General features: G+C 42.5%; 2 protein-coding genes and 2 long non-coding RNA genes across 21 annotated transcripts in view; 1 reads left to right on the plus strand and 3 right to left on the minus strand.

Annotated features, from left to right (window-relative positions):
• Positions 1–16,275: 16,275 nt before the first annotated feature.
• Positions 16,276–315,343, plus strand: RGS6 (regulator of G protein signaling 6; the record flags this gene model as incomplete). 9 transcript variants are annotated; one of them, XM_080397630.1, is made up of 17 exons in its annotated part: positions 16,276–34,433; positions 46,489–48,945; positions 205,676–205,775; positions 241,566–241,616; positions 242,999–243,105; positions 245,414–245,465; positions 248,193–248,257; positions 251,176–251,252; positions 254,302–254,383; positions 254,902–254,976; positions 256,337–256,435; positions 257,537–257,598; positions 261,823–261,933; positions 265,149–265,274; positions 273,277–273,463; positions 288,082–288,171; positions 289,612–300,308. In XM_080397630.1, exons 2-17 carry the CDS (start codon positions 48,862–48,864, stop codon positions 289,867–289,869), a joined length of 1,626 nt encoding a protein of 541 aa, XP_080253756.1. In that variant the 5' UTR covers positions 16,276–34,433; positions 46,489–48,861. The 9 variants fall into 9 exon arrangements, 8 of the variants coding, with proteins under 8 accessions (XP_080253756.1, XP_080253755.1, XP_080253757.1 ...); XM_080397629.1 differs by having other exon boundaries at positions 48,841–48,945; XM_080397631.1 differs by lacking the exon at positions 16,276–34,433 and adding an exon at positions 34,813–35,496 and having other exon boundaries at positions 48,841–48,945.
• Positions 214,055–223,278, minus strand: LOC308067938. Its single transcript, XR_013929790.1, has 2 exons — positions 220,628–223,278; positions 214,055–220,592 (listed from the first exon to the last, which is right to left on the minus strand). It is a non-coding gene; the product is annotated as an uncharacterized lncRNA (long non-coding RNA).
• LOC308067937 lies at positions 303,862–313,569 on the minus strand. The gene is made up of 3 exons (XR_013929789.1): positions 306,197–313,569; positions 305,016–305,577; positions 303,862–303,947 (listed from the first exon to the last, which is right to left on the minus strand). It is a non-coding gene; the product is annotated as an uncharacterized lncRNA (long non-coding RNA).
• Positions 315,344–359,155: 43,812 nt separating the features above from the next.
• Positions 359,156–506,628, minus strand: part of DPF3 (double PHD fingers 3) — a 185,925-nt gene continuing 38,452 nt past the window's right edge. For 3 of the 10 annotated variants that reach the window (XM_080397650.1, XM_080397656.1, XM_080397649.1), the window contains 10 exons: positions 452,024–452,184; positions 446,732–446,839; positions 421,018–421,145; positions 417,048–417,143; positions 415,971–416,009; positions 412,313–412,391; positions 401,508–401,645; positions 389,356–389,484; positions 361,835–361,947; positions 359,278–360,490 (listed from right to left, as the gene is read on the minus strand). In XM_080397650.1, the coding sequence (XP_080253776.1) occupies positions 360,305–360,490; positions 361,835–361,947; positions 389,356–389,484; positions 401,508–401,645; positions 412,313–412,391; positions 415,971–416,009; positions 417,048–417,143; positions 421,018–421,145; positions 446,732–446,839; positions 452,024–452,048 (1,041 nt within the window). In that variant the 5' untranslated portion in view covers positions 452,049–452,184 and the 3' untranslated portion in view covers positions 359,278–360,304. Of the gene's footprint in view, positions 360,491–361,834; positions 361,948–377,019; positions 379,394–385,121; positions 387,562–389,355; positions 389,485–401,507; positions 401,646–412,312; positions 412,392–415,970; positions 416,010–417,047; positions 417,144–421,017; positions 421,146–446,731; positions 446,840–452,023; positions 452,185–506,628 lie in introns of those variants that run through there. The other 7 variants (XM_080397651.1, XM_080397653.1, XR_013929788.1 and 4 more) reach the window with 7 other exon arrangements.

Raw genomic sequence — 506,628 nt, forward strand, 5'->3', positions numbered from 1 at the left:
TGTAGACAGGCCTAAGGCAACCAACCAGTGTCCAGCTTCAGCATTACCAGTAACAAACCGTACTGCGTACAGCTCTTCCGGGGGTTCAGGCCTGATTTCCCACCTGCATCACAAGAGTTGTGGAGGATGGGATGTGATGTCCCCCTGAGATTCAGGAGTCTGCACCCCTCGCTATTCGGGTTTTCTGCAGTTTTCTGCCGAGGAAGCCCGTGCGGTGCCTGCCGCTTGCACCCACTGGGTGGAGCAGCTCCCTGCTTGTTGCTGCTGCCTGCGCTGCCCCGCCCCGCCCCGCCCCGCCCCGGGAGCCTGGCGTCCGAAAAACCCCAAAGCAAGCAGGAACAGGGAAGGGGCAAGGCCATACTGAATGAAAGGCTGCTTCTGGCCATCTAGGGACAAAGCTGAACTGTACCAGAAAAAAAGGCTAGCAAACGGCTCTGTATAAAAACAAGGTGGGGAAAAACAGTTTCCATGAACAGCTATTGATGAACCGGGAGTGAAGGGGCTACTTCATGGCCTCAAAGCCCCTTAAAGATCTGTCTTTAAAAAGAAAAAAAGCAAACATAAAAGCCAAAGTCTCCCCAAATGTTACCTTTGTAAGCACCGTGACAGCATTAACAGTGCTGTAGCGCTAAGGCAGAGCATCAGTCAGAAAGGGCTCCACGGCTGTGAAAAGAGTTTGTCAAGATAGTTTTTAATCCAAATAATTTTCTGTAAAATTTAGCTATTAAGGTGAATATTTAGGGGTGTGGGTGTGTGTGTGTTAAATTCTGATTAGTAACAAATTAAATCGTAAAAAAAGCAAAGAAGTTCAAAGCATTTTGACAGGAATTAAAAATCTGAACGTAGGGTGTTTGCTTTATTTATTTGCTTGATAACCCACTGATTCTTTCATTTATTCTCCACTTCAGGCAAAAGATTGCAGAGTACTGCAATGTTGGCTACCTAGAAAAAAAAAAAATCAACCTGAATATATTTTCTTCATCTTTGTTGTGGTTACTACAAGAGGGTGAACAAATTCAAAACATATTTCTTCTCTCCACAGTAGGGGAAGGAAGACACCCCCACACGCATCCTATCACAGACAGCAGCATTTAAAAGATGCTCATGAGGTTTTTACAGTCTCTTTTCTTTCTTTCCCCCTGGAGCTGCATGAGGCATCCAGAGAAGAGCCCAATGGGAACAAACGATACCACAGCCATCACCAGCTCCATCCCAGGGGGAAGATGTCCAGCAGAGAAACACAAAAGTACAACTCAGGATCCCCAGGGCCTGCTGAGCACTGCAGAATCATTGGTAAGGAAGTTCATCTCCAGTGTTGGCATAAGGTGTTCAGTCGCCTTGTCCCTTTCTTTGTCTGAGCAGCAGATACACATCTCGTATGTATAGATCTCTTGGACCAGTCATCTCTACTTCTAGACCCTTCTGCTGAAGCAGATCTAGCCGCGGGAGGGACAACAGCCTTGTGGGGGAAAGCCTATCCTGTTTCACTTTGGTCCCCAATGGAAGTGAGGGTCCCCTGGACCCACACTCTTCCTATACATTGACTACTCTGCTTTGCCAAGAGGTGCCTGTACCTCTTGTGGGGACCTTCAATAGATGTCTGTGAGGTGGACAGGCTGATACAGTGAGTCCGCCTCTGACTGTCAACATGGAAAATCGATCTCTGCATCAGCCCAGCCCCAATGAGACAGTTGTCTCTCTGAGGACTAGGTCAAATTCCTCTGATCTCAGAGCTTCCTATGGGAGCCCATGAACCTGGCTTAGCTGAAAAATATCTTCATGTCTCATTAAAAAGGTATATCAAAGTCTCTGAGATGCTATGAGTCTTCATTAACACCAGTACAGGTTCTGAGACCAACGAAACAATTCTCCTCCCATTATTCCCCTAAACTCTCATGTTTCTGGGATCTGCTGTGGCAGAAGGACCATAAAAGATGAGAGGACAGCTGGAACTAGAACATACTTAAGCATCAGAAGTGCTGCTACTGATTCTTCTGGCCTAGCAATGGAAAAAGCAGAGAATCTTTTCCTTCACCATTGCCTTTTTTTTCAGTGTCCAGTGCAAGCCAGAGAGCTGTCAGTCCCTTTCTCAGTTAAACCTCCATCTTCCAAAATGGCCTAACCTCTTCCCCATCCCTTCTATGCTGTAGGAAGTTTTAGTAACATAGGAGGAATTAGGAACTGCCTACGGCTCTGATCTAAGCTATTTCAGAACAAGGAGAAAGCTAAAAGCATTTCTTTAGCTGGGGTGATCAATGTGGAGACCATGGCAAAGATCTGTTCTATGCTTTGAAAAAATATTTGGTGTAACATAGTTGCACATTTTTGTACTGTGACATATTATGACTTCTGGAGGTAGATTTTCCTAAGGAGGGAAGTAGGAGGTAGACATGACTCATGAGCGGTCTTTATTGAAGTGAATGAATACGTGAATGGAATTACCCCAGCAGCAGGATTGCAGACCCATGAGTAGACAACAACTTTTAGCAACCTGTAGCTTAAGGAGGTCGAATGTGCTGAAACCAAAGGACACGGCATGTCAGGGTGCTCCATAGGAGCTCGACTGCCCAGGACAGGGAGGGAGATGACATTCTGGGTTCTGGGGAGTAGAGGCCAATAAGAGATGTAGTTCAGAAGCAAGGTTGCTTTATGGACCCAGGGCAGCCAGCATCTTCTGTGCAGAGAGTAAGCAGAGCCCTTCAGCATGACATTGATTGATTTGGCCGTTAAGAAATCAATTTTTATTGTCACAGAACACCTTCCTTCATCACTTGTTCAAGAAATTTGGTTTCTCATTGAGTCCTCCTTGAAATGCCTGGTGCAGGGGAGGGAGGACAGCTTGTTAAAATTCTTTTGCTTTTAAAGTTCTTTCAGTGGATCCTTCCCCGAAGAGCTTCTAATGAGACTGACCTTTATTAGCTAATTAGGCTCATTGAAATGGCACAATCACATTTAGTGTTTTTTCCTTCTGTGTGTATTCCAGATTAAGTTCTCATCATCAGGCAGGTTGGAAGGGGACTTGTAACCATGTGTGGAGGTCAGCAGTGTAGAGTTCGCCTCACCTCCCTTCCCCAGCTACTGAAATTGGCAGGGGAGCTGTGCCACATGCTGCCAAATAACGGTTTTGACTACAGTGTGATAGTGTTGACTTGATTATGTATCTATTTTTAGCGAGTTACATGCTTATGTATGTGCAAAACAGTTGCTATATACTGGAGACCAACCTAGAGTTTACAAATAAATTCAGCTTTAACAGTATGGAACAGCAAAACCGTCATGTTACAAGAGCAGTCCAGTCCATCATTAGCCTATGCTGGTACTATCCTGCTTGAACAACAAATGGAGAAAGGTCTGAAAGTTTAAAAACATCAGAGTCTCTGCAAGTTGTCATTCTCAGTCCAGTTGCCCTGTGGGCAGGCCCTGGGTTGGTCATGGTGGGCACTGCTGCCAATGTTTTGTAGCTCTTCCAGAAGACTCCTTCCTGATTTCATCCATCTTTCCCCATATCTGGAGGTGGAAGTGGCGCATGCAGCAGAGTGGGGGCAGTACTAGCAAGTACTAGCATAGCTACTAGTGCTAGCAAGGTGGGGGAGCAGTATAACCACAAGATGACCTCAGCTGTCAGTACCTGATTCCTGCATCACCCTCTTCCACTTTGGGAGCATCAGTGGGCTAACTACTGTACCATACGCATCTACAGGGGGCAAAAAAAATTACAGCATCCATCAGACAAAGCTGACTCTATAGCCACCTACTAGTTTTAGGAAAGAATTCTCGCAGGATTTACTCCATGCTGAGGAAAAGAGAAAAACCAAGGTAAAGTTTCCTTTTGATTATCACTGTTAACTGAAGCCTTTTGATGCTGGTATTGTTGGTTTCTTAAGGACTTGTTGGTTTCCTGAGGACCTAAGCATGAATCAGTTTTAGTTTGAACTGCGTTGCAGTCACTGTCACAGGAATCTGTGGCTGAGCTTCCCCTAAGGATGAATGGGAAGATTTCTTGCTCTCAAGGCTCAGACCTAATAAATTGGATAACAATTCAGCCATTCACCAAAGCACTTTAAGCACGCGTTTGACTTAGGGACATTGTAATCCTCTTGCCTTGCATGCTTGACAATCTTTTTTTCTACAAAAGAAGGACAACTTACAACAATTAACTTTAATAGGAAAGTTTTCCAACAAAACAAACCCATTAAAAAGAGGAAATTACAGTAATGTAAGAAAACTTAGTAAATGGCTTGTACTTAATAGTAAGTGCTTCTGCCGTAACATACACATTAAGTGAATCTTAAGGGAATTAACATAAATCTCCAGGGTCTGGTTTTTCTATTTTGTGCAAAAGCAAACTGTGTTTCATTAACATTTTATATAGGCAGGATTTCCATACCACTTCAATGTCTTTTTATTATCTTGTGTGCTGTGGGCTAGACGTGGTGCTGCTGATCTTGAGCTGCAGGACTGGCAGCATCCCCTTTGAAGAGCCAATGCCAGTTTGCAGCTTGTCCATTCTGCCCACATGCAGCTCCAGAACCTCTTCCCTGGCCTCTCCTGTTTAGGGTGTTTGATGTCTTGCTGGCAGACTTGGCATACAGCATTTGCCTGGTGATTGTAGGTCAGATTTATATATCTATTACTGTAGCTGAGAAATTAATAAAAGTATCTCCCCATCTGCTTTCTCTACGGCTTTTGCATTGTTACTGTCCCCCCATCCCCTGTCCTCCTGCTGCTGCGTCCACTCCTCACCTCCAGAGCAGTGTGGCCAGTGGGGTAAGTACAGAATAGCTGAGCCTTGTGTCAGCTAATGGCAGAGGAATGAGGCAGGCAGCAGACAACCCAGGGTGTTCTGGTGAGATGACTTACAGCATGGTCAAACTGCTGTGAGTAAGTAACCCTGGTAGTGTGCAGTTAGTTACTAGAAAGTTTCTGTTAAATTTCTTTATTGGATTGCTTGCTATGATTTGCTGGGTGCTAAATATACTTATGGAAGCCTTCCCAGTAATTTCCTTGCTTAGCAGCTCTACTTTTTGGAAAGGCCACAGAAAGCCTTGTGTTCAAGGAGAGGGCTGAAAGCATCACAAGGTTGACAATAAATGCAGACCTATTCACGGCACAAATCAATAACCGCAGAAACCATAAAGACGTCCAAAAAACACTGGCAGTATTTTCCCCCCTCCCGAGAATGGGGGAACTACAGCATTTGCCAGAGCCAGTGGCTAACGCAGGTTCCTGGCAGGGCTGAGCTGTGGAGAGCAGCTTTAGAGCATTTTGCTTACTGCTGGCTAAACCAGGGAATCATTTCACATTTGCATGCCCCCCCTGGAATGGAGAGGGATGGATTAAGGCACAGACACCGTACCCTTGCAACCATATCCCAGTTCTGGGCAAGATTATTTGCTCTGAATTAAACCAACCCAGTGACATCCTGCTGGCTCTCCCTGACACAGCGAAGAGAGCCAGGCACTGTCACACAGAGATGTCCACACACACATGCAGAGCCAGCGGCTGCCACAGCTCCATCACAGGGACTCCTGGGTGCGTGGCACCAGCTCACTCCTGACTGATGTGCCATCATTTGGGAGCCCTCAAAATTGTTTAGAACATAAGTTGTTTTCATCCTCTTTCCAAAGTTAGTATGAAGCTCCTTTATACAAGCATTTGAACTCTGGTATGCACTCATAATTTACTGGTCTTCTTTGTACTTATCACAGAAGCGGAAGACATTCTTTTATTTAATGAGTGACCTGAATTTTTTTTCCACGTGACCAAGAAAGTTCATGGAAATGGTACTTCCTAAAAATACAGGGACAATGGCATAGGCTGTCTGTCATAATTTATGCTTTATATTTGTTGTAATTCAAACTGACCACTGTAGCAGAAGTGATTGCCCTGTAACTCAATTAGATATGATTTTTTTTCATATTCTTTTGGTAACAAACACTCTAGTGTGGCTATAATAGACAGAAGATGATAATGACATACAGTATAAGTTATTACCCATTCCACAGTTCATTTTGCTGCAGCTTATTTGTGTCACCAAAATCTTAAAGCTCTTTCCTGAATATGGCCCTTGGTGTAACTTCTTAATAAAGAAACCAGAAGGCAGTTAGAGAGGCCGTTCACCACCGTTCAGGGGTGAAACACATCTTTTTATTACTAGGAATTATCTTGTTTACACGGAATTTTCCTGAGCAATGTTGGTAATGATGGTAGCTGCTGATTACTTTAAATGTAAGCTAGGTCATGCACAGTTTCGTCCCACTGACTTTGTTGCTTCAGTGGAGCTCCCTGTAGGAACAAGGGATGATGCCCCATGAATCTACGTGCTATCAGCAGGTCTTTCTCCTGTGTGGAAAATTCTCTGTGAGGATTTTCTGTGATCCACAACTACCAGATTATTGCTAAATATTGCCTGGGTAAGGAAGAGGTGAAACAGAGAATCAGGTTAAGGGACACTTGTAAGAAGAACTGACAGGAGTTCTGTTGGAATTTGTATTGCTTGTGTTGTTACCACATTAACTCCCACTTGAATGTATGTAGATTTTGGAGGTGGTAGCCTTTATTCTTGCTCCCTTCCTCATTGCTCCTTCACAAAGTCTGTTTGCGCTGAGCCCCAAAATAGTTATAGCTGCTGACTGTGGGGTGCCAGCATAATTTTTGCTGCTGCTTGTAGACAGAGCAAGATGTGCACGTGGCTCCATCTGAACATGGATCTCAGGACACAATGCAAACTGAGCTCTGCAGAGATCTTAAACTTCATGCTAGCGCTCTCTTCCCAAATTTTCTGTCTTACTCTGGTCTCTTTTATATAATTATGTCTTTGCTTTTTCATCTAGTTTATTTTATATGCGTGTTACTGATTTTGTTGTGATCTTAAACACACTTAGGCTTTGGACTTCAGTTAGTACTTCAGCTGAATATATTTGCTATCTTTTATATTTATAATCTTTCTCAATCCATTGTGAAAAGTGTATGTCAAGGGTATGCGCTGAAGGGGTGGTGAAGGGTGAATACCAGAGACTCTACATAAAACAGTTGCAGTATTTGCCCACTGTTTGGATAAAAGCTGTAGAAAGCCTGAGGGATTTGTTCTGAAAATTGTGAACAGCCATTTCATATAGCCATGGGTTTGACCTGTCTGAATTTTTTTTGAAATCTGGACTGGTTTTGAGGTCAAGCTATAAATCAGAGCCACTCAATGGTTGAGTAAAGTGTTGAAAGAGCACTGCAGCAATCTAAGGCAATACTTTAATGCTTTAAACTAGCTAATAAAACCTATGTGCCATTGGGTTTTGTCATTGTAGTAATGATGTAGGCTGTCTATGCAAGGAGGTCTGGGCTCCCTTGGGAGTCAAAATCTAGGTCTTGCATTTTGGTTTCAGCTAGAGGAAAACCTGAAATTCTCTACCCTGAGATGTCATGTTAGCATTAGGCACATAGTTTCCAAGGTCTGATATTGTTTAATTAGGATGATTTAGTATTTGTTACCTACCTGCAGTATCTGGCTACAACTCTAGTTGCACTGCCTCATGCAAAGAAAATTACTTGGCACCGGGCAGAGGATGCAGGTGGCAGGACTGGCTGGTACACAGCATCACCATGGGGCCACCCTTTCACTGCAGGACAGCTGGACTACCACAGTCCTTTTTGGCAGGACCTCATGTGCAGCAACTCAGTACCAGCGGGCTGGAGCTGCCTGCCAGCATGTGGCTGAGAGTGAAAAAGTTCCCTTTGTCCTCTGTCGTCTTTTTCACGCAAAGGAAATTTGACCCTAAAAGCTGAGGGAATTTGATGTGCCAGCAGTGGCAGCAGAGCTGAAAGCTGGACAGGACCCTTGGGGTAGGCTAGAGCAGATAAGCTGTCTCTTGTCAGACGTACAAAGGTGCATTAAAATCCCTCCTTCATTGCATTTGCCACCACCAGCTGGGATAACACAGAAACAAAACTAAAAAAGGACTGTGAATCATTTTAATTAGGGCACTAATGCTTAATAAAAGTGTAATGCAGAATAAATTATCTTTAGGTCACCTCTTCGGAGAGCACACAGACGTTCTCTGAATTGGAAAAGGATGGCTGGACCTTTTTTCCCTCCATACACTGCTTAGCCCTGCAGTCCCAAGGGGCAGCTATCTTCTCCCAGCTACCTGGGAGCAGGCTCTGCCCTCTTTCCAGCACTGGCAATAACAGTGGCAGCTCTTGAATGTCAGGAATGAGAGTTCAGCAGGGGTATTCAGGGAACCAGTTTGAGGGCAGTGCCCGCCTTCTCTGCCCATCTCTGCCCTGCTGTTTCATCCTATGCATTGCCTTGCTCTTGGACAGTGGCTTTTTATGTCTGCAGTGAACTTGTTCCAGAATGGACCCCATCAGCTTTGTCCCTCTGGCCAGCGGTGTCTTCAACTTTAAGGAGTTCTCCAATGGTGGTTTTGTTATGCAGATAATTCTCTGAAGGGAGAGCCATCACTTTATAACTTCACCTGTCTCCCTCCTTATACTCTGCGTATGCATACTTATATATGCGTGTGTGTGTATGTGTATATATATATACAGACGCACAGAATCAAAGAATAGTTTGGGTTGGAAGGAACCTTAAAGACCATCTAGTTCCACCCCCCTGCCATGTGAAGGGACACCTTTCACTAGACCAGGTTGCTCAAAGCCCTGCCCAACCTGACCTTCAACATTTCCAGAGATGGGGCACCCACAACTTCTCTGGGCAACCTGGTCCAGTGCCTCGTCACCCTCACAGTAAAGGATTTTTTCCTAACACCTAATCACATCTGCCCTCTTCCAGTTTAGAGCCATCCCCCCTTGTCCTATCGCAGCAGGCCCTACTAAAAAGTCTGTCCCCATGTTTCTTACAAGCCCCTGTTAAGTATTAAGGGGCTGCTGTAAGGTTTCCCTGGAGCCTTCTCTTCTCCAGATGATCATCAAGTCCAGCTTTTCTCAGTGGAACTGGCCATGCCATTGCAGTGGAGACCCCGGTAGGAGAAGAGCTGAAGTCTACAGGTCTGCTCATGTCTTTTACCTCACTGATGATATCTTACAGACTATATAAGGAATATTCCACCTTTTGAACAGCATTGGTTTTGGCTGTGCCAAAGGAAGCTGTGAGACTGAGTTCCCTGGATGGTGTGGTTAATCTTTCCTCGTCTGATACCACCACTGGTGTTGGACTGTGGGTTAACTTTAAGGAAGTCATGTTCCTTTTCCTATGCACAAATCCTCTACCTCTAAAGTGTATACATATGCATGTATACATATATGTTTCTCCTATTCAAGGGCTGCTGGGGGCTGTGGTGGAAATTTACCACTGTTTCAGCTGGAGCTTCCCACAGGTCAGTAGGTCCTCGCTGTGTTTGGTCCTTCTATTGATGAAGAGCCACAGGCTTAACTGGCTGCTGGCAGCAGATGCTATTCATAGCACACTGATTTGAGCAAGGGTAACAAGAAAAACCACAACATTTTCATAGTCTTCACCAATCAGGATTAATGTGCTCTGGTGAAATGATGGGCGAAGCTGGAATGCTGAAGAATACTAAAAAACACTAAATTCACCAATAAATATTTAAAAGCAGATGGTGAAATAGTTGTTTTCCTCAGAAGAAAAACAAATCTTTGCAGGAAAGGGTGAAAGGAGAGAGGGGGAAGGAGGAGGAAAGAATGCATTTCTGTTCTTTATAATTTGGGACCTTTGCAAGTAGAACAGTATTTCCTATTGTGATGGGTGGACACTGGCAGATAATGACCTCAATGCTTTAATTAACAGTGCTGAAAGTCCCTTCAATTATTTCCATCTTGGGTTGTGTATGCATTTTTTATTTTTTTTTGGTCTTTGCCTTAATGCCCGAAGAGGAATGCCAGACTCTGTGTCATCAGTCAGTTTGCTGAAAGGCACTATCTCATTCCAAACGTATGGCTGCGGGGATGTGTTTTAGGTAAATGGAGAACAGATTTTGTGCTCTTCAAAACTCCTGTTAGTTCCAGTGTCTTGGCCAAAGGTGTTTAAGTTGATGATGTGGATAAATCACCTTATGGCTGTCCTGGCTTTACAAGGCAGATAGAAGGAAAAAGTGACAGGGGCATGTCTTATCCAGTAGCATACCATTTTACTTGAAATATACAGTTCTAGAAGCTTTGGCGAGTATAAATGTGACATGTTTTTTCCCAGTTAGCATGTGCGTATGCAGAGTGGCACTTTGATCTTTTTTGTTCTTGGGCTGGTGTCACTTACTCAAATTCCATACACAGATGCTTTAACTCCTCTTTGTCATGTAAACTTTATATTTGCTTATGCTTATGGAAAACAGGTTTTGAACATATAAGTACCAATTCAGAGTTTTCTACTTACTGGAGATGGAGGCTGTATTACGCACTCATTTTGAACCCTTTTGCCAACACAAACGTCAGCATAACATGAAAGACGATGGGAAATCAGATAGTAAAAGCTTTTTTGCATTGAAAAGCTTCTGTCAAGTCGTTTTATTACCCTGTCACCTGCACACAGCACACTCCACAGCTGAAGCATGTGATCTGCTTGCCATCCTTAGAATCGGTACAATTTCCCCCATATGCTTTTAGCTCCATAGGTCAGTCACTCCTTACCATCACCCTCACCATCAGCACTTCCCCTCGTGAGACCTACCCATGTTTTTCTGACAAACGTGCCATTTTTACCAAAAGGGTGGTGTTTCTCCAGATCACTGTACACACTTATAAGTATGCACTCCTAAATTCTGCTTCCTTTTTGCCAGCAAATTACTTACTGACTTTGGTCATGTTGGCACAGAGGATTGTGACCTGCTCAAGAATTTCTCTTCCATGTTGCCAATACTGCATGAAATTCAAGTCCTAAAATTTTGCTGTTTCACTTATCATTTTAAATAAAACCTCAAGTTGACAGTAGCATTGTCATTTCAGGAGTGTAGGGTCTACTTTTTCATTCCCAAGTGACATTACACATCCCTCTCTGAATGTGATACTTTTGTGTCATCTGAAAACATGTCTCTTCGGTAATTTGTTATGGAACTTCAAACTTGACAGTATCTGATGAAGGCAAATGACAGGATAACTGTGCCAAATTTCCATTATTTGCTATTTTCTGAGTTACTAATTATAAAATCACAGACAGGAGGGGGTGAACTTGGAGGACACTGGGTGCATTTGGAGACCTCCAAGTCTACTGCTGGGATCAAGGAATTAAAACCCGGCACCGTGTCAAACAAGATGAAAACACCTGCAAGCTTTCAGAAAGGAGAAGGACATGGGAGGTTAGTGATTATTTTGAAACAGAGCAACAGTGCCAACTGTTCTGGGAGAGACCTCGGAGGAACAGGAGGGTCTGACAGAAAAATGGGCAAAACTGCATTTGATGGAGAATGCTCTGCCTTAGCACATGTTTGCACCAAGAAGGAAAAAAAGATGTTTCTCCTCAAATTTAGATTAAACCGTGCTTCCCTTTCTAAGCCTGTGCTAGCCATACACACAATCCATTTCCAGTGCTTCACAGCATTACACAGTGGAATGGGGAACACTTCTGGTTTGCATTGCACGTTCAGTTCAACTTAAATAATTTGTTGCGTGAACAGGTGGTTGGGGCCCCATATTGCTCTGACTAATATGTTGCTGGGCTTAGTGCAGGATGAGGGTTGAGTCTTGGGACTTTTTGATGAATTTTCCCCTGCATGTTAATTTTTTTTCTTTCGCACAGCAGTGCGGGACTAGCAGTGCAGACATGAGCCCTAGGTTGTTTCAGCTTCAGACAATGAATAAATAGCCAGAGCACGCCTCTTTTCTGTAGGCAGCTCCAGGTAAGCAGTCAGGTAACTTGAGGCTCTTAGTGAATATTCAGTAAGGAGATAAACTTCCTTCTGCAGCTATTCAGCTTTCATACAAGAGGATATCTTGCAGAGGGATGACAAACTGATAGTGACCCTTCATCGGAAGGGAGTGATGGAAAGAATCATGATCTGCAAGGTGAGAGTTGTGTCTGTTAATTACCAGAGCAGGTGAGATGACCATCTTGTAGCCTCATTGCACCTGGTGTTCTCTTATCTGATCTGTCTTCCTGTAGATGCTAGTGGTATTTCTTCCGTTTGGTTTCAAGTACATTGTGCAATGTGACCGAGATAGTGCAATTACTCCCATTACTAATGCATATACATAATTAAATCCAGCAGGCTAATTTGCTGCTTTGCAAGCTTTTTATCATACAAGGGGAAAAATGGGATTCCCAGGCAAAGTAGAGGCCAAGTTGTGCGGAGAACTTGATTTTAGTGTTTTGATGCTTAGTTCTTAGGTGCCCTGATGCCCAGTGAAATGAACAGCCTGGCTAAGTGGATATTTAGGTGCCTCATTAGAGCTACAAAAGCTGCCATCCAGAGTCAGAGACTCTCTGAGATGGTCAGCAGCGAATGCCAAAAGAGGAGCAGGAGCCACATGCTGAATTTTGAATGATAGAAGCACCTCCCTTCATTCATGCTGCTCATCCAAGGCATCAGTTACCTAGGTGGCTGGCCCAGCTGTTATCCATAATATTCACCAGGTAAGTGAAATCCTCCTTCTGCAAGATTCAGACTAGGGATTTGCTGATATGTCCAGGAGTGACAGAAACACACCACAGCCAGCTCTTTAGAAATACTTTGCCCCTGTTTCTCCTTGCTTCTTCCTTATTATAGTTTGTATCACCCCACCGTCACCTTGCAGCAGCTATGGTCTGTGCTAGCTCCGGGTTGTTGAAATTCCTATGGGATCTCAGTTAGCAGATACCACTGCTAGAAGAGGAATGCCTTATCTGCGAATCCCCGTAGGACTGAAATACTAAGTTGTTCAGTGCTGTCAAATCTATAGTATATTTGGCCAGGCCCAGAGGCAGAAATTTAAGCGACCAGAGAGCTTTACTGGTGGGATCTTAGGTGTCATGGGGATTCAGCCAGCTCCAAAGTTAGGTAACAGCTGAAAAGAGGACTCTGAGGATTTGCATTCTGAATGAAGGAAAAATCTCTCTGTAGATTTAGCCCACATAACTATGCAGGATGGGAGGCAACGGGGAGCCAGCATTATATTGTATTAATTTTCTGAGCAAAGTGAAGCCTAAAATTCCCCTCAGTGCTCTTCTTCTGTCTGTCAGGGTTCTTATTCAATAGTGGAACACTTCAATTTAGAAATGCATGCGAAAAAAATCTTCCATAATGCACCGTGGGTAGCATTCCTCCCCTGGACCTGGGAGAGCTGACTGATGGTAATGAAGAGGACTTCCCATCACGATCCTCTGTGGTTCTGGGTCTGGATACAAAGTAAGCACTACATGTTAGTTGAAATACACAAATCCACTGCAAATTGATTCCACTTCACAGAAACTTAGTTGCTTTCCTTTATTCCTGTGTCTTTCAATGTAATTGTGTTTTTGAACTGGGAGCAGTTCAGGCACCGAAAGACTTTAGGGACTGATATAAAGGTGGAGTATGAAAGTCCGGATTCCTGCAGGAGATAAGTATGGAATGTTTTTATATATACTCAGAAGAGAGAGTGGTGGGAAGAGCAAGCAACAGTTTGGGGTATGGCAAAAATCATGTATGTGAAAGACTCATTTTTATGATGCATTTGGAGGACACCTAGTTGTCTAAGGTCCAAAATTTAGACTTTAGTAGATTGTTTTTAATGAAAAGGGTGCTAAAACAGTTAAAAATCCTGTTAGTTCCCATTAGAGATACCCATGATCAGGGCAGCTCAAGGTCTCTCAGGGATCTGGACAAAGTTTGGCTTTGCTGTTGTAGAGGAATAATGCATCCAGCTGATTTATCTGGCAGAGGTGCAAAGATGGGAAGACCAGGATGGACAACCAGAGAGGTCAAGAGAAGTTTGTTTCGTCTTGGTGTCCTGCTGCCTGGGAAGTGGTCCTGCCACTGGACCAGTGCCCTCCAGCTGCTCTGAGCACTGAGGATCACTGCCTCATGCATGTATGTTGCCCTGGGCAAATGCCTGACTTGACCTTCATCTAAGGTCAGTCTTTGGGACCTCTGACAGCTTCTCGCCCAGCTGAGCTATTTCATACACCAGATTCTTGGAGAGGCGCTGCTTCTGTTAATCAGGTCCTGCCTAGGCACTGATGTTGGGAACCTACAGGTAGAAGGGCTCACCTTCAAGACAAAATATTTCTACATCATGTTTGCAAGCAGGGATAAGGAAGCCAGCGATGGTGGAAACTGAGCCAGCAGGTTTCACTGCCCACACTGGCAGCGGTGCCGCAATAGGCTGATACTAACAGGGACCAGCAATCCTCTTCTATACAAATGCGCACAGTTTCCATTTTGGTCCTTAAAGGTGACCTCTCTGCAAGTGAGGATTTTCGCCTTGTCATTACTGTGCTTGGCATACCATACACATTTGTGTTGAAGATCTGCAGTTCTTCCATGTTGCTTTTTTTGTAGTTACGAAGTGTCAGAGGTCACTGTGCCCCAATGGAGATGCTCTTCCAAGCTGGAAATTAGAAAAACTAGGACAATGACCCTGTGGCATGCTGCTAGTAATGAGCTGCATCTGAAAAAAATGGTTTTCTCTAACTGTACATAATTCTCATAATAGCCTTTTGATTCTGGCATTTATTATCCTCATCTGAAAGTGGCTGGGGTTGGGGAAGCACAGAGAGCATAGTCCATGCATCCAAGACAAGGTTGGTGCTCAAAGGACATTACAGGTGATGCTCAGTGCTGTGCTTCCTTGCTATTGAACACCAGAAGAGGGGCCTCTCGTTATCAGAAACTGGAAATAATGGCTGAAGATTATCAGGGCAGGTGAAAGCAACGTAAATAGATCAGGAAAAGCCTGGAGGCTGAGGGAAGGCTGAAAACTGAACATAGATCCCTTCCTGATAGTTTTTGCTTGAAATCTTTCACCCAAAAGATTTCTGGAGTTTAATACTCTTCCATGGAGTAAGCCAAAACTAATGCCCAGAAACAGTATGCAACCAAACCCAAACTTTTGGAATTGGCTTTCCTAGGTAAAATTAATAATTATTATATCTTTCCATCTACATCAATCAGTAATTATATTTTTTCCAGAATCAGTGTTACTAATCTGCATATTCCAGAAATTTGATTGAAAAACCTTAAGCATTAAGAAATGGAAAATACTATGTACTTTCTACTTTACTTCAGCAGGTACAGCATCTGCTTTAATTAATAATGATGTAACTCTGCAGATCAATATATTGATTATTGATGAGCAGAATAAAAATACAATCCCTGCTATCAGTCCTTACTTTAAATTTTCAAATCACCCATTCAATATTACCTAAATATAGCTACAGTAAAATAAAGAAGAAACATTTGCTTATTTATACACCCTCAGCTATAGAGGACATCATTCTGTATGTTAGATCAAAGATTTCCTTTCAAATTCACCTGATTTGAAAGGCAAAGTTTCTTTTGACTATGTAAGTCAGCAGAGAAAGTGGCTGTATTTTATCAAATTCAGCTGCACTTGTCTTGCTGAGGCATGTTCAAAAGTCAACAAATTCCCTTTTGTGATTTGTTGCAGTCCATTCTGCTACTGTTCAGTTGAAGGAAGCTATTTTTGTAATTACTCGGTAGCAAATTTATCAATTTAGTTAGTAGTGAAAAAGTCCCAGACACCTCTCTGATGAAGGTCAATAAATGAATCCAGAAGAAAATTGTTCCTCTACAAAAGGGAGTGAGCTGGCCTGGGAGAGGCTTGCATACAGCTCTGAACAAGCATATCACACACAGAGACACACACAGACACACACCCCCACCCCCACCCCCCGCTTTGGAGCAAGAGAGGGACAAAGATTGTGTTTTGCATATGTTGAAGCTTTTGCACGTAAGTTATTTGGTATTGTATTAATCGACCTATTGTATTTGTTATGAGAAAAAGGGTCTCAACATATTAGTCTGATGGTTTTAGCCAGTTCAAAGAAAAAAATCAGGGCAAGGCTGAAAAATATCTAATATCCCTTCTTGCTGCTTGAGGGAGATGAAACTTCTCATTTTTTTTTAAACAAGAAATTGACCCCTCATCAAATTTAACTATGGTGACCATTAGAGCAAAACCTAACCAGCATCTTCATGACTGGTCTGTGTCTCCATCTCCCTTGTGGGCTGAACAACAATGTCCCCCTTCCAGGAAGGAGGACACCAGTTACCACATCAGTTCTCAAGCCCAAGAGCAAGCAACTAGTTGTCATTGTATTTAGTGAATAAGAAACCTTCCTTCTAGAGCTGTTAACAACCTGGAGAACAGTGAATAAAGTATGTGGATGTGATCTACAATGCTCCAGGTGTCCCAGTGATGGAGGACAGCTGCACTCTCCAATTGCCTCCACACCCTGCAGGCTAGAGCCCTTCCAGAACTTCCATGGGTAAGGGAATACAGCTCAGGAGGTTGCCCTAAGGATGGTGATAACTGAGCCCTCCTGGGACAGTAGCCTTGCTCTGGGATGGGATAGGTCAGGGTGCAGAGGTGGGTCTGCAGCCTGGGGCATGCTGGCAGCACTGGATGGCAGTGTTACACATGTTCAACCAGGTTTTCTTCATTCCAGGTTTGGGAATAAAGACAAAGCATGCCATACCTGTGACTGGAAATGTGTGTTTTTCAGAGGGGACATCTAAAAGTGCTATTGTGATGTACTTGTTGCTCTTCTGAGAGGATTCCCTTAATTTCCTTCTACCATCCTGTCTCTCTTCCTTGGACACTACATTCCCATGCTTCCTTTCCTCCCAGCTCTCTTTCTCCTTTTCTTAGCGTGTACTAGAGCATTTCCCATGCCTTTTCTGAGCTGACCGTACACTGGAAAGGTTACAGCTAATCAGCAAGCTTTGCCACTGCAAAAGCAATTTATAAAAACCCAACAACCATAAACCCAACAAAAACAATCTCCCCTCCTCCTTCCAGATCTTTAGCTCCAGGCAGAAAGGGCCAGGAGGGGCAGAGTGCATTGGCACCAGCCCAGCATATGTGCATTTAACATTAAGCCTGCTAGAACCAAATGTACTGCAGGGAAAATACAGACTTTGTGCAGCTGACAGTTTACTCCTGATACAGTTTGCCTGTCACTGGTAATAGCACAGAGTAGCAATTCCAGAGATGATAATAAGCCAGAGCAACATGCATGTAATTCCAATATCCATATAGGGACCTGCACTGTCACTGCAGAGACCTGTGGAACATACCTCTGACAGGGAGATGATAGGGCAGTAAAAGCAGCTGAACAGGTATCTCGGTGGCTTTGTTCCACCTGCTTGGATCCTGAGCTGGGCATTTTCTTCTGCTTTTCATCTCATTTTTCATTGTAATACCAGGTCACACTTCCATACAGCAAATATAATTACAGTGCAGTTACACTGTGTGACTCTGTTTCATGATACCTATAATTACCATTCATTCGCGTAGCTAGGAGGTTAGTTAATTCAGTGAACAAATTACTTATCAGTCTACTTCTGCGTTACTATCTCACATTTTAATTGCAACAGTACTTTTTGCACATATATCTGAGGGTTCATTGTATGACAGTTATTTGTATTTTGTTAAGTTTATGATTGAGTTCAGCCTGTTTACAAGTGTATGGTATTTGTTTGTGTGGTAGTAGTATGCCAGGTCAATTAAAACAGTTAAATCAATACCCAGGCTGGTAATGCACACCTAGCAGTCCTACCTGAAATCCCTGCCCAGCTGAAACATGCCTGTACCCCAAAGGGTTTAAGGGCAGTGGGGTTGACTCTTGTATTTACGAGCCTCCCTGTTTTATGTGGGCTGCTTTAGCGGTGATGCAGAGCTGCTTACATTTCAAATGATGGGCAAGGCTCATGACACAAGGCAAATCCTTGGGATCAGGAGAAAAGTCATGAAGGACATTGCTGTCCTCCTCTTGGCCCTTCTATAGAGCTGTGGCTATCCTTCTGCTGGATTCAGCAGGGCTTGGCTTCCACTCAGGGATTATAGCTTTGTGTTCCCAACGGTGACATTAGTTTGATGTAACTTGTATTGTTTTAAATAAAAAGGTTTTGCCCACTTTAGTAGCTTATAAGGATCAGTCATACTTCAAAGGGTTCCCAGGCTGAAGTCCTGCAGCCATTTGATGTTAGATGCCTCCTGTGGCTGGAGGCAGCCCCCTGTTTCCTTCTTTCCCCTCCTTTCCTGCCTTTGTTCTTTATCCCCAGATAAAGTTGCTGGCTAGAACCAGGAGCAGCTGCTCAGAGCACTGAAGGGCTGCCACACATTGCTGAAGAGCTTCCTCAGCCAGCCTGGAGCCCCTGCAGCCTGGCCAGGCCAACCAGCCTTTCTCTGTGCTTCCTCTGCTTGACTACCTTCCCCCATGCCAGGAACTCCTTCCAAAGCCCTGTGCACCTCTCTCTCCCCTGCCTTTGCTACTCCTTCTCTCCCCTTATCCCCATCACCCTTTTGCTTCCGCCAGCATCCTGAGCTGGGTGTCCGGCACAGATCAGAAGGAGAGGGGTGGCCATGCGCAGCTCCTATACGGCTGGCATAGGACCACAGAGCTGGCAGATGCTGGTTACACCTGTCCTACCTCAGACCTCTCCATTCCTTCTCCCTTGAATGCCTATAAATGCTTCATTGATTCTTAAGGCAAAGAAAAAAAAAAAAAAGGAGGAAAAGGTATAGGAACCAAGTAGAAAGCAACAGAAAAACAGTGAGTTCTTTCCCGCTTTTATTCCTATTATCTTTCTTTTGCTACCTCCGCCTTCTCCTCCTTGTCTTCCAGTTCTGTTCTTCCATCCTTCCCTCTTGTAATTTTCTTCTCCTACTTCCCCATCTATCTGTGCTCTTCTTTATAACCTAATATTTTTCTCCTGGGGAATTAGATTTTAAACCAGAGACAAACTCTCTCTGCACACTGGAGGAAATTATCACGTTTTATATTTCTTTGTGGGTCTGTGATTGTAGGATTTTCAGAGGATCTTGGAGTCCAGAGGCACTCACACTTCTTCAAAAAGCATTGGGACCTCAGTCCCTAAATATCCCAGGACTCGAGGACCCTGTCTGAAACCTTGGGATGGCAGGTGCTGTGAAAGGGGAACAGAAACCACTTCAGTTTGTTGTGCCAAAGGGCCTGGCCTTGCCTTGCCTTCCTGCTTGGTGAGTACCAGCTGCTGGAAGGGCAGGTTGCTCTGGGGTGGAAGGAGGAGGAAGGGGCAGTGGTGGGAACCATGCCTGAGCCAGCTTGCAAACTGTCTTTGTACATGTATGAAAGTTAAGGTAACTACATCTTTTTTAATAATGTTTGTGTGCTTTTGCTGTTTGTATGTATCTAGAAGGAAATCACAAGCAAGCACCTACCAAGTATATCCCTAGAAATATTTTTGAAACTGTCATCCACAGGCATTGAATAGCAGAGGCTGTTTAATCTCTCTCCCACTCTTTTTTTCTCTCCAAGCCCCCAGCTCCCACTCTCTGGCCTGATTTTTGTAAGGAAAAGAGTTTGACTTTTTATTGCAGTGTAAAGGATTAGTATATCACTATACTGGTCCCATTTGGTGCCATCACTAGTTCAGCTGACCTTTGGATCTCCAGTACTGTGAGACAGATGGATTTTTGGAATTTATACACTTATTCTATGGTCATCAGATACCTTATCCATTATTTGCACTCAAATGGCCATTATGGGTGACTTGGGAAATGAAATGCAGAAAGAAACCTAGAGAAGAATATGTAAGGAAACTGAGCCAGGTTCATGGCACAACCCCCCCCCCCCAAAAAAAAATCTTTCTAAACTGTCCAAGCTGATCCCTATACTTCCATGTCCTGCAGTTTGTGGAGGAGCCTCTGTTCATTGTTACCAAGAACAGAAAACCTGAAAACATCCTGATGCTCACTGGAGTGAAAACAACTGGGAACTACAATACTGAACTGTCTGACTATACTGAGGGGAAAAGCAAAGGTAGCACCTTGAAAAGCAAACACAACCCTGTCCAACAAACACTGACCAGTCAATTATATAGCTTAAAAACACAACTTAAAGCTTATTATTTATATTTAAAGGTAGTAAAAACATGAAGCATGATTCAAAACTGGAAGCAGGTATTGATCAACTTATTGCAGAGCTAGAATATGGAAGCAGAGAACTGCCCTGCAATGTTGGCTTTGTCATATTTTACCAGGAAATCTTAACAGAGAAACAAATGTTAGCAGAGGTAAAGCATTTTCTGACATCACATAGTGTGCATAATGACTTCAGTAAAAAAACACACAACAAAAGGCTGCTTTATGAGTACTCTTCCTTGCACATTTCCATCTCTTATTCAGGACAGACCATCCAAGATCTGTTGGGGCTTTTTTTCTACGTTTCCTGTGATCCAGTGCTTGAATCATCACTATTAGTAATTTGGATTCCTGGACATAACAGGATGCCCAAACACAGAGCCAGAACTGCTGTGCTTTATGCCATCTATGAAGCCTGAAGTGTGCAGCATACAGTCAAAAGCACAATCCCTCTGCACTTTGGAGTCACAGTGATTTTTCCATGGCATAAAGTGGATATACCAAGTCAGACTGAATGGAATGAAAGCTACTTAAAGAAGAGATTGACTCAGACTGACTCAGACATCCTTAGTTCTAAATGTGTTATTTTAAATACTTCAGCAAAGAATCAGATAATTTCTTACTCTATCTGAATTCATTTGTACATCTTCTGTTCTTTCCTTACTAAATTACAATTCACTTATTCAAAATGTCTTAATTTCTAGGTGAATCTAATACCTACCTGTGAATCTTGGGTTCGGAATTGGTTACAATGCACAGAGGCAAAAAAATAAGTTAACGGTCTTTCTGAGGAACTGGCTAATTTGCTCTTACAAGTGAATATATAAACATGAATTATGTTCTGAACAGCTTCAGCTATTAAAACCAAGTTAGAAGGAAATACAGGACTGTCTAAATTATCAGTTCTGCTTTGACAAGGATGGTCAAAAGCACTGGTGATCCCAGTGCACCCTCCTCCATACAGTGCTATTTGGCACCAAGGTCACCTTGCATAAGGTTGTCATTTAAAAAGTTGCCCACCGAATTCCTTACAAAGCTTTGTCACCAGGCTATGGGGACTTTGGTCAGTAACACTTATCTATGTGTTTCTCTATAGTTCAAGTTTTGGAGAGAAGTTATCTCCAATATTGTGGTTCAATATTTTAGCTGATAGAGCAGGTTTTTTACTGTTATTAAGTATTTACTGAGTGCCTGCATCATGACTGATGCAGTCCTTGAATAGGACAACTGAGTGTATCTGGATTGGAGGTTACCCATGTATATCTGGATTGGAGATTACACCGACTGGGTTTGGAGAGGTGTTGCACTAGGTGACCCTGCTGTGCCTGGGAAATGCCCAGTTTCACAGGGCTGTGGTGCTGTGAGAGGGATGAGACCCTGCAGCTCTGATCATTAGCAACAGCCAAGGGCAAAGACATTTCCCTGGAGCACAGATTTCTACTTGATTGCACAAATCAAATTTAGTAGTTACCAGCCGTAACAATTGCCTGTACTTGTGTCTTCCTTGAAAGCTGAGTAAAAATCAAACAAATTTAGTCCTCAACTCACTGTTCTGATGTGTATGTCTTGAGTAAATTAAAAAGCTGCAGTTATTTCTTGTTGGGGTTAATGAGCCTTCCATTTGGGCAAGGTGGTACACATCAGGACAGTCATAAGCTTGTATTTCCTCACCCGCTGTCGCACACTGCTTCATCTGAGGGCCACAGTTGCCTCTCAGCTGCTACCTGCATTTCTTTGGGCCACGGGGCTGATCTCTGCTTCGACTGAAGCTATGTTCAGATGCTTATTTTTTAATTAGGTCATTTTGTGGCATTCCTGGTTGCTTACTATTTCTTTCTTGCTCTGTGTTTTAAAGTGCATTCTTCACCTCAAGAAGATGGAAATATATTCAGGACAAATGATGTCTGCAAGATAAGTATACAGTCATTTCTCATCCTTGGTTTACTATGACAAAATACTGTTGATACATCTCCTTTAGCAAGCAAAAAAGCAATTTTAGTTTGTTTCAGCTCAAAGCCTTGCAAAATGTCAAAGTGGTGCTGAGTCTAGAGCAAGAGTTAAGACTGACGACAGGTTCCCAGCCTGCCTGCTGGATGGGAGTGCAGTGAGATAGCTTTTGTAAGCTCCTGTAAGAAAGTTGAACCTTTGGAAAAGATCATCTATTCTTTCAGGTCCTACTGCTCTCCCTGAGACCCTATTTAACAATATGTTGTCAAAGAATGAGCAGAACAATAATACGTGTGTATTCCAGGTTTTAGCTCCTCTAGTTCAGTGATAAGAAAGATGTTTAGAGACATAACTTCATACATGTATGTTTAATTAATCTCCAAATAAATCCAAAGGAAAGATAACTGGATCTGTAAGTAATAAAGCATGGTAGAAAACAGATTGTTATTTCTGATCAGTTTATATTTGCCATTTTTGGAGGGGACTGAGTGGCCCTGAGAGGAAAAGAGGAATAGGATTTTCTTCTCCCCAACTATTTGAAGTATTTAAGAAATATTTCCACCCACTATGAAAGAGAAGTGTGAAAAGTTCTCTTAAAAGTGTATTTCCCCACAAGTCTAGTACAGTATGTGAAGCTAATGTTTCATCCTAAGGTGTGTCTTTCTGTGACATTACAAACCAGAATGCTCACCTAATCATATCAAGGAGAGAAAACTTCTTTTCCTGTTGAGATATAAAGCAGGCAATTAGTCTCAGCAATAGTTAATTCCAGCTCTTCTGGGAGCGGCTGCATTCCTCCATCCCTTAAAAGGTTAATGGGAAGATTGTCGGTGTATTTCTGCAATTAACAATCACTGAAAACCCTTCCCTACAGACAGGAAGAACCTCATGCTGGTTTGCAGTATTCAGGCACAGGGATTCAGTTTCTGTAGTGGACGCAGGTTTGTACCACCAGCCACAAACATGCATGTTGCATTTTGGCAGGCAGAGCTGCTGATGTTTCCCATTAGGTCAGGAAATACATTGGGTTTGCTAGTCTCTGCAAGGTAAGTGCTGTTTTGGCCAATGTCCCATGGCTGTGGCATCTCTGGAAAAGCTGCAGCACAGCGAGGAGGTGATGCGGCACTGCTGCCCCCAGATCTGAAGTCCCTTGTCCTTGTGGCCCTGTTTTAGCTACTCCTGGGCTTCTCCCCATACCTGGTAGGGAAAACTCTCACTGGGGCTGGGAAACCAGGAGCTGGGAAACAGAAAGAAAATAATATTGAGAGAGTTTTGGAATATGAACTCGCAGAGAATATACAGCCACTGCTCTCAGGAGAGTGAAGAATAGCAAACACAGCTACCTCTGGAAAACTACCTCTTTTCCTAGCATGCAGCCCTCAGTTCTGGCTAGCCATCAGAAAAAATCCATGAAACAATGGCCTCAAAATGCACAATAAAATAATCTGGAGAACAGAAAAATTGCCATTTGAGAACAGATGGAGAAGGTGGAGTCTGCATATGTTACCGACATGGTCTTAGAGAAGGACCTAACCTTTGGACCAGCAGAGGTCATAAGGTGAATCAGTCACTTTGTGTAGAAGAGCAGCCCTACTACCTGGGTCAGTGCAGCATCCCCATCAGATAACACGGTCCTTCAAGGCTGAGCTGGAGGATGAGCAAAGTATTTTTAGCTTTGTTTGGGATTAATTTCTGGTAATTTAAATTACTGTGAAATTGACTGGAAGATTAACATACACACTGGTCTAGAAAAAAAGCAAACAAGTGTGTCTGTTTTTAAAAAGGTGCACTGTCAGGAAAGTCAGGGAAGAGCCAAGGCTGGGTTTTGTCAGGCAGCATAGGATTTTAAACTGTAGATTAAAAATGACAACTGCTTGCAACAATAAAATACAAAGGACTTACAACATGTGGGCAGGGGCTTATGCATGTAGGCTAGAGGGTAGGAAGGAGGTAAATATGCAAAGAGAAGGCAGAGGTAACAGTTCACATTCCATTTAAGAAGAGCTAAAAACTAGTAAGCTTTTTTCAAAAGCAGTCCTGCCCCCCTGTTGCAGCTGCAGTCATCTTCATTTGTTGCCTTTGTTTTCCATCCGATCTGCCAGCCAAACCGACCTGTCCTGTAGCCACATGGCCATTAGATGGATCTGGTGGAAGTGCAGGGAATGCGTGGCCAGGGCCTGGGTGAGGAGAGAGCATTTCACAGCAGGTACCTGTCAGAATCAGTTGTATACTGAACTTGCGCTCCTCACCCTAGCAGACTGGTGAGCTGTTGGAGGCTACTTCCATGGGGGTGACACTGGCTGAACATTCAGCTCCTTGCAGGAGTGGACAGGATGGTAAAATTTTCATCTACATTGAGAGCTTTCACTGCTACACAGCAACAGAAAAGCATGAGATCTAGTAAAGAAAAGAAACCTGGCTGTCATTTCAAGGTGAAAGTCTAAGCTCCCAGCTAGGCTGGATCTCCAAACACTTTTGATTCTTGGTATTTTACATAGAACTATTCAGTTTGGAAAGTCCATGTAACAGATGTGCAAAAGCAAGGAAGACAGCCTGCTCAAGATGTAGAGCCACTGGAAATACTTTTGTGTTTTCCTGATCATTCCAAAACCTGAATAGTTGAGCATCTAGGAAGAGAGACTTTCCTTCATACTTTGAAAGGATGAGGAGGACCAGCTGATTATAGCAGAGTGAAAAGAGTTCTGTTTTTTTAGCATGTGTGGGTAGATGGGTAGATTATAGCTCACAGCCACATGAGCTGATCTGTGGGCCTTTTCTAAAATATGTTCTCTCATGGAGGGTATTATGCCTTTGCAGAATATGGTGTTCAAAGGAGCAAAACTGTAGCATAAGGTTTCTAAGTCACTGCAAGTACAAAGGTTTTATTCAAGGTGGTCCAACAGAGTATTAAGGACTTCCTTTCTCAATGATTCAATATTTATGCTTTCCTGTGTGTTATTACCTTGAGCTGCCGAGTTAAAATCTGAGAAACCTTTTTGGAAAAGAGGACAATAAGAGGCAGTATCTAACAGTGACTATCTTCTGTGAATGCTAATAAGTGTACCCCAAGATATTTCCCACAATTAAGTATTTGAATGAAACATAAAATTTGCTTCACTTCTGCTTCACGTCTTTTGAAGTCTGAGTCCTATTAATATTTGAATAAAAGAATTTCCTGGCAAAAAGAAGAAAAAAAACCCAGAAGTAATTTAAACAACTATTTTGCACAAGGTAAATTGTGAACTTGTAAATATTTGTACTGAAAAGGTGATACTGAGTTGCATTAGAAACCCTACTCAAACAGCAGTTATAGATATTTCATTGTCAAAATGTAAGGGTGAGTTGCATGAAGTTCCACAGATGACTGCTCTAGGTATGGTAGTATTCATTAAATTCATTAATGAGCTGGATGATGACACAAAGAGAATCATTATTGAATTTGCAGATAATTTAAAGCAGCAAGAGACTGCAAGTATGTTAGAAGCCAGGATTAAAATTCAGTGGCTTTTTTGGATAAATTGATAAATTGCAGGTATGATCTGAAAAATGTGGGTACATTCAATACAAAAAAAGAGCTACACTTAGACAGGAATGAGGAACTGCAGAAACACAGGCAGCAAGGAACTTTTCACAGAAATTCTGAGGGAAAATATTAAGCAGGTTTCCTAGACCACAAATTGAACAGGAGGCAATAATGCTGGGCTAGTGCAAAAAAGGGGAGTGCCGCCCTTGGCTGGCTGTGCAGACGCAGAGTGCTTTGTTTGGCATCGTTAGGCACCAGTGAGAGTAGTGTGTACATTTGTGGACATGAGAAAATAGTGGAGCAGCTGGAGATGGTCTGGAGGAGGGCAGTCAGAATGTGAGGCATTAAGAAAACAAGCTGTAAGGAAAGAAAATTGATGCCATCTAATCTTACCTTCTTTAGCAGGGGGTTGGACTAGATGATCTCCAGAGGTCCCTTCCAACCCCAACCGTTCTGTGATTCTGTAATTGTGATACAGGAAACTGGGTAAAACACATGAAATTCTGCTCCAAAGAGAACAGTGATAATCTGTTTTCTACATCCATGATGGACGACAAGAAATAATAGGCGCCAATTTTAAGAAGAGAGATTAATCTTCAGTATTAAGATGAAACTTTGTACAGATAGTGTTTCACTAAACACTAGAATAAATTTATTGGAGTGTCTATGGCATCTCCAGCACCAAATGTCTTTAAGGAGTAGCTTAGGCAAAGCTGAGCCTACGTTGAGCAGTGGGACAGACTCAGTGGTTTTCAGCCTCCTTCTGCGCTACAATTTGACAATACGAAGAACACCACCCCGTCATAAGTAATTTACATGTTTAGTTAAAATTAACTGTACTGTTCTGAATATGCATCACCGCAATCAGCTTCTGGGGAATTTAGCCTTCAATCTCTAAGAATATAAGCAGGAACAAGTTGAAAATTTCAGAATTTTTAACTTGTCAAAATTTGGCGAGATTTTCACAGAATGGCACATCCTTTTCACCAAGGCCCATCTCTGTGATACATTTTTAACAATAGCCTCAAAACACGGGCATGTTCAGTTATGAGACTATATTTAACACGGGCAAAAGCCATTTTTCATCAAATATCCTTGAAGCCAGTTAAACTGATTTTGCTGAAACATAAAACAAAAAAAAGGAAAAAGAAAAGGAGAAAATAACCCTTGTGCTGATCAATAACATGAAACGTTTCAGCCCAGGGTGCTGAAGAATGGCAGAATTTCAACAACCCTTGCCATAGTTATTTACCTGCAAGCAGATTTGAGGGCTCACTGTTTCATTTGTGTTTATAATGCTCTTTGATATCCTGACATGAACTGTATTACATCTTTTAAAGATCTGTGGAGTTGTCAGTGGTGATGCAGATTTGAAGCAGTTTCTTGGATAATCAGGGGGGAAAAGAAATTAAACCTGTTTTTTACAATAGGTCCTGTGCATTATTTTGGATTATGCATTGTGCAAGCGTGTTGTTCTCGTGATCTAGTTCAACAGAGCAGAACAGTTTGAAAAGTTCTTTAATTGAATTGGGCTGTATCAGTCTCTTTATTGTCATAGCTTAGCAGGCTGGGTATTGAAGTAAGAAGTATGTTGCGAGGAGAGAGCTGCTGGTAGAGCTCTTCTGGCCAGAGAGGTAGAAGACAAGACCAGAACTGAGCCCTGGGATCCATCTCATATTTCACACTGCCGAGAATTACAAAACTAGCATCTGGATTCCTGGCTTTGTGGCGAGGGGGAGTCACAAAGCTATGGAAGATTGACTGCAATCCAGTGAGGCAAACCTTATTATGGTCTTCTTGCACTCAGCAAAGAGAAAGAAAGATCCTTTCTGGCACAGCTCTGAGCATCTCAAGTTACGCTCCAGCTTTGAATCTCCAGCTGATTCAAATTGGGTTTCCTAGGCTAATATGTTTTCTGAGTCCCTCTGCCTCCCACCTCCCACTCATTTTAGTAATCGCTGCATAACTGAACTCTGCGCAGACAGATCTCCATGTGCAGTACTATCTCAGCAGCAGACAAGCTGGAACAATAATTGAAAAGTAATCCAGTAATAGTCACATGAATCTGAAAGTGAGTTTTAAAGACTTTTCTTGTTCAAATTGTAGAAATGCTTGACTGCTCAGGCTTTACTGCTGTTAATAGAGAAGAAAAAAAAACAACAAAAAAACAAAAAACAAAACACAACTGAAAATAAGTAACTGAATATTCACCAAAAACAAATGTCAAATGTTAAACTCCTCTGCCCAAACCAGAAAATGCACTGTGATGTTTAGCTACATAAATTAGCCAAAGGAGAAGCAGCACCATGTGATTTAGATAAATCATCAACACCCTGCCAATTTTTTGTAACTATTAGAGAAAAGATTTTGTATCTAAAAATGTCTGTAGACAAAGTGAATATATATAGATACACAAATACACAGACATGCATTCCAATATTTGAACCGTGTTGGTGGGTACTATAAATCATCCAAATACAGAAGAGAAACATGTTTTATGGTGATGTTTGTAGTTTCTTCCATATGCTAAATGTTTTTTCAAAATCAGGAGATTATATAGTTTCTGCTGTGAAAAATTTATAGTTCAGTAAGACAGATAAATAGTGGCGAGAGAGGGATATAGCCCTGATCATGCTGTTTGTGTGCTATGAAAGGCACATACTGTATCTTGCTAGTTTTAAGGGTTTTTTTTAAACACATTTCATGCCTTCCTCCACACTTCAGGCTCCTCATTCCCACTGTGCAGCAGTTCCCATCACAGCTTATGTAATTAATGATCATAAAATCTATTTCAAACAGAAAAAAAGTCCAAAGGAAACTTTTGCAGTATTGCAGAAGAAAACATTCAAGGATGTTGTGATTTATTCAAAATAAGTATTCCTTCTGCACATTTTCCAGTCCAGCAGGTAAAGATTGCCTGGAGAGAGCCTGAATTCTATGGGAATTCACACATTTCTGCCACTTAGTGCTGTGAGCTTTCATAACATTTGGGCAGTTAACACGGCAGAAGTGGAGGCTCTGCCTGGTCTGGGAAAACCTCACAAGTTCCAGTCAGATGGATGGAGTCTGGACAGAAGGCTGTTTTGCTTGAAGGACAGAAAAGAATAAACTGGATGTCAAGGAACTCATCTCCTGGTGAACTGAAAGAAGAGGTGGAAAGAACACATTCCTAGCTGTTACAGAAAAAACCTAAAGATCTTTAAAACCCTTTTAAGACCCACCTTTAGCACATGGAAGAATGAGGCTGTGCTAACCTTCCCACTCAGCCAGTGCTTTGATTTGTTCAGATGTGAGATTTCCAAGGCAAGAAAGAAAAGGATGCCTCTGCTATGCTTGAGCAAGAACCAGAATATTGAGGAAACTGAATCTCTCCCCTTCGGATTAGTTGTATTGCTCTTGGTCTATTTTGGGACTCCAGGTACGACAATGTGAGGCAAAGCTTCTTACATAAACTTCTGTGTAATATTTCCAGCAAATAAGGTCTTTTGGGCTGTCCCAGGTGTATTTGCAAAGACTGTGAGTTTTGCTTTCCCACAGTGCTCTTTATCAATAAAATGGAACAGACAGACTGTTATTAATGGTGTTCTGATATTCTTAGCTTTATACAAAAAAATTACTTCTTAATACTTTTGGTTTTGTGATTACCCTAGATTCAAGGCACAAGTTCCTCCATGCCTGAAATTAATCACCATGATTTTCTTTTTTTTTTTGTGTGTGTGTGTAACAAGTCACTGAGAAGTTTGTCAGAAGTCACACAAAATTTAAGATGTATTAGAGCTGACACAAATTTCATGTTAGCAAAGACAGCTGAAATCCCTTAGCACAAAAGCAGGAATTAAGTGAACTCAACAAAGCCAGTGCACACTGGCTCTGAATGGCTCCTGTTAAGTTATCTTTGTTCTTTTAGCTTGCATGATCCTTGTAGATGTAGAAGCATACATTTGGCTTGATGCTGTTTAACTCATGGCTCAGAAACTGTCAGTATACATTACCTGTGTTCTCCAGCCTGACACATTCAATTTCTGCCAAACATGTTAACGTGGATCAATGGAAACCTCTTGTGGGCTGAGATCCCGATGGGACAATTCTCCCTGTAGAGAAAGCACTCACACTCATATAAACCTGGCACATGTGGCAGCATCTCCTATGCCGGCTTTCCCTCCATAGGAGGGTACGCAGGAAGGATTCAGCACCATAAGGCTTCCCATACTTGATTCTCCAATGATAAAATTTCCTGAGAGTGTTTGAGGTGGAGGTGGAAGGAAAAGCCATCTTTCTGCAGACCTAATGTGTTTTGAGGCTGCAGGCTGAAATCAAACATTTTTCCAATTGCTCCCTGGTTTTGCTGAATCCATAGGGATCATAGGACACTCAATCGAGTATTAGGAGTTTTTAAAATATACTTCCATAAAGACAAGCTAGGAATCACAGAGGGGTAACGTGAAGCAGTAGCTGAGAGTACTGTATGTAGTACACAGCAAACATCACTTGACCTGTCATTTATTGTTTGCAATGACAAGATGCAGAATAACTTCTTCCTTCTGGTAGGTGAAGTGAGGTAAAGAAAATTAACAGCACTCAACAACTTGCTCCTGCTGAATGCTAGCATGACTCTGTACTGCTTGTGAATTTCCAAATCTGCTAATGAATCTAGCTCCCAATTGCCTACAGTTAATGGAATAGTTACAAAATTATTTACAAAAAAAAAAGGTCCTTCTGGAAAAAGGCTGAGGAATTCAAAGCTCCTGCTACAGCCTGGTGCTCAAAAATGTATCATGAAATAAGCAAAGGGCTCTGAGCTGACATTTAAAAAAAAATCTACAATATGTGCCATAAAATATGTGCTAAAACCTTCTTAAAGCTACAAAGAAACTGTGCCATAACAACTGCCTAAAACAAAGTAGGAGAGAAAAACTAATCCATCAGCTAAGGTCTTACTGAGTTTGCTTTAACAAAGTCTGTAAAGCCTGTTGCTCCGTTGTTCTAATGATGTAGGCTAAGACACAGGAGATAAGAAAAGCCAAGACACTGAAAGCTGTTGTAAAACTAGGTCACTGTTAAATTAAACATTTTATGAAAAATAGAACCTACCTTGAACAACTCTGAAAACCTCTTTGCTTTTTCATGCACTCAGCCAGAGAGACACTTATTCCGCTTTACTGCCTTCACAGGAAAAAGCACTGGTTTAGTGATGTCTCCGCACCCACCCCCGAGCCAGCAGCTCCATTTTTTCTTGTAATTAACAACTACTGAATATTTATGAAGTAAATGCCACGGGGTAACACTTACTCATCGGATCAACAGCGCTGCTGGTTTGCAAACTGAAAGGAAAGCACTGGCCCCACCTCAGGGCACCACAACCGCTGCAACTGTACCGGCTTCTGCTTTTCTTCTGCTTTTCAGATTTTTCTTCAAGCACGAGGAGAGAAGGATGCTACTGGCAGAAAGTTAGCCATATCTACTCCTCCTTTTTTCAGACAGTCCCAGGGGAACATGCTGTCCTGTGACTCTTCACAATGTGAAGGAGCTCTTGAAATACCCTGGAAACTCCCACTGCTGAGCTGTGGGTAGTAAGTCAGCACAGGCCCTCTGAGCATGTGTAACTCCAGTGCCGCAGCCGCTATAGGCAGTGCTTGAAAGTTGTACCTTCCAAAGCTGATGAAATGACCCCTTTACGGCAATGAGGATTATACAGCTTTAAGAGAGTATTAATTACTAGGTGTCAGGGAAGTTTTCTACCGCTGCAATCTTCAGTAAAAGATAGGATAACTTTACAAAAGATGTGTTTTGGTCATTGAAATCAGTCTCAATGATAAAGTGAAGCTGATCAAATATTTTCTGTGTAAATGTAGGTCAAAATGAAAATTTAGCTCAGCTTCTTTTGGTTTTAATGATGTATCATTACCGAGAGGTGATGTTCTATACTTGGTGTGGACCATGGTGGTCTCTTCTGGCTAAGATCTCATCATAAAGTGCAGCGAAGACTGTCCTCCTGGCCGGAAAAATGCGCAGCAGTCCCTTGCCATGCATTCTTCCCCAGTACTTACTGAGCATAACAAAGGGTTTCAGATGGAACGTCTTTTTCTGCAAATGTTTCTGTGTGTGCTTAGTTCTACATCAACGTGAGGTGTCCCAGAACTGTTTCTGCATCCCTAATCATACTCATCAGACTGCTGGACTCTCCCACTGGGGAAGAGGTTAAACTGAGGAATGATCTCTGTGATAAACCAAGTCTGACTACATTGTTTTCAGCATAAGGATCAACGCTTAGGTTTCTTTTAGTTTTAATTATGTATCATTTATTTTAGTAGTTAATGTTGCTATGCCATTTTTCTTTATAGCAGTAATTACTTCAAGGGACCAAAGAGTAGTTGTTACTTGAGAGAACCCACCAGACAAAGATTCATTTAATTGTAGTATAAAATGTGGAAATAAGACATGAAATATTATTCAAAACTGAAATGCCATTTGTTTATTTTTTAAAAAAATATAGCTTATCTAACTATATAATATATATTATAATATTTATAATTTTTTTTTTAATTTTTATATTTGTCATTTGGCTTTCCCTTTATTTGTACATTTTGGTTACAATTTCTTCTGTTGAGCATGACTGAAAAAAGCATAGTGGTCACTTTTGCTCTAATGTTTCCAGTCAGCTTCCTTTCTCAGCATCATGGGCGGCTGTGGTATGGTAATACTTGGCCTGGAAACACTGCCAGGAAATATATTCATAATTTCTTTGAACTGCAATGTTAATAACCATGTGAAATATTCTATTAGTCCTCTATTTTAAAAATGGTATCTCTATAGATCTTGCATTTTAGTCTGAGCTAACCTGATAAATTTAAGCACTTAGACCTGTTAACTACCATGTGTACACTCCTTTGAGGGAGCTGGGAGAATAAAGACAGTGTTAGAACAGAGGTGAAACAGTTTTTCCTGAATAGACCTGATATAAGACACTGAAATATCTCATCCTTGATGTTATGGGAAGTCATACCCTAGCATAACCTGGTATAACTACTGATTTGAAATGCTTTGCTGAGAAAATCTCTGCCAAAATAAAAAAAAAATAAATCTATGTTTCATAGGTAGCCACTCCCTCCTTTTTCCCTTTACCAGAAAACTTTCTGTGGCAAATAATGTATAACATGCTTAGATTTATCTGAGTGGTTTAAATTCAAATTTGACAGAAATGGAAATATTTTAAAATTCATTTTATTTCAAAAATGTATCCCCAAAATATCCTGTGATCTTTCAGAAGTGCAATCTCTGAACAAAAAAATCAGGGGAAGTCTACCAAGATCGGAACGTTTTGACCTTCTGTAGAAGGTTTTAAATACTCACAGCTGTCGTCTGAACCAAATCAATTGAATCAACACCTGGGAAGTCCAGTAAGGGTCTACAAGCTCATAGGAGGCACAACTGCAGAATTTGGCCACTAGGATGCAGTTCTGAGTGTGACAAAAAAATAAATGCATAGCCTGTGAAGATGAAGGACCTTGTAGAAGTAAGCATGGGCAAACTGTGCAGGGTGGAACCTAGCATTTGCAAGACTGAAGAAGGAGTAGCCAAGAACGGTAAAGATGGAGATATAGATGCGGTACAAATAGAAGCGATGCAGAGTTGCACCAGAAATAATTTTTTCTTCAGGATTTATTGTTTGAATTATCGCAGCAGTTTTGTGTACCAGACATCAGCAGAAAGTCAATGTGCTATGCACACCACAACCCTAACATAACAAGACATGCCTGCAGAAGACAGCTTTCAGTGTCCATCAGCAGGCTTATCAAACACAAGCCTGGTTTGGGTGACATGGAACAGGGGCACCACACAAGGGCCTTTAAGGCATGGTATACAGGTTGGTAAAGCAGCCTTTCTTCTGTGGAGTTAGCAGCCCTGCCGTGAAGAGTTTCAGCTGCAATAACAACTCTGATGTGTGGAAACCAAACCTTGGAAAGGCAGAAAATTTTGGTGCGGCGGTGGGTGTGGACACCTGCTGTCCAGGGCCTGGCCTAGTGCTGTCCAGTGCAGCTCTCGGATTTGAGGGTCAGCTTTGGGCACGGTGGGCTTGGCTTGCCTTCCGGGGGAGAAAGGAAAGGAATAAAAATCTTATCCCGTCCAGTAGAGTAACGGGTGGAGAGTATCTAAGCTACTTTGCACACCTAACTAGCATATGGGAACTCCACCCTAGCCAGCAGCAATGGCTTTTGCCCATGTGGCAGGTTTGCTTCAAAGAGCGGGATCTGTAAGCGGTTCTGTGGGAGCCGTGGTGTCTGTCATGGTCGGTACTCGTGTGCCGAGTCCTGGGCTCCTTGTGACCCCAGCCTTCAGCTGGGAAATCCTGGGTGTCCGAGGGGCATGACCCAGAGACAAGGCTTTCACGGTTACAGACGGAGGAATTTTGCCTGACGTTTTCACAAGGCCTGTCCTGGCTCTGAGCCGCGCCACGCCGCCCAGCAGCAGCCGGGGTGGCGGGAGCCGAAGTTTCTCTGCGCCGCCGGCAAAGGGCGACTGGCTCAAAACCGGGGGCAGCGGCCTCCGCCGGTGCCGGGCGGGGGAGGTGTGCCCGGGCTGCCCCCAGCGGGCGCTGCTGCAGCGGGGCCGGAGCCGTCACCGCTCCTGCGGCCCCGCCCGGGCCACCGCCCCCGCCCGGCGCGGGCTCGGCGGAGGGTCGGCCGGCGGCGGCGGGGGCCGGCCGAGGCGGGGGCGAGGGGCGCGGTGTGCCCGCGGCGCTCTGGCGGCAGCGTCGCCCTCGCCGCCTGCGCCGCCGTCCCCCCGCAGCCTGCGGGGCGCTGAGGGGAGCGAGAGGCTTTCGGAAGAGGCGCGGCGGAGAGCCCCGGGCCCGCCGGCCCCGCCCGCAGGCTCACGCCATGGCGCGGGCCCCTCCCCGTCCCTGAGGAGAGGCGAGGCGGGGGGCGGCAGGGGACGGCGGCGCGCGGTTGCTAAGGTAATGGGAGTGGGCTGCGCGCAGGGCTGGGGCAGGGGCTGCGCTCGGCGCCGCTATTTCCCTCTTTATCCGCGTTTGTTTGGCGGAGTGGGAGCCGCTCGCCTCTGTCCTGGCAGCGGGGTCCCCGTCCCGGTCCCGCCGCGGAGAGCGGAGCCCCGGCCCGGCGGGAGGGGCTGCGCGGGCGGCCCCGAGGGGGCGGTTTACTCCGAGTTGGTAGTTGCGGGCAGGTGCACGGCGGTGCGTGTTACCGGTGCCTGCCTGTGCATACACCGGCCCGCGCCGCCGGGCGGGCGGGGGAGGCTGTGCCCCCCCCCCCCCGACCATGTGTCCCCCCAGCCCGCCCCGGCCGCCGTCCGCCTTCCCGCGGCAGGGGCCCGGCGGCGGGTCACGGCCCGGGCGCGGGGGGCGCCTGGCTTCGCGCAGCGGTGCGGGGCTGCCGTTCCCCCGGGGCTCGGCTGGGGTTCGGGGGACGCGGTGTCCCAGCAGGGACAAGGGCTGTGCCCGGGGAGCCGGGGCTCGGCGGGGGCGCGGGGTGGAGTGGTGGTGCCCGGGAGCCGCAGAGCTTTTTGGGGGAAGGGAAGGCCTCGGAGCAGGACGGGGGGAGCCAGCGCTGGGGTACGGCTTGAGGGGGGAGCTGGTGTCTCGTGGGAAAACTTGGGAGCAGTTTCAGTTGGGTAGTGTGTGGCAATAGTACACTTTCATCCCCCAGCAAAGTGCGTTAGCTCGAAGACGGACCGTGTGCGAGAGTAAAGCTGCCAGGCACTCTCCTCCCAGAGCCTTAATCTCCTGTGACACTAAAAGCATCTCCTTAGTCACTAGCTGCGACAGCATAAATAGAGGAATAGGTTGCGGGGCCAGCAAGGAGCTTCCAGTGGTTTTTTTCCGAGGAAGATGCAGATTTTTGTTTAGAGAACGGCATGCTGCTGCTCGTACGGTGCAGACGCAGCAGCAGTCAGAGCCGCTGCTCCGAGGAGCTGGCTGCGCCTGTGGCTCTGCTCCTGCCGCCCTGCCTGCCCCGGCACTGCGCTGGCTGCCGGGCGCAGCCCCGGCTGGGACAGCCTAGGTAAGTTGGGGCTTGCTTCAGCTGACCGGCGAGGGGCTTGCCAGAACGGCATCCAGGGGTAGCCTGTGTGCTACAAGAGCAGCATGACACTTCCCAGCTCTTCCCTGAAATTAAAGATATGCGTGATTGCTTTTGATTGATTTTTATTTGCTGACTTACCGGTGTGTAGGGCTCGGAAAACAGAAAAATGTGTCTTTGATAAATAAAGCCATGCTGTAAAATTCACCTTTGTGTTGGTGTGTTAAACTGTATATTGCTGGCTTCCCACCTCAAAGAAAGCTACGTTTGATTTGTGTTTGTGTGTTTCTGGGGGAAGTGCTTTCAGAGCTGTGAGTGGGAAAAGCACTTTGTAAATGTATAGTGTTATTTGTAATTGCTTGCTGAAGAACATAATGAAAGAGATTAACTGTAGTTCAAAGCTTTGGGGATTTAAGGCATTTGTTATCATCGTAAATATTCTTCAAGGCTGATTTGGCTTTGTTTTTAAGTGGAAGGCTGTGTACACTTGCTATCATCCACTTCTTTCTTTCCCTTCGCCCCCCCCCCCCCCCCCCCCCCATGCCAGATTTCTTCTCATCTTGCATATTGCAAGAACTAGTGATTTTTTTTTTGCTGTGTGGTTATGAGCTGTAATACTTTCTCACCAGCTGACTGGGAGCAGTTTCACTATACTTTCTTGTAAATCTGCTTTAAAAAAGAGGTCAGATGTTGAAGAGCAGTTATTGACTTGGGGGCATATGGTTACAAGCACAGAATAATAGTGTTCATTGCTTGGATGTGTGTGTTAAATGCTGAAGAAACTGTTTAGACTCAGCCAGTATTGACTTCATTTTCAGATGAGCTGTTCCTTTTTCTTACGACCTGACTAATAGAATAATTAATGTCAAACATTCCAGTTTCTTTCCTAACTGGTTACAAGTGTGGTGGAGTTTAGATAGCCTTTATTTTTTCTGTTTTGAACTGTAGTAGTGGTCAGAAAGATAAATAGTTATTTGCTACATATCTCATACTGACATTTGTAGTAATAGATGTTTGAAGATTGCTGTTCACCTACCTGACTGATTTTTCTGGTTTCTTCTTACTACCCTGCCCTTCTAAGAAAGGGCATGATAACGAGCTGCGTATAGTCATTGTCAACACCGCTTGCCTTAGTTTCTCTCTGATCGTTCCTGTGAAGCAGGTAGTGCAGATACCTTTTAATCAATAACACGTGAGGATAAGAGGAAAAAGCATGTCCTCTTAAAGCAGCAATTGCCTCCTTGCTAATCACTTACAAGGTGTTGCAGTGCCTAGCCTGTAATTCTGGTGGAGCACACTGATACGACAGAGGAGAGCAGAGCACTGTTCATTCATGGGAGTAACTGTGTTTTGGTTCATGTTTCTGAGGCAGCTGGAGGAAAGCTGAGTGTACGGACAGGCAATGCTAGGATCTGTTGTCCTCCCTTTGAGCAGCCAAGAAGGGGACAAAAGGAGAGGGCAGTCCTGTCCCAGCAGACTGCAGCAAACTAGCAGATGGCAGGGAAAGAGAAGCTGCTGTGTGTGGAGTAGAAGGAAGACAAAATAGCTGCAGTGTGTCATCTTAACACGGTATGTTAGGATGCTATGCTAGTCTGTGGTGAAACTTCTGAATCTTGCAGTGCTGTGGCTCAGGCATCCTAGGATGTTGTGGAGTGATTATCTTTTTCACTGTTCTCAATAACAATATGAGTCTCCAGCTCTGCAAAAATAAGGGATAACTAACGTGGAGGCTCTGGTCAGAGATACTCTTGATATCTAAATCAAACCCTGCAGCTGTAAAAGTGACAGCAGAACGAGGGCAAGCTGCTTTTCCCATGTCCAGTGTTACAAGAGTGCAGTTTTGCCCTTATGATCAGTTGTGTTGTGTGTGCTCATCACCTGGAGCTTCAGTCGCATTTCTGCAAGCGATCTAGGCTCTCTAGAAGGGTGATTGTATGAACAAACAGGTCCACTGAGCAGCTTCGAACTGTTTCAGGATACAAATATTGCATCTAGTTGCCAGAACCGAAATGCTCCTGGTTCCTTATGGGACTCCTCTCAGCTTCTTCTCAACTGCATTATTATCTATGTTAATTCATACCACAGTATTATAATTGCAAAGAAAACCTGGGTACAATAAGAATGTTCATGATTGAGAAGGGTGTTTTTTCATGTCGGTCTTTGAACTGCTGTCACCAATGTGGCACAAGACAACGCTCTGCCATCTGAAGTATAAAACAAGATAGAAGGAAGATATCATGGCCCTGTGTTATATTGAAGGTGTAGTAGTACTTTTAACCCTGAACGCTTGTGGCTCTGTCCACATATGAGTGGAAAGCTGACCAGAGCTGTGCTGGCCAAGCACGTTTCAGAAACACTTAAGGTGCCTGCGGGTGGTGATGGGTACCACCTTGGGTTTTTAGAAGCATCTGGATGAGTCAGTCACCTGGCTCCTGTGGAGTTACACATTTGACCTCCTCAGGCTACAAAATTTCCTGTTTGCATCTCTGAGCACTTGCATATAGTTGAACATCTGTCTTAATGTTTGGAGCTAAATTACTATGTTCCTACATGTCTTAACTTTTTTTTTTTTTTTTCCTCCCCCTGCAAATTTCTGCCTCCACTCCTCATTTCTTAACTTTCTGTTTAGTGACTGTGGAAAATGCTGCTCATGTGGCGGTGGTGGATTTATGGCGGTTTAGAGGTGGCTAGAGTGCACACAGTCTGAAGTACTTTGAAAAATCTGGTGTATCTTTATACCCTTGAAAAGGTAGTAGTAGATGTATCAGGGAGAGTTCAAAACTGTTTGATTACAATTTTCCTTCAGTGATATAGTGACTTTTAAAATTTTTAAAGGATGATATTAACGTTAGAGAATCTGCAGTGCTTTCTTAATCTATATAAATTTTACCATGAAATGACTCTTCTATGTTTTCACTTACTGTTTCCAGCTGGAGTAATAGCATATTGTGATGACTGGGGAATGAGCTAATTTCTGCTGTTGTGCTCTATCTGTGAGGAGGAGCAAGAAAGAAGAGCTAATTTATATTTTCCTCATTGGTTGTCAAGCTCTAGAAAGATTGTGGAGTCAAGAGAGACTGCTGCTACCCACTTGTGTTACATCAGATCTCATACTATTTTTTTTAACGTCTCTGTAGCTGGTGGCAAAGAATGTGGAGAGAGAAAGAAAGAGAGGTAGGTTAAAATTTCAGTGAGCAAGAAGGTTTTGACATCCCAAGAGCTCTGCATTGTCATGCTGGAAACAGCTGTCTGTTCCTGGACTCAGCAGCAGTGTAAGGCACAGGTACTGCACTACTACATGTGGGTGGTGGGGACCATGAGATAGTTAAAGCAGTGAAGAGGAATTGGTGCTGTATTTTTGCCAGCAATCTTCAAGTACATGTTGCAAACATCATCACAGTGGAAAGGGATGATATTTTGTCTTTTTCACTGTATAGAACCTGGCATCAGTGGTGAAAGGTTCGCAAGGTAGTTAAAAGCTTTTCAGATTGATTACTACAGACCTACTATGCTATGGGGATGTGTGTTGAGCAAATGATAACTAATGGTTTGAAAGTCAGGGCTTGTATGTTCAATTTATTGCTCTGTCATCCATTATGTGAATGTGGGAAGTCACTTAATTTCATTGTGATTTAGTTTATCATTTTGTAAAAGAAAATAATATTTGCCTCTGTCGTGGATGAGCAATTAGTTTCAGATTATGTCTTTGCTAGTGTAACAGCAGTCTGGCATAGACATGTATTAGCTCAATTAAAGGAACTGTCTTTATAGCAATATAGTGTAACAGCAGCAGTATTAAAGTATATTAGTATTTATAAGGTACCTAGCATATATTGGTATTTGTAGTAGTCCAGTTGTGGCATTGTAGAGTTCAGGGTAGATGAACCACTGCGGTGGGATTTGTTGACTCTGCTGAACTGTGTGGGTTTGTGAACTTAAGCTACCTGATTCAGGAGTGGCTTAGATACTTTTTACATTGCAATCACTGAAGTGATTTGAATGTAATTTGCATCTGAAAAGGCTGTGTGTTGTTGTGATGAACAGCAGGGCAGTGAAATCATGGTACATTGCATCATGTCTTTGAAGAACATGGGATGCAACCAATTGTGTTCATTTGCATCAGGGGTGTTGCACAGTGCCACATATTCAAAAGCACCTGTTCTTGTGGGTAGCAAATTTCCCATTTTATTTGATTGTAGGGTACTTGCAATTTTCTATCCTCTTGAGAATGAACAACCAGCAAGAACTCTCAGCACTCTGAAGTGTTTTAAATGACAGTGCAGTCATTGATCAATGCAGGGGTGGATTGGTTGTTATATCAATCTTGCATTGGACTTGAAGGGAACTTCATTTCAGCAAGCTACTGTTTGGAACAGGTAGTTTAGGTGTACCAGTTCTGAATTTGGAATCCAACAGGTACTGGGGCCTATATATTTTTTATTTTAATATGTTGATTTTCTTGTCAGCCTACATTACAGCATCCTTTAGTTTGTGCTGCTTCTTCGCATTCAATTTTCTCTTTCCATCAGTCTTCCTCAGTTGTTTTCAACTAATTGGATACAGTGTAAAATATCCTTCCCCCAGAAGCAGCTTACTGTTGCATTCTGTTTTTTCTCTGGTGAATAAAAAATAAGTCACTTTCAGAGATGGTGTATTTGATAGATCAGCTTCATAGACAGTATGCTCTTAGCACACCTTAACTGATCCAAGGAAGAGGATTTTTCAAAGGATTTATGTTGGAGAAGGGATTAGAAGTCTACCCTCAACTTCTGTATTATCCATGCAGTTACTCGTTTTCCACAGGGAATGATTCTGGCCAGCAAGTTGGCATTCTTGCAAAACAATGAAATAACAGCTTCAGCTCTCTCCTTTGCAAGTGCTTCTTGCAGACTGATAGAACTTTATAAATACTGTAGTAGTTTGGGATCACCAATTCAGATGACATTCAAAGCTGGGCTATAGCTATCTCTTTGCATTTGTAAATTCATAGAGCACTGACGCTTGTTTCAGTTAAATATTCAGCTTACATTTGCTGTTACATTCTTTGTAGCTAACCTTGGTAACAGTGAGTTGGCTCGGAGCCTTTCCGAGAGCACTTGCACGCACAGCAGTATTATTTTATTGGAAAGGTAGATTGATTGCAGGTGGATACTGCATTTTGTTCTGAATTCTTTGGAAGAAGGGTGGGTGTATTGGAGACAGTTTCTTCCTGCCGTATAACCTCATCCTGGTCCATTAAAAGTAAATTTGGTATGCAAGTGCCCATTTTAACAATGGATTTCAAAAGGGAAAAATCTGCCTTATTGATAAGCAATTCATGTCTCAATATTCACTACTATGCATCCCCATTCCATTTTTCCTTTCGGTTGTCTTGTTCTCCTTGTTCACCTATCTGTCAAACAATAGATTGAAAACTCTGGAAGTGGGAAAGATCTTCATTTAAGTCAGCAATGCTTCCAGCATACCTTGGCTGGATAGACCAGAAAACAGGTTGTATATATTGCGCTCTAATTAAAAAAAACCAAAAACAAACAAACAAACAAAACCAAAACAAAAAAAAACCCCAATGCCTCTAAACAGGCATGAAAGAACTTGGGACCTAGTCAGTGTCAGATGCCAAGAAAAGTTACTTTATCTTGGCTTCCACTCCTCACTTTCCTGGATGTGACATCCAGTTGCAGCGAGTATTTTCAGCAATCTAAAATAGCTACAAATATCTGCAGATTTAGAAATATGTAGAATTGGAATGGTATGCCTCCCTGGAGAAAGAGGAGGAAAGTAATCAACTGCCATAGTTTATCAAGAATTAGTCTGATCATTTGCCAGGTGATTGAGACAGGTCACATGTGGATAGCACAACTGGAACCGTCTATCCTTAGTGGTGTTGCCTGTTGTATAGTTATGTGCAGGGTGAGTACTGCCACAGTTGTCACAGTTGGAGAGAAAACTGGTCAAGGCCACAGAGAATTCCCTCTTTTGGAGGTGGTGCCAGGACTTGGTGACCCCTGGTTAGCAATGTCCTGCTTAGACCACCACACTGAATATTTACTCGTTTTATTAAAGGACATGAATAACTGGGGGCAGCAAGTGATTGGAGAGTACCTAAGGAAACCAGCTGCTCACACTGGATTACACAGTGGGCTGAGTTTAAACTTGTAGACTGTGTCTGCCTGCAGGAGGCCAAGTCACATGGATCGCCTCGTGTTTGAGAGCTAGCTCTGCCTAAAAGATGGCTGTGTCGATAGCGTGTATCCTTGGACAGAGAGGTGTCCTCTGGCCACCAGGTGGTACCTCTGTGGGCTGAAGATAAAACGATTGTTATGTATGTTTTTTCCAAGTACAGTGTTTAAAAAAAAAAAAAAGCGAGGTGGTTCTGCACCCCACCAGAACGATGAGGTTATATATCACATGCCTTGGGACATGTTGAGAGGCTGTATGGTGTTGCAGAACCTAATGGGAGATTGCTGGAGGAATGGGTAAGAAGTAGGGAGCCAAACCCAATGTAAGGTCATACATACTGACTCTTGGGAGCAACTGGTGATGGAGGAGAACTGTGTTCTCAGACCTATGTCCACATACTGGTTTGAAGCTCTACAAGAGAGAACCTTGGGAGCAAACTAGCAGTTTAGTGGTATGGGTGATTGGGGGTCTAGAGTTTGCTCACTGTCCTAGGACTGTGTGGAAATGTAGGCATACCACATCCAATGTAGGATGTTTTAAGGCAAGCTTTTCCATAGGAAGCACCTAGTTACATGTACGGAAGGGGACTGCACCTTTAGGAAATGTCTGTAAGAGTAGAAGAAATCAGAAATCCCAGTCTTCATCAGGACCTGTTTCCCTAAAGAGAAGAAAAAGGGGGTGTCCCAGAATTGGGTCTTTTCTTGCTGCTCTGGCAGGGTGAGGCAAAAATCTCTGCTGTTTCCGTGCCCGGATGTGTGCCTGTCTTTTGTCCTGCCAGTTGCAGAGCTAGAGAAGTGTTGAGCTCCAGCACTTCAGCATGGGACTCCCTGTGAGCTGGTACCTCAGAAAGGGGAGGAATGGGATCCTTTAGAATGCACAAATTCTTCCAGTATAAACAAAACTCCTTTCTCACAAACAAAGAGGATGTAATTTGGCAAAAATTTGAACGTTAAGTGCAGTTGCTGGAAGTGTTTATAATTTGTTCCTTAAAAAAGGACAACAGACTGAATATTGTTGATAGTGGTGCAGTGCTCAGCACTTGTGAGGAGGAGAAGGTCTGGGATGATCTTCCACTGGGAAAGTATTTTCAGAGGAACTTCAGTTACAATTTGATGCCCAAAACAGTAGGGTTTTAGATGCTTTGGAAGCTGTACTTCGCTGGTTGAATGCAGACTCCCTCTGCTGCTTCTCTCTGCAGGGGAGCAGCACCATGGTATCCAGAGTGGCAGTCTGTCACTGCTAACTGTGGTGTGGCATCCCTACACGGGGATGCCCAGCTCCTGTTTCACTAGCCCTTATGTCTTCATCATCTGGTTCAGGAGAGGAACATGCTTGCAGAGCCTTGTTCTGCTGAGCACGGTGGTCAGCAGTGCTGTGTGTAATACCAGCCTTTCCCCTTCTCACCAGTAAGGATACTGGAGGAGATGGTGGAGTTTTGATCTTAGCTCCGGTCTTCCCGGCTTTTTTACCTGATTCGGATGGATGTTGTTTCAGTTCCTCTGTGGAAAGTTTTTTCACTAGTCATACAGGTTTACTGCTGAAGGAAGAGAAGAGGTGACTTTGTGCAGTGCTCAGACTGAGCTACGCCGGTTAAAAGCAGAGTATAGTCCAGGTTGGACCTGGGGATCCTGCGGTTGATGTATTTGCTTTGGTGAACAGGATGACTTCTGTGATACGCTGTATGTTGTCTCTAGTGTACACACCTTGCTTGGTATGCCCAAATCCTAGTTTAATGAAGTAATAGTTAACTAGGAGAGGAACATGAAGATGAGTTTCTTTCTTCCCAGCTCAATTCTAGAGAGGCTTTTGTAATGGATATGGAATATCAACTTAATGGGGACTAACTGAATTCAGAATAACTGATTTTTCTTTTCCCCACCACCCGTCTCATCCCTCCTATCACCTTAATAACATGATCTATTAGATCTAAATATTCTAGCAGACCAGGTAGGGATTTTTCCTATTACCAGCTCAACAAGGCATGTGATTATATGATTTCTCAGGCATGTGGAAAGTCATATAGTCTAGATATATTTCACTAATTAGAAAAAAATTAACTAGATATTAATGACATGAAATTATATTTTACTCTATGATTGTGTGCTAAAACTCTAAATTTCTCATGATTTGACATTAGCACTACATGCCAATTATAAGCTGTCCTTTAAATACATTAATTACATAGCATAAAGGTAATTTCCACTTACTGTCACCTAAAATTGTATTTCAGCTGATTGGTGCTGACAGATATCTACATGGGGATTCATGTAGTAGATTCTGTTTTCTGGGATTAATTTTTTGCGTATTATAACAAACTTTCTTATTTTATCTCAGATGTGCAAGAAATGTTTTCCACTGTGAATTTTGCTTATTAAGTTGACAATTTATTTATTAAAATGGACGATAAGAGTTCAAATATGACCTTGTATTGGACTGTTAAGTCCAGGTGATATTTTCAAGAAATAGTTTGTTTTGCAGAATTTCTTCTATCTTTGTACTTCTTTCTTTCTCTATTATCTTTAAAATCCAGAGTCTATAAGGACTCCTAGATGGGGTAATTTCTGTGAAGAACATGGGGGTTTGTGCTTATAAGAGTTTTTTTACAGCAGTCTTGTTTACAATAGTCTTCTCTTACAGTAATCAAGGTATTTGATAACACCAATGGGAATCTACTTACTGCTTAGCTGTTTTCATTGAATTTACATATACACAGAGATTAAATGCTGACAGTATTTATGCACTAAAACATAATGGTTATGTTCTTGAAGTTTTATTATTCAAATTCTGCACCAAAAACTCTAAAGAAGTGAGTTGTGGGGAGAAATCCCACCAGGTTTTCTTGCTTTCTGGAGCATTTTTTAAATGGGTTATTCCAGTTTAAAGGAGTTCACCGATCCTTTTGTAACATACGGGAACCATATCTCTTTGCAGCTTCAGGTTTTTGAGAGAATTTGAGGAGCCTCATCAGATAACAGAGAGAAGACTTGCTATGTTTCAGTACATTTTATCAGTGGCTGCCTATCTAGTCCATTCTGTTTATGTTTCTCAGGAAAAAGCAGAACTGTTCTATAATAAAGATTAAAACATAAAAAGGAAAAAATCAGCAAGAGGCAAATATACCCTCTCTTTTTAGGATATTTTTGGGAGTGTTTTTTAAGGGCTTAATAGGCCATCTTATCCATAAACGAGAAGTTGAAGGCTGCTGATTTCCTCCTTGTGTGTGACAGTGAGAGAACAGTTAGCGCAAATGGTTTTCAATTTTTATCACTTTTGCTGCTGAGGAGTCTAGATTACTGCAAGCATGGCTGTTGTCAGAAAAACAGCTGTGGGAAAACAGCATCTTTTGAACCTGAAAGTTGGAATTTAGGGACCATTTAATTTTTGAAGATACACTTCTGGATTTAGATTGCTGGTGTGTGGATACAGGCTGTTACAAGATACCCACTGGTAATGTAGTAAACTGCCTGTAGAAGTAAGGAGTTGACAGTGCTCTTCAGGTGAGGCTCTTAACTGGAGGCTGTGTATGAGTAACCAGTTGTTCGGGTTTTTTTTAAACTTCAATAAAACATTTTTTTGTCCTTCTCAGGCCAGTGTAATTTAAATGCCTGTGTAAGACCAAGCTGAATTCTCTTTTGGCTGATGCATCGCAAGATTCAGAGGACACGCTCTGTTTTTAAACTGTGTAGTGATGTAGGACTGACTTTCTGCTTGCATCTTGAGTAGACTGGGCTGGCAGTGAGAAAAAATGGTGTAGAAAGAATATATTTCAGTAGGATCCCTTGAAAAATTAGCCCTGTTATTATTTCATGTCAGGCTATGGGGTTTGTTTTTTAACAGAGAAATATGCAAGTCAGATGTAGACTTTGAGATATCATTATATTATTAAAGGGTTGAAATGCAGCAGTTTAACATAGTATTAGGGTAAAAACTTGTACTTTGAATGTGAGCAGTCTCATTTGTGTTTGCAGTAGGTAGCCTGCATCACGGGAACCTTGGCTCTGGGCTCTCCATCCTTGACCCTTGTGGTCTGTCCACAGGCATAGATGCTGGGGTGTTCCCTTGGGGCTATGTTGATGTTGCTCCTCCATTGGAAGTGTTGCTGATGTGTAGCCAGCGGTTTGTGTTCATTGGGTGTTAAGTCTGTGCCACAATTCTCAGGCTAGGTAGAACACCCTGTTTGTGAATCGGTTTGAAACCAGGCTTTAGCATGGCAGAGTGCAGGGAAGCAGTTCTGTATCACTGGGTGCTGAGCTCCACTCAACTCCCATATGTTAGAAAGCACAGGTGTAATGAGATCCACGGGGACCCATTATTGCTTTGCTTTCACCTTGAAGAGCCAAGATCATGCCCATGTTGTGTCACTTGTCTTATTTTCTTATTCATTCTTTTTAACTCTCTAGAATAAGAATACCATCTAAGAAACAATTTTCTGTTGTTTGGTTTCTTTTTTTTATTTTCTTTTAAAAAGCAGTCTAAAAGAAAGAGAAGAACCTTGTGTGATGGTCAGAGCTATCACAGTTCCTCAAGGGCCCTGGGGGACGCCTGGTCCAGGGGCTGCATTAAGGCTCAGCCTAGCACCACCAATGCCTGGGCTGCATGGAGGCGATGCCTGCACTTTGCTCTGGGATGCACCTCAGTCTTACCTAGCCTCCAGCCTTGTACTCTGTGACATTCATCCTACTGTGGCCCTGCTCCTGACTGAAACCCAGCAGGAGATAGTGGGCATCAATGGGAAGCGCTTTTGCAAATTTGTCTTCCAACAACAGGTTTGTTTGTATTGATTACCTTTTGCAGATCTTCAGAGGCAGTCAGTGGCTCCCTCAGTGTCACTGTGAACAGCATGACAGCCACTGCTACATATTGTGCAAGATATTTTTGCCTTGTACAGAGTACATGAAAACTTTCAAGACCTGCTATGGGGGAAAATCCTGAAGTATTAGAAAAGATCAAGTGAGCTGACATTGTACCAAGAACAAGAGAATTTGTAAGTGGGGATGTTCAAAGTGACTAATGCAATGAGCGAACTGCAGCGAAGTAATGCTGCAGAGGGCTTTTTGATTAGAAATTGCTAATCTCTTCTTTAAAGGAGCATAGCTCAATTAAAAACTAATGGCAATTGTATTCTTTTAAAGTGTGCATATATAATCTCAGATATAATGTAAGTAGTGAACGTGGTCTTTATATACTGCAGGTGAAGCTGGAACTTGGGTTACTTATGTTTTCAATTCTTTGTAATTGCCTTCAGAAAGTTACATAAAATCTGTACCTAGTTTTTGCCTCATTCAGTTGTGATGACACCTAAAGCCTGATTTAGTGCCTTAAAATCATGACTAAGAAGTGCTGTGAAAATACACATTAGTGTAAATAATTCAAAGTGCTATAATTTTGAAATGCTTTACCCTTCATCATTTGTGCTATGTAATTGTTTTTGCATCTATTAGTTTCGCTTAGAGCATTTATTCCCCTTCCTTTTTAGCTCGTGACCTGGCACAACAGTGCAGTGTTTGGGCTTCTAGGAAGACATGAGACTATAACAGGAGTTAAAATAAATTTGTGTCCTTTAAATATAAATAGTGTCTAAATTGGTTTGAACATGCTTTTGAAAGATAATAGATATGTGCATTGTTTAATTTGAGATAGAATTGTATTACTGAGTTTCAAAATTGGTATGTACATGTACGAATGCGTTTGTGCCCACAGTTTGTGTGTATGCATACTTTATGAAAGAAAGACATGAAGGAATCTGGATTGATTTAGGTTATTTAACCTTGGTCTCTATTATCCCTTGCTCAAAGGGGTACCTCAGCTGCTTCTGGCTCCAGTGGAGGATGCCATGTTACAGCAATAGCTTTTTCACTGCTGAGACAGGACAGAGCTGGGATGTGGTCTGAGGTTGTCAGATTCTGGCACTTGACTTGTTCTTGGGAGCTGATAACTGACAGCTAGAATGGCTTTGGGCTGTATTATAATTGAGTGATATGTATGTATATTATATGCTGGGGCACTCCGTTGCCTGTAGGAATGTGAAAAGTGGGTAGAGAAAGGAATAGGAAAGTATCTTCCCCTTAAGGGAGGCAGTTCAGTGGTAAACTGTGTTCTAGCAATGACTGTAGATTATGCATGTGTGAGCATAGACTGTTTTGGTCTCGATTTTTAATCAAATATGTTGAGATGGGAAATTTCAATACTTCTATTGTTAAAGAAATGTCGCTTGTCAAGCAGCTTTAATGCCAGTGTCTGTAAGAGGCGATGTTACCTCTTAGGCTGGGAAAGGTCACCCAATGGCTCCACAGCAGCTTTTAATTTAAGATGTAAATTGTCAAACGTGCTGGTGGAAGAAAAGTTTAAAATATAGTATTTGACTTAGAATGTAAAGTGTCCTTCCTGCACCACTGATGTTTTTGCCTCAAGCCTGGCATGATCTGGAAGAGATAAGGCAGCACTTCAGTGCTTCTAGAAGATAGTTTGGCTTAAGGAGTACTATGCGTGGTTGTTTACCTGTGTCCAGCTGCCTCACCCCGGATCTATCATGAGGTGAAGGAAGCTGCTGACTGAGCAAGCAGCTATGCCTCCCCAGATCCTGGCTGCTGCCCTAGGGTTGGGAAGGGCTGGAGGCGGCTCTGAGTGTCCACAGATGACAACCAGCAGTGTGCCTGACAGTCTGCTGCACCTGCCGGTCCCAGTGGGGTTTCACTCTGTCTTACAGCGAGCTTTTTATCCTGGTTGGCTTTTTGTTTGAGGGTACCTCAAAAGCCCCTAGAAAAGTCTAAGCTGTTTGTGCTTTATAGCAAGGAAAGGAAGTGTGTGAATTATTAATTGGTCTTCTGTTGAATGGGGGTGTATAATAAAAGATTAGAAATGGGGGAGAAATCTGTTTGTGTGCAGGATAACCCAAACCACAGCGGTATGCAGCTTGGTGGCCCTTGCCCATTGGGGTACTGTGCTTTAGACAAATCAGTTCAAAGCATTTAACTGTCTGACATGGTGTGATAAAATCCTGCAGTGGGTGAAGTCTGGATCATGGCTGCCTGTGTACCATCCTTGTGTGTTTGTCTTGGAGGTAGTGGTAGAAAGTATCATTTTCTGATAACTATCATGCTCCCCTGCAGCCTGGGGTGATGCTGACCTTTGCTCCTGTCTTTGCAGTCTGAGCGACGAGAGACAAACATGGCCCAAGCACCCACTGATCCAAGTAATGTGGAAACTGCTGACCCAGAGGAGAGTTCTCCAAATATGATAGTCTACAGAAAGGTAAGAATTTGGAGCTGCTTGAAAAAATCTCTTATGTGGTTGGCTGGTAAAAGGATCCTATGCCCCTTTTGAAGTCAAAGGTATGTTTCGGGCTGCTTGGATGCATACCTGAAACAGTTTTCAGGAAAGTCAGTAATTAAAACTATAGCATTTGAAAGCTTGGAAGCCTTATTCTGTTCAGTGGAAGCATGTAAGCTTGTTAATATAAAATATTGGATGACAAACTAATAACTCAAAATTTGTAATTTCTTGTGAATAGTTGTGATGTGACTCTAGCTCATCATTCAAGTTTACGCAGTCTAGCTAAAAGGATTGTACGTACCTTCCAAGTTTTATCACACTAAGCATAAAGCAACTGGAATGCAGCAATCTTGTAGTACAAACTTTTCTATTTTCATATTGTGTTTTTTGTTGCATGACTTACAGTCTTTGCAGGTAGTTGTTACTTCTTCCTGTTGCACTGCTTAAATTAAAAAGAGAAACCTCTCAAGTGCTAGTGAAAAATGAGTTAGGGCAAAGGTAAAATAAGAGCAATGTATGATGTCAAAGAACATTCTTCCACCATGATAAAATGTCTTATTCTGAAGTACTTTGGAGGTAGAATAAAAGATGGAGAACAATCTATTGACCCATTTGCTAAGGCATTGTTATACTCTGGTGTCGGTGTATCTGTTATCTATGAAATTGAAATTTAATGAAATCATATAGATTTTATTTAGTCTGCAAAATGTTTCTTATGTAGCATGTGAAAATGTTGTATGGTTCTTTCAAAAATAAAATTTCTTGCATGGCCCCAGCTACCATTCTGTTAACTCAACAGCTACAATGCTAGCTCAAATCAAGTTTCCTTGTGTAGTACAACACTGGGTAAAATTTATATTTTCACTCATTTTTACACCTTACAAAATAGCTGTGAATAACTAAAATGTGTTGGGTGTACATGGTACTGTTTTCTACTTGTGTGACTGTAATCTTGATGACTTTCATCTGCTGAGAAGATAATTCGGGTTTCATATAGAGCATAAGTTGTTTGAAGTGTTACTTTCTGATAACTGTAATTTTGATTTGGTTGTTGCATATTTGGTTTGAAATCTGGAATTGTTAACATGGGAAAAATTTCTGGGTAATGTGTAGGCTTGTTTGTTTTGAATGTGTTATGAACACATTTTGGCTGCTAATTTGGAAGTAGGAGTAGTTGGTTAGTCAGATTATCTTTTTAGAACGTGTTTGCTGAGAGGTCCAGCACCCCCGTAGGTTGAAGTAGATACGGGATATGAAAGTTCTTGGTTGCATGATCTAGAATTAGGGCGTTAAGTCTGTGGCTCTGCAGAGAATCCACTTACCTCTTCTTGAAAACATGATTTTATTTGAATGAGCCTCACTTTCTATTAATCTCATAGCATTTCTGCTAAAGATTCCTCCCTTTCTTTGCCTTTACAGTGTTTCATTTTTGTCCCTGTAGAATAAGACTTGCAAGTTCTGTGGTATCAACGGGGAATGTACTCATACCATTTGATTCCTTTCTCCTTACTGGTGTTCCTCAGATGTCAGTATTATCAGCCCTTCATAATATAGTCATCTGTCAAAATAAAATAGCATGCCCCATGCTTTGTTCAGTAAAACTGTGTTCTGTATTGTCAATATTAAGCTAACGCATGTCTGTCAGTTGGTTTTTTTGTTGCTTTTATGAATAGGTTTAATATTACCTGTTCTGTAAAGTTCATTTCCATTGGTGATTGACTTTCTAAATCTAATTTACTGTTTGATATCAGTTATATGTATTACACATCAATTACATGTTCCTTAGTTTAGAAATCCTATGCAAAATCTCAGACAAGACTTTGATTTTCTTGATTATCTCTGCTGTCTCCAAATGAGTGTTTAGCTCTTCGTCTTTCATTTCCTTTCAAATGGCTTGATTGCCAGTAATGAATGAGAAAAACACTGCACTGGACTCCCTGAAATACAGAGCAAATCTGCCAGCATACTGTACAGTTCAGGGCTAGCCTTGTCTTACAGTCAAATAAAAAGTTTGCCCCTCACAGCAGGGATCCTGAGATGCAATTGTCAATTCCCCTAAGGAAAAAGAAGCAAGGCTGAGCTTCAACAATGGGACCACAGTAACTCCTGCTGTGTCAGCTATTTTGTTGCTTGTCATAACTGTCATGTTTGTGGGGTTTGAGGGGGGGAAAGTCCTCCAAGTACAACCCCAAATTGTTTGTGCTTTCCTTGACTTTGATTTTGGCTAAGGCTTACTGATACCTGTTTGATGTTCATAAGCCAAGAGAGTAGTTGTGGTATCTTAGTTTTCTTTATAATCACTAGTGAGAGAGACAATTTTCCCTTTAGGTTTGTGTATCTTAGGTGGTGCTGAGTGTCCCTTTGAAGTAACCTCTGTTTTGTTTATGCAGAAAAGCCTAGAACAGGCTGTTCTCTTAGGTAGGTAAAAGTAAAGTGGGATGGATTTTGGCCGTGCAGAACAAAACAAACTAATTTATTTTGACTCCAATTAGTTTGTGAAATTCTCTATGGACTCCTGCAAGCAAATGGATTCTAACTGCTTTGATTGCTACAGCAGATGGTCTCAATGAGATAAGTCTTATTTTCTTCGGTGTTCAGGGTTAACCTTTTGGAGGCTGATATTTATCAAATTGTGAGGCATGTTATTTTTTTTTAATCCAAATTGCTCAATGTTGCCTTACTGTTCTGGAATACGTCTCTGTGTGTGAATTAGGTAGTGCAGATGCACTCATTAGAGTAAGTAGTGTTAAGGGTGTGATTTGCCTCAGCCTTCACTTGTTAAAATGAATTGTACCCTAAACTACATGAGTTGTATTGACAGGGTCTCCATTGACTGTTCTGGGTCCCTTGACATCTAGCTGTCAGGTACTTACGTCATATGGTAGACATCTATAATTAAGCAAGTTGCATCCCACTCCTAGGATTTGTGCTTCCTCTGATCTCGCTGTATGTCCCAGTACGTAGCCCTGGGCTGGTTATAGGCCTATGAATAGTGCTGCAGTAAGGATGTGCTGTCATTTATCTTGTGTGTCACAGTGTTACCCAATGAAAAATTTAAGGGCGCTGCAGAAATTGCAGTGCTGTTTAAGTACTGCTCTGTGAGTAAAATGTGGGAAAAATGTTTTCTTCAATGAGTCTGGCCACATCTGGAGAAGATGCTGATGTATTTTTTTGTTGGGTTTAGTACTGGAAGAGTGGTATGCGGTGCTTAAAAAGACTGTTTGAAATGCGCTACCCTCCTTGTCATGGGAGCAGGTAATGTCAACACACAAGGGCTTCTGTGGAAGTGAGTGACATCTCAGTCCTCACTTTAGTCTGGGAGTGTTGGGTGGGTGCTGCATGGAAGGAAAAAAATGCAATAAAAATCCAGTAAGAGGAGGAAAATACACTCCAAGCAAACAGTAACAGAAAATATCAATTGATTTTAAAGGCCTGTCACATTCCCTTGAAATCCAGCCAGTCTTGATTGCCTTTCTGGCTTCCAAGTGCTGGTTACTATGTGCCAGGGGCCCTTAATCATGCCAATAATCCAGATCTGAAAGTTCACCTGCAGACTGTACTGAAAGACAAACAGACACCTTCTGATGCAAGACCTATTAAAAAATAATTCGGCAAATCAAATCTCCTTACAGCAAGGATGGTGGAAACTTGTTGTGTCACTGAAAGCAAAATCAAAATATTTAGGGCTTCACTAAAGAACTGAAAATGCCCATAAGGAAGAATTGTTTAGTAGAGCCTGGGGAATATAACAAGACAGGATAAAACCACAAAAATTAAAATGCAGATTGGATAGCAAGGCATACTTGTTTCTGAGAGAGATCTATTAGGATGGGGAGAAGTTTACAAACTCAACTGTTAGATTAAGTTAAGAACCACCGTGACTATGCATGCTTTGAGGGATATCAAAGGGTATCACTAGAGAAATGACCTGGACTCTCTGATGCTACATTTCCATTTCTGCTGAATTTAGCCAGACACATCATCTATATCTGGTTGCTAACACTGGCACTTAGTGAGTTGAAGTTTGAATTTTTACGGTTACTCATCATAAATCTTACGAAGAAGCAGGAAAAACTAATTTCCAAAGGCAATTACTGTTCCAAGTAAATGTAATACAAGCTTGCAGCTGCCACAAATTGCTTTCAGAAAAATCTGGGTTGTTTGCTACCTTCAGTACTTGGCAGCCTTACCCTTATACTTACTCTTTTTAAATACTGGTTTAAGACTTGAATTGTAACCATTATTAAAAAGAAAAAAAAAAAGGCGAGCTTACATTAGTAGCTTTTTCCCAGGCAGATTCTAGGGTTCTAGTTGTGGCATACAGCTGGAGTGTTACTGGCAGACCTGGTCCCACAAGGCAATAAGGTGGGAAAAGGGAGAGCAAGCAGCTATTAAGACAGATGTACACATGCAAAAAATGTATGGACTGTGAAGCAGAAAGATGGGGGAAGAGACTGTTGCTAAAATTAGCTGTTCAGTTAAAAAAAAAATTGCTGGTATTGGGAGCTATCAGAAGACCAATTTGTTTGCTGTTAAGTTGTGCTAAATAGCACATGAAAAACTATTTCAACATGTTGGACATTGTCCGAGCAACCAAAAGCAGACACCACCTGTAAGGGCATATTTCAAATGATGACTTATTGCAAAGAAAGAAGAAGCTGCAGTCTTAAAATGAGATGGATTTCATGCCTACAACTTCTGTGCTTTATTAGTTTCCATCTTTTTTGAGGTTTCCTAACCCTTTAAAGGTTTTCTGCTATTCCAGTGAGAGGCAGCAACCTAAAAATGCATTTGAACTGTTACTCGTCTCAAGTTGTATTTTAGGATTCTACTGCATGGAAAGGCCTTGAACTTTACTTTTGTACATGAAATCTGAGATTCTCACGCATTGATGATAATGCATGAGTTAATAACACTGCAGACCTATAGTTGTCAAATTTTACCTGAAGATTTTTCTGTACTGGCATTTTAAGCTGTCTTGAGCTTGATGTTTCCTGAAATTTTATTTTTTTTTTACTGTGTTTCCAGACTAAAAGCAGTAACCGGGATGAAACTAGGACTGAATATGAGAGTACATTTCGGTACTTCAGGAACTGAAACACATAAGTAACCCCCATACTAGCATTGTTAACGTTGGAAAATAAATTTAAACCCAAGATCTGTTAATATACAGATCAGGCATATTGCATATTGAAAGAAGAGGTTTCAGTTAATGTATCACTGCAAGTACTCATGTGTCTTGGCTGTAAACAAAAGTTGACCATTTCTTGAAAGCTTGCTAATTTCTTTATTCAGCTTATTTACCATATCAACAACTTTGACTGCATAGGGTGTTGCATAGAGAGGGGGAAATGCGTATGTGCAAGATGAGCTACTTGTTAAATTGTTGCTGCATTAAAGGCAGACCTGGATGATTTTTATCTAGGAGATTCCCTCTTGGCATTTCCTGTACTAACAGGTGTAACATCCAATAATTCTCCTTTCCATACCTCATATAGCAAAATCTTGGTGAGACGAATCACAACAGTGGCATTAAATTTAGTCCTAGAGAGAGAGAGAGAGAGAGAGAGGCTGTGCAGTGGGGGGCAAAGATGGGAAGAGCTGCATGCAACAGATCTGTCTGGTAGGAACAGCAGAGAAGAGACCTGAGTATGCTGGTGAGTAATAGGACAGTCATGGTCCAGTATTGTATGCTGCTGATGAAAAACAAATATAATCCCAGGGTTTCTTGGAGAAATATTTCCAAGGGAGCGATAGCTGTCAGTAGTATTATGCAATGGGCCAGTGATATGGCCCCATCTAGGTCATGGTGTAGTCTTCTCTTGTTATCTCCTGTCTTCAGAAAATATGACCTGATTACACAGGATGGACTAGAAACAAGTGGCTTATTTAGCTGAGCTAAACAAAGTGAGATAGGAAGAGATGTAATTACTCTGCAAGAGTGCTCGAAGGGATAAATGTCAGGCAGGGAGAAGACCTTACTAAGATGAGGATGGTGCCGGTGTGCACACAAATTTCTATACATTTCTCATGAGTAAATGCAACCTGGGAATTAGGAGGTGGTTTCTAATTCTCAGGAAAGTGGAGTTGTGGAGCGGCCATTGCATGGGCTAATGTGGCCAAGGAAGCCAGCTGGTTTTAGGGTAAGTGGAGGTATGTTTTTGAAGAGGCCTGTGTGGTGTCATTTCTTGGAAAATAGTGAAGGAGATGCAATGATCTAGGAAGTCTTTCTAGCTTTATATTTGTACCTTCTTCAGATCACCTTGAATAGGGAATGTCTAAAATACCTGCAAACATTCTTTATTCATGCAATAGCAAACGATTTGTACTGCTGAAGTTTGATGCGTGCCAGTGTCCTTGAACAAAGCTAATGCCACTGACCTTAACTGTAGTTGTCAGGGGAACCTTGTGGTAAAGCTGTGGCCCATGGGTTTGATTTCCGCGTTAGACGTATATGAGTGTTTAATGATCTAAAGCATTAGTGTAAAATTGCAAGAAGTTGGTACTCAGAGGACTTTGGAAGCTGACTGGCATCATTGTTTAGACACAAAGCTGTCATACAAGTGGCAGAAACATGTTTTTAGAGTCAGGTGGAGGTGATCCACCTGCAGGAATGGCCTGCAGGAACCATTTTGTGGTTTGTTGTTTCTTTCCATCTTTTGTCTTGCAGTAATAGTTAAGACTTAGCTGAGGTTAAAGATTCAGATTAGTAGGTGGTGTGCAAATGTAACAAATAGTGAAATGCCTGTAATGTGTAGGTAGGTAGACCCTCAAATAACAATTTCCTTGTTTCTCTTTTTAGATATGTAAATACATACATATGTATATACATATGCACCTACTCACGTGCCTTTGAAGTAGTGAAGATGAACAAGTAACTTCGATGTTTTTCGTGCCTGTTTAGCCTAATATAGGACATACATTCTTAGAATGTGTGTAAGTATATATGATGTATTTTCTTGTGCATCCTATATGCCTTCAATCTTCCAATTGAAATAATGCATGCACAGAATAATTTGTTTGCATTTTACACATATGAATCTTTTTCTGGTCTTGGAAAAGGTGACCTTAGCCCTAGTGTAAAGGTAGCCTTAGCTCTTGTGAATTGTATCCCTCTTTGTAGTCAAAGATTTTGGTGATAAGCCTAGAGCTATGTTTTTGGGGGTTTTTTTGGTAGTTTTCTCCATATTCAGAAGCAGTTGTCTTTCTAAAATATATTTAGTTTTCTTTCTTACCTGGCTCGGATTTTCTCTGTTCCTGTTTGTATCTGAAACAAACTGTCTCTTGCACCCATGAAGGTCTAATTACAGTGATCTATTACTTTAGCTGTTCTCAGGCAGAAAAAAGATGAGCCAGGACCAATAGCTATGACAACTTCAAAGTGTATTTTTAGCAAAGCAACCAGTGCAAATTTAGAGTACAGAGATAAAAAGGGAAAGTTCAGCTAGAGGGTAAGATTATCCTACTCTAGCTGTAACACTTAGTCCGTTGCATTTTTGGAAACGGTTCTCTCTTATTCCCCCACCATCTCTTTCCCATGTCATTCTCTGTGTATTTGTCGGCATTTTAAGTTGTGGTCTTGAAGTATTTTCACCATGTTTGTTGATTAACTTTTGCATGTTATTTTGGGCAAGATGCTCAATATGAATGTTTTTTTTTCTGCCTAAAGCATTATTTTAGCCATGGGATTGTTTCATTTATTAAAAGCAAAACAAAATGAAACAGTGAAGTAGTAGAGAGCTGCCAGCTTGACTCATTCCAGGAGGCAGCTTCTGGCTATTTCAGATGCAGTCTTGAACCCTAATATTAAGATGAAAGAGGAAAGAGTTTGGATGGAATCCGATGAAATGCACATGATACTGTCTTTCTTGTTTTGAAATAGAACTTCAGCTAAACTCTTATTCTATCCTGATTAATAAAATATTACTTTAGAGGATTATGACCTTTTTTCATAGGGCTCTGTGATAAAGTTTGAGTGGGAGGATTCATTTCAATAACTAGAATTTCATGTGCAGGACCATGAAAATATGCAAATGAAGTTCCATTTAAAAACTCATGTTTTGTATCGTGCAGCATTTTGAAGCATGCTTTCTTTTTTCCCATAAGAAGCTGTCATACCATGTTCAAGGGGAAGCAATTACTTTTATTCTTTTTTTTTTCTTCATCACTGCTGCTGTCCTGTATCTTCTTTGTCTCCCCAAAGTTAAATGAACTGGAGAAAATGAAAAGTAACTAGTTAACCAGACACTGAAGTGCACAAGTCTGCTTAACAAAGAATTGTATTTTCATTTTGAGTATATTCATTATTTTAGTTTCAAGGCTATATCTCTTCAAGGGGGGAGAAAAATGAACAAAGGTGTTCATTTAAATAACATGTCTCCGTATTTTGCTTTTCTTCTGTGTTAATGGGGCTCATTATTATTATCTTGCATTAAAGTGTTTGGAAACTATGTTCCGGACCAATAATTCAGTGCCTCTGAATGTAGTGATAACTATTTGCGGCATACACAAGAAGAAATGACAAGTAATTATAGGTAATGCTTTAATTGAGAGTAGAATGAGTGGAACAGGTAGGAGGAAGCATTTAATCAAGGATTAAATTTGTGTTAATTATTCAGATAATTTCTTGGTTGCAAGAGAAAGCAGATCAATTCCAATTTTGTTCATATTTTGATTTTGTAAAAATGGGGTTCTGTGAGGTTGAAATCAAATAGATCTGTGATTATGTTTTTAAACTCTAGACGGAAATGGTTTTGTGTACCAGAGTCTTCTGAGTATAGTGCTGTGGTGTGACTTCTCCTCCTCTACAGCTATTTTGGATTGTATTTTTTTTTTCCATGTAATGAAAATAGGTTTGTTGGCCATTGCATATTAAGAATGTTCTTCTCTGGCTCTGTTACCATTTCATGTGTTTTTTCCTTATGTTTTGCAGTAGTTGGCAGTTTTAACAAGGAAACCTGGAACTGGAGAGCTGGGGAGGCTGTTTAATAAACCTCTTTGTTTGTGAGCACAATCCTCCTTTGCTTGTTGGCATGGCCGTGGCTACAGGAACTGTTTTGGTGGTGCCCCAGATAAAGAAAATATTTCATTCACTGATGCTATAATTAGATGCCTTTCCCCATCAGTAAATCCACACAATTTTGTTAAACATAGCTTGTATCTACATACGAATTAGCTCATTCAATAACTTGCACAAAATGTCACATAAACCTTAGCAGCACTGGGTTCTTGTCACTTGTACTGTTCCCCACTGAGCTCTTAATAGTAAAATTAACTGGAGCTGTGTTAATTATATATTTTCTATGCATGGGAAAACAGAGCTACTATAATGCCACTCCTGTTGTCTGTTTGTATGCTGAAGATAGTCTGACCATTGGGCTTGTATCTGGAAAGTTATTTGTGGAAAAACAGTGACTGATGTGTTAGTTTTTTTTAATAATGTGAAATCATCTGTTCTTTGGAAACAGGGAGCCTAAGTGCTTTTTTCCTTGGTCCTCCTACCAGGAAAAGTGACCTGCTTTGGTAGTGGTTTGTGTTTTGTTTTTTTTTGGCTTTTTAAAGTATTTTTGACTGGAAAGCACTTAAACCATGTTAAGGTATAACAAGTTTTAGTTCCTGCATGCAAGAATGAAACCTCCATTTTTCAGCAATAAAAATAGTGTTTGATTTGTTCATAGTGTATTTAGCATCAGTGGTGCTCCCTTCTTCCCACTTAAGAGATGCTTGAGAGTTTCAGGGCGCATAGGAAAGACCTTGACCTGAACTTGCATGAAACTGACAAGGTAGAAGTTTTGTGGTGGTGGCCTGTACTCCAGTTCTGTTTTAGCTAAACTGTTCATTTTATGTGCATGCATGTGTCTGACATTCATGGGTAATAGTGTTTGAAAGAAAAAGAGAGGATTGAAGGAGAATGCAGCAAAAGTAAGCAGAAAGGATAAGTGAACTGGAAAGGTGATACATTTTGGAAAGAGTAGTTAAGACTCAAGATTGCTTTAAAAAACAACCCCCGCATTTTCTGACTTAGAATTGGAGGAGATATTTAGAAGTACTTAAAGCAGTTCTTCAGCAGTTTTAAAAGTACCTGACTCCACTTGTGGGCTACATGCCAGCTCTAATTGTAGTTTATTGCTGTCGTTGTTGTCTTTAATTGTGCAAATCTGATTCATTTGAGAAACACTGGCCATAGAACAAAGCCCTAAGTTACCTATGAGATGCAGGCAAAGGCACACTGAAGCTATGTGCTCCTACTCAGTCTTGCAATTTCCTCATTCCTCCCCCCACCAAGTATTTCATTTGACAGTCTTACTGTTCTTGTGGTGTAGCTGCTGTAGGTTGTTGGAAATTAACTGAAGATGGGTGCACCTTAGGCCACTTGTCTCGGTAGCATAAAGTTCATCTGTCAGGCCAAGGGAGAGCAATGAAAAGGAGATGTGGTCATGTGCTGGGGCGTACACCCTGTGGTGGGCACTGCGTTACTCCCATGATTTTGATGCATTCAGTTAGGCGCTGAGAAAGCAAGTCAATCACCAGAGAAACTGTTTGTATATGTCAAGTTGCAGATAGCTTCCCAGGGCATTCAAAGGCAGGCGGCTGAGATGCTTCTTTCTAAACGAATTGCAAAAACATGTAGGAATGGGTTAACTGACTCCATTAATTATTTTCTTCCTAGTGTCTTAATTTTTTTGCATACTTATTATGTCAGTTGACCAGCTTTCTTTGTGGTGGCTGTGCCACTCCGAGAGTATTTTGAACAGGGAGAGCAAAATCCTTGGGCTGGGAAACTGGTTAATGAAGGGGGGTTGTAACAAGGGAGGAGGTGGCTGTTTTAGATTCTAGGCTTATATTTCACAGCCAGGCTTGAATCCAAAGCATAAGAAAACAATGACAGTTTGCCACCTCTTTGTGGGTCTCTTGGAAATAATTTCATTCTGGTTGATTCTGTAGCAGATTGATACTTGTTGCAAAAGAAATTACCCTGGAGACATTGAAGTAGTATGAATTGACATGTCCAGAAAATATCAGCCTGTCCATCTTGGCTCTGATGGTTTTGGGTGCTGTATTTGCAGGACCCAACAGTTTGATCCTGTGGGAAATTAGCAGCTTGGAAGGGAAGGCAGCAGCTTCAGCACAAAGGAACCCCTCAGGCTCTCTGGGCACTCCCTCACCTCACTAGGGTTAACTCTTGAAGTAACTTCTCAGATGTTCTTCTGTTTGTCCCCCTGGTGCTCAGCTGTTTGCATAAAAATCGTATCCAGATCTTGAATTAATCTTTCAGTTTTCAGCAGAATTTGAGAATAGGTCTTGGAAGGGTCAAAACCCAGCCCTAGATTGAAGCTGGAGAGTGCCTGTGAGGTGCAGAAGGAACCCCTCATTGGTTGTGTTGTTCCCATTCATGAAGTCAAAGCTTCATTAAGTACTGGCTGCCTCTGATGTTAAAAAACCCCAACAAAACAGAACTCAGAGAAAACATTGCCACCAGCTGAACAGAATGAAGCTGACAGTGAGTGCAGTGGTAAATACCTGATCAAGTGATTGGGGATTGCTGGAAAAGGATTCTTGCACTGACTGTGGTGAGCAGTTTGTTGAGCTAAGAGCAACAACAAGGTGGCAGTCAATGTAGCTGCTTTTACCTGTAGGATTGAATGTTTCATCTGTTTAACAATATTCTGTCTTTGGTAACCCATTGATCTCACTGTCTGGATCCATATGTACTTACTAAGTTTGGGCTTTGTGTGGTGGTGGTTTTGTGGTGTGCCCTGTCCTCCCTGCCCCCCCCCCCCCGATTTAGATTTTAAGAATTCATTGCTAATGCTGGAATCTGATCCAAGAAATGTTGTCTTACCTATGTACAATGCTTAGTGTACAAAACTTGAATTATTGCTGACAAAATGTTTACCTAGTGGAAATCAATATTATCTTCCTGGATTGCTAAGGATGAGACCTTTGAACTGAAACATCAGAAATATTTAGTAAATATTGTTGTTCATTGTAAGCTTGCTAAGTTTGCAAGCAGCTGAACAAATAGTTGAATCATAAATGGCTCTATAATTCACAGAGGAACCAAATGCTGTGAGATACATTTGTTTGGGGATATCGGGATGAGGATTTTTTATTTCAGGCAATTGTTTATGAAAACTTGTGCACAAGGTATCAGAAAGGATTTTTATTGGGTTCTTGGTGGTATGTTTATCAAATCCAGAGATGAAGACCTGGACTAGCTCAAGTATTGCAATGCACTCACCCAACACATTGCCTTGATTTCAGTTCTTTCATTACCTCATTGAGGGGCAGGTATTTGAACCCCATCCTTTGGCATCAGGTGTGTGTTGTTACAGTTGGACTCCTGACTTCTGTTGGCTTTTTTTCCTTCCTCCCATACCTCTTTTCACAAGTACCTTTTCTGTTTTGTGGAAGGAAACAATGTCAAAGCCATTATGTTTTTTAGAAAAGTGATCTTGTTTTGCAGGAACTTCACCACTTACTTTCATACTTAGAGTGAGATCAAGGGACTGGGGAACTTAAGCATTTTTTGAATTCATATTCCAGGCGGATGAATTCTTGAGCTTGAAAATTTTTCCGGAAATGTCACAAGACACTTCTCTGTGGCTTCCTGGCTGAAAATGAAAATGTGTAGCAAACCATTTAGGTGCACGTCTAAGCTGTCCTCCAGATCTTGGCAGACATAGCAGGTGAACTACTCAGGGAGCTAATTGAGGCTATTGATAATTGTTTACTCAGGACTACAGAGAAGAGCTTGGAAGAAGGCAAGTGGTCCCACATGTTGGAAGAGGAATATATCGAGGAGAGATGGGTTAAAATTGTATAGGAAGAGCCTTGGGCAAAATTGGAGTTCAGGAGGGAAAGGAGGGATGGAGGAGCACTCTCCCCCATCAGAACATGTGTTGAATCTGGCGTACTGTAACTTGTAAGGTAATTCTCTCATAAAAATTGGACGTTCATGTTTGGTGTGACTAATGTTTTTGTGCTTTGCCTAACTTCCCCCAGACTCCATAATGACAAAAGCATTGCTGCTCTGAAGCAGGTAAAGCTTTCAGGATCTTTCACACACACCCCCCCGCCTCAGTTCTTCTTGTCCTAATTAAAGCCAGTGTTCTTTTTCTTTTAGGTTCATACAGAAGGAAAACAAAATTTTTCAGAGTTCTGTAGTGGAAATATAGCTCTATGTTGCTGTGGAAATCAGGTTAAGTAAAAGCAGGAGCTTTTGGCTTGTTTCATGCAGGTTCCTTAATCGTGACTCTTCCATTTCTGCTGTTACTTTGGGTCAGAGTGTGAGTAGCCAGGTAGTAGGTATGGAATTTGAAATTTATTTTTTACACATTGCTGAAATAAAAGCCTCTCCTTGCTGAAAAATTAATTACTGACTGTTCAGCACCTTATAAGATATTTATATGTTCTCCTGAGTGCTGTCTCTTCCTGTTTCAAAGTGCTGTCTTGAGAGCAGTTCAGGCGAGAGAACTGCTCAGCTGCACTTCGTAGTCGTCTTCTCTGCCAAGGAGTCTCAAGACAGCACTCAAAAACAAAGAGACATACTCTAGGGAAAGTATGAATATTAGATCACTCTGGTTTAATCATTTGGGATACTGTGGCCTCAATTTACACATCTGATGTTTTGGGCGTTTTGTTTTTGTTGCTAAAGTGCATCTCAAAATTGTTAAACTTAGGGTTCTTAAAGGCATTGGAAAGCCCAGACAGGTAGTGCTGTTGTGATAACTGTTGTCCAGGGTCTGTGTCCAATGTATAAAGAACTTGCTGATGAAATCAGTTGTATCTTACTTTATTGGCTTTTTGTAGTGTTTTCATTGTGGTTTCCCCCCACTTTTCTTTGAAATGGAAAGAGAAGAATAATTTGCTGGGTTTTGATTAATTTGGGAATACATAGGATAGATGGTGGCCTGATTAAATATCATCCTACAGTTGATCATTCTTAAAGGAGAAATAATTGATACCATCAAATCTATTACGTAAAGAGGGGGTCCCCCAATAAAATGGCTCAGAATATTTGTTCTGGCTGCATTGGCGTGGCAGCAGTGAATTGATGTACTTCGCTGGTGCTGCTGTAGAGCTGCTTGTCTCAGAATAAAGTGTTTTTTCAGTGTTGTAATCCAAATGTTACTGCTAAACTGACTTGGCATATGTTACTTTTGACTTTCTCCATGGTTTAGCAGTTCCTTTCAAGTCAGCTACCTTAGTGCCTCCCCTGAATGACTGAGAAGCTGTCATGATTTTCCAGTATCTGAACATTGTGTAATATAATTATTTCTTTCCTTTGAAAGGCAAGTGCAGATTTCAACAGGAGAAAAAAAATAATACTTGGATCTGATGAAATGGATACGTTTGTCAGATTCTGTGTACTGAGCTCCATGCAGCAGGAAAGACCGCAGATCTGTCGCAGTAGTGCTAGTAGTTAAGTGATGATATACAAAATTTGTCTTTTGGAAGCAGTGTATGTGCAGAGCTAAAATGAAACCTCTCATGAAATACCTCATTGTGATAATTTATGGAAACACAAGGATTAATCTTGTGGAAAAGCCAAGGAGGCAGAATAATGGCACAGGTTAATAGGTCCCTCAAAGCCAATTTTAAATATGAGGAAAATGCTGCAGATTGTCCTTTTTCATTTATTCTGACTGGCTGGGCAGGCAGTACAAGGTAAGGCCGCTGCTGTGTGGTAGCATTTGAGCATATGAGGGTGGAGTCACCCTCCTTCTGGTGGATCTTAATGCTTTGAAGCCTGACAAAGTAGTGATGCTCCCTGTAAATGAGCACAGGGGCAGTGGGGGAAAAGCAGCGCGTGCAGATGGACTGCAGGGGGACAGCTTGCTCTGCTGCTTAGTTTGCTCCATTGCTATACCAAGCACTCTCCCGTGGCGAGCAACTTCAACCAGAGTCTGTGCTGGTGTTCGCAGTAACTTCAAAGTTACTGTCCTGACACGTTATGTAAGAGTGGAGGGAAATTGAGGTTGGTGGCCTTTCCTGCTCCGAGAGAGTACAAGGAACATCACCTTAGGACATGCACATTTTGTCTTTGCTGCCTCCGGTTTGTTTGTACAAGAGGATTTTTATAAGTAATGTGGTATAAGAATAGGTATAGGAGGATCCATGAGGCTGCTTAGTCTGCATGTTTGTTGCCGATCTCAGTGTCTGTCTGTGTCTGCTTTTGTTCCTGGGTGGTATGTGGGGAGGCTGGGGACCCATTGTAAAGCTAACAGGCTTTTTAGCTTATACAGAAGTTTGCCTTTTGCCTGTATCCTAGCGAAAATGTTTGAAGTCCTCAGGAAGAAGCTGATACTACTTATTTGTATGCAAGGCAGCTGAAGCATCAGTAATACTAATAGTGTCAGTGGTCCTGGTAATCTGTCTGGCTCTATCAACAGAGCCTTTGAGAGCAAAGCTTCAAAGGAATAAATGCAAAAGGCTTATGTCACAGCCTCTGGGTAGTGAATGCATTGAAGGTCGGTTGAGGTGTTTGACATCATGGTGATGCTGGGGACGAAGTGTGGCTTTCTAATGCTGGGAATGGGGAGGGAGATTTGATATTTTGAGCTGTACAGGGTAAATAAACTGTCCTGCTGCCTTCCATTATCATCAGTGCTTTTTCTCCCTATAGGTCACACTGCTATCTCTGTTCTGTCACCTGCATTTTAAGTTACCGTGTCTTTATTCACGGTTTTGGATTGTCTGTACAGAAGCCGCATGTTTGGATACTTTGTTATTGCTGATTGAACTAACATCTTTGACATCAAACTTGCAATATGAAGCTACAGAGGAAGTGTGTGGCAGGCAGCTTCTTAGTTTCCTCTACTTTTTTTCATTTTAATGATTTTGGGAGTGCTGAACTAATTAAAATGGCCAGTAGCTTTCATATGTAGTTTAGTTTCAACAAAATTAATATCTTGTTTCAGCCTACTGTAATTCCAGAGGAAAGTAATTTAGTGCTGATAATATTAAAAAATCAAAGCTAAATGTGCTGAATTGGATATGCCTGTATAGAATGGGGCTTCTTTCTAATGGGTTCAAATAAAAATGAAATAAATACCCATAATATTTCTAGAGATTTTACTGTACGTAATAATTTCATAGACTACTGAAATGCAGCCACTCTTGGTTGAATAAGTATGGAGTTCAAAGCTGAAAGCTGCTTAATATTGAGAGCTGAAAAAGTGTTCTGTATGTGAAGATGCTGTAGAAAGATTTGGCTGGATCAAAATGTAATAACTTAAATTGGAATTTGTCCCAGATGCTGGGACTGATACCTTTACTGTCATTTACAAAAAAAGGATTCAGTCAGCAGGTGACATTAAAGTCTGAGAGCTGCCTGAATACCATACTAAGCAAGGGATTTGGTCTTACCCGGTGTATTACCAGCACAGCTTCTGAAGCACGCCACATCCACTTTGGATTTCTCCCACCTACTAATTGGACTTTTCCTTGCAAAAATGCTAATTCAGATTTGACTGTCTTTAAGATTGTTAATGGCTTAACCCAAAAACAATGAAAGTTTGGATATGCTGCCCTTGCTTTCAGCAAGCTTTCGATCAGGACTTGTGCTAGTACAAATGAAAAGTTACTGGATTTTGCCCTAAATATTTTTCTTGTAAATGAAGAAAAATGTGTGAATATGTATTTTGATGTTTGCTGAGCTATATTTATCTTTGAGTGTCAGCTGTGAATGAAAAGATGTTCAGAGAAGTGAAAAAAATTGAAGTCTGCTTTTGAGAGGCCAGGTCAGGTAGTATAGGAACCAGTGCATTCTTGTGTAGTTTTTAAAGTTAGGGCAATATGGTTGTTAAAACCTGAGATCTGCCACAGCTGCTCCAGGTAGGTAAAGCTTCCAGCAAGGAAGGTAAAGCTTGCTCAGTGAAGAGTTTGAAGTCCAAATACCACGGGCCACCAGGATGATCAGGAGCCTAGTGCATGTGTATCATGAGGGCAGGCCGCGGGAGCCTGGCAAAGAGGAATGCTAATAGCAGCCTACAGAGGATTGAAGAGTAATTGCAAAGCTGATGGAGCCAAGCACATCTTAGTAATGCCAGATGATATAACAAAGGACGTGGGCCATGAATTACAGCTTGGGAGGCTCAGGTTGAATGCTAGGGAGGGAAGACTTAGCTAGGAGGGCAGTGCTGCACTGACTGTTATCAGAGGGGCAGAACCTGATGTCTGGGGAGGTTTTCTAACCATGGCAGTCTGTTCTGAAGGGAGCTGTGACTGAAAGGGTCTCCTGTGCTCTCTCCTGGCCAGCTTGGTTCTCTAGGTGCACTTCTGAAAATGGGCAAAAGGGACTTGTGAAAATAAAGGCTGTAGCCCCTTCTACTACCTCTTGCGTATTCTGTCTCAGCTTGTGGGAAGGGGCTGGTAGCTGCTGGTATCACTGCATGGCATCATTCTAATTTGCTTTATGTAATAAAATTCTTTTACAGTTGATTATTGAATCCTTCTGGACATGTCCAGCAGTAGTATAAATTCTCTCCATTGCAGCAGAAGACTGGGCCAAATTCAGCTTAAAATAACTAAGATAAAGTCCTCTATATGTCAGTTCTGAATATTGATATGATAGGAAAGTTAGCAGGAAGAGGAAATTTCAGAGGAGTAACCATTGGACTGTTAGATATAAGCAGTATAGAAAAATCCCGTTACTAAATGCTACATACATAAGTACAATTCATATTTTCACATGTATAACAAAAGTGTGTCCATACATAAGCATGCGTATATGTCTGGTTTTTGCATACATGCAGTATATGCATATACATGTGCATGTATGTAGGGTTTATCATTTTTGAAAATAGAGGGAGAGATATCCTGTGATGTAGGAAGTGGAGAGAAGTTTCATAGGTCTGGGACTCTTGCTTCAATTCAGTTGACTTCACTCTGCCTCAGTCCGTTCAATGAAAAGTATCAAAAGCACAGCTTTTCCTGTATCATTCCCTTCCTCTGTCAGTGACTTCTTGTAGTATAGTTTGCCAGAAGACAACTCATGTTTTGTTTTTGAAAAGGCTTTGGCATTTCTTTCTGTTCTGATGCTGAGGAAAACCAAGACACTATAAAAATACCAAAAATTAAATGAAGGTGCTCCTCTAGAATCAGTATCCTGGAATTAGTCATAATCATATTACACGAAAGCATTTCTGTGCTGAAGTAGTGTAATCTTGTAAACTTAAGGTAATAATAAAGTTCTTGTAAACCTGGAAGTATCAGATAGCTTACTAGATGAGCATCCCATCCTGGCTAAAGCTTGCCCCCAAGTCTCAGGTGTGGTTTCTAATGGCCCTGCAGGCAGACACCTTGGGAGGAGCCCAGGGTCAGCACTGCTGGAAGAGCTTTGCCACTTGGTACAGCTCCCTCTTTATTCTTTAATCACCAGTATAAATTTGCATTAATAAATTGAAGACATCACTCACTATATTTGTATCTTCCTGTGTCTAGGCAGACTAAGCCTAGCCTTTAACCTATAGTTTTGCCCTGTCATTAGCTAAGCTAGTCAGTTCCTGCTGTGCATTAGAATATTTTTCTCCTCCTGCAGCCTCTCATCTGCGACCACTTCCCTTCATTCTCTTTCATTTGGTATTTCTTTTTGCCTTACCTTACTTAGCTTAAAAGCCTTAACTTCTAAAGCATTAGGGGAAAAAAAAAAAAAAAAAAGCTTTGCAGAAGTCTGTTAGCGTTATTACATCCCCTCTAGCATCCTCTGTGTATATTTTCTATCTATCCTTTAGAGGAGGAATGTCCTTTCTCCCTGTGCCTGCACAGCACTTAGGTAATGGCCTATGACTTGACCTCAGTCCTGATTCAGAGTTGGGCAGAGAAGGAGCCTCATCCCAAGGGGAGATGCTTATAATACTTCAATTACAGCTATCTTGTAAAATGAGTAGCACTCACTTCCTGAAGGGTCATAATATTTTTGATTTCTTGAGATGCACATATGCTTTATCACATAGAAATAATTTTTAAAGCAAAACAAAGTGTTGTGTTCCTTTAGAACTAGAAATCAAATGAGAGTAACTGAAATCCTGATTAACAAAAAAGCTTATACTCCTTCTGCTACACAAATTTAAAAGCTAACTTACCCATCTGTCTTCTGTCTAGTGGTGAGAGAAATCTGAATATTTAAGTGACTTGTGGTTTGAATAACTAAGGTTTGTGGAACTGCAGTTTAAAGTCAGTAGAGCAAACTGTTGCAGCTTACTGGGATTAAGTGACTGTATTTCTGAACCAGCATTTTGGCTCATGGAGCTGACCTCTAACAGTTCATCGTGCTCCCTAGCGCTTACCAGCCAGCAGGTGTATGTACTCCACCAGGTCTTAAATGTTCTTAACTGCTGAGTCCTTGTTCTTCAGTGACAAGTAGTATGAAATGAATGACACTTCATATTTCTAAATGAGAACTTGTGCTCTAGAAGAAACTGATAAATGTTTCTCCTACAGTTCAGGCTGGGACTGAACTGTCTTGAGGCGTGCAAACAGAAAGAGGAGGTGATGCTGAGTTCCAACAGCTTCTTTGTTTTTTTTTCTCTCCCCCCCCCCCCCCCCCCCGCAATTATTGAAGTATTCGTAGAAATTTCTACTTTGACAGTGTTTGAGTTCAAAATCCTCTGGCTGAACTTTTTTGAGTTCTTCTCTTGAGATTCCCCTCCACATTTACGTGTACTTTACAACAGATGGTTAACATCTCCGTTTCTTCTCAGTCCATCACTCTTCCTTGAGACTGCCAGAGATAGCAATTCTGATGGTAAGTAAGGTGTTGTGGTGTTGGTGTTACAACTGGCTTTCAGTTACACAATGACAACCCCACCAAATCAGGCTGTTCAGATTACTACTTGCCTAATGAAAGTGAAGTACCTTTTTTCTTATTTACCTTCTCAGTGCCAGATTCAAAGCAATTATATGGAGGTTGAAGGCTGTATATATTAATGTGTTGAACTGTTTATTTTTACCTCTGTGTTGACCTCTTTCTGTCCTGATTAGCTGTCTTCATTCTGCTCCACTTGAGGAGGAAGAAACAGTGACAGATAACTAAATCTGAGAAGGGCAAAAGCCACAACCTGATCAAGTGCTATTTTCAGGCTTCTAGAGCAGCATTTGTAATTCAGTGGCAGCTGGAGCCATTTGAAAGATAAGACCTTCAGTTTTCATGATTTGGAAAACTATCAGTGCTGCTGTTTCCCTTGAATACTGAGTTGACATATATAATGTATATATGTACCTAAACCTGGCCCCCCTCTTGCCATGTTTTAGTCAGTTAATGAAACATTAACCTTACTTTGGTATGGACTTGCAAGTCAGTGAACTCAAGCACTTTCCTGTGTTTTGGTCATTGATCTTAAAAGAAAATGTTTCCATTATCAAGGAGATCGGTATTTCTTTTTAATATTTATAGAAATACATCAAGAAATCACTGGAGAACGGACAAAGGAAGGACTTTTTAAAGTCATTGATTGTTAAAGTTTGAAAAGGGATCTCAGTTTACTAAAGATTCCTGTTTCATAGTCCACATTACATAGGCTAGATCATTATTTTTGAAATAGTGATGTCTTTGCCTCTGTTGTTCTAATTTATCTGAAATCTTGTTGTAGGATATCTATTGGAGATTTATTAACGGTGAACTGCAGACGATATATACATATATATATTTTTTTGTTGTTGTTTTGTTTTGTTTTTACTTCTATCCAAAGAGTCTGAGATTACCTCAGGAGAACTGGTGCAGGCAAATTACCTTCTCAGCAATGGTTTCCCTCTTGTCTTGCTTCAGTCTTCCTTAGAGGAGAAAGCTTGGCATCTGAACTGCAGAGCTTACTCTGAACACTTTAGGTGGTAAATTAAACCAGCAGAAGAGATGAAGGTTTATCCTGTAGCCAGACTTTTAAAACACCACTCTGAAAAACTCAACCCCTACGATTTTTACTTAGATACCCAGGTATTATAAATATGTAATGCCCCGGAGCCATCAATGAGTTAAGAAAGGAAAATCTTGAGTGTAATTTTTGAAAATCAGAGCTCTTATGGAGCTAAATACTTAAGATTTCCTCAGTGTATAAATACTTCAAAATTGGCAAATTAAAATAAAACCAGTGTTTGTAACCATCTATTTGGCATATTACGTAAAATATGCTTCCTATGTGTTTGCTACTATGCCAAACAGCTACATTGCTAGCTAGCATAAAACAGTTGTCAGCTGTTTGGACTTCTGTATAGTTTAAAACGGCAATGAATTATTGCTGAATAGTGCAAGGGAAAGCATTTCAAAGTCCCATTCTAAAAGTGTACTAGAGAGAGAGAGAGAGATATGTCAGGATGCAAGATCAGATGGTGGACACCTTAGGATTTGGTTAAGTTGCTTGACATCTAATGACATCTTACATTTATATTGATTATATTATTGCTTCTGCCAAAGAGTGATAGTATTCTTGTCTGGGTTCTTGCTGAGCAAGCAGACTCAGTTTGACATGCACTTTTTCCCTTTTATTTCAATCCTTTGCCTTCGTTATGAATTCTTTGGTTTTATCTCCTGCAGGAACTCAACAAAACAAATGCACAAGGACCTCTAACCTGTTAAACAGGGAGAGGAAAGCCTGGACTATTAGCAGTTTTTGACATCTTACATTTTAAGAGGAAGAATGATATCTTTAGCATATTCCAAGATTTCCATCATCAGATCAACCATAGTCTAGTTCTTTCTCCTCTGCTGGTGTCTGAATGCTGTCTGATGTCAGCCCCACCAAGGTCACGAGAGTGCTGCCAGTTATTGACAAGTGTACTAGAACAATATGGGAACTGTGTTGTTGCAATTTTTTGGTTTGCAGATTTTGCTGGAGCCGCACAAGTGGGTACTGAAAATGCCTAGAAATGGCAATGACCTAGTCTGAAACCCTTGACTTTGGCCTGTTTGTAGTATAGGAAGTTGTTGGGGTACCCTGCCAGGAGCTGGATGAGGAAAGGAGAATTCATTTATCTTCTATACTATACTCCCAACCTGGTCTTACATGGTGAGGAAAATGACATTTTCATCTGCCGTTGGCAGTCTCTAAAAATAGAAAAATCTGTTACTCAAACAAGATTTCTTTTGCTTAAGCTTCTTTCGGTGACTCTTCCTTCACGATATTGAGATTGGAGATGGACAAAGCAAAGAGGGCTTCATAATTTATAAAAAAAAAAGTTCATGTTGATCCACATCCTGTTTTATCTTATTATATATAAGTAACTCGAGAGGAGTAAGTCATAGTGTCAAAAATCCCTTTCACCAGAAAAGTGGTAAGCTGTAGCTGAAAACATGTCTGCATGTATTTGACCCTGGTTTCTTACAGCAGCAAGTCTTTTATAAACTTTTCATTGTGAAGCTAAGGATCATAATCCTTCCTAAATCAAGCAATGAATAAAACTGTTCAAATCCAGTCTGCCACCACCTTTGAAAATATTGCCTCCAAGTAGTTTATGCTGTGCTGGAAGTAAAAAAAAAAGAAAATTAGCCTTCCTCTACTGTCAAAAGAAAAAAGTCCTACACTGCATGTTAAGGGAAAGAATGGGGATTGTATAAAATAGGTCAGAGATGTATTTAATTTTAAAAGGTTTGAGAAAGGAGAGAGAATAAAATTTTCTCTAACAACAATCAGGTAACCCTGAAGTATAGTGGTTATGAAATAATTACACCCCAGAGGGATTAGAGGCATCCACCATTGCCTGGTGCCTTGTAATGCCTTGGGGATGTGATTAACTTATGATAATTAAAGCTCTTATAGTGGAAATATGGTATGAACATGGAGAATCGGAAGAAATGTCAGGGTTGTGGCTTGGTACAATGTCTAATGTTGATGTTAACCTATGCTGTTTGCTAATCTGTAAACATCCTCTTTCTTTATACATGTTTCCTCCTTGTTTGACCCTTAGTGGGTAGCACCATAAAATGAGTATGTTTCCTGGGACCTGAATGATTTGTTCAATGCTTTGGGTTGCATTAGCATGGTGGTAGTGCTTGAGTGATTATCTGAAATGCAGATGCCCTTGTGAGGACTGTAATAGCTTCACTACGTGCCAGTTTTCAACATTGTTGGAGGTAGGTATCATACTCATTGAGGTCTTCAGGACAATTAAGCTGTGTAAAGCATGTATACTGCATAGAGAGAACAACTTCTAGATGGCCTTAACTTTTGTAAAGTTCAGTTAGTACTCAATCTGAAATGTCCCTATTCTCATTTACTTTTGTCTAGTGTGGGTACATGTGTAAGTGGAGATCCATCACTCCCCATCTAATGTCCTATGGAATGTTTTGCAGCCAGCTCTCTTCACCAGAAGTGTCCCCATCAGTTTTCTCTCAAATGAGAAAATAATTCTAAAAAAAATCTTTTAATTTTTCACAGTATTAAGAATGCTAAAACCAGGGGACCTTGTCTTCACAATAAAGGTGTAGCAAAGATATTAAGGAATCTGAGTGTTGAAAATTTAAAATGTTGTAGCTACTTTATGATTATTGCCAACCTAGATATTATGCTCCCTTTCTGTGATGTCATATAATCTGATTGAAAATTGGATAAACTTATCTTGGACAAAGAAGTTAGTGTGGAACAAGAGTGCCAGTATAAAAAGGATTGCCATTTGAAAATCAGTTTTCTGGATATTTTTTTTTTTCTCTAGGTAGGTAAGTTCTTAGACTCTTCTTGAAAACTTCTTTCTGCTTTGTAGAAAACATGTGAAATTGAAAAGATAAATACAATGGTCTCAAAGTATGAATTTTCCATACATGAAATTATGAAACACTTTTTCTGTTTTCACACTTGTGTTGCACCAAAGAACCCAACCAAAGGGCCAGACCACCGGCACAACAGAAATACAGTGTGCATTGGCTGTGGCTTTGTTCATCTAGTGTCAGTGTGTCAGTGTACTCTTGTGGAGAGGCATCTTAGTTTTACTGAGAGAAATTCTTTTCTGTATTTCAGACAATGTAGTGGTGCAAGACATGTCTTACCTATGTGTTTTGACTTCAGTGACTGTGTATTAGTGTTTTAAGTTTTTTGTGTCTTAGCCACCATGGATATTGTTTGTAGTATTATGGATAGTAGTGGAGTTACCAGAAGCACATATTTCTCAAGTGGACAGTTTGGTGTTGTCTGCTCACCCAAAGGCTGTGGGTAGATTGACCATAGAAATTTGACCATCCCTGTCAGATATAGCAACTGAGTTCATCGGCACTACGTCAAGTGCTGGACTCTGCCTGCTACCAGTCAAACTGTATGGGTGGTATCTTTGGTAATTGGTGTCAGTTGTGAAGCTGTCATCTTTTCAGAGAGAAATAACTGATGGTTTTCTTGTAACACCAAAGATGCACTGAGAGTGTCTGCTGACCTCTGCGTAACCTGCTGAGGATGGGTAGTCATGCTTAGTAAGTTACAAGATTTACTTATTACTTATGCTTCAAATGTAGGCTAATTTCCCTGTGAAATCTGTGTAAGCAAGATTCAGGTTTAGATAGTTTTCACTACACAAAGTTAACGCTACTTGCTTTATTCAGAAATATTTTTGTTTGTTAGCAGATTTCTCTAAGAATGCGTTTTGCAAAGATGCAATTTACCCAGTGACGAAACCCAGCTATCTTATGTTAAATTTCCTTTTTGCTTGATCAAATTAGGTACTCGGACATGGATATATCCTTAAGTGCAACCAGGATTATGCATATATATACAAAACAACATGTTTCTATGCTTTTTTGTGTTTATTGACTACTATATGGGATATCCATGGTTTCTTGAAAAGACGTTTGTATTTATGGTTTGTCTTTGGCATCATGGCACTTCCTTATTTGTAGGTTGGTTGGGTAGGTGATAAACCTTTCACTCAGACTATCAGGAAGAAAGGTATGAGAGGCATAACTTCCTGAACAGCTGAAGTACAGTGCTTGTTACCAAGCCTTAAAGGAGACAGACTTGTCATGTTGTTGTTCTCTTTTTTCTCCTGTTACTACTTCTTGTTTACTGTTAGTATTGGAGATATGTTGAGATGACTACGAAGAACTTTTGGAAGGTTTTTTTCTACTTTGAAAAGGATCAAGATATTGTTCCTAGTTTGCTACTTGACCCTTACAGTGGAGACCACCAAAATGTCTGAAATTCAGCATCTATGGAGTATTGTGTTTACACCTTTTCATACCTCTGCTTACCCTGGGGCTGAGTTAGATGGGATGGAAGTAAGAGGGGTGATTTCTGGGCTGTAGCAATTGTATCCAGCTGATCTGTGTCAATAGCTTCATGTGATGGCTCTCACAAGAATGAATCTGGCATGCAAAGAAGCTCCCAGAAGAAAATATACTAGATTTTTAATTAAAATACTCCTTTCCTGTATGCTGTGGTGCTATTTGATCCTGGTGCTTTGGGCTTGTCTGCCCAGGCAAGGTAATGTCCAGTGTGGTGTGGTGAGCTGTAAGCTTACAGAGCCTTAGCTGCCTTTCCAGGGGCAGTGTGGAAAGAGCCTTTCTAAACATGCTAATTAACTTCTGTTCAAAGGCATATGCTCATCTATGAGTATTGTTGGGAACTGCTGAAGGAAAGCCAGGGAGCTGTAATATTGCTGCTCAGCTTTCCATCCACTACTTACTGTGTCTTCAGGCCCTACCACACATGCATGGGCTCTTTGGGAAGGTGCAGCATCTGAGACACTGGGATGTCTTACAAGTCAAACCATCAGCTCTCATTGAATCTCTCCATTTGACTATTAAGGAGGACAGTTTGGTGTCTGAAGGCATTTCTTCCTTGTCTGTCTGTCTGTTGTTTTTTAACATGTTTTGCTTCTGTTGAGCAGAGGGTAGCTCTTAAGAGAGCAGTATTGAGTGCAGTGCTTTCCCACAGGGTGGAGGTTAGCCAGCAGCTATTGCCTGGCTCTTATGTAACTCTTCCCACTCTCGTCGGTGTGAAGATCTGAAAATTTTCAGACTTCTGTTATAAACTGAGTTAAGTTGCTTTACAGTGACCTTCTGAAGCGGGTACCACAGCTGTTCACCTATTTGAATTAGCTGGAGCCTTTTTTTTTTTTTTGCTGGTCCCAATTTTTTTGGATGAGACTGAGGCCAAGAAAGCTTATTTCGGAACTGTTTACAAAAATGTGCAGCATTTTTTGGGAATAGATTAGTGCCAGAAATTATACTATTCAAATGTTGTTAATGAAATTGTTGATGTTAACTAGGTGCTCAAGTACTTTTATGAATCCTAATTTGGCACTATGTTCCTTAAGTCTGGGGAACCTTCATTAAAAGAAAAATTCAACAACTACAAATTGACTCAACTAGCTTTTGAAACTTTGGTTCAACTCAGTTTTTGTTCTCATTAGCCTTCATGCCATGTGCATATCCATGGCCCTGGATAAAAAACCTCCAGGCAGCCAGGAATGTTTTGTATGAAATACTGTTTCTGAAAGCTCCCCTAACTAGTTATTTGATGAGGGTTTCAAAGATTTCAGTTATTCTGAACAGTAAAAATCTTACAACCTATCGACTTGGAGTACTTTATCAGGTCTTTGTGGTTATCTTTATTTATTGAATGTTTATTGAAAAGATGAGGGGCAGATTTGTTTTCTGCTTTCCTGGATGGTACATGTATCTCTGTTTTTCCCTGTGAGGAGACCTGAAGGTGGCCAGCCATCCCATCATGGCTGGAGAACTGGCAATTCTACTTCTTATAATAAGAAAAGGTTTGGGAATTTGCTTCCTTCCACATTGATTCTTCAGAAAATTTAGTTTGAATGTGGCATAATATCTCCTTTTAACAACATTAGCATACTGCATTTCAAATTTTACCTTTGTTAGTTTTATATTATATGATTGGGTTTAATAGTAGGGTTTTTTTTAAAACTGCAGTGACAATTGGTGCTATAGTTGATACAATAGAAATATAGACATAAATGAAAATAAATTTAATCATAAAGTTGTACTCAGAAATGAAAAATAAAATTAACTGTGTTGCATTTAAATTCTTAATGGATCTATGCTGAAAGGTTCAAATAGACTTTTAGAGGATTAAGGTATCTATAACTTAGTGGTTTGATTCTGCAGCAAACAAAGCCTTTTTTATTATACATGAAGCTGGAGCTGGACACAGCAGTACTTAGGTGCAGCAGATCAGAAGTTCTGTTATAGGCATATTAGAAATCTGTAATGAAAGGAATATCAAAATGATTAGTCTGGAGAAACCCACCTGTGTTGCTATGCAAAACTATTATACTGTACTCTGTGTGTGCTCTTACTTATTGTTCAGCTGCAATTACTGTGTTTACAATTTGTCTGTTTCAAAGGAAAACTGGATTTTTCTGGTGGATATGCAAGGGCACTGTTGCTGCTGTCCTGGGGAATACATCTAGGAGCCACTTGGTCTGAGAGGATGTCCAGGTGTCAGTACTGTGCAATGTGCCTTGCTGTATGTTCCCCAAAGCTGTGCTCAAGTTCTAGGAACATGTTAATTATCTGTAAGTTTCAGTGCTTTGACAGGATAGATTGCGTCATTCACCGTTATCACAGGCTTTGCTTGGGATTGCTACTAAGCCTGATGCTACTATGGTATTTCAGGCGTAGTTTGTCTTTTCCAAGTCACATTCATAGCAACAAATGCAGAAAAAAAGTTTCAAAATTCAGTTTTATATATGATAGCTCAATCTTGTTACAAAAGCCATGCTATGTATGAGCAGTGCTGATTTTATGCCCTTGTCCCTTTCAGCCAGTGTCTACCTATGATTTGGCCATATATATATATATATTTATATTTTAAAAATATTGTTATTTTAGTTTGTAATAGGGTTACATCCTTTCCTCTTTTTTTGGGCAGTGCCAGTGTTCATAAATGCAACTGCAAGCATAACAGGATCTTCAACTCATGGTACATATACATGGATGTGCTCTCAGAAATAGAAACCAGGGGTGATGGGCAGTTGAGGGCTGAGGTTCTATCACAGTGTCAACATAAAGTTCAAATTCCATCTGTTGCTATTAATTCTCAAACCTGAATGCAAAACCAAGAGCTCTGTGGAAGGAAATACAAGGGTGCCGATGGCAAAGTGCTTCCCTCTGTGCTGGGGATAATTCAACACCAAGATGATTGTATTTGCAGTGCTACATAAGAGAGGCTAAAAGGACTGATGAGTGATTCCTGATGAAGATCTGAATGGATAATATGTGGTTTAGTCCTATCCATGCTGCTGGAAGAATTGAAAGGACAGGCATAAGATGGAACTTTTGGCAATTTGCCTGCCTATTGTATATTACAACTGAGTAAACAAAACAGCTTTTGTATACCACAAATGGTTGAAAAAAATGCATGTAAGCATTTTGCCATATTCACCATCTTTAATATTTCAGTTCTGAACTTTTAGATAAAAATTTCCTGATCCCCTCCCCGGTTCTTGTCCAGGAAATTGAATGCTTTCACAACAGTAACACATCACTCTGAACTGCAAAATATTGATGCAGGGCTTTGGCCTTCATTGTAATGTCTTAGGAGCACTAGTGTTCTAATAAGGATGTAGTAATCCCAATTTTAAGGTTGAGGAATTTGACATACTTCTCTGTGCTTAACATGGTCCAGTAGTCACGTTTGGTGATGAAATGTTGAAGATAATGTCTATGATGTCGCAGGACCTGCTAAGTTACATCTAATTTGTCTTCTCCTCTGCTTTGTCCTTGTATAGAAATGGTGAACTGTTATGTGGGCTGATTGGCCTCTGCTTATTGTATTTTTAAGATACTTTTAACTGGACTGTTGCTCATTGCCAGGAGAGCCAAGTCAGGAAACTGCAATGCGGAGAAAAAACATGAGACTGACTGATTTTTCTTACTTTCAAGGGGTTTTTACAAAAGAAGGATCTCTCTTGAAAAAGAAAACAATAACCAACCAAACCCAAAACACAGGGCTTTAGAAAAAAACTTTCAGTTTTCCATTTATTTTCCTTCTTGTTTGTGTTCATATCTTTTCCAGAAGTTGTGATTTGTTCCTGGAGACATCTTATGAGCTGATACAGTTAAGTACTCTTCTGTATTGGAAAAAAAAGAATTGGTCTGTTATACAAATGCATTTTGGTTTTGACTTACTGTTGCCCTTTAACATGAGCTTTTCAGGTTGGTTTCATTTGTGTTGTTTGTGGAAAAAGGGGTAAAGAAAAGAGAGCTCATGGTAGTGCTTATTATGCACAAACATGGTTGGCTGAATGCTGAAAGAAGTCAGCAGGCTTACATTTTTATTGTTGCTGACTCTGCTGCTGACCAGCTGAGACAACTTCAGGAAATTTTCACCTGTCGTCTTTCTGTTTTCCTTAACGCATAGAGTAAGTGTAAAATGTGAGATATTCACTACTGACAACTATTTTTATGTATTATTCATCTTGCCATTTGCTCTTGTACTGAATTGCCACAGCATTCATCATTGTGAGAGCCAGGCCCTTAGAAGGCAATGCTCAGGCATGCTACTGTTCGAAGAGAAATAAACATGAACAGTGACTTATCACTGCGTTCCAGAGCTGACCTACTGAATTCAGATACAGATCTGAGCACAAAAAGGTGAAGGAAGTGTAGAAATTGATTTATTTTGCAGTAACATAGTTATGTTCTTAGGAAACAACATGAACCAGAATTTTGACAGCCTAGCTAGATGCTTCCATATCAGATATAAATTAAACTTGCTGGCATTTAATAACGCGCGCAAAAGTGTGCAGTACTCTGAATAAACGGCACTCTTTCTGACTGTGGCAGTTAGCACTTCTAAATCTCAAGTAAGGTATGCCCCTAATGACAAAGCACGCAATGCTTGGCAGGTTTTCTGCTTGACAGAAAACTGTTGCCCAGCGCTCTTAAGTATTTGCTTGCTGGGGATCAGCGAGCAGCTCAGGGTGATGACGTGTTCACTGATGGGAACATACTCTACCATATGGACTTGCGGTGTGCAGGCAGATGTGATACTGAGCGCCCAGCTGTGAGGCACTGGTGTGGTCCAGTAATATTGTTCCAGTCTGTGGTGAGCCACAAATGAAGCCCAGTTGTTATTTCAGCAACTTCTGAGGTTATATAGCTCTGTCTGTTTTGCTTTCTGTGAGTGTAAACGCCAGCAACCTGTACTGCTTGGACGTTCAGAAGAACACTGTTGCGGCTGAAATTGGTATGTTCAGAGAACTGAGGTGCTTGGCCAGCTCCATGCTGCTGCTGAATGCTTAAAATGGGGCTCAGAAAAGAGCAGACCAGAATGCAGTGAACTGCCATGTGGTATGGAGAGGGTCCATGCAAGTGTTTTGCTGCTTTGGTAGTAGTTTGCTTTTCAGAATTTCTGTAATGTAAAAAATTTCACTAAATGAGCACGCATGCTCTATTACCGTAACTTTTACACTGGCTCTGTGCAGCATTTCATATTTTTATTGTTTTAATTTAATAGGATCCCTGCAGTGAACAGGGTTTGGAAAATGCAGCTCTTAGTACAGAGCTAAGAGAGTCTAGAGAAGGTTGCTCTGAATGCCCAGTGCACTTTACCGTCCTATTAGTGTGTCTGTTCTAGTTGTAACAGTTTCACCTTAAATTACAGAAAATAGTAATGAAAAAAAACTGGGCTGGAAAGTTCTAAGACCTTGCCAGAGAGCTTCATGTTAATATACCCTGGGCTTCTGGGAATCTGCTGCTTGTCAGCCTAGAGTTCCTGATTTTTTTAAATCAGTACTTGGGCTTAAAAGGGGGGCAGGGGGTGCTCCCTGAAGGCAGCTATATGTGAGAGGAAAGCTATGAAAGAGAAATCTATCTTATTTTTCCAGAGGGCTTGTAAAATAAAATTTTAGATGCTTCCTCTCTGAAATTTAATGTGATGAGTAGAAAGGGTGGAAAAAAGGAGGTCTTTATCAAGAACTGCTTGGTTTTCCTGCTGGGAGGTGGTAAAAGGGACACAGGAAGAATAACTTTCCCTCGTGCACCTGTTTTGCTTTTCTTACACTATTTTGGGTTCTTTTCCCATTATCTGATTGCACCACCATATGTAGTCTTTTTGCTTTCCATTAATTTGTAGATAATTCTATTTTCTTTAACCAGTTTTTGTCTGGAACAGGAAAACAGTCCAGAAATAATTTTAGTATCTTCTGCTGAGAACCGCACATTCATATGCATGATTGTTTCAGCTTGGTGCAAATGTGTTGCTACAGTACTTGTAGAAGAAAATGCTATGGTAGTCAGATAAAGAAAGAACAGCACAAGTAAGAAAAGCTGTGCCACCTTATTGCTGATTTCCTGGCGTCATCCAGGGTTTGCAGCATCAGCCAGAATGTGGTAGTCCCATATGCTGAGTTCAAGGTAACTCTCTTCTGCTCTTCAGGGGTCCTGCGAGGCCTCAGTCCTCTCTGGGGATGGAGGAGCAGGTTCCTTCTGCAGACGTCTCCATGCTTGCTGCTGCTGTGCATCCCCACACTGTAGCATATTTATATATTTGTTAGGAGGAGTAAGCTGGTTTGGGCTTTCTGCTGGAGGTGGGTTGTGTGTGTCATCTTGCCTTTTTGTGTGTGTTTTGGGGTTTGGGTTTTTTTCTCATCTTCCATAAATATTAGCTATCGAACCACTCAGAAACTTTGACTGTTAAACCACTACTGATTGGGCTGTACAAGGTGGACAGGATTCTGGTGGCTTGGTCAGAGGATTGTGCTAAATGCAGATTACATAGCAGAAATAAAAATATGTAACATATTTGTCCTCTATCACTTGTGGGTTATGTTGAGTGTGCTTCAAAAAGTATTCTTAATCACTATGTATTGAGGACAAACTGCTGATGGAATAAATGATGAGGGTTGCCATGAAGCATCCTAAATGTTTGGCTCTGAGGGCTTTTGTTCCCTGTGAAAATCAATTTTAAGTTAAAGGACCTTATTATTACCATGCAAGTGAAAAATATCACTTGGTGTACATGCTGCATACTCTCTTTGGTACTTCAAAAGCATACGAGCACTTTTTAAGCACTTCATGAGATGTTCAGGAACAGATAATCCTGTTTCATGTGATAGCTGTTTTCAAACCTTGCTTCAGTCTGTAACTGAGGCCCTTCAGATTTATTTTCTTATTAATTTTCTTGGGGAATGAAATGCCTACCCTGATTCTTATGACACCCGCAGGAACGTGGGAGACGTTGGTCCCTAGCCTTGCTACGTTCGGGTTAAATGTCCTTATGTTAGGCAGTGAGAGTGTGTTTTAATCTTTCCTGCTGGAGCTATTGCACTTGGTATACATAATTAAACAGTCCTTAAGCAAGAGAAAGGCTTAGGCCCTGGTGCGTGAACAGGTTAACCCTTAGCAAGTTGAGCTGTCCTGATTTTAGAAATCAGTCTGCTGTGTTTCTTTGCCTAGTAGCCTAGAAGTCTGACAGATATAAAGGAGTGTTTTACTTCATCTTTCAGATAGTTAGTTACTGGGTTGATAGAGAAGCCATGTTACATGATGCTGGGATAGTCTGCTGTTCTTGTTTGCTCTGCTACAATAAAGAGGAAAATAAACCAACTGCTGTAAGGTTTGTAAGCTGCTAAATGGGCATTTAATTTTATGCGAGACTGTCTAGAGACATGTTGCACTACAGTAACAGCACTAATATGGCTTATGAATTGAGAGGTGCTGTCTAAAGGTGTCTGCAGAAATAAAAGGAAATGAAGATGTTTATAGCAAATTTCTGTCTGACAGACAGCTTGAATGTTGGTGGTAGGAATTGCTATTAACTCTGACAAAGAGGAGAGCTGTAGCCTTGTAAGTGGAGGCTTCCCTCAGCTGTAAATGAGTTGTATCAGGAAAATGGAGCATATGCAAGAATTTCAGAAACCATTTGAATTAGTAGAAAATATCCCGTCAAGGCTGCAACTGTTCTTCAAAAGAATAATTAAATCACAAAGTGAATAAATGGTGCATTTCAGTTTTTTATCTCTTTTATTAATTTAGATACATGAATCTCATCATGGTCTCACCTGAGTAATTAGCAGTCGTAATCTTTGAGCACTGTGGGTCAGATTCAGACACATAAGGAGAGGTTATGTTTTCTGCTGTACTCTGTACAACCTCTTTGCTTACATCAGGAATGAATTTGGCCTTCTGCCTCTCTTCCTATTGCAGCCTGTACTTCTGTTGTGTACTGTCAATGAGTAATTACAGCAAGAGCACTGCTCTATTGATTTTAAACCCTTCAGGAAAGAAGCTTCTTGAAAGGTTTTGGTGCAGACTCATTTAAAAGCTTTTTTGTTGTTGTTTTTTGTTTGTGTTGAGCCTGCTGTCACTGAGCTGGTGGGTATGTGCTGGTCCTAGGCAGCCAAATCTCTCTGCTGAGCAGGAACTTCAGAGCTTTCTCTCACCCAACACAGCCGCAAGTAGGCTGAGAAGACAAATGCTGGGCAGGGAGTAAGAAAGATCCCAGAACTCAGTTTTGTATGTGCTGGGCCAGATTCAGTGCAGTACAGGCTTTGCCTCTGGCCAGTTTCAAATTTTTAGGACATGATCTCCAGGTGTGTGTGGCTGCAGTCACACTGTCATGGGTGTCCTTCTGGAGGTAGATGAGGATTTCTGGATTGTTTTTTTTTCTCCACCATGCTTCACAGGGAAGGATGGATGCCTCCATTTATCTCTTGAAGGGTGGGGAACAGCCGTGCAACCCTTCCAGATACAGAAGATTGATGTCTTTTGGGAGTCCACAGCTATATGTGTGTTGCTGGCCTACAGAGCCATTGTGCTGGTGTGAGGATGTTTTCCCCATTTTCACTTGCCCCTCATTCCTGTGCCTGGGATGGAACAGGCAAGTTGTTTCTGCTGAAGCACAGCTTTGTGTGTGAGCATCTTCTGTCATTGAGTATAAATGTAAAAGCTCTTGGTTCTCCTGTAAGCATCTTCATTATTCATTTTGTGAAACTAAGGCACATGTAATGCAATGTAAGCAATGAAATTGCTAGGAAAAACTCCTTCATGAGTTGACTGGGGGCCTTCTGTTCTGCTCATAAACCATTCTTTTAATCTGTAAAGATCACGAATCACCTTGCCGTTCAGCCTGAATCCATCCTTGGTGGATGCTTTGCTGTCCTTTCATTGGAGCTCCACTTACGTGCAGGAAACAATGATGAGGAAATCCACATCAACTAATGGTTGTAGTATTTGCACAGACCTAAACCTCTATGACTGCATTTTATCTGATTTGAAATGTAGGAGCTAAATAATAGCTACTGCATAATAACAATGTGGTTTCCATTTAGCCATAGGGTGGAAGAGATATGCGGTAAGTGTGGGCTAATAAATGGCAAATATTTATTCTTCTTAGCAATGTTTGCTAAGTGCAACATGGTGTGGCTGTGTTTTGTTACTTTGAGTTTTCTCACCTTTCAAAAGGTACTTTTTCCAGCTGTCCTGATGTGTACTAAAATACCCACGTACCAGAAACTGTCTCATTAACTATATAATTTTACAGATATTTTTCAGATTCAAAGTAAGTATCGATTTGTAAGAATATGCATACTAACTAATTCTATATAACTGTTTAATTTTTTATATCTAGAAGGCTATAGTTAGAATTTATAATGGCTTTATATGTTGCTCTCCTGAAGGATGATTTCACAAAGGCTTTGTTGTGCTGTTGATTACTGGGCTAAATACAGCAAGGGTGGGAGGAAACCTGAGGTAGGAGTCAGTTCTTTCATTTTTTTTTTTTTTTTAACCAGCAAAGTGTTGCCTTTCTTAAAAAAAAAAATGGAAAAAACTTAGTGACAAGGAGTTGATGTTCTGAATGAAGCTGTTCTGCTGATTCTTTAGCCAGTGTTTAAGAATGCTCTCACCCACTGTGTCATCATTAACAGTACATCAGGATGCTGAGAATGGGCTGTCAGTAACTCAGATATGGAGTCAGTGGAAGAAGTAATTCCATCCTCAGCAACAAAAGATAAAAAATGAAATGCAATTTCAAGATCATATTTAAATGCTTTTTTTTTTTTTTTTTTTTCAATTTTTGAGGGGCCAGAGCAAAAAACCAGTTAAAACAAAAAGTAATGGTTGAAGGGAAAAGAGAAAAATATTTAACTTAAATCGAAGTTCAACAGTTTTGTAAGTTTTTCTGATGTTTATATTTGCTTTTGGGCATGATACAGAGTAGTCTACTCTGAAAGTACAGTGGTTTAAAATCATTTTATACTGGAAGGTGTCTTGGCAGGATATACCTGTTCTGTGATAAATCACAGCAAGAAAAACATCATTGTCTCTTTTACCTTTCTTTTCGGGAGACAGGAGGCTCAGGTGACTATGCGAGTTTAAAGCAGTATAAGCTATTAATTTTTTAAAATTCTGAAGTGGAAAATATGATTTAGGTATGTTTTCACTCCTTATCATACAGTGAAGCATTTGGGGCTTGATCCTGTGGTGCTTTGAGTTAGTAGAGCAGTTCCAGAGTTGATTGGTGGTTGCACTGAGGTGATCATAGATCATGTGGATTAATTTCCATTTGTTGGTTCATGGTGTGGCAAATAGATAAGAAGGCATTTATTCTAAGAGTAGACGACTGTGAATTGGTAATATAATTTCTGTGGGACATGTAGTGGGTTGAAACCCCCCACCTTTCCTCCGAAGTCAAAAAGTTAGTATTTTACAGAAGACCCATCTTTGGTGGATTTTCAGAAGACTGACAGTCCTTACCTTAAAGCAATTAAACCATAGAGTGAAAGCTGAGTTATAGAAAATCATGACAAATCACAGCAAAATGTATCTACAGATATTTGGGTTTGGATTCTCTTGCTGTTTCAAAACCCACCCTTCCTGTTTTCCAAAATGTTTACAAAATTAGACCATTTATATTAGCCTGACTTTAAGGAATTAAATAACCACATTAAAGGAGATTGTAGGACAGGTTTGTCTGATAGTCTGAGAGGCACAAATGCCAAGATCTGTGCTGCTCTGATAAGTCTCGTGTTTGTTATATTTGGAAGTTTTCCAGTTTATTTCAAATTACTGTAAGCAACATGACTCTCTACTAGTCCTCTAAAAGGCTGCTATACTATCTGAAATATTAGTGTTAGCAAACATTTCAACTTGCTCAGTTGTCTTCCGGCTCATCTTAACCTCAACAGTCTCTTTCCCTTTATGGCTATGATTCTAACAAGTCTGTAATTTCCATTAGGAAGAAGGATAAATGGACTGCAATTCATGCAGTGCGTAAAGTACAGTGCTGTTACGAGAAGCTCTCAAGCAAGGATGGGGAACCTCTGACAGAAACCTATCTGCCCTTGGCCACCTGAACGCCCTTGTCTCCTTTCTCATACTGTCACTGCATGGCATTCACCACACAGGATACTTCACAGGTGGCCACTGGGCACGTGGGTACGCTACTGTTTTTGAGCTGCACCAGACTTCCTGTGGAAGGGGCTCATGAGACAACCATGCAGACCTGTCCTTATCCCTTTGGGGACAGCAGGGGTGGTTGCCATTTGCTAGGAGAACTTCTGTAGGGACGTCATCCTCTTCTCCCCCTCCCCCAGGAGAAGAGAGACCTTTGCAAGCCTAACAAAAGATGACTGGTAAGGAGGAAGGAAGGTGTAGGTCCTGATTTCACCACCAAACACTTGAGACTGATCCCTCATTGAAAGGGAAAATATGAGGACTTCTGATTTTTCCCCTGCAACTGGATTATAGCAGGGGAAAATGCTGGGAAGCATGAAGTTTTGGAGAGAGTTTTATCTGGAGCGTGGGCTATGTCTTTGTGTGTGCTGACCTGAATGCGTGCTGCTTGTGAGTGTGCCCCTGAGCCAGCTTGGACCTGGGAGCTGTAGATGAGCATCTCTGCAGAGACATGCCAATTGCGCACCCACCAAAGATGTTTGAAAGTCTGATTTGGGCTTTGGGAAGGCCATGCCTCATCTAGGGATACTAAGGATCCACAAGATATCTGAGATTAGGAATGGGGTTGCAGTGATGAACAGGTTCCTTCAGGCATGTGTCTTCTAGTTGGAGGTGGTGTTTTTTTAAATATCACCTGTGCTGTAGGTTGCCAGCATTACTATGTTATTTAATTGTGATGAATAGGTTTTGAAATGGCAGCTAGATGGAAAGATAAAAACCATTACTGGTATTATTTATAAAGCCTATTTACAAGACTTACATTCTCTGCCCTCTTTCTGCCAATGATATTACTGTTAATGAATTCTTATTTAGAAAAACATAGATCTTATTATATCAAGGCATAAATATGCAGTGTGATACACGGGGATTAGCTGCGCATATCATTATTTTGGCATGCTGTCTTTGGTGCTGCTAGCCTTTCTCAGCAAAGGATCTTTTCCATATTTAAGTAATTTTAGCTGAAGAAAAAGATGATGATTACCATGCCCTCAGATCTCTTCTAATAATTTTTGCCAGAGTCAGAATAGACCTGGTCTTTTGAAGGAGATGCTTGCTAATTTTTAACATACATTGTATGTTTGTGAAACAGCAACTGTGATAGTATTAGTTCATCTCATTTTTATGGAGTGGTGACAAAGGTAATAAAAGATGAAAGCAGATAATTATTTTTATACACCAAACATTTGCTGCTAAACAGCCCACTGACAAAATGACATGGTCTTTTAAAGCCTTTTAGCTCATGTAAAGCTGTCGGCATTTAACCAATTTACATGAAACTGAATCTTTCCCAGAAGTTTCTCCCATGTGACCACACTTCATTTCCAGAAAATAATTATATCCTTGGAGTTGAACTGAATAGTAGGAGCTTTGTGCTGCAGAAAATCGTGGAGGTGGGATTACCTATCTGATGATAGCTACTCCCCTTAATGAGCTTCTTTCTGCCAGTGTTAGTGTGTCCTTGGTAAATTGTATTTGTAGCATTACTTGCATCCAACGATGCTCTGGAGGGGACTTGCTAACAAGAAGCTATTCAGTTCTGCTATCAAAACGACAGAAAGACCAGGGTGATTTTCCTTCCTTTTCTTGAGTTCAGATTTGCTGACTAAACTTAAATCACTCTGCCAAGGATGAATCATAGATAGCTCATAAAAACAATTTCTCTAGCAAAAATTTTTGGCCTCCAAAATAGGCAAAGCTGTGGCAGGATTTCCCCAAGGGAAGGCAGTACTTCTTCCCAAACACAGGGCTTCACCCTACTTCCAATTATCCAAGCTTGAATGCTTTTACTTTGCCTGTGTATCTAACAAGGTCGAGAGTAGAAGTGTTCCTAGTAAAATGCCAAAAAATTAAAGATATTCTTCATCACTCTGTCACTGTCTGTTAGGGTCTAGCGTGCCTAAATGGGGAAACAAAGAAGTGGATTTCCTGGGTTTTCTTTCCTCCTCTCTGCAACACTGCTGTGTCCTGGTCCTCTGGCAGGAAACTGCACCTGAATTGGGGTGTAGTGCTCTGAAGAAGCCCCATTTTGGTGTTTGGGCTGCACATGTTGGGTTGGGTTTTTTTCTTCTTCTGCCCCCAAGAGCAGAAGTAGTCTTAAATGTCTAAAACCTTCCACAATATTTGACCCCTGCATTTCATGTACTTGTTTTTCCTTTTGAAATTACTTTTTAGCAACACTCCGTGAAATGCAGCCCTTCTGATTCCAGAGAAACCAGTAGTGTGATACAAAAGCAGGATGCATGCTTGGTCTAATATCTGTTGACCTTTTAAAAAAGATTTGTGAAGCACAGTGCTTGTTATTGTCAAGGTGTTTGGATTTGTTTAAATGAAATCTCACTTTATATCTAGCTGTAAAAGTCATAAAGATGAAATTGTGAGGAAAAGTAAGGGCGTGTGTGAGTCAGATGAAAGACAGTGATGTACCTGAGGATGCTTGCGGAATCATTTTTAGACTGCAGTTAAACTTCAGAAGCCTGTGGCTTCCAGTCCTACAATAAAAAAATTGGCTTTCCTGAATTAAATTTTCGAAGATGCTGCTGTTGTCAGCAGCAGCAGCTCTTGGCTCTGTACCTAGCCATGCTTGTGCTCAGGAAGAGATGCTCGGCTGTTGAGACAGTGTTTGGATACTGCTTTGAGGTGCTGTGGTACAACTGTGTCACGGTTTGGGAGCCTCCTACAGCTGTACCGCATCTGTCACATCTTTGGCGCTTGATCAAAGAATGAAGGGAAAAATAAAGGTTGTGTTTCTGAGGTCCATAAAGTACACTGGTCTGGATAAAATGTGATTTTTCTTGTATAATTTTGATATTTTTCCATTGCAATGTGAATAAAACAAGCATACAACTGGCACAATGGTCACACAAGTGCTCTGAAACCTTGCGGAGAATTTCCGTTGAAGCTTTATTTCTTCATTAAAAGCACCTATACTTTCTTCTGACAGAATATTTATTGAGGAGAAGATAGATAGTGTAATGATTTGCCAAGACTTGACAGTTTGAGTTTGCCATAAACTGAAATTTGCACTCTACTGGAAGTGGCTATACTTCAGATTTTTCTATTCAGAATTGGAAAGAAAAGCAGCCTGTTATCTGTTTGTGTCCTAACACACAAACTTATTTTGACTGTCACGACATGAAATGACATAATAATTGTGTATGTCACAAGAGAGGTGTCAGTGATAATGAAGCCAACTGTTTGACTGTCAAAATATTTAGTTTTGTGGTATCATTTCATGATTAATTTGGATGCCACGTCATTAAGTGTTTGCTGAAATCCATGTGTATTCATTAGACTTTTTATATGCCATCCTGTTTTCACTCTCAAATGCCAGATCCACTATGTGGAGACTTCTAACCCGATGAATGTAAGAGAATGTCTTTTTGGTCACTGTCCCTCTGACACCAATGCTGGCTGGGGCAGCTTTCATGGCCGTGGGGCCCCGGGCTGTGCTAGGCTGATGTGGCAGAAAGATGGCTAAGGGAGCTTGTGCGGATGTATTGTTTTTAGCCTGCATGGGAGTGGGTAGAGGGGCATAACAAGGGAGCCACATTTGACTTTGAATCTTGGGGTTCATGTATTTCAGCTTCTGGGACTGCAAGATTTACTCTAGTCCCTTTGAAAGAAGGACTGAGTAATGCCAGGCTATTAGGTCTCGTGATCTGGTGCAAAAAAAATGATGCACGTTATGAGTAACTATTAAATATTTTTTTTTCTAATTATTGGAAATACACATCCCTGTCTGTGTCCTAGCTGGGGATTCATGATGAACAGTGAACAAGCCTTTGGTGTTGGTGTGAATGGGGCATTTTGACAAACAACAGAGCAACGCTTGGCCCTTTGTTTTCACAGGGCTGATCATAGAGTCTAAAGGTGAGACCAGTGACAGCCAAAACACTGTCACTGTCTTGTGCAGCAGAAACTGGAGAATACACTGCTGCTTAGTCTTTAACTTTTACCATGGTATTAGAAGACATGATAATAGCAATGCCTAATATGTATTGCAAGTGGTAGCACAGTTCGTTGCAGATGGAAACAAACTCATTTCATGTTCAGCAGACTATGAAATGAGTCACAGCTGTTCACTCCCTGTCGCAGTGACACACTGCTCTCATTACAGAGCATCCACAGTACGGCTCTTCAGCCACTTGCATCCCTTGCTTGACGCGTGTTCCTGAGTACCTTCTCTGGGAGTCAGAGGCAGTGGGTCAGCTCCTGTGGAATGTACCAATGTGGTTTATTTGTTTGGGGCTTGGGTAGAGGGCTAGGGAAGGTTTTATTTATAAAATAGTAACAGATGGACATTTCTGCTCAGAAATTTGAGTGTAGCATTACAACTGAAAGGTGCAAAATCTCTCCAATGAGATTTTTTAGTGATGATATTTACTTTTGTATTGTCTCACAACCAAGTATAGTTCCAGTGCTCTGGATGGGGGGAGCTATGGCTCCTGGACTGGCTGTATCCCAGGACTTGTGTGGCCTCATGATGTCGGAAGGACTTTTACTGCTCTCCACCTTTCTTGTGCTGCTGTCCCTGCCTTTACCAGATGTGATAGTCCTCAGTTTTATATTTTACCTATGGCAGTTTTAAATGCAGACACTCTAACCCTGGTTTTCCCACCATTGCTGCTGGCACTAAGCACAAGCTAACTCTTGCACATCACATGTGAAGACTCCTATCATGACTGGAAACTGTTTCCCCTTTTGGGGTTCATTAGGTTGCTTACTAATAAACAGCAGGAATAATTTAGCTCTATTAGTCAGCAATCGCAGCTCCCCTGGGTCTGAGCTAACCAGTGAAGACATTAGGGTGGTACGCAGTAACTCTGGCTTGTTTAAGCAGTGTTCAGTAGACAGTGCTTGACTGTGAAGAGCGGTGGTACTTTGCCAGAAACACTCATGATCTCTATTTTATTTAATGTTGTTCCTTCCTTTAACTCAAGTAATCATGTCGTCCTGTTTTTCTTTTAATGACATCAGCTTTTGTTCACTATTGGAAGATTAAAAATAATCACAGTGAAATAACATTGTGATTGAAGTACCTGGTGCTATGTGCTTGGTCTTGCATACAGGAGGATGACAAGTAGTGCCTGATCTCATATGGCTACCCAGTTAATGAAGCTGTATTATTCAAGATGTGTCATTTTACATGAAAAAGAAAGTCATCCTGTGTTTTTGGACTGACCTTGTGATACAGAGTTCATCGTGTGTCACAGAACTGTGCTCTGAATTTTTAGATCACTTCTTTGCTTAATTGTTTCTTATGCTTGTGGAAAAGAAACTTGATAATGTGTACAATCTGGAAAATGCCTTGGAGCATTCAGTCTGCAAGAAGCCTGAAGCAAAGCGTGGAGGTGTAAGCTTTGCTGGTGACACTATCCTACCAGAATTTGTAGCGTGCTGTGCTGATGTTGAACACTTTTCCAAGCTGTTGAGGAACCTGAGAATTTTTGCCAGGACCTGGACAGAGCATTGGGTGGTTTAGATGGCGGTGCAGGCTTTCCTCCTGGTTTCTCAGGAGCTGGGGTTCAGATGGTGGCTGGGGGCACTTGAGCTGCCTGGACTTGCAGAGTGAGCTGAGTGTGCCTAGCAGAGGCAGGAGCACCGAGGATGCCCATCTGCCCCTTTCTTGCCCTGGTAAGGGGAGAGAAGGAAGCCCTAATCCAAACTTACTAAAATCAGCAAAGTATGAGAAATGTGAGGGCTTCTGACTCCCATCCCTGCTTTTGCCTCTCCTATAATGCCTTGCCTCTCCTATAATGCCTTTCATAAAGCAATCGACCTCAAGTTCAAGCCTGTTTAGAAATTCTCTTCACACTTACACCTTCTTAGTGGGCAAGTTTACACCCATTTACTCCACTGCTCTCGTTATTCTTTTACTTAATCATGCTTTCTCAGTGGTTAGGCTGGAAGAGCAATCCTGACTCTTCTTGACTTTCAGTCTGCAAGACTAAACAAGTCAAGCTTGTAATCTCTAGGAAAAACTTGCTCTTCCTTTCCCCGATTACCCTCAGATTTGTTCTTTGCACCTTTTCCAGTTCAGATATTTCTTTTTTGAACAGGAGTGACCTGATTAAAAAGTATTTCACATGAGTCTTCACTGAAGTCTTGTGTGGTAGTGTCTCTTTGGTGTACCAGAGGATCATGTTGGGCTGGCAGACAACGTAGTGTGGGTTCTCTTTTCACACTGAGCGTGTGTGTTATCTTCTCTGAGTGATGGCTTGGATGAAAGATGCAGAAGTGACTGCTCAGTCTTTGGAACCAGAGTTATGGTATTGGCTGTTAATTCCTCTGCCAAAAGTGTGGGGGGTGGGGAATCAATGTGGCTGGCTATCGTAAAGTTAACTAGAGATGATAGTTATGACTAGCTGGTTGCCTGGTGGTTTCTTGTATAATTTTGCTGTGCTGTTCTTAACAGATGCATCAGCAACTACCAGCCAAAAAGTGGAATTACTAAATGCACAGAACGCTAGAGTGAGGCAGTCCAAGCCACTCTACTGTTTCAGGTAATGAAACCTCAGAACAAAAACTACATTGGTGATATATACTGAGAGCTGCTAGGTATCTTTATAGCTTTATACAATTGCCTGCCTTTATGAAGGTCACTCGTCTCAGTAAATACGCGGATACATAATTCTGTGAAGTTCTGAGCTGTTTTTGTGGTTGTGCTTTTCTGTCTTCATTTTCCTTATGCGCTATCATTCCCAATATAGCATAGGATCATTAACAACAGAACTTCATAAAAGAAATATAGAGGGATTAATAAGTAATGGCATACTCAGAATTCATAATGAACAAGGATTGAGCACTTGCATTTCTGTATTGTTAAGATACTGCATTGGTTTAAGCTTGGAGAGACCCAAAGCTGTGCCTACAGCAGGCATATAGAATAGATTATTTATTTATTTTTTAAAAAGTCTGTAATCCAACAACTTGCAGTATGAATACTGTGAGTTTGCCAGTTGTTGGCATTTTACACTTCAAATACTTTTTTTCTCTAGGTACCTCATTTGGTCATGTTCCATCTTTAAGTGTGTGGGATAACATGTTTTGGATTTTCTTTCAGTCATTTTTCTTTTTTTAAGACTGCACGGCGTAAAATGAGATTCATGTTCATATGAGATTGTTTACTTTCATCTTGCTTAATTATAGGATAATGTTTACAGTGGGGGAGCATGTGAGGCAGTGAATGGGTTTTGCAGGTGATTAAACGTACAGTGAAGCTAAGACACTAATTACAAAAGCTGTTGGTTGTGATTGTATTCTTGCTCTGCAAACATTATTCATGCTCTATGGAGAGGGGCAAGAAAAAAGTAAGTTGCAACAATTGTTATGCCTTTTTTGAGTGTTTGTATTGCTTTTTCTTTGCATTTGTCCTGGGTATCACTATAAGGGCAGGTGGATTTATTAATAAAATACACATTTTAAAGTTCAAAATCTTCCCTTACAGGTTGAATCTTTTAAAGTTTGGTCCTTGCATGAACATGAAAATGATTCTTCTGAAGCTGGGGGAAAATGTCTAATATTAATTCTTAGTAAGTCATGGTACATAAAATTAAGTTTGCACTTTTACTAGGAAGATGCTTTATTTCTCACTTTTAAAAATCCTGTAATCCTTTTTACACAGTTCCATATTCACCATGCTAAAATCTGCAATACTTACCAAGGATAGCTGGCAAAATGGAGAGGATGTATGGTGGTATTTCAGGTAGAGCATGTGACCATTAGGCAAAGGGATGTTATCAGTGGCACACAGGTTCAGCTTAAGATGCTTGGTAACAAACTACTATCGGAGTAGCCTTAATACTCTAAGACCAATCGATTTTATATTTTTTAAAAGCTTATTCACTTGTAGAAACAGTAATACATTATGCTGTTAGAAATGATACCTTCTATTTTTACAGTTAAAGCCACGTTTCAGCTGACCTGAGGAAAGGTGACCTTTTTTGGTGATGTCCATCCCTTTGTGCCATCCGCTTAAGCACATCCCCATTTATCATCCTCCTGGTTTGATAAACGATCCAGTGGCTGGTATGAATACTAGAGAATCATTTGAGGAGGACTGATGCAGGGTTGGGATCCTTGCCCTCCAGACCCACATCAATTTAAGAATTTAATCTTCAATGTCTACTTTCAGTGGGGAACAGTAAGAAATGTGTACTTTTCTGTTCAGGTGGTACCATACTTCATATCAACCTAACTAGTGTTTTGCTAAATTTGAGCCTCCTTTGCTGTCCTCTGGCTGCCAGGGCAGGGGTTGGGGAGGGGGAGAAATACTGTTACATCTCACTGCTGTGTCTAACTTCAAGCTCTCTGATGCTTTGATGTGGGGAGCTGGAGAAGGTTTCTGTTAAGTAAGCAAGCTCTGGGTTTCAGTGTACATTGTGGAACTTGTCTCATGACTGCACAATGGTCCAGTACAAATGGAGAGGAGGGCTACCCATTTTTAAGGATAACCTGCAATCATTTTGCATCTGCTATGAATTGTTTTTCATTTTGAATGTCCTTTGATGCAGGATAAAAACATTCCACCAGGTATGAACAGTTCGTCATAGCTGGATGCAATTACAGGTGTGATTCATTAACACTAGTGGAGAGTCCTTAATACTTTGTTTGCTCAAGTGAAACAGAAAAAGTGAAAATTGCACAGTGACACTGTCTGGCTAACTTAATTTATTTTTTTTGTCATAGCAACAGTGATAACAAAAGAACATTAAAGTAATCCTCATTTTGGAGGTTATTTTTAACAAGGGCAGTGGTGCCAATAGCATAATGGGCCTTTGATCTTCAGGAATTATTGGGGTTTTTTACCTCATCAAGTACCATGCAAAGAAAGCTCTGCTGTAGGAATGTATTCTGTCAACTGCAGAAATCCATCATGCAGTAGGGAGCACTAAGGGATAGAACTGATCATTAATTGAATCTGATTTACCTAAGGTATATGGAAGCAAATTATTCTCATTGTTTAAGTATGCAGACAATACCTATAAAATGGATTAGTAATCAAAACTTTTTTTTGTAGGTTCTTTTCCCATCCCAAAAGGGAAAAAGAGGGAGGAAAAAATGGGCCAGGGTGGTGCTGTTTGTTTTTGTTTTGACCAGGTTCCCAAATTTCAAATTTTTAGTTTCATCTATTGAGAACTTCTGCATATTGTTTTCAGTCATTCCCCTCCCAGTGTCTTTCATTCTCCTTCCTAGATATTTTACCAGATTACTGGCAGTTTTACACGCTGGTGCCAACTGTGGAGCCCCATGAGCTTTCAGTTGAGCTCACTTACAGATCCTTCCAGGGCACCACACAGCCACTCTGAAGCTTGTAGTTCTTGTTATTAAATAATGGTAGGTACTCCTTTGCAGTGAGTCATAACACCAGATAGGAAACCTTTCATCAGTTACAGAGCGTTTTCTTTCAATTCTGGCATTTTATTCCTCTCTCAACTACATGCACTCTGTGGAGTTTCTTACCTGCTTTTTGTTCAGTTTTCAGTTTTGTTTCTTGGTGTTTTTCATGTGACTAACTGGAAGACTCTGCTAGACCCTCTAGAAGGCTTTTGCTGAATATTTGTCTCTTTAAAGTAGGATTTTTATCATCCATTTCTACAGCACCAGCCTAATTAGAATAATAGTGTGTCAAGACATAAGCAAATAATTAGTAGCATAGAGCTGCCTGCAAAGTAAGATCTTTTTCTGTGCAGGAAAAAGTATACCTGTGCCTTCTGCCCTAACCCAGGCTGAGACTGACTGCCCTTTTTAAATTAAGGTTATTCCTTAAAAATACAGTGATGTTATGTGAACTAGTTAAATTGACATACTGAAATGGTACATTCTACAATGGATTACACATTTTATTTCTGATACTGCAAAGCCAAGCGAAGAAGTCCTCAACAGAGTGAATTGTATTGAGCAGAGGATAACTTTGCCTAGAGACTTTCTCTGTTTTTACCACCCGCTATAATTTCAAATACAGTAGCAATCTATTACTTACTGACTTGTTCCAAAATTTGGCATATTTTGTGGTGATTTTAGTAAAGAGATAATTTCTTATACTTTAAGACTAGAAAGGCTTTAAGGTGAGCTGATTTGACTACCTGTATTTGACAGACAAATGAGTTTTACAAAATTACTTTTTTCTATTAATCCCTAAATTAGACTAAATCATTCAATCCTCAGGAGATTAAACATGGGAAGAGGACAGGAGAAGTGAGGCTACGTAAAGCTTATTAATAAATGGGCCTTTTCAAATACTGTTTTAGAGGATAACATTTCTTAGGTAATCATTCTTCCCACCTGTTAATTAGGCTATTTATGAAATCTTGAAAGCATTTTTATTAATGTTAAAATGGTCACTGTGAATTTATTATCTCAGAGTTGTTCATATAATCCTTTCATGGAACAGCAAAGCCACCCTCAAGAGAGGTATTTTTGGAGGAGTTCTGGCATATGGATGTTGCCGTGGATGGATACAGTCAGAGCAGTCTCAGCAGTGCCTTCCAAGTGCCCCCAAAATACCTAGGGATGTAGGTTAACTGCCAGATCTGCTGCACTTCCCATCCATGCCATTTGGCTGAATCTGGAAGTGACAGCTCAATGAATGGCAGTGCTCAAAGAAAAGTCCTGCAAAAGTTCAAACAGGTGAGTTCTATTGCCTCACCCTGGCCATCGTTGAAGCACTGCCAGGACCATGTTTGCATTGGTGACTGTCAATGTTGCAGCAATTGGCAGAGTCATCTTCATCTTCCGTGGGATTATTTTGAAATGATGGTGTTCTGCAATACCTGCATGATTCACTAGATTGTCTGGGAAGAACCATTCACGATGTATGTTTTCTGGAAGAATCCCAGTGCCTTCTGTCCATGACCTCCACTGCTGAGCAAAACAACATCCTCTGGCACAGAATTGTCAAGGGCAGACACATCAGTACAAGTTTTGAGCCTGAAATGGTGCAGGATTATTGGAGACCAGTGCAACGCTATGTGGATGCTTCATAAGGCAGTGCAAGCATAGATAGACATTGAGTAGTTCTGGCATTGCAAAATTAAGCATATCAGTGCCTAAAATACATATATGAAAGATTGTTTATTAGGTTTAAGTTTTAGGATTACTTAGAAACCTCGAGGGTACCTATGTGGATGTACTTCTAAAATGTCTGTGACAGCTGAGCATCTCTTTCTTTAGGGGATTAGTGTTTATCTTCTCTAGCACTTTTTAAAACTCCATGAGGGATGTCTCCTTGTATTTTCAGGTGTTGGAAACCATAAAAATATGGCCATTCAAGTTTAACAAGGTTGTTATCACAGAAGTAAGGGTAGATAGAAACATTCACTGTTCATTATGCCACAGTGATGAAGACCATGCGATTGGTACTGTGGATTGCTGAAGGGCTCTGCCTGTGTGCTCACCCAGCACCTGCAGTCAGCCCAAGCTCCTTTTTCTAGCTGCACCGTGAAATGAATGTGAGTTTGTGCCTTTGGGCAGGAAATAGTCTGCTGTGGAATGACATGTCTGCTTGGGAACACTCATTTTTCAGTTCAAAATCCATTTTGTTCCATGGTGGGCATGAGCTAACTATTATGGGAAGGTAATGAGCTCCTGGCAGCTACTGCAGTTGACATGCAGTGGAGGATGCCAGGTACGGGGTAGTAGCTCGTGTGTGGCTATTCATCATGATCACATCCGTCTGTGAGCTCCGGTACCTGCAGGTCCATTAGTCCCTAATTTCTTCTTTATGTTTTTACTGAGACCTTCTGCAGAGGTGCATTGCTTTTGGGGAGTGGCCTTTTTATCCAACCTTTTTTTAAGGCTTTCTAATTCTGAAGTGTTTTCTTATTTTTAGGCTGGTTTGGTGGCAAATTGAGCTCTGCTGTGTGCTCTGGATCGTGGATTTTTTTGTGACTTTTGTTCTAAGCTTTTTTGTTTGTTTCCAGTTGGAGAAATATATTCTTGTATTGTTTAGTAACAGTTGTTTGTAGGGGTATACAGACACTGCAGTCACAGGCTATGATTCTGTGAGTTGTCAGAGCAGAGAGCAGTGCATATGTTTATGCAAAGGCCGCAAAGTAGAGGTGTGGGCAAAGCATCACTTTCTGTGGTGACAGTTCCAGTAAGAAAGACTAAGAAAGCAAGAAGCCCTGTATCTCCCCTTTTCTGCTCCAGCATACATTCAAATCACATCCTGCTTGTATTGTCTGAAGGATGTGTACTCAGAATGAGTAAGAGTGAATAAAGAAAAAGGCCATTTTTTTTGTTTGTTTGTGGAAAGACAAACAGTTTGACTACATAGAATTTGTCAACTGCCACTGAGTTAATTGCAGCTGAGAACAAAAGCAAGGAATTGCCTTCAAGGTTTAGGGAAACATTTGCACAACTTCTTTTCATTTATTTTCTGTCTTCCCTAGTTGTTTTGAGTTGATTTAAAAATTATGTTTTGAGTCTTTAATCACTATGAACCCAGATTTTCTGATTTTTTAAGCTCTAAATTCTGTCCTACTGTGGGAAGTTCATGCTAGAGGAGTCTTAAGCATCTCCACCTCAAAGCTCTGGCCAAGTCAGGGTTTGGCTATGGGAAGTAGTACATTTGTGTCGCCACAGGAGTGCCAAATGGAGCTTCCAAGGAAGCTTTCGTCTACAGACCTTGCAGGCTGAGTCCTCGCAGTATAAGTGCAAGTGCCTTGTGATTTGAATACTGCCGGGTTCATTTAGCTGTTTGTGATCCCACTGTAGAAACAAGGTATTTAGGAGGAGCAATGCATTTTTTTGCAGTTTTCCTGTTTCTTACTTTTAAATCAGTGAAACAACTGCTTGTCATGTCTAATTCTTTAGTGCTGGTTTGGCTTCTCTAATTTTTTTTTGCCTCTTTATTAGTTAACATTCATATGGTGCTGTTAGTATGCAGCGCTAGACTTGGTGAGATGGAATATACCTCAGTCAAGCACTGTGTCTGCAGTTAGTTAAAACAGTATTGCTTATTTAAAGTAATATTTTAGATATGAGATACTGTCTATGGTATGGCTATATGTGCAAGTAGTAAGAAAGTTATGCCATGGATTCACAGCTCATTGGATATACCACAATTCCTGCCTCTCCCTATATGTACTTACCACATGGTAAGTAGGAGGTAGCTTACTTCGCTTTCAGTCTTGCATTTATAGTAGGATAAGAGTAGACTGGATGTCAGGAGTTCCCCAACAGCATACTCAGGGCATTCCCTAAAAGCTGTAACCTTTTTCCCCTTCTGCCAGACTGTATTACTGCCTAGCTGCAGCAGAAACCTCAAAAGAAACAAACAAAAAAATCTTGTAACATTTTTGTGAAAATAAATAACCTAGTCTGGACTAGAAAAGGATGTTTCCCACAGAGAGAAATACACATGGATAGTGCTGCACGACCGATCTCTGTCTTGAAACTTTTGTTGTAGGCAGGTATGTTCTAAGTCTAACAAAACAAATTTCATTTTGCCAAAACTGTACTGTCTGTAGCACAAGCTCAGTTGATGGGTGCAACATATTAGCCACTATTATCACACACTCATAACTCCTCATTTCCATTCCTGGCTCTGGTGATTTCCTGCTGCTTGATTAAATAGCATCTTAAATTAATTTTTAAACTGAATTTAAAAATTATTATTAATAAATTTAATAAATAATAAATAAGATTTAGAATTGTCTTGGTCTGTTCTGCTACCTCAGTTTGCACTTGGTTGTTACGTTGTGTACATTTTGGGTTTGAATGAAGTAAAAGTTAGAGATACATTTTGGACACAAATTGCACACATTTTAGGTTTCATTGCAAGACCTCTCAGAGCAGACTAAATTCTGATACACACTGCAGAGGGAGATAAAGCTGTTAAGATTACGATAGGAAGTTTCAAAATAACAGTCCCGGGAGACCTTAGCAAGTGTGCTTCCAAAAATTGCAGTGAAACTAGATGACCTGACTGGATATTCGTCTAAATCTTTGCATTTCCCATTTGAAGGCAGATAGAACAACAATAAACACTGATTGGTGAAAATTAATCTAGGCTTTCAGATTATTTTTTTTTTAGATTTAAAGATTAAATCTGCATGTTCCAGCAAGCCTTTCTACTCTTCTTATCCAGTGTTTTGCTTTTCTGCATGTCTGCTCTGGGAAAGAATTCCTCGGACGTTACAGTTCCAGTGTTCCAGCTCTGCTGTGGCTACAGAACTGCACTTTTTTCCCTTTGGGCATGCTACTACCCAAACACAACAGTATTTGCAAGTGGATAAACATTGAAAAATGGAGGGGGAAAAAAAAAAGAAAAAAAAAACCCTTACTAAATAAAAGACTATAGATAGTTTCTAAAGAACAAGTTTGTTCTGTGTTTTCCCTGATGACCTGGGTACAAATTGCTCAGATGGTGCAATGCTAACAGCTGTAGTCAGTATGGGAGAGGACTGAAGGATGCTCTGGAAAGAACTGGGTAAGCTTGAGGATTACAGAAGTGTTTTTTTTTTAAAAAAAAAAAAATAAAAAAAGAAAGAAAATCTATGAAACTGACTGGTCCAAGGTGCAAGCCTGTGCATGTCGAATCATAACTGAATTTCTTCCTTCACCTGTATTAAGTGCATCCTTTGAAGAAGATCAGAGTGCAGTAATCATAAAAGAAGACATGAAGAACCAATGTGACAAAACAAACCAGATAAAAGTAGAATCATACAATGTTCTAGTTAAGAACTGAAAATGTAAGGCGAGATTGCTATACTCAAACATAGTTCTCCATTAAGGCCGCATCTTTAATACATAATATTTTCAAGAAAAGTATGCTAACACTAAGTGATGGAGAAGAGGACTTGCAGGAAAGGTAATGATAAGAGAACTGGAAAGTCCATGTGCTGAGAGCTGGTAATACACAGAGAGAACAACCTTTTAGTTTAGTGGAAAGGGTGGCTTTCCAGAAATGGATAGCTATAAAAAAATTTAGACTATTTTTTTGAGGATGTTTCTAAGGAGTTGAGCTTCTCAAGAGCTTTCTAGTAGGAGAAACATGGAATTTTTAACTTCCCTTACAAAAGCACAGGACTGAATGAATAGACTCACAAAGTTTCTTCTGGATTTCTGTCCCTAAAAATATATAGTAGCTGTTGAGCAATCTCTGTATTTGCTTGATAACGGGCATTTAATTTTAGTTAGAGGGTTATGTGCTGGAACTCACTTTGTATTGTTAATCACATCCTCTCTATTTCCTACTTTTCTGACCACATTTTGGATTTCATCACATTGACATCCTTCAATGGAAAAAATGAAGTAACATAATTTCTTCCCCCAACAGCAAGGCAGGAACTTGGAGAAAACCAGATGAAGGAGTCCAGGGCTATAAAGCTACAAATTCTGGCCTGAGTATTTACAGTTTTAGATTTTTTTTTGCACCAGAAGTAGAGAGAGGAATCAGCTATTTATACTTGAACAAAATGGGGGAAATTGGCCATGAAGGCTTTTGTAAAACACACTTTATTATCAGGAGAACAGACAATCTTGACTTTGACACTCCTATATAACTTGCAATCAGTAATTAAAATTGCATTTATAGCAGTAGACAAGAAAAACGTTGTCTTGCTGGCAGGCTTGTAGCTAATTGTACTAGTGATCATTTAACAGCTTGTGTGTGCCCACATTTTTCTATCATATATGTAAAATACGTAGAAGTGAAGCAGCCCTGCGGCATATGGAAGTGAAAATATTGAACTTTTGAGTGCTTACTTTCAAGGGCAATTTTTGTTTCATTTTGTAATTTGAGGGAGACAAATATAATGAATTGCTGGTTCTTTGTCTCTATTGGTGGCTTTCCTGTCGCAAAGAACCTATTCCTGTGTAGTCAGAAAATGTTTGATGAGCCTAAGCAGATGATTTGGTGACAAATTTTGAATCCGGTTTATATAGTAAAGGGTCTGAGGTCTGCAAGCAAACATGGATGTTGCTACAAAGCTTTAGATTAGAGGGGGGGGGGGAAAAGTTCTGTTCAAAATACTGGTTCTTTGAAAACTAGGCTTTTCAGGAGGATGCATGGCCTTTGACCCTTTTTGACCCTTCACTAAGCTTCGTTGCCCTTCTCTGGACACACTCCACCTCAATGTCCCTCTTGCCGTGAGGGGCCCAAAACTCAGCACAGTGTTTGAGGTGCAGCCCCACCAGTGCCCAGTACAGGGGGACAATCACTCCCTTGCCCTGCTGGCCACGCTGCTTTGGACACAAGCCAGGATGCTGTTGGGTTCTCGGCCACCTGGGCACACTGCTGGCCCACGTTCAGCCGGCCGTCAGCCAGCACCCCCAGGCCCTTTTCCCCCAGGCACTTTCCAGCCGCTCTGCCCCCAGCCCGTAGCGCTGTGTGGGGCTGCTGTGACCCACGTGCAGGACCCGGCACTGAGCCTTGTTGAACCTGGTACAACCGGCCTCGGCCCACGGGTCCAGCCTGTCCGGATGCCCCTGCAGAGCCTGCCTGCCCTCCAGCAGGTCAACACTCCCCCCAGCTCGGTGTCGCCTGCAAACTGGCTGAGGGTGCACTTGATCCCCTCGTCCAGATCGTCGATAAAGATACTAAACAGAGCTGGCCCCAGCACTGAGCCCTGGGAACACCACTTGTGACCGGGCACCAGCTGGGTGTAACTCCATCCACCACCACTCCTTGGGCCCGGCCGTCCAGCAGCTTTTTACCCAGCGCAGAGTGCACCCGCCCAAGCCGTGAGCAGCCAGTGTCTCCAGGGAAAGCTGTGGGAGATGGTGCCAAAGGCTTTACTAAGGTCCAGGCAGACACCACCCACAGCCTTTCCCTCATCCACTGGGCAGGTCATCTTGTCACAGAAGGAGATCAGGTTCATCAAGCAGGACCTGCCTTTCCTAAACCCACGCTGGCTGGGCCTGACCCCCTGGTTGTCCTGCATGTGCTGTGTGATGGCGCTCAGGATGACCTGCTCCACAACCTTCCCCGGCACTGAGGTCAGGCTGTGACAGGCCTGTAGTTCCCCGGATCCTCCTTCCTGCCCTTCTTGTAGATGGGTGTCACACTGGCTGACCTCCAGGCTGCTGGGACCTCCCCAGTTAGCCAGGACTGCCGATAAATGATTCAAAGTGGCTTGGTGAGGACTTGCACCGTAAGTTCTTGATTAATTCCAGTAAGAGGTATTGGTGGATATTTCTTTTCAAGTAAAAAAAAACCAAACAAAATGTGTGCTAGCATTCTTGCCTTCTCTCCCAAAGAAACCTAAGTGTTAGAAGATAAAAAATCAAAAGCAAAGCAGTGGTTTTGGACATTCTCCTTTTTTCAATTAGGAAAATCCATAGATTTTTTTTCCCTACTATGTTTCATTTTTTTTAGGTGCCAGCTATGTTTAAAGCTAGGAGTTTTAACTTGAAATACACTGAAATTAATCCTGTGGAGCAGGGAGAATATCTCAGGCATGAAGGGTAATAGTATTTGTTCACTGTAGAGAGAAAATTATTTTGTTTCACTTTCTAAGGAGACTTGACTACAGTGGCTTGTGAGTACTTGATGAAAGAAGCCACAATACTTGTCCTTCACGGGCAAGAAATCCTATGTTTCCTGGGATTACTGCCTCTCTCTAATCCATTTTGTTATCATCTATTGTGGGAGGAAAAGAGCAGCAGGGGTTCTCAGTCTTTCTGCTGCTGAAGAAATGCCAGTCTTTAAAGGAATCTTTCAGGCGAAGTAGAACATGGCAATTATGGTAACGATCTGGTCCTGGTTTGATGATGTATGGGAGCCCTTGCCATCTGCTGCTAAGAACAGCCGTTTCCATGACCCACTAATTAAGTCTGCACCAATGTCCTTAATGGCCCTATTTGTACAGGGCAGTGTATCTGCGGGTATGTGGAAACATGTGTCTGTCTGGAGCGGAAGAAATTGTTCCTTTACCTCTGCAGCGATCGATTTTCTTGCAGAAATGCTGTCTTGATGACTGGTGGTGTTTTAACTGGATATGTGCAAATGTTGACTGGGCATCTGCATGTCATATGGGTGATCACATCTGATGAAATGCCAGAGATCTTTGCACTCCCAGACCAGTGATTCATGTTTCTGCACACTAGGAGAACAGAAGGGGCCAGAAATGTAAATGCAATTTGTAGGGTCCTAAGTCCTCGCTTACCACTTTCAGAATAGCAAGTGTAGATGAGTTGGTCTCTGAAATATAGGGCTTTTGCTGATGATTTCTTTGCAAGTGCCTCCTTAAACTGTTTGGACTTGAGAAGTGGGCTACCACAGCATGGAGTTTTTGGAGGTGTCAGCGCTGCGCTGGGGGGACCTCCTCTCATGCTGTTGGGGTCTGACTATTGGGAATAGTCTGATCAATCTGTGTTTGGACTTCGAGTGAATTCTAATGCTGAGGTATGGGGGGATTCTTTTAACCTTTTTAAGGGAGGATCAGGAAGTTTGAGGTGGATGCAGAATCCTTAAGATAATAATCATCACTTCTGGAGGAGTTCGCAGGAGAGCTGTGTCTTTCCTGACAGCACAAAGATTAAAAAAATAAGAAAGTCAGAGTATCCTAGTTGGCATCCAAAGTGAATGAATCACTCCTAATGCTACTAAAAAGGTAATTCTCCCTGGACTTCAAAGAAAAACATCAAAGGCAGTTTTGCTGTTTATCCAAGTGCTAAAGAAAGCTTTTCCGTGCTGCTGCTACTGTGGCTGCGATTACAGAGGAGTGTCATGCTTGCTTGCTATTGATATTGAAATCATTACATTCAAATGGAGCTTATTGAATGTGTTGCTGACACAAGCAAGGGAACTACACCAGCAGTTTGACAACTGCTCTGTGATTTTTATGGAAGACAAACCACAGAAGAGAAATAAGACAGCAGGAAATTAGGAGGTGTTCCCTGATTTTCCTAAACAGCAAAGATAATATTCTTCATGGGATCTGTTCCATAACTTGCTGATATTGCATGTGTCTCCTTTTTTACATCCCCAAAGCCCCTTGGCCTTCTGTGTCACTTAGTCTTTATGCATATGCTGTCTTGGCTGTGCGTGGCAGTGACTGTCAGGGACAGAAGTAGCCGCCTTGGTACAATATCTACAGACCTGTGATGGCTGTATGCACCGTGTGGCTGCATGTGTTCCTTAGCAAATGTGAGGCTCTTAATGCACATTTGAAGGGAAGATTAATTAAAGACACAAAGCCAAGTGAAAAGTGGCATTTGGAAGGTTCTTCCAAACTCCTTATAGATTTATTTGAGAATAAATAATTTTCTGTGAAGGGAAGTGTAGTATTGCTTATCTTTGTGGACTTCATTAAAGCATTTGAAATGGAGATGTATGGGAGAGGATGGAGATTAGTATGAGAATTAGAAGGTGGGTAAGGAATAGATTACCTGGAAGGATAACATTGGTTTAAAAGAAGTACTTGGTAGGAAGAAGATTACTAACAGAACTTGTCAAGGACCAGTTTTGAAAGCTAGTATTTTTACTTAACAGCCTTTGAACAACATCAGGGGATGTGTTTAATGAAGGTTGGATTAGCAACAGTGTTATGATTATTTCATTTAAAACTACATGCTAAACAAGGCTTTTACTTAGGTTTGGGTAGTTTCCTGAAAGTTTTCCTGAAGAGATGTACATTATGAGAAAACAGGGAAATATTCTTTTTCATCACCCTCCTAGCAAAAGTGATGAATTACATGAAATAGTGACTATTCAGTAAGCCTGAAAAGAAGTAGAAGAATAAAATTTTTCTTCCATAATTTACACTTTGTCTTTGATAAGTAAGCTGTTGGGATAAAACATTTTACTGTTGTAGCTATGCCTTTTAAAATGCATTTTAAAGAATTTATTTCGTGGATTTTCTTTCTGGTTTTCTGCCTGTTACGTTTTGAGGACCTGTGAGTAAACAGCATTCTTGATGTGAGAAATTTTTTTGTTGTCTGGTGTATGCAAGCTATCTGCTAACAAAATCTGTGCTCCCATCCTCTAGCTTGTCTCCTTGCTGAACTGTAACATAAGCTGTTGTTTTAGTCCACTAAGAGATGACCTATAATGCCAAATTGATTTTCTCATCTTAGTGACGTGTAGGCTGAGCTTACGTTACCGTTATTCACGTATCCCTTCAGTTGTGACCTACAGCTGGGTTTTAATCAGATCCATGTGGTGAATTGTGTCAATCCTCTATGCTCTCCCTTCTGTCCAGCCATCTATATTCAATCTCCTCTATACTGTGTTTCAGCTTTTTGCAAGAATTATTGTTTCCACTTTGTATCATTAATACTAATGATGTAAAGTATGTTCACAGGTTGCGTGGAAAAAGTAAAAGTCGTGGTAGACAAAAACATTTTCAGCCAGTGATTTATATCAAGGATGGAGGAGTTCTGAAAAATATGGGTAAAACTAAAGCTGCTTTCATCTCTTGAAGATAATGTAACACACACTGCAAGTGGATTAGATTTTGGAAATGCAGCTGAGGAAACCTGAGGTCTTACCAGTGCAGATAAAAACTTTTCCAAAGTTAGGTTCCTGCTCTTTGCTTTAGCTTGCTTATGTCCACATTAAGGGATGATATTTCTCAAATACCTGCTGAAACCTAACAGCTTTTCACAGAATCGTTGAAGAAGCTCAACTAAAGGCGGTCTGAAACTTCCACATTTAGTGTTACCTCTCACAGTTGCAAAGTGAGCTTCCGCTGCCCTGAATTCAGGGCTTGGGAAGAAAGGTTGCCTGTTAAAGTCAGGAAAAATAAAGCATACCCAGACTTGAAGGCGTTTATGGATAACACCTCATTAGAGAGGTTCTAAATAAAATCAGTGGAGGAGAGAGCAGAGCCAGCCAGTCTCACTATTTAATTTCGTTGTTTCTTGCTCATCTTTGCATGTATATGTGCAGACAGTGTGTTTTCTGAATAGGTCTAAGCATCATTCATGACTTTCTGGAGCCTGATAAACTCAGGAAGCTTTCGAAGTGCAGATACGCATTTTTGGAATTAATTGTATTTCTGGAAAATGTTTTTTAATGATTGAATTAGTCTAAAACTTGGAGGAAGAAAAAGAAAATCCCCAAAGGTGATACACACATGCATATATACTGTATATATGCCCTATTCTAATAAAATTTTCTGCCTACATAAGCCTAACCATATAAAGCATACCATAGGTAGCAATAGCATATATAAAGCTGGAATGAAATGAGAGTTCTTCTGATTCAAGGCAGGATCAACTATAACTGCATCATTCCTGATGTTTTGTTTAACGTCCTTATCTCCACAGAAGCATATATCCTGAACAATGTACATCAATCTTGTAGTGTACTTTATGTTAGAAAGAATTTTCTAGTATCTTGCTTGCATCTGTGGTGACCTGCTCAGAGCTTCCCCACTCCACCCAATCTCAAGGGGGATGGAGGAGGGGTATGGCTGGTGGAGAGCCAAAATGCTGTGCCCTGGGTGGGAGCACACCTGAAGGGAGGGGAGGAATGAAGGAGGGTATGTCCATGGCACGTGGAGTGAGCAGGAATGAAAGGAGGGCATATGGAAAAGAAAGACATAAAATGACGGAGCGTCCCGACGATGCACAGCACAAGCGCGATGAAGGAAGGCTTTGGCACCTTGCATGCTTCCTGTACCCATGCCCAGTTTGAATTATTTGGTAAGTCACTCAAGTGGAACTGCTTAACTCAGTTTGGGTGCCCAAAGCAGAGTCTTCCTGCATGTAGAATATTGTCTCTGTTGGGAGTTAATTATATGGGCTGAATAATCAGTGTTCACTTTCGGTAAATCAGATGAAATAGTCAAGCAGATTTCTGTGTCTGGTACAATTTATGTAACAGAAAAATACTTTTCATGTGCAAACAGAAAGGCTAGAACAGCAGAAGAATTGGGGTATCATGATGTTTAAAATCATAACAAAGCATGTATATATATTTTTTAAATCCAGGATCATCTTAACTTTGTTCTCACCTCAGTAAATGTTTAGGGTTATGTGCTTTATTACTGTAGAGTAGAATTAAACGAAGAACACAAGATGATGTTTATGATCACAAATGCGTATTCGTACATACAAGCTCCTAATAAAACTACGAAGTGTAAGAAAGAAGGTAGTGTAGACAGAAATTGCATTTTCTTTCTCTTGCATTGCTTTTTCTTACAATATCTTGGTAATACCTGAAGTGGTATTTGGCAAAATCATCACCCAGAGATGAAGTGTGCCACCGTGCATGTTTCTGTCACTTCATATCTCCTAATATTAAGAAATACAACCAAGATCACTGTTCATGTCTCTTGAAAAATAATCCTGGGGATTATTTTTGTTCTTTTGAGAGGCTTCGCTAAATGAATACTAATGCCAGTGAAATGAGTAACAGCTTTTGCTGATCATTTCTTTTTGGATTTTTGGGGGCTTGTTTTTTCCACCCATAATTTACCTATATTTTGGAAGTCACAGAATGTTTCCAAGAAAAAAAATTAAAATCCTGCAAAATGGCTGATCTCATTTTCAAGCTTAAAAGTAATGTTCTTCCCAAATATATGTATATTTTCTGAATAATTTTTAAGGGGTATTAGTATTTTTATGGCTCATAAATATTCCTCCGCCAACAGTTCAGCATTGGCAGGCTTTTTTTTTTTTGTCTGTTTTGAAAGTAATATTTTTACAATAGTTTTTATTTCCAAACTGTATTCTCTGAGAGTTCTCTCATGATTTTCTGATCCGCTTTATTGCATTCCTCATGCATTTGAGATTTTGCACTGATTCAAGCTGTATCAGTCACCTCAGTGTTTCTGCCTTGATCCAGATGGAGGTAAGCATGTACCTAATGGGGGCAGCCCATGTGTTGAGAGGTGAGCATCTCTCTGCCTGCTTAGCTCCAGTTTAGGTCACTGCATCTGCTGTGGGTAAGCTCTCATAAGCATCCTGAGTAAACCAGAACAATCCGCTCTCTTAATGCATATTGCAGTAAATGCCATTCATAATCAATTTTGGGCGTCTATGGAAACACCACCATAATCTTTCCAAGCAAGTTGACTCTCCTGTCATTAGACAGATAGCTACAGAGGGCTCTGCTGGACAGTCAGGAGGAGAAAAGGTGGGTTTTGCTGGCAGGTGGTTGTATTTATTCTACAATCTTGGTAGTTCATTTTAAATAGAATACCTGTGTCTCTGTTAAAAAGGTGCTGTAAGTGTTTAGGAACAGGTATAATCCCAAAGTAGTATTGAATCAAGGTCAATTTAAGAATGTTAATAAAGTTAAAAAAATATTTCATCCTGCCACTCTAATCCTTCTGTTCCTTATTTTCTTCTTTTCTGCGCACCCAAGCAAGCACCACAAACAGAAGCACTCCAGTGGCCTGTGTGCTGTCTGTTGAACCAGTGAGACCACAAATTCACAGTTGAGAATGCGAGACAGCACATTTCTTCTTGCAGACATTTGCAGCATCTGTCAGCACTAGGAACTTCTATTGCCCTGAGGCCAAGTGGCCCTGGAGCAGCCAGGTGGGTTGTTCTGCACGTGGTCTGGCTGCACATGCTGCAGCACCAGCAGCCTGGCTAGTAGGATGCATCTTGTACCTCTCCAAAGTATTGGTGTGGTTGATACTAATACAACATGCAAGTCTTTCTGGATTAAGTAGGACCTTCTGGGATCTGAAACTCTCAATTTTATGCTAGTTACTTTATGTTTGATTTTTCAAATACAGGTATGCAATTAATAATGGTTAGTATCTGTTCTAGTAACTATTTGTTCTTGTATCTGTGGTTTTAAGTGGGTGGTGTCAAAACCCAGTGTCATTATAAGTGGGAATATTTAAGCAATTAAAATTGAGCAGTACCATTTTCATGCATTTCAAGTGTATGGTATACAGGTACTTTTATATATATAGGTATATACAGATAAAATATTTCCGCTTCAGTTTTAGAAAATTGCTATCAGGAACTCCAAGGCAAATTCTTTTCTACCCAAGCAGGGAGTGCTGGGGTCTAGCAGGTAACCATTAAGACAATGATCCATTACAGAAATGCAGTTCTAGGCATGTGTAACAAAACCATGGAATCAGAATAGTTTGGGTTGAAAGGGAGCTTTAAAGGTCATCTAGTCCAAACCCCGTTTTGCTTTCTTTTTTCCTCTGTCCCAGTGTTTTAGTTTGGGGTTGGTTTCCTTCCATTCTCTCCTCAGCTGCAGGAGACATGATGCTCTGCAATGCTTTGTTTTTATACATAGTAGACAAATGTTTTAGCTGTAGATAGACTCAAAACATGTCCCCTTTGAGGTACTTTATATGAATCACAGTGTGTCAGGGATGCTTTGTAGCCCATCCAGGGCAGTGCTTTTAGTGAAATACTCTTCTGTAACACCTATCAACATTTACAGATGCTTGTTTATGTTTGATATGGGGAAGATGGGGTAAACCTGCCTACTAAGTATGGTGTCATGTTTTAATTGTGTAAGGAAATGCTACTGGCTCTTTCCTCAACAATCTTGTACCAGCTGCATAGTTTTTATTGCTTTATCTAGGCTCTTTAATCCCAGTGGTTGGAAATTTTCACTCCCTCTCCTCTTTCTACTGCCTAGCAATAAATTATAATAATATAACATCAGTGAAAACTCAGTTAATGTTCAGACACAATTATAATTGACACTGAGTCAGCTGTGTTATTTGGGGTGGAAGGAGGATATTCTTTGTGTGTAATATCTCTTAGTGTTACTACGTCTTTAATACTCCCACTCCCTTCTATATATAGGTCCTGTATTAAACCAAGGAGCACATATGCTATTCTCTCATTTGAGAGTTTTACACTAGGTGTTTTTTGACCCATACTGCCTCTTAGTTGTTCTGACGTAGGAAATACGTTTTTCTAAGAAAATCTATTTATTCTTGGTTGTTTTTTTTTCCTTTTTTGATTATTCTGTTAATGAAAGGAATATTTCCTATGAGTCCTGATCTTACTTCATTTCTACTCCCATTAAACATAAAGCAAATTTAATGCCAGATTGTTTGAGACTGGAAGAGTGTTTTGGCAAATATCATGGTGTGCTAGTCCTGGCTTTTTCATTCTTCCTCAGACATTGGCTCCTGCCTAGTGTCAGTGGACCAGTATTTGGCTGGACAGAATTCTGCTTTCGCCATGGGTGACCGCTCTTGTATTTCAGTGTTTTGATACAACCTTTCCTCTCACCCTCTGGAAAGATGCTAACTCTATGAGAGGTTGCCTGAGATCTAATTTTGTTTTTTTATGTTTGACATTCCTGAATTTTACACAAATTATTATGACTGACTTTAAAATAGTTAAGGGAGGAGAATGGGATTTCATTTCCCAATGACAGAAGTGTTGCGCTGGGCAGGTGGTTTTCAGATAGATCAAAGTATGTTTGCTTTCCTGCTGAGCCTTGGGAGTTTCTTCTTCTGTAAAGTGTCTCTAAACTGTAAGCAAACATTTAGCATGTTAAACTTGCATTGGTTTTGTTCACTTCAAGCTTTTAAAAAAGGAAGGACTTCCAGCTAACTAGCAAGAAAGCATGTGGTTTTCTTTTATAAAAAAACAACACCAAATCTCACTGATTTTGATGAATGGCTGGATTCGAATTTGACCAGTCTTCTTAAAGGAATTCTCAGATTTGTTTTACAAATGGAAGCGGGGAAAAAAGAAAGGGGGGGTGCGGGTTGGGGGGGTGGCAGTAGCGCTGTAAATTGGGGAGAAGAAGCAATTGTAGTAAAATTAATTGTTCATTTTTAGATTTCACCTGATTTATTTTAAATTGTTAAGGCTAACTAGGACAACTCTAACTGTAAAAGATAAAGATCATTTATGTTGTTTCCGAGTTGTTTATGTCAATGTTTTATCAGTATGTCTCTTTATTCAGGTTGGTTTCTTCTATTGCTTATATCAAGCTTTCATAAAGAAACAAGAAAGGTGTGTTTTGATTTCTTTCTGTACCTACCTAATAGTGGTGGAAGTGGAAAGGTTTGGCACTGAAGGACGTGAGCTTGGAAGAATTAGAAGGTGGGAGGCTGCAGCTACCCTCTCAGAAATGGCACTCCTGGGCATGCAGGGCTTCTGCACACGGGGAGGGAGCTGCTGTGCCAAAATTCACTTCCCAAGTCACTGTGCCAGTTTTTCCTGCCCTGCTGCTTTCCCTGTGTGGTTCCCTCAGTTATTCAAGCCTAGAAAAGGTAACAGTCCAAGTAAAAGGTTTTTTTGTTGTGGTTGGGGTTGGGTTTTTTTGATTGTTTGTGTGTTTAACATGAAGGAAATAGAAATCAAAGAAAAGCTTTCTGCATAGGTGTACTTGTTCTAATATTTATTCTTTGCCTCTTCTCTATAATCTAAAATACATACGAGTCTCCAAATAATAATGGGAGGTGAAACATCCAGAAAGCACCTCCCTCCTCAGTCTTCCTCTGTACCTGGGTACAAGAGACTTTTGTCAAAATTTGGTCAAAATTTGCTGGGAGTAGAGGAGCTATGCTGGGATTGCTAAACCACAGCATAATGTGAGTAGCAACATGCAGTTGTGTGGATGTGGCGCTCGTTCCCTCACTTTTAATAATAAGCTCTGTATTTTCACAGCACTTAGCACTGTGAAGGATTGAGAAGGACACTGTCTGTGCAAGATCATGCGTGAGCAGATGTTTCTGATGGTGGGACTGCCAAATAGCTGACCAGAATATGAGATCTTAAACAGCAACCAAACTGTTGACTTGTAAGTCTTTTGCTGCATTGATTACTGCAATACTGGGGCACAGTAATGTGGCTGTGCTCTCCTGTGAAGGATTTGGACTTTGACCAGGAAGATAACCACAGTGGCTTCAGGGGCAGCTGCTAAATACAAGGACATATGCTCAGTTAAATCTCTTTGTTTCCATGAAACTCTCTAAAATCTGTGATTAGTACCAAAGATCTTAAAAAATTCAGTGTTTGCTTCTTGTTGAACTGAATTGCACAGAGTTTGATACTCTGCTGTGTGAGTGTGGCGCCCTTGCACAGTTTCTCCAAGCCATGTTCAGAAGGGTAGGATCTAGTTAGGTCAGTGTCCTGCCTGTAGCTCTGGTTTCTCTGGAGGGGTAATCAATGCATGCAGTATTGCTGCTCTTGAGGTTTCTCTTTGGGAGTTATTTTTGCTGATTTTAAACTTGCCCGTTCTCATTTTGCCCAGAGGAGCTGAATGCCCTCTCACCATCCTCTCTTTCGCAGGTTTCTCAAACCGGTTTATAAATACTGATAAATCCATGTGCTATGTCATGGGATAGAAGATCGCTATCCCTACTATACAGATAGGGAAATAAAAGATGAAAGCAGCTTCTACTCTGAATTCCTGTTTTGCATGTTCTTACACTAGAGATGCTGAATGTGCAAGTATACACAGCTCAGCAGAGTCATTCATGCAATCACATCAAAGCGATTAAGTTTCTGAAACTGAAATACTCCATATTTTTGCAATATTGGAGCAGAGTAGGGTATATCTAGTGGCATTCACTTATGTACTGTTCTGCTGCCACCACTGTGGCTACATGGCATAGGCAGGGCTACATCCCATGTCTCAAGAAAAGGATCCCTTCCCCATGGCTGCATGTTCTGCTTTTCCATAATGCCACTGTGGGTACAGTTTAAAGTTTCATTGATTTAAAAGTTGATTCTTTTAAATGGAGTCCACTACAATTCAAGTGCAGATATTAGTTCAAACCATTTAAATCCCTCTAATTTATTTGCTGGAATGATTTCCTCTGGCAGTGAATTCCCCTAGTTAACCCTCTGCTCTCCTAAGGAGTGTTGGGCTTTTTTGTGTTTTCAAAGTCGCTGCCTTTCAGTTTGTCAGTGCCCCAATTTCAGGTTTCTCTGTAGAGTTGGTGTTGGATTTACCACTTGATGAAAAATATCCTTGCCTAAGGAAGGAACTTGAATTTGGCAGTGAGTGGAGTGGGTGGGTATAACGTCTGCACAGCTACACAGAGCTGTCACTCGGCTCATGCTACTCTGTGCAGGAGGTGGAATATTTCCTAATGAATTAAATCCCTTGAATCAGGTCACAACAGGAGAATTTTTTTCCCCTGCTGAAAAGCAATGATAAAAATCTCTATTTACACTTACTGCTTTTAATTTTCTGTTCCGGTTCCCTTCATCCACTGTAGACACTAATTAAGTATTTTTGAGCTTGGCAAATGGAAGGTCCTGAATGAAAGTGCAACAGTTTTTTTATACGTATAGAATAAAGCAAATTTCAAATGTTTGACCTGGTCATAAAATGATTCAGGCAACTCGGGAAGGTTAGGTTACCTGGAGAGCCACTTGCTGGAAGTGGTACAGAAGCCTCTCTAGAACTGCACAGGCATTAGTTGAGATGCCCTGTGATTATCCATTCCTGGGGAAAGATTGAAGGCAAATGGCTTTAAGGCAACACCCAGTACACAGTGTGTGGCAGGAAAGGTTCATACCTTAAACAAACTGTTCTGTGGCACAGCACCTGGTCCAAGAGCTTCAAAGGACTGGTCAGATTTCCATGATGTACAAGTGCTCTGTTAGAGCGGGAGAGATCCCTGACACACAAGCTAATTAGTTTCATCCGACTAAGCAACTATGTGGCTTATGTGTTTTAATGTTCCCACTTCTATCTTGCATTCCTGTATAGTCAGTAGAGAGAAGGAGGCATGTTTAAGGGCTGCTGTGTCTGACCCTGTTTTGCCCCTGCAGGAGGAGTGCAGATGAGCAGCTGAGGCCTGAGCCTCTGCCCTTGCTTGCAGGAACAGCCACATCGCAGCATGAAGGCTGCTTTGGGTGTAAGAAGCATCTAAAGATGTTAGGAGAAATAGAGCACTAGTAGTGATCCTAACAGAGACTGGTGGCTTCATGGTAGTGCTTCCTTCCTCCCTCTCTCCTCCCTCGCTTCCTCCAAAGTGACACTGTTACGTTTGATCACTTATTTTTTGAGATAAGGATACATCTGGAGGATACTGAAGTAGTGAGGATCAAAATAGAGGATCTATTACTATGTATGGATGATGCAGCCCTAAAATGCTCTCTCATGTCCATCAGTGCTTTTGTTCTTTTTTTGCGCTGTGGATCCATGCATAGCTGTAAACAATCATCTTGTTTCTTCTTGCTGCACCGTTGTCTCATCAGAGGCCTACATAGAATAGTCTTCCTTATCTTTGATTTACATTCATTTTTATTTATATGTATCGTCAATCTCTCCCCACACAAATGTATGTGTATATGTGTGCTCACACGCACAATCACAGTGTACTGATGGCTGACCATCTGCTTTGAATTACTAGAAAGGAAATTGTATGTAAAGGCCATCCAGGGACTATTAAAGAGAGAGACAGAAGGAAAGAGTGCTCTCTAATCAGCAGTTCATTAAACAGCAACAACTTCTGGCAGAATTGTGCTTATGAGACTGCTAAGTGCTTATGTATCCTTAATTGTTTAAATTGGGAATTTGAAAACTTATTAGGATCTTGGATTACTGCTTCTGAGTTATCCAAGAAAGGCAAGGTAAAAAGCCTTATCAATGTATAAGAAGTGACATGTAGCAAACAAGGCTGAAGGCATGTCAAAGAGAAACATAAACAGTTAGGAAATTGTTTAATTTAGACAGAAAGGGCAAAAATCACATGGCCGAAACCAAACAAAAGATGACCTTGATGCTGTCTGTCTATGGATGGATTTATGAGCTTGTGGAATAAATCTCTTTGGAGAGTCACAAAGATGCTGGGGGCTCTAAGGGTCAGGGAACATACTTGGAGTCTATAAAATAAAAATAATTATAATCAGTGAACCAGGCTTTCCTGAAAGTAACTCTAGTCAAAGATGCAAAGTCAGCTGTATTTTTAAAAATCAAGTGACACAGTCAGGGTTATAATACTTACTGTGTATTTTGGGAAGAGGAAGATAAGGGTACTGTAAAAATACTGCTTTCAAGTTTAGAAAGAAAAAGTAGGTCAGGAGATTTTCATCCTTCCTTTACTTTCACCCTAAAGGGATTAAACTTATTTCAGATCTAGCAATGCGTATAGACCCATCATCTACAGAATACTTTATGTAGGAAACTGTAGCATTTGTACAAGCAGCATTTAATCTCGTTCTCTGTGGATAGAGAAATATATGTAGCAGATGAATGCAGTCATTAACTCAACGTTAATAATGTATTAATAGCCACCTTGTGGACCTCAAGTTTTCAGATTCTCCTCCAATCTGAGGGAGTCTGAAAGCTTAAACAAAACAGACAAGGAATACTGTAGCTCCAAACTGCCTTAAACAGAATTTCTTAAAGTAGTATTTAAGTAAAAGACAGAGGATTTTTTCAGTACATGTAATATAAACAGGATGGAACTTTGGGGTGGCAACCCTAACTCTAGCTACTCCATCATGTTTTTATGATCTTGGCCGTAAAGATCATATTTCATAAAAGCTAAGACCAAATTTGCAAATGTCACTGCCCAAAGTCAGGCAATTGAATGAATGTCCAGACTTTCTTAAAGGTACTGATTGGAGGCTTTCTACTTGAATTGGCTTTGAACTGTGGAGAGACAGGGGCCACTTGTTTTCCCCCTAAAATAGGAGTACTTGCATAAGTTTCCAGAAACAAGTTTCATTGCAGGAAGCTGCAGACTTCAGGCTCTGAAAATGAGAGGATGCATGGAGTTTCCTCTAGGTGGTTGTAGGTTACGTTGCCTCCTCTTACGCTGCTGAGGTGTAACACAGCACCGGCTGTCACAACGGTGGCCAACTTGATGGGTGTTAAGGTATGTTTGTGGAGACAGTGCTCAAATTTGTCAGCAGAAGCAACATCAGTTGAGAAATTTAGAGAAGCAACAGCTGGGGAAATTGAGGTTTTTGGTATTCTCTGTCCAGAAGCTTTCTTCCATTTTCAAAGCTAGAAACACGGTGGCAGGATTTCTCGTCTTCTTTCAGATGCTTTGTATAGGTCTAGTGAAGCAGAATGTAGGGACTGTTCAGGAAAGGGCAGAAGATTTGAAGGAAAAACAATTTTTTCCCATCCTTCTTACAACTTGCATATTTCCTCTCACATTTGAGAAGCCCCAAGTTACTTTGCAGTCTCTCCCTTGAAATATTCAAGGACTGGGAAATTTTGTCCTTACATGACAATATTGCTTTGGCTACCTGGCTTGAGGAGCTGGGTAGGAACATTTCTGGAGATATTATGGCCATCTTTTCATAAGCAGGATCTGTTGCTGCTCTCTCAGTTACCTTTGCGTTATGGATACATGCACGAGCAGCCTTGTGGTGCCACCAGTCTGATCCTGTGGGATGCTTGTGGAATAAGAAAGATAAGCAAATTCAGACTGACAGGTGGGCACTTCAGTTTTCCATTGGTGAAGGATTGTTTCAGTGCAGGTATTGATAACCAGAGTGATAGTATGCCTTGGATTTATTTGTGAGAACTCATACCTTTCTGCACAACTTACTGGTTCTTGACAGAGTCTTTTCCATATAGAAGAGGCCAGAGATTGGATGAAGATCTCCTACAGCAGATTTCCTATGGCAGCCCCTCCTCCCCGGAGAGCATGGTACGGTTTTCATTTCACAGGTGGGCTGAAGCGGTAACACCTCTTCCTGTAAAAATCTGCAAAGTCTGCATGCCAAGCAGTGGGGGGAATGCCTGCGCACCCTGCTTACCATTCTGCTGACAGGGAAGTGGTTTCATTGCAAGCAATGAAATCAAACCAGCTGAGGTGCAAATAGGTTGCCCTCGTGATTTAACTTCCATTTTGACAATGGTGAACAACACGGGGTATACAGGAAACCATAGAGTATAGTATTTTCTGTAATAAACTGAAATGCCTGTCATCTGCTGTAGGAAATATTGAAAATTAAATGGTCGTCATAAAATATGAGAGCTGGTATTGATTGTTTCTGTCTCCCCTGAATAGTCTAGGAGATGTGTAACTGTGGTCCAGGCAGTCACGTTGCCTTTGTTTTTTTTCCCCTTAAGTCACAGAATTTCACATTTGAGTTAGCACTGAGTGGTGTTGTACCTTTGGCAGAAGAGAGGTGAAGGTTGCTCCAAGCCCAGCAGTCCTTCAGTGTCTGAGGAAGGGCTAAAGAGTTTCACTGTCTAGCAAGTGGCTGCAATTTTGAAAATAGCTTCTTAATAAATTTTCTTCCCCATGTTTTTTGTCTGACGTGCTAATTAAGCTCACCAGGATGGTGAGTGGCTTGGATGCCTCCTTTGCTCTTAGGCTCCTGCAAACAGGCAACAAATGTAGATGTATTTATGCAATTGTGGCAAGGGAGAAGGTGTCCAGATTCTTGACCTGTGAACATACTGAGGCGTTTAATCCAAGAGAAGGAAAACAGGGGCATGCTGTTCCTGAGGCACTGTGGGCAGGGCAGGGGTGCTAATGAATTGGAAGAGGAAGTCTAGATGCCCCAGAACAGAGTGGCAAGTGAAAAACAGATTGTGTGAGTAATTACTTTTTCATACCTTCCTGACCATTGTCAGCAGGACTGGATTTTTGATGGAAAAACTTAATTAAAAAGTTTAATTTTTTCCTCTAAAGAAAACTGCGCACAAGGGCTCATTGATGGGTGGAATTTAGGACACTGATTAATTGCTTTCAAGAGAGCAGCTGTGTGAATCCTGCTAAGATGAGAGAAACAATAAAAGTTGGCAACCTGCTGGGCTAATGGTACAAATACTTGAGCACCATTTCTGAAGTAAGGCTTTTCTGACAACTTCCCCATCGTTACCTTTGCAGGTAGGTATTTGCAGGAACAAGAGACAGATGGGACTCTGGCATGCAGCAGCTACACCCATTTTGCAGTCTTATGTCCCCTGATTATTTCTTCATCCTTAGGAGCCTTCCCTAGTGCCTGGTTCCTGTATGAGGTGCTCTGCAAATGCAGACCTGGCATCTTTCTTATGTGTTAGTGCATTGCCTCCCTGACCGTGGGTATGTGATTGTGTCATGGGGGCTTGGAGCAGGAGCCGGGATTTAATTGCATGAGGTCCAGGCTGTGCTGCATACAGATGTGAGGGAAGCCAACTCTCTGTCTTGTATCAGATGTATGGGATGTGATAGAGCTGCACTAGCAGGCAGAGATCCTGACTTTGAGCCCTTGCTGCCCAACAGGTTTTTACAAACAGTGGGACACAGATCACAGTGGTTTTCATGTCTGTATTAATACAAATGTAGTAATTAAACCAGCTGAAACACAGCATGGCTATGTGTTGTACATGGCTTATGCTACAGCTGTGTGGCAGCATCCTCTCTTGAGAACCATGTTTTCTTCGTTCCTTCCAGGCTTATGTTTTGGGTTCATTTAAAATGCTGTGGCATCATTCACTCTTCATATGGGTTCTTGTGGGTACAGAACCTGCCATGTTACAGCACAGCTAGTCCAGGGCAACTTTAAAGGTTTTTTCCCCTAGCATGGGCAGAAGCTGAGATTTGAAATGTCTGATAGTTTACAGATGCTCAGTTTTGTCTATTCAGTCTATTTCTAGAAGACATCTGAAGTTGTCACTGACCTCAAAATGAGAAGCATAAACATTTGCCAGACTTCACACACAGGAACTGGCACCCGTGGTCCCCTTTGACACTGGTCTTTTGCATTGCCTTTCAGCTTTCCAAACTGGAAGACAGCCTCCCCATAGGGGAGAGGGAACATCAGTTGTCTCCAACACCTTCTGCTTCTTTATTTCTTGTTCAACATACAGCAGCAAACTCAGAGAGCCCAAAGCACTGGGATGAGGCAAGAGGCAGCAAGTGTGCCTTTCCACTGCTGCGACATGCTGGCGATATTGCTGATCTGCTTTCTGCACTGAATTGCCCAGCTGCAACCATTGCCTAGCAGCTCTGTCCATCCCACCCACCCTGCCTCAGCCACCTCTCGCTAGCTGGGAAACATAGTAGGTGCCTCCTATACTGCTCCAAGTAGCTATAAAGGAAGACCCTATCCTGTGTTATCCTGTCTCCCAGAGCTGCATTTCTAGAGTTTGCCACCTGTCGCTATTTAATTCTTGATGATTTACTAATCTGTGCTGAAGATTTACGGTCAATTGCTGTTACTCCAGAGCAAGAGACACTTGACTAAATTTCGCCTTCCGTTAGTCTTTCTAAACAAGCTCTCTCCTCACTGAGAGCAAAGACAGGGTAACCTGGACCCGCAGGCAAGACCTTCTACAATCAGGTATCACTAAGGAGCCAGTGGCTGCCTTGGGTTAATCTGGCCATATCACCAAAGGCACTACAGTCAATCCCTGTTGCTTGCAGGGGAGCATGCAAACTCAAGAAGCAGAACTTCTACTAAGAAGCAGTATCTGGGTGGAGGGAGAAGGGCGAAGAGGAAGAACACAGGGCTTGTCCATTCATGTCAGTAATGAGTGATATCCAGGAAAGCATGTTGCTTGGAATGCCTTAAGGGAGAAGCTGTGACTGACTGCGTGGTGGGTTACTTCTCCCAGCAGCGGGGCTGTGTTGCAACATGGAACTACGCTCTCCAACTCTTTGTATTACATTTAGCAGTCATGCTTCTTTCAACACACTGAAGATCTCCCACTTGCTCCCTTACATATACTTTGGGTGTCCTTGAAATTTTCAGGTATCAGGGAGAGAAAATGGGCTAACGCAGAAAGGTACCACTTTCTAGTTGGGGATTATTATTTCTGTAGTGTTTTCTGTCCCTCTGGGATGAGGATGAGAGAAGATGTGGAGTTTTAAGTGGAATGATGGAGGAGTGCAGTAGTTGATGTTTCAGTTGTGTTAACAGAGAAACATTGGAGTGTAGGTGCTTTGTGTGAATCCTGCGTGCTGCACATACTGCACACTGGACACATACGGCCAATTCAAACTCCTTCCAAAACCCAGCTTCCCAATGAGAACAGTACACTCTGCATGATGAATATGAAGAAGCAGCAGAAAGGGTGTCTGTCCTGTAGTTTGTTTTAACAGTGCTTGAAAGTATTAGTCATGCAACAGTGGTAAAGAATTACAGAAAGACAAGTTTTCTTCCAAAGCTAAGCAGAGAAATTCATTATGATAAGGCCCAGAGCATTATTCCTTAGGCAAGAATCTCTACTTGCCAGCAGAAAGATTAGAGCTGGATTTTTCCCTGCTCATGTTTGTGCACAGCTTCTCTGCTGTTGTTTTGTTCAGAAATACAGGTCATTTTAGGATATTCATTTTTCTTCTTCTTCCCCTACCCTGGAAAAGCCTTGCTAGATTACTGAGAGCTGCTGTTTAGCATGTCAACATCCTTTATCATTCTTACCATATGTGTCTCTGTCTTTTTTTCTAAAGCATCCTTCACCTTTTCCTTGCACATTCTCCTTTGCCTAGCAGAGACCGTGCTTTCCTTCCTCAAGAGTTACATTTAATGCATAACAGCAGTCAGCACTCAGAATTTTTGTGTTAAGCCAAGTCCTGTTGCTTTCATATCCCATCATGCTTGTCAGTCCCTTATTTCAGATCCACTTTCTTCATTTGAACTTGTCCTCCTAAGAGCATTCTGCCTTTGGCATGTGCAGTCTTTCTTTTGAAATGTGCTTCCTCACTGTGCCATTTTCCTCTTCATTCATCATCTCAAAATTTTTCCTTATGGGATATTCTCTTCTTTCTCCCACTCTCTCATTTGCATTGCTGTAATTAAATATTTTTCTGTTTGGAAAGAGGTAGTAGCATTGAGGAAGGATGCAGTCCATGGTATTCCAGATGTTAAGAGTTTTAGTCCGTTTCACTCTTGCCAGTATGTGGAAACATCAAAAAAAGAGAATTGCAGTAACAAGTTTAAGATCCTGGTAATAAAGTCCGTGAGGTGAGAAACAATCCTGAATCAAAATGCATCCATTTGGAGTGCACCCACACTGTTCTGCCTGTGTACCTAAGTTCCCCTCATCAATATGTATAATATCAAGAAATCAGTCTCTTACAACTGAAGAGCATTATTGTTGGTTGGAAGAGCAATGCTTCCTTTGTTCTGTTATCTTATAGATTTACAGAAAATGTATTGTATCCTCAAAATTGAAAATCAGGAGGTTTTAGTATATTTAATGTTCTGAAAATAACTTTAAGAGTCCAGCTCACACTGTAGATAAGCTCTAGATCTGGCAACACACCTTAGAGTGCAGAAAGGCCTTTTTATGTGGAGAAGACATACTTAAATTAACTCTTATCTCACCTTGTTTTCCATCCCTCTTCCTTCCATCCGCCTTTCTCTCACGATCTGCTTGTTTGTAGCAATGCCGAGGAGACAATAATGATTCCAATGCTTCAGGGGCTTGATCTGAAATTCTAGATGCATATGTGCTTGTATTAATGAAAGCAGCTACGTTTAAATTCTCTGCAGGATGTCAGATGAAAAGCACATTTCAGTCAAGCTTAGGGATGCAGTTACATACAGAATAAGTGCACTTTGTCCCCAAGTACACAGGGAGCCAAGTGACAAATTGGCAAACCACATTGCATCTTCAGTGGGTTTAGGGAAACAGCACTGAAATACTAACTCTGGAACCTCCTGGTTTGTTTTTTGTTCCAAATAAATTGACTGAGATCCTAGACAATTCTGTTTTTCTCAGACAGTAATTCAGGGTACAGAGTGATCATAAAAACTTGCTAAGTTACTTTTACCCATAGTTAGTGGCTAGCAAGGGGTACTTAAATTAACACAAAGTTTCCTGTCTAGAATTGCCTAAAATGAAAAGATTTGTTTTGGAAAAATGATGCCATCAATGAGCTCAAGCCTGTCAATGTTTTGCTTGCTGGCTTCCCATGCTGAAAGTTTGGACTCACTGCTTATAATACTTGAGTTTGTGCTAATGTCACTTGGTCTTACGAAAAAAGCGGGGTTGATCTTTACCTGGAGAAGAGCTGCGTGTTGAAAAACTCCCCTTGTAAAGTTGGCAGGGACTTCCAGAAGTCACCTAGTCCAGCTTCCTGCTCAGAGCAGGACTAATGTTGTAGTTAGATCAGACATATCAGAAGAAACTGAAGAAATCTGGAAAACATGAACATACTACCTGGCTGTGTGGCCTAGTTGTTATAAGACCCTGTTTGGTTTTAGGTGTTTGTAATTTTACACACACTTTAACTGTTTAGGGTGAAGTTTTCCATGCTGATGATTTTGTATCTGAATGGATGGCTCATTTCTGAAACAGAATTAAAGAATATCTTCTCTCCCCTGAACTTTCCTTTGAAGAACTCTAGCAATTCTATGCTTTGGAGTAAGAATATGACTTTCAGTTAAGATTTGGTCTTTGTGTTGTCTAGGTGGAAATCCATACAGTATGCTTTAAATTCTTTGAATGTAATAACTAAGATTTCACAAGACTGACCATCAGGGCCCCTGCTTCTGCAATCCTGGGCTCCGATGCCGAGTCTCACTCTAGAACCAGCACCGAGGGTGAAGCCTGCTTCATTTCTAACCCCCTGGGTTCCCATGCAGTGTCTAGGAAGAAGATGTCTAACTGAATTGCAGATACGCAAGATCTAAAACAGAATTTGGTATTGATTTTATGCCATGTGATAGAATCTTTGGGCTTTTAAAAAATTACTTGGTTAAAACCTCACAGAACTTCCTAGACTGTTATGCAGGTAGCAAGGTAGCTCTAAACAATGCTATTAAGGCTGTAAAAGCCTAGTGCTCACAAGACTGAAATGCCAGAAGGAAGGGTATCTCCACGACCTTGCTTTCCCCTCTGTTGTTTCTAAATTGTGCTATAGTCTTTCTAACTGGATGATTACACTCCGAGTTTTCCACAATACTTTGGTTTCATTTGTAGTGCAGAACAGAGGCTGTTGCACTTACTTTATTTGCTTCAGCAGCTGAAAAGTGCACAGCAACTGAATTGAGACTGCGGGAAGAAATGACATGGTTAAAGGCAGGTGAGGGCTGACCTGGAAAGCTTCGTTCTGCTTCTGCCTGTTGCGTCATTTACCTGAAGTGGCTTAAACCAAACTTCCTGTTTGTCAGTAATTGTAAGATCCTCTTTTACTGGGTGACAGTTGGGTCCTGATTTGCAGAAAGTTTAAGTACCACAACCACACATGAAGTCATATCTAAACCAGAGAGAAGATCGTATCCTATGCTTCTCAGCTGGGAGTCCTGAAAGTCAGTGGATATATTTTTGACCTTGATCTCTCTGTACTTCATTTGCAAACATATAAAACATGGATGATACAGTGTAAAAAGTAAGTAGCAAGTGTGATGGTAACACAGGCATGGTCAGCAGGAAATTAATGCTTCAGGCTTCTGAGCAGAATGTGAATAGTACCAGTATGCAAGACCTGCAACTAAATGTAGAAGTATGATGAGAAAGCAGTCACACTGGATAGTTGTCTAGTAGCTATAGAAACTATAGTGTCTATACAGTGATTGAGTGAAAGACCCTGTAGGAAAAAAAAAAACCTATATGAGCATATGAAGTTTGTATTTCAAAGTATGCTTGATAGCTGGATTAAGGCTGCTGAAGCAACTCTAATTCTGACATCTCTTTAAAGCTTTTAAATGCAAGCTTTAAACTTGCACAAGCTTATAATATAGTGTTATTTTAATAGTGTTTTCATGCGTAAGATATATTTATGAAGTTTATAAAGTAGTATTAATAAAGACTGATTCTGTCCACTCCAGCTGTCTTCTTCCCATCCTAACCTTTTTAATGTATAGGCAGATTTTTAATGTCGATGGTTTGTTTGGGTCTTTTTAATATATCGATGACTGTGCATTGTCCAACAGATTGACTGTACGGTTACCTCCAAAACACAAGGGGCTTGCACCATTTGAGACATTTACAGCAGTGCAGGTGACTGTCGTGTAGGTAAACTGCTGCTGCGTCAAAGAAATGCTTCTTTAGACCATCGATGTGCTTCATGCTGATGTAAATGATTGCAGAAGATACAAGGCTGCAGGGCATCAAGCTCCATATTTTAGAACAAAATATGTAATTTTGCTGAAAGTGATTTGCAGGCAGAGTTTGTTTATGTTTCCCCTGCCATAGTAAATAAAGAGTGCAGTTTGGATGCTCCATCATTGTTGGCAGTTTGTAAAGTATTGGGCTTGCTATAACAGGAGACAGGCTCTGTTTTTTGTTTTAGAATAGTTAGCAAACTAGCTTCCTTCACAGATTCATTTCACTGCCTGTCTCTATAAATTTTATTTAAATACATGTGTGTGTGTAGATTTTAACTTGTTCTTGGGATGTCCACAGAAATTTGTTATCTAGAGAGAGGAGCAGCCCTTGTTGCACATTACGCATTATTATCTCCTGCTTAGGGATGGAGACAGGCTTCAACAGTGTGGAACTGTCTCCCTGCCTTGACTTCTGTGAGCAAGTCACTGCTCTGTTTCTGTTTGTCGCTTATGAACTAGAAATTGTATTACTTAGCTCACCCTGATACAAAAAGGTTTTGTTTGCATAAAAGTTGGTGATGGAAAGTAGTTCATGTCATTAATCACTGAGTTTGTTGAATTTATTAGACTGGCAACCTAAAGAAAAAAGTACAGCCCTAGAAAAAGTACAGCCCTAGAAAAAGATTAAAAAACAGAAAGCAGTCAAAAGAGAGTATAAAATTACCAGGGTCACCCAGGCTCTTATTTTCTTAATTTTCTTTATTTATTTTAACTTTTTTTTTTTTAAAGGGATTTAGATTGTTTTGGACCTTAGACCTAAATGTCTTGTTCATCCATTTCCTTCCATTGTCCAGCCTGTCACACCATTTGCAGGAACTCGATCAGCACACGTGGCCACCTGCATGCTCCAGCCAGTGTGGCGTGCCGAGAATCACCAGCTTGTCCTGATGTGGCATGCCAAGTTCTTTTCCTTCTCTTGGAGGAAAGTTCAGTTTTGGAAGAACATTCTCAACTTGTAGCTGCTTGCAGCATGGCCATTGTGAGGGGAAGGGTTTGGAGGAATGCTCGGGGTTGGCCGTAGTCTCCAGTCAGATTCAACTGCTAACGCAGTATCTCCCTGGGACTGAAATGGAGTAGGAATTTCTGGAAGAAAAACGTGTTTGTGTAATTGCTTCATGAATTCTGTGTGCAGGGCCTTAAAATGTTTCCAGTTTCTGGCATTTTTGCTTCACGAGAAAGGTGACCTGTACACTTCTAGTCATTAGCTTCTGTTCTTGCCTGTATGCACAAGGTAGCATAGGCATATAACTTAGATATGTTGGACTCTTACCTGTCTGATCTACCGGCAGTTGGAAGTGTGTTCCTACAAATGCAGTTCTGAAGTCACATCTGTGCAACACAGCGTACTGGGAAGTGAATGGCACGAAAAGAAGTTGCTATTAGCTCTAAGTAAATATTGGCAAGTGGTGCTTGCCTGGGTGTTTTTTTGTCTGTTCCTCAGAATTCACCCAGGTCTCTTGCACAAGAGAGCTGTAATTATAGTTGAACAGAGCAATGTCTGAAAAATGACAGCACTTATTCACTGGCAGGAAGGTTTCTTTTCCCTGAGACTTGCAAGTTATCAAGCCTGCTTCTGACAAGAGTACTGCTGGGCTGCGAGTGATGGGTTACTCTGGGAAGACAATCATGATCAACAGCAAAAAGCTGATCTGAAACTTCCTCCTAAACTCAATCAGAAGTGTTTGCCTGATGGCTAGCAGAGCTGGCTGCATCTAACAAAGAGGCCTGCTGACCGTAGAAGGAGGGGTTTGGCAGAACTAAATTTCCTTACGTTGTAAATGTTCTGGATCCAAACCTCCACCGCTGTCTCACCCAAGAAAAATTACACATATTTAGGGAACTGAGTAGCATGTCACTTTCCAAATGCAGAGGTATGCGAGTCACATCTCACAAGATGGAGAAGTGTGGAGCACTAGAGGATTAGGATGGTTGAAACACTGCAACTCTTTCCTGAGTTTTATTTCAAGCTGTTCTAATTGTGGCAATTTTTCACGAACAGAGGATGAGAAATAGTTGGTGATTTATTTTTTTTTAAATTCTCTGCTAGCATGACTCCCTAACAGTGCCTGTCTTGTACCAGGGTATTTGTTTTGGGCTCAAACTAATTTTCCAATTTCTCCTGAGTAACTTACTGATATTTTAGTCCAAACAGGTATACAGACTCAAGTATCCAGAAGGCCAAAAGGGTGGGCACTATAGTGCTTCTCATCAAAGTATTCAGCTGTTGAAGAGATAATTACTATTTTACTACTATTATTATAAGTTATATCAGATTATAATTCACTTGTAGATCTGGAGGCTGGATAGATCTATGATTCTAGTTAAAATTCTGTTTCTGATGCCACCTCCAGATGAGTGTTCTGGGTATTGTGCAAACTGGCTGTGAGGACAAGGTGATACAGACACCCAAGTGGCAGTGCTTGCGGGGAGAAGGTCCTTTGGAGGAGAGGTAGCTGCAGGGTTTCAGGGATTGTGGGAGGTGTTGAGCTTGGGAAGTGCAGTGCACTCAGACATCCCCATTTGGTACATCTCTTCCAAAGTGTCCACTGGCAGAACTTCTGCAACAGAAAACAGGTCACAAGTGGTGCTCCCCAGGGCTCAGTGCTGGGGCCAGCTCTGTTTAGTATCTTTACCGACGATCTGGACGAGGGGATCGAGTGCACCCTCAGCCAGTTTGCAGGCGACACCGAGCTGGGGGGAGTGTTGACCTGCTGGAGGGCAGGCAGGCTCTGCAGGGGCATCTGGACAGGCTGGACCCGTGGGCCGAGGCCGGTTGTACCAGGTTCAACAAGGCTCAGTGCCGGGTCCTGCACGTGGGTCACAGCAGCCCCACACAGCGCTACGGGCTGGGGGCAGAGCGGCTGGAAAGTGCCTGGGGGAAAAGGGCCTGGGGGTGCTGGCTGACGGCCGGCTGAACGTGGGCCAGCAGTGTGCCCAGGTGGCCGAGAACCCAACAGCATCCTGGCTTGTGTCCAAAGCAGTGTGGCCAGCAGGGCAAGGGAGTGATTGTCCCCCTGTACTGGGCACTGGTGGGGCTGCACCTCAAACACTGTGTTGAGTTTTGGGCCCCTCACTGCAAGAGGGACATTGAGGTGCCGGAGCGTGTCCAGAGAAGGGCAACGGAGCTGGTGAAGGGTCTGGAGCCCAAGTCTTGTGAGGAGCTGCTGAGGGAACTGGGGTTGTTTATCCTGGAGAAAAGGAGCCTCAGGAGAGACCTTATTGCTCTCTGCAGCTACCTGAAAGGAGGCTGTAGTGAGGTGGGGGTCAGTCTCTTCTCCCAGATAACGAGGGACAGGACAAGAGGAAATGGCCTCAAGTTGTACCAGGGGAGGTTTAGATTGGATATTAGGAAAAAAATTCTTTACTGAAAGTGTGGCCAAGCATTGGAACAGGCTGCCAAGGGAGGTGGTGGAATCACCATCCCTGAAAGTGTTTAAAGAATACATAGATGTGGTGCTTAAGGACATGTTTTAATGATGGACTTGGCAGTCCTGGGTTAATGGTTGGACTTGATCTTAAAAGTCTTTTCCAACGTAAATGATACTATGATTCTATGAAATGAAGGAACGGCTTCTGTGAAATGCTAGATCTTTCTTCACTGTCAGAGAGAAAGATAAATGCGTTTGCATTTATTGCTTCGCCTTCAGTATATCCAGCCATTTACTTTCAGATCCTATTGCCACTAAAGTCGCTACATACACATCTCTGTAGAGGCTCCAGGTTTCTGGGAGTATTGCTCATGAAGGAGGGTTTCTATATATCTACTATATGCTTCATCCTGTAAACTCAACTGGCTGCTTTTGAAAGCTGCTGAAACTAGATCACATTTATTTTACAGTAGTACAAGGGGCTTTAATTACAGAGACAGAAAGTTTTCTGGCCAGGAAACGCAGTCAATTTTCATTGCATCTGTATTACAAAGCTGGCATAAATTTAAAAAAAACCCCTGACTGCCTTCCGTCTTCCAAATGCATGAAGTCTCATTATATTTTAAATACCTTTTGTGATGTGTGACTCAGAAGAACATGAGCAGTACTCTGCCGCTGTGCAGTTTTTTGTTCCAGCTTAATCTGACTCAATGGCATTTGGCACAGTTTCACCAATTTTATTTTTGAGGTTTGATTAGCACCTAGCTAGCTAGCTCAGTACATCATGTTAAAACCTTGGCCTAGATACAGAATAAAATATACTTGTCTGATTGACTATATTCAAATAAATCAAGATGCGTAATGCAGGCATCTGTTGTAAAGCTTGTGTAGTAGGATGCGTACCGGTTTCCAGATGTTCTTTCTCTTCTAATAATTACTTTTAATTATTTGCTGATTGCCATTAAGAAAAGAATTCATCAGAACTGGAAGTAAGAAAGAAAATAAAGACAAAGGTAATAAAAGATGATAAAAATAAAGACAAAGGTAATAAAAGATGATAAAACTAAGGAGACTTAGTGTCAAATTAAAGCATTTGTATAAACTGCCTGGCTGCTCTCTAATCCTCAAGATATGGAGCAGCTAGAGACTCTCATACTTGCAAAAGTGCCCTACAGAAATAAAAGGGTCTGTCAGGATAAAGGAGAGTGGGTGGCTGTGATCATTCCTTCAGTGTGCCACCTACTTTTTTGCTTAGGGGTAGAATAGAATATAAGCTGCCTCCAGGACATGCATCAACTTTCTTAGCTGCATTAGTCATATTCTAGCTCCTGGTTGTACAAGTGTAATGCCTCAAATTATATCTGCGGCTGTGCACCTTTTTCTTCATTCGTGACCTGGATCTCCAGACTGCAGTGGCCTGGGTCAATGGAGACTGCTTCTCACTTGGTGCTGCTGTACAGCCTGGGGTTTCTTCCAGACCTGTTCTGTTTTTCTGCTTTCCAAGTTGTGCTTTGGTGGGATTTTCACGGCAGCCACCTGGCTCCAGCTTTTTGGACTAGCCCTAAAACCACTGCAGAGAAGGTCAAAGAGGGGATGGGCTTGTCTGGCCACATGGACCAGCTGGAGGAGACCAGTGATGGAGAGAACTGAGAGTGAGCTGGAGGCGTTGGGATGTCTGGGGCAAGAAGAGCTCAGGTGTCTGCATTAGGAAGAATTTTTGGGGCTAAAAGGCTTTAAGGGATGGGGGTGCTGGGTTGAGAAGCCCAGATAGGCCCAGAAGGATCAGCAGAGTATGATGCATATTTTGGGGGCCGAAGAGGTGAGAGGATGAAGGCTTTGGGGAGGGAGTTACTGGAAGTAAGTGGGTACTGCCAGGTGGGATGCTGTTTTTGGGCAGTCATGTGCGCAAAGCTGCTGCCAGTAGTGAGTAGCTAACTTCTTGCTATTAACTAGTAAACTACTAAAAGCTTATATAAACCCATAAATCAGTAAAACTGTAATTCATATAAATGTTTACTGTGTCTTATTCATGGTAGGTGTTCAGGGAATTCAGGACAGTTTCTATACAAGCAGTTCTTTCTTGGGATTTGTTTTAAAGGTCATAAAGATTGGGCAGCTCTAGCTGCACTTCAGAAATGCGTAATGAAACTTCTTTGTCTGTCCTGGAATGAAATGTTTGTCTTTTTACAGCAGTACTAAGAAGTTTCTTGTTTCTGAGCAAAATGGCAGGTTTGAGAAGACATCTGTGGATGAAGATCAAACTGGGATGCTAACTGCAGGGCCTCTTTTCCCTTCTGGTTAGAAGGGGGGAGTTGGGTAGGTGTGATGGAGGCTTCAGCAGTAATGACTTAACATCTCACTGTTGCTTGGGAAATTATTCATACTTGAGTGTGAAGATGGATTGAGCTTGTTTACTCTCACAGAGGTTTTGCTTCGAGTGTCTGTTCTCTTAAATGATGGTGTTAATAGCTGAGCCACTATCATTTCTATCGCCTGTATTGATGTTGTGCTGCTGTACAGCTTGTTTTATCAGTATTTCAGATAGGCTTGACTTAATCCAGCAAATCTATATAACCTGTGGTGTCCACATGAATCTACCTAGAAGAGCATTTACAGATTTGCTCCCAAAATTACAACCCAAACTTTTCTGAAGTATTTGCTAACCTTCCTTGGATATTTGCTCAGAAAAAACATATTCCCAAGAAAATGGGATTATTTCTTGCACAACTGGATCTACCCTTCAGCAAGTAAATTAGGATGGAATGTGTGCAGAACAATTAATTCACTGTGAAAGTGGTCATGCTATCAAAATCATAAAAAAGTAAAGGGGAGTGGGGGAGCTCCAGCCTTCCAAAGATGGAAATTTTCAGGTGAGATACTATGTGAATTATCTGCATTTTGCAGGTTAATTTTATTCTTTATCTGTAGAATGTATTGACAGTAAGTGACATGTTCTCTTTGCTGTCTGTTGAGACCCTATTCATACCTTTGCATACATATTGAACAGATTAATTCTGGAATAAAAGAAGTCACCTTCCTCATAAGGTTCTCGTTGTGGCTTGACAATTTACAACTTGTATATAAATTCAAAAGGAAGGTGTGGAAGACTTATATATTCCACAGATTCTGTGGAGGTTAATTGCTTTCCTTCTTCAAAGAGCTCTTAACATGCAGAAATAGAGCAATCCCACTGAAGAACTATGTATTTGAGTCTAGCCGAAACACCAGCAGAACGCAAAATGTTTTGGATGAAGAAAGATAGTGTAAGCTTGAACTCTTACCAAGCTACAGTCAAGCTTACTTGAAGCAGGTTGCTATCGTTATTGATCTAACGATACAGAGATAAATTGGGTGTTATATTCCTGCAGCTGTCATGAGCAGTGAGGATGCCAACTCCAAGGGATTTAGTGAGCCCGAAGTCACACTCCCTATGAGATGATGGAAATGTTTGCCTCGTGGGGTCTTCAAGCTCAGATAAGTAGGTTTAAAAGCTGGGCCATTAATGTTGCCTGTTCCAGCTTGTACATGTCACAAACCATAAAGCTTCACGTAATGGAACCAAGTAGAGGATGTGGAGTTTCATTTGATCTGAGAGAGTATTAGGAAGTAGAGACTGAGGTAGTTCAGTGATCCACCACTATGTGTTTGTAGATTTGTCCAGGGCCACCATGGTGGAGGCTTTGGAGATGGGCTAAGATGTTCTTAAGTGCTCACAGCTGTTAATTTCAGAATTACTGTTTTTGCAACATACGTGGGGTTTGGTGGGTTTTTACCAGCATTGGGAAAACATTTTTATACTTTGAAGCCAAATGAAATTCAGTGATTAAATATGTTCCAACACAGACCCCAGTCTCTGGGTGGCACAATCTCCTTCAGCCATCTGTGGAGTTGGCAGTACAATTCTTAGCCTTAAAACTGCTTTTTATGCAAGAAAGTCTGACTTGCCATAGCTCGGTGAAGACCTCCCATTAAAACCTGGGACCCACTTCCCACACTCTGCTGTGGATATCATTACAAAGCCAGTGTGTGAATCACCTTGTGTTCTGTGTGATCTTAAGCAGATTTTTGACTAATGGACAAAATTATATCCTCTGCTGTTACAGTTATTTTTCCATTCGTAATTTTATTTTTGTTTGAACCCTGAGTGCAAAACCACCAGTGGTAAGGGGAGCACTTAAGCCCTGCACTTGTGTGGATTGAAATCTGTGGACTATTCATGCTGTGGGCAGCATGAGGGAGAACCTTATGAATTTGATTGTGCAGGGGAGGCATTTTTAAGTCCTGTTGCACCAATGTTAGCAATATTGAGTACTTTAATGGAGTCAGCCTGCCAGTTGCTGACAGTGTTTTCAGCAACCTGCCATCTCGCTCAGCCAGAATCATTTAAAATTGACACAGTGCTGAAAATGAGGAGGCTAAGGAGTCTGTATTTGCTGACATATCCGTATGTGGGCATGTTTTAAATACATCAGGATAATCTTGCTTGGAGGTTCTGTACATTAGTGCTGCATGTTTAGTGCATTAGAAAATGGAATTCTTGTATTGGGACACTTGTTTCTAGAGACATCAGAATATCTACAAGTACTTTTCTAAGCTATTACGAAGCATATAAGCTACCTTCTACTGGTTGGGACATACCACATTGCTTATCTTTGGTGATAATTGAATTACTGGTTTTATTTTGCTAGGAAGAAGTTGCGGCAGCTAGAGAATGTGTGTTCGGCTTCTGAAGACCCCATAAAGTTACCATCTGAACAACTTTCACCTATAATAGCTACAAGATTATGCACGCTTTTGCCAAGTGTGTTTGACAGTGAACTTCTTTTTCTATCTTGTGTACCCTGTTTTTCAAGGCTTGATTAATTTATAAGCTTCGGATTTTTTACTAGAGTAGTGATTTTAAAATATTTTTAATGTTCTTACTCTAAAATACGCCTAGTGGATCTGCAGACTATTTTGGAAATTGCAGCATGAGTAGTTTTCAAAACACAAAGGGTTAAAATAAGCTTTTAGTATCTTGAGAGGCCTGAAATACAGCAAAGCAAGCTCCCCTGGGTGTTTCATAGAAAACTACAAATGCTGGAGTCTTTCTCCAAGGAATGTGTACAAGGGATTCCTTGAGCCTTGAGTGAAAGATATTACTTTGCCTGTCAGCAAGGACACATATGGTTCCCTAGAAAGGGCAATTCAGAGAAAGAGATTATCTTCCATGGTTCTGAATTTGCTCTTGAAGCAGCCTCTCTTTCCATTGACAAGAGAAGGAGCTGGCAAATTAGCCAAAGTCATTGTGAATGTATCCCTCTGTGTCCTGAACATGAGAAATGGCACAGACATCACTTCAGTGTGAATGTAAGAATGCTTATTTTGGTCTCTTGGCCACATTTCAGTTGAGATAACGGCATCATTGGTTTACCTCCTGTTTTAATTGGGTGAATTAACTTTCTTTCCAGGAAGGGTAGTGAATTGTCTTAGCTACCTAGCACAGAAAGCATTACAGGATCTGTCATGGAAAATGGAAACTGCAGCTTATTTTTCTGCTCTGTACTGACAGCTGTACACATCTGTCACGGGGAGGGCTGATCTTGTATTTGCCTGGTAATAGCAGACAGGTTTGGGAGGGGAGGCCTGGGGAGTTGGCAGAAGAAAAAGGGGGGAGGTGGGCTGTAGCTTAGTGATCGAGAAAAGATGCACGTGACTCATCCTCTTCTAACAGCGCTTGAGAGGGAGAAGGAAACCAGTCCCTTAATCCTTCTCATTGCTTCTGTTGCTGCCCTCATTCTCAGAGGTTTAAATTAAAGGATCAAATGTACAATCTGGGAGTCTTTCCAGATACACTTTTGAAGCAGTGTTTGACTGTTACAAAACTGGTTGCACTAAGCAAAGCACAACCTCTCTGTGCATGCACTAGTCAGTGGACACTTCTGGCTGGACTTCCTTAATTCCAGTCATGGATTTTAGTTATTTTCCACTAGAGGACCCATGTAATTCTTAGTTGCATCCCAGGGATCCTCCCCAGCTTCCTGCTGTTCGCCTTGGTGCTTGTCTGCTGTCCTGTGTGAGGAGGTGGGAGTACACAAAAATCTTCTGAGCAATATAAAAGCTAGATAGTTATTCATTATTGCTAATTTTATAAAGCAGCCAGTGTTGAGATGTGTCAATGTCAATGTGCCTGGCTTCTCTTTCCTTATCTCTCTGGGCCCCAGCCTTTTGTTGTAAAAGGCAGAATCCCCTGCCTGAAGCACAAAGTTGAGGTTTTGGATACCAGCTGCCATTAAAGAAGCTTTGTAAATAAGGAAGTTTTAAATCTACAGGTGGGCCTGACTTCAGTTTTGTATTAATTTCCTAAAATCTCCTGGCATATGAAATGAGTTAGGGTGTTCTCCAATTCTGATGTTAAGCAGCTGCATAACAGCGCTCCATGTAGTACCACCCTGGAAGTTACTTATTCTGATTGATAGGTGAAGTGGTACGTACCCCCACCCCCACCTCCCAGTCTACCTCAAATATGCATTGGTATAATCTTTTCAGATCATTTGAGGTTGTGGATAGTTGGGTAGACACTTATCTAGATGTACACCAATATAATTTTTGTTCTCTGGGGTTTTCTGGCAATTTTCTCTCAGAGATGGAGCACTCAGTGCAGCACAGTGCTTTTTGTTTACTGGCCTCTGCAGCTCTGTTAATGTGCTTGCGGAGTATTATAGTAATACGCAGCTCTTGTAGCATCACTCTAGACAGTGCTAGACATAGTATGTCACTCGAATACAAACTTGGATTATTTCTTTGGTCTCCCCAGACTTCCCACAGGCTGCTGTTGCAGGATTTTTGAAGGTCATCAAGTGTTGGTCATGAAGAAAATAAATGCTGGCTTTTGTGCCTGTGGTTGGCTGGCTAGAAAGCACACCAGTCAATGAGATGATGGGGAAAAAAAATCACTTTGTTTAGATCAGACACTCTTTGGGTGTGAGGAAAAATAATTGAGGGCAACTTCTGGGTATAAAAATAAGCAACAGTAACCAACCTAGTGTCCAAATAGTTCTGGAGTCTTAATCACTCTGCTGAAATGAACTATGATTTCAGTAAATCACGATGCAAATGTCCCTTTAGCTTTAAAGCTTAGGTGGCCTTAAGAGATTAAACATGTTTGGCAATGCATCCCAATTATTCTATTTGGATTATAGTCTTATAGCTTTAGTTGAATTTTACTACTGAAAGAACAGGATGAAATCCAGGGTATTCATGTATTCCCAGATGTTACTATGAGGTAACACTTATTCCCAGCCATTATCAATTCTAGTGAAATAGCCTTTTCATTCAACCTAGCCAACAGCCTTTAAGCCAGAGATGAGACTTCAGCTGTTTTACTCTTTCAAAAAGCACAGGGCTTGTGTCTAAATGCTAGTTTGAAGGAAGACAGAGTAGTTATGTTAAACCAGCAAGTGATGATACCACTGAAGTACTTCTTATTCAGGTGAAATGTTGTTTGCCAGTTGTACTGAGATATAAATCCTGGGACTGCTAAACAAGAAGTCTATTACAGAGAATGCATTAATATTCATAAAGCACTTTGTGATTCCTAGAGGAAGGATGCATTATAAATACATTTGTTGTTATTAGAAAAGTTTATTTATGTGCGTTGAAGACGTTGTTTGTCAGAATCGTATTGCTGCAAGGCTGAGTTCACTGTTCTGCCCAGAGACATGATGGGTCTGGGCACCGTCACGCTGCACTTAGCCCAAGTGGGTTGGCACTGCTTGGGATCCCGCTGGCCAGCTCTGTTTAATCACCAAGTGTACCAACACTGCTGAACTTGCCAAGAACACGCTTGTGCAGTAGAAGTGCCCTGTATTACGTACGTGGGTGTCCTAAAGTTATGTGACGGCTTAAATATTTCCACCTCTCTTTGTTCAGAGAAGCCTAGAAATAACGAGGCTTGAAGGAGATATTTGTGGTTTTCTTCAGGCTTTGGTAGGAGTGGATGCGAGGTTTAAATCCAGAATTTCTAGCTATTTCTGGGGATGCAGTGTTCTTCACATTTTCTTCTTGTCTCCTTCCCTTCATACAAGGTTTTCAAAACAAGATGTAGGGCCACTGACAGGCAGCTTCTAATACTGTACTGCAGGTAGAAGACTCCAGTAAAATTAGTGGTGTTTCTTCCAAATAGGCAAAACCCCAATGACTTAAAACATTATCTTTGGCTAAAATAAAAGAAATTGCTCTCCTCAGATGTGTTTCTAACACAAAGACTGCAGTGTCTTTTCAGTGAGGTTACTGAAATAGCATTTTATATGCAGCACATGAGCAAACCCCAAATTTAAGCTGTATTATTCTGATCTTTGGGAAGAAGTGTAAGCAAGAATACTGGAAAGTCCAGCCAAGGTATTTTAAAATCTGCATTTTAGAGTAATTCCCAAGTCACCAAAGAGCACCTTTTTCATCAATAAGTACATGCAACTGACTAATTTAATCTGTCTTTAATGGCAATGTCATTTGTTCTTTGTTTTTAACACCAGAACCTGTAGGTAGTTTAAAGCTTCAGGGAGGAGAGAGTAATTCCTTTCCTTTCTTCTTAGCAGCAGAAATCATTTTTTCTGGCTGCAGAAATTTTCTGCCTGTGCATCCTGAACAGCTTTTTGGCAGTCAAAAATAACCAATCAGCCATCTTTTGTAATGTGTTGTCTCTTTATTTCTATTCAGCCAGTCTGTGATTTGCTGCCTTGAGAGCAGCAAATACTCATCACATTAATTCATTTCTCTTGTTTTGTGCAGTTCGAGTGGCATTAATTCATTCCTTTGCCCATTTCACATCTGATTAAGCACTACTACTTCCAGTGTAGAGATGGAGTTGAGGAGCTAGGATTTTCTGACGAAGAATAGCAGTGTCAGGATAGTACTTGCAACCAGGGGAAAGGGTAGTTTCTGAGTCTCAGGTAGGGGAAACATTGTATCTATAAACAGCTATGTAAAAGTTACTTTCTTTGTAAAAAGGACCTGGAATCTATTTTTCAGGTTAATTTCTAAAGCAAATACAAACATACCAAACCAAGCTGTAATTCCCAGATACTTAGTGGAAGAGATCTTTATGTCAAAGAAATTTAGAATCAAGGCAAATATCTGTAATGCTCTTTGCACAGTGTTGTATGAGGATTTCTAGGGCAGGCTTGATGTTTGCATTTAGTAGCCTATTCCAGGCTAAGATTTCCAAAGGCAATTACGTTAAGAGTTACATGCCTACCCAAAAAGCATCCACTGCAGTATAGATGTTCACATATCCTATAGGCAGCGCTCTAGGTAGTGTTAATAAAATACTATACTGTCCTGTACACGTACAAGAGTCCTGTACCAGGACTCTTAAATTGTTTTGCTGCCCTCCTATGTACTGTTCTCTCTCTCTCTCAGATCTTGGGCTGTGATTAGCTTTAAACTGATGCTATGTTTTTTCCCCTGTGTGTTCCACAAAGACTTATACCTAAAACCTAAAACCTTTATCCTAAACCCTATATTGCTTTCAGATCCTTTCTCTAATTTTAAGTTTTAATAATGAATTTTCTGTGCTTGATATGTACAAGTAGCAGCTTTATTCTATTGGCATTTTCCTAAATTAAGTCTCACATCTATAGTAGCAAAGAAACTCTTGAGTTTTATTTTTCTGCTTCTAGTTTGAGTGCTTGAGACTGGAGGTAGTCATATTCTGCCAAGTGATTCGTACATTCTGTGATTTACAGGGATAAGATAAAAATGTAAGAAAATAAGAAAAACTGAAGTAGAAAATACATCTCTTAATATAGTGTCTTAGCCATTGTTACAGTATCATAGCTGCAAGGGAAATCAAGTTAATATTTTAACTTCATAAAGTGAATGCAACTTTTAAAAGTGCAGAAGATAAAAACAAATTCAGCTTGCCCTGAAGACCCCATGAAAAGAGCTGGAAGGCTTCTGCAGTTCTGCATCAGTTCTCAGCCAGAGCCACAGATGCTGGCACAAGGCACTCACCCCTGATGAGGTCACCAAGCAAGGCCAGCCAGGATGGAGCAGCTTCCCAGAAATAATCTGACTGCTGGCTGTGCTGTGCACCTCAACACATGGGGAGGAGATGGTACCATCTCTTTTCTCTTATTGCGGTTGTTTCTTTTTGTCTCAGTGGAGCTGCACAGTGTGATAACTCACACATCTCACATGTGGACCTGTCTCCATGACAATGATTTGAAGTCCTACCCCAGTGGAAGGCCAGATCAACTGGAGACCAACAGCATATGTTTTCTCTGGGAGCTGGGAGAAGCGTTTAGCACCCTGCCATACTTTTCTATCACTTGTTTAAAGCTGCTGTAGTTTTCCTTTGACAGCTGATCATACCTGTGTCAAACATGTTTCATTGCTCTCAATTCCTAAATCATCAGGGTGTTGGATACTCTCTTTAAATTAGCTCTTCATCTTATGACTGAATAAAAATCTTTGGCCTAATGCACAGAGGCTTCATCATATGAGAATCTTGACCATAGACTTTGTCTGTATTGTCATCCTTACATTGTCATCATAAGGTTACTCTGTTATCTGTCCAACACTGGGGCTAACACAATATTCTGAATAGTTACAATCCCATGTTTACAGATTAATGATGTTAAAAAAGCAAGGGCTGTTCAGTTAAAATTCTGATAGCCTATTGAGGCTTGAAAGAGAGGCTAGTAATGCACAAAGTGTTGAAATATATGTACATAAGTATCTATTTTTTTATTCTAAAACATCAGAGTAATGCCAGGCAGTATATCAGCAGCAGTTATCAGCTGTCACCATCTGCTTGAAAAATTACTAATTACTCTATTTCAAGCAAATGTTTTCAAAGTAGAAGACACAAATAACTGAGTTTTGCTATTTATTTGGAGGCTGTTTGTTTCATCCCAAGTAATTCCAAGAACACGCAATACAGGCCACTTAAGAGGGTAAGACAGCTTTATTTTGTGTAAAAGCTATCATGCAAACTGTATCCCCAGATGACTCATGGTTTTGTCGTATGGTCTGTTAAAAAAAAAAAAAAAAAAAAAAAGGTGAACCCAATCTGAAAGATCTGGGTTTTGCTTTGTGTGTCTGTAATTTTGGAGAGGGTGGTTCATGACAGCAGGTTAGGAGTACATTTGGGTATAAGGGACAAACCAGCCTTACGTGCAGTGTTATCACTTTCTCAGTGATAAAGCAATTTAGTTTTGAGCAAGGGGAAACAAGATATGCTTCCAGATTTTTAAAAGCAAGTCATTTGCTGAAACATAAGTAGAAGGCTGTTCCAGATGGTGGGATTTGCAAAGAGAAAGGCTACTGTATTTAACAGCAACAAGATTAAATGAATGGGCCAACAAGAACCAAATGTTAAATCAAAATGGGGAGCAGAGAGACTGGAGATGCCGAATGTACAAATTGACTTGAGCTACAGCTTGAAATCAGTGTATGACTCGGAAGCTGTTCGAGACTTGTGCAACATGGTTGTACTCTGTGTAAAAGGAAGAATGAAAGGAACAGTTTATGCATGCAGCAAGGTGAAATCTGAAAGGGGAGCTGTAATCAAGAGAGGAAAGGAAGGTATTGGTAAAGGTGAAGTCAAAGATCTAAGGAGGTGCTGATGCATATGGAGTTGCAAGCGTAAAAGAGAAGGAAAAACAGTGGCCTTTTGTCTTGTCAGGACCTCTAGGAGTTTTTCAGTTTACCTTTCAAGTAATCTGCAGTTCTTTGTCTTCAAAAGCCATAAGGGAGGCTAAAGGTAATCACGCACATCGTTTGAAAGTTTGTGATGTTTTCCAATGGAGCTGCCCTGCTGACCAGTGCAGCCATTGAATGGGGCAGTGGTCTCAGCCCTTTCCCTCCCTATTGAGACAGCTGTTTGCTCATCTTAGTCAGAAGACCTGGAGTTTGAAAGAAATAGGTATATGCGAAGCAATCAAATGCCATAACAATCTAATGGATGTTGTTATCTGACATCTACAGGTCTGTCAATATGTTTGCATAACATTGGAAGGGCCAAGGCAATGACGGTATTTCCTGCAGTTGTATTAGACTAGATCAGGGAAATGAAGTGAATCCCCCTATTCATCCTCTTACATTTTTGCATGCACCTAAGCAGAAGCACAGAATATATATGAGAAGGTGTTAAACATTTAAAATGGAAAACTACAATGTTAATACATCAAATATAAAATGTGCAGATGAAGATGTGCTATGGCAGTATTTGCATTATCTCTGATGTTTCCTTCTGTGTGTTTATTTTGGTGTCTGGATATATCTGAATTGCTTCTGCCTTCAAAACTGTCTCATATGTCTGAATTGTGCATTCATGTCTATCTTAGATCAAAGTGTGAAGTTATAATTATCTGTGGACTTTCTTGTATATTTGGCTTATTAGTGGGCCAGTGATCTGGCCTATAACTGGCAGCACAGGTCTGTAAATTACCGTGACACTACTAACAGGAGTAATTGCAGGCAGTAAGGCTGCATTTTTATGTTATTCAGTAACAGTTATCACTCATTTATTGAGGAAAAATTACTAAGCATGGTTCCTGCCAAAGGCACAATGTGCAGTTCACCATTGACTTGTAAGTAGTTCGTCAATTTATAATATTTTAGGGGAAAAGGTGGTTTAAACGATATGAGTAATCTAACAGAAGATTAAAATAATTAAAAATAAAACCAGAGCATAACAACAATAAACAGTCTGAAATGTATGGTCTTTGGACTGATGCAGAGAGCATTCTTCTTCCTTCTTCACCCCCCCCTCTGCCTAGATGTAAGCTCTGCATATTTCAGTTCTTTGCCTTTGCAAGGTATAGAATGATTTCTAAGAGACACAACAAAGAAAACTAAAAGCTTGGAGAGTTCATATAGATGGCAGGAATTTTCACTACAGGCACTGTGAAGAATCCTGATTGATTTTACACCTCCCACCCTCCCAGGAGCACTCACCATGTTACAGAGCAATGGCTGACAAGCGCTGATTATAAGTGTGGGAAAAAAAGGCTTTTATACATGCTTTTATGATATGCAGAACAAAAGGGCTTATGGTATTCATGCATTTTGCCAAAACATGGTCAAATTTTAAAAGGAAATACTTTAATTTGTTACCAAGTTAATGGCCTGTCTGCAAAAATAGGGGCTGGGAAGCTGTTGTATATGGCCAAGTTCTGTACATCCGAAACTGTAGACTTTATTATGAGATTGCTGAACGTGTAACTACAGTTTCAACAGTGAGATGCAAGACAACGAATGCATTTTATGTAAGATGTTATTAATGAAACATTACTCTGTGGTTTGTTTTTTCTAAGCTGTGCTGTAAGGAGTCAGCTCTTGCCCTCCCAGCCCCTCTTTAGCTGTTACTGGGACAAATGCTCAGTGCTACTGGTGTAGCAACTCCCACAACGTATTTATGCCTTCTTTTCTCTCATGGAAAAGCCTTGGGTTATCACCATCATGACCTGAAGTTGTAAATGATGTAGATGCCAGCATGTGCTTTCTTAGGGGAAGAAAACGTTGCTGGTTTGAACCAGGACTTTGTTTCTGGTAAATTCCCCAGTATCCATGGCACAAGTGGCTTGAGGAGAAGATTTTACTAGAGACTTCCTGAGGTCCCTTCTAACCTGAATTTTCCTGTAATCCTATTAAGTTCTTCAAAGTAAATTAAAACAACGCAAGAATGACTACTTAGGAAGAGATGTGTGTAATGTTCACGAACTGCAAAATTTCTTTATAACTCATGTGACAGCTCAAAGCTGCAACTTCAGTAAAACTGTGTATCAGTTGCATTCTACATCAGCTTAGCAAAGCAAGCTTAGGGACTTTCAGTCTTTCCATTTCAGTTGCAATGTTTCCAAATGTTTTGCCGTCATACACACAGGAACATTTGAAGAAGTGATCTGTTATTTTAAGAGCAGCTCTCTTTGTATCATCCCCATGGAAATCAGTGTGTTGGTCTGATGAATAGCGTGGAATCAGCAGAGAAGAGCTAAAGGCTGACTTTTAACACTGGAAGTAGTTTACACATTCACAACTTTCCTGATGTCTACTCTTCAGCTGGCAGGACATAGTGATTTGATCTGTGATGACTTCTGAAAGTCAGGCAAGGCAAGTTGCTGTGAAATGGATTTTAACAGTAGCTGGAGTTAACGCTTTATTAAGGATTTTCAGGAAAGCATTTGGAGTGAATTTGGGCTGCTGACTTTTGTGTTTAAAACAGAGAAGGGGGAAAAACATGTCCTTGTCATCTGCAAACCCCATTCATCAAGCAGCCAGTTGGAACAGATTTTGGAGCTAACAGACCCCACCATTAGGATTATTTTTATCCTAATATCCTAAATTATTTCAGTTCTTGTTCCCTTGTTAATTTTTCATTCTGTCCTTGCCAGGTGATCCCTCTTTAAATAACTTTAAGTAACTTGTTAAATAACTTCTGTTCTTCCAGAAATCACCCCAAAGCTGAAAGCTTGTATGCGAAGCACCTCCCTTAATACAAGCAAATGGTAAAAGTGAACAAGGCAGCTTAGAAATCCACAACACATAGAGTCTGTTGGTGGTGGAAACAGAGTGACACTCCTCTTTATACAAAGTCAAAGTTGCATAGGTGCATAAACTGCTCGCATTTCATATTTGATGAATGAAATCAGTGAGATGACAACATTAGTGAGATGATCATAATGGAAGCAGTGATTATGTTCTTTTCCGTTAGCAATTTTGTTCAGGATCTAACTGGCCTTTTGAAAAGCAGTTAGTAAACCTAAATATCTTTTGAGAGATAAAAGAAGAGCCAGTGTGGCTTGCTTTGAGATAGAAGCAAAAGTTCACTTCAGGTCTGCTAACATTTTGTGTCGTAGTGAAGGAACATAAGGAGATAATAACACGGATCTCAAAATAAGGCCAGCATTACATACCATGTCTTGTGTATGCTGCTGGATGCTTTGCATGAGTAAGATGTTAATGAAGTTATTGCCCTCCATTTTGGCCTGACATGGAAACAAAGCCTTACCACTTTCTGTTATGTCTCACTAAGCATTTATTTTCCTTTCTGCATGCAGATCAGCACGAATTTCAGTTTCCTTGTAATGATCCTTTTGGGAAGCCATGTGAGTCCTTAAGGGGCTCTCATTTCATACGCATTTTGTTTAAGTGTATACCAGCAAAATGTTTCTCAGAAAAAGCACTAACAAGTTTGCAGTCTGAAGGAGAGGCAGTCCCAGGACCACTGCTGAGCTCTGCTTTCAGCTTTCTCTTCTACCAGTATAAGGTATAGAACATGATTTAAGTGAAACTGCACAAATAACTGAGGAAACCAACTTGCCTGTCAACAGAATTGGATGATAAACATCTGGAGACCTTTCCATCATAAAATATTTTAGAACAATATTCCAGCCTCACTAGACAAAAACATTTGTGTATGTCTGTATTTATAGATATGAATACACATACACTACATATATACATACATATATATGCTTATTTGAAGATCTGTAAAGTAAGAGAGAAAGTTTACACTGCCAGTTAGAAATTATTTTATGATCGTCTCAGTGGCTGTTGTGCAGTGCTGTACAGTAGAAGAGGCAGGTCTGCTTTTTGTTTCCTAGAGCAGGCTTTTGACCAAACGTGCAGTGAAACCTCCATCCCTTTTTGTTTTGACCTGCTTCTGTGTAGAACTCCATTTGGGGGATTTCAGCTCCTTCCTCCAAAGAACCTAGCGATGATCACAGTCAGAAAACTTTAATGGGCAAGAAAAAAAGCTGGTGTGACCCAGTATATGATTGTTATCTCCCTTGCCTAGAGGTCAGAGCTGTGTTTGGGCAGAAGATGGTGTCTGGCAGGAATTCTGGTGCACGGGGTTTCTTTGCACCTTGTTTGGTGTCGGACATAAGGTGGGAACAGTTCACACTCCTTCCCACTGCTCAGGAAGACATCCTGGGCTCTGTGTGCATCCCATAGGGACCTTCCCTGGTCTGTGTGCAATGTTGCCCCTGGTTTGTGGCACTTGAGGAGCGGTGATAATTTGAGGAGCTTCACTGGGAACACAGGCATTTCTAGCTCTAGAGAATGAAGGTTAACAAGAGAAAGGAGTGGGAGATGCCTTTTACCCCCCATCACTCCCATCTTCTGTGCCTCAGCTTGGGTATAATACTAACAGGTATTTCTGAAGCTGTTAAACAGCTCTAGAACAGGGAATGTTACCAGGAAGCCTAGGCAGTACCGTGGTTGGAGTGGGAAGGATCAGTTCTGTGGATGTATTAGTCTGAAACCATGCTCTGTTATTTCCTTTAGGAAAATCTACTAGCTGTTGTGATAGAATGGAATTTCCATTTGTATGTCCATGGAATATAAAATGAGTCACATATTTGGAGGGGAAAAAAAAGGCATAGCAATACTGTATAATGTGGAGCTAAAATAAGATATGTCAACCGCGTATTGAAACATACAAAATATTTCGCTTAAATTAAAACCACAAAATGATATTACACTAGTATTGATAGACTAAAACTAAATGGGAATTTTGTGCCTGCTTTCTATTTTCTCTTGATTCATTGCCTTGTACACCAAGGATTCAGCCAATTTATCTGTGTCACTCCTGTGACAACAGATGTCCTAAGCACGACTTTGTTATCTTTGCTAACTACCAAACATCCCCAAAGGGCATCCGACCTTTCAGCATGAGATCAGGCCTGTGTTTGTTCAGCCTGCATTGTCCTACTCATGGGAGGATTGTACATAAAACCCAGTAAGCGTTCAAGGTTTGCAGCTAGGATCTTTACCATATTAAGTTACAAGTCCACTCCTAAATCTTTATTTTTGCCCTTTTTCAAGCTCATTGGGTAGTTGCTTGAGTATCCTGAAGTTTTTTTCTTCCCTGGCTCTGTTTTTTGCACCCTTAAAACAACTGCGTACAGATGAGAAGGGCCAGATTCATCAAACTGCGGTGCTTCTAGGTGTCAGTCTGTATGTGATCTTGGGGGAAGCAGATGATGGTCGGTGTATCAGTCGCTTTCTGCACCACCCTAGGATGTTTGCAGTGGGCTAGAGGCCACAAATCAAACCGGTGCTTATTTTTATGGAAGAAAAGCAAGGCAGTTCTGAAAGCATAGGGGAGCAGAAAATTGAAGCTGTTTTGGTTTTGTTGGGAAGTACTGCAGTATCTTCATTTCAGAAAAGCATGTAGAAACAGGTGATTAAGAGTGAATGATTTGTACTTCAACAGCATCTTTAATCTTTGGTGACATTAATTTTCCAGTTGTTTACCTCTTTAATTCAAGAGTTATCTTGCAGATATTGACAAATATTTTTATAGAATCATAGAATATTTTGGGTTGGAAGGGACTTGTAAAGGTCATCTAGTCCACCCCCCCTGCAATGAATGGGGACATCTTCAACTAGATCACGTTGCTCAGAGCCCCATCCTGACCTTGAATGTTTCCAGGGATGGAGCATCTACCACCTCTCTGGGCAACCTGTTCCAGTGTTTCACCACCCTCATTGTAAAAAATTCCTTCCTTATATCTAGTCTAAATCTACCTTCTTTTAGTTTAAAGCCATTATTCCCTGTCCTATCACTACAGGCCCTGCTAAAATGTTTGTTCCCATATTTCTTATAACCCCCCTTTAAGTACTGAGAGGCTGTTATGTGGTCTCCCCAGAGCCTCCTTTTCTCCAGGCTGAACTTCCCCAACTCTCTCAGCCTTTCGTCATAGGAGAGGTGCTCCAGCCCTCCGATCATTTTTGTGGCCCTCCTCAGGACCCACTCCAACAAGTCCATCGTGTCTTTCCTGTGCTGAGGACCCCAGAACTGGATGCAGGTGGGGTCTCACCAGCACAGGGTAGAGAGACAGAACCACCTCCCTCAGCCTGCTGGTCATGCTTCTTTTGATGCAGCCCAGGATACAGCTGACCTTCTGGGCTACAAGCGTACATGGGTCATGTCCAGCTTTTCATCCAGCAGCATCCCCAAGTCCTTCTCCACAGAGCTTCTCACAATCCCTTCATCCCCAGTTTATATTGATACTGGGGGTTGCACGACCCACGTGCAGGACCTTGTGCTTGGCTTTGGTGAGCCTTAGAAGGTTCACATGGGCTGCCTTCTTAAGCTTGTCCAGGTCCCTCTGGATGGCATCCCGTCCTTCAGGCGTGTGAACCGCACCACTCAGCTTAGTGGTGTCTGCAGTTAGAACTAGCTTTGGCAGGTTGTACTAGCTTTTTTCTAGCTTTAGGACAGAGGAATAATAAACAGCAAAGTATAATTGTCACTGAGATTACGTGTTTTTGTTGCTAGTATATTTTCCTAATTTTTTTCAAGATGTTGGCTTTCAGGTGTCTTCTGTTGCACATGTGGGATCTAGTTTTATCTTGTGCAGCTTTATATAATTCCTGTGTCATTGATGAGATGGAGCTGTTAAGACTCAGAATAAGGTAAATAGCATGAGAAGTAGGAAAACATCACTTTATTATGGTAGGGAAAAATGAAAAGGGGCATCAGTTATCATTACTTGGATTGAATACCTGCAGTGTACGGTCGTGGTTAGATTTGGCTGTAGTATTTGAAATTATGATCCTTCTTTTAAAAAGATGATTAAGAAATAGTTCTGTGACACAAAACCCGTAAAACCTACTTTGGTGGTAGTTGTTCAGTAATGCTAAGTTTTGCATTGCCCCCTCTGACTATTCCTCAGTGTGCCAATAATGGAGTTTCCAGACTCTTGCACCTGGTCACCTATATTTTCCAAACACATCTATAAGCTTGGCGTTTTTTGACTCTTACTAGTCTGCTTAACTGGGTTGAGACTGGCCTGTTGGTCAGAGTAAGAGGTCTGAAAGACTGACAGTCACAGGCCGATGCATAGACTGTACTACCACATGAGCATTACTTCTTCAAGAAAAATAAAGTCTGAAAATAACTCCTGAGGACAGAGTTATTTGCATAACTGTGCAGATTACATACGTCCATGATAACTTTGACACATTTGATAAAATATGAAAAAAGCCGATGTCCTGTCCTGACTCACTAGAAGTACAGCCAGTGGGGGCATCTCCTTTTGCAATGGGAGACTTCCAATGATGAGGGTGACAAAAAACTGAAACTGGAACAAATCTTTGTGTAGTGGAAGAAAAAACGATTTCGAGTAGTGCAGGGTCTGGGGAGTTTAATGGGGAAATAAATGCATTGTTTTGCTGACAATACCACCAGACTGATACCAGCTTTTTCCAAGCTGTCCTTCCTTTGTTACTTGACTGTGACCATATCAGGGGGTAGCAGAGGAGATGTGAGTATGTTTACACCACTCCATATTTCACCATCCTGCAGAGGCTGACAGAGTACCAAACATGGAGATAAATTCAGAAATGTATCACTGTTCTTGAACTTTAAAGTGCTACTAAAAATAACTTGCATCCACAAGAAGGAGTCTGATGTCTTGTATCTGGCATTTGTGACTAGCCCCTTTGGGAATATGCGCTAGCAGCTGAAAACAAATGCCTGGCATTGAGCAGGAGCTTCTCCGAATCACACAGGTCATAAATGCACATTTTTTTTTTCTAGAGGTTTTTTATCTTTAATTTTTGTACATCTATGTAATCTTTTCTGATCTAAAAGATCACCAGGTAGGCCCATTAGCACTTTACTGTAGAGCTGGAAGATGGAAAAGGAAGCAAATTGTTAACATTAGAAAGCCTCATGGCACCGTGCAAGGCAGGATATCAGGTTTGCACATAGTTTTGTGGCGTGTGATCCCATTCCAAGACTGAAATCAAACTCATATATTTGAAGTCACATCCACGTAAGTATAACTTGAAAGATGTCTGAGAGTACCAATTAATTTCATGCGAGGTACTGAATAAGCTTTTATTGCTTTTTAGTGGACATATACTCTGTGTTCATCCCAGCAAATCACCAGCGTATTAAAGTACTACATGCACATGTGCTCACACCCTTGAGGATCAGATGATATGCCCTTACATCTCTCTAGAGGGTGGACCTCAACCATTTTCGTAATAGCATTTTAACAATCCATTAAGAGCCTCCAATCTTTTTAGCAATGAAATCCATCACTTGCTCAGCATGTGTCCTTTAATGCAGCAGTCTTGCTTAAAATCGCTAGTTATCCAATTATTACTTTTTTCACTTGGTTTACAGCCAGTGTCAAAAAGTATAATGTCCACTTGCCAAGTAAACAGAAAAATCCATCTGCTCCTGTTTCCATTTGCCAAGCCTAGAGTATTATCATCGCGTTTGGGCTTTTTATTTTCCTGCTATTAGCAATGTTTCAGTTTGCACTCAGGTTTAAATACAGATGTAAATTCATGCATATCCAGTGTTACTCAGTGAAGTCTGTCATAGTGTCAGTGTTTGTTTAGCTGCCTACCCAGCTACCTAGCAGTTAGCAAGCAGAAAAGGTTTTCCCCTTAACGATACCAACAGTTGCTGAAAGAGCTGATCATCCCTTTAGAAAGAATGGAGTAGCCATGTTTCACCTTATATCTGATGCTCCCCAATCCAAACCATAATGGTAAGACATGCCTGATGTTGCTCCATATGCTAGTTCTTGGTTCCGAGATGGAGACAAAGATGGCAGTGTGATGCATTTTCACATCTCCCTGAGTCATTCTTCTCCTGCGTGCAGGGGAAAGAATGAGCTTCTGGCCAGCCATGTGTAGTTGGAGGTGAGCAGTTGTTACTGATCCATGCACATACTTGTCGTTTTACAAGCATCTGGAAGATGGTGTGGCTCAGATTAAAGTTCTGTGGGTAACAGGTATATCCCACACTTACTGCAGTGTTTAGAATAAACGCTAGGTGAATGATAGGGAGTAGACAGGGGATAGTAGGGCTTCAAAAGTACAATCATGGATTTCTCCTGGTTTCATTAAATATTTACCTGTAAAATTAGGTACATTTATTTGCATCTCTGCCATGTTCTGGTGCAGAAATACTGGTGAGATGTTGTCATCCAGCAGTGTGGTGCCCCATCCCTGCTCTTACTGGGTGACAATTTGTGTGTCTCTCCATCCCTTTTATATGTTGTGGCTGGGGGCTTGTGGGAAAGGCTTCCACGACAAAGCCAAGAAGTATTTCTCCCAGCTTTCCATCATTTGTTCACTGCTCTCCACCATCCCAGGCATGTGCTTTCACCGTGCCCCAGAGAAGCACTGTGGTAGCTTGTCCCTTCTAGCTTGAGTAAGAAAAATACCCTTTATCTCATGTGGTCACTTACTAACAGGGGCTGCTGGGGTGCAGGGAGCAACCCAGCTGGTAATGGTGAGTGCTGCAGGAGAGCAATGAGCAGTCAAAGAAAACAAGGTTGTGTGAATAATTTTGTTAAACAGAAGGTGAAAGTATTTGGCTTGGAACCCCTTTTATTTGAGAGCCAGCACAATTCAGTCATAGCAAAGAAAAAGGAAAGGACAGGGGGACAAGCCCTAAATAATGATGGTTCTTAGTCTGGGACTAGGGTAGGTCTTAGAGCCTGTATATATTCCTGAATCGACATCTTGCAGAAGTGCCTTCAGATCTGCACCTTCCATGTGTTAAATTAAACATTAAAAAATGACACAGCATGATTTTGTCTTCTTTTTCCCTCAATATTTTCATGTCAGTGTGCCCATCCATAAGATAATGTATTTACCTGTCAGACTCTCATATTCATTCTGGGATCTGGAAATGAAACCAAGTTTGTATTGTCAGTAATAAAATTACCTCCATAATATTTTGTGCCCTAGTTATGAAAGATACAGTTTTCATGGCCATTGGCCATCAGCGTTGCTTGTATGCAGGTCTAGGAGCTCTCACTTATTTCAGGTACCATGTGTTTCTTCATATGTCTAAAGTGAAGCTAGAGTGACCTTATCCTGTTCAAAATGTTAAGTACTGCAGGACTCTATGTTCAGGATTTGGAAGCAGGCTGCTTGCTCAGTGAGGTTGCATGTGATCAGAGCTATATAATGTAAGCCAACACCTGAACCCTTGGGATTCCTTGGGGTGGTATAAGTAAAAGCTGTCACATAAGTAATAGCTATTGCTTGAGGAAATACAGTGGAGGAGAAATATGGGGAGTGAAAATGCAGTATTTTGGTCATTGCTCCATGAGAAATATAGCAGAAGAGAAAATAATTGGAAGTGTATAAGGAAAGAAGGAAAATCATGTGTGCTTTTGTGTATTTGTGTATACATACACATCTAGAAATAAGTCTTGGTAAGAAAACTGGACCTCAGCAACAGAAGGTAGGAGCTCCATGTTTTATGGGGAATTCTTATTCATTCCTAACAGCAGAACATAAAACATACAGACTTTTGTCACACTCTTGCACATCATTCTAGTGCTGTTAACATTAGAAATGCCTAAAGTATTGCTGTCTATTACTGTCACTGGTCTGTGCTCCCTTCTCTTCTGTCTGTAGTGGCATTCATACCAGTTCCTTGTTTAAGGCAAGTAACGTAATGCAACAGCAAGATAGCAATGGAATGTGTGGGCCTGTTTTAATGACTGTTCAAAAGGTGAGGTATCTGCTCAAAGTCAGTGCAATTACAGTGCTGAAAACTGATACAGTGGGAAGATGAATTATGTCCCATGCCTTTATTTTTCATCCTTTTGTCAAAAAATTTCCATGGTTGGTAGCAGCAACAGAAAAGTAATAGGAGTGTTTTGGGAGTCAGAGAAGGAAGGTGAATGAGTTTAAAGAATAATTGGACATCAGTTCTGGGTGGTAATCCATGCACTTTGATTGACAGGTATGCATCAAGCAAAAGCAATTGTGGAATGAAGCTGGGTTAATTATCATTGATAACATACAGCTGTGGGCTGGCTTCAGGGGCGGTGGGTTGGCTGCTGTAGATAAGGTGCAGCTGTGGCTGATTCTGGTAAGGGGCTGAGAGCCAATGAAGAGGGAGCAGCCGAGGAAGAAGCAAGAGAATAGAGAGTGAGCCCTGGGTGAGGTGAGACAAGGAGAAGGCAGCAGAGGGACTGGCATGAAGAGTGTGTGGGTATGAGGTGGTAAAAGACATTGTTGCAACTTGATGGTTTAGAGAGTGCTGCAACAAGTAATCACTCTGCTGGAAGATGTGCTATTTTGTTTTGTTTGGGGGTTTTTAAGTGTGAATGTCAAAAATAGAGAGAAATTAATACAAAATGAATTGGAGTAACTTACCTAATTGGTTGCCTCTTTCTTTTTGCTCTTAGATTAGCCCACTTCTAGTTTTATCCAGGCATAATTTCAAAAAATCTTTATGCCATTGATATTTTTTAATCACTTTCCATTTCTTTTTCAATGAAGAGAAAGAATTTTTTTTTCTTGATGTACATCTAAGCTTGGTGGAGAATGAAGCAGAAATAGCTGCATAAGCATAAGTGGGTTTTATATTCATGAACACCTGATGAGGTGGAAATGTCAAAGGTAACCAACACTTCCAGAAGCATGAGTTCAGTCGGTGGGGAGGATACCACAATAGCCATCTGTGTGTAAGCCCTCAGGCTGCAGGTGCAGCCCTGGTGAGGAAGGTAGGTTTTTGCTTTAAATATTGTGAAGCCATCCCCTGACTAAGCATTCAGATACCTTAGTTGTGTAGGAGTGTTCTGTTGTTCAGTGAAACATCATACAGCTCAGGCCACCTGAAATAGGTATTGGGAGTAGAGCACCGCTTGTGATGGCATTCATTCCTTTTGCTAATTGAAAGGGAAATTGCAAACTCCAGTGCTTCACAGTTCATTACTACCATCTGCCAACAGAGTGGCTGTTTATCTGTGTGTTCTGGGCTCTCTCATTCTCTCTTTAAAATTATATTGCTTTTGTTTTCCGTTCTTCATTTGGCAAGAATAAAAACTATTCAGCAGTATGTCAGACCATTCCAGGTCTTCCCCAGATCACTTCATGGTGATAGGTTGATGTGAAAAGAAATACTGGTCTGCCGTGGGAGTATTTATTAATGTATGCCGTAAGCCACTCTAATCAGACATGCTATGACTCTTTGTATTATACATAGTGCTGCAGGACATGAAAAGCAAAGCTTCTGTATACAGTCACGCAATGGTTCAGAATCCCAGAAATGAAAAATGAGACAAATCCACTGAGACATCTTACCAAGTCCCCTCAAGCCTGTCCATTTTGTTCCCTGTGGTCTTGCTTCCCCATTTCCCTGTATTTTCTGTAGTCTCATCCTGAATGCATCATGTGATGGGCTTCCACTGCTTCCCCTTGGCAGGCAGCAGCAGAGCCCAGGGGGTCTTGCCATTAGAGCACTTTGGATGACACCATTTGAGAACTGTGCGGAAACTCCTTAGCTACTGTGCTGCTTCTCTGGGGTGAGCGTTGCTCGCTGATTTCCAGGTGTGATTGCAGAACTTGCTGATCTACTGTACCAGATAGACTTCTGGTTTAAAACACACTAGGGAGGATTCAGCTCAAAATACGGATGTTACACATTCAGTATGTTTTGGTTTTTAAAGGTGGTGTTCCAGTATTTGTAATTGGCATCTTTAAAATTTCCTTATACAATTAGTATTCTGCTGCACTTGCCATTTTCACTCAAACCAATCAGAATCTTAATTTCATCCTTTCTGCTGGTATGTGTAAAGAACAGAGGACTTTGAAAGACCCCTGCCAAAGTAACTCTTCATACAAGTGTAACTGCATTGTTCAAACATGCACATGTTCTGCAGGTACACACTTAAGACCAGATATTGAAAAGCTTCTTGTAATGTCAAAGGAGTGAGAACCAAGGGAGAACAGTTTTCTTCTGTCTTCATACTCCTTTGTTCTTTTGTGGAAGGAATTACCACTGAGTTGTAAGCCAGCTGTTTTCCTGGCTTAAACTTTCCTGTACTTTTGAGATTTTGGTGCAAGAGAAGTGCTTTGTAATGATAAGGCAGAATTATTTTGTAATTGGCAGAAGCAGTGTGCATATAAATGACTTCTCAGTGGGACAACTGAGAAAAGAATCCATTTAATTATTATTAGTAATAAGAGGAATAAAAATCATGACAGCCTTTAAAGATCCAAATTAACGCTGTGGCTTGACTGTACTGAGAACTTTGCAGAAATCCATGAGTTTGGAGACTTTATGATTCAAAGGTGCAAGTATCTGAAGTGTAGGGGGATGTGTATAAAACTCCCAAGCCAAGAAATGTGGTAAGGAAGCGGTACAGCTCTGTTCTGGGGTAGGAGATAGAGGTAGGGACTATAGGAGTGGAAAAAAAGGAAAAATCGGGATAGCGTGTCATCTGCTTGAAATCTGAATTTGTGTACCACTGAGAGGAGCAGTAGTGGACTAGGAGCTCATTGTGCTAAGCACAGCAGAAACACAGAGCAGAAGTTAGTCCTTCACCCAAGCCTCAGTGCAGGGAAATTTGGCCATTGATGTTGTTCTCAGCTGATTAGTAGCTGCAGGAGCATCTCCCTGTTTATACCTTCCTGTTACTACTCCACTGCTTCCCTTTGCTTGCTTTTCTTCGAATGTAAGAAACTGAAGAAGGGGACAGTCACCAAGACATACAGAACTCTAAAATCAAATCAGCTCAACAAATTTTGACAGAAGCTTGTGTACATGATTCTTTAAAACCTCCGGAACAGATGATCTTTCCAAATTCCTGCGCTGTTCAGTGGTTCTGTGATTCTAATCCACAGTCAGTGTTGTTCTTGCCACTCTTGTCCTCCTCATGAGCCAATGGGTTGTCTTTATGCTACCAGTTTGTGACTAAATGTCACTCATATGCAGTATACTTAGGGTATCAGAGATGCCCAAGCTCAAGACCATGCTTTACTAGGAGATTACTATGTATTTCACGCTCCACTAATACACTGCATTCCCTTTACTTGAATAAAACAAAGAAACAAAGACCCATTTTACTCAGAGGTCAGAAAAGCGAAATTAAGGTTTCCTCACAGAATTTGTAGCTGTGAGCTCCAATTTTCAAATTGCACAGACTGGTGGAAGTCAGCCTAAAAACACAAGAGCATTTCAACAGAAATATGCTAATTTATTCCCAGGCTCATACAGAGCCAGGAATTTTGTAACCTATATCTTCATTAACCTTTTTGATTTTTGTATTGGTAAAGTGCTCTGGAAGTAGTAAGTGCTACTATATTGTTAATACTACTTCAATTAAGCAATTCAATATCCTTGATTCCCGGAAAAGCAGAATAGCTCATGCAACTTTCCCCACCTGTAGCAAAGATCGAGCACTTCCATCCTAAGGAGAGAAGCCTGTGATGTGTGAGAAGTGAAAAACTGGAAGTAATGAATTAGGGGTTTCCTCTTGTGTGGCAAATTATAGAACAAGCACATCCGCCTGGCATTAAACAAGTCTTCGTACCAAAATAAATCATCTTTAGCACGTGGGTGTGAATCATCTGTAGCCCTGTGAATTATTACAGGCCAACCACTCTTGGCACCAGAGGTCAAAGTACGGTGATACCTGTTCTCGCGGTCCATGTGCACTACAGGCACAAGGCTCAGAGGGCCAGGCTTACCTTGTCCGTATTGTCTGCAATGACATGAATACTTGTTTTATCATCTCTCCTGGCTCTCAGAATTGCCATCAGGATGAAATCTAAATGTCTGAGTCTCATATAGCTACTCGAGTTTGTTGGACAAGCTATTATTATCAAGGGTTATAAAAGAGTCCTGCTCAAAATAGCTGATGGTCTGAATTCAGTCCGTTGAACCCAGAGGAATCGGGTCACGGAACTTCATTTCACTGCATGCTTTCCCTCAAGAGGTTAGGATGCAGTCTCGTGCGTTTCAAACAACATGCAAAGGTAAATATCCTCTCATCGTTATCTAACAAATATATTGATATTTAGAATTGTTTAAAAGGCTGGTAAAGAGGAAACAATTCCAAAAGTGTGATAGGAATAATCTGGTTTCATTTTTTTCTGAAGTAAAGAGATGCTATTTGTAAGTATTAGTAACTTCTTTTTTTTTAAAAAAAATAATACCATAAAAAAGCAGAGGGTTTTAAACGAAATTAACTTCATTGAATCAGTCTTCTACAGAATACAAATTAAACCAATTTCCACCACCTTCCCCAAATTTTCATTCTAGAGCAGGCTTACCTATGAGCATCATAGGTCATGAGGGCTATGAGAAAAGGCTTTCCATGTGCATCATGCAGCATAACACAGTGACGGAGGCAGTCATACCTGATGAAGAAAATTGACGACAGATTTTTTATTTATAAGAAGAATCTGGAAGAAATTAAATCTGTTCATGATGTATGCCATGATTTTGTTGCAGGTAATAAATCTGTGTTTACATAGCTCGGATGTACGGCCTGAATAAGACTGATTGTCTCATTAAAGAAAATGAATCGGTGAGAATTTTTTTTTAATCATTTGCTATTGATTTAAGTGGTATCACTGTTAGAGAGGGGCAGCTTCTAGTAACAAAATGAAAGGATTTCTGAATATAAAAGCACAGTGGAGTTGCAGGGAATAAAGAAATGGAAGTACTCAAACTGATTAATAGGTACAGGCCAGTATCCCTGGTTCTTTACTTTTACCTGTGACACTGATTCCCTCTGTGAGAGTGGGTAAAGCACTTAACTCCTCTGTACTGTGATAACAAAAGGCAGGTACTACAAAGATGCTAAGAACTGCACCTCACAAGTATTTAGAGAGCAACTGTTAGTCATTATGTTCCTTTTTCTAAAGACCAAGAAAAGGGTGTAGTGCTGCAACATTGCTATTGCTAGTTGTAACAATACCTGCTGGCTTCCCTCCTTGCTTTTCTCTGCCTTCAGGTAAAAAAAAAAATCCTTAATGGTGTGTTTCTGTATGAATTTGTGTGTGTGTTAAACTGTGACTTCAGATACAGGTAATTCAAAGAAATATGACTTTTATAGCTTGTTCTGAAAATGGGAAAGCCCTGACATTGTTTAATCTTTAAATATGTTTTGTACCTAATAAGGGCCACCAGGCTTGGTTTTAAATCCCCTGCAACCAGTATTGCACAGGAATTCATGGCTCCACAGGAATCTGACATCTGGCTGAGAAAGAGGCATGAGACAGAGGTGAGAGAGGGAGAAGTCCATCTGTATGTGTCCCGTATCATGGCATAACAATTCTAGTAATAACAGGAAGGTGGGTTTTTTTTAAGGGAACTACGTTCAGTAAGTGTCAAGGGCTTCCTGGAAGGCTTTTAGAGCATGCATTCTCCTCCCCCATCTTCCAGTCATTAAATTCTAAATATTCAATTTATTTTTAGACAAAGAATGCATTTTAATCGTATTAAAAAAAAACAAACCCTTGATGTTATTAGAACTACATTTCTTGACCTGTAGTGGTAGCATAAATTCTCTGTTCACTTAAAATTAACAGGGACGGGAAACAAATAAAGCACTTTGATTTCTTCAGCTACAGTGCGAATTGCTGGCTTCAGCGTTCATCTGTCCCTCTCCCAGCTTGAGAGGCAATGGTGGTGACAGATCAAGGTCATCACTGAGGCTGGGCCCTTGGCAGGGCTGGTTCCACTGTCCTACTGGTAGAAATCAACAGTATTTCTATTGAAACTACGAATTAACCTTTGTGTAAAATGTCAGTAAGGGAGATCAAGTTCAGTGTTGTTGGCAAACCTAGCAGATGAGAGTTTACACATTTTGCTTCCCTTAAAGAAACATTAATTTAAGGTTTCCTATTTAATAAATATTTTATTCCTTATTTTTCTACTGCATTTTGTGAAATAAAGCAGCTGGAAAGCAGCATACATCAGTGTACAATATATGCTGTATAACCAAGCTTAAATACTTGGTCTTGATTCACTCTCTTCAACAGAGCAGTTCTTGCCTGGAGGAAAGTCTGTAGGAGCAGTCTCTTGTGGGAATTTCATTTATCCTGCTTTTATTTGCTTCCCAAATCCTCCATTGACTTTGACCTCATGTTGCTCCCTTTCCTGAGGTGTCTCCTGGAAACCCGACAAGTAAGCGTGCTTTTGTGATTAACAGACCAACTCCAGGCAACATTTATAACTTAGGTTCACCTCGTTCCCCAGCCTGACCTTTGTCCTTCCATTGGTGAAGTCTCCAGGTTCATGGAGGGTCTTGCGTGGAGTCTAGGAGAAAGGTGCATTAACGTTTGTAAAGTCAGGTGAATCTTGTACTAACCAAATTATAATGCCAGCAAATGAGATTGGTCTAATTACTGAGTTCAGTATAAGTGGAGATGAGAGAATTCTGTGAAAACCTGAGCAGTTCTCAGTCACAATTTCTCAGGTCCTGTTGTTGCAGAGATTGTTTTGTTTTGTTGCATTAAACTTTCCTGCATTTACATTTATTTTAAAACATTTGAAAATAAATTATCTGTATCTAAGGTTTTATTTTCAGATAGTCTGAGCAGAAGAAAAAGAGAATACTAACCAATGTGAAATGAGGTGATAAATTTTCAAACGTTTTTTCTACCTTTTTTCATATTTCCTCAAAAAGAGTTGACCTTATGACTTGTTAAAAATGGTGAAAATATTGGAGATCTGTATGAACACTCAGATTCCACAGCATTGCAAAGCTGTGGAGAAAGGTAAATGACAGGAGACAGAGCAGCTAATAGATTTCTAGGAGAAACAAACCATTGCTTCCAATATAAACCTTTTTTTCTATTATGGTTCTGATGAGCTAGAGAAGGTCCTTTACAAATAACTGCACTAATAGTTGAACATAAACATGACAATTTCAGAAAAGAACATCTAGAGTTATTCAGATTTTTCAGCTTTTTTACATTGGAAAGCTACAGATCATACTGTAATATGGAGATGTTGCTGTTTTCTAAGAACAGAAATAGACAAAAGAAGGGAACAACAAAATCCTAACTACTTTTGATAGGTAATTCTGCTGTAGTCAGGATTTCTGTTACAATTTTTCTTTTTGGTGAATTTAAGTATGTACTTAGGTAGAAAACACTAATATCTGTAAACTTACAGTATTTCTTCCTTTTCAAAAAGGAGTACATGTGCTGAATCATAGAAGCTTAATGCCTTTAGGTGTGTAAATCTTTTCTTGGTATCTCTCTAGAGACTGGAAAAACAAAACATTATAGGGCAAGTGTGCTTGGACTGCTTAATGAGAAAATCTAATTCCAATACCAAGTTAACAATAACATTCTGATTTGCTAGATCTAGTTGCATGTCATACGTCTCTAGATAAGTTGAAGAAAACATGTAATTTATAGAGCACATTGTACATGGAAATCAACTGTGACTCATTTGATATAAGCATTTTAATAATACCACTCTCTAGGCCCTTGATTGATTGCTTGGATGTCTGCATGGGTTGAAAGTGATGGGTGATGTAGCTTGTTGAGTTTGGAAATGCTTTTTAGAGCAGGAAGTTTTCATCAAATTGCATTAAATACTCATTTTCCAGACGCATGGTTGTGGAAGTTGATGCCTATTCCAGGAGCAAAAAGGTACTGTATTAAAAAAACAAAACAACAAAACAACAAAAAACCACCAACAAAACGGAGAAGGAAAAAGAGAGAGGAATGACCAGACCCACAGCAAACAGAAAGACACTGATTATTGTGCCCTTGGTGGTATATACAGAGAGATATGGAGAGAGTATGTGTGTATATATTGCAGCCATTGCAAACCCACCATGGGTTGTCATCTGATAACCTGAAATAGGTGCCAAATAGCAGACTGACAAGGGGGGAGGTTTTTTAAAAACTGTGTGGTTTCAGGTCGTGTCTTTAGTACTTCAACAAGCAGCAGACAGAACTTGATCAGGTCAAGTACTTCCCTTGCCAGAACCACAATAATAATGAGAAGAGAGAGGTCTGCCTTACCCTTTGCGTGACTCCTTGCCCACATCTTCGCCAAAATAAAAGGTTACTCAATAAACAACAGATCACTCAACAATCTCCTGCCGTCTTTCAGAGCACCTGTACTCTCACAGATGCACTTGCACAGAAGTTGGAGGTTTAGAGAGATATAAAATGAAAGCTATAGAACAGCTTTTAATAGTATAGTATGAAGTTGAAGCATCTGTAATAGGTAACATTAGAGCCATGGCCCAAGGGCGCCTGGGAGACAGTGCCTATGAATGCTCCAGATTCTTGAAGGACATAAGAAGCTGCAGCTGAAGCCATGCTCTTCCCTGCAAACAAATCCCATTTTGCTTCAGTGTTGGTTTTATGCACAGACTGTTGTCTTGGCTGAAGCCAATGTGTGGCCCTGCTCAGATAGAAGATAACTCGGTATATTCTGTTCTATTGAGCAGGAATACATGACTTGCTTCTGAAGAGCATGCCCTGAACCACATGTGGCAGTTCCATTGTGTAAAGAGACTGGAGGGATGTCAAGCTGTAAGGCTACAACTGGAAGTTGTAAATTTAGCAGGGGAAAGGTGGGGTTGTCTGACTACATCTGCAGCATCCAAAGGATATTCTGTCCTCTTCAAATACCAACAGCAGTTAGAGAGCAGAGGAATCCTGCAGTGATGGTTTAACGTCCTGTCTCAGTTCTTTTGTTTCAGGCTTAATGAAACATTTTAAATTAGTCACTAGCAAATGAAGAAAGAGATACCAACGTGAGGCTTACAGATGTGCAAATCAGATTGCATGTAACCCTGATGATAAGGAAAAAATAATGTCTGCTATAAATAAAAATGGTTTGGTTGCAGGAGAGTGCAAGAAATTACAGGCTTGAAGACAGCTCTGAGCAGAGTGTCAAATTTGTTGGGCTCGGTGGTTGAATGGTTTCTCTCTCTTCTTCTCACAACAAGAGAGGAGGAACAATGGAAAGGTCCACTGGGGGCAGGGGGGGGAAGTCTGACACCTAGCAATGCTCAGAGTCCCACATTACCTTTTAGATGTACATGAATAAAAATACCATTGTCATTTACCCCAGTTCACAGAAACCGTCTATTCCTGTTTCAGCAGTTATCTCTTAAATTCAGCCTGTTTACAGCAGGAGCACAAAGCTGGCTCCCGTGGTCAGAGAGAATTGCCGCAGTGTCCACATGTGTACAGCTGGCTGCGTGGGGGCAGGTGTAAGTCTGCATGTAAATTAATTAGAGGGCATGAAGGCAGAGAAATGGATCTAGCAGTAGTCTCAGAGTCTCTTCAGGTGATGGAGAGACCCACTGGCTTCCCTGGGGAAACACAGCAGGGATCAGCTTTGCGTGAGGTGCCTCCCAGCTGGAGAGAGGCAGAAGAGATGATGAGGTCCAGGTCTGCTGCTTTGGGCTGCAGAAGCTTTTAGCTTCAGTGTGGGATTGCTGTACCTTTGGAGATGAAGGCTGAGGGCTTTCATTGCAGCATTTTGAACAATTACAATTTGTCTAATAACATGGTGTGTTGTCTGTAGCAGCAAATCTTTTCTACTTATGTGTCTTTACCGTCCGCTAAATATAAACCTCTTTTCCTTTAAACAAAATATTGGCCCCTCCCCCTCTAAGCCCAATACAAAGATTTGCGTAACGAGTTTATTTAAATTCCTCCCATGCTTTATAAAGTTGCTTCCTTATCTTTGCACTGTAGTTCAGGTTTTATATTTTAATGTATCAAGTGAGAAACTGAATGGGAGAAAAAATTCTTCTAGGTTTTTATCTGGAAGGCTCTTTGGAGAGCAGGTGCCACATTTAAAGAACAATGTTTAAAATAATGCAGTCTGGCTAAACTTGTGTCATAAGGGTCAGATTAGAAGAATCTCATCTGAATTGTTATGCCTCCAAAATCACTGATTCTAGAGCTATAGAGAAGCAAAAGCCCTAAATAAGAAGTATGAAAAGAAGCAAAATCTCTTGTGCCTTACATTTTGACAGTTCACATAAGTAACGTGGCTTTGTTGGTCCCTTCGCCTCAAGTTATCTTCCAGGCAAAGCTCTGGGCTTTTGATTGAGATCCTAACTGCAACTAAGCAATAACCTTTAGAGACTAATATTTTGGCTTATAGGTTGAATTATTGCTATAAGCAGTAAGTAATATTTATGAAAGGGAAATTCCACTGAGCGTGTTCTATGATTTAGGTTGATGTCCATTTGTAACTTACATTTCCCTTTTTCCTTGAGCCTTCCAAACCCAGAAGCCACACCTGACCACTGAATAAGTGTAACGTAAGAACCACAGCAGTTCAGTAAGCTATTTGCTGAGCATTTCCTTGTACATTTTTATAATTAATGGGTATTTTACCCCAGCTTTGAAGTGGAAATGAATATAGTGTGGTGGGTTTTTTTCTGAGCTGCCAGCCCTGGAAACTATTGGTATATAGCTATTGACCAGAAGGTTTGCTTTTTGCTAGAAAATGTTAATTCCTGTGTTGGGACTATGCAATCAGTGGAGGTAGGGCTTTTTTTCAAGATGGCATGGGAGTGTTTGTTGCTTTTTCTGGTTTCCATGGTGGATGGACTGGAAGAGGGGGATACAGGTGTGGGACAGCCCTGTGATAGCAAGAGGCTTGGGCAGTGGAGGTTTTTGAAAAAATTTATTCAGATATCCTTGCATTGTGTATCAACCTGTAATACTCTCGCTTACTTGAAGAGACTCTTATGTACTTGAAGAGGATACCCAGCCTCGTCAGGGAAATGAAGCGTGGTGAGAGCAGCAAATACTTAAAACAAGAAATATTTGCAAAATTTGGTTTAATTTAAAACTAGGATTAATTTGCTGAAATCAAATTATGCCAGCTGCAGAGTGGTGGCATTCCTGTTGTGTCAAATGCTCCCTTTATAATAAATCACAAAGTAAATTTTGATTGGGTTGAATCACTTGAGAGTGTTTACTCCGTGTGTGCACTTTGAGACTGGGATTTGGCTGCATCTTTTGGTCGTGGTCAGGCCTCAGTTTGGGAAGGGGGATAACCCAAGTTACTGCAAGCCAGCTCCTCTTCCTCTGGAGCCATTTTTCGCTTTGTAAGTTGGGACAGCTGAAGTTGGCAGGACTCTCTAACCTGAATTCCCTTTCTCAGTCTCTGCCCCACCACAGTCTGGCTTATGCTGCAGCAGCTCGTACTCTGGGACTGTCGGAGGGCACAGCAACCACTGGGCTCTTCACTGCTGCTCACAAATGCCTCAGGTGCTGGAGTCTGCTGTCTCCTGGAGTATTCCAAAATCCATGAGCCACAGCTGACCACCAACAATACCTGGTAGCACTGGTACTACGGGAAGACAAAGGTGGCTGTGCCAGTCACAGCTCCTATCCCATTTCTTACTGTTCAAGCAACAGAAATATGCCAGTGACGTGGGAGGAAGCACATTACTTGAGAGTATTTGTCCTGCCTTCCCATGAGAGATTCTGTAATAGAAATAACAAGCCTGAAGCCCGCAGTGGCCAGCCTGTCTTCAGCAGCTTGGCATGTTCACAGTCATTTTTCTGAGGGCAGTAGTGACTAAACATTTCAAAACCCCAACCACTGTCCTTGATGCTGTTTCTCCTGCTCAGAAGAGCTTTCTAAAATACAGAGTCCAAGAATTGCAGGGGTAGGCTGACAAAAAATAAAGCTCTTATAGCAGGCGGTGCCACCTGCGTACAATCTGCTCTTGTGATGAGTGCAGAGCACGACTGTGACTCACATCCCCGTGGCTGGGGGAGTGAGAGCAGGGGTGCTGGCTTGAGTCGGGGCTGTGTCACGGGCGGTTGGTGGTGTTAACATCAGTGCTCCCACAAGACACTTGAACTACTCCCAGTATTTCTGCCTGTGCCCTCCGTCAGGTTTTTATCTGTGTACATGTACATGTGAATAAATTATATATGAGCATGCTGGCCAAGTACAGATATCTGCTGTGCCTGGTGGGCCATTTACCGACCACCTGCAAGTGCGGTGTGCAGGGCTGCCGTTGTGGATGAGTCTCTGATCTAAACACCAGTTGCTTTACGCAGAGCGGGTGAGGAGGGTGATTCAGCTAAATCAGGTGGTTTGAAAGGCAGGTATATTCAGCTTGGAACAGATTTTTCTGCTTACTGAAAAAGGTAAAGTCGTTGATACTGCACTTCTCACTGCTTCCAGAAATATGTACAGTATCCAAGTCCTAGGACTGGAGTGTGATGTATTGAATCCTGGTTTGTGTTTATGTAAGGAAGCTGAGTGACAGTTGAGTGGGGTTGTATAGATTTAGGTGTTTGAACTGAAACCCGAAAGCAACTGAATTTTATCAGGGTGTTATGGATTGGAGGACTGTGTCATCATGACTGCTCGTTACTTTGTTATCAAGCTGTGGATGCCATGGCCTTCTTAAGTGGTCATTTGTACAGTGAACGTCTTTAAAACTACCTAAGCTTGTGTTGTTTTGCATCAAACTCACAGAGCATCGGTGCAATCAGGTGATGGCACTGAGAAAAAGCTGACATGGTGAAGTCCATGGCAGACTGTTGCATTCAGAGTTGGAATTTCTTGAATCCCCGGATTCAAAGAAAATTCAGATGAAAGGAGACTGGGGACCGCAGAGTAGATCTGGGGAGTGTGCTGGGAGATGTCTTGCATGGATCCTGTCAAGGCAAACTCACTGAGTCTGGTGGAATTCTGCATAAGAGGACTACTAAGCTGTCCTCCAACTAACTTTAGCTTATGTTTGGGAAACACTAACTTAACAAATGGCTGGGAACACCAAATCATTATTTTTATTTATTTATTTATTAATGGCTTGACACTAGAGCAAATTTTTGCAATTTTAATCCAAACATTGGCTTGCTAATTTTAGGGTATTGTTTACTTGTGTTTGGTAGCAAAAGAAAGAATCATTTACCAGCCTCACATTTTCTGGTGTTTGAATTTAACTGTGAATATTTTCTTTCTTTCATTTTAATTCTCTGGAAACTCTATTCTGGAAACCAGGGAAAGTTGAAAATGTTTTTTTAACCAAATGTTTGATATGTAGCTTGCTTTTTGGTTTGCTTCAAGAGATTTTTTTGAATTATATAAGAATAGAATATTATTAATTGTAAAATATTATATCACAGATACTGTATCTGATAAGCTTGCTCATCTTCAGTATTGCATCCTTACAAAGGTAATGCAAATTGTTACAAGTAACAGGAAAGGACTGAAAGATAACCAAGCGTATGAAGTTTACGTGGCAGTTTTGTTTTGAGGTTGCTTTGCCCCCTCAGGATTTTGCCTGAAGCGCCTTAGTGCCCATAGTTACATTGAAATAGACACAAACAGGTCTAATAGCTTACTTTTCCCTCTGATGAGGTGCTTGCATTTGGTGAAGTAGCGTGCTCGACCACCAAATGCTCTGAAACGTAATATTGTTCCAGAAGGTATAATAGTGTTTTAGCATCTGAAGAGTGTATAAGAAATAAAACTGTTGTGAGAACAGTTATTCTCCAGTCAGACACCTCTTCTTTGTATCAAAACATTGGAATTTTTCTAATTCTGGAAGTAGAAATTTGGCAAACCCTTGCTCAGTGTTTGTTGCAGCTCACTTTGCTCTGTCTCACAGATAACTATGGGTATTAGATGTTTTTTGTAACATGTCAGTCACTGGAGTAACAGAGCAACACACCCAATCCCCAGAAAGGGAACCAGAAAAATCTCTTATCTGAGCCTGCTTCACATGACATACAGTGATTGGCTCTGTTTTGTATCAAGGAGGTGAATAGCTATCTGTTCATCAAGAATTGGTGTCATGATGATTTAGAATGTCACAGGGAAAAAAACCCTCAGAACAGGTCCCTTTCTTCAGCACTACCCGACAGGATTGTTACTACACACCTCTGGATTGCTGGGTAGCTGGAAGGCATATACCAGGCATCTGATTTAAATAAGCAAATAAACCACTGTCAAGAAATAATTCAAACTTTAATTCTATAATTACCAGCTTCCTTTTAATCAAACAGTTGAGGATTCGCAAAATAGAAGTCCAGAGAATAAGCATGACAGAGGAACCTGAGCAAAAATTTCCTGCCTCACAAGGCAGAAGGCTACAGGGCTTTCTTCTCCATATGAGACAGTGGGAGTAACCTAGTGCCCAGCCCCTGGTCTGCAGGATCACACCAGGAATCTGGTAGCAAACCCAAAATCCCGAGTTTCACAGAAAATCTGCATAACCATGTGCTGTGTCATATTTACTATAAATATGCTAGTCCTTAACAGGTGGAGCGCTGGGATTGAGGTGGGGCAGAAGCCTGAGTAAGGACCCTGGCATTCACGCAGCACGTTTCTGGCCAGTGGAGTGCTGGGCAGGGAACATCACAACTCAACCAACCAGCTGCAGAGTCCCAGGCAGAGCAGCCATGGGCATTTGCAGTTGTATCCAAACTTTACCTCTGGAGGAATGTAAGGAGAGAGGGGCGCAGGCAGAGCTCAGGAAGGTGTTGGTGCTCACCACAATGCAGTTCAGCGAGGCTTGGGATGGCGAAGGAGCTCCTTGTGATGGGTGGTAGAACCAACCATGGAGTGGCCTCTTCCTCAGTGGACATTCAGGTTGTGGTCTGTGTTCATTTTTCTCATAGTCTTGTCTTTCCAGATTCATACCTAGAAAACTGATCTGAGTTACTCTCTGCATTTTTTCCACCGTGAAGCCTGTCAAGTCCTGGAGGGGACGGTGGAGGGAGGAGAAAGCAGAGAAGGGCACGTGCAGGGTTTCTGCATCAGCAGAGCCACCACACAAAGGAGGGAGTGTGGTGCCGTGTGTGCTGCAGCCATCTCAGTGTCCCCAAGAAGACTTGGGGGAGGCTCTTGCCACTCTGCGCTGCCTTCAGGGAGGTTGTCTGGGGACAGTATTCCCAGGGGTTAGAGCTGAGCTTCCTATTCCAGCTTGCTGTGCTGAGGCCAAGGCTACTCCTCAAACCATGCCAACCGTGGAGCATGGCAATGTACTACATCATTTTAAAGTCTAATCTATGCAAAAAAGCCCACATTTGAAAAATAATGGCATCAGCCGTTCTGTGACATGGTAAGCACTATGTAAAATCAGACTGCGGCAGAAGACATGCTGCTGAATTCCTAGCCCGAGTTACCTGCAAGCAGTAATATCATCAAACAAGCTTAAAAAACCAGATTTAATCTAGCAAAGTAGTTCCTATTTTTGCATGCAAATCTATGGTCAGTGTTACCAAAGGAAAATCTAAAACAGTAAATGGAAGTTCTAGGTAGTGCTGAAAGATGCCCCCCCACCCCCAGCTGCTACAGTAGCTAAACTGGTTGTGGATGGGGGAGGTCCCCGTTTCTACTCCAGGGCTGCTTTGTTCTTCTGACTTCTCTCTAGGCAAATGCATCCTCCCTACATTTATTAAAGATAGAAACCCTTTCCTCGCTCTGACTTGTATTCCTTCTGCACTTATTTTCTGAATCTTTTAAACCACATAAATGCAGTTTTAGTAGCACTGACAATTTCTGCCGTGTGTGGCTCTTTGCTCTTACCGTTCCCGTTGCCGCTCTTTCAGGATGAGCTTATTCGGGGAGGTTACAGCATCCTTCAGATTACTGCTATACTTTCTATAGTTTTGTGAAGTATTTTCTGTACATGTCTCCCCAGCACCTAATCAAACTTTAATTTGCCTTCAGTTTTTTGTGGTCATCGCATAAAAAGTAGTAATAATATAGGTGACATTTTTGGTATTTATATGATTTGCAGAAGAATATGTCTTCCCTTACCCTCCCACTTACCATTTTTCTATTATCACAGGGTTTAATATAGTCCCATGGTTGCCTGACTGTCCTGTATTATACTTGTGTATGACGCTTGAGTCAATTAAAATATCACTTTGTTCAGTGCTGTTAATTAAATTTATAGGATAATCATTAGCAGTTGTTTTTGCTGTTATTGTCATTATTAATTCTCTTGATTACAAGTTCCAGTGGTAACAATTTACACCAAGGATTCCTAGGTTTAAGCATTAGTAGAAGGAAGAAATACTTACTTGAACATAAAAGTGTTTTAGTACCAATTTGGAGATTTTAATGCTTGGATGGTGGTTTGGGAGTCAATCATTTCACTCAGTTTATGACTTTGGTTTACATGGTAATTTTCATCACTTACGGAAAGTAATAATGCCAATTGCCTCAAAATGAATCTGTATTTGTATCCGCTTCCAATGCATGTATTTGTAGTTGGTAAGCAATTAAATGTTTTGAGGCAGATGCTTTAAAATAGAATCAAGGCAAGCCCTCTGCTTCCCACCCTCTTTGCAAAGCGTCCTTTAAAGAGGGGCGCACTTTTATCCTTATAAAATGCAAGTGTATCCCTTCACTGGAGGATTGTGTATGTATGTATACATCCTCATCACCTGTGTTAAACTGGGAAGTACATGGTACGTTCCAGGGGATCCCCTGCAAGTACCAGTTCCTGCACATCTTTTCACTGTCCCTATTCTTTCGTAGTTTAGCACAATTCCAAAATGTGCTCCAAACTCAAAAAAAGTATGAGGGAGTGTAGAGGAATGGAGGCAGTGGGTTGATTAACATTGATAGCATGCAGCTGTGGCCTCGCCCCGAAGGCAGTGGGTTGATTGACATGGATGATGTGCAGCTGTAGCTCGTTCCTGCTAAGTGGCTAAATAGCGCTGAGGAGGGTGGGAGAGGTTGTTGGATGGAGGAGCAGCAGTGTGGTCTGACCTCTGGAGGAATGAGAAACAGTATGGGGAGTAGAACCTGACTGACAGTAAAGCCTTGTTGCAGCCTGCAAGTTTGTTTGTGCTGCAACAACTGGTGCCCTGTGTGAGGCTGGCTGAGTTGGACTCCAAGTACAACTGGTGCCCAGTGTAGCTGAGACAATCAGGAGAGCCTGCAATCCGTAACACACCATGAGAGGTGACCCATTGACAACTAATCGATACGGGTGTATTGCAATACTTGTTGTCCATCTTAACTCAGATTGCAACTAGGGAGCTCTATTCTCCTCTCTCTTCTAGCAGGACAATCACACAATGAGCAATATTACAAACATGTATAAATATTGTACTGGACTGAATTGCCTTTTTTTTGCTTAGTAGACAGGTTACCAGCATAGCTGATGAACTGGTAAATCCAGGTCACTTCCAAGGTAGTTATTATTTATTTGTTGAGTGCCAATAATAACCAGTGGTTCAGCAGCCTTTTTAAGGAGAAGAATAATTTCTAAGAACAGTAGCACTCTTGAAAAATATTTTTCCAACTACAAAACAGGTCACACCCTTTTTGTGAGGCGTCTACCGACATCCACGCAGAGGCCACTTTCCGAAAAGCCCCCTTTTTGGGGCCTGGCTTGGCCTTAGCTTGGCTACTTGCCACTGGAGGCCACCCTCTGGCTAGATAATTCTCAGCTTTGTGGGCACATCCTATTCCAGCGCTTAACCCTCATCCCAGGGTGGAAAAATACAGTAACTGGCAAGACCATTATTGTGGTCCTAAAGACACTATACCAGAGTAGTGCAGGCTATTAGTGTAGCAGCTCCCATCTTGTCATGGAAGGCTAATTAAACTTCATAAACACAGCAGTGTCAGATGAAAAGTACACAGTGGATCCAAGTACTGTCTCCTTGTTAGGAAGATACGTATTTGGTAAAGTGCTATGTGATGTTTGAGGTTATCATGGGGGATTTAATTCCCAGTTTAAACTTGAAACAAATCAGTGGAGCAGTATGTGCTTCCTAATACTGCAGTAAGTTGTAAATCAAGAAGCATAAGTAATCGAGAGCAAGAAAATGCTGGTGTTGGTACCTTTAAAATGTGTCATGTTCTGTGAGAGAGGAATTGGATCAAGTTTAGCCTGCCCTCCAGTCACAGAAAAACACAACATTGTTAATTAGCTCTTTCAGTTTCAAGAGGTGAAAACAGAAGGTGTCCTCTGGCAATGAAAATCACATTGTACTTTTCAGGATTGCATTTTAGATGTTGTAAGGGTAAAGGTGGCTGTGCTCGTTACTGGTTATCGGTACTTCATGGTTCTTGGTTGGCTACTTATAGACATCATCTTTAGGAAAGCTGCTGGAAAGCAACTGCTCAGGTGAAATTGATGTGGGTAAGTGAGGCCACCCGGTTTCTGGGTGTGGGTACGACTGGGTATTTACTCCTCTCCGCTCAGTGTCCTTGCTTTTCTTAGGCATGCTCTGTGCATGAGCTGTTGTTGGGAGCTGTGTTTCTTGGGATCTCAGTGGTCTGGGTGTATGTGCAGGTGAGACAATACTGGTTTCAGTTCAAGAATTGCGTTTCGGACTTTGTATTTTATAAATTATAGTTACTATATTGGAGCGGTAGCTTACTAAATCTAAAATGAGTTTTAACAAACAAAAGGTAAGCTTGAGCAAAGGCTGCCTACCAGAAGTATGTGAGAAAGGACTGGTGAATGTTCCTGTTAGTGTAGGCTGATTTTAACAGTCAGGAAAACTATCTTCACTGTAAAAAGCTCTTGACTTGCTAGGAAATATATTTGCAAAGTAGCAAAATAGAGTCCGTTTTATTTGGCAATATGTGAGTGGTGCTATCATATGCATGTACAGTATTATACAAAACATAAAATAGACATTATCTGTATTATTAATGCTATAAATTTTTTTTATTCATGTAATAGTCTTTTGAAATGAGAGAGCTGCTGCATGTGACAAAGTACAGGACCAACTATGGAGAGGATATGAAAGGAGAAGGAAAAAGGTTGTAGAACTAAGACAACGTTGGTGCAGCTGTCTTGCAATTCAGATAGTAGCACAGTTGTCAATGTTTGAAATTATGTGCCTTTGAGAGTAAGGCTGAACTTCCCTTAGCCAGAAAGCCAGCTGTGGGAAACTGGGGATTGCAGAAGTGCCTGTTGCACGTCTTAAAGATTTTTGCCATTCAAATCAAAAGATGGTGGTGACTGTTGAGTTTCGCTGGGGTGATAAATACAACTGCACTTTTGTGGTAGTAAAACATTTTGTTTTTTCTGTCTATGAATATAATAACTGATTTCAGTAATTCTGAGTAGAAAACCAGTTATTATACGAGTGGATCTTGGCTCCTTTGAGCCCTTGGTTTTTCCCGACAGCCTGAATTGGAACATCTCCTTGCAGTTTTACTTACAGGGATGTATGTATTTACTACAAGGGAGAGAATTGAAATGCCTGACAAGCAAGAGAATGGGGGACATTTGTAGTTTCTGAAATCCAGCTGCATGCAATGTGGCCATGAGAGTATTTTCACTAGATCATGTCCACTCCCTGTTAAACTGCCCTCAGTGCTGACAACAGGTGTCAGCAGCAGATTGATTATCTTCAAGAGGAAACAGCTGAAGGGAATTACACATTTTTGACAGAGATGACATTAGGGAAGCCAGCAAATACTTCTGCTCCTCATATGAAGTCTATACAAGCTAATGTTACTGGTGCCCACATCTCAAGGAGGACATAGTGGAGTTCAAGAACATACGGAGAAGGGCAACTCAAATCATCAAGGATGTAGAGCAGCCATCTTATGAGGAGATGCTGAGATTCTTCAGTGGAGAGAAAACCGAAGGAGGGTTGATCATTGCTTATGGAGTCATGAAGGCAGTGGATAAAGTGAGTTCAGAGTTACTATTCAGATCCACACTGGTCTGACTCAGTGGAGGATTCCTCTGACTTAGTGCACTCTTTTTCATGTGGTTCAGCTACCTCTGTCACTCTGTGAATTATCTATTGAGTGCTCATATCCTCAGGGGGAATGGATACAGGTACGCTTTTCTTCAAAGAGTGTGTGAAACTTTGCTGTGGGCAGTCCAACAGGAAAGACGTGGTGTGTGGTGGAGTGAATCTAACTTATGGAGAAGCCAATAACTCTCCCACAGAATGAGATGCTATAAGAAAAAAGCCATTTTTGAGTTTCCTGATGTCTTTCAAGTGTGTTCACTTGTCCACAAAGTCATCATTGTCCTTTCTAAATGAGTTCCACAACCCTAGACAGCGCAGGAGTTTCTTAATCAGTTGACATTGTAATTGTCCTAGGGTAATCTGTTTTCACATGCAAATTCAGTTCAAGATGCTGAAAAGGGATTAATGTAGGCTGCCAGAAAACTCATGGGAAACCTACTGTAGCTTTTCCAAAACACTTAAGCAGAAAAAATTCTCAGGCAGTGGGGGAGAAACTCCTACTTGCAATTTTTTGTGCCAGAAAACCCTGTATCAATGGCAACAACCCCCACCCCCCCAACCAATATATACAGTGTGAAAGCAGTACGAATATGCTACCAAACAGATATATGTGTGTATATATATCAAAAAAATTAAGATAGCCAAGTTGTGGATTGGGTCCTAACATGTCTTCCTTTCAGGTGTTCTTCATTATTGTGCGTACTGTTAACATTGGATTATATGGTATAATAGAGGACAGGCACAATGTGAATGAAGTAGTGAGGCTGGAAAATATAAATTGGGTAGACTAGACTGTACAAACACAGTACACTTAATATATTTGTCCTTTAAAAATGAATTCAATGTATGTAGACTGAAATCTCCGTATATCCATGATAGACCATGAGGCAACTAAGAAATACCTTTCTAGGTTGTTGTAGCAGAAGCAGGCATGCTACAGCCTCAGCAAAGAGTGCTGCAGCTTAAAAGCAGGGAGCTCTCACCACTGTGTGTGCACATGAGTAGCACTGCTGCTGGGTGGCAGCCAGAATGTGCAGTGCCTGGGTTCCCTCTGCTGGTTCAGTGTAAGACCCTCCCCAGTCAGCTTGCATGGTGGGGTGGTGTTATTCCTGAAAGACTCTAAATTAATATCATAGAATGGTTTGGGTTGCAAGGGACCTTAAAGATCGTCTAGTTCCACACACACCCGCCATAGGCAGGAGCACCTTCCACTAGACCGGGTTGCTCAAAGCCCCATCCAGCCTGGCCTTGAACACTGCCAGGGATGGGGCATCCACAGCTTCTCTAGGTGACCTGTTCCAAAATTTCCTTTGTGGTTACATTTTATGAGCTTATGTAGTTATCACATCAGCAAAGCATCCCTCTTTGAAAGGGCAGTAAACATACACCTAACTCCCAAAAGAAGTGATTCAGAACATAAGCAGGTGCTTCATGTTAAATGCACACTTACGTGCTCTACTTAATAGGAATGGTGTAGGTGTATGCTTCCATGCCTTTCTGAATGAGTACCTTAACTATCTAGTGGCAAAGTCCTCATTAAACAGGTTGTACTCCCAACACTTACCAAACCATTACCTTGGTATCTGTCACCATCTGTAATATCATTGTACAGCCATGAGAATGACACTTTTAGGCATAATGTGAAGGCACTAACAGTCTTTAGTTTCTCTAGCTTTTTTTGAATGAATGTAGTGTAAAAGTAAGGATCAACTCTGGTTTTAAAGCAGAATCAAATCAAATAGCTCTGAAGCTATGGACTTGCTTTTTAACTTCCTTGCTTTTCTCATAGCAGTGGGCAGGTGATTCGCTCTCCTTGGCTTGGGTTTTTTTTGTCATTTGTCAAAGTAGCTTTATGAACTTACCTGAGTGGTGGAAGGCATACCTTAGTTATGAAGTCACATGAAATTATCAGCTGTAACATTATTGCATTACAACGGGGTAGCTGGAGCAAGGGTGATGCTTGCTCTGTCAAGATGTTGTTCTGCAGTCAGTGGAAAGGAGTTCTTCTTAAAAAAAAAAATCTTAAAAAAAAAAAAAATCTCTTAAGCTCGAGTACCCACTAAAATGTCCAGGAGCCACAATTAATGCATAGGAATAGATTTAGAAGGAGTATCTTTGCAATTGCCTATTCCTTGCACTTTTCTGTAGACAGTGCTATTGACCGGTGTTTTAGGGAAGGTGCAGGAGCAGGTGGCTTTCTGGTCTGACCAGCACTGCTGTTTTCATGTTCTTGCATTTTGTGTTGTACTGTTTAAAAGGGAGGAGGAGTCATCCATGAGTTCCCCTTCCTCATCTATGTCTGAAATAGAGAAGATCTCGTGGGCTGTGGCAGTGTGGCAGTCTCCTGTACCCCCTGGGACGGAGGAGGCCGTGCTTGGCTCACACTGCCCTGTGGCCAGCCCCACCTGCTGCGGGTCCCCAGATGCTTAAATGTTGCACAGCAGCATTTGATCTGATCCCTCTATGGCCTCTGGTCTCTGTGCTTGCCCCTTTCTTCTTCTGCAGGAAATAGTTATGTGGAAATGATAACCTGGTCCCTGTTATCACTTACATGGTTGCCTTTCTTCTAGAAGAATTAGACTGAATAACATATGGATATATTTATGGCCTGATCTCCAGTTTTGAAAGGTCCCACCTCCTTTTTAGAGCTGTTCCAGAGCAGAGTGACATTGTTCCCAAGCCATGCATTGCTGTGCTCACCTGAAAAATGAGTACCATTTCCATCAAAATGCTCTTCAGTTAAGTGTTGGCAAGTGTCGCAACTCAAAAATAACTGTGTTAATTTCTCATGGCTTGTGGTATAGGTGTAAAAATTTTTCTGTAGTTCAGCCTGCTGTGTGGAAGATACAGTGCATAATTCCATTGGAAAGTCTCTGAAACCGTATAGTCCATACGTAGACTTTTACCAGATGTCTGCCTCCTAGTGTATGTTCCACCCGAAGTCCTAACAGTAACTTCTCTTTGCATCCCCACAAAGTCAGAGGAGGATTTTGTGGTGACTACCAAGAACTGTGAAATATGAATAGCATATAATTTGGAGCTGGAGAAACTTGCTTTTCTGTTGCTTCTAGCTTAGACCAGAGTTTGTTGTCGCTGGAGAACTGCACAGTGCAGAAGTTTTGTGTTTCTCCCTCAAGCTCTCCTATTGTGATGTCTGGTCTCACTTTAGGTGGGCAGTGTGTGTGGGCTGGTGCTGTGCCCTGGTGGGTCGTCCATCACCTGGGAAGTGGAAGATCTCATCAGTGTAGCAGCCCTGTCTCACTTCGCCCTGGTATCTTTAAGCTTAAACCGGGACTATTGGGAAGAAAATGGTACAAGCAGACCAGATGCCAGCCAGAAAATTATTTGCTGTTACAGTTATGCTTACTACAGTTACACTTCATCTTACAGAAGAAGTTGCTAGTTACTTTTGCATTGCCTGTTTTTTTTTTATTTGGCAAAAAACATGTGCAGTGGTACAGTGACGTGATGAAAATAAAAGGTAATTTCTTAATCTTATTCTCATACCAAATTCAACTTGACATTTTGAGTTTGCTCCCTTGTTTTGAAGGACTAGAAAATATTTTAGAGTTCTTTGAAGGGATTACACAGGAGGTAGACCAGTATCTGTTCCCAGTTTACCCAGCAGAATAAGTCTTTCAGTTGTAAAGAACTGAAAATCTTTAAAATTTTTTTTTTTTTTGAAAACAAGGGATGATAGAGCTTTGTCTTTTGCAGAACTAGAGTTTGGAACCATTTTGTCTGATTCATCGCTGCTTTAGGCTTTTCCAAATCTGAACTAATTCCAATAAAACCAACAGGATTCGATCAACAAGAAACAGTATGCATATGCTGCTAAATCAGTTCTAGTGATACTTAATCGGTACAGAAACAGTGGACATGGGGGATTGTCTACAGTATATAATGGAGCAAGGACCGGGCATCCACCCACAGGCGGGGAGCTGAGGCAGCAGGACGGGAGCAGTGCTGCACCGCTTACTACTGTTCGGCAGGACATAGTGCCACAGGTGCATGCACAGCTGACTTCGGATAAAAATTCCAGAAATCTTAGTGTAGAATAAGCCTAGGTATCCCTGTTGTCACTTGGTGCATGTGCCCTGAGTTTTACCTTATCTGTGCTGATAGAAGTTTGGAGTAGTTTCGTGAAGTTCATAAAATACTAGGGATGTGGTATGAATATGGTCAGAATCATTCCTACTATTTCAGCAGCTTTCTGAAATGCGGTACCAGCTAAGTCTAATGAGAACAGTGCAGATTGTATGAGGAGCTTTCTCTGCTGGGTACTTTTTTTAACACGTTGAGCTCCAGAGGAAAAATATATTGATTCAAAGCACAATAACTCAGATAATGGAATTTTTTTTTAATATAGAAACTATATTTGGAAGAATTTTCAGTAGTTGTGTAAGTTTCCCTACAAATTCCAAACTGAAGAAGAGCTGATGGAAAGTTTTGTCTGAAGCGCATTGTGAGAAGATAAGCTTTTGATAAAAGAAACTTCACTCTGCTAAAAGGTGACAATGGTAAAAAGAATGACCTCATTTCAGAAACTTGGAAGAAAGAGCCTTAAAATGCCAGCTGTCCCCAAGAGATGTGATCTGGGAGCTTTGACGGGTAAAGAAGGAATTCTTAGAAGTGCACGCACTCCAGAAAGTAAAAAAAAAAAAAAACCTAAATGTTTCTTTCAAAGGTTTCAGTATTGGCAGACTTCTAAAGTTCTCTGCTGTCTTGGACTGTGCTCAGCTGCCAGTTCTGCTCGTTTTTTTCAGAAAAGGCACCTGGATTTAAATGGAAAAGCTTCCTAGATAACCGAAGAGGAAGGAACTTTGAACTTTAGCTTCCCAAAAATGTGCATTAGGGTTGCAACTGAAAAAAAATTGATGGCATTTTATGCTATGTTTAGAAAAATGAGGATGATGGAAGGGACTTGCATCAATCATTGTACTTGTCTCTTCCTGAATTTGAAAGGTCACCAGGGGTTTTACCTCAGTGTTTCAAATTAAAATCTGCTTTAAATGCATTTTAGGAGGATGGTTGGGTGCTGGAATCTATTGGAAAAAGCATATTCTCCTCCTTCTAGGCAAGAAATAATATGTTAATAGTAATAGTTTTTGCTTCCATCATTTTCCAAGATTGCCTTCTGTTTACGGAAGGAACTAGGAAACAGCTCAAGTATTGTCTTTCTGTTCGTTTAAAGAGTTGAAAATGCACACTTTTAGCCATCCCACTAAAAATGGATAGAAGGTAAAATGGTCAGATGCGTTTTTGGAGCCAGATGTGAACTTGGGTTCAGATCAGTTTATGATAATGCTCAAAAGCTTTTTTTGAGCAAGCCATGGTAGTGCCCAGAGTTGATCCCTGGGAGTTTAAGCATGATTCCTGAGCCTGTACTAAATATAACTTTACACTTTCTTCACTGTCCTTGTGCATCCATGTAATAGCAGCCATTGAACAGGGTTCCAGTATCTACAAAGGTCCCATATACCTCTTGTTCTGGGGCAAGGCTTTGAAGTGGCTGTGAATTGTTTTCATATGTTCTCCTATCCTCTTCGCAATTGTAATGTTACCCTGCAATTTATCATTCCTTATATGACAACCTTGCAGAATTGGGTCCCAAGTTATCTACAGTAAAAAAAAAAAAAAAACAACTATATATATATCTTAAGTTAATGCTATTGTATTATCTCCTTGTACCTAACACAGGAAATTTTTCCTAATTTTTGTTAGGATGCAAGCAAAAGTTGGGTATTCATGAGAACTTTTCCCCAAACCCTCTCGCTTCAGTCACTCAGATCAGTGTCTGGAATGGGACTGGAGAACACCAGAACCTTAGCATCGCACCATGAAAATAGTCTAAGGTAATTTGAACAAATTATTCCTGGGTTTTTTTTCTAGGAATTTCATCACTACTTATAGCTTTGACTTATCCACGCAAAACTTCTGACAGTTTGTGTGACGTGGTGCGAGTAAACAGCCTGGAACAACTCTATCCAGTATATGTTCTCCGCCATGCCTGGGTGTGTTTTTCTCTGCAAAACTAAAGCAATAACTTTACAGGTTGGCTCAAAATTTAGGCAATAACTGTGGATAGTTACACAATGTTGGAATCAAAGTCTTGGTCTCAGAGCTTTAGATTATTGTGCAAATGATGGAATACTGTTACTGTGGTTAATAAGAGTCTCTTGCCATCTGTGTGATGATATTGCCATAAAGGAAAAAACAAGTGTATTTTTCTGCCCTACTTTCATCTAATATAGTATTCATATTATGTTTGAGAAATAAAATTAATTATCCAGGGGATGTTTCCTGTATGATTTTTATCTGTTAACTGTTATGGAAATCTGATAAACTTTCAGGATCCTTGTGAATTTAAATTCTTCTTTTTCCTCTACAGAAAATATTTGCAAAAAGTAGATCTGTAGTCAGAGTTTGGGCATGGAGATATTCTTGTGGGAGCAGTTCCCATACTTTCCAGGTTTAAATTTTCTACTACATCAGCCCTGGTACCATTCCTCTGTAAGTCAGCTTGTTGAGGTACGTTTTGCTGTGCACAAAGACGCTGCAAGCAGGCTATTTACAATGTTAAAGCATAAAGCCATTATTTATTGGGCGATATACAAGGTAGATGGATAGACCTTGGGAGCTATTGAGTGAAGCAGTCCTAGTAAAGCATGCAATGAGCTAGGCAGTTGTCAGCAAGTAGGGACAGGATGGGCTTTGCAGCCCCCTGGAAGGGGCTGGTCCTCTGTGGTCGTCTGCATTGCTCAGTTGTGGTCTTTCAACTTCACATTCTTCCTGAAGACCTTGATGTCTTTTCATCTCTGTGCTTTTCCTGCTGAGCTCTTGGATGTTAAATGTCTCCATCTCCACAATCTTACCTCTGCCTGCAGTTGCACCGTTTTTACCATGCATCCCCCTGTTCTGTAGTTTCTCACAACTTAGCAGTTCACCCGTAAGGCCCTGCCTGACTTGTTGCAGAAGGCAGCAGATGTGTAGAGGATGAGGGTTAATGGGCAGAAGGAAAAGACAAGGCAGTGGTAGTCCATGTAGCTGCTTTCTGCCTCTGCCACAGAGTTTCTGCATGGCAGCAAGCAAATTGCTTGAAACAAATGGTCATTAGCTGTATTCTCTTTGTTTTCTCTAATTTCTTAATTTCTGAAAGGCTGACTTTGCAGCCTGAATGTAACTTTAACCTTTTCCATGCCCTGCACAGGACATGCCTACAAGGCAAGGCACTTGGTCCTATCGCAAAAAGGTGTGGATTAAAGAAGAAAAAATCTAGCCTAACCACTGGGCTGGGGGCAGGAATCATAAATGGAAGTTAGCCAGTACTGCCTCAGTTCAAGAAAATGTAGTCTTAGAAAAACTTGATTTTAATGTTGTTTATGTCATACTTATTCATTTAGCAGAGACGATGGTTTTTAGCTGTGCCATAGCTATAAATAATATTTTAATGTGAGGTGAAACACAACCTGCATGTAAATAGCTTTAATCAGCAGGCTGTGAATGAACTTGGGTTAAGTGTATGTTAAAAATGGGGGAGGCAGAAACCAGAACATTTTTCTACCAATTTTCTGTTAATAATTCATAGAAACTCAGCCTTTTCCAACTATCTCTTTTTTGCTTCTTTTCTAGTAAAAAAAAAAAAAAAAAAAAAGAAAGTAGAAGTGATAAAAAGATTCTGAGAATTCTTTTGTGCAAATTAGTGTCCTACATAAGATTTGTCTTAATTTGTAAGATTTGGCTGTATTTGTAACACCTATTTCTCTTCCTGTTTTGGAGAAAGATAAGAACAACTGTTTGTAAAATCCTATGGTCAAGAAGTGCTTTTTATCATCCTGTAGGATGAAAAAATCATGTTACTCCTTGAAGCGTGAGATTTGATTGACTTGTCCCGTTGTGCAATATTGCATAGCTGCAAATTTCATGGAATAGAGGTGCTCACTTTCTAGAGTGCTTGAGTGTAGCTTAGTATCTCCTGCTAGTGACTTGGAGCACTGCTGAGTCCTGGCATTGTGACGCACTGATGCTGGAGAGACACGGCCATGATGTTTTGAGCATGCATAGCAGCTCTTGGATCATCACAAAGGACAATGCTACAACACTTTGTAGGTTGTATGACAACCACTGCTGCCTGTTTCCACAAGCTACTGAGTGGAGATCTTCTCTGATCTCTGGCCCTCCTTTGTTGACTACTGAAGGGGCTTTTCCCTTCCCTTCTTTCCTCTAATTTCTTGTAGGATTTCTTTTTTTCCCCTCAAAAAAGAGGAGCAAGAAGCATCTTTGCGGCTTCTGTCTAAGAAGCTGTTTCCTGTGTAGTCTTGAATTATACCATGGAGTGCTCTTTCAATCAATCCTTTGTGTATTATGGTGTATTATGTCTAACATTTAAACAGGATCACCTACCAAATGCATAGGCTTCAGGAGAGCCTACTATGATTGCTCATCACTGTCACATAGCAGGTTGCTACATCTGGAGATGATGTAGTTCTGTGTTGAATTCACCAGCTTCAAGAAAACCAAATTGTATTTTATAGAATAAAATGCCCACTGTCCTATTTACATGTGAATAGATTAAGATTGTACTTGTCCCAAAAAAGGTTACAGCTCAAATTAAAAAGAAAAAAACAAAACAACCCAACAAAACTTACATTTAAAAGCAAGACAGTAGGATGAGAGGAAGTCATGGAGAAATACAGTAATAATTTACTTTAAGGATTTTATCTCTTGATTCTGTTGTAAATGTTTGTTTTTCCAAGCAGTCCCTCCTCCTCATGTGAAAGAGGAGGAAGGGCATGATGAGTCTTTTCTGCCCCCTGTCAAGTGGGAGGAAATGAAGTTCATTCTAACAATATGCCTTCTCAGGTTGAATAATCTGTCTTGTCAGTCTGAGGCTATATAACTAGTGGTGCATCACAAAGCTGTATCTGGAGAGACCAACAAACGCTTAATGGGCTACACTGGCTCAACACTGGCTCAATTGCCTTAGGGTGGTATTTATACCTCTCCCCCCCCCCCCACAGCTATGGTAAGCGTGGCTGGAGGCCCTGTGTGCTACCTACACAGTGAATGAATGGCTCTTGCTTTAGAGTTAACAGTTGCTAGTATTAACAGACACTGTGTCAGTATCAAGCATTTACCTACTTGTGACTAGTAGGTTTTTTAGGTATTGTTTTCCACTAAATGCAAGAGCTAGTGCAAGACTCCCACAAGCTTTCTGTGTTTTGGTGAGTTTTCATTTGTAATACTTGTTCCTTACTTGATAGTGATTCATCACTTTCCATCCCCATCCTAAAAAGGTGTTAGTTAATAAATGGCAGAGGATACTTCAGTCTCAGCTTTACTTTCTAGTACAGATGCTGCAGAAACTGGCACGGCTGATGTGTTCTTATCCCTCCCTGCCGGTGTCTAGCCCTGTTCGCTTTCATCTGTCTCAAGTTATGAAGCAGTAAACTTTCTTGGAGTGATACATAGCAAGATCTGATTAACAAATATGGGTGTATAGGATGCTCTGCATCCTTCTGTTCTGGGTGTCCTGATGTCAAAGCACACCTTCACCTGGTGTTGCGAAAGACACATCTGTTAATGCCTGCTTATGCGTGAACTGTGTCTGTACCATACATGAGTTGTGTGAACCCGGCTGGACATGCTCACTGGCCTTCAAAGCCAGTGTCTGTTATCTGCGCAGGACAGCGTGGTACCCATCAACTCTGTGCCCCAGCTTTGGAAATCCTAAGGCCAAGTCTGATGGCAAACCATTTTCTAAGCTCCAGTAGGTTCATATGGGCAGGGAAATACTTTTTCTTGAAGAGGCAGAGAGCAAACGATGGCCCTCCTGCGTGAAAAACAGAGCACAAAAAGATCCACAAGCATACCTTCAATGTGGTTTCCTTTTCCCCTCAAAATGTGTTTCTTCTGTAGGGAATGGTGGGCAATAAAGAAATAGTGGCCTGTTTATTTGTTGGGTTTCTTTAGATATTTGGGGATGCCTAAGCTGATACTATCAATGATCACTTACCAGGATCATCCAGCAAGTTGTCAGCATTACAGTCTACAACTTGGATCTATGTTAGAAATAGAAAGGGAAGAATCCTGGGAAATCACAGGAAAATTCAAATAAACCCCAAACGTGTATTACTTTATAGAATTAGAAAGGCTATATCTGAAGGTCATTCAGCTAAAATAATCTTAGAGATTGCTAATGTGTAGTGTATGAGCTGTTTTACTCTAATGTGTGTTGCTAATTATCATGTTGTAGATAAAGCTTGTTGCAATCTTAGTGTCAAGCTGTCAGAGAAAGAGCAACCAAATTAGGCTAAACTGAGTGATGGCCATGCTGTAATCACCACTGAGGTACAGCTGGATTGCAGGCTTGTGAGTAACACTACAAATTGCTCTAAGTTCTTTCCTAAGCATGTGTAGCACTGCAAAATGCCAGCTAAAGGTGAATTGTACTGGAAAGACACAGAATTTATGCTGCCAAATGCATATCTTCTTGGAGCATGTCTAGCAGGCAAGCGTGTACGTGGAGGGAAGAGTTAACAGATGCTATGGGCACTGGAGAAATATACTTGTTGTGTAGTCCTTTTTTACTGTAATTACAGCTGGGAAGACAATCTCCAGCAAGGCATTAAATTGGGTCAGCAGCTAAAAAGGCTTGAGAAGAGACATTGATGACAGCAAGTGGTATACATACAGGAAATAAATGGCAGTGTGGTGCTGGGCGTGACAGGCTTTTTAATACTGTGAGGCTGCCATTAACATATAAGTAATAATACGTTACAGAAAATATGGTTATCATTAGATGATGAATAATTATCAGATGTTAAGGCTTTAGGCTCAGCAGACTGCTTCTAATCCTATGGGACTGATTACTCTGTAGTAGCCATATCATCTGGAATCATCTTGTATGGTAGCTATTATAAAATATCTTAGTTATTACTTAAAAAGAAGCTACGTGGATGAGTGCTGTCATCATTAAAAGATTGCAAGTATAAGCTCTTCAGACACTTCTTTGTCCTCCCATCACCTCCTGCTAAGATTTTGCAGAGCCAAGCTGAATCCTGGTCTATGGTTAAAAATTAAACAAAAATCCTGTGTCAGGTGTTTGCATTCATGTGTGGGGCAGAGCAAAGCTGTCACTTCAGATTCATAGCGCATCATAACTGCGGGACTGGAGGATGTGACAAGTTAGCTATTTTAAAGGTGAGGAAGAGTCTGCTGCCTTGGGGTTATCTTTCAGAGAAAAGAAGGTAAGATTTTGTCAGCGGTAGAAATTTGCAGGAGCCAAGGCAGATGGGGTTGCGCATAAGTCACCAGGACTGAGCGGAGTTTGCCTGAAGAGTCTGATCCCTGATCAAAAAATTTAACAGTGCTATGCTGTTACAGACAGCTTGCCTCCAAAGCAACATGTGGGAACAAAGGAAGTTTCAGCAGCTCTCTTAATGAGCTTGAGTGATTATTGGGACTGATGGTTCAGTATCTAGTCCCACACAACAGCTCCTGCACCTGCTGTCCCTCACCTTGCTGAGAGCCTGACCTCCCCCATCTTCTCGCTGGCTGCCTGCAGCCTTGCTCGAAACGATGGTGGGGGGATTCCAGGGCAGACCCGGCCACCTTTGCTGTTGCCAGCACTTGCCTTGCTTTCACCCTACCCTTTTCATTTGGTTACTTCTCAGTGGGGTCTTTTCTTCTGTGTGCTGCTGATGTGTGTCTAGGGCTCATTAGTAAATGTAAATTTTACTGATCAGTGGAAAAGATGGTCTGGGAGATCTTGGAGAATAATGGATCAGGAAGGAGCGTGCTGTGCAGAACAGCTTGGGCCTCTGCTGCGCCATTTGCTGTACTTCCCTCCATGGTTTATTTTTATTTAGGTGCAACAGTTAAAGGACTGTAATAATGTATTTTCTAATACCTCTCTGTACGGCTCTTGCAGCATCTGAAACTGAAGCCCACTGCAGGTTTTGCAAACACTACATGAATCCTGATTACTCGGAGAAGGAGGAGTTGCTTACACTGTTTAAATCAGCCCAGTTGCACAGATTCGGTTCCACAAACAGTTGCATTTGAGTGTTTGATGAATGTTATTTGTACAAATGTGACTAAGAGCTCTGAATCAGACGTGGTGTAGGCAGCCTATGTGCAGAGCTTCCTTCACAGCTCTGCCAATGCATCTTAATCCTGATTTTTAGCAATTCCTTGTGCTATTTCAGTCTGACATCCTCTCCACCATGGTCATCACCAGGCACAAACAGATGCATACACATGTACAGCTCTGACAGAGTGCCTCCCTTGTGCCATGTTTTTATTCCGGCCCAGGCTTCCCAACTGATCTGCCAACATAACACAGATCTGATCTGCAGCACAGCTTATCATTCTGATAAGTAAATTGCTCTGATGTCCAGGTCTGCAATACTGTGGCAGAGGCCACAATGTAGATTAATGTGGAGAGGAAAAGGGGATATAACCTGGTCTTATTAGCCTGAATTGGCTTAAATGTAAATTTATCTTTTGAAGTTGTTACAGAATTATAATCAGGAATGACAGGGCAGAGTACCTGTGATAAGAGGTGTCCAGGAAAAATGCAATGCTGAAGTTTATGCTGATAACAAACTGAAGCAGTATAGCACTCCTTGAATTGTGTACGTACATGTTTTCTTTGTTATTTGATCAGTGACTGTAGCACTAAATATGGATGAGGGTAATATATTGACCATTTACAGGCAAAACAGTGCTGAGGAAGGTGCTGTTAGACAGTCAAGAATAAACTTGGGGTGGTTTTATTCTTGTGCTCTGAAACTTGGTTGGTTTCTAGGGGTAGACGGAGGGATGACGCTGGTTGGTTGGTTGCTAGGGTTAGGCGGAGGAGCGACGCTGGTGGTTGGTTTTATTCTTGTGCTCTGAAACTTTAAGAGATCCCTGTTATGTAGTCATTGTTCAGTTGCTGTAACTGTAGGGCGAGAGAAATTCTGGTAGACCCAGCTGGCTTTCACCTGCCAGCGAGACTGTGGGCTGGCTTTAGGCTTTCCAAGTCTCACTGAGAAACACTGAGTGAAATTCCAGCAGAGAACAAGACCTTGATTTTTCTTTGCTTGGCTCTGGTGTACTGAATATTGCCAGTAGTAACAGATCCAACAAATACGCTTTCTTAGGTCACTGCTGCCACAGGAGAGTGAGCTTTTTTAATTGTCGATATTTTTATGGAAATGTGTATTGCCTTAAAAGGTACTTTTTTAGCTCTACAATTTTTCATTAAGCTTGTAAGTAATTTAAATACATGCTATTGTCAAACAGACAAGAGTTTGATAGTAGCCTTTGTTTTGTTTTACACTTGAATACTTTGAGGTCTCGTTTAAAATAAGTATGCAATTTTCAGATTCTGCTTTGAATGAGGATTTCCTAGGTTATCTAGGTCTTGAATAAAATAAGAGTGTTCAGGGTGATATAATGCATATTTATTTTCCTTGCTCACTGTTGTAAATGAGTACTTTAGGTAAAAAAAATACCTGTTTTGACTGGAAAGATGAACAGATATGGAGTAGTGGTGATGAAAATAAAAACAAGGGGAAACTGATGCGTAACAAGAAGAAAATACAGCACCTTTTTCATCATCTGGTCTATCGGCGAAGTGATGTGACCAGCACATGGCAGTATTGCTATAATCTGCTAATAAGTTGCATCTCAGAACCACGTCAAAGACTCTGCAATACTGCTAGACCCTTGCCAAAGGTAACACATGTATCCCTCACAAAATACACAGCTAAAGAAAACAAGCAGATCCTTTGAAATGGAGTCTCTAACTGAAATGCTTAATTATTTTTTTTTAGAGCTGGCTTTTTTTATGAACTGGACGTATTGAAGACTTGTATTCAAAAGAAAATGGCTAAAGTTTAGTAACTCAAAGGAAGTTCAGGTGGCTAGAGGTTCTAAAGGAGGCCGAGGCACTGAGGGCAGTGAGGCGTTTGTTTTTCCAATCGCTGTGTAGAAGGGATGTTCCAGGAGGCAAGAAGATCCTAGGCGTGTGTCATTGTTTTGTGTTTTTGTGAGTCTCGGTGGGCTTTCTCCTGAGGGAGAAGAGAGGTGAAGAGTCCCACACTGCAGACACACTTGCTCTGCTTTGATCTACCCAGACTTCTGAGGCTTGTAAGTTACTGAATTTGAGGTTTGTGCTGCTTGGGAACCAAAGTTAACTGACTACTGTGTCTCACTGCCTACAGGCTGGCGTTTCCTAAGTCACCTGAACAGTAAGAGACATACTAAGACAGGCTGAGAGAGTTGAGGTTGTTCAGCTCGGAGAAGGGAAGGCTGCAGGGAGACCTTAGAGCAGCCTTCCAGTACTAAAAGGGGGGCTGCAGGAAAGCTGGAGAGGGATTTTTTACAAGGGCATGTAGTGGTAGAACATGGGGGAATGGCTTTAAACTGGAAGAGGGCAGATTTAGATTAGATTTTAGGAAGAAATCCTTTACCATGAGGGTGGTGAGGCACTGGAACAGGCTGCCCAGAGAAGCTGTGGATGCCCCGTCCCTGGAAGTGCTCAGGGCCAGGTTGGACAAGGCTTTGAGCAACCTGGTCTAGTGGAAGGTGTCCTGGCCCGTGGCAGGGGGATTAGAACTAGGTCATCTTTAAGGTCCTTTCCAACTTAAACTGTTCTATGATTCTATACTAACAGCCATACCTGTTTCAGTCTGATTGCAAGTGGCTGACAGCTTGAAAAGAGAGCTACGGGGTTAGCTGGTCAACTGGTATCCTTCTCAGAAGCACTTCTGAGCACATTGCTGGAGGTCAGATCTTGAGGAGGAACAGAAGATACCGAAAGAAAAATTACTATTTGTAAATGTCTGCTGCAGGCTATGACAAGGTGAGAATGCTAGGGGTGAGTTGAGGGGAACCTTGCTAAAGTGGCTTCAGATATTATTACTCTGGATGTTATCCTTTGTACAAGAGGCTGGAAAGAATATGTGGTCTAAGCCTTCACTGCACCCCTTCACTGCCCAGCATAATACCTTAAAGCTACTCTGAAATGGCATCTGTGCCAAGGTATCAGTGTAAACTGCAGTGGAAGTATAGATTTGCTTCTGCAAACTGCTGGAGAGAACTTGCAAATCCTATCACACACACAGCGGGGGGCACCCATACCTTAAGCTGCTGCAGTGGTTCATTCAGCAAGTGTGAGTTGAATCACCGTGTGTGTAAAACAGGCACCCTGTATAATCCTCCTGTCAACTTGCAGTCCCTGAAGCGTGTTGTGCCCACTGCCATTTCTGAAGGGAGTCAGAACTACTGCAAATGATGAGCGTGATTTCAAGAGCTGTGTGAGACTAATAGCAACCCTACACTATCTGTAAATGTTCTCCTTGACTCAGGGAAGATCAGGAGCCTGGAAATACTGAACTGCTGCTCAATATGGTGGGATGGAGACAGGGCAAGGAAATGCAACAGCTTTCCCTGCAAAGCATGGTGTTATGCTTAGGGCATCTTGCGTCTTTCAGCTGGGACATTTCTTACATGAGAAATGCCATTTCTTGGAAGAGTCTGTCAAAGGAGCTGTGGAGAGCAAAGTCCTCCAGAGAGAAGAGCTGCACAGAGGACTTGGCTAGGCACCCTGCAAGAAACTGCAGAAGTGGTAGCATCAGCCCTTGGTGAACTCCAGGTTTCTTCACTATTTCTGCCTCCAGAGTGCTCTTGTGAAAGCCTGATAGTGTGTGCAGCTGTACCTCATGACCTCCTAAGTAACAGCATGAGAAGAAGGTATTTAGTTTTCATTAGCTAAGATAGTTGCTACTAATTAAGCAATGTAAAAAGCCTTCCAATTAGGTGCAAATTGAATTTTCCTTTTAAAGACTGCCATGAAGGTATGTTTCTAATTAAGGATACTTTGCTTGGCTAGGTGAGAGCCATTTTATTTGCTGTGTTTTTAAGGGAAGCTGTGTCAGTTTCCATTAGCTGTCCCACATGCATGGGGGAGTCCAGCTCAATTCATCCACATTAACCCATGCAGCAGGTTTGAACAGGGCCAAGAAGGCAGCACAGCACATCCTCGGTTACCCTGTGGCAAGAACTGGGGGCTGCCTTGCCCTTACCCAGAAACATGCACGCTTTTCTTTTTGTGAAGAGGCTGGAAACACTGGCAAAAGCCACCAGTCTTGAGCAGCTGCTGGAGCAGTGGTGGCCTGTCCTTCTCCCTGAGGCTGGCTGGGGTAAAGGAGGATCAGGGATGGTGAGAGCCCAGGGCCTCCTCCAGCTTTCGCTTGTTTGGTCGAGTGATGTTTGGGCATTTTATTTTAATTGTGTTAGGGAAGCATCTTTAAAATCCAAGAGAAGATGAGTAAGCAATTTACCTCTTCATCTCTGATTGCTGCCTGTGACTTAGAGCAAACGGTGGGTTAAATTCCCTGGCCTGTGTCTGAGTTAGTGGGGCTCCGTACCTTGCTTTCCCGTAACCCCTCTCCCAGCTGTGAAGGTCACTATTTCTTACCTAGCTGGCAACAGGTTTGTAAGGCAACTGTCCTCTCCCATAATAGTTTTATACTTATTTCTTAGTCTGTTAATTAGAGCAAAAATCCAAGGTTCATGTCAATCACAATTCAGGGTGTCCCTGGACTAAGTTTTAGTTGCTTTTGTATTTGTAGCTTGCTTATGCCTTAGTGATGATAACCCGATTTGTAAATGTGATTTAGCGCAATATAAGCAGCAGAAGTTTGTGCAAAACAGCATCCTGTAACTTGTGTAGTAACACATTGTTTTAAAAATTACACAGACAGATAAAGCTGAAAAGATGAAATATTGACTATTCCTAAATTTCTGTTTGTTTAAAAAGAGAAAAACATCTTGGTCGCACATTTTCACAATTCTTGAAATCCTTATTGAGAAAAAGAAAAACATGTAGAAGGGCTGCTGCTGGTTTAAGAGACCAGATTGTGACCTGACCCTGTGCAAGAAAACAGAGCGTAAGACTGATCCCTCAACAGCATGCATGAAGAGACAGACAGTGTCTGAAGTCCAGATGCTGCTTGCAGAACCCCATTTGCCCTGCTTCAGAGGGCAAAGCAGGCCACAGGAGAGGGCTGGCAGGGGAGCTGTGGCTCTGTCCCCACTTGACCTCAGCTACTGAGGCTGACTGGCTCAATAAACTGCAGGAAAGGGAGAGGTTTCTCATTTTGCTCTCCACAGGAGGAGATTCTGATAAAGAATTAACAGAGAAAGCAACAACAAGGATAGGAATGCAGGTATTGGAGACTAAGTGCAGGTTTTAAAAAATATTGGCCCAGATTTCTGTGAAGCAGGGTCTCTTCCAGTGCCCCCCCCCAGGCAGCAGACTGCTCATCTCTGCCTACATCAGAGGATATAGAAGGATGTTTTATGCTAGTTTAGTTTGCAGCTCCTAAAGGACTCTAAAAAGACAGATTTTTCTCATGGCTTTTTTCGTATGTCCTCTTAGGACAGAGCTACGCAGCAACAAACCCCTGTTCACACATACATTGCTAAGACTTGTTTGTTTTGAGCTTAGCAACTAGAGCATGCCAAGAGCTGCCTTTAGCATCATTCAGATGAAGTAAATGCACTAGGCTATACATTGCATTTTTAAATGAGCAAAACATCATGAAAATAGTTTTAAATAACGCAAGAGATCTGGGGAAGGCTGTAGTAAAGAAAAAGCCAAAAGCAATTCAGAGTAATATTACTTAATGGATAATTAATTTCTGTATTTCCATGTGCAGAACATACAGCAATAGTTGTTGGCTCTAAAGTTTTCATCGGCCAAAGCATAGCTGTTGGCAGTGGCAACCAGTCTAGTTCAGTGGTTTTGTGTGAATGTATCCCTGTCTCCTACTCATCACAGATCCTTTAAACTGTTCTGTGCAGCTGGGCAGTACTCAACATACTCAAACTATCTACTTAATAGCTTCTCATTTTGTTAGCAATAAATTAATACAGAAGTGACCTGCAGTTTGCTGTATGCATAAGATCAATGTATGTAGTAACAGAGCTGGGAGGACTGAACAAACTACACGCACAACTCCAGTGGTATGAGTTGGTATTACACTGTAATAGAAATACTTGTAAACAAACTTTAAAAAATTTGTAAGTGCAGATGATCAGAAAATAATTGTTTGCAGCTGTGAACATAGAAAGATATGGAAAATCTGAGACTGTCGGTATTGAGTTATTTTTTTTAATTAACAAAGGAATATTTTATGGTATTTTATAAAGAAAAACTTCATGGCCAAATTCCTATAGAACTCCCGTGAACATGAAAACCCACACCGAATTAGAAAGAGAACCACTGAAAGATACTGTATGATAACTGAGCACTTTAAAAACAGGGAGGAGCCCTTGCTTCTACTGAAGTTATTTGGAGATGTCAAAAATCTAGTGTATTTAATCTAGATCAAAGAAAAATCTAAACTTTTTCTTTAATCTGCCATATGAAACAATGGCATGGGAAGTGGGGGGTAGGGGGGACACCTGTATTTATGCTCTGTGAATGGGTATTTCAGCAGATATTTAGTAAAAATACAGACATGGATTCCTGCAGTGTTTGAAGTTTCTAGTACATTGTGCTTAATAAGCCAATATTAACTTGGTGGTACCCAGTGATACTTGCCTATCAAGATAACAGTACTATAGTGATTGAAATATGAAATATTTATTGTTCTTATTGAGAACAACAGAACTTTCGCTATTGACTGAAATTGAGAGCAAGCTTCCTGTGGATTTCTTCACAGGTAACCAGATACATTTTAAATAATGAACTCTAGACTGTTTTTCTGTTCAAGAATTTGCCCTCCCCTGCCCAACCCCCACAACTGATATGTTTAGCAGTAGTTGCCTTCCAACTTTGTGCACTACAGCCAGGTAGAGGATTTTTTTCTATGTCCTTACTAACAACTAGTTGTGTTGGAACTTTGGCAAGGGCAGCACTCTCCAATAGGGGGCAAGAAAAAATAGCCCCGAATTGGGATGGAGCTATGTAACTGATGCTGGTCTTGGACTGGCTGCACTGTAGGACTGTTGAGACAGGAAAGGCAGGCCTGTTAGGTAGCTTGGTGAGTTGTATAAATGCAGCTTCTCTCAGGTTTACATTTCTGAGTTGACTGCAAGTTTTAGGAGGAGCTCTTCTCATATAGATGAGTCATGCACGAGGCCTCAGTTGTGTGTGGATTGTCTTGAGGCAAATGGGCGTTGAGTGCTTACTGCAGGAATTCAGCAGCTGTGGCACTGATATGAAAGATGAACTCTAATATGTAATCACTTGTTTTTGTAGAACCTGTAGAATTGTAATTGTACCTGGTATCTCCCCTCCCCACCAAATGTGGACTAGTGGGTTCAAACGTTGTACAAACTGTGAGTTTTAGAGGGAAAATCAAATATATAGGCAGCAAGATAGAGTAAGCTGAGTTTTTGGAGCTCTCTCCCTCCTGTGTATGCATAGTACCCCCAAGAGAGCTCTCCAAGCTTGGCACTGGGGAGAGACAAGTTCTTGTACTTTACAGAGAAACAGATGCATGGTGGGGAGCAGGATGGCAAAGTAGATGAGGAAGCTGAGGCACTCGAAGGTAAGGACGCAGAAAGGTGTGAAGTAACCTTCACTGAAGCCTAGGGAACCGGTGAGGAAGAGCTGTGTGTACTGAAGTAAGAAGATCCAAATTACTTTTGTAGTAACACCTAGAAGCAAAAGCAGAATGCTTGTGGCCAATCACTTGTTGCTAGCAACAGGTCAGTGGAAAGGGCAGAAATCACAACTGAATAAGAAACAGCAAATATCAGGAAAATGAACATTAAATCTTCAGGATGACTTGGACATCAGAGGCTGACAGTACTGTGATTGTGTGCTACAAATCTTTGCACTCAGGTATGTTGAAGTGTGCTAGTTCTTAGTCCCAGGAAAATCAAAAAGGCTGTTGCTGACTTCATGGAGCAATGCATCAGGATGCAGGACAGCAACAGAAATGACCAGACAAACAGTATGTGGAAGCTGGTGGTGAAACTTTTGTGTGAATAAAGACTATGAGCAACAGCTCATGGCTTAGCTGGCTTTTGGAAAACTTTTGCAGTGTTAGTTGCTTGATCTGCAAACCTGTTAGTAGCCTATATATCAAGAGGCAAATTCTGATAAGTGTCAAAAATGGGAATGCAGTCAGCCCTTTTTGCATATGATCTTGGGTCCTGAATGTGAAAGAAGAACTGGTGTTGAATTTCTGGTAGAGGCCATCCCATCTCTCTGCAAGCATGTTGGAGAGCTGCTCGAGTCTGGGATAGAGTCTAGAGAAAGCCCCTTCCAGCAGCTGATTTATGTACTGGAAGACACAGGTAAATACAGGGTGGCCATGTTCGCAGAAATGGCCCTGATGACTCTCAAGAACAACATCTTTGAAATCACTGTGCAGTGTGCAGTTCCCGTCTTCTTCCCTCTGGCTGTTCAGACATGTATTATTGATGGCCTTCCACCATCCTCTCTTGCCCTGCTCCCGCAGAGCTCTTGTGCACTGCTGAGCCCAAGCAGGTGCAGAGACCAGCGTGGAGCCTGAGCTGCTGATCTCCAGGCTGTCAGGTCTTGTTCCTTTTCATGCATACTTCCTAGCACTAATAGGGACCACTTGATACTGGCACAGAGGGTTTGTAGAGAATCCTTTTTTTTTTTTTTTTTTTTTTTCCCTTCTTTATACAGTTATTCAGTCTTTAATCATTTTGTTTTTCATATCTTACTGGTCAGCTGAGTAAGAAATGCAGAGCTGTGTCTTGCTGAGTTGACTGTAGGTATAAGGGTATTCTGCTACTGTCCCTTACCACCCTGTTTAAGTAACATAAGTGGTCTTATGTTTTCTGCCTTTGCGCTTCAGACAACTGGCATTGTAAGACAGGTTAGATAGAGTTTCAGTGTCTAATTCCTGTTGATTTATTTCAACACACCGGTGTTGATGTGTTGGGTTTTTCTGGGGGGTGTGTGTGGTTTTTTTATTATTTTTACTTTATGAAGTTGTCAGCATTAGGTACCAAATTCTGCTCGCTCTTCTTCGGCTTATAGTAAAATAAGTGGAGAAAAATCTGTCGGTACTGCTTATTTCAGAAGTTTCTTAAGTCCCTCATTTAGTCATATTCCTGTAGGACAGAAAATGTCACTTCTGAAGGAATGGTCTGTATTAAAAATTACAAAGAGGAGTAGAAGTTCACTGTATACCCTTATCATTCAATCATGGTTGTGGGAATGTGAATAGACACAGCATTCAAACATGGTTAAGTAAAAAAAAAAATTGTTTCACTCACACTCATTTATATTTGAAGTTTCTTTTTTTTTATGGTACATGCATTATTTTTCACTAGCCAAGCATGTTCACACAAGTGAGAATTATGTGCATCTGTCTTTAGAGAAGCTTTTTACTTCAAATAAGTGTTCTTAGCTTTATGCAAGTTGCAGTATTCATGCGTTACTAGAAGAATCCACATTTGGTCTTACCACGTCTTACAGAAAAAGTGACATCGTGTCAGAGCAAGAAACTGCTGTTAGATTGTAGAAAGCAAGTGGCAAAAGAAGAGAGTTACTGAATTGCTCTGGGTAGTTACTGACAGTTACTGCAAAGCTGATTACTCGAACTACCTGAAAATTATGAATAAATTTTCAGACTCAGCAGCTGGTCACAATGAAAAATGTTCATCAAAGCTAGATTTTAGCTTAAACGTCTTTATCTGCTCTCTGCTAAGCAGGTTAAAAAATGAAGTCCCCCAGAAATCTGTCATTAGGATATTTTAATAGCAAACATTTAATTATGATGTTCAACTAATGTAAAGGACAAACGTTAAGGTTTTGATTATTTATTGGTGCCAATGTCCTCTGCTAATAAACAAAGACTAATAGCATCATAAGCTTCCTAAACCCAATAAACAGAGTTTGTATGGGAACACAGAGCTCAGAGCCCAGCCATATTGGTTTATTCTGTGCTGCAGTGTCTTGGACGCAGGCAGCCCAAGACTCCTCTCGTGCCTTGTAACTGATGGTCAAGTGCCTGCACCTTTGGTTCTGCAGAAATGTTTTATCTACCACTTACTGCCATAGCTCTGTCTTCGACCTCGTGTTGGCAATCCGGGAAGAAGCAGTCATCCACTGCAGCACCGGTGTGAGCTACCACATTTGGCTTTCAGTCTAAAAGGGCTTATGGTTACTATGCTCTCGTCCTTCCCTAGGAAAGGTTTCAAATTGAAGGCTGCTGAGCTGCTTGTCTGGTTCTGGTGTGCGGGAAGATGAAGACAGAAGGACGTAAATGTGGCACCATATTTCAATGCATATAGCACTTACCCCTTTAGAGTTGCCTGTGCTCAAGCCCTCAGACAACCCCAACAAATGAGGGAGGGAGGCAGTGGGGGCTCAGGCAGGAGCTAGCCAGGGTGGGGCGAGGGGCACAAGAGGCTGCCAAGGATGGAGGAACATGAAGGAGAAAATACTCTGGAGCAAGTCTTTTGGGTTGTTTTGTTGTGGTTCTTTTTTCTTGCTATGTAGGTTAAAAAAAAAAAACAACACCACTGCTGTAGAACTACATAGTTTTATTTTAGGGTAGAATTTACAGGTAAAAATATCTTATTCTTTGTGAGACGAGGAAAATCTAAAATTTCTTTTTGTGCAAGGTTTATTCTTATCAACAAGAATAATTATCATGCTTTTGCTTCTGTCCATTTGTAGATAGACCTATAGTTGCTACAGAAAGTTAGCCCACTGAAAGATTAGTTGCTGAAAAGTGTTAGATATCTTTTAATTCTGTTTTAGAGATAGTTATGTTGCTTTGCAGCCAGACAAAGAACCTTAGTACATAATTTCTTAGTAAAAAGAAACTATGGAACAGGGAGACTTTTGAGTCTGCCTCCATAGTGAATATTTCAATACTTCAGTGACTTTAGTAGTGAGTGACCTTAGCTGGTAAGAAGATTATTTTATAGCAAAATGAAAACCCTTTATACCCTTTTGTTAATAATTTACCATTAAGTACTAGTGTCAGACTTGAGCACTCATAAGATTTGACAGCATAGAGGTACAAGTCAGGCCTGCTAATATGTAATGCCTTTGTATCTAAAAGGCAGTCATATCTCTGAGGGTCGTGTGTTTATAAAAAGTTGGAACAGGAAAACAATATAAAAAAAAAACATAAAACAGCGATCCAAGTGTACTTCTAAAAGCATAAAAATGTATTTCCCATTTGTGTGTAGGGCTGCTTCTTTTCTGTCTTAGAATGAGGAAGGTAAATAATTTCAGTGGGGTCTGTGATTTATATTAACTTCTGGTTGCTTGTGTGCTGCTTAGTATGTTACTCTGCTTCAGTACACTGGAGAGATATGACCTATGACCAAATATCCCATCTGTGTCTCAGCTGACATTCAACAATTAAAAAAATCCACTCTTGCAACATCATTGCGTATTTAATAATTCTGTCTTTCGGCATCAAGCAGTTAACAGTGTAGTGGAAAAGATGTTCTGGCTAACAGTTCTTGTAGGCTTGCACAACTGAGGTGTATAGGTACTTAATTTTTTTTAATCAAACAATATTCTACAAGCAAAAGTATACTATATTGAAACCATTGCTTTGGAAAATAAAGTAGAGTGGAAGTCAAGACTGTGTTGTACAACCAGTTGTTTATGTGTAATAAGATGTAATATGTTTATGGTGGTATTACCTGTGCTAGATGTTCTTCTTCCACACCATGACAATATGGTTAATTGAACATGAAATCCATGAGAAAGAGTTACTTGTGTCATACAAAAGGGTTATTTACTATTTATGTTTTGGAACTAATACTTTCTCCATTTAAAAGAGAGAAAGGAAAAGAAAAAAGCACCACACAAAACAAACCGAACAAACTGTGTATAGGTAGAGATGCCATGCCAGAGTGATTAAAAAAAAGGGTAAGAGTAGCGATTTCATGCTCTGGGGGTAGTTCGCTTGCTCTCATTTGGTATGTTCACATGTTGAAATAGCTCCTGAGCTGTAGCCACAGGATGCAGTGTCTGCTCCTTCTATTCTCTTCTGTCCTTTCTTGGTGAATAGAACAGCAAGTCAGCATTACAGGGCCAGAAGCAGGCTTTTGTCTGCTGGCAAGAAGGGCAGGTGAGAGAGCCTTGTGTTCTTGCTGGGTAATTCTGCGTTGTGAGCAGTGTTTTCGGTTATCTCTTACACAGGCCCCTGTAGAGAAGAAAGCAATAAGCTACCAGGAGGAAACTGTACCTTTTTTTTGTAGGATTTCTAACTTTCATTCTACAGGTAACACACTCCACCCCACCTTCCCAAATCAAGAACAATACTGTTTAGGTGTCAAGAGGTAGAAGTCTTTAAAATTGGTATCTCCAGCAGGGTTCACAGAAGCTGTAGCCATTTCTGCTCAACCAAAGTGCATTTGTATTCTGCAAGAGCTGAAACACCTCAGACTTTTTATGGAAAGGATTCAATATGTATTGTGAAATAGAGGGTTACAAGGGACAACAGAGCCCCAGTTGGGCATTAGATACATTAAATGCCAGAGTTGAATCAAACAGCACTTTGCTGCTGAGTTTTGAAAGCAAAGCAGATACGGCATTACTTTTATTAACTGCCACAAGCGTTGTGCAAGTGCTGTGTTCCTTGATTCATTATTAGCAGAAGAAGGAAGACTTTGGGGGAGAAAATTTGACATTTCTTTTTATACAAACAACGAAAATTATTCTTTTTCCAAAGTGTTGTTATAAATTGTTTTGTTCAAGCATTACTCTTAGTAAATTGACAGTATTATTGCTACCAAAGGACAAAGCTAACAGTAGTAGAACCACTGAACAAATCATAAAATTGGTGTTGAAGTAAATAACTTCACCCATGGTGAGGACCATAATTGTGTCACAGCAGAACTTGTAAGTACTGTTTGATGTGCAACATTTGCTTTGCCAAAGGGAAAGCACCAGTCAGTTTTAGAATAATAAATACTAGTTGCAGTGCATGAAAATATTAATGAGTCCAGTAATGATGATCATCTTATGAGAATTGTATGTTCATTTTCCATTCATGCCTTCTATTTAGCAATCTTTGCAGTTTGGGTTTTTCATTCTAGCAACAGCTGCTGTCAAAGTCAAGGGCCAAAGCAATTGAGTGGCTCAGTTAAAGAGGCTCTGGAAGGCCTGTGTTATGCAGTCTGGCCTATCAGTATAATTTAGTGTATATGAATAAATTAACACCTAATTAAGATCATGTTGGTCAGACAGTATCAAATCTGATTTGATTAACACTCAGATTTATTTCTGTAATACTTTTCATTTTTCTTCTGCTCACTAACATATCAGAGTGTGAAGTAGAGCACTTGAAAAATACTTTTTCAATAATTGCTAAATGCTTAAATCTTACCCCCTCACTAAAAATACTGCATCTGTACTCTGAGGAATGTTTAGGTAGTGGTGTGGGTGGACATACCAGCCCGGCCCATCACTGCCTTTTATCTGGAAGTCTTTCCCAGCTCTAGTACAGAAAGTCTGCAAACGCTTTAGCTTTTTCTCTTCATGGGCTAAACCAAGGTCTTCAGTTTCATACTGGTAATCTTGTATGCTTTTGTGATCGTAACATTATAAAATTTCTAATGTATGTCTTTAATAAAAGGCATTAAAAAACAGGATGGAGAAAAGACATAGTTCATAGTGGTATGAAAAACAATTTTGAAATCTACATTCTTTCACTCTCCAACAGATCTTCACAAAGCCTCTTTCTTCCCTCTGTTCTGAAATTCAAAGGAAATTACCATTTTCTTTTGCAGTGTTACCTTTGAATCCTAGGTGGAAATTATAGGGGGCTTTCTCTATCTTTGCCTTTATAATTTTTTTAAGTATTTTTTTTTTAGTTTTCTTTGTTTTAAAAAAATAATTGCAAGGTGATACTATCATGTGGAGAGGGAAAGAAACAAAATACAACCTTCTGAGCGTTGAATAGGGTTTCCTCTTTTTCCTGTAACTTATAAACTGCTCCTCTTTGCATCTGTTTTGCAGCATTTGGGGGTGAGAGGGGTGTATCTGATCTTTATTGTAGTATGGCACTTTACAGTGCAAAGAGTTAAATGATGCATGAAATGACCCGTCACACTGTATTATGTGCAACAGTATTATATACACAGAGGAATAAATTAAAAAAAAAAAGGCAGAAAAAGCCCAAGTTCCTGAAGCCCCACTTTTTTGTTGTTTTGAAGAGAAACATTTGGGGTGTGTGTATGTATAGTGTGTATATATATATATGAATAACTTATTTTAGCTAAGCCACAGGAGCCCATCAAGTACCAAAATAGAAAGAAGGGATATGCTGGGTAGTTTCCCTCATCAATTCATAAAGGAGGGTAATGGTAGAGATCCAGTGTCTGTGATACAGCTTTCCTGCAGGGAAACACCACAAACTTTTGCATCTAATACTGGAAATATCTTATGAACAATTTTGAGAATTGTTCCAAGTGGCTTCAGTACTGTGGGAGAAATTAGGAATGTTTTTAGGAAGCTTTGCAAAATGCATGGCGAATGATGGTACACTGCATTTCTCATTAAATCGTAATATTCTCAGGTTCATACTACATGGTTTCATGTGATTTTGCCTGCAGTTGATAGTGTTTTGCTGAAGCTCAGACTGAAACAAGAAGTCCACAGCGTAAAAGTCCTGGTTTATGATTCCTGTGTCCTCTTTTTCACTACAAGTAACTTTCTGTCCGTGCATGAGGGTATGGACACAAATCTTCCCGCAGGCATGGGGCCTAAATACAAGTGCAAATCTAGACCTTGCAGTTTTAAACAGAAAATAGTCATTTTAAACGGGAGTTACTTTCTTTCCATTTTCTTCCTCTGTATGCAGAATATGGTCAGGAATGCAGCAGATGTATTTATCCCTGCCCCCTCCAGCTGCAGGGTTTTCTCCCTGTTAAAGACCTGGTGGTGGGTGGACAGTCTCTTTATGCTTTAAGAAAGTGAGAACCAGAGAAGGGTACAGTGGTACGGTCATCTCCGAGTGTCTGAGGTGAGGCAGTGGCATTCCCTGCTCGTCATTACTCAGTGTTTAATGAAAGCAGTAGCAATACCAAAGCCCTGGTCGGGCATCCACCAGCTCCACCCCCTCTTCTTATCTGCTTGGTATTGATGTCAGTGTATTTCATTTCAATAAATAATATATTTAATGAAATACTTCAGATTAATTATGTAGCAGTTGCTGCAGTTTGTAGCAAGGGTGGAAAACATCACTCATGAGGAACAACTTGTCTTTTTACACCTGCTCAGCATTGCTTGAAGTAATTTATTTTCTGCCAGACCCAGGAATGGCCTTTTCCACCCTGTCGCCTGGGAAGCTCATTTTCACATGCTGATGGTGCTGTGAAAGAGATGGCTGGGTAGTTCTTTCCTCCCCGGCCTTGCGCTGGAGGCAGGCGGTGGGAGAACAGGCAGGCTCTGTTCTTCCAGCTCCAGAGAAAGATGATGAGCCTCGAGAATATTGTCCAATTCCCAGCTTTGGGAAGGTGCAAATGGGAGTCCGCTTGGGTTTGTGGATTTGGTTTGAAGTGGTTTGGGCGTAGTTCATAACCAGCTCTTCATTTTTATCAAGATTTGAGGAGCTCCTGTGTGTGAGCGGATTGGTGACCCACTGAAGTCTGGCATTTTTCTGTCTGGAAGTCGCTTGTATTTGATTCTTCAGAGGAAAGTGAACTTCCTTTGCAGGTACTGTGCTCAGCATCATGAGGAAGAGAGAGGTGCTGCTTTCTCATGCCGCATGGTGCATGGACCGCTACAGGCTAGGAGTATTGATAGTTTCCTGTAATCTAGTGTAGTACTAAAACTCTTACATGCTACTTTAATCAGGCTTGGAAAACTGGCCTCAGACAGTGTTATGAATTGGAGACTCAGCCCAGTGTTACTGGAGGATTTAAGATTCCTGGCGTTTTCTCAGTCATCTCAGCACAAAACCAGCATATTCTTGTCTTGTATGAGAATGAATAGTTGATGGCCAGAACTCAAAGTGAAATTCAGAGTGTGGGAGCTAACCTGCAAAAGAAGCACTCGTAAAATGAAAACCGTTGGACTAAACTCTCTTACTTTTGTTTGGCACTTGCCAATTCAAGCAGTTTGTGCAGGTTTATTTTAGATGGCAGCTGGGTCACAGGTTTGCTTCTGGATATTCCTGAGGTTGGGTTAACAGGCTTCACCCTGTTTCCCTGCCTGTGGTGGGAGCAGCAAGGGTCCCAAATGTGCATGCCCATGTGGCAGTGGGCATGCAAAGGAGCTCAGTCGTGTCGCAGGCAGAGTTTACTCCTTCCGTGATAGTCCCTGTGCACACAGTGGTAGGCACGTCTACTCATTCATCAGCATGTGAGCAATCTGGAGACCTGTGTAGTTTGACATTCAGTGCAGTGATGCAACGGAAAAGAAAATCTCTGTTGTTTCCATGGCAACTTGTGCGTCCGACCCTGGCTGGAGCAAAGCAGCAGGATGCTGTCAGTCCCTGCAGTCAGTGATTTCAGTAAAAGCTTGTCAAAAGAAAACACATACCCTTGTGCTCCCCCCAAACCCCTCATGGTAATATATTCACCACAGTCCCCTTATGTCAATTATCAAAAGTGCAGCATTACATTTCCTATAACAACTTTATTCCTTCATATTTCAACCCATGCTGCCGCTTTGATTTGATTCAGTCTTCTATCTGCAGATAGTAACTACAGAGCACTTCAGGATTGTCCATTCAAATCTTGCTGAGGATGGCATGGTCAGAAGTAGTTAGTACTAGGTGACTGGTGACCTGTGTAAAATGGTCTGGGAGGCTCAGTGCTGTCACTGGCTGACAAACACCAGCAGCCCAGATGCTGTCAGCACCAGTGGCTCTCTTAGCAGCACTGTTTAGGGAACAGAGGGACTGAACTTCTTTTTCCCCAAAGTAGTTCCTCCAATTCAAGTTACACACTGAGAAACAGTTTATAGATTATGCCGTCCTACAGTTTTCCTGGCTGAAACAATCTGTGTTTATGCACAGTGTCTGTGCATAGGTTTACAAATGTGTTTGCGTAGTTCATAAGTCACACAAAAGCCACCCCTATTCAATGCATTCTGTATGGCAGTAGTGGTATAATTTCTTTCACCAAAATGTGACGTGTAACACCTCATGATAATTCTACAGCCATTTGGTTTCCATTGGAGTGTTTTGTTTAAAATTAACATCGTCTTCACTGGATATTTATGATACTTTCCTACAGTGATAAAAAGCTTAACACTTGTACTTACTGAGCAAAGTAAATATTTGGTCTAATTTGCAGCTAATGTGAGAAGGTTTCTAATTAGAGTAGCCATGTAAATGGTGTCAGATTTCTCAAGCTGATCACGTGCATATATGTGACTTCTTTACCATGACTGCAGAAAGCAGGGGGGAAAATGCACCACTGTTAACAAGAAACTCCTGTTATGCTGTAAAATGCAGGAGTCCCAAGAGTTTGCTACCATAATTACAGTTGCACAATCAGTAAACAACTCACTTTTAGTATCTTACACAGCTTTCTAACATGCCAAAATAGCTTCCTTTTTAAAGAAATTATAGTTCGTGTAGAATTTGAGCTCATTGGGACTTGTCTGTCAAAATGTTTTTAATGAAAAATTGAATTTGCATAACACTGATGCACTGATGTCTTTTGCTTTTAACTGTTGACAGTGATGGGCTGAAAATCTTGATTTTTGGGGAGGGAACAAATTGCATTAGTTCAGCTCATTTAGAGAATCTGTTTGCTGAATTAATTTGCTAAGCTTTGGAGGGTTTTTGCTATGTATTAAACCCTATTTTCCAACTGTGCATATACTGCCTGAAGGGAATAGCTCCAGCTCCCGTTTTCTGTGACCATATTTTCTTATAATGCAGCCCAGGCCCAAACCAGGGCTGCCATGCAGAGCTGATGTCATAGACTGTGCTGGGGACAGCATTGTATGATCAGAAAGCTGCTCCTGGTACTCCCCAGACTCCAGTATTGCACCTCAGCAGCTGAATAAGAAGCGTCACAGTTTTTCTCTAAGCATCATTTTGGTTAGTTAATGTGGTGAAACCTGTCCTTCCATGTAATGACTTGCTGCATAGGTACTCACTTTGTGAAGCTCTAGCTAGATTAGCAGCAGTATACAGATAATCACGAGTGCCTTGTTAGTTGTTCCTTCACTGGTACCCTCCTATTCACAACAGAGATATATAAATGCTAAAGCATGTTAAGAGTTTCAAGGTGACATTATTAACTCTGTTTCACCCTCCCAATAAACATCTGAAAGACATAGTTGTTATGTTCGTTCTTCCCTGAAACTCACTCAAGCGTGAGGGAGTTATGTGGTATACTCTGCCTTTATCTGAAATAAACTCTGAAATTTAAAAAGAAGCAGAGATTAAAGCTCCATCGGGAAGAGGACAAGTTCCATCAGTGCCCCTGCCGTCAGCCATCGCTGGATGTTAGTCATGTGGGAAGCAGCCAAATGGCCCTGCCAGCTGATGCATCAGTGCTCTGCTCTGCTTTGGCTTTGTTGCTGTTGTTGGGATCGTGAGAAGTTTTCAGAGGTGGGGAGCCTATCTTTTGTAGTCATGTAGCATCTGCTATTTGAGGCACTCCAAGTCCTCTGACATCTTCAAATTAAGTTTCGCTGCCCCTGCGTGATTCAGTATTATCTCCGTTATACAGGAGGGGATGTGTGGACACAGACAGATGAAGCTGTTTGCTGAAGGTCACACAGCAATTCGCTGGCAGTGCTGTTCTTCTGCTTTCCAGTGCTGTCGCAGACGCAAGGTTGTCCTTTCTCCCTCGAGGGTGCTGAAGAGAGATGTATTAGCCTTGTTTTGTTTTGGGTTTTGTGGTGTGTGTGTGGGGGGGGGTGTGTTGTTTTTTGGTTTTTTTTAGCTTCCTTTTCCTGTGTTTGGGCAGAGTGAAATCGTCCAGACTGGTGAAGCAAGTTGGCTTCAGACACCTTGTCAAATTAACTTTTCTTGTCTGTGTGTGTGTGGGGCTGTGTGGAAGGAGTCAAGTGCAGAAGGCACAGGCACAGACACAGGTAGTGTCAAAGAGTTAGTCAGAGGTGCTTACACAAGAAATCATCCATTTTAAAATTATATTTCAATTAAAAGATCAGATGTATTTATAATTGTTGCCATCATGCTAGCTGACAGACTAATCCTTTGCTCCATGTGTCATCCACCTCCACCAGTGTTCACGAGAGCTCTCATCTGCTGGGGCAAAGAAGGTATTTGGCATCCCACAGAGTTGTCTGTCCAGCCCTATACACTTAATGTTGGCATTGATGAGTGATGCTCAGAGACTTTCTAGCCACATGTTAGCTGGTGACAGGAATCCCTGAGAGCAGGGTACCTGCTGCAAGTAATCGGACAGCAAGCTGGTGCATACCAAAATATTTGGGAACAGGCAGCAGGACCTTTCCTGCAGGATCCAAGGGAGTATGTGCAGCTTAGTCAGAGGCTAGAGTATGAAAAGGGCACTGTTGCCCTCACTAGCTCACAAAAGCGAGCTGGCACAAGGGGACCGTAATGGCCTCTGACATCGCTGCATGATACTCGTTCAGTTGTAATTAAATGTGTTCAGTCAGTTAGCTCTGATAAGCTGGTTTTGATGTCCAGGCATGGGGTTGTGGGAGGTGGGAACTGTCACCTTTTCTTGTTTGTGCATTACTTGCCCTTCCCTCAGCGTGTCACCTCCAAGGACAGCCTTGACCCTGAGCAGGGTGCTTCCAGGGCTCAGCAAGGCTGTGCACGCTAACATGCTGCAGTCTGGGCACCTGCTTCATTTTGGCGCTGAGAGAAAGAGAAGCTACTGCACAGCTGAGAGTCATTTTTGCCCTTAAAATAGTGGCACTGGGAATGTTGTATGGCACTGACCCTAAGTTGCCAGGCTGTGATTGTTACATTCATTGTTGTACACGTGAGCAAATGTAGTATTTTATTTTCCCCTGCCTCGGAAAAGAGGCTTCTCATCTTCTAGTGATAGACATCTTAGCTCTGATAGAAATTCAAGGTCTTCTACTTCATGCCTTTACCGTCCTTACGCCAGCAAAAGTGCTGATAGTGGAAAAGAACATCTAAGGAATACCAGCAAATCCCACATATGCATTCAACCCCCAATGTTCCATGTAACAGAATATGTTGGTAGACTCTCATAAACTACCTGCTGTAGAGTCCCATCTCTATTGATAATGTGCTCCTGAAGCCAAGAGCCCTTTTTGATGCCTTGAAAGGGGGGTAAATGTGAAACAAAATCATTCTAGACAAATACAGGGGGTAGAGCTGTCAGGAAGAAAGGTAGATGTAGTTTATTAGGCATACGTTACAGTGTGTAGCTAGCAGTGACAGCAGATCAGAAATTGCCCTGGCTTTCTCAGGGAGATATTTAGCCAGAATCCACTCAGAGGGAAGAGTAACAATTCTCTTCACTGATGTAAAGTCAGACTAGACTTAGCAGTGAACCCCAAAACAGGGGAGGAAAAAAACCCCAACAAACCACCACCAACAACAAAACAAACAAACAAAAACAAACAAACAAACAAAAAAAACCCCAACCCACACCATTGCCTGTTCTTCACGTGATTTTTGTTGGGCAGAGGTTATTTCACTGAAGCTCGTTCATTTAGGAGTGATAAATAGGAGGAATGCTTAGTTTACTAGGTCCTGCCTCCTAGCCTGATGAAATGAACTACACAAGGATTCCTTCCCTGTCTGCCAGATAGGGAAACCTAAAGGGTATTTAATGGCCTGCAGAAACTGAAGGGAGAATCATTAGCAGTGAAGTGTCTAGGTAACTCTTTGAAAGTTAAGATGAAAAGCTTCAGTGAAAGTGACCTTCATGCTTGATGTTCCCTCTTTGCTGCTCTCCACACTTGAAGCTCTAATAATCGCTTTTTTCCACTATGTCACTGTATCCACTTGTTTCCACTGTATCACTTCATGAAATATTTCTATAGCTAGGCAGGAATTTGGATCCAGGGTGGTAATATCTGCAGACATTGAGTGGATGCAAAACACAGAGGCTGGTACAAAGAATCAGTCTTCCCTTTGTAGTGGACTGAACGAAAACAACATAGATTACTGAATATAGGTTTTAAATATTTTATTTAAAACTTGATTAGAACTTTAAGAAGGATAAAATTATCATCAAATGTTTCTTTGAGTAGGCTATGCTATCCCCTTTGAGCAGTGCAGGAATTTGTTGGAGAGCACAAGGAAAGCATGTTGGGAATGGGAAGACCAGAGGCTGTAACCTGGCTGGCGCTCTGGCAGCAGACTGCAAATGCTGGTGTGTGCTGTGGGAAGGTAACAGGTATAGTAGTGTATGGATCAGATGAGAGGACAGGGAATGAAGGAGATGAGGTGTCTGAGTAGAAAGGGAAGGAGAGAATAAACATCCAACATTCACATTCAGAAATCAGGAGAGCAGAAAGTGCCAGCAGTCAGGCTGGAAGTTAAGAAGAAGTAGTAGCCTGTTGGGAAGGAGATATCTCTAGGGCAATTATGTTTACTGTGACTTAAAATTGCACTAGGCTTTTGTAATTGTGACTGAAGCCCAAATTAATGGCCCCATTTGAGACATCAGTGCCTGCTTGATTGCTTGAAAGGGGGGTAGTTTATGTAAAAATAATATATTTCGCTTTTAAGATAATTAAAGGTTTATTTTGCTTGAAATGGAAATTTTTCTTGGGGTGATAATGACATGAATAGTGTCTTGTGTTCCTTTACAGTGAGCAAAAGAGTAAGAAGTTTATAATCCTGCATCAAAACAATTATTTTAGCTTGGTTTTCATATGTTTCATTGCTTTTCATTGAAATGGAAAAAGAGAAAACAACAGTTTTGCCAAAAATTATGCTTGTGGTTTTTAAGCTCTGAAGTGTTTCTGGAGACACGGGACTCATAGCATGGTCCAGAGTGGTTTCCTCCTAATATGCATGGAAGAATGTCTCTGATGCCAGCTACAAGTACATACAGATGAATGCGTATAATAGTTGGTCACGTTGAAGCAGTTTTTAGTCTGGCTGACCTTGATCCACCCTTCGCAGGCAGCTGAGCTGTCCTGTCCCACTGGCAGTTTGGTGTTGCCGTACTGTAGCCTCGTAAATCTGGGTTGGCAATGAGTGATGCTTCAGGCACCTCAACACCATGAGCTGCTGTGAAATGCTTCTTGTCCAGCCTGAGAGGAGCAGTTACTCTTCCAGGTATCCTAGGTCTGGAAGAAGCTGTTTTCATCACCAAGTGACCTTGCATACAGTTCAGGTAAAGGGAAAAAGGTGGTATGAATTTTAATAGTGTTTGGGCTGGGGGAAAAGTAGTGTTATTCTATCACAAATGAGCTGTAGGTACCCAACCCTCATGCAATCTATTGAATATCTCAGGATTTTTTCATCTTTATGACTTCATACCTGCAGAGAATTTGTTCGGGGCATGTGTTAACTTAAAAATAACGTATAAACAAGGTGTGAACAGTTCAGTTAAGTGATAGCCTGAGGTTAAAAACACAGTGATCAAATTCAGTGTCTGCAGTTGGCAGGGAGATTGTCTTGCCGCCTTGGGAAGAAATTAAACTTGTTTTGAAATGTAGGTGTTAAGTCTGTGAAAAACTCACTTGCACATCTAAATGAAGCTGGCTTTCCAGAGTTGAGGAGACCTGGTTGAGCTCTCGGGCTGCCTTTGGGAGAGAGAGGGGCTGTGCTTCCACCATGTAGCCCTTCTGCTGAGGTTGTGTTCTATAGCATCCGTGAGGAGAAAATCTTTTGGTAAAATCAGAGCTGTGCTCCCCATCTGGCTGCCATCAACCATGGCCCTTAGTCACCAGCAACAGCCAGGGCTGTGCTGTCAGCTGCTGGAGCTAACAGAGCCAACAGCTTTGGGTCTATTTTTGTTGGGCTTCTGAGACCTTATTAATTTGAAGGGAGTTTTTTGGAGATACCAAATTTCTGCACTGTGCTTGTGTTCAGCTCTTTTGTTCTCTCTGGTGCCTTCAAGTAAACGCAGGGAGTGTAGCCTCAAAAGGAGCAAAAATCCCTTCCTGTTTTGGAGTAAATGGGAGGAGGATTAAGCTCCTTCCCCCAGTGATCAGATCCTCTGATTGCCATGGGTTTTGAAGATGATTGTATATTTTCCTGTATGTGATGGATTGTCTATGTGTCTGTGAAGTAAAAGGTAACTTGGCTGTGAAAATCTAATGAGTTTTCTCTATGATCATTTTACTTTTGGTTGTTGACTTCATACAATGACCATGGGCATCTAGCATCCCAGCCTCTACAGCATGAGGCAGGGGAAATCAGCCTGCACTAGTTCTGTCTCATGCTCCTTTCGGCGGTAGGCCATTGGTGACGGGGACCCTTTGGAAAATGAAAGCACTCCCACGGTCACAGTATTGACGGTTCACATGAATGTGGGAGAAGAGGGGAAAGTGGACTGAATGGGAAGCTCCTTAAGCTGGTTGCCGTTTAGAGTCTAATCCAATTCATGTGTGGACCAAACAACACCTGTCACTCCCTGGTCATCCAAAAAAAGCACAGTTACTGTTGAATTGTCAGTGTCTGACCATAGTCTTCCAAGCTGGTGTATGTTGTCTCGCGGTATCTAGTCTCAGGGTTTAATTTTGGGAGGTGGTAGCTGTGCTCTGCATCTGTGTTTGTGCAATAATACACATGGTATTATATACGGGAAGGCCATCCTACCGGCAGGGCTCCAAAGCACTCGTGGTATATAAACGTTACAGTCACTATTTTGCATAAACCACTAAGTCTTTCCTTCCTTTTGACAGATTGAAGACATCATTACGAGAATGCAGGATGACAAAACAGGTGGAGTTCCCATCCGCACTGTCAAGAGCTTTCTGTCCAAAATCCCCAGCGTCGTCACCGGTAAGGACCCCAGTTAGCAGGGAAGATGGCTTGAACTGGTACTCACTGGCTCGAAGCAAACACACTGCTAAAGCCACAAAAAAGAAGGAATGTAAGAAATGCCACCCTCTGTTTATTTTTTCTGTGCATCTTTGTTACGAGGTGAAGCATTGAACCAAGATTTCTTAATTCTGTTTTAAGTAAGCAAGTGTTTATATTTTTTTGGAATGAGTTACTCAAAGTTACATGGCTTTTGTGGCTATCACCGTATCACCAGTCAGAGTCATTCCCTGTGATGGGGGTGTGATCTTAGGGAACTCAGGAAAGAAAGTTGCAACTGTTTTCTCACTCATACCCAGATACTCTTATTGGACTTTGATCACAGGTAGAGAAATGTGAAATACCTTTTATGCGTGCGTACTGTTTTATTAAAGCTGTATGTACAAAAGTGCGGATGGTGCAGAAACTGGGATTTAGAATACAAAACCATTCCTATATGTGTTTCCAGACAAAATATCTTCCAGTGCAACAAAGACCTTTGTCATTGGTAGATGATGAGTTTATTCAGGGTGATGTAAATTGTTTGAAGGATTTGTACTTGGGTTTCTGGTGCTTGTTTTCACTAACTTGGTAAGATTTGCTGTGGTGGCACAGAACTACTGTTTTCCCTTTCTCCACAAGCGGACTGTTGTCCAATATGAAGTACCCAACTATTCCTGTGACTTCATAGTTTATGATGTCTCTGTAAAGTAAATACTGTTTTCTCTGTCCTGCAGTTTCTTTACAAATCAGACCAGATACATACACTGATGAGTCTGTTTAGAGAACTTCCCCTCCATTTCTGAAAAGTGAAGGGTTTTGTTCTTTGGCTGTGAATTTACTGCAGTAAAATTCAGATGATCACTAAAAATGCAAAAGCTGCGTTGTTGCACGTAGACAGCACCAATAACTGAGAGAAGACTGGCAGTTCAAAGGGACCTTTCTTGCTCTTTGGGTCTTTGTACTGTTGTAAAATGGAAAATATCTCTTGTGAACGGGGGTGCTGGCAATACAGTTGGTGTCAAGCCTTTGTAGGGAGTGCTCCCTGCAGTGGAGCATATCTGAGCTGAAGCATTTAAAAAATATCTTTACTGTGAAAATAGTTGGATTGAGTAAAGTTTGAGTTGTGTTGATTGATTCAGGAGTGTGATTTGATATCTTTGTATCAGAAAAAAATGTCCAACTTAAGCTACATGAATGGAATGCAAATCTACAGGGTTCTTGGGGATAGGCAGGGAATATAGAAATTGGAATGAAGTTTTTACTTAAGCGAAGCTCAGTCCACTTAATCTCTTTTTATTGAGCAACAGACTCTTCTGTCTGAAATTGATTTCATGGTGGTGACTCAGTGTAACTGGCAGTTGCAGGATTAGGGTTTTACAGTGGAAAAGAAACATGACTTTAGAACTAGATGTGAAAATTGCGTTACTAAATTGCAGTTTATGGCTGGATCAGTATGAGCTAACTGTTTTTGAAGGTTCCTGGGGAAAATAACCATTTATCTGATTTGAAAACTCATTCCATAAGCTCAAGTCTGCAACACACAGACTGGATGTCTTAAGATTGACTCAGCTAAAACAGGTTTCTGATATGTTTGTTAATATTCATAGTATTGATTAAGCAATTGATCTAGTCATCAAGCCACCACCTGTTACTCAGAAGAAAAAGGAAATGGGAGACCTCACAGCATCTTTAAACTGATTATACTTATCCTTAGGTACCACCCTGGTTGGCAGCTCCCTGGCATGATGGAAACTGCCACCTTGCACTCTGCTGTTCTGGAACAGCAGCTGCAATTACATTACCTTGAAATTGCTAGTTTTTCACAGCAGAGGCAATAGTGAAAAGATGAAGACAAAATAAGAACAAAACCTCCCTCCAAAGCTCATAGAAAGCTCTCAGATTTAGAGACGAGCAAGCTCAGTACCATTCCCTTCAGGTGATTTGAAGGCAGGTCCCTTGTGATGCACCAGGCAGTGCATGAAGCTTCTGAGTTTGAGACGTATGAAAAAATAATGACTCAACTGAGAGCCCAAAGGTTTTTCCACTTCTCCTTTCAGATTCATAGACCTGCCTATTTGTTGACCAAAACCAAAAGAAATGTGTCTATTATTTCAGTACTTGTGATAGGTGGATGAAGAGCTGGAGCACTTGAAGAGGCAGGAGCACCTATGTTTGAATGGAAGCTGAGGACACTGGGTTTGTTTAGTCTGGAGAAAGGAAAGCTGAAGGGATGAGAGGCTACAGAGAAAACAGGGTCAGACCCTTTCTCAAGAGTGCACGGTGGAAGCGCAAAAGGCAATGAACACAAGCTACAGGAAAAGAAATCCCAACTTGATTTAGGAGGAAAGTTGTTTATGGTCAGAACAGCTGAGTGTGGGCTCAGTGGCCTGGAGAAGCTGTGGAAGCAGTATTTTGGAGCTATTCAGAAACCTCTGAGCCCAGCTGAACCAAGAAATCTGACCTAACTGTGCATGTGGCCTTGCTTTGAGTAGAGGTTGGACTAGATGACCTTCAGAGAATCCTTCCAACCTGAATTATTCTTATGATCATCAGATACTCAGTTTTTAGTACTTGTCTCATTCCAGTCAGTGTCATGAACACAAGAGAACAGCTTGTATTTTCAAAAACTTTGGACTCCCTCTTGGGAAGAGCTTAATTTCTAGACTGGCATTCTCACACTTTATTTCTACCTGAAAAATGGAACAGCAACACTGAGACATGATTTAGTTGGCAGGTTCACAGTGACTGTGATTAACAGGGGTTTATTTTTGCTTGACACTTCTATTGTAATTGCTTCTCACAGGAGAAATGTAAAATCTCAAAAAAAAAGAAACATTACAGCAGTGCCTCGGTGCTCTAAAGAGGCAGCTCTGTTTATAGTGCAGCAAAGTGGGTGTTTGATTTAAAGTTTGAATACCAGGGAAAGAACTGCTCATCTCTGTTTTGCTTCCATGTGTCCAATGCCCAAGTTGTGAATGAGGCGTTGTGTAACGTGAGGAGAAGGAGCCTCAGGGAGTTATCATTAACGGTCCTCTCTCAACACAGGAATCTGGGAAAAGGATGAATAAAACCTTTTTTGAATGTATGATGAGTACATGTGGAGATGCTGTGCCGAAGGCATGTTTTAATCTGCATTAGAGGTAGATTTGTGGATCATCTTCCCTGGCTTTTGGCTCAAAGTAGGTCAGTCAAAGGAGGACACATCACACCGTTATCTTCTTGGTTAAGTCTTCACTTCTATGAGCAAGCCACAGAGAATGAAAGTAAGGTGAAACCAGTCTCTGTGGCATCTGTGTGCATGTATCTGACATTGTCTAATGGTAAGTTTGGAGTGTGAAATGAAAAACAGATTGAGGGTAGGTATTGAGTTAGTGCTGTGATCCATGCCCAGACTAGGTCATCACCCAATGCACACGATGGCAGTTGCTGCAACAAATCTAGTTGCACATTTCTCTTTTAGTGAGAAAACTATTTCCTCAGTAATGATATTGTTTCTGTAAATGAATCAGCAATTCTTTATTTTCCCAGTCATCAGACTGTTGTAAGAACATCTCATTATACTAACCAGCAACAAAACCAGCTTCCTAGTTGTCGTCTTGATTTCTGCACAAATGCATCTTAAAACTAACATCCTGATTGGTAGGAGGACCAAATGCATATACTTTCTTCTCCCACTGATTCAGGCTTGGCCCTATACAGCATTGCCAAAACAAATCAGAAAGAAGTTAGTGCTGCAACAGCTGAGCTTTCCAATGCAAGAAGCTTCCTTCATGCTTCCCACTCTCATTCCAGATTTCCTCTGGTCCTGTGCACTGTCTGATCCTGTGTATCAGCATCTTTGCTACTGTAAACCAAGGGAGACGTGCAGTCTACAAGCCTTGCACCATTCTGCCCTCCTCCCAAGAGGTTTTGATACAGCTTAATTCTGATCCATAACCCCCTGACTTCGAGCAGGCCTGTCCCCACAGCTCCATTTTGAGTGATACCTCCTCCTTACAGCAGCAGTCCTCTATCTGGCATCTCACCGTGCACTGCTCCTGACCCTTACGCCAACACTCGCTTGTCGTCTTGCTCTACTCCCAAAGCTGCCTGTGTGGCTGTTACTGGTTTGATGGGTGATGTCCCAGCTGTGCTGGCTTGGGTTAAGTGCTGCCATGCAAGCTTTGTGCACGCGGCCCTGACAATGCATTTAATTCCTGACCTGCCACGTCTGTCTTATTTAAGTCCTAGAGCTCTCTGAGCAGAAAGTGCCAGTATTGCTGAAATGCGCCAGATGGCCTGTCGTTACTTGAGACTCATGATCTAAACCAAGTTTAAACTGCCATGTGTCTCTGTCTGAGGAAACCAGCGTGTGTCTTGGCAAATGCCTATGGAGTTGTCCCAGAACACATCAGAATGTTACTCACTCAAAGAAAATGTATTTGGCTGGAGTATGGAAATCCCATGGCGTTGAGAAAGAGAGACTTTATTATTAATAGTGTTCCCTGACAGCGTACTTCGGGGCAGACATTTCTGCTGGAGGACTTAATAAACCTATTGTGAAATGAGCTCCCATGGTGCCAGTCTGAGTGTATTCATTGCCTTTTCCCTTCAGAGAAGCTCAAACACATAGAATCATCCAGATGTGGATTTTTATTTATTTATTTATTTTGTCTTTCCTCTGTAGTTTTGCTGTGAGAAACCAGAGACTTGAAAGGTGGTACTGATCCTGGTTTCAGGCAAATGTTGTAGATGCAAATATTCCCAAATATTAACCAAGCTCAATCTTTTGCTAAACGTGAATGAGCCTATTTAGTTAAAGCAAGCAAAACAAGAAAAAACCCACAACTTTGCCAAAACTTAAACCAAAATCTGAACTAATTTTGGATGTTTAATGATTTGTAACTGATACAAAAAAACATGCTTATGGGTTAAAATTGACATGTATTTATGTATACATATATAGTTACTGATCATTTCTGATGGTTTTCCACACTTACATGCAGCAGATGCTACACAGTAAATTCAATAGCTGTGCAACTGTGTGGTGGAAACATGCTTGATCAGTGTTTGCAAGCCAACAAATCCATTTATTCTCATTGAAAATCAATTGCTCTGAGCAAGCTGCATTTAAACTAATTCAAGTCAAAACTGGGCTTCTTCATCACAACTTATTTTCTTCTTTTATTTATCTCTTCTTCAAATTGCACCCAGTGGAAACGTAATCCATCCATCCTTCAATAAGAAGGTTGTTATACGTTTTAATCTAGTATTTCAAAGCTGCTGTGAATCACATAGCATTAGGCATGTCAGCTGTTACATGAGTAGTGCATGCCTTGCAATTTATCCCCCCACCCCCCGCAGCTTTCTCTTAAGCTCTCTATTCCCATGTCAGGAGACATATTAACCCAGTTAAGGAGCTAGAGTTACGCTGTCTTCCTCCACAGCTCCCTCCTCGTTCTCTTTTTCTTTTTGACTGCATCCAGCTTCCTGCCTTTCAAAGGGTGAGAGGGATGGGGAGGAAAAGACAGAAATCAGCTCTTTCACGTGTAGCATTTTTTTAAAGATGCAAGTCAATACCTTGTGAAGCAAAATTTTAAAGGATTTCATTTTCAGAGGATGGGGGGGATAGTAGATTGACTAGGATATGGCTGTCAAAGAAATAAGAGGAAGTAACCAGAACTGATATTTTAAGTAGTGAATATTCAATATATCTCTCTGTACATCTGTACATGGGTACACTTAAATATGCATGAAGAGCGTGCAATTTTTCTTAAGAATAAGCCTGAGAGTGGCAAGTCTTGCATGCTGAAAATAAACAGGGACAGACTTCTGCATTTGTGGGTGCCATGCAGGGTGAGGACTGCTGGTGTTTGTGTATCACTGCCTTCTGCCGCCACCAAGCTATAGTTCAGTTCTTGCAGCTTTTCACCTTCATCACAAGCCGCGCTGTGATTGTGTTTTCCCAGCTCAGGCGTACTTTGTGTGGTACATTTTTGTGTGCAGTTCCTTCCGCAATAGTGGTCCTCCCCAGATGCGTGGCGTGAACCCAGCCCAAACGTTGCGGTATGTGTGACTCCACAGCTACGCTGAGCTTTGGGAGGAAGGATATTTTTCGTAACTGGCTGTTGATGCCACTTCTATGTGTCTCGTTCATAGTTCTGTTTCTTCCAGGACTGCTCATCTCTGCATAAGTGTGCTTGTACATCACATGAAGCTTACATATCCCTTAAAAATGCATGCACACATTATGAGATAAATTCTAAATGTTTAAACTAAATTAAGCATCACTTAAAATTGCCAAAATTGGATGCTTTATGTAACCATGTACTTTCATATGACAGCAGTTGAAAGTAGTCATACCTGAGGTGGAAAACGCTAGAGGAAAAGCACATCACAGCAGTGATGTGTACATTACTGTACACATCATGTAATGGTACATTAAAATTTGGCTTAGTCCGCTGCAGAACACTTATGAAATACATCCTGAGGCTTTAGTATTCACTCAGTAAAATGGCCTCTCAAGTGCTATCTAAAAGCCCTGAATATTATGAGGAATTTAATTACCTTACACTATAATTGTGAAAATCTGTCCTGGTCCTACTTGTCCTTGCTGGATTTGAACTCTGCATCCATCAAGTGAAGCTATGATATGTCAGAAGCTTAAATAGTCATGCTGCATGGGTATTCCTGTGAGCAATAAAAATAGAATGAAAAACCATAAAATTCACCAAATGGTGCAGCTTTGTTTTCCTGCAGTGACTTGTCTGCTCTTCCTAGTCACCAGAGATCTTGTCAAAAGGGAATGGAAAACCAAGACAACCTTTCAGCCACCTGGGCAGAAGACAGAACAACACAAAATTACTTAAGAACGTGAGCATAAAAATTACTAGGCTGGAAGGCATCAAATGAAAGCTATAAGTTGGAACAGAACAGTTATATTAATAAATGGGTTTGGTTTGGTGGTGGGGTGGGTTTTGGTTGTGTTTTTTCAAGAATTGCTTGTAGGCTTTCACAGTCTTTCAGTTGAGACTAAAAGCTGGAATAGAGACAGATTTGATGATAAATTACCTGCTGAACTCCAGTGGTTAGATCAATTGGTAATTCAGGCACAATAACAAAAAATGTGAGATATTATAAAAATTCTTGTTGCTGGCTGCAGTTTCATTCTGAAATGCAGCATTTAGTTGATGGGATATTGTGGCTAATGAATAAAGTATTAAAAAGAAAATTCAGCAATATTTCAATGCCTGTAGAAATTCATAGAAATAAATGATTAATGCTTTTCTGCATTCATCTTGCTATCTTAAGTGCAGCGTTATTACAAAAGTTTGTTTCCAGATCTGAACGTCACAGCAAAAGAGTAGAGATTAATTAAAGTACTGCGTGGCTTTGATTTTTGGATGTGAGTGCTGAGCAGACTGCACTCAAGCTGCAGTACTTCACCTCTCCTGTCTTCACTTCATAGCAACCTGGGAGTTGCATGGTGAGGGATCTACCAACAGTTTTGCTTTTTCACACCTCTTGCTTTGTTTCTGTACTGCCTCCAACATTTCTGTGGGCTGCTAAGCATCAAATACACAGCAGAGCAGCTTTGCTCCCGCTGTGCCTGAGAAGCCACATACCCACTGCCACATACGTAGAGATCGGACCCTTAGAGATCCATTAGACCCTTAGAGAAACCATTTTTACCTTGAGGTACTGTAAAAGCAGTAATATGTAAGTGCCCAATGGTAATCAATAACAGTGTGAAGGAGCTAGTGTTTGTGAGTGTGGTTTGACAACTGTTGCTTTGAATCTGTTGCGTGAATTCCATATAATTTGAAAAAGAAACCCCTTTCATTATTCAGTGTGTACATCTGCCTTATTGTTCCATTCATACATTCTCTTCATTCTTATTTGCCATTCTTTCACTTTTTTAGTCAAAGTAATTTCCAAGGTATTATTTATTGAGCAGGTTCTTACTTGTACTTTTTAATTAAAGGGCTTAGTGCAAAACACAACAGTTTGTTCTGCAGTTTGAATTTCCTGACTTTAATCAATGTGTTGTTCTAATGAAACGTGGCAGTTTAGTAACTGTAGATCTGGTCTCGTGAATCATTTGTTTTTGTTTTTTACATGTATGTTAGGTTTGATAGGTGAATGATTCTTCTATGTACAACGTGGAAGTTACCATTAATGTAACTGTTGGGGGTGGGGTGAAAAGGAAGAGTTGGTTTGGGTTTTTGCTTTAAATAGTACAAAGAATTACATAGTGCACCAGCTTGTTTTTACCAGCCATAAATAGCATAGCAGTCAGAAATCACTGTTGCTAAAAGCTGTGCTGGGGATAGATAGAATACATCTCCAGAAGACGTTGAAGGGGGTTGGCATTGTGCTAGAGTAGACAAACTGTTACCTGGTTTGTGTGGGTACCCTGAAGGGTTGATGAATAACTTGTTTTATTCTGCCTGTTCTAGAAGTACTCTGTTCTTCTGTCTGTTATGTATTTGCACTACATAGCACCTGAGAAGCTCATAGATTTGGCTTTAGAACCTTCTATCAGAAATGGCAAACAGGAAAATGAAAAGCTTTCAGGCTTCCCATACATATCCATCATTATAAATTCACATTTGCATGTTTTCTTTAACATTTTCTGTGTGGATAAATCTCTCAAAATTGCATGCTGGTTTCCCATGGATTTGTTTTGAGTACGGTGTGAATTGATGAGCTTGGATATTTTTGATGTATGATTCACTACCACATGCAGGGAAGAAAATTATATTTTGGTCCTGCAGAGAAATAAAACTAAGCAATTAGGTCTTTGTTCAGTTAATTCCTATTTGATGGCTGCATGCTTTGCAAGAAGAGAGTCTCAGGATTCTACTCCGTTACAAGGTCACTTGTACAATAAGAATTTTCTCCATGCAGATACATTCCCAATACAGCCTGGATTGCAGATTAATTCTTACCTAGCAATGAGTAATAAAACATGCAGGAAACTTTACGAAGCTGATTAACGTAAAATACTAATTATACTCACACAGAAAAAAACCAAACCAAAACCATAGACTGATAAGAAAAATAATGTATGTCTGTAACAGTGAAAGATTTTACATCCAGTTATTGTAGGGTTTTGTCTTGTGTTGCATGGAAAATCTTATTCTGTTGGGTTTGTACCTGTTCTTACTGTGGATAGGATTCTATATCTCTCTTTTTCTTGGGTTTTTTTGAAACTTGATTGTTTGCTGGTTGATGTCAAAATCATTGTCAGATTCACCTAAGTGGATAATTTGTGATGGGTTTTTCTTTTCCGATATTTTACCTTTGCCCTAAGTATTCAGTGGACTTTATTCCTGTTTCCTGATTAGGTTAGACTGAAAACCACACTTTTTAGCATGAGAAATTTGCCAAATGTCCGGTGTTTTGTTGAATGCTGTCTAAGTTTTTCTCCTACTGGAGAGACAGTGGCAGGTGTGCTTTCTAAGCCATGAAGGAATAAAAGTTACTGTATTCTGATAAAATTTCAATCACAAAGCTATTCAAGGCTGTCGTTGCTGAAACTAATGAATTGGACAGCGGCATATTCATCAAAGTTGATTTCTTTTGTCAAGCAGAAAGAACAGAATCAGAAGACTGGGTCTTTTAAAGCATGATTTATAGTTTTGTATTGTAGCATCTTTTATTCATCATTTACGTCATTGCTACATGGATATTGCATTATGGATATTTTTTTTTAAGTAGGAAGGGTTGATTTTAGAGCTCCAAAGAGTGTCAGGTCCTTGACACAATGACTTGTTTTCTTGGAGAGCCATAAGAGGAAGAGGTACTTGGAGATGACACATGCCCAGAAGTTGAAAGCACGAACAGCTTGAAACTGGGGAAAAAAACCCAAACCAAAACAACAACAAAAAAGAACCAATCAAAAAGACAAAAACTTTCAAAATGAGCTTGTCAATATGCCTTTGTTTACTGATTTGAGAAACTTGCTTTGCCAGAAGTTTGGTATGTCTCAGCGCTGTCATGTGCCCAGTGGGAGCTGGCAGGAATCAGCTTTGACACTGCAGCCACGTGTGCGGCAATGAATAACACGTGTGTAAAGGCTTGCAAATCTTGTTGAGTGTCCTTGAACTGTTGGAAGTGCAGCACGTGTTCCCCAAAGGAGAGGGCAGAGGTGGGATGGAGACCTTTGCCCATTGTGCTGACCTGTGCAACAGGAGGCTGTGGCGGTCCTTGGGTTAGGTCTGCTTACGTACAGCTTCCCAGCCTCCAGTCTTCTTTACAACTGTAGAACTTAACATTATCCAATTTAAAAAACACCTGGCATTAAAAAAAAAAAAAAATCTACTGTAACCTTTAAAAAAGTTATTGTCATCCTTAAAAAAAAGTAGTAATATGCCCAAAATTTGTTCCTTGTTTCTGGTCTTGATCACCTTCTGGTATTGAACCAATTGTCCAGATCACCTTCTGGTATTGAACCTGGTGTTATGATTGACACTGAAGATAACTCTTCTCCTCAGAAAGATGCTTAGTCACTGCCGTGAGATAGCCACTTCACTTTCTGTTTGTGAAGTTTTTCATTAATTGTGTCCCTGAAGGCATGTTTGACTACAAAGCACTTTTTCTGGGCCTTTAATTCCTCTTGTGCTTCTCTCCTGGACCCTTCCCCAAGTTTTTAACAATCTTTTTGAACAGCGAGCTACAGAACCATCTGGAGTTTTCCATTAACTACTGTGCTAGTGCTAAGTGTGGGGATAACATAACCTCCCTGATCTGCTCTGCAACCACCTTCCTCCTCAGAGGTGGAGCACCACACTGACCACTCGTGGTACCCAGTCGCTTTCTGGGTGCAAATTCCTGACAGGAAGATGCCCATCAAGGAAGGGTCTGGTAAGCACTCTGTTAAATTTTTTCTTACCCATGATACATACACAAATCAGTGAGTTTCTGCTTTTTACAGACTAGGTTAGTGTATCTCAGCAACATTTCTGTCAATTACTTAATGCTCATTTGCTCCCTATTCACCTTTTTGCTTCTGTTGACAGCAAGGATCCTTGAGCATCAAGTTAAGAAATGTACCGAGTCTATAAACATTATTTCATGTCTTGGCTCCAGTAAGAGAGTACGTTGGCATGTTAGAATCTTTCTTTACAGACTGTTCTTTCCCATTAATTTGTATGGGCTGTCCCATGGGGACCACCTCACTCATTGAGATAATTGAAGATCTCTGTGGATTCCCCTGATTTTTGTACAACATAGCTGAGCAGACATCCATGAGTGTATTTCTCGGCATTTAGATACTTTTATTTAAAAACACAAAGGGATATATTTCTTTGCCCAGGTGGAGAACAGCATAAGGAAAAATTAAAATCAGCAGAGCCAGAGCTTTCTTCTTGCAGTGCTGTATTTTAAGAAAATAATATTTTGACTTCATAGAGCCATCCTTAATTAATGTCTTATTACCTTATATTGTTAACCTTTTCGGTAGCTTGGGACTCAGCTGCAGATGCTTGTTGCATGTGTGTGAACATAAACTCAAGACAGAGTGGTGCTGAGGTTTTGCAGATTCCTCCACATTTCCTAATCTTCCTTCCTCAAGTACATTCTGAGGATGCAGGGGCCCATTAGGCTGAGGTGCTGAGGCAGAAGGGTTGCCATAGCCAGCATCACAGAGGGAGAGCAGCCCTCTCCTGGCTCCTCAGTCCCCACGGCCAGGTTCTGGCTCAGAGTGGATCAGCTGGGGACAGATGTGAAGCCTTGCACTCCCACCTCTCTGCACTGGGGGAAGCTCTCTGGCAGGCTTGACACTTGCCACGAAGCTCACAGATAAGCCTCTTTGCATCATTATTCTGTAATGCTGCGTTCCCCTCCCCTTTCCTGGCAAATTTGTTAGGGTTGTGACATTAAAGCTGTGCTGTGTAAGAGAGTGGGGGGATCATAATAGTATCTAATGCAATCAGGGCAATAAAGCTCAAGAATGTACCCCTTTCAGCCTTGGCTGTATTCAGTCAGTCTGTTTCTTGATCCTTGTGCAAGTTAGATTTGTGCATAACTTCTAATTAGGTATCTGGGTCATGTTTGAAACACTCTTGGTTCAGCATTGACGTTCCTATGCTCCTACTTAGCTCTAAATTTGCCAGCTGTTTTCCTTAAATAATTATACCTTCCGTTACAGGATTGTGCATCTTATGTAATTACACCCACGGTAGCATGAGGGCAGTCATAGGCATATGGAGGTAGAAATAGTGTTTTCCACCAGCCTTGGCATTCTTCAATTGAATCATAAAAATTTGGATTCCCACCTCTGCTGTGACAACATCTGTAGGTCTGCCAGACTCTCATTCGTAACATCTAGACTGTCAATTTAAGCACAGCTCTGGAAACACCTGTCCTCTGTGCCACCGAGCCTTCTAGTACTGGCCTATCAACTGTTTAATCCAGAAATGTCAAAATTAAATTCCCTTTCATTACCTCCATTCAATAGTCAAAGGATTTGTTGCATATTTGGATAGATTCAGGGATGGTTGCATGAATTTTCTTTGAAATATTCTCAGGCCATGAAACATTTTCTGAAACAGAGATTAAAATTATGTGAGTTAAAATAGTACCAGCACTATAGAAGCAGATTGTGAGAGTGCTGGAAAAGTCACGCTGGGGTGTAGAGTACCAGACTAAGAAAAAAGCTTTGCATGTGCAGTGTCAAGCTGGAGGTTTGTCAGTCTGCAACTTCTGTTGCTAAAGTAGAGCTCGCTCTGCTAGGCCCTGTGCTGTTGAAAGAAAAGATCTTAAAGAAAGATGTCTGGTTTTGTTGCTACCCACTTCTTTTTCCTGGGATTCCCAGGCTAGGCTGTTCATGGAAAAGGGGTTGCCCATTTTGGGGCAGTTTGTTAGAGATTTGCATCTGTGTACTGTAGTAGGTGCCTTACTAGCACCTTTTAAAAAATGCTTCTTTTTTAAAATTAAGAAATCCTGCTCCTCCTCCTAGTTCACCCTTTAGTCTCTGTCTGCTCTTTCTCATTTGTGTGGGGTGCCTCACCTAGTTGGCAGGTTCTGTGCAGCCTCATCCACTGTGGCTTGTTGCAAGCCCACAATCATTTTCATTCTGCATGCGGTACCATTATTAGCTCCCACCACCTTCTAGTGTCTTCTTTTTCCTGCCAGCTTGACACTTGCTTCTCCACCACTTTTGTATTTGGAGCAGCCTCTCAAAACCTGCATACTAGGTACACTGATGATTATCAAAGTGGTGCTTTCAGAAAGCCTTTGTGTGTTTTGACTGCCTTTCATTTAACAGGTATGAAAACCTGTATTAACCACCCTAACTCACCAATGAAGAAATTAAGACAAGTCAGACACAAGCAGCTGAGCTCCTTGCCTGTTTTTTCATATGGACTTTGTGTGTCTCACATTGCTAAACTGTGGAGCTTGATAACACACTTCTGAGGTTTTGTTATATTCATTCATGCAAGTAGTGAGGATAAGAGCAATTTGCCTGTTGTTAGACATGGAGGCTGTAGTGCAGGTGAATGGAGACCTAGGTACAAGACAATCCCTTTCCTCACTGTGGCTGCAAGCAGGATGGAGACATGGCAAGCGGGAACCTGGGCAGAGGCAGATTAAGATAGCCCACATTTCTCAGGGATTAGAGCAAACATGCTTTAATGTGTGGCAAGACAGCACATAGGAATGGGACCTTGCATCGGTATGTGAGGAGAGGCTGAAAAGCCATTGCATCTTTATTGTTATAGTCACCTGCAATTACATATTTTCACTTCAGGCGATCTCTGGATAGCAGTGATCACTAATACGGACTTGGAGGTTTGCCCTATAGAACAGAAGGTGTGTCCTTTGCAGGTGATACTGAGAGATGGATTAATATGCTGCACAGTGAGAGGTAAAACCCGCAGCTGGTTTGCATCATGTCTGCATGGGTCTGTTGAGCCACCTTGCTGGCTTTACTAAATTAAAGGAAGGTAGCATCTGCTCTTCAGCTGTGTCACTTGGCAGTGCCTGATCAGCCTGACTGTCTCAGCCTGTTTCTGCTTCTCTTTGCTGAGGGGTTCACTCGGAGTTCATCCTGTCTTGTCCCATTGCATAGCAAACTTTATTTCTGGAGAGGTATTGTTGAGTTCCACTGTCCTACCTCTAATGAAAACCTGTATAGACTCGCATGTTAAACTTATCTTTTGTTATTCTTGACCCTTGTATATTAAGTTTTTGGTGTTAAGACTGTAATTTCATGGTATGTTGTGGGGACACAGGATAATATACAACCTGCTCTCTACAAATAGTCAAAGCTGCCAGGTGGGGGGCTGTAGTAGTGATGATAACGTGCAATACCATATTCTGGGTGAGAACTTGCTGAATGGGCTTTGGAGTCCAGAGGGGGGGCACATTGTATCCCTTCAGGGAATTCACTGTATGTGCTCTATTCTGAGGTATGTTTCTGCAGGACAGTCACAAGAGAGACTCTGCAGGATCTCTGCTGGTGTTGGGTTACAAGTTTTCTAAAAAGGTAGCTTCCAGCGAAGCCAGGTTGCTGTGAACATCCATGCATGCAGCTGCCCTTGGAACCATTATGGTGGAGACAATCCTTTGCAATCTCCCCGTAGGCACTGGGAGGGACAGAAGATAAGGCATGTCCTTTTCAGTTGTGTCTGCTCTCTCCTTTTTCTGCCTTTTTCCTCATAACCTGCAGCTGCTGAAGGGACTGGTCTCACCTAATGAGACATAAGCATACAGATTTCTCTGAGGTGACACTCTTAAGTAACATGGAGCAAGTTAGCAGATACAAACAGCAAAAGGTAGGCTCTAGGAGACGTAGTAGGAATGCCTACTCTGAGTCAAACAACACGGAGATGTAGTAAGAATGCCTGAGTCAAACAACACCCACCAATATACTGTCTGGCCTTGGATCTTGTAGTGGATATCTAGGGTAGTGTGTAAGAAAACAAAGCAATGTATAGCGATACTGTAGAGGTGTATTCCACAGTCTGCTAAGAGGGACTCAGCGGGGGACACAGATGTTTTGCCATTCTGTTTGGATTTGATTGTGTTTTCGTTTTTCAGAAATGCAGAACAAATGTTTTTACCTCCTAGTAAAGATAAAAAACCTTCTAGGAAATACTTTGGAATATGATTATATTTTTTTCAGTATTTTACACTGGCATATGTAAAATCCTGTAAATACACACATAGTGTACTTTCTACCTTGTGTGTGTGACGAACACAAAAGTGTAGTCTCACAAAGCTGGATTTTAGTGTTTGAAAGAACATTCAGGTTAACATGTAGGTACTTAAAGCAGTCCTTTGCTTCTAACCTGACTAACATAATGAGTGTTAGTTGAACTAGATGATCATTGTAGGTCCCTTCCAACTGAAATATTCTGTTCTATTCCAGCCAGGTAACAGTCTCGGTTAATTGAAGATGAGGAGGCTGGCTGAGAACATGCTTTTGTAGCTGGAGGTACTGTTAGTGCCATGGAGAACCAGCTGCTCTGTGCAAGAAGATCCTGCACTGATTACCTTCAGCAGCCAGGATATCTCACCCTTAGTGTGTAGGCATGCTTGAAGGTTTCATCTTTTCCTGCAGTTCAGGGAAATGATTCTCCCTTCCTTATTCCAACACATCCCACCTGGACATGCTCCACCTGTTCTGCCGTACTGACCTTGTTTGCCAATTGCCATCACCCCTGTTTTCTCATCTCTGGGCTGTGCTTAAGTCACACAGATGGCTTTAGCCTTTTATGCTTGTTGGTGGATCATGCTGAATGGTGGCATTTTGCTGAAACACTTGATTTGAGTTTCTTTAGATTTTGGATTTATAGATACACCTGTAACGTGCAAACCCACCAAGATCTAAAGTGTGTAGCTTACGGTTAATCAAATATGTGAACTAAGGAGTTCCATTAGTGTATCATTATTTAGTATTTTAATACAAGAAATTATCCACTCACCCTTAAAGGACAATTTTGATAGGTATAATTGGTCATTTTAGAAGAAATCTTTGCAGTACTGGAAAACCCATGTGAATTACATAGTTCTTCATTTTATTGTGTATGAACTATGTTTACACATTGTGCATGGTTTTTTTAAAATGTATAATTACACATGAAAGTGCAACTAGAGAAAAAAAATACGGCCAGATTTTCCCAGAAATCTTAATCTGTTTCACAAAATGCTGACTGCTGAATTGTAAAGCAAAAAAAAAAAGAAATATAAAAAAAATCTGATTAATTATAGAATTCAGTCTGGGACTATATGGCAGCTCAGGAAAGAACTGAATGCTTAAAACCAAGGGCAGGCTCCTCCATATCTATGTGAGTAGGTGAAACACTTGAAGTGCCTTTGAAAAAGTAAATCTGACATTTAAAAATGGCTCTAACTATTATGCCAATACATCTTGTTGAAAGCTGATAGGATATAGGCTGCTGAGTTTTGAGAATGAAACGAAGGAGTCTAGGTCATTTTGAAACCTGTGTCCAGCATCTTCTTTTAAAAATACGGAAAGGTTGTCTGTAGGACACCTTTTTGTTGTGCTGGTATTTTTTCTGGGATTTACATCCTTCGTAGTCAGAAGATGTAACAAATTATCTAGGGGTAATTCTCCAAAGCATGAATGGTTATTAGGCTGCCATGGCCCACTAATAATCAGAGGGAAACATCCATATCTTTGTTTATTCAGGGAGGCAAAGGGATGCAAACAACTAGAGAGAAGAAAGGGAGAAGCAGGCAAGGAGGTGCATTGTTTTGCTGTCAGAATTACTACTTTAGAATACCAAATTACAGACAGCGTACAAATACCCAACAATTTTGTTTCATAAAAGGGAGCGTTCTAAACCAGAATAATCCGTATAATTACTCCAATATAAGTTTAAGACAAAAACATACATTTTGTAACCAGATGATAAAATGGAAAAGATCGGGGGGGGGGGGGGGGGGCGGGGGGGGGGGGCGGGAATAGTTGAACCTAAGCCAGCTGGGGACCGGACATGCTTTTCTCCATTCCTGTTAGGCACTGATTATTGTTCCTGCAAAAAAGGAAAAAAGCCTCTATTTGTTGTTGCTGTAGATCAACTTTTCTTATGTTATTTTAATACTAAGAAAGCAATTAAGCCCCATCAACAGTGTGGCATGTACTTTGGCAGGGGACGTTGTGGGTTTGTGTGGAGCCTTTGGTCTTCTCAGGGAGGAATTAATTCGTGGTCAAACTGGTTTGTATTTATGGGTAGTTATATTCTTCCCTTAACCCAGCCAGCTATTGCCCAGCCAGGACAGCTTGATCTGTTGACAGGTCAAAGCATCCACTGGGCTGGCCAGGCAACTCCAGTGCTAGGGAGCGGGTAGACAGGATCATGCCAAAAGACTGGAGACAGCCAACTTCCTGATCCCATTTTATAAGTATCAGAAGTGTAAGAGTTGGAAGAGTGATTAGCAGGTGGAAGTACTCATCATCTCCCATGGTACCCACTTCCCTGTGCTGGCTCTGATGGCGATCCAGTGGTGCAGGCACTCTTTTTCCTGCAGTCAGAAGAAGCAGCTCATGTGGAGTCCCCCAAGGTGGGAACTTCACTTGAATCCCTCATGAGTGCCATGTGACCCAAAAGGCATATGCCAGCCATCCCTGCAAATAGTGCTTCACATAGGCATTACCAACAACTGTTTAGTTCCAAAGCATCTGCAAATGCTTGCAAATTGTTTTTTTTGTTGTCCATGGTAATGCTTTTCTACTTTGCTGTCACTACTTTTCTTCCTGGACTTTATTGCATATCTTGAATCAATCGGTTTTCTGCAAGCTTACATCTGAAATGGTTGTGGAATAAACATGTCCTTGCCATTTTGTGTTTACATTTCAAACAATGGAAAAGTCTGTTCTCCCTTGGCTTACCTGTCTGGATTCCCTGATTCCCATGGGCTGGGGAAAGAGCAGAACAGTTTAACCATGTTAAATTAAGTATCTCGTACTGTTTAAATTGGGGGGGGGAGGGTTGATCTGTTTATGGTCTACTCATGAGATGCACAGTCACTAGGGAGAGGCCGCAAGTCTGTTGGCTTCCATTGTATTTTTCTGGAGGCTTCAGTGATGTCCATTTTAGCTGATGTATTGTAGCAGGTTGACCTTGGCTGGACAGCAGGTGCCCACCAAAGCTGCTGTATCACTCCCTCAGCTGGACAGGAGAGAGGAAAATTATAACAAAAAGCTCATGGATCAACATGAGGACAGGGAGAGATCACTTGCCAATTACTGTCATGGGCAAAACAGACTTGATTTGGGAAAATTAATTTTAGTAATCAAATCGGATTAGGATAATGAGAAATAAAACTAAATAACACCTTCCCCCACCCCTCCCTTCTTCACGGGCACAATTTCTCTCCCAGTTTCTCTACCTCCTCCCATCCAGCAGTCAAGGGGATGGGGAATGGGGGTTGTGGTCAGTTCAGCACATGTTGTCTCTGCCGCTCCTTGCTCCTCAGGAGGAATGCTGCTCATACACCCTGCGCCAGCACTGGGTGCTAGCAGGGTCATAAGCCCTGCCAGCAACCCTGCTCCAGCCTGAGCTCCTCTCTCCATGGACCCACAGGTCCTGCCAGGAGCCTGCTCCAGCACAGACTTCCTGTGGGGTCACAGTCTCCTTCAGGCATGTGTCTGCTCCAGTGTCAGACCCTCCACGGGCTGCAGGTGGATATCTGCCCCACCTCCATGGGCTGAGAGGGACAGTGTGCCTCGCCGTGGTCTTCAGCACAGGCTGCAGGGGAATCTGCTCCGTTGCTTGGAGCATCTCCTCCCTGTCCTCCTTCACCGACCTTGGTGTCAGCAGAGCTGTTTCTCTCACATACTCATACTCTCACTCCTCTCAGCCAGCTGCAATTACTCTTGGGTGGGTTCCGCACCCCTTTATTAAATATGTTATCCTAGAGGTGCTACCACCATTGGTGACAGGCTCGGCTTTGGACAGGGGCAGGTCCATCCTGGAGCCGGCTGGCACTGGCTCTGTCAGACATAAGGGGAGCTTCTAGCAGCTTCTCATGGATGCCAACCCTGTAGACCCCCACTATCAAAAACCTTGCCACACAAACCCGATACATGTATCTAAATGCTTATTGTTTATTGGGACCTGATACCTTCAACAGAACATCACAAGACCAGCTGTTCCTATTAAGACAGGTATTTGTGAAGTCTAGGTCTAAATCTAAGGAGAGGTAAAGTCACAATATGGAAAGCATCTCTGACAACATCAGTCATTTGACTAGACTAGCATTCTGGGGTTTTGCAGGTGTAATTTGAAGAAAGTTTTGTATTTTGAATGGATCATGGAGGGAAAGCTGGAGATGCTGGTTGTAGCTTGCAGTGTTAGGTATTGGAAGGGTGTGTTGAAGGAAGAAGATATGTCATTGGTGTGAGAGATGTTTCTTTAAGAAGTGGGTCAATAATTTGCGCTATGCTGCACTTTATCATCCAGCTATCACCTCCACATCTGTGACACGACTCTCTGTGTATTCAAATTTACTCTCTGTGTTTTCAAATTTAAATGCATAGAAGACTCTCATGTCTTTCAGAAGGGAGTATCAGCTCTTGCTTTAATCTCTTTTCACCAGACCAGCTCCTGGCAGCAAATTGCTCGTTTAGCCATAATCTGGCAGCCTTTGCTTAAAGTTTGTAGCAAGGGCGGTCACAGTCATGAAGTGGAGCTATGTGAGCTTATTGTCCGAGACTGGAGCCTTGAAACTGACCAATGTTAGAAGAAGAATGGGTCAAGTAAAGGACATGGTCCTTGGCTGAATGAGCTTAGTATGTGTGGGCCATAGAAAAAGGACCTGTCCAGTACTAGACAGTGCCAAATAAATGCTAATATTTTATTAATTATGAAGTTACTTGGCTGGGTTCTTGGTTTCAAATTTGCATGGCCTTATTGTAGACTGATTGTGTTTGCACAAGGTGGTCTGTGAGTAAGCTGGTGACAAAATTTAAGTATTGCTCTTTTGATTTGTTCTCTCAGGTTGGAAATGATATTCTGATTTACCAGTCTTGGGACCTACTGTAATTTGCCCTGGGCATAATGCTAGCAAAATTTGCAAAGCACTGACAGGTTTCAGTCTATGGAAGTAAAGCCAGAAATGAGCATTTACAGAGAGGGACTCTGCACAGAAGAGTAGATCTAGGGAACTCCATTAGCAGGAATTAGTATTAATGTTCACCACGCTATGAAATTGTATGGGTTTTTATGTTTTCAAAACGCTACATAAACATCAATTCATTAATCTTTACAACCCTGCTGAGAGGCACCTGAATATTATTATTATTACAGTTTTTTCAGCCATATCATTAACCTGCAGGAACGTCACATGGTCTTTCCAAAGCCATACAGCAACCTACCAGAACTAAAGCTTGGGCACCCCTGATGCCAGCCTCCAGTGTACTAGATGAAGAAGTCTAGATGTAATGAGTAGCAGAAAAGGACTTTGTCATCTTTTGTATTTCTGACTCACATATAGGTGTATGTGCGAGCTCTTACAGGCTTCAGTGGAAAGGATGTTCACATATTTCAGAGTAGAATTTAGACCATTAAGGTTTTGTAAGCATAATTTATTTTTGCATGCCTATCAATGTTTTCAACATTTATGTTCTTATTCCTTGGGACTGTTTTTTACAGGCTTGTCCTCTTACTCCTTGTACATTTTCTCCACTCAGTTCTACTCTTCCTCCCTTCTAATTGCAAAGGAGGAGCAAACGGAGCTGATGGAGGAGAGTGTGCAACTCTGTACATCTGCACTTGCTTATGTACACAGTAAGTGAACATGCACATAAGCTACTGATAAATGGAGTGTGAGCAGGCTGAAAAGTTTATTTCAGAATAAATTACTATGTTGGACAGAATCTGCTGAGCTTGTGAGATACCACGAATAACCAGCCATGCTTTTGACTGGCTTCAGCAGAGTTGTGACAGTGCCATTAGCAGTGCAGTTGGTACAAACCCCAAAATGCTGGCCACAACAAAGGAGGAGAAAGCACAGCCAGCACTGGTGGGGCAACGTGATTGCAGTTGGCTGAAGAAAATTCACAGGTTTTGACCGAGGAGTATAAGGTATGGCCACAGGGTTATTCTACATACATCACTCAGGTGGGGAGGAAAGACATAGTAAGAGAAGTTGGGCTTTCTAGAATATTTTATCTCAAAACTGCTTTTCTCAAAATTTCTCTCAGAATTGCTTGTGTATATGCTCTGACCTATGGCTTGCAATTTAACTCCTTATGGAAAAACATGCATCACAAAAACCAGCAGTCGTTGGCACTCTCCTTGATAATGTCAGGTGGCCAGGAGGAGGACTAAGTAACCCTCCTGATCTCTGCAAGATCCCTGCAGGGAGTTTTGGCATAGGGGGTAGTCTGTGGGAAGCTTTATAGGGTTCTTGCCTGTACTTTACTCTTAGCTGAAGCACAGATATTCTGTCTCTGTCACCCTTTCTGTCAGCACATACTAACAACAAAACGTGTAGCTGATGGGGGAAAGAGTAAGGGAAGAATGGTCAGTGTAAGGTGAGTTTTAAAAGTAGCACGAGAGCCTGCGTGGTTTCTTGATTATACTTGGTTTTGGAATCTCTTGTGGTCGAAATGCCTAGCCTGGCAGCCCTGAGAGGACACATCCAGGAAAGGGTTCTCAGTAGCCCACTGAAGACAGTTCTCTTCCAATGTAATTCTTGGTGTTGGACTTGGGAACTGCATTTTCCTGACAAATACAAGGCCACTTGGGATGCCTTTGCGATATCAATTGATTGGATTTGTAAGTTGGGGTTTTTTTGTTGTGTTTTGCTTGGTGATGGTGTGGGTTTTTTTGTACAGCCTTCAGAAGAGTATTTTGTATTGAGATCTATGTAGTATTTATAACATTCACACATGTATTCAGTATTGTTATACTTAATCAGGTGTCATGATTAAACATCACTGAATTACCTTGCTTTTGTGCCGTGGGATTTCTGGTCCCACATCTTCCAAGCATCATCTTTATACTTGTTCTTGCAGTGGGGACAAATTCGGTAGATTGTTCTCTGATGTGTGCTCCTGAGGAGGGATTGCATGGGTATACAAAGGCATGGATTCCTGTATTTTTGTCTCATTTTTAGTGCCTGCCTCTCTATGTAACAGAAATTATGTTAGACCGAAGTGACTTTTGTGTAATTTATTTCCCTGGGTTTAACATGACCTCTTTTGGAACTTTCTTGTCTCTGTTGTACTGTCCTTTAAATAAATGTGCTGTAGTACTTTCAAACTTTTTTTTTTTTTTTTTTTTGGTCAAAAGTTCTGTTTCTCTCAATACATTCTTATCTTTCACTGCTTCTATTTCCCCTCTTGTGATTCTGTTTTAATTTATAAGGTCATAGCTTTAACCCATTCGGGTTTGGGTGGTTTATTTTCCTCTGGGAGGATGGAAGGAGTTCAGATTACAGATGTTCACCTGTGTGAGTTTTCCTTTTGAGTTCAGGCTTTTACCTGGTTGCATGGCTGAGGTCCACAGAAACGAGGATTTCCCTTTACCTCCCCAGTAAACCAGAAGTGAACGCATTTATCAAAAGCAAGGTCTATAACATAGTAGAAAGCTCGGCATTCCCCCTGGGTCTCACAAATGCTTCTGTACACATCGACTTTACTCTGGGAGCAGGCTGGTGAGCCGGCTGTGCAGGGATGGGTGACGGAGGCTGCTCAGCAGCTGTCCTGGGCTGATGGCAGTGATCAGAGCGCCGTGGCTGCTCTGTCGCAGTCTTTCTCGGGGAGCGTTGATGCAAAATGCTGATGATTCATACACTGAGGAGAAAGAGGAGCATCGCACATCCGAGCGTGTTCCTCGCAAACGCGTGGTCCTGAGGTGGAAGTGAAAAATAAACAGAAGATAAACAAGGCCTTTCCCCGCCTGTTCATAGATCAATCTGGTGGTGTGACCTCTTGTATTTTACCATGATGTGGTAATTCTGCGTGTAGATTTCGTCTCGCTTCTCTCGTACCCTGTGGCTTCAGTGGAGCCGGCGCCCCCCTCCCGTGTGTCACCCGGGGCAGGGAGCGGCTCCTTCCCGCCCGCCGCCCGCGCGCTGCCCTCACCCGCCGAGCGAGTTACACCCTCGGGCCGTCAGGGTGCGGGCTGCCGCTGCCCGGCCCTGCCCGCCGCTTGCGGGGCCGGGGGGAGCGACGCCGGGCCGTGGCTGCCGGGGCCGCCGAGCCAGGGTGGTGCCGCCCGGCCGGGCAGGGACTGGGCCCGCCGCAGCGCTGCCTCTATTCCCTGAGCAACACCACCACCTCCCGGCCGCGCCGGGTGCCTGCCCGCGCTGCCCATCCTGCCGGCCCTGCCCGCGCTGCCCATCCTGCCAGCCTGGCCGGCGGGGCAGCCCCGGCGCTGTTTCTCCTCAGAGCCTGTCAGGGCTGATGGGCCCTGAGCTCAGCCTCCCAGCCGTGACCCAGAGGTTTGGGGCAAGGAGGGGGGAGAACGGGCAAAAGGTGAAGCGAGGGAAGGAGCAGTATGTGTTTTAAACGAGAACATGATCTGAAAGTATTTGAAGAACGTTTTTGATCCCAGGAGACATTTTTTTTTTCATTGTAAGAAGTGTTGATTTACAGTAAAATCCATGTGGTGTGGTCCCTGTTCTGGTCAGTGCCTGGGACTTTCTAAAATAGGTTTCCAGCAGATACACTCACACCTACAATACTAGCATTTGTTTTCCGCCACTGCTTGTTGAAGCTGTTGCTCTGACATCCCTGTTAGTAAGCTTACAGCTGTAATGAAATTCAGAGGCAGGAATAACTGTATTTGCCCGGCACCTGCCGGTGGGACCCTGAGGATATCACAGTACAAATGTGAAACAGTTGTTATTACTGGAAAGCAAACACAAAAGTCTTGTGAGCACAAGTGAAATGTATTTGCTTTTTTAAAAATTTTATTTTAATATTTACAGGAAGATTTTCTGTTGAAGTGTTTCCATAAATCTAGTTTCTCCAGTCACTTGTGAAATGCTGTTCTCTGAAGATATTTTAAGATCTCTCTCCTTAAACTTCTGATGAATCAAAGTACTTCCTAAGACTTTACAGAATGCTGTGTTGCTTTGCATAGAGAGGATTTTGAGGTTTATGTATTTGGAAACTAAAAGTGCCGGAATGTGTTTTGCTGCATTTTAAGGCTGTCTTGTGCAAATGTGCCCAGGCAGACTGTGCCTGCTGAGAACCATTGCGAGGTCTGAGGCCGTTCTTGTCACACTCGCCAGGACGTGACTGAGTTCAGGGTGCACAAAGCAGCTGATGTGCCCAGTGGTATATTTCTAGAGTGCCATACCAGACTGGGTTTTGTTAGGAGTCAGCAGTCGACAACTTACCCTCACCCTCGTGAGGTTTTCAGTAAGAAGCAAGTGAATCTTCTGGGCCTCAGGCCAAGGCATTGTTGGATAGAAACAAGAAAGCAGCAGCACAGTCTGGTTTCTCACACTGCTGTCGGTGTCGCACCACTACTTTGAACAAGGCTGATCCTCACTGCGTGATGAATGGCTTTATGAACGCTGCGCTTTGTGCTCCTGCTTGAGGAACACCCAGGTACACAGCCGTGTCTGCTCTGAGCCCTTCCCACGGTCAGGGCCTGTTGCTATCTGAAATTATCACTGCTTCAGAGCAGCCTATCAGCTTTTCCAAGTCCAAACCCATACTTACATCGAAAGGAGTTAAATAAAATGTTAGTCTTCAAATTCCTGGAGAGGAAAAAAAGAAAAAGAAAGGAAAGAAAATATTTTGCTAGATTCCCTCTGTCTTAGTATGGAAACAAAAATGCCTTCTGAAATTCATAGATACTTTGCAGTTCTAAGTTACACAGTGTTTTGACAGTAGATTCAATTGTTTAAACTGAATGGTACTTGTTTAATGCAGCTTTCAGCTTTTCAAAACTCTTCTCACTTTCAGAGGTTATTCGATAAAATAAACTTGAAAGATCTACCAGACAGGAAACATGATTTTAAGATACAGGTATTTAAGAGAAGCTGACTGTTGTTTTTACTGCCTCTATTATTATGCCCCATGAAAGCCATCAAATATAAAAAAGAACAAATAATTTACCTACTTTGAACTTGTTACTTGATTATGAATACTAACAAATTTGTGCTTATTGATTGTTTCAGTGTTACCATTTAAATGTGCAGAACAAAGTTCTTCTGGTATATATCACTGCCCAAATTTGAAATGCAGGAACGAGCTGTTGCCAACAATATCAGTTGCTCGTTGTCAGTATAAGCACCTTTAACACATGGTTTAAGGAGCCCTATTTAAAATATGGCCCATAGTATTAGTGCCAATACTCCCTCTTTGTTCAGCATGGCAGTAAGTAAATTGCCAGCAATTGCTACGTGATCATAATTTATCTGGCATTACCCTTGACTAAAATTATATGTGCAACTCTAATCCCACTGGAGAATTGTTCCTGATTGACTGCTGTGCCCGTACAGAGCTCCAGTGAGGCCAACTGCGCTCCAGTGCACCCTGTGTTATACGTGATTGAAAGGCCTAGCAGGGAAAGGGGGAAAAGCTGTACAATACCAATTACTTCATTTTAAGGACAATGAAATCCTGGAGGGAAGAGAGCTACAGAAGTCAGGTTATTTTATTTTCCAGGTAATGACTCTTACTGCTTCACTGCAAACACTGCATGTGGTTCTCCACTTTTCCTGAAAAGTAAGAGGGAAAACCAGTAGCAGTGTGTCAGCATGAAGTTGGTTTCTTAGAGAGTTTGATGATGCTAGTTATCTGTAACAGAGAGCACAGACAGTAGTGTTGCTGCAGTTAACGTGGAAGTGTGTGGTCTTGTGGAAGAGAGATTTGTTGTGACTAGAGCTCTTTAGGAGGTTTAAAAATGTGTGCTTCTGCAAACAGAATTACTATGAAAATTCATAGGAACCCAGCGTAGGTGAGGACTACAGGGTTAGGTCTCCTAGTAAATAAATGTTATGCCAAAAATCATAAATGCTGCAGCTTTCAAAGCACTTTATTGTCTTGCGCCAGCCTGGGACATTTACACCTTTGCAGGGAAACTGTTATAACACTGATGCAGGCAAGGAGGACCTTGATGTGACAGCCTTTGAAACCCACTTTGTAAGTGAAGACATAGTGTGAAGTGACCTGATAGTTGCATGCTGAAATACACCAGTTGCCTTCTATGTTTGATCAATCATCCTCTTTCCTGGGGAAGAAAATTTGCTATTAAAAATACTAATACATGGTTGAAATGACAGAAAGATTGCCTTTGATTTAAAGGCTGTATGCATGAATTACATAGCAGTAAAAATGTTTCAGCCCTAACAAGGTCTGACACAGGAATCTTCAAAAGCCCAGATTCCAGCAGAGCGCGGAGTTGCTTCCCTTGCTGTTTTATTGCTGAATCATTTTGACAGCATGAGGAACAGCGTCTAAACACTACTGTATGGCAGAGAGCCAAACTGCTAAGCTATATGAGCCACTTCAGTAGCCTGAGTAATGCAAAGGCAGAGCAGCCTGAAATGCAACTGTAAATTTATGATCAATTGCAGGTATAAAGGTCCATCCTGAGGCATCTGCAGTTCTTGGGGATTTCTAAAAGGAGGCAACTTCTGATGCTACTACAAAATGCTGTTACCATTGCTGCTGGGAGGCTGGGACTGCAAGGTACAGTTTTTGTACCTCTTGTATAGCTCTATAATGGCTCTCTAGGCAATATGCACATCTTCTATAGGAGGAACAGGTACAAGTCTGAATGACGCAAAGTGTGGAATTTGTTTGTTTTGCAGTTTCCTCTCATACTTGTAGTAACAGCAGTTTGTTCAGAGTTGCATTTGAGGAGAGAAGGAGGTTTGGTCACAGGTCACACTGTATGTCTCTAATTTAGAGCAGTCCGAGTGAAGCAAAGGCAGAGGGTATTGCACTGAGGTTATGGTATGTTCTGGGTTCTGGAGGGTGCGTGTGTTTGGGTCTGCCAGCATATTTATTGATGCCAGGCCTGTCTGTAGGTAGCGCAGACCTGGTAGCAGCCTAGGTTTTCCAAGGCAGGCGAGGAATGGTTAGCGTGAATGAATCAGTGTGGCTGCTGCTGCAGTTAAGACTACTGCTTTGCATCTCTCGGTGTGAGCAAATGCCAGTGTGTAAGTAGTCAAAGGCACTGAGTGTCGGGTGCGAGGGCTGGGCCGATGTGACACAGCTCTGTCAAAGTGGAGTGAGAACAAGGCTGAGGCTGGCATAGCACCAAACACTTTGTGTTGGTACAGGTCAACTGGAAAAAGACACTTTGCTGGTATCACTGTTTTTTTCCAGTTGAGGACCTGGTTTAAGCTGTCCTGGCAGACCTCTTTCACTGGGATTAACTGTGCATCCATTAAGAGGTTTGCTAACTCAGCCTTACTAATACCGCTGTGCAGCAATAATTTTAAATCCAGGGCTCTCAGCTAGTGGCATACTTCTGCTCCTCAGCGCTGCCTGCCTGCTTTTAAGTGTTGTTGGTGGGAGGGTATTGCAAGGCAGAAGCCTGTCTTTGGGTATATCTTCTGTCACTTGCTTTCACGCCTTGTAAAGCTACCCGAACTATTTTTAGATGGGGCAGCACTGTAATAAAAACAGTCTGTCCATGTCACCGCTGAGATCTTACAAGCTAATTTGTCTTTGTTACCTGGGTAAATTAGCCCACACAGAGCTCTGCACTGTCATGTCTGATCATTTATCGATTCCTGCCTAGTGAAAATCTTGCTCTACAGGTCCGCGTTGTGGAGGGTACGTGCGCTTTGATAGCCTGTCCAATATGATGAGAAGGCAAAAGTCCCTCCAAATAGCAGTTCAGAAGAGGGAGCTATTAACAGGGTAGAAGTACACAAGGAATTTGAGTTTTGCCAATCCAAATCTCCATCTTCCATCTTTCATATCCATCTATATTTAAAATGCAGGCAGGAGAGACTGTGTGTGTAGGAGAGATTGTGTGTGTGTGTGTTGCGTGTGAAGTATGTATTGGAGATAAAGATCAAATTTACACGGCAGTGCTGGTCATTAAATTGTGAATTTGCAGCCCGTTACTTCATAAGCTATTTCAAAGTGTATTAGCACTCAGTTGCTAGAAATTCCTGTTCAGTTCCTAGTAAGAGCACACAAGCAGCTGTGTGACTTCAGCGTGTTGCCCTCTGTGTGGTCTCGTTCTCTGAGCTGATGCCCTCAGCTGCTCATCTTCTTTCCTCACCATGACTACAGGAGCCTGTGGCATTTACTCTCTCCTTGGAAGGTTATCTTCTGTCACTCTCCCAATGCCACAATTGTTTTCAACACCTTGCAGTGCAGTTGCGAGCCTGGGTCATAACTTCCTTTTGTCAAAGTATTAATGGACTTGCTGTTAATTTTGCTTCAGGGCCTGGTGTCAGGGACAGGAACATGCAGGAGTCAACATCCGAGTTGTTGATTTTAATAGGCTTTCAATAAATCTGTGATTAGATTCTCATATGGTTTTGTTTACACAGATATGGACACTCATGCAACAGAAGTACTGAGTGCTTCCTAAGTTCACAAGCAACGTACAAAACCCAATGATTAGTATTTATATGGGGCTTATCTCTGAAATATCAACATTTGGTATAAATGGGCAAGCATACTGAACAGCTTTCTGTAGATAACACAGTAAAGGAGACAGAGGAGGAATGAAGAAATGGTTGGAATGTCATATCAGACTAAACAGTGTGATAAAACATGCACACTGTTGTTAGGAAAAGGCAGAGGATCAGAGATTTTGAACCCATTAAATTTACAAATATTCTGTCCTTGTCATTGTTTTACCAGCCTGGAATGTTCACATGCAACTTAGTTCTATGTGATCTTTCACACCTTCCCACTAAGCATCATTTTTACTTCACACAAAATATAGTATTTTCAAATTTTTTAGTGCAAGAAAAGTAAATTGCAAATTCAAGCACTGAAAAGTTATGCTGAACAAAAAGACTCCTTAGAAACTTCGGCTGCTTTGATCATAAAGGGGTAACACTCCTGCTGCTAATGATTGTTAAAAATTCACAAACAAGATTTAAAGTGAATGTAATGTAAAGGAAAATTGCTACTGCGAGAAGCTCTGAGCTGTTGCAGCTTTGATGATACTCCTTGCTGACACTGAGTGGTGCAATTACCACATGCTGATGGAGGAGAGCTGCAATTACCACATTTTCTGAGTCAACTGCTGAGATTTATTTTATTTTTTTTTAGTTGCCATTGGTATTTATTTATGTGCTTATTGTAGGCACATTCTATAAAGTGCTCCTCCACTATTTGTAACAGAATACTAGGGAGGGACCTAGATATTAATTTCTTTTTTTTTTACCTACCATAAAAATCAGTGCTTTGCATTAAATCCGTACTGTGAGCAGGAGTCTATACTTCCAACCTAGCTGAAATCACTGTGGGAGTCAATGAGGGGCTCTGTGTAAGAAAAATAGTAGCAGGGGGTGCTGTAGGCCTTGGAAATTCTGTATGAAATAGTTTTGCCCTTTATCATGTGTGATGTTCATTTGTTTATTTTTGCAAGCCTGGTGGTGAAAGTGCACATGATTAATTAACCTTTTTGTCCTAGATTTGCCAAGGACCCAGTGCTGTTTGGGGAGGGACCAAAGTGCATTATTTCCAATTAATAGTGTGATTGTACTGATTGGCAGGATAAAAAGCAGCTTGAGTGGCTGCTCGTACACCTATCTATGTATTTTTATGTCATTTTGATTGCTTGTGATTTTTTTTTTTCCCAGTGTTGCTTTTCTGTTGGAAATACTTAAAGATTGGTCTGAGTTCAGGAGCAAATTGTTTGGAAAATTTGGTGCTAAAATGGCTTCATCTGTTTTCAAGAATAAAGTGACAGGAAGGAGAACACATTTTTACTCTTAGCATCAAAAGACAGTCTGGACCTTGAGTTTGGAGGTGGCTGACAACAGAGGCTAGGCATATAGCTTGTTTGCCCATACAGTGTGTCATGGAGCATGTAAATTAAGGTCTAGAAAGGAGCTGAACATTCCACATTTTTTTGTATTCCTTTTGTAAAATTAAAAAACCCCAAACCTACTATGCAAAAATATTTACTATTCTTTTAAATCATTAAAAAATGTTCAGAGACTGTTAGGGTTACAGTAACACTGGTAAAAGATAGGAAATAAACAAGAGTTCTTACGTCTCTTTTTGTAGAGCATATATATGACAAATTCTTTTGTAACTTGATCAGACAGTATTTTTAAATTTATTTTTTTTAAGACCTCACTTTCTTCAGTGTTAGTATTTTTCAGTGCAATGTGAAGCTGTAACCAATCTGAGATCCAAAGTGTCCCATCTCGTTGGCTCTAGTTGCTGGATGGCATCCAGCGGTCAGGGCTCAGCTTTGCAACTCCCATGAGAAAGGCCAGACTTTAGTCCTTGGTCACTGATGCCACACCTGGGCAACACACATCAAGTCACTGGGGAATTTCACTCATTAGTGTTTGCCAGCTCTGCCGTTTCAGGACACTCAGCAAAAGATGCAGTTGTCTTCTTAAAAAAAAAAGCAAAGATGCACGTTTGCTGAAGTTTCAGAAATACTCTTGCAATTTTTATTTTTATACATATATGTGTGTATGTATGTACATGCATATGTACATGTGTATGCCTTGTCAGGGGTGTGCCCAGTCTACTGGATGACAAGCAGAACCCGGTGGTCCTGGGTCTGTTGCCCAGAACCAGCAGCACAGTTTCTGCTCCAGGCAGCAATCTTTAGAAATTTCTGGAGGAGAGTATGTCATTCTGTCTGCCTTTGCTATTTCACACAGCGTGTGGAAGATGGATTAATCTGGTTATAGATGGCTCTACATTTTCCAGGTACTGGATTTTCTGGAAGAGGTAGAACAACTTAGGTTGAGTAGAAAAGGTATCAAATGCAGTCAATGGTGGTGACTCACCTCATTAACTGCATCTTGCCGATGGCCTCACACCTTGCGAACTTTTTTTTTAATTTATCTTTCCATGGCTGGCCACTCATTTGTCATGTTGACAGGCAATGGCTTTCTGAGAACACTAGTTACTATTATGGGATCATTGAGGCCAAACAGAAAATGGAGAAAATAGCAAGAAATATACAACTTCTAGCCTGTCTCTAAACCAGGTAGCTGGATAAACTATCACCGTGAATCTGTTTGCACGCAGAAATACAGCTGTTCTCTATTTCTGGTATTGAGCAAGTTGATCTACTTCAGCTTCAAACAAGAGCCTAAAGCAAAAACGTATTTTTCATTATAGATGAGGAGGAAATAGATGTTCACAGGCTGTTGCCTATCCTTGAACTGAGCATGCTGACTCAGAGGAAACGTAGACGTATGGAGAGGAGCATAGAAGAGATGGGAGCCATTCTTCTATCTGGATCCAGCAACACTTTCTGTTATGAAAACATGCCCAACTATTTGTTTTCAGAAGATCTCTTATGCCCTGTTAGTGTTTAGTGGAAACATCAGGATCAAGGGTTTTTCTTGGGTGTCCTCTGAAAAAGCTTGTGAAATATGGAATCTGAAAATCGGCCAGAAAAGATCTTTTTGGAAACAGAGGTTACAAGAGGACAGTGTGTCGGGCCTAACCTGCAGGAGAGGTTAAGATTAAGTTTTCTGGAAAAGTTACAGATAAAAGAATCTCTGTCTTGGTCTGACAGAGAAGAAGAGTCTTTTCAAGGATTCACTCAGGTCTTCACTGTATGTTATAAGGATAAATCTGCATTTTCTCATTTGAGGAAGAGCATAAGTAGTATTTGTAGGAGGGCAAAAGTGGGTTGCAGTGGTAGAAACAGCCACCAGCAGAGGCAAAGGCAAGGTGTGGGGTAACCCTAAAAATGGAAGGTGTTATGGAAGATGGCAGTAAAGAGTTTTCATTATGATTGAATATTAATTAGTGACATGGCTATTAATGATGACAGTAATTAACAGAGGAAGAAAAGACTTGTCATTGTCCTGAGGGTGAGTAATCAGTCTTGGCAGGTGATAAATAATGGTTCAGCAAACTCAGCAGAAAGATAATCTGTCTGCCTCAGGACAACTGGAGAACAGCTATAACATCTTCCAGACTCTTGGCAACATTCAGGAATTACTTCATGTTTTTAACAGAGACAAATTAAAATCCCCGATCTTGAGTACTGCTTATATTCCAGAGTGGCTGATCACACAAGTTCTGGTTGAGTCAGTGCTGTCAGTTTACTTGCCCTTTTAAAACATTTTTTAATCTTAATAACAGGGGTCAGGAAGATTGGGGAACTAGCTTTTCAGTGTTACTTGAATTTTTCATTGCAGTTTGATGAAAATTGAATAGATTCTTCAGAAGAGGCCTAGAGCCGGGGACATGACCATTCTATGTAAAAATGGAGTGGGACTTAATGCTGCATCAAGTATTCCTATATATCTGGAAAGGGATCATGCAGAATGCACTTCAGCTCCCTTGAGCAAAGCAATGTGCTTCTCTAGATGATTTTGAGGTATCAACTGTCATGTCATTTGGCAATAAGATGCCTGAGAGGTCACTGCAAGCCTGTAATCTGAGACTAAAATCAGGACAACTTTTTAGTTTGGGGGATGAACAGAAAAAACCAAGAAAGATTCTGGTTTAGCTTGAACCAAGACAGCATTTTGTGAGGTTTGGTTTTGTTTCTGCCAATGGAGAAACACTTCAGTTTAAGTCGTCTTGTAAGAGTTTTCTAACCCCAAATGTTTCTATCTATAGGATGTTTTTGTTTTGTAAAAGGTAAAAAGGAACATTCACGTTTATAAAACAATATTTTCTGAGCAGACTTGTCAAACCAACAGTTACTGGCTCTAAACATTTTCCCCATGTGTTATTCAGCTAGCACTGTTCACTAGTTGTGTTCTTATCTAGCAGGTAGTTTTGGACCCCTCAGACATCTTTTTCTGAATAATTTTATTATTCACCAAAAAAAATTATGTGACTCTAGGATGCACCTGGCAATCTGGTTTCGATACAGAAAGGAAAGTGGTGGAACCACTACCAGAGGCATTGGTTAGATGCTCTGCAAGGTACTGCCTGCAGTTCTGGTAATGCCAGTGCAAAGAAATGGAACTTAAATTTGAAAAGTTGCTGAATGGTAGAGGGAGAGACCATCTTAAGAGGACATTTAAAAGAGTTTGGTTGGTTTAGTGAAATGGAGGTAGGGAGGCAATGTGTCAGCCTTCTGTAGAGACACTCAGGAGAAGCTATCAAGGAAGAAAAATAATTCTTTCCCTTAAATTGTAATACAGGTATGATATCAAATGCATATCAATTGTGTACAAGAAATGTTCCATTAAAAAAAAAAAAAAAGAGGAAAGAAAGAAAAAAAAGAGTTCTGGAATAAGTTTGCAAATAGGATAGTGGCAACTTAAACTGCACTTTAGTGGAGTTGGGAGGTGTGGAAAGTGACTGTAGAGCTGAGAATACAAACTTGTGAGATCAGTCTTTAAGTATCTGGTTTGTTGATAACTTCAAGGCAGATTGAAGCAGTGACCAGTTGCTGCTTGTTGGTCACATCTGTTTGCCGGTTATTTAAATGAAAGTAGATGCTTCCCTGATCTTCAGGAGCTCTGCTGATTGCTTGCAGGGGACGAGTAGGTTGTTTCACTTGTCACGTATGTGGGGTGAGGTAGGTCAGGTCCATATTCCTGCTTGCTGCTGAAGAGGTTTAATGGTGGTCCTTGTGGAGCTGTAAGTCAGCTTTCATTGTCAGGGGGAGCAGGAGCTGCTTTTCCCTTCTGTGTGGGTATAGCCCATGTCTCTAGGGGGAATTTCACCAGTATAGGAGAGTCACTCAGACCTGCAGATATCACAGGGACGGGGGATGCTAGAAGTACCTGTGCCCCTCTCTCTGTAGCATGTTGTCATTGTGACTCCTGGACTTTGTTGTATTTAAGGTTTGCCGAGAGTGGGGATGCTCTGGGTCTGTAGGAATAAAAATTACCTTTCCTGGAACAGGCATCATGTGGGTTATGCTGTTTCTTGAAGTACCCACTATGTCTCAACTCAGAAGTGCTCCAAGCAAATAAGATCCCTGCAGGGTTTGTTCAGTAAGTCTGAATCATATGGTTGATCAGTTCCTTTTTGTGTGCTGTCTTCAATTGATATATCACAAAGCATAGCATCAAATATTACCGAGGCTATTAGCCTACTGTATGCAAAAGCAAATATTTCTCAACAAATTGATTGTCTGCTGAGAAGGGCTTGGTGACACATCTGCATCCAGACATGGCATTGTTAGGTTGTGCTGCATGCTGCTGTAACTTGGCACAGACTTGCTAGATTGCCTCCAAGTGCCTTTACTGATTGCCTTTGGCTTTGGACAAGTCAAGTTAGCTAACTTGTTCACACCATTATGTTTCATTTTTAAGCTTAACTTTCTGAGTGTGGGGTTGTACTGGCTCTGGCTGAGCCCCACAGCAGCCCTCCCAGTGCTGTGCTTGTACTGGTAGCCAGAAGGGTGCTGCTAACACACCGGTGTTTGGCTGCTGCTGAGCAGCGCTCGCACAGCACCAAGGCTGGCTCTCCAACATCCCCCCATCACCAGCAGGCTGGGGGTGGGCAGGGTCTTGGGAGGGGACAGAGCCAGGACAGCTGACCCAAACTGACCCAAGGGATATTCCATACCATATGACATCTGCTCAGATACAAAAGCCAAGAGAAAGGAGGAGGAAGGGGCGGGGGGCATTTGTTATTTGCAACGTTTGTCTTCTCGCGCATCCGCTATACACACAGAAGCCCTGCTTCCTGGGAAGTGGGTGAACATCGCCTGCTGATGGGAAGTGGGGAATAACATCTTTTGTTTGTTTCGCTTCCACACGCATGACCTTTGCTATTGCTTCATTAAACTGCCTTTATCTTGACCCACAAGATTATTTTTTTTCCATCTTATTTTCTCCTCTCCCTGTTCTGCTGAGGAGGGGACTGATAGAGTGGCTTGGTGGGAACCTGGCCTCCAGCCAAGGTCAACCCACCACAGGGGTTTAACTAAATTTTACTGCCCTTTTATGTTGTATTTTGATAGAAGGCCTTAGCTTCTAGAGAATAGTGACAAGTTTTCCACCTCTATGATTTCCGTGTGAGCAACAGAGAGGTTTGTATACATGCAGAGGATCACTCCTAGAGATCTTTACACTGTTTATAAGATAGCAACAACCTTTGTGCTACTTGATGGGCCCTGAAAACCTAATAAACTACCTGATGGGCCTTAAAGACTCACTTCTCTGCTCCTGGCCACCATCCTGCTGGTGTGATCTAGCAGGTGACAGCTCAACAGTGGTTTGGTTGCAGACACACTGAATACCACTTCCTTCGCCAAGGCATTGCTTGTCTTTGACATAAGTGAGGCTTTCCTTTGTCTTTTTCTAACTGATAACTCATTTCTGTACCTTTAGATTATTGCCTCTGACATTACAGGTACAAGGTGCCAGTAAATGCTTCTTCATCTCCTTGCTAGCTAGTGCTTGCAGTAACATAACGCCCTGTGTGCTGAGGTGAGAGAGAGGCGGCTGGAAAAGAACAAGTTACATGGAACCATTAGAGTAATATCTAACTTAAAGTATATCAGGTCTCCTATCACACAGAATACTTCTTGGGGCTTAGTACCTGTCAGTAACTATACAATGACACTGTGGCACAAGAAGGAAAAACATTCTGAGACCTCAGTAGAGATAAAAAGGAAAACAAAATAAAAATCACAGCCGTTCTATTATATCTATTTAAACGTTATCTCACTCTAGGGCTCTCAGATGCTGTGGTCTCACTGTTTAATGTTTTCTTCACTTTTTTTTTTTTTCTTTTTCCTCAAGGTGCTGATATTGTACAGTGGCTTATGAAGAACCTCAGCATTGAGGATCCAGGTAAGGTGATCATAGTTGGGGAGGAGCAGATACTCCATCTGTATTTTGTGTGCCACTAGATGGTAGATACTATTTTGCTGTGATCTAAAATACCAGTACAACAACAAGGTTGATTTAATCATTGGAGAGGAGGAGGAGGGAGAAAGATAAGAAGCAACATCTTAATTAAGTCTCACGCTTTACACTGCAACACACAGAAAGCACTTCGCAGGAGCCTTAGACTGTCTGTGAAATTGTTGCTACCTAAGAAAGACTGATTGATTTTAAGGTTGTTCCCAGACTTAGAAAGGGAGTTGGCGGATGTGTGTGGTTAAGCAGGCAAATGCAGTGGCAGGTTTTCATGGTGCAGGGAAAGGTAGACATGACTGACAGGACATACTGACCAAGGATGACACAGACACCATAATGGGATCAGATTAATGGCTGCTAATTTATCACAGCAGATAGATAAATGAATAATCAGCCATAAATAGTGATCAATGCATGGGTACAGTCTAAATAGTTCACTCCTCAAACCGATGTCATTTTGGCATAGTTAAGAACTATTGGGAAAAGAGTAAGAAAATCTCTTCAGGTCCAGAAGTTTCTTTTTCTGGAAAGGGGAAAAAAACCCAGTTTGTTTCTGCTGCATACTGTCACCATGTAAAAGCAGAGGGAGAGGCAGTGTTGCCTTACCCAGGGCATCCCTATATGCACATCCCTTCTTATGACTCCAGTTAAGTCTCAAATCTGAATTTCGGCTGCAGAAAATAGCTTTATTATCTACCTGGGGGTGCATGAGCAGCTGGTGTGTATTTTGCAACTCTGAGACAGTTGATGCAGCTTTTGACAGCTGACATTGGTTGAAAATCTGTGCAGATGTGCCTCTGCGCTGGTGAAGGTTGCCCTGGCAGTGCTAGGGTGTGTACTCGCCTTTGCCTCTGCACGGTTTCCTCTAACGAATGGCAGTGCTTCATTCAGTGTCAGGATTTGTCTTTATGAATAAACATGCTGCTAATGACCCGGTGTTGCAGGTGCTTGTCAGATTTGGTAGAAGCAAGTGGGGTTCACTGATGGAACAGGCTTCTTGTCAGCTGTCACCTGTGGTGGGTAATGTGCTTTGAACTGAATTTCAGACTCTAGAGCTGAACTGCTATGTGACACTTTGTAAACACAAAATCAGCAGATTAAACACTTGAGCAGTGTTTCATCTGTATTGTAAGGCTGAATTCTGCTCTTCTGCTTTGCACGGTTTGTTTGGAAGGTGTAAGGATGCGATGTGTGTACAGAGAAGCACATGTGCACCAGGTCTTCATGTGAGTCATCTGCAGAGCCACTGTTGAAAGCCGAGTGAGCAGTGCACATCTTCCTGACTCAGTCGCGCTGTTTTCTCTCTTTTGCAGGGGAAGCAATACACTTGGGAAGTCTTATTGCTGCACAGGGTTACGTCTTTCCAATCTCAGACCATGTCCTTACCCTGAAAGATGATGGGACATTCTATCGTTTTCAGGTCAGTGAGCCCTCTGCCTCCTTTGTGCCCCCTTCTACTGTCCCTGCAATAATACTGCTGAAATCACCTGCTCTTTATCCCTAAGCACCCATTAAGTCTATGAAGCCAGGGATTAAGGCTATCTTGGTAGAGGCCTTAGGAAGTTATGAAGTCCTTTCAAAAAGATCTGCTTTAGAATTCTGAATCACTCTTTCTACTTTCTGACCCACAGTTTTTACATAAATGAATAGATATGTCCTATGATTATTTTTCATATGTGATTTCAAGGAAGTTGTACTAAACTTTGAACTAAACCAGGAGAAAGAAAATGGCTTTCAGGTTCTAACCCTGGCATAAAATTGAGAAGACATCCTCCTGTGCAAAATGGACCACGAAAACTTCAGAGTTTGCAATTAGACATTCAAGCTGTGGCACAGCAGAAAATGCAAATTTCTGTCCTCTGTTGATTACAGATTGGTGTGGAAGGGGCAAGCTTCAGGCTTTGGATCTTTTACAAAACATATGTAACTTTGGCAGTCACCTAAGCTGGGACATCTCTATCATCAGTATCCCTGTGCATCCAGATGTATTGAATTTTTAAAGCATCCTGTGCTTGAGTTCTATGCCATATCCAAAATCTGCTGCTGTCAGCTTTCTAGATAACTGAGTGCTTGTGCTGCAACAACTCCTTTTGGACAGATTGTATAACTTTAAAGGAAGCAATGTGTTCAAACCTGGAGTCCTACTGCCTAATCCTGCTGGCTGAATTTGTGGTTTTCTGGTAGATGATCACAGCCAGCTCCCTTGTCTTCCCTGTGACCTCTCTTCTGTTCACTGTCCTGTTCCTCCTTTACATTTCCTCCCTTCTTTTTTAGTTTTTATTTGAAAAGCCTGTTCTCTTCGCATCTGATGTTGCTGCTGCTCATGCTTACTGTTCTACTGCTAATGTGGTATTGTGTTATCATATAAGACCAATGACACAGTGAACAAAGAAGCCCAGGAGATCACAGACCTCCCCTTATCTCATCCCACCTTCTGGTTACCTGGCATCATTCAGACTAAGATTTTTCATTACAGTTTCTTTGCTTTTCTGAAAGTCCTGCTCCTCCTGTCATGTAAGACTTGACAGAAGCAGGGGTAATTCTGATTGCCCATTTAGTTGTATTTTTCTCTATCTTAAATGAATGACACCATGAGAAATTATCCTGTGCAGCTCTCAGGAGCTAATTTCAATATAATTTAATTTCTTTCCCTTATTTTTAAGCCAGTGTAAACCATGTCATCAAATTATTTTGACTGCTTATTGACATTTCTTTTCTTTCCTTTATCTTTTCCTACAACTTTTGCTTTTTCTTTGCCAGTTTTCATTTCCTGCAACAGTTTTCCTCAGCTGTTTAGTGCAGAAATAACCTGATAGAATCATGTTTCTTTTCCATTACTCTCTTCTTCCTACTTTTTACCCCAGCATCAGTTCCTCCTTTAACAGTAACTCATCATCTTGTTAAGATCATAAGATATTTATCAGTGAGGAGCAGTGAGCCTTGTATTGTTTGATGCCATCATGTTTTCTCACTGTACTTCAGTGCAAGGAATAGTCTGTGGTATAATGTCCTACACCCACTTGTGGCATTTCCTCAGTAATGCAAAACAGTATTCTGTAATTTGTATGGATCACAGGAATGGTATTTTTCATTCATGGTAAAACTGAAATACAGCCACATGTAGTAATATCTTGTAATTAATTGCAGCAACTGCAATATGTGGATCTGGATAGAAAACAGAAGCAGTAAGCTTAGAAGAACTTTAGCAGAGTGACTCTAATCAGCTGAGTTTTGACTTCTGCCATCTGTTATATTTTAAAAGTAAATTGTTTTGTAGGCTGCCAACCACACTGGTAGCTGCTCCAAAAAGCAAATGGTGTGTGGCATATATAAAAGGCCATGAGGTTTCTCATGCTTCTTAAAAAAAAGAAAAAGTTTCAGGGTGTCTGTAAATTCCTGGAGAAAGAGAAGGTTCTGGGCATAGACGGTAAGAGGTCTATGTTCAGATGGGCTAGCAACCGTGTCTGAAGTGTCATCAGGATATTGGACATCCTCCTCAAGAGATGCTTGTATTTCAGCATCTTTGTTTACCTGCAGTGAGGAATGTTAAAGGTGATACCTTCCTGGAAAAGCATCCTCGCTTTTACTGAGATATGTAGAAGTGTTTCCCCTGAGGGCAGAGACTGGATTTATACTTTGTGATTCTTCTTTTTGTACTTGTAATGTTTTTCTGCATCTGAATCGTTTTTCATCTCCTAAATTACAAAAATGCATATATTGTTTCTTAGGCACCATACTTTTGGCCTTCAAACTGCTGGGAACCAGAAAACACGGATTATGGTGAGAGTATAATTATTTCATTGTAGAAAGTTAGTACAGAAAGCGTGTGATGGAAAAAAAAAATGTCCTTAAAATAATTACTCTTGGCCATCTAAACCCTTTATCAGCAGTTTCTTGTCAGACTGCAGCATCAGAGGCAGATGTGTGTCCGACTCAAATACATGAAGTGAAATCCCAGGGTGCCTTAAGCCCATGGAGCCGTAGCTGTCAAGCTCAGTGGGGCCAGGGTTTTACCTGCCATTACCTCCGTTCTCCCATAGCTCTGTTCGTTTTGGCGGGATTTATGGCAAGCAGAATACTGCTCCTTGGGGATCTTAGATAATGCCAATATTGCTTTTGTGGGAGAACATACTCTGATCTGTAGCTGAATCTGATATGTTGATCAATAAAAAGTTACCTCATCTGGGCACTCATCTGGCTGATCAATAAACCAGTATATAACTGATGGCAACCCATAGTTAAAGTTCTCTGATATATGACATCAGACTTATTTTTCCCGTTTTTTTAAGATCACCAGACGATAGCAGGTAAAAAAGAGAAGACTGAGCATGGTTTATGAGCTAATAAACTACAACATGGTGTGTTAAACATGTGAGTGCCTGCAGACAGTGATAATACATAAAGAAAATATGTCAGTGGTGTTATCTTAAGCTGTCTGCATGCAATATTGCTGTCTCTTCCAGAACTGCACTTCTTTTACAGTTAAATGATAAAATCAATCGTTGCATCCTGGTGTGACATTGCAAGAGGAAATCCATGTGTGTACTCATAAAACAGGAGCTTCTGAAAGTCCTTCTTTTGAAATGTCTTATAATCTAAGATCAGTTTAGAACTCCTCCCTGAATAATCAGTTGGTTTTTTTTTTTCTTTCCTGGGCAATAATTACTCATCATTATGGATTCTGGAAATCATTTGCTGGGGTGGAGAAGTAGCCTCCGATGGTGTCTGTCATGTGATAGTTCATTTGGAGTTCTCATCTGCAGGGAAGATAACACAGACTTATGTGTTTATCCCAGTAAGGGAACTGCTTAGGAGAAAACATGATGCTGTTCATTATATGCAAAACACTGTCCAGATTTTACAGTCACCATATATAACTGTCTGAACTGTGCCAAATATGTATTCTGTCAATATCAGAATAACAATCTGAAGAGGGAAGTTTTGATTTTTCCTATAGTATCTGATAAATAACTGGTTTCACAATCAGATTATTGTGCTGCAGGGGCATCGAGTGGAGCAGAACACCTCCAAATATAGCCCTGTATGAGCTGGCCTACAGCTGGACAAGCTGCAGCTGCATTAGCTCTGAGCCCTGGAGTGACAGATTTTCATCTGTCCCAGAAAGCTCTAGCATATGCTTGTAATCAGTCTTTGCATATCAGAGGTCTGTACAGATGGGGTCTTCCCAGAATTAATCCCAAACTAGCAGTAGACCCAAATAAAACTGAAATCCCAGCAGCACTTCGTACTTTTTTTATTTGCATGGATCCACTCACAGGGCAGGAACTAACTTGCTAATGGGCAGGTCACTGCCTAGCATGAAGAAAACTGTGAGATGACTGACTCGCACTTTATTTGGTGTTGTACATGGCTTGCAGAGGAAACTGCCCTTGAGATGGATAAACATATATAACTGATCAGCTCTGTTTAACCATGAATAATATTATCTCATTATATGAATGTTAGAATTAAAGGAATAAGATCAGAATTATAGAATTACATGAGTAGCACTGGGGGTTTTTTCATATATTTTCAGTAGAAGGAGAGGTTTCCAATGAAAAACCTATATGAAGGTGTCAAAAAACTGTATTTACCCATGGACCCGAATCCCCTGGTTTTCATAAAAAAAGCTGAAAAAGATTTATTACAGTTTTCTGCAGTTGATGCTTGCTTTGGCTTTTGCCCTGCTCTGGTTTGGTACACTGTTGGACAATAGGTACCTGGCCCTGCAGCATGAGCAAGACACAAGGAAGCTATAAAATTCATGTCTAGATTCATCCCAAAATGAGAGCACTGGACCTCTATTACATTGTTCGGACCTGGCTGTATACTCAGGGTGTGCTGGCTTCCTTGTGTTTCAGCCTGTAATGGAAATGAGGTGACTTAGCGAGTTCATCTGAGGGTTTCCCAGAAGGCAGCCTGGGACTGGTTTGGTGTTGTGCACTGGGCTCATCTTGACCCTCAGAATCCCAAACCACATCAATTTCTGCAGTGTCTGCCTATGGTGAAATGTGAGAAGGCTTTTCTTAACGATTTAAAATCTGTAGAATAAGTGGGTGGAGCATATTGAAGATGTTCATACCATACCTTTAATAAGATCTGGCCTGTATTTCTGTTTTCTTTGTGATATCCTGAATATATTTTTTTTTTTCAACAAAAGGGGAAAAGAAGTGCAGGGCTGCTCACTTTGGCAGGCATGTTCTCAAAGTACTGAGGGGAACAGGTTGCTAATGCTAAGTCTTTTACCAGCCCCAGAAGCAATTGTGCCTTTCTCAGACATCTTGTTAGGTCCTGGCATCCACTCTCAGCACTCTAAATGAGATGTCCCAGATGTTTAAGGCCTCTGAGATTACTAGTGGGTAATGTCAGCTGGGTATTCAGCCCTCATTCCTTGGCTCACATTGCTTTCTGATGAGAATGAACAGTGCATGGACCACTTTTTTCTGGTTTAAGGTCTAGTACTAATAATCTGTCTGTAATTGTTTTCCATTCTGTTTCTCCCTTTAGCCATCTATCTTTGCAAACGGACCATGCAGAACAAAGCTCGGCTGGAGCTGGCGGATTATGAAGCCGTAGGTACACTGCTGCTAGAGTTTAAAGCTGGGGGGGTTCAGGGGGAGCTTTGCTTGCCAACTGAATGCTGCTATTTTGTGCTTTGGGGTCAGCCTTTACTGTGTCTTTTTTTCAGTTGTCAGAATCATGTGAAGGCTGATCTGGAGACATCAGGAACATGACTGGGGAATGGCCCTGGCTTTGCCGTGTCCCACTGTAAAGTGTCTGTGGTATAGCCAGACCTCCAAGATTGGGGCAAATTACACAGAAGTTTACCTTGTTTTCCTGTTTCCAGTTAACAGTTCCTGGTTTATATAGCAGATATTGACACATGGAATTGATGGATTTTCAGGTGCATTGCTGGGCAATTAAAAAGCCATTGACCCATCTAGTTAAGAAAGTTTTCAGATATTAGACTTGGACTGTTTTCAATATGTCATGTAAAGAACTGACTCCAAGCTTATTCAAGGCATGTTTACTGTTATGAAATGATGAGTCATAAAAATGTCCCCTACCTTGGCTTCAGATTTTGCAGGGTTTGGGTGGAGAGGAGTGGGAAGACAGAGGCAAGAGGGGCAGGGCTGATGCGAGTTTCTTTGAATACCAGCAGTGTGACACTCTGACCAGCTCAGTTTTTCTTGGTATCATACTGACTTTTTTTTGTTTACTAGCTTGACAGCTGAATTTCAAATGTGGATTTTTTCGTTGGAGGGGTTGTTTTCCAAAGCTGGTTCTAGTGGACTTCTGTGTTCATGTTTATTACAATGAAAACATTTATATTCCATGTATTTTGGGATTTTGTTCCAAGAATGGACCTCTTCCATCTACATTTTGGAACTTCTGTGTACATGGATACATATATATGCCATTTGGTCCTTTCAGTGAAGAGCATGCAAAAATTGCCACTTACCTAGTCCACCCTGGAAATGCATCCAGAGTTCCCAAGAGTTCTAATCTTGAAGTACAGGCATAAAGGAAGGAATATAATAATCTGCATGCACTTACACATCCTTTTGCTGAGTTTTCTCTTCTGCATATTGCTGATTTCATTATTAAAACCATTAAAATTGCTCACAGCCAACCAATTAACTGTAAGTACTCTAAAGATCTATCATAAAGCAACAAAAGGCTGTTCAGCAGCGCACACACTCCCACACACATGCAGCGAGGCTATGGCTAAGTACTTTTGCACATCATTGTCTACTGAGAGTAGCAATGCTCCAGTGATGGCAAATAATTAGATCTTGGCAGTCTCTCATTTTTCTTGTGAATATTGCATTGCACAATTAGAGATTACTTCTGCATTCAAACTTCGTTCTGTTAATTAGAGACAATCAGATAAGAATGGCACTGACTCTTCCTAGTCATTATGGGAGCTGAAGCAGATCCAGCAATGGAGATGTAAGCACAAGTGAGACAAACAGGCTTACAGTACATCTAGTACACATTTTTGAGAATGCTCCTCTGTAGGCATCAGTACTGACCCGGAGTTCCCAAAAAGAATCTCTACAAAGCATCTCAGGGGACATCTTTTTATTTTTAGGTTCTGCTTGCAGCGTTCATAGATAATCCCCTGCTCCCCATTTATATTGGTAGAGCAGGGCTCTTGAAGATAGGCTTAAGCTTGCATAGTTGCATTCAATTTCGTTTTTAATTGGCCGAACATATGCACAATTCAAATATTGCTTTAATTGGTGATGTTTCATTGGCTTCGGCATATTTACTCCAGAGGGCACACGTGAACATAATTTAGAACAAAATTTTAAAACAAGAAACACACAAAAAATTGGTTTTGCAGATAATTACAAGTAGTTCTTCCTTGTCGCCACAGTTAAGGAAATTATCACATTTCAGCACAGTTATAAATCATTTGCTTAGCTGTTTTCTTCTATGTATATGGACTAAAACTCTTACATGGAGTTGGTATATCAGGGCCAAGCTTTATGCCTTGAGTTATACATGTGTTTATAGTAAATAATAGGAAGATTTCTTCTAGCAGTGAAATGCATGCACTTAAGCACTTTCTTGAAATAAAGGGAATTGGTATAAAAAGAACAGCAGTAGAACTAATAGTGTTCATTTTCAATGAAAATTTGCAATAGTTGAACCAGCTATAATGGAGAAGAGCATCAGCTTAATGGTCTCATAGGCCTCCTTCTCAGAGTGGGTGTGGATATGTGACTTCAGGGTGCCATTTGAGCCTGAGGTTCTGGCCATGTCCAGAGTTCGACCTTGAGCTGTGACGAAGTCACATCCACCTCCAAGTGTTCAAATCACAACACTCTCTGTAATGGATCTGGACCAGAGCTTTTACTCAGGCGTAGAGCAAGGCTGCATCTGGGCTCAGTCTTTGCAGTTAGATACGTTCATTGTTCAGACAAACAAGCTATTTCCTTTTGTGAATCATCCTGGCAATCCCCAGGCTTCAGTGCTGTGCAGCTGCGAAAGGCTCTCAGCGGCGACCAGGACTGAGCAAAGCAAGGGATGCTCAGGCTTTGCACCTTAGCAAAAGCCTGAAGAGAAAAGAGCAGTGGGGGGAGGAAGGGAAAGTGGGGATGCGAGGAAAACATGCAGGTGGCAGCCATCTGCTATCAGAAATGAAAGTCATCAGCTTCGCAGAGCTTCTCAGTGTTATCTTTTGGGAACAAGTCCATCGTTATTTTCATAGTAGAGCTTAAGCTGTCTTCATCACACTCCATTACTTATCCCTGACAGGGCCCTCTTGGCTGCAGCTATGGGGCTGCAGCCTGAAAGGATGTGTTACAGCCTTGCCTTGCCTGCAAGAGAGTTCACCTGAAACCAATATTGACTTTGTGTCTTGAGTTTTCCAGCTTAAAAAAATATATAAATTGAATAAAACACCTGCCATGCTAACTGTGCTCTTAAACAGTTGTTGTAATTACGGGGATTAGTTCTTACTATTTTCATCTTTTGACAGGAAAACTTAGCAAGACTTCAGAGAGCGTTTGCAAGAAAGTGGGAATTCATCTTCATGCAAGCTGAGGCCCAAGTGAAGTGAGTAAACCTGAAGCACTGAACCACACCACTATTTAGAGCTGTGAAGGGAAGGGGATTCTGTACAGATAAAACTTCTTTGTCAAAGTCTTTACTGTGACTAAGCTCAGAAGGTGTTGGTGAATTTTAATCGCTGGCAGACTAGAAACAAGAGAGCCAATTCTGAAGGTTTGTGCCAGAGCCTGAAAGATGGGTTTAATTATAACATGGAAATGTTGGTCAGGAGCTCCTGAGCCGGAATTCACCATGGCAGCGTGGGCAATTCACTTGCCCGTTCTGCTTCTACTTTTGTGTAGTATTTCTGTTTTGTGTAAGTGGAAAGAACATAACTTTGTCATCTGTCTGTGTTACTCTAGGCTGGTAAGGTATTTCTGAGTTTTAAAACAGTGCCACTTCAAAGTGATTATGAGGGTAGTATTTACATCAGACTAGATTTGGTTTTCTCTCATTTATACCAACCCTCAGTTGACTTCATTGTACCTCTGCCCTCTGCAGTCCACCTTGTGCTACTAAATTAGTGTGGAGAATTGGTTACAACTTAATGTGAAACTTACTCAGATTTAGTATTTGGGGTTTTCCTATCCTCTGCTCATAATCGAACTCTTTTTTTTTTTTTTCTCATCTTCCCCTGTGAAAACAGTTTTAAGCCTTTCAATGTTTTTCATTATTGCTGCAAAATGAATATGGGGCAGGGTTGTATACTAGTGTCTAAAACCTTCCGTGTCCATTTTGTGCGTGTAGTTGCCACCTATAAAATGGAAAGGTTGGTGAACATGGCACGTGAGAACACCAGTACTGGCACTCTGTACCATTAGAAGGAATTTGCTTTTTCAGCATTAGATGATAAAAAGTTAAGGAGCATCGTTTCTTGAGGGTGTGGCTGAGGTATATGTCTCTGTCTTTGATTAACCCTTTGGAATTTTGATTAATTCTTTGGTTAATAACATTGTAATTATGCGCTATTTAAGTACGTGGTAATTATCTTTTAAATTACAAGGTAATTAAGGGATTTTTTCCAACCAGAATACCAGTGTTCTGTTTGGAAGAGAAAATTAGAAGTTACAATAGCAATTGTACTTCCAGTTACTTAAAGGTTTATTGCTAAGATGAAAAAAGAAAATCTAAGTCAAAACAAAATTCTGCATTCTGTCTACAACATACAATTATTACCTAAGAAAGAAATGTAAATATCAGATTCTTTATATGATCTCTGTTGCTTACTTGTCTTTTCTCCTTTCTGTTTTCTTTGAAACTTAAGTGTGGACTGGCCACTATCAACTTTTTTTGCTGGCTAATTTCAGCTTCTTGGTTCCCAGTTCAAATAATGGTTCAGTCATCAGGTTAGGTTCCCAACAAGGCAGGGCTGAACTTCACAGTGTAATTCATGGTCCTGAGTTAACTAAACAGGAAAACAAACCAAAATTACCTGAAAACATTCCTCCTGCTTATCAAGTTCTGCTCCACCTTCCATGTCTGTGTTTGCACACACAGGATTTCCATTGCTATACCTACATTGCTCAGAAACTGCAGCCATAGAGCGTCTATGTTGTGTCTTCAGTTTAAAATGTGAAATACTGAGTTACCAGTAAGTCTGGGGACATGAACTGAGAACTTGGGTCAAGCACAAAGTCCCCATGAAGGTGATCATGAGGCCTCCAAAGACTCCCTCCAGTTTGCGTGCAGTGTGTGGTGTAAGGCTGGCAGAAGACTTAATCGTCCTCTTTGGCCAGGTGTGAAGGACTCACTCAGAAAAAGCAGTTTGGGGCTGGGTGTCTGTGCTTGTGTCCTCAGTGCAGTACGGCAGCTGCTCTGTCTTTGTGTGGGTACAGAGCCGCTGCAGCGCTGGTTTCTCATCGCAGCCTTGTGTGGGGAGATATTCAGAGAGTGATACTGAACTGTGGAGCACTTGGGCTTTTTGTGGGGAGGGGTGTTCAGAAATTTCAGTTTCAGTCCGCTGTTTCCTATCCTCTTGGTACATTTCTAGCACAGACTTTGCCAAGGATCACTGCCCCTCCAAACAAAAAACAGGGAGAGTACCTGGTGGTCACAAATCCCAGCTGGTGTGGGGGTTTTCCTCACTGCTTTGATTTCCCTGGGTGGCAGCAATGTGGGAAACCAGTACAGGGACACTGTCAGCTTTTCAATCCTGCTCTGGAAGGAGAGGCAGTTCCTTCTTCCCCGTGCCTCAGCCAGTCTCCCTGCAGCCTGCCTTGCCGCCATGGGAGACTTCGCTGTGCTCACGTGTAGGGCTGAGCGCGGGAGCGAAGTACCAGAGGTAGGTTGCTCAGTGCTGTCAAGAAATAGGGGAACAGTTGCATTGAACAGCCTCGGGTGGCCTGTGATATGGTGCTCTGAGCGAGAGTCAATCCACTGGCTGCATCAGGGCTGAAATACTGAGTTACTGAGGTGCCCAACCATGTGTCTCTTGGGCGAGTGCTGGCTTGCTTGGGGCCATGCAGCGAGCTCAGCTCCGGTCACTTGTGGTGCCATCCCTTGCTCTGCCAACACTGGGGCATGGGGGTGGAGCAGGTTTTAGGGTTCAAAGCTGTTAAGGAGGGACACAAGTGCTGCTCTTGCTGTTGCTGCTGGGAATGCCAGTGGTACTGCTGGGGCACTGGGGTGCAATGAGACCTCCTGATGTGGAGCTCTGTCCTGCTCCAGCCCAGAGCTTCACCTGGCGTAAAGAGGTTCCAGTGGGGCTCCTGACAGAGCCAAAGCCATGAACTTCCCCAGCTTGTCAAATCAGGGTCTGGGAACAGAGTATTGGGAAAAGTTGTTTTCCTCACCAGATGAAAAGAGATGTTAAAATAAATTTTCCACGTTCGTAGGAGAATCTTTTTTAACACATATTGGAATAAAGGTCAGTGATGTTTTGTTCATGGCACATGGCCTTGCAAGTGGGAGGGTGGCATTGCTGTTAAAAAAGGTGGATTTCTGGGTGTTGGTGTTTTTTTTTCTCATGGGGTTAAAGACCCCAGCTAGGAACTGTAACAAAAGAAGAAAGCATTACTTGTACACTGACTCATAATGTTTATGCTTTTGTTTTCAGAATCGACAGGAAAAAAGATAAAACAGAAAGAAAGATCTTGGACAGCCAGGAAAGAGCATTCTGGGATGTGCACAGGCCTGTGGTAAAGCTTCATTTTGAATTATGAGACTTTCCATGTTGTGACAGCGAAGTTTTAATACTAGTAAGCACTGTGCCATGCACAAAAACACTGCCTTTAAAATCACCACATGGATTTTCCTCACACTTCAAAACACACCAAGTGTCTACAAGATTATTTTAGACATTCTAGGCTTGTGCATGCGTGGAACTATTGATTTGGAAATATATGATAAATGTGAACTTTTGAAGATTGTTTATACGTACAAAAGAAAAACAGCTTACCCAGTCTGGCTCAAACTTGCTAGAAAAAGCTCCCGTCTTAGCTGAGATATTTCCTTTTGGTGCCAAAGTTATGAGTAAATGGATTGGATGCTGAGATGCCAACTTTGGGTATGTGCAGTCTCTTGCTTAGCAAGGATAATTTATGGGACACAAACTTCAGGAAGGGGTTTTGGACAAGATCTAATTGTATATTTTAGAAAGGTAAGGTAGCATGAAGATAGCGAACAGAGGAGTAATATGATTACCATCTCTTTTCAGCCGGGCTGTGTGAACACCACAGAAATGGACATTAGAAAGTGTCGCCGTATGAAAAACCCACAGAAGGTGAAAAAGGTCAGTTTGAGTTTCTGGTTTTGGTTTCTTTTGCAGGGGATTTTTGGGGTTTGTTTTATTTTGTTTCTAATGTAAATCACACTTAACACCTACAGTATATCAGACTTACTCAATAGGAACCAATAAAAGTGTTTTTCAAATATCAGTTCATTTTGTTCTGATTGGTGAATTTGCTATTCCCATTTTACCAGCATAGTAGTACAGACTGGATGATGAGTAGAGCTGAGAAGGTCATTAAGGAGCTCTGAATCCCAGATGTCTGCTGGCTCTGCCCTCCTATAAAATTAAAAAGAATTGGCAAAAGTACCTAGGTCCCATTTTCAGAAATTATTTGGGCACGGGTTTTTCAGAGCTGTTTACCAGCCTTAATCATTTCAAAGGCTGGATCATTAGCAACTTGGGTGTCTTGGACTTCCAGAAAGTTATAGCTCTTCTATGTATATAAAGTCAGAATCGTTTAGGTTGGAAAAGACCCTTAAGATCATCGAGACCAACTGTAAACCTAACACTGCCAAGTCCTCCACTAAGCCATGTCCCCAGCTGCTGCGCCTACAGATCTTTTAAATACCTCCAGGAACAGTGACTCAACCACTTCCCTGGACAGCATGTCTCAGTGCTTGATAACTCTTTCAGTGAAGATATTTTTCCTAATACCCAGCCTAAATCTTCCCTGGCACCACTTGAGGCCATTTCCTCTTGTCCTATCACTTGTTACCTGTTCTAGAGGGGACACCAGACTCCTGAACTTCCATTGGTAGTTATATTGCAGCAGAGCTGTTCATATGTCTCCTATAAATTTTGAATAAAAAACACTAATTGAAAGGGTAACTGGTATTACTTTCAGTGCAGGTTTCTGTCCTGAAAATGAATGGCTACAACTCAATCTTAAGGTATTTGTTTAGAAAGGTTCACATGAACGTGACCTATTGACACCTGATTAAGAACTTTCTTCAATGTGTAGTTTTACAACAAGAAATTAAACCAAGTGAAAGAAAATGCCATAGGGTTAGTTTCTAGTCTTTTCTTTCTCCCCTTAGTTCACAACAGTGACCACTCGCAGTGTTCATCCTGCAAGCATTGACACAAAGCCTTCAGAGCCCCTCAAAATTATCAGCTACATTTTAACATTTTAAGTAATCTCTTTTCTTAACATGCCTGCAGACCTTCCAAGTGCAGGTGTCTGCAAGCACGGTCTGATCTGTAAATTTTGCTCCAGGCTGAATGATTATTGACCTGTGTGAATATAAACAGTAGGAAGTTGCTGGTTGTTATTTTAGTGCTTTGCATACTGCATTTTGCCTCATTGCATGACAGAGGGAAATGCTGTAATCTCTTCTGTTTGTTTATTGGTTCCTCACAGTCTGTATACGGGGTTACTGAGGAGTCTCAGCCCCAAAGCCCTGTACACATGCCTTCCCAACCTGTACGCAAAACTACAAAAGAGGATGTTCGGAAACAAGTAAGTAGATGGCTAGGTGGCAACTTCTGAAAATTGTTATCTGGAGAAAAAAGAAAGAAAAAAAGCAAAAAAAAAAAGAAAAAAGCATATACAGTTTTTGAGATACCAGCAAAACCAATTGTATGCTTTACCTGTCCTTGATTCTCACATACTTGATGTAAAGAAGTATTTAATTAGATAGATAGATAGATTCATTGAACAGTGCAGTTGTATGATGATACGTGTTATGCGTAATACTGACCTTTGAATCTGCTGTTACTCTGTCTGTGGACCAGCAGACAGATTAATTTCCAGTTCACTGAGGGTGCCTGAAAAATGGGCAGTGACAAAGGCTAGGGAAGAAGCTGGCATACTGGGGCACAGGCTGGGGACGGGTGGTGAGGAAAGGCATCGTTTGGTGTGTAACTGTTAGACCGTACAGTCAGAGTTTTTTGGGAACTAGGAAAAAGTTATTTGCACAGTCACTCCAAGGAATGGCCAGCCAACTCGCACATCCTTGCCCTGACCCAGGGAGCTGTCCCTCAAAATTACTTTCCTGCAACAAGCAGCAGCACACTGAAGTACAGACAGGAGTCACAAGGTCAGCGTTTTAATAAAGGCAGCTTTAAACATGTTTTTTAGGCAGCCAGTTTTAGGATCGTCTTCTGAACTAAACCTGAACACTAAATTCCTTGACCTTTTCCATCATAGGCAACATAGGCTGCAGGGTGCTGTGAAGAACTAGTTCATAGCAGAGTGCTAATGTGTTGTAAAGCCTTTATTGGTCTTGTGGTGCCAGTCAGAGAAATGGAAGAGAGGAGTGTGGTGTAAAAAGGAGATCATATTGCACCCTGAGTAGTCTAGGAACCTCGGCCCCAAATACATGCCTTTCCTACTTTTAATTAGGTCCTCTGAAGCTTCCCCTGGGGCTTTGCCATAGGAAATGGAGATTCCTGTTGGAAGCAATTAATAAGTTTCTTCTAATACCTAGGGAAGGGTCCCATTTCCTTCTGAGTTACTTTCTAGCTGTTTGGAAAGAGAAATCAATAGTGTATTAGGATATTGTCAATGCATGCTGTAGAGCTGATGGATTGTTAATGTCCTTGTCATCTCTCTCTTTAGATAACTTTCCTGAATGTGCAGATAGAGAGACATTGTTTAAAGATGTCCAAAGTAGCAGAAAGGTGAGTGTCCCTGTTTGCATGATTTCCCATTCTTTCCTCCTCTCCAGTCTGGCATTTCCAGAAATAGAGAGCAGGCAGGAACGCACAAAGGCTGGTCCCCTCTCTCTGCATCCATCCTTCCCACTCCTTGACCAGCCGTGCTGCCTGTCTGCTGACCGGTGTCACTTCTGCACTTGCTCTTCTGCCACTGAGAAAAAGCAGGTGAAAAATGAGGATGCTGTTGTACTGTAGGAGCAAAAGAAATATTATTCACAAAAGAAAGAAGTCTTGCAGTACTTTTGTTTCCCACCCTTGCACAACCCTAAAGTTTATTTGCAGAAAAGTAATTCCTATTTCAATTTGAAAATACTCTTTTTTTTTTTCTTTTGTGGGTGAACTCTCAGTGTGCATCTTGTGTTAGTCTGGCACAGTTCTGGGGAGGGAGCTGCATTTGCATCTTGTTGTGCATGATGTTCGTGTCTGATTCATAATGGGGTTGTAGGGCCAGTTTCTACTCCCACTGAAACCCTGTGGGAAAGTGCTGGTATTGTACCTGGCCTACTCAAGGCAGTGTTTTAAGAGGTGGCTTTCTCATAGAGGCAATCAGGGCACAATCTGACTTGCAGAATATTTAGTTCCAGTAGGAAAGTATGAACAGGTAAAGAACAAGCTCAAATTTCATTGGGAATGTCAGCTCCTTTACTTAGATACCTGTAAGTTATGCACATTTGCAGGAGAATCGCTGAGACAAATGTAGGGATTGGCATGCTCCTCAGTACATCACTTCTCGAGCAAAACTGTGTTGAACATGAGGGACATGATAAAGGCTGATGCCTTGTAGAGAAATAACAGAGGAGTTTTTATTTAAGCAAATTAAAAAGAGATTACCCTATGATATGTGCTTTGCAGTGCTTGCACCTGTAATTAGGGTGTGTGTACTAAACTAGGCAAATTAAATGTTGAGAGCCCCAAAGTAAGTTCTTATTGGTTCATAAAGTTTAACAATTAAAATGAAAATTTATACAATTAAATAGAAAATGTTCAGAGGCTCCCTGAAATCCTGCATAGGCTATGTTGTATGATTGAAATTGACGCGTTCATATTTATGTTTTGGGCTTTCTGGTTCTTTTTTATTAAGAAGATATATTTGGCTTTACCAAAAAAATGTCAATTTGTACTGAATTTACTTACAATGACCCTAATATGCCGAGACAGTAATAATTTCCAGGTGGTTAATTTACAAGCAAACAGATCTGTTTTGCTTGAATTTTTTCTAGGTAGGTATTTACTCAATAAGATGGACTCAGTAAAACTCCTTTACTTGTGACCATCAGATCCTGTCCACATAACACACTTATTGTTCAAGTTCATTAGGAGCTACTGACATTATAAATGTAAAATTGTCCATGCCAAAAAACCCTATTAATTTTCAGTAAAACTGGACAGAAAATTTTCCTGCTTTGAAAGGGCTTTGGGCTTTTTTTAAAATTGATCCAAACTGGAGAAGAAAATGTTGCTATCAAAACCAGTGCAAACTGATAACCAGGAGAAAAGTAAATAAAATTAGAACAATCAAAAAGTTATTTTCTCCTGTTTTGAAAGTTTCATTTTGAAATTATAAACAATGAAAATCATGGTTTTGATATTTATATCTTGTGAGTAAGTGTTTGGTTTTGTGATGACTTTGGATGGCAGCATTGCTGGAGGGTCCCAGGGCTTGGTGCGGGGAGTGGTGGGCAGGGCAGCTGGACGTGGGGTGTCACAGAGTAGGCGGGAGGGAAGTGGAGGGGCTGGCGAGTCCAATGGCTTGGCAGGACTCGTTTAAGTGAGAGTGTGGCAAACTGGGGTGCAGGAGACAACTTCTTGGCAAGCTCCTTTAGGCAGCCAAGCCTGACAGTGGCACCACCTGCCACTTTTTCAGTACAGCGCAAAGGCACTTTCAGGTGGGGTGAGGGAAGTAATGAGGAGTACATGAGGCAGGGGGTAGTGGGGGAAATAAGCTGCTATCTATTCTGTTATAGGAATAAGATATAAATTATTTTAACAGTGATAGACAAGTCACATTTTCCATTAATGCATGCTATTCTATGGGATAGCCCTTGTTCAGCAGAAGAGGAATGGAAAGGCTCTCAAAAGCTCATCCCTAGCTTCCATGAAATAAATGGCTGCTACTAAAGATACTCTTCCCCCTCCTCACTGTTTCCTTTCTAGGAGTAGACCTGCACCAGCTGTGGGAGCAGGCATTCCTCAGCTGGTCCAGGCACCTTGGAAACAGTTTTCTTCTCCTTTCTTACACTTCCTTTCTCCCCACTCGGGACCTGCACACTGTCAGGTTTAGGATTTGGCAGTGAGATATGAGAACTGTTGAGCAAAACTATCGATATATTCCTAGCTGCTGTTTTCCCAGACTGCATCGTGTAGTGTTAGTGCAATTCCACTACATGTGACATCACAGACATGGCTGGGGAAAACCAGAGCATCTTCCCACCAGAAGCAATCTCAGCTCCCTAGGTGAAAATCAGTGCCGTCCTCTCAGTTCTTCAAAGTTGCTGTGAAGGCTCACCAGGGCCCCCTGATTGTAAAACAGTTGAGTTTTCAAGGCAAGTTGTGCAACCTTCAGGGAACTCTTCCCACAGCTGCTTCTACCAGAATTACAGTGCATCACCTGAAAGTCCAGAAGTCCAGGTCTGCATTTTGACAGAAATGCTTTCCCTTAGGAGTCCCTGCCTGTAGCTTGCTGTAGACAATAAGGCAGTGATTCTGCTGCTGTCATTATACTGAATCAGAAAAATGTGCTTAGCAGTTCCCCCTTGTTTCATCTAATTTAGTTTTTTCCCCATTTATATTTTCTAGTACTTGTGCTAGTGCCTCTGATGCCTTCTTATTATTTTATTAGGAGCAATTCAAGTTTCACAGCAGATGTCTTCTGATTGATCCTTTTTGTTGGTTTTTTTTTTTTAACCAACCCTCTCTCTCATTGATGTCTCAGGGATTGCTGCTGCTTTCTGAAATTGGACGCTGCTCCCTCCTCCAACCCTTGACCCACAGCAGTCATGAAATGTAATTAATGAAATGAGATGAGACAGCCCTGAGTGCCCTGAGGGGCAATGGGAACCTGCTGTGGTTACAAAAGTGTGTGATTTTAATGCCTCATGATAAGAGCTAGGACAAACAAAAAGAAATAATTACTGTAGAGCAGGTCAGGGAAACTTTCTGCCTTTTGTGACCCTTTGTTTCACAGGGTCTTTTCATTCTCCTACCTTTTTGAGATGTGGAAGACCAGAGGTAAGGTTTAGCATGGACAATCACGATGCAAGAGATTAGTTGTTCAGTATGATGAGACTCAATTAACTTAGTTAATTACTTGGCAGACCTAGGCAAAAAAAATTAAAAAGTGCCTTAGAGTATTTCCAATATGGTCTAGAACAAATTTCTTTTGATTTATTTCATATATGCTGTCTTTCTTTTGTAAAAATGCGCCCCTAGCTGCAACCCCAGTGGAATTCCTGAATCACTTATGCAAGCACAGTCCTTTTCCCAGGAAGCTCTTTGAATCTCATCCTAGTGAGGATTAGAGGCTATATGTCTTATCTTGCTCATCGTGAAGCAAGCCAGTATAAAGGTCAGGTGTTTTTCCAACATGCATATAATTTACTACATTCCAAGTTAATTATTATAAACTACTGTTGAATAGAATAGTGCCATTAGACTAAACGATATACCAATGTAACAAAAAAAATCATCTATAGCCTGAAGCTTTGACATTCAGGACCGTGATCCTCCAAAGATTTAAGTATATTCTTAGCTACATACAGCACATGACCCTATTTAGATGAGTTACTCATAACGCATAAAGTTAAGTGGATGCAAAAGTCTGCAAAACCCAAAAGGGCAAGAGGCAACAAATGAACAGGAGGACATGCGCTTCACAGCCATCCGGTGGCTTTCTGGGGGACCAGTTGTCGCTTCATTGGGTTTTTTATGGGCACCTCAACAGAGATGAGCTTCAGGAAGATACTGCAGTGAGCTGGTGCGCGTTTGCAGAGGAATCCTTGCATGCACCATCCTTGGGAAAAGGGACTGCTGTGGTTGCTGAGAAGCTGACTAATCCCTACAAAAAATAAAAAGCACACAAAAAAGAAAAAAAAGAAAATCTGTAGCTCTCTGACATGTGACTCAGTATCCAGGCCCCAATTTTTTTTCTTTCATTTTATTTTATTTTATTTTTATTTTGTTTTGTCTCAGTTTAATAGCCTACACAGAGCAATATGTGGAATATGACCCCTTTATAACTCCTGCTGAGCCTTCCAATCCCTGGATAAGTGATGATGCAGCATTGTGGGACATTGAAATGAGGTAAGAATCAGTGGTTTTAAGTAATGTTAGAGTTGTCTTGCCGTTTTGTTTGTATGCTTCTCTCACTGCCCTGTTTGGATAGGAAGCTGTGTGTAACTTTACAGGGTACAAGTAACATAGCTAAGGTTTAAACAGGAGCTTATGCTTTATCACTTCTTGTGTGAATTATTCAGCCTTTCCACTGCCATATGACCTGATGTGTGGTACTCTCTAAGTCAGGTAGTGGATGCTCTCATGCCTGTCAAGGACATGCACAGACCTAGGTCTAAGAGTCCACAGATCTAGTATACTGCTAAGAAATATTGTTCTAGCACATCTCCTTTGACCCTTGAGAGCCTGCTCTCTGGTCCTCCCCCAGCTGCAGTGCTCCAGCCCTGCTCCTGTCCTGGGATCCCATGAAAGATGCTACTGGCAGAATAGGATGGGTCATAGGGCAGTGACTGTTCCTGCTGTGTGGAGGGGGATTTGGCACAGGAGCCAGAGGAGTGTAGCTCACACATAATGTGTGAGACCTGGCAGGTCAGAATTGTAATAGATGATGAAAGTGAGTTTGGGCCTCATCTGTTAGTGAACAAGCTGGCTTGTCTCTGTTATGGTATCTAATAGATGAAAAGGAGGAGGAATGACACTAGGACCTCCAATGCCTTGCACCTCAGACAGTTTCTCCAAAAAAACAAGCACAGCACTGCAATTTAGATCTTTTGCCCACGTGATGCTGGTGCAAGGGAAGTCTGGCCAGTGTCTACGTGTCTTGCCATCATAGGCTATCCACAGTCCTTGTAGTGGGGCTAGAATTGTCCTGTCTGCCTCTGTACCTAGCAGTATCACAGCATGGAATTGCCATGCCACATACCACCTTCAGTACTTGCTCACATGCTGTGGCCAGCTACTGGAAGTGCTGAGCAGCTTCTCCTAGCGTTTAGCTGCTGCTGTTTGATACCAGATCTGAACAGGGAGTTCACTTTAGCAAATCTTTGAAAAGAGAATGCCAAATCTAATCCTGTCTATTCTTGAATAATAATGTAAAGTTTAAGAAGCTACCAGCCTAAGAAAGCTAATTCATAGTGAATCCATGTTCCAGGAAAGGGGCAAGTTTTTTTCCCTGTTTAGCAGCCATATGGTCTGGGATGTGAAAGATTTTTTCACTTGCTTCTCTGGTAGTCACAGAAACTTGTTAGTTCCCTAATCTCTGTCTCTCTTCATGTAACTTTAATATTTTATAATTTCCTTTCTAGTCAGTTTCGCTCATTTTCTCCATCCTCCCTAGCAGGGCTAGAACCAGTTATAGCCCCTGCAAAATACTTCTCCGGAGGAACCCCCACCCACAAGGTAATCCAGGCATCTGTTATAACCACATCTGTTGAGGTAGCTGCAAATCCCAGAAAAGATGTCTGTCCCTGAAGAGTACAATTAAGCTGATGTCACAGCCTTATAGGCATTTAAAATAAATACTTGGCTTCTGGTACAATTTCAGAGTTAAGGAAGTTGATTCTCCTGCTTATGAAAAAAAAGAAAGTTGTATTCTTGGGAGATGGAAGAACAAACAGCTCTGTATTTCCATTTTATTCTCTATTGTAAGAGAACTCACTGCATCTGCATCTAGTTGCAACTTGCATGAATAATTAAGTGATCCCTGAGTTCCCCTTGTGTTGCCTGCAAAGTTGTTTCCTCAGTTAGGAGAGCAGAGCCCTTGCTCAGGAAAACAAAGAGCCTCTCACTTCTAATGGCAAGGCCAGCTGCTGAGTATGGACAACCCTGTGCCACTACAGTTCATCCTTCATGGCACTCAGGACTCAGGAAACATCATGGAAAGCCTTCAATTCTAGACAGCACTTTGGCTTTTTTGTTCATGCTAGAACATTGTGCAGTAGCAAGAAGAGCAGCCAGAGATCTCTGGATTCATCAGGAAATTTCCCGATCTTAGCTTGTGCATAGCTCCGCACAAATATGGCTTTCACGCGCCCGTGCTGGCTCACTTAACAGGTAGGCTGGCATCTGTGCCCCTGTCTGCAGCACTGCTGGCTCCTGGGCAAGTGCAGGAGGAGCCATCCCAAATGATCTGCACTTCGAGTGAGGACGTGCCCATCAGTTTTGCTTAATCTTTACACCAAGAGGAAATCGAAGCGGGCATTTTATTTACCCCTTTGGCTTATTTGTCTTCAGCACAGATCGCCACTGTCCCCTGAGGCTCCAGGATTAGGAATCGCTGTGGACATGATGAGACATGTAGTTTAATAGATATGTACTGTTAACAATGGCTCTACTGTCACAAACGTGAGCAGCTGGGCTCTGTTTTAGTGGTTGTCTCATAGTATGACGCCATCACACCAGAAGCTTTCAAACATTTTGTGAGCCCAGATTATGCTCTGATGTAGACTGTCTTGTAGGATCCTCATTGTGATTCCCAGGCACTGCCTCTCCCCATAGGCATCTCTGCGACATGTCTGGCAATTCAAACATCTTATGTAAGTAAGGTTGTATTAAGAAATAATTGAGGAGAAAGATTCTTAGTGATTTTGGGGGAGTCTGCATCTCAGTGTCCCAGCTGAGACAGAAAGGAAGAGTGATTATCATGGAGGGTGGGAGTGAGAGGCTTTTTAGTCTTCCAAGGGGTAGGCATCCAAAAATCAGAGGCACTGAAAAATAAAAGGCCACAGAGCAGTAACCATATTTAGAAATCTTTTCTGCACTGCTCCTTAGTGAAACTGCTTTTTTTTGATGCAAATGTGGAACTGAAAATCTGAAGCCATTTCCAAGTGACCAGCCAGCACTGTAGAACGCACGGAGATGCCCTGGAGCCCACCATCGGCCCAGGGAACACTGCTGGCAGATTTCTGCCTTGACATATAAGAAATCCCAAGGTACATTTGAGGAGATACATAAGAAGTGCATAATGAATAATTATTCAAGTATGGCGTGCTGTTCTTTACATGAAACCTACCAGAAATTACACTGAAAATCGTATCATTCACTGTCTCTCTTGTTTTGCTATGTACCCAGATAGTACAGTTGCTTTAATGATGATCCTGATCTTTATAGCTTCTTTTTGTATGTTATTTGCTAATTTGTGTTTCCGCAAAATCTTGGAAAAACCCCACCATCTCCTTGTCTGATAATCTTCCTCCCTTTGCTGCTTAACAGAAACAGCAGCAGCTGCTCTGACAGCAGGGAGAAATGTGCATTCCATCTGTTTTTTCCCTTCTCTCTCCAAACAGCAAAGAACCTAGTCAGCAGCGTGTGAAAAGATGGGGTTTCTCCATGGATGAGGTGCTGAAGGACCCAGTAGGACGAGACCAGTTCCTTCGTTTCCTGGAATCAGAATTCAGCTCAGAAAACCTCAGGTGCAAAACCTTCTTTGACTTTACTAAATGAATGGGACCAATCCTACTCTCTTGCATAGGTGAAATCCAATGCTTGGTCTGTCTTGAACTGCTAAAAACATGCATTTGAATGAAGTTGAGAATGGCAGGATTCGGCCCATAGCACTACTATGGATGCCAATACTAGAGCTATGTAAGTAATCTCGGGAGCAGTGTTTAGCAGAGCCAGTGCTGTTAAGTGTTGCATGCAAAGGTCTTGCAAAGTTGTAATAATGTGATGAAACACAGTGTATCACTATTAAGCCCCCAACAATATATAGGATTTACATATGTATTTGTGGCAGGGGTTGTGTGAGGGAAACATAGTATGGCGATCATGTGGCTAAAAACTGTTGCAGTCCTGGCATGCACCAAGTCGGGTTTGCAACAGCTACTGTTTAATTCTGGCACCTTACAACTGTTCCAGAGCTTGACTCTCACCTTAATAGCACTGTCTCTGTATGGGGATTCTGAGTACCTGGCTTCTCATGTTGTGAAGAAGATAAAACTGCTTTATGAAACATTGTGTAGACCGGGGGTCCTCAAACTTTTTAAGCAGGGGGCCGGCGCGCGGATGCAGTGGCAGGCAGCCATCTGCGGCTGCTTGGTTTCCCCCCCCAACCCCGGGGGGGGGGGTGGGTGTGTGTCTGTAAATACCGGGGGCCGGATTGAGGACCCTGGGGGGCCGTATCCAGCCCACGGGCTGTAGTTGGAGGACCCCTGATGTAGACAGCCATGTGATCCTACATCAGACTGAGAGTATATAAATCTGTTGTGCACAATTCTGCTACTTCAACTACAGCAGGAACAGAGAGCAGCAATAAAATGCCCTTTTGGTGGCAAACCAACACTAGACGAAGACAAAACCTTTGCTAGAAGATCCAGCCCCTCTGGCCTTGTCCATATCCATAACACTGTTCTAAACCCGATCTCTGGCCCTAGTACATTGCTCCAAGGTACAGTCCCATTGCAGAATTGATGAAAAGACATTGGAAGTGCCAACAGCATGCTTCATTCTGGGGTAGCAGTCCTTCAAAGGGTGTGCCGCTCTCTTCAGTCCTTCCAGCTGCAAAACTAAGTGCTAAACTCCATGTGTTAGGATTCATTAGTCACCCCTGTGTACCTCAGATCTAATGTATTAAGCCATTTTCCCTTATTGATACCTGGTATCTTCTTACACCAACAGAAGAAGAGAGGTCTAGCTAGATATACCCCATAGACCCCCAGCTAAAGCCACAGCCCTGCCTACACAGCAAGCCCACTGCTTGTCCTAGCATTAATCAGGATATAGGCACAGGTTTTATCATCCTTGTCCTGAATCTTAACTCTAATTGTAACACTAACCCTCAAGTTTATTTTAGGAAAAGCAGCTCTTCTGCTGTGGGTACCATCCATGGAAGAGCTAGTGTTTTGTTGTATCCTGCAGATACAACCAAACCAAAACAGGTCCCGTAACAGCAGAAGCGTATGTATTACAGTGAGCTCTGAGAAACTGAGATTCCCAGGATTATGCTTGACACAGGACTGGGGCAAACCTTGGGATTAGTGTTCAGGATTGCAAGCATTTGAATGTTAGTTTCTTTGTTTGGTGCTGCAGAGAAAATAGGAGAGAGCTCATGCCAGCCGGAGAGGCAGCCTGAACAGGTAGAGGTTGATGGGTTGATATTCAGTGACTAAGGTTACTGAACCGTAACTGGTTACTGACTCTCACCTGCATGTGACAAACAGCCAAATTTACTGCCACGTTCATCCATTTGTGCAGAAGCAGGACAATGGTGGTTAGCAGCAGGGCAGTCTGCAGCTGCCAGCCTGTGCTGAAGGCAAGGGTTCGAGTTGGTGTCAGGGTGCTAGTCTGTGCTCTTGTACTCTTGCATGATGGATCCTTAACCCTGCTCCTTATAGCAGAGGCACTAGATGGATATCTGCAACAGTCCTCACCTACCCCTGGTTAGCCCTGGAGACACAAAAGAATCCAGCAGTAATGTAATTTGACTGCCCTAGATATGGCAGTATCCAGTAAAACCCACTTTTTTTTCACAGTCTGAATTACACTGTGGAGGCTTTGTTGTGGTGTTCTGGTGCCATCTCAGCACGTGGATGGGCACAGGGACCAGTTCACATGCTTTCTTTGGGGCAGTCCTGTTCCAGTATGCCCAGTGGTCATTGGCAGAGGCGGCCAGAGAGCTTGCAGGCTCACTGGCAGAATCATGCCTGCTCCCAGCATGAGGAAATCTGCTGTCAGCTGAGCGTGCAGTCAGTTGGATTTTGCCCTTTGCTGGTGATGAGCGGGTTTGATGTTGTTCTTAGTTTACACCAGCTAAGAACTTGATTGCACAGCCCTTAAGTTTGCATTTTGTTAATTTTTTTTCACTTAGAAAATCAAACAGATTCGTAAAGCATGTGAACAATTGCTTTAGTGTGCTTTATTGCGGTCTGCTAGCCTGCAAGATCTGAAAGGGAAATTCCCCAGAAAGTGACTTCAAATGACATTGGACCTGACCATCGTCTTTTTCGGATTTGTCTGTCCAAGGAGAAATACAGAAAGCATGCTAGCAGCAAAACTGTGAAAAATCAATGCACTTCTATGTTTGTTATTTTTAAAATCCTGAAAGTTAACTTGTAAGATTAACAAGGGAGTGTTACTAAATTACATAAATGAGCTTGAAATTTTATTGCTGAACAAGTACTGAATTTGTATATCCTTACTGTACTTCTGTACAGTGGTGCTCATTTGCAATTAAATTGTAGTGAAGAAGTGCAAAAATTAATATACTGTAATAAAATACTCCTCAGATGGGTTTTCTGAAACATATATCTGAGGTTGCACTAAGGAAATCCAGCAGGTTTTATGACTAACAGATGTCCCCCATGTTCATTTTTGTCCTACTAAAACAAATGGAGAAAGTTTCATTATGAGAAGGCAAGTGTGTGCCTTCCTCGGTCAGTCAGAGCTGCTCCCTCTGCTGATGTGCATTCTGTTTGGTTTTGAGATGGTTTGTAGCAAAGGGAGGCTGCAAGTCAGTGGGGGGTAGAGAGGTTAAATCCCGTATCCTTTTTGGAAGACACTGGTATCGTTATTTGGTAATATGGGAACATAGCTATCGTTCTTAGGGAATCATTATCATGGTATTGGCTTATGTGGTATGATTATTATTTAATATTGGATCAGTATTCCAAAGCCTGCTTAAAGCTTTGAATATCAACAGGATGTAAAGGCAGAAATTTTAATGAAGAAAATTAGAATAGATGTATTATTAGCAGTGGTGCTAGAGAGCAGAAGGTGGCTCTCCAAGGTTCAGGTGTGGCAGAGAAAGCTCCCAAGTTCGTATTAGGAGCGTGTGGCAGAAAGGAAAGCAACTGCTGGATGCTTAAATATGCAAGCAACATTTAAGTTATGCCCAACAGCAAGGCTGGGATCTGTCTCACCTAAGTTGGCAGCTTGGAAGTAGTGCTTTCTTCTGTATCATCCAGGCTCCCTTTACAGTGAGAGAAGGGAAGCTGAAGAGGAGTTAGTGCATCACCCGGGAAGGATGTGTTTCAGCTTTGAGTGGGAACAAAACTAAAAGCAGCGAAATTAGACTGTAAAGTCCTTGTCTGTCTCTACCATCTCTAAGCCTGAAGAGACTGATTCAAATGACAGTGTCTGCATGGCACACATCTACAGTTAAGTGAGATGCATCCCACCCAAACCCTGGGAAGCTGTAAGAAACTTTCTGAGAGCACAGCATCTAGCACCTTGCTAGAAAAATTGCCTTTGTAGTTATCTTTTTAAGGACTCTTCTCCCAGTAACTATCCAGAGATCTGGGAACTGTTGCAGGTGGGGATGTATTATGTCTTGGGAAACGTCAGTATTATCTTCATTAAAACTGGCAGGAGTCCTGTAGGCTTCTGTGTTGTCCTCAAGGCAGATCTGAGAAAGTAACTGCTGGAAAACCTAGAAATTCCTGGTAATGCTAGAGAAGGTTGTGTGAAGTATGCACTTGAGAATGCCTTGAAATTAACATAATTTGGTGGTATAGCAAGGGGACCACATCCTGCTCTTATACCCAGTGGTGCAAGTCCCAGATCACAGGCTGATTGTGGTGGGGTGTTTCCATATCTTCCTAGCTGAGAAAAATTGGTCCCGGTGGGGATCTCGAGTGAGGCATTGCCGGAGATAGCAACAGACTAGACTCGGTGACCTCCCAGGTCTCCTTCCAGCTGTGTTTCTGTGTTCTAATAAACTTGCAGGATCATGTCCACCAGTCTCCTGGGCTCAGCTGAGCCCTGTAACTTACTTATTTACTGGCTGTCCATTATTTATGTGAGAGCATGAAAGCCAGTCAGTTGGGTATTTTTCTCTCTGGTTTTATTTTAACTCTTTTTCTTGCTCTCTTTTTTTTTCTCCTTTCTGTTGCTGCCTTTCATCTACAATTTGTTTTGACTCTGTTGATTTTTGAAGTACCCAAAATATAGCAGACAAAATGCCAAGCCTCAATTAAAACCCAAACCAAACCAACAACAACAAAAAAAAAAACAACAACAACAAAACCAAAAAAAGCCAACAGAGAGTTCTTATACATTTTTTATGACCTGGAAATCTCCCGAGACATCCTGAGATTGCTGCGATGTTCATCTAACTGGTGGATTGATTATTTTTTTTCCTCCCAACTTCAAAGAGTGTCAGCTGGAAAGAGAAACAACTAAGTAGAAATATGGAAAATAGGAATTTTACCTGAAGGGAAAGGAGACTGCGCACCTGTGCAGACCTCAGAGAACACATGACACCTTATAGGAATGCACTGTAAAGCTGGCAGTGCACGAATGCGGGTGTTTTGTGCGTTACTGTGAACGTATGTTGAAAACTGAGTTACCGAGAAAAGAACTTTACCCACAGGAAGTGTTTTTATCTTCTGTGACCCCCGATGGCTGAAACTTGTTGCCAATTTTTAATATTTTTTTTTTTTAGTTTGTATCGGGAAAGGAAAAGTTTGGGGCATCGAGGGAAGCGTATCTACTGAAGTGAAACCCATGCAAGCCCCTCGTTTTTCAAATAAAAAGCATTTACGGGGGAAGTTTCTAACCACTGCCAAAGCCACAAGGGCAGGTGCCACACTGGGAGGTTGGGGCGCGGGGCCGGCGGTGGGCGGCGGGGCCGGGTCCCGGGGCCGGGCCGGGCTCATCCCCGCCTGGCCAGCAGGCGGCACGGCCGCTCCGCGCCTGAGCCGGCTGCGCGCTCCCGGCGGGCTCCTCCGGCGGCGGCCGGCCCGAGGGGCAGCCTGCGCCCCTCCGGGGGCTGGGCCGGGGTGCCGGCACCTCCCCGTCCTCCCGGCAGCCGTTCGCAGCTACCGGCCGTCTCGCTGGCGAGCGCTGCCTGGCTGCGGAGAGGCGTCTTCTGCCCAGGAGCAGCAGGCAGAGGGGCTGGGGGGCTGGGGCGGGGGGGCCCTTGCCCTCGCCCACAGCCACGATAGCGAAGGACCGTGCCCATGGCAGGCAGCCCCGCTGCAGGCGTCTGTCCCCAGCGTGCCCCAAGGAGGGCAGATTTCTGCCGGTCCCCGCCACGCCAGGCTCGCCGCACCAGGGACCTGGCCGTTAAGCAGCACAAAGACGTAAATAGTTCCTCTGTTTGAACTGCGTGTTGATTTATACCTGCTGCTTTCGTTCATGTCCCCTCCCAGCTGCGATGTTAAAAACGGTACTTCTTCCCTGGGTGAAAAGGAGGGAGGACGAGGCGGGGGGCGCCCCGGGTGCCGGCAGGGCGCTGTTGGGGCGGGCGGTGTACCCGTGTGGCCGTTTCACTGGCAGGGGTATCGCAGCCTTCCCCAAGGTGGGGGTACAACGCTGTCCTTATGCTGGCAGCCCTTCCTCAGTTTCTGGAGTCATCCATGTTGTGCCTCTCGGTCAGGTTTTAACGTTAATTTTTGTTTTGCAGCAGCCCCCTGCCCTCCCCCCAGCGGTCCCCTGGCTGAGGGGCGGCTGTGAGCAGGGACTGAGCCCCTCGGCGGTGCCCTGCGGGGCAGGGTGGGCGCGCTGGGGCCCGGGAGCGCTCTGCGCCTTTCGGGGGGCTGCGCAGGATAAAGCACCTTTACGGGTATCTCCTGCAAGTGACAGCAGCTTAATTACAAGCTGATTGAGGTTGAAATGGTTTATGTCTCTGAGAGCAGTTTAGAACACCATGTTATAAGCCTTCTCCGGGTCTTACATGCTGTTTTATAAAGGGCAAAGAACCTGTGATCGATGCTGCTGTTCCCTCTGTGCAGGCAGCCCCCGTGCCAGCCCTGCCCTGCTTATAGGTCACCTGCGGAGAGGACACACCAGTACATCTCTCTCCTCCCCTGCCCTGTGCGAGAGGTGTCTGCCTCCCAGAGAAGGGAAGGAGGCGATGTGGGATCTTCTCCTGACTCCTTGTGAACTTGGGGCTGGCTGGGCTGGCGCTTCAGTCATTGCGGGATGACTCAGGGAGTGCGTTTGCACTTCATAATTGAGCACGAATTCCAGTGCAGCCATCATCTCTTTGCTCCTTTCTTGGGCAGAAATACCTGCTTCTCTCTTGTAAATGCTGTATAAATCCTGCAGGAAGCCCTGCTTATGTATTGGCTTCGGGATGATTTCTCATGGCAGGGAATTTGCCTTGGAGTTGAGGCTGCAGGGCTTGGTACCCCTCTTTGATGTTCCTTGATTTTCAGATACAAGCCATAGTGAATAGCTTTGAAATTTTTACCAAGACAAAACTCCCCTTTGCCTTGAAGAGGACATCCAGCCTTGGGCATGAATTCACAATGGCTTGCAGTAAAAAGAGCTTGTTCTTGTTAGTGTCAGATTGGTCTGGTTGGTTGGTTTTCAGATTGAGCCAAATGGTTATTAAAATGGATGGCGCTCCTGTTCTGGCAAGCTGTCACTTCACAGTGCGCCTGGTTCTCTCATGAGTGTGCTTTCCCAGCCCACCTCCCCGGCTCCAGGGGCAGAAGATAAGCCAGCAGAAAATGTTCTCTCTAGCCAAGTGTTTGTCTGAAGTGTCCCAGCTACTCTGGAATGATTAGCATCTTTTCTCTCCATGCCTCTTCTGCATTCGTATATTCCCATCGCATCTGAAATTGAATGATAAAATGTTTTCGAAGCAAAGCAAGCCACATGTGGCATCAGGTTGTTGCACTGTGAGTGCTAGCCTTTACTCTCTGCATGCGTGTGATAAGTGGGGGTGTCACTTGTGGTTCAAATAACAAGGCAGGACGTCAGGCACACTTAACATCTCAAATATGGAAAAGGACAACGCGCACACACCCCTCCGCCAACCCCAAATACACTATTTCAGTTTATAAAACCAAATGTCACCACCAGTATGTGACTCCACAGATACTAATGTAGTGTCTGAGCACACCCCAGTCCATTTTACTCACAGCCTGCCAGGAAGTGGGGAAAGCCGTATGATGGGATATGGTTGAGTGTTTTGGGTGAGTCAGGGCTGTGGCATTAGGCTCCCTTCTGGTAGGGGAGGAGCAGGGACAGGCAAGAAGGACTTAGCCTGGCCTTGCATGCACTGGCACTGCAGATGTGTTTTTTTCCCAAATTGGCTGTTTCCCTCTATTGCAGGTAGGGGACCAGGCTATATGGTTTAGCGGCTTCATTTGAGTACAATAATTTCAGGTGTTTCTGGGGTGGTTAGGTACTGCCTGCATCTGGTAAGGAAGTGAGGGTCAGCAACAGCGCAGGAGTCACTGGGCTGCTGGCTCCTCTACCCACCCTCACCGCCAACAGGATTTTGTCCTGGAAGACAGTGTATCTTGTCACTGTTCTAATCTTAGCCACAGTGTAAGGATTTGGTGTAAAGTATATTGCTCCTTACTCTTGCTAATCATGCTAAATGGAGAGTCTTCTGTGAATTAAGCTAGATGCGAGGATAGGCTCTACATCTGTATTTCGGGACTGTGCCCAGGCTTATCCATCACGTCTTACCTACATTTCTGTCTTTTTCTCTTTTCTCCTCTTTATTTTTGCCTAGTATAGGTTTTGGTTGGCTGTCCAAGATCTTAAGAAACAACCTCTACAGGATGTAACCACCAGAGTGGAAGAAATCTGGCAAGAGTTTCTAGCTCCTGGGGCCCAAAGTGCTATCAACCTGGATTCCCACAGCTATGAGAAAACAAGCCAAAATGTCAAAGACCCAGGGAGATATACATATGAAGATGCACAGGTTGGTTCTTGATTTTTTGGAACTACGGCTAATAAAACTCAGTTTCTGTGATATTCTGCTATCCCATTGTCATTACTCACTTGTAAGAAAAAGGAGACATACAGTTTGAAGTGACTTTGAGGATATCTATTCAAGCTGGGTAAATGATATTTTCTTTGAATCTATCAGTTATAACAGGCTAATGCTCCTCTGGGAACAAATTGTTCCAAAATTTACAAGTCTGCAAGGTGCAGGGAGCTGGAGCCATGTCTCAGGGAAAGCAAAGATGAAAGAGTGCTATAAAGTTCAGTTTGGCTCTCTGTAGTCCCTGTCACCAGTCTGGCTTATTTACAGTATGGCTGTTATCATAGCAAAATCGTGGTTAATACACCTTTTTTATCATTTATTTATTTACAGTTAATTATATCCCCCCCCCCACAAAACCCCAAATGCAGCAGCTCCCTCCAGCACAGCTCGAGACTTGTCCACCAGACACTACCTTAGAATAATGATAGGACAGTAGGCAATGCAGTGAGCTTAATCCTTCCCTCCTAAGGGCCTCAGATTTATCAGGGAAATTTTACAGATAAACTGTGCACAGAAAATGCCTTTAGGAAAACAGATAATTTGAGAAAAAGTGCTACAAGCTAGGATAAAGCTGCCTAACCTTCTGAGAAAGTGAAAATATAATTTTATAAAGGCTAAAAAAGAAAAAGGAAGAAGGGATCATTTGGCAAATATTATCAGGGATGCAATTAGAAGTTATCCTCCTCATAATCATTTTTATCAAAAGCATGTAGTAAAACCAACAGCAAATGAAAAGGATCCCTGTTCCTGTATTTTCTTTAAATTGGCGTTCAAAGGCAATTCTTCAAAATACTCCACTAACAAAATACTTCCATCTCAGGGGAGATGTTGTGGACCACTTATACAAGGTTAGGCAATGAATTTTTCAAACCAGCATCAAATACTGTATTTTCCTGAATGCAATCTTGCTCCTTGGGGCTAGCATAGAAGGAATGTTCGCAGAGTTTCAAGGCAATCCCCTGTGAATATCAGGCAACTTAAATGTTCTTTTTAAAGCTGAGAAACGCAGGAGTATGAAGACATTCTGTCTAAGATGTATTTTTTTGCTTTGCAGTTAGAGTGAACTTCTGTAAATTTGCATCACCTGAAAAAAAATATGATGCTAAAATGCAGGCTAAAGCAGATAGGTGAATAATGAGGGAATTGATTAAATTGATAAGTAGAAGTACTGAGAGTAAGATGGATGTTTAGACAATGAGTATTTAATCAGAAGAAGACATGGAGGATTTAGGCTTGAACTGATCAGTTCACAATGTAATTGCCATTCAAAAGGGAGTTGATGAAATCAAGCTGGAGCTCTTGCAGTTAGACTGCAATTTTATTTCCTTGGGTTAATTTTATTTCAGAGGATTTTTATGCTGATGGTTGTCCTCAATTCATCTGTTTTGCTTCATGAACACAAAAGTATGAGGTAAAGGTAGACCCTCAGGCCTAGCTGTGGTCTCTCTTGGAGACTGAATCTGTGCCAAGAGAGGATGGGATAATATTGAAAGTGAACCCAGTTACCTTCTTGTGCAGTGGGCTTCTGGTAGCTGTCCAACAGCCAAGCAAGCTGTTTCTGACTGCTTGACCAGATAACTAAGAAGGCTGTCTAACAAAAGCAGAGGGGAACAGGCCGCTGCTGAAGGGTGTGGTGCCCTGGTGGAGCTGGGGCAATGTGGCTTTTACTGGCTCATCCTGGAGAGGGGACATTTTTGTTTGCACATCCACTTGATGGGAACAAATGTAGGTCCCCACAGCATGCTCTGAATCTCCCAGGTTTTGTGCTGGCATCTCCCCCAGGTCAGCGCTGCCACTTCAGGGGCTCTGTTGTCCATTAATCTGCAGCAGGTCAGAGTCCAGCTGCCTTATCTCAGCACCCTGGCACCAGCAGCCCATGAGATTCCCACACATCCTGCATTCCTAGAGTCTCAAGCAGACACAACAAGTCAAAACACCCCACTGTGGGAGGGAAAATATGACTGTTGTCCTGTCCTGTGTAGCTTTAGCACAAAGAGGAAAACAACTGAAATGTCCTTGGGAATAAAGAACAAGAAAAAATTTAGTTTACTGAACAGCACATTCTTTGAATGTCTGCAGCTCTGAGACACCAAGAGGAAAGAAAAGGGTTGGCTGAACTGGGAAAATGAAATTACTACTCCTGCAGTAGAGAAATAGAAGGTCATGTGGCACTCTAGCCCTTGTGATGACCTGGGAGACCTGTAAAATGCCAATTCAGTATAAAAAGCACTGGGAATGAACACATTGCTGTACTTGGGAAGGGGAAGGTATAGCAGAGCACAGTATACTTCGGGCTAGTCAACATAACTAGAAGTTGAAAGCAAAACATTGTCTGTTATCAGGTGCTTAACAGCCTACAAGGATGTGCTTTGCACAACCTTGGCTCCCAGCCCCAAAGAGCTCTCCCAGATGCTGCACAACCATCTGGTAAGATAACTAGCCTAGAAGAAAACAGGGAGAAAATGGGGCTCCCAACAAACGTGCCTCTCACTTAAGACCTCTTTGTCCCAAGACCATTCACACTCTGAAGGCAAGTGGTTCCTCTATTTAAGACAAGTGAATTGAAAATCTCAGCTCCAAACATCCTCAAAGGGCTCCTAATACTAACCTGAATTTGGTGTGCATTTATGGTTTCGGACAGATCTCTCTCTAAGATGAATTCCTGTGTTACAGAAGCAAGTGTTTTGCTATCCCCACCTCAATCTAAGATATGTGCCCTGTTGCGTGTCCCTCTCTGCTGCTGCACTCTGCAATCCTGCGCTGCTCAGCTTGCACAGAGCCGCCTTCTCTTGCCGTGCCTCCTGTGTGTGCCCTTGCCCACCCCATGCCCCGTTCTAGCTGTGCCGCCTCGCCTTAGCCTGAACAGAGCATACTGTGCCAGCTCAGCTGGCACTCATCTCCCCCAGCCGTCGAGTTTGCCGACATCCCCCGTCCTCAAGCAGCACAGCCCCTGCTCCTGGCTCTGTCCTGATCTTCAGCTTTGCCAGCTATCTTGATCTGCAGCACCTTTTGTCATTTTAGTGCTGGGCCTCTCCAGAGGCAAGCCTACCAATTTAGCTGATTATTTTCTGCTTTTAAACAACTGTCCACTGAGTAAAATATTGTGATTATCAAACCATTTTCACTGGGGAGTAAAGCAGCTTTTAATACAAGGGGCACCATCGGGAAAGGTCAGTTCAATTAAACAGTGAACTACTTAGCAGGATGTAAGCTCCCACAGGAGTTATCAGCATCACTGAACAACCAGTGCAGAGCCCTGCAATATGAAGCAGGCACAGCCAGCTCTGAAAAGTAAATAGGTTTGGGTCCATCTGAAATCTTTTGGCTAATGAAGCTGCTGACAGCCAAAGTAATTTGTCTTTAACATGGGAACCCAGAGCTGTGAGTGTGACGATTATGACTTATCTGTACAACACATTATTAGTTTTTAAACATTCCCCCCCAACTCCACCACTTTCAAGCAACTCCTTGCCTCCCCTGAAATGTCTTTGTGCCTCCTAAAAGTCTTTAATCCCTTCCTCAGTCCCTTGGCATTGAGAACTGGTATCACAAGAATGTGTTGTATCTCCTGATAGAAATGTTTGCTTGTAGGGATGTTTACTGGTAGGCTTCAGAGCCAGGCATACTAGAGTAAGGTAAGCCATGTAGTTGTCTTTGGAATTAGTTTCCTGTTTGCTTTGTTTATTTTTATTCTTTAATAAATAGAGGTTTAGATTGACATTCCTTTACCTGAGCTAATAGGCTATTGTTTCTGTGAAGATGATTCGGGGAAATTCAGTTCTAATCCGGGCTCAGTTAGGGATTTTAACTGTACAGTGCAGATCCTTGGCTAATTCCAGAGCAGATTTAGACCATAATGCCAAACTCCAGGCTGCTCAAACCAGAAATGTACTTGGCCCACATTTGTATCATAAAATCATAAAATAATTTGTGTTGGAAGGGACCTTTAAAAGTCATCTAGTCTAAACCCCCTGCAATGAACAGGGACATCTTCAACTAGATTGGGTTGCTTTGAGTCCCATCCAACCTGATCTTGAATGTTTCCAGGGATGGGGCGTCTACCACCTCTCTGGGCAACCTGTTCCAGTTTTTCACCACCCTTATCATGAAAAAAAATCTTCCTTAAATCTAGTTCGAAATTTAAGATTTGGGCCTAGTTCATGCTCTCAGCTGCCCCAGGTGTTGGTTCAGTTTGTTCTGGACTGTGATAGAGATATGACCCCTTGCAGGATTCATCATCAGTGATCAGTCCTCAGTTTGCATTCTGATTCCATCAGGAAGCTGGGAGCATTGGCAGAACTTGACAGGATCCTGTTGAATTCAAAAACAACCTCCAAGTGTAAGCAAGGATCTCTTGGAAGTGGAATGTCATTTTCTACTAAAGAAGGGAAAATGAAGGTGATTGCTTTTCCACTGACTTTGTCTTTTCAAGCGTGCACAGGATGTGAAAACAAGCATGTAGAGGAGTGTATGCCTGGTGCCTGTTCAGTGGGCATACAGAACTCCTTTTGTAGGCCTTGAGCAAAATCACAGCATAGAAGGAAAATGTAAAAATAATCATTCATTGTGCATCTGTATCATCTTTGTAAGAACTTGAAGAAACGTTGTTCCTATTTTCTTGAAGTTTCACCCAGTCACCCCCATTACGTGCATACCTTTAAAGGACAAGTGACTAAGGATGGAGAATCAAGGTAACACCAGAGCAGCTCAGGCAGTCAGCAGGGGGACATGGGGCAGTCCCAGGCACATGCCAGAGACCTGGCACTTATGCTACAGGGAACTGAAAGCACTGCAGTGCTGCATCCATATGTAAACGTGGATGGTACCCAGGCCTCCTGGAGGCTTTGGACAGCCTGGACTTTCCTGTGTAGGTTTAGGGACTGCACAAGGACTTGACCTTTATTCTCTTCTCCTCCTTTGGCTCTGATTCTGTCGAACTGGAGGAAGAAATCCTTCCTTACACTGCACTCTGGTTGCCTTGCTTATATGTGGGTTACAGTGACTGTGGAAACAGCCTTCACGCAAAACCTCACTGTTGCTGTGTGTTTCTTAAACACACAAACGAAAATTCAGGCTCCTTCCTGTGTGGATTTCAAAAAACCTACAACCAAGCAGAATCTAAAACCAAGACCCCCCAACAAATACACCCAGAAGAGCTTGGATGTCTGGAGCAAAAATAGGAAAGTGATGGTGGAGGTTCATGCTGGCATGCCTGATGCTGCCCGAAGCTGGAAACAAAAGACTTGAAGCAGAGGTTTACACAGGAGCAGATACTCAGTGTTATTACTTTCATGGGATTTTTTTTTTTTTAAATGTACATACGCATCACACATCAGAAAGTACTTCTTTTATCCTTTGCCTTTCATTTTAATTTGTGGTTTAGTAGTCATGTTGTATGTTATAACATGTAACATCCAGCCTTTGTCTTGCTGTTGGCTTTCTGTCTCTGAAGGCATCAGGGATCAAACTACTGTCTAAGCTAATACCCCTCAATTAGACACAGGCAGAGAAAGGGCTAGGAAAACATAATGAGTGAGCTCTCTCCTTGCATGCACAGTGACAGAAGACAGCAGATCTCTCCAAAGGAAAGATCATGGGAATGGGGTGACAAGAACAGTCAGCGTATTCCCACAGGACAATAGTCTGCCTGTTACTCAGGGTGTTGATCCTGCCAAGCTGGCTAGAACTACATGCATAAGCAATAACAGTGCCTCATGTGCCAGACATTTCCTAACTCCAAAAAATACCTTTAAATGGATTACATGGAAAAACCTCTAGCTTTCTTGAAAATTGAATTTATCACTCAGACTCTGGGACTCTTGTGCTAGTGGTGTGCCCTGTGCTTCCTGAATGCAAGAAACAACTTCATTTCAAATCCAGAGCAAGAGTATTTCCTCTTTCTGTGAAGGTCAGGAAGCAGCTGACACTGTTCTGTTTCTCCCAAGCAGGGAGTGAAAGTGCTTGCAAGTGCATCCCTTTCTACTCAAGAAACCAGGACTCCAGGAGTCCACTCCTCATGGACGATGGGTAAATGTTCTTGCAGATGACTCAGTTCCACACCTACCAAACCCATGTGCTGCAGGAACACTGTGGTCTTTACTTTTCCTAGGGGTTTGTTATCTCTTTGAGTATTCACCCTTCTTATTTGAAAAATAATTAAAAAAAAAACCCTGGGGAGATTTATCAATACTACATTTCGCATCTCCCCTTCTCAGCCCACAGCAGTTAGGAATGTTGTGTGCTGTCATGATGGGGTTAGTTGGCAAACAGTTGTAAGATTACAATAAGCATTTGTAGCATGGACTCCAAGAGCTTGAGCTCAATCACTTAAAGGCAATCCAAGGTGATACAGCAGCACATACCTTACAGCCAAAATGCTGATGAAGCATGGGAGACTATTTATGTATCCAGCACATATTCTGTAGATAGACATCAAAGCAGGGCTGGTGGTCCCTATCTCAGCATAGCCACATTTACTCAGAAGCTATATGCTTTGTCCTATGGGATACAGACTGCCCCAGTACAACAGAATTTCCTTTCTGCTGTGTAGGGATTCTGCGTGTTCCTCTCCATGGTACAACTCAGGTTTTTGGCAGGATTGTCTCCAGAGAAAACAGAAAGAAGAAGCTGCAGAGAGCCCTGCAAGTGTCAGGGTGTTGACCATAAAATTTAAGTAGTTAAATATCATAGCTATACCACAACATCTATCAGAGTGAAAACCCCCGTCTTCATTGCTGCAACTCCTAGATATTGTATTGTTTGGAAAAAAGATGCCAGTCTCCCAAATGCTACATGAGGTTGTCCCCTCCTCCCAGGAAAAACCTGTTCACTTTGGCTTTTTGCCAGTAGCCAGGATTTGGCCCATATTGAAAGAATCAGCCTCTTAGCCATGATCGTTGTTCTCAAAACCTAAAGCTGCTCATATGGCCTTAGACTCCCAGCAGCCCACTCTTGTCTCCCAGGATAGCCCTTGCTATATTTAGGACTAAATCCTCCTGCAGTACCAGGCTGACCCCTTAACAGCACACCGCTCAACAACCCTTCACCTCTGTAGTCCTCCACACTCCTCCTGCCGTGGGCCCCCTGGCAGCTCTGCCTTCCCATTTCTGTATTTGAAAGTGTGAAGCAAACTAGTTGTCTCATCAATTTACAGAGAAGCCAAAGCTAAATGTATGTGTTACTTTTATCAATGCACTTTCCCACAAAAGATTTACATTGTGTTTCCAGCTATGTATCTACAGGGCTAAACAAAGGATTTCTGTGTATTACTCAAAACGAGTTCTCATTGCTTACAGTTATCCCTCCTGCTAAAGCTTTCTTACGTTCCTGTGCCTTCAGCTCGGTGTAATTTCATTTGTGGCCTGAAAAGAGGTTTTATGGGGTTTTTTTTTAGTTTAGCAGAGAGGTTAGTCTATATTACTGTATAATTATTCTTTTTTTTTTTTTCCTTTGTAGCAAAAACAACTTGGTTGAGCGTGAAGAAAAAGCACCAGTTAAACTGTGGGTGTAAATTGTTGTGTCACCCAAAAAGATATTGCTCAGATTTTCTAGAGCAATTCATGCTCAGGCCAAGACCCTTATGTGCCATTAACCAACCTGAAACATTTCTTTTCTAAACTATAAATCAAGGAAAGCCTAGCAGTCCTGAAGCAGCTGGGGCAACCGTTTATCCCTCATCCTGCCAGACAGGAGTACTGTCATGTACCAGTAAGGCTTTGGGAAGAGGGTTCTCCCTGGTTAATGTATGCAGTCAGCTCAAAGCAGGCAGTACAGCATTTTGGAGAAGAGTAAAATCTTAAATGCAGGGACCGGAATAAGCAGATCCAGAGGCATTCTTAGTGGGGATGTGGAGACATTAAGGGGAATTAGAATAAAATCCCTGTGTTTCCCTGCCCCCACCCCCACCCCCCTCGGTGTTTTCCCATCAGGTTCAGTCAGGGCAAGGGTGAAGGTCTTTTCTGCAGCTTTTTCACTGCTTGCCTCATCTCAACCGTGCCTGCTACCAACTACTTCAGCTTCCAGAGCTGATGCAGCATTTTTTCCTGCTTTCTCTAAAGTGCATTTCAGCATCGTCAGTTAGACTGAATGGCAGTTGATCATAATTGCTCCTAAAAACTGTTGCATTCAGTTGGCACAAGTAACTGCTGAGGAGGAGTAGGTCTCTTTCCTTCCCATGGCTTTTAGGAAGATCCTGGTGGTGGTGTGGTAGGGGGTCCTGCTGGTCAGGCAGGATTCTGGAGGGTGGGCTGGGAGGAGTGTGACAGAGTGAATAGAATATGTCTCCAGCAGCCCCTGGGTAGCAGGTAGGTTTTACTGACTGCAGTATGTGTGCATGCTGGCACAGGGGTTGACCTCAGCTCCTCTGCCGCAGATGTCTGTGCAGAGTAGAGGTGCTGACAGAAAGGCATTAGTCTGCTGCCAAGTCTAATTGGAAGGTGCAGCAATTGCACACTGTGTGCTCAGAAAAGCATCTCCCTGATCATTCCTTCCCACATCCTCTTTGTTCTATAGAGACAGCTTTTCCAAAAGCAAACCCTGGGCAGGTCCTCAGCTGACATCTGCTACCATCCTTCCAGAAAAGGCCACAAGGCATTCACTGAGGCACTGCTCTGTCATGTGCAAATCTGCAGTAAATTCCCCCCCAGTGCCCAGCGTACAGGTAGAACAAACATTAATGTTCATTGCAGTTTGCTGTTATTTATTTAGTTGTTTAATCTACTGCTTTACATTGCTTGTGGGCTTTTTCTCTAATGGATTCATTTGACGTTCTGCAAATCTCCCTTGCAGTTGGCCAGAGGGGTGGCTGCTGGTGTTCACACATTTGCAATGCAAAGGGGTCTCCAGATCAGCTCTGACTAGTCTAATACCAGGTGTTGGTGACGGGGTGAAGAGGTGCTCCAAAACAACCCAAAAGGTGTAAGTGGGATAGCTACAGCAAGGAGGTTTCTGACCAATTTATGAAGGGCAGAGTGGATTCTTGGGGCTCAAGTGGATCTCAACAGCTATCTAGCCATAGTGTAAGCTCCCCAGAATGGGGAATGGAAATGGAAAATGGAAATGGAAAACTTGTTCTTGAAACAAGCGAAGAATTTGCATTTCCCCCCTATTTCCCCTTGTCATCTAAAGCTTATGGCTGTGTTTAGGCACAAACAGGCAAAATTTGCTGTCAGCAAGTTAAAAGTTAAGGTCTTTCTGGTGTTCAAAGGTCATAATGTTGTGCTTGGCCCTCACAGCCCCCCCAAAGTTTCAAGCCTGGCACAAAATGTCACAGTGGGTAAGATACAAGTAGGATTAGAAATGGATGTTTAACTACCAACGTTCCTCTTGTCTCATATACACAATTCAGAGGAAAGAACCGAGATTTTCTGCTAAAAAGAAATATTCTCAACAGAGAACACAATTCCTGAGATCTACCAGGGTGTTTTGTGCAAGTCAGGTGTCATCATTTTTTTATCATTCAGGTTTTTCCCCACGTATTTCTCAAGTGTTCCCAAGGTCCTTCTTGGCTGCCACCTGTGCCCTCCTCAGTGTCACTGTGCTTTGACTGCAAGGGCAGAGAGAGAGACCTGAGATCACATTGCAGCACATTGATTTGAAGCAGGTGCAGCTCTGAGACAGTTTCTGCTATCTTAACCACCTCCCACAGTCCAATCTGGATTGCAAACTTCCTTTTTTCTTTTCCTCCCCCTTTCCCCTCTTGTCAAGAAAATTTACAGAGCTTGTCCTTCATCTCTTTCCAAAGATAGAGCTTCTGGAAGGAAAACAGCCAAGAGACGCTGAACCTTATCAGGGTTTATTTCCCTGCACTTAAGCTGTCAGTTGTCAGGGGCGGGATTTCCTCTTGGTTTTGTGTGACTGTAGAAAATGATTTTTTTGTGATTTACCGGGCTGGCTCGATTGTTTTCTAATTCACAGAAGTGACAAGATTTTCCCCTTTAAAATTTACTGTTTGTTCTCCTTTATATCATGCAATGGTGATGATAAGTGGAATGGTTATGCTGTCTGAAGCATAGCTGTCATGACACAAGCCTAGGTGGTAGAGAGACGCACAATGAAGCTGGATAGCCCTCAGGACCGCTGTGTAGTTCTTCCCACCACGGAGGACATGTGATTCAGGTGCACAAAACACAAAAGGGGGCCTGCCTTTTTCTCAAGAAGAGATGCATGCAGACCCCATTGCCTCTGTTGCCTTGGTTGAGGATCTGGGGAACAACAGTTCTGGGGATGTTTGACAGCAAACCTACTTTGCTTGCAAGAGTCTTGTAAGGGAATTGTTTGCTTCCTGGAGATGAAACCCACTATAATTACAAAAGCAGGTTATTTTGTCACTCTCCATGATAGACTGACATTTCCAAATGTGCATCCATCCTCGTAGGGGAGCATCTGTACAGCCAGCACTCATCAACAGCACACTGTGTGAGGGACTAAGTGACCAGTCAGCTCAAAAAGCCAGTTCACCTGGGCTTGCTCGCACATGTCAAGTCACTGTCTCCATTCCCAGCTGCCACCACAGTGGCCTGAGATGGCAGCTTGGTGCTCAGAGATAGCTGGCAAGGCTGCAGGGGAGACCAGTGGGATGCGTGATGCCTTTCAACTGCTGGCCAAATTTTGAAAGACTTTTTTTTTTTTTCCTGCTTTAGAAATCTGGCTTTAGAAGCAGAATGCTACCTTGTTTAATGGTTTAATAGATCACTTGGGCAATTTTGCTAGGCGATTGCTTTAAATTTTTTGGTTTTGCAATGTAACTCCCTAAAGGATTGCTGTCTTAAGGCTAGAGCAGGGAGCTGGGAGTCTGAGCCTTACCTGGGAAGTGATACCCAGAAATGGCTGGGAGATGCCGCATTGGCTAGATGAAATGTTTCTCCTGCTGTTGTGCAGATGTGGCATAGGAACTTCCCATGGTACTTGCAAAGAAATGTCGCAGTGATAATTCTGGCCAGACAGTGCAAGAGGCTGTGATGTCCAGAGCTGCAGCTGCATTGTTAAAAATTACACAGGTAGTGCATTTGCTTTGTGTATTCAGGTAGCCAGTAATAAGGAGCTTGTTACCCTGTAATAAACAACTTTACAAAATGCAGAGTTCTTTCAGCATAAGGATGGGAAGGCTCCAATTTCTTGCTAGCAGTGTCAGGTATGTCAGGGAGTGGTCATGTGTATTAAGTGCATCACTAGAGATGCTGGCTGCAGCTGGAGATTTCAGTCTTTTGTGAGGTTGTGCTTGCTGTCCACCATGTGATAGGAGGAACAAAAGCAGCCGCTGGGGAGAATAAGAAGTGAGAGACCAATGGGTTACAGTGATCCAAACTGAGTTAAAAGTCTGTTATAGAGGGGGACAAAACAATTCACACAAGGTGCACAGAACAGTTAAATCTTTGCACATACCTCTGTTGATACGCTGCTCATTGCTCAGGCTTCTGCAGAAGAATGGGCTCAATTGCTAGACTTCCAGAAGGTTTGTATGTATTTATGAAATGAGTTGCTGCTAAATGCTAGCTGTAAGTTCTCCCTAGAAAGCTGCAGATTCTAGAAAGTATAGCAGAAAATAGCTTGGTGGTGAAGAACAGAGTAGGCTAAAGATCAAAACAAATGTCCTAGCCACTGGCATTTCCTGCCCTGCGGCTAGATTTGTTGTGTAACTGGGCTGAACACATACTGCAGCCACAATTTTAGCAGGAACCTTCATGGTGCAGTCTCAGCGGGGATTTTGGCTACAGCAATGTGAGCTGTCCTGTACTGTTGCAAATTGGAAGGCAGTCTTTGCTGACCTGAGCAACTGGCTCAGACTTCCAGTAGGTGCTTCAGAAATGCAGTGCTGTAAAATAAATGATCAATGTATCATTCGTGCCTCCAGTCCAGAGCTTCTTCAAAGCAAGCCCTTTGAATTCTTGCAATTAAGCAGTAAGGGGTGCTTCTGAAGCTATGCATATCCCTCCCTTTCCCTATGCCCAGCCTTCTTTCTTCATTAGCATTCAAAGCCTAGGAATAGTTATTCTCTGATTATATCTTTGGTGAACAGCTGAAAGGTAGCGGTGTTGCTGTTCAGTGATTCCAAGATATGAAAAGCAGAGAAAGTGCTTCATACCAATCAGCTAACCGCAGTGGCAGGTGGGCTGTGGGTGTGCAATAGCCCTGTTTTTCAGGGAAAGGCTTCAGTTAAGAAGTCGGCTTGTGGTTTATTTAATCTCAGGATCGAAGTAATTTTTCCTCCTTCCCACAGGCAGATATTGAGTTTATAGTGTTTTAAGGTCAAAAACATGAAGTCATCTTGACACAAGCAAGAATGATAGCTGTGGCTGGCATGCCAATGGATTGTGTGGCCAGCCTGGTGTGTTCTCCTTTGCCTACAAACAGTTCATGTCATCTGTCTGCACGGCAATTAATGTTATTTCCCAAAAATGTTATTGTTTTTCAGAGCATACCCAGTTGTCTGACCACAGGTAAAGAAACCATTTGGAGTCCAGAGACAGTAAAAAAACCCCGAAACATATGTCTATCAAAATGTTAATCAAAATACCCGTCACCCACCACCTTACCTCAGCCCCACAGCACCTTCCTGCCCACCTCAGCACCCCCTCCCACCAGCACCCTGCTGTACTGGGTGCTGCGAGGGAGGACCAACAAGAGGAGGGGTGCTCTGGAGACCTTTACTGTTGAGGGGCTACAGACTGGTTGTCCCACTTACTCAACAATCTTCTCATGATCCTGGAAGAAGGAAAAGGACTTTTAGGTATATAGTTGGGTGGGGTTTTTTTTTTCCCCAGGTGATTATGAAGAACTCGTTAGGAGGACATGGAGTCTCCTTGAGAAACCTTAAGAGGTAACAGTACAGGTGAACTGGTTGCAATGTGCTTGGGTTTAAATCAACTGAATCCCAAGTTTCTCTAGCTGAAGTACTTGAGAGAAAGCTGATGTTGAAAATCCTTACTCACACCAAGGAAACAGAAATTTTTTCATGGCCATATCCATGATGTGCCATTGTTTTCCCTTTTCTTGTCTTAGTGCGTACTTGGCTCCTTCTGCCCTGAATAAATAGAACAAATGTCCCAGAGCTGAAAGTAAAATCTCATGGCAGTGCTGTAGGTGAGAGTATGAAGCTGTGCCCTCCCTTGTTTTTTTTCTGCAGCAAGGAAGGGTGACAGTTGCTAAATGGCTTTATATGAGCATTTCTATTGCAAAATCTTGTGCTATCCTTCAGATAGGTAGTGCTACACAAATAAGGATCAGTCAGGTTTAAAAGCAAGTATGGAAATTGATCAGTAAAAATTGTTCTACACCAGGTTGTAGCTCAAAGGATACATTTATGCTGTGTGGTAGGAAAACCAGTGGCAGTTATGCCCCTCTTAGGACTACACCAAATAGTGCAAGAAAGCTGAATTAAGCAGTTCTTCTGCATATAGACAGGTCATCACTAATTACCCGTGATGGTGAAGATAAGGGAATTCTGCTTGGCTTGTTAACACTGTGAAATAAGCTATGCGACTTCAGTCTGGTTTGGCTCGTCTGAAGTTTCATGTGCAATGGCTTTAGGGCAGGAAAGAGTATTTCACGTTGTATAAATCAGTATAGATAAAATTTCTCATTAACTCTATAAAAGTGCTTCCTTGGACAAAGTCTAAGAGAAATGTCCAGGATGCCTGTTTTTCTCTTAAGTCCCTTTAGTGTGTTCTCGGTCTTTATTTGGTCAAAGTGTTTTGATTTGATTCTCTTGGTGTTTGGGATAATATCTATTACAAATCCAGGGATAATTAGAATAAGAGCTGACTCTGTTCAGGGATTCTCAGCAGGAAAGTCAAACTAAGCAAGGAAGCTGGAAAGTGGTAGGCATTAAGTTCTGCTGCAATGAAACACCACTTTTTAAGTTCGAAGATGAACGTAGTAAGTGCTTTCAGAACAAACTGGTAACAGACTTGCTAGGAGAAAAAAAGACCCTATAGGAGGGATTCATCTGGCATGACTTTGTACATGCAGTGTAGCCGTCCACATCAGAGCTAGTCACAAACCTCCCTGCATAGTCACCAGAGGCAGAGGCTTTTTCGGGATGTTAACAGGTTGGCTTGCTTTAAGTATGTGTTTTAAGTGGAGATGAAACCTGTCCAAGTATGTGTTCCATTCCATGAACAGCATGGGAGTGCTGGGTGATAGCTCAAGTATCTGTGAGTAGTAAAATGGAACCTAATCTGTGGGACAGTTTCTGCTGTTTATTTTTTCCTTCTTGAGACATCCCAGTAGTTTCAGCCTGGCTAGACACCTGCTTATAACCTGGGAACTTCAGAATCTTTACAGGATAACACTGATTACTGAATAATGTGTGCCAGCCTTTGGGGTGAGGGCCATCTCTTTGGTTTGTGTTCACAGAGCCCCAGGCACAGCAGGGTCCTGCCCCAGGATGGACCTCCTGTACACTACCACAATACAGATAATCAATAATAGCAGACTTAATTAGAACTTTGATCAGTCACTCTTCCTTCTAATTCACTGTGTTTTAAATCCCTGTGATGTCTAAATGAGGTTTGATAACAATTCTCTGTCTTTCATTTTCTCCCATCCCACAGGAGCACATTTACAAGCTGATGAAGAGTGACAGCTATGCGCGCTTCCTCCGTTCCAATGCTTACCAGGACTTATTGCTGGCGAAGAAGAAGGTATCTGTTGGAAAGGACATGCTTGCATCGCTTAGCACCTCTTGATTCTCGCCTGCTGCTTGCTGCTAGTGTGAAAATTAAAATATTATTTCCTTTCCCCCCCTTTATTTAAGAAAGGAATGAGCACTTCTGTTTTCTTCACTGGGGGCACATGGTATGGCATCTGTATGCACAGCCTCAGCCTGAGTTTTGGGGAAAACATGGTGACTCAAGGTAAAAATAATATGGAAAAATGTCTTGCACAGCTGTCTTCAAAACTCAGTGCAGGCAATTAAAATTGTATTGCCTCATCCTTATGACAAATATGGTGTCTGGTATGAGAAACAGAACTCATCAATCTATTCATTACTGGTGCAAGTTTCACCCATTCCGGTTTTTACCTCCCTGGCCTCACCATGTGATCTTCCCTCTGGATGCCTTACCTATGGAACTCCCCCTGCAGTGATTCCCATGCTCTTTTTCTCCCTTTCCCTTGCTTTTGGCTCCCCAGAGATGTTTCCTTTTCCTTGGAGACAAGAAATAATTGCAACCTATGCAGTAATCAAGAATTCCAGCCACATTATCTCACAGGAGAGCTGGGTTTGAGCTCTTAGCCTTTTTAGTACCTGCATGTGCTCTGCCAGCACCATGTTCCTGCCAGGAACCCCCAGTTCAGGGTAGCAAAGGAGTGGTTACGTAAAGTTAACGGCGGCTCCTGTCCAAGCGTCCCTTCTTTCTGAGGGGGCTGGGAGGTAAGCTACTGATCTCTGCATTTGTGGCTGTGTTCAGCTGCTTGCTGCACCTTCTGACTTATTCCCATAGGTCTATGTGTCTGTGTGCATGTGCATGCATGTACACGTGTAAGTGTCCCACTTACATTTGGCTTCCAGGGCTGCGCATAAACTGACTCCTGACTCCTGCAGCCTGAGCGTGTGGTTTCCCATCACCATCTTCCCTGCTGTTTTTCTGCTGCATTCTCTGTGTGTTGCCAAATTACATTGCATCGACACAATACAATGAAATCCCACTAGTATTTTTGTCCTTATTGTTACTGTGTGCCCTAAGAGCACACATATGGTGACAAAAGGAGACAAACCCCTCTGTCTGCTGTGCCCGGGACTACTGGCAGGTGGATTAGGGGAAGGTAATGGAGGGCAGCAGTCAGCCTTACATTTCAAAACGTCTGGTTTTAGACAGCATAAACCAGTGCTGCTTACATTTGGAAAGGTTAGATCTGACTTGGAGTTATGAGGCTGTGGGGAAAGAAAGAGGTAAAAGGCAAAGTCTTCTGATGGTATAAAGCATAAAATGCTGTGCTGCCTTCCTATCCCTATCAGCTTATGGTTCCATCTGCCCCCAAGTCTTCACTGAACACCTGAGGGTCTATGTGCTTAAAAGCGGGAGAGTTTTCTCCTCCCAGCTGAGCCTGTTCAAACCGGAGGTGTTTTTTTCTTTTTGCAGTCCTTGTTTGCTGTCAGATCAAGCCCTGGATGTGTCAGCATGACATCCTCATCCCCCTGCAAATGCTGGAAGAGCAGGTTTTGGTGTCATGTTAACACAGCCCTGAAAGTAAGAATCAAGTTTCTTTCAGAAAGAGCTGTGGGTGCACAAGTGAGCATAGCAAGGCACAAAAAAGTCAGGAGTAGATCTGTGCAGATGTGTTGTTCACCAGCTTCACACGATGTGGGAGTGGAGTTGATGTTTCTCCAGAATCTGTAAAGCTCTTTGCAATCATGTTGCGTTGTGTCGGGCAAGTGAATATTTCAGCAACAATGTAGGTACAGAGATGCTGACAGAAAGAACATGACGTTTCTGTACACCAAGCTACATGGTAAACCTTTAGTACCTTTGGTGCAGCTTTGAGAGGCATCCCTTTAAAATTCCTCTAAATAGCTGGAAAGCAGAGAGAAGGAAAAGAGAAAACCAGTGGCGTATCAGAGCTACGTGGATGGAGGATTTGGTTTAGAGCCTGCATACAAGTCCTGGATTCACCGATGTGAGTAGAAATTCACTGCAGTTGTTTCAAGATTTGATGAGTACCTATCTCTGGGGCATGAGTATGTCGTGCCCCCAAAGACATTATCCTAATGTGGCCGGTATACCACACCAATATGACGTAGCCTTACTTTTATTACTGAAAATAGGTTCTGTCAGAAGCACAGCACAATGGACTTGAGCTAAAAGAGTTGCTTGCACAAAGTACATTAACGTTTCAATGGCTTCACATTCACACATTAATATTTTGTGGATAAGTTTACATCATTTGGGATCTTTTGCTGTCCAGCACTGTGCTGTGGCAAGCTGAGAGGGCAGGAAAAAGGGAAGGGTTGACTGTGTGGCTAGAGTACAAGACTGGGAGCCACAAGATCCGTGTGCTTCCCCTGGTTCCCCCACTTTCCTGTGTGACCTTGGGGAAAAGAAGGTTCAGCTTTGCCTGTCTTGTATCCTCTTCTCTGTTGAATGTGAATAATAATAGTGACCTGCTATTATATAACAGTGGAGAGGTGGCAAGGCTTGATTAGTGCCTCAAAACACGCTTGACATTTTTGAGATTTGTAAGATATTGTAAGTTTGGAGAGTTACATTTTTTCCACACCATACAATAACCACAGATGTGGGAGCTTCCCCTCCCTGCTCTGGGAGTGCAGTAATGGAGGGGAGGGAGACGTTATGGGTCAGGACGGAGATGCAATGACAGCATTATGTGGGGGAGCAGGGAGGATAAAAGGAACATATTGTTCACACCACTAACTGATGCAAGACAGTTGAACATAGGCTGCATACAGACCAGGCATACATACTTTGTTAATCCATTTTAGATTTTTTTTTCTCAGTTCTTCCCAGTGTCATTATTACAAATAACCACAGTCATATTGGCCTCAATCCTGCAGATTCATGGTGCTCAGCAGGGAACATGAGGTTGGCCTCCAGCAAGGGTGTGATTGGAAGCAGTGAGCTGCAGAGGGAGAAAGCTGGGTGTAGCTCCCTGCCTCTCACAAAGTCCTCCTCCCCTGCCAGGCTGGAGAAGAGGAGGGATGAGGGCAGAGCCCTGTCCTCAGGAGGAATGGCTGCACACCCAGCCCGATTTGAGCTCTGTGCCTCCATGCCCAGCTTTCCCCCTGCAGCAGGTAGAAGTTCCAGGGCTGCTGAAAGCGGCCAGCTCAGCAGTGAAGGGCTGGATGGTGCTGAGATCCCCACCCAGCTCACTGTATTTTATTTGTCTATCTGTGCAACACACCGTACTTGTGCTGTGCAGTCAAGTGTCAACCTGCTTCTGTTTCTGCTGATAGACACATTCTGGCAGGTAATCGCCACTGCCCACCCCCAGCCCTCTTCCACGGTAGCCAAAATGGTGGCTGGAGGTTCTTAGATGGCAGTGACCCTCATGTTAGAATGAGTGCCATGACAAACCTCCTTGCTGGAGGCAAGAAGGCAGTTGGGCTGGGTGACTTAGCTGCAGAGCAGGGGTTTATTCCCTGGGGAAAGAGCAGCATAGATTAGTTAGTGCGCCATGGAAAGGGGTGGGGGTGCACAGGAGCTTTGTTAACGGTGAAGCAGCAGCCAGACGTGTGCTCTGCTAGTTATTTTTGAGGAGAAGGGAGAGAAAGAAACAGGAAAGACCTCAACGCACTTTCCATTACTCCCCATCAAGGTGAAACGATGACGTTGGTGGGCATCTCCATGTTAGCTGAAGTGGCAGCTGAGCTGTCATGGCGCCAGCATTCATGTCAGCCTGGCACAGGGTGGCTTCGCACTGTCCAGCCCTGCCTTCAGGCAGGGAAGCATCCCAGAAAGGCAGCCACAGCTGCAGTGCAGACAGGCTGCAAAGCCACAGGAGTGAGTCCCATCACACCAGGCGAAGAGCAGATTCGTATTTGCTTGGTTTAAAGCATCGTTTTCCTCTCCAGCTGGTTCAGAGAAGGGTGAGTCTCTGTGGTCCTGTGCAAAAGGACACAAATCAGATGCAAAATACTGTTACAGCCATGTGGTAGCACTCTGCATGCCCTTTGCTTTCTCACTTTGGACAGGTGTACGTGACTGCCTGAGAAGCCTGGGATGTGCTCTTGGACTTTTCCTGAGCCAGGGTCTGGGAAGTGATCATCCTTTGTTTTCCTCTGACACTATTCCCTCTGGAACACATGGTTTTCACCAAGTTAAAGTTCAAAAAACCCCACCCCAAGCCCCAAAGTCTCATACCGAAAAAAGATTCAGTAGCCAACAAAATGAATCCTGAGATGAGGAGAAGGAGAGAGGGAGAGATTTTTTCAGGCCTGCAGTTCAGAAGACCAAACTTTTGGATGTATTTTCCTATTTCTTTCAGATCCCTGGCAGAAAGTGTCAGCAAGGCAATGGCTAGGAGCTTCATGCCACGAGGGACAGACTTCATTTTCAGCATGCACCTTTTGCAGCATTGCTTTTATCCAGACCTTCTGTTCTAACTGCTTTATATTGCCCAGGAAGATTCCTCCTGCAGATTCTGTCCCTGTCTCAGTCCCACCAGGGCACACATAACCGGTTTGCTTCAGTGGCAGGACTTGGCTTGAACGTTGTAAAGATGCTGAGCAATTTCCTCATAATTATTATTAATAATCAGTGTCAGCTGGTTTTCATAAGTTTATTCTACTCACACTGCTCTAGGCCAGCAGAATCTACACAAAGGAGCTTAAAATTTGGATGGCTGGCTAAATAATTAATCATGAAAATAAGAAAGATTTGGAGGAGAGAGTCAATAATTAGTGAATGACTCCTAAGTGGCGAGATCTATTTTTTTGCACCTACCTGGGCTGAGAGGTTTTAATCTCCACTGGGGGTAGTTGTTTCATACTTTATCCAAATGCACATGTCCTTTGACATTAGCTGGTAGGGTTTGTTCATGTATTTACTGGCAAAGATGCCCTTTTTTACACGTAGGAGGACTGCCTGACCTGGCATGCACATATGTTTCTCTGGCTTTGCCCTTTGCGCTCAGTGTGTTTGTGCAGATGCTGCTGTGATGCTGCAGCAGGCATGGCTCTGGGGTCCATAGCCTTCTCAGACACTCCCTGCACAGGGTCCCGGGACTGTTCACAGGACTGAGAAGGGTCTGACTCAGTTTCTTTTTTTTTCCCCCCACTTTCTTATTTTAAAATTTCCTTCCTCTGCTGTGCAAGGCAGCCCCCACACCTCCGCGCCACGCTGGAGGGATGCAGGCAGGTGGTTGCCTCTGCAGCAGGCTGCCAGCCACACGGTCTGTAGGCAAGCAGGCAGGAGGAGCTGGAGCCGAGCAGCCAACACCCACGCCCACTGGCATTAAAACTGCTCAAGCCGGCTCATCACTCCACAGCCAGCCTGCCTCAGCTGCTTTTTATTTTACTAGAAAATGTCATGCTTTGACTCAGAGCTGGATGCTATGGTGATGAGCTTTCCACACAACCAGCTGGTACCAGCCTGCTGTCCCCCTGCCAAATGTGCAGGGTTGCTGCAGCCTGTGCTTGCAGGGCACTTCTGTGAGACACCGTCGGTGCTCTCCTGCTTGCTTCCCCACACATGTCTTCAGCCATTGTAGGGGAACAGCCTTGTGTGTGGCTCCCTGTGTAACCAGAGCTCTCGGCATGCCAACGAAGTGCTCATCATCTTTAGAGACCACCATCCTGCCTTACTGCTGGGTAGGAAGCAGCATCACCTTGCTGGTAGCAAAACCAGACACTGAATTTTGATGGCCAGTGCAGGGCCACAGTGTGGCCTGTTTTCAGCTGCTCACTCTCATTTTCCTTGAGTGCACACCAAACTTGAAAATGCAGTTGGGCCAGATGCTGATTTTCCAGCCCGCAGCGCTGCGATGCTGCAGACTCCAAGTGCCTTGCTCCCCTAGGGAGCCTTGCAGAACACTGTCTTTTGTCTAGGTATTTCTTCTCCTGGGTGGAATTGTGCCTTTAATTTGGCTGCCAGTAGGTATTGCTGCTGCTGCTGCAGGAGACCAGCATGGAGACCCACTGCCCAGCTGTGCACTGCTGCCCTCAGTGCCACTGGCCATGATGCGTTCAACCAAGATGGCAGGGCTTCAGCCTCCTTCTGTCACCTCTGCTACCTTGGGGTGTGGGGGCGCCTCCGAGGCTCCTTCAAGGAGGGGATCTATGATGCTCTGACCACTTACACTGCTGTTATACTCAGCAGAAGAGTGAGGCTGACATTTCTTTTCCCTTTACTCTCACATACAGGGAGAGGCAACTAACCCGTGAGTAAACACTCCTTTGGGGAGCATTGGAGTGGGTACGTTCTCGCCTCCCGACCAGCCGGGAAGCCTGCTTTGTTGCTTGGTACACGCTGAGGCCTTGGCTCCATCCTCAGTGTTGGCTAAACCAATGTGCCTCTAGCTTTCACTTTTGATACCACTTTTGGGACATCAGGGCTGATGATTTGGCTTCCTCAGATGGTTGTAAGTGGGGAGATTGCTTTACTCTTCTGGACAAAGAATATTGCTTGTCTTAAAAGGGCCTTATGTTTTGGCCTCATCTCTGGCAACACAGCAAGGAGAATCAGCCCCATCTCTGCCTGGGATGCTTCAAACAACCTTGTAGACATCAGAGAGCTCTGGCAGCTGTGAGGAGCATGCAGAAGAATCAAAAGCCTTTGCCTAGACTCACCTACACAGTTCTCATCCAATGTATCAGATATGCTTTTGGCTTCCTTACATCTTCTCTGTCTGGTTTTTGCACTGGTGCTTTGTCCTGGGGGTTGTTACTGCAGCTGAATCTGTGGAAGATATGGCAGGCAGGCGCCTCTGCTGAGCACCTCCAGTGCAATGCTTGTTCCCAGTGCATTGTCGTGCACCGTCATTACTGTGGCTTTCCCTTGTATGTATCTCCTTATCCACTTCACTGCAGTTTTACTTATCACCTCCATTTCACTGGCTTACCCCATTAAAATAAGTTTCTCTCCTGAAAATCAGCAGTACCCACAGACTGCAGTGAGCTTTGTTTCATATTACTGAGTTTTTCCTCTTCTCTATAACAGGTCTTTTTCTATTAGATGTTCAAGCAAACATGCCAATAAACTATTTAGTTCTTCCTTGTTAGTGACAATTAGATCTCCCTTGTGCCAAACGAAGCGCTGCAGTGAGCACCCTTCTCAGGGATACGTAAAGCCGTGATGCACGCACTTGTCTTCTCGCGGTGAAGTTGAATGTCTTCTTGCATATGAATAGTCCGATATTCCAGATACAAAAGTGTCTGTGCCCCAGATCTGCCTGTATCTTTCCGTAGCCTTCAACAGACATACGTATGCTGTCTTGTGTTTTGATGTAGCCAAACTTAGTGGAAATGTGCTTCTACTCTCTGGATAGATAGAGTAGTGCAGGTTCCCTGGCAATGAGTTCAGTGGTGGTTTTCCTCCAGCGCTGTACTCGCTCACACAATGCTTTTTAATATTGTAAAAGTTACTGTGGTCTTTTTCATCTCTCTAAGCAAGCAATGGGAGCCTCCAATCAGCTGTTTGGCAGGTGTTAACCAGAATCAGATGTCCCAGCTCAAAACAGCCACAGAAGGAAAATCCAATGAACAAGAAATCAATACCAATAGCTGTGAGAAACAGCAATGCACAGACCTGTTTGAACCATTCAAAAAACTCACAGGAGAAAAGGTGACATTGTCCAAGAGTAAAAGTAGTGGCATCTCATTCTTTAAGGGGTTTTGGTTTCTTATGTTTGCTGTTGCAAACATTGATTTCTGCTTCTTACATTTTTTTACAACTTTTCCCCCTTGCTGCTTCCTTATATTTTGCTGCTGGTTTGGAAAACTGCATTTAAGCTGAAGGGGTTTTTTTCTGTATGTTTTTCTCCCCACTTTTTTCCGCGTTAAGCCAGAGAATGGGCAAGGTCGTAGAACTTCTCTAGAAAAGTTCACTCGCAGCATGGTAAGTTCCTTTTCTTTTCCCTCCTCCCTTTCCTCAGAACTTCATTTTTAGTTGGGAGAAATGTGGATGCTTGACTTTTTATTTCATCCTTTATTTTTGCAATAGCATCTTTGCAGCTTCTCTTTTTAATACTGTAGCTCATCTAAATAGTAGCTTTAAAGAAGCCGGGGTGGGGGATGGGTCAGGAAGCAGAATTCCGTAATGCTCATTCTAGCTTATCATCACTGCAAAAGCAAATGGATTTTTGTCTAGATTTAAACACAAAGTTGTCTTTTTGTTGTGTTCCTACTACAGTATTTGTTGTGGCTTTTCCTTGCGCAATGGAGTACAAGAGCATGGTTCTCATAGCACCATTGCAACAGTATCCATATGGTTATGTAGTGCATGGTTAATGATACCGTATGTATATACACATACATATCCACCCACAGCACTGCAGCCTCCTCCTCTGTACCCCTGTCTGCCAGTGCTTATGTAAATAGGGATGGGCGATATCCTTTGACTTGTTCATGACACTGATACCAGAAAAGGAGCACAGTAAAGCAAGTAACACAACACTGTTTAACCTTTTAGATAAAGGGGGTGGTGGGATCTCAAGGATAGCAGACAGATGTCCTCTGCTTTCTTGTCCTTCACCTGTCTTCAGCCTCCAGCCAGTCCTTCCAGGTGGGGGAAGCTGATCTGGCTGTGAAGGGATGCTGCAGCACAGGGCAGTGTTGGGCACTGGCCAGGGCTGCTTCTTTCCAGCCCCCAGGGCAGGACCCCAGAGCCTGGGCAGGACCCACTCCTCCCACTTGCTTTTAGGGATCTGCGTGTGCAGCAGATTTTCTAGAGAAAGGGGAGAGCAGGGGGAGGGGATGGGACCAGGGGCAGGTGCTGCAAGGCAGGTGGAGGAGCAGGCATACTGGGCAGCACAGGGTGGGACAGACTGTGTGCATGCGGTAACCCAGAGCAAAGAGAGGGCTGGAGCTGAGGATGCAGCAACTGGGTCAGTGGGGAATTACTCTTGTCTTGCTCAGTATCGAGTACACTTTGACTTGGTATGTCATACGGTTTTGGCATACTGCTGTGGTCTTCATGTATCGCCCATCATTAGTTATAAGGTGATACTGGGACAGCAGGGGGTCGTCAAGTGGTTTATTCCCACAGAAACCACTGTACGGAACAATATTTCATAGAAAGTTCAAAGACCTTGTTATGGCTTTATAACAGCTTTATAATTAAGGCATTGGACTATGTGTATATACAGTACATATGCTTGCATTTGTGTGTGTATGTATGTATATTTATATACACATTATATATGTACACATGGCATATAAAGATAAAACATTTGTACATACAGATAGAAAAGGGGGAACCGTGCAGGTAAGTGTGAGCTGTTGTAGAGCAAATAAACCTAGAGGGGTTCTTTCTGATGCTGCCATGCTGCTGCACGAGCAAACCCAAATGTAACATGCAGAGCTTTGCAGTATATCCACTGGCAGACTTCCTGGGGAATGTATTTATATAGCTAATGCATATGCACACATTTAAAATATGTTGATACAAAATATATCACTGTGCCCATCTGCATATTTACTACTTTCTAAGATTCTGCCAGAAAAAGGAATAGGCAAGATTTTTTTTTAAAAAAAAAACAAACTATGCAGAAATATTTACACCAAGTGGTAAATTCTGGTCGCAGATTTGCCAAATACATAGAAGAGTAACTCTCACTTTACTAGATTGGCTGGGTTTATAGTAACACAGACAAGGGCGGATTTTTCTCCTGCAATTGATTTGAAGAGTAACTTGACAAGCTTAGTTGGGAATGGTAGAATTATAATGGAAGTACCTGTAAAGAAAATTGTTGTAGATTGGTCAGCACTTCAGTTCATTCTTGTCTTAATGGCTAGTGTACTGTAAACATTTTCTTTCATTTTTCATAATGCAGATATAAAATGTCATCCTCTGATGGCATGGTAGCTACCAGAACTAGAAAGGGTCTGGATTTTTTATACTTTGCATTATGGCATTTTGTCACTACCATCAGATGAGAAAACAGTCGCTATGTTGACACATCATAATGTCCTCAGAAGACAGCATTACCAAAGTGGTAACTTTACGGCATACTCAGGGGACTAAATTAAGATGAAGTTAATTCTGCATGCTCCAGTTCTCCAAAAGGCACTGCAGTTCCCCAACTGTGTAAGAGTGGAGCAATATAGCAGCCCTCATTCCCAGACCTCCACTGTGCTTTAGTGATTGCTCATTACAGGATCACTTACTCAAGCTGACCCTGCACAAGCATGCTGAAGTTAAGCATATGCTTAAGGTTTGGCTGGAACAGAGCCCCAGTGCTCTGCTCTCTTCATGGCAGAGCCCTAAGCCTGTTTTGTAAAGCAAATAATATGAGGTCACATTTCCAGTAATGGCTGTAAGAGGAACATCCAAAACAACCACGGCTAGAAGTTTATTTGCCTTAGGAGCCATTGCTGAGATGAAGTCGTGGCTTCCAGGCTGGAAGCCTGGACTATAAACTGTCAGCAGACCAGGGCCACCTCCAGACTGCGCTGCTCTGTTTGGCGCTGGGAGGATGCAGTAGGCGCTGGGGAAATTTTCAGATTTGGCTGTGGCATGTGACCCAGCATTTTGGGAGATTACTGAGTTGAGGTCCTTGAAGGCTTGGCCTTACCACTGCAGCATGTGCTCCAGGCCACACACCTCACGGTGCGGGGCACTTCAGCAGATGTGCTGCCTGCTGGGGCAGCTCTGGGGGTCTGAGCCAGCCTGGCGGGTGCTGCCCAGCCAGATGTGCCCCGCAGCCTCCACACTGACTGGGAAGCCCAGCCAGAGTTGTGGGAAGTGGAAAGGTAATGCAGAACTTGGGACAGAACTCCAGAACTTTGGTTTTGGATAAAAATGAAAATTCTAAGGTAAATTGCACTTGAATTTCAAGGTATAAATATGAACTTCAAGAACACAAGTTGACTGAAGACATAAGTCATTTAGCAAAAACATCAGGAAAATAATTAGCCAAGGAATAGCTCAAAGACACAGTGGGGAATAAAGTGGCCTGGCTGTGTTTGTTCTTTCTGCATCATCATGATTATTAGTAAGGTCATAAGAATATCTAAAATGTGATTTAAAATATGGAGCAAATTCTCTCCCAGTATCAATCAGCTATTGTTTCCTGTAGTACTCTGGCACTTCAGGCCTATTGAGAACCTCCCCTGGATAATTTTTAGCTCATTGTTCCTTCAAATAAAGCAGTTACTATTGATTAAATTGGCTGTAACTTTCAGCTGTGATAAGCATCATAAAGAAAACATACATCTAATGATGCTATGGTTTCCTTTTGCATTGCTGTACTCAAATTTGGGGAACTTGGTTCCACTAACAGTGTATGTGGCATAGAGCCAGAGCAGGAGCGTGGAGGTGTGGAGGTTCATGACCCCTTCCTTGCTCCTGATGCTGTACTTACAGGGCTGCTTTCCATACCAGAGAAGACCGCTTTGTAGCCAGACCAGCGAGTCTTCACTTTAGTGAAAAAACGGACCCTCTAGGTTTGCCTGTTCTAGTTGCTTGAATCTCACCATCTCTTGTTTGAGAAAGACAGGGGGAAAATGAAACACTTCAGAAAAAGAAACAGTAAAGCTTTGCTGACAAACTGCAAACTATGTTGCAGGCATTTTGTCTCTTACTTGGGTTAAACCCCTCTCCAGAAAAATCTTTCAGTGCTTCTGAATTGCTCTCCTGAACTGGGTGGAAAAGTATACAGCTTGGCTTTGGCAGTGCAGACTTGGAGCAAGTGGAAGTCACCTTACCCACAGGGCTCCTGCTCATGTCAGTCACAGATTAACCCCAGACCATTTAACATCCTTTAGAAAGGCACTGTGGAGCCCTGGTGGCCAGCCAGAGGCTTTTCACCTTCAAGGCAATCAATGAGGAATAAGAAAGAACAGGATTTTGCAGATTCTGGGGTGTTTTTTTTTTTACTACTCTTCAATTCCTACAAGACCCCCTGCCTCATCTTCCTTGGCTTGGTACTTTTGACCAGGAGAAGGCAGCTCACAATTGATGAACGCACCGTGGTTTTGCACCAAATCGCTCTGGAAGCCAGGCGCTATCTGGTCCACATTAAGCAGGACACTGTGGTGATAGTTTACCTTTTACTTTCAGGTCCTTTCAAAGTATTGGCACAATACCTTTGTGCAATGGCCAAGAAGGGAGTTGTGCCCACCGCTGCTCAGGTCCTCCTGTAGTGAAGGGCATAGTTTGCAGTGCCTCCCTGTCTGGGTTCCCCTTGGATCAAAGGGACATCTGTCTGAGCCAGCACCCAACATGCCAGACATCCTCAGTCTCCTCAGCTTACCTGCCTGAAGTCTACAGCTGCAGCATCAGCGTGCATTCCATGACAGCCCACCACCACAGCCTGGCCAGCAGCTGTGTGGTCCCAGGACCAAGCATCACGGTCATCAGTCATCTGGTGAACAGCAAAGGGCCATGTCCACATGATAGACCAGATTGCTGCAAGGCACACATTGCAAGCAGGGGGGCAACAGATTTATTTTCTCCCCTGATCGGTTTTGAAGAGTCCTCAAAAATATGTGGGCAGCACAGCGGTAGGATAGACAACAGTCCCTGACCCCATCAGCCCTATGCCAGGCTCCTGAAATCGCAAGTGTAAAGCTAGGTGGGCTCTTCCATGCTCTCCGTGGGAGTCCTGGGAAAGGGTCAATCACAGGGAGTTGCAGGTCTGACAGTCCACTGCATCGGAGCGCTTACTAATCCACCTAATTTTAAAAATGATGGCAGTGCACATGGTGGCAGGTTTATCTCACTATAGTTTTCCTTTTGAGTAGAGCAAAGATTGACATTATGAAAGCAGAGTTAGCCTGTCTCCTCTCCCAGGTGAAGATAAATGGCATCATAAAAATCAGACATCATGTATCATATATGTTATAAATAATACCAGGTACTGAAGTAATAACTTAAAGACACACATGCACACAAATCCATACATCCACATCTCTCTCTTCTGTCATATTTGATCATCTTGCTAATTAAAAGGAGTCTGCTATACTATTTTTAGCCATGCAGTCTCAGCCTAGCTGTTTAAACCAGTGTAGTTTCCCATCTGCTTTAGAAATGATTTAATAATCAGATAGACAGAAGCTTAGTTCTCGTAAGCTGAGATGATCCTTCAGGGCCAAGAGTAGAAGGAAAATATATTTTAATGAGTACAGTTAGGGGAACCACTGCTGCTTTTGTCTTGCTAAGGAAGCCACTAAGTCTCTGCCTAACTTGTGCTGATGGCCATTTACACTTAAAAAAGGGGGAAAGAGGAGGGGGTTGCTTTGTTGCAGCTTGCAGCATCTTGAGTATTCTCTCTAAAAGCAGCAATGGTACTCTAGCAATAACAGGGATTAAACCTATGGATACAGCCTCAGCAGGTAACTTGGATAAGCCTGGGCCATGATACTTGGACTTGAATTCCAACTTTCCTAAACTTGCTATATTCCAAGGAAGGAATTTCCCCTGTAAGAAAGCTGGTGTTAAAGTTTCTGACTCAGTATCGAGGTGGTGACCCAATGCTGAGAAGATCTCTGCATTTTATTCCCAGCTGACATTTTTTTAAGAGCAAAAGGCGCACACGCACGTACAGCTTTTGAGAGGTTCAGAGTTCTCAATCTTCGTGCTTTAAAGGACAAGAGAGCGGGCAGACCAGTGATACATTGTTTATTCAGAATTTTTACAACTTCTGTCTCAACCGACTGACACGGCCCACTTACTCATTACATTCCCGGACTGAAAAATCTCTTCAGCTGAAGAAGATAAAGAAGCTCTTGTGTGTCTCTGGCTGCCTGAGATCAGAGAGGAGAGCTGCACAACCTGGGAGGTCCCCTTGTGAAACTCAGCCCAAGCGATGGCAGCACGTGGCAGCCTGAGGCAAAACCAACAGCCCCAGCCGGAGGGTGCTGCACAGGACTGGGGGGGTGAAGGTGCAAATGCTGGACTTTTGGCTGGACATAGGAATCTGTGGAAAATCCCTTTCCCTGCGTTCTCCCCGCCTCCCTCAAGCCATAGTGGCGCAGCACAGTGTATGCAGAGGTGTGATGGGCACAGGCCTGCTGTGGCTGCCTACACGTGATAAGCTATGGGCTGTACTTTGTCTTTCATCACTACAGTCTGTAAAGAGTGTAATACTAATGGGAAAAGGAGCCCTTCTCTTAAGTCCTAAAGGAAATGCGAGTATGTAGTGAGACTGCTACTGGAGGGCAGCAGAGGTAACACCTGTGTGAGGTGCAACCAGGTGGATGATCTCTCAGCCTGGTGGCAGAGCTGAAAGAAGAATTAAAAAGGTTAAGGAGTGTCGGGGAGTGTGAGAGGGAGACAGACCGCTGGAGCCATTCTCTGCCTTCACTGAGACAAATGCACCCCATGGACACATCACAAGAAGCGGAGGCTCCCCTGCCTGCTCACCACCAGGCAGATGGAGGGGGCCGAAGTGACAGGGAGGAATGATAATAGGTCTCTGCTCGGGGCAGCAGCCCTTTTTCTCATAGGAGATTTCAACCTAGCAGATGTCTGCTGGAAATACAACACAGCGGAGAGGAAACGATCTAGGAGGTTCCTGGAGTGTGTGGAAGACACCAGCTGTGTGAGAAAGTTGAATAAGCCAGCCAGGGGAGATGCCCCACTGGACCTGCTGTTTTCAAACAGAAGGACTGGTGGGTGATGTGGTGGTCAGATGAGATTTCTTTAGAGTCCTGGATGTTATGGATGGAACATTTTGTACAGGACTGCAAGTCATTGAAGACTGAAGATTGTCTCAGTTCCCAGGCATAGATGAATAACTGATCGGCAGACTGGCCCAGCTTCATTAACTGTAGGAGACAGCTGCAGTAGGCAGAAGGCAGGTGCTGGTAAGCAAGAGTTGCTGTAGTCCTTGCGTTAGCAGCAGTGGGGTGATTTTGTGTTCTCATCCAGAAGCCTTGTATGGGGTCCCACATTGCATCCTTAATCACTACAGAGCCGGTCTCCCACCTTGGTTTCTCATGCAAAGATGGCTTTTCCAGGAGCAAGAATAGGACTGGAGATGGTGTATTTTGATATAGTTGTCATGCTCAGTGGCCAGGATGCTTTCTGTCTGGAGCCTAAAATGCCTTCCTCCTCCTTGCAGTGGTGCAAACTGGCATTTTCATTGTAGTATTTCCTCAGCTTTCATTCTCTGGTGTCTTTTGGCTATTTTGTATTAAACGATCCTTGGCTTAGAACTTTGAGAGCATCTCACTCCATCACCCAGAGAAATCCAGTCCCATATTTAGTTTCAGTTCCATGTGTATCTGTTCATTTGCGTTATGCAGCCATGAAAGCTTCAGTGTCTACCCTGCCTGCCTGGCTGTCCCTTCCTAGATGCTCTCAGCAGTTTTCCAGCTCTGTGGTGTTACCCTTGTTCTTCCCTGCTGCTGCTTTCCCATCTTCCTCATCTTCAGCTTCATCCCTTGGCCACTGCTACTGCCTCATGCTGGTTTTTGTCTTCTCAGTTTGTCTGCTGTTGGATCAGAGTTCAAGTCACATGTGAACTGTCCTGGTCCTATTCTTAATTCATGAGTATGGTGTCACACACATGAAATGTGTTGATGGGATCTTACCTTTCTCAGGTGAACCGTGTGATATTTTGCACAGCTTTGTGTCACTGTGATGTATTACAAACACTAACCATGAACACAGTGAAGAAGGCATAAGGCTGGAGAAAGAATTGCTGCTGGAGATCATCAGGGCTCTCATTTTAACTGGTTCCTTGATAATCTCATAGAACTATCATATACTTACCAGCTTTCCCACTTTTTCACTTTCCCAGCTCTACCAGCTTGCATAAATAGGTAACGGCATTTGAGGGCATGGAAAGTATTCACAACCTGCAATATAATAAACACAAAGGTTTAAGCCATTATGGGGAGACAATAGTGGTTGAAAAACTGGGAAGTATAAAAAAGTGATGGACCGAGGTGCTGGTGAAGTGAGTATCAGAACAGACAGCTAGAAGGATAGGGGATAAGAGTAGGGAAAGATATATGAATGGATGCCAAAGTTTCTTAGATTTGGCAGCAAGTAAAGACTTCTGGGAAAAGGGTTATTTTTATCTTCGGAAGATATTTTACTTTAAAAGAAAACGTGCTTGCTCCACTACTCCAGCCATTAACAAATACCGGCTTTTACTGGGAAAAGGTACTTGCATTACATAGGTGATGGAAAGCATCAGAATGTACCTGGAGCATGAAGGGATCCAGTTGGCATTTGCAACCTGTCATCTGATTGTTCTCTTATGTGGAGTAACTGGTCAGTGTCAGTACCTAGCCCTGGGATTACTGGCCTGCACAGTGCACCATCGAGTGGTCGTGGCACGCTTGAATTGCATCTGTTCCTGGTATCGGCATAGTACCTTACCTGGTTTGATACGCGGTGGGTTGCATGTTATTACATGTGTGCTGTGTAGTCTGTTCTCTATACAGGGGCTCCTTTGAAGGGTAAGTATTCATCACTTCTAGTGGATAAGTTATTCCTCACTTCCCTTCCTAAAAATACTGCTGTGTAGTGCTGGTAGTGCAGAACGGCAGCTGCCTTTCGCCCCTGAGCTCACTACCTTCCATCAGTGAGTGAGTGATCCCTGCGTGTATGGTTTCTGAAGTGCTTTGGGATCCTTCTGGATGAAAGGTATTATGCAGAGTTCAGGGCATACTGTTCATTTACTGTCTTTTATTCCAGCCACACACAAACTCTGGAAGATGAAAGTTGGCACCTTCCCACTACAGAGAGGTCTAGATGCTAGCTGCAGATACTGAACCGGGATCTTAGCAAGGGGTTTGACAGGGAGGGGGGCTTAGTCCCTGCTGTGATTTCAGCCAAGCTTATTCCGATACTCCAAAGGGGTTTCATATTTTGCTGGTGTTTCTGTTTTCCTCTGACTGTGCGAGATACTTACTTACCTGGTTCCCAGTCCTGCTGAAGACAGTTAAACAAACTGAGTCCATTGCACACAAAGGGAATAATAGAACTGCACCCTGCACGAGGGGCAGACCAGCAACACGCAGTAAGGGCATTTTCTGGGGTGGCTTGGAAAAACGTTCTACTACACCATCGTATGCTGGCTGCATTGATCCTGGCAGGCCTGTGGTGAAGTGCCCTCCTTCACTGTGGTAAGTTTAAGCAGTCCGTAGGCTGCTTCAGCTAATGCCAAAATTAGCTTGAACACATTCTTCGATACAAGGAGCCCAGAGTGCTCCAGAACAGAAGAGGATCTTCCTTGTGGTGCTGGTGGGATGGTAGAGGAGAGCTCCAACCATTATGAAGCTGTTCTAGGAGTGGGTGAGTCTGGGGCATGTGTCAGTTCCTGGTTTGTGCCGTATGCAGTGGTGCACTGGTATTTCTCGAAGCAAAGTGCAGTGCCTCTCCTAGGAAGCATAGAAAATCCACACAAAGTAAAGTGGCTATGGATGATCGCAGTTTTAATTGGACTGCAGCTCTGAACTGTTCCTGTAGCGATATAAGCTGGAAAAGGAAAAAAGCAGTATCAAATGTAAGAACCTAACCCATGGTTGCTCAGCTTCACTGCTATCAGCAGGAATGGCAAGAAGCTCAGGAAACTTGTCATTCAAGCCTTACAAGAGGAGTAGGGCCCGCTCTGCGAGAGTTTGGGGGCAGCTTGTAAAACCACGCTGGTGACAATGGGTGAGCATCCTGCACATCACAAGCAGCCACTCCCCTGCTTACCCTCTACAGCCACTTTGCAGCTCCTATTTTCAGTCTGTGTCAGTGTGCAATTGGTGGTATCGCCCACCATATTTTGTGTGCTAATTTATGTTATATATGTTCATAGTTTATGTGTCTGTGTTTTATTTTATGTTGAACTAAGTTATTTTACTGTATTGTTTATGTTCTTAACTGTTTCATATTTAACTTTGTTAATTTATGTTACTATCTTATGTTTGCAATGTAACTTTTAATGAAAAAATCTAATAAAAAGAATATTTTTAAATGACATAAAAATAAAATTTCCCCAGGATTGTCACAGCACTCTCCAAACCATCAAGCTGCAACAAGGTCATTTACCACCTCATACCAACACACTCTTCATGCCAGTCCCTCTGCTGCCTCCTCCTAGTCTCACCTCATCCAGGGCACATGTTCTGTCTACTCTTGCTTCTTCCTCTCTCCACTTCTTCGGCTGCTCCCTCTTCACTGGCTGCCCAGCCCCTTACCAGAACCAGCCACAGCTGCACCTTATCTACATTGACCAACCCACCGCCCCTGAAGCCAGCCCACAGCTGTATGTTATTAATGATCATTAACCCAGCTTCATCCCTCTACCCGTGGGCTGGATACAGCCCCCCAGGGTCCTCAATCCGGCCCCCGGTATTTACAGAACCCCCCCGCCCCCGGGGGTTGGGGGGGAACCAAGCAGCCGCAGATGGCTGCCTGCCACTGCATCCGCGCACTGGCCCCCTGCTTAAAAAGTTTGGGGACCCCTGCTCTACAATTCCCCCTCTTTTATTTTTAATAATTCATACCTCATTTTTTTACGAATCATCACAAACTTTTTACAAATAAACTTTTCATACATTCCGGACTATTTGTCCCTGAACTCTTTTTTTCTTCTTAACATTTCATGCCTTATGTATTTAACAATCATCACAACTTTTTCACAAATAAACTTCTCATACAGTCCAGACAATTTGTCCCTGAACTCATACACATATCCCTTCTGCCATTTTATCTTGGGCTTTTCAGCTTCTGAGGGCTGATCACCTTTCTTCTCATCTGCTTTCCTGACATCTAGGATTTTGTTTTCTTCAGAGGGGGGTTCTGATGAACTTATACTACCTCATCCTTTCACCTCTTGGGTCACACCAGACAGTAACCTGAACAAGCTTTCAACAGCAGCAGATCAAGAATACAGCACTAACACATTACTTTGTGTCCCAACAAGCTTCTCAACATCCTTGTGGTCACCCATTTCTTCTACAAGTGGAGACACCTTCAACAAGCACACAAACACCAGCAAGAATACCACCAGGCCGAGCAGCAGCAGCAACGGTGGGAGCTGCCCACGGCACTGCGCTGCTCCCACACCTTCCCCCGGCACAGCCGTCACCGCTGTCTGGCCAGACCCGCTCTGGACCCACCACAGCTGTGGGCTGCTGCCACATCTGGCCATGTACTTTGCTGCTGTCACCCGTTACCCTCAGTCTCTTAACTCCATGGCAGTCAGGCTTCCTTCTCCTTGATCCCAACAGCTCACCTTTACCGGTGTCTGATCCAGATCCCCAGGTTCTTCCCACCTATCTCAACGTGATCTGGATCACAGTCTATCCCCACCTGTCTCCGCTATGTTGGGCACCACCATCACTGTTCAAAACTTCAAACATCCCCCAGCACAGCCATCACCGCTGTTGCCGCTCGTTACACTCAGTCTCATAATCCAAAGGGCCTCACACAGGGCACCAATTGTCACAGCACTCTCCAAACTAGCCAGCTGCAACAAGGTCTTTTACCATCTCATACCAACACACTCTTCATGGCAGTCCCTCTGCTGCCTTCTCCTCATCTTGCCTCATCCAGGGCATGCTCGCTCGCTCTCTTCTTTCCGCTTCTTCCTCCTCTCTCTTCCTCGGCTGCTCCCTCTTCACTGGCTGCCCAGCCCCTTACCAGAACCAGCCACAGCTGCACCTTATCTACATTGACCAACCCACCGCCCCTGAAGCCAGCCCACAGCTGTATGTTATCAATGATCATTAACCCAGCTTCATCCCTCTACACAAGATCTGCAGTGTAATATAACATTGAAAACCAAACAGTGCTGGCAGCACTAGGGCCATGGCAATCTCTTTCTTAGAAGTGAAGTTTGGTGGCACAATGTTCTTGTAGTATGTTAGCTAAAAGGTAGGAGGTCTGAGCAGTGCCTGTCACCATGTGAAAAACCTCAGATTCAAGCTGATGGAGGTAGGGTTTGTTCATCTCCAGTGGAGATGCAAACCAGCCCCAGTCCTCTGCTGGGGGTCTTGCAGAAGGATGGGTTAACGCCGCTCCCCTGGAGATGACTTCTCCAGGAATGTGATGCTTCTGGCTGGAGCAGATTGGGCAGCAGGCTGGGGAGAGGACAACCCTGAGCACAAAAGAGGGGCAGAGAGCAAGAAGTGGAGTCAGCTATAGCAGGCAAAGTCCTAAGCTGGTGGGTGGAGAGTGTGGATGTGAACAGTCAGCATGAAAGCACATTGGTCTGTATTGACACAGCAAAAAGGGGAGCCTATGCTGCCATATCAGAAGCTCCCCACATGCTTCCTCTCCCTCCATTGGTGCATCCACAAAGCTCCCTACGGGATAAATCCTGCCTGGGTGTCCAGGTACGTTGCTGACGGTGTGCATGGAAGTGCTGGCTCCTGCATGTTAGTGGTGGTTGATGTATCTGCATGCTAGATACAGAAACTGTACTCTGTGCTGGGCAGAGCATGTTAACATGTATGAAATCACAGGTACTGGACAAAAATAAACTTTCTTTCTAAAAGTAGTAAAAAAAAATAGTTCACAGCCTTTGCCTTCTCTCCCAGCTGTGCAAAGTGCTGGGTTTAGTAGATAAAAGCAAAGAGCAAGATGGAAACTCCGATGCCTCATACAGGAAGTTTGAAAGGAGTGCTGTCTCCTTTTTGTGTCAAATTCAAGACTTTTTTTTTTTTTTTTCCTCCTCTTATTTGGGTTCTTGCATATGTTAAATTGCTGAATTCTGCTTCATTAAAATAATTGCTAATTGCATTTTACAGTTTAGTTTAGTAGCTGCTCAGCAAAGACTCAGCCATCAAAGATGCTAAGCATCTCCTGTGACCTGCAGGTTAATCTTCACTTCGCTGGGCCTTAGTGAGAGCCCTGATGGTCCACGAGTGCCGAGGTCTGGTCCTCTGCCTGGCATTGGAGCCAAGCAATAGGATGGGCCGCATACTTGGAAGTCAGATTCTGGGGGGCAGTTTCATAAAGTTTGCTAAGAATCCTCTGACATTTTCCTTAGGTTACTCCAAAGTCAGGCTTGGTTTTTTTACTTTTTCCTTAGGGTACTCCCAAGTCAGGCTGTAAAAACTGAGGCACTTGTCATGCCAGTGTTCAGGGGTAAAAAAAAAATTAAAAAAATCATTCATTCAGCTGCACAGAGAGAACTGGATGTTACCTTTACCAAGATGTGGTGACACTGCATGTGATGTTTGCGTTAAAGCTGTGTTCCAGCCCAGCTGCTTGCAGGGAATGAGAGAAAAGAAAGCCTGCCTGCATCCAACAAGATACACAAAATCTGCCCTACAACATGTGTCCTACTGCTTTTGCTATGCTGTTTGAGCGACAACAGTCTGGGTTTTTAATTGTTGTAACTCTAATCAGTAGTGACAAATATTTTGCAACTGGAGGACTGGGGATTTCTTTATAAGCCTTAGACCCCATGTAAAAAGTTTACTCCTTACATGGACTCTAATCTTGCCTTATTATTCAGCGTATGCACACGACGGCATAAAAGGAGCACTCTAGTGTTCTGAGCCTGAAATCATATGCTTTCCAAGTCCCTTGCCAGCACAGCTTAGATGAAATTTCTCCTGGAAATAAGGCAGGAGTTGTTGACATTTTCTTTTAATGGGGAAAGGAGAGGTAGAAATGTGCAGGCAGCCGCTGGTTTCATGCTAAACAAAGATGTGGAAGGAAAAAAACATTTATTTTGATTGAACGTTTTTAAAGAAACTAGGTGTACTTGTGCCAGACTTTCACATTGTAATAATCCAAAACTTCCTCACTTCATTGGAGATCTCCCCAAGGGAATCCCAGCTGAGTGTCAGAGGAGGCCCAACATGACCTCCTGAGCCTAAACTTTTTTGGCATGCATTGCACCCAACTACGAATTGATTTAGCCACCTCCAGCTTCTCAGAGCAGCCTTTCACCTGACTGACTGAGGCACTCATGGCACACGAGCCTCAGGGAAAGGTCGCAGGACTGCAAAAAATACAGGGGTGCGTCCCACCTCTGCTGTCCTGGGGTGGACCCAGGCCACCTTTGCCTGGTCACCCGGATCCCCTTTTGCAGGCACAGGAAAGCCATGACGTTAAGGCACACTGATGCCATCCTGGGCTGTTTGGCCATGGATGCCCTCCCAGCGAGCAGGGTCGCGTGGGTTTGGATGGACTGGTTGGGGTCCTGGGGGAGAGCATCGGCTGGCTGGGGAGCGAGCTGCTGCACCATCCTGAAGGAGCTATTGTGTGTGCTACGCTTTGGCTTTTGTCAGTCAGCTAGCACAAAACTTTTGTGTCTCCTGCTGGATTTCAAGCCTAAGAAGCCCTGGAGGGCTAAACCTGAAACAAATGCCATGGACCAGCCCCTCAACTAGTGTAAACTGGCAGCAGTTCTGTGAAAGCAGCTAAGTCACATTGATTTACCCCAGCAAAGTGGATCCCATCCAGCATTTCCACCTGTGACACAATGTTTTGCTCCCTTGTTCATTTTAGTAACAGGAAACAGATACCAGTTTACCTGATGAAATGCAGATTTTTCCTGATCCTCTTCATTTTTATTTTAATGAGGATGTCTAAGATGAGAGAATCCCAAACTGAATACTTGCATCCCACCCACCCTCCAGCCCACGGATATTCATATGACTCAGACCCATGCTGTGAGGCTGACGTTTATCTCTGCATTGGATTGAAACAAAATCCCCTACACCAGTATGCCTGGTTGGGGACCCCATCAGTACCAAAGATGAATGTTACAGTTACAGCCCAGTGGTCTTTCTTGTAGCCAGAAATTTCACCACATTAATCCTTCTATGTGATTCCAGGGATCCTTTCACCATCTGTCTTATCACAATGTTGGACACAACAGCCAAGCAGAAAACATCGCTGCCTACTTCTTGCGGTCTTAAAACAGATATTCTCGCACCCATCTGTTCGCATGTCCCTGCACGTGAGGCTGTTTGGCACCTCACACCTCCCTGACACAGTTATCCTCCCGGACAGCCGGGCCCCACGCTGGGGACTCATCCCAGCCCGCAGGCGGGCAGTTAGCTGCAGAACCAGCGGCTGGATCTGGGTTCCTGGGCTAACAGCTTTCCTGCCAGATGGGGAGCTGCCAATGGAGCTCACCACCTTTGCCCGCAGACGGGAAGCAGTTGCCACTGGAAAACCCATGAGCAAACTTTTGCTCTGTGCAAACCTTGGCCATCAGCTCCATTTCTGACTCACCACCTCCTCCAGGGCAGCCTTTCTGTCAGGCGCCCCCTCCCCTTGGCCCAGCCCGGCCTTGGAATTTCCCCCTTCCCACTTTGAACACATTCGTGGGGCTGGATGTGGAACAGTGTCTGCTCCTCAACGCCGCTGGACCCTGGCACAGGGAGCTGGCATACCCCCAGGCTGCCTGCCTCTGAGAAGATAACAAGAGGAACTGCCTGCAGCAGATTAGTTAGAGTCTGACTGTATAGTCATTATACAAACCCAAGGCTTATTTGTTGGGGTTTTTCTAAGGAAGTGTCCAAATATAGGTGGAAACTAATTTTTTTTTTTTTTTCAAAAACCAGCCATGTTATTCTTGCAGAAATTAACATCCACATCTTTACTGTCTTCTTCCTATAAATGGGATTCAGAAATTGAGAATTCCCTAGCACTCTTTCTCAGGTATTCCTTAACGGCAGCAAAATGACAGCCATAGTTGTAGCCCCCCAAGTACTGCCATGTTGTTCTGCAGAAGTCTTGGCTACCTCCTGGGGTAGCCCTGGGCTGAGCTTCCCAGAAGTGCATTTAAAAATAATAATAGTAATTATCAATAATTTGATTTATAGTGAAGGAAAGCACACATGCCTTAAACGTCAGTGGTGCTGGTATGTCTGCTGAGCTTGAGAGGGAGCTGGTCCTTCCTGAGCCATGCCCTGGGTGCAAGCTGTGCTGCAGAGACGGAGGAGCCACAGAGCTGTGACTGTAGCTGTTCTGTCCTGGGCAGGACAGCCTGAGTGACGACAGTGTTACCAGCAGCCAGCTGGTCATGTACAGGGAGCAGCCAGATTAGGCCATGCATGTTTATGCAGCCAAGCCAAGCAAAAAGTAAAAGGCACACATCTGAGTAACGAAATGAGGCTTCTGCACAGAACTGTTACATCCTCCTGGAACAGCCCTAAATGGGAATAGATTAGAAATCAAGGAGGGGAGGTGGGGGTGGAGGGGTGTGGGGGTTCTTTTTTCTTAGTGTTAACCTGTTAAACAAGGCGTATTTCAAATGACCTGCTAAATTTTACATTTCAAATTTTCCTACATTTTGCACATACTTTTTTTCACTGTATAATCTGTCTTGCTCTTTCTTTCAAACAGCAATTATTAGAACCTTCTATTGCAAAGGAAATCTTGGCTATATATAGTAACGTAGAGGAGGTTGTTTAAGAGCTGCTAGGTATTCCATGGCTCTCTGGTATTCCCTGGATGTTTATTTCAAACAAGACTTTTTCTTCTTTTAAGAAAAACATCGTTTTTCAAGAGGAAAACTCAGCAAAGAAACACAGCAACTGGTGCAATTCCTGAAGCAATTTTTCACTGTTACATCAGTAATTGCAACGCCATCAGTATCCCCTATGGGGATATACCTTTCCTACTGCCTGCAAATGAAGACCAGCTGTAGGTCCTCCCTTGGTCCTGGAAGCAGGGGCTGTATGTCCTCAGCCAGCGAGGGGATTCAGACATGCAGGTGACCTCCTCCCTGGTCCTTGGTCCCACCAGTCAGTGGGGAAGCTCACGTGGATGCCAGCAGCACATGAGCAAGGCTGCCACGGCCATGCACCTGAGCGGTGGCTCGGAGGGGAACACAGGGAAGGCAGGGAGGCTGGGCAGGAATGGAACAATGAGACAAGAGACGGAGGAGTGGGCAAAGCAGGGTGGCAGCAGGGCAGGGGCAGGCTAAGCTGTTTCTGAAATCATTTTTGTCGAGATCTGTTTCTGATGGCCGCTGTGCAGCGGCACCGGTTGACAGGCTGTGGGAGGGCCATCCCAGCTCTCACTGTGGCCTTGGTTTTGCAGCCCTGGGGTAGCTCTCTGCATGGAAGCCATGGCCTGGCACCGGCAGGATGACACTGGGCACAACAAGTCACAGCAAGCATAAGACAGAGCGTTGCTTTCACCGGTTCCCATGTAACTGCAGAAAGGCAACATCTTCACGAGGCAGTGTCCTGGGGCACAGCCTTGAGCGACAGCCACCTGGACATCACTAGCCACAACCCCTCCTGGCCAAACCACCTGCCTGGGGCAAAACCACAGGCACCCGCGATGCTGGGGATGAGCAAGCCCCCCATCGCCAGTCGGCAGGGCTGGGGGAGGCAGGTGCGCTCCCCGCTCTGGGGAAGACCCTTGCCCCTCACTTGCAGCCAAAGCATCCCACAGCATCACTCATGCCTCCGGGTCTCTTCTGTCTCTCTGTCTGTCCCTCCCTCCAGGGAAAGTCTCTGGCGAGCAAGCGCCTCACAGGCCTGATGCAATCCTCCTGACAGCTGCAGTCCACCGCCCCGTGGGAGAGACAACTGGGACCGCTGCCGGGGACGGGGCATTTTGGGGACAGCGGGTCCCTGCGAGGGAGCGAGCCGGAGTGAGCACAAGCGGGAAGCCACGTGCAGGTGAGCGCCTCTCCTCACAGTTTACATCGACACTTCCCTGCCTGCACAGCTTTGTAAGGACGCCGAGCTCTGCAGGTGCTTTGTTTCCGAGCGGGGTTCGGAGGAACGCACTTCACCATACACAGGAGGCTTGCTGGCTTGTTATTTAAGGGAACGGACTCAACCGCAACTTGGAGAAAGAAGAGCTGAGAGAGATCGGTGTTCTTCCTTCATCTCTTCTCTCCCTGGCACAAACATGGCTCTAATAGACGGCGCTGCAATCTCACTTGCTCCCTTTCTTGTGGCCATCTGGATCCAATAAAATATCTGCTGGAAGCTACTTCTCCTTCTCACAAAATCCCATGCATTTCTCCTGCAGATTCATGGACTTTAACCTTGTTTTTCTTTTCTATGTCTCTCCTCCTTTAAAGCCAAAAAGAAAAAGAAAAAAAAAGGCACTATTTAAGTTCATCATTCACTGTCGTTCCAATAGCATGTATCTTACCCAGAGATGATGGCCAGATCCTCAGCTGAAGTCAGGAGACTTGAGTGGTTTTCATCACCTGAGGATCTGCCCCGTGGAGTCAGACTCTGATCCTGGTGCAAATCCTCTGATGTCGGCGGACTCGCTCTGCATGTGCGCATAGTGCAAATGTGATCAGACTCTGCCTGATGCTCAAAAAGTCATGTTTTAGATGCGTAATGCACACAGAAACACACACACAGACACACACGCACGTGGTATTTAAAAGTGAGTTGGTTTATATTGTATTTGATTTTCTATTTATTTAAGGGTTTGCGTATTTACTCAATGATGGACGTTCAAGCTTTACTTCAAGTAGATAGAATCGGACTCCAGCTGCAATTGTAGAGGGCCAAAATCTGCTCACATGTATACAGGGAAAGGCAACTCTGGTATGGGCAGGTGTCAAAATTCAGCCTGCGGTGAGGAGGGAATTGATGGAGATGGGACCACCAGGAGCAGGATGTGAAAGGGCAAGGTGCTGGGTGGTGCCAGGTAACCTTTCCTAAACAGCAGCGCGCCCAGCTCAGATAACTGACTCTGCTGAGAAGCAGCATTGTAAGCGTGAAATTGTACCACTGGAGGAAATGAGCTTCCACTAAAACTCATCTGACCTACAGCCCGTGAATACAACTGCAAGAGGTGACCCATTAGCTTGTTGCAAACTGTTGGGAGTATGGAGGTTATGGTGAGGACAGAACTGAACTGATTTGATTAAAACCCCCATGTATACTAGCTGCAGATAGGAAAATGGACTGCATTCACATACTGTATATGAAAATTTCAAGACTCAGTTGACTCAGTGCCACAAAACCTCCTGTATTTTACAAGCACTTCAGATCTGAAGCGTATGTGAAAATAGACATTTCTTGGTCTTCTTCACGCATGCCAAGGCAAACTGGCTTTTTGTGCAGGTGGTAGAAATTGCTATATGGCTACAAGTCTGCATTCCTACCTAGGCAAAACCATCTAGCTAAGTAGACAGCTGGCTATCGACAATATTAACTTCTGAGGCAAGTATTATTCTAATATCTAAGGCCTATGTGTGCACAAAATCAGGCCAGGATAGTTTCTGTCAGAAAAAAGGACCTTCCCTCTTTACCCATGACATTTCTCATCTTGATACCTCTTTCCGCTCCCCGCCCCCCCGCCCAGAAAACTCCTATTATTGATTTTACCTGAGGTCTATAGGACCGTCTACACCTGCATGAATTTACAGTAGAATATTGAGTATGATATTTGTTCTTTACACATGCCTATTCCCGTAAACAGCCTGCTGTCTGAGGTCTTCAGATTTATCCTACACATACGTGACACACAAGTGAGTTCCAAGACTGAAGAACTGTCATGGATGTGCCTGTACATTCATGTGGTGTCCTGTGTCCTGCCTCTGAAAGGAACATTTGGTCTCCTCCAAACTGTCACTTAGCTGTCCTTGCAGGACCCATTTTCTGTTGCACACGCAGCCAAAGGGTCCCCTCGGGTAACAGAGGCTCTTCAGGTAACAGGCCTGGTTATCTATTCATCCACATTCATGTGTCCCTTTACGTCGTCCCTAGGAAAATGCAAAGGCTGGCTCTTCTCAGAGCCATGTTGTTTTTATCTGTGTCAACCCCACCATCACCATGTGTCACTGGAGCTCTGTAAACCAAAAGCTGCTCACACCCCAAGCTAATCTACTGCCAGTGCTGCCCAGCCTCTAGGCGAAGGTACTTCCTATTCCTATAGCAGGTTTGTCCTGTGAACCCCTGAACTGGTCTGCAGAGCATTCCTGAGCAGGATGTGCGCATAAAGCACGGAGCTGATGTGTAGCAAGTAGCAGAGATGGCCAAGTGTTACCAGGGGTATCTGCTTTGCGGTGAGTTCCTGATACTGGACAGGTCTTCTCCTGGGTGAAGGGTGGGGTAGCTCCATGGAGGTACTCTCCACTGTCCTCCAGCGTGGGGGCACAACATGGCAGGACTGGAGGATGCTGGCAGGTGCACGGGACAGGTGGAATTTGGGTGATGGTCTGCGCAGGGAGCGGCAGTGCCAGACTTTAACTTGGAGATGTGCTGCTGCCCTGTGAGCGAGGCACCCTGCTCTGTCTCCCTGCTCTGTTCCTGCTGGACGGCTGTGTTGGCTGCCGCAGTGTTTTGCCTGTGGGGAATATGCTATGTTTGAACAGTTGAGTGCACGGAGGGAATTTTTGCAGGCACAGGGAGCATGCATATGGGCGTACATCAGGGGGCCTGGATGCTGAACAGCTTGCCATTTAAATGCACACTCGTGCAAGCTAATCTGCTCAGTAATGGCTAGCTGAGCGGACAGAGCTTCATATTCTCTGGAGAGAAGAAACCTCTGCTCCTCATTTCCTGACTAAATTTCTCTAAAACAGACATGAGAGTAGACAAGACCTCCTCCTGGGAACACATATGAACTGCTTTTCACATGTCTTTTACTTCACATATGACGATACTAACATGTAACTACTTCCACGTGAACTGCATCCTCGATTTATTGCTTTTTAATGACATTGCTTATTCCAAGTGATGCTGCTCTTGTACACTCACAGTATCCCACGGAGTGTTGCAAGCGGTAATGCACTGCTTTATAAGCATCCCATGTCTTCCAACTACCTCATCATGCTGAAGATGAGTTAGGAAATCAGCTTTCCACCTCTATTTATGTTCTAAATCGCATTGTTTCAAGGAAAGGTAGTCTGGAAACCTTTTACAATGTCCATGCTGTGCAAGCTAGCTACAAAGCTTCCCATACTTACAGGGCTATGGCTGTGAAATATGGCTGTACACTGTTATTTGGATAATAGAGTATCCAGAACATTTGTGGCTATTGTGGTGAAATGGCACCAGGACAAGCACTAGGAAGGTTCAACAAGCCTGTGCAGACAGAGTTAGGCTAAAGCAAATGGATTAATGTACTCTCAGTATAATTCAACACTAAGATCCCATAGAGTACTGTAATAAAATGGTAGCAGGGCAGCCATAAAAAGTGGCAGTAAGCTGACATAATAATACCAGGATAAATGTAGCAATAAGGTAACACAGGCCGCTGCAGTAAAGTAGCATTTTGATAATGCAGCAATAAGACACAACAGGATGCTGCAGTAAATTAGTTTGGGGAATAAGGCAGTAATAATGGTGTGTGAGGACAAACGGTGGTACATTTGTACCAGGTACTGCAGCAATAAAGATAGCACAAGGTGTCCTAGTAATAAGTTACTACAGTAACAACACCACGGTGAACTGTAAAGTTATATCAGGATGCTTCCATGCTGCAGTCAAATCCTACAAGAGGTGGCAGCGAGACAATGAAGACAAAATATGCCCCATTTTGGACCGCAAAATACAAGTCAGTTTTCTGCATGGTGACCCAAATTCTGGAATGATCTCAGCGATACCAATCCTATTGCCCCCTCCCTTCAAGGAAGCGGAGACAAGAGAGTTCCACCTTCTAGTCTAATATTTTGGGCTGAAAATACAAAATTGACTCATTGTCTCTTCAGCCAAATTGTCACAGACTGTGGTGAAGTTCTTCAGTTAGTCCTTACTCAGGTGAAACCCCGTTGATTTCAGTGAGTCCTTTGCCTTGGAAAGGATTTGGCTCTCTCATCTTCTGGCATGGGTGATCCTTTTAGCCTCCAATTATTTCTGTTTGGGGTGGGGGAAGGGGAACCCAGGTACAGAACATCTGACTGTACTGGTTTGTTTCCTGAAATGCACAAATAAATTTAGCATCCTGGAAAAGTCAAAGCAATAAGTACCAAATCTGTTCTGTCTGTCATGCATGCATGCACACGTGAATAATCCTGCTGGAATCAGTGCAGGTCCTGGATGCATCCATGGGCAAGGCTTGGCCTAACCCTGTTCTCGGTGTCTCCAGCTGAGTGACGGAAGCAGTGTGTCTTCTCAGGTTTTATAGTTTTATATTATCTCCTTTCCTGCTTTTCTGTATTTTATTTTAATTTAACCTCAGCTGTGTTTGAAATGTCCCTAGAAAACAAGCAGTTTGCCATAATACAATATGCAGCATGATCAGCAAAGAATAGGTGTGTCCATTTGCTGTCTTTGTACCCTTCAGTGGAGGGTAAAGCATTCTGGAAAATAACCAGCAACCACTGTTATACTCAATAATCATTGGGCATAAGGGTTTAGTCAAAGCATCTATGTCAACAGCAAGGCTTGAATGGAGTGTGTGTGCTAGATAACAAGATGGTCTCCTGGGAAAAGGATTAAATAGGGCACCGCTGCAGACTCCTGACAAGCAGGAGCAGCTCACAGCTGGCTCTGGCTCCTTCAGCTAGTCCCAACAGATAGGAATTTTCTGCCGCATCTTTCTGACCCTTTGCACAACAGCTTTGCTATCCCTTTATGTGGCTTCCTCTGTCTGGAGCCGACTGCTCAGTTCAAGTTTTGAGCAATGCTCTGATAGCCTTGGCTTGGCTCTTGCCTTAAACTCCTTGGCTTGCTCTTATTGTGGTTTAATGATTAAGCAGGATTATTAAAGTAGAGCTCACAGTAGGGTAAGATAGGCTAGGTTATCATGATTTTGTCGTTTAAGCTGCGAGCAATTTTGCAGCTTCTCAACACTGTTTATAACCTGAGACGGAGAACAAGCGAGGCGGCTGCTCAGCAGAACAGTGAGCGGGTGAACAATACACTATCTTCATGCCCATACGTACTTTGAACTTACTGGTGAGGAGAAATGCTTTGTAGTGAGAAAAGTAATCTCACGGCAGGAGAGAGTCAGACCTGATCAACTTTTTCATGTGATACAGATTTTGCTTTGCCAGTCCCTAGCATCTGCAAAGCTTGCAGCTAAGAGCCAGCAACCTTCTAATCCTGCTGCTAAGCATTTGGAAACAAGTTTTTCAAAGGCTGTCTTTACGCAGCAATGCTATTACTTGAATCCTTTTAATGTGAATTTATGGCTCTTGCCACAAGTGTCAGTGTGGTTGCCCTCTCACATTTGCAATAGGAAACTGCGGATTCACCCCATGCAGAGGGTGGATGTTAGTGGGCAGAATTTAGGAAACAACTTGCAGGCTTAGGGCTCAAATGAGTTGCACATGAAGGAGTCTAATGCTGCTTCAGATGGTCAGAAGTGCCCAGGTCATCCACACAAGGCTGACAGCAATGACACTGGGGACCCGGAAGATACCTGAAACATCTTGTGTGGCAGAGGACAACTCTTGTGGGCAATGGCATTGATCCCTGAATAGTGCTTGTCAGCAGAGGTACTAAACTGAGCTTCTCTCTGTCATCTTTGGGGGTTAAACCATGCATCCTCCCATAAATAGTCGGTGACAGCCAGCCCTGAGCAGTACCTTCTATAGGTGGACTAGGAAATCCTCCAAAACAGGAGTGATTGTTCCCTTTTGGAGCCTTGTCAAGGTTTCTTGCATCCATCCACATGCAGGTTATTCCCGCGTGCTGCATAGCTTCATAGCCCAGCACCGTGGGTGTCTGATTCTTGTCATAATTCAGCATGAGCCTGATGCCACGTGGCTTAAGGCACACCAGCTAAAAAATTCAAATGATGCTTTATACGACACATTTCCACTAAAGCATCTGGGATTCTGAAATGCCACGCTCTGCTCTTTGGAGGTCATTTGGGGCCAACCACAGAAAAATGAGGCTTGTGGGATTTTCCTCTGCAAGGGAAAAAATCTGAAGGGCCTCCTACCTCCGTGGTGTGGTTGAAGGCAGCCAGACCTGGGCAGCAAGTTCTGTCCGTGGGGACTTGCCCAGCACCAGAGGCTCACCGTTGCTTGCTGGGGCCGTATCCCAATGCTGGCAGAGGGCAAGGCCTGGGGGACAGGTGGAGGGGAGTCCCAGTCCTGTGGCGGGGGGCGAGGGGCCGTGGTGGCTGTTGCACAAGGACCATGAGGAAGGAGGGTGGAGGTGAGCTCCCGGGGGCAGGTGGGATCTGTGAATCCCGGACACGAAGCATCATTCCCAGCGGTGACACAGCCAGGGCAGCGGGGGTGGCAAGAAGTGTCCCCTCCCCCGCCGCCCGCCTGCCCGGCACGGCGGGGCAGTGTCACCGCCGCTATTTCTGGCCTGGGGCAGGGCCGGGGGAGCAGGTGGCCGCGGCCGGGGGCAACTGGGGCAAGGCGGGGGGCAGCTGGGGCAGGGCCGGGGGGGCAGCTGGCCGCGGCCGGGGGCAGCTGCGCCCCTGCGGGGGGCGGCCGGGCCGTGCGGGGCCGCCTGCCGCAGCCTGCACCGCCCCCCCCCCCCCGCCTCCGCGGGGGCTTCAACCCTCCCGCAGGCACCTGCCCGCTTCTGCGAGTGCGGGAGACAAAAGGCTGCGCTGCGAGCGCCGAAGCTCTGCCGAGTGCCGGGGGGTGCTGAAGCCACCTGGTTCCCCTCGGCCCACGTCCGTGCCGCTGCCAGCTGCCCGCTCTCCTGCGACCCTCGTCCCCTCCCGGCACCATTGCCCTGCGAGGGGCTCCGGTCCCCCCGCCCAGCCGGGGCGCGGCCGGTGGCGGGCGGGGGGAGCTGCCCGCAGGGGAGCGGGCGCTGGCTGACCGCGCTCTCGGCTTGGAGAGATCCCGGGGCTGGGGCGGCTTCGCGGCCGAGCAGCCCGTGCACTGTGCAAGTGAAGCCGCGGAGTGACAAGGCACAACCCCAGCGAGCCCCCCGAGGGCTGTGCCCTCCCCAGCCCTGCCTGCGGCCCCCCACTGCGCCCAGCCACAGGGGCTGCGGGCCTCAAGGGAGCTACGAGCTTTCGTCCTTCAGAGCATCTCTGCTTTCTGTGCCGTTTGTCTCTGCAGGACCCGCAAACTATGCTGGTCTTGAAGCAAGGGAACAGTACAAGCCGGGGAAGCAAACACATCAGTTAAACCTATCCTGCACATGGCAACTCTCCCAGCCTGATTCCCAGGATATTAAAGATGGAGTCTCGTGCGTGCTAAGTAGAGGGTCCGGTCGATGAAGGTATATCTGCCTTCAAGCCACCCTGCAACTCTGCCCATCAGAGCGCTGGTGCTCCTCCATGTGCCATGCTGCTGGCACGCTGCACTGCCGTTGCAGCAGATCTTCCCCACGTCCCATTGCTTTGGCACCTGAGGTTCTCAGCTGCCTTCCCCCTTGTGACTCTTCACTCTTCTTTTCTCTGACCCCCTCTTAGAGAGGCCGGTCTGTGCGCTCATGAAGGAGTTGTCAAACTGGCATTTCCCTGCTTAAACTGGCTGAAGAATCAGCTGCTTCACTAAAAGAAATGCTCCTCAAGGGCTGCCACGTGCAAGGCTGCTGAGCTCTCTCTCTGCTCTGCAATTACAAAAACAGGGGGAGGGAGATGCATATGTGGGTTTGGACTGAGCCCTCTTTGAACCTCAGCCCCACAGCACAATTTGGCCTGTGAGCACATCCTGAGCTCAGGCAGTGGCAGTACCTTGGCAAAAGCAAGTCCGCAACATTTGCCTGCACGCTGTGTTCAGGACTGCTTGGCTGTTCTGTCACCTCTGGGACAGCTGGAATCTCTGACACCATTTTCTATATGTGTGTCTGTCAGTGCAGCTGTGTATTTGTTTATACAGACAGCAGCAGGGAAGGCCTCAATTCCTTCCCTTAGTTGATGGCTGATACCAGATGTTAGATCCTCCACGCTGGGGCACAGACAGATTTTGGGCATGGTCTGGCCAATTCAAGCTAACTAGAGCTTTCTATGGTCTAGAAAAGGCTTGTCTTGCCAGGACCCTCAGCCAGCCCAGCTCATATACATGCATATCCAACACATGGGGAAAAAAACCAACCCATCTTTCTGTGCCCAGCGTGCTGGATCATCTGCTGTGGGCCACCTGCAAATTGCAACCCTTATCCTGCAGCCAAACTCCTGAGCTTCTGCATGCGACACATTTTGGGTAGGTAGCTACACTGCCCAAAATGCCTGTCCCCCTGCGATGACCTGCCTCTGGATGCAGAGATGCTCCGCTGCGAGGCCAAACTCCTGCTGCACCCTGCCTCCCTCTTTGCAAAACTGCCCTCACAGCCAAAGCCAGGCAGAGCTTAACTGCCGTCTGCCATCCTTTAATTAGAGAGTTGTCAGAGACTTATGGAAAGCAGCACAGAAAACCACAGGCTTCTGAAATGTGGGAGCAATGGCAAGAGCAGTGCTAGAGCTACCTGCACCAAATAGGAGGTGAAATTGGTTGTGTGGCCTTTCTCACCTCGGGTATTATTGACCTGACAAATATGGTGGCAATTTTGCATCACTGTAACGGTGGTTTGGGTATGAAAATCTGCCAGGGAAGGGATTTGAGGTCTCTAAAGGGTCACAGGAATGATGTGCCCTGGCTGCAGGTGACAGGACCTGGATCAGCGTCCTTCTCTTGGCTCCCTGCCTGGCTGTTGGGGCATTGCTGCGTCTCATGAGGCTTGGCCTTCCCTCCCTGACTTTCTCTTCTAACCAAGCAAGCAGTTCCCAGAAAACAGTCAAGTTACTATATTAAGGTGATCCCTCCCCTCAGTGTCTTTTTGTTTCTGGGGAATCTTAAGCAAATAAAGTTGCAAAGTATACACAGAGCACCACAGTCTCTGTGTCAGATGAAAGGACAGTCCAAAAGGAGAGAGAGGGCAAAAGAAAGCTCTGTGTTTGCATTCATCTCTGACATGATGGATTCCCCCTTCCTGGAAGCAGCCTTGGAATAAAGCCAGTAAAGGCTTTTGTGCAAGAACTCCCTTCACTACCAATAGTCATGGAGTCATAGATAATAAAAGACCTGGCAGCTCATCTAGCATTGCTGCCTGTAATCAGCAGGATTTTCCCTACTGAATATTCACCAAAGTTGCTTTATGTAGCACGCCTCTGAAATCTCCAGGGACGGGACCCTAGCAGATGCCCCCAGGAACACATTTTTCCATAGTTGAAGCATCTTTACTGCAAGGAAAAAAATTAAATGTCTGATATACAACATAAAAAGCCATCTCTGAGTAAGTTTAAAAACGGTGAGAGCCATCTGTAGGCCACAAATAGCAAAGATGTTCAGCACTGCAGATTTTTTCCCCCAAGCATTTCCATTAATGTATTTTTTTGCATTGCCTTGACTTCATTACACTTTGCATCAACATCCACTCTCCACCATGACCCAGTGTAGATGTTTGGGACTATCATGTCTCTTTTCAGTCTTCTCTCCACCTCAGACTGTAACGGCTGAGGCTCTTCTCATATGCCAGTCTCTCAAAGATTGCTATCAACTTTGCTGCCTTTTTCTTTAAAAGATCACTCAGGAAAAACATAATAATATGAAGACAGAAGGGCTGTGCTCATCCATACGGCACAATTACCCAGTCATTTGTGTAAGTGAGGTATCACCCTGGCATCGTGCTCTTTGTAGCAAACTACATGCATGTGTCACACATGTTGTGGTGTAACATATTTGTTAAATCTATTTATTGCACATCTTTGACCACTTTATCTACCTTCATCCCACACTGCCATCTGTTCTGTGGCTACCACCCCCCATCTACTCTCCTGAGTACCTATGGAGGGCTGCCAGGAAAATGGTTCCTCCTTTTCTTGCCAAATTTGGAATTTCAGTTGCAAATTTACCCTAGCAAGAGTGCCAAGGGGAGATGGAGTCAATGCCAAACCCTCTCCAGCTTTCCTGTTGGACACATTCTCAATTCTGTCACAGTAGCTGAAAAGGGGAGCTGACCCCCATCAGAAAGGGGTCATGCCCAACACTGCAAGAGGAATCAGCAGCTGTTCCCAGTCCAGGAAGAGGAGATCATCAAAGGCTTTAAAACTGTAATATCTGTAGGATCAGAAAATAATTTTATTATTGACACGCATGACATTCTCAAAACCCTGTACATTTGTCCTTACGGAAACTAATGCACCTGGCTGCAGTAAGTGAAGGTCTTTTTGAAAACAGTTCCAATAAAATGTGTTAAAACCACCTAGATCACTCCTGGAATTGTTTTTCCACAGAACAGGCTCACATAATATCCATAGGACTTTTTTCGTTTGCATGCAATACAACCATCCAGCAGCCACTTTCTCTAAAGCTTTATATGACTGTACCATCATGCTTGGTCAATACATACAAGCACATACAAACAGATACTTCTGAAGTCAGGTAGGACTTGTTATGCACAAGTTCCCCATAAAATAAGGCAAAAGTGTTTTTTCCTATAGTATACCCTACAGGTGCTCTTATCTGGAGATAATGTGTACTCCCCACAGCACTGTACTAGCACTGCAGCCAGGCATGAGAGGAGACATTGCTGAGATTACCAGCCTGCTCCTGGTGACTCATCCAGCCGAGTATTTGTGTGGGAGTGCACTTGCAATGATCCAATGTATTCCTTTCCCTGGAAGACCTCGGGAGCACTGGCTGCAGTGGGTTCTCTGCTAGCAATGATTATGGCAGAGGGAGCAGATTTTGACTTGGTTCAACAGGCTTCATCGTGACAGGACAGAAGTAGGCACTCCACTTAGGGTGCTGGAAGATCCTCATGGGAGAGGAGGTTAAGAAAGAAGTCTGGGTGAGCCCACTTCCCCCTCCCTCTTTCCCTGTCCTTGAAGGGAAGGACCCAGTTGATGAGCTGGTGACTCAGAAAGTCCTTTGATCTTCCTGGCCTGCTGCCCTCCCACCATCCCCACTCCCCTGAGGCTGCTGAGCTCCTGCGTGTGTGAATCTTGGCCATCACCTCCTGCCTCTCCAGCATGCTTAAATAATGGTCTGGAATACAGGATCATTTCTTTAAGATAGCACTTGTATCAGGGATGCAGTTTATGACTGTCGTGGACAGGGGATACCATCATGCATACTAGGCTCATTACGGCTACGTAACCTGAAAACACAGGTAGAGCACAAGGTGTTAATCTCAAAGGCAAGGCAATCTGTCCCTGCTCCAGCCACATCCTGAGAGGTCACATATCAGGTGACACATATCCCTCCAGGGCCAGGTGGGGCCATGCACCACTTGCAAGATTTTACAGGGAACTTCAAAGCACTGTGCAGGCTCTGTGTGGGCCAGGCAGAGGGGTGGATTTGCTCCCAACAGGAAGCATTTCTCTACCCCCTTGGCTAAACTGTAAATTTAAAAGCAAACACAAATTGCAACTGGCTGTTCTCAGCATCGCATGCCAAAGAAATGTCAGGGTCTGTGATACCAGGCAGAAATAGTGCCCAATATTAGAGACAGAAAATTAATTTCTATTAGCCTACGAGCCTGTCATTCCTGGGCAAAGACGTCTTTGACGAATTTCATCTCTTTTTGTGTTAACAAATTGCCCGCAAGTAGATTGCGGTATCTCCAAGATTTATTCACTATTTGAATATACTTGCCAAATATTTACTTGCCAGAGAGTTATTCCTGGAGAAATTCTTGATCTATAGCTCATTCGCAAAGCGATTGCTACTGGCATTGGATAGTTGAAATTCAAGGTTTATTTAGTTTTGTTTGGACATGCAGGTCACCTGGTATTTTCTCTGCCACCCAACAATATGGATACAACTGTTACAGTGGGGTTTGCTCAACCTTTCTCTGATATTTATTTTAATTTGACTGTTTCCATAAACATTCCTCCAAGTCAAGTTCTAATTCAGAACATTCCTGGAAAGAAAAGGGGTGTGGACACAGTCAAACCTAAATAATTCTGGTTTGTTTGTTTTTGTTTTCTTTTTTCTGAAAAAAAATGTAGTCAGCGTCATTCTGTGTGTTCTGGACACAGGGGATGTATGGAGTTGTATCCAGCTACAGGATAGGTGTCTATAGTATTTATGTAGCCAGCATTTCCATAAAAGTTGTTAGAGTCTCCTTGTTTAGGCAAAACCAGCAAGCCTGTATTTCAGCCTTGCCACCCAGGTGGTTTTTCATTCGGACAGATAATAATTGTATCTTAAGGCTACTAGAAATAACCAATCCATAATTAAAAGGCTGCTGGGTTTAATGTACATAGAAAAGGCCTACCACTCACTTTAAAGGTATAAAATAAATCAAACTGCATTTTCTTGCCGCTGGCTAGCACTTTATTTCTCTGAGAGTTGGCACCACTCCAAGACTCAGTTTTTAGGAGGAAAAGAGCAATTGTTGGCCCCCTGGACTTCATGGAATATCTGTCCGATTACTTCCAAAAAAACCCTGTTCTTTCTGTCAAAAACAAGCAATGTGTCAGGGATTTCAGTAATTTATTTTGCTTATTCCATCCACCCATCCTCTAGTCAAACTCAGGAAATGCACTTAGGAAGGAAAAGGACCTCTTCTCCCAGCAATTTGATCAAAAACCTGTTTTTTTCTTAAGTTTCTCTGGAGTTAACACTGTGTATGTGTGTCTTAAGCCACTTGTAAGGCTAAGAGCTATTTTGAAGCTATGTGCAAGTACTGCTCATGTTTTACAGAAGCAACCAAAACCAACTAACTTTTGGTATGCAATCAGTGCCTACTCCGATTTGTTACACCATTCGTTAAAGAGATGCAAGACACAGTTTTAATTAGAGTTGTGCTGAACCAGCAGCTGAGCTCTTGACATTGCAATGAAGTTAAGTTTCAAATAAAAGGCTGAGACCTATGGCCCTTACCTGGCAGAACTTCTGCGGGCTAGCCTAGACCTGCTTGGTTCCCAGAAGGACAGGGCAAATCCTTTGGTTAGTACAGACCTACCCTACTTACCTATTGCCAGCTGTGAACAGCCTAGCATACCCCTTTCTCCTCCCCAAAATTAGGAGTGGATACGTTCTTTGATATGTGCTTTGTCTTGGTCTCTAAAATATGCATACTGGCTATAAACTAGGAGAGTTTTCACAGAGACTGCAGTAGAAGGCCACCAGGCTACATGGCTGTTGTAAAGTGGAGCTGGCTTGTTCATAAATATGGAGGATGCAGACGATACAGCTGATGGTACAGCCTCACTGGGGAAAAATGAGAGGAGCAGAGCCAGTAGACCTAGAGCGATCAGTTCCCCAGAACCAAAAAGTATGTAAGCAGACCCCTATCTCTCAAGCCAGACCTGAGCAGCTGGGGAGGCAGCAGCATGGTACACTCATATAAAAAAGTTAGGCAGCAGACAAAATGACAGAATTAATGGTGGATGGAGAATGGTGAAGAATTTCCTTAGCAGCAGAGGCAACGTGTCTTCCTGATGTTTCTTTTAACCTGGGCGTGAAAGAGGACTTGCTGCAGTTACACCTTGCAGTGAGAATATGAATGGGAAGTATCTCTACAGAGTATGCACACGGCCCCTATAGGTCCTTTCATGAGTCCTCCCCAGCGAGGCACCCAATTTCTCCTTCCTTAGGTGGGAGCCAACACTGGCCACTGTTGCTTTTTAACATATTGACTGTTAGGTAGAAGCAAAATGGCAAATCATGCTCTTAATACCAGTGAAGGTGTCACCCAGTCCCCACGTGACTAGTCCCTACCTGGAGATGGTGCTGCTCTCTGTGGCTCCTGCCTCTCCATCAGCTTCATTGGCAAGGCAATAGCTAGACCCCCTTATCCTTGAGATTCAGTGCTTGCAGGTTTCTATAAAATATATGTGTGTTTGCAGGGCTTCCATAACAATAGCAATCTCACAACATTTTGTACCAGGGAAGGCAGGCAGAGGTATGACGTGGCAGCACTAACCAAACTAGTCAGCTGCAACAAGGCTTTTACCATCCCATGCCAGGTTAACTTCAATAAATAGTTCCTGCGCCTTGCCCCGGCACAGCCACCAATCCCCCACAAGGGTTCAACAGTTCACCTACTGTCCGTGCTGTTTGTTCATCCTCTTCAGGCCATTCCACCCTGCTTCTTGCTTCTGCTGCATCCAGATTCTTTCTTCTACCAGGCTCCCCTTGCAGCCAGCCTCTCCTCATCCGGGCCCTCTTCTTCTCCCTGAGTCTCCTTATCTCTCCTACACCCAGGGTGCTCTTCATCTGGTTCTCCTCTTCATACAGTCATTCTCTCCCATACCCCTTAGAGCTATTTAACCACTTAGCAGGAACCAGCCACAGCTGCACATTATCCCCATCAACCAACCCTCCACCCCTGAGGCCAGCCCACGGCTGTATATTATCAATGTTAATTAACCTGCCTTCATTCCTCTACAATTCCTCTACAGCATGACTCTTAGGTTAGCTTGCTAGTGACAGCACATGCAGTGACAAGACTGTGCATCTGCATACCCTAAAACATTTAAACCCCTTGTTTGGTTGATGTACACTGGGAGGCAGCATGATGTCAAAGAGGTTTTAACTAAAAATTTTGTAATTTTTTTGATTGCAATGCAGCCGACTAATTTTCTCCAGGTCTCTGTGAAGGCAGCAGGCACTGAACTTGCCTTTCCAAGCTTCCCTCTAAGAAGAATTGTATTTAACATTACTAAAACTACAGTATTTAAAAAGCTTCATTATTAAATGTTGTATGGTCTGCCCCTTTTTTTACTGCTGCATGCAAATGATTTCACTCCCTGTGGTTCAATGTACTTGTTATTGTTCATCCCAGAAAGAGAAGCAGGTCATAACTGCCACCTGTACAGCTAGTCCATGCCTGTAGGTGCCATCTGAGTAGAGCTTATATGAATGGTGGCCTTTGCTTAACTTTTATGTGCCATTCATAGAGCAACTGGCTGGTAGCAAAGGCAGTACTGATACAAGAATGTATTCTGCAGTAACAGGCCAACAGCCTGGATTTGTCAGATTCATTAAATCAAAATTTGATTTAGGAGTCTGTGCCCTAGACTACAGCAAATTCTGAAAAAGATTGTGATCATAGCTGCTTTTGTATAAACAGAACTTTAACTGCACTGCAGATGATGGAGTATTATTTGTTTCACCTGAGCATCCTGGAGCAGGTTGTTAGTGACAGCTGATCCATAGGCTGCTGTGTGGGTGCCTGTGCCACCTGAACCACCAGGCACCCAGCAGAGACTGGCCTCTCCAAGCCCTGTGGCATGCTCTCCTTTCCCTGTAGAAGCAGGGCAAACAAAAAGCTGCTCATTATTTCTGAGGTTGTCCTTAGTCTGGTCAATGTGTTTATTCTCTTAGAGGGATCGCAGCGCTCTGCTTACTCCTGATTGGAGGCTGAGGGATGCAGATTTAGGGAGCTCCTCTGAATAAGCAGAACAGGTTTCCAAAGAGGTGCAGGGGTCAATTAAATCTTAAAGAAAAGTTCTGTCAGCAGCACTGCTTACGTAAAAAAACTGTGCCAGATCTCACCACCTTTCACACCCCCTCCTCCAAATCACAAACACAAGCTGGCAAATCATGTGAGAAGCTGTGCAGGAAGAAATGACATTCAGGTGGTGGTCCAGATGGTGCCAATTTTGAGGGAGACATGCGAGCACATAATAAAGCCTGGCACGCTCTGAGGTGTGAAGGGCAGTCCACTGCTGCCACATGCATGGGGACCAGCGGCAGCCATGTGTGAGGCACTGGGGAGGCCCAGCCAAGAGCTTCAGCAAGGAAACTGCACTGTAAAAATGTCTAGTTTATATTTCCTTACCTGTCGCAGCAGCTACTTTTTAATTGGCTTTCTTTTGCCTAAAGGAGGCGCTTCTCCTTGTTAGCATCCTTGTCCAGCTGCAGCTGCAAGAGCACCTGTAGGTGGGGGTCAGCACTAATGTTCCTGTCTCCTCATGGCAGCCCGGCAGGGCATCAAGTGGAAAACTGCAAGCACCCTACACGCTCCATCCTTCCTTTCTGTCCCCCCCTTCAAACACTGCTTCTGCATTCCACCCAAACCACCACGTGGGTCTCCTGTGCGGGCCAGTGAGGAGCAATGCAGAAAAGGTGCCTTGGGAGCTCACATCCAAGCAGAAACCCAGCTAAATGAGGAGTCAAGATAGTACCAAACCAAGAGTAATCTTTTCTGCAAAACTCTTGCACATTATGTAGGGCTGAGTCTCCAGCAAGAAAGTCAAAAAGCACCAGGGAGACTGGAGGACTCTTTGGTGTGGGTACCCATCTCACTGGACCTCTGCCCAACCCAGCTGCTCTTGCAAATAGGCAACGTGCATATCTGAGCGACAAAATAAGGATGCTGACATCCTCAGAGAAAAGGGGAGAATTTGCTCACAGATAGATACATACATCTAGAGAAGGTATTTTGAACATTTATGAATAACTTTGAGTAAAACAATAACAACAACAACAATAATAATAAAGCAGCCTGCTTCTATACTTCATGCTTTTCCAGCATCAGACCTTGCAGCCCTCAGCAGATTTCCTGTACCTTTTACTCCAGCATCACAAATCTGTCAAATGCCAGTTGGGTGCCTCCAGGGACAAGGTAAAGATCTCATGCTTTCCCAAGAAATCTTTTAGGTGCTATCATTGCTCCCAAGAACTATGTAGCAAATTACTTTTTTCACTTGAGGGTGGGACTTTCATGGTTTAAACATTCTTCTGCTGCAGAATGCAATAAATCAGAAATGCCCAGTAATTCTGAATTGAGTTCAGAAAAAATTGACTTTCATTTTGATCCAAATGTTGGATTTAGGTAAAATGAAATTGTTTCATTCTATCTTTGCTTTTTATTATACAATTCAATTTGACATTAAAATAATTAATAGAAAGCCATTTAAAGTGTGACAAAAAATTATCAAAATTTAACATCTCAAGACAAATTTTTTTTTTAATCAGGTTTTTTGTTTGTTTGTTTGCTGGCTTGTTTCAACAAGAGTTTGTTATCAAGTGTATTGTCATCTTTCTGTGGAAAATTTAAGTTCAGATGAATCAACAGTTTCTGACAGAATAAAAATCCCTTTCCATAGGAAAATGTCCATTTATCTCACTTGCTAACTAAAAATTTTAACTTTATTTATTCTAATGACCTGTACTGCTTTTCAGCTTATAATGAGGCATTTCCATAAACGCTGTTACTTCTTTGAATGCATATCTATTATCTATAGCAACAGTTTCTTAAAATTAGGGAAAAGAACAAGAAGTATTACCCAAAAAAAAAAAAATAAAAAGCAATAGGTTGTTCAAAAGATAAATAAAATCTTAAGCCAGTTTCACTGTAATGTTGGTTGTGTCTTTCTGGAGGGAAAAAGCCAACATTGTGAAGCTGGTCTTGACTATAGTTGCAGAATTTAATTAAGTTAATTTAAGTTATTTTAGGTCATTTATTTAAGTTAATTAAGCTTTATTATATGGGGTCAGGCCAAGGGGAATGTTTGTATTTAAGTTGCGTAAGAGTTCATTTCTACTTTTGCTTCTCACAGCATCAGCATAGCTTGGCCATTGACTGGAATGTGCAGGGCATGGCTGCAATGTATGGGACACAACTGGAAAATCTCAGCAAATGCAGCAGGGGAAGACAATGCTCAAGGACACAGCCTTCTGAGGTTCTGATCATAATCGAATAATTTTCCTCCACAGGCAGAAGTTCATTTCTGTTCTAAAGCTTCTGCTTCCTTACATGTCCTGTTGTATCCGAGCAGCTAACAGCAAGGTCCAGGAGGAAAAGGTGTTCAAAAACATTTTGGGGTTTAAGTGTCATCTCACCTTCACCATCGCCTCTGTTGGAACAAGAGACATCTTCCAGTAGGATGGACAAAACACTACCCTCCACCTCAGTAGGAGAAAGAAGTTCTGTCAGGGAAGAAGTGTTTCATGGTCACTAGGAAATACAAAAATCCTGAAATCCCACTTCCCAGATTACTTGAAAACCATACTTTAAAAAGATGTAGTTTAGGAGGTAGTCATTTAACTGAGGTGTTGACGATTCTCAGCAAGTTCCTGACAAGAAAAATCACTTACTCCTCTTCTGGTCATCACCATGGCTCATTCAGTCCCTCATCTACACTGAGTCCGGTTAACTTGTTTCATAGTCACTCATGACTGAGCAGTGATATGGAAAAATGTAGTATGTAATGGAAACTGTGACCTGTCAACTCATATGGGCTGGTGCCAAGGAGGCTGCTAATTATAGCCCTGCATGTAAATACTCCTGGAAGATGATTGTACTTATTTGGACTAGCGCAATATTCATTAAATACTTTGATTATTTCTGAGATAGGCTTTGGGAAGGAGGGGGAGAGGGTCTCAAGAGAATTAACCTTTTCATTGCTAAGAATATGGTTGTCTTCCCTGGAAACTGCAGCAGAAGGTTAAGTCTGAGTTTTCCTACCTCTTTTCTCTGTCCTCCTGTCTTTGATTACTCCCATGACACCTTCCATCACACCTCCCATCATCGTCTGCTTGCCCTTGGTCTCCCCTGGCTCTGTGCCTGCGCCAGTTCCTCAAGATTATGATTCACCTGCCTCCTCAAGCAGGCAGAAACCCAAAGGGGAAGGATGAGGAAGAGCTTCCAGCAGGGAACCGGGGTGGCTCTTGTCTGGGACTGGAGCACCCAGCTGCCCAGCCTTCTGCACTCACAAATTTCTCCAGTGGGTCCCATTTCTGGAAAGCCCAGAATCAGACAGCTTCCAGATGCTGCACTGGATTCCCCATCAGTTTCCAAATACCAACACAAAGTCATCCCTAATGGCTCAGGCTGCCCTGTATCAGGAGAAGGAAAGGGCAGCTGGGCACAAAACTGCAAACCAGAGGAGCTATGACCACCTCTGTAAAAAATGCCTGGACACTGGTGGGTTCAGAAATCGCAGGACAAGATGCCACTGTCTGACTTGTCCCTAGGGGAAAACAAACAGCAGTGACATTGCATATGAGAGACAGAGACTAAGAACAGGGAGCGTGGTGAAACCAAGGAAAATATATTTGGCTTTTCAGTTCATGCAAGACACAAAGCTAATCTTGGGCTCAGCTGCAGGCTGTCTAGGACTGATGAAAGTTTCACAGGGGTCCTGGGTTTGCTGGGAGCCTGGGGCTGCCCTACAAGCAAGTCAGCTCAGAGGGAGGCAGGCTGCAGTCAGCACTGGCCCAGGGTGTTGGTGGGCAAGGCAGACGTCTCAGCCTGGAGCTAGCTTCCAAGCAAGCCTCAGGCCACATTTCAGATGAGCTTGTTGTTACCTTTTGAACAGCTCTATGGGAGGTGTTGAGCTGTTGAGTCCAGCAATATCTTTGAGTGACTTTGGGGACAGTGTTTTCCAGCAACTCTGTTGCTGTTTGAGTTACGGTGGTCAGGCTTCCTTCTCTTTATCCCCAACGGCTCACATCTCCTGGTGTCTGATCCATATCACAGGCTATCCCTGCCTGCCTCAACGTGATCTGGATCGCAGCCTATCCCCCACCTGCCTCCGCTACGTTGGGCACCACTGTCACTACTCAAAACTTCAGATGACCCCGGCACAGCCATCACCACTGTCACCGCTCATTACACTCAGGTTCATAATCTGAAGGTCCTGAGTTCAAGCCTCACACAAGGCACCAGTTGTAAAAGATATAAATTTGTCACAACACTGTCCAGATTAGCTGGCTGCAACAAGGCTTTTACCATCCCATGCCAGGTTAACTTCAATAAATAGTTCCTGCGCCTTGCCCCGGCACAGCCACCAATCCCCCACAAGGGTTCAACAGTTCACCTACTGTCCGTGCTGTTTGTTCATCCTCTTCAGGCCATTCCACCCTGCTTCTTGCTTCTGCTGCATCCAGATTCTTTCTTCTACCAGGCTCCCCTTGCAGCCAGCCTCTCCTCATCCGGGCCCTCTTCTTCTCCCTGAGTCTCCTTATCTCTCCTACACCCAGGGTGCTCTTCATCTGGTTCTCCTCTTCATACAGTCATTCTCTCCCATACCCCTTAGAGCTATTTAACTACTCTAGCAGGAACCAGCCACAGCTGCACGTTACCCACATCAGCCAACCCTCCACCCCTGAGGCCAGCCCACAGCTGTATATTATCAATGTTAATTAACCTGCCTTCATTCCTCTACAATTCCTCTACACAAGTCATTCATTTCAAGTGAGCCAAAGCTTTGTGTTGAATGAATCCTCCGTTATAGTGTATGGCCTTGGAACAGTCACATGTTTGCATCATTTCAGCACAAACGAAACCTGCCGTTCTTGCACCATGTCTTGAGGCACTCCAGAGTGTGCCTCAGTTTCTCTTTCCGTTGAGTGCCTGGGCAGTACACCCTGCCTTGCACACACTCAGCAACAGAAAAGCAGGCAGCATGGAGAAGCCAAGTCTTGCACCTCCCAGGGATTTTGTGCCCTGTGGAGGCTTTGCTTATATACACATGGTCCAAACAGACAACGAGCACTGTTCGGACAGTACCAAAACCAACTCTCCTAATTGTCATCAACATACCTGAGTGGGAGCACCAAGGGAGAGATGAATCAGTGTCTCTGCAGAGAGCATGGCAGCTCTACTTCACCCAAGTAAAGACCCTGGTATCCCATTCATCTTTTCATTACGGTCTGTAGGACTGGGGAATTCAATTTCTTGTCTGGAGCAGATAAGTAAGAGATGGTTGTGGGTCAGAGCTGCCACTAATGCACTCTCAAGGACTCTCCACAGCTGCACAGTGTTGTCTTGAAGATGCAAGGGAAGGACGAGTGCTATTTCTGCCCCAGGAAGGCAGAAGACGTTAAATCAACATAATGAGAGCTGATGAGAAACAATAGAGGCATCAGGACAGCGCAGAGAAAGAGAGTTATGAGACCTGGATGCTGTGGGCCCAAGAGGCACAGGGACATGCATGCTAATTTCTCCTTTTTCCTGCAGCTCTACAGACCACGGAATGCTGCTGGGCCATTGAATCTGTAACAGCAGTGCTGCCAGGAAAGAAGGGTGCTGTGCTTGGCCAGCTGCCCCCCCTGCGAGGGGGGTGGTGGTGCCAGGGCAGGATTTCCAGCTGGGGACATGCTGGGGAACACCCTGGCTGAGGGATGGCTGCAGGCTTCTTGCCCCCCACAGGAGGCACAAACCCTGAAGGCAAATGCCAGGGGGACATTCCTGGCATGGAGGCAGAAGCTCTCCTTCCAGATTGCAGCTTTGCAAATACCCAAGGCATAGTGCACAAAAACAGTCCCTCACGGTGTTTTGAAGAGCTCGGGTCTTGCTCCAGACAGTTTCCTCGAGGCGTATTCCCTGACCAGCAGTTCATTCATGGCCTTTCCACCCCCAAAAAGCACTGAAGACCTGCAGGTTCTTCATGGTCTGTATGTGAGTGAAAACAGGACAAAGCACAGGAAAGCAGTACAGGCCAAAGACAAAAAGCCCAGGCTCAGAAGGTGAAGAAACACCAGGCATAAGCTTGGAGATGCTGTGCTAATCCTAAATGCCTGAAACAGGGAGGTGGAGGGGGAAAGAGTTTTTTCTGCCTAGTCCTATTTCAAGGAAGAGCAGCCCGAGTTTAATGGCTGGACTTGAAGTTAAAGGGTTACAGCCTTGCATGGAGGCAAATGAAAACACAAATTGATCAAAGCTGCCATTTTTTACCGATAACTTGTTTGTTCAGAGGCACTAGCCACTCTTCATGCTGATTGTCTCACTGCATAATCACCGTTGGCAGCTTCCTTTGCCCTCTCCTAAAGATCCTCTGCATGGATTTGTTCTTTCCAATTGCATTTCCAGAGACAATAAGAAAGTTGCAGCATAAATTAAACAAGATGCCTGGAGACTCCGATTCAAAAATAATGTAGATTAATTCCTGAGTGAGAGGGGAAGAAAGAGCGAAGCTAAATGCAGTGCCTGCTTAACGGCTTCTCCCTGGCCACGCTCACACCAATTAAGCATAGCTGTACAGATCGGGTGGCCAGGAAAGCACCTTTGTGCACACATGCTAATTTGTTCACAGGCTACGGTGCACAATTAATAAAGGCATCGCTCCACATATTCCCAAAAACAAAGAAGGAACAGCACAAACGTTTTGAGGCACAGAGACTGAAAAGGGTACACACACAGCTGGATCAAAGCCAAGCTGGATTTAGGGAAGATTTGTACTGTTCGCCCAGCACTTGCCATCAGGATCACCGGGCACAACAAATTTAAGCCCCTGTTCGGTCATTCAAAACTTTATGCTGTCAGTACAAAATAAGCAGAGGGGAGAAGAAACTTGTAAAGGCGGGAGAAAGAAGTGCAGGGGCATTGAATTTAAACTCAGGAGAAATGGACCTTGGGAGCCTTACACAGAGTCCTAATATCAGTGCAGGGTAGAGAGAGGGCAAGGAGAAATCCATCTTCATAATAGAATGCTGGCTTTAGCTGTGATGGAGAGTCAGGTTGCTGTTTCTCTGCTCCCTCCTTGCTTCTTCCCCCTTTGCTAGCTTAAACGTTGGGGTTTTTTTTAAAGGACAGGAGCAAGCAGAAATTAAATGCTCACTCTCAAAATGAAGCTGACATGAGCCTCTGGCTTTGAGGATGGATTAGTTTTGAAGGCATACTATGCACAAAATGAGGCTGGTGAGGGCTGGCAGTGGAATTCCCAGTAGGGACAGGTTCCTTTAAAACACAGATTAAACAGGGAGGAAATGCACAGCGTATGAATATGAATTGATGCTGGGCCTTGCCTGGTCTCGCTTCATTTGATAAAGCGCATTTCCTTATTGCATGTCAATTATTTACATTATTTAAATATGTATCATCAGGCAAACATGTCAGCCCCGAAACAGATACACAGATGCACACGGAAACACACATGTGCACCAGACATGAGGAAAGGATGCACACAGCAGCCCATGGGACAGATGAGGAGTGGACACGCCTGCGCTCGGTGAGCTGTGAGTAAAGAGCACCCGTTTGCCCGGTCCCTGCCACGTCCGTGGTGCTGCCCCTGCAGAAGAGCCGTCTCTCCTCGGAATGATTTGAATGCAGGCTCTGCTCAGCGCTGCGGGAATGTCAGCACCCGGCAGGAGCCCCGCGCCTCGCCGGTGCCTCTGCTAATCTCTGGTACGTGGAACTGCTTGTCTGCGAGATAGTTATTATTCTTCCTTTCATCTGTGCAAGTTCACAGCAAAGGAAACACAGGAGAGCTACATTTAAATTGGATGAAATCCCTGTGCCCAGCGATTCTCCAAAGTTAGTGTTATTAGTAAAGATGTTAGTAGTTGATATTGCACCGTTCTGGCTGGCCTCTATCACTGTACAAAACCCTGCTTTGAATTCTCTTAAAACAGAATTGTTTTTCTTACGTGATTTCCATTCTGACACGGAATTTCTGTCCATGGCTTCTGCTCCAGATGTAGGAAGGTCCAGGCATGGCGCAGTCCTTACAACAAGCGCTTCCACCTCTGAAGTCTGCTACTTGCCTCCAACCCATGAGGAAAGTAAAGCTCTACTCTGGACACCCTGGCCAGGCATCAGCCAAAATGTGGACCCAGAGTTTGCAGTTTGACTTGGCTGTACGCCCTGGCTACAGAAGGAGTCAAATTTTTCCAAGAGCTATTTGTGTGGTGCAAGGGCAGAACATAGCGCGCAACTCTCCCTGAGGGAGGGCACCTCCTTTCACAAGTCCTGTTGCCAAAATGCAGGCCACCTCAGGAAACCCTAAAGACTCGGGTGCAGACTGACTGTGGTTATTTGGAGAGGCCCAAGAGAAAAACTGGATCCTCCTAAACTTTACGCCGTGTCATTCCTCTGCCCCAGGCTCCTCCCAGGTCTGAGAGAACCAGAACAACAGGGATGTTGACGGGATTTCGCTCTGGTGAAATGTTCCTAAAAGAGCAGGTAGGGCCCAGTATAACAGATAATTTTGCTGAATTTATTTTGTTACCACTTTTTTAGTGAAAGAACTAAACGCTTGCCTCAGCACAAAATTTGATGGGTCGGATTTTCGTCAGGTGTAAAACAGCATAGCAGTCCCAGTGGAGGTACTCCAGCAGGAACCAGCTGAGATGTCTACCAGGAGAGCTGACCAAGGCAACTACTTTTACCCTTCTGTACTCTTGGCCTGGTGCTGTCCACCGTGAAATTTCTAGCAGACATTTTTATCCTTCAACCACAGTGTAAGAGATGATGATTCATGAGCAGCAGAAGAGATGACACATCGTTCTCTATGGTTTTCTATTGCTTTGCATGGGATTCTCCAATGCTTTTTAAGATGCAGGCTCCCATTGCAATTTTCCATTCAGCTGGGGCATTAATGATCTTTCTTCCTCATTCCCTCGTGTTCAATATTGTGTAATGTCACGCTGTGTCCTTTCCTTCAGAACGGACTAACGAGATGTTTTGTACTCCCTCCCCTTCCCCTGTTCATTCCCACATTTTCACAAAATTTATAAGATCCTAACAACTACATCATTTTATCATACTTGGCTGAAATGACCAAGGAGTTTAGAACACATTAGCTGGAAGCAGATGATTTCATGACAGCACTAGCCTTCTTTCCTTTGGAAGCCGGGCTAAAACCTAGGCAGGAAATGCAACAGAAGTTAATAACACTGGTAAGACAGACAGATGGCCATTAACACTCCCATCACCACATTTGCTTCCAGAGAGATGGGGATCTTCACTTTTACTTTGCCCTGTCACAGCAACCTGAAAATTATGTGTTAGAGGGTGTCTCTGGACTGTCTGGGGTGTGGAGAAAGATTCTGAACTACAGGTCTTCACCAGATGAAGCCCATTTTCCCCTTCCATTTTCAGAGATTGGGCCGGGGGTGGGGTGGGGGGCACGGGGAGGGGAGGGGGAAGGTGTTTTTTTTAGACTCAGGGGGAAATCAAGGTGGGTTTGTTTATTTGCATCTGAATTCAGGTGCTTTCATCCCACGATGTCAGCAGAGCAGTGGGAAAGACATAGTTTCCTTTGATAGTGGCTGCAGTGGCAGCATGGGGAGCAGCCAGCCTTCCTCTACCAAACCAGCAAAACCCAGGAAAACATTGCACAATGCATATGGGTGATTTGCATAACTGATGCAAAACAGCCTCATAGTGTACAAATCCTCCCCCTGCAGTCAGGTAATCTTCCCATCCTGCAGTATCTTCTCTCTCCTCCACTTCCTATCCTGTCAGGCTTCCTCCTACTTGCCAGTCGCCACCCCTCCTTCCTGCCCAGGCCTTCAGCTTCTCTTCACACCGGGAACCGATACCTCCTCACATCTCTCCATCTCTCTGCTCTTCCAGCCACCTACCTACAGCTCCCAATGGCAGAAAGAACCATGGGAAGCAAGGACATTTAACTACCTAAAATGGAAAGGAAGGGAGAGCTTTCAGACATGGACATTATCCATTTGAGCAGCCTGCCAAACCCTCAAGGGAAACCTGTTGCTGGAGGAACTTACCTAGAAGATGAAGCCGAGATGACAGTCACATGCGGCATCTCAAAACACAAGGCTTTGCCTGGGACTGAACACTCAAGCTAGCCACATAGGTGGTCATTCTCCCCAGGCACAAGCACAGCTCTCTGTGTTCCTCCAAAGACTCTCCAGTAAGTGATACTGGGTGCATACTGGGTGAAACTTTAAAAAAAAAATAAAAATAAATAAAATTAAAAAAAAAAATGATAAAAAAAAACCAGTACCAGCATTTATGTTTTAAATTCTCTGCAGTTACTGCAGGCCAGGTCTGGAGCCAGCACGCATCCCTCTGCATGGCTGTGTCTGCTAATGGGCATCTCTGCCCGCCTGTGCTCAGGGCCTGCAAACAGCTGGTACGTGCCCATGTGTTGCACTGACATCTGTCCACAGCCACCGCCTTCAGCTGCAGAAGCTCAGCTCTTGTTCATAAATAACTGCCCAGCCAGCTGCTGGCAGGCTGGGGGAAAACAACTCGGGAAGGTCACAGAGCGCATGCAGAACCTCCTGCAGGGCACCAATGTGCTGTGCCCGGTACCTGAGGCACACAGACTCCTCCAAGCCTCTTACTGGGACATAACTGCCCTGCCAGGGTGGTAACGTGCTCAACCCTCCCACTCCTTGCATAAAATACAGAGGCTTGCTGGGATGATCAGCACTGCTTCTGGTGCTGCCACAGGAAGGTGGCCCTGGGCCATGCTGTCCCCACCCCGAGGAGCAGGGGCTGGTGCTCCACAGGAAGATGTCAAAGGACAGCATGGACGGGCTGCGAGGGCAGCTTGCACGGCAACCTGTGCGGGGGGAGGTTAGCTCGTGGTGGGAAGAACGGCCACCTTCTCCTGTCCTGTCTCCCTGTCAGAGCCTCCCTGGTCGCAAGGACAGGAAATCTCCCCCAGAGAGTGAAATGCAACCTCTACTTCTCTTCTCACCACCTGACTTTCCCTCAGTTCAGATCAGCTTGATCTCCTCTGTGGCCTTTTGTCTTTCTCCTTTCTTTTAAAAGCATTCATTAGTCTCCCACTGCTCTGGGCAGCTGCTGGGGTTGGGGCTGGCCAGGCAGCAGGCTGGACCTGGCAGGGCCTTCTGATGGGGTGGGACAGGGCGGGAGAAGACCAGCCTGCCAGCCCCTGCCTGCTGCCTCCTGCCTGTGCTTCGGGGAGGAGCCCACAAGCCTGAGGCTTTCCTAGGCAGAAGAGATGGAGACCCTCACTGCTGAGTCCCTCCCTCTGGCCAGGTATCCTCCTGGAAGTGAGGCTGCCAGGGGCTGGCCATCTGAGCCATGCCAGATGCTGCCCAGCAGCTCAGCCCACCTTTCAGGCTGTCAGAAGCACTGGGGATTAAATACACCATCATGTGTAAATCCCATGTTTAAACAAATAATTCTCTCAGAATAACAGGCAGGCTTTTCCACATGAAGCAAAGCTGACACCTGACTCTTCGCCTGGCTTCTCCCAGGAGAACATTTTAATGAGGCCCACAGCTGTAATATCACACAGAGAGCATTAACAATGCTAATTACCTTAAGTTTAGCCCATGAATACTCAACCGACCATACCTTGGAGACAAATTGTTGTTTTGGCCCAAACGAAGCACCGAGGGTTTGCAAAGCGGATTGGGGCTTGTGAGAGCATCAGACACAAGGCATTAGGCACACAGACCTGGCAAGGCAGCCTCTGCAGCAGACCTGGTAAATAAAAGAGGTGCCTGGACAGAAGGCAAATCTGAGATTGCAGAGAGAAATTGCCTTGAGGTGGCCAAATCCCTCCTGAGAAAATGCAGAAGGTGTTGATAGGTCTCTCGGCATCATCTCGTACAGGATCTGCACAGAAAGGGGGGGTATTGGAGGAATTCTTCTGCCAGGCAGCCGCAGCTGGCACCGACTAAGCCTAGCACTGCGCTAGGAGAAGCCATAAGTCCACACAGACATGCAATGCGCGAGCGAGCTCTTGCCTGGAAGAGATCCAGGGTCTTTGCTTCACACCATATGCACAGTCATTCTGTAGCTCAAGGTCACCGCGGAGGTGCCTGGGTGTGCTGGGATGACTGCTCTGAACCGACCAGCTTCACTGGCTCAGCCTCCCGGTGCCAGACTGCAGCACAGTAAACAGAGTGATGCGTACCCTGCCACACGAAGCTTAGCCATTGCCTCTGTCTTCAGCTCTTTAACACAAACGCTGCAGGGCAATGCACGACAAGGGCCATCATGCAGCAGAAGAGGCTTGGTCCACCCAGGTGCCTCTCAGAGGGAGATGTGAATTTTTAGCAGTCTGTGTTGCTCAGCTCTAATTGAGCACAAAAACATCACATGGCAGGCAAGAGCCCATTAGCAACACTGCGTGCTGAGGGGCCTTTTAATTATTTTTGCGTTCCCAGAGGACTACAGAATGCTCTTCGTAAGCATGGTGTGGGAATGCCAATTAGGTGGCCTCCAGCCCTGCTAGACAAGGTCCGGTCACATCACCTTGCGTCACAGGCTGAACCCTGCCCTCCATTTTCTCCCCAAGTCTGCCGTTCTCTGCCGTGAAATATTTATTAAAGGGAGCTGCCACTTGTCGTGAATGTTGAGTCCCCTGTCTCCTTGCCAAGGTCAGGCTGCTGGGGAGGTACTTTTGCTCTTCGTAGCTTCTCCTCGAGACTGACAGGTCTTTCTCTGTTCAGCACAGGCAGGCAGCTTCAGGGAGGAGGCTCTTTCAATTCCTATGGATTCTTATTTCCTGGGAATAAGGTGGGCATACATAAGAAAAATTAAAATCACTAAAGCAGAGGCTGCACAGCAGTGAGCTATTGTGGCATCAAAACAGACAGTTGCACTAGGGCCTTTTGGGATCACATAATAAAAAGCCTTTAAATCAGTTTCTACCACTGCGAAAGGCCACCTTCATGAAGTCTTTGCGATCACCGTTGTAACTTCTCAGGCAGCTCCTAGAGATGAAATCCTGGTCCCACAGAAGTGGAGGGGGTGTTCACCCTTTGCTTTCTTCTTGTTAGGTTTGCACGCCCTGAGTTTAGCTGTGGTTTGCTGAGTTTGGACTTATTGTTTCTTACAGTTGTGCCAGAAAAACGCTGAACGCTCCAGCCACAAGCTGTTTGATAACCTTTGATCAACTGTACTGAATGAAACAAGCAGGCACAGCATAACTTGCCCAAGAAGGACTACAGTTAAAGTGTCAAATAGATTTTCCTCCCCTAGTGTGGGCACATACTAAAGCGGCAGGAAAATATATCCAGGAACAGAAATAAACTCTGCTAATACAAGATGTGAGAACCAAAGTACCAGGCTGGCTGGGGAAATAACCTTCCCTAACAATGACCTCTAAAGGAAGCCCGGGGGTCTTTAACATACGAGAAGCAAGGTGCAAATTCACTGTGCACGCCACACCTGGGCTGTGTCCACTCAGCTGCAGGAAGCCAGATGCTTTGGGACGTCTGGGGCTGTAGGTGCAGCTTGTTCAGTGCAGCAGCTGGTTCCTGCCAAACCCATCTCTCGTTTGCCACCTCCCTTGACAGCCAGCGAGTCCCAGTGCGTTTGTTCTCTCCTTGCATGGACGCTGCCCCGTAGCGCCAATGCTGTCTGGCTGTCCCCTGTGCCTCTTGCTGGCTCACCCGCTGGCTTCTTGAGTGTGTGCTGGGCTGTGGGGATGGGAAGGTGGGGGTATGGAGAAGCTGCCAAACTACGCAGCACAGGACCACATCACAGATTTACACAGGGACATAATGACATTTTCTGTTTTCCCCTTTTTTTTTCTCCCCTCCTAGTAATTCCATTTTACTTGCTTTTTTGACACCTGCTCAGCCTTGACCTGTCATTTTCTCAGAATTAGCGGTGACGCTGAGATCATTTTCCTGTGCAGTGATGGCTGATTTAGAGTTCCTCATTATGCATGTATAATTAGGGTGGGTTTTTTTTCCTCAGAAGCATTACTGTGCATTTATCGACAGGAGATTTCATCTGTCATTTTACAACCCAGTCCCTCGTTATCATGAAAAACTTCTGCAACTCTTCACAACCAACTCTTGTTTTGACTGCCCAGAACAGTTTTTCACTCTCAGTAAACTTCTCAACTCACTTTTCATCTTCTTTTCCAATCACTTGTAAATAGATTTAAAAATACATGTCCAGGTTAGTTCTCTGGGTAATTTTCCTCCTCTGTGAAAATATATTGTTTATTTACACCTTTATACTCTACTGCTGCAACTACTCTGTGTCTTTTATTGGAACCACCCCATTGGCAATCACACTATTATTCAATAGAGTTGCACTGGAAAAAGTGTAGACAGGCATTACAGAAATAAAACCAGCAGCAGTCCCATTTTTAGGACTTAGCAAACAAGCTCTATTTCTTTTGATCTGTGTTTTTAAATTATCTTGTAAATTCCCACCACTAAATTTCATCTCTTGCTGTGTGTAGCATGCAATATATCTTTTTTTCTAAATGTATCACCACTTCAAAGTTCATTAAGCCATTCCAGAGACTATAGCTGATAAAGTACTTATCTGGATTCAAGATAATAGCAGCAAGACTAACTCCTCAACTCTGGCACCAAGGCAATGTATTGTCATAAATCCATAGGAAACCAGATTTCATTAGTTCCCTTGGTCATGGAACTAATTGTTTGCTCCTGCATTGGGCACCTGATCATGGCTGTGGGCAGCAGGAAAGCCAGCAGCATTTTAATGTTGTTCCTTTGCTGTGCTTTACTTGATTTTTGTCTCAAGATTATGAGATGCTGGGGATGTAAAACAGCTACCAAGAAGACAACAGCTGCCAGAAACACAGCCTTCTGTTTTGTACTTTGAGCTGTGCGTACCATGTAGAGTTAAAAAAAAATAGCGTTTAGAATAATTTAAAGCAGAAATCTGTTATGTTCCTTGAAAATTACCCGTGCTTGTTTTAATAGATGCTGGATTAATTGCGTGCTGTCTGAGAGCTTTTGTTCCTCTCCGGAGTGGCTGTGGTCTGTGCCACAGAGGTGAATGCTAGTCTACTGTATGGCAAATTTGACAGTGAAGGGCTCTTTGTAGAAATAAGACTGCCATTCTCTCCCATTGTCCCTTTGATTAAACAGTGCCAGCAAAAGAGACAGTTTTGACAGTTGTTTTCATATTATGGGCATCTGGCTACTAAGAGCTGGGCTGAGATCACCAAATCACAAGCCACTTTAGAGATGTCTGTTTACGCACACCAACCCCACAGTGATGTGATCCAGAAAAGGGTTGGATACGCACATTTTGGGGAGAGGGGAGAAAAGCAATTCCTGGGATGTGTGGTGAGGACCATTTGTTGCCTGTATGTGCTGCTGTTTTCCAGTACCCCTCCTCCGGCACCCAAACCCACAACTTTCCAGTACTCCTGAAATAGTCCTGGACTGTGGATGCTTTTCCTCCACTTTTGCATCAGCAGACTCCCAGTGACCTCTGAGGTATTTTGTGATAAAAATAAAGGAAATCTGACATATTAAGCAGTGCACTCATTCATTAACTCCTCCCCACTTACCACCCCCCTTGTAGCTACTCACATCTGCATGAATGACCATACACTAATGGCTCAGTGATCCCTCAGATGCTTCAGCTTCAGTTGCAGGGACTCCATTAGTTTATAATATATATTCGGCTAGGTTGCTGACGTCTTCTGGTTGCTGAATAAACTTTAGCATCCAGAGTCCTCCCCCAGAGTTTGACTATCTCTTTTTGTTAGTACTAAAGCAAACAGGGAAGGACTCAGGAAGAGAGCGCTCCCCTTTCCACACATCTGTTTGGATGTACAACAAAGGCTACAGGAACATTTTTCCTTGTACTTTTAATTGAAGTGCTTTAATATAAAAAAAAAAAATACATACAAGTTCTAAACTCCTGTTTTCTGCAATTGTTTACACTTTTTCTAAGTTGCAACAGAATATTAGCTACGTAGGTAGTCAACACTGCTAACAAACTACAGTACAAGTTACCAATAACAGTACAAGATGCTTGGAATACATTCTTGCAAATGTGTATGAATACCAAAGAAATCCTGCAATGTTGAGAAGTTCCCAACACACACTGCCCACTTCTCTCAACCCCCTGTAGGACTTCACTCATGGGTTTCCTAATCACCAAAACACAGAAGGGCTGATCCTTGGCTGGTGCAAGCTGCAGTAGCTCCACTAGCACCCACGGAGCAATGTCAGTTGTCAGGAGTGAAAGGTTTGCTTCACTCTGTGCTCAGATAGACAGCCTCAGACGGGGCTGAAACATCATGCAAGTTTCCATGCGTGACCAGCTGATGGGCCTTCTTGGTCAGTGCTGGCTTATAGCATTAAGCACTATAATTTTTTGAGGGTTTCAAGACTGATCTCTTTCTACTGGAAGAAATCAGACTGGGGTGACTGAAGAACAGTCAGGAGCACCCTGGATTCTCACACTGCTCTAGGTAAAGCTGGGCAAATTTCCCCTCAAAAAAATACCCAGTTTTGAGGCATAAGAACCCACCCCATCACCTCTCCTCCCCCACAAAAGGCTGGCAAAACTATCGAGCACTTAATAAAATGGAGCGTGAGATAAGAAGAGCAAAGGTCCTCCACAAAAGCCATGTCAAAACAAATCTCTACATACACACATTGTAATGATACAGTCACTTCAGAGTTCAAAAGAAAGGTTCACACTTTACAAAGGAGGGAAAGGGAAAAAATAACACAAGGAGCTGTCCTTACAATTATGTACTGGTTCTCAAACCTGTAACCTTCGTCTGTGGCCACCAAAAGTAAACAAATACCAAGCAGCATAGTGTAAACTCCATTGAGGCCTCACAGGGGGTAGGAACAGGCAACCTGAAGGTAGTGCACATAGCTGAAAAGGAATTTGAAAGAAACGATGGGCATTTTTAATCCTGTTCTGGTATGTTTAAATAATCGAAGACACAGTGACAAACACACTACAGTGACACATCCCTCCAGCCTCGTGAGCCCACCTACCTGCCACCCCAGGATTGGTCACAGAAAGGTTTTTCCTCTGAAATGTGAATGATAGCTGGGACATTCTTCAGACAAGAGCCCTTGTTTATTCCCTCACTCAGTTGCTGTGGCTGCCTCTGTACTTAACCATGTGACTAACAGGACAATTGGTTTCATGTGAGACTGCTAGGTTTTTCTCACAAGCAGGGATACAAAACCTCCTTATCTCTATTGCCCTGAAGACCAACATTTCAATGGCATACTTCAGTCAACAGCACCCAAAACTCCTCCAGGCTATTCACTGACTGGCATTAGATTATTTTCATGGGAAGCCCCGTCAGCTGGCAAACACTGACAAGGTTAGCTTTTAAATACATCAGCACATTATGAAAAGACTGAACACCAGTAGCTCCAGCTCAGAGTAAAGACACAAAAGTCAAGTTCTCTTCTGCTACAAAGAAGATAAAAGGCTATTTTAGGGGATACAGAAGCTGGTGTAATTTAGAGAATATGGTGGTGGCTCAGAATAAGAAAAATTCTTCATCTGTATTGTCTTTTCAGTGCCTTCGATTTTTCTACTCATGTTAAGTTTCAAGTATTCCTAGTTTTCTCCAACCACATTGCCTTGACACCACAGTTATTGCATTACAAAAGCCACTATGATGCAGTCACTCAACATACACATGTTGAGTATCATGTATAGGGAGGGGTATGCGCAGCCAGAAAGTGGGGCAGCTTCCAACCCATATTTTGTTGTTTCCATAAGGTCAGGCAGATCCCAGTTAGGTGAGACAGAGATAACTTACAGCAACCCCAATGCTGAAAAGACAACTGTGAGTATATGAGCAGATAGAAACCCCAAAAACTAAGCAAGAATTAATGTTAGCAGAATACGCCCTGCTTTGTAGCTAACTCGGCTGCTCTAAAATCCTTCTCAGCTCAAATAATTTTATCATGCAGAATGTGCAGAACATGGAAAAAAGAGGTGCTCTTCCCCTGTGAATGCAGGGAGTGGATGTGCTTTCTCAGTATTGCCTAGTAGTTTCCCAGTCCAGCTGCTCTTCCCTAGCTCACTCTGTAACAACAGTCCTTTTGCTTCGATGGCTAACTGGTAAGACAAGACTATTTAATTACAAACAAACTTCAAGGTTAATGTATTAGAAGACTGGAAATAAATACCCTGCTACTTTTAAAACAAGCGATGCATTGTACACTTAGTGCTTCTCTGAATCCTCTTTCCACAGAGCAAAGCATCAAGATTTCCATCAGTCCTGAGCTGGCACAGCCAGTTCTAAGAATTAAAATGTAGATCAGGCCCTCATAGTCTTTGGCTCCCCTTCCAAAAATGCTCCCTACCCGCTAGAAAAGCCAGTTCATTCTGAATATCTGTGTGACGTAGACACTTCTGCACTTGGACCCACAGCAGATCATTAATTGCAATTATGATGGCCACATACCAGTCATCAGGAACATTTTTTGATCACTTTCTGTATTTCTCCAAGTACGTGCTATAAAAATGCAACTACGCGCAATAAAATTGAAAGACTATCCCATACCAAAATTAATCTATTAGACTAGGAAGCACGACAGGAACATACTTCCTCAGAAAGTGTTCAGAAATCAAGTCAGGAGCTTCTCATGTTGTGGAATGTTTTTTTCATCTTTATGCTGAGTCAAGCTTTAGTCCACAATTGTTATGTGTGTCACTGACCGTGCACTGAAAGGGCTTTGTACAAGAAACAAATTTTGCTGATTTCATCACCACAGTACTGAGCACTGTCCTGGGTAAGAGACTCTCTGAAGACCAAAGGAGCCTGTCTGGACACTTGTCTAACAAACTTGTATTCAGACCACTCTGAATTCCACGACCCTCACAAAACCCCTTCATTTTTTTTGCAGAGGGCTTCCAGGACACAGTCTGACCACAGAAATGGGTGATGCTTTGGTCAGACACAGACTATGGCTCTGCTCTCTCTGATGACAAGAAGTAGGATGGGAAGAGCCCAGCTGGACCCCAGAGCTCTAAGCTGGACATTGGTTAAAATACCTTTCACTGCCAGCCTGAGGAGATTTGATGGCAAATTCAATAAGATACCTCAATGAAAGACCTCAAATTACTTTTTGAAGTAATTTTTAAGGATAAACTAGTGCCAGATAAAGGAGCAAGCCTCTGAAGTCAGAACGCAGTTCTTGGATGTTTTACTCCCAGATTGATTTATTCTTGAAGGGGGAAGGGAGTAACTTAAAAGCCTTTACAGTCTATTTTTAAATGAGAGGATGTTTTTCATTTAACTCTCTGTAACAGAATAACTTGAAAATAACTGAGAAAACCATGTAATCCCAGATGGTCTGTGTTCTGTGTGCTCTTGTGAAGCTGCTGTGACTCCGCTGCATTAAAAAAAGACATACATTATTCTGTAGCAATTGTCCATGACACTGAGGCTTACAACATAAATATTGCAATACCTCATCCAGTTTCTGTATGACACACCATGTTTTATTGCAGTAATGTCTCATAATAGATGAAGGTGCTGCAGGGTCCTGTTTGGCCAATTGCGATGGTACCCTGGAGTGCACTTTCATAAGGAGGGAATATCTCCCACGGGAAGGGAGTTAAGATGAGGACTAGACACCAGGAGAAGGAGCTAAAGGCTTCACATGCAATCCTGGGCAAATATTTTCTATGTCTCATCCACCCCCCACCCCAACCCCTCCATTAAATGGGAGGTTCGTTTCCTCGCTTCTAGATCGCACTGGATGCAAGGTAATGGAGCACAGCCCTGCTACGCATAGCAGAATACCTTTAAATCAAGAAGCCAGTGTTTTTTGCCAATGTGACAGATTGAAAAATGCTTCTGGTACTTCCATGAGTGGGTTACTAAGCAACACTTTGGCTTCCAGGGAGTAGCCGTGCTGGATGTGATCTCATGCACCGGCAGCCTGACCACATCCCCAGCTGGAGCACTGGGGAAAGGAGGGCGAGTGTGTGCCGGCAGCAAGGCTGCGTGGCTTCACTGGCTGTAAAACAGGTTCCTTCCAGATAAGCTGTAACCACAAAGGAAAAGCATCCCAGAGGCGATGATGGGCCTGCTCACAGGGTGGCAAAAAAGCACAGACACTGTCAGGACATACCACTGGGAGAGAAGTAAAGCTTAGAAGGTGTAAGCACCGCTCGGTATACCTATGCAATATCCTGGTCATGCAGACTTTCACTTCAGCCTGTCTCAGAGCAAATGATGCTGAAGAGGACTGACTCCAGGGACAGATGCTGAAAATGATAGGGGCTGGAAAAAGTTTCCAAGTGAGGAGACACCGAGATCAAAAGGACTAGAACAGATTAGAAATGGGTAAGAGGGGAGGTTAGAGCTGAGTGAAGTGATACAGAAGAGGGAAATCATACACTGCTGTCCGCTGTACCTGATATAGCAGTACAGGATTGTTTACGGAAAATCAAAAGGCAATACACTGAAAACTGATGAATCAAGCCCATATGCCATGGAGTTAGAGTGAAATTTGCCCTCGTTGCTGACTGCTCCACCATTATCTTTTGCTGAGGTTTCTCACTTTCCTTTGGAGCCTGCGACACGGCATCATCAGAACCAGGTTAAACCAGAACCAAATGTAAACAGACCAGACTCATCTGGGACAGAAATACCTATTTTCTTACATGTGCTGGGTGTGCTGAAATATTAAGCACCACACATCTTTTAATAAAGACTAAAGTCTAAGGCTACTTAGACTGGGCCTCTTTAGACACCAGGGCAACCTCTTGGCTTAAAGTCGATGGAGGAATGATGATTGAGAGCAACTGAGAATCTGGCCGGTCTTTTAGACTACAGGTACTCTTTCATGTGTCAATAAATCATGCTCCAGATAGGATTAAGTTGTAAGAGATAATGTTTTGCCTTATTTTGTGAGAATGCTGACACACCTTTGCAAAACAAGATTTTCTCCCTCTTCCTTCTTTTCCTTCAAGGTGAGTAACACTTATTACAGAACTCTAGATCTATTCCTGATAGGTGAGCAATATTTACAGTAAATAATATTTATACATATATATTTGTATATATAACTTAAAGTCTCCTAATTGAAATTCAATACTACAGCATCACACAGTAAGGCTCTACCAAGCGCCACTATTTTGGGTGCATTTTTTTAAATATGCATTTTGAAAGTGCACTTAAAGTTGATGACATCACATTTCTTATCTGAGATGCCACAGATTTATCCTCCTTCTATTCCCCTTTGACTAATGGGGACAATATTGTCCTGAAGTCAAATAAATGATCAACAGCAAAGATCCTAATTCAGTCTTCCCCAGCCCCAGATTCAGTTGCTGTTTTTCTTTGCAACCACTTCTAATGAAAAAAGGTGTACACACCAACAGCACGCTCAGTGCCATCTGCCATCTGAAATGGCAGATGAAGAAAAGGTGAAGCAATAACTTAACATGTACACAAACTTCTGGTTCTTGGGAGATCTGACTGTCTAGCACAGATGACAATTTACTTGAATGCTCTTGAGCCTCTCTTTACATCTGCAATTCAATGAAATAAATTATTCTCAGGCCTGTTGCCATCACTTCTGACCCAGGCTGTGGTGCTGGAAGAAAGTCAGAGTAAACAGGAGAACTGTTGATCTCTGCTGTAGCACGAAAAATAGAAAGCCATCAAGGTAAAGACGACACATTTATTCCTGCATTTTTAAAGAACGTTTTATGACTACAAAAGAGTCTATATGAACTACTGTGTGACCTTAATGCTGAGTTGGGATTAAGTCAGCACACGAGTCTGATTCCCTGCAATGATCAAGGGTTTGTTGAACCCTTCTAAGGGGGAGATAAAAGCTGATGGTTCGGTTTGGACCTCTCTCTATTTCTGAATTGCTCTAGACCCTTCAAATCAGCTTTGGTACACACTGTCTCTGAAATCCATATTGCAAGAGAAAGAAAAAATGAGAATGAACAATGAAGGATATTCTGTAGTGAAGCTCAAAGGAGATGACCCTTGGAAATTCCTCATGCACTTGCTATAGCCTTCCCAAAAGGATGCAGTGGCACATCTCTCGTGTTATACCTCTAAGAGAGCTACAAAAGAAGAGTACCTTAGGCATAACGTTCATGTCTTGTCCTTTGATTTTCAGCAGATACTTCCCTTTTAATGTTGCTGGCAAAGTTTGCACTGGCAGTGCACAGCAGACATCAAAATGCAGTCCTGAGTCCAGCAGCAGCAGATGTCTGGGCTGGAAACAGATCTGTGCTCCAGCAGAGTTCATAGGCAGCAGGGGGTTTTGCCTTGCAGGCAGAAAATCTCAAGCAATCTAAGGGAAATCCTTATCTTGATTTTCAGGACACTAGGCACATGGCTGCTTGATGAGAATTAGCAGTTTCAAAGTCTTACATGGCAACAGCAGGAAGAGTCCTATCTAAGGGGACAAAACTCTAGGATGTGGAATCTCATGCACAGGTGAGACCTGCTAGCAAAGACTCCAGACTACTACAAAAAGGAGCGCTCTCCCAGCCAACCAATTCAATCATTCAAGACATGGAAAGGAGGTGAACAGGAAATGGACTTGTCAACCTTTACCACTCTTTCAGAATAAAAGGAATAAAACCTGCCCTTCTCTGTCCTTGGCTTCTGAAAAGGGGAGAGAGAGGAAACATTTCCTGAGTCACTGTGGAGGTGAAACCTATAGTTTGTTACAATGAACTGAATCAGATGGATGACCGTACTGACTGGAGTCCGAAAGAAAACATCAATACCTGAAAAATCAGCAATTTTCGTGTATGAAGTGTTTTATTGTTAACTTCATGCATGCAAAGGGAGGTAAGCTGATCTGGAAATAGTAGTTTCCTCGCTTCAGAACAGTAACAACAAAATATATTCTAAATGCATGGGTGAATACTGTAATAATACATTACATTTTCATCCAATGTGGTGGAAACACACACCAAACATTAAGAAGCTATTGGCTTGATTTCCCAGTTGCAAAATGCCTGTCATTCTCATTGACATTTATGCAATAAGACGATAAACCCTAGAAACCCTTCTGTGCCCCAGAAGTAATTGCTGTGATTTACCTTTCCCCCCACCCAGTTAAGTGCCTTGATGCACAGCGGTGGTGGGACTCGCTAAACACTCCAGCACTGCAGCTGGAGAGGCAGGATGGTAACACACCACTCCTCTGCCCGGCGCTAAGGCTTGGCCATTGGGACAGCCAGATCATGCTCACCCATCTTGCAGCTTGGCTCCTTCAAGAGAACCACTGTCCCCCAGGGGCCAGGAACACTGCCTGGCAGAGCTGGTCACTCTTGCCCTTGTCTGCAAGGTGGTGAGACCCTGCACCCTGGCTGGCATGGCGGGACACAGAGCTGGGACAGTGCCAGCAGCCTCTCTGCAAAGCTGCTCCCCAGGAGCAGGGGCTTGATGCTCTGGCCCCGGTCGATGGTGCCAGCACTGGTAGGAAGGAGACTGCCTGGGCCTGCCCTGCCACGGAACATGATGGGGAGTGGGCTGGGCAGCTGTGCTTATAAAGCAGTCCCCTTCAGACCAGAGACCTCCTCCTCCTCTCCCTTCCCCTCCAGCAAAACTGAGTTTATCTTATGTAAACCGGACGGGCTTTGGTGTCTGCCCTGAAAACCCATTAACTACTGACGGGGTTGGAGTTCGTTGTTAGTAATTATATCACCTCTAAAGATGGATTTGGCTGCCTGTCAGCCCCAGCTCCTGCCCTTTTTGACCAGAGGAGAAGCACAGCCATAGTAACCAAAACTCTTCATTTCCTCTGCAGGGTCTTGGACCTTTGGCATCCATCTCCTGGCTTGTCACCTGCTGTCATCTCCCAGGACAGCACCACAGGCCCATGGCTGGCAGAAGCAAACGGCGTAAGGAACAGCATGGGAGAGCTGGCTCTGCTTGCTCTGCCACAGCCTGGGTGTGCACCACTGTAGTAAATGGCAGCACTCGGTGCTTGCACACAGGTGTATTCCAAGTGCTTTACAAAAACAGCTAAGAATTGCCATCCTGCATGTTCTCCTGCATTTTCTCCAGAATTGAGGCACACAGAGTTCAGGTACCTACGCACAGCAGTGCTGCAATCCCTGTTGTAAGTGGCAATAAAGCCCCCGCTTCATAACTCTGCTTAGGTGCAGTGAAATGTCATGTTTCCAGATAACCTCAGAGCAGCTCTGACCCTCCACACCAGCAGGCAGCCTGGCACAGCCAGCAGCTCTGCTGGACAGACTGCAATTTGGGTCAGCTGCTCTTAACTGAGACCTAAGTTTGGAAACGAGTGTGCGAGCATCTCTACCTGTTTGGTTGCAGGTTGTTTCTACACACACCTCTTCTTGTGGGGGCCAGGGACAGCACCTGCCTGCTCCTGCTCTGGCAGTGGTGCTCACCCTGCCCCAATGTCTAAAGAACATTAATGCATACTTCCCTTGCCCTGCCAGGTAGTGTATCATGCAAAAGTATGAGATGCTAAGATCGTAGCAAGCCCAGAACTGGTTACAGAAGAGAGCTTTCCTGTCCTGTCTGCCTGCTCCTCTCCACAGAAATTATTTTCACAAAAAAATAGATCTGGTCAACTGTTAAAATTTCAGGTGAGGACCTGCTGTTGTCTAACTCACAGCCTTCCATAACAAAATTGTCAAGACGATCCATCTTCTAATCACCTCCTCCATAAGATTTACATTTTCTGTCCTTCCAGACTGGTGCCAAATTGTTCCCAATATAGCCTCTTTTGCTTTGTCCAGCTTTTTTATATATTGGGAAAACATAAAGCATTTCCCTCTTCTGCTCTGAAATATAGTTTTATAGAGTAACAGCTGTCATTTCCAACTGATTAGATAGACAGATGAACAAGTAAGTTCAACCAAGATGTCTCACTTTAAGAAAGTGCTCCTAGCATTCAAGATTACATTTTTCTCCATTTTATTTATCTTCTTTTCCTTTTAGATGAACCAGTTGCATAATGTTAAAGATTCCTATTCCTCCATAGCTGTTAACTTTCTTTTAAGTAGGTACTGTAAAGTTTTCACTAATGAGATTTATAGACATGCTGGAACTGGACTAACCAGACACACAGTCGTGGATAGGACACTAAATCAGGAAATTTGGAAAATTTCAATTCAGGTAGACCTGAAATTCTTTTAAGCCCCATGTTAAATATTTTATGTCAAAGGAAGGCTATTTAATTTTTTTATTTTGAAATTAAATTAACTTTGAAATTCAAATAATGAAGTGATTAATTCCAAAAAGATCAAAACAAGCATTTTCAACTCTTCTAATATTCCCCTCCCCCCCACATTTTGTGTATTCAATAATTTGCCAGATTGAACTTGGATATTTGAATAATTGTGGTTCTCTCAAAAGTGCATTTTAAATTTATTCCACACAGAAAAATCACGCCCAGCTCTACCTGGAATCTCCTTGCCCACAATGCACACTATCCCTCCAGCAGTGACAAGCTTAATTAATATTCCTTTCTACCCCCATCCCTCCTCACCTTCCAAATGACCCCTGTCAAAACACATGCTGTAGGTGTAAAGAACATGCAACAGCTCCACAACAGTGCGTGGTGTGGGACACTCTTCCTTTGGGGCAGAATTTACTAAGCTCCTTTCAAAGAAAGCTGAGAAATAATGATTTGAAAGTTATTTAGAGCAATGTTTGCTTCAAAAGAACACACTTAACTTGGCTTTCCTAGCTCAAGAACTGGCCTAAGGTACAGAAATGCTGTAAACTCAGTCCAAAGACACATCTACAGAAGCACAGTTTGGAGGCAGAATGGGACCCATCTTATGTTTTTTAAAGGTACTGCCGTTTCCAAGCTACAGGAGAAGCTCAGTGACAGTAACACAAGCTCACTTCCTCGGTGGTATGACTTGCACGCACCCTGTTTACGACCATTTCTCCACCCCTCTGGTTTCCAAGGCTGCCGCTGCGGCAGCTCCCCTCCCCAGCTAGTCTTCCCACCACAGGGCAGAAAACTGGGCAACGCAGCACACAAATGTGATGGCAGGAAATACAGAACCAAGCCGTGGATTCACACAACACAGTCTGAATTGTTCGGTCCCTGGAAAAGCACGAAGTGGCTAACAGCAATGTAGCCGCCACTGTGGGCAGGAAGGGGGCAATGTGCAATTTACTGCATCAGCAAAGGTGATTTTGTAAAACTGACCTTCTTTAGGTTATCCAAGATGGGTTAAAAACATTAGATATGTCCAACTAACTTACTTTAAGGCCATTATGCAGACACAGCTTGTATTTAAATACATCCTCTCCGACAGTAAACATCTGTTTTTCTAATGAGGACAGGAAGAAGAACAATTACATCAGCCAGCCTGGCTTCCTCTGTACCATAAGCCTTCTTCAGTCAGACATTCCTGTCTAAGATTGCATTTCATTAAAATACGTCTTCTGGGAGGCTGCCCAGTCTTGATTTGAAGACTTCCAGGGATGCAGGACCTACCATCTCCCATGGTACTTTGCCCTGATTTGTGCTAAACTATGGCCAGTCTTGCCTACACAGAAGAGTTCTGAAATATGGCTGAGTGTGATCGCCTCAGGGCTGCCAACAGACTGGCACACCCTGCTGCAGCAGGAGAGAGAAGCGGACCGAGCCAGAGTCCTCGTACTGTTTACTGCCCAGACCAGACTGCTGCTATGAGCAGCCTCAAGATTTGCCTGACAGTGGACGGTGTCGCCCAAGTTGTTCATCCCAGCGGTCATGCAGGGAGGCTGTCCCCAGGGGGTTACCAGGTGACAGGGAATTGGTTACCAATTTCTAAACTCTTCTTCCTCACCCCCATGGCTGTGCCACAACCTCTCCGCATTTGCACAAAGCGGGTGCAGCATCATTTGCTTGGTGGCTCAATCAATATTTCTGAAGTGCGCCAAGACGTATGGCTCTGAATGCATGCTAAAAAGTCACTGAGAGGTCCACCCTAGCCCCTTATCTTGGACCAAGCCAGTAAAGAAGGGAGACTGTAGCCGGAGGAAGGTCTCAGCATGGGGGAGCTCGCATCTCATCTGCTGGCAGAGTTACCTGGAGTGGTGCTGCTCGGCTATGCAGCAGCACAGCACAAAGCTGGAGAGATAAAACACTGCTGGACCACTGTGGGTAAGTACCCTGTTACACTGATCTCAAACAGCAAACAACATCGTGCCACTGAAGATCCAGCCACCTCTCCTTCTGTTATACCTCATCAGTAACGAAATTTCAGCAAGGCCACCGAGGAATATTTCCAAACATGAAAGACATTGTTCACCGCAGAATGGTTTGGGGAGAAGAAAACAGTCAGTGCTATGGATCAAATGCACGAAACAGGAAATCACGTTTGTGTGCAGAGCACAGTTCATTTAGCAATGTCTGTCACAGGGGTGGAAAGCATTGACCTTCTGCACCAGCCAGTCCCACCAACAGGGCTACCTGAGACTTAGATGATGAGCCACTGCTGTCTGCTTAACACACAGGCTAGAACAATGTGCTTTTTCCTCTCCGTGTGATAACGCAGACATTGTTCTACTGCTCTCCCAAGGTCAATGCAATAGCAGAAAACTGGAAGGTGATGGCCATCTGTAGAGCCATATGTAGAGCTCCCTAAGCCCAGCAGGCCTGGCAGCTGAGCACCAGTCCGACACTAACCCACCTCTGCTTCTCACACCGCCAGCACCGCCATAAAACTTTCCTCCAGCACACACACTTCTCAGCTCCAGCCCCTCCTGCCGAAACACTCACTTTCCGTGAGAGAGCCCAGCCGTGCCTCTGGTGAATACACGCTTCTGCTCCTGGGCACAGCAGCAACAGGACTTTATGTCAGCCTGAGCTGTGCGATAGTCCAAGGTGCCGGGTCAGCAGGGTTCAATTGCACCATCAGGTGGGTGCAAAAGCTCATGCAGATGAGCTGTGGCCAGTGAGTGCTCCCCAGGGCCAGGGCAGTTCCAGGCTGGGAGGAAGATGCTTCATTTTACATTTGTTTCTAGAGCTTTGTCAGAACAGGTACCAGGCACCCAACACAGGTCCTTGGGCTCCCACTTTTCCCTCCCCGCACCTGATTTGTTTGTACTCACGGTTCTTCTGGAGTGGCTGTCACACGGAAAGCCTAAGGTATTGAATGAATTTCACAGCTAGCCAGTACAGCTTCTCCAGGAGAAATTTGGTCCGATATGACTAGGATAAATACTTTCTAAATCTTTTTCTAACGGGTTAAAACACTCCTGCTGCAGACTGAGAAGAGGCTGCAACAGTACATGGGAGAATCCTGCAGCTGACACAGCTGCTTCTACTGTGTAAGCTGAACAAAATGCAAAAGGTGAAGAACCTATCTAAATAATGAGGGAAAGTGCATTAGGTCAGTGTAGCTCACTCTAACTAAGTGTAATTAGCAGGAGAAGGAAGAAAAATTATCTCACTAATATTCTTTCACAATGTCCTTTCAAATGTTTGGGGACATCTAATTTTGTGGGAAAGTTTCAACACACACAGATATGCCAAATATAATCTTCAGTGTCCTTACCTACTTGTACAAGCACCCTGAGTCACATGCTGCTTGGGACTCTCATAAATTTATATTATAAACCCACTTAAATCTATGCATAGGAAGTAATACACTTCATACCCTAGAAAATGGTCAAGTTGGGTTACTTGGCAATTCAGAGAGTTGCAGGTTTTTAACCTTAAAGATGTATCTAGTGGAAACTCTTCAATGTACTAACTTGTCCTCCTAGTGATGTCTTAAATCATTCACAGAGACTCAACTGTAATAATATTTTTTCAATTGATACTCTTGCTTAGTGGTTCACACGTAGAGGTTTGTTTAAATAAAGTACAAGTGTTTCTATTTAAATTTTTAAATCATTATGAAAATCTTTCTTTTCATGTTAGGCTCAGTAAATTATTTCCTTCTTTAGAGCTGGGAAAGGTTTTCTGACAAATTATTACAGTTGCCAAAAATGCAGTTATAGAGAATTTGGGGCAAAGATATTTGAAAATTCAGCTAGATCTTGATGATTACTTTGATAAAAAACAGTAACACTCTGGAAATGCTGAAAGTCCTGGTTAGGTAATTCCCAGAATACAATGCAACTTTAAGTTGCAGAACATTTTAGTTTAGAAATTAAAAAAAAATAATCAGAAGTGCTTCATTTGACCTAAGCCAAAGTTGTTCCTTTTTGCAGCTTACTTTAGATTGCTAAGAAAACTGACAATTCTACTTTCTGTGATCAAGTTAAGGTGATGTTCTTGTTTTTTTCAATTTTCTGAGCTAAACAGCAAGTCAGTTACATACATAACCATTCACAATTTTCTGAATAAAAATAAAATGATGAGTCTGGACTGTATGCTGGCATTGCAGTGGGACAGTGTGCCTGGATATCCTGAAATACCAAAGACGATAGCCAGGCTTTTCTAAGCATCTGTGCATGTACATACTGGTACTGTTCCTCCTTCAGAGATATGAAAACCAGATGTCTAAAGATCTGCCAAATCAAAGCATTTGATCCAAGGGAGAAAGTGTCAACCCAAAAATTTTTGATCAGTGCTTCTCTCAGTGACAATACATTGTTCATGACCTGGGAAGTACCGAACTAATGCAACTCTCAGAGTCCCCCTATGAATACAGAGTGGTTGCAGTAAGGAGATTTCCAGTCAAGCCTGTGAAGAGAAACAACCGGTGCTGCTCCCAGCCAAAGTACTCACCAATAATTCCTTGGGAGATACCTTACTACTTCTTCTTTAAAGAGAAGACTAAACAGAAAGCACAAGGCCACACAAAATTGACTTCTCCATGTCAATATAACAACCTTCCCCCTTCTATAATGCAGGTGAGCCCGTAACAGCAAGCAGCAACCATGCATAGCAGTGAAGAGATTTCATCCGGACATCGGGAAAGTACATGATCCTTGTAGTAGAGCCCAGGAGGTATGACCTTAGTGACAGTGAATACCACAGATACCTCTTCCTGTATTTGAGTGTCCGTTCGTTTTGATCTGGGTTGTGTCTTTGTGTTCTGGATGGGACTTGTGTGCTGGATGGGACTTGTGTGCTGGTATGGCAACACCGGGAGCAAAATGTTTCTTGACTGCTGGAGCTCCTCAGGCCTGGAAGCCAAAAGCTGATGCTCTCTCTCTGAGCAGCTCCCGGCACAAATGACAACTCCAGCTCCCTGCAAATGGAGAAATCCTTCTTATAGGAATGACATCAAATCCAGGCACTCAGAGTTTATGTCAAGATAAGCTTGAACAGGATAACAAATATTCCTAACATTGGAATTGCCTGTATTTTTCTGAAGCAGGCTCTACTGCCCTTGGTGTTAGGGCTGTAGGCTTTCTACACAAGTTACAACACAGCTGGGATGTGCATTGCCGCTAGGTATTTTATATTTTCCTATTTTCAGTATACCACTTCCTAGTCAAACAGAAACCTTTAGCTAATTATTAGCTGCATTTCAAAAATTTCCCCTCCTGATTTATTTTATTCTTTCTCAAAGTTACAAGCATTTAGCTCCTGAATGCGTGATTGATTTGTAATTATTCTTGTCTCACCCCTCATGTAAACTGCAGTCATTCACACTTGCATGTTTCCTCCAATTCTACTGCTCTCTGCAGATTTTAGTCGAAGAATCAATAACAGTAAGGGACTAGTTCCTCTTCTCCACAACCAAGTGACAAACTACAACCAGTTGTAGCATAGTCAGATTGAATCCCCTGCAGAGGACATAACTACATACCAAACGTAATACAGACTGTAAACTCTCACCCTCCCTAGGCACAGATAGCCCAGAGAACAAGGAAGGTTGTTCCTCTTACTCCAGTCTCCTGACAACAGACTCTCAGCTGTTCCAGAGAGAACCTCTCTGTCTGGGGCTTTGTCTCTGGGACGTTGACTTCTTAGGAAGTCCAAAGTCACAGTTCACAGGAGCTCATCTCAGCTGACTAAACTGAGCTGTTCAGTGCCATCTGGGACATCCAAAGGCACCCATGACCTGCAAAAGAGCCACGTTCTGGAAGAGGAAGTAGAGACCAGGCAAGGTTGTACAGGGCAGCTCAGATCACGCTACACCTCCACATCTATTAATTTTCTTTCTTTCCAGTGGTACCTGCCTCTGCTTTGCTACTGCTTCCTTAACCCTGCATGGCCCAGGCCACCTTTCTGAAATTCTTCCCTTCTCCACAAGGACTTTGTGATTGTCAAAGCAGACTTCCAACATATGTTACCTTCTGGGGGCTCAAAGACTGGTGGATTCAAGCAATACATGTGATAGCCACGGTCACAGTCATCACAGAAGAGCAGCTGGTCCTGAGGCAGGGTTGTTGCAGAGACAGTAGGGAAACAGGGAGAGAAAGAGAGGAGAAGAGAGAAAATGGTGTAAATTAGTCTCTTGCCAAGATGAAAACATAAGCATGGTAACCAGCACTGCTCAGCTAGGAACACAGAGACCAAGAGACTGCTGGGGATGTAAAAGGCTAGAGGCATCACATTTGTGCATCCACACTCAACCACCATATTTCTGAGAGGCTACAAGAGAGCCCGTCTCAGCATAAAGGCAGTTCAGTTTCAAACCGGAAAATCTCCCTGGGAGGTGGAGGACTTCCTCCCCAAGGTGGCCTTATGATGCAGGAGTAAAAGCTGTTAGGCCAGGGATATGGCATACTGAGAGACGAGGACAGGCTTTGCCGGGCTCCAATGTCACCACATGCTGGATCTCAGCCCTTCAGGGGAAACCTTTCTTATCAAAAGCCTGGACTTAGGTAGTTCTCCAAAACTCAGCTGAGTAAACGCTCTGTGAAACAGATGGAAATTACATGATCCCACCATGTGGTCTGCAGCTCTTTCATATATCTTGGGGGGAAAAAGCTGCTCTGAAGTATCCTGTGATTCCTAACACAGAAGAGCTTCCTGTTTTCAGATTTCCTTATTTACTGCCAAAGCTAAACAAAATCTCAGGCTTCAAATTTATTCTGCTATAGGGAATGGTGTCATCTAATCACCTCGAAAGTTCTCCAGCCACTGTCAATTCTCCAGGTTTCTCACAGACTGCCAAGGACCTTTAGCATCAGATTTTAACTGAAAACCCCCAGAGAGGACACTGCCCTGCTGCAGGCTCTGGATCGCAATTTGGAAATCACTGGAATAGGTGATCAGGTGACTACCTAGCTAGAGAGACCTAGCCATCCCAGTTCAAACGCTGCCATGTTTCCCAAGTCTTGTAATTAAGATTTAAAAATCATACCGAGAAAGTAAGCAAAATTAGGGACAGAAGAAACACACCTGCCATCTCTCAGGCTATCACCCATTCACATTTACTCCTGACTATCCTATTGAAAATACTACTCTCTTGCAGCTCCCTGCAACGTGAGTTTACTGCCTCCAGCTAATCTCTGTTGAATAAGCATACAAACCACAAGTATTGCCATCTCAAGAGGCCCTACATGATACCCATGGTAATTTCAGCAGAGACTGACAGCTTAATGGGGGCACTGGGGAGAAGTTCCTCTCTACTCTCAGGAGCGGCTCTTCCTTGGAGACGTATGGAAGCAGCAGTAAAGCCATGACCCACACCATTGCCACATGCTTCTCGAGGGTGGGCATGACAGTAGCTTGCAGTAATGCTTATGTGCAGGAAAAGGTAAATGAACTCACATCGTTCTCAGAGGTCCCACAAAGGCTGCAGGATTTGCACTCAATGCACTGCCACTGATAGGTTTTAACAGCCTCAGTCATGTTTGTGGTGAACTGCAGGCAGGTCGGGTGTCCTGAGGAAGATCGGAAACAACTGTCATTGTTAAGGCTCACTTATTGCTTGTGAATTAACTGGTATTGAATTTGGGAACAAAACGCACATGGACATGGACTGATCACAACATGGGCTGCAGCTAACAGATACCAAAGAGGAAAGCAGGCATTAACCCTTTCGCTGCCGGGCACAAGAGAAAATCAGAGTCGTCCCCACCCGTTCCCCATCGGCAAAGCAGTTTTATTCAGAGCTCTTAAAAATGGTTTGGCTTTGGGTTTGGTTTTTTGGGGCTTTTTTAGGAAAAAAAAAACCAAGAGAAAGGATGAAATCAGAAACAAACCCAATTTCAGAGAGAGCCCATCCATCTTAATGGAAATTGGAGTACAGTTTCAATTAGAGTTGTTAAGACTGGACTGAAGGAACTAGTAGAAACAAGGTTATTCTCCATTTCAGAGCTTCCCTTCCTGATTTCCAAATGGGTGGAGCAATTCTGTAAACTTTGCTTAAATGGAAGCAGTAGCGTACAGAGAAGAAGCATAACAGGATGGAGGGATACAGCTTTTAATTTTTTAAGAGCTCTGCCACTAAAGTTGGTTGGCACAGAAGAAACCAAATTGCACAGCTAACCTTCCAGGATCAAAACAAGAAACCAAAATGAAAAACCCCCAAGCCAACTCCCACAATGAACTAAATCAAAGGAATAAAGAAGGGAAAGCTAGCAGAACAGTCACATCTAATTGGGAAGGACAAATCGCCAGAGTTACAACCCCCACCCCTACATGCGTGTCGACTCCAGCTTTGCAAAACAGCGGTATCACAGTAGCAGGGTCAGCAATGGGCTTTCTGGAGGGGAAAATACAAACAAACAAACAAACCAAAGGTAGGATCAGTGTTCCTTCTGCAAAACAAAACAAGAAAAATATACTGCTGAAATAAAGTACTGTCCTCCCAAACCACCCGTATGAGGCTGAGGCAGTCCCTAAGTCACCTGCAGTAAGTATTGCTTGCCTTCTTGGAAAGCCCCGTATTTAGCATCTCTCTCTGACGCATGCAAGCGATAACATCGCACATAGTCAGGAGCAGGGGCATGGGACAGGGATCGCCAATTGCTCATCTATAGAAAAACTAGAAATACAGGTATGCACATCCAGCAGTACCGCATACTACTTCTAGAAAATTACACCATCAGGTGCATGGGGTTTTTCACTTCTAGCCTGTCTGTGGTTTATAGAATACAGCCAATGGGTAGGAAAAAATCTTTTCCACTTCCACCTGCACCTCCACCAGCCTAAGTGTCTTTTTAAGAGTAGAGAAAGAAAGGCTGCTTCTCCGATCAGAAAAAAAGGCACAGCTACAGCAGATGTGGGCATAGGTGTACTATCTCCACTACCAGACCGATCAGTGGTATTTTGCTGTGTCATCACATCACCCATCAGCACCCTACAAGTAGCTTCTGTTTTTTCTAGCTAGTGAAGCAAACAGTTGCCGAGAATTGCTGAGTAAGACAATAGTGCTGTAGGGAATATATTTCCTTTATGTGTCCATGATACCTCCAGTTATATTTGCATGGGTGTGATGCATAAACTAAGCCTGTCCAGCAAAGAAATGTGAATGTGTGTACATAAGTTATTAAGGAAATCTAATAAAAAATAAAGGAGATATTTAAGGAAGGAGGGATCAATGACATTGCTCATATCACTCTTAAGCCTTTGAATAAATAAATGTTTTGGCAGTACTGATGAGCTCAGATGATCTAAAACCACTGGGTTTTGGAGCCCTTGAAATGTCAGCACACAAAAAAAGTCAGATTTTACTGATATTTACAGTGGACCAAGTCCAAACTAGAGTTCTGGGGACCTTGAAACTGCAACTGTGCAGAAGGAGATGTGACATGATACCTATTCATGCTGAGAGGACCTCAGATAATTTCTGATAGTACCAAACTAGCAGAACCTGACATGACACTGAAATGTTCCTCCAGGTCTGATTTACAGCAAATGCAGAACCTCATTCCAACACCAGTAAATAGAACAAATGTGCCACACTACACATCAGGGAGGAATTCATCCCAAGAGCAGAAAGTTGTCTTCCAGGAAGGTTGTACAGTACTGGAATATATCACAGAAAACAACTCATACAGGGAGGTGAGTTAATCAGAGAGTTAAATAGCTTCAGTCACATTTGAAAAGAAACAGAAAGAATGGAATCAAACTTACAGAAATAAATCACAGCTAAATGCATACATGTATTCACGTGCTCACTTGCCTGTGTACACACATTGCTCATTGCGGAGACTCCAGCTAAAGACTCTCCCTCTCTCAAGCAACATGAAGGTCAGATTCTGTTCACTACTTTATCTCTGTCCCTTCACAGCCATTCCTGCTCTCTTCCAGCTATCAGTCTTGACTGTCTCGTTCCTGATTTGCCTCAAAACCACCTCTGCAGGTCTTCTGTGCTGCACCTCATATTGATGGTACCTCATCCTTGAAGTGATCCATCCTATTTTGCAGAGCCCTTCTTAAGAACCACACCCACCACAAGCCTAAAAGAAATGGGCTCTTGCGGGCTGATGATTGCTTAGAAAATTTTAATATTAATAGTGAGGGCCGCAGTGCCTTCTTTTTAGTAGCAATGCAGAAATATTTTGCAAAAGCATACCAGTCACTCCACTGGGCAATCTCTCCAAATGCTGTGACTACAAAAGGTTCTAATAAATGCCCACAGCCATGTCTGCATAGCCGCAGATTGCTCTCTGTTAGCCCAGGGCTCACAGCATGTCTAAGGGAAAAAGAATATCTCATGCACATGTTTCTTCAGCCTCTAAGTCAGATCCTCTTTCACATTAAACAACGTGCCTTGTGGTACCATGACCCCAACCTAATGTCGTTGGAAAGACTATTTTTACTTATGCCAGCAGCGCGATGAGGCACTGTAGCATACAGCAAGCACGTCAGTAGATACTCAAAACATTAAAATTCTTTTTCCTGCCCTCCCTGTTCTCCTTCTTCACAATTGCTCTATTTTCCCACTACTTTGTTTCAAAACCCAGTGTTTTTCATGACCTATGAGAAAATTCACATGTCCAGGACTTCCTGGAGCGGTGTTAGTGAACGCTATCCCTGCTCCGTATCACAGCACTTCTTGGCATTCCCTCTGTGGCAGAATACCTGAAGACAAAGCCCTGTAGTTGCACACGGCAGGCTGCTATAGGTAGATTCAAATTCCCTAAAAAATAAAAATAAAAATAGGCCAGTTCCACTCACAGTTTACACAAAGAGTAGTCCAAAATGTGGTTCAAGTTACAGGCACTGTAGTAGTGCACAAGCCAGAGAGCTGAAAGTCTATCTTGCTCATTAATTTCACCACCTATGTGGTCAAGATGAAGAAACAGTCTTACTTTGCTAATCTTGTAATAAACAGCATTTGCTGTGGTTAAGGTGTGCAGCAAAGTCTGCAGCTGGAACTCTGTTAATAATTCAGGTGGTGGCTCAGCCCTGGCAAACCCTGGATCACTCTCACATGTCTGTATCAGCTCCGCAGATCTAACAGGGGGAAGAAGTAACAGATATTTATGGTGTCACCAAAGTCAATAGACAGACCTCTAAAATACACCCCGGGAGCAGTTCTGTTGAAGGAGAAGGTGATATGTTAACATTGACAGTTTCTAATCTACCATAACTATTCTCTACCTAAACTTTTGCTATGCCACAATAGCTATAAACAACATAGATAATAAAACTTGCAGCAAGGTTTCAACAGCTCATCCCTTTGTCTTAAAGCAATAATTTAAAGTATAGATCAGGTCTGAAAGCTCCCTCATCTTCATCGAAGCTCTCCTCTGGATCTGAACCCTATGACTGAGGCCATATTTTATAGCGACACCCATGTTTCACATGCCACTGGCTTTAATTGTACACTATGTCCACCAGACATCTGGTCAGAGGGGCGGGGGGTGAGCGCACTCAGAGGCGATTTCTTGTCTCCTGCACCCAGTGCAATTGCAGGCTGGCAGTAAGGAGAACTTTAACATAAATACCAAAAAAAAACCACCCCAAACCAAAACCCCCCACACACCTAAAAACCTCTTCCGCTTACACTGGCTGTGTAACACTAAAGACCAAAACTGACATTACAGGGCAGGAGCAATCTGCTGCTCCCAGGCGCTCTGTGACCAGCGAAGGCCTTAGAATGGCTCATTAGTGCTTTTTCAATAATGGATTCTGCATCGCAAGATTAATTGCAGCCATGTGCTCTGTCACACCCGCCACAGACTATTTAAGTTAACAATCCAATCAATAACCTTTTTCAAACAAAGGCAGAGATTATCTTGAGGGAAAAAAATAAGCAAAGACTCCTTTTTTAAAACAAATGTGAAATTATTTATACAAAGTAAAAGGAATTTTCACCCAGTTTCCAATTCTTTCCCTTATCTTCACGGTGTAGTGTAGTGGTGGGCTTTTTAATCAATAGCATAATGAGAACCCACAGGGCTCCTGGCTATATCACATCAGAATTTATTCCATAAACTATTGAGGACTTTAAACAACTATAAATATATATTACAGATATAATGATCTATGGCACAGGAACCCCATCCAAATAATGGAAGTTTTACATGCAAAGAAACTGCAAAATATCATCCTGCTAAGACTGAATAAGGATTTCTGTGACTACTATCATCATTAGTCAGTATTATTATCATTATTCATACAAAAGAAGGGAAAAGTAGCTTGTAATTCTAATAAGGGATATGATTTTATGTTTATGATATAAAAATTTAGCCTTTATTTGTCTAAGAAGGCACCCTTACCGACATGCAGCGTCGACAACAGATGGATTAGAAAGGGCCCTTGAAAACCCAGACCACCCAAGCACACTGAAAGGCTTGGCTCTGCCATAATCCCAGGGCTCAAGGAGCTGCACCTTTCAGAAAAAGACCGAATGTTGCTATGGGATGAGGATGGAGAGCTCTTGGCATTTTCCTGGCGCTTCCCATCTTGCAATGTCAAGGTGTTACAATGCAGGGACGTACACCTGTCTGCTCAAATGGAGCTTCTCATAAACAGAAGCCTTCAGCCATGTTTGTGGGTGAGGATCCGAGGCACCACCTGCCGCAGTACCTCTGTGATACAGGGAAGCAGGAGTATTTCATTATAGACAAATATAACAGCTTTCCTGGCGGCCAGGGCAGGGCTGGGTGTCAGAGGCTGCAGGTGAAGAGCTCTGTCTCGCCCCCCTTGGCACAAAGCCCTGCTGAACCCAGCTTCTTAAGAAAACAGACAAACCAACAAAAGAGGAAGCCTCACTCATAGGCACCGTTGGGTTTTATTACTATTAGACAGGAGAGGAAATATTACCCCCATGAATTTCTACATATCCTGATGGAAATGAGAAAGCCTGGCTGTTTCTCCCGGTGTGCAAGGCACTGCGCTCCAGCACTGCCAGCTCCGCGACAGAGGTGGCTCTGAAAGGACTCGGGGGTCTCAGTGAACGGGCTGGTCAGTCTGATTTGGTCAGAGACCAACTTTCCTCTAATCTAATATGCCGCGATGTGCCAGTAATTGTGGAAGAATTAACACCTTTAATAATTAATGGAGCTCTGAAACCATTCAGCTGTAGAAGAGCTTATAGTTCCTACTATTTAATTTCCTATAGTCATTCTGGCCAGCACGGACCGAGCTTAAACCGAGCCCGCAGAAAGGGAAGGGGCACTCTGCTGCATTAGCACCCGGGACTGGCAGCCAGCTGCACTCCGGAGGTGGTGGTTTTTTTCTCGGTACTGCCAGTTCCAGTGGGAAAAGAGACATAAATTACAAGCGATTGCTCAAATGTTCAGCACCGGTAGAAGACAGCCCACTTCAAGTGCTCACCCATGGGACAAATAAAACCCCTGTGCAAAAGATAGTAGTTCAATCCCAGTCGTAATGAGGCAGGTATGCTTGGAGTCAATGGGAACTGAAAGCAGGACAGACCTGTGTTTGAAAGCAATGCTGGAGATCTTGAGGAAGATGTAAAATGGTGGGGTGTGGAAGGTGACGCAGCTCGGTCTCCTGCACTACCCTGCTGTTGCTTTAGCTGTGCAAACACTAAAGGGTGCAGGGGGGCAGCGAGCTCCTGCTGAAACACCGCTCATCTCAAGGCGTTCCCCAGAAAATTTTGTTGCCTGAGGAAAGTCCACCCACCAGCTCAACTTGCTCCCCGTTTTGACTCTACAACGCCACACAATTTCCTCTGAAACCTTTTTAAGCATTGAGAGCATCAGCTAGGACAAGCCAGCCTGGGCTACCGAGGGTACATCGAGAGTAAAGCTTGGCTCAAAGGCAGCTCACACGCATAAACAAAATGAAGGCTCTGTGCACACACAGACTCACATGCACCCGGAGAGATTAGCTGCAGACAAGGCAGAGTAACTCTGTCTGGCACGGGGTGGCAGGAGGAGCTGGGAGGGATTCAAGGGTGATCTCCAGAGCACGCAAAGAGAGAAGCCAGGAGCGAGTTATTCTGTGCATCCTAATGGTTTGTCAGTCTAATCACTTTCTCCCCACACACCACCCCCTTGGTAGCAGATGCCATAAGTCTTACAGGAAAACTACTTGAGAAATGTTTTTAAACTGTGATTTTTACTGTGATAGGTTTGCGTGTGCCTTTCCCTGTGTCACCCCCCTTTCTCAGCCTGCACAGTCCAGCCACACATATCTTAGCAAGGAGAAATGAAAACCAGAAGTTACAGATTTTAAAAGCCTCTAAAAACCGGTGACAATTAACTGTGGTGTATAGATATCGCCAGCCCGGGGGGAACACCCTGGTTTGGGCTAGTGATGCTGCAGCCAGGTCCTCTGCTCTGGGCTCAGGTTTGCCAGAGGGAGCTCTGCCATGGTGCCTGCTGCTGGGTGGGTGTCCCCCTCTGGCCAGGCACACCTGCCCCTCCAAAACTGCCTGGGACAGGCTGAAATCTGCTCACGTGGGGGTCTGGGCAGATCTGGGGCACAGTTTTGCTCCTCTGTCTTCCCCTCAGAGGCTGTGCACCAGGGATTCAGGCACACACCTGACACGCTGCTTGGTTCACTGCAAAGATGCTGTGATAACGCAGAAGCAAGGTGGCAAACGGGGCTCTGCACATTTGCAACCCAGGGGATCAGAAGTGGCCCGCAATGTTAGAGCCAAAGGAAACGCCACACACCCACGATGTCCCGTGTCAAAACCAGCCAGCACTCCGCTCCCTCCTGTTCCAGACCGGCCCCCGTTAGCCACTGTTGGCTGCTAGACAAAATGGCTATTTCTTGCCTGAGAAAAATAATGTGGAAGCACTCAAATAACCTCGTACTGAAGCATCAGCTTGTTAATGCACTGGTAAGTCATGCCAGCACTGTACAATTCCTGGGGGTGAATTAGGTCAGAGTGACCTCCAGAAAACCCACCAGGCTGCATCGCTGCGCGCGCCGCATTATGGGTAACGATCTGCTAATTGCCAGGAGGCACTTGGGCTGCTTACCAACACCAACAGGAAGGAAACCTGCCTGCAGGCACCGCACGGACTCCATATGCCGGGGACATAGCTCCTAATAACAAGAATAAACCCATTTATAGAGCGCAAACTGGCCAGGAGAATGGGCACTGAATGCTAATGCTGCCCAGCAGGTACACCTCGCAGGGGTCGGCTGACTGAGTGCCCCCCCCAGCAATACCGCCCGTGCAACGCAGGGCAGGTTTTGCATTTGGTTGCACAGTGAAGCAGGGGTGAGGTAGATGGAGATGAACGTGCAGGAGTGGGAGAAAGACTGCTTATCCAGACAAGATGAATCACCACAACCTGGAAAGCCAACATCCCCTTTGCCCGGGGGACATTTTCGTTACCCTTCAACAAACTGCAGTGGAAAAAAACCTCCGGCATGGCTCGGACCTCGTCGCTATGCACTGCAGGCTCCCCAGCCAGGCCAGCTCACACACCACAGAGCTTTCAATCAACTGGCAGGCTCACTAAACCCTTTCAAAATGAGCAACCAAGCAAAAATACTTGGTCATAAACACTAAAAATAGGAATGGAGGACTGGGTTTTGTTTTGCTTTTTAACTTGGTGAAGCCAGTTCTTCCTAGTGCATTAAATCCACCTCCCTGGCAGCCGATTTAGAACATCTCCTCCCCCCTGGGAGAGCCAAAATCCCCAGCTATAATGAGAGGAGTGGGGTGGTATTTAAAATGCTAGGGAAATGGCAGCCTGAATAGCCTTCCGCCAGAGTGTTACCTTTGTTAAACCCCCCCATAAAACAAGATATCAGCTCTGCCCCTCCTCCCCTCCCTTTAACCTGAACAAGGACTCCGCTACCTGCTCGAGCCCACATCTGCCGTCCAAATACCTGGTCCTTCCCCAGTATTCCCCGAGTTAAGCTGCCCTGCTAGCACAGACAGACAGACAGCAGCATGCCTGCAGGGGTGCCTAGCACTGCCCAGCACACTATGTTATCAAGGTAGCGCTAGAAAAGACCAGCTCCAGCATTTTCATGCTGACCCGACAAAGTGTGTCTAACCCGAGCTGGCAGTGGCAGTAGATGGGACACGTCGTTTCCCTGGGGCACTCCGACCAGGGCTTCTCTGCTGGGATTATGCGGGAGAGTATGATGGAGGCAATGCTTCACGACGTGGGCAGCTCTTCCCTGAAAACAGGCCATGTACACCCAGTCAGTTCGGAGAGCGTCAAGACAAGCCCTCTGCACGGCTGCAGTCCTTTTCAAGCACCGAGGGCCGTGGGGAGAACTTCAGAGGTGATTTCACCCATGGGCCACGAAACAGCCATCCCATAGAAGCAATTGTTGATTGAAAACAGGGTAGGCTGGGCTTACGTTGATGAATTAGGAAAGAGAAGGACAGAGTATTACTAATCTCTGGACAAACCTTCTTTCTAGAAAGATTAAGGAATTACTGTAGACTAATTTCCTGCCAGCACAGTTCAAGAAATTTCAAATCAAATGGCAAACTCCAGGAAAATTATTTAAATGTCATCATTTTAATATTAAATAAACTTAACTACGCAGAAGACACCATGCCATTGCATAGGCAGTGACTTCACTGCTGTTACATGAGGTAACCATGGATCATTCATGTAAAGAAATTCTGCACATGGTGGGTAAATGGTTGATAGTCAGGGCAAACACACTGCAAATGCAAGAGGTCTGACTTCCCTGCACACACATAATTTACACTGTTGCTAATATGATTGTATATTCAGACATAAGTTGAACTGCCTCGCTCAACTAAACAGAAACAAAACCAATTTGGAGCAAGTTACTTCAGTCCCTCGTTGATTTAAAGAACCCTTTCAGCTGCCAAACGGGCAGCGTCCATCACGCACACTCTCCATTGTTTGTAATGCAGTGCCAGAAGCTGGAAAAATCCCATCATCTACTGATTTCTTCCCTTCTCTCTTAGTTAAACCCCCTGTTTGGTTGGGAATTTCTACATGCCAATCAAGGTTTCATCAATAAGGCAGCCAGTTTTCACTTCCCCATCAAAGTCCCAGCAACATCAATATCTAGAGGGAAGTAAGAGCTATAACTGCACCCTGCAGAGCACCAGTATGCGCTCAGTAGGAAGAGCGAAATGTCTCAGTTTACTCTCTAAAAAATGCAGTTTCAGGGTGATCTAAACATCTGAGCAAAGGATTGAATTTGAATGAAGTAGTTTCAGTCAAAAGCAAATGGGAGGGGAGAAAGGGTTAAGGGGTGGCAGAGGCAGAAACTGATTTTTCAGAAAGGGTGAGACATTTTGTGCCAGCGTTTCACAAACAAGACGTCGGATTTTCATTTTGGAGCAGTACCTTGCTTCAAAAGTGAGCTCGATGTAATTGTTTTTAAGAGAGGGAAAAAATACTCACAAATTAAATGTTTCATTCAAGCCTGCGCACACTTGGCAGTGGGAAAGGGTCATTTTATTGAGGAAAAGAGAACATGTTTCGTTTCAAATCCAACCGAAATCTTTTCTCCTCACCATAGTATTTTTCAATTTAGTTATTTAAACAGCCTTTTTGAGTAACTGTCCAACAAAATGCTGCCAGAGACACCAAGACGATAAGATTTTTTTGTTCGGTTTTCACTGGGAAAACACCAGATTTAAATCCACGATCTCTTTTCTCAGAGCTCACCAGACCTTTCACCCCAGATCAGCCAAGTCAGAGTGCAGGCATTCTCTAACCTGTAACAAGTGAGTAGCATTGCTTTAACCTACACAAACAATACTTCATAGCAGCTAAATATGATATCAGATTAAACAAGAAATTAGCTAGTTCCACAGCAGTGGACACAAATGTCTCATCAAACAGTTGACTAATCTTGCTAGTTTTCAGCACCGGAGGAATTGTTTAACAGACCCTGTACAAAAATAGAATATTATCGTATTTAACGTCAGAAAATTATCTTCCACTGTACTATGGGGATCTGTGATTCTGACCCTGCGCTTAGCTGGCTGCTACATTGGCTAGCGGGACAGTTGCTTGATGGTTCTGTTAAGGGCAAAGAGGTTGGGAAGTCCTGTCCTACAGGCTGCTCTGACCAGGTTCTGGGCATTCCAGCTCCTCTCACCTTGAACAGTGTTCATCACCTGCCATGTTCATTGTTAGGGGGGATCCCATCACCCACGAGATGGTTGGCAATGCCCAGTGATAGCTGCATTGAGCCTAATGGGGACTAGCTCTTCTTCACATAATGCCAGACCTGTAAATACATAAACAGTCACAGAGAAATCTAATGGGTGCAGATGTCCTTGGGAAATTCTCCGTTTTTTTCTTTCAGATAGCAAAGTCCTTGGAAAATCTCACCCTTAATAAAAGTGAGGAAGGAGCCTTGCAGAGCTAATTATTGAAGAGGCTGCCCTGGCCTTGCAAGGGAAATGAAGCTCCCCCACCCCTTCTCCGGATGAAGGAATATGGGGCTCTGGACCATCTGGATGTCTGAAGACTACAACAGCAATCTGAATTCAATTGACAGAGAGTTTGTGGATGGTTAAAAACTCTCCTAAGCCTTCCAGGCTGATGGACACATTCAAAGACACAGTCGGTGTGGAAAGACCTGAGAAGAGCTGGGACCTGTTCTTTAAGAAGCCTGAGCCCAGTTATCCCAGCAATGGATGAGACCTCTGAGCCAAGATCTGGCTGCAGAATCCACTGCACTGTAAAACAAGTTGTTGACCCTAGAGGAAAGGACTGGAAAGACTTCAGTCTTACATTTAAACCACCCCCAGCACAGCACTGATGTGAAGCAACGATGATTGGTACCAACGGGGGAAAATAAATTTCTCAAACATAGGCTTAAAACCACCCTGTGTAAACTCTACCATACAAAGTGCTACATGAACTTGAAAGCTATGTCTTACTGGCTATCTGACACTAAAATAAAAGTACCTCTTTAGTGACAGCACAGCTTTCAACTATTTCACATCCAATGACTTCTTCTCACCTTGGAGAGCTGGCCTCAATATTGACTCCTGAAATCATCACATGAAGAAGTTAATGGCTGTTGGCTAATGAAAGAAATCCAAATTGGTATGCTAAGTCTTGAGCAACACTTGACAAAACTCTCATCAGCATTATTTAAAATCTCTGATCTGTTCGAAAAAAAGAAGGCTGTACCTGAAAAATTTGGTCACATTCATTCTCTTCCTGCAGTCCACAATGAAGCCACCAACACTAGGACACTAACTGCAAAGCCTGAGAAACATATTGAGAAGGGGCTTCAGTCCAAGCAAAAAGTGACTCTTCAACACCCGTGCAAACCTAGAGATAGACTAGAAGGTCTAACTGATAATTGGTTATGGAAGATGAACAGTGCTGAGAAATTAAACTCCACTCTGAAAAAAAACCCCACTCAGCATAAGACATTGAAGGGAGGCTATGTCTGCTCCTGCTCAGGTGGTACCATCCATCAGCTGGGATCCTAAAGAAGGAGCATCCCTCTGAGCTCCCCAGAGCAGCTGCCTCTCAGGCAGGCAGCAGTAGTTCCAGGAGCCCACCTCCCAGCCTCAATGCTCAAAGCGTATTGCCTTTTCCACAGCAGTGCCATAGTTGGTTTGTAGGTCATTCAGAGCTACCACAGCTGTGTTAGACAACATCAGACAAAACTGTTTCTATTTATATCCTGGATGGCAATATTAGCCACAATACTCTGCTCCAGAAATCTGTGCTTTTTGAAAGGTAAATGCCATCCTTTTCCCATCATGGTGCACACACCATGGAATCATGAAGAATTACAGGCTGCAAAGACAAAATCTCATCAAATAACAGATGATATGGCAAAAGTTTTTAACACACACAGAAAAAGCATTTGTTGAAACAGCAAAAAATGCAGTCAGGTCTTCAAAAATACACTGATGAAATTAAGATGCCACAGATGGGTGGCTCTCATCTTAAGTCATTAAAATCAAAGAGAGGACTAAACTGTGGCAACTGTCCAGCTTTGGTGCAGCAAAGGAAATACAATTTTACAATAATTTCCAAGAGACAATGGAGATCTTAAACAAATCAAGCCACAGTCTGGACAAGCCCAGCCAAAGCTAAAGGGAGTAGTCACTGCTTTTACGTGCTCTGCTACGTATGCTTTAAGTCCCACTCAGCCATCTTCGACGCTAGGGATGGGATGGGGTACTGAGTTCATGTAATTGTTACTGAGCATTAAAAGCTTGGTTTTAGAGAAAGGGTTATGGTGTTTTTTATTATCTGTAGGCTGATGGATCTGATTACAATTAGGGTTCACAGCTCCAGGATGCAAATTTAACCAGATTCTTTTTTCCTGATTCCATGCAAAAGTTTGGAATAAACCTTAAACCAGTGCAATATTCTAGTTCAGGTCAAAGCAAAGAAGCTGATGGCGTTTTCAGCCCACCCAGAGAACTTGGGATTCCAGCCCTCAGCTTTGCCAGCCTTCAGCTCAGTCTCAGCACAGGGAAACCTGGCTCTGGGGGCATTCATTAGCTGCTGCAACGCTAGGAGACTTCTACTCCTTTCTCCTGCTATGTCTGACTCTTAGCAGCAAGAACCCTTCTCTAGACAGAAAAATAAGGTACCTTCCTAGCCACCATGCCAACATAAATCTGCCGTGGGGCTTAGTGAACAGTGGTGCTTTTTCTGTTCAGATACTAACATTGCAGATATTTCTGCATTACTAAAATTTTCTTTTAAAACATTTCTATTTTCAGGCCTGTGCCTTAAAAAACAAAAAAACCTCAACCGACCAACCAAACAAAAAAAACCACCCAAACCCCCTCAAACAACAAAAACAGTCACAAAAATGTTCAAAGTAATAAGACTTATGCAGAGATGTTCTCTGGAGTCTGACAGCCTGTAACAATAGCTCTGCTGTGGTGGGAAGGATCCCATTCATCTAAACAGGGTGTTGACAGACATCCATAAAGGCCAATTTCAACGTATACTTTCACTCCTAGCTACCTTAGCAGAAATGTCTAGCTCTGCTCTCTGCATCCATCACACTGGGGACAATGAAAATGACAACTGACTTAGAATGGGAGATGGCCTATTGAACAAGAAAAACGCACTGATGCCACAAGCAGTTTCCTTCCTTCCTTCCTTTCTTCAACTTGCCTTTCCTTGATTTTTCAGCATTCAGCTTAGCCCTCAGTCCAGCCTCTGTCGGGTCTCTCTGTCCTATGCAGAAAGCTCAAGAGGAGACAGGAGAAGAACAACAAAAGCAGCAATGGCCAGGGGCTCAGGATCTGTCACGACATAGACAGATCCTGAGCCCCTCCTCTCTCTGCTTTGGGGCAGGAAATAATTAATTGCTCCTGTGAAATCCCTATGGAAAAGTAGTTTTGTAGGCCTGTAACTCAGATTATTGTAAGAATATCTGAGAGCAGATCACAGAAATAAAATTGGAAGTTGCTAGAAGAGGTTTTAAAACCAGCAATCCTATCACTTAGTATGGGCTCTAAGGAGAGCATCATAGCTCCCTTCTCAGCATGGCTCAGAAATACGGTTGGTACCTGACAGCTTTTCAGCTGCCTCTTGTCCCCAGTGCCCAACAGGTGGAAAAGAAGGAACGACCCTTTTTTGTTTTAACCACAGAACAGCTGAGGGCAACCCAGTAAGGAGTCCATGAGCTGCTCTATCAGATCCAAACAGGTTCCCAAAAGCCACAGTGACTGAGGACAGCAAAAGTAGCTGAGACTGCCTTTTGGTTTCCTCCTTCATTCACTGAATCAGCAAAAGGCCTTGCACAGGTAAAGATAAGGTCTGAAGGCAAGCAGTGAAGTTTTCAAGCCATATTCACCTGAGGAAAGTGCGAAGAAACAAAACACTAATAGAAATTAAAGTTACACATGTGAAAAATAGAACTGTATATGGGAAGTCTCCAAAAGAAGACCAAGAATAGTTAAATCTCTGCTGCAAAGACACACACTCTGTCACACACCACTGTTAAAAACCATCCCATCTACACAGTTTTGTACAATTCTTATATTGCCTAATTGGATTAATTTCTGACGTGTTCTTTAGGACCTATTTGCCATTTAATCTGCTGGGGGTGGGGCAGTTCACCACACTGAAGGATCTGTACCCACATCAGAAAACATCTTAAAAACACCTCAGTTGCTGTTTTTGCAAGCAGCTGTCAAAAAGGGCCATCTATAGCCTCTACTGGTAGTGGAGAAATTGATGGAAAGGCAGAGGAAAGGCAACAGAGCTTCATAAAAATGACAGCAGGCCTATTAGAGAAGAGGACACACAGTTTCCTAAAAAGATGGAATCTCGCCTGACACAGTATTTCCTCTTTCTGTTTCTACCCTATACAACCATACTACTGATCTAATGTGTATAAAAGCGAGGGTTTGTGCCTGCACTATGAAATGCAGCAAAGGGAAGCACAGTTTCCAGTTACTCCAGTTACTGGATTAGAAATGGCATAGGTAGGGTCAGGACTCCTTAAGGCAATGTCACTAAAATCTATATGAAAAACTCTCATATAATTTAGACTCCACTTCTGAATCTAAATTAACTTAATGCAATTCTATTAATCTCATGGAGAAATTTATTAAAATACAAATACATTTAGGAAGATCCCCTATTATCACCAAATGATAGGAAACACTCTCAAAATGAGTCCTGCACAAAAGCAGTATTTTATTTCCTGCCTACCTTCACTCTAGCAAGCAACAGGACCAGTTTCTGTAGTCCAATGAATGGAGAAGAGAAAGTAAAAGAGAAAAAGGAAAAGAATTCTTGGTTAATATCATGCCTCATTAAGAAATAAAAAAAATCCGGGGACAAAAGTCATAATTTACAAAACAGAGAAGTGAAACAAAATCAACAGAGGAAGTTTTATTTTAAGCTTCAAAGAGAGTATTATGAACAATGGAGAGCTTAGAAAAGTATATGTACAAGTATGTTATTCAACCATGTATTTTAAAAAGAAGATTATTTGCACTAAAAAAGACCTTGTGGAATTGGTTTGATAAAGTAATATTTACAGAGGAATATACAGTAGGGACGTTGGAAGCAGAATTTTTATTTGGAAGGAATATTACACAAACTGAACACAGACCCTACAGTTTTCAACTCTTCATTACATTTGTGCGTCTTATCTTGGTGAAATAAAATTTGATTATTTTTTTCCTCTAGAGGCAGTCCACCACTGCAAGTTCAGAAACCAAAAAAAAATGAACAAAACAAAACCATCCTGCTGAAGAGCCCAATTAGAACTTAAATTTTGTCATTTAACTTACTGGGAGAAGGACTCAGGTCTACGAGGCATCTTACATGGTTATTTTTGGCCCTATGTGTTAATCTGGGAAGGAGCAGGAGAAGGCAAAGGGAGAAGAGGACAAAATCTGCTGTTACTGACACATCAAAACCTCTCAGTGAAGTGAGCTTAAGTTTTAGGTGTACAAGAAACATGATGCAGGATCAGGGTCTCTGGCAGCTTCACCTAGTCAGGATGTATTTTTGCAGACATCGCTTTTTTCACTCCAAAAATCAACATAAGCTACATTAACAAAACCACTTCTTCTATCTGTACCCTGGGTCTATATCAGCAGGTACATCTGGCACCCCTGTTACAGAGGAGAAGCTAATCTCAGAGCCAAGTCCAATACCCTTCTCCTACAACACAAGGCTATCCTGCATCCTTGCTAGACTGCATCACACATGACAGCGAACAGTCCTGCAGTATCTGCTGTGAGCAGATCTGGCAGCTGACAAAATCCTGCAGTCCTTGTAAGAAGCAGAACACCTTATTTCACTGAGAAGATGACTAACAACATAGAACTTGGGATGTGAATGTCCCTCACCACTGCCTCACAGGACAATTTAGGATTGTAGCTGTGGGAATTCACATTCTTCTCTTGCTGAGTAACCCCTGTTGCTTACTGCTGACATGCAGGTGCACCTGTACGCTTTTCAAAGTCCACTACCGCTTAAGAAAGGGCTGAAGTGCCCAAGGTTTCTACACATGGCATCATCCTTGACTCCAACAGGAAGCTCCAAGCCAAGACCACTTGAACATTTAGATATTTTCCTTACAACCAACTCACAATCAGCTGTGAAATTACCAAAGCAAAAAAATAAAACCAAAATCAACAGAGTTGTCTTCCTTTTCTAAACCCCTCTTTCAGCAGAAGTATTTCACAGAGTTGCTCAAGAGCAAACCTCTTTTACTGTGCAGAAGAGACACATCAATCCTACTGGAAGAAGACAGTCCTTTGAATTGGACACAAAATCTGGTAACAAAAAAATCCAGCCACTGAGCTTGGTCTTTGCCATTTCAACAGGTTTTGTTCAGATTTGTGCCTAACACAGTACAGCAAATTAAGCTTCAAGCATCTAACAGGATAATATTATTAAGGAGAAAGTAAACCAGAACAATCTTCACTTACCACATCCAATTTGCAAAAAACAAAGATACCCAGCACATGTATGAATGGCTTCTTTAAAGTAAGAGAGAGAGCAGAGTTGATCTTTATTTTCATTATTTAAAAAGTTTTTTCCTTAAAGTAAATATTCAGTCTTTATTTTACATTAAGTGCTTTTAAAATTTCATGTCTTCACAAAATTGCATTTAAAATTTGAAGTAAAATGTATTTCAAACAAAAATACTGTGCAACTTCAGCACTTCTTTTCTCTCTTAAATATCGAAATAAATAAAATAGTTATGTCTTTTCAGTTTGTTTGTTTTTCAGTCAGTTCTACTGTAGATCAATTCCAGTTTGACCTGGGTTTATACACAAGCTTAAAAGAAAGTGAAATCAAGACTTTAAAAAACTTCTTTGTATTGCACCAGCTTAGGGCATCCCCAAAACTTCTCTCAACAGTTGGCAGCCAACTTCCCACAGTCCAGGCTCGTGTGCCAGATGAAACACGGGTATGGAAGGGTCAGGGCAAGGAGAGGAGAAATATCAAAGCATCCTGGCTTCTCTCGGCCTTCTTCTGAAATGTCTTGCTTGAAGGATGCTGGAGTCCATGAGGGCAGGGATGACTGCAGAGGGAAAGGCAATACAAAGTAAAACTAAACAAACTCAGACAACAAAAGCCAATGTTCAGAAAAAACAGAAGCACAAACCAACCTTCCAACATTGCTTGCATTCTAGTTCTTTGAAAATATAGCTCGACAAACTCAGCTTCAACTGATCATGGGAGCCGTAAGTGAATACAAAGCAAACAAATAGGATATGGAGGAGCATACCCAAAAGAAAGACACCAAACACTGTCAATCTTACTGTGAACATCATTAAATAACCTTCATCATTCAGTTTAAATGGCTGTGTCTTCACTAGAGGTTAAGAACTTTCCTTATGAAATCCTGCTCTGATTACCTTGCTATATTACTAATTATTTGTACAGAGCCACAAGTGTACGCAGAGTTGCACAAAAGACACTTTTAGAAGTCTGAACGATACACATAGGGTGGCAGCAATGTGATAACTTCTGGAAATAAGTGAAAGACTGCATTTTGCATTGCAGTTAATCCATTAATTGACTAAGTTACATACTGCTAAGGTCCTGAACAGTATTAGAGAGCCAATAAAAAAATCTCTTTATTTCCACAAAATGCAAGTGCCTCCCTTCATGTCTTCCCCACAAATCTCGTATCAGTTCTGGACAACACGAATGTCCAAAATCTTAGGAGATGCCAGTGACCAAAAGAATAACTCAAAGACAGGAACTGGTGCCTACCCCTCAACAGGGCTATCAGAACTTGAAATCGCAACAGCTGGTTTTTTTTTTTTCTAAAAGTTATTACAACTTGTCTTCTCTGAAATTGGCATCTTAATACTCATGGAAATACAGTCTGGGACATGAAAATAGTTCCAACCCAATTTCAGTTTTCTATAGTATTTATACAGGTTGGGTTTTTTTCAACCCTGGTAGATATCTGGCAAAGAGAACAAAGGTTGGTAGGGTTTATTATAATGGCTCAGCCAGCAAGAATTCACCCTGGCTACATTCCTGCACTGTGAGGGTTTGTCAAAACTACCCTATGCCAGCATGAACACATGCATGTGCCTCATACTTTACATATACTTATAGCTACAAATATTATATAAATAAGAAAAAATAATGGAGAATAAGAAATGGGTGTTTATTGGAAACATCTACATATGTTGCAGCACAAAACATACTGGGCGGATTTTGCAGTTTTTATAGTAAGATGACTCCCACTGGGGTCAGTACAATGTTTGCTTGAGGAATTGATTCAGTTAAACTGCTTGCCATGGGGAAGAGGCAAATTGCATGAGGAGCCAGGCTTTGAAAACTCTGTGGTTTAATGGTATTTGAAATACACTTTCAGGGCCCATCTCAAAATATCATTGCAAGAATTAAGCAAAGAAAGGCAAAGCAGGCAGGAGAGAACACAGTGGTGCCCTGGCACAGCCTGGACCCAGCAGCTCTCTGGGCACAGTTCTCATTCGCTCCATGCATAAGCGGGCAGCAAACTGAGTCTGTCTTCAATCAAGGGCCTACGCTGAGGTCTGTAAAATGGCAAACTGGAACTCAAAATGAATAACTAATGTAAAAGCTCAAAGGCAAAACAATGCGGGGAGGGGATTCTAATAACATACTCTGCTGAAACAAATAGCCATCTCAGAGCTTGTCTACACCATACTAGCAAGCATATTAACAGTGAGGTTTCATTGATTAAAAGCAACAGCTAAGAAAGGCCAGTGCTAATCCTTCTCAAGCCAGTGGCAAAGTTCTCTCTGGCCCTTGTTTCAGTAGCCTAGGCTAATCATTTATGACCTTACCACGTATGTACAATGTTATTCCAAGCATCATCACAAATACAAGAAATAAATACCCAAACCACAAAACTGGGGGGCACTCAGGTAGGGGGAAGAGATGCAGAGGGAAGCAAAACAGATCTCAGTTCCATCTCTCTTCTGCCACATGCCTCACAGCCTCCTTTTACTTTTTAACTGTTATGCCATAATCCGGTATTTTCATAAAATTTTCTCAATGTATATTATCACGCTTAAAATTTTATACTGTCTTCATGCAAGAGCTGATTCTGTCCCTGCTAAAATGTCAACTAATTAAGTGCCACCAAAGGGAATATGCTACGGATCAATGCACACTCTACATAGCCTTTCTTCTCCCTAATCAGCTGCTCAAGCAGCACGTCACTTCCTTATTTCTCCTGCTCTGATCTGTGAATCAGAGCTTGCAGAAGATGGCTCAGGAAATTATGTCTTTTCTAAGATCCTTTAGTATGGAGCAGTAGAAAGGTGCCTGAGGAGACAGCTCCCTTGATTAAACATGGAAAAGTCTGAATTTAGAGCCTGAAAGGAAACATCCCTTTATTCACACTTCACATTGGAGCTGTCTTATTTTGGTACATGGCTTGTGTAGGAGCATACGTTTCAGGAGAATCTTTGGACAGCCTCGTGCTAACCTTCCTCAAATAAGAAGGGCGTCTTTGGAGGAGGACTGGAAGAACCAGGCTTGTGATTACTTGAAGGACTGCGCCTTCAAAGATCTTATGAAGCTCAGAACAGCAGTTCTTATTGAACTGCTGAAATCACTGGGGAATACAGAGCATCACATTCCTTTCTGATTTCAAAGGTGACTCTATTTTTTAGGTACAACCCGGAATTCACATTGAAAACTCTCTTTATGCCTTCCTAGTTCGGTTTGGGACTTACATGTCTTTGAAGATACAATTGACACTCTGCAGTTCCCTCATTTCTGACCTGGCTATGCCAGCGTCAGGCTTCTCTCTTCTTTTTTTAATTAATAAAAATAAAATTAAATTTAATTAATATTTTTTTTAAATCATGAAAATGAAATTTCCTCCTATATATTTTCTGCTCATTAACATTGCCACCTTCCCATCGTCCATCTGAGAGGTTCTCAAGTAGCAGAGCCCCTCAGCTTTCTTCTTACGAGCTGCCAACCTTCTTTCCCTGTTCCTAGCCTTCACTCAGGCAGTACCTGGCCCTGAGAATATTTAATTTTCATATCAACACTCCATTCAATATTCACTGTTCACACTACTGTCCAATCTAGCTTAAACAAGTACTCTTTCAGCTTCCATCTCTACCTCTTAATTTCCTTGCCATGATCGATGCCTTCCTATGGTCAGTACCACACTGCTCAGCCTGCTGAACTAAACTCATATTGGTTATCTCAGCCTAGTAAGACATCCAAGGACTACTCTGCTCTCCATAATGATGAATTTATTTTACCTTCCTTCCTCTCTCAGGACTAGATTGAACCAGTGACCACCCATATTCACATTAATGGTATAAATAACGGTGATGGATATTTTTCTATGCTATCTGTAATAAATGTCAGCTGGCAATTTTTATGCACTCTGTGAACTGTTGTGGCTTCCTTCCGAGGGTACTGCGCTAGTCGGTTGTCACAAAGATGGGTGGTTAGGTTGTGAAAGGATTAAGACTGTATGCACTGTTATAGTAACTGCATTTGTGAAACTAAATCAAGACTTAATGAATTATAGGCATCTGATTATTGTTTGTATTCCAAAAGAGCCCAGAATGTGTTAGGCATGGTTCAAAAAAGGTGGTATGGACTCCACTTGGAAAAAATTATATTTAGAGTATGCCTATTCTGCAGCTCACGCAGTGAGTGGAGCTCTTCAGAAAGACGTACCAGGGTAGGTTTCAGCTTGCTAGCTCAGGTGCTGCAAGGACTACAGTCAGCACAGCAGCACGGAGCTCAGAATGGGTTGCAACAGCATGCAAGAAGCTGGGTAAATACAGCACTTAGTAAATGCTGAGCTGTGTGCTACCATCCCTGCACCGGTGGCCAGGTACAGCTGGCTGGTTCCAGGTGTATCAAGCCTACACATCTCAGGAAGTAAAAGGCAGACAAATGAACACTGAGCTCTCTTCAAGTCCTTGATAATACAAGTCTTCATTATTCCTATGAGCCTTTCCCTGTCAAAGCATACTCTGATTCTATTTTGAGGAACAGTGGGTAAAATTTAAACTCTTTTCTTATCCTTCTAATCTGTGTGGTGTGACTGCTACATGGATAGAAGAAGTAGATGCAAGATGGATACAAGAAATCATGTTGTTTGTTTAGTGTGGATTTGGCACATTTCTAAGTTCTTGCTCCCGTTCTATTTTCCATTGTTCACAGGAGCATGTCACAGCATAGCAAGAGAAAGAAAAAAAAATTGTATTTAAAGGGAGAGAATATAATACTAATGCCACAAATGTAAGTGCAGGGATCGAAGGGCAGGAGTAGCAGAAGAAATCAATTTGAACTTAACTTTTTAAAATCTGCAACATTTCACTTTTGTGGTATTTCTTTCAGAACTGGGAACAACTCTATTTGTGGATCAGATTCTGCTCTCAGTTACATTAGCATAAATTTAGACAAAATCCCCTGGACTTTACTCTTTGCTTACAGTAGGGTCAGTATGGAACAAATGAGCCCACAATACCTCACACAAGGGCTGGTTCCACCCGTTCTTGGTTGGGAAGTGTCTTCCATCTTGATTTCTGTTGCTTTTTATCTTAATGTCTTCATTACCTGTATGTATGTATGTGTTGTGTACATACATTTCTGATGTATGTCTACCCACACACACACACACATACACACAGAGAAAAAATTATACAGATAGGCAAATTAGGTCCTAACTCTTTCAGGGATTTTGGAAAACCAGATGCCTGTATACCTGTGCCCCTGCCCTGGAAACCATCTGAACTTCGAGCTTTTAGTAAATAGAGAAGACTGGCAAAATATTGTAAATTTATCTTGTGTTATTTCAGAGAAAAAATGACTGGTTAAAGTACACTTCTCATTGACAGCGTTAGGTCAAAATATCATCGATTTGATACTTTATCAATTACAATACACCAGCAGGAACAGAACAGCAACTGAAAAGGATTATCAGTATGGGGAAACCTTAAACAAGGCTTTCTCCCAGCAGATGCGCACGGCTCTGGCATGCATTGTCCTACAGTATACACACAGAGAGGTATTTTGTAATGTTTTGTAACACCATTCTGAAGGCAGATTGTTAATGTAATCTAGACATCAGTTAGCATATATTCTGGATTTATGCCCATGTACCTAACAGCAGAATCTGGTCACTGATTATTCCATGTCTAAAGTGAACAATAAAAAATTTAGAGGCTGGATCCTTTATCTTTTTCAAAAAAGTTTATAGGGGAGAAAAGAACATTGAAAGAGCTCTCATAGATAGTATTGAGCACCCCAGCAAAAGAAACAGGAGAAATGGAATCCACTTGGATAGACTTAATTCATGTGTTAGAACAATATATACACAAAGTTTTCATTGCAAGGCTGAGGTTTTTGGTATCAAAACCACACACCTCCAGTTTAAAGATTAGGCACTTGTGCAGATAAATGTCTATTTTGCCTCCGATTTAAATGAGGTCATGATTTCACAGTTTGGCATTATACACATCACTAAAAATGTATCAACTTAATCTTGCCCCTGCTCCAGAGAGATTTTTGCCTGCATTAGGACAGCAAATCATAACCTACACACTGACTCCTTTTGAACCACTTCTCTCTGTACACGAGGCTGGATCCTGCTCCCACAGAACTTCCATTAGCTTCACCAGGGGTGTGAATGTGGCGCAAACTCATAACACAACTTAATCCATGGGATTTACTTCTATAACAAAGCTCAGCCAAGGGTGTGTTGAAAATCCAGGGCACAGGGATTTCACAATTGAGTGAAAGACATTTCAGCTCGGACATACCTTTCAAATCCTGCTGCATGTTTCCTCCTTTCTGGAAAAGTCGCTGGGAAGGGAGTCACTCTCTTCTCCATTGCCCTTGGAACTTTAATGAGTATTGCTTTGGTTTATTTCAAGAGAAGCTATTGAAAAGCAAACAAAGTGTCTCACAAGACACTACAGAGAGAAAAAACTGGGCGACACAGGAAAAAATGCTGTGAATTAAAATTTGAAAATGGAAAGAAAAGTATAGGTGAGGTATTTTTCCATATAATTTCTTCCATGATTCTGCTCCTCCATCTGTTTTGTTTTTGATGTCTATGACTTGCCATTCATATTCCAACCCTACGCTTGGAAATTGTTGTCCATGAAGTGAAAGGTGAAGGAAAAGAAAAAAAAAAAAAAGTAGAACGGAGTGAAGAAGACATGAAGGGGTGCAGGGAGGAAGAGATCTACTGAGTGTAAAGATGTCCAAAGGAGGGATGGAAATGTGTTCCCCAAGGTCATGGTCTTCAATGGTGCTGCTTGTATTTTCAGGCTGTTAAAGACAAGCGTAGCAGGTGTACAAGAAGAGCCAAACTCCACATGCTACAGTAAGTGCAAAATCTCAAAACGCAGAAGCCATCACATCAAGGGTTTCCTTGTCCTCCAAGAGTCCGCCCACAGTGGTTCTCTAGAAACAGTTCTATTATCAAGTAGACATCCATTGCTTTTTTGTGGGTTTTTTCTATTTTTATTTAAAAAGTAGTTTTTCTAATAATATATAGAATATATAAATAATAATAATTAAAAAAAACTATTTGGGTTTGCTTTCTGCTCTCCAACCCATCTGTATTTTTTGTGGTTTGCTGATATATATATTAAAAGACAAGAAAATCAACTCTGCTCACTATTAAAAAAAATATTAAATCCATCTTTTATGTTTCCAGAAAGAAAGAGAGGGGGGTGGGGTGGAGTGGGAGAAAAACAAATTTAAATGAAAAAAATAACAGGAAAATCAAAACCTTCTGTCTCTTCAAAATAGTTGTCAAGAGCTTTAACTGCTTGTGCTTTCAGTGTACACCCCACAGGAAAAACAACAAAAATAACAACAAAAAAACCCAACCAAACCCCAAGGACCTAAAATTAAAAAAAAAAGAAAAAGGTAATAATAATCCTAGTAGTAAAAAGGACAGCAAATTGCTCAGAGTTTGTGTGTCTTTTTAGTTATTTTAGCAGCCACCCTTTTTGTCTGCAGAGGGAGAGCTGCCACCACAGCCACCTCCTCGGCTCGAGAGAGGCTCTTCTGCATCGTCCTCGTCAAAGCCATGAAAGGTCGAGGTGTCGCTTTCTGACGTGGAACCGAACAAGTCCTCCGTAGTGCATGCTGGCGCTGCTTCGTCCCTCCTGCCTTCTCTTCCCAAATGAGCTGACATGTATGATGAATATATCAGCACATGGGTTAAGCAACAGGCATCATCATCATAATTTTTTAATCATCATTATTATTAAACTATTCAGACTATTGAGCTCATAGGTGTGTGTTTGTATGTGCCCGCACATCTCAACAACATAGCTCAGTAGAACTGTAGTAAGAAAAATAAAAAAGGATCAGTTTCTCTTTCAAAGAAAAAATATCTACAAACACCACAAGTGCCCATAGCTATGGCAGCGAAAGGGTTAATAATGTTTTCCTCTCTTCAAGACATTAAAATATTTCCTCATGATTACTTAGATCAATTGTAAAAGATTTTTAGATTGTATGAGTAATTAGACACCATTAGCTCTAAGCACAATGACTGTCCTTCAGACTGGCATCAACTGTCACAAATTTACTGCTATAGAAATGCAACCCATAGCTCATCAACCTCAGGACTAATTTTTATCCCTGTTCTTCACCTGATCCTAAACATCTTCCTCTGTAGACAAAATGAAATACATTTTGAAGACTAAGTGAAAGCAACTTAAACAAACGCTTTTATTCCAATTTCACAGTATCTCCTTCAAAAGTAAAAAAACCCAAACCAAACATATACAGTTCAACGACTAAAACAACTAAGATGAGAAGTGAATTGTCTTGTGATCTGTCTTGGGGAACACTGAAAAGTTCAAATGTGTGTGAGTCAATCCAACTTTCAATATGGAACAGGAAATCCTCCACACAGGACATAAATAGCAGCAACAACAAAAAGACGACTCTTAAGTCAAATACTGAAATCTGTGAAACTGAGGTTTATTTTTTCCCTCAATCAAACATGTTATGTGATCAATAATATAGTCTTTGAATTCCCTCTTCAGGAAAGGTAGAGAAAAAGATGTCTTTTGTGCCCCAGCAAAATGAAAAGTGTGAGATTTAGGGAATGGCTATTTTATTACTCAGGAACAGTAGCATGATATTAAGTAACCATTTGGTCCCCGCTCCAGGCTACAGGAATCAGCCATATAACAAGTGCACTGCATTGCTTGAGACACGAAGAATTAAATCCTGTTCACAAAAATAAAATGGATATAACAAAATAATTGGCAGACGAACCACCTTGTAGAGATGTGATTTTACTGACTTTGTGAACGGAAGAAACAATATGATTTCCATGTCCTCTCTTTCAGTATAATGAGAATGTTCTCCATTATCAAGAAAGAGAAAGATGGCAGCCACCAAAGAGGTTTCATTGTTTTAGTTTAGAGATTAGTGTGTGGTTGTACCTTAATCACTTTCATCACACATCAGTCACAGCATTGCAGACCCCTATAAATGGCCCAGGTGGGTCAGAATTCGTACAAGGATAGCATTTAATGGAATTGATTTTGTACAATTTAGGTTACATGCCGATCTACTTGTTCTATTACACTAAGGAATCAAGGGAATTAATGTATTTGTGTTGCATTCTGATATAATCACCATAGCAATGTTTAAACAGCAAAAAAAAAATATGGATCCATCTCACTGTGCCGTATCAGGACAACACTGAAATGAGTTATATTGAACTATAACAATCAAGGGGAAGGGCAATGATCTTCCAAGATGGCACCACAGACCCCATGAGCTTCCCCCTTCAGTTATTAAGAAGCAAACACATATACACTGAAAGGTCCATGCCCCTGACGGCACAGCATTCATAAGGACACGCCTGAAGAAAACTAAAGGGGTTGCCAGTAGTCCTCTGGTGACCAGTCAGTATCACTTCAGAATATCTTCAGAGGTCACAACAACTGCAGAAGGCAATTTGCTAGTGAGAGACTAGTCCTGCTCCCACTGAATGTGGTAAGAGGCTTACTACGAATTTCAGCAGGAGCATAAAAAGGCCATTCCCTTGGCACAAGAACACTCCACATCACATTTCAGCCATCATGCAACAGACATCTTTCAGTGACTACAGTACAGAAGAAGCAGCAGCAATACTGAATTTCAAGGTCTCTTTGGTTTTCAGATTTCCATATGATGGTCTTATCACCACTAGTATCACCACTGTCCAGAAATATCACAACTGGAAACTTGGACCAAAGCTAGAATATGCAGTTGTTAAAGGTATCCCATTCCCTCTACCACCACCACCATCTCCCACGCAAGCTATAAATATTTGCTCAGCTGGGATAAAATTTCCAAAAAAAAAGAGAAGGGGAGAAAAAAAAAAAAGAAATAAAGAAAGGAAGAAAGAAAACAACAGTCCAGAAATAAAGACAACTCAGAATGGTAAAGACACAATTGCCTACATTTAAAAAGAGAGAAGGGAAGAAAACTGAGAAATAAAAACCTCTTTAAACAAAATTAATGATAGTCATCTTGTAAGAGGATAATTCTTGACAGCTACCCCCATCCCTACCCTGTAATTTCCTCCCTCTTTCTTTTTTGGATGAAGAAATGCATGAAATGTGTAATCAATGGAAATGCTTGTCATGCAACTTTCATAAATCTTGTAAGTAATTTATAGTTGTAATTGCAGCATTTGAAGACAGAGACCATTCTTTAATATTGTCACAGGATTCTCTCCTTCCATTTGAAGAACAACTAGTATATGTACCAATGTTCACGGAAGCCACTAAATACATTAAAACTTTATTATTTCGTAAGACCCCATTAATTTTAAAATGTGCATCCAACAATGGGTTTTATGACAGAAAATTTCCCCGTCATCCTTTCCCATAAACACAGACAAGAGGTAAGACTTCATCTTCTATCCCCCCCCAAAGGCGCTGCCTTTCTTCAAAATCTTCCGAAGGAGCAAAAAACAAATCACACAAATGCCTTTGTACAAGAAAGATGCAAAAAGGAGTCACCTACCAGAGCGCCCACAGTCTGAGCACGATACAAGTTCCTCAGGCCGACCACTTTTTTTGTTCATATTGGAGCCTCCAAGGCAGAAGTCACAGTAGTTATTGGGAATGATGACCCCGTCTGGTCCTTTCTGGGCTGCAGTTGGGTTAGAAGTCAGATTTACTCAAAAAGCACTCATTTTGGACACTTCCCCCTTCTCCCTGATACGATGTTAGCTCGGTGAGTTTTCAGGCCACAGCCTTCCCAAAAAAATTGTCAATCAGAACAAAAAGTGAACCGCATAAATCACCTTCATTTCAAGTACACCCTGTGTTGTATCTATTTTGCCTGAAATGCAATTCACCATTACCTTTATAAATGCCAGCTGGGCTGGTCCCTCACAAGGACCTACTGCTGGATCGCCCTGTACAGTTCAGGGGCTTCGTAACATGCACGGGCGTAGAAACAACCCCTAATGCAGAACCAGCCCTACACTGTCAGTAAGTCAAGCCTGGTTTTTCAGACAGCAGTCATAATCATAAGCCCACAAAATACAAACTCAGAAAGGAAAAATACATCTCCCGAAACTCAAAAACCAACAGCAGGGAGATGGAGGGACAGGTACCCTAACTAGTTTTATTTCAAGTAACTTTTAGGGGGGTTACATCTCAAAGTGGCAGGCAGGCAAAGCCATTTGTGGGTGATTCGCCCAAGGGTTAAGTTACCTGCAGCAGAGTGCACGTCCCCTGGGAGAAGCGGGGAGGGCAGCAGGTCCAGCACTGCCCCAGCACCCAGCACAGCTGCAAAGAGTCAGCCCGGGATGGACATCCCAGCCGGCAGGGTTAAAAACTCGTTCAGCCAAGAAAAAAGGAGGGAAATTACATTCTTGTTTTCCAGCTAGGAATAGTTGGAAAGGAGCATACACACACTGGGTCTTAAGTAAAGGAGGCGGCAGTTCCCCTAGAAAGGAGAGAAGGGCAGAGTTCTTCTGCATTCCTCTTAGTTGAGCAAAACAGCAATGTGCTTTTTTTCTCCCTCTCAACTGCCATTTTCCTCCTCCGCTCTCCAGAGAGCGAAAACTTCTTGTTCCTGTACACTTCAACTAGGAACTGGGGAAGGGAGAGAGGAGTGGAGGGAATGGTTGGTCTTTGTTTGTTTTTCTCCTTTTTTATCTTAAAAATTCCAGTGGTATACCTGGCCTAAACCTACCCCATGAAGTTTTCTGCAAACTAGAAAATTAAGACCTTTAAACTGTTCCATCTATATTTAATTATCTTTTTAATGCATATTTTGTAACTTGCAGATTTTTAACAGATGTTTTGACAGCCTTTATTAATGGTCTTTTTGTCCACGTCCAAATTTCTCCCAAAGAACAATGACATTCTAAAGGGCTTCTGGTAGAAGTCCAAGACATACACTTGAAATTAAAATTTTCTCCGAGTTCAATCCGCTTTTCTGGTTTGCATGCATCTAGTTATTCATTTACTTCCAGCTGTTGATTAGCTGAGCTTTTTGGAGATTGGTAACTGAAAGATTTCTGGTAAGGTAAAATTAAGAAAAAAATTAAAACCCGTAAGGCTGCAAATACATCAGTATCTTCCTTCATGGCCGCTGAGTCCCTGACAGTATCTACTAAACAATAGACTTTGCTCTGAAATGGTCCTGGTTAGCAGATCCCCAGTTCTCTCAAAACCAGAGAGAAGGTCCCAGTGTTAGGTTAGCATTTTGCCTGTTTGCAGAGAAGCATTTAATACGTGCATGCAAGATATGCAAAAAAAGAACAGGAACCAGGTGGAAGCCTAGCACACTCGCTCATTTTAAGAGCTGTAACAAAATGATCATAAAGTTGCTACTTGTACATATTTTGTGTATATAAAAAGCAGATCTCCCTAGCATTTATTTTTCCCACTACAGTCCCATTCTGGAAAAGTTAAGTAATTACTTCTTTATATTGTGCTGCATCTACAGACCATGTGTAATGCAAACTCAGCAAGCTCAGCATTCAGTGGTTTTGGGGGGGTTTGTTCCTTATTACATTTGACATTATTTCACTTTTCATCTGATTTTCTTAAAGTGCCTTACAGATACTAAGATCCTAATATTAATCATCAGTGAGGTCAAAAAAGCCTCTTTTGCCATTGACTCTAACCAAAGTGTTGCGGGGCCCTAATTAAGTCTTGTGGTGAGGAGGCCACATTGCATTTCCACAGCTGAGAGACTTCGAAGTAGAGTGATGAACTGGCTTACTCATGAACACACAACAATTCTGTGGTGAGGCCACAAATAAAAATAAGCATTCAAGGTGCCAGCCAGCAGATTTAGGAAAGAGCTCTACTGCTACCACAACTCAGAATGGTATAATTGATTTAATACTCTGCATATACTGACTTAAATTTTTCCAGTGCAGCTCATGACCCTAAGATCCACTGACTGTCAAACTGGAAATGGGACAGAAGACCTTGTGAAAATGCACATACTGATCAATTAGTCTGTGGCACGTAGGACAGGTGGAGGGTATTTGCTGACTGCAATGAAGCTGAAGGGATTCTCCTAAACTACTGACAAGGGAATAAGCATGGGTCTTGATTACCTCATATTTCTTTTCAATTTTTAGTGTGAGTTCCTATGTACTCATTCATTGCTCATCACTCATAAATACAGACCTGGGTCAGTTGAGTGTGATAGAGATATCAGGCCTGAAAAGTTGTACACATATGAGAAGTTCCTGAAGTTACATCAACGATGTCTTGATGTATCTCTAGAGCCAAATAAGCCAGGTAAGGTTATTCTCTTCAATGATTTTTTGTTCTAACAGGTGCAAGAACTAGAATTGAACCTGACTAAAGCTTATTTTCTTGATCAGTACTGTACAGTGAATTAAGCCTCAGGCTAAATCACAGAAGGTTTGAGAATAAAGAGATTTCCAGATGATAGCAAGCAGAGTTCTTATTTTCAAAGGATTTTTTTTTCTACGTCCTTGGAGTTTTTAGTTCTACTTTACTGTAGTTCACAAATGATGAGGGAATTAAGAAAGAAAGCAAAGACAGCAAGATAGAACGTGCAATATTCATGAGAAGGGTATCATGCACTAGAAACCCAACCCTTATCCCACCCCTTAATCAATAAAATGACTTAGAAAAGTAAGTATGGGAATAGATTTGCAAGTGAAAGCAATTAAATTACTAGGGACTAATGCGTTGTTGCTTTTCATCTGAGACATAGTAATTAACTAGGTATCCACTTTTTGCACATGTTAATCACAAAGTAGAAGGTGCTAGCTTAAGCCAGACAACAGATCAGCTAATGAGAAGTAACTCACCAGCAGTGAGCTCAATCATTTGGATCAGGTGACTACAACCAAGGATTTTGTCCAAAAAAAGTTCACCCAGAATGAGAAACTGTTTAAAGCAAAGCCTTGAAAACCATGGTCTTGCCCTAACTTACTCAAAACCCCTCTGATTTTCTTTTAGATTACAAACTGCAACAACAGATCAAAAGCTCTGAGGAGCTTTGAGGAATACTGCCTGAGCTAAGGTGTGCTCACAGGGGGTGTATTTAAATCAGTGCCTCTTGCCATTTCAACTCAGTGGTGCTTTCTAGTTTCATCAAAGGCCCTGTCTTCATCTACAACTGCCCCAAAATAAACAGAGTACACAAATTTTAAAAATACTTTTAAAAATGGATTATGGAGAGACACATAAAGATCTGCACAGTTCAAGTGGTAGCTTCTCTGTAGCTGAAAGCTGATTCATGTGAAGACAGGATGCAGACTGAGAACAAAGTTAGTATTTCCAAATAACTTTGGTATGCACTTACTCTGAAATATTTTCTTTCTTCTTAGCCTAATCAACTTAATTTCAAACTATAACAAGCTAAGCAGAGTAAGACCTACTTAAAATACAGTACCATCATTCACAGGAGTTGTCTTGCAAAATAAGTACTGTAAATTAAATACATTCTGTAGTATATCAGACAGTAAATTTGTTCTGTAGAGAAAACCTAAAAAGCTAAACAAATTGACTGAGTTTATATATTTAAAATAACTTCTGTGCCTTCTCGATTTTGAAGGCAGGGGCTCTAAACAGAGTTCTATCTTCCCTTCTCCCCTCTCCAAGTAATTAAAAAAAGTGGAAGTTATCTTTCTCATGGTTTCAATTTAATAATACAAGAAAGCCACCTCTAGAGAAATAACATCAAGAAATTAGGATTTTTCTTTTCTACATCATCACCTGGAGCCACATGACTCGATAAGAATTTGTTTTCTAGCTCTCATGGCTGCAGAGAGTAACTTGAATGGAAGGCAAGTTCAGAAGAAAAGTTAAATAGCTTTCCTTCAAAATGTGATCCTTAGAAACATACAGACAGAACCCCAAATAAATAGAACCTTTCTGATTTCTAAGTGAAGTTATTTTGGTGATTTGGATGACAACCTTTAAAAACTCGGGGCTGGAACCAGCGCTTAAAATAAAAACTGGATTCTCTGTTCCTTGGTAATCACAGTCCCATGTATTTCTACATCCTGTAGGTAATACAGCACAATACTTAACCATGGTTTAAGCTGTGCATCCAGATTTGGTAGCATTTTATTCCTATTTTTTATTATATTCACACTACTGGAAAGGCAATGAAGAATAAGGAGTACAGTGTGTGCCTTGCTGTTGGGGTGGGGGGCTGTGCATCATTTATTTAAATGATTACAGTGAATTGGCTACAGTCAGACATGTATGTGCTTCCAAAGGGATTTTTCCTAGCACATTTTGTCCAGCTCTTACCTGTTTCTTCTGGGCTTGTTCCAAAACCAATAAAGATCACTGGAGGTTTTCAATCCAATTCAAAAGGCTTTGAATCAGTCCATTTACTCTGTTTGCAACAAAAATTTGCAGAGCACAATAGAGACTACAGGAACCTGTGTAGACCTGAATCGAGCCAATGCAATTTGCAATGGAGGGAAAGGGGTGGGTTTGGGTTTTTTTTCTGTTGGCTTGTTGTTTTTTTTTTAAAATCTACAAGACCCTTTGTCTGAGACTGAGGCCTGGTTTTCCTTTCCAGCTCCTCCCTTTTTCTCACTGTCAAAAGTGCAAGCCCAACATTTGGCTGCCTGCACAGAACACCACCAGCCAAGAGCCTGAGCCTGCAGTCCTCAAGCCCTGTGGGGGACTCGATGACATATAGTCCCAACCTATAGCCTAAATGCCCCCATATGCCTTCACTCACCCCACACACCCCCTGCCCTGCTGCCGCCAGCACTCATCCCTGGCAAGACTGGCCCATCTCCATGGCAACCGGAGTGCCCGGCCAGGCCTGCCTCTGGCCTTGCCACCTGTTCCTGCTCCATCTCTCAAGTGTAAGGAATTGCAGCACAGCCCCTTAATTTGCTGCTCGAAATGCGTCAGTGGGGAATAGGCAGGCTCGTGCAAGAAACTGCAACATGACAATTAAATAAAAAAATGGCTTTAAGGAGAAGGGAAAAGAAAAGTGGCACTTGGACTGTGGCTTTTCTTGAAGGAAGAAAAGGGAGATGCCCAGCTGGGCACGCACCAGTTCCACCCCGGCCATTCCTTGGGGTGTAATGAGCAAAGGTGGGGGTCAGACAAGTGGGCTGTGGAGGTGCTTCTGTGCTAGACCCTGCTCTGGAAAGGAACAATTAAAGAATATATATATATATATATATAAAACTCCTGGTATGGTGAGGAACAGGCCAAGTACAGCTGAAACACATTCAAGGCTCTTGCTCTCTCACATGTACTCAGCCAGGTAGAGATGTGTACAGTAATTTATGTGGCCTTCTCGCCAGCAAATTAAGTGCAGGGGTTTTTTTTATTTGAGTTTTCCAGGAAAAAATGTAAATCAAACTGAATGAGAGGAAATGGCCAGTCTCTCTGGCACATTTACTCTGTCATTAACACCAGAGATAAGCATGTTGGCTAACTCCAAACTGGGAAGTGTTGGGGCACTTGATACAGAGACCCTCCAGCAGGCTGTAAGTGCAGCTTGGGTTCTGTGTCATTGTGGCACAGTACTCAACTGAATAAGCTCTGAACTTGGGTGTAGCACTGGGAAACGGCTGCTGCTCTGTTCCCAGAGTCAAGCTAATCAGCCTGCACAGCCCAATGGGCCTCCGCTAGCTCAGGCTCCCCACGCTGCACTCCCCCGCACAGCACGGGCATGCCCTTTGCCAGCAAGCAGAGAAGCAGGCTATGCTGCTGAGAAAGGTGCTGCAAACCACCCACCCAAAGTATTGCCAGTTCTCCCTAGTAACTGGATTTTATCTCCTTTTTGAGTTAGCTGGTGCTATGGAGATAGCAGAAGCTGCTTTCTTTGCAGTTTTTAGCAGCTGTGACAGGTTTGCCTTTCCTACAGCCCCTGCTCATGGAGAGGCATGGCCAAGGAGCACTCAAAGCTACAAGAAGTGCTACGAGAAGGAGATACACCTGTAGGAGTCAGAGGAAGCCTCTGAAGGTGGGGAAAGGAAGAGCATCTGATCATGTCTTTTACAGAGACCAGTATGGCCCGTAAGTTGAACAGCTAACGAATGAGCTGGGAGGTGGGTAGCAGAAGGTACAGCTAGGAAAATTACAGCATCAGTTGATCAGATCTTGTTGATTTGAGGAGTCAGCGTTCCTGCACCATAAGGCAGCACTTCATAGAAATGTCTGTGCACTGATCTTACAGTCTTCTGAAAGAACACCTGAAGCATGGGCCAAAATCCCACTGCTCACAGTAAATCACTGTAACTGTCTAGTGCCTCGTGACAATAAACAGTAGGAGATACAGACTAGGAAAGAAGACAAAAGAGTCTGACATTAACATACAGATTTCCTGATTTTGAGGGGTACCTCTCCTGAGACTTGGTCTCTGGCCACTGAAACGCATCATTCCCATCAGCTCAGGGAACTCAAGGAGGGATTATAGTGCCCGATATACAGCCCCATCCAACAGCATCCCTCAGCATTCAGGTAAGAATGGCCAATGTCATGAAATGGATCCCTGCAACATGTTGTAGGCTTTGGATCTGGAAATTACTCCTCTTTGGATCTGGAGGAATGTGAGAAGGCAGAGCACCTAAGTTCAAATTCAGTCAAAAGTTTTGGGTTTTACTTGGTTCAAATTCTACATGGAGGAGAGAAAAAGCAAGCAGATAGCAAAAAAGGAGAAACAATGATAAATACATAAACGATACCGTTCTGTCTCAAGAGATGGCATGTTATTGAAGCAACACATTTTTTTTGAAAACTTATTAGTCAAATTTGAAACATTTTTCCATAAACTACTGAGAGGCACTAGGTCCTTCTCTTCAATGACTTGCACATTGACAACAACATTTCAGGTCCTGGCCAGGCAGTATATCAAAAAAACCCCCAAACTACCAAAAAACCCCACCCACAACTCCAAACAAATGAACAAAAAGTCCCCTATGGGTCCCTGTACATAGGAGACAAATCTGGGATTTTCCACTATTCCAAAACTCTAAACAATTGATCCATTTTTTTCCTTAGCATCCTAAAACACAGGCACAAAAGTCTGAGAAATGTACAGCTGCAAAGAGGGTTTGAGTGGAAATCATTATGCAGTTCCAAACTCTGCAATCACTACTGTTTCTTTTGGTATTCTGACTCTTTTTCCTTATGAAAACAAGTTCTAGAAAAGGAAAAAACCAAACAGATTAATGAGAAGTCAACTCAAGGTAATGTACATATTTTCACTGAAAAGGCACCTGCTGCAGGTTATCTTGTCGCAAGGTGGGCATTGATGCATCCTTGCATTCAGAAGTAGCTCCCACCACAGCCCCAGCAAGGATCAGCACTGAGGCAGGGAAGAAGTAGGCCTGATGTAGCTTTTGAAATTGATGCTGCTTGTGGAGAGAAACAAACAGCTCGTCTCCAACTGAGGGGCTGACTCTTGTCATTTATTCATGGCCAGCCCCCTGCCTGGATGGAAATAAAAATGTTTCAAAGATGACTGTGTGGGGGAGCTGGAGGACAGCTTGGAGGCACACCGAGGTTAGCACATTAATTTTTTATCTCTGGAGACCGGGTATCCAATTATGCTTAGAGTACATAAATAACTTTGGTTGGTCTTTCCACTAGAGATTTATCCATATAATAAAATCTGCAATGGAACTGGGCACAATAGGCTGATGCCATGAAATAACATACACGGGTGGTTTTGCAGGTCAGATGCCCAAGCTAGCAGAGTGGCGGGAGTGCACAGGACTACGTTCTCGTTAACTACATGTATTGTAGGATGGCCTGACCTGCACAGGGCAGTTAGGCCAGTGACAGCCCGCACAATGTGCTTTATTTAGGGTTGTCATTGGCCAAAGTGCTTGTGGGCATAAGATCTGTTCAGTTGCTGTTTATTGCACAGCTGCCTGTAACCAACGTTCCACATAGCAAAATGCCACTGAAAACTCTTCTCCTTTAAAGGAGAGGAAGTTTTTCTCCATGTAGGCACACTGTCCTATTCTTCCAGGAATTAAGGAAGGGCATTTATACTAGTACACTCATTCACACACACACATCTATTCAATAGATAGAAGTCTAATGTAATTCCTCTATCAGAAGTGCCTCAAAATCTGTGAGCACCAGCTGCCCCCAGAGCTGGCCTGTACCCATGGAGTGAGATGGAATAAAACAGCAGGTGTTTTGTGGCAGGCTTGGATGCACCCTGAGCTCACAAATCTCATGCTCTCAGTGCCAACATGTGAAGGAAAAGCCAGAAGAAAAAAAAAGCTGAGAATGATGTGGATCATTTCTTTTTAGCAGTGGAGTTGGGGAAGGTGGGGAGGGGGGGTTTGACTTTTTTAAGGGTTTGCTATAACTTCCTTTTCATAGACCCATACTCAGGTAAAAAACTCAGAGAGTAGGTAAAAAATAAATGTGTTTATAGACAGAGGCAAGACTAGGCAGTATGGAAGGTCTATTTCTCTGTGTCAAAGGGTTAGATAAGACATACAAACAAAGCAACTAAAGCTCATAGATTCATGGAATTGCTGAGGTTGGCAGGGGCCTCTGGAGATCATCTAGGCTAGCCCCCCTGCACAAGCACATTGCTCAGGATTGTGCCCAGTCAGCTTTTGAAAATCTCCACAGGTGGAGAGTCCATAATGCTCTGAGCAACCTGTTCCACTATTTAATCACCCTTATAGTAAAAAAAAAAAAAAAATAATAAAATTCTTATTTTTAAACAAAATATCTTGTATTTCAGTTTGTGTCCATTGCCTCTATTCCTGTCACTCAAACAAAGCACAGGCTAATATGTTTTAGGAAAGGCAAAGGCCGGAGAAGACTGTTGAACTATTTTCCACGTCACAAGGGGTAATCTATAGGCAAGGAAGAAGGACAGAAGGAGAGAGATATGTAAATAAACAAACCCTCTACAACAGTCAAGGACAGTGACATGTGCCAAGGAGGTGAGACTTGGGGCTTGGACCTGTCCCCGTTCTTTGATACATTCAGTGGTTCTCAGTTTCAGGTAGGTTCCTCCTATCTACACCTCTTTTCCAGTCCCTAGATAATTTACTGAACTACCCAAATTGGTCAGTGCATGAGGAGGAGAGTAAAGATAAAGGGAACTGGGTATGTAGAAAGACAAGAGGCCATCTGGCACCAGCTAGGGCATCAATAGGTGAATCCTGCAGAACCCTCCTCCAGAAAGCTCATTCCTTGCCTCAGCACGGCTGCCGTTACCGCAGGTACTGCAAGGAGTGGAGGCTGCAGAGGAGAAATGGGTACAAAAGAAGGAAGTTCATACTGCAGCCGCCTGCCTGAACTTTACTGACCCAGTGCTCACCTCCCACAGCACAGCAAATTCCAAATGGCTGGTTTGAATTTGCCTTGCCTTTTCTTAATCAGGCTGCTCATATCTCTCTGTCACAGTACTAAGCAAATAACCAGACCCTGCTCTATACCATATCTCTCGTCCTCCTGTTCAATAGGTTGCGGATTAGCTGTTTGGATTAACATCCCCTGCCCCGCCTTCCCTCCCTCTCTTCCTCCACCCCCCACCCCCCAAGCCCATGCAGAGAGGATTCTTGAAGCCTGAGCCCTGCACCACTGCAGACCTGTCAAATTTAATTCATAACACATGCCTAGCAGTTCTTAGGGGAGAGGAAGGATCTGATGCTCTGGCTCCCCACCATCCCCCTGTACAAAGGGACCATTTAATGACTGCACATTAGCAATGTGGACAATTAGCATTCACATGGAAGATAAATGGCAGCATATATTAAATATCGCCAAGTGAAAGAGCAGAGATGCAAGATCTGAGCTCAAGGCTGTAAACAAACAAACAGGCAAAAAGTAACAAACAGCCACTGCGACAGCTAAGCCATTTGGGAGAGTTACCTTCCGGCATCTGGGATTTTCCCCAGGGATGATCTTCATATTCACATGGCCGTTGCCCATACCTCACTGGCTCCTGGCTGTTGTTAAGCAGATTCTTTCTGCTAAGGAATCTGGACCTCGGAGTGGTTTACCCCACTGGCTCTAAACTTCTGCCTGTTTGGGGATCTGTGCACCAACAGCTGCCCTTTGCCATATGCATCACACTCAGGAGCTCTGGGGAACACAAGCCCAAGCAGCTCCTGCTTTTACCCTTTCCCATAGTGTGGAACACACCTTTCTTTCCACGGGCTAAGGCCAGCTGCTCCTAACCTTACCACAGCTTTTCTAGCTCCTCTTCGTGCTAACTTCTATCATTTCCATATCCGTATCATCAGAAGCCGAAGGGCTGAGACTGTCCTTGGCCTCTATGACAAGTTGAAGGGCAGGGGACACTACCCTTCTTTGGGCATGTGTGCAAGGCCAGTATCAATATTAATTCAATACAGATTTGCAATATGCCTGTCAGATAGACAACTATTACTGACTACACTGCAGGCACAGGAAGCAAAAAACCAACACAGATGATGTAAATGCTAAGTAAACAAAAGCTACTGGCTGAAAACTGACATTCTCCAGCGTGCCCAAGCAGTTGCTCTTAGTGCATTGACAGCTCAAGTTTATCAACAGCTGGAGGAGTCAAAATTACTTTTGCTGTGAATCTACAAAACATGTGAATAACTAAAAGGTAGAGCATAAAAGTGACAGAAACAGAGGGACTGCCAAATGGGATCACACTAAACAGCCCTTCAAGCTCAGACAGTGGCTAGTAGCAGATGCTTTGGAGGAAGGAAACCCCCTCCCACACCTCCCTGGGGATAATTATCAATTATCCTGCTTAGAAAGAAAATGTTTTCCTACTTCCATATTTCTTCCAGTTTGTTTAATGCATTAGAAGGTGTTTGCCTGGATATTTTTCCCCATAAGCATTTTATTGCTTTGTCCACACTGTTCAACAGTTTGAACTAAAATGACACAGTTCACATAGTGATCTGAAAGGACTTTCTGAAAGTGAACAAAGCTATCCACACAAACCCCAAGGTGAAAGTAAACATCACATAGTATTGCATACTGGAAAACTGAGAAACAGGGGCTTAGAGACTTGCAAAAATCAGCAATAAAACACAGTTCTGTGCCTAAGAAGAAGAGGAAGGACAGTCAAACAGGGCCATCTGGACCACTAAGATTTTTTTCTGCCCTGTACCAGTGTGAGGAATCTAGGCACATAACTCTCCTCCCATGTTCCAGCTCTCCTCCTTGCACATCAGGACTGATGCCTTTTCATAGATTTTACCAAATTGTAACTAAGAAGTAGCTTTTGGTAAAAAGTTGAGGGTAAGCTGTTTGGGGAGGAGATGCAAGGATAAGAGGGACAGGTGCTGTAAATTTCATATCTAAAAAACTGAGACATGGATAAATGTCTTTTATTCAAAGGCAAAAACAAAGGCAGCCTCCTCAAACTAATGGATGTGTATTTCCTTGACATCACTGCTAACAGCCACGGGGAGGCTGCTTGATGACAGGCAGGTTGGGCATCTCTTCCTTTCCCCCCTCTCCTTGCCACCTCCTCCCCACAGGAGCAGTAATGGAAAAGTGACTTGCTGCAGAGATAATGCTGGGTTTGAAATGAATTTCTGACTAGCTGAGCCAGCACCCGTGTGAGCTGTGGCTGATTAGCTCCAAGCATCCAGGTCCCAATCACTCACAACGGAGCCAGGCAATCACGCCAGCCTCCTCAAGGCAAAGACAGGGTGGAGACATCTCTGAAAAGGATCTCAAAGGCAAAATACTACTCACGTTTGTGGTTTTCATTTCTGTGGACAGGGGAAGAGCGGGTCTCCTGCTCACGGGCTTCATCACCCTCTTCACTGGCAAGGTGGGTGTGAGCATAGTGGTAGCTTAGCCCAGGCCTGTTCTTGTAACGCTTGCCACAAACTGGGAGGAAAGGAGATATGAGGGAGGGGAAGAGAGAATGGAAACATCAGTGTGATCTGCAACAATGGCAGTATCCTCTCAAGCTCCCTTCTCCCCCGAGAGCAGCACCATACACTCCACGTGCCTGCTTGAAACTCTTCCAGCTGATGTTGGTGAAAGGTGACAGAAAGGCAGCTCTGCAGCTGCAGGTCCACAGAGAAGCTTTCTTCCAACCATGCCACCAGTAGTCCTTCCTACAGGCCTAAGCACATGCACATTCAATCTCTGCAGCTCATACAGCCCTAATCCTCTCTGCTAAGATTAGTAACAAGATTGCACATAAAATTAAATGAAATGCCAGTTCCTATGTTGGTGCTCCGCAATGCACAGCAGTGGAAACTGGACTGAGAAGAAAGGACATTATTTTCTTCATTACTGATCTCTGAGAATAGGAAACAGTCTGCTTTTTGTTTGTTTGTTTGTTTTTTTAAAAAAAGGCTTTCTGTATAAGGGTAATAAATAGCTTTATTCGCAGGTTCCTAGTCAAGATAAGGAGATGGAAATCATCCAGCTTCATGCTAGAAGAACATGTAGTAGTGACAATTATTTCCCCAGGTAAACTTCATATTCAGCATCCCAATAAATAATACCATGTGTGACAGAAAATCCTCCTTCTGAACTTTTGTTTATATTAGAGCTAAATCAACAGACATTAAGAACAGGATCAAACAGTTCAGGGTGATGAAAGGTCTACATTTTCACGGGGAGCTCACCACAAGGGCAAGCTTCATCATAAGATCCATTACATACAAATTCAGCTTCTAAAAAGTTTTTTATTCATTTAATTGTCTCTAAAAGTTACCTCTTTTCATCTTCAAAGCAGCCTCTGAATGTCCATTTTCTTCTATACAGCTATTGCATCTACTAAATACAATTATTGCCTTTTTATAAGATTAGGAAACAAAGGCAAAGAAGCTTAGTGCCCTTCCTGCAAATTTTTATTCCTAACCACATTTTCAGTCACTTTATTAGCTTCATTAACCTCAAGGATTTCACACAGGAATAAACATCATGCCCAGTAGTCTGTCCTGCATAGCTTGCTTAGAAAGGTAAAGGAAGTTTTACCAGAACAGAGAACAGAATTCAGTGGTCTCTAGTTCTGTCTTATTTTCAGTCCCCTTGAAAAAATTTCCAAGAGGGAAGTCACCACCAATTCCTAACAACTTCACTCAGCCTGGATACTGAAAATGTATCCTGCAACGTATATAGATACTTGCTTCCCATTCTGCAGACACCTGATGGGAGTGTCATAAGGCTCCATAAATAAATAAAAAAAACCAAAACAAATGAACAAACAAACCAACCCCCCCAAAAAACCAGACCTGCTCCAATTATTCACTTACATAGAAGTAAAACTTCCATTATTATACTTTTCTGCTACTACTCACAAGAAGCCAATTGACAGTCCACATTCTGGAACAGATGATAGAAAATTGTAAATCAAAGCCTAGCATGATTACATATTTCATTCTCCTTCTCTTCTAGCTGATTTACAAACTCCCTCAAGGAAAATACTTTGCCTTATTAGAAATGTGTAAAACAACCTCATGATACGAATAAGATGAGATACTTTTATCTCAGTTTTCTCCATTCTACAAAGTGATGTTCACACAGTCATCATGACAGGACAAAAGCTTTTTCCAAACACGATGTATCCTTAGCCACAGATTTTTTAAGTCTTTGAATGCCCTTGATTTAGAAATGAGAACTCCTGCAGGAGGGGGAGGAAAAAGCTGGGGAGAAATAAAACGCCCAGGTACATATGCACATCCATTCTTTGAAGCATCTGCCCTCATTCCATATGTAAACCTAACTCTATTGCCAAACATTTTGAAAAAACTAGATTGCTGTTAGATGCATGCTCTCCACAGAACATCCAGTTGGTCTCCCTTGTTCTAGTACCAGCCATGTACTCTTCTAATGCATTCTGGAGAGGGAAACTACTCTTCCTCCTCTGCAAACCTACAGAGCAAAGGACAAGCAGTGGAACAGACGCTGACAGAGAGTCAAACAAGATCCACAGTTCTGTATGACTTTGCCTTCACTTTTTTAGTAGTGGGAAAAGTAACACAAAAGTAATCATCAAACCGGAGAGAGCTACAAAATGCTCACTGTTTAAACTATTTCAGAAAGATAAACCCCTCTCATTACAAAAATGTTACAGCACTTCTTAGGATGGAGAGAGAAGTTTACATTTCCAGTAGATTATTTGAGTATCATACTAAGTATCCTACTCTATCCCCCTTACTTGTGTGCATTTGAGGATGAATGCTAAAAAAATAATTCTTCTGCTATAAATTACTGCTATTGCTCAAAAACTTCTATTTTAATTATTTTGAGAGCACTATCAGGTGATCAGTGCTGTACTGACCAAGGTGGAGGCACGTGGAATTAGTAGCTGCATGATGCATATTATCCAGCTCTGGTTTGCTCTTATATAGCTTGATCCTGTGTTAACGCTAACCTAGCTGTAAAATCAGATAAGCTCTAAAACCCAATCCCATTTACCTATTAGAGGCAGTTTTAAAATTCAAACCAAAAATATTTCTAGAAATTCTACCAGACTTCATTTCATTCAGCTCTACCTGAAAACACACCCACAATTCTAGCTCTACTGTTGTTACCTTACAAAAGCACCATGTTCTTCAATATAGGTCTCATGCATCTTTCTCCCTCAACGCACAAAAGGAAACTTGCATCCCCTGCAGGAAGTCCCAAGGCTGTGGCCTTGCTTCCATTCCATACAGGATCGTGTAGGGATTTTAGCTGCAGAGTTTAGGATGGCATAGGAAATCAGATGGCTCTGCAGATTTGCCCTCTCCAGCAAAAAAGTATCAGCTTACCAAGGCGAAATAGCAAATAAGCTGAGGCAGTAGTAATTCTGCAGCTGAGCCCTTCCCGCTGCCAGAACTCTTTCAGATGGCCTTCAAGGGGGGGCAATAAGCTGAGACATGCATAGTTAAAAAGGAATTTGGAAGATTCCTTCCTAAGATGAAGCAAAGGAGTTCTGTTTACACAGTCCCAACAGATCCTTTGTAGGACCAAAGATCTGCAGCTTCCAGCACCCTTTTTTGCTTGGTGTCTAGACTTTACCACCTTTCAAATTCATGTCCTGTCATGGAAAAAGTCCAAAGCAATGCCGTGAGATGCAACTCCAGAGATTTCCTATTCCCCAAGCAAATTAGACTTTTGCAGGGGGGAAAGGGTTTCATGATATTGGTCAGGCAAAAGAACCACTGGCTTCAGTGAGAATTTGCTAGAATAAAAGCTGTCAGAACTTCAAGATTTCTCCAACAGACTGAATCTTCCTGAAATCACCCTAATCTCTTCTTTTCCAGATAGAGCACATTTTATTAATCTACCATATCACTGTGCTAAGAAGTAATTTCTGTAAAAGGGCAAACATTAATAAACACTTAGCTCTTATATAACTCTTCCCACTGCAAGACTGTTTTTTCAAACATTAATTAATCTTCTTCCACATTCCTGAGTGGGAAATACTATTCTCATTTCACTTCTGAAAAAAAGAGAACCACAGAGGGGTTAAGTGGCTTGCCAACACAGTGATCTTTTGTCATTACCAGAGACCAGAATTCATGAGTTCCAGCATCCAGACCAGTGCTTACACCACCACATCTTTCTCATTCTCCAAGCTGACAAAAGCATAATGAGAACTGGTTCTCCCAGTCTGAAATGTATGCTGCTGATTAGTTCTTAACGCTATGCAGCTCACACATGGCAAGTGAGAGCGTGCGTTTCATAAACTTTGCCAGGTGGTCTTGCCTTTCTTTCAGCAGCATTGACTTTTTTTATCTTTAATTTTCCTTGCTGGATAGGCTCATCATCCTTGCATGTGGTAGATTTCATCCTGAATCTCAACACTGGGAAGTTGACTTGATCATTAATTAGGTAGCCAAGCCCAATGAAATCAGCGGGAGTTTGTACAATGTAACCCACTCCAATTCCTCCTGCATTCAAAGGATATATTTTTGCTATAACCTAATGTGAATGCCGTCTTAGGAACAAGCTGGGTAAATAGGCAGTAATACAGCAGTGCAGATCAAATGCCACAAATGGAGAAGAGGGAGAGATTTTATGAGGCCACCAGATACTCTCCTGTGATGAACCTTACTTTCCTTCCAATTTGAAGACTGAAACAAAGACATTACACAACTGCATTATGGGGGAAAACCATAATTTGCAGATAGTTTAATCACAAGCGTTGAGCTCTGTTCTAAGTTCTGGCCTCTAATAGCCTGCAACTCTTTGGATAAGCAAATTCTCTCTGTGTTTACGTTTCTCAATGAGTAAAATTAATATAAAATACTTCTCATGCTTTAAAAGGGAATTTGAAATCTATGACTTAAAAGACATCCTCATCAAATATTTAATGGCTGTGTTGTTGTCATTTTGAAATTGTTACACATTTGGTCCTTGGCAGGCTGTGAGCTATGTTCCAGCCAGCTCTCCACATACATTTTGCACAATCTGTCACCAGTATGAGACAGAATGAAACAATCCATGTTTTTAGTGGAAACAGGAAATTGAGGGAGTACATGGTTTGGGGTTTTTTTGTCACTGAATCTTGCCCCCCTCATTGTCTCTATTTGCTTTTCTCCTTTGCCTCCTGTTCTTTTTTCACAGCTGGGCTGCGTCAAACACTAACTCTTAAGTTAACTGCTGGCAGGCAGGCATTCCTCAAAGTTATCTTCCTGTCCCACCATTTGCTCTACTCCAAAAAAAAACCATTCCTTGGTAATATAATCTCCCCTTCTAGAGATTATATATAATCTCCCACATCTAGAGGTCTCAAATACTAACAGTGTATTTTGACCCCCACTGATGGAAAGGCATTACGCTTGTCCCTCTTTGATCAGTACTGTCATCTATCCACCTCTAATATTAGAGCAGCTGTTTAGTAACCTATTTCATAGGGGATTTTATGTAGGTAGTAAATAGTCTTTGTTTCAGTGTCCCCAACGGACAAGTCCCAGAATCTACCTGCTGTATTAAGATCACAAGAATGTTGAACTCCAGCACAAAACATGCATAGGTCAACAAAATATAGGTCCACATTTCAATAAATGAATTGCTAGCAGAAGCAGAGAACAAAAGATGTAGCCAACATAAGTAGAAAAAGTTCAGCTGTCAAGAGTCAACTCTGTTCCCCTCTTTTCATATGCTCTACTCCAGACCTGTGTTATTCAATTTTTTTTTTTTTTTTTTTTTTAAAAAAGGGGTCCTTGCCTCACTAATCTTGGCTTTTCTACCAATGTAGTCAATGAATGTCAAGTACAGCAGCTATGGTGGGACAGTTGTTTGTTGGGTTCATCTGAACAATCATCTTATTCTAGATCTTATTGCTTATTAACTACTTAGGGATTCACTAGAAAGGATAATACCAGGAGATGATTTAGGGCTTAAACTGCTAACAGTTTAAAGGCAAGCTGAAGTCATGATGGAGATTTGTGAATAGCATGTAAAAACATAATGCTATAACCAAAGCATTTTCAAATCAGCTTGTCATTGTGATATTTAACCAAAGGTCTGTCCTAAGAAGCAGCAATTAGTAGTGTTGGACTCTTTCATAGTATCGGTAAGAATTAAGACAACAGATTAAGTCGTAGACAACTGGTAGAAAAAAAGCTAAATCATGATTTATCTTGTAGGCCTTTTGCATTCCAGCAAATCCTCCAGTTGTTACAATGAGTCTGACAGGATCAGGTCCATTTCAAGGAAATGAAAAAGAATGCAGGTGAAGTTAGCAAGGTAATTACTAGAGCTGTCACTCTGTGAACATATACAATAAAATAGTTCCTAAAGAACAGGTCTTAAGGAATTGCATTTGGCAAGTCATGCTAGAACAATATAACATTTAACTGGGATTTGCTAACGAAACTGAGAGAGAGATCCTCAGTACCCGTTGAAAATCAAGGGAATCTGCTAACCTTAAATCATGTAAACTACCTGAAGACTCCAGCCTTTTGTTGGCAGAACTTACAATACATTTAGTGTAGAAAGGGAATGGGGATGAAAAAATTAACCTCAAAATAATGAAAGTTCAATGTCTCACTGGATAATGAACTTAAAGAAAAAGCAGGAGGATGTTTTCAAGCTATAGTGATTTGGATGTAGGGTCAAGCATTTAAAAAAAAAAAAAAAAAAGGTGTTCTGAATAATTATTAGTAGTTCAAAATCAAGTTCAAAGTCTCCACTTAGGGACCAAGCATATTAGGGACCTGGTATATCTTGGCCTCAGAGGGACTATGAATAAAGGATACATTACAAACATGAGTTGTTATGCTAAAATATCAGTTTATATGGAATAAAACTAAAAGGAGGCAAGAACATACTGGTAGGAGGAAAAGAAACAACTCTTTAGAGATTGGCAAGCAAAATCTTCCATAGACAGAGGAACAGAAAACAAAGGTGGAAGTATGTACATAGATAAGTCTCCATGGGAACATGAGAAGAATGAAAGCAGACAAATAAGGATGAACAGCAAAAAAGTTAGTAACTTGTAGAGATTTAGCACAAACTAACCACTCTGGCTCAAGGAAGCAGACATCTGGAGTCACGAAGAGCTCAGGCGCTGCAACTGATTGCAACATTTAAACAAGAATACAAGTTTCTAGATAAAACTTCAGAGAAGCTTTTCTTCTTTTTTAAAAAAAATATAATAAATAATATGAAAACAGTAGAAAGATTTTTAAGAAGATGGCTGTGGTCGAACTGATCGCTCCCCAGCTGATCATTTGACAATGACATGACATCAATTCTTATTACATACATTTATGAAATGTATTCATACATTTTTTCACTCTGTCCCTCCTTTAAAAATCACATGCCCAGCTTATCATGAACAGCTGTGTGGGTGTATCTTCCACTTTTCTTGCTTGACACCAGTGGCTTTGCTTTGCTCCTCAAGCCCTACTTTTCACTATTGTTTAAGGCACCTGGCTCCATCTCCTAGCCAGGTATTCAAGCTGCGTTTGGGTCTGGTCTCATACAGCAGCTGACCCATTCGGCTACGTTACCATTTCCAGCCTGCACCCATCTTATACCAGGCTGCCCTGCCATTTTCATTACCCAAGCGTTTATCCCAAGGGAGCTCAAGGCAAAACACTATCCAATACAACTGGTTTTCCACTTGCTGATTTGATAAAACAAGGCATTTCATAACTTTTAGCAATTTAATCAGTGCTTTGAATTGTCAATCTTATTATTCTGAACTTCTGATACAGTATATGCTCAATAAAGTCAACTGAAGTATTTCAGAATATTTCATTCCACAAAATAAGCAATTAACCACCTTTTCTTAAAAACATAGGGTGACAAAACATTTTGAGTTTTGAAAACCTGCTTCCACATAAAAATTCCCTATTTCCAGTCAGTTTTAATATTGGGACCAGATTTAATATTGGTTTGTAGCTGAATGCCTCTTCCAAAAAGCAGGCCTTTTCAGAAGTAGCATTGGTATCTTCCAACACAAGGGGCTGCGTCAGCTGGGTACCATTCTTGCATCATCTTATTGACACAGAGACTAGTTTTTTCCCATAATCTTAATATTACTGATGAAACCCAGTGATATATTCTTGTTTCCTATAAACATGCATAACTATGAAAAAAGAGCAGAGTAGTTCTTTAGCACAAATCAGGTTTTGTGCCCATGCAGTTAAGTAAGAAAATTAATTTGGTTTAGATATGCTTATGCTTTTTTTTTGTGGTCACTTTCCAAATTCAAATATCAGAGCACTTGCAGAAAAAGCAACCTGGAAGTAAATTAAATAATATACAGAAAAAATAAAGTGTCTGCCCCTTAAGTTAATTATTTATACCAACAGTGTGATTGTGGGAATCACGTTTTCCCAAACAGGAAACATTCACTGTTCTTGACCTGCATGTTTCTATGTAAAACAAAAGTATTGGCCCAAGACATCTGCACATGGAACACTGCAAACCAATTTCTAACATACCACAATTAGATTGAGATTTATCTATAAAAATATTTAGCAAATACTTTCAAAGAAAAAAAGTATTCAAAAAATCCACCCAAGCAAGAAAGAAGCTTCAACTTAAGCCAATTATTCACAATGAATTGTATGTAAAATTCCTACAGAAAGTTAACAAAGCCAGGATATTACTTCAGGATGATGGCATTACAATTGGGACAGTTCTTTCCTTCTGCTCCACAGTCAGGTGAAAGAGTTCTTCTACCACATAACCCTTTTCTCAGCTATCTACAATGGAAAAGGAGGAGTCAGTGTGTGAAGTCTGGATTCCAAAACTTCTTATGACTCACCTCTAACTATAAGTTTCCTAAAAATGAAAGGTATCAGCCAAATGAAATAGGAAAGTTTATATTTCCAAAACCAAAGAGGAAATCTATGCTCCAAAATGTAAGCCAAGGCAAAATTCCATCAGTACAGAAATGTACCAGAGCCTTGACTTCAGTCCAGATTTCTGCTGCCTGTTTTGATATCTTAGATGTTTCACTTACTCTGTGAAATCTCTACTAAGCACATCGTGAGTTCTCCAAAAGCAAAGCAAGATCAGAAAATAAAGAGACGTTATGTCCAAAATTACTACCACTGACAAGTGTCCTTGGACTTAGGAAGGATGTTCCAGATTCCAGAAAAGAGATAGACAGTTATGCATATAGCAGCAGAGGAAAGCTGTGGATTTCAGCAAGATACATACCGGGCTCTCAGAGAAGTCTTAGAAGACACATTCTTCCAACATACAAGAATAGCTACTTAACCACAACAGAAATCTCCTCACTCTGCATATCCTAAAGAGCTCTTCCTCCCTGATCACGTGTTCAGTCAGTCCCATTCGTGTGCAAGTCTTTCATTTCTGCTCATTGCCTTTGGAATATTCACCTTGCTGAACCAAAATGCCCAGCATGTCCATCACTGTACTGACCAGATCACCTGGTCTTACTATAAAAGAATATGATTTGATCACATGGAATGTAATTCTTATTTACCATGCATGCTCCTTATTTCTTCATGTCTTTAAAAATAACCAGGAAATACTCTCATAGATTGACATAGTAACGGTTGGTCTTTTAAGGTCAGTAACATTGCAAAATGGCAAACGGTGGAGAAAGGAGGATTCTAATTGTCCTCAAAACCACCACACATTTTTGGATCACAGAAATGAAGACCTCCTGCTATTCTCCTACTTGTATTAACTTTTGTTAGGTTATTCTTACAGGATAGAAGGCACCCAGCAGCACAAATTATTACTGCATGTAAGTAGTAAGTCTGTAGTAAGCCTTCAGATGGGAGACCTCAAAAGCATGTGGGTAAGATCAGTGCCCTTCACAGAAATTTCAAAGTGAAGCAAAAAAAGAATATCAAAAGAATCATAGAATCATTTAAGTTGGAAAAGACCTTTGAGATCATCCAGTCCAACCGTTAACCCAGGACTGCCAAGTCCACCATTAAACCATGTCCCTAAGCACCGCATCTACACATTTTCTAAACACCTCTGGGGATGGTGATTCCACCACTTCCCTGGGCAGCCTGTTCCTTAACAACACTTTCAGTGAAGAAATTTTTCCTAATACCCAGTCTAAACCTCCCCTGCTGTAACTTCAGGCTGTTTCCTCTTGTCCTGTTGCTTGTTATCTGGGAGAAGAGACCTGCCCCCACCTGCCTGTGGCCTCCTTTCAGGCAGTTGTAGAGAGCAGTAAGGTCCCCGCTGAGCTTCCTCCCTTCCAGACTAAACAACCCCAGTTCCCTCAGCCACTCCTCACAAGACTTGTGCTCCAGACCCTTCCCCAGCTCTGTTGCCCTTCTCTGGACACGCTCCAGCACCCCTCTGGAAGTGAGAAGCCCAAAACTGAACATAGTATTCAAGGTGCAAGAAGAAGGAAAGCACCAAGGAGTAGACCATAAGAAAAGTACAATGTGTATCAAATATTGGACTCCTTCCTCATATTAGGACTCTGGCATCCTTCTTCAGTTTCAGCATTGGGGTCTGGTATAATTTTTCAGCTGGGGCAATGCCTTACTTCACCTCCAGTCCCAATGCGAGATGTCAAACAACACAGCCATATTCAAAGGGAATATGTATCAAAACAAAGGATTCCAGTTGTGTTTGTTTCTTAGGAGGGGCCAACTCCTGATGATGCCACAAGAGTACTTTCTGAGTGAGGGATGAACGTAAGACCTTCAAAATTTAGCCCAGTGAGATTTTAAAAGGACTGAAGGAAAGAGAATTGCCAAATATATGAAGAGATACAAGGGTGAAGTACCTTTGTCGGAGATTTTTGAGTTATGCTTTTGTTTGTAACTATCTGAAACAGAGAAAGAAATAGAGGGTGAATCTTACATGGGGGAAAGGAAGACAAAAGGCAGAGAAGCCAGAAAAAGAGAAGGAGAAAGAAAGAAAATGTAAGAGATGATTTATTATAGGGCAAAGGGAAGTGGAGTCTTGCCAAGGACTTAATTTTATTTCCTTCATGCAAAAACACCAAGACCAGCAGCAGCAGCAGGTGGCAAACATGCAAGTCAAAGAGCAGCAGAATATTTTGCTGGAAGGAAAAAGACAAAGCCCTGAGTGCACCGAGCTGGTATGACCAAGCTGGAAGCAGAATTAGCTGTCTGGGTGCTACTTACTGTCACAAACATAGGGTTTGTCATGATCATCCTGGGAGGCAGCATCATTCCGTCTCCTGCCACCTCCAGATCCCCGAGCCTGCAAGGAGAAGAGGAATGTTAACTTTATTCCATCACCCCTCAGATCTCCTTGTGCCCCTCACCCCCCTATGAAAAACGTGCAATGTAAACTAAACAAATCCTCAGCTTTCATACAGGTTTCTCAAGGGTGGGCTTGACCCTTCATCTCCTGAGATATGCACTATGTTAATGGACCTTGTAATACAGTGGAGATCTCTCCACAGATAACCCAAACTGTTCATCCATAGCAGCAGGTCACTGCCAGCACATATTCAGTCAAGTATCATCACACATTCATTTCTGAAGATGTTCAAATACCTTGTTTAACTGAATATGAATGAATGGATGAACAGGTGTTAGAGAATAAATACAATCATTAAATCAGCCAGAAAACAGGCCCCAAATAAAACAGAAGTAAAATTATTTCTTTTAATATTTTCAAAGGGGGGTTGTTCATTTTGTTTTGTTTTGTTTTCTAGCTGAGAAGCAATGTTTTGAAATGGCCTTCTGGGACAAAGATACCATGGGTAATTATAACATGGAGCTTTGGTTAGTTAGTGGAAAGGATTAGGTAACATGGCTACCTGCAATAACAGAGAACAGGAATTACCCAGAAAGGTCTCTCTGCAGTTCTGTGTTCCTACAACATACCAAGTTGGCAGCTCTGGAAACTGAAAAGCTGTTTCTCCACAGCGCAGACTACTCTGTCATGAGCTTCAAGGGTAAGAGTGGACTTCAGCATCAAAGCTACTTGGTCCTGACCCTTCTCAGCTGAGATGCCAACAAAAGGACAGCTTGTATCTGTCCAGTGCTGGAGGCTGTGATGTGAAACTGGGAATGGAACCAAGGCCTTAGATTCTATCATGTTCACTAATGTACAGCATGTAGATGACAATAATTTTAGACTTGATCTTTATTTGAGGAAGTGATCTGCAGGTGGATGGCTAGATAGCCCTTTATTAATTCTGACAGCTACTCTATTCCTGGGTAAAAGCAACGAAATTGTTTCTGCTGCTCCTCTTATTAAACAGTTGATGTTTCTCACCCTAGACAAGGCCACCGGACTCAAATCCTTCAAGCTCTTGCATGGGAAAATAAGAAAGGGACAGAGCTTTGTCAAGTAAAGCTGGAGAAGATGTAGAAATTCTGAGAATATTAGTACCCCAGACACAAAGGGGTCATTGGAGCTCTGTCCCTCTTCTATGGCTTGGGACTGAACTAGCACTATTTGAGCTGCATTCCATCAGACATCTAAAGAGAAGGAACAGTTTTACATTGGCCTGCCAAAATCTGACAATATGGGGATTTATAAAAACTTCACACATTACTTCCCTGGGATTGCTCAGGTCTAACTCTTAACACAGTCCTGAAGGAAAGACATGGATTTGCAGCTGTCTAGATAGGGTAAATACTATTAGATATGACACGTATAGCTCTGCTTTCTGCAAAAGACCTCTGTACAGATCAGCACACACATGCAGAGTGAGATTTGTAAGGGTGAACTGAAAAGCAGTTTCACCCTGGAAAAGGCCCCAGCAACAATTGTTTGGTGGAAGCTACTTTACTGACCATATCACATAAAATCATCTTACTAGTCTGCAATATTTTCTCTCTGACTGCCAGCTCTGTAAACCCCCTCTGGGCTATGAAATCAATCCCAGGCTAGTTCCTTTCTTCTCTCACTACTGCAAAATGTGCTGCAAGATGAATTTCAGTCCACGGCAGCTCCTATACAACCCTCAGCTCATCAGAGAGTCTTCACAGAGGCAAGCAATTGGCCCTTAATAAATATTTCTGCTAGTACTTGGATTAGGATATAATTTCCCTATCCTACCAGCTGCACTGGTTTTTCAGGGCTGTGAAAAAGCTGTAAAGTCTTACTTTTGCCACTAGTCAGTAGGTCTGACTGTTTACACACTTAGAACAGATCTGTTGAGTAAGAAAGTACTATTTTTACAGAGGCACCTTTCAGAACAGGACAGTAATTAAAGGTCTGTTGCTCAGAGTTTTGCTAGTCTTACAGCCCGCTGCTTCCCTTCAAACCATTCTCTATGGAAGTGCAGGAGTACAGCACTCATTTCATGACTGCATGTCAGATACACTTTTTCATGCACTGAACACACGGGAAGATTTTTCAAGTCAATGACTTTCAATGGGACTTGGGTTCCTAAATGTCTTTAGCGCCTTTGAAATTGTCCCATGGGATATCCAGCTGATGAGCAGACAATCTGTAAGGTGCAGCTGCATTCCTTTCATATCTCCTAGCAAACTATCCTTCCCAGCTCCTACAACATTCTCCTTGTCCAGCGAAGATACTAAAAATCTCCTTCCATAAATCCATCTCTTTGGCCTTCAGTGCCCCTCCTAATGCTCCCACAATTTCAGGGCTAGCCCTGAGGGGATAATAAACCAAACTGAGTGCCCTGTGCTTGCTGCCAGCACTCCAGTCTGTTGAGTTCAGTCATCCACAACTGCCTACATTCTCATGACACGGGATGCAGCAAAGACTACGAGACATGATATGTGGAGCCTGGAAGCCAAGGCACAGCAGCCTTGAAGCAGCCAGAGAGAGTAGCCAGGGGGACAGATGGAGAGGCCAGGATTAAAAAAAAATTCATGCTGTAGGGAAAGGAAGGGACATTTGCAATTTGGAAAGTCTAGAGCAGTAATTCCATTGCATTAATCCCACATCAATGCTGTCAGCTCTTCTCACTCCTCTGAATCCCTGAAGGCCACACTCTGCAGGACCTAGTTTCCTATGCATGTCCTTCCCCTCTTCTGCCCTCTAAAAATACCCTATCCAACTCCTTCCCAGAAACAAAGTGCTGCCCAGGTTTCATGTCCCCTAATTTCACATCCTTAGCCTCAGTTTCCTACACTGGGTCAGGCTCACATTAGAAATGGGCAACTTGAAGAGTAGCAAAACACTCATGACCAGACCCAATTCAGGCTTACCAGTTTTCAACAACAAAAGAATCTGGCTCTAATTTTGAAACCCTAATTTATACCACATTTTGCTTTGGTTATTGATGCCATCAAATAAAAATGAAAATTGCTCAAAGTATTTGGCACTCTTCAGACTTCTCTTTTTTGTACTGAATGAAGCCAGGGCACTAGCAGAGCAGGAGTTAGTTGCAAGAAAAAGGCAAGAGATCCTGCTGCTCCTGTACTTAACAGGGGGCCAGTTCTAGGGCAGAAAATAAGACATGACTTTATGCTTCAAAATGAATGGGACATCTAGTACCCTTCAACTGCTTTCCCTACATTAGCAGAGAAAAAATAACGGAGTTATGCTGAAACAGTTTCCTGAACAGGGAAGTAAACCTTTGCACATAATGGTAACTTCAGGACTCTGTTTGTGTAGGCCTGGGATATATGAATACAGGAAATTCCCTCCTCCTGAGTGGTATCTCTCTTTTAGCTGTTCACTCCCTTTCACTAACCCTAACCAGCATGCGCAGTTTATGTGAGAGCAACTTATTAGAAAAGAATTGTTAGCCTGGAATATTAGTTGATTGCTACAGTCAAGCTTGTGTGCATGTATTGATTCTAACTCCTGGTTTTGGTTACTGGTTCATACAAATTTTCTGAAACTTACATTTTTCTGGAAAATTTTTTTCCAGGTGGGGGTCTTTGGCTAAGAAAGAAAGAAAGAAAGAAACTGGTTCAGGTGATTTTGAGAATAAGGAAGGTGAAATATATACTTATCCAATTATTAAAGTGCTTTGATCTTATATTAAAGGACTTAAGCTCCAAAATAAAGAGGAGCAGAAAACTGAAACAACACAACAACAGACGAAACCAAAAGAGAGGGTCTGATGCATAAGTACATTGCAAGTATTCAATGTGGTTTCATGTCTCTCTTATTTAAAAGCTATTATATCCTGCTCATTTGGCCTAAAATGTGGCCCTTCTTGCTTGACTCCTACAAACACATCAAAGGTATTTCTAGAGCTCCTGCGCCCCTGCAGCATCCGCTGGAGCCAAAGAGATGAAAATGTTTGAAACCTCCAAGAATTGTGTTCATGTTTATTTAGATGCCTAGCTTATGGGGCCACAATTTAAAATGTTGATTCCAAGTTTTAAAATGTTGGCCTCATTACTTAACTGGTGCCCTGATGAAATTGTGAAAAAACATCTTAGGTAAGCAAAGGGACACAGACTCCCCTAAGGATAAAATATTGCCCATTTTAAGCAAATGGAAGATTTGCCATGGGCTCAAGAGGGCCAGTGTCAGCCACAAAGGGCTACCTTGGAGAAAGCTGCAAAATGTATTAACACAGTTCAAGTTACTGTTTTGGTGGGGTTTTTGGCTGTCATGACTGAATTTGTTGCTTTTCTGTAATTAGTAAATGTTGTTTTAAAGTAAGAGCACTGTAATAGCAGGATGTCATCATAATTATTACAGTTTACATTACAATTGCAAATACAACACCATAATATATTTACCCCAACTTTTTACTTTCAAAATAGTCTTTTTTTCTTGGTAATTCACAAAAGTAAACAGAAAAAATATTAAAAATCTTTGACCATATGATTGAAAATTATCTATAGTGTTATCACTATCATATATCTATAGATATACACTTCACATATATGATACATTTGACAAATGTAAATTTAGAAAGCAGAGGTTTGCTTCCTTCCTTTCTATTCCAGTAAAGTTTCCACCTACCCGTCCTCTAGGCCTGTTCTTTCGTTTTGGAATATCTTCTTCCAAATCCTCTTCCTCATTTACTTCATCTGCATTTTCATCATTTTCTAAAACCCTCTGTGGTTGAACAATAAACAGGAATGGTTAGAAGAAAACAAGGTGACACATAGCCAACTGCTGCTCTTTACCACAGAGACTGCACATTATTAAATTACAGTTGATCAATGATACAATGCCAAATCAGATCCCAGAACCCCTACTTCTTTCCACTAAAGCAAAATGCTTTCCCTTCCACCCTCAGTTCTCCAGGGAGTTCTTATTAAAAAATACCGCTGATATCAGTCAACTATGAAAAACAGGTTCCTAAGAAATAACAGTGGCATCACTGAGCACCAATACCCCAAGACAACACAAGTATTAGAATGCATAACTGCAGGCTCTGTCTGGGAAATCGTTTGCATGATACTTTTTTTTTCTTGCACCTTAAATTGTTTTGTTTCCCTTTAATGTTGAGAATGCACTTTAAGAAGACAGAAACCAGTGGTTTCCTCCTTGGCAGCTCACAATTTTCTTTGTTTAGCAAAAACAGAGAAAATTCCTCCATGTATTCCAGCATGTTTGGTGGATCTAGAAAGTAACATCTTTCAGGGCATACACCACAGGTACAACCCTGTAATCTGGAAGCAGGGGTCTGGCTGCATGCGAACGCTGTGGAAGTACAGGTCTCACTGAAGTTAATAGGAACAATAGCAACAGTTCCTTCAATACATTATTTAATAGGAAAAATAAGTCATCATCTTACATAATTGTATGATGTCCAAGCCAGGGAATTTAAATACTTTCATCTTCATCTTTTGAAATGTAACCTCTCCAGAATCAAACACAGGCTGGACATCCTGAATAACTGCACAAGTCAGACATGGCATGGACAAAGGCAAGACCAATCATCACAACACTACTGTGGAAAGAGGCCCTGTTGACATGTCTGCTAGAAATACAGAAATGGGTCCCAGCCACTCCTGCCATTCATGGTGCAGTGCCAATTTGTAAGGGACTAATCTGGAATGACTAATTTATCTTTGCCATGCCACCCTTCATTTAAATTACAACATGCAGCCATGACGCATAATGAGTGACAATAAACTTATGGGGAAGTTTTTCAGTCTTACTGTATTTGTCCCTGCCCTGTAAAATTTCTACTTAACAGCTATTTGAGAGCCAGCAGAGGGAGAACAGGAGCAAGTCACAGTTGCTTTCTCTTTTCTGCATACCTCAAGCACCAAATTCTGAATTTGTGGGAAAGAATACAACAGAAATTTCCCTTTTAAAAAACCCTGTATTTGGAAGACCAACTATACAGGTTTACTCTTATTTTATCAGCTAACTTTTTAAGACTAATATTGGACAGTATCCCTTTTGAAAAGTACGAACAATTTTTAAAACATGGTAGAGGATCAAGTCTTCATCTGGTTTTTGCTCCTTTTATTTTTACATCTCAGGAGGCTATTAATAAGGTCAGACCATTATGAAATAAAATTTCACAAAATGCTACAGTACTAAATACTAGAGGGTGTAAAAGATAAGCAAGTTCCAGTTCTGCATATATAAAATGTTTCTTAGAAATACATGCAATTGCATACATTAATTGGCTTCATTTTAGGAAACCGAAGCATTTGGAAAATGTTGCACATGAGGAGGCTAGTGGTAAGTAAGAAAATAAACAAACTTACTGATATGAGTTTATAGTTTCACATTGCTTCCTATCTTGAAGTATCTCCAAAAAAAGAGAAGACTGCAACCATATTGTATGTGGGAGTGGAAGAAGCTACTTTACCACAATAATAATAATAATTCACAAGAGCAGTTAAGAGAAGTATTACAAACCACTTTCTTTCTTTAAAATTGCAGCATCAATTTAGGAACAGATAGTAAGTAACCAAGTGTGAATCTGGTGACACTGCCAGGGTAATGACTTTAATCCTTGATAGAATGGGCATAGCCTTTCTGATGCATCGTCAAAAGGCTATTCAAAGCCTTCTCCAGCAAACAATGGAGAGACACATTCAATACCAATTTACTGTAGGGCAAAATCCTCAAGGCTGTTAAGTAACAACTGTGCAGCAGGTCCCAATGACGCCATCTATTTAGCAGGGGGAACCCGCACCCTTTTTAGCAAAGTAACTTTTCTTTTCCTATTCTGTCTTTCTAAAACAGTTTCCCAGCCTGATGTACTTCAGTATAGCTAAGCACCAAGTCTTCTTCTGACAGATATTATGAGCATGAGAGGGGGGTAAGTGGCTGGGGCTGAGGTGGGAATTACAATTATGTCTATCCCACCTGCTCACTTTCATCACCACTGAGGCCAGGCCCTTTCACGTTACAGCACAGAAGAGCATGCAAAGGAACAAAACAGATTTGCCTTCTCTTATTTGTCATGTGAATAAAAGGCACTGATCATGATTTTGATCTGGTACAGTCTAGCTGCCAGGTGCCGAAGTACACACTGAAAGCTGGAGCTGGCTACTAGCAAATGCTTCGGCAGTCGTTGTACAGACCAAATCCAGATAAGCTGTGCTTGCATAACAAGCAAACAGCAAGACATGCCTTTTGCATCTGTTCTGATGAAACTAACATGCAGGTGACAGGTCACAGCTATGGTCGTTTAGCTGATAACTTTTTGTAGATTTTTGCACCCCCCTCCCTGCTCTGCAATGCCCAGGCTTGTGCCAGTTCCACCATTACTGAAGTATCTTTCCTTGGACTGCTTCTGGGGATAATTTGGAAGCTCAATTGCACAGCAACATCCAAAGGCATCTCATTTTTGTCAGTCTCATAAGGATGCTGCACCATGACTTCTTGTGAACTCAGAAGCAGGTATAAACAGAGCTTTAGGGCTCTCAGGCTTAATAGACCCAGATACACTACTGAAGAAGGAGACACAGAGCAGGCCTCTTGCAAGCTTTTTCCCACTCCACTAGCATGGGATGCTTCCTTTTTGATGGTGCTCCTTCACCTGTGTAACTGGGAACAGGAGACCTAATTTTGCTGCCCTCACATGTGTGAAATTTCTAGGAAATAGACCAGTAGGTCTGAGCTCTAAGTAATATAGATCTGATGCCCATGCTTTTCTGTTTCATTTGTCATGGCGTTGTCCACTCAATTTTTTACTAGTTTTAGGTATAGATGCAACATGTTATATCTCAGCCAAAATTACCAATTTTGACACATTTGCCAATGGCTTTCACTAAAAATCACTAATTTTGGTGGTTTAGCATCACCAAAGATGTGCTGCTGTGGGAGAGACCCACTTTCCTAGCAATATAAAGATGCCTTTATAAAGTGACATGCATTTATATAAGAACACTTTATATTAGCTGATTTCTTTCTATGACAGACCCACAAATGTTTTTCTACTTTTAATTGTTAAAGGATGAAATGGAATCTTGACAAATAACTTTCAAATCATAATGTGTGTGAAGAGGCAATATTTCTCATACTTGCATCACTAATAATAACTGAGATAATTAAGATTAGAATATTTTTAATTATTTATTTTGCTTGTATACTTCCTGAAGACTTCTTAGTATAAAATGACACATTTTTGTCAACAGTCAGCAACTGTGAATCCAAATTCAAATCCACCTCCAAATTCACTTTAAATATGAGGCACTAAAATTCAGTTTATGGTTGGGACCCATCTCTGCTTGTCAGTTTTATATGCAACCATCTCATAGAGCTGCAAAACAAATCCCAGCATAGGAACTGTGCAGAACGCAGCCAAACGAGCGATATTCTTGTGACAGGAGAACTGTACGAGATCCCAAGTTCATTTTGAGCATCACAGTGTAGCACAATGGTTTGATAACATTTTGACAGTAGAATGACACAACTATCAACAGATGCACTGTTCTGCCACAGGACAAAATCTGCTAGGCTTAAAGACAAATTGTAAAATTGAGCCCTGCTGTCAGGGCATGGGGCTCTCCTTTACCTGGATTTCTTGTATAGTGTCTTCTTCTTTAGTATCTGTTTTTTTCTCTATTCCCTCTCCACGCAGCAAGGCTTCCAGAGTTGTACTTTCTGAGGTGAACCCATCTTTTTTCAGAGGCAGATCAACTTCTGAAAAACAAAACACACTGACTGTGTCTCCCCCAGACAGCTAACAAGCAGAAGGACAGACATGACAAGCAGAATACTGACAGACTTTCAAGCTTGTTTCTATCTTGAAGGAGAGTTCTTCAAGCTCTTTTTTTAACTGCTAAGGATCTCCATATAGTATTAATTTCTGTCTTACTGAAAACCTCGAATCTTTTCAATTGCTGTGCTTGCTTACAGGAAAAAAAGGCTGGACGTATTGTAGCAGAGGAAATAAATGGGGGAAAAATCCTTCTCCTTTATGTAAACTCCCTCTGGTTCAAACAAAGAACAAAACCAGGACTTTCTAAGATACTGAAATAACAAATATGAAGATCTGATCTCCTGAAGTAGAAAAGTAGTTTAATGCAATTTATTATCTGGCAGTTTATACAGCATGGCTTCAAGCAGCATTCTCCTACACCAGGGCATGTTCCACATGTGGGGAAGCAGAGACCTCGTGTGTAGGGCCAATGCTGAGAACCTGAACTGCAAAAACAAAGGGACGTGTCTTGAATTTTCACATAATACTGACTAGATTAAATCTTCAGTTTGTTTTAAATGGACCTACACCAATGAAGAAACACCAGTCAGTACAGCTATGAGTGCAGAATCTAGCCGATAAAACAGGACGGCCCCCAACCACTGCAGGAAGAGCCAGAGGCTGGCTTGGGGGCAGGCCTGGGGCACAGGACTCCAAAGACTGCAGGTTTATGAGGAAGCTTGATGCAACTTGCCGTACAAGTGGAAGAATAGAGTTTTATTCCCCCTTCTGAATGCCGCTACTAGATTATGTAGTGCAGCGGACAGGCAAATAACAGCACGTTAATTTTAGCAAGATGTTAAAATACACCTAGGGAAGAATTCAGTTTTCCTTGTAGATCCTGGCCTCTACCCTGCTCATGGAGGGGTTCATTCAGAGTAATCCTATGGCAGAAAGACATCGTGAATGTCTTTTTACCTGACAATGTCAGGTATAGATTTCTCAAGTACTCTGTCGTTTCTAAAAGGAATTCCTTCCTCTAGGTCAATAGATTTATAAAGTAATAATGTACAGGACTAATGCTTACAAATCAGCATCTGGTGTCCTTATTTCACAGCTCTGTCCACTGCTCATCTTTTAGGACTGTGTTGTGCTCCCCAGTCTGCCTAAAACTCCCTGCCTTTCTATCACCATGAGTTGTAAACTCCGCAGGGCAGAAATTCATGTTTATAAAGTCCCAAAACACTCCTGCAATCCAAATAATGAATGAACACCTCCACCTGGGACAGTAAAGTATAATCTGTTTCTTGGGGCAATTGCATCCCAGGAATATGTTTATTCTATATATGAAAAACTCTAAGCCAGCAAATGATTCAGGGTCCCTGATCAGTGCTTCTACAACATGCTTGCCCAAGTCTTCTGAAGTGAGAGAGCATTGCTCAGCCAATAACCACAGAAAATCCAGCAAAAATTCCAGCAAAAGCTGTTCTATTCATGGAGGGAAAGGCTGAGTACAAACCATGCAGAAGACCCAAACCACTGGGATTTTCAAAGGAAACTCCCAGGACAACCCACACAATGGGATGGGGTCAACTGTGAATTGAACCCCCTTCTCATCACAAGGAAGTCTATTCAATCGGGCCTCTGTCTTCAGCACAGAGCTCAGCGTACCCACCCCATTATGCCACCTTCCCCAACTTCTCCCTTACTTGAGCTATAAGAGACAGAGAAGACAACAGAGAATCATACAGATTGAGTTTCCCTGTATGAACTCCTTGTGCCTCCCTCTGGATGCTAAATTCAGACATTTCAATAGAAAGAAGGGATTTTAGAGTCGGTTTACATGCAAATCCCAACACTTTAACCTAAATTCACTAAGAAACCTCCATAATCACATCTGGCTATGGGCTTGGCCTGGTTTGAAAGTCCTGTGCATAGGTGCAAAAGAGCATTTGCTCTGTATTTAGAACCTTGTGGGACTGCAAAGCCCAAGGGGTCATCATATATTCAGCAAGAGAAGAAGCTTCAAGCAAGCTCAAGGGCATCAGAAACAAACATGTCTTCACTGTGACAAGCTGTGCCTGCCTCTGGATACTGATACACTCAGCAAACAAATGCATTAGAAAAAGGAATGAGCAAGGAAGGGTTGAGAGATAAGTAGAACATATATGAAAGTACAGCTACTCCCTGTTTGTCCCAAAGATTCTGAACATTAAGTTGGAGGGAATGACAGGCTTCAAGGTCAAAAACCAGCAGCTGTCTTTAATAGACACGTTTGTTTTGTATGGTGCTGCTCTCCAACACTCCAGGAGACTTTTCATCCAAAACTCTTAGAGCATTTTTTAATTATTAAATTTAATATCCCACTGACAAGGTAGTGTGAGGTAATACTTTCATTCCCAGTTTACTGATGGGGAGATGAGTCACCAAGAAGTTAAATTAGTGAGCAGGAAATCTGGTGAAAAGAAACTCAGGACAGCTGCCTCCCATTTGCCCACTAAGCTAACTGCTATTAAACTCCTTCATTTTCTTCTCCACTGGTAGCTTCTAAGAGTCCATTTTCATTCCTGAGTAGCTCTAGAAAGTAGGAAATGACAGACACTATCTTATCTGGAATGTAAAGTTTACAGTATAAAAACCTTCACAGGTCCAAAGACAACATCTTAGTAATGAATCCAAACTTTAGAATGAATTCAGTCCTTCCTGGAAGATGGCTAGTCTGTAAAGGATACAGTAATAAAGACAGTAAACTATGTTTCCAAACCACTTTTTGAACCCTCAAAGACAAAAGTCTTCAAAAACCTAAAAGATAGTTCAGTTAACCTAAAGTAGTTAAACACCAGTAAGGATCATTACATTAATTTCACTGAATCCCTAATTTTCTCTTTCCTATTGAACTCTCTAGGATTTTCCTACAAAAGCTAGAAAAGTATATTTTTTTTTCTTATGCCTGTACCCTAAAGAAAACGGAGAAGCCAACTAAACGGCTGAAATGTAGTTTTCATGTGAAAGATCAAGGCTTCCCCCAGACCACAGGAACTGCTGTGTGGAAGCAAGGTGGGTCTGTTCCACCCATGTCCTGCTTATGAAGGTACCAGCCAGTGTCAGAAGCTTCAAACAAGGCCAGAGAGAGACTCTTCTAGGCTTGAGAAATTAAGCCATGACCCCACACACGCCTCTGTTTGCTTTGATACTTGTTGGGCTATACTGTGCAGTCACATTGGATGCTGCAGAAGAAAGTATAAGTATCTGTCATGAGAGAAATTCAAAGAAAATAATCTACCCTAATACTGCATTTCACCCTCATCTCTAACACGTCAGTCCTGAGGGATAAATGCAGTATCACTTCCAGTTATCCTAAATCTGGCTTTCCTGGAAATACACAGAATAGCCAGGCCTTTTCTGAATTTTGATACACTTTTGCCCTTGATGTTTTCCCACCTGAGTTCAACAGTTAAACTGTGGTTTGAAAGAAGGAGTGTTTCATCTTATTTATTGCCTGCCCCCTTGTTCCTGCTATGAGACATGTAATACTCTGCTGTGGCAAGATTTCCACATGGCTTTGTCCTGTCAGACCTCTCTGAACTTCCTTTTATTCCTCAATAATCTTCCTAAGATGGACCAGTACTGCACCCAATATTTTCAGATGAAACCACATGCCCGTTTAAACAAATGCATTACAATATTCTTTATATCACTCCTCCGGCAGTGCCCTGCAGTGTTCAACCTGCACACTAAGCAGAATTAGGAACCTTGTAACAGGGACAAGAATTTCCCATACGTAATACATTCAAACACACAGGTAACAAGTTAAAATGTCCATCCTGCTGCCCATTCACCAAGCACTTTCAGATCTCCCCAGGGAGGCCCACCCAGATCTCCCTGGCCATGATGGCTCTAAACGATTTTGTACATGCTTTTCCTTGGTAGGGGGCAGTGGGGGAAGTCAGTTAGTTAGAACCTCCTATACCATCATTTCCCAGGTGCTTTATTGCTTATACCTAATTACTGTTTCAATCAATTTCTCAAACGTTCATGTAGAATTTATGGGTCTTTAAATCCTTGAATCACATCCAAATCCTTTTAAAATATAGGTAATAACATTTGCTACCCACTAATTGTTCTAAATTCTTTCTATTGCAACTCCTAGATTCTATCACAAGCTCTTCTTCAGACTTTGTGGTTTAAGAGAACATAATCTTTATTACAAGTAATGACTACAAGTAAAAGCACTGTAACTAAAAGCTTACTCTTTTATATAAAGATTTCAAGAAGGTTTGTAGGTAAATTTCTTTTTGGTTACTATTGCAAATGCAATAGCACCTGGTTAGTGTAGGAGATATGGGGAACAGTCAGAACCATACAAAATGGAAGTGCCCAAACAACAAAAACCATCAATGAAAAATAAAATGTTATTTAAGAATTCTTCCTGGTTTAATAAACCATGGTAATATTGGTGTCACAGCTAAATATTGTGCATATATTAAAATTCAAATATGTGTGTGTGCATATAATTTATGTTTCTTAACTTGGCAGAGTCCCTTTCATAGTGATTAAATTAACATGGTTATTTCTGCTTACCAGCTCAGTGCAGCAAACTCTCTATTTATCAGGGTCCTTAGACTGAGGTGGTAGAATTTGAACAAGCACCCATGCCAGCATCATTCCTGTATCTGTTTTGTATTGAACTGCTGCCTCCAAAAGAAGCACATTTTCACAAACCCTATGAAATGGTAGGCTTTTTCAAGTTTTGATTCACCAAAATAGCTGCAAATTCCTGTCCTTAAATATGCTACTTTTGGTTTACAACGCATTGGGAGCTAAGCAACTTTTCAATGTTTCTTTGAAACATAAATTAAAAACAACCATCCCTTTTTCTATACAGTGCAATGTATTTGTTTTACAATGGATCATTTCCATCTCCACAGTAGCAGCTGCCACCCAAGCCATCATCTCTGTGCACTCGTAAGCAGCTCCATTTCCAGTTCTAATTGGGAACAGAGATACTTATTGGGTGAGTTCCAGCATGATCTATCATGCCAGAGACAGCTACTATGCAAACCAAAGCAATCCAGCTTCCAAAAACCCTCTTAGACAAACACTGACTTTGCACATAGATTTTTGCATTTTTGTTTCTTGGTGATGGTTTTTTTGAACATAAAAGTGCCAAAGGAAACTATATATTAAGAGTCCGTGAAGTGTTGTTTAGGATGGATAAATCCAAGGATATTACCTTAATAACCACTACCTCTTTAAAATCATATAGGTGGTCTAAAAAAGCCACCTAATTCACAGCAAACAGAACTACTGCTGAGTAAATGCAGCCACTAAGCTCATTAAGAGGATGTGGCAGGATGTGTCTGAAAGTGCAGTGCAGTGGCTCAGCAAGCAATTAAATCCCATGACAGTTTAAAATGAGAATCTATCAGTGTCACAAGAGTGTGAAGCCTCAGCATCTCTGCTGTTCCCACCCCCAGCATTTTATTTATGATGGCGTATTGGGAACATGGGAAGTCAAAAAGATTATAATGAAATATGCCATATAAAAACCAGATTAAGCCTGCTCTTCTTTGGGGAAATATGCAGAGAGAGAAGCTGTCTGTTAGCTGTCGAGTTTGCAAAAGATACCATCTTTTGGGATGGTGCTCTCTGCCAGCAGACAGAGTGCCCCAGGGGAAATGGTGGTGAAAAACCCAGACAAGCAGCATCCATCCATCCATCATACGCTCATCTCCACATCTCCAAGGCACAAATATAGCGCTAGAGTGCAAAGGGTGGGGGCAGGGGGGATGGAATCCCTTAAGAAAGAGGAGACAATGCCATATGTGAATAACTGGATTTTGTAGGTTTTCTGTGCATGCACAACCAGACTCTCCTTAGCTTGTTCGTTTGCTTGCTTGCTTCTTACGTTCATGGCCAGTACAGTGATTTGTCAGTGTCCTTGGAAATGATGCATTCACGGCAGTGACCAGAACCAGGTATACTAAAGGCAGGGCTCTGCAAGCTTTTTTTGTAAGCATGCCTCTGCCAGCACAGCGCAGCACAGATCTTTACGTCTCCCACAGATCTGGACCTTCAAACCCCTTCTTTCACTGCACCATCTCCTGCTATTCCAGGTGCAGATGCTCACATTATTGCTGTCATGCTTTAATCCTGACATTCTACAGTCCCTGTTCTCCCAACACTACTGCAGTTCAGCACCCATCCGTAGCAAATGTGTCAGTGCCAGTTCTGCACTTACAATCCTCTCCAACCCTGGTCCACCGGACCTCCTGCCAGCCCAGCACTGGGCCTCCCATGAGGCTAGACTACTGATAACACAGACTCTCACAATGCATCCATAAAGCCAAACAAATGCCCCTAGAGACTAGTAAACATCAAATTCACTTTATTTTTAATCCAAGCCAGACACAATAAAGCCATGGCTGTACTGGAGATTGTAAGGCTACTCCAGTAACTCTTTGTCTCATCTGCCAATTCCACCCTGAAACCTCATGTATATTATTGTACTCTCAAGGTAAACAGGGTCATGGCAAGAACAAGAATCCAGTCAGAGAATGATAAACCGGTTTTAGAAGCAAGAGTACTTGAAAACAACACAGTATTTGTTTCCTCAGAAACAAACCGTTTTGTGTAGAAAGAATAGTTCAGAGGACTACCTGCCATTAAATGAAAACCCCTCTTCAGGCTGGAGTTGTGAGATCCTACAAAGCTCTTAAATGAATCTTACTAAACGCTTGTTGCAAATTTTAGGCACTACTGAGATTTGCCCTAGGGAGCACCAGTTGAATAGAAAATCCCAATGTCTCCTTAGCACCTCTTCCTGCAAAGCTGCTAGTCTCATGGTGAGGTTGAGGGGGAGCATGGGGCAGGGACAGAAAGTGAACAGATGGAAGAAGACAGAGAAAGCTATGATATGGGGGGACTGGACACTTTCACTCTTCAGCCTAGGCGTAAACAGCAGAAAAATCAGAGGACAACTTTGAGTTTTATGACCAGGATCCAATGGAAAGCTTCTATCAGCCCCTAGCTAAAATATGTCCCAGGAGGCTACAACAAAACAGGAGGGAGAAATGAGGCTGCAGAAAACAGCAGAGGCCTTCAAACATAAGCATAAGCATTGTTTAATTTAACCCATCATCAAAATGTGGACTTTACAAGCAGCTGTATTTTTTTGGCAGACTAGAATGCCTCTGTAAATTCTCCCAATAAAAAAAACCCAGCCCTCCTGTCAGTTGTCTCTTGGAAGTTCTTTACAGATTTATTTCTCAGCACAGATATAAATCATTGTCACATATAATATACTGTACCCGCTTCTCAAAGACTGCCAAATTACAGTATCAGGCTAAATGCTGGATCAGGTAACTACCCTCAGGGCTCAAATCATAAAGGAATATTTCCATTCAATAACATTATTCTAGCAATCATTTGAGTTCTGGTCACTCCTGCATTTGCGTTCTACATGGGCTTACACTGCACCAGGATTTCTGCGGCATCAGGCAACACTGTAGGCAATATCAAGTGACAGAGGCTGGGTATCTGCTACAATTCAGAGAAAATTCCTGAGCACAAAGTCTGTTCTTCGGGGCTTTGCATCACTCTTAACAGGGCTTCTGGTCTGTTTGGAGTAAGACAATAACTTGGCCTACCTATCTGCAAGTGGTCAATATAGATACACTCACATATGGATGGCCCTTTTGACCCATCAGAAGAGTCAGAATCTGATTATTGTCCCGTAACCAGACAGCTATTAGCAAACACCAGTCACCCCTACAACAGACAGCCGGGCCAGTCACCCCAATGCTGCACACTCTGCAAATGGTAACAGGGAGCAGACCTCCACTGCAATCAACTGTACTGTTTCCATATGTGACAGCACTGAACGAAACCGCTCGTACTGAATGCAAACTCATACATAAACCATGCATAAAACCAACCATGCCCTAACCTTGCTGCAAATTCTGTGAGATTCTACATAGCTTCTCCTCTTCCTTTACCAAGCACAGTGGAGGGGATACCTTTAGTAACAGATAAATCTCTGTAATGCAGTTATCTCTCAACTGCAGTGCACAAGCATCCCAATTAATTCAGTCCAGGCCTAGCAGAGCCGGCACTAAGCCAGAGCTGATAAACCTGCCAAAGCCAATCTGAGTCCTGCAATGATTCTTGGGAGCCTGCTCTATGCTTTCTCATGCTCCGGACTGAGGGGGGTTATGTGCTTGAGTGCAGTGCTCAGCTCTGGCTGGCTCCACGTGCTCACATTATGCAGCAGCTCCATTCTAAAACCCAAAGCACTGGGGAGCCTGCAGAGACACCCAGTCAGCTCTGAAGGCATCAGCAAGGATGCAGCAGGGCTTATTAGCATCTCTCAGCCAGATTACAGGTGTCCTGGTCCTGATCCTGCACCTCTGTCTGCAAAGCTCCCACTTGAGGAAGACGGTGCTCTGCAAGCCAGGCAGGCCTGGGAAGCAGGATAGCCACATTCACATGGTGTGGTGTTTGAAGTCAGTCACATCAAGCAGAGCTGGTTCAGCGTCCCCAGCTCAGTAAATACCAAATCTGCATAAACCACTGAAGAAGAGAAAGGCCACAGCAAAGTGGCAATGATTTTTGGATAGGATAGGGAACAGTCACCCGAGACACTGCCCTTGGCATCGCTGCTGTCTCACCATGTATGTGATCTTGGGCCAAACTCTAACAAAGGTACCCTCTGCTCTTCCATCATCTGTCAAGTGGAGATAGCCTTCATCTATCCTCTGGGGTTTGGTAGGGACTGTTTAATATTCATAGGTATTCAGGCATTCAAATAAAATGGACCAAAAATACAAGGTGTTCTTATAGGCTCTCAGGAAGTCAGGTTTAAAACCACTTTTTTTTCCAGTCAACAAGAACACTGGAAAAGCAAGACTAGTTCCATGGATAGCAGATTTCAGTGGCCAATTCACAAATTCCAAGGATAAGGATAATATTTACTCATATGGTAAGATGCATCTGACAGACGAAGCTATATAACTGAAAAATGTTACTATAAAAATGAAAGCTTGTAATAGAAAAATAGCATGGGTTGCTAGTAGGTATCCTTTCAGAAATGAGAAAGAACAAAGCAAATAATCTACTGAGATGCTCAGATCTCTTGCCACAAAAAGGCAAGAAATTCCAAGAGGCCTATAAAGCGTTTAGACAAAAAGGTGAACTCTAGAATTAATAACAGAACGGTAAACAGGAAGATTAATGGCACCAGAGAAAATGCAGATGGTGAAGCCCAGCCTGCAGGCTCAGCAAGACTCTGAATAGGGAGGGGGAAAAAGGCAAGGTGTAAACAAGGTGACCTTCAAAGCCACGGGAATGCCTGCCAACAGGCCAGCCAGAGGGCATCCCAAGACACAGATGTGCCATCTGGGGTAGGCTGTCTCATGACAACATGAACAAGATTTGTCTTTTTCAAAATTTGCAGGGAGGCAAAATGGGTAGCAGCAGAAAATATGGCCGTTCATTCAAAAGGGGCACAATTAAATGCACAGGTTGGAAAAGGATGCTGTCTATTTTGTAAAGAAAATACAAAAGAATTCCCTGAATATCCCCACTCAGACAGGTCTTGTGCCCGCTTGTAAAGCCTGCTCATGCAAGGTGTGGGGGAGGAGAAACTAGTTTTCACTAAACAAATGTTTCCCTTGAGGGTTTATGTTTTAGGTTTATGGTAAAAAAGAAGGGGGGAAAAAAACCAACAAAAACCCCAACAAAATCAGAACAAACTGCAAAGCATCTCTTTAAACCCATGATGGTATAAATTTTCCCCATCTTGGCATGTCTATTCACTCCAGATGGCACATTTGGGTTGAAAGCAGGTAAAGATTCCTCAGACATCTCTATGTCCAATATCTGCTTTTACAGAGTTCACTTGCTCCATCTCCGTGCTTAGCTGAACCTTGAAACTAATAATAAGCTTCGTGTATGCCTGGAAGATCTCAGTTCTTTGCCTACAGTAAAAAGCAGGAGACAGAAATCTCCTACTGTAGTTCTGCAGGAAAGCCTGGTTCTTTCGGACCTGTTGCTTAGATCATTGAGGTCAACCAGGAAAATTAAAAAGTAAATGCAATCACACTTTTTTTTTTAAACACATCAATCAAACACCACAGTGGGCCAGTTGCTAAGGGGAGCAACGCTATCTCTAAATAAGCCTTCTACAAAATCAGCCAAACATGTTTCGCTGTGATATCCAGAGGCAAGAATTTTAGGGGACCACAGAAGAAACAACCACATTACAGCTCACTGTGGAAAAAAGCAGACCCTAGCTGCAGGCATCCAGCAGGTACTAAATTCAAACACCCCTTTTCCATCTAGCCTGGTGCAAAGTACATCAAATCTGAATATTTCAGGCAAAACCTGACCCATCTCAGTTCAGTGCTAAAATCAGTTAATTCAGTGCTAAGTGTACAAGCAGATGTATCTGAATGCTTTTTTATTCTGACAGGCTGAGTGTCAACTGCAATGAAGGTATTGCCATGACCTCTGGTTTCACAGTAGGAACCACAGGCTGTGGATGAGTTCAGGCAGCTTGTGCAAAGCCCACACAGCCCCAGCACTGCTGCACCAAGCAGGCTTGACTCGAGCGAGTTTGTGATTGCTGACAGGAGCTGCCACCATGGCTCTGGACAGCAGTACATACCTTTCTCCAGAAAGCCCCATCATGTGGTTCTGTTGATTGTTTTTTGAACAGAACAGGAATGGAGAGAGGAAATACACATCTGAAAACACTGAGCATTGAGGAAGGAATAGGAAAGAAGAAGGGAGAAAAACAGCAGGATGGAGGAAAGCTATTACATTCCTTCTCCTTGCCTACTGCAGCTAAACTATGGCAGACTTGTTCTGAAAAGCCTGAAAAATGGAAGCTGTGGGCCTTGAATTATGCCTTTTCAGTATCTCTCTCCTTTCCCCCCTCTGCTAACAGAGAAACACTGTAAACTCCCAGATCCTGAAAATACACATTCTGAACTCTTCCTGCACCTTACAAAACCCAGAGAAAATAGGTGATAATGAGGAAGAGGGAAAGATAGCCATGCAAAGGGAAAACAAAGTGAAATAGATAATAGTTGCTCTTCTCTCCTTTCCCCTGCTCAGCTTTCATTTCCCTTTGTTCATCTAACATTGAGCCAAACTAAGCCAAAGGAGCTGCCGTGCTGGGCTACAAGATTGATGGCTGCAGGCAGACTCCACAGTGAAGAGACGGATGACTGGTCATTTCCCACGATGCACTGAGAAACATCCATCCTTGCAGCCATGCTGCGCCCATTTGTGCTCCTTTTGAAAAGAGAGATAAACACAGGCAGCCAGAGGCACCTGAGTGTCCTTCTCCCTCAGAAGGACACAGTTATAGTCCTCTGGGTTCCTTGAGAAGGTCACTGTGTCCATCCCTGAACATCTGGCTGTGGGATTTGCTAACTCTCTCCCTCCCCCAGCAATCATCCATCTATTAGAGCACAGTGCAGGTCGGAAGAAAACAGTGAAGAGAATGGTGTGACAACCTCATCAATCTACAGCTACACGCTTGGCTATTTAGTTTTCTTTAAGCTATTCCTAAATACAGGGGGCGGGGGGGAGAAATGCTACTGGTATGAAAGAGTGAATTGTGGAAATGGCAATGTGGATTGGAGTAAGTCCTTATGACTATTAAAATGTTGTGCATGTACTAAAGCAGTAGGGAACTAATTAAGATTCAGGATTGAAAGGCAAAACAAAAAAGTTGGATGCACTCTGGTTCCATCTGTAGCACTTGCTGAGAGTTCAGATGTACTTGGGGCATCATGTTTAGCAAAAAGAGGTTATTTTTTTTTATTTTGCCCATTCAGATATTAACAGAAAGCTCCCTGGATGAATATACTGTAAGTATATTTATAGTGCCAACCCTGGTATAGCAGCTTCAGAGGCACAGAGCACTTAATCCTGACTCCTTTCTATTTAGTTAATAGTGTCTTTGTTTGCTGATACTGTCCTAGTCTATAGCATTGCTCACAGATACATCTTCTGTGTTTCCAGTTCTCCTGCCGTGCTGCTACCTCACTTAGGCAATGAGCATTACATGGCAGATGTACCCATAGCATCATTTAAAAATGCAGCATCACTCCAGAAATTCCTGTAACTATGAACCTCACTTTGTCAGAGTAGCATGTATCTGTAACTGTGTCATTCACAGATACTAAGGAAATCATGAGAAGATAAAAGCATTCACCATCTCTCAAAAATACAAAGAAATTGCTTAAAGTGTTTAAATGTAGTTTTAGCACTCTATCCGCCTGAGCCAGCTTTGAAAATTTGTCTTTTACTTCTATCATGCAATGCTGTTTATTTTAGGCCAACAACAAAAGGATTTTCACTACAGCTCTGTAGGACATGCATAGGATACTAATCATGACCATATGTGTTCCTAAGACATCAACCCCATACTTCCTGAGGGCAAGCACATGTATTCAGAAGTGCATCATTTCCATCAAGAGGAGTAAAGTTTTCACCCTTTTCCCCCACCTCAAGAACCACAGCTTTAGCTGATGGAAATTGCTGCTCGCTGTAGTCTTTAACAGAACTGTACCTACCTACAACAGCTAAGGTCCTAGCACTAAATTACCTTGTTTGTTTAAGGGGAACCATGCTCAAACTGCATTCTGAGATCTCTGGTCTGGAAGACATTGCATAGAAAAGCCATATCCACCTATTCCATTCTTAATTCCCCTCCAAACATACATTGCATCGACCCTCCTTCCCCCAAGGAGTTCATTATTGGAAATTGATGCCATGGCAAACACCAGCGCTGTCAGAATCCTGAAGCATAAAATACCTGTAGTAAACTATTAGGCAATCAAATACAAAATGCTGGGAATATTGAAATTAATTGTAATCTTGTAAAAACATACTTAATATCTCTCAGGTGCAAGATGATTATGTTTAGTCCAGAGAATGGGAATGACAGACTGAAGACTTCCACCAAGGAAGGTGGTGGGAGATGTAGGGATGTGGGAAGGGATACCATCACACTCTCCATTCTACTCTTAGCAACTCTGTAAAGCTTGCCTTGTAAGACTTCAAACTGGATTTTATGTTAACATTTATTGCTCATTCCTTTATATTATACACCAGAAAAATATCACCTGCTATAAATTTTATAATATTTCACACTACAAAACAATTTCATTTGCAATGTGTCAGGAGAACAATAAACTTGAATAGAAGTTTTTTAAAAAACATATTTTGAATGTAGTAATATTCCATAATATCTTTGCTACTTTTTGTTAACGTTTCCTTCTATAAAATAGTACACAGGTTCTGCTATATGGTGATCTAGTAGCCCAGTAACCTTATTGGGCTCTGTCTTGCAGGATGCTGATTACCAAACCTGCAAGTCTGGTCCAACCCAGTACTTTAGATGTGGATTTAATTTTAAGCATGTGACAAGTCCCATTAATTACAAAAGATCACTCATGTTCTTAAAGGTGCTTTCCTTGTCTGGGGTTTGACAGCTTGGCATCTTACAAGACTAAGCCCTGGGGACTTGATCCTATAAACCCTTTTTTATATGATTACCAGAGAACTCCCAGGATTACTCACATGAACATACAAAATAGATGCAGTGAATCAGATAAAAGACACCTATTTTCTAGGATCTTGTATCCAGTACTACTCTTGCACAAAAATCCCTTTGCCAATTCAGCTTATTCTTTTTCAGGCATTGGTACAGCTATACTAAGAAAAGTGGCAGGAGGTTTGCCAGCAAAGCTGTTCAGGTTCAGCTCTAGCTGCAAGACTCCTACAGGGCAGGCGACTTCCCAGCTGCCCCTCCCCTTTCCTAGAGAGCTGATGTGCCTTGGGGGAAACAAATCTGCTGGGTTCCAGCATTTCCCCAGGTACTATCCCCTGGTGCTTCCCCAGGGGTTCCCATACCCCTTCTTCCTGACAAGCCTTGAGGGAACCACTTGGGCAACCCACTCCTAGGCCTCCCACGCCTACCTGGGGAGTGCCAAAATACTCTTTCAAAGCCACCTTTTCCCTAAGAAGGGAATCCCATTCTCAGCAAACCTGCACTCCTCTCTTTTTAAGGTTAAATCTATTTATTTAAGAAATAAGTAATCCTGATGGTTACTTACAAACATCGATGTTAACTTCATAGTAAGGGGATAAATCCCACAGCATTTTACCTCTCCAGTAGGAATAATACGTCTCCTAGAAACACGGCATTCACAGTCAGGCCTTGGCAGCTTAAGAGGCACATGCTGAAAAAACTCTTCCCAAAGACGCATCCTAGCAGCCAGATGTAGGTCAAACACACAGTAGCCAAGAAAAGCGAAAGAGCAAAACAATGGGCTGGATAACACAGAAAGGGTGGCGGCACCACAAGTAAGCTCCCTCTCAAGCAGCCCAGGTATTTCAAGCCAATGCCATCTCAGATGCCTGAGCCCTCAAAGCTTTCCTCATGTCTTGCAGATCGAGCCCCAAGAGATGACCTGCAGCCACACTGAAGAGGCTCTGAGGGGTTCATCAGAACTACTCATCCTTTCAATTTAATGGCCTACTGTCGTGATCAAAACATTTTTCAAATGGCTTGGCTCCAAAGTCATCATAACTCTATTTTCACAAATATACTAAATACAGCTGAGACTACACACCAGTGGAAAAGTCACCTCTAAGTGCCTGCATTGCTTTTGAAATTACAGCAGCCTTGTGTCTGTGGGTCACTGCACATGCAGCCTACGTTCCCATTGGCAGGGATGAGACCCAGAGAACTCAGAAAGAGATTTAACAGCTTCCAAAATTGCCTTATCTTGTTCACTTTCTACTTCTGCCGTAGCCTGATGACTAGACCCAGAGGGGTCTGGCTTCAATGGGCTTTTGATCAAAACCCAGAGAGGTTCCAAAGCCCGGTGGCTTCTTCATGCAGCTTTCTCCTAATTATGCAAACTGGCTCAACCACACAAGAACTAGGAGTAATCCCAGGTGATTCATACAAGCAACCTTAGCTAACCAACACAGTTCTCCTGGTAAAACTGTGCATATAAAATGCTTGTAGTAACCTGTTCCAGATCCCACAAATGAAAGAGAAACTAACAAAGTTAATCCTGTAAATTCTAGCAGCATGACTACAGAGTTAAGCAGAAGAAACAATGTTTTTGTTTTCTTGACTGTGCTATTTATAGAATATTATTTGCTTTTCTAGAAATGAGTGTGTTTTATTTGCATACCTGCAAAATCATGAAATCTCATTTGGGGGGAAACACAAATTCGCTCACACTCGCTGAGCTGAATTAGTTTAAGAATTTGCAGCTTATGACATGTAACAATAACCAGCAAGAACAGTGCACGATTTGAAAAAGTTAGCACAGCCCCGGCAGCCATGACATGCAGAAGGCCAGCTCATCAGTGGCCAAAATGAAGCAAGAAGAGTTACACTGTGCAAAACTTGAGATATCTTCCTAACATTTACACACTGTACAGCCAGTCTTGCGAAAATTGGCTCAACAATTCACCAATAGCGAGTCTCTATTAGTATATCTGGATGTGTAACAAATTATTTTCCATCACCCTCCTGGTACACATAAGCCCAGGTTTTGCACCAGAATCAGCACACTTTCATAGCAGTTTTGCAAGACTCCATGCTGATGGCCAAAATGTTTAGTACTGGTACTTTAAAGGCTTGGCAAGTGGCTTCCTCTACTCCTAAAATACCTTTTTATTTAAAGATCTCCCCTACCCTTCCCAAACTCTCTACAAAGATTTATTAACTCTCTGGTAGGCATTTCTCCGAGACAGACAAGTGAAATCAATGTTTTAGCGCCTCCATTTTACACATTGAGAAGCTGATAGAAAAAGGTATACCATTGTCCAGGTGCTGTGTAGTCCTGTACAGGCACAGGTGATGCAAGCGTGTGATAGTGGGGCAAGGCATTAAGTGTAGAGGTTGGCACCTTTACTGCAGACTGGCAATGGGACAAAGGTATTTTACTGCGGGACTTCTACACCATGATTCAATGTCAGTGAATACATGCAGAAAGGGCTGTGTTCTCTGGTATTCTTAGTGCTACATAAGAAAAGGAAAGCAAACATTATCTGGCCAGAGATTTGGACTAGCATAGGTCCCCATTGTAGGAAGAATTTAAAGGTGGTGGATGAGACGGAATGAAGTCTGCTGAAATATGTGTGTAAAATGAAGAAACTGCTTCACGAGGAGGTCCCACACTGATGAGTTTTCTCTTGGTGACAGAAAATCACTTTTTCTAACACCAGTCATAGCTGGATGTTTAAGTGCCATAGAGCAGCAGCTCTTGCCTGTGGTGCCATGTCCTGCTGTGAAGGCAAGATTAGTGGAGAATTGGAACCTATTGTTTTGATTCAGTAGCATTGATGGACTCATCTGTAAACTGCAGGCTTAGCTGGTGAATAAACACCTACTTAAATTTAGACCAATGTTTAGGTGGATTGCTGGATAAGAAGCCCGAAAGAGAAAGCTCAGCAGAAACCAGTATTTATTTTGGTATAAATAAAAGCTAGAGCTGGGAAATTAATTCCTCCCCCCTCCCCCCCCCCCTGTAGGAAAAAAACATCTGGGGTGTTTAGGGATTCCTACAGCCATGATGACTGTTTCCTTTTTCTTACACACTGAAATTTCCTATGTAGCCCTAAAACCCAAAACCAAACCACAAAAAACAAACCAAAATTCAAGAACTTCCAGCATCCCTGCTCTCAGATTTGTATTCATCATACAAAACTTCATTTTATACTAAAGTGCTACAGAAATGTGACACGATAGACCAACCTCAGGATTCAGCACGGTCAGCATGCACATGTGCACTGTAACACATCAAGTAAGAAAAATGAAGTATCACAAAAAGTTAAGTATTTTTTTCTTATTTTACTCGTGAGGTGCCAAAAATAAAGATTGATGGGAATGGGTGAAAATGAGATCTGCTCTAGCTAAACCAGAAACTACAGGATCCACGTGGAAGTGCTCAGTAAAATTATTTGACATAGGTCATGCAGCTTCTTCAGGTAGGAAGCTCATCATCATCCACACTCCACGACGTTGAGTTGTTTGACATTCCACCTAATGTTTGCTCAACACTTGACCTAAATACACTGCAGGGCTGTTGCTTCGGCACCACCTACCAAAATCGCATCCTGCTTCTAACAAATCATCGTTTAAATACAGGCTATTCCTGCCACTGAGGAAAATCTATGAAAAAACTGACTCAGCGGGCAGGCTCCGCGGCCACGGCCGCAGCCTGACACGCAGCGGGCCCCGCGCCTTTCCGCAGGGTGGCTCCGCGTCGCCCAGGCCCTGCCCGTGCGGAAACACGCTACGCACTGCGCCCTCTGCTGGCGCCGCCGCGCCGCCGCCCGCCTCACGGGCAGGGCCCTCCCCTCCCGCCCCGGCCCGCCCCGGGCCAGCGGCACCGGCAGGTGGAAAAGTAGGAAACAAGATAAAGGGGACAAAAATATCCTAACACCATTGATATTCTGAAGTACTAAATAATATAAAAGGTGAGTAGAGTTATTTTAAAAGCCAAAATCCTTCAGAAGGCAGTAGTACTTGAATAAAAAGCAGATTTTTAAAAAAACATTTTAATTCCAAGATTTTGGAGGGCAGACACTGCAAGTCACAGCAGCTGGTAACAGGCTGTTAAACCCCATCGTACATCAGGAATCTAGACCAAGTCATCAGAGAACAAAAGTTGCTTCTGTCTGCTGGCTGTCATGTCATCCCTGCCCCAAATTCAGGTTTCATGACAGAAAACGTTTATAAAAGCCATGAAAAATAATTTAAAAACCCAAACACTAAAATAAGCTCTACACAAAAGTATCTCTGGTAAACTTGCATCTGCAGAAACCTGTGAGAAGAGTTTTCGATTCTCCGAAAGCAAGGGGGGGTCAGCAGAACCGTTACCTTGGACTTGCAGAGGGCCGAGCGTGGCCTGTTGAGGAGCCTGGCTGACAGAGTCCCCTGGGAGGCAGCCCTGAAGGGCCACGGGTGCAGGAAGGCTGGGCATTCCTCATGAAGGGAGTCTTAAAGGGGCAGGGGCAGGCTGTCCCCATGTGCCGAAAGGTGACCGGCCTGGCTCAACAGAGAGCTTTGGCTGGAACTCGGGAAACAAGGAGAGCTTACCATCTCTGGAGGAAGGGGCAGGCAACTCTGGAGGGCAACTCCTGAGGTAACGCAGGGAGAAAATTAGAGCTAGCTAGAAAAATTAGCCCAGCTAGAACTTAGGCTGGCCACTGCCGTGAAAGATAACAAAGACATCATAAACAAAAGAAAGGCCAAGGAGAACCTGCATCCTTTATCAGGTGCGGTGGGGAACGCTGCCACGCAGGATGAGGAAAAGGCTGAGGCACTTAATGCTTTCTTTGCCTCAGCCTTTAACAGCAAGAACAGCTTCCCTCTGGGTACCCAGCCCCTGAGCTGGAAGGCAGGGACCAGGGGCAGAATGAAGCCCCCACAGTCCAGGAGGAAACGGTTGGGGACCTGCTGCTCCCCTTGGACACAGACAAGCCTATGGGGCCGGACCCAAGGGTACTGGGAGAGCTGGCAGAGGAGCTCACCAAGCCGCTCTCCAACATTTATCAGCAGTCTGGGCTAACTGGGGAGGTCCCAGCAGCCTGGAGGTCAGCCAGTGTGACACCCATCTACAAGAAGGGCAGGAAGGAGGATCCGGGGAACTACAGGCCTGTCACAGCCTGACCTCAGTGCCGGGGAAGGTTGTGGAGCAGGTCATCCTGAGCGCCATCACACAGCACATGCAGGACAACCAGGGGGTCAGGCCCAGCCAGCGTGGGTTTAGGAAAGGCAGGTCCTGCTTGATGAACCTGATCTCCTTCTGTGACAAGATGACCTGCCCAGTGGATGAGGGAAAGGCTGTGGGTGGTGTCTGCCTGGACCTTAGTAAAGCCTTTGGCACCATCTCCCACAGCTTTCCCTGGAGACACTGGCTGCTCACAGCTTGGACGGGTGCACTCTGCGCTGAGTAGAAAGCTGCTGGACGGCCGGGCCCAAGGAGTGGTGGTGGATGGAGTTACACCCAGCTGGTGCCCGGTCACAAGTGGTGCTCCCCAGGGCTCAGTGCTGGGGCCAGCTCTGTTTAGTATCTTTATCGACGATCTGGACGAGGGGATCGAGTGCACCCTCAGCCAGTTTGCAGGCGACACCGAGCTGGGGGGAGTGTTGACCTGCTGGAGGGCAGGCAGGCTCTGCAGGGGCATCCGGACAGGCTGGACCCGTGGGCTGAGGCCGGTTGTACCAGGTTCAACAAGGCTCAGTGCCGGGTCCTGCACGTGGGTCACAGCAGCCCCACACAGCGCTACGGGCTGGGGGCAGAGCGGCTGGAAAGTGCCTGGGGGAAAAGGGCCTGGGGGTGCTGGCTGACGGCCGGCTGAACATGGGCCAGCAGTGTGCCCAGGTGGCCGAGAACCCAACAGCATCCTGTTGAACCCAACCACACACAAAACAGTGTGGCCAGCAGGACTAGGGAGTGATTGTCCCCCTGTACTTGACACTGTGAAGGCCACACCTCAAATACTGGTTGAGTTTTGAGCCCCTCACTGCAAGAGGGACATTGAGGTGCTGGAGCGTGTCCAGAGAAGGGCAATGAAGCTGGTGAAGGGTCTGGAGCACAAGTCTTATGAGGAACAGCTGAGGGAACTGAGCTGTTTAGTCTGGAGAGAAAGGAAGCTCAGCGGGGACCTTACTGTTCTCTACAACTGCCTGAAAGGAGGCCACAGGCAGGTGGGGGCAGGTCTCTTCTCCCAGATAACTAGTGGCGGGACAAGAGGAAAAGGCCTCAAGTTGTGCCAGGTTTAGATTGGGTATCAGGAAAAATTTCTTCACTGAAAGTGTGGTCAAGCGTTGGAACAGGTTGCCCAGGGAGGTGGTGGAATCACCATCCCTGGAAGTATTTTAAAAATGTGTAGATGCGGTGCTTAGGGACATGGTTTAATGGTGGACTTGGCAATCCTGGGTTATCAGTTGGACTGGATGATCTCAAAGGTCTTTTCCAACCCAAATGATTCTGTGATTCTATGATTCTAAGTCTGAACAATCGACACATCGATATTATAGCCTCCTTCAGGAATATTGTATCAAATTCATCTGAACTGTACAGACACACTCTTATCTGGCACCAGAATTACTCTGCCAGTTTTGATCCTAAGACAGTCTTAATGGATCTTAAAGAGGAGCTATAGGCAGGTTTTATAATATAATAGGAACTTAACCTTCAATCACAAAGAACTTTCCATATATGTTAAACAGTAAGAAAACTTTTTTGTTAAGAGATGTGCTTTCCTTTACAGTGTTCATAGCAAAACACTGCTGTCTTGTAGTACTGAACAAGAACCAATGTGTGATTGTGTAGAAATTGCTGAAATCAAAAGTGAAACTATTCAATATTAATTGGCTTATCTGAAAAAAATTATAAAAGGAAATTCTCATTAAATCAGTGTTTTGAATTATTTTTAGGCTTTAATACCTTTGAGTGACATTGGACATAGCAATCAGAGAAGGAAAAAATTAAGATGGAACTCGGGAGAACTGAGCTCTTTCTGTGTTCTTGGGATTTCCAGCTCTAGCACAAACCTCCAGTTAAACCTTTGAAGAAGTAGTTTATTATCCTTTTTCCTCATTTCTCCATCTTGGAATCGAAGTACTTCCTTTACTATATTTTGTATATTCAGACTGTAAGATCTGCTAAAGTATATGACTATAGCAGAGAGTGTAAGAAGCCTTCACAACCCCCATGATGATGTTACATGCTGCTTGAGTCTCTAGATGCTATCATATATGTAACACTAATGCAAATTCTGTCCTTTGCTTTTCAGTTTCATCTTAATTTTTATCTTGATGAAGTGCCCTGTCTTAAAGAGCACAGAACTCCACAGACATGCTGGGCATCTTCCACAAGAGTTGGGGGCACTCATCACTTCACAGAAGAAACACAGTACCTTGTACGATCAGACACAGTCTCAACAAGGTAAATTGAGATGGTTGAAAGAGATAATAGCTTATCTGTAAGGATTCCGTTCATTCATCCACCAGCACACTCACATAGGTATGTCCCTTACATCAGATTAAAAACATATCAGGCATTGTTTAAGTGGCATCTAAAATTCTGTTATCAGTACTTGCCTCAAACAATTCTACCATGGTTCATAACAGCAAATGAAAAATACTTCTGTTCACTTTTACCTCTTTAACAGCTGGTAAAAAATTGCCATTTCTGTAGTTCAGCTGAACACTAGACTGCCCAGAGATAAGTAACAGGACAGACACTAGGCACAGGACACCAGCTCATTCTCACCACAGTAGCAGCACACACAAACTCTACTCTGCACCCTCCAAGGAGGTGAGAAGGCTGCCTGCTGTGAGACCTCACTGTTGGCTTTCAGCCCAAAACCAAAAGACAGCAGTCAATTGAGACAAAAGCTTTCCAGTCAGATTTTTTACACTTACATAGCACACAAAATAAAAAGTCTGTGTGCATGTATGTACATATCTATATTTAGCCATCTTGTATAACTGAAGCTTTACAACTACCAGTTTAAATTCCACCAGGGTTTTTCGCTGTACAGACCCTACCTGTTATCATCTGCATAGCCGCAAAGCTTAGGTAATACCTGTCAGCAGGGTTTACTGTAGGTAGTACCTCTTCCACAATATTAACACCTGACCCAACACAGAATTATGATACCACCCAGCACCATAAAATCACTAAGTATATAGGACAAGAAGCAATTAAGATCTCAAGGGGCCCTGGGTGTCATCAGGGATCTCTCTTCCAATTCTAACCCTCATCATCTAGCTGGTCTGATATTACTGAGGGCCAGAACCCTACTCCTTGCCTTCATGGCACCTGCAGTAGTGGTGGTAGGAGAGTTGGAAATTCTCCTTCTCCTGTTTCTCTGGAAGAACAGGCTACCCAGCCCAGTCTAAGCCTCTCCCTCATCCACTCACAGACTCACAGAACTCCCACACACAGGAGTGCTCTTACTGAGCAGAACAGCCAGCTGAGGAGTGTGGAAGCACGATCTGCTTCCAGCCCTCCCACTGCTCCATGCTGAAGTGCCATGCAAATACCAGTGCTCAGCTCTGCAGAGAATCAGCTTTGCCCATACTTGGTTGAACAGAAGTCTAGTTTCATGAATATTGTGAGAGTATCAACATCTAGTAACTGTAACACTCTGTACCTAGAAAATCACAGTATTAGCAACATGTTAATATATTGCCCATGACCAGGAATTTGTTTCAAATCTATACCACTGTTCATAGCAGTCTTGACTGCTACACTATAGCGACTGATGTAACAGCTCATATCCATTACAGCAATGAAAACTTGGCTGCACTTGAGCCATAAGGCTTGGTTCTCATGGTATGAACATACCACTAGAAGATGAAGGCCAGCCCATGTGAAGGTAAATGTCAGGAATACTTAGTGTAATTCCTAAAGGTTTGGTAATAATGTTGACTGAAGCAATTATCACAAGTAAGTTTTGGCAATACTTTATTTCTACCACATTGGATAGGCTATTGGATAGGATGGAGGATGCTTAGAAATAGTATTAATAAGAACATTGCTAGATCCTTGAGCAAACAACTTTACCAGGGCCATCCATGCACGTAACTTTGAGTACAGTGGCAGAGGAAAATATACATCTAAAGTCTGCATCAGCAACACCTATTACAGTGTTCTGATCTTTACAAACTTTGCTGTAACTACTCTTAAAACCAAACATTCCCACTTTAAACCAAATAAAAGCAACAGACCAGGGCAATAAAGGCACCATGTTCTATTAAGAAGCAAGCAGCAATTGACCCCAAGAAAAACATTTCAGTGCATTTTCATTTTACAAAAAGGAGACTGTTGGAGCATGATTTTCTTCTTCATTAGGTTTTTGTACTACCAAATACGAAACTCTCACTCACCGAGTTGTGTCATGTACTACCTAAACCTACAAGGTACCAACGCTGCAAAAGTAGGCTGTAACTATAAATACTGTATTACTAGTAAATGATTTATTATACCCTTGAACTGCTAGCAAGACAGTAGTTTTATTCTACTTACTGACCAGCTCATGACCAGCAATGACTTACATAAACCTAGGATTTTTGTTTCAGTATCTCCTGAATTGTGCAGAAGTTTTGGTCTTTTGGATACAACTTACCACTACAATGATCCAAAAGCCCAGCTGGAATCCAAGCAAGTATTCACACCCCTGGTGCCAATCCCACTGACTGATGGATTGGTAGCTTCTAATGCTAAGATCCCCTTCTGTGTTTGTTACAGTGGTAGTCTTATGAGAAGTACTTCTAAACAGTTAACAAATGTAAAACATAATAAAACTAAGGTTTAGCACTAATGTGATGTTGTAGAATTGCATTGCTTGCATATAACATAACCAACTCAACAGCCTACTATATAAAAATCCTATATACTCGCACATTAACTCAGCACAAGTACTCTCCAGCTGCTGAGAACACCTCTAAGCCATGACTAGGACATCCAAGCCCTAAGTGGAATGAAACTATGGAACATTTAGATTAGATTTCTTCCAAATTTATTTTAGATGTCCTACAGTTGTCATCTCTGTGTTTTTTAGGGCATCTTAAATTGCCACATCTTCAACTCACACAGTCATCTAACGTTTAACTGAGGAATAAAGGCATCAGTCAGTATAAGGTAGCTTCCTAGGTTCAGCATTAGGTTTTATTATAGTGTCCCCCTCCAAAACGTACAGTATTTCTGCTGTTTATGTTGAAAATAAATTACACTTTTTCTTGAATTGTCAAAAGCTACCTTTAAATGGAGAGCCAACGTTTTCCATAGGCTTTATACTTTCAAATCAGAGAAGGGAAAAATCCCATTTTTGGCTAGTGAATTTATTCTGGATATGCACAGATGGAGTGAAATTATTTTGTGGTGTAACTGATAAGGAAAGTTAATCACTAGATAGAAATTGATTGGAAAATAGATTTAAATGGCAGAGCAATATAACTTGCCTTATTTGGCTGCCACTGGCAATGCAACAAAAGTAGCACTCCTGAGATGCAGAAGAGATGTTTATGGCAGGGAAAACAACACAGAGGCAGACATGCTGAGGTCTCTTTATCTGATAACTTTGTAGTAATTGCCTTTCATGCCCTGTGGCATGTAGGATGCACTAATTTGGCATTCAGTGAGTACAGCAGAGAAGCATAATGCAAACAAAGAAGAGTCAAACTCTACACTACTACTTTACCTTACTAAAATTACCAAGGCACAGCAGTGTTTGTATCACCACAAAGTCTGAGACAGACATTGTTATGGGCCATCATCCCCTTCCTAGAGTCCACTCTCATTCCCATCAGTGCACCTGACTGATTCCACCAGTTCTTTCCGCACAGCAGCGGCTCTGCTGTGAGGTCTGGTTCTATTTGCTGGCTGAGATTTTGTCCTTGGTTTGAACCTCAAGTGAGTGGTTACAGGCATTTCTTCCTCTTATCCAACTGTCTGCTGACATCTCCTACACTGAAGGTAGGGAGCCTTCAAAAACCATTTCTACCAAAATCAACATAAATTTTGCCTCTGATTTTACTGGGTTTAGAACTCATGTCTATCGCCCCTTCCTCTCTCTTTGCCAACTACTGCATAGAAGCAAAGTCATCAGTATTGCTGAGCTTAGCTCAGTTCCCAGATGCCTTCTTCTGTCAAACAGGTTTTTTAAATATTCTTAATTTACATTTTGGGGTTTTCTCCTGTACTTTTTATACTGGCAGTGTCTCGCCTCTTAAAAACCACATACAGCTGTGAGTATGTGTATTCCCTCTTTCTCATAATAGCTGACCCAAAGACCACAAGCCTTTATTACTAACTGCAGGGAAGAATGCATAACAGTGTGCTCTACCTGACACTGCTGTAGCTCCTCCACATCTGCTTTACAGTCCCTCATTCAGCATCCAGACTCATTTCACATAGTTTAATTGTGGAGGAAGAGTACCAAGGACAATAAGAGTGAAAGAATAATGGACTAAGGTATACATACAGGCATACACTCATATACAAATGTGTCATATGCTCACTAATTTTTATTATTTGCTGTTTGTAATCTGGTCACACCCCTGGTCCCTAGTCCCATTATGAAAAATATTATCAGTGTACTGTTCCACACACACAGCCATCTTTTTCACAAAGATTAGGCAGCAGATGTCAGAGTGAGATTTTGTATTAATAACAAACTGAGGAAATAATTAGTAATACATTGATCCTTTACATCCTTATGAATTTTCTAATAGAGGCCAGGATTCAACCCTACAGAAGGTAAATTCAGCTCCCATTGCATTCAATACAAGTTGTACACATTTCTGTAAGGGATGAATTGCATGCAGAGGGTTTGGTGGTTATGGTTACAGCAAATTGAGTAAGATGCAACAGATGCAAAGAGAAATGGTTGAAGAGGGGCAAAGATAAAGTCCAAGGTCTAAATGCCAGGTTTGCATGACTGCCAGCTGCTCTTCAGCACAGGGGAGAGAGAGAGAGAGAGAGACAGAGAGAGAGACAGAGAGAGAGAGGGGCAAACAAATACTTACCAGGTTTAATTTCCAGCAGCTTCAGCCTGGAATCCTCAGGGGGATGCAAACGCCTCTTTTTGCGCCAGCAACGTGCTGGGTACGTGTACAGCTGACCTGGGGCCAGGCCTGAAGATTAAAGGCAAAAAATAAATATAATCACATCTCAGTTTGTAAACCACAAGCACTTTCTCCAGCGTCTTTGTTCTTGCCCTTCCAGCATCTCCTTGTTGGAGGATTCAATCCTGCAAATCATGAGACAGAACTATGCATTCAAGGCATTCAATGCTCCTGAGGCTCCCTCAGCACCTCTTGGGATCAGGCCTACAGAGAATCTAGGTCTCACTTAGACACTTCACTCAGCTCACTGAAACCAGAGCAGCACATAAATAATTTCTGATTTCTTCAGGGTAAATAGAATTTCAGACTCTCCTGGGCCACAGGGGTGATGCCTCCTCCACAGGCAGTGAAAGCCCCTTGGGAGAGAACAGGTAAAGTTCCAACATGCAAATCCTAAGGCCAAACCAAGCAGCTCAGGAAATTTGTGTCTTTCAAGTGGGAACAAACCAAGATCCATGAGGTCTGGCTATTTGGACTTGGTATTTTTGCTTAAATTCTGGACGTATGTTTGAAGTCAGATTCTTCATTTTGGTTATTACCTCCACATGCCAACATCCTGAGTGAGGGAAGAGATACAGTAGTAATATTTATAGGACTGCATGCTCCATTGAATCACATTTGGCATGGCTGGCTTCTGAGCTGCCCTGGCTCTCCTGACAGACATCCCTTAGTCAACGTTCAAGCTATGCTTTGCTCTCTCGTATTCAGAACACAGCAGGGCTTCATGAATTTGTTGCTACTGGGGGCAGAGAAGCACACTGCCAAGTGCTTCAAAGTATCCTCAACTGCCTCAGATACTCATGACACAGAGAAATACCCAGAAAGACACAGAAAAGTTGGAGGAATTTCATTCTTTACCCTGCTTCCCCTGCCTTCTCTGTCCACCAGCTCTGCTTTGACTCTTCTGTCCTACAGCTGTTGCTGTTAGTCTTGAAGGGACTACAGAGTATGACTGCAATTCCAGACTCATTGCCCTTAGAAAACAAGTAAGGCCACATAAAAGGGAGGACAGGAGAGGTGTTAACTGAGCTGAAACTGTACCAACAGTGCACAGCTGGACAACATCAAGAAAGTGCCAGTAAAGCAGAAGAGCTCAAGGGCAGCAGCATGGCCCAAGAGCTCTCTCATCCCTTCTGAAGCAGCCAGGAGTGTGTACCAGCTTGGGAACAAAACTAACTCACAGAATCAAATGAGGATAATGAAAACAACAATATCCTGTTATTGGGGCCAGGGGGGGACAGATGACGGACAACGGGATGGATGGGGACAGCACAACAAAATTATTCACCTCAAGGAAATGAGCTAATCAAATTCTCCAAGTGAAGCCTAAGTTCCTTGTATGAAGTATTTCAACTGTTGGGAAAGCCATTTCAGATCCCAGTACTTTCCACCTACTTCCAAGGCCTTGGTGCATAAACAGAGCATCTACAGCACACTGCCTGGGTATGGCTGAGTGATGGGGTATTTGCAGAAATCCTGGCTGTACCAGGGCACAGAATGCTACTGAACTGGAGCTTTTCACACCCTTCTTTCATTGCTGCACAGTTTGCTGGGCATTATGCCCACCCAAGGACACATTTCTGAGCAGGGCACTTAGGACTGGTTTGGGAATAAAAATGTGAATAACTAGCACTTCTACAGTGTTCAGACACACTTCTTCATGGCACTTTGCAAACATTAACCACTGCAAACAATTGCTATTATGATGAGGTTGATTATGTCTGGCACTGATGTGGGTCATTAAAGAGGTGGAGGCGAGAAGCCTCACCCTTTCACAGCAGGTCCTGTGCAAGAACTTGCTCACAACGTTGAAATGGCAGTTGCTAGACCAAAGCAATAGGACAGAGAATCTGCCCTCCATTGTACAGGCCTCCAGAGAGGAGTCATTTGAATGAAATAAGCACCACAGCTTTGAGCATTTGTCCCAGACAGAGAGGAGCAAGGATCTACTGCAACTTTGGGGAAGTATCTGTTAATGTGGGTTCAACTATTGAGCACTCTTACATGGAATAGCAGTTCTGAATTCAGCCAGGACAGTGAAAGCCAGCCAAACATGCTGAAAGCCCAACAAGAAACAAAGCAGGTATCCTTGAAAAGGCAGAGGTGGGAAAGCCTCTTCCCTAGAGGACCTACAGCCTACTCCAGGTGGCAGATAGATCACTAAGAGATGGATGATCCAACGTCCATCTCTGCACCCTTTGAGGTAAGCTCTCTGTTCCTATTCACCATACTCTTGCTCATTAATACACAGCCATTCAATGAACTTACATTATATCAGACCTCCACTTGATCCAAACGCATAAAATGCTACCTTCAGTTCTCCACCCTGACCCCCATCTGCCACTGTGCTGGCTCACATGGACTGTGGATCTTTGATTGTTTACACAAAGGAGGGGCAACAAGAAAGGGTCCGTTCTGAAAGCTTTGTATCTAGCCCCTCCACAGTTTATCTTGCAGTGCCTATGGAAATAATGCATGTACCACTCTCACTGTCTTCAGTCCTGGCTCAGTTGTCTCTCCCTCTGGTGCCTTACAGGGCAACCAGAGAAGGTTCCAACCATTTGCTCATAGAGGAAGTAGCAGAACCTGCAGTGAGTTATGTTGTTTATCTCATTAGTGTAGGAGAGTCATAACTCAAAGCTAGTGTGAAAGGCCAGGGGAGGAGGGGAAAAGGAGGGAGTTATGTGCAGTATTGTGTGAAATTAACCCTGAACTGTTTATCATGAGATGCAGTTTTCTGACTCCTTTAACAAAGACGACAGGAAGAAACCAGGTTAATGTGCTGAGATCTTGACTCTCCTCTCTGTTTTTCAGGCTCTCTGTAAGTGAAAAGAGGTCCTGGAGCTTTGCCATTTGTCTTTATAGAGTTTTTCAGATTAGTGATAGTAAATGGCAGTGAACACAGCACACAAGACAGATACCAGGGTGCCTGGTAGCGAATTTTCAGAGCCCTTCAGTATGGGCATAAGTGCATTGTGTACAGCCTGAAAACAGACATGCTAAAACTGTAGAGGGATGCTTTGACCCATCATAATACTACAAGAAAGAGATGATGCAAAGACACCCAAGGGAGCACTAACGGGCTAATAAAAATCAAGAAAGAGAAGAGCAAAAATGGGGGAGGAGGGCTGCTTCATTTCACACTGATTATTCTAATTCAAAATAACAAAGGCATCAGACATGGTGGCCAATGCAGATGCAGGCTTGTTTCACTTAAGACTCTCCATGAAGAATGTGCCACCATCAGTCTCCACTGCAGACCTGCAGGAGAAATGCCACTGACTGATCCCTTTTTGCAGGATAAGCTGGTGAACAGTTCACTATCAGATGTGAGGACAGAAAGATTTACACAGTGAATTTGCTTGAGAAAGCTTGTGGCTGAGAAAGACAAAGTGTTAAGACCTCTTGGTTCCTGGTGTGATGATGTAACACTGTTAAGATGATTTCTTCTGTAAGTGCAGAGGCATCAATGAGACTATACAAGACTATGTATGTCTATCTTTGTAGCTCTTGCCAAAATATTACTTGTTAACATAGTGGATGTATACCTGCTTATAATTGCATTCAAAAAGGATGAAAATAGCAGCACCTTACTCATAACCAGATGTTACAAGAACAGAAATGCCTTGGGTATTAGAAAAAAAAAACAACAACAAAACCAAAACCAACAATAACAAAAAACACACATTAAAAAAAAACAAAACCCACAAAAAAACAAACACCCCTAGTTTTTCCAAAGCATAATCTCTTAGGAACAGGGAATTGTCAGCTAAAACAAAAACCCAACTGTGGTCATGAAGCAACCTACAAAAGAAGGGTTAGCCCAGAACCTCATACAACTCCCAGCTTGTAAACCACATTCAGCTATCCCAGATTACCCCAGTAGTTTTTGGCAGCTGAAACTTTCTCAGGGTATTTTTAACATTGGTGAAACACCTGTTTCCTGCACCAGAAGTGGCTGCATTTCACTATAGAAAGTTTTCTGATAGTACTGCAAGACAATACTAAATCTACTTTGGATATTTTACTAATAGGAACAGTGCAAGGATACTTCCCTCAGTGCATCCTAGGAAAGGGAAAGCTTCAGCTAAGCACTCTTCAGAAGTGACAACTGCTTTCTTAGCCCCAGGAGAGGAGGGAAGTATCCTATGCGTTCTTCCCACTCCACCTCCTGCAAACTGGCCAGTGGGGGAGGTAACAGCAGGCTGCACCTTCCCATAATTCCAGATCTGGAGGTTTTGAGTTTTTTTCAGTATGATTTACAGGAACTGACATGTGTATATGCACACGTGTGCATGTTGCGCTTCTGGTGCCCATGCAACCTAGCCCCCTCCCTGCCTGGGTTCTCTGGTCTGCACTGAAAAAACAAATAATTGAAACCCAGTTTGGTTCTGTCAAAAAATCTGTTCCCTGAGCTAACGGTGGGTCAGATACTGAGCCATACTCTAGCAAAATTCCCCCTGGGGTTCAGAAGGACTTCTGTCTGAGTAACACCTCCAGTCTTTGAACTAGTGACTGTCCTTTGCCTTTCAAACAGGGATTTCAGACAGATTTACTCTAACAAAGGAAAGACTGACCAAAGCCTACAAAAATAACAGTGTTCTTTTCCCTTGAGCTTCAGAACAGGCATTAGCTAAAGCTCTTTAAGGACATATACCAACTTCTTTCTGCATCTGAGGAAACTCCAGCTCCAGAACTGATACCAAAGTAACTTGCCCAAAGCAGAACCAGGAGTCATAGGTATATTTCTAACCATCAGAACGACATTTATTCTAATAACTGGACTGCAATATTTTATCTTGGCTTTATATCCTTACCAATATAATTCCTTATTTTCAGCAATCATCTGAGAAACTCCTACCTCCACCTCTCCACCCTGAAGATAATTCCAGTCCTGCTTAGAGCAGAGCATTGTGTCTTCTGCTACAGACTGGGATCAATAGCATTAGAAGAGCTACAATGACGTGGCCTCAGAAACTACCATGTCAGGCACTTCTTTGGGTACAGAGAGAATAATTAGGATGAGCTCTCTGCAGTTACCAAAGGAAATCCCCTGCAGGCACAGAGGTTTAGGCAGCTTCTCTTCTGTGTGGCCTGTAGCAGGTTTGAGCTCCTATTAATTAAACCCCATGAGGGCTCAGTGGCCAGCCCCTCCATACATGCACATGCATACACAGACACAATGCTACCAACCTGGTCCCCTGTGCCTCTTCTCCATCCAGATGTAGCAGTTGTTCTGAGCTACCCCAGTTTGTGAATCCAGGAAGGGAAGGCGGACACTTCGCTCAGCACACAGTCGAGAGTTGTAGCTGCGACAGTGCTCAATTGCTTCTTTATAGAACTGATCCCCGAGTCTGCCAAAAGAGACAGGGCAGAGAGTAAGAAAAATTGCACTGCCCCCTCAGACAAGACTAAGAAAAAAGGACATAATTTGGTTTAAAATTGGACAAGCAGAAAAACTTTCCCTGAACACATGCAAAGCTTGCTGACACAAGACACTGCTGAAGTAGATCATGCAGAAAGTGCCACCAAAAGATCAGAGCCTCAGAAAGTGAACACAGATCTTTTCAGTAGTGGCATAGCTACTGAATGAGCAAATGATGCAACCACAGTGGCCCACGACCCTGGGTCAGGCAACATGTACACCACGGTGAACTCATTCTATTGTTTCTCTGCCCTCGTAGTTCATTCAGCCAATTTAGCAAATCAGTCATTTCAATCCTATGTTTGTATTCCTATGTTGCAACTCTGCAGCACCTTTTGAGGAACTAGAAAGTCAGCCAAGTTTAGAACTTCATTCCAGCATTTCTGGTGTCAAAGAGCCCATAATAGCAAAGGACGTAGTCCTCATATTGTGTGCTTCCGAGGCATGAAAACACGCCTCTTAACAACTAGGGCCATGTCTGCAATGGTCAGGCTAGACATTTTATCATAACCCTTCTAGAGTATTCCATAGTCAAGCTGGAGGCACTACCAGCAGCAGGTTAGAACAGCCACTGGTAAGATCCAGCATGGCAAATGCTGCTTTCCTCTGGAGCCCAATGGGAGGAACAGTTCTAAAGATAATGTAATTTCTTTCATAAATAACTATTTGTTCAAAATTTCTGTAGAATCTTCATCTTCCTTTGAGAAAGGTTTTAAAACTCTGCTGGCTGGAAATTATCAAAATCCTCCCTCCAAATTTTTCTAAACAGGGAAAAGCATCAAAGTAAAGCTACCCTGAGGACACAAAGCAGCTGTCATGCTGGAGCATTGCGAAGTAGGTGGGCCACACTGCTGAACCTTGTTCTTGATCTATTGTCAAGGTGAAATTCAGTCGTGACATGAATAGCTAGGAAAGCTACCCATTAGGGGTAAGTTCATTAGAAAATAGAGTAGAGTGATATATAGCATAACTTGCTCTGACTCTGCTATTCATTAGTGTGCAAAAAGGGTATAGCATGCACAGCAACAGAGCCGAAGGGATGCATGCACAGAGATAAAAGAGGCTCCCTTTCCTGTTCCATTAGTTGTTTTCCCCACTACCCTCTTCCATAGGCACAACTGGCAATTTAAAAGTATACTACTTTTGCACACCTCTGAATGTCAAATTGGTGAAAATTGCTCTGTTTTACCATCTGTATCTTTTTTCTGACTCACATCTTTTAAGTCACTCGTCTATTGTACCTTATGACTTCCACAGGAGCCATACTCTTTCCTCCTGAGCTCTACCAGCCCAATATCCTCTCGCTGACAGAGGCCAGCAGCAGAAGCTCAGGGAAGAATACAAGAGCAGGGCAAATACAAAGGGAAGCACCTTTAGTCCCCCTTCTCATTTCTGATGATCAGAACTAAATTTCCCTCAGCCTCAGGTTACCCAATGGTGGGGATATTATGTTTAATATACTTTGATGAAGCTTTCTTCCATGAATTTATCCAACCAACTCTTCAACTCACTGATTTTTTTCATCTCTAAAACACTGTGGGGCGATGAGTTCCACAGGTGAAATATGATTCATGTGAAAAAAGCATTTCCTTATGCTTTTTTAAAGCCATATCTCAAATATTTACAATTACAGGTTCATAAATCTCTCATGAAGCTTCCACCACATACTTTCTCTAATGAGCAGGCTGAGCCCCTGGATGTGGAACAAGCACTGTGGCTGGTTGCTGAAGCCCACCAGCTTCCTGCTGCCCTCTGCCACTCTGAATTCAGCTGCCGCATTTCAGAGCATCCCCAAGGAAGAGAAGGGTGTAGTCCTTCACAAGCAGGAACACACAGGAGGCAGTACATCCTTTGGCTACAGACCTTCTAAGGATTGTTCAGTGGTTTAATGCAGCAGTGAACGTCTATGTGAATGTGGTGCCTCACAGCCCTGTCCTCCCAGCTCCACCGACTACCAGCTCCTGGGCAGCAGCCAGTGTGGGTATCTTTCCAGGGCAGCTGAAGGAGAGCGCTCTCTGGACTGTACCAGTGAGCAGAGGGCAGAGCCATGGGCAGAGTATGTACAGTGGGATCCCTCCAGACACTGAATCCCCCTCAATGACCTCAAACCCCTTTTTCCACAGAAAGGCAGAGGGGGAGGGAAGGGGAGCAGAGAAGAAAGGAAAAGATAAGCTGCACTGCTATACAAAGAATGTGACTAGGAAGAAATGAAAGCTTATTAAAAGCTGTAATTAAAGTTGTACACTTGTGTAATCAAAGTCAGTAACAAGGAGACTCCAGTTGATCAAAGAATAACAGCTCTTTCCACAAACACTTCAGCTTCCACAGAGCTATGTCAGATTCCCCCTGTATTGAGCCAGGATGCTCACTAATTCCAAGGAGTTTTTGGGAAGAGCACAGCTGTGTGACAACAAACTGCCACCACCACATAGGTATTCTTTATGCCAAAAATTACTCCAGTCATGAGAATATGCACAGCACAAAGCATCCGTATTAAAAAACCAGTAAGATCTGGCTTGAGATGACCTCAGCTTCCACCTTCTTCTAAGACTGAAAATAACTATAAATCTTACAATGTTAAACATTTGGCTTTAAATTACATCGTCAGGTAGGGTGCAAGATTAAATTTCAGATAGTTCTAACAGGGAGGGAAGGAGTTTTGAGATCCTAATGGCAGAAAGGTACCAAGTTAATGGGTCACACTCACTCTTGACACAGTCTTGTAGTCTAGTTGTTTCATCACATTTATTTTAAAGATTTTAAATATGCACCTTTTGCCTTAAAGAAAAATAATAATTTAGGAGAAGCATTTAGTCACCTCCATACATTAAGAATGCTTGCCTTGGCTGCACTACAGTAAGCACAATCAAAAAACACAGTTCCTAAGTATTCACTGGAAAGGTATTCAGATACTGGGGCCTTGAGGACTTGCCCTGACTTTAATTATAAATGGAATTTTTTAAAAGTGCCAAATAATCAAATATGGGAAAGTAAAGAAACAATATTTCCTTATGACAGTCATATCTCAGTGGAAAACAGCTTCTCTGCAATTACTTTCGTGTGGTTGGTAGTTTTGTTTTACGATTAGTCTTCACTGGAGTGACTGACTCATTCCAAATTTCAGTTAGGTTTGTTTTTTAAGGAACTTTAAAATTAAAGATATTTTTTTCTTTGTTTTCAGTGCTACATATCTAAATGGAGCATATTTTATCTTTTGCAGGAAAACCAGAAAGAATTGTTAGAATCAGGGAAAAAAATTGAAACTACAGTCCTATGGTGCTCATCACTGTAGAGTCATGGAGGTGGGACAAATCCCAGCCCCCTCCCAGGAGGTTTACAAGTGGAGCTGGACAACAGAGAAGGGTGGGAATAAGACGGGAGAGCACATGAGCTCAAATGAAACTCAAACAGATTGGCTGAGTTTGAGCAAGTGAGATACAGGAAGCAAAAAAAACCCAAATGGACAACATTAATAGTAAAAAGTGTATCATATCTCAGAAATATTAATTATCTGATGTTACATGCTTCATAGTTTTCCCAAGCTCTGTTGCTATGGAAGACTTACACTTCATCTGAAAAAATATCTGTTAAAACTATGGGGAATTTCTGCATTATTTTTATGAAAAGTATGTATGAGTCAGTGTTGCACTGTGAGTGACTGCAAGGGTCGATTTTTCCCCTTGGACAGGAGTGAAAGGTCACACAGACTTGTCTAGATTGATATTAATGACACAAAATCATCAGCATATGTGTAGATTTCAAAGATGCTGGGGGAAAAAAATTCAAGGAGCAGACATGAACAACTGCTGGCCAAGGAAGGCAAATCATACTGAAAGGAACACAACTAGAAATACAGAATAAAATTGTCAGCACACTGTGAAAAGCACATGGCCCCTCAGTGCAAGGCCCAGGTGAAATCCCAGATGCTTGGGACAGGCAGGCCGGTAATGCTGCTGGCATACACACAGGCTTTTCATCTACATTCCAGCCCGAGGACACTAAAATAACCTGGTTCTGGCTGACTATAATAAAAGTTTCCTGGCTTGGAAAGGAACAACCTATGATAGTATAATCTTATGCAAGGCTGTATAGGAGGAGTATACATCTAGTAGGAGTTAGGGACTCTTTTTTGGTGAAAAAGGGTGGGACTGAAATTAAACAGCAGTCTTGAAGCAGCAAAAGCACAGCATGAATGTGAACGGGGAGGTGAGCACTGTGAAAGCACCGCCAGCCCCATGAGGCCTGGGACAGCGAGGTGAGGCCAGTGCAATTCTATGCAGCCTTGCAGGTAGTCACTGGCATGAGAGCATGCACCAGGATGGAGGATCAGACCCTATAACTTTCATGAGGTCGCTGTTCTTTAAGCATTAAGAAGCTGAGGTTTTCTATCATGGAATCAGAACAGCTAATAACAAAGTCAGCGAAGAACAACTCTTCCCTTCTCTCAACCTTTGCCTGCCTGCTCTAACTAGACCATAAGATTTCTGAGCAGACTCCGACTTTCTACGTTTCTGTGCAGTACCTAGTGCCATGACTCCTCCGTCTAGGCATGCCTTAAATGAAAAAAAAACAAGAGCCGGCCTGGCTTACAAGGGTAAGTTAGCAACAAGGACCAAGCACCTGGCTTCACAACGGCTGCTGCAGGACGTTCATTTCTCTGCTGACAAGGGATACTGATGGGCCCTGAAAGCAGCAGAGCAGCTCTCCACCATTACTTTCCAGTCCATCCTGCAAAGTCCCAACTATCTGAGTGTGCTACACTTTTTACAAAAGCTACAAAATGGGCAGAACCTAGCACACCCCTCCTGCAGTGCCTATCACATTACAGGTTAGGATCCACAGAAGGAGAGCACTCACTGGAAACATATAACCAGCCAAGCTCAACCATGACTACAGGTCCACATGACCCCTGGAAAACTTGCATAACGAAGAACCAGTCCTCCTTAAGTGTAGCTCTTAAATTTCCACCAGATCCTTTGAGTATGAATCCAGATTGTCTCCAGTTCCTGAGGCCAGGCCCCTTTCTAGTCATTTTCCTCTAAAACCATGCTCAGTACATGACTAGGCAAGTAAAAAGCTGATAGCACAGAAAGAAATGACTGATCATGCAACAGAAAGCAATGGATTTTTCCTTCTGCAGTTTGCAATGGTCCCCAGCCATGATGAAAAATGCGGGATTTGCTCTCCTCAAGATCATGGAGTTTTCATTTAATATACTTTTATCCTCTAGTCTTATATTTTAGATCATTTCATATGGTGAGGAACACTGAGCACAACTGAAAAAGACATTTTAAATCAGAAATTGTTCTTCAGCAGCACTGCCATCCAGTTTCAAACTGGACAAGATCTGAGAAGTGGTGGGAAACAAGTGATGCAATGCAGCTTCAGAAAATACTTTGCATTCTTCTTTTGGAAACGTTCATGAATAAGTCTGGAAACGAAGTACCGATGGTGTCTCAGGCCCTCTCACAAAGATGGACAGAGACTAAGAAATCATGCAGATGCTACCTGAGCTATCAGCTGCCTGTGACAATGCAGACCAAGAGGTACAGCTTTACCAATTGCGTGTCTTGGCAAGTGCTGAGAGAACTGCACTGAGCTGGCTACACTCATTGCTTTCCAGCAGACCCCAGAAGGCCCCCGACAGGCAGCTGATCCTCCTCTCACCATAAGCCTTGACATGAAGAATGCCACATGGTTCAATTCTTCCACCACTTCTATTTAATATCTATGAAAAACCTCCAGGGAATATGATGAGGTACATGGGCAGCAATGCCAGCCATTACATTGATGACATGCAGCTTTATGTATCTATTCCTCCCTCACACAGACAGCACTCTCCCAAGTCTCTTGGTGTTGAAAGCAAGGGTAGCATGGCTGTCAGAGGCTTAAGTCAGAAGAGATAGTAAGTGAGGCTGGCTGGAAGTGGGAAATGTTACAAACTATGAGCTAATAATTTTTATGATTCAAAGACAGACACTAATGTGGACAATCTAACAGACATTAACATCAAAAGGGCCTTCATCTCTCTCTCTCCCCCTCTCTCCACCCAATCAGCATAATTCTCTTCCCAAGCAGTGGTCTGGCCGTGCTCATGTGTTTTCCACATCAGGGCTGGCCTACTATGACTGTCTACCTTAGACTAGATAAGCAACAAAGACAGAGCTAGTTGAAAAACTGTGGTACCTACCCTACTGCAAAGCAAGCCAAAAAGATCAGTAGTCCACATACTGCCCTCCTGTCTTTTCTTTATGCACTTTGGAACAGCACTGGTTTTCACAAAGGGCACAGCAGGCTAAGTTCACTTGAACAGCTGTTTCTCCTTTCTAGACCCAGAACACCAGATGCTACTGGAAACCTGTGCTTAACCGAGCCCAGTATCACCAGACTCCTGTAGCATCTTTGGACAGCAGACCCCCAGCTCCAGAGCATCCTCCTGGAAGAAATATTCTGCTCTGCTCATCCTCACATTACATTGCAAGATGCCAACACAACACATATCAAAAGATCCAACCAAAAGAAAATACAACATATTCAAGAGTATCAGACCACTGTTAAGCATTAAACAACAACAGACTGGCTGGGCCACTCCTTTGGCTGTATTATCTAGAATTCTAGTCTACCAGCAGCTCCTACATGCTACAATCATGCACCCTTTGCAACTGCAGAGAAGTAGGATACAAAGACTCAACAGAAATAGAGAATGGCTTTCCTGATGTTAGGTGAAGCATAACAGATTGCTCAAAATCCTATCACAAACCCTGAGAGCAAGCCAGAAAGTGCAGGAATGTGCAGATTCAGTTTTCTCACAATGGTCAGTTGCGTCTGTCCCTGCACAACATCTTCTAATGATGTAAGGGGTGTGAATGTGAGCAAAGGCAAAACAGGATTTCCAGATGTGCTGCAGAATGACTCAAACTTTCTGGGCTTTCAGTTTTTTTAACATAAACTTGGCGGCTTTGTAAGGACCCACAAACATATGTCTATCCTAGACTCTCCAAGAGCTAGTCATTGAGATATCTATTTAATTTCTATACGTACTGAATAATCTCACCTGATAGACAAAAATTGGCCTGTATAACTTTCCCCAGCATGGAAATAAGAGGAAAAAACAGCTAGCAGAACTGTTTCAGTAGTAGTCAGAGTACACAAATCAGCTCACAAAGCAGTATACAGCTGCAAGCAGAGACAGTGTTGCTGGAGCAGCAATGATCGAAGGGTAAATGAAAGGAAAGGATTGCAAGGAGAGTTAATGCCTTTCATTGGAAGAACTCATACAGTCAGGTCAAAACAGACAAGCTTTCAAGCACTTTCTCAAGAATATTGTGCCAGGTGCATACATAGACTGTATGTGGTGCAAGAGGTAGGAGCCATCAGAGAGCTGATGACAAGTTCCTGAGTCAGCACTGGCACAGCCCAGACATTACAGCAGTGCAGCCAAGGAGATGTCCTGAGCTACGAGTCTAGGTTGAATCCTACCTCAGTGAAAGGGCAATGTGAGATTTTCCAGCACCCTCCTCTCAGCACCCAGCATTAGTCCATCCCTTACGTGTAGAAGGACAAAGGAATCCCCTTTTGCCAGGTATTCATCAGCAGACTTCCCCTGGTGGGTTGGAAATCCCTACAGCTATTTGTGGCCAGAATCGACAGGCTTCTCACTGCATGAATCATGGTGTGATGCTGAATCATAACAGAGAACCCGGCCTCATAGAGTGAGCTAAATTCACTACTCTGGAAACAGTCTTAGACTGTAATTTAATCCCGCGTGAAACTACAGGTATCATCTCATGCAAAAAATCTGTCTCTGAAGAAAAATGACAAAAGGTAGGCATAGCTTACAATTTGGGGAAAATGGATCTGATTAGCCCCATCCTCACGAGTACTGTGGAAGTACGAGAGCTCTGCCAGCACTTCCATGTAAAGAAAAGAAACAGAGCACAAGTTAATACTACCAAGAAGAGTGTGGTACATCAGGGTATTTCGCTGACAGCAGCCTGCAGGCCAAATGTGGCTTTCAGGTTCAAGAGCTGCTGCCACCTTTGCACAGGAAGAAGTACCATAGCTGAAGGCATTCCTCTTCCTGCAGCTGTGCATAACCTTGTGCAAGACCTGCAGCAACATTCCCAGCTCTCAAGCCAAAAAAGTGGGATCACTATGCCATCTTATTCAGATGCAGAGTTGTTGGTTAGATACAAAAGTATCTATGTACGGTACAAGACGATGTGCACTTAGATGAGGTATTTCAGAAGATTAATTTCTCAGTCCCATTGAAGTATACTGGACTGTGAACACTCATACCATCGTGTTTCACCTACTTCTCCTCTTTTCTTCCATTTCCATGGAGAGGTAACAACAGCAGTTTCCATGCCATATGCCAGGCTATCTAAGGTGTTTCCAGAGACAGACATTGCATACAATCCCTATCAGACTCAGCACAGTGACCAATTAGGTTAATCTCAGAGGCAGACTCCTTGGGGATCTCTCAGACCATCTATTCTTTCTCAGGCCAGGGTTTCTGTTTTAAAGAGATGCAGCATCGTCCAATTAAATGAAAAACAGGTGTGAAAGGTAATAACCTAGCCCTCTTTTGTATCTGAAGACAGCAGTCAGAATTCAGCTTGGTCCTAACCTCCCCCAAAAGGTCAAAAATTCTCTCCAATTACTAAAGGAATGAACTAATAAAAACTTCAGCAACAATATTAGATCGGACATGACAACATCCAAGAGATTTATATATATATATTTCTAAAGAAGCAACTCAAGGTGCTGGGGCGTGGGGTTACCACAAGTCTGTTTGGCTTAGTGCAATCATAGCCTTAGGGGACAGATGTAGTCAAAGACAAAGTCTATCCATTCAACTCTCTCAGCCCTGATCTCCCACAGCGGACTTATCTTTTGCATTCCTACCTCCAGAAGAAAGGTAGAATAGTAAAAAATGTAATTTATCACCCAAGCTGGCACTGGGAAGCCAGCAAACCAGAGTTCTACAATGACTCTGCCATGACTGACTTTGTAGCTTTGTTTCCCTGCAGAACCTGGGTAACACCCTACACTTACCTCACTAATAAATTGTGTGCCTTACTTTAGGCACTGTCTACACTAAAAGATGCTCAGATTATAAACAGACATCCTCTCCTAGCTCTAGCTCTGCTGGCTAAAAATATCACCCGTTCCCTCCTACTCTGCTGCTTTTCACTGCTTGTCTCCTACAGTTTACTGCTCCCACACCTCCCGCCAGTAGCAATATCTGTGTGAGTGCTCCCTGATCTACTTTGGGCAAGGCCATTAGATCTGTTTGAGCAAACCCTACTGACATTGTCTGAAGGAGCTGAGGGCAAGCGGCAAGCTCACAAAACCCTTTCTGTCACTAGAGGTAGCCTCCAGCAGTACAACCAGCTTGGGGTAGCACACTCATTTGTTTGCAATGGGAAAAAGCCTGTCCACACCAGCAGTGGTGACAGCTAGGTCACTCAGTCAGCACAGCCCTCTCAGGAGACACAGCATGTACAAATGGAAGGAGTTTTTCCCCTGCCACCACAGTTACATCATCGGCCCAAATGACATCAGCTAAGCTGACAAGAGCATTCCTTTTCATGTCTGTGTATCTCATCTTTCATGAAACCATGTATCTCCATAAGATCTCAAGAGGCAGTGAGATCCCAGGAAAGAGCATGAGGATTTTACATGCTTTTAGCTATGTCAGGATCGCAACTGTCCAAGCTCTACAGCTCGATCTTGGTCTGAATGACCTCTGTTAGATCTCTTAAAAGTTCCCAGGTTGGGTTTCCCCTGCACCTACCTTATGCAGTTACTTAGTAGACAAATACACAGTGCCATTCAATCCAGATGGCAGAATTTAGAAGAGATTGAAATAAACATGCAAGTAGTAGAAATGTTCCTAAATGGCAGGCAAGCTTCCCCACCACGCAGAACGCTGTTTACATTAATATTTTAGGTACTTCCTGTCCTTCAACTAGAAGGAGTTGGTGAGTTCACATTTTTCTGCTCACTTGCCTCTGTTGTAAGAACATTGTATCTCCTGCTGCAAAGGAAATCCCGCTACAGGGAAGAACCCATTTTGCTCATGTGAAAATGATCACACCGGTAGCAAAGCAGAGAGTTACATAGATCTAGAATAAACCCACATAATTATTAGAGTTTACTTTGCCTGTGAAGTCAGCCTTGGAAAAAAAGGCCAGCTATAGCCAATATTTTAAAGATAAAGTTACTAATCTTGAAGGAGTAGCACTTTCAGTTCCTCAATCATGATATGTATGACAAACACGATACACACGTAAGAAAACACAAAAATCTACTCTACCCAGTCAATAATTATCAACCACACAAAACACAACAGGAAATCATATTTTATGTTCTCTACAAAGTCATTTTAAGCCTAGATAATTAAGGTTATGTTTCCTTGAGTTAGTATTCCTCTTGAATACACAGGAACAATCGTTCTGTTACTTGTATAAATCCACTGACCTCAGCAGACATACAGCAGGGATATACTTGACTCATGCTACATAGGGGAATTCCCAAGAGGACTGTGAATTAGATTTCCTTTTCTCACCTCCTTACCCCAGTTCTACCCACAAATGGAAGCAAGGCAGATTACAGGCATTCCTCTGCCAAAGTATCACTACTACTCCTCAAAAAGGAACAAAAAAAGTTAGAAGAGGTGAAACAGATGCACTGTGTCCTCCAACACATCATCTCACAGTTCCTTCAGCATAAAGAATGCTCTGTATTGAGAGCACACTTGAACTAACTCAAAGGCACAGGATCTTCTGCACCTGGAGCACATCCCAAGGGAGCAGAGAAAACGGTCATTGTAAATACGCACATTGCTTTAACTCTAAGAAGTGCTTTCAAACACCTGTGCTCTTGTTTCTGTAGATACTTATGCAGCATATAAGAGGAACTCTTTACTAAAGTAAAGAAAAAGCATTTGCCACAACTGCCTTTCAGAAACTCAAATATCTCATGGCTGATCCCCTATACACCAACTTTTATTGCACGTGTTTTTCTTCTGGCTTCCCTCCTGTTCTCAGCACCACCTTAACTGAAGTATCAGATTGAGCTGGTTATTACTGTAGAACAGGTAAAGCAAATAGAAAAGCCTTATAATTCACTTAGCTATTAGCAGAGCTTGTAGAAGTGTGTTGCTGCGATTATCACTGCACAATAAAGACCCTCTCTCCTGCTCAAACAACTTACTCTTTTGGCAAGTTTCACTATTCTTAAAGACTCCAGTTGTTTAAGGTATATCCCAGTCATGCTAGGACAAATCTCAAGATACATCTTTGGCCCCGTATGTTCACTGAGGTCTTCAAAGACTCATGATGAAACTCTGCCTGTGACCAAGCATGAGGTCCCAGTTCAGCAAAGCACCTCATTGAGTGTGCAGGTCCCCTTCATTCAAATTTAGGCAGATACTTGAACGTCTTGCTAAACAGAGGTGGCAGCTAAACAAACACCACATGCTTCAGTGCACTTTTAGAACAAGGTCTTAGAAGCAGGTACATGTGGGCAAGCCTGTTCAGGTCAGTTTATCATGTTTTCCCAGCTGGAACTAGCCAGAGCTAACACATTACTTCCATTTTCTTTCTGGGATATAACACACTGCAGCAGTTAAAACTGTAGGTCACAAAAGTGTAATCTAGGGATCATGAGAGTCATTAATCAATCAACCAGTGGAAACAGGAGCTGGGTAGATATCATTATCTCTACATTACAGATGAGACACAGGGAGTTTGCATAACAAAGCCATAGAGAAAGAAAAGGCACTTTTCTTATTTACTGGTTTTGCTCCATCTTTTCTCTGAAATTTGTTTTCTCACTCTTCAAGACTTCCTTCTTCAACTGCAATCCAGCTATTTTCTTCATTCAGAGGCAAAGCTGACTCTATGTCATCCCTGAAAGATAGTTGAAGCTCTTCTATACAAAAATCAGTTAAAGAAATAGAAGAGCAACCTTTCTTTTTTCCAGACATGCCATAAAAGCTACCTCAACACTGCAGTGAAAATGACAATGACAAGCAAAGACAATGACTAAACAAGAGTATGGACATGGAACTAACAAGTCTCCACTTATCTGCACCCCAATTAGTACAGAATGGAGATAAGCATCACAGTGGAGTGGTTAACAACCAGGACCAGAAAAACACTGACAAATAACTGAAGGAAAAGAACTGAGGGAGCCAACTGTCAGAGCAAGGAGACGTTACCGAAAAAAAGAGAAAGAGAAGTTAGCCCATTGCCTTGGAGTAATGGCTAGCCTTTAACATGTGGCCTCTGCTCCTGTCAGTATTTCTTCTTGGACAGGTTATCTCAGGAATTTATGCTTTCCAATAATTACCTTTCAGAGGGCTCTCACTTATCTTGCAAGAGGAATCCACCAGTAACCTGACCTGCATTGCTCATGCAATCGCCATCCACCCCCTCTAACCTTTCATCCCATCTCTCAAAGCAAAAGCAGGTGGTTCTTCCCAGACTTCCAGTGCCTCATCAGCAAGGGCTGGTGAAGCTGATAAAAATAAGAGCTTTAATGCTTAATGCTACACAAACATTGATGAGCTTGTGGGCAAAAGCAGTAAAGTATTGCCAGCAGGTTAAAATACCTCCTGTAATGTTATATTATCCAGAACTGAGGGATGAACGCTGGTCTGGCATCACTGTAAGAAGCATTTTTGCCTGAGAGTAAGTTTTATTGTTTCATTGCAGCAGACCTCAGAGCCAGTCAGTATTAGTTTTACTAAATTTTGGGACTCACAGGGCCCTCTGTTTAAGCTCTCTTCCTGTTACCTGCCCAATCCACTTTTCTTCCACTATGTGAATTGCTTTTCTTCTTGAAACATCAGGGCCAAAGGGAAGCTTTTGCTTTTGTCATTCACTCCAGAGCCATTTCAGATTAACTTGTCCATCTCTACTAAAATATACATTACACTCAGTGTAATTATACTCCCATTCGTGCTCTGATCAAGGCCCTCCTAGGTCGGCTTTTTGTGTAAGGGACTCCATTACATCCTGTACAAGCTGATGGGCACCAATTTATTCCCAGTATCATGGCTGGGACAGGGAGAAGGATTCTTATTTTCTCTTCTGGATATAGTGAGACATCTCTTCAGCCAGTCAGTAGTCATAAGGAAATACTTCATCATGAAGTTCTGAGAAAGTATCAGGCCTGACACAAGGAGTAAAAAGTCATATAGCATCCTACATTGGACCCTGTCATCAGTCCAGAAACAGATGGTTAGGGCACACAGACCATCAAAATCTCTGTTGCAGCATAGATTTGCCTCAAACGGGCTTGCAGCCACTTCAGACAGGTATCCAGAGGAATCTCTCTTTCTTTTTCCTACACAACTGACTTTGGCCTGGGAGAATGTCCATGACTCACCCCGGCTGCATTATTTTAAAGGAGTCACATATTGCATTCAGACCCGTGAGAACTTTGGACCAACACATATGCTCTCCCTCTCATTCCCATACCCAAATCTGAACAGGACTGTACCACAAGAAAGAGTTTGATGTGGGGAGAGCATAAGAGGGGAGGGCAAGAGAAAGCTGCTCTTCCCTCATTAAACTTCAATAGGTGCCCAGGCCCAGCAATGCTGCACTACAGTTTGGATTTATGTTCCCCAATTAACACAATTCACAGCATAAAGTTTCCTCTTTCTGTTTTGAAGGGGGAGGAAGAGGAGAAAAACCACATTCCAAACATTTGGCACAGTAAACTTCCCCAGCTATCCTCTGGGAACAAAAAGGGAGGGAAAAAAAAAAAGGCTTGTCACCACACATTTTAAAATAACCCGTCTTTGCTGGCTCCACTCTGTCTCAGGGGTAGATCCAAGTCTTAGCCCCCACCCATTAGGGCTGCAGGCCCAAAGCACTTGAAATTCATCAGGAGAAGCAAAACAGCTCCAAGGCAATGGAAGGGGGAAGAGAAGAGTCTCTCCATGGGCAGGAGTTGAGAAGGGAAGAAAAAGGAAGTATCTGCGAAAAGGTCACAACATAAGAAGGGTATGGAAGTCTTCTGCTTCTGAGGACCATCACACAGAGATGAATCATCCTGGTGTAGCTGCTACTGAGCACAAGGAGTGCAGTTAAATGTCTCCTCTGTCCTCAGTGGGGGTTCTCCATTGTGATTTAGCTTAGGAACCACCACTATTTCACGGCAACATTGTTGGCTCTATCAAACACACAACAGAATGACTATCTCCTTTCTCTCCCAACATAGACTCTCCCCTCTTTTCCCCAAAGAGAACTGCAAGCCATATGCACTGAACACTAAAAAAATACCGTCTTTGGTGAGAATTATGAGAGAAAAGCCTTTTAGATATTTTTTCTTTGGAGTTTTTTTGTAACATACACTAAACAATTACACACTGAATCTTGTACCATGTCACTCAGTGAAACATAAGACATTTTTGCAGAAGTCAGAAAATAATGTATTTCATAGCTCAATAATGCTCAACTTGGGTTCCTCAAAACATCACATGTGAGTTCTGGAGAAATCTGTTGGGTTAATCAGAGCCTTTCTTTGCTCAACAAACAAGAAGGCTTAGCCAATATTTCAAAGTACTGGAGATTGTTCTTTACTTTTTGATGTAGTCACAGAGAAAGGCAGAAAGATGGAGAGATGGGAAGCAACTCTTTTCACCAGCAGTCAGGAAGAAAACACAATTGCAGAGTTCTACAAGCTAATCATGGTGTGATGATCTGACACGGCACTAAGGCATCTGCTCACAGTTTACCATCAATACACAGCAACCATGATGACAACACATCAAAGACAACACAGCACCAGGTTACCACACCCCGGTGTTTATGTCACTTCCTCTCAGTCCATTCAAGAACCAAACTTTTTGAGTCTGATTATCATGGATCTATAGTGTTGCCTATACACAGACAGATTGCATATACTTTCAAATGAATCACTGCCTCATTGACTCTTGTTTATAAGGCTACCATGAATGACTGAATATTTTACTTTGGAGGAGCTATAGGAACTCACATTTGGTTTTTGAATGCAAGGAATGCCTGGTGTTTACTTGACATTTTATGTGTTTAAATATGATCCCTTCCAGGTCATTCTTGTTGTGGGGGCAATGAAGGGCTGGGGGATCTCTTCTCTTGTGACTTCTTGCCAGAAAGAAATTCAATTATAAGAAAATGATACACTTATATGAATGATAAGTTCATGGCTCTCAAACTCCTTCTTTTGGTCTAGCAAGCCAAAAGATTGAAAGAAGGAGGGGAAGCACAACTACAGAGCATGCTTAAGGAAAATGAACCTTCAATATGAAGACACTTTATGATAAACAACTGGCACCTATGTCTTCAGTTAGCATCACCTTAGATAAAATTCTGCCTGTTCCAACTGAGCAACTTCTACTCCATTTTACCCTTCACAACCTTGTCCATCTGCTGATGAGTTTTCTCAGTTTTGCCTGGTGCATCCAAAAGTGGAGAAACAGCTGGAAACTGCAGCAGCATCTGGCAAGCATCTATAGCAAAAATTCCTAGAGGATTTGAGGCGATAGCAGGTATGGTTATAATTTCCTACAGGCTGGCATGTTTTTGAGTTTGTTTTTAATATCCAAAATCTGACACGTTTCAGAATATCTATGCTGCGTGCTTTTGCTTAGGTTTGTTTGTTTGTCTGTTTTCTGGTAATTCTACCTACATAAAAGATAAAATCTTGATAAAATGCTGGAGAAGAATCTCAGAACACATAGTTCTGCAGAAAGAAGAGGACCAAGTTCTAGCAATACCCACCTTTTTGGAGAGTTCTTAGTGTTCTAAACATGGCAGTAAAAATATAGTACTTTGTTTCTGCAGTTATCGGGGTTGTATGTTCTATAGTCACTTGAGGAACATGTTTATGTTATGTTCTGAAGGACCAAGCTGGCTACTGTAGTAATATCTTTCCATGTGATTGCAACTGTCAATACATTTGAGTACAGCAACAGCACAGTAAAGAAGGTGGAAGCAGAAAAAATACAACTCGACTTTCTAAAACATTTAATATTGCAGCAACGGGTAAATTACAACAAATTACATTTTAACTTCAGTCTAGATTTAAGGCCTGAATCTGAACTTCAACAACATCATTTCCCTATGCGATTGTACACTTGGTTGTCATTAAAGCTGGTACAGACTGAGCACTCCATTCTGATTTCTCCTAGTGTTTTACACTCAGTTTGCTAAGGTAAAAAGACTGCACAATGTGAAAGAAGAATAAGGCCACAGCTTTGGTGTTGGTATTTGCCTACGTACTGAGAGATTTGTTCAAAGACTGCTGGGTTGAAAAGACAGGTGTCAATCCAAATTAGTCCAATGGGGAAACTGTAATCATGGCTCCTACTGAACCAAACAGCAATACCATTGGAAATGAAACATTTGAATAAGGAAGGAAAGATGGCAAGGAAAGAGTGAAAAGGGAGCGGTGAATGGAACAGCACACCACAAGAACTTTGTGTCTTTGAACAACAAAGGACTGGAAATTACAAACTGAAAGGTAGAGCCCAGTCTCCAGCAACCCCAGAAAATAATGTACAAGGTATCTAGCACACAGAGATCGACAAAAAACTGGGTACAAATTCTCAGTATTCCAAAAAACCTTAAGATCAAAAATAAAAAAAGAGACCAAGACTCTCAGGTACTATAATCTGCCCCAGAAAAAGAAAAAAAAGACACCACCAGGGTTCTAGGGCATACACAACTCCAAGGAATTCATGGAGTGAATGTACTCAGATGGTCTGAAGGAGGTGATCCATATCCCAATGCTATAGATAAAGGCAAAGGAGGAGACCAAGAAGACAATTGACAAGCATCTCCAGGACTGTAGACTCCCCCTATCCATCCTTCTTTTCATATCACAATGCATACAAGGGATAATCAGACCTCAAAACTTCATATAAAGGCCTATCCCAAATGCTAGAGCTGAAACATCATTGTAGAGGGAAGCAGTAAAAGTCAGGTCAGGCACAACTCCACATCTCCCCCGATTTGAGAGCTTCATAATGTAGTATTTGATTGAAACTTTACCAATAGGTTCCACCTTAAACTTGACATTCCAGGCACATCTCCTATTTTAACTGGAAAAACAGCCAGGAAGAGGATGAAGTCCAAGTTCAAGAAGTTTAATCCTGGATTTATGGTGAAGAAGTCTTTTTTTATCTTGGTATTCTCATCTTTCTTCATGTATTCCAGCTACCTACCACCTGCACCTGATACTTACAGTACTTCCAAATCAAACCACTCAAAAAAAACCATGAGTTGGGTCCTGTTCCTGAACTGGTAGATTATTTTAGATGTAGATATCCCTACAGCCAGCAGAGCCAGAAATTTCAGCTATAAAACTGAAATTTTCATGCAGTCCCTGTCTTCTAGGAGCTGAAGTTGCTAAGAAAGTAACAGATTCTGAAAGCATTAACAAAAATCAGTCAGTGTCTAGAGAATAAACGCAGAATCATACTTGTGCATTAGTCCCTAACACACATCTTAGCAAAAGCTGGCAATTTGAGTTCAGTGAAACCTTTCTCCACCAGCCAGGTCTCCCTTAATTAAACAAATACTAAATACAGCCTGTTTTTCTCTTGTGAAGAAAATGCTTTTCTGGAACAGGCCTGACTATTCCTGCATACTTCAGAGTAGTTCTGATTTCCATCAGTGCAAAAGGAGAACGAGGACACTTTGTACTATTCTTCCTATAGCTCTGTAACAAGAAGACATTTTAGAGGAACTGACAAGACTTTAACAAGAGCATATCAAAGGAGACAGTTTAGGTTACTAAAATTTAAGTAATTAATCAATCCAAAGGTAATTCTCATAATGTAGCCTGTATATTAACTGTTTTACCTTCCTAGGTTTGACTATGAAACTTGTGGTTTCTAATCTGTTGTGGTCCCTGCAGCTTGATTCTATCTTGAATAAACCAGAAAAATAAACTATGGGCAGAGACTGAAGCAGCACCAGGAACCCTTCCTGTCCCTGCTTTTATTCAGGCAGCATGCCCCAAAGCTGGCATGAAGTGGAAGTGCCAGGACACAGCAGAAGTCACATCCCACTACACCCTCCAATGACTTCCCCATAGCTATAGAGTCAAGATTGGAAATAAAAATGGCTGGCCTTTTTTGAACAAAGGTGGGTCCTCAATTTAGGACACAAACATATCTTTGATTTATCTTCTCCCTTTCTTGAAATCTCCCAGGTAGAGGGTCTGAAAATATGAGTTAGTCCTCACTGTAAAATTACATTTTCCCAATTCCACCCCACTGAAAATCCATTGAATACCAAAGGGCTAAACAAGGATGGACTTTGTCCTACCTTTCTGCGACAGATAGCATTTTACTGTCACTAAGGGAATAAAATAATCATAAGACCATAATGATAGCATGTGTTTTACTAGCTGCTGTTCTTCACGTGGGGCAATCACTGGCAATTCTCCGATTTAATCTCTCCCCTTCCCCAACCATGCAGTTGATTACCGCTCTCATTCCCAGTTAAAAATCCTTGATCAGCGTAAAGCACATAAAGGAGTCTCTGACCCCAGCTAAGGGAACAACAAGAGATGACATTTGGTTCTTTGAGAGAGGAGTAGATAAAAAGGAAAAATGACAGCTGGAGTCAGGAGGAGCTAGTTAGTGGATTGCAGGCCCAGGAGGGTGCAGGGTGGGGGCCCACGAAAGAGAAACAACAAGAGACTGCAGCCAGACTGTTCCCTCTCCTTCCCTAGGTCTCCTTTGAGTCAGTAAGAATGACTGCAGCAGATGTCAGGACCCATGGGGATCACTCCTTTGGCTTTCTTATTTCTTAAAAAAAAAAAAAAAAAAAAAAAAAAAAAAAAAAAAAAGGTAACCTAGAAAATAGAAGAAATATTGGAGAAAAAAGAAAAATGAACCAATATCTCTGCTTTGACACATGGGAATGAATACAAAGGTGAGCGCCAACTTGTAATGACCTGTGGTATGTAAATACGCTTAAGCCAGCGGGAGGAATTTTTCTGGGTCTGGTCCAACAGGGGCAATCATTTACAGGATTTAACTGGGATTAACCTGTGGTTTCCACTTCAGGATACAAAGAAGAAATACAATAAGCAAGCACAAGGCAAGCAGCAGTTGTGAGGAGCATCCCTGTGCTTCTCCAACACACACAACACAGCCAGAGCTGGCTTGCAAACACACCTGGCAAGCGCATCTCGGTTCTGGGAACATCCCCAGAAAGCAATCAATACATGTGCGCATGCACGGACGCGTGTTTGTGTACTCACATGTGGGCGTGTTTCTCAGTATGCTGCACTGAACACATGAGATTTCATCCATTTCTAAAACATCAAATCTCGGTCAGCATTACTCAGGCCACCAGACATAAACCAACAAAATTTAGTCAAAGGCATTTCAGGCCAGACTCACTGCCACTGGTCTAATTCCCTTGAAGTCCATGGAATTACACCAGGGAGAAAAAGGTTGGCTGTTTAATATTTGTGGCTTGCCAAATTGTGCATCTGTGTTGGTTCTTTTGTTTTGGAGACACAATTCTACAAATTATCATTATGATAGAGATTAATTTTTGTTTTAAAAAGATCACATTCTCAGGGCAGTGGAAGTCCACTTCCATCCACCAAGTCCCCCTTCCTCCATTCCACACACCCACAGATGGACACCACACTTTTTCAGATTTGCAAATCTGCAAAGGTGTACAGAAACACTGACAATTTTACACTAGAAGTCATTTCCTGTGGCAGAACAACCTAGCAATGAGTGTTGGATGAACCTCCTTATCTTTCCGAGATTCATGTAAGGTGTTGTAAAAGAGACATTCAAGTGAAAACCGTGTGTTTTGGCTTTGTGCATCAGGAGCAAAAGGAAGCCCAGGGTCTGCAGAAGGGGAGACAGAGTTCTGAACTCTGAATAATGCTTTTTCCCACTTTTATAGCAGGAAAGTTGCATGTACTTGAGGCATACTCATGGCTAGCAGAGGGGTTTTAATCCAGATTCTTCCAAAATCTGTAATTCCATCCTTTATAACAATAAGTTTCAAAAATGCAATCGTTTGGAGGTTTCCCATTTCATCATTCTGGTAAACCCACATTCAAAGAGGAGGAAGTTGTGTGAAGTCCTGAAAAATTAAAAAAACACCCCACTACTGTTTTCCTTTAATGGGCTAGTCAGGAACTATCTCTCCAGACCACTTGTTTGACTCAAAGGCACAAAGTAGTTTACAGAGAAATAAACAGCAGTTAATCAAGATGAACCTATTTGCTTATACAGCCTAACTGACTAAAATACAGCACCAGCCCTGAATACTATTTATCTTGGAGGTGGCAACAATAGAAAGCGAGCAACTGATTACACAGCTTCTCCACCAATTATGAACCAACATTTATCTCCTGTGTACAACAATGGAGATTGAACTGGGCTCTTTAGCCTTTCTTTAATATTTCTCAAGCACACAGTAATACAGTCAGCACCTTGTCTAGTGAACAGAAGTGAAGCCCCAGCACCAAAAACACTTTATAACACTCAACAGCAGTCTCCCACACCTGCACCTGGAGGGCAAAAGCAAATGCTGTTACAGAAAAACTTGTGAGCACTCAAAAGTCAGGGGCTGTGTTAGTACATGTTTATGCAGTGCCTCGTGCAGCAGGACCCAAATGCAGAGTAGAGCCCCTGGGCACAGGGTAGGTTTCTTCTTTCTGAATTTAGGAAAAATAATGCAAGATAATATAAGGGTGTCGACTAATGAGGTTTAGGAAAGTGTCCTTGATCTGCTTTCTCTGTAAATACCAATAGCTTATTCCTTGGGTTTCATGTTATTTTCATCTGAAAATCAAACCTGCTACGATGGGAATGAACTTGGCCAAAACCAAAAACACAGGGCACCAGTGTAACTGGAAAGAGAGACCAACAGTCTGAGAAGGAGAAGTGCTCAGCATTTGCCATGGGAAAAAAAATTAAAATAAAAAAAGGAAAGACAAGGAAGAACACTAATTAAAGATACAGTGTGGATGCAGAAGAGCACGCAAAGAACCCCCCCACCCCCCACCCCTGCCATCCGTATGACAGTGCTGCTTTGTGGAACAGAACAATAGGTACATTATACTAACCTATAATTATCCCAAGAAGAATGATAGCAAAGTCAAGGCATTACATGAACATTGGAATATTGGATACAATCCCATAAGAAGCAAGGGAGTGGAGGAGGAGCTTTAAAAAGAGATTGAAAGCTTCCCAGCACAGAACATCAAAGAGGAAATTTCATGTTCTCTTCACATTTATTTGGGTTTTTCTTTTATTTGATGTGATGATTTAAACACAATTCCCTTTTTCATGTGTTTCTTGGCTTCTTTATGCTGCAATTGGTTCCAGCATTGTAACACCCTCCTTCAACAGCATGGTGGATTTGGCGCAAGCAGGCGCTCAGCACAGTGCACGACTGCACCATGTGTATAAGCAGTGGGAGACAAGAAAGGTGGATGGAGATGTACTCCAGCTCTGGACAAAGAAAAGCAAGGGGCTGGTGATTCAGTGAATGCATAATCAAGTGTTACCAAGACACAGGGCACGCAGGCACTCAATACCTGCGCTCTCATTCCAATCAGATAGCAGGTACTGGAATACAGGAAGCAGTGAGGCACAACTCTACACCGGTTTAAAACATGCCGCTTGTATTTAGTGTTATGCAATGTTGGGGAAATACTGGAAGAAAGACTTGGAGTTGCAGGTTTTTGCTGCTTATATTTGTTTCTAAGAGACAGTATGGTGCACTAAACACTTTGCTCTTGTCCCAGAGTAACAGAAAAGAGTGGAGTATCTTATCAAATCTGCAAAATCTGAATGTTCCTCAATATTTTTTTTTAAGAGTAGGTAACTATGACAACCTGGTACGAGTAACTGTGTTGCTTGGTCCACAGAGTGGACCACATAGGAGTACGCAAAAAAGCTGACTAGCATAAGCACCTCTTCCTTTGCTTGTTCTAGGTATACTCCGCTCCTCCCTGTAGATGCAACTGATTGAGCCCTGCTTCCTCCAGAAAGAACGTCCAACCACACCAGCATACTGTGCCTCCAAATGAGGAGCAAATATTAGAAATAAACTCCTAACAAAACAAAGACCAACCCTTGCAGGATCTTGCCATGTCAGTTGCGTACAGCTGCACTCAAGCCCGAGCATTTCTAGCAAAGCTTCCCTACCTGCAGCATGGTCAGACTTGCTTCCTCTGAGCTACAAGCTGGTTGTGCTCTGTAGCTGGGAAATGCCAATGTGAAGAGTTATTAAAGGTATTTACAGCCCAGTAGTGACAGGCTATGTTGCAGGCCAGCACTCAGAGTGCTGTTCCCTAGTGGGACTCACACCTTATCTAGTGTTCAAAGTTGGAAAGGGAATCCAGGAGCCCCTACTCTGCATGCAGCAGGACACCTGTGATCACCCAGCTGGTAGCGTTTAACTCCTGTGAGAGGTCAGAGCTGTTGCTGAGTTCATGTAAGCTCAGTAACTACCGTTACAGGCTGGGGCGAGTGCTGAACCCAGCAGGAAACGCTGAGCACAGGAAATGATCAGCCATGTCTCACCTTTGAGAGAGAAGGGACCCAGGTTCCTGCAGAGCTCAAAAAGCAAAGGGAACTGGAAGAGACCGTTTTGCGTGGAGGCAAAAGTTCAGTTTGGCCCGTTCAAGGGAGGAGCTCCCAGGCTGGAAACAGCTTGGGCCAATGGCTCTGAAGAAGGGAGGTACTGCCCACCAGCACTCTGCCTTTGCAATTGTGTGGCAGCTCCTAAACCAGCCTGCTGCATGGTGCTGCAAGGGGAACGTGAGAGCAGGGCTCTGCCTGAACCCAGCAGGCAGTCTGAAAGCAGCTTTTGCACACCAAAAGCCTGTAGGAACGTAATTTTGGGAAAAGAAAGTAGAGGTGCACATTCTCTCTGCATATATACCCATGCGCAGCCCTGCCTGCAGCCACAGCCAAGAAGTCAGATCCCATGCTCAAGAAAATAGGGTATTATTAAGCATTTCCCTTCTCACTTTGCTAATGGGTCCCTACTCCACATTTTTGGCTGCCCCAAACCAGCAGGGAGGGGAATGGAAAGCATATGACACATTCCTGTGCTCCATCATGCCTCCTCACACCAAGCAGACAAAAAGACAGGAACATCTGCAAGAGAGATAAGCAGCTGTCTGGCTCCATTCAGCAGCATGGGAGCCTCTCTGTTCTTGCTAACAGGTGTTCATACAGTGACCAAGAAGTGCTCTCAGTTGTGCCAGGTTAAAAAGAAAACAATTGGCATAACTCCATTGACTTGGGAAGAATGGTTCCTGATGTCATGCTCCTGAAGCTGCGAGCAGAATCTGGCACACAGGCAACTACAGAAGTTAAGGAGTTACAAGGAGACAGGAATCATCCAAGACAGCCAAAACAACAGGGCATAAATACAGCTTGCTTACAAAGAATGCTGTATAGGGCAGTGCTGACACCTTTTTTCACTCTAAAACAGATAACCTCAATAATAACCATTTTTATTTGGACACTATGTAATGGAAAACTTACCCTTGTCATTTCACACTTCTCTCACTACAGACACCCAGCTGATGTCATAACCCTCCTCCCTCTGCCACATCCACACATACACAACCATCCTCTCCATGCAGTGCAGCAACTCGGATTTCATCCCTACCACGGGCTTCATGAGTTTGTAACTCTGCCCACCGAGTGTTGTCAAAAAGCTGGAAAGGATGCTGGAACGAAATCTATGCAGCGCTCTGGCCTTCTGAGTGATTACAACTATGACACTTAAACCCGCTAATGTGCTAAGCATTTTCTGGCAAAGTTGGTGTGTTACTATGGTATTTTGGGAGGGGGCAGGAGCTGGAAAAGATGTCTTCCTTGGGGAGGAGCAGAAGGAAGGAGACAAAAATGTAACAAAGCAAATTCCTTAACAGTTTGGTACTCAGCAAACACCTCAAACTTGCCACAACAAGGGTTACATTTCAAAGATCCAAAAACAGCTTCCCAGGACAAAAATAAACTTGTGTGTTCCTGCCAGGTGGATACACAGGACTGCCTTTTGATTAATGTCTTTTGATTTCCTAGAAGTAGTAGCTTCCCTTCCTCTTGCTCCTGTTCTGGCTTTGGTCAAAGCAATGTCTGGTAGGTTTATTCTCATGCTTTTCATTTTTTTCAGGAGAAATCACTCTGTTCCTATATCCTCTTTTGACTTAAATCAGATGAATACCAGAGAGGAAGCCAACACAGAAGCACCACAGGCTTTGCTACGTGGAAAATCTCAAGGACTGAAAGTGCTGACCAGCTGCTTGTCATTCCTCCTAAACTAGGGGCCCAGGCAGGTTTGGCTGAGAAGCACAGTAAGGTGTCGGGAGTCCTGCAGAGCCTCACACAGGCACTTCATGCAGGATCCCTCACACTTCTCATCCCGCCTCCTCTTGCAAGAACTTTGGTAAGTTTGCCTCTTGCCCACTGTTACTGCACACACTCAAAACTTGCTCAATGAATGTCATTAGAGCAAGTGCTGTCAAGTGCTGTTAGGTTAACAACCTGTGTGGGAAAATACTAAAATAATGTTTTCTGAGGTAAGGCCATCTTGGGAACTATTTTAAAATAGTGGTAACAAGCTGTTCTGAGACAGAACTATGACTTGAGTTGATGTTCTTATAAGAAGCAGAACATTAATGAATAAGAACTAAAATGTAGAGTCAAAGCACAGCCAGAAATAAAAGTGCACCAAATACCGTAGTACTTGACATTCCCTCCACTCACACATGTGTAGTGCAGGAAGACAGGTACATCTCCAGAACAAAAAGAGATGCAGACACAAAGCCAGAGCTCTTAAGTTACACTACTGGTCAGGACATTTTTGCAAATTAACACAATTCCATGCTTACAATGTTGTTATGGCCCATCTACTTGAACAAGGGAAGATGAAAAGTGCATTTGTTATATGACTGGAAGATAAAAGGAGACAAAAGGAATCTTCCACGAGGAAGCTAGTTTATGGTGTTGGTCTCTTTTCCCAAGTAACAAGTGATAGGGCAAGAGGAAATGGCCTCAAGTTGCACCAGGGGAGGTTTAGATTGGATATTAGGAAAAAATTCTTCATCAAAAGGGTTGTCAAGCGTCAGAACAGGCTGCCCAGGGAAGTGGTTAAGTCACCATCCCTGGAAGCATTTAAAAGATGCATAGACATTGTGCTTAGGGACATGGTTTAGTGGTGGACTTCGCAGTCCTGCATTGTTGGACTCAATGATCTTAAGGGTCTTTTCCAACCTAAACACTTCTATGATTCTGTGACAGTCAACATTTTGTTCAAGAGCAGTTTTTGACCTAAGAATATGTTAAAATAGTAAAACAGCATGATTTGAGACATATAACTGACCAGTAGCACCAGAAATACACAGAAGCAAACTGAAGAATCAGTCTTCTTGTAAAACCAAGACCTTAGCTTTTGCTTTAAACCTAGCACATTCTAGGGGACCTAATGGTATCTCTGTCTTTGCCCTCTTCAACAGAAACAGATTTAAACAAATTATTGCACATATAAACTTTTAGTGAGTAAAACCAAGAGTAATCAGAAAGAAGTCTGCTTAGCAGAGCTACAGGGAAGCACGTGAGAAGCAGGCAGGTCCCTTCTCCAGACCTCTGTGCACTTTCATTACTGTTACAATAGTCCCCATTCAAAATAAAATGAAACATCACATCTTCACAGGCCTCAGCATCATCAAGAAATTTTCCCTGCTGTCACTGTGGCTTACTCTTCCCCTTCTGGAGGGTCTGGAGACTAGACAGAGCCTAGGGATATATACTAAAAGGAAGTAACCAGGAGCAAATTTCACTACTAAAAACCTTTCCAACAACATCCTGCTCTTGTTCTCCCAGCTGAGAGGCTTCTAGATCAATTGCTTCGTACCATCTCCCCTATCACGCAGGTGCAGCTGTTGCCTGATATAATCAAGGGTAGAGTCTCAGTGGGAGTCGACACTCCACCACTTACACAGGGACAAATTTGCAACCAGCAAACATCACTGAGGACAAGGTGGCACTTCCTTCCCTGCAAGCATTTACCCTCTGAACACACGCTGCCTTAGCCCTATTTTTCATCACTGAAGGCTGCAGGCCCGAATGTGCAGCACAAATTCAACATTACAAGCTGGGATCCCCATTTCTGAAGGAAGGGCTGCACCAGGCCAGAGAAGTTTGCATGCTCCCAGCTAAGTATAAATGCTGCAAACTTTCTTGGTCAGTGCAGGCACCTGGTTGCAATCTACAAACACTGCCTATCTCTATAAACCTCCCCTTCTGAGGGCTTTACTGAATTAAACCCCACAGGAGCCCCTTGAGGGAGTTATCTGCACTTTTACTGATAGAGGAGCTAAAGACACAGGGAGGACATGAACCGTCTCTAAGCACAGGACCTGCTACATTAGCTTTAACACCTGCACTATTTTAATCAACCAGACACGCTTTATCTCCTTCCCTGCCTCCTACATGGCCACTCTATGCCATAGTCCCACAATCAGTTTAAGCCAGCAATAGCTAGCACTGACCTTAAAATAAATGTCCTCTACCCTTCTCCTGCCACTGTTCCCACCCTCACACTGCTCTCCCCCTTATGCCAGCACAAGCTCTAGCATAATTACTAAATGCAAAACAGTGACATAAAAACAACAAAAAAAAGGTTTAAGTGCAGGTGGTTATCTGGGCTGAACTACTCCATGGCTGGTAGAAGAAAAGGTTGTGTCGGGGTTTGGACATATAGTCAGGGACAGCTGGAGGACAAGACTGTGGTACTGGCTTAAACAAACTATGAACCTATATCATCAGTCAGCAAGTCCTACACATCCTTCACTGATCCAGTCATTTTATTCATATTTTGAAAGAGATGGAAGCAAGGACGTTATAGGAGTTGTCTCTGTTGTTTCAACATATCTGAAGGATCTTCACCCTCACCTTCAAAAGTGAAGAACTTGTTATTCCAGTCTAACTTTACTCTGTTAGCACCTTCAAACCTTCTGCCACCCCATGTTACAAATAAGTTTGATCATGCAGACACTCTGAAGAGGACAAGACAGTTTTCCCAGGAACAGACTGGTCAATATTTCTGTGCCTGCCACCTTGGGCTTTCCATGAGGCCACAAAGTTCAACTTCCCTGCTATTTCTTCTGGCAGCCCTGTTACTTTACCACTTTCTCCTCCCACCTTTTGCTACCAACCATACATACTTCTATCCACTGTGTTCAGTTTCTCTATTTCTTATGCAACTCATTAACACATGTTCAAGCACAAAGATAATAAAAAATATGGCTAGAGCTCTCATTAAGAGATTGTCCTTGAGACAAGTCCAGATGTGGGTCCCTGTTCACCTAGATGATATTGTGAAGGTGCACCAATAGACTCGAAAGAAGAAAGAGGGAGTGTTTAGTGAGATAATACCACCTGAGAGACAGCACAGAAATTCTTCCAAATAGATAGTCTGCATGCTAGTCATAAGCCACTCTGGCAACAGGAAGCACTGTTACTCCTGTGCATTTATCAACATAACATATCAGCAAAAAGAGTCTCTCTTTCAAGAAGAACCCTCACAAGAAGCAGGCATAACCCTTGCAATGTCATTCACACTAGATGCACCATAGCAAAATACGATGGAGCTTCACTCTCCTTAGAAGCAGAAATGCATGTGCTTTGACTTTTTACCCCCCTTCTCCTCCTGCGCATACTACAGAAACCCATTAAACTAAATCACAATGGTGAATCAGAAATAAACCTTTATGAACAGTGTATTCAATTTCAATGAATGTTGCTGCCAGTGGAGACTATATAGGCAAAACAGGGCTTAAAGAATTATGAAGGGAAATGCCTTTGTCATGTGTCTTTCAAGTGCCACCATGGTACATAGAGAGTCTACTACTTCCCACTGAGTCCCCAAGGCCTCAGAAAGAAGTTACCACCCTTGCCGCTACTGAAGGGGCTTGTGCAAGCATTCCCTAACCGTCACCAGTTGAGACAAACTCAAGTAAAGAAACCTACTGCTTAAATTATTTGTTTATGCTAATCTAAATTATTTTTTAAAGAGGTATCTAACAGGAGGAGCTTAGGTGGCACACCAAGGGGACATTAACTTTCAGCAGAGAGGCAAAGACAAGCTAAAAGAGAACAACTGCTTCAGCTGCACAACAGCAGCTCAGAGTACATACATATACTGCCTTGGTCTACAGCCATCCAGCGTGCTGCAGGTAACTACAATCACATGTTCATTTCAAGTGTAATGAGTTCAGCCTTTCATCAAGCTATGCTGTGTAAATAGCATGCCTATAAATAAATAAATATTCCTCTCCAATGCTCTTGGTAGCCTCTACAATCTTCTGTGATACGTTAAACCAAACAGAATATTTGCTTCTGAATCAACTCACACTGCACCCAACACATCCACCAACTACCATTGGTGATGTCTCAAGTATGTCACTGGTAGGAGGGGGGGCCTCAGAACAAGGTCCTAAGTGCCAAAGCCTTGTTGGCTCCAGAAATAAATCAGAATCTCCCAGGATGCTCTGCAATTATAAAAGATTTCTGACCAGTCCCCAGTATTTGCTCTCCTTCCGCTGCTGTGTTACAAACTCCTTGGGCACATATTTCAAAGGAGGGCTGTGCTTCTGAGTTAGCTTGAAACCCAGGCAGTACGGAGTGCATAGCGGTACTTCACGTAGCAATGCTCTGCCCCCAGTGAGTCACCACTGAACCAAAGCCCAAACTTGACGCCAATGGAACACCGTGCAGATGCCCAGACCAGCTCTAAGGTGGATGTCCTGACACACCATGAGTGCTGGAGATCCTATAGTATTCATCATATGAGCAGAAATGCACACCAGGGGTAGACCACACTCCACTAAAACTCAGCAGTGCATTTGACCTCATGAAAACAAAAGACAAACTTATTCCTATGGGGAGTAGGAAGAGGAGTTGTGTGGTGATTTTGTAGTACTCACACAAGCTGTGAACTCTCCTGGGAAAAGCGCTCACCTTCTGTTCCATCCACAAGAAAAAACTCACAGCAGTGCCAGGCTTCTCTACAGTGGGGTGGGAAGGCTGGGGGCCTCTTGTAACAAAGCTTTCAGTAAAAGGAACATGACCAACTTCAAAGTCACATTCCTATCAGAAGGTTTTTAGCCTCCTGTTAACGTAAGTCATACTGAAGGTCACTGTAAGAAAGACACTAGGAAAAAAAAAAAAAAAGAAAAAGAAAAGCTAATGCTTCTCTGTTTGCCTACACTGCAGTTTTGACAATTCCTTGCTTATATTTGGATATCGTCATTTTTCACTTCATACACATGAGAAAAAAAGTATATAAAAAATTGAAAAACTATTAAAAACAAGTATAAAGCAAATCCAATGTCTGAGTTTCTTGCTAGTAGTCCCTTTAATTCCTCTAATTCAGAGTACTTTTCCATCTTCTTCCTCCAAAACTTGTACAGCCAGAAACAGACAACGTGTTTCCATGTTGTAACCATCCTTATAAAGATTTCATAATGTATACGTACTCATATATGGATAAGCCCTATATAGCAAAACCATAACTAGATTTTAGACTATAGACATCTCTGTGAACTAAAATAAACAGTCTCCTCTCAAACACCTGCGTTTGAGGCAGGCACAAAAAGCTGGCTAATTGTTTCAGGACTAACTCACTGCTTTGGGAAGTTTTATTACAGCTCTTTAGCCAGTCACCTTGGAATCCCACTAGCAAACCGGTTCAGTTGCGATTTGGACACAAACTGCCTGGTCTGGCACAACTGAGCTAAGATTCCACTTGAGCACAGCTCTCCTCTGGGACAGCTGACATGTCTGCCTTCCCAGCAGGCTCACTATCCCACAAGAGCACTTGCACTGTATTTTGGCTTTTCTACTCCTTTTTTGCAAGATGGAATGTGAAAGCGATAGAGGAGGAAATTTTTACTTTTCAGAAATTTTTCATCCAAGATTGTTCAATTCTAGTAAAGGCTCAAGTTGCTTCTTACTAAATCTGAATTTGTTTGTACTATTTGTACTAAGGGTTCTCCCAATGCAGAACACAATAATGAGAATTTGTACAACTGCCTCTGAATGTCACTCTTCTTTATACTGGTGGGACACGTGAGGAGTGAATGCAGAGTTGTACTTTATCTGTTAGATGTGAGAGTACCATCAACTGGTGCAGGTCAACATACACCTTGACCATTATACTTTTCTCTATGTGGTTCATAGATAACAATAAAGATCCATCAACAAAAAGAGTTACTGTCAAGTAATACCATCCTTGTGTAGTATGAAAAGCCCCAGTTCTGAGTCATTTAGATCTGTAGGGAAGACTAACAAAATTTGTGATTTTCAGCCACATTTTGAAATAAAAGGGGGGCAGGAGGAAAACCAAAGAGAAAAATTTTGAGAGAATTTCATGAAACTTACATCCTCACATAGCATCTTGGGTGTCTAAATCCAGCCAATAGCCGTCAGATAGTGATACTATTAGCACCTGTACACCACAGTGAGCCTGCTTCTTCAGGACCACATGTGCCAAAAACATCTCTGAGGAGCAAGTTACCTAAGGAAATTGTACCAATGTCTGCTGTGAACAGAAGTCTTCATCCAGCTTTAGCAGCAATGGTCACAGCACCACCATATTGGAGGTTACTGCCCCAGTTTTGTTGAAGGAGGTTCCTGATTTGCATCAAGCAAAAGAAACTGGGTTAGCTTAAATAGTTTACATTGGTGGTCAGAACTGAAGCAGCTGATTTCACCTGAAATGAAAGCAATTGCACACAGACGGTTCTACTAGGAGGCTGGGGCAGCAGTAATTTCTGGGAGCAAGGAAGTCACAAGCAGCTTATTGCAACATCACTCATCAAAAGATGTCCATTTCTGGACTAACTAAATTGGTTAAAATGTGTATGTGTTTAACACACTGTCTTTCTATATGGCTTTATTTTGCTTTAGATAAGTAATATTTACCTTAAATCAACTGCTTATCAATTTACTTTCTAACTGAAAGAATAAGAAAGATCCAGAATAAGAGGTTATCTCACATTTTCATGGCCTAGTATTGGTGCAGATCGGCAGAACAGCCTGTGGGAAAGTTTCCATTCCTGCTGACAATATTGGACAGGCTCATCAGGAAGGGCATTTAAGTCAACAGATCTGGAAACCCAGCAACAAGAATTAACTTCAGTTAAAACTGTTTAAGTGGGGAGAGAAAAAAAGCCTACATGGCTACTACAAGCCTGAAGTGAAGTGTGTTATCTCATTTATCCTAATGACGACCTTGCCTCTGATGTGGAAAACGTTACAGGACCACAGGGTACAAGATATTCTAATTATAAACCTTTGATCCATTACTTGGGGTTTAGAGCCAAAATTTGTTTCTGCTGTAATTCCAGTGAAGTCAGAGTTATGTCAAAGATGAACTCTCAAGTTAAATATTGTTTGGAGAAAATACCATGTCATAGGAAAAAGCAAAGATTCCAAACAGTGGAAGTGTTACGTATCTTTTCTAGCAGGATAAACAAGGTTGAAGAGAAATTAAAGTGGCAGCTGACCTTAGGAAGAAAATCAAGGTACACTTTAAGACTTCAGCACTTGTTTTGCAGAGTATCAGAGTTGTTGTACTTGTATTAGCTAACAATATTGGGTGAAAGCACTGTAACAGAGCTACGTACTTGAAAACATGCATTCTTGCTCCTTGCACAAAAAGACACACCTGTTCCTAAGAGTTAAATGGATGCACTACTGACTGTTCAGAAGTGACTGAAACAATAACCAAGCCTGTGTTTTGCATTTTCTGTAATTCCCACAATGGCCATTCTTATCCTTGGCTCAAACACGTTCTGGAGCTTGTGACTGGCTCTTGCTAAAACTCAGCTCCCACACAGCAGGACATTCCAGCCTGGTTTAAATTTTTACTTACTCCTATGATACCTTTTGTTTCAGTGGAAATCCTAAAGACAGTCAGTGAAGCTGTTCCTCAGGTACACATGAGCCCATCATGTGGCAACGGGCAAATTCCCAATCGGCCATCCCAATGCTTTCACCAGTGTCCTTAGAGGACAGCGTATGGCAGAGGGTCTTCCTGCTGTAGATCCCCAACTGCAGTCTTCATTCCCCACTATTCTCATGAGCATCTTTATGCTTACAAGAGATGTTCTGAAATTCCTGCCCGAAACTGCTTCCCACCATAACATCTTACACTACAGGACACTAAGAACAGAACAGAAGTTCAGAACAGAAGGTTCTACTCTGAGACTTGTCTGGGAATAGGATAGAGGAGGATTTTTAGCACAGAAAAGACAGGACAGGAGGAATAATTACAGAAACACATGACTGAATAGACTCTCCCAGATGCACTCCCTTATTTGCCTTAGCAAAGGATGGGAAATAGTCAATTAGAAAGTAGATTCTTTAAGGAACACAAGACACTCACTCAAGGGTTAATGTGTAAATGTGAAGCAATTTGTTTAAATACATATTTCTTTGACCAGCCTTGTGCTGTGCCCTGTCATCCAGGAAAGCCAGATTAGATTCCCACCCCAGGTTTTTTGTGTTGAGTTTTTTTTCACTCCCTGGAGTGACAGGCTAATTAAGGAGTGACAGAGACTGTCTCAAAAGGGTCCTGTTCAAATATCAAAGAAACAGATGCAGCAAGACAGACAGACCTTGGCTGCTAGCTGATGCTCAGAGAAGCTCTCTCCCAGTGCACCATGCCACCACTGGCTTGTCACATGACATGAAAGAGACTCTGTTTTTCTTTTATCATCTCTCTAAACTAAGAGAACTGGGCAACTTATAGGAATTAAACCAATGAAATCCAGGAGCAAGAGGCGAATCAGCTCTTTGGTGTTTTAAAGTGAACCTTAAGCAGAGAAAGCAAAGAAAAAGGACAGGGGAAAAAGTAATCTCACACATATCAGAGAGGAATGTTGGCTTTGTTTAGCCAGTGACTTCAGTAAGAATGAAATTAGCTTGTGATATCTGCAAAATAAAGCTGAATTTGTTGTGCCAGTGCTATCAGGCAGTATCAGAGCTTGCTATAACTGGAATATACCACCCTGTGTCTCCTGAAGGCCACAGGCTCACTAATGAACACGGGGTGAACAGCGGAGTCATGCAGCTCCCCAGAAACAGCCTGCTTTGCTCCCCCACCTCCAGTCTGAGCTCCAGCTGTACAGAGCACATCTTGCCTGTTTCATTTCAGACATAACCACCACTCAGCACATCATTAGGACTGGCTGGACCAAAACCAATGCTCTCTAGAAAACAACAGCTACTCTAAAACATTATGTCACTGGAACAGCTCAGGCCTTTAAGGATTCACCTGAGAGGCTGGTGGAATATAAGAGACTGTACATAGTACCCTAAGAAAAAACACAGGATCGCTGTTTGCCCTCTCTCATAATACAGAACCAGGGCGAGTACTTGCTGAAGACAGGTTATTTCTGTGTGTATATTTTCAGAAGAAAAGTGTATCTTCCCATACAAAGAATTTTAAGGATTTATACCCCTCAGCCTGGCACAGATACAAAGCTGTTCCTTCCAGAGGCTTCTGTCCTGCCCCTTACTGGGGCCATTGCATATCCCGTCACACAGTGAAGCTAGACTTTCCACTGAGATCCCCATCGCTGCTCAGAGGTTTCCTGCTTAGTACTATGAAAAGGTGATTGATTTATTATTATTATTTTAAGTTGCTTAAACTGGGTAAATTTTTTGGAAGACATCTTCTCCTTTAGTTACTACATTTGCACAATGCCATGGGTGGGCATGCCACATTAAGGAGAAATGAACCAGAAAGGAGTCTGATGTGAGGAATTTACAATCTAAATTAAGCATAGCACAGCAAGGGTGGCAAAAAACAGTGGCAAAGGAGGACACATACTACAACAGTGAGAGCTCACAGGATCTGTTCAGAGGGTGTAATGAACTTAATGATTCTCTCATGTCACTTCATTTCCCACTTCCCCCCCATTCATAACATTTAAATCTGTAGACAGTGAACTCAGTCTTCATCTCAGTGAAACAAATGGCAACATTTCAAATGACTTCAGTACCGTCAGGATTTGGCTTCATATCTGGCATAAAAGGCAAGGGTGGAGAACAGCAAAGGACGGCTAGCCTAAAAGGAGTGGATTTTGTGAGTGGTTTGGATGAAAGTTGAGTAGCACAATGCACAGGGTTGGGGAGGCATCATTATATACACACGAAAATGCACAGAGACATTTATGGCAGGAGAATGCTGGAGCAACACAGCAAGCTAAATTAGGACAGTAGCTGGCACAAGAAATAAAGCAATCAGATACATGAGGTGAAATTCTTTTCCTGATTTCACCAATATAAAGCCACTAGCTTAATTGTAAAGAGTAAAGAATATGGTTGAAAAGAATCAGGAAGGTCTGGAGAGAGCAATGCAGTGTATTGAAGGCAGGGCTAGAATCAGATAAGGAGACCAAAAACATCACAGGGAGTCTGAGGAGTGTGGGCAGGATACACTGGCAGCCCCGTGGAGAGGAAGATGTTTCTTAGCAATCATCCTGTTGTATAATACAAGAGAGGGGGAGGCCCAAAGGATGAGAAAAGGGGCACTAAAGAAGGGGCTAATTAAAAATGGCAATTAGTGGTGCTTCAGCCTCTAAACCGAAACAGAACACAATAGAATGACCTCTGTTATGTGTAAAGAGTCAGCATTTCTGCTTGAAAAAAAATGTAAATAGAATCAAAATGGATAAATGTTTACAAAGGTAAACATGTGGTGGGTGGGTGTCTGTAGGAATGCAAAATGATATAACTAACAACAGTAATGAAAAGCAATATTCCCCAAGTTGCAGGGAGTTTCAGACCAAAGATCTTTTGGACAGGTTGGAAGGGGAGGTGGAAGAGAACAGCAAAAAGAAATATAATCCTAATAGGATCTTAAAAGTCATAAACAAAAGATAATAAATAACTGTGTGTTCTCTTCTCCAAAAAGACCACAGGGAGTTTCCATGATACAGTAGAGGCATCAGGGAAGAGACCTCAGCTGCATCAAGAGCCACCATGGGAATTAGCACCATCTGCTCCACAAAGCAGAGAAGGAGGGGGAAGGGATGGGCAACATGCACTGAAACTTGGTAACAAACTACTTCTCTACCCTGCAGAACTGCTCACAGAAATTCAGCAGCACCACTGAGGAAAAAAATAGGCAAGCAAAGTATTTCCTCCAAGAAAGAGCATCAGTCGCATATAAATACTAAAAGTAAAATAAGATATGCGTGGTGGTGGTAAGGAATAAAGAAGGGGGATGATCCCATTTGTTTCCTTGTGGATGCTGGCACACTTCCAGCAAAGTCCATAAGGTGACCAAGATTTACAACAGTTGTGAGGAACTGGTCCAGTGCGTTCATTTTCTTGCACTGCAAATTATTAATTTGGCAGAGTAAGTTCGCAGGAAGGGTCCTTTATTTACTTTATTTGGAATCAAGAGCACTAGTATAGAGGTTCCACAGCCAGTGTAGACACTGTGTTTACACCAGAAAAGGAAAACCTGTAGAGGTCATGTTTTGTTTAATGGAAAGAATACAACTCTACCCGCACACAGCCAAATGTTATTAGGCTCACTTAGCTGAGTAGTTCCAGGATTGCTGGTAAGAGCGAGGCACCCCAAAATACTGGTCTTGCTCACCTGAGCAGTCTCACTGACTTCATCCTCACTCTAGATGCTACTTATCTACAAATAGCAAATAACCAATGATAACTGTTTGTGTGCCTGGTGCTGGGCTCCCAGCTGCCACATGAGAGAGCTGTGGCATTCTGTGCTATCGGGCATTGGACAGCCAAGTATTTTTGTGTGCAATTTTAAATGGCTGCAGTGTATTAGGACAGTTAGTACCTCCAGATAGATGTTACAAGCCTGTAGAAGGAGCTGCTTATCACTTTTGTCCTCTGAAAATCTTCCAATAACTATCTAGTTAAAATATACATCCTTTACATCTATCTTGGGAAGCACAACAGCCTGCATAGATCAAAGTCTGATTCAGCTTAATGTACATTATGTGAAAAGCCCAGTAAGTGTCAAATGTCAGGAAGAACTTTGTTTTCAAAAAGCGCAACGGAACTGCACAAAACACCAGCCTGGTCATTCTTCAAATTTGAGAGTAATCAACTGTTACCTTTAACTAGATCTCGGTTTCAAGAGAAGGCCTATATCCACAAAAGCTGGATCCAAGAGCGCACATAAGCTCCGGAGCATGCACACCAACGCTGTGGTGCGTAGAGTCCAGACTGCGGTTTTCCAGAAAGTGAGCACCATTAAGCCACCAAATTCCCACTTTAATCTCTGCCAGTTATTCAACGGGATTTGTAATCTTCTACCTCTTTTCTTCATTAGGAAAACACTATTCCAAAGCAAAGCCCTATACAAAGCATTTACACTATTAACATGTGTTACCAGATTAAGGTAAACTCTAAGTTACGCTCACCACTTCATTTGAGCAGCTAATGGGATAGAAAACCATGTTTTCATTAAGATTTTTCCTGATATTGGAGCTCTGCATGGGTTTACTAACTGAAGGTAAAACTGCATCACTCTTTCCAATGCAGATAGCACCATTGCTTTCCCAAAGCAGACTGCATGCACTTTTTTCAGCATAAAATATACTTAGACCAAACAATTTTGGAAGTCAAATAAGTAAAAATACATACAAGCAATGGGCCTTGATGTGTCTTCTTGACATGGCCCTTTTTCATTACAGATTTGAGAGATGTAGGTAGATCTATCCAATCCTACATACATGGCTTGGCTTTTGAATTCTACATCCAGCTACCACTGGAGTCTGGCAGAAGGGGTGAAGGAGACAACATGACCATTCAAACATGGCCAGAGGTTGAAGAAGCACCCTGAGCCACCATGGATTGCTACAGAGCTACTCAGGGATAGCAGCAGGAAGACTGCTGGAAGTGGCATAGCTGCCATGTTAGTCAAGGTGTCCACACAGGGATTTCTCCTGTGACCACTGACAATGTTCTTAAGATCAAGTTTTCTGTCTGGTATTAAAACACCTGTGCTCTGAGGGGAATAAAACAGGATGTAAAGACAAGATGTGCCGAAATCAGCCAAGGGATCTACAGAAGGGTTCACGTGCCAAAAAAGCCCTAATGCTAGAAACAGGGTTAACAAGGGAAGGCCCTCAGGCAGAGCCAGGAAATTGAAGCATACCAACTGCTTTTCTCCTGCTACTTCATATCTCACACAAAACAAAGGATAACAGCTTAAGAAACAGAAAGAGAGATGATACTGGTCGTTTGACTAACCAGAGAATGAAACTCTGCAGCTCCTCATGTTTGGGTTACTCTGAAACACTTCAAAAGCTGTTATGAAATCATGCTAAACCTGAAGAAACGCCAGAAAGTAAACTTAAGGCTCACCCCGGTTTTCAAGGCTGGCCCCAAGGGGAGAGAACCTAAGCACTTCTAAAGGAGCAGGATACTAGTGCTACGATTCAAGGCTATCTTTAGCTCCAGCAAACTGAGAACTATTTGCTGGTTATCAAAATAGTGCATGCATAAATAAGAGAAACAGGATGTGGCAAAACGACCAGAATCATTTAAATATTATTCTGAATCAAGACTCTGCCAGCCTCCACACCGTATATGGAACATTTCCCCTGCAGGTGCAAGAAGTTTCTGTAGGATTTGCTCTTGCATGTAGTATCCCACAGACTAGTATTTTAATAGATGCAACGGTTGATTAGTTGAATTTTTTTCTGGTGGGGGGGCAGGGAGAAGAGAAGGAAGAGGAGGTAGAGAAAAAGATACGTAAGCTGCAGGTTTGGGGAGGGGGTGGGGTGGGGTGGGTGTTCTTTCCCTTTCAGAGGCCCAGCTGTATAAACCGCATGTGGTAATATAACTAACTACCTGGTCAAACCTTAAACAAGTTAAAGTAAGAGTTTGAGGGAGAAAGACAGGAGGTATTTCACAAGGGAATAGTCTATTCTCAGACAGGAATGGGAGAATTGATTTTCATGACAGGAGATAAAGCACAGCAGATAAAACAGGATACTGTTTGATCTGCCCCACAGAAAACACCAGCTGAAAGGGTGACCTAGCTGAAGGAGCTGGGCTAGGAGAGCAGCAGCCGGGCAGGTGCCGTTCCAACAGCACCCTGCAAAAGCGCCAAGTGAGGAGATCCAAACGGCCCCTCCAAAGGGCACAGGGGCATTACTCACTCAACACCAACAGCAGTTCCTCAGCCTCCACAGCGAACCTAATCTTTAACAGCCACTCTGTAAACTAAGTTGCACACACTGGAGTATATATTTTTTTAAGAGAACCTCATCAGCAGGAAAAGGATGTTAATCATTTGTGTTTAGGTACAATGATAAAAAAGGGAAAGGGCTGTCTTCAGAGCGTCCACAGGTGCCCCCTCTGTTCTGCCAAGCATATCTAAAGGCTTTACTTCCATGACTACTGAAAAGCTTTAATGAGCCCAGACCCTGTAATGAAGATGTAACTGATTTGTTGATTCATGAATGATTTAGCTGAAGGCAGTCATTCTCTGCCCACTCGTGCTCTCCCTACGATTGACTCTGTCCCTCGTACAGTCTTCAATCTAGTTTTTGTTCATTCACTCGTTTGGGTTTGGCCTGCCACAAATGTCAGAAAACACCCCATGCATTAATGCCCCCATTTTGATGCCTTTTGGATAAAACATCAGAATCTAAGCAAGAGATCCCTGACTACGGAGGGGACTGATTTGCACGTGAGGAATGGGGAAAGGGAGGAAGAAGTGGATAAATATTCCTGGTCCTCATTCTCCCGATCGTGTGTCAGACTGGTCTACAGTGCTAAACTCAGCTAAGCAGATAATGCAGTGGGTGACCTTGTGTCAGCCACTCATCTTCCCTGCATTTTTGTTTACCCGTCATAAAGTGGGGCAAAAGCAGGCACCTTTCCTGAAAAGACAAACAAGCTACCTTCCAAACCAGGTGAATAAGTTATGGAAAGTTAAATATATTCTGGCACACGAGAAAGAGCCTCACTTTGTTCCAGTTTGAGATAGGCTGTCATCACAGGAAAAAAAGGGCCAGCTAATAAATCTGCATGAACCACATTGGTCTTTGCAACTCCAGGGAACTTAATAAGCAAGAATTCCTTTCCACATGCCTGTTGTGTAGTCAGTCAGTCCATAAACAAGAATCAGGAATGGTCAAGTTCTTATCTTGATTCTCAGAAGCTGCCACTAGTTCTCAATTCACTTGCAATATCGCAAAAAGTATAAAGCAGCTCTTACCAGCTCTCATGGATTGATTTCACATTTTGTGCAATGTGGTGTTCTTCCTCAAATTTCAACTCCAAAGCCATTTGACTTATACCTATGAAAGCTATGACTGTGCAAATGTGTTTCTAACTCTTGGATTTGCAGAGAATAACTTGGACTGGTACCCTAAAGGCTCAAATCCCAAAACGTAAAGACAGGCATTCAAAAAGACACCATTAAAAAAAAATTAAAATCTTAATTTTTAACCTTCCCGAAGAGAAGAAAAGCATCTGTCTGTGTCACAATTTTCAGACTAGCCGTACTGCAACCCTACACAGTGGACCTGCGCAGCAGTAGTCCCAGTTATAATCTAGGCTTCTGATTTGTTCAACACAGCACAGACATTCAGAGAACTACGATTAGAACTTCTTGGATGCACATCTCTCATTTACTAAATCCGATAGCACCATTAATTTCTCACCTTTGGTGATCTGGAGATTTGTTGCTCTCTCCCACAACAGCACAAAAATCTAAAATCTCAGAAAAGTGCATAAACTAACAATACATTTTAAAATGTCTTTAACATAATTACAGTGTTTCACTTTGATTTTGACCTTTGAGGCCTTTTGAATTATTAATTAATTTCCACTTAAAAAGAAATCATTCAGAAAATATCAAAATGGAATGCTCCTACATGTTCTAAAGCTTTTCTGAAAAATAAATTCAATTATTTGATTTAGGAAATTAATCAAAAATCAACTGAGTTCTGTGTACTGGATTGGCTTTGATGAATCAGCTTACTTCAGAACAGTCATTGAAAAAACTCCCCAGTCTTCTCTAGTTTTCAGACAATTGCCCTAGAAACTCCCTGCTCCCTCTGCCCACCTCACAAGTTGAGCATACAGCATTCTGCTCTTGAGCAACAACAAGAGAGTTCAGGTCACCCCTTCTTCAGTTAGAAGGGCCAGTCCTGCATTTATATGGGTCTTGGCCATTCTCTGATCACAGACATGCGAATACCTAAAAATTCCTGTTAAAAAATAAAGCAGTATTTCTTTGAGGACTTCCATTTCTTTTCAAGGTCTCAGAAGCAAGAAAACTAAAAATACCTGGGAAATCCAGAGAAGGAAGAAGCTGCCCTGTTAAAAGGCTCCACCTTCAACCACACCTTTCAGTTCTTTGCACTTCTTGTCTTCCCATCCCAGATCAGTAATACTACTGAACTGAATCAAAATTCACACTTTTCTATTAAACATCTATTGTAAAACCACAGTCACCAAAATTTATCCTTGCCTTTTCCACACAGCTCTTCATGACAGTGACCTACTCTTACATGTGTGGTGCACATGGCATTTGTGAACGGGGCAGGGGGGGAGGTCTTTCAATTTAGTTCCCTGTGGACAAGCAGGCACATCACTAGAAACACCATTAGAATTACCTCCCTTGGAGAGAAGCCATAGGCTTAAAAGGGTTGTGGTGCATAAAGTATCTTCTCATTCCTTTGAATGAAGGATCCCTTGATCTTTTTAAGGCAAGATGAGGGAGTCTTGTAAGATCTTGCCTGTAAGCATGCTGTAGATAAAGGAAAGAACCTGCAACCACCAAAATATAAGGAGTAGTACTTCTTTTCCTCCTTCATCACCCCCTCCTTGCCTAAATTTAATATCTCAGTAAATGTCAACTCCCACTGAAGCAAGTAATTTACAATTAGCAGAAGACTTCTCCTCCACTTTCCAAATCTAAGAACTCCTTTTTGAACCTGCTACCGGTCAGGTGCCCTTGGCAGACTGTGCACCCGAATCAATTGTGTGCACACATGTACATGTACACACACAGAAGCAATCTCAGGTAATCATGACGTACATGATTTAGACAAAATTACAGTTAGTCTCTCGATAGGCCCTTTTAAGGATTTTTACAAGTACACCGCATCAACTAACGCTTAAACACTCCTTCAGTGCATGCGAGGTTCATTGTTCTCCTCATATAGGAAACAAAACTGAGCCACTGAGCAGTTAAACAACTGTCCAAGGACACTAAGGTTGCAACAAACACAAGTTGTGTGTTCTGACTCATTATGCCTGAAATCTAACTGCTAGGCATGCTTCTCATACTAGTTTCTCCAGACAGCTTGTAGAGTTCATTAATATTTTCAGGAAACACACAATCTCAATTGTCAAAAGGATTTTCCTGCCTAATTTGACTAGACAGAGAGAAGGAAGGAGGTTCTTCTTTTGTATACTTAAATCTCCGCCTCAATTTTCCTGTTCTAATGGTGTGCTCTGAGTTCAAGGAAAAAGGGAGGCAGGTTGCTAAGCTTTTTGGAGCCTCAACCTAGCAAAGGAGAGGTGTCCTCTTACAGCTTCAGGTGTTCAGCGATAAGTGGACAGTCTCATCCTATCCACCTTTACCAGGTGTCAGGTGAGAGGTTCGGAGGTTCTGTTTCAGTTTAAAAGCCTTGCTTTCACAAAACACAGGAAGAGTCAGGCACCGTGTTTAAAAAGTGACACCAAGTTGGGTAGAGAAGGGCGAAGTGTGGCAAGGACTTCATAACGTTGTTTTCAAACCAGGAGCTCCAGGCAAGAACCATTATCTTTGCATTGCTACCTACAGTGTATCCAGTTCAACTATTATTACTCTGCAGCTATAGCCTTTTTTTCTGGCATTATGATTTTCTTAAATTATAATTTTTTATTTCGGTTTTTGTGCAGTGCAGTTTTTCCAAGGATAAGTGTTTCAAACTCAAATCTTGGTACTTTAGAATACATGATCAAAAATAAAAAATACAGCATCCTATCCCATGCAAAACCTACTGCTTCCAGCAGCCACTTAAAGTAGCTCTATTGACGGGGTATAGTGACAATAATCAACAAAACTGGAGTCTACAATTTTAAGCAAAGAAAATCTAACAAAATTAAACGTACTGCATGTCTTTTTTCTAAGGAAAGGTTGTTAAGTGTTTAATATTAGTCTGTTCCCAAAATGTAAGATTTGCAAAAACTCCATTATTTTTCCCATTAAATACAGAGTGTGTTATAAATTCCCCAAACCAAACACTTGTGGCCTAGACAGTCTTCATTTACCCTAGTCAAAAATACAGTTTAGAAATTATCTCTTGAAAATGTGTATGTCATACACCACAAAAAATGGTCACTGGAGGTAACACGGGTTGCAAGTAAACACTGTTGTCCTCCACCCAGAGAAAGGAGCTGTGAGGATGTTGCTCCACCTCTTCAAACATCCATGAACTGTTAAGAGAAAGCCACCCCAAGGCAATGCTTCTGGTGGGAAGGAGAGAGAAGGGAAGAATAAGTTCCATCCCTTTAATGTTAGCAGGAATTATCTGTACCATCTGAAAGAGATTACTTCTTTACAGCTGTGGAAAGCTGAAAGGAGCTCTTCACACTGCTAGTTCCAGGGTACAGGACTGTCTGTCACCAAGCCATCCCATCAAGTTCTTGTGTGTACCTCCATTACAACTGAAGAGAGACCCAGAAACTTTTCAGAAATGGGGAACATTTTACTCTAGCACCCCTGCTGTCATGTTTGTTCTGTTCAGCTTCCTTTCCATAGCATACATAGCCTTTCCAGAAATTCAATACGAACGCTGATTTGCAGCACATGAGGCAGAATATTGCATAACGATCCAAGGATAATTCAGGTTGGAAGAGACCTCCAACAGTCTCCAGTCCAACCTTCTGCTCAAACCAGGGTCAGCTGTGAGGTCAGACCAGCTTTCTCAGAGCTTTGTCCAGTTCAGTCTGGAAAAACTCAAAGGACAGAGGTTGCACAACCTCTCTGGGCAGCTTCTCACTGCTTGACTGTTCTCAGGGTGAAAAAGCTTTTCCTTACACCCATTCTGAACCTCATGTTTCAACTTATACTTGTTGTCTGTCTTCCTCCCACCATGCAGCACTGCAAAGAGCCTGGCTCCATCTCCCTGATGACCTCTCTGTAACTGTTAAGTTCCTGCAAAGCTGTTTCTTCTCCAGCCTGAACTTGCCCAGTTCCCTCAGCCACTCCTTACAGGAGAAGGGCTTCATCTCTCCGATCTAATGACATTAGACTGTGATTTCTCAGAACAACAAGAAAAAGTAATTTTAATTGTTTCTCACGTTCAACATCATTATGTACAAGAAACTGAAGAGATGGAATGTCAATAGCATCACCTTTCAGACTATGGTAAACTCTTGTTACTTCCTAGGTTGCACGTGAGGGGGGAGCAGCCACCTGTTAGAAGGGTCACAGGGAAGATCTGAAGAAATGATGCAGACAGGTGAATCTGTACCAGGAACACCTCAGCATGGCTCTTAACAATCCCTGTCTCCAAGATGACTGACAGCCATGAGGAATTGTAATATACATATACGCATAAGATTATATAAATAATATCCAGACAGCGGCATGTTCTGTCATGCTTAACACAAGTATAGGGGCCAGCAACTCCTAAACGTTACTTAAATCTTTCTAAAGTCCCAAGTCTCTGACTTCATCTCTCTCTCTTTCAATTCTCTAATTTAAAAAAAATGGGAATAACATCACTTGGCCCTGTCACAGGAATTTCCGGTATTAGAACTGGTGCAGCGCTTTGAATATGTGAACTGCTACTCTGAGCACACTAATTCAAGCCATGAAGAGTGGACAATGAGGTATATCATAATTACACACTTTTTTGACTATTTCTTCACTACATGTACAGTCACACAGCAGTGATTAAACATGCAAAATCCTGTCCAGCACGCACCGGATTCAGTACAAAGCCTGGTAAGTCTCTTCACCAGCTGCATAAAATTCCTCAGCACAGTTCTTGAAAATAGAGCTGCTTTCATTAAATTACTCTCCCACCCGTAGTTCCAGTGCATGTAGCGAAACTCCCAGTAGTATTTAAGCAGTGACTGTAAGGAGGTGTATTTCCTTACCATCAAGTCTGTAATGAACAGAAGCAAATATAGAGCAGGTTGTGACTCCCTTCTTTTAAGGCAGTGTGTTAGGATAGCCGCAGTGGAGGAAGGAGTCTCTGAGGCACATCATGTAGGATAGACAACTCCTGCTGCCGAACTGCCCCGGCCTTCAGCACAATGTCCAGTGTCAGTTTTGAAGCCCTGTCCTGGACAGGGGACAAAACAAAGCAGGGCAGCGAAGTCATCAAGTTTCTACAAGAAACTATATAGCATCTTCTTGTATGTTTTTTTGCACATGACAGATGAGCAGTCCAAACCATAACTGGAAGAGGATGATGTCCTTAGGACTACTGCAAGACTGATTGCAAATGCCGACCTTCTAGAAAAGCCTTTCCTGACACTGAATTGCTTTTATTCTTCCCCTCTGAAGATGAACGGCATGATGCCTACACTCCACTTTTATGCACTTGTGAGTCATGGGCTGGGCTTTTGTATCCCTTTGTCTCTTGTCTATGATGTGAAAGAAAAGAATATGTTTGCCTTGTATGTGCTGCAAAAATGAGAATGTAAGGGTGAAACAGTCATTTAGGACAACATGAAAGGGTTGATTCTTAAGCCAATATTTTATATATCAACAGAGCCCGAGGCTGGTCTCACCCCTCTTGGCACACCTTATGCTGTTGTTAACTGGTCAAAATGTGACAGGTTTCAAATGGAAGTATTTTACACACTCTCTCATTAAACAAACCAACATATCAGGAAAACAACAGAGGCTGAAGCTCTTACCAAGTCCTTATTTATACTGATCAATTCAGATTTTTTAAAAAGCACAAATTAAGGAACTAGTCAAATTACTGTAGTGCAGATAGGTTGATGGTTGGTAAGGTTGTACTTGGTGATACTGTATTTTGAGAGCTGTTGTTGGGCAGTTATGACTTAAATGCTTTCAGGTCACACAAATGCTGCAGGAACTTCAGGAGAAAGTCTGTCTGAGAGGAGCAGGGAGGGAGAAGAGGTGGTCAGATCAGTTCAGCCACTCACATGCAGACAGGCCCTGAGGGAGTTACTCTCACAGGCATCCCCTCAGTACCTCCTTGCCAAATTCAGTGGTTACAGAATCCGTTGTGTATGCATGAGCAAAATAAATAGTGGGATTACATTTTTCAGTCCCTACAGATTCCAAAGAGAAGGAATGGCACTGGAGAGGGAATCTGTTGAAGGAAACAGCACCTCTGAAGACAGCATATGCTGTCTCTTTAACTTAAGCAGTTGGGTTCTCATGATAAAGCTTTCACCGAAGACCCCTAGAAGACACTAAAAATCCAGCTCCAAAAACCGTTGCCAGAATAAGATTCTGGATGAGGCAGATAACAGGTCTGATCTGGCATGACAAATCCTGCTTAGCAACCCAAGGGTTAATTCTATGAGCCAGAGCAAAAGGATCCTCCCTTTTGCCTCCTCCCAGAACAGTAACCCACGAGCTTCAATGTGACAGTTGTGCAGGTCTTTTCCATGTTGCAATGCACTGGGGCAGAGGTATCCCTGACACTGTCTCTTGCCCTTTCTAGCAAGGCTGCCACTGCACTTCCTGCCTCTGCTCTTCAGCGGGAGGAGCAGGAGGAAAATCGATTTCCTTCCCTTACCAGTGGGAGGAAAAGCGGTGCGATCCCCTGAGCTGCGGTACCCATCTAGTCTCTAAAAACCCAAATGCACAGAAGGGTCTCTGCCTCACACCTCCCCTAAGGAACAGGAACACAATTGTCACCAGCTTTGGCACCTGCTGCTGAAGCTGTGTTTTACTCCCCTTTGCCATGACTGCCCCCCACGCTGTTTCCACTGCAACCCTGCCCAAACTCTCCCTTGCCACTTTTTCACATTGGGCCTAAAAAGAAGATCTTGCTGTTGCTCTTCCAGATCGGAGCCTTCTCATACAAAATCCCAACATTACACCCATGGATATCACACCAGGCCCCACAAGCTATCCTCTCCAAGGAACAAGAGAGCTAATTGCTCTCATGCTCTCCATTTGCTAACGTACGCCCATCCCGTTACTTAGCAGGGACCAGAACCAGTGGTAACTGCCAGCTGTAAGTTCCTTGGGTCAGAAACTGCTCAATTAGTGCAATGAAATCACAGCCTAGTGGGAGCTACCCACAACACTGATTTCTAGTTAATAGTAATTTTTAAAAGAATTAATTATAGGAAATGTCTTTAATTTGTGTTATATTCTGTCTTTTTGTGTCTTTTTTTCCCTTCTGGCCTACAAAAAACTCTTTTCCTACCTTACCATGTCTCTACCATGCTTCCTATTCATTCCCCAATGTCCTTTTGCCAGTCACTTCCCCTTGCAGAGCCTTCCCTATCAGCCCTCTTCCAGTAAAACATTTCTGGCAATAGTCCTCTCTGAGTCTCCTTGTGTCACCACTCCTTCACGCCTGCTTTCACACCCTCCACAGGACTTGAAAGATTGCCACCACCACCACTACCTTACTTTTGATTAGTATATGAGGAGAGCACTGACACATGAATTTGCATTTTGGAGGAGTCCCTATTACAATTACAGGGAAACCAAGAGTTTAGTGAGTTAAAAAACCTGCATACATTCTCCTGTTCCATGGGAATACCGGTTTCTTCAAATCAAAATGCTGCAAACCTTTTAAAGGACTGGATGCCTTCATAACTGCAGTTCTTTCCTCTGACTCGTTCTCAAAGCACAGCAGCACATACATGTAAGCACACACCCACACATTTTCTTTCCAATCTTTCCCTCAGTCCTGACCTCTTGCCCTACTTCAACAGTGGTAACTCATCACTTCATTGGGGATTTGTTTATCTTCCCCCACCTCATTCCAGCCTTTCCAGGAATTAAAGAAATAGAATATCCTAACACATAGAGATATTTCTATTTTCTTCCACCAAAAAATGACATCAGGTGAGCAAAAACTGGGATTGAGCTTGGAAGACTGGCAAGGAAAGTATCCCTGGGCCCCTAAAAAGAAGGGTTAAACTGCAGGAGGGGACTCAAAGTTAACACTTTCACAGTATTTTTACCCACTTTAAAACTGCCAGAAGATCATTTTCAGACACCCAAAAGGCAGAGAAAATCTGTAACCATAACTAGAACTGGAACTACACACAGAGAAATGCAGAAAGTAAAACTAAGATACAATACTCCCAGAAACTGAAATATTGATACTGAATTAGAGTTCAGTTTTCTATTTTCATTTAACATACTTTGCTCCATTTTCATGGGCACTTCAAGTGTTCGATACACACCTCAGTACTTGGCTCAAAAGGTGGCATATCCTAAACTAGACTGGGTGTTTTCTTGTGTTTGGTGGGCTTTTTAATCAGTTATTTTACTTCGTAACTGGATGCCTGTGGTCACTGGGCAGATAGTGAAGCAGTGCAATGTACACAGAATCAGAAATAAAGTTAACAAGTGAAGCCTCAGACAAGACCACCCTCTGAGCATCACCACTAGCAGCATAGGCTGGGGTGAATGCCCTTTGCACAGTTACTGTTTGCATAGCATAGAATAACTGTTTGCTAAGTCGTGTTTAGGTACCTCTCAACACTTATGCAAAGAGCAAGAGGGCACGGTGGCCTTCATACAGAATTTACATGTGGGGAAGGAGAAACTACATAAAATTGAGAGATGTCATTCAAATAACCATTTTTTTCCAAGTCAAAAAGCTGTAGCTGGCACACAAGTGGCTTAGAGTGTAAGTGGAAATAAATTCCAGGGTGAATAGCATGAATGAAATAAAACATATTGGTGTCGGTGTTGTATTAAATCTGGACAGCTTACTATTGCAATTTTAGGTGCAGAGCAGTGGCTGGATTCACTTGAGCATTACCTTGAGATGGGTAGAGTTTATTGGGGGAAAAGAATGGCATTTAGGAACTGTCAATTAACACCACTCAGTGTGGCATGTGTGCTCCATGCCACATGACTCAGTATGGCTCTACAGGTCCTGCCTGCAGACAGTCCTATCCTGACTGGTAGATGCCATTTCTTCCTTTACCGCAAGCCTCTCCTCACAGTCCACACACATCTTCCTAGCAGCTACCTGTAGCGGCCCCGTGAACCCATCAGTAAGCACTGGAAAACACTCAAATGTCACAAAGCAATTGCACATCTTCTGCCCTCACTTTTGCAGCGGAGACTTGCATTCATATTGTGACTACCCCCATACCAAATAGGACTATTCCATGTACAAGCACCAAGCAGGTATGTTAACAGGAGCTGCTAATTTCTTTTGCTGCAGTGAGGTTCTCCATACGAACCCCATAGTCCAAGCTATTTCTTTGAAAAGTGTCTCAAAGTTTATCAGTGAAACTTAGAGGAGGCTTACACAACCACCTGGTCCTCTCCCACACTTCCTGACCCATAACAGCTTTGAGGCGGAGGACTGATGCAATCCCAGCACTTAAATCCCAGTAGTCAAGGCAATCAGGTAGGTCTTCTTGGTCATGCTGCCAAAGTTTGTGCTTCATCTCCAGAGATTTCTCAAAAACGTGATGTCTAAGAATTCAAATGCTGATACATAAAAGCAGCACATCAGAGCTTACTCCTGACTGTAGAAAGCTGTGTTAATAACTAGCTAGTGCACTGAAAAAGATGGATTTTTAAATGTCTTTCACCCAGTGTGTACAGTATCCTGGAAACATCCTCAGATGCCTGATAAAGTGTCTAATACACAACTGTTAATCATTCTGCTGACATACGGCAGCAGCCACTCCTGTGCAAAGACATGTCTCCTGTGGAGGAGCCCCAGTGTGGGAGCACAGCAAATTAGAAGGCCCCCTCCCTTGGAAAAGGGAGCAAAATGGGGTTTTTGTGAGTGGGGAAAGAGAGAAGGTAGAGCTGAAATACCCATATACCCCAACTATACCAGAGCAGCATAAGTACCACAGCAATCAGACGTAATAGCAATGACAGACAGGAACCAAACCACTTCCCAGAAATTCTGAAGTCAAGCAGATTCAAGGCATCTCTCCTGACAGGGTCTAGTTGGTCCAAAGGAGGGAAAGCCTTAAAAAATCCATTCAATTTTTCCAATGTGTGTAGAGAAGGTTAGGAACAGAATTTGCTATGTTCATGGCTACATACCTTCCTGCTGAAACTTGATGTAGGCAAGCAGCAGGTACCTGGGACACAACAGCTGGACAGCAAGAATTTTTTCCATGTCTCCCTGAAATCTGATACCGTCTAGCTCAGCAGCAAGTGCTAAGGTAAGTTCTGGGGCCTCTGATACACTTAATTTTGAACAAAAGCAACTCTTTGTCTTCTCATCAGGATTCAGGTATGCTACTGCACAGAATGTGGACAGGACAACCACCTTACGTGCAAGTGCCATCAGCTGTCTTTCATTATAAATAATAACTTATAAGACGCGTCTGCAAACGGCCACAGGAGCAGAAAGAGAGCCACATGGAAGAGCAAAGGTCACCTAAGACTGTGAATCTAAGACATGACTAGAAAATTCATCCCATAAACAGTCACCTAGCAAGAGCACAAAACCAAAAAGAAACTGTGCAACAGGACAGAAAGGACCAAAATAAAAAATGTTTCCTCTAGTCAGATTAGACCACTGCAGATTTCCCTGGGGCTCACCCTGCCAATTCTGACACAAACAACCCAGACCAATGAATAACTAATAAGTACAGAAACAACTAATTCAGGTTTTTTTCCCTCTAGAATGAATCTGAATACAGGTTTTACTTCTTATCCAGTCTGGATGAAAGGCCTATGAACAGACATTGATGATAGCAAATTTCTTAATTGCAATGTCCATTAAACAAATCCACATCAAACACTTTGCATTCACTCACAACTTCTAGCACTTTACAACCATTAATCTCAAACTGCTCTTCAAGGAGAGAGAGAATGGATTTTATCTATTCTTTGCATAGGGAAGCAGAGGGACAACAAGGTACAGGACTTGGCTGGAAATATACGGAAAGTCAACGATGTAGGCAGAAACTAAATGCAAGTCTCTGCATTACCAGTCTGGATCATGCCATTTCCTCTGTATAGCAGCCAAAGCGTATGTTTAATAAACAGGTTGTCTCAGGTTGTTGCAAGACCTGGGTGAACTGGCACACAGATTTCCCCCTAGGGTTGACATGAAGGAGCAAACGTTGCAAAGAGCAAAATAAAGCTCTCGTTATTCAGCCAGTAATCATAATTCCATCTTGCATTTCTGGGTCTCTTACTTTGAAACTTCTAAAGGCCTTTCTTGCAACACTGCTAAGTACTATGTGACTGTCAGAGTCCTTGAAACCTACAAATGGTCATACCAGGTCAGACCAAAGGTCCATCTAACCCAGGACTGTCTCAAACCTCAGCCAGAAAGGAATTCCTAAGGAAGCACACAAAATATGGACCAGATAGAGTGACAGTCTGCAGGAAATGCACTGGTGTATCCTCCCAACCTCCGGCAAACTGTGATTCAGATATCTCTGTATTCAATAGTCATTAAAGGATTTTCCTTCTGTGGAATTGACACTTCTTGAACCCAGGTAAACTTTAATACCCCATACATCCCGTTGTAAAGATTCCACAGCTCTATTAAATATTTAGTGAAAAAGTAACCCCTTTTGTTACTTTTGAACCAGTCACTTGATAATCTCATTTCATGTCCTAACTCCTGGCTTCAAGACAGAGAATGAACATCCATCCCTATTTGCCCCTTCTGTGATACTCTTGATCTCATGAACCTCTCTCATATAGAGAGAATCAGAAATCTTTTTACAGACTAGAAAACCCAAATCAATTTAGTAATTCCTTATACAAAAGTTGTTCCTTTTGATCATCGTTGTTTCCTTCTCGGTTCATCTTTGGGCTTATTGTATCCTTTTCAAGACAAAGAGACCAAACTGCTCACGGTATTCAACATGCAGCAAACCTTGGATTTATATTGTGTCACAGTAATGGCATTTATTTTCTTTCCTTTCATAGTAACTCCTAACATTCAGCCTGCATCTCTTCCCTTCTGTCTCTTTCTTCTTATTCTTACCTTACTATTATCTTTCCCCATTACCGAGCACAAAACTCATATTTTGGTAGATCAATTACAACTCCAAAACTTTTCTCTTCAGTGTCAGTAACAAGTTCTGTTCCCATTTCTGCATATGTTAATCTGGGATTGTTTTTCCCTACGTGCCTTAATCTACATTTCTCTAAACTGAACATAATCAGTCATTTTAATGAGCCAAATCATTCAGCTTTATGAGGCCCTTCTTCAACACTTTGCAGCAACCTTGTGTTTTTCCCACCTGGAACACACAGTATATCAGCTAAGTTTGCCACCTCCCTCACCACTTTCTCTTCTAGATCATTTGCAAATATCAGGTGGCACAGGCCCAATTACTGATCCAGCTGGGCCTCCACAGGTGACCTGACCAGTTCTTTCCAGACTGTGTTTCCACAGTTTTAACCAACTGTTCCTCTGGAGGACTTCCCAAGGCAGCTTAGTTTCTTTAAAAGCTTCTAGAGAAGAATGTTATCAAAGTCATTTGGAAACCTGGCTGCATGTCACAGTGGCTACTGAGTGGGAGTGGCTGCCACTGGAGGAAAGCTCTGCTCCCCAGCTGTAGGTGCCATTCCCATCTCTTCTACCCTGCCTGCAGGAAGAGAAGCAAGCCTCATCCTCCCCCAGTTCTCCATTCCCGCTCTTCCTAATTCTTCCTTCCTCATAGCTGGAATAGCACTGGTCTTGGCCCCTCATCCTTAAGGAGGCAAAATGCAGCTTTGCCTGCACTGCCAGGAAGCCCGAAGCCTCTTCAGAGTGCAGGCATCTGCAGTCCCAGGGAGCACCAGTGCAACTAGAGTAGGTGATACCCCATGCAAGCATGCCGAGGAGTGATTTTGTAAGAATCATTGCTATGCAAGTGTGCTGCCAACTTAAAGCAGAGAAACAAATGTCTCACACAAGCACTTCCCCTACTACAACTAAGCAAAGGTCTAGACAGCCCCTGGAATCTTTAGTGGTATCCTGGAACAAATAAGGATTAGGTCTAATATCAGTCAATCAGACAATCAAGTTCACCGTCATACTTTTTATGTTTATAAATATGTAAAAGGAAACACTGAATGAAACACTGAGCAGACTTGTCAGAAAACAAAACCACTCCACATAACTCCTAGGTAAGTGGTACTTCTTAGGGACCAAGAGCACTTTTGGCTCCTCTCTACGCCATTGATTAATGAAAAGCCCACTGATTCTCCTGTCTGAGATCAGGTTCTAGTCTACCCACAAATTCTTGCATTTGATTCTTTCCTATCCATTTTAATTTCCTCACCTGAAAAACTGTTAAGAAGTAAATACAGAGAAAACAACAACAAACTTCCTAAAATAAAGTGTGGTTTAACTGTAACAGCAGGAACAAGGAAGAATTCAAAAGGTTTTAAAATAAAATCTATTTGTGCCTTCTCCAGCTGAATTCTAATTAGCCTTCCAGGAGGATGCAGCAGCAGGTCTATCTGTGTGTCGGCCTGTTCCCAGCTAGTAACTACCCAAGGGAGCGCCATTTCACCTGGGGAGAGTTCTTCCCCCTTCCCACTTCCCAGGGTTTTTTTACTTTGTTAATCTAAAACTACTTTAAGCGTGATCCAGTGGAGACTTCCATGCCAGCTGCCCACCTGTTACTATGTAACACTACTTGTAGTGTTCATTTATGGATGCTCTTGACCTTGTAGTTACCCTCTTGATTCTGTTTCTTTCTTTTTCAGAATCAAAACACTGCTATTAAACTAACCTGAGAAATCATACAATAAGCATGCTTCACAGACAGCAAATAATTAGAGACTATACGACACCCAAGACATTGCAGAACAGGTCCAAATCTCTCACTGCAAAGATGAAAATTTCTGAATACCACCATCCTGAAATGGCTCAGTGAAGTGAAGTGCCTATAACAAACTTCTGTGCAGGAATGTACTGGGAAATGTAAAGGCAGTGGGTGCTCTTTACCATCTCGAAGTATGGAACCAGTCAGGATGAGCACAGCTTATCTGACAGAAGTGGTTTTGCGGGTATGTCAAACTGGGAAGTAACTACCATGCAGGGCTGTAAGGCACAAGAGGATCATCTGAAAGCAGAATGAATTAATCATACACTTGGTATTAATGTATGGATGAAACATTGCTTTAGAAGTTCAAACAGCAACTGTCAGCTGAACAAAGTTGGCACAAGGGTAACAAATGAGTTTTGCAATTGTGCTATTTTTACTATGTAATAGCAATACTGTATAAAAGAGCAAATGTTGTGTATATGTTCAATGCCAAACCTAAACCATTGCTAACATTGTTATGATGTGAATAAAATATCACCATCGTTATTTGCTAAAAAGGATTTCATCCCCTTCCCCAAGCAAGTGTTTTCATTACTGGAGTTTTACCAGACATGTTTGTGAGAAAGAAAGGTGAAGGAATAACCCAACTCAAATATTTAAAAGCATTTAACCGTTCTGGCTCATCGACAACTGTACACTCTCCCTGTGATTTTTAAGAGCTGCTGACGCCTCATGGAAAGAACTTTGAAAAACATAGTATTGAAAAACAATTTTGCCAATGTGTCATATTTTCTGTCTTATCCCTTCCCATGCTTCTCACTAGTAGAAGAATCTACATGAAAACAGAACCTTGATTCTTCAGGTAGACAAAATTTGGATCTGAGCTCTGCCAAAGCATGTGGGTGTTTGGATCCTGTCCATTGAAGACATTTCACTTCAGATCCAGGTTCAATCTTTGAAGCTTGCAAGAAGTGCTGAGATCCAGGATTTTGTTCTAACCCATCCCTGTTACTAAGAAGTCATCTTCTGCTCGTCCTGCACATTAAGCTATAGACTTCTGCTAAGGATCTCATAGGTGGCTGCTGGTGTCAACATTTGCTGCCATATTATAAGCATTGGGCACTACTGAATGTCCGAGGTGGAGGGAGACTATAAAAATTAAGGGGGGGGGGGGGGGGGGGGGGGGGGAAGGTTGTGGAATAAAAGGAATTTTCTCTGGTAGTACAGTTGTCTTGAAATAACATAGACGTGGTTTGTCTCTCACATTGGCATAACTTTTTAGACTTCAGTGAAGTCACACTGACTGAGTACAAACAAAAACCACAGTCTGTATTAAGCTAAAGTTTTTTTTTTCACATTCAGTGTGTTGAAACAACACATTCCAGCCCAGCCATAGAAGCTCCTGCT

Source organism: Falco punctatus (genome assembly GCF_963210335.1).
Source record: "Falco punctatus genome assembly, chromosome: 7".
NCBI classification, from domain to species: domain Eukaryota; kingdom Metazoa; phylum Chordata; class Aves; order Falconiformes; family Falconidae; genus Falco; species Falco punctatus.